The sequence below is a fragment of the Anser brachyrhynchus genome (assembly GCF_964034855.1).
Source record: "Anser brachyrhynchus genome assembly, chromosome: 14".
Taxonomy (NCBI): Eukaryota; Metazoa; Chordata; class Aves; order Anseriformes; family Anatidae; genus Anser; species Anser brachyrhynchus.
Genome location: NC_137709.1, coordinates 1,685,150 through 2,119,472, shown reverse-complemented (window position 1 = coordinate 2,119,472; position 434,323 = coordinate 1,685,150). Strand labels below are relative to the sequence as shown.

The 434,323-nt window shown below is 49.2% G+C and overlaps 16 protein-coding genes and 5 long non-coding RNA genes across 40 annotated transcripts; 11 read left to right on the top strand and 10 right to left on the bottom strand.

Moving 5' to 3' along the window:
* Positions 1 to 20,214: 20,214 nt before the first annotated feature.
* Positions 20,215 to 21,273, top strand: LOC308177771 (uncharacterized protein; the record flags this gene model as incomplete). Its single annotated transcript, XM_080555506.1, has 4 exons — positions 20,215 to 20,349; positions 20,441 to 20,464; positions 20,716 to 20,877; positions 21,134 to 21,273. 4 exons carry the CDS (start codon positions 20,215 to 20,217, stop codon positions 21,215 to 21,217), a joined length of 405 nt encoding a protein of 134 aa, XP_080411632.1. The 3' UTR covers positions 21,218 to 21,273.
* A 4,586-nt stretch (positions 21,274 to 25,859) lies between these two features.
* On the top strand, positions 25,860 to 28,572 carry LOC308177768 (uncharacterized protein). Its single transcript, XM_080555502.1, has 4 exons — positions 25,860 to 26,102; positions 26,189 to 26,218; positions 27,053 to 27,181; positions 28,233 to 28,572. Exons 1-4 carry the CDS (start codon positions 25,950 to 25,952, stop codon positions 28,494 to 28,496), a joined length of 576 nt encoding a protein of 191 aa, XP_080411628.1. The 5' UTR covers positions 25,860 to 25,949; the 3' UTR covers positions 28,497 to 28,572.
* A 15,629-nt stretch (positions 28,573 to 44,201) lies between these two features.
* Positions 44,202 to 71,678, bottom strand: P4HA2 (prolyl 4-hydroxylase subunit alpha 2). Of its 7 annotated transcripts, none has more exons than XR_013939388.1 (16): positions 71,548 to 71,678; positions 70,528 to 70,631; positions 63,905 to 63,998; positions 62,899 to 62,995; positions 60,646 to 60,797; positions 59,017 to 59,154; positions 57,307 to 57,546; positions 55,355 to 55,566; positions 54,419 to 54,595; positions 52,123 to 52,193; positions 51,783 to 51,882; positions 51,014 to 51,067; positions 48,343 to 48,536; positions 46,194 to 46,262; positions 45,826 to 45,922; positions 44,202 to 44,443 (listed from the first exon to the last, which is right to left on the bottom strand). XR_013939388.1 is itself a non-coding variant. In XM_080555483.1 (16 exons), exons 3-16 carry the CDS (start codon positions 63,978 to 63,980, stop codon positions 44,373 to 44,375), a joined length of 1,614 nt encoding a protein of 537 aa, XP_080411609.1. In that variant the 5' UTR covers positions 63,981 to 63,998; positions 70,528 to 70,631; positions 71,548 to 71,678; the 3' UTR covers positions 44,202 to 44,372. The 7 variants fall into 7 exon arrangements, 6 of the variants coding, with proteins under 6 accessions (XP_080411609.1, XP_080411607.1, XP_080411610.1 ...); XM_080555483.1 differs by having other exon boundaries at positions 48,477 to 48,536; XM_080555481.1 differs by having other exon boundaries at positions 48,343 to 48,408.
* Positions 71,679 to 100,469: 28,791 nt separating this feature from the next.
* On the top strand, positions 100,470 to 143,837 carry PDLIM4 (PDZ and LIM domain 4). The gene is made up of 7 exons (XM_080555445.1): positions 100,470 to 100,664; positions 113,304 to 113,455; positions 122,887 to 122,971; positions 135,358 to 135,533; positions 137,247 to 137,404; positions 140,473 to 140,593; positions 141,236 to 143,837. Exons 1-7 carry the CDS (start codon positions 100,572 to 100,574, stop codon positions 141,438 to 141,440), a joined length of 990 nt encoding a protein of 329 aa, XP_080411571.1. The 5' UTR covers positions 100,470 to 100,571; the 3' UTR covers positions 141,441 to 143,837.
* A 5,745-nt stretch (positions 143,838 to 149,582) lies between these two features.
* On the top strand, positions 149,583 to 170,865 carry SLC22A4 (solute carrier family 22 member 4). The gene is made up of 10 exons (XM_080555444.1): positions 149,583 to 150,176; positions 155,564 to 155,667; positions 157,016 to 157,170; positions 159,983 to 160,154; positions 161,551 to 161,677; positions 163,186 to 163,286; positions 164,251 to 164,465; positions 165,156 to 165,338; positions 166,782 to 166,917; positions 168,215 to 170,865. The coding sequence occupies exons 1-10, from the start codon at positions 149,784 to 149,786 to the stop codon at positions 168,288 to 168,290; spliced, it is 1,662 nt and encodes a 553-aa protein (XP_080411570.1). The 5' UTR covers positions 149,583 to 149,783; the 3' UTR covers positions 168,291 to 170,865.
* A 911-nt stretch (positions 170,866 to 171,776) lies between these two features.
* LOC308177743 (organic cation/carnitine transporter 2-like) lies at positions 171,777 to 198,606 on the top strand. Of its 2 annotated transcripts, XR_013939383.1 has the most exons (11): positions 171,777 to 172,969; positions 181,650 to 181,753; positions 182,981 to 183,135; positions 184,352 to 184,523; positions 185,486 to 185,612; positions 190,223 to 190,323; positions 192,051 to 192,265; positions 193,475 to 193,657; positions 194,406 to 194,541; positions 195,234 to 195,429; positions 197,206 to 198,606. XR_013939383.1 is itself a non-coding variant. In XM_080555443.1 (10 exons), the coding sequence occupies exons 1-10, from the start codon at positions 172,163 to 172,165 to the stop codon at positions 197,285 to 197,287; spliced, it is 2,082 nt and encodes a 693-aa protein (XP_080411569.1). In that variant the 5' UTR covers positions 171,783 to 172,162; the 3' UTR covers positions 197,288 to 198,606. The 2 variants fall into 2 exon arrangements, 1 of the variants encoding a protein (XP_080411569.1); XM_080555443.1 differs by lacking the exon at positions 195,234 to 195,429 and having other exon boundaries at positions 171,783 to 172,969.
* Positions 198,607 to 200,689: 2,083 nt separating this feature from the next.
* On the bottom strand, positions 200,690 to 204,154 carry LOC308177750. The gene is made up of 2 exons (XR_013939387.1): positions 204,038 to 204,154; positions 200,690 to 202,750 (listed from the first exon to the last, which is right to left on the bottom strand). It is a non-coding gene; the product is annotated as an uncharacterized lncRNA (long non-coding RNA).
* Positions 203,951 to 237,351, top strand: LOC308177747. The gene is made up of 3 exons (XR_013939384.1): positions 203,951 to 204,495; positions 222,849 to 228,905; positions 235,388 to 237,351. It is a non-coding gene; the product is annotated as an uncharacterized lncRNA (long non-coding RNA).
* Positions 204,727 to 220,760, bottom strand: LOC308177749. The gene is made up of 3 exons (XR_013939386.1): positions 214,902 to 220,760; positions 210,033 to 213,688; positions 204,727 to 210,002 (listed from the first exon to the last, which is right to left on the bottom strand). It is a non-coding gene; the product is annotated as an uncharacterized lncRNA (long non-coding RNA).
* LOC308177748 lies at positions 222,846 to 235,364 on the bottom strand. The gene is made up of 2 exons (XR_013939385.1): positions 235,063 to 235,364; positions 222,846 to 234,227 (listed from the first exon to the last, which is right to left on the bottom strand). It is a non-coding gene; the product is annotated as an uncharacterized lncRNA (long non-coding RNA).
* Positions 237,065 to 273,480, bottom strand: IRF1 (interferon regulatory factor 1). 2 transcript variants are annotated; one of them, XM_080555447.1, is made up of 11 exons: positions 273,477 to 273,480; positions 243,480 to 243,601; positions 242,543 to 242,634; positions 241,566 to 241,665; positions 241,203 to 241,379; positions 240,854 to 240,903; positions 240,594 to 240,729; positions 240,275 to 240,400; positions 239,367 to 239,410; positions 238,568 to 238,703; positions 237,065 to 238,097 (listed from the first exon to the last, which is right to left on the bottom strand). In XM_080555447.1, exons 3-11 carry the CDS (start codon positions 242,627 to 242,629, stop codon positions 238,000 to 238,002), a joined length of 954 nt encoding a protein of 317 aa, XP_080411573.1. In that variant the 5' UTR covers positions 242,630 to 242,634; positions 243,480 to 243,601; positions 273,477 to 273,480; the 3' UTR covers positions 237,065 to 237,999. The 2 variants fall into 2 exon arrangements, with proteins under 2 accessions (XP_080411573.1, XP_080411572.1); XM_080555446.1 differs by lacking the exon at positions 273,477 to 273,480 and having other exon boundaries at positions 243,480 to 243,647.
* On the bottom strand, positions 257,673 to 267,869 carry LOC308177853 (uncharacterized protein). The gene is made up of 4 exons (XM_080555678.1): positions 266,244 to 267,869; positions 265,897 to 265,929; positions 264,728 to 264,874; positions 257,673 to 264,186 (listed from the first exon to the last, which is right to left on the bottom strand). The coding sequence occupies exons 1-4, from the start codon at positions 266,355 to 266,357 to the stop codon at positions 264,073 to 264,075; spliced, it is 408 nt and encodes a 135-aa protein (XP_080411804.1). The 5' UTR covers positions 266,358 to 267,869; the 3' UTR covers positions 257,673 to 264,072.
* Positions 273,202 to 294,125, top strand: RAD50 (RAD50 double strand break repair protein). Of its 4 annotated transcripts, none has more exons than XM_080555442.1 (26): positions 273,202 to 273,312; positions 274,038 to 274,217; positions 274,619 to 274,702; positions 274,946 to 275,097; positions 275,728 to 275,913; positions 276,064 to 276,268; positions 276,744 to 276,872; positions 277,659 to 277,824; positions 278,704 to 278,897; positions 279,461 to 279,667; positions 280,468 to 280,650; positions 280,857 to 281,014; positions 281,958 to 282,133; positions 282,609 to 282,846; positions 283,920 to 284,109; positions 284,244 to 284,370; positions 284,605 to 284,798; positions 285,099 to 285,209; positions 285,779 to 285,871; positions 285,952 to 286,065; positions 286,883 to 287,010; positions 287,849 to 288,073; positions 290,647 to 290,732; positions 291,174 to 291,316; positions 292,866 to 292,981; positions 293,179 to 293,313. In XM_080555442.1, the coding sequence occupies exons 2-25, from the start codon at positions 274,089 to 274,091 to the stop codon at positions 292,971 to 292,973; spliced, it is 3,726 nt and encodes a 1,241-aa protein (XP_080411568.1). In that variant the 5' UTR covers positions 273,202 to 273,312; positions 274,038 to 274,088; the 3' UTR covers positions 292,974 to 292,981; positions 293,179 to 293,313. The 4 variants fall into 4 exon arrangements, with proteins under 4 accessions (XP_080411568.1, XP_080411565.1, XP_080411566.1 ...); XM_080555439.1 differs by lacking the exon at positions 292,866 to 292,981 and adding an exon at positions 293,661 to 294,125 and having other exon boundaries at positions 273,203 to 273,312; positions 293,179 to 293,312; XM_080555440.1 differs by lacking the exons at positions 273,202 to 273,312; positions 292,866 to 292,981 and adding exons at positions 273,477 to 273,799; positions 293,661 to 294,125 and having other exon boundaries at positions 293,179 to 293,312.
* An 8,203-nt stretch (positions 294,126 to 302,328) lies between these two features.
* LOC308177796 (uncharacterized protein) lies at positions 302,329 to 305,560 on the top strand. Its single transcript, XM_080555593.1, has 4 exons — positions 302,329 to 302,620; positions 303,217 to 303,267; positions 303,707 to 303,820; positions 304,182 to 305,560. Exons 1-4 carry the CDS (start codon positions 302,471 to 302,473, stop codon positions 304,290 to 304,292), a joined length of 426 nt encoding a protein of 141 aa, XP_080411719.1. The 5' UTR covers positions 302,329 to 302,470; the 3' UTR covers positions 304,293 to 305,560.
* Positions 305,561 to 311,677: 6,117 nt separating this feature from the next.
* On the bottom strand, positions 311,678 to 329,481 carry KIF3A (kinesin family member 3A). 2 transcript variants are annotated; one of them, XM_080555592.1, is made up of 18 exons: positions 329,372 to 329,481; positions 328,636 to 328,918; positions 327,189 to 327,333; positions 326,871 to 326,955; positions 326,274 to 326,379; positions 325,385 to 325,524; positions 324,794 to 324,991; positions 324,226 to 324,400; positions 323,061 to 323,162; positions 321,561 to 321,632; positions 318,705 to 318,861; positions 317,826 to 318,006; positions 317,410 to 317,520; positions 316,544 to 316,669; positions 315,886 to 315,939; positions 315,691 to 315,759; positions 315,379 to 315,503; positions 311,678 to 314,869 (listed from the first exon to the last, which is right to left on the bottom strand). In XM_080555592.1, the coding sequence occupies exons 1-18, from the start codon at positions 329,375 to 329,377 to the stop codon at positions 314,821 to 314,823; spliced, it is 2,184 nt and encodes a 727-aa protein (XP_080411718.1). In that variant the 5' UTR covers positions 329,378 to 329,481; the 3' UTR covers positions 311,678 to 314,820. The 2 variants fall into 2 exon arrangements, with proteins under 2 accessions (XP_080411718.1, XP_080411717.1); XM_080555591.1 differs by lacking the exon at positions 321,561 to 321,632.
* A 266-nt stretch (positions 329,482 to 329,747) lies between these two features.
* Positions 329,748 to 338,247, top strand: CCNI2 (cyclin I family member 2). 2 transcript variants are annotated; one of them, XM_080555382.1, is made up of 8 exons: positions 329,748 to 329,907; positions 331,018 to 331,167; positions 331,704 to 331,838; positions 332,585 to 332,659; positions 333,868 to 334,008; positions 335,030 to 335,260; positions 335,454 to 335,591; positions 336,062 to 338,247. In XM_080555382.1, the coding sequence occupies exons 2-8, from the start codon at positions 331,054 to 331,056 to the stop codon at positions 336,467 to 336,469; spliced, it is 1,242 nt and encodes a 413-aa protein (XP_080411508.1). In that variant the 5' UTR covers positions 329,748 to 329,907; positions 331,018 to 331,053; the 3' UTR covers positions 336,470 to 338,247. The 2 variants fall into 2 exon arrangements, with proteins under 2 accessions (XP_080411508.1, XP_080411509.1); XM_080555383.1 differs by lacking the exon at positions 335,454 to 335,591 and having other exon boundaries at positions 329,749 to 329,907.
* A 1,930-nt stretch (positions 338,248 to 340,177) lies between these two features.
* On the bottom strand, positions 340,178 to 377,697 carry SEPTIN8 (septin 8). 5 transcript variants are annotated; one of them, XM_080555381.1, is made up of 11 exons: positions 377,559 to 377,697; positions 375,898 to 375,975; positions 360,962 to 361,076; positions 359,083 to 359,278; positions 358,260 to 358,446; positions 352,410 to 352,571; positions 350,572 to 350,668; positions 350,036 to 350,204; positions 349,664 to 349,796; positions 348,729 to 348,919; positions 340,178 to 341,231 (listed from the first exon to the last, which is right to left on the bottom strand). In XM_080555381.1, exons 4-11 carry the CDS (start codon positions 359,247 to 359,249, stop codon positions 341,177 to 341,179), a joined length of 1,161 nt encoding a protein of 386 aa, XP_080411507.1. In that variant the 5' UTR covers positions 359,250 to 359,278; positions 360,962 to 361,076; positions 375,898 to 375,975; positions 377,559 to 377,697; the 3' UTR covers positions 340,178 to 341,176. The 5 variants fall into 5 exon arrangements, with proteins under 5 accessions (XP_080411507.1, XP_080411504.1, XP_080411505.1 ...); XM_080555378.1 differs by lacking the exons at positions 375,898 to 375,975; positions 377,559 to 377,697 and adding an exon at positions 374,818 to 374,969; XM_080555379.1 differs by lacking the exons at positions 375,898 to 375,975; positions 377,559 to 377,697 and adding an exon at positions 374,818 to 374,969 and having other exon boundaries at positions 358,260 to 358,440.
* On the bottom strand, positions 362,037 to 370,384 carry LOC308177719. Its single transcript, XR_013939359.1, has 2 exons — positions 367,086 to 370,384; positions 362,037 to 366,957 (listed from the first exon to the last, which is right to left on the bottom strand). It is a non-coding gene; the product is annotated as an uncharacterized lncRNA (long non-coding RNA).
* Positions 377,698 to 382,134: 4,437 nt separating the features above from the next.
* SOWAHA (sosondowah ankyrin repeat domain family member A) lies at positions 382,135 to 384,507 on the top strand. Its single transcript, XM_080555375.1, has one exon. The coding sequence runs from the start codon at positions 382,273 to 382,275 to the stop codon at positions 384,016 to 384,018; it is 1,746 nt and encodes a 581-aa protein (XP_080411501.1). The 5' UTR covers positions 382,135 to 382,272; the 3' UTR covers positions 384,019 to 384,507.
* Positions 384,508 to 391,960: 7,453 nt separating this feature from the next.
* Positions 391,961 to 422,817, bottom strand: SHROOM1 (shroom family member 1). 3 transcript variants are annotated; one of them, XM_080555369.1, is made up of 8 exons: positions 421,849 to 422,817; positions 421,326 to 421,575; positions 399,031 to 401,836; positions 397,926 to 397,996; positions 397,036 to 397,626; positions 395,759 to 395,909; positions 394,252 to 394,524; positions 391,961 to 392,550 (listed from the first exon to the last, which is right to left on the bottom strand). In XM_080555369.1, the coding sequence occupies exons 3-8, from the start codon at positions 401,731 to 401,733 to the stop codon at positions 392,296 to 392,298; spliced, it is 4,044 nt and encodes a 1,347-aa protein (XP_080411495.1). In that variant the 5' UTR covers positions 401,734 to 401,836; positions 421,326 to 421,575; positions 421,849 to 422,817; the 3' UTR covers positions 391,961 to 392,295. The 3 variants fall into 3 exon arrangements, with proteins under 3 accessions (XP_080411495.1, XP_080411497.1, XP_080411496.1); XM_080555371.1 differs by lacking the exon at positions 421,326 to 421,575; XM_080555370.1 differs by lacking the exons at positions 421,326 to 421,575; positions 421,849 to 422,817 and adding an exon at positions 408,738 to 410,384.
* Positions 422,818 to 429,123: 6,306 nt separating this feature from the next.
* Positions 429,124 to 433,347, top strand: GDF9 (growth differentiation factor 9). Its single transcript, XM_080555376.1, has 2 exons — positions 429,124 to 429,622; positions 431,164 to 433,347. The coding sequence occupies exons 1-2, from the start codon at positions 429,193 to 429,195 to the stop codon at positions 432,114 to 432,116; spliced, it is 1,383 nt and encodes a 460-aa protein (XP_080411502.1). The 5' UTR covers positions 429,124 to 429,192; the 3' UTR covers positions 432,117 to 433,347.
* Positions 433,348 to 434,323: the final 976 nt, after the last annotated feature.

The window sequence follows — 434,323 nt, the reverse complement described above, 5'->3', positions numbered from 1 at the left end:
TTGTATGATATAATTACTTTAGAAGAACTACTCACAGCAGCATGTGTCATCAGCAGGATTTAAAGCCAGAATTAACAGTACAAAGGACCTGCATTGCGTAATGTCATCTGGATGTAATGTCAGAAAGCATGCAGTGATATCAAATACTCTCTGAAGCTGAGTAGGAAATGTTCTAGGACGATTTTGCTATGTTCGAATCACCGAATCACCCAGGTTGGAAAAGATCTTCAAGATCAAGTCTAGCCATCAGATCATCAAATCCAGCCATCTAAGCGATGATGAGTGACTGGGGAAGCAAGCAGCACAGAAATCTCAGTCTTGGTAAGCATAGACATGGACGTGGGAACACAGCCTCACTAAAAACAGCAAGGGGCTCTACATAAGTCTTACTCTGCCCACGATCTTGGGAAGAAAATCTATGCTTAGGTTCAAAAAAGTGTTAAATTTTCAGAAAATAACATTTTTTGTGGCATTAAATACAACGATCAGGTGTAATATTTGTCTCAGAGTCTTCTTATATCACCAAGGACCATCTGTCAGGAAGACATCATGAGGAAAGACCTTTCTGTGCACTCTGTATCTCACACCATTTTCCTTAAATATCCACTGCTGCTCATAGCACACTGGGTCACGATTGACCTTTGATCTGCCTGGTTCATCTAGTCTTTTATGTTCTTTGGTAAAGTTAGTATGTTCTATAGTAGTAGCTCAAAAAGCTGAGAGCCATCTCATGCTCATTAATTACATTTAGACATTCATATTGAATTACATGCAAGAAGCTATTGCATTTACTACATACAACAGACACTTAATTCACTTCATTAATGACCTCAGGAATATTTCTGTTGAGCTGGTGAGCATAGTGAAGTTACAACCACACAGAAATTCACAGTGGTCAGTGAGCCAGTAAGACGTGAGCCAATAGCCCATCATCGAGTCATTTTAAAATGAAACAGCTATTTTGTGTAGAGCTCCAAAATGCATGGTCACATTTCTGAAACCTGGCTGTCCACCTGCAAGTCTGTAAGCAAAATACAGCGATGCTCTCAGTGAAAGCAGAGTTGCAGGCACTCAGATATTGCTTGTGTCAGTTTTAGTATAATCCGTAATTTCAGAAAGTGTCTCAGGTTATACCTCCCAAACTGGAGACCACTGCAGAAGCAGTAGTAATCATTTCTGAAAACCATGGGCTCAGAGAGCGGAAACACGAACAGACTGGTACCTACGTGGACACTGAAGTGACCGTGGAGTTGTGAGAAACCTCAAAATTAAGCTCTTCTCCGCTCCGGTTTCTTGGGCTTCAGCAGTGACCTAAATTATCCCACGGGGCTGTGCTTATCCACACACTTATTGGTGATGATTTTCTTGGAAGAGGAAATAGCGATACAGCATTAGGCCGATTTGAGCAGAGTTTGAAATAACGGAACCAAAAGGAGGAAGTTGGTTAGTGAAATGAAAATGGACAAAATTAACAGGGAAAAAAAAAAGAGTTATTTTTGTCTACTCTCTATGAAAGAAAAGCAGAAACACGAGCAGGTAAATTCTGGGATTACGCCTTTCTCCCAGGTGGCCCAGAGAGTTTCAGATAGTATTTCTATTTTCACATGCCTGCACAAATACATGACGATGTTATGATGTAGCTATTGATACAGATTTTTGGGGCTTTCATGGTCAGCAAGTAGAAACATGCCTGAGCTGCGTTTGTGTGGTTGAGCATAAGGGAAACATTGCAGTGCTGAGTTTAAGGACGGATGATATAGGTGTGCTGGAAAATCAAGTGGTCTGAGAAATGCATAGAAGGCTTTGATTTCCATTTATGTTAGTGTTCTGAAAACACCTCCTGGATGCTAAAGCAGCTGTCTTCAGGCACGCTAGAGACCTCGAGACCTTCTCCTAAGCCAGGACAAGGCTTTCCCTACAGGGAGATGTTTTCCTCTCTCCCCAGACGAAAGGGAAAGCAGCTGGAGCTGCCAACAAGCGGCACAGCAGCAGGAAGGATGTTGTGTTTCCTATGACACTTCTGGCCAACGGTGATAAAGGCACTGCCTGCTGCTTGCTTTCAAATGACACCGTTACAGCCCCAACCTAAATCTCTTTTCCCACAGGTGGAAAAAAATGAAAGGCTGTATTTTATTAGACGATCGAGTGAGATACCTATTTCTCCGCACCCAGGTGGGGAAAAACAGGCTGAAATCCTCACAGCAGCGTCAAATCTCCCCTTTCTTTCTCCTTTGAATGCCCTGAGCATGACTGGCTTTGATTTCTCAGCACTGTGCCGTTGCCGTCAGCCCGCTGGCGGCTGCGGGGTGCTGCCACGCAGCGTGGACTCTCCAGCGCTCTGCCACGGGCACAGGCTGTGTGCAACCGTCTCCATGGCTCGGTGGGACAAACAATATCAGAGTCACAGAGAAAAAATGTTGTTTGAAGTGGTGACAGACAAATTGTCCCTTCATTGCCTAAAAATAGCACAGCGACTCTAAACAGTGACGTTGCTCTCAGCTGATACGGGTATGTCAGGATGTGATTAAACTCACAGGAAGGATCTTGCAGCTACTGTGGATCCAGGGGGCAATTTGAGACGCTTTGCTCCACAAACTTCATTCAGGGTTCTCTAACGTCTGGCTCCCGGTGTTTTTCTTGGTGAGGCATCGCCGATCGTGGAGAAACTCCTGCCCGAGAGGGTTCTGCCCGCAGCCGCGCAGCAGCCGGAGTGCAGCCACCGCAGCCTCGCTCCAGGTGGGACGGCGAAACGTGACCCGGGGGATGAGATTGGGTTTTGCTGCCTCACAGCGACTTCTGTTTTTGGTTTCACTCATGGTTTTGACAACTGCAATACAAAACAGTGGTGGAACCATGATGATTTACCCCGTATAACTTATGCTGCTTTTCAGTTAGCTGCTTGAATTAGACAAATGTGATTTCTATTTTCTAGCAGTCAGAAAAGGGAAAATATTAAAGTAAATGGGACTCTCATTGTATACTGACCAGTTCACAAAGTTGGAAATAGTAGCTAAGTTACCTTAATTTAATTAAAACCAGGGAAATACAGGTCTGAAGATGTTTGTCATTCTCTGGAGGCTACCTGTAAGTGAGAAGAATCATAAAATCACAGAATCAGAGAATAATTAAGGTTGGAAAAGACCTCCTAGATCATCTGCTCCAACCACCCCCTACCACCAATGTCACCCACTAAACCATGTCCCCAGGCACCACGTCCAACCTTTCCTTGAACAGGGACAGTGACGCCACCACCTCCCTGGGCAACCCGTTCCAATGCCTGACTGCTCTTTCTGAGAAGAAACATCTCGTAATTTCCAACCTAAACCTCCCCTGGTGCAACTTGAGGCCATTCTCTCTAGTCCTATCACCAGTTATCTGTGAGAAGAGGCCGACCCACAGCTCCCCACAACTTCCTTTCAGGTAGTTGTAGAGAGCAATAAGGTCTCCTCTGAGCCTCCTCTTCTCCAGACTAAACAACCCCAGCTCCCTCAGCCGCTCCTTATAGGATCTGAGTTCCAGAAAGTTATTTTGATTTTGCCAGAGATTTCCATGAAAAAGATGGATAAAAGGTAAGAAACTTATGTGATATAGCTTGAAAAGTGATATTTCTTTCATAATTTAGCCTAGAACTATATCTAAAAATAACAATAAAATAACAAAAAATAACACATTAAAGATATCATTTATTTTAAAGACTAAACTCCCATACCTTGCCCTTTTCTGCAACATGTGCCAAACTCAGTTGGTTTGTGTGCAGCCGTGCACCTGCACCATGCCCAAGAGCAGCAGGTGCCCCAGGAGGGATGGGGACGCATCAGCCTACGTGCTAGGTGCATGTCACCAGCTCCCACGCAACCAGAGGCACTTTTTCCAAGGTACTGAATCCCACTGGTTTTAGCATGTGTGAAGATCTCTCATAACACAATTTCAAAAGATGCACCTTTTCCCTTTTTCGGTGAGCCTCATGCGCTGCCTGTTACTTCTTTGCCGGTAGATTTACCAACATGTAACCTCCAGGCTGAAATTTTCCGCCTTGACTGAGTGGTTATCTTAAAGATGTCAGACAAGGTAGTTGTTTCTAAAAATAGGCCTAAGGAAAAAAAAAAGTTGCTTAGTAAGACTGAAAACATAAAAACGACCTTTCGTTTGAAGTCTCTATGACCTTATATAGTGCAGTTCACCCAGTTCCTAACCATAGAGTGAACTGTGACTCAGCAAGGTTTTGTGCCTGGGATTTCTGTTTTACTTGATAAAACCCTCAAAATTAGTTAGGGAAAAGCTGCCTAAAAGGATTATTAAGGTTGCAAAGCAACCACTTAAAAGTTAGAAAATGCTAAAACAGGACTATTGCTGCAGGCCAATAAGTCCAGCCTGAGCAAACATGAGGCCGAACAAACCTTTCATGGGAAAAATTGTATGAAATAGAACTGAAGAAAATTAGAAAGCCTGACATAATGAGACCAATTCAGGGCTGCAAAAGCAAATTTCATTTTAGCATTTCCTTGTTTTTAAGTGTTTAACTTAGTTCTTATTAGCAATAATGTATAAAAAGTGGTCATCCAGTAAAGGATTCATTACACAGACAACAGGAAAAGGTAATATTTGTTTAATCAGTTACCAGATCAGCTGTATCCCAGACTGTTACGAAATTGTGAAAGATACATAGGTAAAACCCTTGGCAGCAAGGATCAAATCATCAAATTTGGATTTATGACAATAGTTTCTTTCTTAGTTTTGTAGAAAAAAAAAAATGAATTTCCATTCTCTTTGCAGTTACTGTGCATAGGCGGCATCCTTCCTTGGAAACAGAAACCACCAGCTGCCTCCTGCTATCAGCCCAGAATCATCGGCTCACCACCGCCGGGAACGAGGAGTTTCCATTCCCTTCCCACTGCCACTTGAGGCCCGGTGTGCCTGAGGCTACTTCCTTCAACATCAAGATGGATTTGGAAAAAAATTGTTGACACTGGTCTGATGATCATCAGACTCTCATCGTCAGTTTGGGTTTTTTCATGTTTATTACGTAAAATATCCCAATGTTTTTGCCCAGACAACTTGCTACAGTAAAATCAGTCTTGTCTGCCAGATCTAGCTCATGGAGCTTCACTGATTCGTGTTTGGGGGCTTATCATGATGAGGGGCTTATATTTTTCCCCAGTTCTATGGGAAATGCCTTGCATGCAGGTAGTGCCAATGCAGCCATCTCAAACTCGTGTCACGGAAAGTATTTATAAACAGAAGCCCTCACTGTACCCCCTGCATATAACTACTTTCAAAATGTTGAAAACCTCCTCTGGGCTTTGGGAGACCCACACCAACCCATCTACCACACCTGAGGCTGTGTTTTGTATTTTTAGGCGCTGAACAAATGTGCCTACCCTCGCCCCAAACCAGGTGACGGTCTGACGGCCAGCACAGGAGCGCGAGAGGCTGCGGCCCAGCGGGAGGCTGGCTCGGCCCGCGGCCTTGCAGCCGCCGCAGCCTGCAGGCTGCCACATGGCTCGGAAGGGCCCGTTCCCAAAGGCCCACTTCAGAGATGGGAATCTGGGGACCCACCAGAACTGACTGTTAAAGCACCCATCAAAGCGTTGCAATACACAGATCAGACCTCGCAAAGATTTTGTGGAGGGTACAGAAAAGCACTTGCTACCCGCACCTGTGGTTTTTGTGACGAGGCCTCTGTAAACCTTCCGTAGAGGACTGGGAACAAAATCTGCGTAACATAAATCAGTCTTCCAACATGGATATTTCTGGTACTCTTTTATTCCCTCGGGAGTTTGGTTGGTCAAACATAATTAACAGGATTATTTAATCGAGATCACCCAATAGCAAGTCTTGACAGTTCCAGGAGAAAACATACATTTGCTATTTGCAAAATGTGCAAAATATGTACATTTTGAAAAAAGTCATTGGAAGAAGAGCAATAGAATTGAGATTACTGAGCATGGGAGAAATCTACCCTCTTGCAGAAGCTCACTCCAGAAAGACAGCACCCAAAAAGCCAATTAAATCTTCAGCTCACCTTAATGGGATGCTGAATGTCAGGGTAATTCAATCTCTCAGAAGATCTGTGCTGCAGTGGGTGCAGTACATTACCCCTTAATTCATCTGGTTTGTCATCTAGTTTCCAGTCACACCATCACCGCGGAGGAAAGCAAACACCTTCCTACATGATTGCTTGTCATGGAGAATGATGACAGCTGTGGGGAGGCCCCACCTGGGACTTGGGTTATGTACTGAAACATTAGGGTTTTCTTCAGTATATACTCTGCTCATGCTATACTGATAGCATGGAACTAGTTCAATATGCTAATTTCAGAGAAATTAATTTCATCTTGTAAGCATGAAATTCAGTTTGGAGTCAGAAGAGAGGCCATCTTTCCTTCCCCCGTGTCGTCTGGCACCACTGCAGGACCGGAAAAGCCCTTCTGACTTTGCTCATCAGTTGTGGCACAAAGTGACAGTCCCAGTCCCGCTGCCCCCCTGTCCCCAGGCTGCAGTGGGTGCTGGCCCCCTGCACCCACTGCTGCCCCCGCAGCATCCCCAGCCTGTGCTGCCGCAGTCCATTGAATGTCCTCCCCGTCTGCAGGCACCTCTGGCTGAGCACGTAGAAAAAGCGCAGGTACTGACGTCAAGTCCAACGATGACTGTGCATAAATCCTCCTCTGCCCCCCTCCCCAGTATAGGTCAATACCAGAAGTTTGCCACAGGTTTGTTATTTCCTAGAAAGGATTTTTTTTTTAGCAGGTTTCACAGAACAGACTGGTACGTTATTTTGTAAGGAATCTGTAGCTTCATACATAGCAAAAGTTCGTACCGTGGTCGGATGCTCACTATTTTACAAAACATTATTGCTGTTTGAAGTTAAAGGCTTTAACTACAAATACTACACATCTCACAGGACAACCTATCAGATTTATTTGTAGGTGATAATCTATATGTTGACCATGTAGCCCTCTGTAACTGGGTTATGTTTTTTGAGGCTCTTCCTTTACCACCAACACACGGCTGTTCTTACTCATCTATTGCAGAATTTGGAGCAAAGATTCTGTAAACCAGGATGTACGTAGGAGATTTGGTCAAGAAAATACAGTAGTTGTCTTTGTCTTTTGTAGGAAAAAAAATATTTAGATAAGATTGCCATAGCTTGGTCTGCGAGAGGCGGTGCAGTTCCTTATTTTAGTTCCTAAGGCTCTCTGCAATGACAGCGGCTGGTTGCCAACAAACCTGGAAAACCCGGAGAACTGTGGATATTCCTGGGAGTGGAGAAAGGTAAACACAGGATGGGGACAGGAGAATGGCAAGGAGCTTGCAGAGCAACAAGGCATGAGGTGTGACACCTACAGAAGCAAATGATCAAAAGAACAAATATGTAATGGCCAAGCAGCACCAAAGGATTGCAAATATCAGCAATGCTTGCCTGTTGTGTTCCTGTGTGCGTTTTGTTTGTTTCATGTTTTACATTTTGTAAATGTGCACGTGCTCCCTCTGGGACATATCAGCAGGCTGCACAGAAGTAAGCCATGACAGAGATTTATTCTGTCCTTCATTTCCCTGGAAACCTAAGTGTCTCACTCCTGTAACGCAAAAGCCTTTTCCTGATGAAGCACTTCCTTCAGAATGATGATGGTGACGCCAGACGGCGACACTGCTTTTCCATAACCTCTTCATCGCAGCTATTTGCTTACTCTAATAATCTAGATTGAGTCCAATATAGTAATCATCAAACTCATAGTCCTGGTATTTATCTCAGATTTTAATCCCAGAGTTTAACACTGGTTTATGGTTTTTTTCTGGCAAGTGTCTTGATTGCAGGACAGTGCGAGTAACTGCTTTATGCTGGCCTGCTGTAAATCACTTGATGCATTTTATGTATTTTACCAATACAGTTTACACCTGCTGGTTTTCTTCCCAAACCATTCATTTACCTCTGCATGATCCCTTTATCCTACCCAAGCTTTCAGCCAGCCCTCAGCCCTCGCCTGCACACAGGAGCCACTGCCTCTGCCTGAAAAAATGTCCAGAACACCAAAAAAAAATCCTGAAATATTCATGACCCTGACAGCTGCACTAAAAAGCTGGGGAATTACCAGAGGAGTGTCATTGTTTATGGCAGGAATGTGGAAAGAATTGTCGAGGCCAAAATATTAATAAAATTATGAGGAATCCATTGCTCACTGCTGGAAACTACCCCTTAGTTGAAACCCTATAGATATGATGGAATTCTGAGGTGGATGGAAGAAAGTGTACTGACATTGTGATTTGGTAATGTGCTACCCTGGGAGATATGCTCTCTCCTTTTCCTTCTAATTTTACATTTTTAAAGGCTGTGCAATGTCCCAGTGTTGCCTACAAAGTGCTTGTCCTGGTGTAATTTTTTTCATGCTACAAAGGGAGAAAAGCAGATTGTTACAGCAGGGTTGACACCTCAGGAGATAAATGTATTTAATGATGTTAACAAAATACATCTTAGAAACTGAAAAATGAAAAATTTATGTGTGACTTGAACATACCAGGTAACACAGGAGCTACACCAAGAGGGAGCATTCAGTTACCTGACCTGCAGGTCAACAAAGTACCCACACATAGGCTATGAAGCGAGCATTGCTCACCCCAAAGATCCCCTTCCTTATGGTCCATCCGGAATAACACCACAGCTTGTCCATGGGACAAGCTGATTTTGAAACCTCTTTCGGTTTCTGGAGGGTAATAACGAAAAAAGGGCAAAGCAGATCATGTCAAATTATAATGTTTGAGAAAAACAGTACACTCTTTGGATTTTCCTTCGGTTAGTAGAAAAAAAAATATTGAAATTGTTGCTCAAGACTACATCATACTCTCATAAGCAAACCAGGCGAAAATAAGTGAAACTGCAGTATTAGGCATATATATACATAAGTTCTCAAAACAGCAGATATGCAACAATTCCCCATCAGCTTGCAAGTCTCTGCACAGCCCCTGCTCTAGGACTCTGCTCTGGCTCTTGCACTCATCATGATTTTAATTAGCAGTACCAGATGAAAGAGCAAAGTACACCCTAAAGAAAAAAGTGGATGTCAGAGCGCGTACTCCTGCTTCTTGCTCTGGATGTGAGCTCAGGACAGGGAAAACACCATGGGACTGCGTTGCCTTCCCAGGAGAAGTCCATAACCTCACCCAGCACCCACAAGTGCATTTTCAATAGCCCAGGAAGTAAAAAATATCCTGATAACACTCTGATACAGAGACTGCATTTCCAGACCTTCAGTGACACGCGGACAGCTACTGCTTGCTGCCCGTTGTCCCACGGAGCCCAGGACCAGATCAGGTCCTTGCCAGGACTGCTGCGCCCATGGCAGATCCTCCTTTAAAGTCGGCCTCGGGGACAGCTGTTCTTACAAAAGACGGTTGTTTTGTATTCGCAGTCCAGAAGGCTTCTGAATCATTGTTTATCAAGTTTCTCCCTGTGAGATTCACAATTAGCTTGTCCGGTGCGTTGGCAGCTCTGCCCATATTTAATGGGATCTGCTTGCCGCTTTCCCTGCAGTGTCAGGGAAAAGCTCCCTGCCTGCCTGGCTGAAGGGGGCACTCGGTCCTGGCAGCGGGATCTGGATGGTAGGATCGCACGTGTCAGAAGGAGCTGGGATTTTGGTATCAGGTAACAACCTTTACTTACGCAGACTTTCCCGGTTGCTCTGTCAGCTCAGCCAGCTGTGAAACCTGCCCTGATGCTGCGGTGCCTTTCCTAAGAACCCTGCGAACCTCGGTACCTCTGGCTGGTGGGCAGCCTGATGCAGAGTCAAGCTGAACTTATACTCCCGATTTTGAAAATGCTTCCGGTTGCTAATATATTCCAGACTTCGTTCACAGAATTCCCGGTAGAAACTGCACTGAACAGTTGTGGTAGTTTTAAGAGGCATCTTAAAAAACATAAACATTGCAGGGTTGAGCACTATAACCCTAGCTTTCTGGGAGAATCTGTGTATTTTCTTTACTTCAGCTTCAAACTTCTACAAGTGCTGAAGATTTAACATAGCATGAGTTTTAGTTCTCCACCACCTGCACTTGTGTGTATACATGTCTATCTGCGATCTGTGAGCAGATCCTCTCCTAACTTCACACCAGTATACAAATATCTACTTTATCTACATTCGAGTTGTTGTACAGCTCGCCTTGGAAGTACAGAAGGGGCTCAGATACAGATTTCTACACCAAGATTGCTCCTGATAAAGAAAGTACGCAGACTTAATCATTTGAATAACCAGCAGATTCCATTCTTCAGGTAAATCTTCCCCGCCTCCCCTTTAGCATGAGCATGTTTGTGGTGAGATATTAATCATTTCCTCCAGCCAGCACTGTGTATATAAGGGAAGCCAAGGGCAGAGCCACACACAGTTCACCAAGCCGAAGTGCAGAACTGACTTCGCAATGCTGGCCCAGCTCGTGGCTCTGCTGACTCTGGGGGTGCTCTGCAGCTCTGCACCGATGCCGATAACCACGTCCACCGGCACCGCAGCACCCTCGCAGCCGGACCACTGCTCCAGCGGATCCATCATCAAAGAACTTCTCGATAGCGTGAAGAATGGAACAGAGATAGAAGTAACAGTAAGTTACACCTAGTGGCTTGCACCTGGCTGCTTTCTATTCCACGATTTGTTTGAAAGTTGCTAATTTTCATTTTCTCTTGGTCAGGATTTCTCTGTTGGACCTACGGATCCTAAGGTAAGAACCTGCATACATCTCTTCTATTTAAAATTTTTGTCTCAAATCCCCAAGTTTCTTTTCCACTTCACAACTGTGATAGCACCGAGATTGCTCCAGAAATCCAGGGAAACGCAAAGGGGCTGCAAGAGCTTACCGAAAGCTGCTGCCCCTGCTACTGTCCTTCAGATGGCTCGCAGTGGGCACTGGCCTCCTCTCTGCTCTGAACTCATCATCTTAGTTCGAAGTTACTATTTGGTCTGCACCCCATACAGACCCATTAATTCCCTGAGCTGTGTTCTCCTGCAGTCTCATGGAAAGAAGGAGCTTTTTACAGAGGAGACGAGCAGCACAAGTGTGAGGAAGGAGCCCGCCTCCTAATTTAATTTAACAGGAGGCAAAGAGCATCCCTCTGGCTTTCAGGGAGAAAGGTTTAAAATACTGACCAGTAGCAATAATTATTTGTATTTCATTGAGACAATTCCATTTAATTTTCAAGGAGATATGATAGCAAGAAATACGTTCCTAACTCAGGGTTGACTTTCCTTTCCTTTCCCCTGAGGCATATTCACCCTGTTGGACACTTGCAGGTTTTACATGTCCAGGTTGCAGTGGCACCTGCAGCTCCTGCCGAAGGCAGCGTGGTTTTTTTTATTATTATTATTATTACTATTACATTTTTTTATTTAACACATTTTTCAAACAAAAGTTATAGCTTTTACTTTGGTTTTCTAAGTTTGGTGTCCATTAAATTGCTGAATAGAAAACCAGGGGTTGTGTTTGAAAATGCAGCTTTTAATTTCGGTAGGTTAGCATTTTTCTTGGGTATCTAAATCCCCAGGATATGATGTGTTACGTATGTGGTACTGACTTATCACACGGCTGTTGAAGATAACCATGTGCAATTCTTTCAAATGCAGAAATGCGTGCACGACAGCCTGAATGTATTCATGGTGTCCTTGAAAGAAAATGAGACGAAGAACAAAAACACCATCACCCAACTGTCCAGACTTTACGAGTGCAAAATCTTCTTCTCCGAAGTAAGTTTGACTTAGTGCTACCCAACAGCAGAGCGTTCAGTTATGGCTCCCAGTAAGAGCACCCCTGGGGGACGCAGCTTCTGGGACGGGCACTGCTTTGGCTGCAGTAGGCGCTGGGAATCTCACCTGATAATTAAGAGGAAGGGTGTAAAGATGTCTGCTTTCTTCCTTAAAGCACTCTCCCCTAAGGAAGCATATGCCGCTATTTTCACCTCTGTAATCTTAATTGTACGAAAGATAATGATATGAAAAACAACCAGATGTGAATGGTAACTGCAGCAGCTCAGGGCATCCTTAGCAGGTGCCCGATCGGCTGTCACCTGCACGACGTCGTGGGGCCCTGAGCTCCAGGGGCTGGCTCCCTGAGCCCCCGAAATGCACTCTGTGAGCGTTTGAAAGAAATGGATGCATCAAACAGCACAGAGTTAAATGTGATGCTCCTATTCAAGTTACTAAATTGTGCTCTTATTTTATTTTTATTTTTAAGGATATTAATGAAAAATGTAAGACTGCAAAAGTACTAAGACATAAATTCGTGAAAACACTTGAAGATTTCTTGCTACACCTCAACGGGAAAATTTAAAGTGAGCCGGACCAGAAGGACTACACCAAACCCAAGAAGAAATGAAGAACCATAACTCTACAGCAAATGAAAATGTGATTCTGTTATTAACTTATTCTCAGGAATGTGCCTATGGAATTTTTATAGACAGAGGTATACATCGTATGTATATTTATATATTTTTATATATATAAATGACATTATGAGAGCAGATGTTCTCTCTAATGATGAAACGGGTTGCTCAGTTAAAAGACTGAGGTATTTTAAATAAGACTTAAATATTTTATATAGTCCTAATAGTTTAACTGACATTGTGTTGGTCCATAAGGAAAAACCTGTTTGTTTGCTTATCTATTTATTTATTTATTTATTTATAATTTGCAGATATTTTGATATATTTATTGTGATGTTGATGTATTTAAGTACATTCTTTAGGAACCTATTTGTTATCAGTGTGTGAGGAGGGCTCTGTGGATGCCCCTTCCTTTCCCTCTCACCCTATTTCTCTGTCACGCCAACCCCAGCCGCATCCCCTGGGCTCAGCATCGCCCAAGTGCTCTCGGAGCCAGGGCAAAGCCACCCTATGGGATGGGGACGGGGATGGGGACAGACCCCCAGGGGCCTCCGGACCCCTGCAGCAGCCCCGGACTGGAAGAGGCCGAGGTTTGCGCCCCCACCTGCTCCTCCCTTGACATTTTGACCCAATGGCTTAAACTACTGCGTGGTTTATTTTTGACTAAGCAAGTGGTGTCACCCAAATCTAACCACATTCTGGACAATACAAATGGAAACACTTCTCCGGCAGCCTTGGTTGCTGTTCCTCAGCAGCTGTCCGGCTGACACGAGGAGTTTCCCACATCCCCTGGGAGCTGACTTTATTGAGAAGAATTTGGTAATACCTGTTTTTCAAATTGTTTGAGTATCCATGGCTATGGGAAGTACTTAAAAGGTGTGTGCGCTGTGTTTAGGTTCTACAAGTTAATATTTAATAAAATGATATTCGAGAGGAATGCCACTGCTCCGGCTGGGCTGTGAGGACGCGCGCCACGCGTTGCATGCGTTGCCTTCACCTTCACTAACTGTTTGTAACCCTTCATGAAAGCTGGTGGATCTTTACAGAAATAAACCTTCCAGAACTCAGCACCTGTGCCGTTGCCTTTCTTCCTGAACAGCGCCGGGGAGCGGACAAGGGCCGGGGGCTCCCCGGGGCTGCGGCCACCCGCCGGGTGCTCCGCAAAGCCGGGCCCGCAGCTGGCAGGGGGGAGGGAGCTTTCCGTGGCCACGGGGGGCTGAGAGGCCAGAAAACTCCCCCAACACCTCAGAACCACAGCCACCGCGGCGGAAGCAAGCGCAGAAAAAATAAATAAATAAATAAGAATAAATTATATATATATATATGTTTTATATATATATAAGTAATGTATAATGCATAATGCACAATATATAATATATAATATATAATACATAATATATTATATATGATATATAATATACTATATATGCTATATGATATATGGTATATATAACCTTTAATATTATATATATATATCATTATTATTATTATTTCAATTTTTTATTACTATTTTTCCCCTCTGACCGCTCTGCGTGGTGGCCATGGGGAACACACCCCCGCACACACACCCCCTGCAGCCCCCCAGGCAAGCCCCATGCCCAGGGTGCTGGTGCTGGTGCTGGTGCTGGTGCTGGTGCTGGTGCTGGTGCTGGTGCTGGGCTTTTCCCGCAGGAGCTGCAGGGCGGCCCCAGCCCCAGCCTCCTCCCCGAGCCCCCCACCCACAGCAGACACCCCGGCCCTCGGGGGCCTTGCCCGTGCCACAGAAGTTCAGGGGATAGCGAGAGGTGCCCTGAAGAGAGTCCTGCTGCTACCAGGTGTCATCGGTTTTTGCTAGCAATGAAGTGTTTAATCGTTGACATACGTTATCTGAAATTACACTTACTTATTTTACGTTAAACCTTAAATTCACTTTTCAGACAAATGGGAAGTCACGGAATTGCAGGAGCGTGAAAAGGAGGAAAAAGTCAGTGTTCGAAGCAGAAAACATTACTAACGCTCAGCTTTCTCAGCACAGCAGTCCAGGAAACTCTGACAAACACAAAAGGGAAAAGCGAAGCGTTAATAACAGCCAGCGCTGGGCTGGCTCCAGACAAAGCAGAGCCAGCAGACAGCCGGGGCAGCGCCGCGGCCGTACCCAGCGGTGGGTGCTCCTCTGGGGCCTGCGGTGCTCCCCGGGGTGCTCAGCGTCCTCCTCGCTGCCCCGCTGGGCTCAGAGGCGCCCCAGCCCCTCGGCAGCCTGAGGGAAAGGCCGATTTTGCGGTCATTTCCGAGAGCCCTGCCCTTATCTCTGATCCCACACCGCAGCTCGTAAATAACCCGAATACGGCTGAGCCTACCAGCGGAGCGGTGTGCAAACAGGGGCGCAGGGAATGCCCAGGTTCAAGACGGTGGCACACTCACGTCCCTGGCACGACCGTGCTGGCACTGGCACCGGCGCTTGGTTACCACGACTGCTGCATCATTGTTTTAACACGCTGATAAGAATCTTGCATCATCGCAGCACAATAAAACACACATGCCTTCAAACCTTAGCTAAGCTGCTGCGGAGCTCCAAATCTTAGCTAAGCAGCTGCAGACTTGCTCACAGAGGAAGCAGTCTTTTATTGTACAACTTTTGCCGCTTACTCCCATCAGCAGCAGGAAAGGCGAGTGCCTGTGCTCCGGTGGGGAAGAGAGCGGGGCAGTGGGGCAGGCCGCATGAGCAGAGGCACACTCGACTTTTAGGATTTGTAGGTGTGAGCGATGTGGGGCACTCTCTGATAAGCAAGAAATTACTCACGGCAGTGCCGTTCCTCGCAGGGTCCCGACCCAGGCACAACCTCGAGGCCACACTTTGCAGCTCGGGACCCGGGTTCCCCAATTCCCCAGGCAGGAGCAGATCCCCATCGCCCGGGGCAGTGCAAGCGTGCTCCTGCCAGAGGCTCCCCGGGCACAGAGCCGTCGGAAAGCACCTTGCACATGGATCCGCTGCTCCCGTGCTCCTTCCCTCTCCTCTCTCCTCTCCTGTTTGAGCACCGCTTCGAGGGACATCATTTCTTCGCCCCAAGGATAAGCCAGATGGACGTGAGAAGTGGCATCACTGTCCCAGTGGAGATGGCGGTGATGCATTCATGGCGAGGTGAAGGCAGCCTGCACTCCGTCAAGTTGTAGTCAGCAGCTAAATCTGGATTAATACTCTTCAAGGGTAATTTCCCCGCTTTTTTTCTTGAAGTATTTGGTGGATTACTCATTTTCCCTCATTAACTAGCTTTATTTTTGTTCTTCAGTTCTCATTAGTCATTTATCGGGATTCGCAAACTGTTTTTATTTTCTGCAGAACACGATCGTGCTTTCACGCAAACAGCCGCGTTCGGAACACAATTCCTTTCTCAGTAATATGAGGTGGTTTTGCAACCGAAAAACTAATCGTCCCTTCCTGGTGACCCGCTCCCCAGCGCCAAATCTGAGATGGTCAGCGGGTGGGACGATGCGCCTGAAAACACCCATTACAAATTGTTTGGATTGATCATCTGCATTTCTCTCGGCCGCGCGCGGTTTCAGACGGGTGCCTTCTCAGGCAGTGAATCACCGCTGCTGAGCACGGCCTGGCTGTTTGCCTGCTCTCCGGCAGCTGCCAAAGCCACCGCACACATCTGATAGGCAGCAGCTAAAAGGATGCGGGAGGCGTGGGGCCGCGGCTGCTCCCCCGGCGCACACGGGGTCTTGGGGAGCTCGGGAGGACTGACACCGTGAACTCAAGCTCAGGGACGTCCCTTAATTACTTCTCCGTGGATGGAGGATTTTAGAAATCGCAGGCGCGTTTCCTAACAGAAAATAGGAACGGGTATTTTGTGTTGATTGCTGAGGTTTTTGGGTTTTGGCTTGCTCGAGAGGGGTGTGCCCCGGCTTCTGCTGTCAGGGCCGGGGGCGGACGCATGCATGCACTAATGTCTGTCGGCCCATGTGCAGCACCCCACAGTCCCGGGGCTGGACAGGCACAGGGAATGCCCAGGAAATCTCTTGTGGCAGAAAAGACAGCTGTTTGGTTTTTTTTTGGAATTTCACAGAGAAATGATCGAGGGTGACGAGGCACCGAACAGGCTGCCCCCGGGAGCTGGGGCTGCCCCGTCCCTGGCAGCGCCCACGGCCAGGCTGGGGGGGGCTGGGGGCAGGGGGCGCGACCAGGGCAGGGGGTGGCACTGGGTGGCTTCAAGGTCCCTGCCAACCCGAACAATTCTGTCGTTCTAGGATTCTATGAAACTCAGAACTTACCTCTAGTTTTGCTTGAAAAGTAAGGAAATCACCGTGGCTCTCTGGTACAACACCTCTTTGAGCGAGCAGGGAGGTTTTCCTTGCTTTCCCAAAGTTGGTGAGCTACAAAAAAGCCCATGAGTCCGAGAGCAGCCGAGCCTGCTAAATCCCCCTTAAGACAGAGTCTGCCCTGGCAGAGCCTGCAAAGAACAGAGGCAGGGGGTCTGGAGGCTGCGATGTGACCAGTGAGCTGGCCTGGGACTCATTTCTGAGCCCATTCATCTGTATAATACTCTGCTGGCCCTGTGAAGGAAGGACATGCCACTGTGACTCACAGGTATTTTTTTGAGTAACTGCAGAGGAAGTAATAAAACCCGTGGAGATCTTTTTTTAATTAACCAAACGGTCCTCCTGTGCCCAGGGACTGTTCCCAAATGCACGGCCCCTGCTCGGTGATCAGCCCAGCTCGGACCCGCGCTCCGAGGGCCGCTTTCCAGGGACACCAGCCCACTGTCCAGACGGCTGGACGTGAACCAGCGACCACAGCCAGAGTACGAAATGTGAAAGGAATGTCCTGGGGCCGGGGAGCAGAGCTGCGCATCTGCTGCAGATGCACTGGCTGAGCGCAGCCCCCAGCAGCAGCAACTTTCCTTTCTGCTGCTTCTGAGCAGCGTTTGGTACTGCCCCGCACTGCTTGGAGAAGCACGGTTTCCTTCCTTCTGCAGAGGCAGACCACAGAGATGTAACACTCTTAACTCCTTCCAGTGCTGAGACGAGGAGGTGTTGATGCTGGTCCGCAAAGAGCTCTACAAATGTTAAAAATGTATTTCAGCCTCCCACATTCAGGATTAGTTCAGTCTGGAAGAGACACAGGAACGGGCAAAGGAAGGGAATGGGGAGCGCATCATGACTGGGGAGCTGTTGGTTTGCTCTGCCTAGCTATGCACGAGAGCCACTGAAGGCTATAAATATTGCAGGGGCGAGGATTTGGGGAGAAATAAAAACATTTCCACGTTGCGCAAGGATGCATAGGCACAAGCTTGACACAAGCGTGAAGAGGATACTCAGAGGACTGAAAGGGGCCATTGATCAATCTTCTCATCGAGCAGGGAGAGCAAGAAAATCATTTTGAGATGAAGTGGCATAAATGAGTAAAATCACTTCAAAAAGGCTGCTTTCCCCTGGTATGACAATCCATCACCCTTCAGCTGGCTTAACTCCTACTGGAGCAGTCTATACGTGGTGCCGAGCACATAACGACCACACACGTGGTGCTGACCCGGAGGCTCTCCAGCAAAGCCTTCGCAGGGTGAATTTTGCTCGGAGGAGCAGCCTGCACCGTCACCGCCCTGACACTGCACGCCAGTCGCACGGAGCCCGGCTCACAAAAATGGAGGCCACCATCCCTGCACACTCAGAAACCTGACAGCTCCCGTTAGCTTTCACTTAATTTCTTTGTAATTTTTTATTTTTTTAAATTTGCTCGGTTAGTTTTCTGTTAGGCTTTCAGTTACTCCTTAATGGGCCAACCCATTTTCTGCTCGTCAATTCAATTCGGTGTCCGACGAGGACGGGGATACTTCGGATGGCTCTGCCCAGTGAAATCATGTCAGCGGAGTCATATCGGAGCTCACATCTCGCTCGCGCAAGTCTTCCTTGGATTTTTTGGCGGAGGCGGCCAGAGGTGCGCCCGGGAACTCCCCGGGCCCCGGCGGCATCCCACGGCAGCTATCCCCTCGCTGCAGGAAAGGAAAGAAAGGTCAGCGCCGATCCTGCCATGAGATGAGCAGAGTGGTCACAGCGGTTTCAGTTCTGACTGGTTGCAAATGAGTCAGTGTGTTAGAGACCAACTGATCAGCGTACGTACATGAGCACACCACAAGTTCCATCCTCCTTTCTGATTTTATCAGCTTTTTTTTTTTTTTTTCCATCCTGGCTGCAATCTAAGAACACATTTGCCTGTCATTAGCTGCTATAAAAAGAATAAAGAGAACAAGGTGGGGTTCCAACGCAGCAGTTCTGTTTTTTTTCCAGCGGTAAAAGTCCATACTGCCTACTCCTTTCCCTTCTGCTCTTCCTACAGAGATTCTCGTTTCTTCAGCCAGCTGTGAGAAAAAAACTAATTCGCCGGTGCTCACTGATAGGGAGTTTAGCGGCAGCCCTGATTCCCCCCGCCTCTTCCAAGGGATGAGATTTTTTTCCGCGTGATTTGAAACTGGCTGCGATGTACAGCACCAGAAAGTGCACTCGTCCACGCAATACCTGCGACCCGTTAGGCCCCTTTAAAGCACTCCTTACTCTGCTTTCTCTCCCCGGCCTCAGCAGGGCCGGGGATGCGCGGAGCCCTGGGCCACCCGCTCTCTAGGAAGGGAACAGACGGGGGCGAGGGTCTGAGCCCCGGGGGCAGTTCTGGTTTCCACTGAGTGTGGTACTCAGGGGCCCAGGACGCTGTGCTCATCTTGTCCCCAAATTCAATAAAATCAGAGGAATGGGGTTTTCTTTAAGAAACCAGATAAGAACAGTGGGGACAGGTGTTCCCCCCTGTGCACCTGCAATTGGACTGGATTGATGCTCGTTCACTGACAGCACAAGGCACAGCTGGCCTTCCTCCGGTCACCACCGCAATAACGCACGGTGGCCCGGCCTCAGCTCTGGGGTAAGACTGCTCTGCTGACTGCAGGGAAAGCCGGGAACATCGGGGGGAGTCCGGCAAGGCAGGAAAACTGCCACGATCCCTGTGCCAGCAGAGGCAGGGCGTGCGGGAGGGGAGCAGAGTCTGCTCCGCACCACGCCTCTGCCTCCAGAAGGGCTCCTCCAGCTCCCGGCCGCGGGCTTGGCAGTGCTCTGCAGTGGGCAGCGGCAGGGACAACCGCTTGCTTTCCCCAGAAAACAACCGGCAAAATGACAGAAGGACCTGAAGCATCCAACTAAACACACGCTAAAAAAATTGCCAGTTAGGTGGAAAATCTGCTGCGGGACTGACATGCAGGACCCGTGCGCCCTGAGCGGGGGCACGCTGTGCCGGGCACATCAACACGGGGTGACCCTCGCCCAAACCTCCTGTGGACAGGGCACAGGGAAGTGCCAGCCGGATGGATTCACATCCTCCGGAGAGCACCTGGCTCACAGAGCAGCCGCAGGGTCTCTGGAGGGCTCTCATTTTGTCATTTGGATGTGAGCGTGGCACCACTGGGTCAGCCACGGGTTCCTTAGGACAACGATACCGAACGAGGCAGAAGCATTTATTAAGGTAAAAGTGAAGATGAGCTATAACATCAAGGAGAGAAAATGTAAATGTGAAGATCTGGGTGGTGTCTAGGTAGCCCTGGTTTATCTGCTACTAATCCTTCTAGCATCATAAGGCTTTTCCAGTATCTGAAACCATATTAGCCTCAAACTTCTGAACTACATAGTGCCCACTGAATTACGGGGGATCTTTATTTTAGAAACATGTAGTTTCCCCCGTCAGATAAGAAAGTAACAACTTCCACTCTACAGGTGACTTCTCGCCTTCGGTTTGAGCATATTTGCGGTGAGCTATTAATCATTTCCTCGCACGGTGCACGTATAAAAGGAAGCCAGGAGCCAGCCGTCCCCAGCCAAGACGGGGAGCACGGCGCCTCACCACAATGCTGCCGCTGCTCTGCCTGGTGCTGAGCTGCTGGGCGCTGGGTGCCTCGGTCCCTGTGCCGCCGGCCACGGGGCCAGCCTGCGTTGCCAGCTCCCTCCTGCTGGAAACCATCAGCAACGTTGAGAAGCTACAGGTTACCTCCGTTCCGCTTGCTTTTCACCGCACGGCCGGCTTTTTGTTCTGGTAGCGCATCTGCTAATGTGGTTTTTATCAATCTCTTGCAGGGCAACAGAGAAATCTCGCCTCCGGTAAGATTGCTTTTCGGCTCACGTTGCAGTGCCGGTCGCTGGTGGTGTGGCTTGTGTGCTTTTTGAGACAGAAGGGGGATCCGGTGGTTGTCAAAGCCCATCCTTTGGCAGGCTCTTCTGCCATCAAAAGAGGCGTCCCGCTGGGTTACGTCATTTCATGTAATCAGCATTTCAGCTCCATTAGTGGGATGCTTCTTGCACCAGTGATACAGTAAAGAAAGAGCAGGAATGACCGAGGTTTGTTATTGCAGAACAACATAACTCCCAGGGAGGAGTGGGAAGGGAGCGCCATCACCTATCTGGAGGAATTTATTAAAGTCCTGGAAAGCCGCAGAGAGACGCCGATGGAGAGACAAATTGCTCAGGAACTGCGGAGCATCCACGCTGCCGGGAAGACATGCTACGGGCGGATGGTACGCTTGGGATGGACTTTCTGCTCACTGTTTTATGGTGCTTAGATTACTGTAAAAGATATCCCAGTGTTTGTCCAGGTTGCAGTGAAATGTGTGCGTGGTTCAAGCATGCGGCTGCCTCCCGGTTCGGTGCTTTCATGGACTTAAAATTATTTTTTCAAAAAGTATTTAAAAAAAACTACAGTCAAGAAACAAAATGCATCTTGTGTGCCCAAATTATGTTTCTTAAACTCTTCTTCCTCTCTTTTCCCCCCAGGAACATGAGTGGGAGCCAGAAGAAAAGGACTTTTACAGTAATTTGGAATATTTATTGAGGTTCCTGAACCACTATGGCCACTAGGAGAAACCAGCACAGTCTTCAAAGAGGATTGAAGTGCCCCTGGTCCAGCCTGGTGGGAGACCCCAGCTTTGCGTGTCCTCGTTTGAGTATCCTCACTCTAGTGAGCAAGGCTACTGGGAGCCGTTATTTATTCCTGTATCTATTCATATTTATTTATTCTATTTATTTGCAGAAATGTCACGTTATTTATTTTTGTAATGCAGAAATGCAATAATTATTTAACTCAGGAAACCCTTATTTATTGGTGTGTGCGGAGGGCTCCGTGGGCACCGCCTCCTTTCCCTCGCACCTTTATTTCTTTTGCACCTTTCCCAGCTGCATCCGAGTGCTCTCGGAGCCGTCTGGCCCCAGCAGACCCTCACGAAGTTGGATTTCCACCTCCAGGCTCAGCCCCTCTCGCCTTGTGAACACAAAGGTGATTTCTGCTGAGTCTTGTGAGGATGGTATAAGCTGCCGAAGGGAAGCCCGATGTTTCCAGATGCCTTCAGTGCGGTTTTGCATCTTTTTAGAAGAGTCTATGGTAATTGTCAGGGGAGAGTCTTGTGCAAGGATGCAACTTTTACTCCTTAAATTATGCTAAAGTGTTTATCTTAACCAAAGTGAGGAACATTACTGTTACCAAGGCAGTGACAATCGCTTTAAAATGTAAAAAAATGAGAGGTGCAAATTGTGGAGATGTGGCTGTTTGAACAGACCTGTGTGCTGCCAAGACAGCACACAGTTAAAAAAATCGGTAAACTTTTATGCAGAACTCTATGAATGTAATCGAACTCTAAGAGAATCTATGCAAAATAAACCTCTTGCACAACTGTGTAACTATCATCATTTCATTTGTGATGTTTTATGGTGATTTAAGGAAGATTCAGTCCAAACATGTTAGACTGGTCTGATCGGGGTCTTCTAATGGTGAGGTTCTGGCAGTTTCGGGAGGGTATTATACCCAAAACTACACAGAAACTGTAGAGATGATTAATTCCTCTGTGTAGCAGCTTACGAGGAGGTCCAGACACCACGTAACACCACTTTTGTTTTCAAATCAGGGTAAACGTAGCGCCTAAATAGTGGGTCGTGGTTTTGGTTCTTCCTTCCTTTGCTCTCACTTCGTGGCAGACAGCTCACTGCAGCACCTCGCCTTTCCCCTCCGGTGGATATTCCGATCGCAGGGAGATTCGCCCACGCAGAAGGAAGCGAAGGGGCAGCGCAGACCTCGTTTGGGGCAGGGTGGGAAGGGAGGCACAGCACCAGCCCGTGGCTGTGCCCGCATCCCCAGGCAGCACCGTGCTCTTGCCTTCCCCTCCGAGGGGATTCTCCGGCTGGAATTTCACGATCCTGGCCCGTCATCACCGCCTGCTTCTGCAGGTTTCGCCGTGCACCTGGAAGAAAGTTCCCCTAGGAGCCCTGATTCACAGAGGATTTAGCCCACAGCAGTGACTGTAGGAGCCGTGCTGTGCCTGCGGGATCCCCGATCCCATGCAGACCTCAGCAAAGGGCAGGTTGGAGGGGCAGGGGAGTCCCCGCCAGAACCCGCAGCAGTCACTTAAGGGAGCTGACATGTTTGAGGAATTAGCTAGTATTTTTAATAACACCTGGAGAGAAGTTCCTTCGGGGCTGGGGAAGGGCAGACACGGTAGTCATTGTGTGAACAGGGGGAAAAACAGTAGGTTCAGTCATCATCACCCTGCCTCCCCCAAATATTTAAGGATAAATCATTAACCAGTACCCACAAAAATCCTGTGTGCTTAGAAAAAGAGGCTCAAGGTGTCAATGGCTTTACATCCTGTGAGGGGGAGTCCGACAGCGGGTATATGGGTGTATGGGATGGTGCCCAAGAGCAGCCCCGGGGGGACTTGTCCCCCAGCCCCAGTTTAGGCGTGCAGCCGGCTGAGGAGCCGGACAGGCTGCACGCTCTGCGTGGCCGGCTCACAGCCCAGCACCTCGCTGTTTGCTGGGGTGCTGTCTTCAGGGAGCTGCCAAATGCACCGGGGCTAAACGAGGAATAAATCTTAGCAGCGGTGCCGTGGGGAGAGGCTGGGGGGGGGGGAGATCACAGACTACATAAGCATTAGCAAAGACACCGGGTTGCAAAAAGGCGATCTGATTTTTTACAATTGCGTGCAAAGAGCCATGGTTGCAAAAAGATGTTTTTTACAATTGCATGCAAAAAAATATATATATATTTCCAGCCTTCCAGGGAGGGAGAGGCTGCTCCGAGAGGGGCCAGCACCCCGCGGGATGCGGGGGGAACGTGGCCAAGAGCTCAGCCTGTTCCCCAGCCTTTGCACGGGCTCGCACTCACCTGCGATAAAGCCGCGGCCCGGGGGCTCCGGGCGGTGCTGGGGCTGGCGGGGGGCCCCGAACCCGGCCCCCCCCCCCCCCTCGGGCGGCTCCTTCCTTGCCCCCGGCCGCCCCTAGGGGGCAGCCCCGGCCAGGCGGCCCGGCACGGGGGGGCGGCTCCGGGCCGGGCTGTGACACCCCCCGCGGGACAAAACGGGGGTGGGCTGGCTGTCTGCAGCCCCGGGAGATGCTGAGCCTCACGTCGGAGAAAGGGAGATACTGGTTTCACTGGTTTTACGTGCCGGTTTAGCGCGTTTAAAGGTTGCTTTCCTTGACTCATTTTAACCACCTCTACGTGCTGTTGGACAAGAGCCTGCCGGTCCCAAAGGGTCCCTGGTGTCCCACCAGCACCACTGGGGAGCGGGGGGCCTGGACACCAGGGAGCCGTTGCACGAGCAGTTCAATCCTAAAAGCTTACATTTTAAGAGAATGAATCAGGGGTTTTGTTAGAGAGGGGAAGCCAAGCAGGACTGGGCAGCGCAGCTCTGGCGATCGTCCCCCAGGTGGGTGTTTGTACAAGAGCCTTCCACACAGTGCTGGAAGCGGGGGACGGCCTGCTCTGCAAACCAGGCACCTTAAGCGAGCGGCGAAGCAACGGGGACAAAGGTAACACGCAGGTGCGTGTTTATAGTAGGGGCACTGCAAAACGTCCCGACAAAGGACTCGAAACACCACCCTGTCCCAAACTTTCGTATTGCATTCATAGGACTTCAAAATGAAACGTGTGCCTCGCCCAACAGAAAAGTTTTGCCTAATGAAACCCGGTAAAACCAACCTGCCACTTCTGCACATCATCAGGCACTTTACGTGAAATACCATCTCTGAAAATCAAACAGATTTAGAGAAGAAACTGGAACATGTGGGAAATATTTGGGCCAGACCTTCAGCTGGCACAGGCTGATGCGGATATTTGCAAAGCTCTGGGCTGATGCGCTGCAGCTGAGAGCCTGGCTCCTTGCTAACCCTGTCCAAGCAGCACTTGCCAAGCCTATTTTTTTCTGGCATTGTCAAATGCCTTCCTTGCAGCTTTCTGCTGAAGTCAGAGCTGCTAACAAGCAAACAAGAAGGTGGGGCAGCACGAGCCGCGCGGTGTCCCCAGGCAGACGCAGACTACCAGACCACCAGGTACGCTTGGCCCAAAATATGGTTGTTAATAATTTCACTTTTCACACTGCTTCCTGACGGCCAGAAGTGATTCCTCACCGAGACCTCCCTCGGGTGATACTTCTTGTATGAACCATATTCATTGCAACCCATCATGGAACAATTAGATTTATTTATTTTTGTTTATTTTTTTTTACTTTAGAGTCGCATTATCTCAGTGTTATCTAAGCCCTGCTTCTGCAATTGCTCTCATGATATTGCTCCTCAAACACCAAGTTATCTGGAAGTGCCCTCTCTCATGTGGTTACCCCACCCTTAGCTGGCTGTGCTGAGGAGCCGCAGCCCACAGGGGAGCGGGGAGAGCTCGTCCCCCTCCTGCTGCATCCCACCCCAAGCGCCCCTGGGCGGGTGCCTGTGGTGTTCCGCTTGGGTTTTGGTCCCTTTCCCCCCCCTCGCTCACATATTCACATAAAAACAAGCACCTCACTGCTCCTGCGAAGGGCCCAAGTGCGAGGAGAGAAGCGATGAAGGTTTCCCCCAGAACGATAAGCTGCAGTTGATAGCTGAGAATGAAGATTTATGTGGCACTGTCAAAAAAAATTAATGATGTCAGGATAAGGTCCAGTCATCACTCTTAGTAATTATGATGAACAAACCACCTTCTGCTTTGTTGTCAGGTCAGAGAAAAGATATTTCCCACAGAAAATGATTTGCTAGGCAGTGCTGTACATCAGTGTGCACCCTTGCTCCCACACTCCCGACAGGGTCATGCTGAGAGATGCAGGGATCACCTCGCTCCTGTGGGCTCCATCCTCAGCAGATGCTAACCACGGGGGCACTGAAAGAAGTAAGCTGCAGTAATTCACGGCAATATAGGACGCAGTCTCCTCCGACAAGAAACGATGGTCTTTATGGCTGTGTTACTCCAGCTTCCTCAGACGTTAGTAAGTTTTACACTAACTTGCACATCGTTAGTGCCCTTGCACGTCATTAGTGCCCTTGTACATCGCTCTTCCTTGCATGGAAACGTTGCCCTGGAGTTAGAGCCTTTAGGAAGTTTGCTGGAACACTAATCATAAATGCTTCTCAAATGAGATATGTCGCTAATTCGACAGCTCAAGTTGTTGTCTATTTCCTATTTTATTGATTCATAACTGAGATAAGATAGTAATCACATCCTGCCCTTAACTAAGCTTCTCTATATAAGTGAGCTTAGCATCTGCCAAGGGAGAGGAGCTTGAACTCGAGGCACATTTCAGACCAAACTTGAGCTCCCAGATACAACACCTTTAAAATGTATTTTTACATGGTCTTGTTACTACTCAGCTGTAGGGCATCCAGTTACTTTATTCCTCCGAAGGCAATGCCATTTCTGCAGAAGATCAATAAAACTTCAATAATTGAGGAAATAATTTGCTTACTGGATGCTGAAAAAACATCTTTAAATGTAAACCATTTTCTGCTTCCCCCACCCCAGGCTTGCTTTTTGAGATGATTTAAAATTCGTAACACACTGATTTCTGTCTTTTTCAGGAAGATCTCTGCACACCGACTAGCCTAAAGGTAAGAAGCTGCTGTTTCTTATTCTGTTATTTTCAGTTGGAATCTCCAAAGAGACTCATGGATTATAAGCTTAAAGTATAACCGCTGAGCGGAGAGGTCTGAGGACATTTAAAGGCAACATGTAAAATAGCAGCTAAGAGAGGGATTGCTGGGCTGGCAAAGAGCCGTGGTTCTGGGAGCCGTGAGGGAATGGGAAGGGGGATCTGAACCCAAAAATTTGTTCTAAGAGGGGCACAGAGCTGCCGTTGATGGGAAGAGCCCCGGCTGGCTCAGGGGACAGCCTTTCCTCTTCAAGTCAGCAGCTCTCCTCTTGCTTTCTGAACACACCACGTCCTATTTTTAAAAGATTGCTTGAATGTGGCTAGTCCTAACTGCTCTCAGTTACAAATGGTATGCCTTTCCTCAGTTTTCTAAGTTCTTTGTAATGCTTTTCAGGAGAAATTTCTGTTGATGTTTGTAAGATCTGTTCACTAACTGATGCAATACAAGGGAAAATGCTCAAAACAGCTATCTGTAAACATCCTATATCTAAGGAAAACAAACAAACAAAAAACTCTCTCTGATTTCAATGGAATTGGATCAAATTTGAAATGTTGTCAAATTCACCACTAGCAGAAACTGGAGCACTTTTATTGCAAAGTTTGTGGTTGTAATAGTTACGAATACTGCACTTATAATATGACTTCTTAAACAGGTATGAAAAAGAAATCACATAAAAGAAGTTAAGATTTCCAGAGAAAATTATAGTTGATTTATTTAATATGGTTTATTAACCTTTCCTTTATTCTTCTTTCTGTAAACTAGAACATCATTTGCTCTCCCTTTTTCTCCTAGATCAAAAACTGTGCACACCGGAACATCGACAAGTTCATTCATGAGCTAAGCAGACTGAACATATCTAAGTGTATGACCCTAGTTAAAATAGAGATGAGCGAGCTTGAAAAAAACTGTTCAGTTCTGAAGGTAAGCTTTCGCTATTTATTTGATTTTAGTTTCAAACATTTTCCTGCAGTTATCAATTTATCCAGGTTGGGGATTTATCCACTTGGGGATTTTTTTCAACGTCTCATTAGTTCTCTTGGACACTTGCAAAGCAATCCCAGCCACTGCAAACAGCGGATCTTTCCCAGCCAGGCAAGGCTGCCGCAGCCCTTGGATTGCACCAGTTTTCACATATGATGGCGGATAAGGCATGAGCCTTTAGTTAAGTCTATGGATATGCCGAGAAGACATTGCCACCAAGGTTCCCCAAAAGTTACTTTCCCTGAAGGAATTAGAGAGCGTTAGTGGAAGTTGTTCAGTAGCATGTCACCTGTCACATAATTTCTTGCTCACTTTTTGGTAAACTCTAAGTCAATATTTTGAGATCTGGTAGCCAATAAATTGTTCTTCCTTTTTAATTTTGGATCAGCTGTAGCTCCATGGAAGGATATCAAGGTTTGTCTATCACGCACGAACTCATTCTTATAGAGATAATATTAATATTTAGACCTGCAGTAATGATGATGATTTATTAGGTGCAAAAAGAGAGAAAGACAGAGAAAATAAGGTGATGGAAAATAGATTTCACATGTATTCTCAAAGTGGCTGTAATTGCTGACCTGAAACAGAGCCACAGGCTTCTTTTTGGAAGAAAAACAGATATGCATCAGTTTGCTTAATGCCTGCAAGTTGCAGACGAAACCAATACCCAGATGCTGAACTCCACACTGCTGCAGCTGAAACCTCTGTGGTAAGAACAAGCAGGCTGGGATGCTGCTGGGACCACACAGCACATCCTGGGCTCCCTTTGTGTCTCCAGGATTTGGATATTATAAGGGAAATTGGATATTACGGGTGAAATGCTCTGACCTGTCTTAAATCTGCAAGGTGAAATTATCTGAGGCCAGTGAACGACAGCTGGCCTCCTTCTAGCTCTGAACCAGGGAATTGGGGAGGTCCTGGAGAACATGCAGCATTTGGGTGGAACTGTTCTTAACTCTTGTATCAACCAGCATCTACTCTTTTTCCTTAGGAGGAAACAACCCATGAAAGTAACTGCAAAAATATCAAAGCAGATTTCTCAAAATTTAAAAATAATCTGAAAGAATTCTTGAAATGGGTCTACGAGACGTTCAATTGCACCAGCACTGTGAGAAACGAGGTGGATCTGTACACCAACAACTGCACCTGCCCTCGCCTGCGGAGGTACCGCAAGGGGTGGCCCGAGGAGAGGGTCCCCTGGGCAGCGCTGGGGCCAGCTGGGAATGGGGAACAAGAGATGCCTCTTACAAACTAGAATCCATGCTAAGTGTTAATGCGAGTGGGTGATTTAAAATTGTACACAGCAATAAAAACCTTTCATGCCAAGCTCAGCCCAGTGTCGTCATTTGTATCATTCGGTCACCAAACATGCAATTGAGTTGTGTCACCAGGGATGCAGAGAAAGGCATGAGGCTCGTGGTTTTCGGCACGTAGGGGCAGAAGAAGTGTTCACACGCTTTAGCCAGGGCTGGGAAGCGATCCCACAGCGGGTGTGGGGGGTTCGGGTCTGTGGTGCCCAGCGGGGATTGATGGGACCCAGCACAGCCCCGCAGGGCAGTCCCGCGGAGAGCGGGGGCTTTGCAAACTCATCCAGGGGGTGCCCAGGAGGGAAGGGACACGGCACCCCGTACGGACACAACCTGCTAGACCTCACCCAGCACTGAAGTAATCGCTTTTAATTGTTCTTTACAATAAGCTTTAACGTGAATCTGACCAGATATGTGTAGCGGCTTCATGTGTCATCTGCATACCGAATAGATTTTGCTTAGGATTTTTCACATCTCTTCAGTATGCAGCGTTCATACGGTTTATGACTAGATCCAGAACTGTGATGACTCACATGCTTTGGAAAGACAGAGCATGATATCCCATGCATGAGTCCTTGCATAGCTCTGTGTAACTCAGTACAAATCAGGTGCCAGATGCTGTTTTTCTGACAGAGATATTTGTTTCTCTGCCGATAACAAAGTCTTAGGAAGAGACATAAAACAGAATTTTAAACAATAAAATAAAATGCAGGCTACCTAGGCTCAAACAAGTGGCAAGGAGCAGTTCTGCTCGCAGCAGTATCAGCGCTCCCTGACTGCAATACCAATGGGAAGACACCAGACAGCAGAGGCTGTGAATGGCATCGGTCTCTCGAAGGCTGCTTGCCTGATGCCTCTGTTCCTGAGCACACAGGCAGCACTGAACCAGTGCGAACTGCAGACACCAGAGCTTAAGGGTTTTGTCCTCAAGACTTGAGGAACACGGGGAACCCAGACTGCTGACATCTCTAAATCTGGGTAGAAACGCAGTTTGCCATGACAACGAGCCAAAAGACAACTGGCACGTACCGTAGAGGAGCTAGCTGGCATCAGTTAATAACCCGCAGCTCTTCTAACAAAAGGCTGAGATAGGATTCAGAATTACTGCGACAAAACGTGACTGAGTCACCAAATGGTCTTCTAACCCAGAAACAGTGCAAATACCTGTTGGCTAGGTAAAGCTTATCTTGGTGCTTAGACGTTTGCTGCCATCGAACATGCTTCACCCCTCTGGCACTCATGGCCTACCCAGCTTCTAGGAGTTTTGGACAAGGATATGTGTTCAAGTCACTAACAATGATGGAAATGACTCATAATGGAAGTAGGATTTATCACACATGTAAAAATATAGAAAATTCATATGCAGACACAAACCAGAAGGTTTACACCATTTCCCATAAAGCCTTAATCACTAACCAGTATCTAGTCTAGAGGGGGATGTCAGAACTGATTTTTGTAGCTTACTGAGTGATGGTGAGAAGGACAGACACAGCGTGTATTGTACACGGACAGAGAACCTGCTGAATTGCCAGGCTTCATTCCAAACATAAGTATTTTTCTAGCGTGCTTGGAAGACCTCGAACCATCAGGCATCTCCAGGTTAAAATGTTTGGGATGGGATTGGAGGGTCTCAGTTTAGCTGTCTGCATCCTTCTGCATCCAATGCAAGATGAGCACTTTGGGGACACCCACATCACAGTGATGTTTGGAAGCTGAAATTGAACTGTACATTGACAATAACTGTTAAAAAAAAAAAAAAAGCAATTGAAGAGCACTTAGTTTAGCTTCACAAACCCTAGAGATGAAATAAATATTCCTGTCCAACACCATGAGAAAAAACAGAATGAATCCTCAAAAGCGCCTGGAGCCAGTCTGTTCAAATACTTTTCACTGGTTCATACCCATTTCACACTCAGTGATCCATATTAGCAGAATCTGTTGGCATTAATTTCCAAGTCCTTTTCTAAGAATCACAAACCTGACAGAAACACAGACAGTGTGCACCAGTCAATGTATGAACCATGGATGACAGAAGAAACTTGTTTTTATCAGTAAGACATTTATTCTGGGGGAGTCCATGATTTTAAGGAGTTCATAGTGGAGACTGTAAATTTATTATCTCCTACGGTCAGGTTTGCTGAGCTAGGTCTGGGTTTTTCCTCAGAGCACCCAGCCTGCCCCAGCAGCTCCTCCAAGACATTAGTTTTAACTTAATTTAATTTAATTTTCAAAATTCTGGACATGGTGCTTGGGCTTACCTCTGAAACGATAGTATTATGATATTCCATTGACCTTATCAGAAAGTCCCATAGCATCCCCAGCATGACTCATTTTTGTTTTAAGTTTGTAAAGAGGTAAAACCACAGCCACCCACTGCCCACTCATAGCTCGAACTCATTATCTCTGTACAGATATTTACTTCTCAATGCATACACCTGCAGCCCCTGCACCAAGAAAGGGAAAACAAGCCAGAATTAAACCTTAACCATTTATATTGGGTACGTAGCAGCAGTTCCTTCTTTATGGAAGCATTTGTTCTGCCTTGCATGATGCACGTGGGTGCTTCCTGCACACAAACCTTCCCATCCACCAGGGTCTGACACAGCCTAGGGTAGCTCTAGCTCATGACAGTCAGTATTTGACTTCTTCCCCCATGAACAAGAGTGATTTGTATAGTGGAAATGACTACTTCTTTGTGAGAACTGGGCCTTGCTTTGCTCATAGACCATCCAAGCTGCAAAGCACAGAAAAGCTCCGTGACTCCGGATAGGGAAAGCAGTGAAATCCCAGCTCATTACTCAAGGACAACACTCAGCGACTTAACCTCAACTTGCAAACTAATAAAATTTCATTCAGAATTGCAGAGGAGAAATTTAAGGTGATCTACCCCGTAATTTGCAGTAGTTTCACATTCTGTTTCAGCACCACCTTATTTCCAGAGAAATTCTGTGTGTGATTTCCAGATCACACGTGGGAAGTGTGTGTCATCCGAATTTTCCCGTTCATCTTATTCATCAGTCACCTGGACAATGGGACGGAGTGGCTGACACCCCAGGGGGCTGTGCTGCCGTTCAGAGGGACCTGCACAGGCTGGAGGGTTGGGCCGAGAGGGACCTCATGAAGTTGGACCAGGGCAAGTGCAAAGGCCGGGCTGCTCTCCCCTCTCACCCCTCCTGTGGCAGGTGTTGGGACACACAGGTTTGGGAGATCCCCAAGGACGGAGGCTCCACCACCTTTCTGGGCATCCCGTGCACTTTTTATCCCTGTTCAGCACTTTTATCCCAGTAGTTCCTGTCCTACCCCAGATCCTGCCTTGCATTATCAACCCCTACAAGCAGTGCACGACAGCAGCTGAAACACGTAACGTTCATGAAGCACTGCAGAGAGCTCTCACATCCCTCCCAGGAACTTTAAGTGGAAAGAAGTAATACTGCAAGTTTCTGTTCCAACAGATGAATCAGACTTCTGGTGCAAATTATACGAGCAGCCCAGCCCTCCCTTCCTGCTGTCCCTACACTTGCTCTGGGCACCCCACGTCACCATCTCACAGTGGTCAGCCGAGAGCGGAGCAAACAGCAAACGGAAGGGACTCAGACCCGGCATTTGCGTAGACGCACAAACCATGGGATTTAGCAGGAAAACTGGGCCTTCCTTTTCTTTCTCATGTCATCTAAAACCCATTAGATAGAACTATAACCGAGGAGGACTTTCACTGAGGCTGCCTGTGGTTCGCACCCACTGAGCAGGGCTGGCCTCACACTTGGGGTGAGGGAAAGGTCCCTGGGGACAGAGATGGCCCCAGCCTCCGGCCAGCCACAAACCCGCAAGATCAGGGCCGTGCCTGGCATCCCACAGGCTTCTACAGGGTAAAAGAACCAAGAAGCATTTAACCAAGCAAAAAATTAATTCTGCCCCACCGCGCTGCGTCTGGATTTAACGTCTTAATTGGAGTATGTATCCCATAATAAGACAACCAAAGCTGGGCAGAGATGCTAAAAACGAAGACCCTGATGCAGGTTGCTCTTAAGGTCACTGATTCTATGGAAAAATGAAGAGGCCTGTTTTAGAATGATCGTCAAAACCATTTACCACCGTGGCCATCTGAAAGTACCTGCTGAAGTGATGGTAGGGAGAAGACTTGCACACACCTAACCCACGGGATTTTACCCAAAGGCACAGCCAGACACCTTCAGCACTGAAATTATTTCTTCTTTCCCATGACTTTATCAAAGAGTGAGGAAACAGGACAGACACTGAGGTTAAAGTACCTATTTATCACAGCTGAAATATTTTAAGCTTTTTTTTTCCCCTTTAAAGATAGAGCTGTTAGCCACATCCTTGAGTCATGAATGCAATGAGCTGCAGTGGGCAACGAGCATGTTCTTATTAAACGGCACCATACCTTTCTCTAACAATAGCACTAGTAACCACCATACAGAACGGAAAAATCATTAAAAAATACCTTACTAAAAAAAAAAAGTCAAGGGCAGAAATGTCAAGCATTAAATCATTTGTCTGCGTTAACGCTCCGTCAGTAATCCGCAGACTAGAACCATGGCTGCCATTGGCAGTAACCACGTGCGAAAGGTATAAAAGAATTCATTTTCAGAAGACTTGGGCTCTGCAGAAACCCCGCCTAATTCCGCTCAGAAACAATCCTGAAATCGCCCCATTTCTCCATATCCAATTTCCTAAGTTATTTGAATCTTCATCCAGACTTTGAGGCTTTTCAAGCACAACGCTCTGAGTATTCTCAAAGGCGATGGAAAAAAATAAAAAAATAATAATAAAAAAAAATCTGGATCTAATGTTCTTGGCAGCAGCACAATCTTAATTCTAACAACTTCCATAAGTGCTGGGCTCTCGTGTCCTGAAGCATATTTGATCTGTGATACACTTCGCATGCGAGGTTTTTAACGTTTTATAGCTTCTTATGAACGTTTCTTCCCCGCCCTCACAACGGGGCCTGAATGCTCCGTGCAGGACAGCGCCCAGCAGGGCCCTCCCCGCCTGCGGGCGCACAGACGGAGCAGAGGGGTGGGAGCGTCCTGTCCCTGCCTCCCTCCCCCTCGGCTCTCTGTGAAAATGCCACCCCTGTCACCTCCCGGCCGCTCTCCTGGGGACACACGAGGCGTCCCAGCGGATCAGCGGTGCTCAGCCGCAGCCCACACCTGTGGGTGCTGCACACCTGCATCCCCTCCGTAAATCCAGGCACCGTGCTCTTGGCAAAGCCACCGTCCCCCTGCGATTTCACTGTATAGAACCAGTGGTTCTTCCTCAGCTTAAACGCTGCCTTCCAAAAATCGCGTATTTCAACTGAACGGTGAAAAAACCTCGTGGCTGGTGCAAATCGCATCCCCACCGGCCAGAAGGAAGGCCGCCTCAATGCCCCTGGCAATCTCCGAGCGGTGTAATGGAAATACACTTACCTGTTGGCTTTGCTTTGGTGACAAGGTGCTACATGGAGCAGTCACTTACAGTCTAGGCTGAGAGGCGTTTACAAAGTATTTTAGCTTTTGAGAAGTTATAAAGGAAGGCTTATTAGCTAGAAAATAGAAAAGAGAGAGGTGTGATGCAGCGAGAGAGAGACCTCCCTCTGATAAAAACCTGTGGTGAGGCTGCGGTGGCAGAGCAGCAGGAGCTGAGAGCGCACGCAGTGGTCATTGCCTTGCCTCAGCTTCCTGTGCAGTCCAGTCTTCCCTCCCAGAAAAGGCTCATAAAATGCAACAAAGATGAACTTACCGCAGTTTCCCAGCTGAATGCCATGCTGCAGCAGGGACCAGCAGCAGGACGTGGCCGTGCAGCGTCCCCACACCACGCCGCGGCCGGAGGGTCTCAGCGCGGCACCTGCTCCCTGTCCCCGCGGGGCTGTCCCGTGCTGCCGGCTCTGCTCTGCGGGCTGGAAATCCAGCAGAAAGCAGAGTGCAGTTTCCAGAAGTTCGAGCGACTTCTTTGTTCTGTGATCTAGCCAGGACTCAAATCACTCATCGGAAACGTCCCTTATCCTATTGTTACTCAGCCGAACCTCTCAGTTCTGCAGAACACGTCCTTACGAGGCCCCCTTCTGTTTCTGCAGCTCCCCAATAACGACAGCGTTTCCTTATTTGAATTAAAATGCATTAAAATGCAATGTTAGGTATTAACTATTTGCACTGTGGCCATTACTTATATGGAAAGCTGTTCAAGTTACACTTGATCGATATAATAATGCAACATCTCAGGAGTTTAGAAACAATCCACATCACATGAAATGTTCTGCTCATGCCTGACACTCGCAGAAGTGATGGCTGCTTCACCACAGAACACCTCTAGTGGAAGACACTGTTTAAAAAAAGCATCATTGCCAGCTCCAAATGGTTTCTACAAGCACTGCTTCGCTGCCGGGGCAGATCTCTGTTACGACAACAAAAAATAGCTCTTGACAGTAAAATCCCACCTTCGTTGCCACCTCATTTTAATGGGATTTTGATACTGGCTTCTACATGCAAATCCCAGCCAGGCTCAGACATTGAGCTGCAGGCCTGCAACAAGCAGCTGGAAAAGAACGGGATCAATCCCTTGGGAATGAGCAGGGATTGCCCGCTGCCTCCACGGGAAGCCCCCAGCCAGACCCCCAGGTCCTCGCTGCCTGCGTATTCCAGGAACACAGGGACGCAGGTGAGCGATGCTGGTGGCTTCCAGGGGAAAACGTTGCTAAGAATGGAAGTCAGCAACGACTTGCCTTGATGTGCTGCACTCCCCATGTTTCGGGTGTGCGGGCACCGCAGGGTGACTCAGAGCAGCCCCTGGGCACAGGATCCCCACAAAGTATCTTTGGGTTAAAATAAGGGTTTGTACAGACCTTGTTCCCAAACACACTGAATCACCCGGGGCTTGAAGTGCACCAGTCCTGCCCCGTGCTGCCCCTTTCCCCCAGAGCCGCTCTCGATGCTGCTCAGCCACCCTCAGGAGGCTCCGGCTGCTGGGTGCTCGCTGCTCGCTGCTCCCAGAGCTGCCGTGCAAACAGCAGCAGCAGCAAGAATCAGCTCTCTCTCTTTTTCCTCTCCTCAGTGACCTTTCGTTTGCAAAGGTCTCCTTGCCCTTCAGACGCTGGTCTTCTGCCAGCTCAGAGAAGAGCTCTGTGACTTCCCTTTGCATGAAGAACATCCGCAGGTTTTTCTTTCTCACACTTTGGGGGCAGTCGTTCCAACATCCCTCAAGCTCTGGGCATCTGGGGCCCTGCTCAGCCCAGCCCCTCCACGTGCAGCATTTGTCCTGGGGCCGGGATGCAGCAGGGAGCAGGCGGTGCTGCCGGGCCCTCCACCTCTCGTGAGGCACGGTGGCAAAGGGGCTGCAAGGTCAGGATGGGGAGCCACGGGGTCCCTCTGCCCCCGGTTATAAAAGTGGCTGAAATAACTTGTACTTACCACGAGTAACAAGCCAAGGAGACGAGGGCACTTCTATTTTTCTGCCCCCCTCACAAGGACATCCCATCAGCTCACTGTGCAGCAGCGAAAACACGGACTCTGTTTTCAATTTCACTCGGGGTATTTTAACACGTACATTTTTTAATAAAAGCGTTTTAAATAAAGGCAAGCTGTTTTCGAGGAAACAACCCCTCCCTGTCGAGCACTCAATGCTCTTCCTCAGCCTTCTCGGGTTGTGGGCTGCAGCTGATGCCCAGCTCGCCCAGCTGGATGCCATCAGACCCGGCTCCCCCCGCGGCACCCTCAGCACCTGCCCACGACACCGCTGCTTGCAGGGGATGCTCGCTGCTGGGGACCCTGGCGAGCTGAAGCGGTTGAGGCAGCAGCAAAAAAAAAATGGGTTTGTGTCCTTTCTGGCTGTTGTGGGTGTAGCCTCTCTGCTTTGTTTCTTTTTGGCACCAGAAAATGTTTGGGTCACTTTGTTTACAGAGGCTGCCCCCGTGCCCAGCACTTAACGTGTCTGTCCTCAAAGTTTGGCCTGGTGTGGTAGAAATGGAAAAGTGTTGCACGGGAAATAACCTGCAAAGAACCAACTACAAAGGAAGAGATCAGTGAATAATGACGTGAGAAAAATTAAAGCCAAATTGCAGACCAGTGCGACTTTACATTCAGAAAATACATGGGTCAAGTGTTTGACTAACCGGCAACGTTACCTACAGATTAACAGCCCAGGGCGTTTTTCTTACAACACCAGCATGGGTTTGAAAATCCTTATTTTGAGCACATAGATATCTTGGCCATCTCCTCAGAGACACATGAAGAGTTTGATCTTGCAAATGTGTAGGAGAAAGGTGGAACGGACACAGCACTGCCGAAGGAAGCCTGGGTGCTTTGCAGGGCTGAGCCCCAGAGCCTCCAGTGGGGAACAGAGCTGCTCAGCCCCTGAGCTTGGTTACAGAACCAACCCAACCGCAGCCCTGCTCTGCTCCGTGCACCTGGTCCTGGTGCTGAGCAGTGCTGAGCTCGCCCAGCCCAGCCGATGGGGCGGGAGATGCGGTTGCCTCTATCTGTGCATCGAGCCAGCGCTTCAAGAACACCCAGTCCCTGACGGTGGCTGCTCTGAACACCACCACCTCAAGTCAAGCAGGCTTTCTGAAGTATTTCCTAGAGACCAAACGCTTCCTCAGCCATTTCCCCTGTTTTCAGTTCTCGCGATGATTTCTGTGTGAGCTCACGCTGGTGGAAACCAGGCAGCTGTCACCAACCTGCCGTGGAGCCGGAGAAAACGATGTGCTCACAGGCTGAGCAGCAGCACCGCTCACCACAGCCCCAGGTGTGACGCCTGGTCCGAAGGGAGGGAAGGCGCTCACAAGTCACCTGGGGCTCTGACAGCTTCAGCCTCGCCAGGAAGCGCTGGATCCGGCCCGTCCTGGGGACGTGGTGCTCACCGTGCTGCTGGAAGCTGCTGCAAGGCCCTGGGAGAGCCGAAGCCCAGGCTGGCAGCAGCAACAACTTGAACTACAGGAGCCAGGAGTGCTGCAGGGAGCGTAGCGCTTCGGGGTGTGCCAGCCCTGCTGCAGGCAGATGGGGCTTGGGGTTTTTTTTGTTTGTTTTTTTTTTTTTTTAATTGAATCTCCCAGCTCGGCGTAAGGCAGACTTCTGACTTTGTGAACTCAGAGCTGCTGTTTCTGAAACACATCAAACAAAGTGCAACCGCAGCCATGGCCGTGCACTGACAGGAGATGAGCATCAAGTGAAGGGAAAGAGGCACTGATTGCAAAGATGATTTGTAAGCAGCTTCTGGTCTGTGTGAAGCTACGAGCTTGTGGTTTCCCAGGTATGAGCTAAAAATGGCTTTTAATCATTAGAGCATTTCCTCCCAACTGTTCTCTAATTCTTTTATTGACTGACATTTCAGAACAAAGGCAAACCTTCATCATGCAAACACCCGTACACATCCCGGAGCTGCTCGTAGGCGTGGAAGGGTTTGTGGGACTAAAGCGGACAGAAGTGGCACAAGCATCCCCATAGCAGAGGTCCCACTGCTGAGGGCACTGCTGGGTGCTCGCCCTGCAGAGCAGCCACCCCCGGTGTCCAGGGAGCCCCTGATGAAAACGTGGTGCAGCCCAAGTCCTGGTCCTGTGGCACCTAGGTCAGCATTTCTCCACCTCAGCAGCTGCACACTTCTGCAAGCGGGGCACACAAATACCCAGAAGGACGTCTCTTTTTGCCAGGACTGCATCTTGCAGCTTTTCCCTTCTGGTTCAGAGAAGGGGACTCCAAGCAAAGAGGTGGCAGTGCACAAAAGCAGCAAATCTTGATTTAGAAGTTTAAAAACTTACAGTCTTTATGTGCCCGTAATTTATTCTTATTGAAACAACACCTTGGAGATGAAATATGAGGTTTTGTGAAGCCACAAACCAAAAGGCCCCACTGGAATTTCTTCGCATACATTTTCAGCAGTGCAGAGGGAAGGCAAGCAAGAAAGGAAGTGCTGCTGCCGGGCCCCAGCTTTCACACAGCCCTGGTTTTATTTGCAGAGCTGGTGCAATAATTTAAACTTTTCGTCCCCCTCTGTGTTTGCAACGTGCTGGCAGGTTCCTGGGCACACAGGGGGCAGCAGCGGCTGGGCTCTCCCCATGGAGCAGCGCTGTCCGGGCAGCTGCGCCGCCACAGGAGCCCCACCTGGGTCATCCCTCTTGTTTTCACTTGCTTGGGAAGGTGCAACAGCTAGGACATTTACTCATCTTATGTTTCTTTGCATATTAAAAAAAAAAAAAAAAGGTTTAACAGTAAGAGCAGTGGCACGGGAACAGCTCTACGAGACAGAAGCAGGCCCAAGCACCCGCACACCCTGGCGCCCCCTTCACTTTTGCTGCCAGCAGCCTCTGGGGTCAGGTCAGGACCAACAAGGATGGAAATACCACTCCAAACTAAGTCACCGGCTGCCCCCCGGGACACAGCTGACCCCCTGCTGTCCCATAGTGTGGGGCCGGAGCCCCCTCTGCTGCAGCCCCCAGCACCGGCGGCCCCGCTCCGTGCCCCAGCATGGTCCCGGCCTGCTGTTGTTTTCCTCCGGGTTTAAATGCACCCACGTTCACAAGAATGTTTCTTGTGTATCGCTTCAAAACCAAACACAACTCACCATTTCCTATTTCCTGTGAGTGAAACGATGCTCGTTATCTAGTAAAGCCAGGTTATTGCTTAGAGCAGGGCGCACAGGCAACAAAGCGGAGCGGCGCAGCCTGTGCAAAGCCTCCCCCTGAAAACACCGAGGGGCCAATGTTTTTCTGTCACAAAACGATTCAGGTGCTCAGGTCTTACTCAGATACCATTCCCAGTCACTGAGAAATCTGAATTCCTGTGCAGGGTGCAAGCGCAGGCACCGCTTCCCTCCAGTGACTGACAGGACGCACCAGCTCAGTGCTCAGCCCCGTGCAGGATCGAGGGGTAGCTCCCAGAAAGCAGCTGAGGCCTTCACACGACAAAGGAGGACACCCGAAAGAGGCTCTGCAGCAAGGGCGGTGCCCCACAGGCGTGCACAGAGCCAGGACAGCGGCTGCGGACAGCTTGGCCCCCACCTCCCTCGCCCTGACGCGGCCGTGCTGCGCTGCTCAGCACCGCTCCGGTGCAACGCAGGAGTGGAGGCAAAACGAGACCCGAGAACGTGAAGAACTTAGCACTTTTGAGGAAGTGACAGACTAGGGCTGCGTGTGGTATTAGGGCTTACAAATTCACCTATCTCCCTGAGTCAGAGGTGTTTCATTTGTGTCTCTCATTCAAGAGCTAAGATGAAAGCGAAGGAAGTCGCCGCAGACCCAGTGCAAACGCTGCGAGGCCACAGCGGCAGGGCCTGGAAGAGATGGCAGCACCCCAGGTCTGCCACCGAGGGACCGGCGGTGCCACGCATGTGGCTGTGCGGCTGGTGGTGGCCACACGTGGCTGGTGGTCCCCCGCTGCCATGCTCAAAGGAAAGCGGGGACACGGGGCTGGAGGCAGCGGGACGAGCGGCCCCACAGGCCCAGCCCGTCTGCAGCAGATGGGGTGGGTGCCAGAGGCAGCTCCGGCTCCTCCTCCTGGAAGATGTGGCACTTGGAGAGCACTCTGGCCTGCAGACCAGGACCGCTGCACCCCGGGGGACCACGGCTGCGTGAGTCACTCCAGCCCCGGCCCAGCCAAGCTGAGAACACTCGGAAGGTTCACGAGGTCCCCTCAGGTCGCTGATCCCCGGCTGGCAGACTGGAGGCAAAACGTGACACCTCCAATCTTCCACGGTCTTTGCAGTTACAGACTACAGACGCTGACAGCGATATCTTCTGCAGCTATAAGGAATGATAAAGCACTCCAAGGCCCAAAGAGATTAACAACTGGACAAGCGGCCATCTGTATTTGCTCAGTTTGCTCTCGTCTAGTTGCGCATCACCACCAGGCTTCAGCCACCGCGGGCTCTCACCTCCCCACAGCAGCACAAGGCTAACGGCATCACGGCTCTGTTCTACACCACCACGGCTCTGTTCTGCAGCTGGGGCCTGGCACAACAAGTGCTGAAGGAGAAACCCTCCCAGCCTGGGGCCAGAGGTGACTCCCACTAGATTTGACTATTTTTCATCAGCAGCCCGTCAGAACACCACCAAATGAAGCTCTCCTGTTCTGGCCCAGCTCCCGCTAACAGAAGCGCCGGGAAGCAGGAACACGAGGATGCTCCGAGCAAGAGCTCAGCCAGAGCCCAGCCCTTATTGCAGCACACGGAGAGCAGCAGCGCTCGGCCATTTTCAGGTCAGAGAAAGGAAAAATGAGCAGGTCTGAAAGGGTCATTTAACGAATGCTCCTCAGCAGTGCCCTAGGATGAACAAGGGAGTTAGAAATGCCCTGGGTTATGCTGAGAGTGCGTTCCAGGCCTGCCATTGCCAGCCCACCCAAAAACACATGAAAAAGTATATCTTTTAGCCCCAAAAAACCTGTTGCAAAACAGCTTCACCCACACACTCGTTTGCCAGCAAAGAGCCCTGCATGGCTTTGTTTGCAGTACTGGGGCTGGGTACCTCCGTGGTGCCTGCTGCCCACCCACCCCGCAACTGGAACCACAGCCCTGCTCCTCGCCGGGGCTGCTGCGGGCACTGCTCCTGCCTGCCCAGCCACAGCAACAAACGCTGAGGAGAAGCCCACTGCCCATCTAAGTTGCTGATGGGGTTGTGAGCACCAGGGAAATGTGGTAGGAAAAACAGATTCTAAGGGGAAAATCATTCATCAGCTGTATCGAGGGTTCTGACCTAGCTGATGGGTAACACTGAGCAAACAGGGAGGTTTCACTTTGGATTTTCTTTCAAGGCCTTACCAGGAATTTCAAGAGAAAAGCCCTGAAGCACGTACTTGAGCCAAAGGCAGTCTGAAAGCTGGAGCATGGCTGGGAGGTCCCTTCTCCCAGGGCTCTGCAAACGAAGCCTTGCTGTGGTGATGCTGTGGGCAAAATGACAGACCAGAGGAAGGTTACAGGGTACAGGCTGCCGTGCTCTGCCACGAGGTGAGCTTCCACGAGGCACTGCAGGGGAAGGCAAGATTCTCCTCTCACCTGCACCAGCATCCCAGAGGGTACATGCAAGCGGTTGGAGGCTGCCTTAGGGCTTCAAGTAGTCCATGCTATCAAGCATCTTTCCCAAAATCCCAAATCATGAAAATCCTCAAGGTATGAGAGCTCACTTTCATTATCCTTCCTTAATAGGCTTTACTCATGCTCTTCCCACAGCAGATAAACACACACACACACACAGTGCTATGCAGGCACGGAACAATTCCCAGCTGTGAATACTATAGAGTAAGAGGTCAGCAGCCTTGCTCACAGGGCTCGCTTTGTCACAGCTAAACCCTTTCTCCAGGCACCACCCTATACATTTTAGCCTGGATGTTGGTTTTCCCCTCTAAGATGATTACATAGACGTTTTTCCACTGTAACAGGAAAGCAGCAGCTTCTAATGCAGAAGACAAGATCAAGTACTTCACTGAGCCTACACAGCTGAGGATTTATGCTTTAGGTGGTTTCCTAACCCAATTGGAGGGCTGCATTACTGCTCAGTGACACACCGTGTGTCCACACAGTTGCAATCAGGCCAGGGGTTAAGAAACCACACGCTCAAACTGGATGCGGATTACTGGCATGGGCTGGGGGTGGTTTTTCTTATGACTAGATAAGTCATGATAAGAGACCATCTTTCCATGAGAATTCACATGCTATCTGCTTCCATCAGCACCTATCATGTAGAGCAGTGCCTTAGAGACAGTGTCAACAAGTAACTAACAGCCAACCTGAAGACCTCTGAAAGATCCCCTCTGAAAGATCCCCAAGCACTCCCAACTGTCTGGCAGCCACTTGTCTACAGCAAGCCTTCGCAATGCGTATGAATATCTGTATTAAGTACTTAAACCCTGTGAAAAAGAGTCAACAATATGTCAGGAGACACTGTCTCAGTCCAAACCAAACTACTGAGTACCTACCGTACCAGTGATACATTTACAAAAGCTCCCTGTCCATGGATGAAGAAAAATATATTTCTTCCAGCATAAAAGTCCTCTCAAGGCCAAAATGCACAAACATGCCTGGGACTTACAGAATGCCCCAAACTCAATCTGCTGTTTTCTCTAAAATAGCTATTTTTCTTCAGCTCAGATTAGCAGCAAGCATATCTTGCATACGACATAAAAAGCCTTAGCATTCAAGCAGTTCTGCATCCACACTTCTCACATCCTGCTGAGGGATGGTCTGAATAAAGGTAGAAGACGACTCAGAATAAAATACACTTTTTCCTAGAGAAAACAAGCAAGCGAAATTCACTTTAAAGGTTCAGTATGATACAACTCTGTTAACAATGGTATTTGCAAGCCAACTACAGTTTCAGAAGTAGATTCGGTACAGATTCTTGGCCAGAGTCCTGATGTGAACTTTATCTGTCAACGTGGTAATTTAACAGAAAGTCTAAGTAGATTCTTCTTCCTCCCTCTGAAATCCAAAATTGTCCAACTAGAGAGTGTGGGTTTGGCTCATTCTCAGTTCATCTTCACATCTGTGATGCTGTCATATGTCAAACGCTTTGTTGTAAACTTGGGAAATAAGGAGTTCTGCTTTATGTTGTGCTGAGAGATTTTACTAAGAAACCTAGAGGTCAGAAATGAAATATTCTGAGCAGCTAGCCAACAACCACAACGTTCATGGCAAGCAAAAGAGTGCTGTGAGAGATTAGAGAGCAACTATTAAACTATGTCCTGCAGAAGAGAAACTTGCTGGACTGCGTTGAGTCTGAAGGCAGGTAAACTTGGGCTCTTTTAGGTTATTAGGAGAAATACACAGCTTTTTCTGTTTCTCAGCTTAAAGTAAGGAAGCTACAATTTACTCTGCTTTGAGAGAGGACAACACATTTAAATGAGTTTAATGTTTTGCTAGCAACACAACTGTCCTACTGACTTCAAGTTCAGTAGGTGTGCTCTGCTAGATCAAGTGCTCCCATGGGAAAAATGCAGGGTTTCACCAGCAAAGATGCCTGCTCTTAGAATCAAGAATAGTCAAGACGGCTGAAAAGGCCTTCAGGTTTTTCTAACAGCTTGCATCAAGTCCAGATAGCCCCTCCCAATATAAACATAACACTGGGCAGGGCTTCTCATGAGTATTGTGACTATTGTACTGAGATCACTTGTACCACAGGGGCAGACAAGCTGCACATTTTGGGTCAGTGGGACAACATATTGTTAATACACAAGTTAAGCTTTCCAGCTTCAGTAGAGGGTGCAAGAGTTGTGCTGTGATCTAGCCCAAGTAAAGCATTGTCCAAAACAACGTCTTTCTAAAAGTAAAGGACAACAAAGCAACACACCTTCAGTGAAGAACAAAGCAAAGGCCCGCTGCTCCCTGAACCAAAGCACTGAGGTACTCGTTAGGGACACAATAGAAAATCATTTTTTTGGAAAGAACATTTATTTGTTTCAAAACTCATGATCCATAGAAATACAATAAAATCAACATGTACACAACTTAAAAACTTTGGTTCAAAGAAATATTTAACATCTAAAACTTCTGAGGTACAAAAGGCACAAGACCAGGCACTCAAAAACACCGAATCGCCCACAGCATTGTTTGCACCATTCATTGTTTGCACCATTACTACAGAGAAAATTGAGGGTGGAAGACCGGTAAAATAAGGGGGGAGGGAGGTTGGGGAATGGGACATGGAGACTGAGAAATAACAGCAACCAAAACACAAGTATGTGTACAAAGCCATTTACTTTCACTCACAAGTGTTACATATTTTATCCTCTTTGGGTAAAGTGCCAGGAATCTTGGGGAAAAAAGATGGATCATTTCTTAGAAATGAACTGGAAGAACAAACAGTAGAAAAGGAGATGAAGAAACAAAGGCCTGCAGCAGGTCGGATTTCAGTCAACCTCTGTTCTCCCACAAGGTCTTAAAAATTCATTTCCTCTTTCGTGAAACCATTTATTTGAAACTGTGGAACAAGGATGTGAAATTAGTTACCACCACGCACCCAGTCTGTACATATTACTGCAACCCAGAGTGTTACTTCAGGTAAAGCCTTACACCTGCTTATACCTCTTTACCCATCCAATGGTAAACAGGAAGGTTCACAGTGCTGGGGAAGAAAAGGTCTTCCCAATTGCACAATTGGACAATAGGAACAAAGGAGTTTGTTGTGGATCTGGTGTCATTTACAAAGCACTCCAGGGGAACGCCATGGAGGTTGTGGGAGGTGGGTACAGGAATGGATGACGGGAGAAATATAGGCTACTTTCAGCAGTTAACAGAATATCCCAGTGACCAAACAGCTGGACAAGGTAGGAAACAGCCCCTTGTTGACAGACTACGGACATCCCAGGCAAACGAGAGGTAGCATCTTTCTCCTATTAGCCGTGCATATCAGAATGTGTGCTTCCAGGAAGCATGGTAGCACCCATCTGATCAGATAACATGAGCAGGAAAGTTCTCAGGCAAGCTGAAGTGGGAGAGTGCTACAGGGAAAAATCTAAAAACACATAAGCAATACCACCTGGTTTCTTTCTAGTATGCACTGTATTTTGTATAAAAACATTCTTCTGTCATTTTCTGTGTAAGTGGCTCAGTTAACTGGCACACTGTTGTGGCTGAAGAGGTTCCCTGTATATATAATCCTTAGACACTCTCTGCAGAAGTACTCAGGCCCCACTTAACTGTTTATTCATGCCCTTAAACCACAAAGGGTGTACGGTAGATGTGAATGTTTGCAAAGACCTCTCCCCCCTTTCAGTTAGAACTATACACAAGTTTTGTAGGAACGGGCCTGATTCTAATCAACTGATACTTCAAGTCATCCTGATGCAGATATAGATCATAGTGATAGGACAAGTGATAACGGCTTTAAACTAAAAAGGGGTAGATTTAGATTAGGTATTAGGAATAAATTCTTTACTATGAAGGTAGTAAGGCACCAGAACAGGCTGCCCAGGAACACCCCATCCCTGGAAGTGTTCAAGGCCAGGCTGGATGTGGCTTTGAAGAGCCTGGTCTAGTGGAAGGTGTTGCTGCCCATGGCAGGAGGGTTAGAATTAAGTGATCTGTAAGATCCCTTCTAAGCGAAAGCATTTTATGATTCTATACTACGCAAACCCAGTGACATTCTTACAGGCTTTCTGTTATCATTGCCACAAAAGATGCTTTCACTAGAAAAAGTGATAGCTTACTGCTTCACATTGATGGTGTAAGTTTTCAGTATTGACAAGTAATTCCTGAAGTTAAAATAGCATTTAATAACTTAGGTGGTGCTGTTATAAGGGTACAGTATATCATCACCTTTGCATGCATATAAGGTTTTGTTCTTAAAAGAATTTTACTTACCCCATTTACACCCTACTAGGACTGGACAAGCTGCATGCCTTGTTCTATAATCACCCTCGCCACTTCTGAAAAGATTGTACCAAAACACTGCTGTTCCCTGCAAACACAAGTCAGTTTGAGATTAGCCAAAACCCACTCAACTTAATTATTCAGGCACACAAACTTAGGAAAAAACATCTAGTCCCAACTCTAGTTCTGTCATGTTCACCACAGAGAGTGAACACAACCCTTACTTGTTAAGAACACCTCTACACAAACTGTTCACATTAGACACTGCCAATTTCACTGACTTAAATGGATGCCAGACTGTACTGAGAAGGACAGAAAAAGGAGAAGAGGAGAACAAGCCACACACGAAGAGACTTTACCTTCTTGGGCCATATCGCTGCCCCGAAGTCTGGGAAAACTGTAGCTCCTCCAGCTTCTACATCACTCATCTGAGAAAACAAAGTGAGCAAACTGACCATTTACAGCACTTTTGTACATGCAGTCCCACAAGCTTAAGTGCCCCAGATCCTAACAGATTTCTACTGGCACCTGTCTACAAGAGGCATTAATGAAGAAAGGATGCATTTCAATCAGCAGGAACTGCAAAGCCTGCTATTCCAGCTGAAGGTTTTTGTTTAGCACTTCTGGATTATGTATAATCTGTTACACAAACTAGCCATAAAAAGTTGTGTACCTGCAATGTTCTAGAGTACTAGCTTGTTAACAAGGGAGAAGACTTCAGAGTAAGTCCGTTTCAAGAATTTCATTCTGGTTTATGATCCAATTAGGAAAATAAGCGTCTGTTAAACCACACATTTCCTCATAAATTGAAACCGTGTCCTTGGAACTTATTTTCATAATTTAGTTTATGCATCTTGGTCAACCACTTCAGAAACTATAAACCATTAGAAAAATCTCACTTTTCCTCACTGTTTCTATGTCGTTCAACAACCTCATGCCACTTCAAGTGCTTCATGCATCTCAAGCTTAAATACATATAGCAAAGTATAGGTCTAAAGAAATGCTTACATCTTTACGCTTTGCCCTTCTACACTGCAATGAATTTAGCCCAATGAATTTATCATTTATGGTGGATTCACTATAAGCTCTACAGACTTTATTCAAAACCTGAAGTTACTGGAAAGACTCCCATTAAAATAGAAAGTCTTACCACAGTTTCAGTAAATTTTTGATCAGGTACTAATTACAAGAAACAACTGAGTCAGATCCAACTCCCACCAAATTTAGAACAATCATGAATGCAATCCCCCAAGTCCCCCATATTCTCTATTGTAACTTGGATTTCTGTTTAAAGCAGATGTTATTACCACTCTGGTGTCCTCCTGCTTGGTACCTACAATAAAAGGGCACAAGATGCCATAGGTGCACAGTGTTTTGCCCCTTCCAACTAGAAAGCACGTGCATGCAACTTTGCCAGTTAATACCTACATCTTAGCAACAAAACACTCTTTAGTAGGGACATTGGTACAAGTATGATACGTTCTACTTGGACATACAAAGGGTAAATTGCCTTTGACCATGTACAACTGGCAGAGGATACGATGCGGAGCACTCACTTGAAATCAAGGTTTGTTCAAGAGTCTGCGAAGCAAGAAAGATTGAGGCAATTTGAATTAAAGCCTCTTAGCAGCAGTATCTCACAGCTGCTTATCTTATTCTGACTCATTTCAGAGATTTTTCTCCACTTGAAAGTATTTCTGATTCTGTTTTGAGATGCACTTTGCACTCAGAATACTAGCTCAGCTATAATGATCTCATCACAATTTATATTTGAAATTATCACTCAAAAGTTAGATATAGCTGATTAGGTGATCCTAATTAACCATATAGTTGAGCAGAAGTTGATCGAGTGTCGTCAGAACAAGACTACTGTGAAAACATTGGGCCACTAGTATCAGTGCCAATTAAGTGCCTGCGAGGATTTCAGTGTACATGGTCTGTAGGCTGTATAATGCATGCAACTAATGGATCTTTTCAGTTCTGCAGTTATAGCCCCTTCCCCAGCTGCATCAAGTTTATTAGCTATGTCTCCTCCATTTACTGAAGCAACAGCTATGCAAGAGCAATTCTGGCTTTTGACAAGAAGTTAAAATGGAGGCTGACAGACCACAGCATCAAGTGCTGTCAAACACTGGTGGAAGAACATGACTGCCCCACAGTAAATGACTGATAGTCAAGTTCTCAAACAGAGTATCATATGAGTACCCCACGTACTCACCTTTGAGAAACAAACAGAAATAAACCACATTCCTTTCTCCCACCAGTGGGAATCCAATGAAATCAAAGATTTCATAGTAGAGTAGCCAAAAGGGGAAAGTGGGCTCTGTTGAAGTTTTCTGCTCTGAGAATATCGATTCTATTAACTCAAATGGGACAGCACCTGATGCTGCAAGAATAAATACGACCCTATTTCCAGATACCAGGAAATCTCTGCAAATAAACTGTACCAGCTGTAAACAAGATGCTGCTAAAAATTACGCTCAATGCATAAAGGATCATCATACTTACATAGTTTAAAAAAGTGGCCACACGATTTCCAGTCCCTAACCGCTTGAAAGCATCTGGCTCATCTTTCTATAAAATTAAATAAGAATAACTGCAAACTTCAAGCTCACAGACAGCAGACAAACAGAGGTACTTACATAGTTAAGAAACGTCGCTAGCCTATTTCCTTCCGATTTGAGTGTGCTGTCAAAGGGTCGCTGTAACAGACAACAACTTTAACCCACGTTCCAAACTGGCTCACACTAGAGTTATGTGTAGCTCTGCAGAAAGAACTTTAGACTCAATTTAGAGTCGGAATAAAGGTGGGACTTCACACAGGGCAGCTCTAAAGCCATTGGAAATTGCAGCCACGGTGCAAAATGCATGCACATTGCACTTGGATGCTATAAGGAGAAATAGCACTGAAGCAATTCTCAGGGCATTAGAGTAGAAGCAATGCTTTCTGGGCCCGCAGCACAGACACTAAGTAACCTGAAAGTTATCACCAGGCTAGGACTTTACTAGACACTGATCCAAAGTCAACAGCTGAGGTGAATATGGAAAATTCAGCTTGAACATGCTTTAGGTAAAATACTAATTCTCATTAAATGCAGTAGTGATTCTCAGAGAAGGAACGTCATGAGAAAAGGAAATGCATTTCTCACTAGCAGTGATGAAATAGAACAGCAGTAATAAGTTTCTCTCAGGTGGTTGCCTATCTACAATTAAGGACCACATCAAAAAGAGCAAAAAGTTTCTACTCTGCAGAAAGCGTTTTGACTTTCATTTAAGTATGAGATCATATTTGTGCCAGTTTAGCAGCAGAAAACATCTAGAATTCCAGTACATCTCTGTTCCCTTCAAAAAACAGAATTAAAGGTTTATTTACATTACTAACAGTCAGGAACTAATTTAAGCCAAGTGACATTAAAGTGCACTCTTCTACACAAAAACAATCATCTTCAACAGTCAAAACAGCAGAAATTGGTATCAGGAAAAACAAACAGCAAGGAAACCCACCATCCCTAAGACAGTTAAATCTACTTGAGTAGTTCAAGAAATAAAAGGTCTTTCCTGAAATGGGTTCAAAGTGTAACTTTGTGCATCAGTGCAAACAAATTCAATCTAAAAGCCAATGCGACAGCACAGATACGGGTCTCCCTTTTTTCCCCACCACCTCTGCCAAACCCTGGTCCAGCCATGCATTTCTGAACTTCAATAATATCAAAAGATCTTTTGGTAACTTTTGAGCAATCAGTGTAATCTCCGAGTTGTAATATGCAGTTTAAGTGTCTCAATTTGAGAGCGGTAAGGGAACAAAAAGCTGTGAGGCTGATCAGATGGTGAAACACAGCAATGCCTCTGGATTACAACACTGAAATCTGTGATGCACAGAGAGCCTGGCGGACCAGTCCAAACCCATGGCAAATTCCACAATTGCCTTGCTTTAACCGATGACTGCAGCCAAGGTTATGTTCCAAATGAAGCTCTGTCCCAGCTGCCTAATCCAAAAGTAAAGACCATACTGGCCAATTTGATGTCTGAGGTCCTGAAGTTCAAAGGCTCTGAAGAGAATTTAAGAGCATTTGCTTGACTCAGGAAACGAAGCAGCGTTAAAGTTAACAGCAAAATTCTCTCAACAGGCCAAAGCTAACGAATATGAGCTTCCACAGCACTGAAAATCAGGATTGATTTTTTTTTTTTTTTTAACAGTGCTAAGTAAGGTAGCTTCAATTCCATACTCACTTATTGGGCTGCTCTATGGCTGCAGCAACCCATTCTACCTGGTAAAAAAACACTGGAATAAGCTGAATCAAGATAGATTCAATTGAAGACATGGCTCTTACTTGAAAACAAGGCATCATAAATGGATTTTGTGTTTGTAAGTACTGGTCATCATAGCTCTCCGGTATGATCACAGTTCCAAAACCATTTTAGAGTAGCAATGAAGAATTTGTTACTCTTCTCAGAAGTTGGACTAGATGATCTTGGAGGTCTCGTCCAACCTAGATGACTCTGTGATTCTCCTCTCTTGCAGCTAACGAGAGCTGTCACTTACCAGGTAGAGCCCTCTAGTGCCTGGTATAGATCCAGCACGTACCAGCTCCAAGTTTTCCTGCTTTCACCATAGCACTGCCATCCTGGACACAGCTGACAAAGCCCTCTTCACAGCCTCCATAGCTGTAGCCATAATAAGGGCTTTGCCAGAATGGCTCTAAAACTCAGATTTCCATAAGAGCTACTTTTTTAAAGGAAAGTGGGAGGATGTCTCCTGCCCAGCCAGTTCCTGCAAAGTGCTTTAACATACCCAGCAAAGGAGGTCTCAACCCTGCTAAACTCATAAGCCTCATGGAACAACTCAGACTCACAACCCAAAGCTCGCAGACCTAAATTTCCTAATAAAGTAATGGAAAGAGCACATACAACTGCTGTATGACTTAACATCTCTACACTGCGCAAGGAACCAAAGGGCCAAAGATAAGCAGGCAGGCAGATTTGTTCCTCGTTCTCTTGAACTCAGCATCAGAGAAGGGAGTGTGAAAGCTTTCCAGAGGTCATTATTCATCCCATGCAACTGGGCTATACATTGAGTGTTTTAGTATACAAGGCATTTTAATAAGGGTTTCAACAGTTCTCAGAGTAACCTGTTCCCCACTGCCACACACCCCCAAGAAATAATTAAGAGCAATCTTACCCTAGAAAAATCGAAGTGTGGTTCATACTGCCCTCCCATTCCATAATTAGCAACCTACAGCATGGAAGAAGAAAAACTGAACTGCAAATGACTGCTGCAGAAGATAATTCTCAAAGATCCAAAACATTGTTTGAAAAACAGTACTTTGTGGCAAAGATTGTTATCTACAACACACTTAACCCTATTTTTCTATAGATTACCAGAAATGAGGTATGCAGATGAAAGACATCTTAAGCATTCTCTTTCATAGTTTAAGGGTTCCCCTGAGAAGAAACATTTAGCACCGAGAAACTTTAACAGCAGCACTCTTTACCTATCACTACAACAGCCTGTTTAACACAAATGAGCAGCAATAGTTCTATTACACCCATGCTCCCTCCTCTGAAGAGGCAGAACCTGAGCATGGGTATTTTACTAGCTTTTGCAGTCTTCAGAAGTGTCAGGCATTTCCCTCAAAACAAACTGGTAAATCAGATTTGTGTGCAAAGTTATCTGGTATTCTTTAGATAGCCTCCATTCGTCTCTGCCTGTCACACAAAGGGAAGGCATCTACCTGGCAGGTCCTTACAGCCAGGGACATCCCCGCCATTCTTCATGAGCCCCTTACCTATCCATTTCCTGGGAACTCATGTGTTCAGTCAGCAGACAACAGAACCCCTAGGAGGAGTTGAGTAAGATCCACGCCTACACTTGTATGTGCAAGTAGCACACCGTCCTGACCAAGAAGTAGTCGTTAGATTTCATCCCGGTAAGAACCAAGAGTACTGACCTGCAACAGTTCAGCTGTTTTCACTGTTAACCCTGTGATCTGCTGCATTCGTTGATTCACCTTACCCACAACAGGATCATCATCTTCCTCCAGCCATGAGCTAGGACAAGGGAAAGGGATAGGAAAGATTTAAACGTTGTTTTAGAACACAAGCCGCAACCACCCATTTCCCAAGCGAGAAGGACTTCTTCTGCCCTCAGTTACATGGCTGAGCCATTTACTATGCATTTGTTGTGCAAGCTTTTGCTACATGCAGCGTGCTTTGCATTTTCAGCTGTAGGTAGCAGATTAGGATTGTTAAGCACAGAAATCTTAAAGCTGAGCTCTTCTCTATGCTTACCTTTTTGATACCCTGTAGCTAGCCACTGTAAGGACACCGGTTTTGGGATCACGTACTGTGGCTCGTGCCAGCTGTGTCAAAAAAATCCCAAGTGGGAAGAAACATGTCAACTATAGGTTAAAAATATATAATTTTTCTTCATCCTAACCAAAAATCAGCAGCCGATTTGTCAAATTTCAATATATCAAAGGATTGAAGTTAAAGCTCCAGCCTAGACTTTGTTCCGATTTCATGTTAGAATCACACATGCAGAAATGCAAGTGCAATGCATCACCTGCAGCTATTCCGGAAAGAGAACCCGACTGACTGCACAAGCCATGATATTCATTAAATCCACAAGTAGTCTGTGCTGAACAGTTATGGTTTTTTAAGGTACTTTTTAAACAGCTGGAGTCAATGTTAGCAAGAGGGAACAACAACAAAAGTTAACAACATATGAAGCCTAAGTTCTTGGCAGAAAGAATTATTGGATGCTACATAAATTTAATCAGCCTGTTCCTCATGTGGACTGGGAAAAAACAGCCTCATTCTCAGATGAAAAATAACGGGTGAAAACTTTTACAGAATGAGCTACGAGTTATGGGGCACACAAATCCAGCGGTAGAGGACTCCTGAGGACAAGTTTCAACATTATCATGCTCAAATTTTTCCAATTGAAAGATGCCTGGAACACAATCTCAGTGGCAGCCTGAGATATTGGTACAGCATTAGGAAGGTAATACTTCAGAAGTACAGCTCACCTACACGTTGTGAACTGCAAGTAATGCATCACTGTTAGGCCACGTCACTGTAATTGCAGGAAAAGTTTGTAACTTGGCAAAACTGATCAGATTTGCTGTGGTGTCAGAGCAATTGACTACTACTAGCTTAACAGGTCACTTTGCTTTCATACTTGCAACTGAGAACGAGAACTGGGACACTCCTTTGTTTAACTGCAAAGTCAGACCACATTTAAATTTAACTCCTGCAAACCACAAACACTTAAAATCATGCCTTCTTCCTTCCACTTAATTATAGCTCCCAGAAAAACTTAACTGCATACCCTGAAAAAAATGCAAATATTTCCTTCGTTTTTTCCTCAATTAGATGCCAACCAACCTTACAATCCATGTTAACTGTCCTGTCTCTATACCAGAGTTCTTGGCAAAGCTACTCCTGTAATTCTGACTCAGTTATTTTGCTCCAGATTTCTCCTGCATAAATCATAACAGAAGAGCCAGGATGACTGAATGTTGGTCTTCACTTACACAGTGAAGCACAGCTTTTGGGATACAATTTAGCTTTTCAAACTTTTCATTATGCTGCCATTTTTGAGCTTGTACACGCTTGCTTGATTTCTGCACTGAGCATTTGATCTAATGGCGTATCTTTGTCTGTTCAGGCTTCCACACCAATAAAAAGAAGAAATGTCTTGACCCTTTCCAGTGCTGAGCAGCTGACAAAAGTCAGCTCTGATGTATTGCCTGTAAAGTTGGAACAGTTTTTTGGAACTGGAGTAAGTGATTGCATTTTGCAAAACAAGCATGAAAACCAACTTGAATATCACGTACAGATGTTGCTTTTCTACAAGACAAAAAAATATTGGCAAGTGTAAACTGCAGATAATGTTAAGTGCCTAGAACTAAGAGTAGAAGTTTCTTGTAAATACATTTTAGAACAAAGGAAGCACTCCTCTTTCCAAGCCCAAAACTAACATACTACTTCAGAGTTCTGTCTGAAAGCTTCCATGATTACTAACTAAATTTTCCTGGCTGAAATTAAGCTGTATTTATTAATGACCATTTCATCACAGGACTTGCATTTTCCATTCTTTCAGTAGTGCTGCAGAATTCAAAACTATTCCTACAGCAGAGCTAGACAGATTTTGAAAAAAAAATTAATAAAATGGTTGCTTTTTTAATGAAAAACTTATCTGAATCTTAAGACTACAATATTTGCCTAGTGTTACAGGGACTGATCCCAGTCCTACACTACGTAGGTGATATGAAGAGTTCCTCTGACTTTAGTGGCGTAAGCAAAACTATTAAAAAGTTTTAAGACTTTCTGTAAGTAAAAATTCCTAAGCCATTTACTGAGAATTTTGCACAATTAACTGCAACATTGCATAAATACCTTCAGGAGCCTGGTCTTTATGGTTCTAAATCACTTGGCAGTTTCAAAATCATTCCCTTTAGGTTCACAGCTGCAGCGTATTATCTGTAGTATGAAACCAAGTCTCTCAAATCCTTTGCCTAGTCTTTGCTAATAGATTAAAGCACTGAGTATGTAGGCAATAGAGAGATGAAAGGAAGCTTACCCTTGGCTTAGCCAGCTGTTTAATTTTCTCAATTTCTTCATCAGACATGACATCATAATATCGTACAATATGAGGGCTATCCCATTCATCTTCTTCCTTAAAGGGAGCTATGAGCAGATGAGGGTTTCTGTTTCCATTATGGTACCTACAGAATAGCCTTTTCTGTCTTCGAGGTGTCTGAAACAAGACACTAAGTAAAACTCATTGTTTGCCCAAGCACTTTTCATGAACTTAAAACAGGCAAGAAAAAGTGTGCTTTATTTCAAAGACACTGGAAAAGCTGTCAGCTGACAGCTAATTTGAAGTAAGCCTGAGTGATTCTACAATTTTCTGTGAAACTATGCACTCAAGATACCACAAAACACGTGAAACACTAATCTCTTGGAAAGCTAGATCATAATAGGCTTCAAATTAGACAAATACAATAAATACATAAATAACCAGTGGTTAAAAAAGTGTCCAGTTCTTATGATTACAACTGTGCAGGTGGAACAAATGGATTCCTCCCCCTGCACTGAAATTAAAGCCAGGTTTGAAGAGAGGTACCAGAAACTGCTTGGTCAAAATGACTACCCCAGGGGGACACAGTCAAGACGCACAAAAGAGAAGGAATGATGTGATTCCATAACATTGGCAAACCGTAACTATCTCTCCGTGGAAAACGCCTCCTACTATATTAATACAGCCAGCATTTGAAATTGATTATGAGTTTGTCTATTCAGCAATTTTCAATAGACTTTAAGAAGTACAGCTGAGAGCTGTTTTTCTGTATAGGATTTACAGTAACTTAAGACAGAGTTGGGGACATAAGGTACAAATCTCATCCTGGACAGAGTTACATGTAGATTTTCTGAAAAAAGTAACCGAGTAACACACATCAGCAAGCTTGATCATCCTTATGCAAAGACAGTCAGAAAATCCTTGCCTTCCTCTTACCATTTTCACCCCTTCACCTCTGCAAAGGGCCTCGTAGATATCACGCTCTGGCAAGTAGTCAAGAGGCCTCTCGTATGCACCACTTTGCACCACTGGTTCTGTTGTTGCCATTGTATTGTTTAATGAGTTCTCTCTTGACTTCTCTTCTCTCTCCTTCTCCAGCAGCTTCTCAAAATATCGCAGATTACTGCCTGCTCTCTCATGAGTGCTGTCTTCATTGGGGAAAAAACACACAGGATCAGCAACTTATGCATATCTCAGGAACTGTTAATACAAACAAGCCTTTGCATCAGTAATTCTCCCCTTCCTAAAGCATTATTAGGCAACCAAATGCAATAGCTCCAGTCTGCACCATAAAACCAGTGCTGGGAAGTTTCTGTCCCTGCAAATGGAAGTTAGGCACATTCCTGCAAAACAGTTTCTGGAAGGACCTATCACAAAACATGCATTTCAGGCAGGAAAAAAATAGAGGTTTTGGCCTTCACAACCCTCCTGTTCTTCAAACTTGGCCTGCCTAGTTCCACCCAGGAGAAGGCCACCAAGCAAAGATCAAGCCAGTCTACTTGCTGCACCCTTCTCCAAAATGCTTCTCACCTGCACTGCACAAGCACGCTTTAACCCAGGACTGCAGTGGAGTCCCAGCCACAAACTTCAGTCCCAAAGGCTTCCTGTAAAGTTTGGAAGCTCAGAAGTTAAGCATTAACATTTACCAGCTTATCTATAGCACCCATTTGATGTTTATAACAGGCTTATAAGGGAGGTATCCTGGATCACTAGCATCATTAGACCTACCACTAGTGACTATTGATGATGGGGTTTATTGATTCATACCAACAACGCATGGTTTTAACCATCTATTATACCTGACCCAGCACAACAAAGGAGGAACAATTTCCTATTCATCGCTATGTTTCTGGACACCAGCACCTAGAACAGTTTTCTTTTGCTTCTGACCTTCCCATGCTCGTTGTGTTTCTTATTTAACTAACGCAGAAGGCCAAAGAAGTAACTACTCCTTGGAGAACAGGCTAATATTGGCTAGATGAAGGTTAGCCTAGAGCAGAGGAAGCTGCTACTCCCAGAAGGGACTGCCAAGTCTGTTCCACTGTTTGGTGCTGATAAGGATTTGTGTTCTGCTATTAGCGCTAAACATTATCGCAGAGGGAGCTGGATTCAATACATATTCATATTCCTGTACATTTTAATCTGTGAATTCCAATGTCTGCAGATGTTAAAATTATCTTTACCCTTCCCCTCCCCCTCAATAAAACAGCTTCATCTACTCTCAGGATGCAGCCAGCATCTACATTAAGAACCACAGCTGATTTAAAAAACATACAAATGTATAAGACAGTAGATGTCAGATGTTAATTCTAATTGAAGAGGATAAACCTTCCCAACCCAAGAGGTAGGTAGAGCTGTATTGGAAGGACTGTTTATTTGCTTACTCGTAAGAAAGCTAGAAACAGACCAGAGATAAAAGCAGGCTTTAAGAAACCCCATCTATGATCTGATTACTCAAATACACTTTAAGATCTCAAAGAATTCACTTGGCATCAAAGAGTGCCTGCACAGAAGAATATAAGGAGAAATATAAGAGGTCAGTAGGACTTGACAGAAGAGGCAGTACTCCCCCCGAGTCCATGGTAGCCTTCATCTACACTTGAGACTTTAAACCCAGGCTTTATCCGTTACCAAATGCATCTCAGTACACCTAAGCATTGGTACCAGTCAGACGCATTTAGTCTTTAGGTAATAACAGCATGCACTATAGGATGGCTTGCAGAAGATACTTCATTTACAAGTAGACTTTTCCCATAACTCATGTTTATTACAAGCCATCTGGCAGGACACCCTCCCAGTCAGCTCACCAATATATATGGACCATGACTGTTCTTGGCTGCTGCTGGCAATGCTTCCCAGTACCAGAATAGTGAGTCTTTGGTTCTTACCGAGGGATATCAGGCGCCTTGTGAGCTCCATGGCTCTGTGTAAGTCCCCAAACTGGAAAACAGCATAGCTGAGATAATCTAGGATCTCCACTTTACTGACCGTTGTGTCCTCCCCCTCATCATGCTGTTTTAAGGCTTGTTCCATCCAGAGCACTGTGTGATAGTAGTCTCCATCATTGTAAGCAGTCTTGCCCATACCAAAGCAGTCACTCACTGTCAAAGATGATCTATATTTTGTTCCTAGTAACAAAAAGAAAATTTTAGCAATCCACACAGAAGCATCCTTGCCTTCAAATATTGGAAAATACAATTTATCATCCATAAAAGGCTTCTAAAAAAGCACTGACAATGTTTTACATTCTGTACCAAACCAATCACCTTCAGGAATTAAAGATTATATTCCATCATGATCGTGGCATTCGTCCCTTTGGAAACCAAGAAAAGTTTAACAAAATTAGTATTACACTGTTCTGTTATCAAAAAAGACAGAGTGGACCGACAGCTTAGCAAACTTTACTGAAACGAAGTTAACGCAGGTGATCGGAGAAGCCCAGCTATATGCAGAGCTAGCTTGTTTGCTCTTTACTTGAGATGTATACTTGTGCATAAGCAGCTGATTGATATTTAGGCAAGCTAGGTATCCATTTGACTGTTTAGTTGCATACAGATTTCCGGTTGCTCCAGATCAACAGATGCATAGATATGACTTCATTTTAAGTTCACTCTTAATAACCTACATAAACTGTTTTGGAAACTCAACTACCCACACTCTAATGAAGCCTACTCAGTTTGTAAATAGCGTTACTGGAAGAGGTTATGGTTGCTAGCAAATCTCTTACAAGCAGGAGTCACAAAGTCACTCAGCTGCCAGAACACAAACAATCACAGAATTTTTAAGGTTGGAAGAGACCTTCAAGACCATCTGGTCCAACCATCCCCTTACCACCAACACCACCCACTAAACCATGTCCCTAAGCACCACATCCAACCTGTCCTTAAACACCCCCAGGGATGGTGACTCCACCACCTCCCTGGGCAACCCATTCCAATGCCTGACCACTCTGAGAAGAAATTTCTCTTCTCAGAATTTCCAACCTGAAACTCCCCTGGAGCAATTTGATGCCATGCCCTCTTAACATCATGCCATGCCCTAAATAACATCACAATATCACAAACACCATCTATGTAGTTCCCTAAACATCTTTCTGTGGAATGTACTGTTAGTCCCCATTTCACAGATAAAGAAAAGGAGCCAAGTGATTCAGCCAAACCTCACTGGAAGATCACAAACAAGAACAGAAGCAAGCTTTGGAAGAGCCATCAGAACAATGAATTACAGAGCATCTCCTTCCCCCAGTTCTAAGTTCTCAGGGACAGGAAGTTGCCATGTTATTTGCCTACACAGTAACCAGCACAAGCAAGTTTGTCTGTTGCTTTGGTATGGTGATTACAAAAAAATATCAGTATTTCCTTTTAAAACAATAGAAATAAAACACGTGCTACTGGAGCTGGTCACTGCAGATCACGGCTCCCTGGCTTGGGTGGGAACAACCTCCAGGCTGCTCTCAAAATGCCAAAATAAACACAACCACAAGTGCCTGAGCTGCACAGTTTCAGAGCCACGGTCCTTCAGCACTACTGAAGAAGGACTTCGAGAGTTTGAGGATGCCTGTTGCCTTTTCTTTACAGAGGAGACCTTTGTACACTTGCCTGGTAAGTTTCCTCGAGACAGCGTTTCAGGATCCAGCTTGTACGTGTCCTGCAGGCGCATCAGAGCCTTTGCGGCTCCAGTCTCGTCTTCTTCAGTTGGAAAAAACTGACGTTGAATTGTGAGATTCGCAATAAAGCCTTTGCATTAAAAGGGAAAGATAATGTTACTTCCATGGTTTGAATAAGCATCAGTTCCAGACCAACACAGGAGAATTATCTGCTTTTTTGGAATTCTGAGATTCAGGTAACTTAGCTTTGAAGTCTCTCATTAGGCTCTTGATTTATTTAAACTTTGCTTTCTGTCCCATTTTAAGAAACAGCTCATGGGCAAATGACAAGAGATAAATAACTATCAACAGTTTACTTGTGCCACACAACTGAAGTACAATGTGAATCTAAATCTTCAGTTTCCTCACTCTCCTCCCAGCATGAAAGCTTAAGCTTTCACCAGTTCTCCTTCTGAAATACCCAGAGACAACTGCAAATCATAGCACTGGACAATGATCTCAGATTTTTTCAACCCATAAAGCCATAAAGACTTTTCAAATCTCAGCTCAGGACAGAAACACTGATCCAGAAAACCCTAAACAGGAATAGAACCTGACTTGTTAAGAGGCTTTTAAATCTGGCAAGTAAGAACAGGCAACATTTTATGTAGTGCATTTCATTTAGAAATAAGTATTATCAAGGTTGTATAGCAGGTTAGTTGGCTGAGAAGGGGAAGCAATCAACCAAAGAAGAAAACTCAGCCATTTCTAGCCATGCAACAAGCAGAACTGGAAAAGGAAGTCTTAGAAAAAGAATTAGAGACAGAAGTATTCAGTTGAACTAAGTATTTTATTTGTCTCTAGGATGACTATTCCAAAAAACAATAAAAATCTTGGCTGAGAGAAAACTTCAAATGCAGAGGAGACGGAAAACATGCCGTTCTGCCTGAAAAACAGGCCTTCTTCCCCCTTACTTTCAAGGGGTCCAGTAAAAATAAGCTTGCATTTAAGAAAATAAGCTTAAGGAAGCAAATTCAAGCAGACACTAACAATATGATGCAAGAGCAAAGATTAGTAGTGGAAACTTTTGATTTAGAAGGACAGGTTTACAGATAGCAGTTGTATATTATCCAGTTACGAGACATTTGCCAACTCTTAGCAATGGAGCTGACAAGAATTCCTTTACCAGCTCAGTGCAGGTCTCATTTTGATTCTTAAGTTTTATCTACTGATCAACATGGTTTAAAAGCAATGACTGCTTACAGAAGCAGCAGATTGGGAAGACAGATGAGTAAGCTTTTACACAGGCGAATATAAAACTCAATAAAAGGCATAAAACCTTTTCTAACACAACTGCCCATTTCAGCATATCCCACTCTCCTGTCGTAAACAGCACAAGCCACCCAGATGTAACGTGCCTATTACAGGTAACAGCTTCTGAGTCTTGACTCTGTCCTGTTCAAGCACCGAGCTTACTGGTTAGCCAAGCAAGTAAAACAAGAGGCCAGCCATTGGTTCAAGTTTCAAACAAACTTGGCAACAGTAAACCACAGCTGAGCTTGCAACTTTCCAGAAGATGACAGGAAGCAACAGTGCTGTAAGGCTACCTCCCACCAGCACCTTCTTCGCTGTAGCTCCTTACCGTTTGTTGTATCCTGAAGAACCAGGTTTTCTAATTCCAGCCAATCCGTATTTAAACGCTTCACCAACTTGTATGCATTTACAGGGTGTGCCAGATACCCTTCTGGATCAGAGGTTGATTTGCTAGTCAGTACATCCATTTTTTCAGCCCAGCTGGAAAGAGAATTGCATGCCTCAGTCTGAGAACAATTTATGAACGCATGTCTTCCTTCTTAAGTCACCCTAATTACACCACTAGAATCAATTTATTGCTGCTTTTGCCATCATAACCAGCTGTCAAGCTTTCAATTTTACGAGGATAAAGTGGAGTACAATTTATTTTTTAAATCACAATATTCTTCTGAAGGAATTTATTTCCCTGCTTTTTATTTTAAATCTTACTACAGTAGACGTGCAGCTCTTGAAGTCTAAGCCATCAGTTTTCAGCACACTGCACTTCAGAAAATAAAAGTGATATATAGAGCACAACACTGAGTATCATTTAATCCATCTTTGTAAAAATACAAACAACACCCCAGAGCTTTTTAGCTTTATGGAAAATAAACCCCAAACTTTGATTTTCAGACTGGAAACCCTCAGGTAGAGTACATAAAGAGTGCTGTCAGTCACCTAGCATGCACCAGTCAGCTTCAAAGCAGCAGTGGGATGCCATGCTTTGCTGGCAGTTATATCACTGATGCTACATTGAGAATTTCTTCTGCTGCTCTTCCTATTATCCCCTAATAGAAAAATCTGGCCAGGCTCTGTGTTCCGCTCCCCAGTACTCAATAGGAAGAAAACACTGCTGAGATAAGCTAATAGTGAACATTAGAAATCCCTTCAAGTCTAATCTCAAACCCAGTAAGCAATGAATGAACCGTGGTTGTAAGCAATTTTATACAAGCATTGCCACGTATCACCATATTGCCTGGCTTATTCTGTGAACAGTGATGTTGCAACAGAAAGCAAAACTAAGATTACACACAGAGATCCTTTGCAGGGATATCAGATTAACAATATGTTGAGACAAGTCTCTCGCATTTCCTTTTTTTAATCTGGCTTTCACTACTTCTAATATTTATTTTGCAAAGCAGTAATAAGGTGAAGTCCTACTCTTTACTCACATCACAATATTTTGAATCAAACATCTCTAGAACTAATTAGACAGTAGTGAAAAACGTTACCCTATTCAATGTTGAAATTTAGCACCTTTATTACAAAGTATATTGGATGCCAGAGCTCAAATATTGTAACAGTGGCAGAATACTCTTGCTTATAAATAAGCAAGAATACAGTCAACTGAAAGCTTAACACAAAGAAATCTCTTTTGACGGACTGACACATGCAAGCGTGTTGGTTTTTTTAAAGATCAGTTTATACATATATTCAACTCACATCCTCTTTAATCACACTTGAACAGGAGACACCTTTTCTTCAGAAGGGTAGCTTTTCAAGAAATGAATATTTAGGCATACATAAGTGATGAGGAATTCATATCATTTCACTGCTTCATAACCCTAACCCCACCCTACAATCCCAAAGGGAGATCAAACAGCCAGATACAGTCTGGAGTTCATAAAGTCTTTGGAAAGCATGGCTCCACCAGCTACAGGCACAAAACTCTCCTGAACCTGGACCTCATACCATTCTAGTGTCACGCCTTGTTAGGTATTACTTTTAGCTTGGTAAGCAACAGTAGTCCTAAGGGACATAGGAAGTATTGGTTGTCAGCAAGAACCTTTCATCTGAGCTGAGCCACCAGGATAATCTGAGCTGTGCTATAGTTGGGTGGGTAACTGAAGAGAGGCAGGCAAGAACACTGTTCCTGAGAGCAAAGGCAACACAGGAGGGCAGTCAGGTTCAGTGTGCTCTCCACTACACAGTGCAGCTGATATTTTGCCATGACGCACCACTTAGAAGCTAGCAGAGCACCGGCAGCCACATGCATTCAGCTCACACAAAGCTCCTGATTGACATAGGTGTCTTCCCCACAGGAGTACTGTGATGGCCCAGGGACAGGGAAAGCAGCAGAAAAACGCCAGCAGGCAGTCACTAAACAGACTAAGTTCAAAAATATCTGAAGCAGGGCCCCCTCTGTAGGTTTGTGGGAATAAGTTACATGCAGCTTACTACCCATGTTCTCTCTGAGAATTTATCGAGGAAATGCTAACCAGAACTAACGGCTAGGACTGGCAACAGGAAGGTGTAGTTCAATCCAACACAACAGGTTCTGCATTTTGTCACCCCTCACCGTCATGCAAACTTCTCCCCCTACCTTTTAATCTGAGACAGCTTGGCCTCTTCTGCTCGGATGTATTCTTTTAAAGACTGCACCAAGTCTTTCTCTGCATAAATGAGGTCTGTCATTTGACCTGAAAAAAAGAATACGACCAAATGTTAATCACATACAAGAGAAGTTTTCCAGCAGCAGACAAGACAGACCTCAGCTACTGTAGAGCTATTAAAACCAACAAAGAACAAACAAACTTAATATGTGCAGTTTAAAGCTTGTATGCATAGTAGATTTTGGGGCTTACAAGTCCGGCATTCAGATGCTTCAAAGGGCTTTTAAAATCTCAACTTCAATTGCTCATACAGCTTTACTGTGACTGTTTCACTGCCTCTGAATTACTTTTAGTACTATAATTGTATGCCAGATAATCAAAAGAAAGGTTTGACATTAACACAGCTATTGAGTCAAAGCAACAAAAGATGCAAATAGTTGCCATAACATCCGTTCTACATACGGATACAGATGAGGTCACACTAGTAAGTTACTAGTTGACTATGAGCATCACTTAAAATTACAGCTTTTCAATATGGGTATCTGTGGAAACAACCTAACTTTAAGTTAGTCTGAAATTCCTCCATTTATAGACTGAAGAGTCTCACCTAGTTAGCATTAGCGGAAATTGCCAGCTTATCAATCCGAAGTACTACGACAAGCTTTGCTTTTCAAAGGCCAACCACTGAAAGACTCAGTGTGATTTACAAACCCAACAGCAGCTTTAGTTGCAGCTTTGCAAAGTAATAATTAAGTACATGGAAGTCAGCAGGATGTTTTTTCAGAGTTAAGAAAGGTTCAGAAACAGGCAAGCATAAAGAGAAGGTGATCCTTCACAGCAGGATAGCATCAAGGATGTTGAGGAGTTACTTTCCCTGATGAGGCAAGTGCTTGATAGGGCCATATGAGGAAAGTTATGAAATTCAGCCGTGGGGATTAACAGTTTTGGCAATCTCAGGAGCTGTATCATAACATTGTGCATTGGTTCTTGCCATACCTATTGAAGTGAAGAATTCTGCTTCTGTGTGGCAGATCAAGAAGATAAAGAACACCAACTGCAGACAGGGCTTCATCTTCTAGATAGCTTAAACCTGTAACATATTCAAAGGAAAAGGGATTGAAAAGGACTAACTTATTCTCGAGGAAAAACAAGGCATTAATCTTCACCTTCAACCATTGCATCCTCATGAAAGTTATTTGGGTCATTGAAATACTGAGCCGTGATCAGTAAAGCTTGGAAAAAAAATCCTCCTCATGCTGAGGAGCTCAGTCTCAAATAGTCTGGAACACCCAAAACAGTCTCAAATATCTGGAATCCTCTAAGGGACTTGCACAGAAGACATGCTCAAACGATGGATGTAACAGAAGCAACGTATTTGTCCACACAAACAGTGAGAACAACCTTCTGCAAGTGCAGCTCGATGCCTTCAAATTCACAGCTGGAAAGTGAGAGTATACAAAGTTCTATCTTCCAGCAATAATAAAGGTCTAAATCTAATGGTCAGACTTGCAGCATGCTAGGAAACTGTTATATAAAAGCTGTCTAGAAATTCAAATAGCGAGAAAGCCAAATAAAGAAATATAGCAATCTGTAGAGTAGAAGTGGCAGCAAACGTTGGGAAAGTTGGAAGAAAATTTCCAGCTTTGCTTATTCAAACACACCGTCCCAGCACACTGGCCTCTGGGCACAGCCCCTGACTTTCGCATCTCAAAAGCTGTGCCAGTTCAGCACCCCAGCCCCTTGAGACGGGGCAGAAAGCAGACTGCTACGCTTCTACGAGCACGGCGTGGGCATGAGGAGACCCAGCCCGGGCAGCAGGCAGACACGGCAGAAGACAGAAGACAAGTGAGTGGGGTGAAGGATGCAAAGTCCATGCAGGAGAACTTGCTGGGAGCTGTAATTCTTCATGCAGATCTGATGTCTGCCTGCTCCAGTGAATTTCGGAGGATCCTGTGCTGCTCTTAGATCCAGAGGTCAGCCCATAGCTCGCTCCGGAGCTGCTGTTCACGGAGCAGGAGCAGCCACCGCCACCAGCCCTCGGGAGCTGCCATAACACCCACACAGCAACAACAGCTCTCCTTAATGTAACAGCGCTAATTCCCATTTCCTACCCATTGTAGCTGGGTAAACAGTTCGGTGGCTGGAAGTGACCACACATGACCTGCTGTTAATCAAAAATACATTAACAGCATGCACACAAAAGGCAGTCACCTAAATCTGATGAGAAAGGGGTATGGAGGGAAAGAGGGAAGGGAAAAGAGATGGAAAATTAAAATTTCAGCAATGCAATAAGTGGGAAGCATTAAAATAGGGTAATTCCAGACAACTCTAGCTCACTGTTCCCTTGAGCTCCGTGTTTGCCTGCACAACACAAAACAGGAGCTGGCAGGTGGATGTTGCCCTCTCCTTCTGTGTTTCTTGCGTCTATAGCACCATACACCCTAACCCTCAGTCAGGCTCCTTGGTGCCATGGGCACTAACAAGCCCACCAGTGATACGACCATCATTAAGAACATTACAAACAGCTCTGACATGTATTATCACATTGCAAGATGGCTTAATTTTTTTTTCTATTGATTGCTTTAGAAGTCTACGTGAGAAACCAGAAACATTTACCACAACAGTTTGCGAGCATGAGTAAGCAGGAAAGCAGCGTCTCAGAGCACCAGAAGAAGTCTTCTCCTTTCCCAGTTTTCTCACCCCCCTGCAAACCGCATATTCCCAAACGGCTTGTTTAAGTTAGTTCAGAACTAGTACATGGGTAACGTGAGAACCAAGCGAAGCTGTATGAGTGGTGCCACGCAGAGGTCTGCCAGCACTAAAAGCCACAGTAAACGATATAGCAGAAAGCACAGCGAGTCAAGAGCGCTTGGGAAGTACATCGGTTGGGATATATTAAGCCAGAACTGTCCATCTGCAGGGTCTGTTCTCGTCTCACGGAGTGTTTTTTTGGATGCACTACACAAAGCCTGGCAAAACAATTACGAGGGAGCTTTCCAGTTAAAACAACACAACTTTGCATTCTCCCTGCACCTCCCCACCATGTTCTCTCATGGCTCAGGATATCTGCCAAGAAGAACACTTACTACAGCTAGCAGCTTGTCTTTATAGCAGATCTTTAACAGCTTTGCCATCCTACTCAGATTTACTTGAGTCAATAAACAGAAACCCTCAGTAAACAGGGAAATCAGCTCTTGCTTGAATAAGCTGGACACCTGGCTGCAGGGTTTGCACATTGTTTGTACACATTCTTTTCGCAGCTGTTATTCAGAAAGCCAGCAAGAAATAACGAATGACAGGAGGCTGAAAGTGATGTCATAACCACATTCTTGGAGAGCACAAGTGTGCGTGCACACACACACGTGTGCGCCCACCCCACTACAGCTAGCCCATCTGCTACCAAATAGGGGATGAGCCAGGAGGGGCCTTAGCACCTCAATAACTACGATCGAGACACTTACAAAACCAGTGTTTATTCAGAGAATGGAAGACCTTAGTTGCTCAGAAATGCCTGAACTCTGCTGATAAGAGGTCTGTGTAGGACAAGCTCTGCCCACATTCCTGGCTTTTTTTTGGCATCGTCAGGTAACAGGCGTGTCATGCTGCACAGGTGAATTTAGGATTTCCATTTCTTTCAGTGAGAACGGCCACATTGCCCTGCAGCGGACTTCAGGGGACTTGCACCGTCCCACTAGGCTCAGTTCAGCACTAAGCACAGAAGAAAACCCCTGAGCAGGAGCCGAGAGCAGAGAGCACAGGCTGCCTTGGGAGCTCAGACCTTACAGCGCTTTGCTCCTCGCCACCGAGCGCTCGCACCGCCTAAGGGACCGCTCTCGCTGCTGCATGAAGCCTTTCCAGTGACAGACAGCTCAACAACTCTACGTACACCGACACATTTCATGCTTCGCTCCTTTCCTTAAAGGTGCCAGCCAGCACAGCAAAAAAGCCGACCGAATGGATATTGTATAAACACTTTCTAGGTCTGCGAGCCCTCAATGAATCATCGCTCCCACTGGAAAGAGTACCGTCAGACTGCAGGGAGCACTGGCAGAAGGAAAAAAGTTCTTCTAGACCAAATAGACCAGGATGGATTTTTTCTCCATGAGTTAGACTGAGTTCTTCATTAAATGTGCTAAAAATTCTCAAGAAATAAGAAAATGGACCTGACCCGTGAACATCTGCGTGTCTACCAAGCTAGAACACCACAAAACCCCTCTCCTCCTCTTCACCCCAAAAAAAGTTTTGACAAGTACCGTTTGGTTGGAATGGAAGCATATGTAAGGGGACTACTTACTTTCTGCAGCTTTTTTAAATGTACAATTAGTAGCACACATACTGTGCTAACCCTCATCTTCAGCTAACTGTCTCACGGCTGATTATCCGCTCCCGGATGTCAGCTTTTCCCTTCCCAGACAAGGTTATGCTCAGAAGAACAAAACCCAAGGCAGAAGAAGCGTTCCAATTCCTTGACAGCCTAATTAGAAAGATGGAACAAAAGCAAGTGCCTTATTCAGGCTCCAAATTAGCAGACACCTCACGCAGAAGAATTAAGTGGAACTGACATAAGATCAGTCTGGGCGATTTAAAGACTAAATGGCACCCCTTATCATTGCTTATTAAAATGACGGATCATGCCAGAGCATGGCACTTGCTGTGCTGTGAACTCTCATTACAACCACATGAGCTCCAGGAAAAAAAACACACCAGTCTCCCACCCCCCAGATGTGACAGGACTCCCTTTGTGCCAATAGCCAGGCGCATACATGCTGCTAGGACCCTTCAAATACAGGGTATTTTTCAATGCCTACACTACATCTCTTGAAATGTAAAAACACACTACCGTGCCAGGTGTTTCTTTTACACACAAGATTTTTATCTACAATTCAGCTTCCAGAAGCCAACATCATACAATTCCAACCGCAGTGTCTGGGCATAGAGGGTCCGCAGTCCTCCACTCAAACCCCAAAGCTCCCAACCCACCCTGCAGAGCTACAAGTATTTCCCTGCCTTGCTAATCTCCATCTCTCAAAAGTGACTGTGCCACTTGAGGTGCCAAGGAGTCCAAGATCCAGACCGAGCTCTCTCACCACCGACTCCCCCCCTACATTTCACTAGGTAAACTTTTACAGACATTCAGAGTCTAAGCTTATGCCAGTGAAGCCAAATCAAACTTTAATATACTCCTAACGGTTCTGGTTTCCCGTTTTTTCCATATTTTTTTTTTCAGAGCACAGAGCAATGGCTCCTTCCCAGCAGTTAAGGTACACTACCCTTCCCTAGTTTGCTTCTACTCACAGACCCAAACCCGCACTTTGCTACAGGGAAATAAAGCATGCAAAAAAAACACAACAGAAGAAACAAAGTGTAATGTATCATTTTCCTAAATTACAGTAAACCATCAGAGTGCAACAACTTACAAGCTGATGACAAATAAGGGTCACAGCCCGCCTCTTCTTCTGTGCTTGCCTATGCTATTGAACGCACCTGGAAAGCTACTGCTAAAATAGCTGCTTATGTGTTGTATCTAAATTTAAAGTATCGTGGTGCAAGCTAACAAGCAAGTCACTATTCCGAAGCCACCTCAGGCCCCAGATGAGTTCTTGGTGCGTGCACAGCTGAGGCCCACGTGCCAGGCCCTGAAGAATGGTCCGTCCTCGAGCAGCAATTTGAGGTTGGACTCTCAGACGAGCCAGGCTTGTCTTGGGCTTCCCACCCACAGTCTGTTACTTGCAGACGCAGCAGGAAGCACTGACCTGGCTGCAGCTGGCTTCATCCCCTTTCTCCTCCACAAGGAACAGAGCTTCAAAAGTAGGCCACAACTTTCTATCAGTCTTGATGGCTGCACATACAGCTAATTATATTTAATTGGAGAATGGTACAAACAGAAACCTGCAAGATTTCTTACATACTTATTTAAAGCCAGAAGATGGACTGAATTGCAAATACATACTCAGGATGTTGCCAAGAAAGAAATTGTCTTGATACTGCTACAAGAAAAGCAGCCATAAAAACATCCACCTTGTAGCAGTAAGGTCTTGCAGCCAGCAGATGATGGCAGCTATAAAACTAATTACAATTATTAAATAGCAAGGAAACAGTAATTCTATCCTAATAAAGCAAATTTTCACTGCTTGCAGATGACGGAAAAAAATTATTAGGGGGTTAAAATCTATTATCCAGCTGTAGTCAGATGCTCCAACACTCAACCACTCCCAACCCAGAAGTATGACCTTAAATGCCTATCAGCGTCCCACCCAGGCACACCTTCACCCTCGTGACAGGATTTCCAACACCATCAGTGCAGCATGCAGCTCCCTTCCTACAAACAGCTAGCTCTTGGTCACACCCAGGGAGAGAGAAAAGGCATTGCCTCCTTCCAACGTTCGGTGCCTCCTCACAAGTGAGCTCTTCTTCCTCATGCAACTGCTTCCCAGCTCCTTCCCCCAGTACACTCCGAATTCACTGCTCAAAGCAGCTTATGCCTACATCACTACCTTTCTTGCCAAAGGCTTAATATGCATCTGAAAACAATTATAATTGCCTAACAAATAATATAATATGATTCGCTTGTGCTTTTCAAGGCAATCCAAAAGGAAAAAAGCTGTTCATTTGCACACATTAACGAGGATAAAGTACATCCATGCAGAACTGCATGCCTTTTTTGAACATAAAATGGTTTGTGTTATCCTTAGCTGTAATACCCTTAGAAAGTATAAGCATCTGGATTAGCTTCCACTTTTTTAAACCATAGCAAAGAAAATTCTTCTGCACTCCAGCGAACAAGAAAATTCATGCAAATCTAAAGCATAGCAAACCTGCCTGCATCTTACTCCACAGTGCCTGCAGGCTCATCAGACATGAAGCAGCTTAGAGCCAATCCCCACACTCTTACTGAAGACAAGACAGCAGGACTGCATGCTTTTTCCCCCACTGGAGCTTGTTTTCCAGCATTAAAATTCAGACTTCATTTTACTGTGCGGAGCCCATAGTTTTAGTATATCATAACGCTTAAGATAGCCTCCCATATGCTCGAATAACATTAAAAATCTTTCTATTCAGAAAGAAGATTTTTTTTTTAAGACAGGTCTGTGGTCAGTGAGGTATTCCTTTCAACTGATAACAGCAATTGAATTAAAATAAAGACATTATCTCAGAGATGTGGGGGCTGAATCTCAGATCACCCTAGAACATGCCTCCTAACCTACCCTGAGTCCTTGTTTCTCAGACATATAGAAAGCAATACACAAAAATCAGAACTAGCTATAGAAAAAGCTATGTTTACAGCTTGCTTCTTCGGAAGCTTGCCAATATGCACAGCATGGAAATTATAAACAGACTAGATTCCTGACTTAAATCTAGAATGAAAAACTTATACTAAACAGTAAATCATGCTCCCCCTGCTGTTACTGTCTTTGAAATACACAATCACATCCATGGCTTGTACTTCCTGCACTGGAAAGGGCTATATTAAAAAGAATCTCAAGAAATTATGCCAAAAGCAAGAAGCAAAATTCCTGCCCGTTAGTGTCACAGCAATGCCAATTTACAGCTGTTACACAGCGCTCTGCCTATAAAATCCAAGCGGCGGTTACTGGTAGCAATTGACATTTACAACATACCTGCAGGATTGTTTCCTAGGTCCTTGATGCCTGAAAGCTGAAGTATCAGCCTGGAGAAGATGGCTGCAGTGGTCTGTCAGATCAGCTTCGTGCTCACAACACACCTATAAAATTAAGGAGCAAGAAGTTTTATTATGAAACGCCTTCTGGGAAAGCCTGACTCAGGGCGATCACCGGCAAGGAACAGCAGCAGCACGAAGCCAGAGGGCTCCAAACACGGCCTGTACGTACATGCCCTCCTTCCTCCCAGGTTATAACGAAGTTCTGAGCATCCTGAGGCTGAATTATTCCTGTCTGCCCCTGAATGCGTGCTGCTGCAGCTCTGGCACCAGCCTGCAGCCGCCGGGCCTGCCCCAAACCCTCCCTTCCCACACCCCGCTGCTCACGCCTCGCTGCCCAACCACTGACAGCGGCAAAAGGATTTCCCAAAAAAAACAAGTCTCGTGTTAAACCAGAAGGAGATGGGAGTGGAACAAGCAAGTTCTGAAAGCCTGTACGTAGCTCAAGACACCGTTTGTTTCATCTCAAAGTGACAGCAGAGTGGAAATACGCGGGGAGCCGGTTAGCGCAGCGGGCACGGTGACCCCACCGGGCTCTGCGACAGCACCGCTCACATCTGAGCCCCAGGGCAGGGAAAAGGGGAACGAGCCCTGCCAGCTGCCGGTGGTTTAGGAACGGGGCTGTCTCTGTTGTGTCTCCTCAGAGCCCTGGCTCCGAGCCCCGGCTCCCTCCAGGCCGCCCGGCGGAGGCCACCGGAGGCCTCGGACTCGCCCCTCGCTCCCCGGGCAGCGCCGGCCGACACCGGGCGGGAGGAGCCGCAGGTGGCTCGAGGCGGGGACTTTTATTTAAAAAATGGAAAATAAAGAAGTGGGGAGGGGAGACCCAGAGCGATATCCACGCGAACAGCGCTGCCCCCCCCCAGCCACCCCGCAGCAGGACCCGGGGGTGCGGGCACCCGGGCCGCGCTCCCGGCCCCTTCGCGTGCCCGAGACCCCTCCAGCAGCCCCGGCCCCGGCTCACCGCGACCCCGGCCCGTCCTCCCGTCCGTCCTTCCTGCCGTCCGTCCGCTCCCCCCCGGCCCGGCCCGGCCCGGCCCCGCTGCTCTTGAGCCGCCGCCGCGCCGGGAGCCGCGCCCCCCGCCCCGCCCGCCCGCCGTAATGCCGCGAGTAGCGGCCCCGCCGCCGCCTCAGGGCCCGGCCGCGGCCCGCGGGGCTCCGCGGGGCGGTGGGGGCCCAGCCCCGGCTCCGGGCCCACCTCTGCCCACCGGCCCTTCCACCTGTGATGGCGTTTTTCCTCACGAAAGCTGCCCGCCCGCCTCCCAGTGCTGGCACGGGGAGCTGCTGCTCCTCGGGCACACCGAAACCGGAGTGTGTTGGGGCATCGCCGTCGCCTGACGCTGCCCCATAGGCCTTGTGGTAGCTTCGTGAGGATGAAAATGTGTTTTAAAAGGGAAATTAGGGCATGGTTTGTGTCCTCACCGTGTCCCCTGCGTACAAGTTGGTTCCACACGGCCTGAGCTCGGCCCTGGGGTCGCTGCGTGGCCATCGGTGCAGATGGAGTCAGGCGCTGGGGCATGGACGGAGCTGAAGCAGAGCCAGAGAAGATCATTCCCCGGCTCGCTAAGGACATTTAATTTACATTTTTTTCCCCTACACAAACTGATACACCAATTAAAAGTGACTTTCATTACCAATCATCATTAAATCTTAGCCCAGAATAACATCTTTTAAATGTTAAGTGGAGTCAGGATCTCAGTCAGACCACACAGAACACCAACACCAAGCAGCTTCTTGCCTTCCAGATTTCACTGGATTTCATCACCGATGCACTCTCTGAACAGAAATCTAGCGAAATGTGACTGAGGAAGCAAGACTTTGGGAGATGACTCATATCAGAATGCATAAAGTGGAAAAAATAAGGAAACAAATATCTACCATAAGGGTATAATTTCACTGAAGCTTTTAGCAACTGCTAATATCGTAAACCATAATAAAAGGGTCCAGCTGTCCTGTCACCAAAACTTACTAAAAGGCTCCACACGCTGCACATATGTACACTTTGTGCATTAACATTTATTTGGGTATAGTTAATTTCCATCACATATTTACAAAAGATTACATTACTGTCAGTGACAGAAGCAATCTGTAAGGCTGTGACTGTACTGAACATATTAGTGCATTTTAGAGACTGTACAAACAGCATTAGTTTTCGTCTAATGATGTGATTCAGAGCCAGAATTTTTATCCAGTTCTGATCTTTTTTTTTAACCTATTTTTATGACAAACTTTTTGTTCTTATGTTACGGAGAAATAGATTTTTTCCCCCTATTTTAGTGGAAAGGACTAAAAGAGTTTTTAGAGGGAACACAAGAACACAATAATCTGTCTTTTCTCTTGCAAATAACCAGCTGTACAGTCCTTTTGACTGTATATATAGACAATACGACGCAGTATTAGAACAAAGAACCTCGACTACGTAATGTTTCTAAGTCTTGTATTGTGTTATCCTTATAATGCATCAGTTTTGCTCTAGCTATATTTGCTTTGAAATTCTTCCTTTACATGAAGTTGCTGAGTTTGCTTAGTGGCCTTGGCTGGGAGCAGGAGCATGTGTCAGGTTAAAAACAGCTCCTTTGCTTCTGCCCCTGGAGAGGGGGGAGAGATTTCTGGTCCGAGAGGAGGAGGAGGTACTGCCCGCTGAGCCAAGGTCCGAGGAGAGCAGCGGGGAACGGCTGGAGGTGTTTTTTCATCATCTGATTCTACCATTCCAGGCTGATCTCACCTCAGCACAGCCCCAGCTAGCACCTAAATAGTTGTGGCATTGAGATCTGGTTTAAAACCAGGAGAAGCAAGCATCCTGCTAGAGTTTCAAACCACTACTTTCCCTAAGAGTGGGATCAAATCACTTTGCAGAGAGCTTGGCTGCCAGATGCACACACAAGTATTTTTGGATGCCCCCCTTGCCTCTCATATTACAAGACTTTTGTCTGAGACCTTAGCAGAGGAAATATTAAAACTATCTAGGAGTACTTACATAGTACAGTATAGTATTTCCCATAAAACAACGCACTGAGTCAGAATGGAGGAGGCAAGGATAACGAAACTCCTCTGACCTCAGTGGAGCTCAGATTTCTGAAACTGAGTTTTAAAAGTACATGTGTAAAAAGACCTCGTACACAAATAAACTCCAAATTTAGCAGTTTGCCTATTGACTTCCTTTTTCTTTTTTTTTTTTAATGAATGAAAAACAATCACACCAGATCCTAGAGAAGCAAGAATGGAAGCCCAAAACAGAGGCATGCCAACATCATCTGTATGTTGTTCAAAGGCTCAGACAAAAGTGTGACCAGTGTCTTTGCAACTACCAGAGCTAGCAGGTCATGCTAGGCTAGGAAGTGGTGCCGGCAGGAGTGCCATCTGCTTGTTAGTCTCACTTTAGTGTGCATAGACGGATCTTACAAGCTGACGATTTGGGGCACCAAAGGAAATGCTAACTCCGTGTCAATGATGGGCAGAAGCAGGGGGGCTCTGAAGTGAGGGAGAGTGGGGGTACAGTGCTCAAATGCGCCTCCTGCTCTGGCTGTGCCTGCAGGCTGGTACCAGCTGGTAGCAAAAATCACAGAGCCTGCCCTGACCTGGAGCGTTTGTCAGGAGGCCATCCCGAATCAAAACCCCTGAGCATTAGAGAAACATAGTCCCTCACCGGGGAAAGGTGCATGGACGAGAACACTGAGGTATCAACTCTGCCAGGTTTTGTCTTCTGGCAGAACTCAGAGACCTTGGCTGCAAGCAAACTCCTGCTCTGAACGTTTCCTGAGCAGCCAAACCTGTGCCAGGGTCCTCCTGGAATGGTGAAAAGGCCCCTCGCCCTCACGCTGCTCAGTCCTGCGAGGTGCTGAGCTCTGACACTGCTGAGCACCCGGGGAGGCGGCAGGCAGCACGCGGTGTTATTCAAGCTCGCACCCGTTGAGGACACCAAAGTGCAACCAAGAGAAATGGAAGGAGGGGATGTGTTTGTTAAAGTTCTGCCGCAGATAAGCCCGATGAGAATTAATGTGAGATAAACACTCGCTGTTCAGATGGAAAAGGTCTGTCGTGCTGAGCAGGAGCTCCAGCTGTCCCTGCGCCAGCGCTGGGGAGCTCGAGCTGGGTTTGCGAGGAGAGGAGGGAAGACAAGCCCGGGGAGGAATCCGGCGGCTCGTGTTCCTGTTTAACGTAATTATGGTACGGCTGGGGCTGGTCTGGCAGCGCTCTGAACCGTGCCCAGCTGCACGTTTACAAGGTCATTTAAACTTCTACAAACATAGAAATAACCAGGAATTGCCTGACTGGCTTATTTAAAACTAAGTGCACCCACACAGATTTGGAAGTGTCTGGTACAGGGAAGGGAAAGACACGTTTTCTATCCTCCTTAAGTTATTTGCAATGACACCATCATATATTAATTGCATTTTCTAAGTTGTCCCCCAAAAGAACTAGGGGATGTAGGGATGCAAATTTTCACCCTCACTGAACATTGGTGAGGTCTGTGGGGAGTGAGGCAGCTGTTCTGGGTGGTGCCCCCAGGGTTCTGCTCCGACTTCTCCGTTGAAGGAGGCCAGCAGCTCTGCAAAAGCACCGGGCAGCTGCAGCCCTCGCCATTTACATGCACGGGCGGCATCGTCCAGGGTGAAACATTTTCTAAATCATATCCACGTTTTATGCTTTTTAACCAAAGTTTGGCCCCCTCCTCCTGAAATGAGTAAGCTCTTTTGTAAACTTGGCTAGCAGGAAGGATGAATCACCCAGCGCTCCCTGTTTGAACCGAGGGAAAAATCCTGCAAGCTGTCTGGGCGCGAGGGGAGATGCTGAGAGCTGCAGCAGTGCTCAGCATCAGCCCAGCCGGGGCAGGACACCTTCCTCCCGCCCGTCCCTGCACCCTGGGCTGTGAGATGGGGGGATGCACCTGGGCACACAGCTGCAGAGCATCGCCTGCCTGACCTTTGTGTTCACTGCACAGCGGCAAATGTCACCCCGAACGGATGAAAGGAACAAAAGCCTTGAAGTAGCACAGCTGGACCACCCCAAAAAGCAACCTGTGAGAGATTTACCCTTGCAACACGTTTAACTTCAAGGCTTGTGAAGGAGAAGCACATTTTGACACCGGGAGAGAGCATGGAAGAGAAGGCAGATCGTCCTGGGCTGTGCAGACCTTCCTCCCTGCATGCCCGGGATTTTAACACAGATTTCGTACGAGGCCGTGCGGCCAATGTAAAACAGGCTCTGTGAGTCATCCTTTCGCAGACTCCAGCATAAATCAAATCCAGAAATAGGACAGGCCAGTCGGTCACATTATTCCTTTTAGGTTTAGGGAAAGATGTACTTAAGAAATGTGGGTAAAAGACATTAAAAGGCCATAAAAAAAAATAAAAATCTCAACCTGCATTTTATTGAGGCTACTAATTAGTGGATGAAAAGCCAGGCCTTCAAAAAACATGTCAAACCAGGCTACAGTCAGACCAGCACGAAACTTTCTCTCCAGACAGAGGATAGTTGGCAGTCACCGTGCGTTATGTGGTTATCATCTCTGGTGCTTAACTCCTTCTGTCTGCCGGGGGTTTGTACGTGGGACTGAGACAAATTTTTCCAGAAGGGATTTTTTGAAGGAGGGAAGGGTCCCTGCAGCTCTGTACCGCAGGGAGCAGCTCCTAGGCAAGGTGCTACATTGATTCTCCTCCCCAGGGACCGGCCAAGGGTCCTTCTGAGGTCCCTTTGCTGCAGGGTGACCCTGGCAGTGTCCGTCCTGACCCACCTCGGAGCAGCAACATCTGCACTGCAAAATGCAGCGGTGCCGTTGTTAACTTCAGGAGTCCCAGAAATCCTTTCTGGCACGTCACCGGATTTTAAAAATATTTGGCTGACTTGAACAGTCGATCTTTATTCCTTCCCAGGCAGCAGAAGCAGCACAGTGTGTGCACTGTGTGTGCCGCGTAAGTAAACAGCGAATGCCTGAGCATGGGCACTGGCGCAGGGGTATGAAGCGAGGCAGTGAATCCCTCTCACTTCAGCTGCTGGAAGGGGACAGCGCATCTTCTGCCTACATCCACGCCCCAGGTCCCTCTGTAAATTCACACCGTGCACTTGTTGGGGTTCTCTGAGAGCCCGCGTCTTCCCCTCTGCCTGCGGTGGGACACAGCCGGCTCGCTGCCCCGGGGCCCAGGGGAGCCTCGGGGCTGAGTCCTCCCCATAATGACAGGTTGCACAGCCAGCAGCGTGCGCGGTGGAAGTGCCGTTCAGCTTCTCATTTTCTAAGCACATCTGAGTAAACCAAAGAGCTTAAATCAGGATGGGGTGTGTTCTTCCTTTATGTGATAAAATCCCCAACAAAAAGGGAAAAAAAAAGTCAGCAGGCAAAGGACTTCAGCTGCAACTGCAAGAAGTGTCATCCTGTATCTGTAAGGAAGAGATAAAATTAACGTTGCAGCAGACTCAAGGCTTCTTTATGGGAATTTTTATTCCTATTATTATTCCTGATATAATTATGGCGGTATAACTGTGTGTTTATATTTCCCAGTCTGCTCTTTGTTATATATGTCTTTACTTCAGCTCTATTTAGCAATTAGTGAACTGAGGCATTATGGCTAATGGAGATTCAGAGTTTCATGGTTCACGCAGAAAATGGATGTGTTTGACAACGTGTACTATTACAACCAAAGAGGCTAAATAATGATGTCTGCTGTAAAAATTGAAAACGTCCCTTGGCTCTTTTGCTTCCTCTAGAGCTGGATGGAAAATTGAAAGAAATTGAAGAAAAATACATTTTGTCTTATTTAATTTAAGAAACACATTAAAATATCATTAAAATAGTCTTCAATCACCTTTCTAGTCTGCTGAATCTGGTTTATATTGCATCCATGGATGTGACAGAGGAGAGGTCACTGGGAAAATAATTTTGGCCTATGGACAAATCTCCAGCTTGTGCAAAGAGCAAAACCCCACCAATTTCAGGACAATGGCTTTCCTTTAATCAGCAAAGTTTCAAGCCCTAAGAGTCAAAGCTAATTTTAATTAGCTGTGGCTCACACCCTGACGTCGTGGCCTAACGTGCTTTCCTGGTAACGATTTTGAGGAGTTAAATATGAAGTGAATCGCCCTGGGCAAAACTGCCGCTTGTGCTAGGTTCTCTCGAAGGATGCAGCTTGTGGCAGAGCTCAGCAGCTGCGGTTTTACACCTCAGTGCGAATAGCGCCAGGTGGACAGAGCCCAGCTCCAGGCAGGGCCTTGCGTGCAGGGATTTGCATTTCCCACGTCTCCTTTAGGGATCAGTTTTGCTGCGGGAAATTAGAGGAAGCTCTTGGGCCGTTGGAAAGTTCCCTTGGAGCTCCCCGGCGGGGCGAAGCAGCTTTCCCTCCTACCTGTGGCAGTAGGCTTGTTTCGCGGTGTTTCGCGGTGTAGGCTTGTTTCACGGCTTGTTTCGCGGTGCCCAGCTCAGGGCAGCGCTGTGATTTCCCACACGAGCCCAGCGCTGTGCTGGCCCCGCACTGCAGCCCCGGTCTCTGCGGCACCCCAGAAAGGTGCTCGCCAAGGGCTCCAGCTGCGTTCCCTCCTGCAAAGCAAGGTGTTAGAGCCGTTCCCCCCTGGGCCCTGGCTTCTGGCCATGGGGGTAAAACACCTCTCTTTTCACGGCGCAGACCTAAACGTGGTTCCCCATGCTTTGTGAGCTCCCCGTGAGCTGTGCCTCACCGAGCGGCACGGCGGTGAAAGCTGGCACTTGCCTTCACCCCCGCGGCCACGGGCACCCAGCTTCGTGCTCCGCTGGGGACCCCTCGGCTCTCGCCATAGCCGGGGTTACCAAAAACCGCATCCCTGCTGCTGCAGGACGCTGCACGCCCTGGGACCCACCCTGCTCCCACTCACCTCCCTTTTCCCCCCGGACCCCCTGGGTGCTTTTCCCCCGAGCCCCCTGCAGCCCGCAGGCTCCCGGGGTGGGGGGACAGAGGGGATGCTGCAGCCGGCAGCAGGCTGAGAGCCGCTGCTTTTGGTGGGGGGGGAGCAGGGAAAGGGCCCCGAAGGGCAGCGGCAGCTGGGCCGGGGATGCTCCGGTGCCTCCCGGGCTGCGATCTCCGGAGCGGCCAGGAGGGAGCAGGCGAGGCGCGGGCACGGGCACGGGGAGCGCCGGGCTTCTGCCAGCCGTCTGCTCCGGGAGGCGGTTCCCGAAAAGTGAAGGATCAACCGGATCCCCGCTCTGCCCCACCTTTCACCCCCCCGGAGCTGGGTGAGAGGCTGGTGCCTTTTCCAGCCCTGCGTTCCCACGCATCCGCTTCCACCTAAAAACTTCCACTGGGCATTGGAATGATCAACATTTCTTCTGGCCGGAGGTGCTCAGAACAAACCCGTTCGCCCCTCCGGTGGTTGTGTTGGATCAGCGTGGCTGTGGTGGGACGGTTATCATGGTTATCATCGCTGCAGGGAAAAGTCTCCGCTAGCCAAGGAAGCAGAGCTGGGTAATATCCAAACTCAAATATAAATTCTCATTTTGCCAACATGCTGTGGCTACACATGCGAGCAATATATTTCACTGCGCATCACATTTAATTTTTTACGTGGTGCCAACTTCCACTGTACATAGTTTGGGTATGAACAAAGGAACTCTGGCACAAAATTCAGAGAGCAGACTTCATGGTTCCAATGGCTCCATTATGACCCAACTGGAAAACAATGGGGATTTCTATATTGAGGATGTGTGCTCTGTTTCTCTTAAAGCGAAAGAATGGAAGTACATTTTTCAAAACCTGAGGATCCTGGCCTCATCCTTGGAAGCTTTAACCATACCCAAATGCAGAGCAGCAAATGCCTCAGCAGCTCGATAGTGAAACGCGAAACTGGTGGGACCAACGTTCCCAGTTATCCTGCGATGGGTAATTCCAAGTTTCTCTCCTGGTCTTGGCAGAATTACTTCGTGTCAGTGTGATTCAGCTGGGAGGGAACTGTGCTCGCTTTGCTTCTGCCAGGCTGCCCGTGCAGGAGCCCAGACGCTGGCTCGGCAAGACAGATGCTTTGTGTCGGCCTCTGAATCCCTGGCAAAGCAAAGCGAGGCCTGGGTCCGTGCGCTGCCACCGCCCCGTGTGCTAAATGGAGCCTTTGTCACCACGTCACTGCTGAGGCCAGCAGACAGAGGAGCGGGGAGGAACGAGCTCCCCAGCTGCCCTCTCCCCCCAGTGACCTATGGACAGTGTGTGGCCTGAAAGAGGCTGATTCTAAATTAATTTACTTCAATTGGCACTGTCACTTCCTGGGTGGAAAATCGGGTGAGCGGCAAGCCCACATCAGCTGCTCCCCGGCTGACTTCTCTGGGCCCAGCCAGGAGCTGCACCACAGCTCTAGTGGCTGGAAAAGCTGCTGAGACACACGGGGACTGTTTCTTTGCATCATCTTAGAGACACTTCCCCAAGGAAGGCGAAGTGAAGTGACGCCAAAGTTCACCCAGTTCCTGCCCTGCATCCCACCCACTTGGACCGCGAGCTGAGCGCCAGCTCCTCGCCCTGCGACCACAGCTGGCCCCAGCCCTGCACAGCAGCTGCCTGGGGACGTGGATGGAGCCGTCACCGCCAGAGGTCCCGGAGCCACCACGGAGCCGCCTGACCTTGGTTTTGGGTGGCTCTGGCTGCAGAGATGCAGAGGGAGACGGAACCCTGCTCCCCGCAGCCTTCTGCCCGGCACATGCGTGCAGGCGTAACCTGCAGCCTTGGCAGGGGCAGGGGAGCTGGGCTGAAACCCTCCCTGAAAGAGAGAAAGTAAAAGAGAAATGTAACACCTCCCCGGAATGAGCAGAGAGGCAGCCCACGTGTTAAAAACACAGCAGGAGTGCAGCCAGCCCCGCGCGGACACCCCTGTCAGCTGGCTCGCTTTCTCCTGCAGCGCAGCGTGTTTAACACACCCTCCCTAAAAGACTTTTAAAAGCATTTCTGAAGCGGCTGTGGAAGGTGGCCAGGAGCTGTGATGCTCGCTGGTGAGGCCTGCCCCGGGGGGGTCCCGGCGGCCCAGCCATGGCCGTGAGGGTGAGGATGGGTCAGGAGGCCGGGCCTCGCTCCGTGCCACCGCCGTGGGACTCCCTCGCAGAGCCCGGGGCTCCGTGGTGTCACCGCCCCACCCTGCCTCGTGAAAATCCTTCCTCGGTGTTAGCTCCAGCTCTCTGTTCCTCCCCCTCCATCAATGTGATGGTTGGCCGTGCGTCTGGGTGATGCCTCGCAGATGTGCGTGTCCTAAGCCAACGCAGGACCAAATCCCCAGCAGCAAATCCCCTGCTGAAGAAGCAGCAATTCCTGGGCGTTCAGCACGGGGCCTGTCGGGAGCCCCCTTCTCACCGGGTATTTTCTGTGCCCTGACTCCTGCAACCAGAGCAGCGACCAGATCGGAGCATCGGTGCCTTGCACTCACCTGCCTTTTGTCTGTGCAGGTGGAAAAGTCTCAGCAGAGAAATGCTGGGAGCTGACGCCATGCCGTGACCTTAACGCGACGCCAAAGTCCTTAGTTTGGTTGTAATTACACCACTCAGCTACACATTGCACGGGATGGATCCAAGCAGATGCTGCTGGGAAGAACTTTGGGGACAGAGCAAGCGGGGCTGGGAGAGGTTTTGCGATGCTGAGCTGTGCTCTGCAGCAGCACGGGAACCGGCCCTGCTTCGTTAGCGCCTGCACCGGGGCTCAGCAGGGCCGTGCTGCCTGCAGGACACGTCGGGGGCAGTTTGTCCGTCCTGCGCCCCTGTGGGCTGGCGCTGGGAGAGCTGCAGATGTGCTCGCTAACCACAGCAGTGCTCGGCTCCTCTTGGAGTCTCACTGGTGGATAAAAGCGGCCTAAGGGTAAGACTGAAAGAGTGAAAGAGTTACATCCAACATCTGGCTGCAGGCTACAGAAGGGCTCGTGCAGTTGCATGTTAGCAGCAGATATTTATGTGGGCTGAAGGTGAATAGAGCCTTTCATTTCTCGATGAAGTCACACGAAGAGAGGAAGGAGGGAATACATTGTCCCATTTATAAGAAAAATCACATACAATGTCAGATTCTATGATGAGATGGCCATAAGAGGGACAATTTATAGTTAAAGGTCAGAAGAAGTGGAAGACGAACCCTCAGAGCAGCCCGTGGCCGTTCGTGTCTCACCCTTTTGCTATGTCACTGTTCAAGGCTGGGGCTCTCGGCATCCTACGCAACACGCAGCCTTCCGCCGTTTGATGTGCCGTATTTCTGGTTCGCGCTCCCGTTCCCACGGCAACAAAACTCAACACCATTATTGGTATTTTCCATACGATCATGCAATTTCCCCTCCGCCCGGGAACGGAGCCACGTGGCCACCGAGGGGCTCCAAGCACGCGGGCAGGCAGCGCTGCCGGGAGCGCTGGAGCAATCGGAGCAGCAAATTAGCAGCTCAGCTTCGGGGAAACCTGACGTGGTGGTGGGAACGGCCCGACACCGAGCTGAGGCAGCCAGGCGGAGCCTGCCATGCTCCTCGTGTTGGTACCAAAAGGCCGCCCAGCCTGCCCGCCAGGCATCGGAGCAGCTCGGTGGTGAGCACCAAAATCGGTGGGGCGAGGGGGTGTGAAATGGGGATGAGTGGTGGTGGCCGGCCCTGCTGTCACAGCTCTGGTCTCAGTCGGTTCAGCAGCAGCACCCGGGGGTCTCCAAACACCCACCTCGCTGCGCAGGGCCAGCGGGGCTTGGTTCAAGCTGCTCCTGCTGCTGGGGGAGGTGGGGGGGTGGGTTATGCGTGACGCATCCCCACCAGCGGTCACAGGAAAACCGATTTACGCACCGACACCTCTAAAGGCCACTTTTGCTCCTTAAATAGGGACGGAAGTTTTTAAAGCCAAAAGCACAGGGGAGGAAATTAGGATACAGAACTTCAGCTACAAGCCACGGAAACCGTGAGATCTTGCACAGCATGCTAAATAAGTGAAATTTTTCAGGGAAAGGCTGCCAAAGGTCATTTATTTCATGAAGTAAATGCTGCCCTGGAGGGAGCAGCCCCAGCCCCGGCGGGGATCCTCCGCCTGGCCCCGAGAAGCTCGGCCCTGCCGTGCACCCCGGTGGGCTCAGGGTGCCCTACCTGCCTTGTTCGTGTCCCCACCGAGCTGGACCTTGCTTATTTCAGGCGTTTCTCCATTTCAACAGCATCTAATCCTTCCCTCTAACCAGCTCTCAGCCTCTCCTGGCTTCGCACCCGCTGCAGCTCTGACAAGGAGGCCGGCTGCCCTCCGCCGAGCTGATCTTTGGCAGAGGCCAGGGCAGCGCCTGCTGCGTTGCCCTTTGATAAGGGCTGCAGCCCGCGGGAGCTTCCAGTTCCTCGCTGCCGCTGGGGACGGGCTGTCCTGGGTGACCTCCACGCAGATGCCCAGGGCCAGATAAAGCACCCCCAGCACGCCGGGGCTCCTGATGCCACAGTCCTTAAAGCCCATCCGAAGGCAGCTGGCTGGCACGGTGCTAAATCCCAAGTCAGCCCTGTGAGAAGGCAGCGAGTGGCCGAGGGTAAGCTGCTGCAAACACCTCTTTCCATCCAGCACACTTTTTTCCTGCGGGTTACGCACCGGATGAGTCACTTTTCCTTTACACCTCCCTCCTCCGAATGCATGCACGGACATCTGCTGTCCACGGCTGGGGTAATTCAAAGGGCAAAGGGAGGAATGGTGGAGAGGCTGTAGGAACACCCTCCCCCAGAAAAAATCCCCTCATAGTCAGGAAATAAAACCCACACAAAATCCATCAAATTCCTTGCTTGCGTAATTAAGACGTTACTGTAAAAATCGCCCTATGTTGCCTTTCTTTTCCTTTTTTCACCTCCTTTCCAAAAACCTGTGGGATAGAAATCCCTGTTTTCCATAGTCTCCTGACACGGTGCCAAACTGCAGAGAGCAGCTGAGGCCGTATTTTGTCAAACAAACCAAAAGCCAGCATACTTGGCAATAAATGCGCGCAAGATGTTATGGTCATTTTAATACAATGACTGGTTTCATTCCAGGCCAATCCGTTTTCATTGGGTTTAAAGCATTCGTGGCAATGCTCTGGCGGGGCAATTAGTTTCATTCACAACCAAGTTTGCAATGTGGCCCCTGCTAACGCCATTATCATGCTAAATTATCGGAAGAGCTTCTAGCCCCTCCTCACATCTGCTGAGAGGTCCACCTCGAGACCAGAAGTACAGCTCCTGGGCTCCAAATTTTGCACAGTGTTCCGCACAGAGGGGGAGCAATTCTGCCTTCGTAATTCCTCCTGACTTTATTAATGAGAAGCATTTGGAAAACAAGGCGGGGGAGAGCAGGGCAGAGGGCCGTGACCTGCCCCAGCTCAGCTCCCCGCTCTCAGCACCCAAGCGAAACGGAAACGCTCAGAAACCCAGCGCTGGTTTTGCCAGTAAAAATCCCCATTTAGGCACCACCGCTGATTTCCCAAAATAAACGATTAGGAATGAGGCAATCAGCACGTGGGGCCGGGAACTCAGCTGATAGGAGCTGGCAAAGCATCGTTGGCAGAGGCGCTCTGCAGACACCAGCACCGGCAGCCGCAGGAGTCTGACCCCAGCAGCAGCTTCGGGATGTGGTGAAGGGCAGTGGGGAACTGCTCTGTGCGCTGGTGCTGCTGCCTCCGGCCTCTTGGAGATGCTCTCAGCTCCCAGCTGCAGCCCCCCGTGAAGGCCATGCCGAGACAGGAATTTGGGTTTTCTGGCTCAGATGCTGGAATTTCACGCTGGGGCACAGCAATGTGGGCTCCCGGGCCCGGACAGCTGGAAGGGAAGGAGAGGGCAGCAGGTGAAAATGAAGGGTGTTTAGCCAGGATGAGCACAGCCCAATAACAATGAAGTGATGTAAACCCAAAGCGTATCTTCGGCAATTAACTTGATCCGATGTAAACAGCCCCACCGGTAACTTCAGCCTGCGCTCTGCTGTAAAACCAGACACTGACTCACAGAAAGCTGCAGGCCAAGGTTTGTAATGGCTTCTTGGCTATGGTCACACAGAAAAAGGGTAAGAAATTGCAGGTTGGGCTCAAGGAGTAAATAAAGAACAAATCTCTATGAACCTCAGAGCCTATTTTAAAAATAATATAAAATAAACCGTAATTTCTTTAGAAACTTCTGTGAAACACAGTGCCTCTGTGGAGTGAACAAGTGAGCTAATAATGCAGAATGCCGGCCTTTATTCTGGGGGGCAGGCTCCGACACAGAGGGGCTGTTTCAGGGAGGTTTTTATGCCCTGAGCAGAAGCAACTACCTGAGACACTGCCCCTGCCTGGGGATCCCCAGGTGTTCCCTGGAGGAAGCCAGAGACTTGCCCCCAGATCGTGGTGGGGGTCAGAGGCACCGGGGCTGGGCTGGTGGCTTTATGTGTGCACCCCACTGGTGCTCAGCACGGCGAAGGCAGAGTCCCTTAGGTGCCCCTAATCCAAAGACCTCACCTCTGCTTACTAGCAAGCCGATTTATAAATTAGCTGGTTTATAAACTGATTGCAGAGAGAGCATCCGGAAGAATCTCGCATTCATGAGAGATCATGCACGGCGCTAATTGCAGATCTGCGCTGGATTTCAGCAGTGTTATGTTCTGCTCCGCTGGGCACTGTGTTAGGAGGAGCTGACACATCCAAGCAGAAGATCCATTCTCTCTAATGAAACATTTATCTGAAGTAATTAGAAAGCCAGGTTCTGTAGGGCATTACTGCTGCCCTGAACTCAATCCCAACTGTGTACTCAGTAGTCCAGCTCAAATTAAACAAGACCAGCTGAGTTCATCTAAAGAGCCCCAGATACACTAAGAGTGGTGGGAACATGTTTTGTTAATGGGATCAAATTATTTGTTCTGGTAACACTGTTATTAATACCATTATTACACCAAAGGTGGAAATCAGCCTACATGCACTGGTCTCGGCAAAGCTCTCTGCAAACACCTGGTCCTAGAGCACAAAAGCAGAAAACCTAAAGCTATATCTTTTTCCTTGGCAAAATCACAGTGAGTGGAATATATGATTTCTTCCACATTGACAAGACGACAGGTTTCCTCCAGGTTATCCTGAAGTGAACTCAATTGAGGGCCCCAACCCAGCCACAGCAAGTCAAAAGACATCTTCCCACTGACTTTGGTGGGAACCGAAGATTTGCGAAGAGAACGTTGGCACATCTTTAACAGCAGAGGAATTTTGTACCGGGTCCTTCGGGGAGTAATTACTTCATTAAATGCAAAAGAAATACAGGACTGTGCACAAGTTATTGCCCGTGAAGAGAAGCAGGTGCTCCTAACGTGACTTCCAGACACCAAAGGAGATGAAGCCCCGGCGCAGCACACGAGCAGCCCCACTGATGGGCCCTCAGGTGGCTGATGCTGCCGAAACAGCAGTGACTGCCACAAAAGCTTCTCCTTACACTGAAGGGCTACAACCACGGTATCCGACTGACATCCGCCACGTGATTTCACTCACTACAACCGTGTTTTATGACTGAGGTGTGCTTGGTATGGAAGAGACGGAGCACCTTTCCCAACAAGCACGTGCCTTCGCCCTGACTCCACCAGGATAACACATTTACTGCTCCAGCCATACTTCAGGACGGAGCACTGAGTGTATCCGAATGAAAAATGCCCACGAAACTAGGACTAGGACCGTTCTGTGGCACAAGAGTGTCACACTACGGTGCTGCTGGGTGCTGTGCCCCATGCTGAAGTCGCAGCGTGCACAAATGCGCCCAGCGTCACCCGCGGCGAGGGAGCTGCGTGCCCAGCCAGGGCCAGGGGACGGGGCTGGCAGCAGGGCTGGCTTCCTCAGCTCTATCTGCTCCGCGGTGGTCTCGTAGGGGAATTTACTCACAGGCAATGAAAAACAAATGGGGTGGTTTTATATGTCACATAATGCCGGGCTGTGGAAAGCAAACGAAGGCAAGAACTGCATTTTGCTTAGAAACATCCCCGTTTCATTAGGAACCGACTAGATTTCGTCTTCGGTGACTACGAAGCAAATACCTGGGAAACATCGCAAGCAATCCATTCCCTTTCCTGGCCGGATCCAAAAAGCCATGCTGACAGAAAGGCTGACACAGCCTGGGCCCGAGCCAATACGTGGTGTGCTTAGGGCCCCTTGGTGCACTCAGCTGGCGTACATCACCCTCGGGCTCTCGCCTCCATGCCCACACCACTCCCCAACAGCCCCAACGCAAGCGTACAGCAGTGCCCTGGGTGCGGGTTCTGCACCGGTGCCACCAAGTCCGGGGCACCACACGGCATTTTCTATACCCCAGCACTAATTTGGGGCATCTGGGCATGACCCGGCACCCGCAGCTCACGTCTGCCCACACCCACCGCTTCGGGATGGTTGGTATCTGCATCCAGAGCTGCTAACTTCCCATGCGGGATGGATTTGGGATGCCTGAGGGCTGAGCACCTGAGGCACGGGTCAGGGCTGTGCTCCCCCGGGGGGTGCCACAGCTGGAGGCTGTCACCTTGCTGGTGACACGCAGCGCAGGAACTGGGAGGAAGCGGCTGGGAAGGGCGGTGGAACAGAACCAGATTTCTTTATAAACTAACAAGCCACAGATGAACGTTCGAAGGAAATTACTCGAGTTTCTCACATAGAGAGATCTAGGTGACGGTGATTTGTCTGCCTATGAGAGGAAAAAACAGGAGACGTAAAAAAAAAAGACTCCTGCAAGCCCTTTATAGCAGTTATGCAACGCACAGCCATACGCAATTACAGTATTTCTTTACCACTTACAACAACCACTCCAGCTCTGTCAAGCCCTCTTTTTTTCTGCAAATATCAGCACTGTAACCAAAGTTATGAGTTTTCTCAGTATAAGAACATGAAAATATATGAGGCAAAGTGTTAGTTGGCATAAAGCAGCGGAGATTATTAGACTTGGACACCGCACAGACTGACACCAGCCAAAGATCCAGCCTTGCTTATTAGCCGCCCACTAGGAGAATTATATAAAAAAGGCTTTTAAAAAAATCAAACAATAAACTTGCCACCTGGGTGTAATTTGTGGGTTTCAGGATTTGTTTAGGTCATCACATATTTTGTCTCAAATGAAGCAGCCGTGAAGTAGCACAGCATTCTGTCTGACATGAAATAGCTCCATAAATGGAGATAAATTAGCAGGAGTTCAGCTCAATCCCACGTCGGGGTTTGCGGTTTGTTTAGGCTTCTGCATCCTGCCTGCCCTGCGCCTCGGGTGCGAGTCAGCAGCAGAAAGCCTCTCCCTGCCCCGCCGAGCTGGTGCTCGGACCCAGCGGAGCGCGTAATTCTGTCTCTTTTTAGCTTTTTACAGTGGATGACCCAATCTGGTGAGCTAACAGGAACCTTACATCATTCGAGAGCAGAAAGCCCTGTCCGCGTCTAAAAATACCTCAACGAGTTGTCCAAAAAGAGAGACAAAGTATGCTTCCCTAAGCATGCTGTAAATATTCTGTTGGACACTGGCCGTGGCGGCCTCTTACTCACAGATCCTGTCTTCACCATCACAGAAACGGAGACAAGCCCTAATAAGCCGCCTCACTCACCCAGTGAAGAATATTTTCCTGACAGCATTGTCCACGTTTTTTTTTTTTTTTTTGCCAAGTTCAGCCAAGGGGCTCGCACCGTTTCCTTCGTCAGCCCCCTTCCAGGATCAGAAGAAACACGTGGGGATTTTTTCCCCCGGGATCTGTGGCCGTCAGCTGGGTCCCTCCCGTGCCCCACAGCAGGGACATGGCGCACGCAGCGGGGGGCTCCACGTGAAGGAGGGACGAAGGCCGTGTGCTGGCTGAGCACGGGCTGCCAGCAAACGTTTCCAAGTGAGTCACCGCCGCCCATGCTCGTGGCTGCGAGATGCGGAGCAGGCCCTGCTGCCGGACTCCGCACCAGCTCCGCCGCAGCCCCGGGTGACGAACCGTCGGGAGGCTCCTGGGGCACTTCAGGAGCGCTGCCCATCGCTCCTTCCGCTCTTCATATCCGATCTGACTGGGAAACGGGATGTGACCAGCAAGCTGGCTCTGCCTGGAGCTGGAGCCAGGCTCTGGGGGCCTCCAGAGGCCCAGCCCGGCCTCGCGTGCGCTGCCGTCCTTCAAGCTGTTTTGTTGGTGTGTGTTAGCCAGCAGAAGCTCATGAGTAAATTTCTGAAAGCGATCACAGACAAATACAACAGCCGCAGCCCGTGATCCCACAGCCACACCTGCAGCACCCCCCTAGGATGAGTTAGCCAGCGCACAGTCGCCGTGAACGTAAAACCTTTCTCTAATCAGGCCTTCACAGTGAGCATCTGCAGGGGGGGAGTGGAGCCGGGGCAAAAGCAGCACCCGCCCCGCAGCACTCCCGGTTCTTCACTTTGCTGCTTCTCCACCTTCAGCCCAAGAGCCACTGGAAACATCCCAAAGCCATCTGCAAAACCTCTCCCCAAACCCACCCAAACCCCCAGACCAATAACCCATACACACGTTTCTGCATATGACCAAAGCAACGCGGGGAAAATCCAGCCCCCAAAGCAGCCTCTTCACTTTGTTGTAAATCAAAGCCATCTCAGCAATGCTATCCAAGAAGCCTGATGAAGCTCTCTTTCCCCCCAAAGTTTCGGCTGTCCTCTGGGTCCATGGGACACGTGCCTGTGAGGCGTGGAGAGATGGGCCGTGCTGACCTGGGGGGATGCTGGTGGCGGGGCTGGGCTGGGGGGATGTGTGGGACCCCCCCGGACTGCCCCTAGCATGAACCCAGCACTCCACTTTCTTTGCAAAGTATGGTTTAAAATACTCCTTCTCTCCAGAATTTTTTTTTCAGTCTCTTAAAAGAACAATAGTACACCTATTTCAGAAATTCTACAAAAGCACAATTCAGAAAAATACCTGGGGATCCATAAACCAAAAAGCTTCCTTGAACACATGTTTAAACTATTCATGGTTCTCCTGAGACCTTCTGAAACGGCACAATTGACTCTGCGTCCATGAAAACAGAAAAGCAAATATCGACCAGCGCCAAGTATTTGTATTCGCTCTCCCTCGGCTGCAGCCCTGATTGTTTTAAATGTAGTGCTGAGACTGAGATATTGAGTGGAGCAGCAAGAGTTTCTTGGGGTGAACTAAAGAGCACGGAACAACCTGGGCCTGACGAGTCCTTCCCGAAAGCAGGAAGGCCGGGGCGATGCCACGGCTGCACAGGGACAGAGCACTTAGCAGAACCAACCATGGACTGACATCCGTGGTGCTGAGAAAAAAATTACAGGCTTTAGAGCAACATTAAGATTTAAAGTAGTCCAAAAAACCCGCACCATATTAAATCTTCAAAGAGGTTTGTCAGGATTAAAAGGTTCGAACAATTCATCCTTCCTTCCCGTTTTATGAGCCCCCAGAACTGCTAGGATTTGTTTGATCTTGTAACACCTCACCTTGCATTCCTAAACAGCCATAAAAATTCCATATTCTTTGGCAACCAAATGCAATTTTGTGTGATGTCTTTAAAAGATGAAACAGCTTCATTTTGGCGAAGCCATTGCCTTCTCCTGCTAACTGGTGCTTTATCCGGGTAGACCTCGGAGCAAACAACGGGGCAGCCGAGGGCTTGCAGCCCCGCGTGGGTTTCCTGACCCATCCATCTTTGGCTTAAACCACAGGAGAGCAGATCAGAAGGCCGGGTAGGACTCCAGCTGGAGCTGCCTGTTTGTTTTGCAACTGGTTGTTTAACCATTGGGTGCCACAGCCTTACTCATCTGTTAAATGCGTTACTGTTGTGCCGGTGAGGACAAATTTGGAGATAATGTTTGTAAAAGGCCCTAACGTGCCTCAGAGAGGCAGATGGGGTTTATATTCCTAATACTAAATTAAAGTTTGGATATAGCTTAATTACCATAATGTAATACTGTGCTTGAAGCAGACAAATACTTGAAACATTATTACATAGTTCTGGCCCTCCTTCACTTGTAAGAGTGTTTGTTACTTCTCCAGAACGCGACGTCTTTGCTCCACAGCCAGGTCCTTCCCTAAGAAAGGCAGAGCAAGGCTGAGGGACATGAGGAGCTGCATGTGTTAAAAAAGAAAGAGCATGATCTAACTTGTCATTGAGTGGAATTGAAGGTTATCCTAATGGCCACTAAACTCCTGGGATAAACTCCTCGAAACGACATCCTCCCTGTCACTGCTGGGAGCCTTCCTACTGACGCCACTGCATATCGATCTGAGACTTCAGTCCTGCTAGACACAGTTTTGTACAGTATCCTAATGGCCTTGCACGTTCTTAAATATCCTTTATTTTATTTAAACTCTGAGGGCAAGTCTACTCCCGATCATGCTACGCAGCCCTCTTAGCCTAAATGAGTTGCCCAGATGCAAGCGAAGGCAGAGCTTTGGCCTGGCAGCTGCAGTTCCTGAGAACATTGCATGCTCTCCACTTCCTCGTGCTCCGCTAAATGGCAGACCCATTTCTCTGAGTAATGACAAATCCTTCAGCATACTTTAAACATTTGTTTCAGGCTTGGCTTTTCCAAGTCTTAGTAACTGCATGCGTGGAATGAGGGGAAAGAGAAAATTAAGTTACCATTTGTGCAGAACGAGTTCCTTCGAGGGGTGTGCTCTGCCAGGGAACCTCATGCAATGCTCTGAAGAGATCATAGGAGCGTCTTCAGTGCTAGGAGCCTGTAGCCTATTAGCTACCTATTTATGTGACCAGAACTTAATGATACCGGAGGAAGGGAACGGAAAAAGATGTGTCTGAACTTCTCTGAGCAGGCATGTCGAGGTACGTTGCCCTCTGACTGAGCCACCACATTCTGTCTCAGCCCAAACCATGCCCATCCTAACCCTGATTTCAGCCCCGGGTAACAATGCCCTACAACTAAACCTGTTAAAACTAATCTTGCTTGACTGAAACCTATTCATGCAACCAGCCAAGCAGGTACGGGAAGGGTGCTGAGGAACCGAAGGGGATAACCTCTTCGCCCACACAGCTGCAGCTGGAAAGGATGGGCACCAACACCCTGACACTGCAAACAGGGGAAGTGCAGACAGCCCAGACCCGAGGGAGCAGCTACGGCACCGTAGGCGGGCGGCTGTGGGGCCTGACAGATGAAAGGAGCAGTGATGGATAGTGTTGTAGCAACAGTCACTGCAAAAGCAGAAAAGGGAACAAAAGAAACAGGATGCGGCTGTTTAAGGAGGTTGATATGTTACATTCCAGCAGGCATTTATGAATTCGTGCTTATGTGCTCGAATACAAATATTGGCAATTCTATTTTTTACCCACTCAGCAAAGTTAGGGCCTGTATTCAGGGTTTCTGGACTTGCGCTGTTACATGTTTTGTAATCTGGGTGCACAAACACCGAGATAGGGAACATTAATAGAAAAATACGATACAAAACACAGTAATTCAAATGACCGATCTCAAATGGTTATGGCAATCTTGCAGATTTTATTCGCACGTTATTTGATGACTTTTGGTCTGACTTGGTGCCCAGGAGACTCACTCCCATGAATGGTGGGATTTGGATACCAAAGCATCTTTACTTTGGCCTGCAGGCTCTGGTAGAGGCAGGAAGGCTTAGTCCATTCATTTTCTTACAGTAACCAAAAAATCAGGGTTGAGCTAATGCCTGTCAAACTCATTAGGAATTTTCCTAGGTACATCTTGAATTTTGGATCACACCTGCATTTCCTCAGCTGTTTCTCCTGTATCCCCTGCTAGATCAGCCCAGCCCGTGGCTTCTGGTCATTACTGCCCACAGAGGTGATTGCTGCTGTTGGACAGGACCATGCTGCGAGTGCACGTGTGCACGGTGCTGGGGAGCTTCTTCGTTTGCTGTCGGTGTTGCTGTTACAGAGTTTCTTCATTTAATCCTAGCGAATGATGGATGTTTATTCTTCAGTCCAGCCTGAGCACCTCTTAGCGTTTCACCTCAAAATTCAAGCAAAATATTATTCAAAAGATACTTTGGAAACCCACCTCCAGCGATCCAATGAACTGAGGAAACGGGGAGAGTTTGACTTGTTAAGCACGCCTCTCACATCCAGCACAAACCACGCCAAATATGCCCTGCCTTTTCCATGCAATCCCAGGGGATGTTTGCTTCAGTTCACACAAGGCAACAAAAAAGTGATGCTGTGACTGTGTGAGTGGTGTTCACCTGAGGCCTGAGGATGCTTGTGCCTCTGTAGATAACTTCTTTAAAAGTCCTACAAGCAATGAAGAGCCTGAGGGGAGGGGAAAAGCCTCTGCGATGGTACAGAAAGGGACAGCACGTGTCCTGTTCCCACACCCTCAGCAGCTGATGAACTGGGCTGCGTTAATCCTGGCAGGCTGCCCAGGGACAGGCGTTCGCGTGGCTCATCGCCCCATTTTTTAGCTTGCTTTTCCCCTCTGTCCCTGTCAGGATAAGGCTGTGGAATATTCTGGAGTGGATTGGAAAGGTTCAGTGAAATCCACCTACGGAAACCTCCGTGATTCCTGAGGCTTAATAATGGCATCTGTGGAACTCAGCCTTTCAAAAACAGTGAGTTTGCTGAACTTATCTCTGAACGATAAAAGGCAAACTTTCCTTGACCTGCATAAATTGGGAACATTCAGCTTAATTTTCTCCAGTTGTCTGCATTCTGTAGCGGCACAACACCCAAAAAAGGAAGCATCACTATCAATGGGGTCCAGAGCTGGGATGATAAATGCTGAAATCCCGAAGAAAGGCATGAACCTATCTGCTGAATAGCTGCGATTGCTTGCTTTCTACCACATGAAATAATGATAATAAAGACGTATCAAGTTTGTTTGCAGAACACCCCAACAGCTGACGTCTGTCACGATTTCACAAGAAGAAAACAGAGAAGTTCAGAGTGTGCACGGTGCACGGGCTCGCATTACACGTGGGGTTTTCACTTTGTTCTTCCCGGCGCTGCTTCTGACAGGGAATCAATCAGTTTAATCCCATAATGGGAACAATTAGCCTTACAGAAGAAGCAGATCGCTTCTAATCTCATCTTCTCCTCGCAGTGTTATGCCAGCGTTTCTCGTTGTTTTCCCAACTGCGGCTCATCAGTCACGGGGCACGCAGTGCCGGCAGGGGAGCCGGGGTCGGTCCCGGCCTTGCTTCAGCCGCTGAAGCTGTCGGGAGAGGCCGTGCACCCCCAGAGCAAACAGCCCCGCTCCTGGCATCTGGGCCCGCAGGATGAGGTGAGCAGGAGCGAGCATCCCCCTTGTGCTGGCCTGGCTCCTCCTGAAGCACCTCTGCAGGTTTGGGGCCAGCGTGAGGTCCATGCAAATCCTTCATCCGTGTGCTTTGGAGCAGGACCGAGCACTGGGGAAAACACGGAGCCAATTCATTTAGCAGCAAAACCAATGGGAAACGCTGAAGTTTTAATTCAAAAAGACTATGCTTTGCTTTTGAGAAGTACAAGGGAACATTCTGTGAGCTTCCCATCAGCCCTGAAAAGCTGCCTTGTCCTCCTCCCGGCCTTCCTTGGGGCTGCCCTTTCTCGAGGACAGGCTGCTGCTGTGCTCCGACAACGGCTGCCCATCGCCGTGTCGCTGCCTCCCGGTGCTCCCTGCCGGGAAACCCGTCTGCCGGCCTTATCTCGTGTTTAGTCTGCACGGGTTCAGAGGCAGGGATTCATCCCAGCCACACGAAGCTCTGGGAAGTGGCTGGCGGCCCGATGAGCAAGGACTAGCACGGCACGTAGATGTTATCTCACCGCCGTTTGTCACGACAGCAGAGCAAACCGCGTTTTGCATCTGCCAGCCTTCCTGCTTCTTACCTCCTGAACACGTTTTGAAAAGAAAAAAGGGTCTCCTGGGCCCTGCCACGAATCTGCTGGTGCTGCAGAGTCTGAGAGCCTTCGGAGGCATCAGCAACCACACACAGCACAACTGCTCGCACAGTTTTCCCTGTAAAAACCTACAAAGCTACGGAGACTTCGGAGGCAGCAGCCCTCCGCACCTGCAGCTGGTTACAGAACAAGGACTGCACTGGACCGCCTCGATTTCTTTCATTACCCTAATGATTTATATCGCAGCTCATTTTTTTTTCTCTGTGGGATGCCTAGATCAGTGAGATAAACTTTTTATAAATGATTTAGACAAACAAACGAATTAAACGGAATTCAGAATGACAGCTTCCAACACTTGGGCACTAGCCAAGGAACTTTCAAAAGCCAAAATAATAGCTCAGATCTGAGAGACTCTGCAAAGCCTATAAATTAAGTAATCCTTTTCAAACCGGCAGTCAAATCTGCCATAGGGTTGAGATTTGCCTCAACTTAATCCAAATAATGAGTTTCAAAATTAGATGTTTTCACAGGATGTTGTTTTTTGGATTGCTTGGATTTTTTTAACTATTAAGTAAAGAAATAAACCAAACCCCTTAAGAATTTGTTGTACATGAATATGGAGAAGGTCCCATAAGGTTAGAAAGGCACCAGAAAGTGCTAATTTATTCAGGGGAAATGGAAATTAAGATGAAACTGTCAAGCACGACTGATTAATGCATGAAAGGTTATACTCTGAGAAACACTGACTACTGGGAGGGCAAATTAAACCACAGCTGCACAAATGCCATGAAACTGTGCTTGGAGTCTTCACTCCCACAAGAATTTTGAATTCGTGTAATCAGCATCATTTCCAGGGCCTGTTTCCAATCACAAATAATGAGAGGAACAGCCAGTGTCGGAACGTACAAATGAAAACTCCCAACAACTGAATTTCCAGCACAAGACCTGTTTTTAAACAGGAGTGCAACTGCTGGGAGGGCCAGCCCACAGGCGAGCATCCAGTGTGCTGCTCAACGCTGCTTTAAATGCCCAGTGTCTGTGTTAAACTGCTTGGAAATGGTCTAAAGGGACGTTATTAATCATTCCCTGCACAGCCAGGGAACTCTGTTAGATTCCCACCTTCATTTAAAAATGAAATATAGATAATTTTAAGGACTAAAAAGTGCATCCCGTGAAACATGTACGTACATTATTTTAAAATATTTCCAACAGCTGCCGCACTGAAAGAGAAAGATCTCACGCCTAGGGTAACCACCACGAGCTGAAACAAAGGGAGCTATACAAACATTTTCCTTACCTTAATGACAGAAGTATTCTAATTCTCAGGTGATAAAATTAAGCGGAGCTTGGAATTTTACACGTGCTACATCAGGCATCGGTGTAATAGGAGCTCTTTCAGAGAAGGCATTCATCTGGAACCTCTGGGCAAACAAGCTGCGAGAAGTATTTCAGAACGTGATGAATGTCACATTAAAACGAACTTTTCATCACATAGGAGTTCGCTACTTAAAGGAGCAAGATGGGGAGCTGCACCTCCCAGCGTACAACGGAGGGTGTCTGCAGAGGTGCAGCTACACGTAACGTGTGTGGCTGCCGGGGAGGAGGCTCCCGACTCAACCCCTTTGCACTCACCAGCTTTGCACCGTCTCCTCTATTTCTTACCCTCTCGGTTGGTCACGGAGGCACCACGGGGAGGGTTGGGAGGGCTCAGCGGCATCGGTCCGCTCCGGCACTTGGCTGCGCTGCTCCGGGTCCCCCGTGGCTTGCAGCTGTGGCACCTGGGTGGCTCGGGGGACACCGGGGGGGTCAGGCCGTGGGGACAGACTGCAGGAGGGAAATGGGCAACGCACGGATTCCTCTGGGACCTGACCGTGTGAGTGTGAGGAGAGGCGAGCACTGAGCACAAGCTGGGTTAACGTTTTTATCGCTGGCTTTCCGTGCAAGGGATGGACCTGCCAAGTGAACCCTTACTGAACCCGTTGCAGTTTAATAATTTGCATTAGCACCAAATAATCGGCTTGTCACTTCTCAGACCTTCCATCACTGCCGCGCCACCGCGGTGCTGCGCTGGCATTTCCAGAGGCGTCCCTTCTAACGGGGAAATTGGGCACGACGGACGGGTGAGTGAAAAGTGTAATTCCCAGCACATTCCCAGTTCCAGGTCATGTAGTCCTGCTGAATAGTTAATTGTGCAGTGAAACATACTCCAGCTAGAAATGGAGAGGCGGAAAACGTAACCACAGATACTCCAGGTGCCAGTGTTCATGCTGGGGACCCCACAGTTATTTGGGTGGTTCTGCAAGGCAACGGTGCTGGGTTAGGGGAGTTAGAAGTGCCACACGAGAGCCACGAAGCCACTTGGAAACCCGAGCTCTGCCTACAGGAATAAAGCAGAAACGTCAAGAAACTTGCCAAGCTGAGCTGTATGCAGCCCAGAGGGATGCCCCTGCTCTGGTGACCAATGTAGAGATTTATAGGCGCCCATATCAAAAAAAAGATCAATCAAGAGGCTGAATTCTACCTTAAACTCTGAAAAATTAAGAAGCTTGAACTTAGCAAGCCTTTTGCAGATCTCTCTGACGAATGCAGTAATTTACTGAATTTGCATTAAATATTGGGTATTTTTTTCACAGCATGAAAATAAAATCTTTTTGGAAGACCTGGGGCCAGTGCAAAGAGTACAGTAATAATTTATGGCTGACTGATAAGCAAATTATGCCTACCAAGGGACTTATGAATGACTATCATCTACCCTAATAAGAAGGAAAACATTGAAGAAAATGTTCATAACCCACTGATCAACCTTTAAATTACTGTGAAACTGTCAGAGATCCTTACTTCTGCTTCCACCAGCCCCAGGCTCCTGCTAGAGAGGGCTCGTGGCTGACTTCCAGCCTCCTGCAGCTGCCCTGAGGAGAAGCAGCCCCAGTCCAGAAGAAGGTGATCTGCAGAGCAGGAGAGCCTCCTGACCTGGAGAAGAACCGTCAGGCTGTAACACCTGAAATCACTCCCATGTGGGCAGATATTCAAAAACATTTTTGGGGGGATTGTTATTGGTCCTCCCGGGACCTCTGTGAGATGTCATGGGGGTGGCAAATGGAAAAGCTGAGTGCTGGTTCAACAGGGAACGCGGCGCTGGAGATGCACGGTTTACCCAGTCCGTCTGTGATAACAAAGGCAGGAAGCAGACAGTGACCCCAGCGGCAAAGGAGAGCCCGAATGAAATACGCTAAAAAGAAACAGGGAGGCGATAAGGCTTCAGGGTGGAAAAACACTGGAAACATATGCAGAGCGAAATATTGGGAGGAAAAAAAAAAAACAACACAGCAAATGGAGCGATGAGATTGAATTCATGAAAACATTTGACCTTTCTTTTGAGTAATGCATGGTCTTTGTTAGAGCTTGCTATAGAGTTTCAGCACTCGGCAGGAGAACGAACATGTTGGAGATACTGTATTATTAGCTTAATGTTTCGGCTTGTTCCCGCAGCAAGATCCGTATCATCTTCTGGTGATTCTGTCATTTCTGTTCCAGAAGTAGAACTCATTTCTGGAAGCGACTTAAAATATAGCTTAAAAGTTATCACTTTCGGAGAAACAAAGAAAAAGAAATCGCTGAGTCCGCTTTTGTTCCCTGAAAGGACCGGGCCCTTTTCAGGCTGCAGGGCTGTGTTGACTTTGCTCAGAGGAAGCACATGTGGAAAGGTGTGGGAGCAACTGGAGGAAACGAGGTGCCTGGGGAAAGTGGGGCTCTTCAGCTAACGGTCTCGTTCCCAAAAACCTTGAAAAAACACCGGTGATAGAGGGGTACAAAATGAATTCCTGATGCAGTTCTCCGATCCGAGGGCTGGTCTACACATGGACACTTTCCAGCAGGAGGAATTCGACTGCAGATACTTTTATTCAGACTAAAACTGGCTCCACTTCAGCTCAGTTTAATGCATTTTGGAACGGAATTTAATTTGGAATAAACACACCCACAAGTTTAAACTGATTTGGCTAATTCCCATTGTATTCTACCCGGGTTACCTTTTCCATCAGCCTTATGTTACGTGAGGGGCAGCCTCGGCTGAGCACTCGGGAGGCCTCGAAGAGAAACTGCCCTGAAGTCAGCAGCTTTTTCAGCAGATTTCCGAAACGAATACTTTAATAGCGGGGGGCTCTGTGTTCTGATCAGCTGTTTCCCATGCCAACAAATTGCTTTTAAACCCCAGCAGGCTGCCGTGCCTGCCACCCATGGCAGACTGCGTTTTAGAAACCACCACGGAAATAAATCCCTGGCCATAGCCGGCAGAAAACTGCACTTCAGGGGAACGGCAGCTCCGTTCGTCTCTGCTCTTTGCCTTTTCCCTGTTGGCGTTGCTCTCACTTTACAGCAAACCCAGTTTCTTTGACAGAAGAGAATTTTTCTTTGTCCTCTGCAGAGGGAGCGAGGGCAGCACAGCCCGGCTCAGCCCCACGGGGCCGCACGCTGCTCCTGGCCCCCGAGCAGGAGAGGGGGGACCCGAGCTGTGCCTCCAGCCCCCTGCGAGGCGAATGTCGGGGCTCGGCCGGGAAGCGAGCGAGGAAACCTCGGGCCAGCCTCCTCGCAGCTCGGTGATATCATGCAGGAATGAGGCATGATTCATCAGCCCTTGCACAGACAAAAGTGAGCGTTCGCAGCCTGCGCGCGCGGTGGAGGCACCCGCTTGCATGGGACAAAGAGGATGGGTAAAAGCCCGGCTGGTCCCAGCTGCTTCTCGGCTCTTCTTCTGTAGGTCTGTTTCTGTCAAGGCGAACAAAACTTACTGTATTTTGGGCTCACAACGCGTGCTTGCTGTGCTCAGGTCGCTAAATCACAGGGCTGCCCCAGAGCCCGTGGTTAAATGCCGCAGTTCCCACCCCGGCCAAGACCAAATTCCCCTGGAGAACCCGGGCACGGCAGCCTCAGACAAACCCTCCTATGGCACGAGCAAACACATGCGAAAACATTTCACAGCGAGCAGCACATAAATCAAAGTCGCAGAAACCGGGCAACACGAAGCTACTTCACCAAAGTGGACTTTTCAGACAATGCCTCCTTTGTTTGGTCCCGTTTGGAAGCAGGGTATTTCGGCCCAGCCCTGCCCAGGCGGAGCGGGGTTTCCCAAGCCCAGGTCTCTCTCGCACCCCAGTTTTCGGCAGGAACCTGATCAGCTGTGCCCACCGCTTCACCCACCCCACCTCCGTGCCTCCAAACACCCTCTGCAGCACCAGCATCCCCTGGGCGCCCCCATGGGTGCTCATGTGGGGCAGGCAGCGCGTTGGGTGGCAGCCCCATAGCGGCCCCACACCACTCGGCCAGCGGGAAGGGGTTGGAACGTGGGGTCTGACGCTGCCCTGGCCACCTGAGCCCCCCTCCATGGGCTGGCATGGAGGTTTCCCGAGCTGCTTTGACCCAAGCAGGTCGTTACGTTTGGAGTATCCTTCCGGATACCAGTGGTGGTGGACAACGTACAGCCTCTGGTTTTACTGGGACATCACAACATTCGCCCCCTGCTTCGGGGGGGGCAGCCGGAGTGCGTGCCGCGGTGCCCACACGGGCCGCACACCCCCGAGCGCCCACCCCAAAACCAACCAAAGCCTGGCCGAGCTGCCAGGGCTGAGCCCCCCACCCTGGGGGGCCGGAGCCCCGCTCCCTGACCTCCATGCGGGGGCTGCCACCGCCTGCACAGGGCGGCAGCGGGGGGGCACCGTCGGGGGCCCCTTCGGAGCGGCAGAAGCGAGAGCGGGAGGGATGGAGGGGATGCGGGGGGGATGTGAGGGGGATGCGGGGGGGATGTGGGGGGGATGGAGGGGGATGTGGGGGGGATGGAGGGGGTGTAGGGGGGGATGGAGGGGGATGTGGGGGGGATGGAGGGGGTGTAGGGGGCATGGAGGGGGTGTGAGGGCGATGGAGGAGATGCGGGGGGATGGAGAGGATGTGGGTGGGATGGAGGGGGTGTGGGGGGCATGGAGGGGATGCAGGGGGGATGGAGGGGATGTAGGGGGCATAGAGGGGGTGTGAGGGGGATGGAGGGGATGCAGGGGGGATGGAAGAGATGCAGGGGGCATGGAGGAGATGCAGGGGGCTTGCAGGCTCCCGGAGCCGCCCCGCTCCCCTCCGCCTCCCAGCCCCGGGCCCCCCGCCCGCCGCTCCCGCCCCGTCGGGGCCGGGCCCGCCCCCGCGGCCCGCCTCCACCCCCCCCCCCCCGCCCCGGCAGGGCCGTCCCGGGGCTGGGCGAAGCTTTAAGGGCTGCGGCGGCGGCACGGAGCGGAGCCGGAGCGCAGCGGCACGGAGCACCCCCCCCGGCGCCACCACCACCATGCCCCACTCGGTGGCCCTGCGCGGCCCCTCGCCATGGGGCTTCCGCCTGGTGGGCGGCAAGGACTTCAGCACGCCGCTCACCATCTCCAGGGTGAGCCGGGGTCCGCAGCCTCTCCCCCTGCCCTGGGGGTCGGGGGGCGCCGGGGGGCGCCGGGCGCGGAGCCGTCGGGGAGGCTCCGGGGGGCGCCGGGCGCGGAGCCGGGCGCGGAGCCGTCGGGGGGCTCCGGGTGCGGGGCTGTGCGCTGGGGGCTTCTTGTTTGGGCAGCTCGGCTTTGTGCTGGGGGGCCGGGGGAGCGCTGGGTGCTGGGTGAAAGGTGCGGGGCTGCTGCCGAGCCCCCCCCCAGCCCCTCCCGCTGGGCTGCGGGGTCTCGGGGGCTCTGCTGGACGGGGGGGGGTCGGGCGGTTCGCAGGGCGGCTGCAGCCTTCGGTGCCCTCCTGACGCACAGAAGCCCTCTGCCATCTCTTCGTTCACCGGCCAAAGCCGTGACAGAAAGTGGAAAATATTTACCCTGAGCTGTAAAGAAAGCTGGGGAGGAAGGCACCTTTAAAAGGACCTGGGGCTGTGTTTGAGCCCAGCGGTGCCCGCTGCCCAGCGTCGAGGGGCTGCTTTTATTCCGGGCTGCCCCGCTCAGGTGGCCCGGCCAGGGTTGGTTTGTGGAGGGAAATTGGGGAAGATGGAACTGGGAAGGACTGGGGCACAGCCTGCCCCCGCTGCTCCTGGGGGCTCGGGCACCCAGCTGTGGTGTGGGTGCTCCCGGGGAGGTGGGCGCAGCAGCTCCCCGAACCCCCAGCCACGTGGGGTTTTATTGCAGCTGAGCACAGACCTTGGGTGTCTGTACGAGCCTTCCCGCTGTGAAAAGGAACGTCTGAATTTAGAGGAGGGAGCCTGCTCGACTGTTGCTTTGAAAAAGTTTGGCTTAACGTTAAGCAAGGGGAAAAAAAAAAAAGTCTGCTTTTGCGTGGGCCCAAAGTGGATTCAGCAAACCTGGGAGGTGTGAGGATAATGCCCCCCCTGTCCAGGTTTACTTTTGGCAGCGAGCAGCAGCGCAGGGGCTGGGGTTGCTGAGCGTGGCACTCCCTTAGCCCAGGCCTGTTGTAACCCCGCTTCCAGGGAGGCGAGGGGCGATGCTCCCAGAGCGGCTCCCTGCCGCTGCTGGGGGCTGCCAACACCCGGCTCTGCTCCCACCACACGGAGATGGTGCTGGCTTCAGAAATAACACCTAAAGGGGCAGAATGAAGAAGGCTGGGGGGTGGGCAGCCTTGGGGGGGGGGCTCTGGGAGCTGGGCTGTGCTGAGATGTGGCTGGGAGCAGGTGTGCTGCGTGCCCCCTTCGATTATGGTGGTGCATGGGGAGGCGATTAGTTGAGTTGATGAAGCAGGAGCTGGGGGAGCAGCTCTGCCCATCCCAAGGCTGGTGCAGCCCCCGGACCCCCAGCCCAGCGGCGGGGAGGAGGGGAAGATCCGCAGGGCCGGAGACAAAAGCGTGGGAGGGAGCCTCTCTGCAGGCTGATTGTCGAGGCTTTTGGCTGACGTCTGCCTGGTTCAAAGTGCTTTTTTATTTATTTTGTATTAAAATGTCATTAAATTACAAACAGATACTCTAAAAAGCAGCGATCCTGGTGGGAGGAGGGAGCAGACTCCGGGGCTCCCACCTCCAGCTGCGAGCCCCAGCTGCTGACACGGGCCAGGGCTGGTGGCTGTGGGGCTGGGGTGGCTGCACCCCCTCCTGTGCCCTTGTGGGGCTGGGGATGATGTGGGGCACGAGGCTGGGGCTGCTCAGCAAGCCTCCTGGGTGTGTGGGACCGGCTGATGCCGGCGGCTCGTGGGTTGCAGCTGGGGACGTGAGACATCTGAAAGCCACCCACATCTCCAGCTCTCGATGCCAAAGGCTGTCTGTCTCTTTGTAACCCTGCTTCCAGTCACTTGTAAAACATGAATTCATCTGCGTGGGGTTTGAGAAAAATATCCTCAGTCACCAATAGGTTGGTTTTGTCTAGTCCTTGCTAGGCTGCTACAGGAAACAATTTCTCTCCTGACCTGACAGCTCCCTGGCAGTAAAGGATCGCGCTGTTTGGAGCCGCTTGCTGCCTGCCTGGAGAACCCTCCCAGGGCGCAGCTGCTTCTCCCGAACCTACCTGTGTGCTGTCACTTCACCCAGAGCAATCTTAAATGTTGCATTGGTGGGACCCGACCCCAAAGAGGGGCCGTAGGAGGGGTGATAGAGATGCAGCCGGCGCTGGCTGCGCGGTGCTGGAGCAGGAGGCACTGCTCTGGTGCCCGGGCTGCCAGCTCCGGGGCGGGACGAAAAGCCAAGCCTGTGGCAATATCTGCAGAGGACAAACCTGGAAAAATATGGATTTGGCAGCAAGAAAAACAATGACCTCAAACAGTGCTGCTTTGGAAGAGGACTTGAATGACTTACCAGGACTCGCTTTTACCCTTTCGCTCCCTGCGAAGTCCTGCGTTTGCACAGGTGCAGCTCATGGTGGTGAGCCCCGTCGCTTGCAGCTGTTTCAAATATGCTCATGAAGTCAAGAAATGATTTACTTGTCTTGAAAGCAGGTCTCATCCCTCTGTGGTTTGATAAATCTTAAATGACAAGTGGCAAAGGTCTGATTGCTCGAGTCACTGAGAACAGCTGATGCTGAGGCCATGGCTCGAGCTGGAGTGTGAAGTGTTAAAGTCTTTAAAATGAAATCTTGGGTGTTAAAGATAAGGAAATGCAAATACAGATGGCTGTGCTTAGGGCATCTGTCTCATGTGGCCACTTAAAAAGCTAGCTGTGCTAGCTGTTTCTTTTTTTCCCGGTTTCTTCCCCTGTTTTCTTGGGGACCACAGTGAGCAGGGCTGGAGGTGGTGGGGCTGCCCTGTGGGGAGCCTGGGGGGGGGCTGCAGCCCGGGGCTCTGTGCTGGGGAGGGAGCCTGACTTGCTTTGCCCCTGTGGTTACAGCAAGTTAAAGCCGGGTGTTGTTCATCATGTAATGAGAGGTTCCTCCTTCTAGTGATATTTATAGGGTGGGGGAATGACCCGAAGCACCTGGCCAAGGCCAGCTCTAAGGGCTTGACAGAAAGTGGCTGTAGGACATTATTAATTTTCTGGTAGCTGACAGCTGCTTTTCCTTGGAGGCTAACAACCGGACACTGTCTGTGCTTGTGGCACGGGGGCTTTCTGCCGCTTTCACGCAGGTAGCCACAAGGCTCCCTTTCACCCGCGAGCACACCCGGCAGCAGAAGTGGAATAACTTACTCAGCTGCTTTCAGTGCTGTGCCTGTAACCACATCAGTAACTGCCGTGGTTCCGTGTGGGATTGCCGTTGATCTACCCCTTGCCTAGGATTAAAAGATAATCAGTCATTAGTGTAACTGGAGTAGCTGAATGTATTAATCGCCTGAACTCACTTGTCGAGCTCTTAGAGCAGCCAGCGTCATCCCCTGCCCAGCTCTGCCAGCGTCAGTCCGAGCACTTGCTGCTTTTGGTCAGAATTACTTGGTGAAGCAGGCTGTTGACAAACGGGCTGAATCCAGTATTGGAAACAAAAAGTAGTTTTTGAACACAGCTTTTCCTTTATCTGCTGGCTCCAACATCAGATTACCTGCTGGTCCGCAGCAGAGCAGCAAGAAATGCGTTTGTCAGCGCTGGCTTGGAGCTGGAACAAGAAATAATCGGTCTGCAGTCCATTACCCGAGTAGTGTGGTGTGCTGAGCTCAGGTTGACTCTCAAGTTTAAGCAGCTTTTTATGTTTGAGCAAATACTTGTACCATGAAAGGCTGGGATACGCAGAAGGAAATCTGCCGATGGAGGAATTCCAATAAACATTGTTTTGTTCACTCCTCCGGGCTGCCTGCAGGCCCCCCGGTGCCATGCTGGGATCCTTACCACTTCCACACCAAATGCACGCACCCCGAGCCCTGGTTTATGTTACGGGGTGGCCCACAGGGTCCTGTTCCTGCATGCTCTGGGCTGGGGATGGCAGAGCCCAAACCTGAGGCTGGGCAGTGCTGGGCGCAGGGGGATGGTTTGGGTTAACCCCCTAAATCCCCACCCGATTGCGTGAATCCCAACGCGCTTGGCAGAGAAGGCAAGAACCAGAGATGTCAACAAAGGGAACAGGACTTTTTTCTTTGCTTTTCTGCTAGGCCATAAGGTTGTTGCCTTTGGTTTTATATGCAAATTTTATGTACTTGATTGTTTATTAAATGGAAGCGGTCCACTTCGTTAACAGTCCCAAATGGACTGGAATAACTGCTCTGTGATGATAAAAATCATAAAGCTAGAGACACGGCTGATTTCCGCTGGCCGTTGGTATTTCTATTGTCTGTATAGAAGAACTAAGAGATCTTAGCTGTTTCTCTTTGTTGCATATTATTGTTGTAACGTAATGATTCAAGTGGGGTGATGTTTTTAAGTGGCAGGAACTAGTTGTGCTTGTCGTTTTGTTTTCATTAGTCTCCCAGTGCTTGTTTGGTGCAAGGTCTCAAATGAGAAAGCTGTGCTGTTACACTTCAAGCTGTAGTGGTACTTAACAGTTAATTTAATAAAGATAAGGGCTAAAAGAAGTATGTTACAAATACGTTTGCTGCTGAATGTATTCCATCACTGAGGCTTTATTTAATAACTGAAAGTAAAGTAAATGTTTGTGCTGGTTCAGGAGACAGTAATGGGAGAATAGGCTGGAATGAAAGCCTAATGCTAATTACCCTAATCAAGCACGCTGATAATCCCGAGTGGGAAACCGGGCGGAAAGAATGATTCACGCAGGTCCATTCATACCAGGTCTGACCTTGGTGCGAGTTTAGCAAAATAAACCCAGCACACCCTTGAAAACACTCCGGCCGCTGCCAGGTGGAGCAAAGCCGAAAGTGCTCGGTGTAACTGGGGTGTTCAGCTTTTTGTTGTTGCTGTTAGAAAACTGACATCACCTTCATTGTGCAGGTTGAAAGATTGCCTGTTGGGACAGGTAGGCAGAGTTGGAGTTACTTTGGAAAAACGTCTGGGTGTATCTCGCTTGATACGAGGATAAAACAGAATAAAGGTGTGCATCAAGGCTTAGTAAAACGCTCCTCTTGGTGTGGGAAGCATGCAAGGAAAATATATGGAATGCTTCTTTTTATTTTTTTGTTGCTTTAAAGTTTAACAGGTGGTGATACATATAGGTGGCCCTGCTGGGGGTAGATCAGTCCTTTAATTTTAACACAAATATGTCATTATGGGTTATGCGGAGTTAGTGAAGTCTATTACAACTCGTTTTTTCTGGTAGCTTGGGGAAAAATGCATGTTACAAGTCTGCAGGTGTTATGTAGTGAATCTTTGGGGGTGTGGATCCTTTTAAATGTAATATTTTAACTTAAATCGTTTGACTTCAGAGTTCTTAAAATGCATTGGCTGCTGGTTCTTAGATACCCAAACACTTAGTGAAATTATTTTTGTTCTAAGCCACCTGTGACCACAGGTGCTGGAGTGTGAAAGAAAACAGCGGATCTCTCAAGATCTAGTGGAGCTGATAAAACAGCTAAAACAAACATGTTAACAGAACACACTCCACTTGATTTGTTGTCAGTGCGGAGCTGCTGGATGTGTACTGAAGCAAGACACTAATATATGTAGTGAAAGCTTGTTAATGTAATGGGTTTGTACACTGCCATTAACACCACGCTTGCAGTAAGCCCTGGCAGATAAGGGTTGGGAATGTTTGGTTTCAGCTTCTCATCTTGCTTGAGGTTTCTGTGCAAGTACCAGATTCACGGGGTTACTTGGAGCAATTGCAAAAATGCAGAGCCACAGCGTGTCGTTGGAGTGGTTTTTACAGCCAGCAGAGACCAGGAAAAAAGAAACAAACTTTCTCACCATATAGAATGTATCTCTATTTAAAAAAGGAAAAAAATGCTGTGCAAGAGCATTTCAGCCAATAAATCTTCCAAATGTCATAAAGATGCCTTCAAAGCCCGTACCACACTCAATCTTTCTTGTCAACCAGAGCAGCAGAAACTTGCAGCTCAAATTCACACCCATTAAACCTTAAGTACTTCTACAGAAACATGTCTCGTGGACTAATAGCAGAGTACGTGCAAATGACATTTTACAGTACAAGAAGCTTCAGAAAAGCAGAATACAGCTGATTAAATAAGATTATTTTAAATAATTATTCCTAATTATCAGTAACGGGCAGTGCACGGCTGGAAGAAAAACAGCCTGGAAGAACTAAATCCTGTGTGGTTCGCTAACAGGCACCTTGGACTCGATGCTCTGCTGGAAGGTTACCGTGCCCTGAGCCTGGATGCTGTCATCCACCGTAAGCCAAAGCCACGGACGTTTCCCAGAAGCCTTTAGCACATGTAAAGCTTCCAGCACAAAAGGCCAAACCCTGCGAAATATCTACTGTGCACAAATAAACCAGGAGAAGGCAGTGGCACGGGGCCCAGCGGCAGCAGGGTGCATGATGTGACCGCCTCCTTGCTTCACAGGGACCAAGCTGCAGGTTTGGTGCCCGCCTGAATTCAGACTGCTTGTGGTGAGCTTCTGCTTGACAGCACCTCTGCCGCTCTCCTTTTGGTCATAAAGAAAATATCTGCCAGGAAGGTGGATTGAGAGAGCCCCTGCTTTAAAGGGAGCGCTGCGAGCACCCAGGGGCTCTCCGGAGCTGCTCCAGGCAGCCCCTGTGGCAGTCCCAGAGGTGGGCTGGGGGGCATAGAGGGGTTCACAGCGGGGCTGGCCACAGACCCTCTAATGGAAACGAGCTGCCGACCGTGATAAAGGCATCTCTGCTGGATCAGTGTGCCAAATGGTGGCTGTGGTGCAGCTCCTGGAGGACCTCGGAGCTGCTCCGGGCTGACCCGCGTCGCGGGGCATGCTGTCCCCCTGGGAGCATGGGGTGACCCTAAGCGTGGCAGAACCCGGGGGGGTGGTGGGCTGGTGCTGGGTGTAGCAGAGCAGCTCATCCCCAGCTTCTCCCCCCAGGAGGGAGGAGAGGGGCAGCAGCGTGGTGGGGCTGAGCAAGGGGGGCTTCCTGCAGAGTCAGCCCCCTCCCACGGCTGAGCGACCTGTGTCTTCCTCGGCTGGCTCTCTGAGATTTCCACTTGGGCTAGGTGGCTCAATTTATCTTGTTCAATTTATGTTTCCTTGATTCTCATCCTCAACCCCGTAGAGATCTCAGCCCTTGAGCTGGATTAGGACCTAAGCTACAAATCTGATTCTAAATTTGGATGCGGATCCATCAGCGCTTGGACTAGAAAGGGGTTTTGAGCGTTTTGCCCTTCGTAATGCTTGTACTCTGCTTCTTTCCCTTTTATGCTCTTAAACGTCTTCCTTCTTATTTCTTCAGGAGTTAAATGAACTCACATTATGTAAACAGTGCTCCTCGCTTGCTGTGGTGTGCAGCATGCCCAAGCAAAATCAAGATATGCTGGTCTCCTGCACTTTTCTAACTGCTTATATAAATGGATTGGCAAGGAAAGTATATTAGTTCAAAGAACAATGCTTTGAAAAGCTGAAGAGAATCCCTGGAAGGAGCGGTTAAAAGATTTGGGGAATTTATCTTCATTAGCTTGCCACTTAACTCTTGGTCCTTCCTGTTTTAAAAGATATTGCTACCGTAAGAGCATCAGCTGCCTTGTGGTGTGCTTCCTGACGGCAGGACAAGCGCGCTTTGTTGAAAAGCTGAGAACTTTGTCACACTATCTTGAAAGCCTCTCAGAGGCTTTAATCAGGCCCTTTTGATCACGCTTGCAGAACAGAAAATTTCCCCTGACTTGCCTGTAACAAACTGCTATTGATTTGGTTACCCAGTTATGTGGTCTGTGTAGGTTTGTGCAGAATTGTGCCTTTTAACCCATTAAATTCTGTGAAGATGGTTCCAATAATGGATGGGATGAGCTGTTCTGCTACAGTAGCACTCTTACTGTGTTAATCTGTTAATATAATTACTTAATACAACAAATTAAGCTTTTGCTGAAGCATTCATTGCTTCAGCTTGTGGTACCGGCCAGTTCCAGAGCTCCCTTGAACAAAGGTGCTTTCGCACAGCGCTGCGTGTGCCCTTCCCCTCCGTGCCCAGCACCACCCCGTCCCCAGTGCCCCGTGGAGCTGGCGGTGCTGTACCCACAGCGCCACTGGGGGTTCACCCCCGGAGGTTTGCTCTGCCCTGACTGCTCCTACAGGCCTGGCAGGCGCCTGGCGTTGGTCGACGGGAGGGAAAGAATAATGCTGTGTGTGTTTCAAGAGTAAACTCCTCTTAGTGCAAATAATCTCGCTTACTAAATGAGATTGCGCAGCTTCCAACACCGACTGGCTTAATACAACAGTTGCCTTGGCGTGCATTATTTTGTTGGCCTGGAGTCAGATGCTAGCACTTAGTAAATCAGCACGAGGCCCCAGCGGCCAGATAAGATAGCCACTGTTGGGTTTGGGGCTTTTCCCAGACCTGCTCCAGAGCATCCCCCTGGCTGGGGGAGAGGGCGGTTGGTTTTTCTGAGTGTGGCTTGGCCTGGCGATACCTCCCACAGCCGGCGCTGTTGGGTGCGGTGCAGACTGCCCCGGAGAGGCAGCATCCTCCAGCCCGATGGCACCGTGGTGGTCTCCAGGGCATCTCCAGCAGCACCACGCTGGTCTTGTGCAGCTTCACCCAGCTCTGCATCAGCTGGCATTGGATTAGCGGCAGCAGGAAGCACAGGATAATGATAATTAGCAGCCTAATTTAACCGGTAGCTGGTGTTCACCTCAGTGTGAGGGTCGCTGCCATGGCCCGTGTCGGGGTCATCGCTGGTATGGCTGTGCGAGCTCACTGGGCTTCCGAATGGGGCTGGATTCTCGCTAGCTGGGGAAAGAAGAACTTCTGGGTAGCTTTATTAAAAATATTTAAAGGTTTTTGCTTTGGGTGTGCTTCTGCCATACACTTGACTGCTCTGAGTGAGTACTGAGGCTGCTGTCGGCCCAAGGCATGGGCAGAGCTCTCTGGGCTGCTGAGTGGCCTCGTGCCTGCAGGGCTGTGGCCGTGGGGTCTGCACAGTACAGCTGGGGTGTGTGAGACAGTGTTTGATGTATTTATCCTGCCCTGATTCCAAATAAATCCACTATTAAGACATTTTTATGGTTGTCCAAAAAAAAAAACCAAGTTAAAAATCCTGGGCTTTGGCACGTCTTTTTCCTTGGGCTGTAGAAGACAAAGGCTGTCCTCGCAGCCTGGCTGGAGCAGGAGCACGCGAACAGCCCCGATCCTTCCAGCACGGGCAAGCTGGGGCAGGGCGCGGGCGGCACCACGGGACGCGGCCGCACGCCTCCGGTGGGTGCTGCGCGCCCCGGGGGAGCTGCGGCTCTTGGTTTGGGGAGCCTGGGAAGGGCAGCACGGGGAGAGGGGCCGCAGCTTGTCCTGGCTCCGGGGATGCTGCTTACGCCAGCCCAAATCGCATGCCCTTGGTCTTGTCTCAATCTGTGCCCATTTAGCCTTAATCCCGCAATGGTTTGTTCTCTGCAGCGAAGAACAAAGAGGCCTCACTGCTGTCTTTGTAACCCTCCCTATTCAGTACCCGCTCCTTTGATGGAGGGCCCTTGTGAGAACACAGCTCCGGTGACTCAGTGCAGGGATTTTAACTTCACAATATATCCAGTTACTCTCAAATTTGTGCACACCTCATTCATGTCATGCATACCGTGGTTACAGCAGACCGTAGCCCTCTCTGAGCAGAGGCATGAATGGGCGCCTCTGTTAAAAGCTCTGCGCCGAGGCCTCTCGTTGCTACTGGCCTTTAATTTCACTGCCCCGTGGAGATGTTACATCCACGTGCAGCACACCCGGTTGTAACCTGCATCACTTGGCCAGAGCCTCAGTGCGCCCAGCCCTAGGTTTGTCACTAGTACAACTACAAAAAACTAATTTGTTCACGAGGGTGGATTCTCAGCAGCAGGTTTTCTTCTGGAAAAGTGGCTGTTAAGAACCTGGAGCATTCGGGTTTGAGCCGACCGCTGCTGATGTGGGTGCTGGCTGCTAGCAGCTGGCCGGGGGGGGCTTGACCGAGCCCCCCAGATCCCTCCTGCTCCCTCCTCGTTTATTTGTTTACTTCCATGTGGTAATAGAGGGTCACCCTACCTGGGTGCTTGACTCCAAGCATATGTTCTCCTACAAAGATTAAATTTAACATTGTCTCCTTGTCCTTCTGGAGATCCTGGCTTTGGGGGAGGCTCTCCGTGCGGATCCCCGTGGGGAGGAGCAGGTAGGGCAATGCCCAGGGCTTGATCCCGTGTTCAGGTGCAGTGCAGCGGCCCAAAGCCTGAAGGGCTTGCCTGTGGCTTCTTTGGTGGCAACGGCTTCGCACAGCTGGAAGTTGGGGGAGCTTGGCTTGAAGCACTTTAAAGGCTATTTGCCAACAAATACGAGCGCTGGACCTGACACACGTTGTTACAGCGATTCCCAAGCTGCTATGACACTGATGCTGTATCTCAAACTAATGAGTTCTTGGAGCTCAGCTCCATTTCAAGCCCTCAGTCATCTACATGGATATCATAAAATGCTAATATGAAGATGCTGCCAAAATAACTTGAAATAAACCAGAAACTAAAAATAGGAAACAGCTAAGAGCCCCATTTATGAACAGCTTATTCTCCAAGGAAGCTGCAATGTGGTTAAGATCAGTGCAAGGGGAAAAATCCGTCAGACATCCAGACAGCATTGAACAGACAGGAACAAAACGCAGCTGTATCGGGTCAGACTGAAGGGCTCAGAGTCCAAAAGCCTGCTGGCAGCGGTGGCTGAGTGGTGGACACCAAGGGAAACGTGTGACAACGTGCGAGTGCATGGAGGTGCTTCCTTGGAGGAACTGCCTAAGCTGCTGGGTGGCTTTCAGGTAGGTCTGGCAGCTTCTGTGGCTGCAGAAGGAGCCTAATATTGGGTGAATATCGTGTTTTCTTACCCAGGTTCAAAAAAAACAACGGGACAAATTAATTCCAGGAAAAAAAAATAAATCTCTCCGGGGTTAAAATGCCCTGTGTCAGAGCTTTGCAGCTAATATGGGCTGTGTTAAGAAATACCTCCTATTGTTTGCTCTGGGCTGAGTCATAGGGGAGCCAGGATGGGGAAGGAGGTAGCCAGGCAGGTTTTTTTAGAGCAAAAGTGCTGGCTGGAGCTATTGAAGAGCGAGTGGTAAATGTTGATTTGCTCTGACAACGCAACAAAAGGCTTAATTCAGGCTGTCAGTCCTGCTTAGATGCAGAAAGTGATTTGGAGCTCCTCGAACACCTCCAGGTCTGTGTCTCGGTGGCACCTGGAGCTGTGGTGGCGGGGGGAGCCCTGCTGCAGGGGCAGTGCGTGCCGGGCTGCCTGCTGGCCTGGGGGTGCACAGGGCTTTGGGCGGTGTGACGGCTAAACCCTCTGCAAATTCCCTCTGAAAATAAGAGCTTTAAAAAGCAAACAGAAAGAAAAAGGTGAAAGCAGACGTGTGCGTGCCTTCTTTAAGAGGCTGCTTATTTAGCGCTAGCCTGCGGTCATCGCAGGGGCTCGGTGGCACCACGACGCAGGGGGCCGGTGCCCAGCAGCTAACCAGGCAGCTGGAGGTGGGTTACCCTGGGCACCGAGGGGAGGATGGAGCAGCGATTCTGTTTTCTGACTCTTGTGTTTTATCCTGAAACCAAACTTGGTGAAAATGGGGCTTCTACCGGCTGACCCTGCCAGGAGGCAGCCTCCGGCCTCAGCAGCCTCTGGCCTGGGGGCAGGCAGCCTCCCTCTGGTCCTCAGCACAACTCTGGGCACGGTGAGGCACAGAGCCATCACCTGAGACAGGACTGCACTGGTGTAAATCAAGGCCGAAAAGGAGTCGAGGCACTGTTACGCTAAATACAGCTAGGTATGGGGGGCAGAAAGCCACTCCGTGCTTTGGGCCACGTGTTGGGTTAGCAGAGTGGTAACAGATGCTCTGGGTGCCCGAGGAGGAAATTGAAGGACAAACGTGTAGTTATTAAGAGCTTAAATGGGCGTGTTTACCTGTCCCGTCTGTGTTGTATCACTTTATCGTACTGCAAAAATTAAAAACATATTTGGGCTGATGTAATCGAAAGGGCAATTTCTCAATTTTTTTATAGGCTGTAGGTTTGGCCTTACGTCTGACCACAAATGGTACCTGGACATGTCATTAGTTCCTCAGGAAAGACGTTAAGTTTTATAAGGCTTTGGCATTCCTACAAAAAACAGTAGGAAAGGGTTGTGGATGCTTGATGAGCTGCGTTATGTTCCGTGCAGAGCTGCAGAGAGACAAGTTATTTGAATGATGGTCAGGAAAAACTGATGTCAAATGTAACATCTCCCCAGGAAGCAATTAGGGTGACTGCTCTCATCTCTAAATTACATATTTATCCAAAGTAGAGGGTTTCACGTACTCCTCAGGGACTGATTCTCACAGCATGTTTTAGGGCCTGCAAGCTAAAGGAGCTTTCTTTAAAGAGGGAGTTGTATTGTTTGAATAAAGAGATCTGTTCGAATAAAGACGTTGGATCTGAAGAGGGGACCTGATCACGTACTGAGGCTGGCAGAAAGCTCATGCACCGAGAGCCAGCACCTGATGGCATTGCATCCCTGACCCTCAAAGGTGCAGGGATGGCCCTGGCTGTGTCCCTGCTCTGGTAGCTGCTGTTGGTGGAGGCAAAATGTGTGGGTCTCCAGAGATAACTGTTGTTTCAACCTGCTTGTTTCAATGGGTCTCTTTAAAGTGAGCATTCTTTTAAGTAACCCTTCTGTGTTCTCCCGCCTAGATTAACCCTGGAAGTAAAGCAGCCCTGGCAAACCTGTGCCCAGGAGACATTATTCTGGCAATTAACGGGGAGAGCACGGAAACCATGACGCACCTGGAAGCACAAAACAAGATCAAGGCGTGCATGGACCATCTGCTGCTCTCTGTGAACAGGTAGGTGCCGCACGCCGCTGGCTCAGGCTGCAGGTGCCGTGTCCGTGTTGCTGAGAAACGCCTCTGTGGGCATTTCTGTGCAGCCTGCTTCCCGTCCTGCTCCCTGTCCCTGCTCCACAGTATGACTGCTCCTGGCCGGGGAGGCTGGAGGAGAAGTCCCAGTGCCGCTCGTGGTGCAGCGTGCCCCGCGATGCTGCGCTCCCCGTGCCCTTCCAACGAGGGCGGCCGCTGCTGCTCTGGCAGCGGTTTCTGCCTGTGCCCCTTCAGAGAGGGAGATGCGGGAACAAGGCAGCCTTGGGGCTTTGGTTTCTTACGTGCTCTGTATCAGCTTTGCCTGACACTTCTCCAGAAGGCTTGCAGCTGGCCCCGGAGCAGGCGTGCCGTTAGATCCAGTTCTTGATGCATCCCAGCAGCCTGTGTGGTTGTTCTGTGGTTTTTAGAAACAGTGAGACAAACTATTTCTGAAAGAACACTGGTACAATACATGGGCCCGGGTCACTTACACGTGTCTGGGTTCTCATTTGCACCTTGCAAGGCTCCTGCAGGCTGAACTGGGTCGAACCCTTCAAGGCAGTGGAGCTCCTGTTCGATTGACTCCCACCTATCAATTTCCAAAGTGTCTGTTGAATTAATACACCTTTGAAGGTGCTGCCAAATACATGTGAGTTCTTTGTTTACTTCTTTTACTGTTTCAAAGCAAACTGAAAGCTTGTTTCTTTTGCTTTCCATTGGAATTAATCTTTTAGCTAAAGACTTTGAGTGCAGGCCACAAATGATCTAGTCCTACTGAGTGCTCCTTATAAGGCTACCACGGGACTGTTATCTCCAGTAGATTTAAATAAGTTTGTACTAATTGTCCACTTCAGATTAAAAAGGCATTTCCTGCTATAAAGAGCTGTCACTTGCTGTTTATACTTCTTTTAGGAAATATGCAGTTTCTGACTGGAAGCCTGGTCCCGGCCCATGGTTGCAGCAGCCCTGCTCAGAGCAGGGAGCGCTGCCCTGGATGGGAAACCTGGTTTTGTTCTGGGGTTTCACGAAACAGGGTCTGCAATGCCTGGCTGCAGCAGGGGCTGCTGAGCTCAGCCTGTACCATGCAGGTTACGTGGTTGCTTCTTTGGGGAAGAAAGGGGAGGGAAAAAATAAAACAGAAAACCCTTCACGTGGGTAGAACTTCACATAGCCAAGGAGGATTGTCCTGCCTTCTACCAGGCGACGTTTTTGGGAGGCTGGACCACCTATTTACACCCAGCAGGGCTACCTGGAGCAGGACAAGGATTCCCTCCCAGCCCCGCTCTCCCAGTGCTGGTGGAGCTTGCTGTGGGCTGTCTGAAAGCACAAGAGAAGTGGAAACACTCGTGTAGCAGGAGGATTCGGTGGTTCAACAATGGGACATCTTTTGTCAGGAGTTAGAATGCAGTTTTGCTGAAAACAGCTTTCACCTGAAGTCTGGCAGCATTGTGTTCTTGTGTGTGGGTTCCTACTACCTGAATTTATAAGCTGAAGTCCTATTTTCTCACCCCATTTTAGCCACCAGTATCAATTGGCGTCTGTCTGACTGAGATCGAGCCGCAGGTGTTCCTTTTTTTGCCCTGAACATTGGCATACTTTCACATCTGTAGATTGCCTAGTGTCCTCTTGTAATGGTGCAGTTACTCAGTTACACGTTTATATTTGGAAGATAAAACTTAGATGAATAGTGAATGGGAACTTTGTCATCACGGCAGCTTGAAGACTTCTTTCCATCCGTTCAGCCAGATGTGAGGCTGTGCCAGCGACTGCCATCCAGCACCGCAGGGAAGCTAGTGCCCAACAGAGCGGTTCAAATAGTCCTGGGACGTGCCTGGGATCGGAAACTGCTTTGTCCGTGCCTAGAACAGGACACTGCCAGAGATGACTCAAGTGCCTTAATGAAATCATCACCTTTTCCATGGAGGCTTTTTAATCTGTAACCTGAAGGCAGTGTTGCTGACCCCACTTTATGGCTGAAGAGCGGAGCAGGAGGAAGGCGTCTCGCCCGGGATCTGGGGCAGGCTTTGGAAGTCATCCACTAAGGGCAGGCAGTGGCAGGTTGTTAAAACCAGAGCTGGAGCTGTTATGGCATCCAGCTGTCTGCTGATGGGCTTGATGGCATTGCCATCTTGAGACGAGATAATTTAGTGGCTTCTGACCTTTATACATGTAGGCATGCTAAGAGAAAGAGATGGCTTTGTTTTCTGTTATGCTGTGCTGACACTGCAGTGGTTCAGGAGTGGTTTCAGGTGCTCTTGAGTCCTGCCTGCTGCAGTTCATCCATATCCTAGAAAGTAAGGAGATGGCTTGTTCTTGTGTCAAAGCCTTGGGTCCCAGTCTCTGCCCTTTTAGCGACTGCTGGCGGGGTTATTTGGTGGCTTTGCCCATCAGAAGAGTCATGCTGACAGCAGGAAGCGGGCGGTACGGGCACAGCCCTGCTGTCCCCCAGTCCTGCTGCGTAGAGCGGTGCTCAGCTCATGCTGGTGGTGCTGGGATCGTGGCAGCAATGGTGGCAGTGTGCTCGGTGTCAGCAGTATCTGTGAGACTGGCTCCCGTTGTCCCAGCAGAGGTTCCCATCCCGGCCGCAGTGCAGAGGGACGATGTCCAGCCCGGTGCCTGCTGCTCCAGAGCAAAGGGTTGCCTTTTTAAAGCCACAAGACCGATGCACACAGCACCTGGGGACGATGAGGAATGGCTGTGTGTGGGGTTTGGCTTTGGGAACAAGACCTTACAGCTGGTGCAGTTACGTGGTTCTTCAGAAAGCAAGCACCTTGCTGGGCCTTGAGAGCTTTCTGCATCTCCTTAGCGTGGCCTTGCTCTTGGTAGGAAAAAATGAATAGTTTGTTTTCTCTGCAGTGAGAAAAGCAGCTCCAGTGACACGTTATTAGCTCTATTTTTAGTCTGGCCAAGCAGAGTGCTCGGTGACATGGCTCTTGGACTTCTCCCCTGTCTCCCGAGTGACCTCCTGAATCCAGATGCCTGTGCCCAGCCGTTAGTCAGCGCGGGAAGCGCGTCCAGCAAAGCCTCGGGAGCACCTCTCGAGGAATGCCGTGGCCTCGTGTCTGGGGTGGCTGTGGGTGCCCAGCAGCTGTGTGTGCAGTACTGCTGGTCTCCTCCCGAGCCCTGCGGTGGGACCGTGCCCTGAGAGAGCCCTGTGCATGGAAGGATGGGTTGCTGCTTGCTCATCCCGAAGGATGCTTCTCAAGCAGCGCCCTTTCTGCATGCCCCCTTTGACAAAATCCCCAATGGAGTGATTAAAAAGGCAGTATAGTGTCTGAAGTATTTGAAATAACAAGCTCAGTGGTTTGTCTTTTACTAAATGCACACAAGACTGGGTGCTGAGTGCCTTGCCGAGCAAGGCTCCATCCCGCTCTGAGGGTGGGCAGGGGGCGAGGCGGTGAGCTGGGCGACGGGGGGCTCCCAGCTCCTGGTGCTCTCGGCGCTTCCTTCTGTGCCGTGCCCTTTCTCAGTGAACCCCTGACGTTGTGTTCCTGAGGTGTATAACGAGATTGGGTTTGTTTTCAAATTGTTGAAAGTTCAAATTTAATTGAAAGTTGAGTAGGAAAGTCGGAGTGGGTGAAAACCATACAAGGAAAAAAGGAGCGAGTTGTTGGCTGTCTGACGGGGCAGGCCAACAGACCCGGGTGTCCCGACACCGACCGGACCCGCCGGGTTTTGGGTGCACTGGCAACGCAAAACGGCCCCTCGGATTTGGGAGATGCTGATTATATTTATCAGATTTGCCTGAAAAGGGCTTTCGGTGGGAAAACAAGTAACGAGGATGACTGGTGGTTTGTGCGTAGAACAAACCAGCAGTGCGTAAAGCTTTCCCGTGCGCTGCAGACAGCGTTCCCCTCCGTGCCTGGGAGGAAACAAGCGAGTGGGACGTCCGCAGCGATGTGGGCTGGCAGTAGTGAGGTGTGACTGTGTGGATGGGCTGCAAATAGACGCCTGCATCTGTCCGAAGTCTGTCATTAGAAACGTTGCCCTGGGTTTGGTTTTCTCTTGCCCAGCTGCATGGCAGTCTGCTCACGCAGCCAGAATGGAAGGAAGAAAACCGAGTGCTTCTGGTCAGACGCAAGCGTGTAATTTGCAGGCACCGTAATGGGAGCCAGGTGCTGGGAGTACCCCATCTGTGGCTGGGGCAGGCTGTGGGGCAGGACAGGGATCACAGGCTGGGCAGGGCAGCTGTGGCGGCTGCTCCGGCAGGAGCTGCTGGGTGGAAGCAGGATGGATCCGTGGTGCGGAGCGCGGCTGTGCTGGCAGGAGGGAACCGCGCTGTTCCCTGGGGCATCCAGCACTGCTGCGTGCCAGCTGCAGCGGGTGGCCGCTGGGGAGCAGGAGGAAGGTGTGCTTGTCTCTGTGGGATGTTCTGGTTTCAGGGGGCTGGTGGCGGACTCGGCTCCGTCACGATACGCAGCGAGCAGGGCGGTGACCGGCAGTGGGATCTGCCGGAGCTGTGTCCCCAAACAGGAACCCTGCAGCCTCCCGGTCACCTTCAGCAGGCGTCTCCAAAGGAAGCACAGAAATGGGTGGCTTCCCACTGAGACGTGAGGTGAAGGAAAACCAGACAAGTGCTCAGAAACTCCGTCGGGGCTCAGGGCAGCTGCGTGCACCTGATCCTCCATTTAGTTCTGGGAGGCCGGGGGAGGCAGTGGCTGCAGGCATTGGCAGCAAAACTCGAAGCGCGGTAAAAACAGGCAGGGCCAGGCCCTCCTGTTCTCCAGACAGCAGCAAACGGCAGTCACCTCGGCTGTGAGGAGCTGCAAAAAAAAAAAATAATAATAATTACAACAAAATAATTGCAAGCTTGATAAATCACGTCTGGATCCTCTGCAGCAACATATGTTCATATAAAGAAGTCGCTATTTAAAAATCAGCGTTCTTTCCCATAACCAACCTTTTCTCCTCCTGGAAGGCAGTTGGCACGCAGGCTAGCACATAACATGCTCTGCCCAGAGATAACCAGCAATGCAATGCGGCTCGTCCTGTTCTTACGTCTTACGCTGGAATTCTGTTAGCGCTCTTAAAGAAAGCCTCGCCAGCTCCTTCAGATCGGGCCGTGCCTCAGGTGAAAGCACGCGCAGAGCTGGTTTCAGAGCTGCTGAGGGCTGGGCACAGGGAGGACCTCGGGCGCCGGACAGGAGGCCTGGTGGCATCGCTGTTCCTGCTGACGCACGCGGCTGGCACCTCCTTGGCGGTGCTGCCCGGGCCTGCCGCTGCCCCCCCAGGGGAAGGGCGAGCCGGGAGGCGTGCGCCGGGCTTCTGCCCTCTGCCAGCCGGCGGTTTGCGGCGTTACGCTTCATCCTCCCAGAGGAGCAGGCCTCAAGCCCGCGTTGGGAACGTTTCCCCGTGTGCCCTGCAGCCGGGGGTCAGGGTTGCACAGGGGGACCCTCGGCACGGTGTCCGTGGGGCTGCCCCTCGTGCGCTGAAGGCGCTCCCGGCACCGCCGTGCCTTGTCCCAGCGCGAGGTGTGGGGGAAGCGCTGGCGCTGGGGAGGCTGAGCCGGGTGGGTCAGGATGTCCGCGCCCGCCTCAGCCCGGTCCTGTGTCGGCTTCGTGTCCCTCGGGTCCCCAGGCGAGGCGGCAGCGTCTGGCAGGGCAGAGCCAGCGGCAGGCGCCGGGCAGCTGAGAGAGAAGATCGGTGGCGTTAGGCATCCCCCGTGAGCTGTTACGTGCAGACATGTGGCGTGCAGGGCTGGTGTTCAATCACAAAATCTGCGCGCTTGACTGGAGGCCAGGGATTTCGGAGTTCTAAATAATGTAAATGTGTGGACAACGATGATTGCGTGGTAAACTTTGTTCTTTCTTCCTCACTGAAATTGTCTCTAAGGTACACAAATGAAGAAATTCCACGTCAGGAAAGCATGCATGTTTATTCCTGCCCCGTGAATAGTGTGCTCGTATTCCTGTAATGTGCAGAGAGGATTTCACGTGTCTTGAGTCTGGTATTTAAAAAATAATAACATTGCTGCCTCTTTTCTCAGTGCAATCCGTCGGAAGCCCTTTCTTTTGGTGATAATCCTGGGCTCCTGTGCCTGGGGCTGGGTGGGGGCTGCAGACCAGCACCAAGGGGCCTGGGGCTGTTGTGTGGGGCTGCAGCGCGGACGGACTGCGTGCACGCCTGCTCTTCTCCGAGACGGAGCTTCTCTGGAAGCTGCCTCCCTGCAGGAGGAAGCCCAGGGATGAATCTGCCGGGCACGTAGCCCCCGGAGCCCTGGAACTTCACGGAGCTGACTTTGAGCCTCCCCTGGCTCTGTGCACGTTTTTCTCGTGGCTGCGGCCGAGGCTGTGCGCGTCTGAGCCATGCAGTGGCGGCGCTGGGAGGTGGGAACCGTTACAGGGTGTGATGTGCTCTTACTGGAAACTTGAGAACAACTGAGTAAGTGAATCACAGCTTCCCCTCGGAGCTGTGCGAGGACTAACAGGGGAAAACCGGCTGCTTTCCAGCGCCCAGCTCCACAGGAACAGCTCGAGCCAAGGGGGACGAAGGGAGAAGCAGCACCACGGCCTCTCCTGCGTGTGTCCCGCGTGAGCTGGGTCCTCTGCGTGCAGCGGGGCTCACCCAGCGCTAGCACCTTTGCTAGTATGTGCGAAGCCTCACCTCCTTGCAGAGCCAGTGGAAGCCCCGTGCAACGCTGCAGGGACTGATCCTGCACCATACGGCTACCACAGCAAGCCTCAGCATCCTGGGGAATCACGAGCATCCTCTGGGGCAGCTTTCCTGCTTCTTAGAAGGGTAACGGCCATGTGGGAAATAAAAATCACCTTTGCAGTCATGACCTTGAGGATGCACTGCGGTGGGAGGTGGGCAGTAACCTGAAGTCACTGCCCTGGGAGGGACTGAACAGACTGGGGTGAAATGCAGCGACATGCACACGTTGCAGAGGCGTGCAGCTGGTGCCCACTCACGCCTGTGCGCCCCATGAGAAGAGCGGGTGGCAGCATCCCGGGATGGGCTGGCGCTCCTCTGGGCACTGCTCACCCCTTTATAATGGAGCAAGTAGATACTCAGTAAGACGCAGGAGCTCTTGCAGCTTGAGTGTAGCTCTGTAAACGTAGGGAAGGAGACTTGCAGATCGTTACCAGGTGAAAAAACACTTCGGTAAAATGTGCGAGCATATGCAAGTAATTTCTGGAAAATGATATTGAGTCTTTTTGAAAACAAATTGTGGGATAAAAGGTGTCTGCAACTTTCTTTATTTTCTTTCGTGTTGTCTTGTTAATGGGCCTGTTTCCCATGAAGCCCCATGTCTAAGGCCTAGCACTAACCTGGGTAAAGTTATTTTTCTTAGGATTGTTCTAGCAGCCATTAAGATAGAGCAGAGCATTGTTAATGCACAGTAATGATTTCCACATAGCTGACTTTAATCCCCTACAACACATCTGAAAACGCTTTTCCCGTCCTTGAGCCGTAAATTAAACAACTCGGAACATTTGAGCGCGGTGTCTGATCTCTCACCCATTACGCTGGAGAAGTGTGATTAGCTTTTGCTGTTGCCTAAACGCAGAGCTGTGACTGCTGGCAGCACGGGGTGCCTCGGGGTGGCCGTGGTGACCCCGAGGTCCCTGCTGTGCCCCCATCCCAGGGCCCACAGGGGCCTCCCCCTGTGCTGGTCGTGCTGGGGATGCTGCCTCGGGTTAGCTCGTGTTCCCCTGGCAAAGAGGGGTCTCCTTCTCACCAAGCCTCAGAAGGTTTTCATTTCACTCTGGTAAGGCTGGCGATTTCCCCAGTCCCCTTCGCTTTGCAGGGAGTTTTCGAAAACGCCAAACAGAACCTAAACCGTGCCATATCGGTTTAATTTCAGAGCAGTTCAACTGGAAACTGCAGCCGAGGTCAGTCTGGGTTTGTTCCGGCCCTTGCTGGAAGCTGCTCAGGGCTGCGTCTTGCTTACTGCGGCGTCTTGCTTACTCCAAAAACTCCTGGTCGCTCTAAAGATTTGTTGGTGAAGCCCTTGAGTTTAATCATTAAAAATGCTAACTACGAATGGTCTTCTGCATGCAAGCCTGCAGTCTGACCGTGCTGTCCTGAAGTGCACAGACATGATGACTTTCGAAGCTGCCAGTTATCTGTGTCCCGGGACAGCCGCCGTGGCTTGTCGGGGTGCGGTGGGCTGGGAACCGCGGCGTGGAAGCGCTGGCAGCACCGCCGCCAGTGCCTTGGCTTAGCGCGGAGAGATCTTGCTGTTGCTTATCGCTCTTATCTCCTGGAAGCAAAGTCGCTTTATGAATCTCATTTCTTACTCGTTGGCAAATTGAAATCTTCGGGGATTTTTTTTTTTTTAAGCTGTATTTGGCATGTGGTCTCCAGAGCTGCACAAACAGGAATGTCATAACCGCCCGCTTCTCGGCGGCAGTGCGAACAAACAGCAGGCTAGTTCAGTGCAAGGGGAAAAAGCACGGAAATTATAACCACGATTGCTGCCAATGCAATTAGGTATTCTCATTGTTCTGAGCCTCCAGATGAAATTCTTAACGTGGAAGCAATATACACAGCACTGGGTGATGGCAAAAATGGAGTCGGGGTTGTTGGGAACGCTGCCGTTCCTGGGAAGGTCAGCTTCCTCTGTCCCAGCAAACTGCAGTCTGAAAGAGCAATTTAGAAAGCAGGGTCCCAGCCTAAAATCAAATAACTATAGTAGAGTGTTTATCAGAACCAGACATCTTTTTCTAACTGTGACAAAGAGCAAGCTCTTTGTTGAAAAAGCTGTGATGGTGGGGGCCCCGAATCTGTAAAGGCAGGGTTGCATGCTGACAGGTTTCGATACAGGATACTGGAGGTAAAACTTTGCATCAAAGATTGCGGGGTTAAAACTGCTCCTTGTTCTTCACACTTGGACTCTGCAGATAATTAAACCAAAACTGAACACGGTGTGCAGCTGGGGCCAGAGTCCGAGGAGGGATGCTTGGCTGCAGCGGGTGATCCCAGGCTACGGGAACTGGAGCTGCTCTTTGCATTAAGAGGTGCGCAGGCTGTGAGGTTAAACACAGCGATCTGCTCCGTGTGTTGGGCGTCTGATCTCGCCCTTCATCCCCAGCGAGGGTGAGAAGCAGTACAGAACAGGAGCAGCTGGCTGGGGCGGCCTGGGGGAGCCGTGCCCGAGGCTCCTGGTGGGAAAGGGATCAGGGAAACCTCCTGGGAAGCCTCTGGGCAGTGACGACACCCTGGCTTGGCCTGGAAGGACTGAAGGTGCTTTTGTGAACGGAAATTGGGTTTTAGGGCCTCCTGTCTGCAGCACCTGGGTAGGAAGGTTGTGTGACTATTCATACAGGGTCACACAACCTTCTCGCTGGAAGGCATTTCTACTAGTCCTGCTGTGTTCTAGCGTGTAGTTTCCGCCAGGTTGTGTGTATGTTTATGTTCTTGGATATTTTTATTTATTTAATTTTAAGCTGGGTTTGCTTTATGTCCCATTTCAGAGCTGAAGGGAAGACCTGGTCGCCCCCCGTGCTGGAAGATGGGAAGGCGCAAGCTTACCGGATCAACATCGAGCCCGAGCCACAGGTACGGGGCAGGAGCCGATGCTGAGTTTTCAAATATTGCTCATGGTTTCTCTCTCGTTGTGAGCATTTTTTGGTGCTCACAAAGCCCCTGTGAGCAGGCGCTGTTGGCTTGGCTGCGCGGCATCCCAGGGTCCCGAGGCCCCCAGCCCTCCCTCAGTTCACTCCAGGATGAATGAAGAAGCGGCCAGGGTGATGCTCCGAGGGGCGGTGTTTGCCTTGTTCCCTTCAAGGAGGAGCGAGGAAATGCACCGAGAGCAGGGAGGCGACCAAACGATGAGCTCGGCTGCTGGGAGGACAGGGCCAGGCTCTCCAAGCACCACCAAGAGCACATCGGTGCATTCACACCCCTGAATGCGTTGGCCGTCGCAGCCCTGTGACACATCCGTGGAATCTGTGAATATTTTGCATTCCCATGCAGTGAAAGCAGTCAGCAGATGGGGGTGAGGGCGTTTGCTCGTGCCACAGCGTGATGACCCGTGGGATGGCCGTGTCTGCCAGCCTGCCCCGGCTGCCACAGAGGGGACACCGCTTGTCCCTCTGCCCTGCTGGGTGATCTGTAGCCTTGGCAGGGAGTTCTGGCCATGGTTGTTTCATTAATCAATTATGGCAATCTTTTTTTTTGACGGGGTTTTTTAATAGTCTTTGATGTGCCCAAAACCTTATGAATAATGTTAAATAAGGAACAAATGTGCAGCGGTTCCACTGCCAGATACAACATTTCTGAGGTTTAATGCAGATTGGATTTGATTCTTACTATTAATATATGTTACATGTGGATCTTTTTTTTAAAAATTAGTCAGTTGCATAGAGCACAATGAAGGGGGCAGTGATGGATTTCCCTGAATCCAGACCTACACTGGAAATGTCTAAACCTGGAGTAGTCAGTGGCTAACCAGACAGCTTTGTGGCAAGGCCCCAGAAGAGGTGTGGGAGCAGGAAAAAGCAGGTAAAGCGAGCACGTTCCTGCTCTTGCTCCTTCCTACAGCTGCAGCCAGGTGGGCAGCAGACCTGTTCCTATACCTCCTTGCTTGGTGTCCTCCTGGGTTCCTGGCCATTAGCTGTCCTCAGCCCTGGGTTTTTGCAGACATCCTCGGCCTTGCCTGATGCTAAGGGTGGTGGCAAGCCCCTTGCAGGAGCTGTCCTGTCCCTGGAGCAGAGCTGACAGCTGTGGCTGGAGCCCCCCCGGGACCTGCTGCGGTCCTGCGTGGCGCCAGTTCAGTCCCTGCAGCAACCTCGTTTGTTAGGTAGCAGGAAAGAAAAGGCTCGTTGTAAAGTAACGGCTTGGCTCCGAACGTGCAACCTTGAGGTGTGCTTCCTAGCATCTGGAAAAAAGCAGTCTGCTTTGAAACATGGGGAGGCGGGGGGGGAAATCCTGCCGGAATTCTGCCCTCAATTTGCACGAATAGATCTGGGGTTATCTTTGAAAAGGTTTTAGATTTACCCCAAGCAGCCTTTCCAGTAGCGTGGAGCATTTGTTATTCTTCCCTCCAAGGGGAATCCAAGAATCAACTTTTCTGCTGTTCTGGGCAAAGATGTCTTCAAAGTCTTTTGACTTCTGGCTGGAGTTCCCCTGCTCTGAGACATGTGAACGTAGGCAGAGTGACTAAATTCATGTGATTTCTAGGAAAGCGTGTATCCCATAATCTCAGTTTGTTTAGGTTTATTACTGTGGAAGGTGTGAACCAGCTGATAAGCTCTTGTGCTCTTTGTCTTCAATTCTGTTGTGGTTTGTCAGCTGAGCTTTGTGGAAAACCCCTGCTCCGACCAAGAATGTAATCAATCCTCCTTATTAAAACTTTGATTAATGCCATGACTGCAGGGAGTAATTGCCATTGGAATGGAAGAACTTGGAAACTGGGAGTGCTGCTTGCTCCCATTTAGCAGAAATGTGAATCATCTCAATGGACTAATACTTAACTGATAACCAAGGTATTTTTGTACTGCACGAGGCTTTCTTTAACAGTGAGAGTCTGTAGAGAAAATGATGAATTTGGTGATGTTCACTGCGTCCTAACAGGGGCTGTGTGTTTGTCCTGCACCGACGTGTGCCGCCCAAGCTGTGCAGGGACATTCGGAGTAGTTTGTGCTCCCCAGGGAGCCGTGCCCTTGTCGTAGTTCCCATGGTGCTGGTGTGGCATCATTGTTACGTGGTGTGAGCACCTGCCCAGCTGTGAATCAGTCCTGGCCGCCCCATTTTAGCATCACAAGCAGCGCCCGAACCTCTCCATGGCCAGGGAGAGCACAGCACCGGTGCGTGGGATGGGATCGCTTCCTGAAAATCCCCGTCCTCGGCCGCCTGTGGTGTGAGCCGTCCAGTCAAAACACCGCCATGTGGTGCTAATAAAAGCGTGGGATGTTTGTTTTCTCGACCGGAGCCGTGCTGCTGGAAGTGACAGCTTTCTGGCCACGCGGGGCCGGGAGCGCGGGCTGCGAGGCAGAGCCGTGGCCGCGCTCCTTGCCGGTAGCTTCACGTGCCTGGGGTGAGAGGGATCGCAGCGAGTTCAGCTGGCAGCACACAGACGTGGCTGGGAGGGGACGTGTGTCCTCCCAGACCTGGGCACTCGGACGGAGCCAGCTGGCTTGGTTGGGGCTGGAGCCTGGCCTTCCTCTCGCCTGTCCGCAGCAGGCGGTTATCGCTGCATCCCGTGGGATTGGTGCTGTGGTGCCACCATGCCTGTGTAATGTCACCGGTGTGGTTGTCACAGGATGGCTGGGGACATCGGTCGGTGCTCTTGGTCCCCATCCTGCCCCCCCTTGGTTCTCCCTCGCACCATGCCCAGCACTCGTGGCTGTCCCAGCCCGATGCGGGGCGGGCTCTGAGCAGTGAAGAGCAGGAGCCAGCCGTGCCGTAACGTGGGATAGTTGTGCAGGCAGCATGGGAAGGCTGTTCCTGCTCTTCACTTCATTTTTTTAATTATAACTTTTCCCCTATATTGTCTTATTTTGTGGTTGACTGTGAAAGCAGAACTGTGGCACAGAGGGATCATGAGCGCAGCCCCTAGGATACAGCCAGCTGGGGGCATGTGCCAGCATCCCTGGTGGTGGGCCTTGGCTCCAGATGGTTCCACACAATCACAAGTTCTTTATTAACTAATTTTCCATAACGTAAAAAGCTGTGAGGCTTACTGGGAACTGAGCTGTATCTACAGTGTGGCAGCACAGGCAGTCTTTGCTGATGCTATAAAACTCCAAACAGCTTGAAAAGGGTCTTTTAAAAAAGGGTCTTTTAATATTCTTATGTTAACTTTTTGGTCTCATTACATTGTCTTAACAAGGATGAATTACTTCTCGTTTGATTAACTGGCTTAGAGAGCTGCTTCAAATTATTACTGTGTTGCTGTTGCAGAGGAGACTTCGGAAACCATATTTGCAAAGGGCTTTTTGCCACAGGCCATCCTTATTTTTATAAGTCGGGGTTAAAGCCTCCTGCAGAGGGGGGATTTCTGTGCAGCCGGGGTGATGCCTGCTGCGGGGAGAGCTCGAGCCCCCCGCGGCAAGCCAGCCCGCGCCCCTTGGAGCTGGAGCTTTGCGCAGGCAGCGAAATGCCTGCCCGTCCTTCTGGGAAAACAAGGGATGAGATAATGCCCTGGCACGGCGCTGGGCTCCCGGCGCATGGGAACTCCCAGCTTGTTGGTTGAGGGCTGCTAACAGCAGAAACATGCCGCGTCCTGACAGCCCCTGCAGCTGGAGTCAGCCCCGCGCTGCAGGTCCCCGGGCAGCATTTCAGTCGGGTGTCTCGGTCTCCTGCACCTCCAAAACTCGCTGATCTCATTCACCGGGTGAAGGAGCTGCTGCTCACAGGCTGGCGTGTGCTTGGGGGCTTTGTTCTGTGACCTAATATTGAATCCCCTGAAAGCAAATGAATCTCCTCGGTGCGTTGTACTGCGTGGAGCTGCAGTAGCTGTAAGCCTTTATGTGGAATTCTCTAGGTACCCCTTATGTAAGTCAGCATCTTAGCAAGCGAGCTTCAATGATCCTAATGTATGAAAGAGGAAAGAACAACTTGGGGATAAAGGGAAAAGAAAATTGGAATTAAACTTCAAAATGGGGTTTTCTTCTATCCAAATAACTAAAACAGTTTGTTCTGATTGAAGCTAAATAGGAGCTCTACTAAAATCATAACACCTTGGGTTGGTTTGGGACAAAGTAGGAAATACCACTGGATGAAGAGCTAAGATACATGTACGCCGTATTATTTTGCTGGATAACATCAGCTTCAGTGGTGACCCTCAGCGCAGGTAAGGAAGCTGCACGCTGGTGTACTCAGCACACTGTCTGTGTGAAAGCACACGTAGCTCGCTGCGTTTCTCTTCTTACCAAGCAACCATCAGGAGGAGGGACCAGTGTCCTGCTTCAGTTTCCTTGTCGCTCACCTGAAATGAATGAATGGCCCTTTGCAATCACTCGCTATCGTTTCCACGTGCTGATGTGTTCCTGAGCCAGTGGGGCACTGGGAAAGGAACCCTGAACACGGTGGTACTCTCCCACTTCCCTAGAGATTCGTGTGAAGAGCAGTGGGCATCGTCAGCTGCCGCTGCGAAAGGCCGAGTCCCTTGGGAGGCTGCTCAAACAGGAGCTCGGCCTTGGGCCTCTTCACCTGCGGTAACTTCACCTAAAATTGCTCCTTGTTCTGGTTCCATGGGAGACCTTGTGGCTGAAGCCGTCTCAGGACTGAGCTGAGCCTCTTAGGCACGGCCCGAGCCTCAGCACAGCGCACCGTGTCGGTGCTGCAGCTGCTCTCATCTCCGAACACGGCGGTGCCTCTGCCGAAGGGCTTCATCTGCAGGGCTTTGGCTGAAAGCACTTTAAAAACGCAGCGAGTATATCTGGCGTCTTCTGCATACGCCCCCCAGTTATCCTGCTTTTTATAAAAGTGTTAATAAAGCAGATACATTGGTACAAAGCCCTCCTCTGTCTGCTTGTTAAACACACCCTCGCACCGCTGATATTAAAAACATGCCGCCTGAGCTGAGGCAGGCAGGATAAATGGAAACACATTTTAATCATTCTTGCCGTTCTTGGGTAACTTTTTTCCATCGCTGTGGATTTTTAAGAGACGGAGGGGAGCCAGGTAGCTTTGCGGACAAAGCTGTGCCGTGGCAGCTCGAGTCCCCGGGGAGCCCTCAGAGTGACGCCAGCCCCACGGGCACTGAACCCAGCGCTCACTCCTTGTCCTGCAGGCAGCTCCGTGCCCGTTGCCAGATTTCCAGGTGGAGACGTTCCCCCCGAGGGGCTGGGCGGCTCACCCCGATGACAGAAAGCAGTCGTGTGGCTCCCTGCCCCTTTGCTCGTGGGGAGGGCTCGTTCCTTGGTTAGATGTGTGCCGTCCTGGAGGTGTGTGTGAGTAGTGCAGAACATGTGCAAATACGGAGCTGGAATATTTTCCTAGCTGACCCCAAAAGCACTTAATTTTAATATGCGCTTAACTTTAATAACGCCTCATTTTACATCCCAGAGCTGCTTCTCCTGAGAGCACTCCTTCAGAAAAGGGTCGCTGTCTTCCTCCCCCCAGAACAATACTGGATGTTAAGAAATCCCCAGCCATCGCTTGCAAATGGTACAGAAACTTCCCCATCCGTGCAAATAGATTTCAGATGACTGCTGCCGAGGCTGCTGTAATCCTGTCAGAGGTGACGCATCACTGAACGCTGGTAGGAAATGTTCAGCTTTTCCCTGTCTGCTGCTTTCACTGCTGATGTGCCGCTCTCAGGCAGGGCTGGTCCGGGTATTTGTGTAATTACTGCCCTAGCATAAATCACGGCTGCTGTACGGAAGGGCGTGCACCTTGGAAATGGAGTTTTGTGGTTGAAAATTCACACTGACATGAGATTTCGGGGCTCACCTCAGCCCTGCTCCATGCTCTAATAATTAATTTTTTAAAAAAATGCGATGGAGGTTTGCCTGTGATGCTTTTTCTCGTAGCTTGCAGGGGTTTAGCAGAAACTGCAGAACGCAGCACAGAAACACTCGCACTAAATTGTGTCCCCCCGGGACCTGACCCTGCTCGTGGGGGCCGGGACCTGATCCTGCTCGTGGGGGCCCCGCTCTCCCCTGCGGCCCCGGGGCTGCGCCGGCTGGGGTCCGACCCTGCAGCCCCCAGAGGGGCCGGGGCCGGGGGGGGTCACGCTTCACACGAACGCTGCCTGCCGTCTCCTTAACCCAAACGCCCCCTGGGTGTTAAGGGTTTGGGTTTGTGTTCAGGGAGATCTGAAAAAGGGATTTGGTGTTCGGCTGACGTCTGCAGAAGGCGCGCGGTGAGCAGTACGTGCTGCGTGGGGCTCTCCTTTGTGCTCGGCTTACACCGAAACAGGGACTTGGCAGGATACGTGAAGTCCGTCTCATAAAATAACTCACATGCTCCGTTCATCTAGGCTCAGAAAGCCGTGCCAGCCCTGTTTCCTTATCTGTTCATCTCCCGAGCGGAGCTCAATAGCAGGGATGGACTTACCGAGCTTCGTAAAGCGAGGTTGGAGCCTGCTCCTTCTGCAAAACCCGGCCCCTCAGCAGGGCACCTGAAGGGCCCACAGGGAAAGGGTAGCAGACCTTTTTCAGGGAACTTTTTAAATGTGGTTCGCTGCTAAAATGTCCCCTTTCCTACAGATTAGGGGCAGCCTTTGAGATCTGGGTTTGCCACAGGCTTCTTTTGGGGCCGTTTCCCAGGGAAGCTCCTGGTGGCAAGTCCTGCGCGCAGAGGGTCCTTGTCCTCCTGTCCCTGGGCACAAACCCTGGCCCCAGCTGCTATCTTCTCACTGCTTCAACTGCCTTGTCCGTCCGCCTCTTGGTCCTGAGCTGCTTAAATCCACTCGTGCCGGGAGAGAAGCAGCTGTACGGCGTGGACCGAGCTGGAGAATCCATCCCCTGCCTGTGGACACTGGCCACAAAGTAAATCTGTTTTGTGCATTAGAGTGAACACAGCGCTGTCCGGCCCGTACCTCCTTGGGAGTTAATAAGATTTCCATTTCCAGGACTTTTGAACCAGTTTGTCAGAGGCAGAGCACCGAGCTTGCTCCTGAGGAGCTGGGGAGGGGAGAGGAGGGGAGGGGAGGGCTGCGTTGCGTTTCTGTCTTCTGTGCAGAGGCCGAATTTCGGTCCTGAGGGATGTGCTGGCGCGTGTCTGCAGGCCTACCCGCTCGTCAGATTGGCACAGAAGAGGACTTGCGGTGACTTCACCCACAGAAGGCTGGAGCCTGGGGAAACTGGGGGCACAAGCGCGGGGGGGATTTTGCTCGAGGGTGGTCAGCCTTTGCCTGCAGCCGTTGTTCTGGTGCAGCAGGGCTGGGCTGGCCAGGAGGCTCCCTGCAGCCTCAGAGGGTTTCTTCTGCTCTCAGATGAACCAGGAGCTTCTTCCTGGGGTACCTCGTGTAGCATCACCAGCCTCTGTGTTTCCTAACCCCCCAGGGAAGGGAGGAGAAGGAGGGAGAGGGAAGTCCAAAGCCGCTGCTGAGGAGCTGGAGCGCTCAGCTCCGCTGAGGTCCCTGGGGGGGGGGGACACAAGTGACAGAGCGTGGTCACACAAGAGGGACCTCTTCGAGGTGACCCCGTGGCTAAGTGGTGCTTTGCGGCGTGCAAATAGCGAGGCTCTTGTCGCTAATCCAGCATTTTGGCAGCAGACGCCCTGCCGATGCTGACTGCTGATATTCTGCTTTTCGGAGGACGGGATCTGAAGTACATCAAACAGAAAGCTGCTCTCCTCCGAGCCAAGCCGTTAATGACCTTCAGCTCTGTTTAAGTCTGGTGCATCGCGTGTTTATAACGAGAGCAGGACTGGCCCCCCCTTGGCTTAGCAAAATAAACATCTCGCAGCCGCTTCCCCAGAGCAGCCGGGCGCCCGGGCCCGCAGGAGCTCAGCACCATCGGTCCTGTCCCCATGGACCCGCATGCCCGACGTGCCTGGGGGCCTTTCGGCCGAGCCTCCTCAGGCCTGCAGGAGGCTCAGAGCTCCCCCGAATCAGCCGCAGGCTTACGTGGAGGCTGTGGGAGCCAGGACGAGCCTCTCAGGTTGGTGACTTCGGTTTCAGTCTCTGCCTGACAGGCTGTAAGGTGAGCCCAATCATTTTGTTTGTGCTCCTGGGCTTTCGAGGGTCTAACTGAAAACGCCGTGAAGTGAGTGCACTTCATATGCTCTGGATCACAGCGTGAAATCTTTTCTCCTTTAAAGCCGTGCCTAAAACCTTTGGCCAGTAGAGTTAAAGGCCTGTAGACGAAAGAGGCTGAAAGACAAACGGGGCATTTTGCACGATGCCCGAAGAAGAAATAGCTTTTTTTTTTTTTTTTTTTTCCTTCCAGGAAGGTCGGATGTATTTTACCAAAGTGTATCAGGACAGAAATATAGGTTCCCAAAACGTAAGCAATAACGTCTCGTGCAGTACATCCTGTGAGTGCCGAGGGCAGGTAGCTCCTGGCAGGCTGCACGGCGCCGCTGCAAGGAGCACGAATGAGGGCGGCTGGTACCGAGAGTGGCGGAGACGGCGAGCACGTGGGAGCTCTGCCTGCCAAGGGAAGAGCTTAGCTTTAAATCCGTGATTTAAAGTCTTCCCAGTTTTGGATCCCAGCACTATTACTGTTAAGCAGGCAGTCGAAACTGCATGCTTGCCTTGACATATTTTAAAAATCTGAACAGATTTATGCTTTTTGTTGACCCTGCAAGAGTTGGTTACAAAATAGGATAAACTCTCCCGAAGACAGGCAGACTGAGACTAGTTCTCAAACCTTTCCAAACCTCGTGGTTGGCTGCACACTCCTCCTAGCTATGGGAATGCTTGTTCAAGCAGTGATTAGCTTGATAAAAGTATTTAATTTCTGGGTCTTCTCTTATATCACAGATTTGCCCAAAATGCAAGCCGGGGGAGCAAGTATCCCAATTTATCTGCTCCAATGGAGTCCGCAGCACAGCTTTAATGAGCAGGCGAAGCAGGTCTTGTTCTTTAACCAGCGAATGTTTTGGCTGGAAATAGCGAAGACCCGGAGCATATTTGTATTTCTGCTGAAATGTTCAGCCTGCTTCTCTTAGCGTTCTCCCGGATGGTTCCTGGGACTGGAAATGACATACTGTAGTAGGGTCTCTCTGCAGGCACCAGCCCCAGCGCCGACGGATGCTGTGCGTAGCTCAGCGCCTGGGGACGGTCCGTGCTGCGTGGCTGGGGGTGGCTGCGAGGCGACGGCTGCTGTGCCCCTCGGGGATGTGCAGGCAGAGCCGTGCGGCTCCTGCTCCGACCAGGCAGCTCCGCAGTCTCTCTGCTTGTCACCCGTTTGGGTGCCGTTGTGCTATCCTTGGAGAGAAAGGATGAACGTAGCAGAAAATCAGATTAGTATATTAATGTGGAGAAAAGGTTTTTGTTAGGGAAGCCAAAGAAGCGTTCCTGTTTCCAGCAGAGATGCAGACCCGATGTATCAGCTGGGCAGAGCAGCCTGTTTCTCTTCCAGATTTCCTTGCGCAAATCCCATGAACTTTTTTCCCTGTGAGATTTATAGGCAGCCTGTAGGCTTCAGCTGATTGGCAGTACGGGTTGTTTTCTTCAAAAAAAAAAATTCCTTTTATCACTCTCGATGCTGTGTAGCGGTGCTGACAAGAACTGGGCACTCACGGCACTTAATTTTCTCTTTCCCCATTTTCATCGAGGTGTCACCTGGGTGGGTGCCACGTGGTGCCCACGAGGCTCTCGCTGCAGACCGGCTCTTCTCCGTCTGCTCTGAAATGTCTTCGAACCTCTTTGCTCACCTTTCCCCTGGTGGAAGACGAGCAGAGGGAAGGGTTTGGGGTCTCCAGCAGCCAGGAGAAGTCACCAGAACTGCTGGGCACCCGCAGCCACCCGAACCCAGCTGCTCCCTGCACCCGGACCTCACCCGGCACATGGCCCCGCGCTGTCCGGAGAGGGACGGACGCGTGCGCAGCTCCTGCCGGGAGCTGGAGGCTTGAAATGCTCAGCCTGGGCTCCGGGAGCCCCAAATGCCGCATGTCAGTTCAGCTACACTTCGTAATTGATGCTCCTAGAAGGCAAGCGTGAGAAAACAGATTTCAAGTCTCTGTTGTGCGGGCTAAAAGAGCTCTCTTTGGTGAAACTGAGCAGGCCAGCTCTTAGAAAGGGTTTGCAAACCCTCTTAATTTAGGAGAGGCCATAAAAAGCAGGAAAAAAAAAGCCAGCAGAGAAAAGCAAATTAGGTCCCAAGGGGGCAAAAAACGTTGTGATCTTGAATTTGAGAACTGGAAAGAAACCCATCTGGTTCTAGGTTTCTGAAAACGAATGCAGGAGCGCTGTGCATGATGTAAAGCCTTGCACGGGTCTCGTGGGAAAACGCCGAAGCAGCTTGCGAGATGGAAAAAAGGAGACTGAACTCAGTCCAGGGAACAGTTTTTCATGCATCAGGACGGATTTTAACAGAGAAACTGAAGAGCGAGAAGGAAGACAAGAGAGAGGCTCTTGTGCCTCACGGAGAGTGTCAGGGCAGTGAGCTTTAGCTTACAGAGGCGTTTGCGCCTGATTTACAAATTGCTGAGTTTAGCAGGAACCAGTGCAGGACGCTTTATGAGCTGCCGTGGCTTAAAGCAAGCCCCGAGGTGACTGGGAAGGGCCTGGTGGCACTGGGGGGGGAGCGGGGGCCCTGGTGCAGGAGCCTGGCATGGGGGGAAGCCCATGGACAAGGCGCTCCTTTGGGCCCAGGTGCACAGGGATTTAACAATCGGGGCTTTCTGAAGCCTGAGTGTCCGTAGCTCTGCCATCCAGGCAGCATGTGCTGTTGCTTTTGTTCCTGAAACATTTATGATCCTTCTTTTCCTCTCTGTGCCACGGTTGAAAGTAGTTTCTTTATTTCCCTTGAAATAATAATGTAAATCTGGGAATTGGAAACCTCTAGCCTGGTTTTAATATATTTATATATTTTTTTTAGAACAGAAATTGGGGAACAATTAAAATTATATTATTCCTGGCAGCGAAATTCCTTTTTTAATAGCTAATTTGGAGTGGTTGGGTTGGAAGCTGCTTTCCCACGTGCATGCACGCGTGGTGCGCGCTGCCCGGGGGAGCTTGCCTGAGGCTGCTGCCCTTCAGCTGGTGGCACAAGGAATTCAAAGGCCCCGTCTTGCAGCTCTTAATTAAGCTTTGTTTTTATCAATGGGGGTTTTGCCTAAGGAAGAGCCTGAAGGATCGGACTTCCAAAATCTTTTTCTAGCAGGATCTGGTTTTTATTTCTCTTAGCTGTTCATTTTTACTATGCTTGGAAGCGCCAGTATTTTCTCCTATGCACCAGTGATAGACATTTGTTTCCCATTAGTATTTATTGGATGATTTTAGTCAAAAGCAAGCTTTGTACGAAAGCCCGCAGCATGCACTTGGCTGTTTGTTCGCAGGGCGATGTTTTCTCTCTCTGCTCGGCGTTGCACGAGCTTCGCCCTGCTGCAGCCGCAGGCATCGCTCACAGCCGGTGGATCTGCCCTGAGACAGATTAAATCAGATTACAGAGATTACAGCCACCTGTGTAAGCATCTATTTCATCAGTGCAGACGTGTTTCTGACTCAGGCGAATGGAAATAGCAGCAGTGATGTCCGTGGGCTCTGCAGCTTGGTGCCGGGCACTCACAGCTCCAGGCTGGGTCGGGTGGGAAGGGCCGGGGTGGGCGATATTTGGTTGTGGGCATGCACAGGACTGAGTAATAAAGCTTTTGAACAGCACATGTGTAATGTATGTAGCTAAAATCATTAGAAAAACTTGCATTTTAATAGCATGCAAATTCCTGACTTGAGATAACACGACAGAAAGATTCCCGTAGTTGTCCCTGCAAATACTCATTTATTAAATTAAAAACTAAGAATTAAAAAGGCCGTGAAGATACAAATACCAAGCTCAGCTCTTGACCAACGCACTTATCACACTGCAATTGATCTTATTTTGGGAGGAAACCTCCTGAAATCACAGGTCTCTGCGTACGAGGTGGTTGAAAGAAGACAAAGACGCAGAGGTGTGCCCCCGGGTCCAGGTCTCGCTCCGCCGCGGCGTGCTGGTGCGCGCCAGGAGCCCTGCCCGCAGTTCGAAGGGGCCGAGCACCACAGGAGTGCATTAACAGGGAATTAGAAGCAGGCTCGAGCAGACTCACGGCCCTTCTTTTGAGGAAATAACAAATATGCTTTTACAGGAGGATAAACAGAGAATACTTGGCAATGGCCAGCCCCGGAGAAGCAGGCACGTTTGTGATTAGAGACCAGGAAAAGCTGCACAGCTTCAGCGAGATCTGATTACAGACCGAGTTCTCCTTCTGCTGGTGCACAGCTCTAGTTTCCACAAGATATATCAACCGTTAACTACTGCAGCTTCACATCGCAGAGCAGCCTCCTCATGTGTTTGCACAAAGAGGGATAAACCTCACGGGTTTCTCTGCTTCCCCTTCTCGTGCAGGATAACGGCCCCGCGCTGAACAAGCGGCCGATGCCCCACGCCGCCGGGAGCCCGGTGGACAGCAAGCAGATGCTGAACCTGCAGTACAACAACCCCACCCGGCTCTACGCCAACAGCAGCGCCGACTCCGCTTTGCCAGCCCAGATGAGCGGGCTCCACATTGCTTCTTCCCAAAGGTATGACGAGCGCGGTGTTCACGCTCTGTACTAACATCAGCAGGCGCCGGCTCCAGCCCCCCGGCCCGGGGGCAGTGCCAGGGGGTGTCACGAGCATCACAGTCCTGTTTCTTCAAAGCACACAGTTGGGACAGGGTTGACGGGTTTTGTCCTCGTAGCTGTCAGCGTGGTGCTTCCACAAACTCAGCAGCCAGCACCTGAAATGGGCGCTGGAATTGCTCGCAGAGAAAATGAACCCAGAAAACTGGGATGCTCGTAAATGTGCGATCTGTTTGGTGCTGCGGGGTAAATAACGCGCATAGGAAAGAAGAAGCTTTTGTATAGCCAAGAGGCAGTTCGTGCGGGTAATGCTAACTCTGAGACAGGCCGGGCTGCGAGGCTTTCACATGGCTTGTGCTGCCGATGATTTATGCTCCCACGGACTGGCAAAACTTTCTGCAGGAAAGTAAGGTCTGTATCAAATGCAAGGGCAATGAGAGTTTGCGTTCATCTCAGGAGCGGTGTGCCTGTACGAATTCATATTTCACTGACGCTGCAAGCCAGGTTATTCCCTGTGCTCCTCCAGGAAAGTTAATGAGTTTGGAAAGACGAGAACCACACAGAAATACTAAGAACAAAGTCTGATGTTATCTGCGTGTGAGCCAAAGTCGGGAGATTAGCTCTGTCCGTGTTTGAGCAGAACTGGGGCAGAAGTGCCTTCCCTTTGAATTTGTGTGAAGTTGTGCAGTCGGGCACTGCCCCGGCCTCTTCTGCAGGCGAGGTTGGTTGGGGTCTGGCGGGCACGAGGGGAAGGCAGGTGGAGAAAAGGAGCCGGGTGACACCAGAAACGTGTTCAGCTCTCTGATGGGCTTCAAGGCTCTTGCTGCTTTTATTGGTTCTGTAGTGACCTGGATGTGCACTCAGAAAGGGGGCTGGAGCCCTTTGTCATGGGGCTTTTGTATGCTCTTAGGCCTCAGCACAGCATAAAAACACTCAGCAGGGTGCTTAAACATCTACCCAAAGTATTTTTCATTTGAAATTACGCTGTTTGTGTATGGATGTGCCGAACGAGCTGGCACAGTGGCTTAAACTGCAATTAGTTCAGCGTACCCCAGGCACGCCAGATGCAGGCAGCTTCGGGTGTAGATGTTGAAGGCCAGCACTTGGGAGTAAATCACGAGAATGTTTTCGTATCCCGTTCTCGTGTAAGACTGCTTTCCTCATTGAAGCTCTGGGCTTTCTGGCACATGGATCTGCTGACTCCAAGCCAGCCACAGCGACACTGACCCGGAGGGGTGGCTGTGGGTAACCCCACCACACGCTGTCCCCCCCCGTGCTGGCAGCAGGAACCTCTCCCTGTGCACCGGTACGGGGGTGGCTGGATTCCCTTGGCCCTGCATAATTAATTAAATGCATCGTTTTATCCAGTTCTTTCCAATACATCTCACGGGTGGCAGAGCAATTTGCAGTGCTTGCAGCTGCCCTCTTTCCCGAAGGCAGCTGGTAGCTGGTCCTGCCCGAGCTGCGTTGCTCAACGGGGAACAGGCAGGAAACAAGTTCGTCCCCGTCAGACGGCTGTTCTCCTAGCATGGCTATGCCTGCAGGCAGAGAGGCACGGGGGAAGAGAGGCGTTTCGCAGCACCTGTGTGAAAGTGGGTTAAGCCCAGGTACACCCCTGATTACCTGACACTTGCTGTTTATATCTGACCTGAGCGTCTCTTTGTTTCCAAACAGCATCGACCCCGTAAAGTCTCTCCCACGGAACAGAAATGGGATTGATGTGGAGTCGGACGTCTACAAGATGCTTCAGGACTATGAGAAGCCCGTCTCGGAGCCGAAGCAGTCAGGATCCTTCCGATACTTGCAGGGCATGCTGGAGGCTGGGGAGAACGGTAAGGAGGTCTGCAGGCGGCTGGCACCCGTAATGTCACCCGGGGGGGCCCCGAAACCTCCCCAGCAGCAGCTGGGCTCTCTCCTTCGTTTGCTCCTTCTATGCCCCCCTTTTTATGGCTCCCACATCCACCAAGTTGCTGCTGCTGGCTTAACCCCATTCCTTTTCCCTTCCCAAGGCCCAGAAGCTTGGCAAGCCTCAAAGGACCCGTTGGCAGGAGCTGGTGGGGCATTTTTACAGAGTGACCGGCTGGGCTGCTCTGTTTTGCTGCACGTGACTTGGAGCTAAGCTGTCTCATCAGGTTTCAAATCAGGATGTCAAGCGCACGGGCAGAAGCTCGGGCCAGCATCTGGGTGCTTGACAAATGTTGTGGCTGAGCTGGGCATCACGTGGAAGGTCTGTGGATCTGCAAACGGCATCTACGTGGCAGCTGCTTTCCCGGAATTGTTTGTTTGGATGCAGTGATTTGAAGTGGCTGTGTAAGATCAGTGATGGAGAACCGTGTGCCTTTTTAATAAACGGCATTTACGCAGGGACACGGATGGTCCTCAGCAGTGCAGGAATAGAGATCAGGAGCTTTTGGCTCACTTCTCAGCTCTGTCCCAGCTTCCTGTCTATATCATTAACTTGGGTAGTCGCCAGCTCTGACCATTCAGAATAAGATCCCCAAACGACACATTTCTGCTTCTTTTTATTTGCCTTTCAACCTTAAGTCCATTGAGGCTTTTGTGTTCAAGCCTTCAGGCTTCTCTTTACAATCGCTGGGGCTAAAATCTTCTTCTTGTTTCCTTCCAAGAGCCTCGGACTCTAATCATGTGAATCCAGGAACTTAGATTTTATGGGAAAATAAGAACTACTGCAAATCTCATTATGAAGCTGCAAGACTTAGGGAGCCAGGCTGCCGCGCTCCGGTGTCTCTGTGAATGAGATGACAGAACGGTGTTTTGACTAGGAGATTATCGCTTCTTGCTTCACAGGAAGCATGATTGCAGGTAGCTTCTGAACAGCGGGAGTTTCTGCCAGTTTTGGTTTTCTGGGTGCCCGTGTGGCTGTGGCCGGCTGCGGGGACACCAGGGGCAAGCACCACAGGCGCAGGCTGGCAGGGAGCTTGCTGCGGTGCTGTGCTGCCTCGCTGCCTCCCCACATCTCCTCGCCAGGAAGGTGCAAATAGGAAGCGGCCGAGATAATCCCAGTCAATAAAGCTGCTCCCCCTCTTCCTCCCATTCTTGTGCAGGGAGACGGAGCAAAACTGCAGCTTTGCTGGCTTGCTCGTTTTAATAAGGTTTTTGTTTATTTGTTTTTGTTTGGTTTTTGGTTCTTGGTTGTTGCTTTTTTTGGAGAAAAAAAAAAAGCAGCAATCTGCTGCTGTCACATCCTGGTGCTCCGCCAGCCTCTCTGATGTGCTTTCCAGCAGGCCCGGGGGTGTGCGCCCAGCAGCAGCCCCGCGGTGCCTCGGTTGTTGCAGCGCTGTCGGTGTGTGTTTCGTAAGGGTTAGCAACGAGGTGCACCTAAGTGAGAAGCATCTCTCTTGGCAGAAAGCTCTGCAATGTTTCAGCAAAGCTGAAATCACCGGGAGTGTTTGTGCTGGGTTGTTTTACAGCTTCCACCCTGTTCCATTTTCCTTAAGCCTACGCATGTCACAAAAATACCCAGTTTGGCCCAGGGCTGCTGCGAGTTGTCCTTTTAAAGTCAGGATCTCCCCTGCTGCGCAGCTGGGTATCTCGGAGAAGGGGCTGATTTATATGGGAAGCATTTCTACTGGAAGCTCTGTCTTCTCCAGCGTTGCCAGCCCCGTCCTGGGCACATGGCACGAAGCTCTTCGAGCGGAGGAGCCCACCAGAGGACTGGGTGCCCACCGGAGGTCTCAGGGGGACGGTGGCAGCTCAGCCCCTAAATGTCAGCACGGGGGCTGAGCACACCCCATATCCCTGCTGGGGAAGCCAGCACCCACAGCAGCTGGCCGAGTTCCTCCCTGGCAAGGCAGAGGAAGGACCCATGGACATGTTAGGAAGGGCTGCTTTGTCCTGCAGCGGTACTGGGAGCACTGGTGTGCAGACACATGTGGTGCTGGGAGCACTGGTGCACGGTGGCATGCGGGATGGGAGGAGCAGGCTCTGCTGCTGGTAGTGCCCTTTGGAATGCAACGTGGAAACCTGGGCAGCACCCGTGGTGAGGCACTCATTGCAGGTACGGAGAAGTCTCCTTAAAAAGTGCAGAGCCATAGTGGGCACTTTGGGGCAAAATCCAAGCACAAATTTCCAAAAATTTTGCAGCGTGCACAGATGCCTCAACCAGAAGGCACCTGTGCCCGTTCTGAAACTTCACAGAGCTCAGTGGGGTCGAAGTACACCTGTAAGGGTCACCGTTTGCTTCATTCCTTCCTTTCTTGTAGTTGGACCTTTGTGAAAGGAGACCTCGTGTCCCAGAAAACCTCATTTTCCATCAGAAGGTTTTATTTTAGATTAGACTATTTTAGATCAAAGTAAATGAGCCTTTTGGAAGAAGAATGCATGCAATTATAGTCTTGTTTGTTTTAATTTCCCTGGTTCTCCAAAAGACTTTCATCTTTGGCTCCTTGGTGGTGGTGGATTCAGCAGGTGCACCCAAATGTTTGTGGGCTAGAACCTCTTCTCCCTGGAGCTTTTTTGAGATTTTTGCCATTTGTCTTTCTTTCTTGGCTCACTAAATAGCATCGCAGCCAGATTCAACTCTCATCTTCAGAAGACCGCGTTGCCTTTTGGCAACGTACGGGTACCGAGGTGGTGCTGTGGCAGTACGAGGGGCGATGAGCGAAGGGCTTCTGACGCCATCCACGCACCGTGAGGATGAGCAGAGGGTCCGCGTGCTGTCCTGCGGGCACCTGTGAATGCTGTGCGACTTTCTGAGGGAGCTGGTCTCGCTCTTTGCTCTGTACTTCCTTACAAGCAAGTTGTGACAGGCACTGCGTGTGTTCTCCTGGGAAAATTAACTAAAGAACTCGTCTGGCTCCTTAACGAGAATTAAAAAAGAAAAAAAAAAAGCTCCCAGAGGACAAGTTTTCACTCTGTGTCTGTCTCAAACTCTTGGCAGGTGAAAAACTCGACAGACTGAGCAACCCCCGGAACGTCAAGCCTCCGGTGCCGAAGCTCGGCGGTGCCATGTCTGGAATGCAGATGCTCCCCGAGTGCACGAGATGCGGGAACGGGATCGTGTAAGTGCCGCGTCCCGCAGAGCCCCGGCGTGCCCGCGCAGGGACGTGGCCAGGCCGTTTCCCACCAGAAATACAAGTTAGAGGCTATGGCAGAGTCCCTGAATCCCTCGTTGCTGGGTGGTTGGTCGGGTTTTGGGGGTGTTGGTTTGTTTCGCTCACCATATCTGAAGCTGGGATCGAGGAAGACAGTTTGGCTTGCCCATTTTAAGGGAATCTTGCAGCAAAATGTGGGTGATTCACTGAACGGTTTGTGCCCTGCTTGTCACAGTAAGCGCCCAGCAGCTCTGCGTGGCACCGAAGGCACTGCCACTCGCTCGCTGCCTTGCTGAGGGAGGAATGCCGTGAGGGTCAGGTAGAAGAGGCCTGCAATTATTTTTGTTAGTTTGTTGAGGAATTACTCTCAGGCGGACGTACGTGGGGTCAGATTGTAGGGAACAGAGGTGCTTTTCTGCTTCATCTTGTAATTCGTGCTCTGCTCAGGCCGGGCTCGGCGGTGCTGGGTTCTGCAGATGCCTGCGGCTCTGCCCTGGCACGGCAAGGGGACAAGTGATGGGGAAGGAGCAGGGGGCTGGAGAGGCCCCCGGTGCTGCTCGTGTCCCCGTGCCCCGCTGGGTCTGACCCACGCTCTCCCCATCTCCCCAGGGGAACCATCGTCAAAGCTCGGGACAAGCTCTACCACCCCGAGTGCTTCATGTGCGACGACTGCGGCCTCAACCTGAAGCAGCGGGGGTATTTCTTCATCGAGGAGCAGCTCTACTGCGAGACGCACGCCAAGGAAAGAGTTAAGCCCCCCGAGGGCTATGACGTGGTGGCTGTTTATCCGAACGCTAAAGTTGAACTTGTCTAAATCCCGCTCTGCTCCGCAGAGGTCAGACGGCGCTCGCCCACCCACATGCACGCCGCCGGCTTTGCAATGTGGCTGTAATCAACCCCGATTACTAAAGCCCGAGTAAAATGCCTTTTCGTAGATAAAACCGTTTACACTTGGGATCTCGAGGGGATGGTGTTGAAAGCGTATGAACAGGTTTTTCCCTTCTCTTTGACACTCTGCTTTTTGGGTTGCTGTGCCGGGTTATTAGTCTGTGCCATAACCTTATCCCAGATCTGCATAAATATTGATTCATTCCCTACTTTTTTTTTTCCCTATAAAACTGCTATACCTCCCCCCCCATCCGAAAAAGCAAGGAAGATGTTTTAAAAGCTCGAAGAACATAAGGCACTTTACCAAAAGAAGCTGATTCCTCTGTCGTGACTTCAGCCTCCTGCCCGTGGACGACTGCTCTGTGCCTCCCCGCCCCGGGCATCCCGCACGGCTTTCCCTGCTCCCAGCCTGGCTGTTCTGCCACCTGGCCGCCTCGCAGCACGCGTGGGGGATGCTGAGGACGGGATGCTGAGGCCGGGATGCTGAGGCAGGATGCGGAGCCCACCTGGCTGCCCCCACGCTGCTCCTCCTGCCTGAATTCCTGGCCCCTTTGCTTCCGTCCTCCTGACTCCGACCCGGCTTCGGTTACGCTTCTGTGGTCCTCCCCGTCTGGGTCTGCTCTGACCTCGCAGCTGGGGAGGGGGAAACAAAATCCCCCCCCCGGGCACTTCGGAGGTAACGTGAGAGCTGTTTGAGCCCACCGTGAGGCCCCGGGGCCGGAGCAAGCTGATGCAGATCCGTGCCCATCCCATGAGACTGTGCTTTTAGCCAGGTTTCTCGTGCGCTTTATTTTATGGGGGAAAAAAATAGAGGATCTTGGGATGTTGCTTTGTTGGAGGAACGTTTTTATGTTAGCGTTTAGAGGAGAGAGGTGTAGTTTAGACACCCCGCTGTTAGATGCCGCCACGATGATGGAAGCCGTGTGGTTGGTACCATGAGGTCCTTTCCGAAACACATTTCTGTGCTTTATAAATGAGAAAGTACCTTCTGTACAGGCAAACTGTTTCATTTTTGTGTCACTGTTTCCCCACGTAACGGATCAGCGGGGTTTTGGCAGGGCGTTACAGGGCCAGGCGGAGACCAGGCGCTGCGGTGCCTCGCGGGGGTTCCTGCAGCTCCTTCGGGCACCGGGCTTTGGCCTCAGGACCGCTCCTGGAGGGGTGCAGGGAGCTGGGGCCTGGCAAAAGCAGAAGGCAAAAGGTGATTGAGGGAAAAGCAGGACACCAGCAGCACTGGTACCCCAAAGGCTGCCGGGCTGCCGTGCAGCAGGGGTGTGCTGCTCCCCCAGCAAGCTTCCCCCCCACCCCGAGCACTGCCTTGCAGCCAGAGGGATGCCGGCAGCAGGACATCCATCCCCAGCTCCTTCTCCATCAGCATTTTTCATTATCGAAGTACAAGGAACACATGGCAATTTTATCACACAGCTGAGCCTTGTTTTCCTTGTAGTTGCACGGCCTCGCTCAGTAGGTTGGGCCAGCTGAATGGGAACACTCGGGACAACTGTAAGTGATTAGGAGACTAACACTAATCAGGTATGAAGTGTTATTGCCCCTTGTCTGCAGGCCTCTGCTTGGAGCTCGTTAGCTTGCGATCAGCAGCAGCATTTGTTCCGACTTCCCTCGTTGACCTCGCGTTACGGGCCGGCAGCGCTGCTTCGGAGGTGGTGCTGCACCCTCTGTAGCTGCGGCCGCACCGCACGTGCTGCCCGCAGGTCGCTGCTGCTTTCCTCTGCCTCACCCGGCCCCAGGACCAGAAATCCCCCCGGGGCTCTCCCACGGTGCCGCAGCAGGAATTGCACACCGGCCGTGTTTCATCCCGGCACCTTTTGTCCCCGTTCGGTGCCACCTGCGGCCGCCTTCTCGCCCCGCAGGTGCCAGCCGTGCTGCGGCTCCAGCACGGGGAACACCTTAAAAATGGACGAGCTGGTTCAGCGCCTGTGGGCTCTGAGTGCCGAAACCACGTGGGGAGAGCAGACCTGGGCTTCGCCTGCGCCTTTCTTTTAATTCGGAAACGCATTCCCCCGAATCAGTTTTTCCACACACACTCGTGGTACTCTTCCCTGTGAGTTATCAGCTCGTGTGATCCCCCTGAGGAGCTTAAAGCCACCTCACACAGCGATACCCTGGGGCAGGTTGGTTTCTGGCTCCGTGTCCCCGTGGCCGTGCTCTAACAGATGCCTGAAGGCAGCGACGGCTCCGCCTCGCCCCGCTCACAACAAGGGCCAGCTGCACAAGCCTTACCTGTTAATTCTATTTAACTCTGTAAAACGTTTGTATGAAATACAAAATAAAGTTGTGTTGTTGGTTTTATGCCTCACGTTAATAGCTTTCGCTTTGATCCGTCCCTCGGGTTTCTCCCTCAGCAGCACACATGCGTGGCAGAGGTTCTCGGTGTCTGGATAAGGCGGGTGCTGGGTAAACGTTTCGAAAGCTCGTGGTGCCTTTTTGGTTGGGGGGAAATTCTGCTGGTGAGTCCCAGCAGCATTGTTTCCCTTGTAGCAGTGCTACTTGGGATGCATGGAGGGAATAGCCGTGCTGCTCCCCTCTTAAAAGGGACTTGAATTTTACCTGAATTTAAAGGCAGGGTGTTTTTTCTAATTCTTCATGAAATGAAGACCTTCCAGCCCGTTTCTGTTTCAGGCAGTAACGTGGGCCGCGCAGCTGTTGCATGCCAGCCCCTACCGCCAAGCATGGCACAAAGGATTTTCTTATCCCAAATCCACGGGTTTCCACTCCGCAAGCCTTAATAAAACACAAGCCCTGGACAGAGAGCTGCACCTCTCCAGTAACTCATCGTGCATTCGGAGTCTTGCTTGAGGTCTGTCATGTGGTTTTGGAGGGATGCTGATTTTGTGGTGTTTTTTTTTGTTGTTTTGTTATGTTTTTTTTAAATCATGAGCCTTTCCTGCCATCCTGCTCCCAACAGGGTGCAGAGCCGGGAAGGGCCATCATGTCCCTGCCCTGCAAACACCCGTGGGTGCCCTCTGCTTGGCACCGGTGTAACGCAGCTCACCAGGTCTCTGCGTGTTTGCATCCAGAAGGCCAGAAATGTCAAAAATACTGGTCCCCATCCGTAAAATATTCACTTTGTCTTTATTTCTGAGGCTTTCCAGCTGGAAGGGGGGCCGATGGTCCCCGTGGTGCTCGGGTGCCAGGGCAGGAGCTGGCGCCGCCCCGTGCTGCGTTTGCCAGCGGGCTCGCAGCGATCGTTTCCATGCCGGGAGCACTGGCTCGAGGGGCAGGCTCGCTAATCACTGTTAATTTGGCACGGACAGGAGGGAGAACAGCAGCAAAGGCCATGGGAGAGACTGTTTGGAAGAGACATTCCCAGACGCTTTTTTTCACGGGAGTTGGGGAAAGCATCTTGTCATTTCCAAGCAGCTGAACAAAACGTCCAACGATTGCGAATTAAACATCGTGAGTTCATCTAGCGCTTCCTGCACGCGTGTGTAATTAAGGAATTAAGGACTCAACAGGGCTGCTCTAACATTTCAGGTGAACACTGAGAGGGTGAGGATAGGCTCGCTGGGGTTTAGCGACCGTACAATAGAGGGATGTTTGCTTACATAGCTAAATCTTGATAGGCCTGCTTTGAATAGCTGATTATTATTCAATTCACTGGTACGTGGGAAAGTCGGAAGCAATGCGAGTTATTTGCCTCCAACAGATAGTTAATCTAAAAGGTTTTATTTGGAAAGTATTAATGTATGGAAATTGTTGTCTGAATGTGCCTTAAATATTTTGAAAAACAGAGCCTCTGAGGATCTGCGTATGCTACGAACTCTCCAGGCCTCCATTTTCATATAGTTTGGGTGTGCAACCCCGGATCTAATTAGTGCACATATTCAAATAATTAACATGCTGACGACTCTCTCTCCAGCCCGTGGTTCTCCGTTCCCCCCGAACGCAGACGTGCGGAGCCGGACTTGGTGCGCTGCTTGCACCAGGACCCCCGCTCCCAGCCCAGCGCCCCGTGCCGGGCGCCTCCCCGGGCTCCTCCGTGCTTTGTAAAAAAGCTTTTTGCTGCTAAGATCAAACGTGGTGAAGGGCACCATTTATTAACTAAATGAGGTGGGATGGGAGCCAAATTGGTTCAAGTTCTAATTGTTTAACTTTTTCCATGTCTCATCATTGAAGTTTCCTACTTAGCCCGCATTATTTCCACCACCACACCCCCCTTTTTTTCTGCTGCTTTTGTTTGGAGTTGTTTAACTCTGCCTTTGTTACTGGATGGCTGCCCCAGGGACCTTCAAAAAAAAATATCTCAGCTGTTCCATTTGTGTTGGGATAAAAGTCCTTGTGCTGTAGGAGGGGAGGTAATGAGAAAGAGGATTGCTGGAAAAAATGTTCCCTCTCCTCCCTTTCTCATGTGTGTAAGAGGCTATTTTAATTACTTTTGGGGAAAAAAAAAAAAAATCTTCCTCACACATATAATAAAACAGACAAAACTGCTCCTGACTGTACAGGAACTTATCTACGAGTTTGTTTTGCCTCTCAGTTTCTCCCAGGGAAAGCACAGGCTCACAGGGACACCCACAGCGCTCCCCAAACCCGGGAGCAGCTTCTCCCAGCAGGACATTGAAATATCTTGGATTTTTATGCAGTCCTGGAGCAGCTCTTCATGCAGGGAGAGCTGATGGGGAGGGCCTGGGCTGTGCCAGCGCTGCTGCTTGGGGCTCTTCACTTATATGGGGTCTCTCCGGCTGTGCAAAGGCGGTGCTCGGGCACGCTTCAGGCTTTTCCGTATTTTTAACGAGAACATTTATTTTTTGCGAGGAAGCGCCCCAGCTCTTCGGTCCCTGAGCCGAGGGGCGCAGGGAGGCTGGCGGTGGGTGCCTGTCCCCCCCCGGCACAGGGGCGCACCGGGGGGCACCGAGCACCGGGCTGGGGGGGGGACCCCGGGGGGCCACCCGGTCCCTGCCCCTGTCCCCCCCCCCGCGGGTGTGGAGGGGATGGAGACCCCCGGCAGGGAGTCCTGGGGTGTTCCCCGGCCTTGGGGGTGCAGGGGTGGTGCAGGGGGGTGCAGGGGGGTGCCGGGGGGTCAGCGCAGCCCGGTGCAGCGCAGCCCCGCCGTGCGCTGCGCCTGCCTCCTGCACCACCTAGCGCCGCAAGGCGGGATGTCCCGCAATTCCGGCCGGGATGGGAGGAAAAAAATGCTGTGCTCGGAGGATTTACAGCCTTGGGCCGGCCGTTCCCGGGTCAGCACAGCACAGTGCGCCGGGAGGGCAGGTCTTCTGGGAGGTAACCGGGCGAGGGCCGCGCCCGGAGGAGCAGCTGGAGGCTGCAGCGCTGCCTTTCACCTGGTCGAGTGGTGGTGCACCGGGTGAAAGTGCTCCATTGCTTAGCAGGGGGTGGGTAGGTTTGGGGAAAGCTGCCTCCCCTTGAGCAGCTGTATCTTGGGGGGCTTTCCCAGCCTCACACCCGCACCGCAGTCTCCGTCTGTGTATGTGATGCCTGCCACAAGTGTGCTACCCTGAAAAATAATCCTGCCTGCCCAGCTCTCCTCAGGAGGAGAAAAGTTCACGCGTCACTGCCAGGAACCGAGAAGCAATGGCCGCAACTGCCCGTAAAAGCTCCGCATCCTGTAAATGGGTACGGTTGCGAGGGAGCATTGCAGCGGGCAATCCTCAGCAGTGCTCCACGGGAGTGAGCACGGTCACATCTGCTGGCAGAACAGCCGGTTTGCAACGGGGCGGGAGCTCAAAGGAGCCGAAAAACATTTTGTCCCAGATGCCATCAGCCCAGTGGGATGGTCGGCGGCTCCAGCCGCCCCAGTGCAGACAGCAGCAGCAGGCACAGGGGACAGGCTTTGGGCAGAGCGCTGGGCACGTCGCCCCGCTGCCGGCACAGCTCAGAGCCAGCCGACACCCTTAGAAAATGGATTTTGCTTTGCCCTGTCAATAAGCAAGCTTTTGCATGATCCAAGTGTTATGCAAACAATATGGAATTACACAACTCTGAATTATCATGTGTTTTCTTAATTCCCAGCTCTTGGGAATGGCTGCTGGGAGCGTGACACGAGGGTCCCATGAGGCTGAGGGTCCTCGAGAGGAGCTTTGCCCAAGCAGAAGGGGGAGAGTGGAGCTGCACAGGCAGTGACCACTCCGACCCCGAGCAGAGCAGGAGCTCACACAATCTCCATGCCTGGCTAGAACCATCCCCGATGTTTGATCAAAGCAGGCTTTCCAATCCAGGGAGCACCCAGCAAAGGCTGGCAGGAGAGCAGCAGCGCTCTGCGCTACGGTGCTGCCGTGCAGGACCTGGTGGGGCCATGGCAGAGCTGGCTAGGACAGCTGGTGGTTCTCTGGCTACTAATTTGTGTGTCTTCACCATATAAGAGAAAACCCAGTGGTGCTTTCATGTTGAACATATGAAATTTATAATACGTTAAGGACTCATCTGTAAAACAGATAAACATGTGTGTCTTATACATTACCACTTTTGATACACTAAATTTGCACTCTATCCACAGCTATTTACGAGCACTGCAAAGGATTCCTCTGTAGACAATTACTGCCGGCTGAATTGCACTAACACTAAGGATTAAGACAAGGCTTTCCCGACTCCTCATTTCCCCATGGGGCTTCACACGTTGCCTGTCTGTCTGTGGTCTTTGTGCAGCCCCCGTGCAGGGCAGGGCAGCCCCTCGCTGCGGGCTCCGAGCCCCCCGTCCTCCTGCCAGCCCCTCTCTGCTCTTATCACCGGGGCCAGCTTTGGCTGAGCGGTGGCTCAGGCCTGGCGTGGAGATGTTTCCCCCCCCCTGCCCCTCTCCAGGCAGGCGGTGTCTGAGCCCTCTCCATCTGCTGCACCACCTCGGCACATCGCTTATCCCGCTCAGCAGTGGTCTCTGCCTGGCCCGGATAAATGCTGCCGTCTGCTTCTCCTCCCCAGGCACTGCTGCGGAGGTGGCTCCGTGGCACAGCGCCTGCTGCTTTGTCTGTGCCTCCACCTTCCCGAGCGCCCACGTAAGGCTCCGATCACTGCTGGGGAGACGTTTCCCTGTCTTCTCTTGCCTGCTGCCGGCACAGGCGAGCTTGGCCCTGCGAGGCCAAACCGGCCGCTCCCCAGCCAGCACCCTGCAGAGAGCTGTGCCGTGTCCCCCTCCAAGTGACTCACCGGAGCGCTCTCCTGTGCCTGGGGTGCACCTTTCAATAAAAAAGACAACAAAAGCCCAGCCAGCTGAGCACAGGCAGTGCCCACACACCCTTGTGTCCCCCCCCAGCGCCCCGTGTCCTCCTGTGCAGCAGTGTGGTGCTGGCTGGTGGGCCCATGCTCCCTTGAAGGAACACTGGAAATGGGAGCTGTTTGCTTTTGTTCTCTTCTCTCCCCCTCCTGTCATGCCCCCTTTTCCCTCCTGTCTGATCGCTACGGCCAGGGCAGGAGCTGCCACACGCGCTCCGTGCCGTGCCAACATCAGCAGAGGGACCAGCCCCGTCCCGGCACTTGCAGGACTGCCACACAGCGGCTCAGTGACATTCCTGGTGTTCCTCCGAGAAGGCTTTGGCAGCCCACGGCAGTGTCACGAGCATCGGGGGAGCCCGGCCCGAAGCGGCGTTATGAAACACGCCAAGCGCTGCGCACACTTCAGACAGCGCCGTGGCTCCAAGTGCCCCCGGAGCTATGGCCGGGGATGGCAGCGCTGCTCGGATTTCTGAAATGGCTTCGCCAGCTATCTATGTATCTCCCTGCAGGCAAGCTAGGAGTCATGTGTAAGGCAGGGACAGATAACAGATAGGAAACTGGGGCGCACAGAGCTTCTCTCCCGGGGCCAGAGCGGCCCCAGGACCCTCCGGAGCAGCCGCTGCCGACCTCGGCTGACGCCGCTGCCAAGCAGACGTTGTGCCGCAGGGGATGACAAACGCTCGGTGCTCCTCATCCCCCTCCGGCCCCCTTCTGCCGGGAGGGAGCTGCCGTGGGGCCGGCCGCGCTCCGGGCTGGGCGGAAAGCGCCGCGGGAGGCAGGGCCGGGAGAGCCCCGGCTGCGGGGGGCGCCCCCGGGCTGCCCGCCCCGTGGATCACAGAAGCACAAAGGGGTTGGAAGGGACCTCGAAAGATCATCGGGTCCAACCCCCCTGCCAAAGCCGGCTCCTTACAGCAGGGATGCTGCACGGGGAGCCCCGGGACCGGCAGCGCCCTCCCGGGGCCGGGGCCGCGGGTGCCCTCCGGGACGCGCCGCCTCTTCGGGGGCCGGGCCGGGCCGTGCCGAGCCGTGCCGGGGCGGAGCCGCGTCCCGGGGGCGCGCAGAGCCGCGGAGAGGCGAGGGGAGAGCCATGCGGGACTACGAGGAGGTGTCCGCCTTCCTGGGCGAGTGGGGCCGCTTCCAGCGCCTCGTCTTCTTCCTGCTCAGCGCCAGCATCGTCCCCAACGGCTTCAACGGGATGTCGGCCGTCTTCTTGGCCGGCACCCCCGCGCACCGGTGCGCCGTGCCCCGCGGCGCCAACCTGAGCGGCGAGTGGCTGAACGCCAGCATCCCGCTGGAGCTGCGCGGCGGCCGGGAGGAGCCGAGCCGCTGCCGCCGCTACCGCCTGGCCGCGCTCGCCAACTTCTCGGCGCTGGGGCTGCGGCCCGGCTCCGACGTGGAGCTGGGGGAGCTGGAGCAGGAGCCGTGCCTGGACGGCTGGGAGTACAGCCGAGACGTCTACCGCTCCACCATCGTCACCGAGGTGCGCCGCCGGGGGGGCCCGTGGGAGGCGGGTGGGGGCATCGCCAAGGGGCAGGGGGGCGAGGGGAAGGGTCCGGGAGGAGGGGAGGTGCTGCCGGGCTCGGGGGGACGGGGGGGGGGGAACCGTGCAGCCCGTCCGGGTTATCGCTGCCGAGCGTCCGGTGGAAACCCCAGCCTGGTTTGTTTGCAGAGGGCTTTCCCGTGGCGGGGAGGTGAGGGCTGAAAATAGACGGGTGGCAGCTGGCTGCGGCCCGCTCACCCTCCTGGCAGGTCCTCCCCCCGGTCGCTGGTTCCTAGCTCTGCTGCGGACGGGGACATGGACACCGGATGGGGACATGGACACCGGACGGGGACATGGACACCACCAGGCACCCCCGGCAGAGCCCTGCTGGGGCTGGGCAGCGCGGTGCCGGCTGCGGGTCCTCACCAGCCCCAGCACCCTGTGCCAGTGCTGCCAGCCCCAGCGCCGCCTTTGGTGGCCGCCAGGTCCACGTTGGGTGACTTGGTGGAGCTGGGTGCTGGGGGCTGCTGCTGCCGGCTCCTGCGTGAGCCTGGCCCTGAGGCTGTGGCCAAGCTGCCGGTTTTAAGTCCATACAACATCCACACAAGGCGTCGTGGGAGCATCAGCGGTGGCGGTCATGGAAGCGCTTGTTTGGGGTTTCGGTGCACCAGCAGGGACAGGCTGTCTGCACGTCTGGTGGCGAGCTGCGATAAAGGAGGAAAACACGATACCCTAAAGCTGCGGAGCCGCTCTCGCTCTTCGGCGTTGTGTGACAGGGTTAAAGGAATAACGGGCTCAACCCACGCCCGCGGTGCTGGGGTTTGGCAGCGGGCAGGCCCCGTGGGCCGGGCAGCGTGCCCCGGGACAGGCAGCGTCACCCGGGGTCGCTCCAAGTGGCCGGGGAGGGGACAGGAGATCCCACGCAGCTCGAGGTCACTGCAGCCATGAGAGGGCTCTCAGGGAAACCTCAGGCTTGCGTTGGGGTTCTGCGCAGCTCTGAGGATCCGGGTGCTGCCCCGATCGGGCTCAGTGGTGGAAGGATTAACCCCGCTGGTGCACCCGATGGATTGCGCTAGGGGTGCGCGGCGTGGGCAGGGAGCGGGTGCCTGCCCCTCGTCTGCAGCCGCGGTGACTCAGCAGGGACATCACCACCAGGAACCATCCTGCTGGCCGGGCACGGCTGTGGGGCTGTGCCAGGGGGGCGTGGGGGCACGGGCAGGGGTGGGCAGACGTGGGTTCAGCTGCACTGAGGCGTGCGGGAGAGGAAGGTGAGCGGGGAAAGGCTCAGAGAGGGCAGGACACGGGGCAGGGACGCCCCTTGCGTGCCCATCGATACGTGTAGCCCATGCGTGCGTCTCCCCTGCCAGCAGCTGTGCTCAGTCCCCATCCCTTGGGAAGCTCCCCTGGTCCTCGACATGGGCGAACCGTGGCGACGTCCCAGCTGCAGGACACGTGCTGCGGGCAGACACGTGCAGCAGAAAGCGATGCTCAGGGCAGTGACCCCCAGCCAGCCTGTGCTGGCAGTGGGGTTTGCCACGGGACCTGGAGCGCACCCGAGGGGAAATAACACGCTCGGATGGTGGAAACCAAGTGTCAGGTTCCCATCTGTAGGCCAGATGGAAGAGGATACTTGTTTTCTTTAAAATGGCACGAATGTTTGGGAAAGATACTGAATTCCGTTTTAAAACAAGGAAAGCGGGCAGTGATGAAACCATGAGAAGAAGCAGCTCGGTTAAACTTGTGATGATAATTTTTGTGCCCAACGTTTCTCTCTGCATAACAAAGACGAGCCTGGACATGCCATCAGGAAAGCTCGATGGAAAAAAACATCTTCAGCTGAGGAACTCAGCTGAGGGGCAAAACCTGATGGCTACGGGATTGGGCACTGGAGGTTGCATCTGATTCATGCAGCTGCATCAAATCCTGTTACTGCTGCTTGAAAGGAGCAGGCTGGGAGGTGCCAGCCCGGTGCTGGTGTTATCTGGGGATGTGCTGAATTCCCTGGAACAAAGGGTCCCAAGCTCAGTCATATGGTAGGTCTTAAAGTGGAGATGATGTCAGCAAAGTGCATGTGTCCAAAACACAGGAGAAAAAGGACATAACGAGGTCAGGGGGCTGAGGGTGTCGGTCAGGTTGTCCCACATAAAAATGATGTTTTTTTTTCTGACCAGGTGGCTGGTGTGGCCGCTGCACCAGGTCAGCGCTGCCGGCACTTGCAGGGAGGGCTCGAGCCAGCCGGGAGGGCTCTGACACAGAGCGGGGCTGCTCCTCCCTGGCCGTTCCCCCAGTTTCCGCCATCTGTGCTTTGAAATTAATTTAAGTGTTAACATACGTATTTTTGCTATGCTGTGGGTTTCCGCCGGGAACTTAACCTAATTCTGCTCTAATTCCAGAGAGCGGTGCTCAGATCTGGCTGTCACTAGAGGCTCAAGCGCAAGCAGCGGTTTTGCCCTCTGGAGCAGGGCACTTACACGCACGTAACGCCCCGGCGCTGGGCCGTCAGCTCCCTGAGAGGTGCTCTGGGCTGTCCTGCAGCACCACGGCGCTGCACAGTGCGTGCCCCTGCTGCAGGAGCCCTGCGAGTGTCCACGGCGGTGCTGCAGGCTGCTCCCCGCTCACCTGCGGGCGCTGCTCAGCCCCCTGCGCCCAGCCTGGGGCTGAATTCCCGGGGGAGGCAGGGGGCTGGGGATCAGCAGGGCTGAGCAGCTTCCCTGTACGAAGCTGGGTGGGAGGTGCTGCGATGCGAAGGCATCTGAAGGATTTGTCTCTTCCCCTGCGGCTTTTTCCCAGCAGCGATGAGCAGACCGACCGACCCGTCGGTTCGCAAAACTCGTCGACCCGCAGCATCCCCGCTGGCCACGCCGGCAGAGTTCACCCTTCTGGAAGCCGGGAGCTTGGGAACAAGGGTCCCGGGGATGCGATGGCCAAAAAGCGATCCAGCAGCATTCTCGAGCAGCTCTAATTCCTAGTGGTAAAAGGAACTCGCGTGGACGCTTACACGAACTTTGTTCTGCAGCGTGCTTAGCCCGAGATGTTAGAGAATTACTTATTTGCTGGTTAATGAATAATTCCTCCAGCAGAGAGTTTGGACGCCGTGGCTGCAGGTGGTTCAGCTCCTGTGTGCTGGGCACAAGCTGGGATGGGCACCGTCCTTGAGGAGGAGCTGAAATAAGTTAAATGTCCCTTTTTTTTTCCCAACAAGCCAGTGCTGCTTGCAGGGACTGCCGTGGTGCCGGGGCTGCAGAGGCATGAGCGGCGGGGGCAGGAAGGGTCGTGTTCGATGGAGGATTTGGTGAACTTCACCTAAGTTCATATAAGGGGCACCTTTCTGCTCAGCAGCTTCAGCCATACCTGGGGTCAAACGGATTTCACTGTGTTTGTGTGTTTTCTGGTCAAATACAGCGAGTTCCTATAGAAAGAAAGCCTAACCCACCAGCCGGCTGCTGCGCACCCTTACCACATCCCGCAAATTTTAAGGGCTCGACCCGGTATTGTTATTTTTTTTCTGTCTCTGTAGTATGCCATGGGAAAAGGTAGGCAGCTGGGAAACGCAGGGAGCAATGCAGTTTCGTGGGCGAATTATTAGTTAGCTGGTTTTAGGCTGTAGCCAAAGTGCCTTTTAGAAGTCGTTTTGGAAATGCCGACCCCACGCCTCGAGCCTGGCAGAGCAGAAGCAGGCACAGGCTGCTGCCCTGAGCAGGGCGTGCAGCGGTGCTGTAATTAAATAACAGCAAATGTTAATCACGGGGGCTTTGTTTCCAGCCTGTGGGGCTGCGTGTGTGTCAGGAAGCCTCCCCATTTCCCAAAGCAGCTCTTCGGTGTCCAAGCAGAGCGTGCGGACAGGATGGGTCGGAGTCGGAGACCGCCGGGGACAACGGCCCGACCTCCCCTGCTGGTTGGAGTGAGCGGGGGTCGGATTTTCATATCCTGAGTGATGTTCTGTACGGGCTGCGAGGTCTGCCACCTCGTTATTCACCGGCTTCCCCAAGGCTGTGCTGAGCGTACAAAGCGGTACGAGTCTGGAGATGGCAATCTGGGAACCTGCCGCCTTGTTCCCAGTCCTCTCAGTTTTTCTAGGAACATCCAGGGCTTGATTTGCACCTTCACCTTTTTTCTTTTTTTTTTTTTTTAATCTCCATTTCATTTGAAAAGTGAAACAGATCCCTGCGTATATTTCCCAAGTCCAGCATCCCTGGAAGCATCCGAGCCCCGCTGGCCCACGCCCTCCCTCCTATCTTATCAAATACAATTAAGATAAACAGAGATAACCGCCCAGGCCTGGCCCACACCTACCCACCTATTCCTCCCAGCAGGGACGAGACTGTTTCCTTTTGAAATAAATCAGATTTAAGCATCTGAGGTGCATTTCAGCCCCAGGCCGCAGGACTCCTGTGTTGCAGAGGATGCGCTGTGCGTTTTCAGGAGCGGGCACGGGCTGTGGGTTTGAAATGCCAGTTGTTTGGTTTCACTTTGGCAGGACAGGGAGTGCTGTCAGACGGTGTCGGGATCCCTCTCCAAAGCCCGTGTCGCTCCTTTTGGCCGGGTGCCTCTGTGCTGGGGGCAGCCTCAGCCCGCGTTCCCCCCCTGGTGCTGCTCAGCGCCCCGCTCAGCCCCTCCGCCCCCCAGGCAGAGGCTGCGTCCCGGTAAAGGCGACGTCCCCGCTCCCTGATAGCAAGGCTAATTATTAAAATGATGCTGTACTTTGATCTGAGCCTGATTAGCCTACCTTCGTGGTACAGTTATCTAAGCTGCGACCGACCTGTTTGAAGTGTGTCCAGCAGCACCCCCGGCGGGTGTGCCCTGACCGGGGGATCGCTCCCCGGGACGTGAGCAAGCCCTGGCAGATGCGTGCTCAGCTCTCCCTCGGGTGCACCGAGGCTCGTTGCGCTGATTTCATTTTTTTAAGTCTTGCGTGGGGCGCCGGGAGGTGCCGGGTGGAAGTTTCCACGCTGGCTCCTGTCCCAAGCCTCCGGTCCCGGCCGCGAGGACGAGCAGCGAGCACGGAGCCGCCCATGAGGATGCCAGGGGGAGGAGGGATTTAAAAGAAGTAAATCTCGGTGGGATGGAGAAAAGAGATTTCGCTCTGTGCATGCTCTTGCGTACTTTCTCTCAAACCCATAAGCCAGAGGAATGCAGCGGGTTTTGCACCAGGGAGGCCAGGCGAGCTGTCCCCAGGAGCACCCCATGGGGACCCAGCTCAGGGTGCGGGGAGCCCGGTGGGTGCAGGATGGGCGCACGCCAGCAGCAGGGACCTCACAGCCCCAGCCACTGGGAGGGACGGGGAGAGGATGGGGGGGAACTGGGCCACAATACGGGGAAATCGGCGCCCCTCTGGGCAGTGCCAGGCTGCTTCGGGGCAGATCTGAGCGCGGGCCCTTCTCTTGCAGTGGAACCTGGTGTGCGAGGATGACTGGAAAGTGCCGCTGACGACGTCCCTGTTCTTCGTGGGCGTCCTCATCGGCTCCTTCATCTCGGGGCAGCTCTCGGACAGGTAACGCCACCGCCGCCGGCTTCGCTCGGGAGCAGAGCAGGGCAAAACCTCAGGAACAGCCGCGGCTGGCGAGCGTGCTTTAGGGAAGGATAAGGGACTTTGAAGTCCAGTTCTCTGGCTTTTGATCAAAATCAGGTAATTGGCTGAATTTCTTTAAAAATCCCAACCTTCACCCTCAGCACACGTGGAACTGCTGCCATTTGGACGTGTCAGGAAGCCAGCGACTGGTCTCTGCACGTCTGCAGCCTTGCAGTTTGGTGAGCTGGTCTTCGCTTCAGTCCCAAGCTCGTTCCTTTGTCCGCCCTTTCTGGTAGCTATAAATGTCTGGTTCATCGTCACACATTAACTGGGAGTCTGTCGTTGGAGCTGTAAGGCAAAAGTTGGCCTTTGAGTGGGAGCTCCAACGTGTCTTGTTGGATGAGATGGTTCGCTGGAAATGAAATTAAGAACCTGTAAATGAATAGCAACGATCGGATGCCATCTAACTATGTAGATGTAAAACGCCAAAAAAATACAACAGGCATTTAACATTTATCTCAGCAGCAATCAAGTTTTGGCCTTACAGGTGTCCAGTGCCTAACACCCGTTCCTCCTGCGTGTCCCCATCCCTGCTGCAGCCCCCGTGGCCATCCCCGCCCTGTGCCGCTGCGGCTGGGGTGGGACATCTCGGGGGGGGGGGGGTCAAAACTCAACGTGAGACTTAATCCCAAAGCCATGAGTATTAAATTCCACGTGATCCAAATTTAATCTCCTGCCCCTGGTGCAAAAGTCAGGCAGCGTTACTGTTTGAGAGGAGAGAAGATTATCGCTAAATCCCTCTGGTGCCCCCTGGCAACATCTGATAAGATGTGCACGCCCGAGCAGCTGGCGAGCCAGCGGGCCCTGCTAGCATTTGCTGCTTTTTGGAAAAGTTTTGTCAATAACCATGTGTGTTCTGAGCCCAGGTGAGGTGAAACCAGCTGATAAAGGTAGATAACGTGTCCAAACTGCAGTGGCGTTATGCTCTGTAGATGCCAGCAGCCTAAGCGCCATCATTTCCTAACCTTGGGCTGCATGGCTTGCAATCTCAGAGTTTTTCTCACCTACATACTACTGTCTGGGCTCCTTAGCTCCTGTCTAGTGACAACCTGAAGTTTCTGCTCTTGATTTCTTTTATTGATTTATTTCCTAGGTCTTGGAAATTTAATTTTTTTAGGTCTTATGGAAATAATACATAAAAGTCATAAAAAATTTAACTTCAGCTAAGCAGTGTCACCTGAATTTGGATATTTATGCTCCCTTGCACTCTTTTGCATAGCCCTGCTCCATGAATGGATTAAATAATCGTCTCCTTTGTCCTTGGCGCCAGGTTTGGCAGGAAGAGCATCCTCTTCTCCACGATGGCCGTGCAGACGGGCTTCAGCTTCCTGCAGATCTTCTCCGCCAGCTGGGAGATGTTCACAGTGCTCTTCCTCATAGTGGGGATGGGGCAGATCTCTAACTACGTGGTGGCCTTCATACTGGGTATGGATATGCCTTTATTAGATTAAATGCTTGCTTAACGTACTGTTGTTTTTTTCCTCTGAACTTGCATTAGTTAATTAGAGATGGCACTAAATCCTCACTGGTAAAATTCCTAATTTAGGCCAGCATGTTTTGTGTTTTTTTTTTTTTCTCTTGGCTACTGTAAGGAATCTCTTCAAATAGTTATAGCTTGTGCTTTCTGCAGGTTTAGAGAAAAAGAGGAGTGCAAGAAACATCAACACAAACATTATTTCTGTGCTCTTCGGAGGAAAAGTTCGAGGGAGGCTGAGAGCTGTTATCAGCAGGAGCAGGGCTGAGCCAGCAGCACCGTTTTGGGTTCCTCCCTGGCCACCCCCTGTTTGCAGAGGGCTCTGGGCAGTTAGCCCTCGGGGCAAAGCAGTTTCCATGCACAGCATGCTGCCTCGTGTGTGAGCTTTTAACCCAGTGGTGTCAGAATTTGTAGCTCCTGATGTCACCTCTTCGGGTGACATCGGGCACGAGCTCACCCCGCGTTTCCCCAGGGACGCGGGGCGGCGGTTTTGGGGTGCTGCACTTGGCAGAGCTGGGGGGGCCCAGAGCACCCTGGCAGCACCCGCTGCTGGGAGGTGGGGCAGCTGCTCCCAGCGCAGTGCTGAGCACGTTTGGGTGCAGCCTGCTGGCACCTGGTGTGCCGTGGTGCTCCTTCTGCAACCCGGTGCTCGGCGGAGCCGTTCCCAGCTCTCAGGAGGTGCCTCGGGTGCTCAGTGTTTCTTCCCACTCCCCCGGAAGCCTGCGGGCTCTTACTAAGGACAGGATTAAGCTAAAGCAATTTAGGAGTTATCTCCCTAATTGCGGTTAGTCATCAGCTGTCTGTCCTCAGTAGAGGCACTGCTGCAGCACGGCGCTTCCCACCCTAAAACATGCAGCTGAGCGCCCTGCACGCCCCCGCTGCTCCTCCAGCCCAGCCAGGAGCTCCCAAAAATCAGCACACGACAAGGGTGCTGGGTGGGGGAATGCACCCACAGGAGGAAGAGTGGCTCCTATAGAAACCCCGTCCAGCGGGTAGGCTCCTGCTCCCAGGCTTGCTCCCTTTCCCTGGGCCCTGGAGGCGCTGCCCTTGTGCTGTCTGGCGTAGGTGGATGCTGTGACTCCAGCTCGGGGGAGCAGTGGCACCAGCACGGGTAAATCCCTGCTGTTCTGCAGCGCTGGCACTCCCCAGCACCAGCTGGGTTTGGGGTTTTTGTTTTTGCCAGTGACCGGTTTCCCACGGGTTTCTCCTTTCGGTTCCCATCCCAGCTCTCGACATCCGAACGGCTGGAAGCCGGCTGTTAGCGTGTCTTACCTCCCCGTGCACAGGCTCAGTCCCTGTTACACATTCTGCATTCAAAACAGCTTTTTCTGCCAGTTTTTCCTTAGTTGTAGGTCGTGGTTTTTTTCCATGTTCAAGTTCTGAGACTGTAAAACAACACACAGGTTTGTGAAGGCATGCTGCTGTCATCCCAGGATTGCTATTGCCAAGAGAATAAGGGAAGAGGAGAGACAGAAGAGAAATATAGCTGAAAGATATTATCTCGTATTGGCTTTGTAATGCCACAAATCCTACATCTTACCATACTGCTTAACAGGTATAAAACAATGCTTCAAGGAGCAGATGTCTCCCCAGATGCCCCTAAGCAAGAGCCATCAGTAGAGGATGACAGCACAGTTTATTTTTTAACACACCCTTCCTGTCCCTACGAGTCCTTGTTTTCGTTGTCTTGTGAATTTATTCAGTTACCCCAAGCTTCTGAAATGGAAACTCTTGTAGCTATTAAACAGGTTTTTGGTTTGGTTGGTTGGTTTTTAAGTCTTTGGTATTTTTTTCCTATTGCTCTGCAATATTAAGGGTTTTAACATGCTACAGAACTAAATCACGCCCCGCAGACTTCCTGAGACCCTCCTGTTAGCTCGGCGTAATTTGTTTGTTAATTGATTCTACTGTTGGAGCTGTGGCAATTCCAGTGCTCCAGATGGAGAGGAAATTTCTGTAGGCCTGGGTCTGGGAACTCAACGAGAAGTGAGGAGGACCTCTGGATGTGCATGCGATGTGTTAAGCAGAGACTTAACAAAGCGTTACCCCTGTTAAGCAGGGTATTGCACTGGAAATGAAGTGCTTGTGAAGGCTCACAACGTCTCCAATTTTTCTCAGTGGATGTTAGGTTGGCGCTGGGCTGTGCATGGCGCAGCTGGTGCCGCACGCTGTCATTTGGCGATGCCTGGTTGCTGGGGCAGGAGCGTTGTCAGACATTGGTATCTTCCCTTTTTATCCTGCAACCCCCGCGTGCCGCTCTGGTGTCACAGCCGGTTCCAGAAAATACACCCAGCACCAGAAAATACACCTCGCTGTGAACTGGTGCCCTGTCACCCCACTTCTGAGCGTTAAATCCCAAACTGGTGAAAGGGGGCAAAGCCTGTTTCTTATTCAAGCACATCAGGAAGGCTCCTGGCAGTCTGCCGGCCCCGGCCTGCCCCCACCTGTGCCGGACAGCGCGTTAATCACAGCAAGCAGAAGCTGCTCCTTGCCCTGGGAGCCCCCGACAGTCCCTGGCATTTTTATTTCCTGGGCAGGTCTGAACGCTGAAAATCTGGAGGAACTCCCCCCAGATTAATAGCTCTGTAATGATCATCACCTTTTGGACCATTACTCCTTGGCAGTGTCAATTAAAATGTTATATAAGACAAACTGCTCTTTTCTAACATTGTTTAGCTTTGTTTTGTAAATGCAGTAAAGTATTTAGTCGTGTTTGCAAAGAACGAGTTGAAATGCTAATCCAACCTCCCTTGTTTTAAACAGGCACAGAAATTCTTGGCAAATCAGTTCGTATTATATTCTCTACGTTAGGAGTTTGCATATTTTTTGCAATTGGCTACATGTTGCTGCCACTGTTTGCTTACTTCATCAGAGACTGGCGGATGCTGCTGCTGGCGCTCACCGTCCCGGGGCTGTTCTGCATCCCGCTCTGGTGGTGAGTGCAACGCGCCCGACGCTCTCCCCTTTGTGCCCGATTATCTCTGGGGCCCAGTGGTTCGTTTTTTTTTTTGCTTTGTGTTTCGTTTTTGTTTTGGCTGTGTTCGGCCCAGTTACCTGCCCGCTGATCCTCCCTGGTGCTCACCGTGTGCCTGGGGGCACTTTTCCCACCGGCTCTCCGGAGCAGCTTGGGAACTTTGTTCGTCCCCTAGCTCTGGATGCTGTTAACCACCTCGTAGCTGTGGTAGTGCTGGATGATTCCGTCTAACGTTTCTTCCCTGCTCTTTTCTTTAAGCCATGTTTAATGAGGATTCAGCTGCTGATGGGTACTATAAATCTGAGCAGAAAGCTGGCAGGTAACTGCACTAAATGTCGTCCGGCAGAGGTGTGCGCCCCCGGGCGTTGCTTTGGCTGCCAAAGCAAGAGTGCCCGCAGCCCTGCTGGCGTTGAAAGCCAAGAAGAGAGCTCACACTGAAACCCAGCAGAGGTGGGGACCTTGTGAGGGCCCCCTAGGTCCCTCATAACCGCTCAGCTCCTCTGAGCCGTCCCATGCTCTTGTCTCAGTGGCTGAGCCCATGGTTTCTTTCATCCCCACCACCATCTTCTCACCCACCTTCTGCTGTAGGTGCGCCCTCACTTGCCCGTGGGTGCTCTGCCCCAGAAGGCTGAAAAAACAGATTAGGAAAAGTTACCGCTGTTCTCAGCTTGACAGGTGCCCTGAAATTACTGCTGGCTAAAGGGAGTGAGGAAGCATTTGTTAAGGTCAAAGGATTTAGTTAAGGAAAGGTGAGATTTTCTGCCCCGTGGTCGGCGTTAATTCACTCAGCACCTTTGGAATTGATTAAAAAATGTCATCAGCTCTGCATGGGGACAGTGCCTCTGTCCTTCGCCTAGGAGAGCCTGCATCAGATTTGTGGCAGAATTGTGAGGTTTGTATATAGATTCCTGTGACACAGAACCTTTAAATATACCCTCTGTGCATTTAAAGCGTTTCCACTCTGTATGCAGTTTCCTAAGAATAATTTTGCTTAACAATGGTGAAGCTACCCCCATTTTTCTGTTTGTCCAGTTACATCAGTCTTTTCTGGTGGACATCAGTTATTCTTTAAAAAAGAAAAAAAATAAAAGAAGAAAAAAGGCAGCCCCCCGGGGGAGAGGCTCATGCATCTCCTTCAGCAGGAGGATAAGCACATCCCATGCACTTGAGCTCTTTCGCTGGTCCCAGTGGGACGCGTTCATGAATTACATTGCCTGCATGCTTCTGCGCTGACCACGTTCAACCACAAGTAATTTTGCGAGATGAGAGCGTAGTTCAAAAAAAACCGTACATGTGGTTTTAATAATGCCTTACTTTTGTGAAAACGTTGAGTCATTTATTCTGAAACTTATTGCAGGATCATTCCTGAATCCCCTCGGTGGCTGATGTCCCAGGGAAGATATAAAGAGGCAGAAGCCATTATCCGAAAGGCTGCAAAAATAAATGGCATTCCAGCCCCGGCTGTGATTTTCGACACCGCGGAGGTATGTTTCACGTGCCCTGTCACTTTACCTCGTCAGCAGCTTTCCCCTTTGGCCAGTTGACTTGTTGTGAAATGCCAGGGCAGCAATGGCTTCCAACAGCAGCTCTTAGGGGCTGGCGCTGGCCGTTGGCGTGAGGTAAGTGTTGGGTTAGCAAACTCAAGATGAGAAGCCAGAGGGCTTACTTATTTGTTTGCTTTTTACAGTAAAGCTCTGTTCCGCAGCAGTGGTTGGTTGTGGTTTTCAGGGCAAGGGTGACCCAGCTGGCTTCACCCTTCGGGCACGGAGGAGACCCGAGGAGGACGCGTTCGGCCCCGTCCCAGCGCGGTGTCAGCGGTTTGCACTTTAACAGGGGCTCTTCACGGGGGCTGCATGGGGGCACCGAGTCCAGGTCCACGTGTGCCGGAGCCCCACGGGATGCTCCAGTCGCACAAAGCACCAAATGCTACGAGTGCCCTTGAAACGTGTGACTAGAGAGAAGGCACCGGATCACGTGAAATTCTTCTGCAGGCAGATTTTTTTCTTGCATTTCATGTTTATTGGTTAAGAGGAGGAAGCCTAGCACCAAGCAGGCTCACGGCCGCAGCAGCACGGCTGGGTTTCGTGCTCGCCTCCCCCTCTGGCAGCTCGTCCTCCCCCAGAGCTCCTGCTGAAGAGGCACGGGCACGGCTCCTGCGCAGAGAAATCCGCAACGCCTCCAGCCTTGCGCCGAGGATGACCGTGGGTCTGTGTGTCAGATCCCACCTTTCTGCGTCTTATCAGCACCTGCGTTTTGTGTCTGCTGATACGGAAGAGAGCAAAGCACCGCGCACCCCCTTGTGATATCTGCAGGAGAGAAATGCTGCACCGTTGCTGGCGGTATCGATTTATCGAACGTCCTGCTCAAACTTTGGCTGGGCTGAAGATTTCTTTTCCAAGCATAGGTTACGCTGTAAATTCTAGCACACGTTCCAGCTATGGGAACTCTGGAAGCACTTTCCTTCACAGCCAGAGCTCAGTTGTCCTTCATTTTGGACCTGGCTCTTTCAGGCCCCGGCGGGTGGGTCTGCTGTCGATCACTCACGTGTTTTTGAGACCAAGCAGCAGGCAGCAAAAGTGGGCGATAACTTGCATTTATCTCACACCGTTTGCGAAGGTTGAATGGAAGAGAGCTGAGTGCAGTGCACGGAAAAATGCCTTCAGTCACGAGGTTACTCCTGGAAGGACTGCGTTAGATCCTTAAGGAAGTGTTCGAGCATCTTTCTTGCCAGTAATACTCCTTGTTAAGTAGTCAGCATGGTGCAGAGGTCCCAGTGCTACCCGTTTAACACAGCCTGGAAGGTGCCGTGGAGTACAGCTGGGTGCAGAGACGAGCTCTACCTAAGGACCGCACCCCGCTGCGGAGCTTGGGCTGCCTGGTGGGGCCCTGGGATAGCCGTAACCTCGTAACTGCCCAGACGTGTGGGTGTGCAAAGGTTGTTGTGCTCTGAGGTGTGGGAATTTTTTTGGTTTTGTCTTCCTTTTTCCTTCAGATGCAGGATTCGAAGCCTCAGCAGCAGCAGAAGGCTATCCTTCTGGACCTATTTCGAACCCGAAACATTGCAACTATTACTATTATGTCATTACTTTTGTGGTAAGGAAATGTGTATTCCTAAAGTACCCAGGCAATAGAACGATTTCTGATTTGAGGGCACGTGGCACAGGTTTAGATAAGTTTCAGCCTCGGAGCCTACCCACACGTGGTCCTTGGCTGGTTCGTGCCCCTGAGCGGCCCTTGCACCCGCACTGCATTAATGTGTACGAGTGTGGGGATGGTAGCCTCAACTCAGATGGGAAATAATTAAGAAAATATATATAGCAACTTGTGTTGTTTTTTTTTTGTTGTTGGCTTTTTAAGAAGCTCCCATCTCTATAATCTCTATTTGAAGGGAAATGTCTCGAAGCAGAGACAGAACCAGACCCATGGCCAGCGTTTTCGTTGCGTTTCTGTGCAGTGCCTGTCTCACTGGGATCCTGGTCCCTGCCTGGGCAACCACAAGGAATGACGACCAAATAGTGCCGTGTAGACAAACTGCGGCCCTTTTCTGTACATATTTCCCCCAGCAGAAAGGAACTGGCTAGCACGCTTGGCGTGCCGTAGTAAGGCACTCTTGAGATTTGAATCCTGAAGGTCCAGCTCTGTTGAGAAGAGTCCAGTAAGACGTAACCAAACTGCCGAGGGTGGGAGAGCCTGTCCCTGGAGTTTGCTGCGAGTAGGACCGTAGCTGGCGTGGGAAGCTTTCCAGACTTGTTTCAAGGTGCCGTTAATGAGCCCGTTGCAGTGAAAAAGCCTTTGTGACTGACTTCCACAAAGCCTAGCGCTTGGTTCAGTATATGGAGGAAGGACAGAAATCAGAGGGCTCTGCACGCTGCTGTGGATATGAGCGCTGCAAGGGATGCCAGAATTAGAAAGTTGGGGTTGCCACTGAGGTTTTTAAGCCACGATGTCGGTGGCAATGTTTTGCAGCATCCCAGTTTTGTAACAACCTCTGAGGCAGCACCGGAGGTGTTCAGAGAATGGTGTTTCTGGAATAATTTGTTCTTATTGCTTTTCTCAGGTTTTTCACATCCGTTGGTTACTTTGGCCTCTCCCTTAACACTCCAAACCTGCATGGCAATGTCTACATCAACTGCTTCCTCCTGGCGGTTGTTGAAGTCCCATCCTACGTGATCGCCTGGCTTCTCCTCCGCTTCCTGCCTCGGCGCTACTCAATAGCTGGCACCTTGTTTTTAGGGGGTGGCGTCGTCCTCTTCATCCAGCTTGTTCCTACAGGTACAAGATCTGATACGTCACTTAATTAAATACAGTGTTATGGTATTTGATGCTACTGTCTAACGGGTCTGTGGAATTCCTGGAAGCTGTGATCAAATTTGGAATCTGAGGTCAAATTTATGCTGATCACTCGTGGCTGTGATTTAGTTTTATTTTTTTATATATATACGCATATGCTGAGTCACACATGGCTCTCGCTTATTGTGTCAGATTACTGAGCTTTTTATAGTCCAGGGGAACCAGCTTGTAAAGTGAGAGCCAAAAGTGCACTGTGATTTATCTGGTTATGTGTAAAGGCCAAAAACACCCTGCAAGCCTCCCAGAACTCACTGTGTGCAAATCTTCATAGAATTTTGCAAAACCGGGATGGATTTAAGCTTGTGCTTCCTTACTGTATAATCCAGAATTTTGTTCCATTTCAAGAACATCCTTTCGCTGATTGAAATATAAAACCTGAAAAGTGAAAAACCTGCTTGTGCCTTCTACAGTGTGCTCAGCAGGAAGTCCACAGCCAAGCGATCTGGGGATGGGGCTAATATGCTGTAGAATTCAAAACAAATGAAAGGAAAACAACATAACTTCTAAATGAAAAAAAAAAAACACCGATAGAGGCTTTGAAAGGTAAAAGAAATACAAGTAATAAGCAAAGGGTCTCGTTTATTTATCTTGATTTAATTTTTTCTCCTCCAGATTACAGTGCCCTGTCTGTTGGCCTGGTGATGCTCGGAAAATTTGGCATCACATCTGCGTTTTCAATGCTTTATGTCTACAATGTGGAGCTCTACCCGACATTGGTCAGAAACATGGCAGTCGGAGCTACATCCACGGCTTCCAGGCTGGGCAGCATCATTGCTCCTTACTTCGTTTACCTGGGTGAGACATCTTGCATTTCTTGCCTTGAGCTACGTAACTGCCCAGAAGAGTTATTATCTGAGCTTCTGAGGCGCAGGTTCAGCTGCTAGCCCCTTCATTTGCTGTCTTTGAAGTCCCTTCTCTCCCTTTGGGTTTCACGTTGTACACTATAGAAGTGAAGCAGAGCTCTTTGAGTTTCACAAAAGAAAAAGACACTGTTCATGTCTTGTAAGCAGGTCTGTAAGCAGAAGTATTAATTACCTCTAGGCTTTTTTTTTTTGGTTTTGGACACTCATTACCATCTGAGTGCTGCACAAATATGGAATGACTGTGATGCTCCTTAGGGTCTTCAGTCTCTGTTGCAGCTTAGGTAGCAGTAATGGATAGGTGTAGACAGGATGAAGTTTTTATTGTTTCTGTTTTCTCTCAGGTTTCCATAGGCTCGGTCTTTAAAAAATCTTGTTCCAGTCATCAGAACAGTTTCTGAAACTTTAGGCGGTTTTAGAATAAACTTGGGAGTTGCTGATATCTGCTATGGCTAACTTCGGGCTTGCAGTTCATCCAGTTTATGACCACAGAAGGAGATGAAATGACAAACTCTGGCTATATGTGTGAAATACCCAGGGGTCTTCATTTTACTCCTAATTTACTCCACACGTTATAAAGCATGCTGCTGTATCCCAACTAAAAAATAAAACTGTCAAGTTCAGTTTGGTACTTTCTCTACCTTAAATACTTTAATTCCTAGCTAATCCCTTCACTGAGAGACCTTTTAATTTTTGTGCTATTGTGATTTGAAAGTCCCACGTCCTGCCTGAGCACTTGTGCACTGGCTGCAGGCTGCTGGTAGGGGCCGCTGCTTTCTCGTCCAGAACCAGAAACTGAGCAGAGCAAGGTCAGAGCCTCTTGTGTCGCTGCAGGCTGATGTCTTCTCCACTTCCAAAAAGGAGGGTACCTAAGGATCACGCACACATTTAATGGTTCAGCTGCCATTAGTCAGTTCCCTCCCTTTGCAGGGAACTAGCAGGATGCTCAGTCCCGGACAGCTAATGAGTGCTTGGTTACTTCTGAGCACTTTCGTCTCTCACATTGAATTATTTCACTGAGGATTTGGTTCCAGATGGCAACCCAGTACTGAGGACTTGCTTCTTTCAGCAGTGATCCCCGCAGAGCTGTTACCTTGAAAAGATGTTGGCTATCCCAGTTGAAAATGTACAAAAAGCTATCGGCTGCCAGAAAAACGTGGGTGTAGCATGGGACAGTGATAGGTGGTGATCGTCCTAGAGCATACATTATAGTTCTAATCGAAAAGTCTCCGTCTTTGCTGGCAGATACTAGATGTAACCCAGTTTGGATTCACCTTTGATATTTTATAAAGGTTTCAGCTATTTGTTCCAAATTAATTCTGCATTGCAGCGATGTCTGGAATATAAACTAATGTTGTTACGTCCTGTGTTCTGCCAGGTGCCTACGACAGAGTCCTACCGTATATCCTCATGGGAAGCCTGACTGTGCTGATAGGGATCCTTACCCTGTTCCTCCCAGAGAGCTATGGAAATTCTCTGCCTGAGAGCTTTGAACAAATGCTGAAGGTGAAATGGTAAGTCAGCTTTCATTTATCCCATACTTCACAGGAATTGAGGACTTCTTTGTACCTAGTCCCTTTTCACAATGAGCAAACATTTCATCAGATCCATTGCAAAACATCAAAGCTTTCAAAGCGCCCTTTAGATTTGTTGTTAATTTTACGGACTTTGACATTGTACAGTTTCCCCAGAATCTCTGAACCTGAGGGTTGATGTGCTTGAAAGCGGACACGTGCAAACCAAGGCTGACCTTCACATCGCTTTGGGGCTGTTGCTTCATGCCTCCCAATGCTTTCCATCCTTTTACATCAAGCGTTTTTTGTTGTATTGTTTTTTCCCTTTCAGGAGTAAGTAACTTAGCAACATGGATATAAGGCCCTCTCCTTAACTCTGCATTTAAATTAGCCATTTAGTAGGACAATTTAAGTTACAAAACACTTTTCTCTTTCAGTATAAATTTGTTAGGTGCTACTCTAAATTAAGCACAGGCTTTTGATATTCTAGCCTCTTTTCCTTGGGAGGTGAGAGACACCAGGACAGCTCTTTCTCCTGGTTGTTTGTTTGGCTGGTATAGCTGTAAACAGCAACAGTCCTCCTGCCCCACCAGATTCTATTTAGGGTGCTCTGAGCAAATATGCCCCCTGAAATCTGTGTCGTACATTATAGTGCAAGTGCAGTGGAGAGAGATGGTGTTTTCTAGCTGCTCTTGTGGGCTGGAAAACTCACGTAGAGAGAAACTGAATTAGCTGAAATGCAAATGCATAAATACTGTGTGCCTTAGTGAGAATGTGTATTGTGAATGGAATTTGCCCTTAACTAAAAAAAAAAAAAAAAAACAAAAAAAAAAAAAAACCAAATAACTTGGAATTGCCTGTATCTAACCCAGGGTCAGTAGCGGAGCTGTCATTATGCTTTCAGAATAAGAAGAATTCTCAGGCCAGGTTCCTTGATACGGGCACGCTTCTATTTATGACAATTAGGTACTTCTCATATATCTGACCCATAGCTTTTTAGCTCTGCAGTTGATGAATTGTAGCTGGAAATCCTGGAGTCCAACCACATTCCCTTTGGAGACGTCCTGCATAAACAGAATGAAGTAACTGAATTACAGTCACTGAATTAAATTCAAGTTCTAAATGTTGTCTGCTGCATTGCTTCTTCCATGCAGAAGGGCATACTTCAGAGAGGAAACATTGTTTTTTTCCGATGTTTATATAAGTACCATAACCTGGTTATTTTAGCAGTGCTGATTAGGAGGGGTAAGCGTCTGTAAAATATTCTCTAGCTTCTCAGTCTCGTACTTGCTTTCAGTTTCAGAAATGGGCAACAAGCCACTGGAGCTAGGAATTCCAAGAAGAGTCCTAAAATTCTGGTAACACCGATGTGAAGACGGATGCATGCTCTCAGTGGGGCTGAAAGAAGAACAGGATCCTCAAAATGCATTTCCTGTCAGAGGGAAACAAAACCCGACAGTCAGTGCTGCCACACCATAGTTATTATCCCCTGTGCTGCTGTAGCTAAATACCTAGTTTACTGATCAGACGCTGTCTGCTCACGTAGGACTCTTAGTTTGTGATTGTGTCCTGATTCCTGGCAGGAAGACAGCTATGACTCTACTCGGTCATGTACTCAATGAAAGCTGCTAAAAGAAAAAAGAAGGTAGCAAATGTAATGCTGGTGGTTTTTCTTGCTGTGTGCATTGACTGGATGAAGGGGAGCTGGGTGTCTGTCACCGAACATCTCAGCACACGTATCTAAAGGAAAGATCCCAGCCTCATTTGAAACCTGTAACCAAAGCCTGATAGTCTAGGTGGAATCTGAGTTTAGCTGTAGCAAAGCACACGTAGATGTCACTGAAATAACATTTTTGTTTAAAAAGCATAATATAAATAACATTATTGTTTAACAAACAGTAACATTTTTTAAACGAGACAGAGTAGCTCTTGATGTGTGTTTCCCAGGACCTGGAATCCACTTTTGATCCACTCATCCCTGTAAAAGCTGATGTTTTTTCATAAAGCCTAAGCCTGCTGAAATCACTGGGCTTCATGAATGTTCCGTGTAAGGACTCTAGCTTGCTGACCCACTTCTGATGGGCCGTGCCCACTTTCCAATGAAACAAAGACTTTAGCAAGTAAGTGATCCTATTCAAATATGCACTGCGGTTTTAGCTTTGGGAGTTTTCATGGTATGTTGACACAAGCAGCTTTCTGAATCTTTTTGTCTTTTTTTCAAAGCATTTCATTTCTCTTTTGAATATGCACTACACTGTGCTTTACCTTCAGAGAAAGCTCATCTCAGTTTTTAAAGCCTCTGCAAAAACCTTTGTACCATTTACAAATTTAAAGGGGATTTGATACTTGCAAAAATCCGACGTTCTGCACAGGAGTTGTTTACCTGCAGCTATTGAGAACTCAAAAGAGCCGATTTGGGACCACAGATTTTTTTTCAAAACTAAGAATGCCAACAAAGCCAGTATCTTATTTTTCAAATCCTACATGTTATATGTGCATTTTTTTTTAAAGTTCAGCAAAGCTAGGTGAGATGAAAAGTCACACGTAGTAGAGCTTAGATTTGTGCTACTACTGTTTCATGAACACTACATAGTTTGAAAAAAATCTTATTTATTGGTTGTGCATGGACTTGTTGGCCACATAAAGTCTATCAGCCTAGCCAGACTACCTAGAACAGGTAGACTGATTTTTATCATTTATAAATAACTATCAGCCATGATTCACATTCTGTAAGGGCCAAGAAAAGTACCATCTCATCTCTTATTGTGAAAATTCATGGCAATTTGTCTTGTGCTGGCATTTGGCGCAGAAGTGAGGACCTCCCTGTAAGTTCAAGCACATATATAAAGCTTTATAACATTTAAATGCAAGGAACTTGTGCAATCATTTCAGGCTGCTCTTTGGGATGTGGAAATTCTACTTCCTTTAATACTAATTTTCTGTAGTCGTGCTTTTGCCACAAATGTAACGTGGCGTAAGGCTGATGACCTCAGATGTTCTCATCCCTTCTCAAACTGGAATTTCTCTAATGACAACAGTATTTAATCTTGTCTTTACTTATTACAAAGTTAATCTCTAGAATAGCTGTTTAGACATAACTAGATTTTTGAACAAAACCTTTATATCAGCGTATGACAGCTTTGAGGACTTAGTTAAATATAGGTGGCTGTATTTTTATGAAGATTTTTATATTAAGTTCATACTTATTTTATGTGATTGTAGGCTTAGGTATTTCTAAAGGTAAATATTTTTATATTCTTAAACTTTGTAGTATCTTAAAACCTAATTTTCATTTTTTAAATAAGAAAAAGGATTGTGATTTTTTAAAATACCTTGTTTTAATCAGTTTTATTTTTCCTGCTTATGCCATTCATCCAAAGCTAGTGTCACAGTTTAATATTGGCAGATTTAAAAAATAAAAAAATCCTATGTGAGTGGAATGCACCTCTACAAGAATGTGTTGTTGTTATAAGGACTTACTGTGTCGGATCACAGTCAAAAGGAGAAAAGGAGATTGCTTCAGCTGATGTAGTTACTAAATTTTTAATTGTACAGCTCAAGAAAACAGCATCGGTTTAATAGCTGTTGGTAGGAAATAAACGTGTTGCTGGTGAGCAATTTAAGACTTTCACTGCAATCTTTTCTGCGAGTTTTCTGTGTCAGACACGCAGTGGGGCTCACGATGGGACCTGCATGCTCACGTGCAGTTGGGAGATGTATGTACGGCTCTGACCCGGAGACGGGAGGGAAGCACAACTGGATCTCTCCCATTGATTGCACTGTGCTCAGCTCTCTCCTCTGTCGCATTTACCTGGTTCTGTCTGTGTAACCTCTTATCTTCAGTAAGATCTGACGCAGGCTTATTGGATCTCTTAAAACATGTATACAAATGTAGTTGTTGTTGCTTGGTAACTGCTGTCTTTATTGTAATAAAAATGTGCACTGGCATTGTGTAGCCTACTTTCTCTGTGGTTTGTCATTGAGGAATAATGTCTCCTAAATGTAACACTTCGTGCAAAGCTGTTTAAAGAAGTAATTTAAAATGTATTTAGCATGAATAAGGTATGAAAATAAAGCCCTAAAATAAGCTCTTCCCCAGAAGACAGCTGTTAGTACAGTTTCTCTGGCTTTAAGATGGCTCAACCCTGGCTTCCTGCAAAGCCACAGAAGCAGAATGCTTTCAGGCTGTGTTGACAGGTCAGTACAGCAATCCACTATAGACGTTTGTAGGAGCAAGTACAAACCCCTTAATTAAATCCTCAAAGATGATTTTGAGGTTTAGCTTCTGTTTAGTCCCTTTCATTTGCCACATTTTCCCACACTTGAGATTTTTCACGACTGTGATTCCAAAATGGAAAGAAAGCTCTTTTTCAATACACGCACTCAAGAATGCTGTATGTGGTATACATTTGGCTTTTATCAATTGGAGGTGTCAACCTCCAACTGAGAAAATGTCAACCAAAAAAAAATGCCAGTTAGAAGTGTGAATCGTGTGGCTTCCTAACAGAACTCTATAGCAGACAGAATCTTCCTGTCATCCTGACAATGCCAATAGGTAATGAGCTATGATTTTTTGGCCTGGGAATAGATATTACTTATTAACTTTTTTTTTTTTCCTTTGATTGTACAAAGAACAAAACAATCAGTGAAGGCTCGCATGTGGGGAAGGACCCAAAGCAAGGCCTTAGCAAGGAAACATGGGGCTGGTTCTGTTTGGTACGTGCCACCGAGATGGGCCTGGGCCAGGCTCCTCGTGGAGACCTGTAAAAGCTCCTTTCCAGCTCCCCGCAAGGAACCTGACCTTGATCGTGGCAACATTTCGGCTTGCCCAAAACATGCAGGCCCAGATGCCAGGCGCAGACCAGAGGCCAAGCACAGTGCAAGAGGGTGGCCTCTGTGTGAGGAGCCAGGAAGTGTTACGGACTGACCACAGCCACCATCCCTGTTCCCCTGGGCTGCTCGAAGGGAAGAGGTAGAAGAAGATGGACAGGGGAAGGTGCTTTTAGTTTGCCTTTAGTTCTCACTGCTCTCGTCTGTTAGCAACAGGCAATAAATGACACTACTCTCCCTGCCCTGTGTCTGTTTTACCCATAACAGTAATCGGTTGAGCAACCTCGACCCTTGAACCCTTTTCCGTTGTGTTTTCTCCCCATCTCCCTTTGAGGAGGGGGAGTGAGGGAGCCGTGCGGCGGTGTTGGCTGCCCATCAGTGTGAAACCAAAACAGGAGTGAGGATTTTGCATTTAATGGATGCTCTTGTATTATATGTGTGTTTTATCATACTCTCTGATACACGTGTGGGTTGGAACGGGCGGCCCTACGCCTCTGAGGCGGCGGCGACGAGCCGGGCGCGCGCCCTTCCGCCTCAGCGGCCAAGCCCCCGCCGCGCCTCCCTGCCGGCCGCACGCTCGGCGTGCCGGGGGCTGCCGGCCGGCCTCCGCCGGGCCGCACCGGGCTGGGCCGGGCTGAGGGAGGCCGGGCGCTGCCGCCGAGGCCCGACCCGGCCCGGCCCCACCTGCGGGCCCTCCGCCTGCAAACCCCACCCCCGGCGGCGAGGCCCGGCCCATGGCTCGGCGTTCGGCGGGGGCCGGGGCCGGCCGCTTCCTGCCCGCGCCAGACGGGGCCGCGGGTGGCAGCGGCGGCCGCAGCTCGGCGGCGCCATGCGGGACTACGAGGAGGTGTCCGCCTTCCTGGGCGAGTGGGGCCGCTTCCAGCGCCTCGTCTTCTTCCTGCTCAGCGCCAGCATCGTCCCCAACGGCTTCAACGGCCTCTCCATCGTCTTCTTGGCCGGCACCCCCGCGCACCGGTGCGCCGTGCCCCGCGGCGCCAACCTGAGCGGCGAGTGGCTGAACGCCAGCATCCCGCTGGAGCTGCGCGGCGGCCGGGAGGAGCCGAGCCGCTGCCGCCGCTACCGCCTGGCCGCGCTCGCCAACTTCTCGGCGCTGGGGCTGCGGCCCGGCTCCGACGTGGAGCTGGGGGAGCTGGAGCAGGAGCCGTGCCTGGACGGCTGGGAGTACAGCCGAGACGTCTACCGCTCCACCATCGTCACCGAGGTGCGCCGCCGGGGGGGCCGGGGGCAAGGGGACGGCTCCTCCGGGGGCTCCCGGCGCGGTGGGACGCCTAAGCTGGTCTGTTCTGTCAGCTGCCAGTTGCACAAGTAGCCTCCGGATGCCGCGTCTTAACCGGTGTAGTGTGTGTGCATCGACTGCTTGGTTATTTTCATCCGATATCAGCATGTATACCGTGGGGAGGACAGGTCAACCCAGCAACAATGGGCTTGGTGTTCAAAGATGTCTCTTCGAACTCATGACATCAACCTTTTTTTTTTTTTTTCCTCCTTTTTAAAAAAAATAAGGCAGTACAAGTCATCCTGAGTTGTGCAGGGCACAACAGTGGGACGCAGCAAGGTGCTGTTTTGATGCTGTGTCCGAGAGGACCTGAACTTTGCCGTGTGCCAGCGCCGCACCTGCCCGCTGCCCTCGCGTCCCCGCTCGCCTGCCGGGAACGGGCCGGATCCTGACCGGCCCAGGTGTGTCCCGCCAGCCGCATCTCCAGGCAGGGCACAGAGCTAGGCGAGGCTGTTTTGATTGTCCTTGTTTCAGAGGAAAGCTGTACTGAGACCCACAGGCACTGGCTGACTTAGGATGGAAGGAAATACTCGAATTTCAAAATGTAGATAGTTTTTTTTTCAGAAGGCTTGTAAACCGTTTGTACGGTCCAATTTCCTCTTTGTAGCTGGGAACAAGTTTTACAGAACTGTAGCTGTGTTTTCTGCTCAGAGGCCTATATTCCTTGCTTTGCAAGGACGGTGATGATGGATGTTCGAGTGCTTAATGACCACGAGCTGATCTGAGCGCAGAAGCCTGCCTCAGGAGGAGAAGCTGGGTGAGGAAGGGAGCACAGGGAAGAGAGACCACATTAGCACGGGGAAGCAAGGACAGGGCAAAACTTGAATTGTTGAAAACTTCCCTTGAGCATGCACGGTCCTTGGGGCTCGGGTGGCGTTTGACAGCTGGCACAAGGCATCGCCTCGCCTATTACTGAAGAATTGCTTTTTGCATGAAGAGGAAAACTGCTCTGGATTTGTAGATCCTGGTCATTAGTGAAATGTACGGTTGTGAAAAGCTGAGGCACTCTTAAGACAGCATAAGGCAGGTGGCGTTTTCTAGAGTTAGGCAATTTACAGGCGAACATACTGGCTTTGTCCTGAGTGCCCTAATAGAGGGGTTGGCCTGGCTGAGGCGTATTTTGCCAGCACTTTGTGTCCCTCCAGCTTCTTCACTGAGCTTTGACTGGGTGCGAGTTACAACATCCGAACTCTCAAGAGTACCCTCCAGCAGCTTCACGATCTGTAGGGAACAGAAGCTGCTAACATTTCGGTGAGGCTCTGCAGCAGCTCTCGCCCGGTGGCTGTACAGTTTGGCAGATGTTCTGCGTCTGGGGGAGGTGATGTTTGGCTGCCCAGGCATCGTGCACCGAGGCAGTATTTTTTCTCTTTAATATTAATGTTTCTGAGCCAGTTTTGCAAGAGCCGTGGCCTTTCACATACTTGCAGGTTTTCAGCGTTAAACTTGTTTAATTTGTTGGCTTGGTGCTGCTGCTTTTATGATTCACTAATCCTGCCTTTAGTTGCATATCTCTAACTTGTTGAATAATCATGAGGACCTTTGTCCCAGATTTCTGTAGCTGACAGTGGGAGGGGGAAGGGGGAATTTTTTTTACAAAAGGTTTTTGCACAAATCTCTCGTGACTCTAGAGAAAGCCCTCAGTTACATTTCTGCTTTTGAAGGAAGACTTAACACGTTCAGTCCCCTCTTCAGTTGAGGGGGAACTTTCTTTCTTTCAAGCAGACTAACAGCAGAATGCCATTAGCTAGTCTGGAGTATTCAACCAGGAACAAAATCCCTATTCATCTTTTACTTCTTGAGATACTGTGGCTTGAGGGATATGAGAAGTTTTTCTTTAGTCAGAGTGACCATCTGTGTCATTCTTATTCCTCCCTAAGTCCCATTAAAAAAAAGAATGTAGTCACAATAAAAGTTTACATACGGGACTGAAAGATATATAAACTGGGGTAATTAAGGGAAAAGGCTAACTTCCAGTCATGTCTATGAAAGCTTAGTGTCTGGTTGGGGTCTGTATTGAATAACTGGGAACAGAACCGAGCAGTGAATTTGAGCACTAGTAGACTAGAATGAAATGATATCATGAGGCTATGTTAGATGACACAGCAAGTAAAACATTATAGTTTGGGCGTATTCTTACATACTGAAGTATGGGAGTGATTCCTACAGACTGAAACTTAAAAAGATGCAGAGTTTTGTGTACACATCTTCATTTTTTTAATTATAGAAGCATGATTGTTTATCAAATTGAAATCAGGTCAATGCAAGCATCCTTTTGTACTCCAGAGTTGCATGTTTTATGCCTCTTGCAGTCTTAACACGTTCCATTTTTTTTTCAAAGGAAGGATGCTTACTCTGGGTATTACTAAAGCACCCTGAGGCCTGGTGTACTGCTGGAGCTCTGGGTCCTGTAAGAACATATAGAGAAAGTTCCCATGCAGATCTTAGGGCCCTGAGTGTTCCGTTACCTTTACACCGAGGTGGCCGTCAGACCCGTGCCCTGAAGCTGCTCCAGACCTGCAGGAAACAAGGGGAGGCTGCGGTGGTGACAGCTGGAGTGACACAAATGGGCCCTGTAGTACAGCTGTGTGACGAGGTTCTGATGTTCCCTTTTTGCTGGGAGACAAGGAGGGCTGTGTTACCCAAAATAGAAGCACAGGCTTGTGATAGAAACTTTGATTTCCACAAGCTTTTCTAATAGGGGAGCCAGCAGCTGAAGCATAAATCAAGCCCATGTCGTCCAGGTTCGGCTCTGGCTGACGGCTTCAATCGTGTTAGTGCAGTGGCCTCAGAGACAAGAAGTCACATCAGGACTTCCATTATTTTTCATCTGTTAAAAGCAATAGAAGGACTCTTTTTTTGCTGTAGGGTAACATCTGAATATTCTTCTGGCTGAAGTTACTATTGACAGCTGTGAGCTGGCACAGCTGTGAGTGTCAGAGCTAAGCACTAACTAAAAAGCTGAGACTAACTGATTAGTAGGTGCAAAATCTTAGTATTAATAGTCATCGGAAGAAAGAAAAATGTATAGTTTTCAGCTCAGAAGTGAAAATGAATGGCTGATAAATGTACTTTAAAAATGCTGAGGTTTTCATGGTATAATTTAAGAAGCACGTAACGCAGGACTCTTCAGAATTGCACTCATAAACATTTCTAGCCTTAGAATGTTTTTACAGGGTTAGTGTTTTTACAGTATGATAGACTTGTAGTTCATATAATTAAAATTGAAACAAAGCTAATGTAGAGGTACCATAGGGAATTAATTATGGGGTAATGTTCCTATTTTGTCTTTAATTTTGGATTAAAAATCAGCTTGTTTCTCAGTTTACCTCTATAAAACTCAAAAAGAATTACAAGGGGAGAAATTGAGCATAAGGAATATTTTGTAGATGCAAACTTCTGCTTAGAGATTAAAATCTGTGATAGAATATCTAGAACCTCTAAGTATTTGGAATATACAAATGCATTTTCAGAGGAAAGGGTGTTTAATAATGCCCATAGCTCTCAACTAAGTGGAGAATATTTATATGAGTATAAACAAGACCAGATTCTGCATCAGTGGTTGTAAGTGCTCGGTTGTGAGACTGGGATTTGTCTATTTTTATTTTTTTAAGAACCTGCCTTGATTTACAGAGAGAAGCAACTGGTAGGAGAGAGCATGCTATGTTGGATTAGCTTCAAGAATTCTTGCTAACATGTTGATTTTTAAAAAGCAAATATTAGCACACGAGACTGTCCCACTTCTTTTTTCAATCACGCATGCTCTTCTCAGCAACAGAAGTGTTGTTTTTCTTTTCTTTTTTTAAATTAAAAGGCAGAGAGAGGATTAAGAGGACACGATGCGCTGTAGCTGTGAAAATTCCTCTTCCTGTAAGGCTTTTCCGTATATAACAGGTGTATGTGTAAGGCTTTCGAAGTTTTTAGTATTTGCTGTAGTCCTTCTTTGTGTAGGGTTCTAGGACTGGTATCAGGAAAGTACAGGTGCTCCTGCAGTGGAACAGTTCTCTTTACATCGAGAAACATGCTTTTTTTTTCCACTGTGGTCCCAAATTATACTGTTGACCTCAATTACTTGTGTAACTTTCCAAATGTGTTTGGAAGCAGCATGTATTTGGTGGCAGTATGCATTTGCTTGCTGTGATGCTGCATCGCAAGAACTTCCGATGCTTTGTAGAGCTTCCCTATAATTAGGCTTGCAGTTTCTATGTTCTAGTGCGTTACAATACTGGGCAAATTTTATGCTTAAATATGATTGGCACCTTGTCATTAGCAGTTAGAGTTTTGTTAGTTCCTGTTAGACCAGGTTGGAAAAGAAAATTGCAGTGAAAGTTATGTGGGATAAGGGGTCTGCATCAGTGTGTGGGTAAGAGCCAGTGCGGGGTTCAGTGCTAGTAATTCATCAAAGGCCAGCTCTCCTTTCAGGGCACGTGGTACTCTGCTAGCACAATGGATGCAGAGCCTGCGTGCAGGAAAAAAATAAATAAAAATAGTAGTCTGCCTCCTGGAGGTTTTGCAGTGCCTAGAGAATTTAGAAGTACGCTTTTTGCTTGGGATGTGGCAACATCATCAGCTGGACTTGTGGCATCTGCCTAAACTTGCCTGGCAGTTTTACTTTGGTACCTTTATTTTTCACTTTGCAGAAGACTGTACAACAATATTCAGCTTTAAAAAGATCAAATTTCATCTTGGAGTAGTCTGAATTTCATTGTGATTGCTGTAGATCGCAACGTGCAAGCAGTTACTGCTGCTGGGCGTGAGGCTGCAGATGAAGGATGGCCCTGACCTGACAAACATTTCAGGAAGAAGTTACACCCCAGCCAAAGGACCTGCAGGCTGCTTGGGTAAGGAGATAGGCTTAAACTGCACCAGAGGATGACCTCTTCCAAAGTTATTTTAAAAAAAAAAAAAAAAAAGGCGGTGAGAAAGTTCTGTGTCACGGCACGAGCGTTGGGTACCAGTGTTCAGGAGCTTGGTGCTTTGCGGTGTCAGTAGGTGCTGTTTGAAGCAGGGCTGAAATGGGGTTTTCTTCTGTTTGGAGCCACAATACCTTGCTGAGGTTAACCTTATCTTATTTACTGGGACAAAGGCCGTGCTATCTAGCAGGCTCACTCGAAGACAGAGAAATGAAACTAGCACATGATTTTAGAGCACTGGGTCACAGCGTACTGTGCTCACACAGCTCTGCCAGCAGCAGGATTCAATCAGTAACTACTCGGGATGCTTGCTCCGAGCGGTGCTGGCCTCCTAGCAGTGATGCTTCAGTGACTTCCTGGGCAATGTGCAGCTCAGGGGAGGGCGTGCTTGCAGAGTGGCTCTGGGAGATCGGTGCCACCATCACAGACAAACACATCTGTTTGGTGAGGCGTTGAAAAGCCAAGCTCTTCAGCCTACCTTTACCAGCAGGGGCGAGAGGTAACAGGCCTTAGCGTCTCTTTCAGTGGTTGTGCACGTGGAGTTCATGGCTATAAATAAGCGGTATTGCACAACCAAGGTAGTTTTCCCTTGGAAACTTAATATTGAAGTTTGCTTTGGTGCCTGGTTCAAGTGCTCTTTGGCGTAACAGCTCCTAAAATTGTGTTAATAGAGACGCAGAAAAACAAGCTGGTAATCAGAGCAGCGTTCTAAGGACCAGTATGTTTCCACCTGCCGACGCAAGAAGCTTCTGGCAGGGCAGCGTGGCATTTTATAACCATGAACTTTTCCAAGCAATGTCTCTGCCTCAGCGGTCATAAGAAAATGTTTGTTACCGGGCACAAACATGCCAGTGTCTGGAAAGCCAAGTGTTGTGCAACCTGGGTGCCAAAGTACGGAGCGGAGGACGGGTGGAAGGAGACGGCTAATTCACAGGCACGGAGTGATCAGCGGGGAAATAATGACTTATTTAGTAATGATACGCTATAAATCACCGGGCTGACTGTTTGGCTAGTTCGACTTCAGTTCTGTTCCTGAAAAGGATGTCTGGTTGCTGTGGCTGGTGGAAAGGGGATTCTTTGTGGGTAGGCGAGTCTGCTACTGCAGGATGCCTGCTGGGAGCGGTGTTTGATTTCCTAATAAATGTCATGTGAAGACACAGTAACCACGGGAACCTCTCTTCTGTATAAATTTGATAATGATCACTTGCTGCATATTTCCAATGGCCTAGATTTGCTCTGCCAAAGCTTCTTGGCTGGATTAGGCTCTGCGAACAGTCATCAGAGAGTCGCTCAAACTTTCTTTAGTCTACAAGGAATGAAGCATTTGGTGAATAAATACAGATTTAATCATAAATACGTTAATTATGGGTTTTAGTCTACATGACATTGGTAACTACAGAATCACAGAACATCTGAGTTGGAAGGGGCCCACACAGGTCATCAAGTCCACCTCCTGGCTCCGCACAGGACCACCCCAAAATCAGATCGTGTGTCTGAGAGCTTTGCCCAAATGCTCTGGAACTCCAGCACGTCGGTGCCGTGACCACTGCCCTGGGAGCCTGTCCCAGTGCCCGACCACTTCGTTGGTGAGGAACCTTCTTGTAGCAGCCAGCCTGGGCTGCCCCCATCATGGCTTCATGCTGCTCCCTTCGGTCCCAGTAAGTGAAATCCCTTACAAGGATGGTGTAAATTTGGTGGCATATTAGAAAATCGTGATGCTGAAAGGAAATTCAGTAATGATGCCTAGCTGATGATGGTGGTAGGGCTTCTTGGACCTCTGTTTTGAGTGCTAGAGCCTGTGCTTCAGAAGGCATTGTGAAACTGGAAGGGCTTTGGGAATAAGTGCAAGAGTGAGGTTGAGGACTATGAGGTCTGATAGAAGACAAAGAAAACCACGGTCAGATCTATCAAAGGAGAGGTTAAGAAATGCCTTGAATACAGTTACAAATTGGGAAAAGGTGCGTTGTGTTTGCTCCCGTGACCTTAAACAAATAAGACTTCATCTCTACAGATTATAATTAAGACGGTCTAATGGTTGGCAGCTTAAGTTGCACAAACACAGGTGAGAGTAAGTCTTTATGAAGGAGGATAATTCTCTAGGAAAACTTTCTGTTGTTTCATGGAATAGCATCTAGTTTTGAATTACAAGGGGTGGTTCGGTTGGGTTTTGCCCTGGGGATCTCGAAGGGACAGACTGCCTTGTCCATTCAGTGATTTGCAGTGATCACCCAGCCCTAAAACGTACCCTATGGTCTGGTGAGCTATGAAGAACTGAGGATTTGTGAGATTCCTGCAGTCAGAGGCTTAATGGTAAGGAGACAAGGAGGCATGAAAGATATCCCTCCAAAAGAGGGAAGGAAAAAGCTGTTTCCTGTGGGCATTCAACATATGGCTGGCAAGCAAACTCAGGCGCTGGCGGTGTCTGGTGTGTGGCAGGCCCTTTGCAGACAGCTTGCTGGTCTGGGAGCCCGGCGGCCTGGGTTTCCTACAGGGCAGATCAAAGCTTTGAGCGCTGCTCCAGTACAGATTTTAAAAACAAAGAAACAAAAAACCCCACGAGTGATACGCCCGGTACTGGATTGTTTGTAAGCTGGGGCTGAGGGGGGTTAGTTTTGTGCTCAGCGTAAATATTTTCGTCTTGACCTGCAAACTGACCTGTAAATATTTTCGTCTTTAGTGCGAATTGGAAACTAAAAATTTCCATCGCTAAAACGCTGAAAGAGGGCCCCTGGGGGAGGTGTTTGAATAACAGAGGCTGGCAGGGCTTGGCCGCACATCAGGAGTGCTGGGTGCCTCCAGATCCCATGCCTGCGCTCAGCCTCCCGCTGAGCTGCTCCGGCCGTAGCACAGCAGTGAGGTAAGGGGCGAGGAGGGAGCCCTGCTGTTTTCGTCCTTTCTTTTAATATTTACACACTTTTTTTTCCCCAATAACCCAAACAAAATTATAGACTCTTTCAGTAATAGCTGTTGACAGTGATACAAAAATAACACGAATGCTGTTTCAGAAACATCAGACAAGTGGGAAGCGATTGCAAGCTATTGCAGGCTTCATTTAATAGGTATCTTTATTTCTTCCTCTTTTCACCAAGATTTGTTTTCATTTTGGAAATCTCAGTTTGCTTGGTGTATATTTCAATTTGTGTTCTAAAGATTGCAGTTGACGCTTTCCCGAAGAACCCGACCATGGTGGATTTTGCAGGTGTCTGCTGCAGACCTGTGCTGCCTAACGAGCCGCAATCTGCAATTAGGTCCCCAGCGAGCAGTGAATCTCCAGTCTCTCTTGAAACCGTATTAAAATATAATAAAGGAGGAGGCATTTTTTCCTATGCTTCAGTTTGTATAGTTCAATTCCTCGTAAATTAGAAACATAAATTTTTAACAGAAGGCTTTACCGTAAGCAGGAAACTAAAGCTCCGAGTCTGTTCTCAAAAAGCTGCTCGAGGGGCTGCAGGGCCTTTGAAGGCAAGCTGAGTCGAGTGCACGAGGAAACTGTTAGTCGCATATATGTGCATGAGTGATCATGCCCAAAACTCACGTTTTTATAGAGCTAGATCTGTTCCGTAGGTTGGCTGCTCGTTTCTTTTGTGGAGGCTTTCTTTTCAAAGGGCGCGTTTTCATCTGGGCTTAGCCGTACGTGGAAGGAGAGGGGGGGATTCCTGTTCACTGGAAGCCTTTCATGTTCTCTCTCCTTGCAGTGGAATCTCGTGTGTGACAACGACTGGAAGGGACCCCTGAGTACCTCCTTGTTTTTTGTGGGTGTCCTGCTCGGATCTTTCATATCGGGACAACTCTCAGACAAGTAAAGTATATACACCAAAATCGCTGGCTCCTTGATACTGTTTTGCAAGCAGTTCTTGTATGTGAAGTTTGCTCTGAGTGTCTCTCTGCAACTACTAACACGTCTTAATTCTGTGACTGTCCCATCCGAGTGCACTCGGTGTGTGGAGTAAATGTCTTACCTTAGACCAGAACATTACAAGGATTGTTAGCGGGTGTTACCTTTACCTGATTATTTTTTCAGAGACATCACTTCTGCAGCAAACTGTTTTTATGCCAGAAAACAGATGCAGGAGAAAAGTTTCATACGGAAAAATCCATAATGTTCTCTTCTAATTACTTTGGACTGTGTTCAGGGAGATTTCTGAGGCTTGTTTTCCTCATTCTGAGGTCAAATTTAAAATTCTGTTTATCAACACTTAGAGCTTCACTTCTTCAGACGCAACGTCTGAGTCCAGCGAGCTGTGTATGTGGAAGCTGGAAAGCACGACTGCTGCTCGGCTGTGCTCCAGCAAACTTTAAAGAATGGGAGCTGCCGTAAATTTCTGTGGTGCAGATGGTGGGTTTTTTGTGTGTTTTTTTTTTTTTTCCTGGTTATGACCCTGAGATCTGCTGTGCAGTACATCAGTTGCACTGATTCCCAGGGAACAATACGTGGTCCTCTGATTTGTCAATTTACTTGTAGAGTTTCTGTTTGTTGGAAACGTAATCCCCATGCTCCCTGTTTGGTAGCATCCATTCCGTTTTCTTTTCCCTCGTACATAGTGCCTCAGTCCATCAAGAGAACTGCTAAGATCCCTTACATTAGGTTGCTTTTTTTTTACCACTTACTGACAGTAGCATCTAACAAACCTGAGTTTTACCTCTTTCAGACATTTTCTTTTTTCTTTTTGTAACATGCTGATCTGTGCTGCTCAGAGGAGGAGCATCTATTACTGCTCTTGCATTTTAAATAATTTTGCTCCTGGTGATTTGTCTTCCTACTCATCCTGTCCCAAAGGAAGGAATAGCGTTCCAGCACATACCTCAAGATGACTTCTCTTGTGGCCATAGGAATATTATTTTTTTCTTGGCCAGTGGATTTCTTAATGTATTTAGGATAGTTATGCATGTGTTATATTTCCCAAACTTATGTTATATCTCCCCAGATATACAAATGAGTAATAGTATCTTTCTCTTTCTGAAGGTGTATTTCATGCTGTTGTATAATGATGTTTTTGTTTTTTGTTTTCCTTTAAATCCATGGAAGGTTTGGCAGGAAGAATGTGCTGTTTGCAACTATGGCAATGCAGACTGGCTTCAGCTTCATACAGGTCTTCTCTACCAGCTGGGAGATGTTTTCAGTGCTCTTTTTGCTGGTCGGCATGGGACAGATATCTAACTACGTGGCAGCGTTTGTTCTCGGTATGAAAGCCCTGCTGGGCACAGTATGCAGTCTTTAGTCCTACGCACTTCCCTGCTCCTTTTTATACTGGCTTAGTGTTGGCTTGGTTTGCCAGGCAACACTGTTATTAAGATTGTGTTCTCACCACGCACGGATAACTCATGCTCTCTTTGGAAGTTTCCAGTTGATAGAAGTGCAATCTAAATTAATTCTGTGGCTTACCTTACTAAAAAGGCAAAAACCAGAAATTGGTTGTTTGAAACAAAATCTGTCTTCTAGTTGGAGAGATGTGTAAGATGTCATTTTTCAGGGATTTGTGTTGTCCTTTATGGGACCTAAATGTGTATTTGATGTACAAATTTGTAAAAGAAAGCGCTGTTTCCCTAAAACATCCTGTGGTAAAAATTAAAAGGCATAATGATTCTTACTTCATTTGCTTTCAGTTTAACTAAGGTCATATTTGATCAGATGGGAATGTGAATTACCTTATGAATCTGAGATTTCAAAAAAAATAAAATGAAGTCACTGGAAGTAATACTAATCACTGTCCAGAGTACCAGATGTTGGCAAGAAATTCCTTTTGGGCTAGAAAAGGCCAGCACAGCTGTGAAAACAGTGTTTAGCTAACATCAACGCGTGCACTCTGCTGCAGTTCATGTAATCTTCTTTGATTTCTGCAGAAATGGCAAAGATGATCTCTTTAGAAGTCTCTTGATTTGCAGGTCCCAAGGTGTTCTTAAAGGAAAGCATTGACCCTCTGTTAGTGCATTTAGTTCTACTGCCAGTAGCCTGGCCCTTTTTACGTACCGTACATGTACTCCTAAAGATTTCAGTTTTTCAGCTGCAAGAGAAAAGAGAATTTCAGAAGGTAATACAGGTCAGAACCTAATTTAGGAAAAATGTAGAAAATTGTTTTGTAGTATATCTGGTGGTTTTAGCTCCTCAAGTAAAATGGGCGATTCTAAGAACATGTAGCTAACACTTCTGTATTTCTTTCTACATAAAGAAATACAGTTATAGCCTGATTCTCTTCCTTTTGTACTTGTAACTACTTGGGTTTATGCAGGATCATGACATGAAACAGATCTGGAGTGCCTCAAATATTGGAAGGCAAAGTTGTGTATGCTGTAACTACCCAGTGTAGTATATTTCAAAGCCAGTTATTAAGGTATTTTTGTAAGATATCTGGTTGCTATTAAGTTAAAACACTAATCTTCATTCTTTTGTTTTGAACAGGCACAGAAATTCTTGGCAAATCAATCCGTGTGCTATTCTGCACGCTAGGTGTTTGCATATTTTACGCGTTTGGCTACATGTTGCTGCCACTGTTTGCTTACTTCATCAGAGACTGGCGGATGCTGCTGCTGGCGCTTACTTTACCTGGGCTGCTCTGCATCCCACTCTGGTGGTGAGTAGAAAGAAGCTACAAGGCATTAGTCTGTAGAAGGCTTTGCCAGCAGATTTTTAAGATCCTGATGCCAGCCAGCCTTTACCAATGAAATTCAGGAGTGGGCAGGTGAAAAGCGGCTGTAGCCTTTTACTGTACCCAGTCTATTAGCCACAAGTCTGCAGCATTGATCTCTGACTCATGCCTGAAAAAAATTTCTGTAGGCTTCTAGAAAATGAAGTGATTCCATATTGAAAGGAGGGAGGGGAAAAAAGGGCAAAAACTCGTCCTCCTGCATCAGCCAAAATCAGTGAACTTTAGGAGTAGGCCTGGGCTAAGAGCAGCAAGAAAAACAGTTATTTTGGGAAGCTGGGCAATGGTATGGTGATACAGATATGACGAGCTGTAAAACCTGTGAGACTTCAGTATTTTCATCCACAGTTGGTGAAATACTACCTTTGTGATGTGACATGTAAGGTTTAAGTAGTCCACATGGTGGTGGTGTTTCTTCACTTACACAGTGTCTGATTCCATCTCGCTTCTCTTACGAAGCTGAATGACTCATGCAGATTCCACTTTCTGTAAACAGTGTCACAAACAGGCAAGTCAAGAACTGATTTTATAGGCGTTAGTCACTAAGCATATACCTCTTAATGTACAGAATGCTGCTTATGTGTTCGCATTTCTGAATTTCTTTAATTAAACCATTTTCCCCATACTTGGAAGGTTTTAGTTGCTCTTCCTTTCTTTTCTGAATCATGCTTCAGCTCCTTAGTATTTTTTAAAGTCCATGAACTCATTTTAATCTGTTCTTGTTCAGCCTGCTAGTCTGCTCTTGTAAATCTGATTTCTATTGTCTTTGCTCTAAGTTCTGCAAGGTATGGAAAGTTTTGAGCTCTTTGTGCCTGGAACAATATGTGTTGATCTCTGCAGCAGTGCATTCTGTGGAAATGCTGACACATTATTATGAACATTTCTTACAGGGTCATTCCAGAATCTCCACGGTGGCTAATCTCTCAGGGACGATTTCAAGAGGCAGAAGACATACTCCGAAAGGCTGCAAAAATTAATGGTATTACACCCCCAGATGTAATACTTGATCCTAGTGAGGTAAGATTCATTTAGCAGTCAAGTTGTTTGCTAGACCTATTAATGATTACGGAAAGCAGTTAATTTCCAAACGCATGAATTGAGTTATGCCTGCAGTGTATTATGTATTTCTCAAATGGGTAGAAGTTCATCCTTTTCTTGAAACGCCTTAAAGCATAATACCCTTTCCGTGCTTCTTTAAGATTTGCAAAGCCCTTGCTGTCCCAATCCCATGCAACATTCTAATGCAAACATTTTTTTGATCCAGTTAACAGCTGTCTTTTCGATTTAAGCCATAGTTTTGAGGGGAGGTAATGCATTTGATTTACCTATTGTTTTGTTATCTGACTATATCCCATATGAAGTCAGCAAATTAGCAGGGAGTCTAGTTTATCCCAGTGACTCGGAGTTTGGTGGGCTTTCTTAGCCCACGCAGCTGACAAATGACTTGATTCTGATCTTTCAAGCCTCTGGGACCTGGCCATGTTGAGGAGTATGTCTTGGGACCCAACAGAGAACACTTAATCTCCTAGTCTCTTAGCCTTTGTTTTCCTCTAGACACAGACCACTTTGGACAGAAATATCTGTTTCCTAGTGATTGGCTGTAGATAGTAGTTATGCTCTGAACAGATTTTATGCTTGCTTAGAGTCTAATATAAAACTGATCCTGGCCAGTGGTACTGGATTACTGTTCTTCTAGTTCAATTTTCACTCCATATTGAGGAGATCAAAAGTTGAACCTCTTTAGAGTGGATGAGGAAGAAAAGATATACTGCTAACTACTCCATTTCTGCAAAGGTGTTCTTGTTTCCTCTAGGTATCTCCCCTTTGTCTGAGCAGTTGGTGACCTTAAGCTGTGTAATCAGCTCCACGTTCATTCACACATCAGACAGACAAATCGTTTGCATAATCCAGGGGAATGTGTAGATCTCTAGAGTCTGTCTGGGCATGGTTGCTCAATTGTGTTCTTATTGACACTAGACATCGTGTAGCTGTTGATAGGAAATTTGATTGTCACTACCTTTGTATATTCACTTGATTTACACGGCCTCTCAACCAGGCTGAGCAAAATGGTTAGCCATTAAACTCAAACGTGTTGCTATTGAGATTGAAAAAGCTTAATTTGGCTGGAAGGTGGCTGAGGTACAGGCAAACCTGTTTATCTAGACTGATTTGTAGATAGTAGGAGAGCCATCCTGGTCTCCCTGGAACAGACTGAGAATGCCAGGAAAGCGTGGACGTCTGATGATGGCTCTTTCACTGGACTTTCATTAGAACACCCTTTTTTTTTTTTTTTCCTCCCGCCCACATTCTTTCTCATGCTGTAGGGATAAAAACTTACCCCCTGCCAGCACTGTGGCAAGAGAACAGAAAACGAGCTCTGACTCCAACACTGGCTTAAGGTCACTGCGTCTGGAATGCCTCCATCTCCCATTCGTAGGAAGAAAAATTAATCTGTTCCCTATCTCTGAATGGGGCTGGATGAAGGAGCAGCAGAAGGCAGGGGCAAGACCAGGAAATGGTGATCCTGGGGAACACTGGACAAGGGGGAGCTGCTGGCTGCCGCAGCAGGGAGGGCTGCACTGCATATTTACGCAGTGCTTATTTATGGCCAAAGAGATTAAACCAAAGCACATCAACTTTCAGAAATGCTGTTCAAGTGCTGTTTAAAAGGCAAATGAGCTAGATTAATTGTTTAACTGCAGAACTTCTGTCCATTTTTTTTTTAAAGTGAAAGTAATGCTGTGACAAGATCTGTGCAAAGCCGTTCTTCCTCAGTGGCCTGTTTACCCTGTTCTCTCATTTGCTTGCTGAAGAGCTGTAGAGCAGAAGGCTGGCATCTTCCCCTCAGTTTTTAGGAAACATGTTTACATTGCAGCACGATTCTCAGAAATCTGGGCTCGCCGTGAGGCCCCATACAGTTGGAATGAGCAGTCTGGATGGAGCAGCGCCCGGGGATCCTGTCTGAAGCGTTCCTCAATCCGGTGCAGCACCCGCAGCGTTCGGGCTCCGAGGTTTCAAAACAGTTAGGGTCCAGGAGGGGACTATCTCCAAACAGTCTGCAGAGCATAAATAGAGCCCGGTTGGTTGCATTATACAATACGAGGGGAATGAAAATGTTTGGGTGATAGTTTTACTTACAGCCCATCACTTTGCTCTCCCTGCCCTTGCCGTAGCTTCTTGTGCTGTTGCGTTAGGGGATTGTATTGTCTGCTTACACAGCTGCTAAAAGGCTGGGCCCTGTTTCTCATCGACTGTTTAAATTTTGCAGTGTTCCTGGTTTTGTTTTGTGGTTTGTTTGTTTTTTCCTCCCTTTTTTTTGTTTCCTGTTTGTTGGTTTCTTGGCAACCAAGAGTGGCAAAACTGGAGAGCACTTCAGGAGGGTCATGTGGTGGATGAGAAAGGGCCGAGCTGTAAAGCTGCCCGCAGCCTGTGCGGTGGGAGCCTTGTGCTCAGGAAGAAGGGAAACGGTCAAACGTTAAGCCTTTAATAGAACTTCGTGCTTTTAATAGAATAAAAAAACGAAGATTTCCAAAGGCAAATACACTGACGTTTGGAGTGCACGAGCAGCAGGCTACTGTTTTATCCTCCAGATCTTCAGAGCAGAATAGCGCTCGGAAATAATTTTGACCTGATGCAGAAGTTGCATAAACTTCTTGTTGGCATTAGCTCAGATACAAGATGGTTTACAAGATACGGAGGAAATAATTTATATTTTGTGTCGAGGGACAAGACCTTAAGGGCTCCAAATCAGTCTCCAGCAATTAACTTGCCAAAAGATCACCTACCTGAATATGGAGGAGATGCTGATGAGGAATTAAGTTGAACTAGTGGTTGCTTTTGTCTCCTCATTGTGTGTCGTGTCCTGGAATGTATCCAGCTCTTCTACTGGAAGGCCTGATGATTTAGGGGAAAAAATGTTGCAAGCTGAACTAGTACAGAGTACTGGGTGTTAAATTAGACCAGGCAGAGAGAGAGTTGAGAAAAGCTTGAAGTAGCGAGTGCACTATTTTGAGGCTACAATCTTACTTCCTTTTATCTGTAATCATTTGCACACACTATGGAGTATGCGGTGCTAACCAAAGACATTCAGTCTTTAAACATTTTTAAGTGTAATTTGACTTTCTCGAGTCTTGGAAAATCACAGCAGGAAGTAATCTTTGTATATAATTTTTTGTGCTCGCACGTAGTAGCGGTCTATCAGGTAAGAGTGATTCTTCTAGTTGTGAAGAGAGAAGTTGTTGCTTAAATGTTGTGAGCTGTCTTGACAGCTTGCATTTCAGCAAGTGTCAGAATTAAAAATATTTCAGCGATAGTTTTTTTTTTTTCATTTTATAATTTTGAGCTGCTAAGGTGGATGCTTGTTTCTTTCTTGGATGGGTTTCTAATAGTTAGTAGACTTGCAGATTCAGATAGATATAAAATCACCTAACATAAGAATCTAGAAGATTGTCAGACCAAAGTCTTGCTCACATTCTTGCTGTGAGACCATTTAAAAAAATAAAATAAAATAAAGCAAGTACTTTGACAAACCCTGAAAATATACCATCTTTTGTGATGATAAATTATCACATGTAGAAAAAACAGTTGTTCTTCAGCCGTATAGTGTTGCTTTATCAGAATTTGTTGTTTTAATCAATGCAAGTTGTGCTCTCATATCACCTTTTACATATTTTAAAATATCTCTCCCTTGTTACTCATTGTTTAGACGTCTAAATTAAAGTTCTAAATTAAAAAAAAAATCTTTCCTCTTGTGTAATTGTATCAAGCACAAAACTTGTTAGCGTGCTTCATGGAAGAATGTCTTTGCACTGTTTACATGGAAATGGTTTTATCTTGAAGAGCTGAAAAATTTCATGGGGAAGGGAGAAGTGATGCGTTGTCTTTTTGCTTGTATTCTTACAAGGAGATTTCAAAACCAGGATAAATAATGATGGGACTCTTCAGCTCCTCAGCAGTTTGTCTCAATTTAAATACATTACTGTTAGGTCCAGCATGAGGAGTCATTTACTAAATTTATCCTGCTGCAGTTTAATCTTATTTCTTGCCTCCTCTGTGGTAGGGGTAGACAGTTTATCACTTTTTTGCTGGTCTTTGAAAACCATTCTTGCTCTTTTAAGACTCCCTCAGTCTTCTGGCCCTTAGGCTAAATAAGCTCTGTTCTTTCAGACTTGATCATGTTTTTCAAATGTCTCATCCTTGTTTCTCTCCTCTTGTCTGGGTGCAGTTGACTTGCATCATGCTGAAGGCGTTGAGCTCAAAACTGGATGCAAGAGTGATGCCAGCAGTGGCATATAAATTATAAATGTTGTTGCTTTATAATTCAAGTATTAAAGTAACAATAAGCAGCTGCTTTATGGAGCCTCAGGCAGAGAAAATGATGACTCATTTCAGCCTATATTTTAAATGATTTTAAATTAGGAAGGAGCAACTGCTTTCACAGATACTTGGCTCTTGTGGCTATATACCCATTTGGTTAGAAGTGAGGCACCTGTTTCAGCTCTGCAGCTTACTGAAATGGACCCACATGCTCTCAAATAGTGGTGTATAAGTCAGGCAGTGGACCTGTTCTCACAATAATTCTGCTTGCGTGATGTTAACGTTCCATGCTTTCGTTTGTTTGTTTCCAGCTGCAGGATGTGGATTCCCAGAAACAACAGACATACACTATTTTGGATCTAATGAAAACCCGAAATATTCTGACTATCACAATTATGTCAGTGATTCTGTGGTAAGTAAGAATGTGGTCTGGGAGTACGTAAGCACAAAGGCAGCAAAACAGTAAGAAACTGCTCTTTGAACACTGAGGTGTTCTGAGGAGGAATGGGCAAAACTCGTTAGCTCAAGAAACAATGACCTGCTGGCTGAAGCAACAAAACTCTGGTTACATAGGTTCTTCGTTTCACATGAGGAAGGGCTGTTTTACCAGGTACTGAACGAAGTTTTATGATTGCACAAAAGAGTCAGATATTGTCCAAGTCAAATACATAGCCTACGTGCTCTTGCAAATCTTGTAGAAAACTATTTAGTTGGTTTGGGCCATTTTAAAACTCTTTTTACCTTGAATGTCAGTTACCTAACGTATTTTTAATTAATTTCATTAAATATAAAGCATCCTATGCTGCCTCACAACAGTGTTTTATAATGCACGGTATACGCGTGGTATATTCAGATTTAAGAATTGTAAGATCTCATAAAAGAAGTTTGATAAAAGAGGATAATAGATAACAGCAAATGGCTGAGGGTTTTGTTAGTTTCGAGGAATTAGAGAGATTTTAAATTAATCCCTTTGCTGGTTTTGCATCAGGGAGGAGAAAGTTTAACTTCTCATCACCCTGGAACATGTAAATACCCCCTAAAAGTTTGCTAGAAAAGTTATAACTCTGTCAAGGTTTGCCAGTGTGATAAGCTAAGTTAAACTGCTACTGGAAGTGAGTTCCAGCAAGCATAGGCAGTTTATTTGATATAAAAATAACTCTTAGCAGCCCAGTGTTGTGCAGAATCATGAAAAATACCATGTAATAACTACTTTCGAAGAGAATAGGTTTAGCTGGCATATTGTACACAGCAACGAGGGGTTTACCCTCAGGTACACTAGGCAACTTATTTTAAGTAACTGGACCGTGAATGTTCTTCCATTGCGAGGTGAGGAGGAAAAAGACCTAATCTTTGGTCAGTGATCCACTTCGTGCTGTGCAGTCAGGTTTCTCTGTGTTCTGCTATCACATGAATGCTGAAGGAAAGGCAGTGCTGAGTGTTCTGTGCCTAACCCGCACCTGGACTCATCCTGATCCAATGACCTCGTTTACCTTGTTGCTTGTTGTTGAAGCATAACCACCTTCCCAGCATCTCCCACGGCACCGGAGATCTTGTCAGTAAGGACAGTTGTGCGTCTCCCTGGTCACAGGGAAGCCAGCTGCAGCTTGGCAGAGACACAGTTAAGATGGCTGCGTGCCCAGCCGCCAAGCTCTGTCCTGTTATCCTGACCAACCCAGGCACAGAGCCATGCGAACACGACTTGGGTGCTGTCCAGCCAGTGTGGGGCATGGCAGAGAAAATCCCTGATTGTTTAGGTCTGCCAGGATGCCATACTCCTCCTCTCTGACTTAATACACAAAGCAGGGAGGGTAATGATCCAGAAACAATTCTCTCCTCCCAGAGCTTCCTGTCTCCTTCTAAACATAATGAGAAGCTACTCGAGGCCTCAGAAGCTGTAGAATTCAGTAGTTCAGACTGTCATGGTAAAGCTACAACCACCCGTAATAAGAACTAAATAATATTGTTAGATCACGAATTAACATCACTTATCTCTCAGGGGTGACCTGAAATAAGGAGGCATACGTGAACCTCACCCCCTCTCCACCAGCATGATTTCTACAATTGGCAGATGGGAAGAGGTTCACGGCAACCTCAGGAGGAAGACCAATCTGTCTGATCATGTTCTTCTGCTTCTTTCAGGATGATAATCTCTGTTGGTTATTTTGGACTTTCTCTTGACACACCCAACTTGCATGGAGACGTCTATTTAAACTGCTTCCTCTCAGCGGTGATTGAAGTTCCAGCCTACATTATTTCCTGGCTGCTGCTTCGAAATCTCCCCCGACGGTATTCAATGGCTGCTGCGTTGTTCTTGGGAGGCTGCGTTCTTCTCTTCATTCAGCTGGTGCCTTCACGTATGGAACCATTGGTTGATCTCAAACATGTATGCTAGGTGAAGTCCAGTGCCATGCATTGGGCAGATGTGGAGGGAAAGCATCCCGAGGGGACTAAATATAGACATTCAGTTCCTATCTATGCCCTTCTTGCTTGGTTCTCAGTGCTGCTGCACTGGGAGCTGACACAACATAGCAATTCAGATACATTTTTATAGGTGGGTCTTCTGCTTTGTGATCTGTTCAGATCAGCACCATAGTCCAGTTTTGCCTTACCATACATCCCTGGCAAGGTGTTCTGGTAAAGTCCAAGTGTAAAACCGGGGCTAGACTAACTGGAGGTTAACAGGAGGCTACAGAACTTGCTTCCTAAACAACTGTCAATCACTCTTTCTTTAGGGCTCGTTTGAACAGTCATTGTTCAAGACAGTCATTGTGGAAGCATTTTTGATAAGCAAAGATGCTTTTACTAAATTAGAGTTGATAGGTAAAATAATGTCTGGCAACTGCAAGGAGGGCAAAATAACATTTATTGGATATTAAACAATGTACATCTTCAGGCCAGTTAGACTGAGGGTTCTGGACTCTTTCTGGTAATGATGTTAAATATAATTGGGGAGAGGGCTTGTTGCTTAGCACTTGTTTACAAATCAAAGAATAAACAAAAATTGAACAAGAACTGCCTTGCTTATTTTATACAGGCAATACATGAATTGCATTCTTTTTTTTCCTAATCCTTTTCAGTTAATTGGACACTGATAAGATCTATTTTGATCTTCAAATCTAACTGTCCTAGCATTGTAGAATTAAATTAACCCAGCATTGTAGAATTAAATTACTGACTGGTAGCTGGGAATGTTAATGAGAAACCAGAGCAGCAAAATAAAAATAACTTGTTTCAAATTATTAACTTTGCTCATTGTATTAAAAAGGAATACATGGCATTGTTTGCAATAGCAACAATCTGGCCTCTGAAATCTGAAAGAACCGTTTCAGCTCTTGTTCTGTTGTACTTATTTTTAACCTGGCAGAAAGCCCCATGCTCAAGAGGAAAATCAACATGTTTGTCCTAGCTTTTAAAAAAAAAAAAAAAGTTGCTTGTAGACATGTACAGGAAAAAAATGACACTGGATAATGGAATTAGACAGAAGTTATGCAAACACAGTAGAATTAATAGATATCATAAATTGTCAGAGTTTTATAGAAGCTCTTACTGCATTTTGATTTCAGAGTTTCGTGCCATATCTATTCTCCTCGTGATGTTGGGGAAATTTGGGATCACATCTGCCTTTTCAATGGTTTATGTTTACACGGCTGAGCTTTACCCAACGGTGGTGAGAAACATGGGAGTTGGAGCAAGTTCCATGGCCTCCAGACTTGGCAGCATCCTCTCACCTTACTTCGTTTACCTTGGTAAGTTAACTAGTCTGCGGTTGTGCTGGGGAGATGGTGATGGTGGAAATCATTGTTCTAGTGCTGCATGCAAGGCGTACGACAGAATTGCATCTCAATGGAAGATCTAGTAGCAGGGTTTAAAAAAGAAACTGAAACCAAATCAGTTTTGCTCACTTGCACTGACTCTTGAACAGCCCCAGCTTCACAGGCACCACCACGTGTGTCAAAGAAGTCTGTCCAGCAGCCCAGCACTCCAGTGCTTGTGACCAAACCGTAGGTCCAGGACCCTTGTTCTCCACGTCATTGTAATGGGACGCCAACTACCAAGTCTTATTTGTATCTCCTGGGTTCTTCTTAAGCTGGCAACCACGTGCTAGTTTTAGATGTGCTTTTGACTCAGTTCAGCCTCCCACCTCTGTGGGTCACTGGGATTTTCTGACTTCTCTTGGTTTCCAGATCCGTGTGGCTTGTGAAACTGCAACTAAAAAATGGGATCTCAGGACGTATCTGAACAACACACAGTCATAACATAGAGAAATCTGTGTTTTATGCCTGTTGAAGAGATGCTCACAATCTTATTGATTCTGTTGGGACAGCTCTCATAACTACTGTTTCGCAGTCTTTGAATTCCTCAAGCATGTTTAAAACAACATATGCTTTGAGTGCTAGGCCAAGAGCTTTTTGTTTTGTTTACTGAAAGCTGTACCTAGGTACAAATGGTATCAGTGACTTAGAACTGATGCTTGCTTTTCTTGCGTTCTGCTAGGTGCCTATGATAGGTTCCTGCCTTACATCCTGATGGGGAGCCTGACCGTGCTATCAGGAATCCTTACTCTGTTTCTGCCAGAAAGTTACGGTATGCCTCTTCCTGACACAATTGAGCAAATGCTGTTGGTGAAAGGGTAAGTGTTGCCTTCTGATTTTAATCCTTCTGATTTTAATACATCTGTTTTATCTATAAATTTATGTGCATGCCTATGCATACGTTCCCTTGTATAGAGCCTTGCTAAGCTACTTGGTTTGCTGTATAAAAAGCATACTAGCAGTAGGAAAGACTAGTTCTATAGAGACTAATGGAGTCACAGCACAAGTAATTGAGGACCAGGGTACCTGTATGCCACAGAAGCTGCTGGTTAAAAGTTGGCTGTGCATTTAAAAGAATTCTAAGAGTTATAACAATGACTGAAGAGTTGCAAAGAATTGTCTACAAAATACTGTTCTGGGGAGAGATGGGATCCACCACACTAAGAGGAGCAAAGGTGTCTTTGCCAGCAGGATGGCTGGCCTGATAAGAGGGCTTTAAACTAGGAGCAGCATGGGAGAGACAGTTACCAGCAGCCTTGTGAGGGACTTGTGGACAGAGTTGACATTATATGAAGGGAAGGGAATGGAAAATCAACAAAAGAAGGCTTTTAAATGGGATAACCCCCAGCATTTGCATGTAAGCAAGGAAATGCCTACAGGGTATTGTTATGGGGAAGGGAGGGGGGGGAGAAAAAAAAAGACAGCTTGCTGGTCTGCCTCTCTGAGGTACCTGTACACTAGTGCACACAGCATGGGGAATAAACATGAAGAGTTAGAGTTGTGTGTGCAGTTGCAGGGCCACAGTCTTGTTGGAGTCACGGAGACATGGTGAGACGGCTCCCATGACTGGAGTGTTGCAGTGGAGGGATGCAGGCTCTTTAGGAAGGACAGACTGGGACGACATGGAGGTCGAGTCACCCTCTGTGTGAGAGCAGCTGGAAGGAACGGAGCTCTGCCTCAGGATGGATGAGCCATAAAGATTAAGGGTAAGCGTTACAGAGCAGAGCAGTATGGGTGACGGATCGGGCGTCTGCTGTAGGCCACCCAACAAGAAGGAATAAGTGGATGAGATTCTCTACAGACAGCTGGAAGTAGCCTCATGTTCACAGACCCTGCTTATCGTGAGGGACATCAGCCGTGCCAACATCTGCTGGAGGACCGACACAGCAGGGTGTCAGCGATCTAGGAAGCTCCTGGAGGACATTGATGACAGCTCTCTGACCCAAGTGGTAGAGTGAAAAATGAAGGGTGATCTGTTAGACCTTGTACTCACAAACAAGGAAGTACTTGTTGGAGATGTGAAAGTCAAAGGTCGAAGGCAGCCATGGATACAATGGCCATGAAGTGGTAAAGCTCAGGATCCTGAGAGGAGGGAGCAGGGCAAAAAGCAAGATTGCAACCCTGGGCTTCAGGAGAGCAGGGCCTCTTCAGGGATCTACTTGGAAGAGTCTCAGAGGATAAAGCCCTGGAGAGAAGCATAAGGAAGATGGTTAATATTCAAGAATCACCCCCTCCAAGCTCAAGACTGGTCCATCCCAATGCAAGGGTAGACAGGTAAAAATGCCAAGAGTCTGCATGTATGAACAAAAAGCTCCTGGCAAAACAAATACAAAAAACATGTATACAGACGGTGGAAACCGGGACAAGTAATCTGGGCGGAATCTAGAGACACCGTCCAACCATACAAAGATGCAATTAGATGATCCTTCCTCTCTGTAGGCCCCACGTGGAGTTCTGTGCCCAGTCTGGGGCTCCCCTGTACAAAAGAGAGACAGACTGGAGAGAGTGCAGTGAAGGGCCACCAAGATGGACTGAAGCATCACTCCTGTGAGGAAAGGCTGAGAGAGCTGGGACTGTTCAGCCTGGAGAAGAGAAGGCTCAGGGAAGTTTTACCAAGGTATATAAATACCTGAAGGGAGGGTGAAAGAGGATGGAGCCGGGCTGTTTCCAGTGGTGCCCAGTGATACGCCCAGTGCCTCTTGTCCTAAACTGGAACACAGGAACACCAGGAAACACCTGTGCTGTGTGGGTGGCAAACCATTGCCACAGGTTGCCCAAAGAGTCTCCGTTCCTGGAGATACTCAGAAGCTGCCTGGATGCATGCTCCTGGGCGAGCAGCACCAGGTGCCCCTGCTTGAGCTGCGGTTGGACCAGAAGGACCCAGAGCTTCCTCCAGCCTCCACCAGCCTGTGGTTCTGAGAAGAGAGAAGGACTTGCCTAGGTTTTGTCAGGTACCCAGTTGGCTTTGGTAATTTAGTTAATAGTTCTGTTGAAGATGCAAAAGCTTGACTACAAGCCTAGTCCCTCTTCCCAAGTGTGTATTGTAAAATGTACCCCGTTAAGCTCCAAATCTTTTATTCTGCTATGAGGGCGGAATAAAAGTACAAGAGGAATGCTTTGCTTTATAGATTTGCCTTTTTTTAGTTAAATGAGCTTTATTTTTAGTCTGTATGTTTTCAGTAATTCTGCAATATCAAACTGTTACAAAATAATTTACTTTTCTAGGTTCTTAAAGTCATTTAAGTACTGGCGAAGGGCTGAATTCTTCCAATTTGGTTCAGCTAACCTAAAAAAAGCATTGGGAGTTTGGCCTCCTGCCACGGCTCTAGTCAAAGATGATACATAAGCACACACCCTTTGTTAGAAAGGGACCTGTCCAACTAAGTCAACGGAATATTAAAATCAGGAGTCGGTAATGTCAAGTATGTTTCAGGATATCAGAGACTTTTTTTCTGTTCTCTCATTAATTTATTTTTTTCCAGATTAGAATACAGGCCTGCATCTACAAGGAATTCAAAGGATGAAGAAGAAAATCCAGAGATTTTTAAGAGCACAGCTTTTTAATGAAACTCTCTGCTTCCTGGTGGATTGAAAGTTAAATGGACTTTTCTTCTAATATTCCTTCTAGAACAGGCTAGTGGCAACACTTCCTCCTGCAATTTTAACCTTATTTATACATTTAAGCACTGTGTTCCATACATTCTCATTTTATATGGCCATAAATACTGTGTAGCCTTCAATGAGATTTTCAGCCGCATTAATGCATTAGTACCATGGAACAATAATATCCGGTCAACCCTTTGTAAGTAAGTGTGTAGTTCAGCTGAACAATACTTGAAAATGAGTTCAAGGGCTACCAGAGCACCTGGATTCATCAGTGAGCCTTCTCCAGAGCTGATGCCCATCAAGGATTTAAAATAGCTAGAAAAAGCTGCTAATTGGTTTTGATTCCTTGACTTCTGTCTCTGGACAGAAAACTTATTTATTATAGTAAAGGTTATGAAAACGTGCCTCTTTGTGATCTTAAGTGACTTTACATGTGCTGAATTTGTTAACAGATTCAGAAAGATGCAAAGAAAGATTTTTGAGAAGGAATTCTAACTTGAAATGTTTTAACTCAGCATAGTGAAAGGATAGTCTTGCACAAAATACTTGTAGCATTGAAGCTTTGCTCACAAAATCCACTGGAATCCAATGCCGGTTTTTAACTACATATGTCTGATGAAGTTGTTTACATCTGACACTGGAATGTGGCCTGATTCGAGGCTGTATTTATTTTAAATGATGCAAAAGGTTTCATCTGTGTGTGTAGAGGGTGTTGTTAGTTTGGAGTTCTTCCTTTTTGATGAGTGTTGGAAATTTTCTGTCCAAATTGTTTGTTTTTTAAATGTTCTGTGCAATTTTGGATGATGGAAGTGATTCTCCTGTCCTTGTTCTGTCCTTTCCACGTACATGCACATACACATACTATCAATAATCCACGCCACTCCATTGACCTCATGGTAAAATTTACCAGGAACAACATTTACAATATGTTTAAGACCACTGGTTCTTGATTCTCAAGTGCCAACGGTTTGATTTTTGTGAGGTCTGTTACTTCACTTAACTTGTGTTAATTGCGTATGTGAATTTCTTAAAGAAAAAAAAAATCATGTTGAAAATCTGCCAAGAAATTATTCCTTGGGTCGTAGAAGCACCCTTGGCACTACCTGTGTTTCTTTAAATACGTACAATATACACGTACACGGAGTCTCGTTTGTGCCATCCTGAACTTGCATTACTTTATACTGTGACAGATGTGTATGGTGAAAGCATTTATCTTGTGGCACTTGTTTGTGTTTTGTCCTGTCTTATAACGACTGAATAAACAGAACCTGAACCTGTATAGTCAAAGCTGTTAGGGGCCTTACTTTCTAGGTGCAGCAGCGGTTCATGCAGTTGAACAGTTGAATTACCAGTACTCTGTATCCTGTCCTTGCTAACCGGGCTGCAGCAACTGGCTTGGTGCAGTTCTGTGCCCTCCAGACTGCTCATTTGGGAAGCAAGAAGGCAGAAACTCTGCACAGACTGCAGTCTTTGGGTTTGTGTGTTACACTCTTCCTACCAATGTCTTAAGCCTACAGGGCTTGCTCTGCTTTCCCTGCATCTTCTCCCCTAATTGTTCGGTGTTTTAACTTCTGGATGCAGCAGGAAGCTGGCCGATATCACCAGGCCACAGAATGATATAGAGAAGCTTACTTTTGTCATAGTGTCAGCTCTTTCGAGAAGAGAAATCCCAAAGTTCCGGCAGGTTCAGTTTCATTCCTGTTTGACAGATGAAGAGGCACTTGGCAGATGAGTTTAAAATGGGGTGCATAATTTGAAAATGGTGCATAAGTTGAGAGTCTGAATTTTGCAAGCTTCAGTGCACATCACTTAATGGCCTTGAAGTGAGCAAACAAATGTCAGGAGAATGCATGAATCAGCGGGGCTTCCTGGTGGTGTCAACATCCCTCATCCAAAAGTCATGATAGAATTTGTCAGGTTTCGCACCTTGCACCTTTTCTGGAAAATTTTAGACCGTATTCTTACATATGCAACAAACTCAGTGCAAATATATTTTTGTAAACCTTATCTCTTTTAAACTGATAGGAACTGGAGCATCCAGAAGCAGCTGCTTTTTTGTGTCGTAGAAGAAATGTGATCACCACAGGAATTTGAGGCAAAGCACAGTTAGCTGCAACTTCCTTGTGATGAGTTTGCCAATGTAAACAACTGTGTCCCATAAGCCTCTTCCTGTAAACTGTTTCAGAAAATATCCTGAGATGTAAGATACAAGATACGTGCTTGCCTGACACATGATCTATTATAGAAATTCCTGTTAAAGTCCATCTAACATCTGATTTAGCCGTTATTTTTAATCCACTGTTTCAACCAGGTATGTGCCTGACAGCAAGTCTTTTGTTCTTGAATATTTAAGTATTCTAATGTTTACTAAATGAGGGCTGGTTTTTTTTTGTTTATTTTTGGTGCAACCTAATTGGGGAATTTTCTGGTTATGACTAACACTGCAAAACACAATGGCAAGCTCTGTGTCACAAAATACACTTTCTTCCTTGCTAATCTTGAAAGTAAAAAGTGTGAGTCAGAAGCAATGTAATATAATTAATATAGCATCCTGGGTTGTTTTCTGTTTACTTTGCTGTCCTGCACTGATCCTCAGGCTTATCTCTAAAACAAGGAACTTGTTTTAAAACAAGGAACTTGTTTTAGTGTGTAGTCAGAATCCAGCTACTAAGTATTTCCAAAAGAACTTAAGGGACTATTTTAATAGCATCAACAGGCAGGTGATGTGATCTGTGCAAGACGTAGACTAAATGAACCAAAGCAGTAATTAGCAGGTGTTAGAGTGACATCAGTACTGGCAAAGAGTCAGATCTACAACGCTAACGGTGGCTGTGGGTAGCTGTGGAATAAAGCACTGGTGCTGCACAGTACCGTAGTTTTGGATGGTGCTTGCTGACCGCAGCCTTGTCAGACATGGCTTACTTCCAAACAGTATTGTCTGGGGCGGTGTTTCTCTATAGACGTGTTCTTGGCGTGTCACTTTGCGTTACAGGGATGTGAAGCAGGACTGGGACCTGTTTTCTGAGACCCTTCTGTAAACGCACTGCTCTTATAACTTCAGACTAAATGGTTATGATGCCCATAACCTGCGTTACAACAGTAGAGACTTCTGGTTAGGTAAAATTATCTGCTGCTAGAGAACCGTGCACGTTACAGGATCTTCACCAAGGAAAACAGTATTAAGGCCTTGACCTGGGAACGAGGGTGTCTTCATTTACAGCTCTTTGACTCTTTTCATCACCTTGGGCAAGTTGCACAATCCTGTGACTTTGGTTTCCTTGCATGCAAGTGGAAATACCGTTAGCTCAAAAGGTACCATAACTTCTCAGTCACTTGTTCATGCAAAACAGTCTTATTTCACAGAATTTTCTGGTTCGACTCTCCAGACTTTGAATGCAATCCTCACAACAGCATTATCTGGTATTTTATCATTCAGAAGCAGGCAGGTTTGGGTCACTTCTGACACTGCACTTTAAGAGGTGTGAACACCTGCTCCTGTGCTTCCAAATTACTGTTTGAAAGAAGAAAGCACAGGGAGATGGTGCATAGACCAGGGAATGGGACTGCAGTAAGTCAGGCCAAGGGTTGGGGTTTGAATGCTTATTCATGTTATTTTAATTGCACAACCTTTTCGTGGTTTTATACGAAACTGCCTTCAGCCCGCTGCCTGTGAGGAGGAGCAATACTTACAAACAACTTTCTCTGTGTACCTAACTACACTGTAAAAATCGTTTTTGTCCGGGAGACTTCCATTTTGAGATACGGCGATACCAATACTGAATTGCTGAGCTCATGGAATCCGAGATGAACGTGAGTGACACCCGTCTCTGTTTACAGCTACTCACGTTTCTTGGTCTCACCCATGGGGGCTGTTCTTGGTTGTGCTCTCCAGAGGCCTGTGCACTTGAGCACAGTAGGCACCTGCAGAAGTTGTTGGGACTGTCTCTGCGAATAAACTTGTATTTCACTATTCGTAGAATAGGGCCTTAACTTGCAAAGCATTTTCTTAGAACATAGAATCAGCCTAGGCAGCATAATGCATTGGTTACACGTGCCTTTGGGAGTACTTCAACCTCCTAGTGATGGCCACAGCCTTGTATATAGAAACACATGGAAATTTCTTCTAAGAATGTAAATATTCCTAGCTGTAACTAAATTGATTCTTACTTTTTTTTATATAGAAAAATGCTTGTTGTTTGTAAAATTCTGAATAAAGTCCTATCTGGAATTCTCTTTAAAATGAAGTAACCTCGTAATTTTTCCATCGTGTTTTAATGCGTTACTTGTATAACAGAGCTGCCTCATTTGTTACAGCCCTGCTGGCACTACCACGGGACCAGTAATTCCAGACGTATTTAGAAATGACACATCATTGAGGTGCTGCAAGAAGTTTCTCTACAGCGCGACTGCCATGTCTGTGGCAGAGTGGTGTGGGAGGTGTTTGCCACGCAAACGTTGCCGCACGAAGCTGAGTGCTCGGAGAGGAGCAGGAGCACCACCAGCGGGGTCAGCTGAGTTCGACACTAGGTGGTGTAAGAAACAATTCAGGAACCCTGCCTGTCAATGCCTGGTTTTCCTTTTCAATAATCAGTGTTTGGCCTGTCTCGTACATGCAGGCTTGGTATCTGCAAAAAGTAGTAATTAAAAAAAAATTAATCTTGTGAAGAACTAGCTCCTCTGAGTCCAGACCCAGCTCCATAAATGATCTTTAAAACCTGGGTCTCTTCTGTTCTTCCACGATTTTATTTCCTTTCAGGATGAAGTTCAGCAAAACAGTTGGAATGAAGAAAGATGAGATAATGAGGCACCCGGAATCTGCTAGGGACGTTTACAGAACCGAATACTTGGCTGACTCTGCAAATGAACCCCTGCTGCCTGTTGGATGAATTGCTAATTTTAATCCTTCAGAGAGGCACGGAGACAGTGCCACCAGAAAGGGAAAAGAACCTGTCATCCGGTGACGGAGTCAGTGGGGGGCTACGAGGGCCACTGCCCGGTCTGCTTGCAAGAAACCCCCCCTCGCTCGTTTGGAAGGCGCAGCAGAGCAGGGAGGATCACGGTGCGGGGGGGCTCCTGCCAGCAGAGCCCTGCTGGGTGCCCCTGGCGGCCAGGGGAAAGCCTTGGGGAGCTGATGGAGCTGTGCAGCAGAGAAAACACTTTGCTTTGCGTGTATCTGAAGGTCCAGAACCAGGCCTCCAGTATCTGGAGGAGTTTATAAATACATCATGAAATGCACACACGTTCCTGTCTTTTCATCCATCCATCTAAATGACGCTTCCTGAGCTGTCGCTATGTTTCCGTAAGTTTTGTAAAGGAGAAAAGTTAAAATAGTCCCGTGTAGGTGCAGAATCCTGAGCCACGCGCACAGTGGTCACTCAGGGGATCTTCTGGCAGCCAGGACAGGCACTGGGTTGTCTGCATCTGAAATTTCACAAAGGGCAAGTACCTGAATTAAACCCAACCCTGCATCACACGAGGCAATGAGCAGCCTAAGGAACAGTGGGGGAGTCTGGATCCCATGGCCCGAATTTCAAATATGATTTAGATAACTGATAACTCAGTTATTATATATATAAAAATAAAACTGGTACTTAGACAATGGGAAGTCGCTTCCCAGGGCTCGGTTTTTCCACTGGTGGAATATGGATCTTGATTCTGCAACCCAGCGAAATGTTAGAGGAGAGCAAGCTAGTGTCCTAACAGCGTACCAGCCGTCTTCCCTTATTTAAGCTGACTACAGATCATTAATCCTAGAAGCCCTTTGAAACACTTCCTCCCGGATGTTAGTGTGAAGTTTCATTGTTTAATAGCCTGGCTGATGTATCGCTTGCTGTAACGGGTTACAGCGTGCCTCTGAACAGCAGCGGTTCATGGCAGTTCTTCCAGAGCAGCCCAGCAGCACTTGTGCAAACCCCATTTGTCTCCCTGGGCTCCAGCCCCAGGCCCTCCCCTCGGTGCTCCTCTCCAGCTCAAACAAACAAAAACCTTAGGAAAGTAAAACCCTTGGTGCCTCCCTCTACCAGCCTGTGTGCGGGGGCATTGCCTCGTTGCTTAGATCTGGGGTAACGCTGTGTGAGTAGCGTCCTGGAAACGTCTCCAGAAATGAGTGCTTCCGAGAGGAAAACAAAAACCAAACAAAAATGGGGAATGCGTTCTTCTGAGCCAGTGCGGGTTGTAGAAAAGGGCATCCGCAGCTGTAGGGAGGCGGTTTTTCTGCCCTACTCACACCGTACGCCTTTGGCCTCTTATTCTACCAGACCTTACCTCCAAACCTTACCTTAACCTCCATCACTCGCCTCTTTGCCTGCCTCCTGAGAAACCAGGCGGTTCAACTGCACCTGCTGCTAGCTCCTAAACTAACGTTACCAAGGCGTGTAGTAAGAGTGGTCAGAAGGAAATTCCCAAGAACAGCAGGTAACCGATTAAAATCCTAAAGAAAAGAGCTTTACAGCTTGCAGTCGTCAACGCTCCATAGCAGGGGCGTGCGGAGGGCTGCAGCGGAACCGCCGAGGAGGAGCGGGGCCGTGCCGGTGCCTGTGCAAAGCCCCAGCCCGGCTCCCCTGCCCCTGGCCGCGGCTGTCGGCGTGGGGAAGCTCCGGCTGCTCGGCTCCCGGGTGAGGTGAGGCTCCCGAGGCGTCCGAACCGGGAGCAGCTGGCTGGTTCTTTGACCATGGCGTGAACCGAGTTGCTTTTTGACTTATCCCTTACCTGTCCTTAGCCATCAGAAATCTCGTGGCTCCCACAGCGTTTCCCAAACCACCCGAGGTCATGCACCCGCCCCTTACGGAGGGGCTGCTCGGGGCTGTCCCCCCCCGCATCCCGCTGCCTCCCCACGTCCCAGCACGGCCCCGAGTCTGCTCGGGGGGGATCCGAGGGCTCTGCCCCCTGTGCTGCGGGGCCCGGCCTGGCTCCGGGAGGCTGGGAAGAAGCCGGCTCGCCCTGAGGGGGGGGCGCAGAGCGGCTCGGGGCTGCCCCTGCCCGGGGGGGTGGGGGGGCAGCAGCCGGGGCCGCTCCTCCTCCGCGGCCCGGGAGGGATCGGGGCCGGCAGCGAGGCAAAGGGAAAGCGAAAGGCGAAGGGAAAGCGAAAGCGCAGCGCGGGGCACTGCGGAGCGGGACCCACGGGCACCACCCGCAGCGCCCCGAGCATCCCCGCCGGGGGGCCGCAGGTAAGGGGGCGCCTCTCGCCGGCCCGGGGTTGGGGGGGGGAGGCCGGGGGGACTGGGAGGATGCTGGGGGGGGGACTGGGGAGGAGGCCGGGGGGGCTCCGGGAGGGCTGCGGGGAGCGGGCGGCAGCACCAGGGGTCCGCAGCGCCTGCCCCCCCCCCCCCCCCCCCGGCAGCCGCCTCTCCAGGAGGGCAGGGGGAGAGGGTGGGGGAAATAGCGGCGGGGTCGGGAGGAGTAACGGCGGGGTGGGGAAATAACGGCGGGGGTGGGAGAACCAGCGGCGGGGCCGGGGCAGCCCCCGGCTGCAGCCCCCCGCAGCCCCCCCAGCCCAGCCCAGCCGCCCCGTGCCCCTGCAGGCCCCCGCTCTCGGCTTCCCGGGGGGGTTATAACCCTGCCAGCCCTGGGGGCTCGAGCTGGAGGTTTTCCTCCCTGGCCGCCTGCCTCAGCTTGGTTCTTGTCGCTGCGCTTGGTGCGGGACCCCGGCCAAGGGGGGAGGCGAGGCGGCTGGCTCGGGGACCGGCCCGGCTCTGGTGGCCTCTCCTGGGAGCAGCGCAGCCCCCCCCGGCCGCCCTCTGCTCTGGAATTAGCCCAGAACCCAAGGAGTTAGCTTCCAGTTCAGGAGTGCAGATTCTGAAAAGATCTGCTGCCTGAATATAAGCTGATTTAAGCAGACTATAGTGAACCAAAAGCTAAATTTCCCTCTGTTCTGCGTCAGGTCAAGCATTATTTGTGGCTCTGGTAAACACCGCTGGGGTGCAAACAGGGTCCCCCAGAGGCTGGTGTTGCCAGAGCTGAAAGCCCGGAGCTTTACCCTTACCTTTGGCAGATGAAATTCAGCTTGTTCCTCTGGGAAGAGCCGTGATCTCTGCCCGCTCTCCCTTTGGGAACAGAGCCCTCCACCCCCTGGGCTGTGCAGGTGTAGGTGAGCAGGAGGAGAGCAAAACTTCTGCTCCCGCGGCGCAGGGCACATCAGGAGCGTGCAGAAATGGACGCTGCAGCCGGGAAGAAAAACCCCATCCAGCAAACAGCCAAGAGCGTGTTTGGGAAAGGCGGTCTGTATTCGGCAAATATTCACCTGTGTCACTCAGGCCATGCGGCTGCATCTGCTTATTAGGGTTTGTGAGGGTGCGTGCTGGGCGCAGGTTCGCGCCCAAAAGGCCGGAGCCGGGAGGTGGCCACATGCAGGAGCCAGGAGGTGGCCACGTGCAGGAGCCAGGCGGCAGCGAGGTGGAGCCGCCCTGAGAGCCCCTCGTGCTGTGGTGGGGCAGAGCCGTGGGAGCTCGGCTGCGGGGCACAGCACCTCTAACGGTGCTGGCAGGGGCAGGGATGCTCCGCAGGAGTGCCTGGAGCAGCACCAGAGCTCGCAGAGCGCTGAGGTTTGGGTATACAAAGTGCTTGCTGATGCCATCTGAAAATTAAGGGAAAATTAGGATGGGCGCTAAAAAAGCAGCACAATTTCCACTATTCTTTGCCTCGGCTCAAGAAACAAGACTTTGAAGCAAGCTCTGGGCTGCACAATAAGTGTTCTGGTATGGAGTAACTCAGAGGAGCTGCTGAGATAAGTTTTGTCTTCAGAGCAGGATTTTAAGTGCACTTGGAGAGTGCCAGGCTTAGGGCTGCCACTTGAATAATGCTGAGAAACAGAATAGCGAGTGGGCACTCTTCGTCTCGTGCTGGAAGGAGACACAGTACAATGGAGATGTATTCGTGTTACTGGGGTGTCTTGTGATTATGTGAGTTTGGGGATTTCAATGTTCACAGAGCCTCGGGCATGTTGGTTTTCAGGCAGAGCACTCGTGTGCCCCGGCACCAAAACATTGCTTGAGCCCATTGCGATTCTGGAGCTAAAGCTGCAAATTCATCACTGGGAAAACTGCACGGGCTTTGTCAGAACTAAACGCTGGGTGAGTTTGGCCCACGAGCTCTTGCTCAGGTTATTGGGCCCTGGAAACCAGCACCAGTCTGTGCTGCAGAGGGGCTGGCGGCTCCGTGCTGTGCCCAGAGCAGGCGTTAGCCAAATGGGGAACCCTGGAGGCTGCAGCTCCCCCCGAGCTACCCTCCTCTGGGAACAAGCCCTGCCTCGGTGCCCTCCGTGGTGCTCTCACAGCATTTGTGCAATAACAGCCATTTCATCGGCGCTTTTAGGAGTGTGCTCTGCATGGCTGGGGGCAGAGGCAAAGGGGCACCAGGGGGATGTGGCACTGGGGGCTGGGGACACCAAGGGGGGCTGCCTTGGTCTCAGAGCCCAAAGTGTCCCGATGCTGGAGCCCTCGGCGCAGATGCTCGTCTTATCTTCTTCTTTCTGCTCTGCACACAAGCCACAGGCCAGGCTGCTTCTGTGATTAACGTGCTGCTGCAAAGCTAATACTCCAGCATTCGTGCTAATACAACCCCAAAATGAAACGTGCTGTTTCCGCTTTTAGCACCAAGGGGAAAGCCGTGTAGATTTTTATATGTAACAATGAATGGCTTACTAAAAAAAAAACTTTTCAAAGCAGAAATGTTTATCTGAGAAGTTAGCTGCTGGAGCACCAGCAGAGCCGGAGTGTTTGGAGCATCGTCAGTTCCACCAGCACTATGCGAGCCAGCAAAATTCCTTGCACCCAGTATCCCTGCTGAGCATTTCTTGGGGTCTGCCCAAGCAGCCCAGAGGAGCAGGAGCTCGGAGCAGAGCCCTTGAGGCCACGCGTGGTGCTGAGGGGCTTGGTGCTGCCCAGCCGCAGGACCAGGACGCAACCGGGGAAGCCGCACGGCCACCGGCTGCAGGAGTGGGGAGCAGAAACGAGGCAAGGCCATGGGAGGGGATGGCGGTTGTTCTGCATAAAATTGGCTAAGCCTTTCTTGACCTTAAAGGGAGCCTAAAATAACCTGCTTTAATCTGAGCCAGGCTCACCCTAAACTGCACGGGAGGAGGAAAGGGGTGGCCAAGCCCTGCTCTTGGACGCGTGGGGGCACTGGGTTGTGTTCTCTGTACCCCAGCTCGCTCCCTACCGCTCCCCCAGCGGGTGGCTGAGTCCTCAGATGAATTTCCTTCGGGGCTGAGACTTGGTGGAAATGACGAGACACGAGGCTGGGGCTGCAGGAGAGGAAGCCGAGGGCTGGTGGCAGCGAGCTGCGCCTTCCCCCGGGGACTGCAGAGGGCGGTGGCACCCACGAGAAGCGCGGGTGGCCCCGGGTGCAGCTCCTGGAGGGCTGGGAGCCGGCCTGGGCAGCAGCACGGCTCAGCGGCCCGAAGGATGTTGTGAAACAAGTGAAATGCAGAGTGCTTCCCCCTCCTGCCTTCCCTGTCCTTCCCCGCTCCTGAGAGGGGGAGCAGCTCCGAGAGGTCTTGCAGGAGGACCTCAGGCTGAGGGTAGGGGGCTGCTGGTCCTACCCGCGCTGTCGGGTGCAGCTGTCAGGAAGACGTGAGCCTCTGGGCTTAGTCTTACCAGCCTGGGACCAAAATCTTGTGCCAGAGCTTTGCTTTTACCACTCGGAGAAGTGCGTGGTTCCTTTCAGTCTCTTTTCCTTTCTCATCTCCTTTTCCCTTGCATGCTGGAAGCGCAGCTTGCAGTTGTCAGTCCTCAACAGAATGTTTCTCTGTTCTTATTTAATCCAAATAATGGCTGCACACAATAGCCACGCTGTTTGGCGGGCACAAGGGAGCGCCTGCAAGGCCTCCATGAGCCAGCTTGTGCCCACAACGACTTTTCCTTCCCTTGGAGCCCAAATCCCCAGCTGCCAGCCCCTGGTTCAGGAAGCCTGGGCATGGCTCAGTTTTGTTTCTGCCCATTTCGTTGCTCTGGAAGCCAAAGCCAGCCTCCAGCAGCGGCTTTGAGCTCTCCCATGGGAGCCCCATCTCCCAGTGGTCCTAGGGCCCTGCACAAAAGCCGCCGCATTTGCAGCCGTGCTGAGCTTGTTCTCGGAGCTAGAGGTCGGGTTCAGCTCTACAGTGTGACAACAAAGAGCCTGTACATGGTCTGCAGCGTGGCTGGAGAGAAAGGCGTACCAAAGCATGAAAACCACGGCTGCCTTAGGGTCTGTGCTCCCCTGGGACCCTTCGTGTGTGCCAGGGAGCTGTGCGGGGCTTTGCTCCCTCCCAGGGCGAGGTGCGATGGCCTCCTCAGCATCTCTGGTAAGTCAGGAGCCTCAGCCTCCTGTTTGTCACAACTTGTTCTCGTGCTGACACCCATCCCACCCTTTCCTGTCTCATCTTGAGCTGCTGCAGGGGAAGGCAGGCTGCCGCGGCAGCCGCACTTATCGCTGCGCGGCAGCTGTGGAGCTCTGCCAAATACAGCCCCATCCTGCAGAGTGCTCAGTTGCATTAGCTGAAAAAAGCAAATAACTTTTTTTTTTTTTAAAAAAAAAAAAAAATGCTGGATTTTTTTTTTAGTATAGCCGCTGTGAGGCACGGTGGAGAACTCACCAGACACCAAATGCAGGCTGAGCTCCACCAGCCGGGATGCAGCGGGGAGCCTGGGCTGGGTTTGCAGAAGGAGGTGGAAGGGGTTGGGACTGGGGGAGGAAGCAGAGGTGAATCTGACTGAAGGAAAGGACGAGGGAGATTCCAAGAGCTGTGTCCCTCACTGGCTCCCTGCTGGCCAGGAGGGAAAGCAGCTGCTTCCCTCTAGCTCAGGTGCGTTGGCCAAGCAGGGGCTGTTCGGAGGATTAAGGAGGGCCGGGATGGGTTGTTCCCGTGGGGCCAGGACTTTGCTACCAGGGCCAGAGGGCAGGGTGGCCCCAGGGGTGCCACATTTTCCTGCTGCTGCCATGCCCGAGGCCACACAAAGGAAGCTCTGTCTGTGTGGTGCCATCCAGCCGCTGCCGTGCGATGCGTTCGTCGTGATGCGCAGCTCCTCTGACTGCCTTTTGGCTGCCCAGCTCGCTCTGTGCAGCACAGGAGTTTCATTCATGAGCGTATTAAATTGCTCTGCTAACGAGCCTGTCAATCTCCACTAATTCATCAATATATAATCTATTCCTCCTTCAGGTCGGTCATAACGACAGCCACGGGAGAGTCTGTACTCTTGCTGTGTCTGGGAAAACTGAGAATCTTCAGCACGGGATGGTCCGCGCTGATGTGTTTTAGGATTTTCTTGTGTGTAAGTGGAATTTGGGTCCGTGCCCTTTGCCTTACAGGGCCTTCGCATTGCCTTTAGCAAAATGCATCCACGATTCCTCCTCGTGGTGCTAAATTGAAGAGCCCAAACGAGCCCCAGCTGAGGCTGCCCCGGCAGTCCCTGGGGAAGGGGTCCCTGAGGTGCTGGGCCCCGCTCGGCAGCTCCGGAATGAGATCGGCCTCTGCTGTCTGCAAAAAGGGTGAGATGGCTTGTTTCAAGTGACCCCCACTTAGGGAGGCTTTGTGCTAGTTATACAACACAGGCGGCGTTCATCTGGTACACAGTTATTTCACCAGTGGTTAGCCCGAACCTGCCTGCTGTCGGTGTAACACCTTGCTTTCCGTCAGGAAATGAGCAGACGCGGCCTGCACAAATGAGGCCTGCACAAATGAGGCCTGCACAAATGAGGCCTGCACAAACGAGGCCTGCAGAACCGAGGCCTGCAGAACCAGTTGTGCCACTCGTTACAGGAAAAGGCTCCTCCGAAATGCAATTCACCTGTAACAGCGCTGCCTGAATAAGAAGTGCCTCCTCTCAGCTGGGTGCAGCTCGGCAGCTTTGTCTGGTGGTTGGCTTCACGCACATCACAGCCTTCACCTCGCCCGCTGCCGGCGTGTGCGGGACAGGGAGGTCTGGGGGAAACAACTCTGGGCCTGTGCTTTCTCCTCTCTCTTTCCCTGATAAAAAGGACAGGCAGGACTTGCTTTTAGGAAGCGTGAAATTGGTTTTAACACGATGCCAGTGTGCCTTATTAACTTGGCCTTAGCCTTCCCTGCGTGTCTGTGCCCAGAGGCGGCGCGGTGCTGCGGCAGCGTGCCGGCAGGAGCCCCGTCCCTCCGTGCCACCAGCAGGTCCCGCAGGTAGCCTGGGTGGGAGCACGGCCCCAGCTGCTCATCTCATCGTGATTTTTGTGTATGGCAGGAGTTATCAAGTCGTTGCAGCGACACAATGCCACCCTGAGAGCGTACGTGAAAAGGGAGTTTAGTTCCAGTCTGGAGAAAGTTGTTTTATCGGTCTCCGCTTGTGCTTCTGTCTGCCTGCCTAGACTTTTGGCTGTGGAGTTAATGATTTCCAGGGGGCAATAAAAGCGGATAGCTCCCAGACGGGCCGTACGGCAGAAAGGCTGTGCTGCTGGCTGTTTGATGCCGCCGGCACACAGCGTGGGGCTCTGCTGCGCGCTGCTGCAGCCCCTGCTCTGCTCTGCCTCTGGAGTGGCCACGCTGCAGGTCCCCAGCTGACCGTGCCATGCAGCACTGCTGTTTTGTTTAATAATAATTGTGCTTCTAGAGATCTGTTGTTATCTTACCCACCTGCTTGCTATGCACGTGCATAGTTACTACTTATCACGTGCATCTGTTTTTATCAGTGTGTTGTGCTTAGCTTTAAACCCTTTCTTTGTTGGGATGTTGTAATGTGGCAGGACTCTGAGGTTAGTGATGATGGAGGTGGCTGGGACTGATGAGGCTGAACTGATTTCATGCCCCTTTTGAGAGAAGGGTAGCTGCCAGCTACATAAAAGAAAATGGGCTGACAGTATACTTCCACGTGCATTATTTGCATGGATCAAAGTTCCCCGAAGCGATCCTTTCCTGGTGACAGCCGTGCCACCTACGCTCCTCAGCAGTGTAGACCAGTAGATGGACCAGCCCCATTTGCACCCCGTGCAGCGTGACTGCTGCTGCTCCCAACCAATGTTTAACTGAGCCATGGAGAAAGCCGCCTGCGTTCGTGTAGAGATATAATGCGGCAGAGAGAGATAAGATAAAGATAAACGATTGTCTTATCCATTTGACCCTTGGAGTTCAGACCCATGAGAAGCGAGAGGGGGATGATCATGGTTCATGGACAGGGCTTCCGGGCTGTGCCACTCCACCAACGCGCACGCATTTTTGCATCCTGATGGTTTTGCCTCCTTTTCACTAAGGGAAAGGCACAGCTGAAAGCCTTCCGAGGAGGTCAGTAAATATGACAGCAGCAGTTCTATTTTGCAAGACCTTTTCTGATACAATAAACAAGGCTGTACAAAATAGCTGACACTTCACATGCAGCACTTGCATCATCTTCCTCTGAAGCACTGTGGTTAATAAAAGCATGGTGTGTGACGAGCCCGCGACAAGCATAAACATGGGAGGTCCCTCCGTGCATAAAGGTGCTCTGGAAGACTCTTTTATCTCTTAAAGATGTTTATTTGCACTGTAGGTGTGATATAAATTAAAACTAGCTCACAGGCATGGAGAGGCGATGCATGCGCACAGCTCGTGCACCCGGGCACTGCTCTCGCAGCAGGCACGCTGGGCAGGATAAGGGAGCCGCTTTAGGGAACGTGTCTGCAAATCTGCCTGGTTACATGGAAGGCTAGAAGCTAGTCTGAAAATAAAATGCAGCCTATTTTAATAGTGCTGATGAGATATTCCCTTGCAGTGTTGCTCTGTACCCTGCAGCTGTGACTGCTTTTGTGAGTTCCAACAGGTGAGGCGCGCTGTGCTATAGGGAACTTGGGTGGCATTCCCTGTGTTTTTTTTTCTTTTTTTTTTCTTTCTTTCCTGCTTATCTTTTGTGCAGCATACACCAGTGAAAAGAAAGCCATTTTTTTTTCCCCTGAATGATGGATCGGTGGAGTTGTGTCAAATCACCCGTGTTCCCGTGTCGTGCCTGGCTGAAGCCTGCAGGGGGGAGCAGGGAGGGCGGGCGTCAAAGCTGCTGGGCTAACAGTTTGTGCAGTCTGCCCTGGTTTGTGCACATCCAGCTGGTGAAGATGAGAGTCAAAGTATAGATTTATGAGCTACCCCAGGTTTTCTGCTGTCAGCAACATAATCTATAAGTATTTCCTTTATGTTGATTTCCTTGTACAGAGAGAAATTGCCCGCGTCCCATGGCACAGATCCCTCGCGTGCCGTGCGCGCAAGGAGTGGCCGCTGTTCGGTATCGCAGCGTCACGACTGCTATTTTAAGGCACTGATGCCACAGGTGAGCGCCTCAGCTGGGAAACTCCTCCTTTTGGTAGAAGGCTTTGAGCAGCAAGCTCTCCCCTTCCTCTGTTTGAGCTGCCCCAGCTCCTGGTCGGGGGTAGCCCAAAGGAGATGGAGCAAAGTCTGGGGCTTTGCCTCTGACTTCAGCAGCATCACAGCTCTCTGTGCAGCTTCCTCCAAACAACACGCTCATAGAACCCTTGAGCTTTCTGACTTTCCTCATTCATTTTAGAGAAAGCGTTCACTCAGTGCTTGTCATTCTGCTAAGCAAATTGTTTGAATTGTTGCTGCTTACCCCACGTTAAATGAGGTTTTGAGCTCTGTCCTGGGTTCAGCATTCGGATGCTTGCTCCAGCAAAACCAGAGTCCCAGGCCTGTGACCTTGATCACAAGAATCACGTCACTGGCTCAGTTTTTGTTTGGTATGTTTGGAGAAGAATGCAGAATGCTGTCTTCTAGCCAATGTACACATAAATTTAATGGAGACAGTTTAAAAAAAAAAAAAAAGCATCTATTTGTTGGAGTATGCCTGCCCCACTAATTTATCTTGCATGTTCTCCTTTGTTTAGAACCAAGTGTACACATGGATCAAGGGTCAAAACCCAGCCTGAATGAATGTTCCATAAGATGATTTTTATCTATTACATTCAGCAAACCTCATTGATAATGTCCGTTCTTTTACCATGGAAACTTGGGGGGGAGGGTATCTCTGAGGACTAACTATTGTTTTATTTAAGTAATATGGCTGGAGTATGGATAAGCTTTTGGCTTCAGGGTCCTGTCCCTAGCTGCTGGCTGCATGCCCTGCCGGAGAAGTCCCGGTGCTGGGTGTCCTTGGTGCCCGTGCTGCAGGCGCTGAGCGCGGCCGCGGGGCAGGACCAGCCGGGCACCGCCGGTGAGCCCGGGAACATTGCTGTGTTTGGCCCTGAGCAGGAAGGGTTGCAGCTTCCAGGCGACTCTTCTTGTTTGTTAGGGCTTGTAATGTTGACAAGCCTGATTTGGACAGGTATTTGTGAGTGTCTGGTTTCCTCTTGGCTCTGAACGGGCTGCACAGCCCAGACAGCCCTGGAGGCTGATTGATGTGAGCAGGAACTTTCCTTTGTTGTTGATCGGGGACAGAAACCCTGCTAAGGAGGAAAAAAAAAAGAAAAAAAAAAAAAAAGGATTAAGCATTAAGTTCTGTGTTGGTTTGATGCTGTTTTCTGAGGCTGATGGGTGGCTCTGAGGCACAGAGCCCTGCCCAGAGGCTGCCCCTGCTCCGCCGCTGCTGCCCGCTCCCATCAGCCGCTTATCATCACCGCGGTGTCTTGAGGCGCGCAACCAAATCCTGTTTGATGTCTGTAGGGGTGACTTAGAAGACACAGACACACGGCACAAAGCAAACGAGCAGTAGCTCGCTGTGAGCCGGCTGGCAGGAGGCAGTGGTGCGTGGCCTTACGGCTGCCAGCGCGGTGCTCATGCCTCCGCACCGGCTCTGCTGGGACACAAACCCCGAGCCGAGCAGCCACCAGCCAGCCCGCGGGTAAAACGTGATTGGAAGGAACGGCCCCGAGTGCGACGATCCCGGCCTTCCCGCAGGGTTCCTGCAGCCTTCCTGCGGCAGGGTGCAGGAGAGGCACGTGGGGTGGCGGCGGCGCGAACCTTGGACCGCTGGGACGCAGCGGAGACCGCTTCCCGTAAATCACGCCAGAGCGGCTCAGGCGCACGGGCTGAATGGAAAACAGGCTGACGGAGGCTGTTGGGGGCTGGTTTGGATAAAGGTGAATAAACCCGAGCTGCCCGGGTGCGTGCGTGCCCGTGCATCTTGTCTTGAGGAAGCTGGCAAAGCAGAAATATTTCAGTTCTTTTGCAGGAAGCTGCTACAGCGTTTAACTGGCTGAAAATTGAAGGCTTTGCTGTGGGAAACTTCTTGGAAAGCAAATAATGTGTGCAAGCAAACTGTTCTACCAAAACTCAGTTTTCTGCTTAAAAAAAAAAAAAAAAACAAATAACGAAGGTTAACAGAAACGTTTTGGCCAGCCCTCATGCTTGCACAAGAAGGCATTGGGCATCGTGCTCCGCAACCAATTAATTGCAGCCCGACAGCAACAGGAATTTTGACTGCCGGGCTGTGCGCGCAGAAGACTGCTCCAATGTCTCAATATCATAAAAGGCACCCATAAGTAATTTGAACCACCTCACTAAATTAATCCTGCTCTACAGCATAATAAGTTGTTAATGGAGACATTTGTTTTGATTATGACTATTTAATAAATCCTGCTAGCGCTTGGTTTGTGGAGTTGTGCTGCAGCCAGTATTTGCTAGCCTTGTTTATGCAATTTAGTTTTATTTTATTCTTACCATTTTAACCCTGTCACAACCCTTCCCGCTGCCTCGGGGAGCATCTCATCCTGCCCCAGACTCCAGCAGTAGGAATAAGCAGCCTAAATAAGTGCAACTTTTGGGCAGTGAGGGGAAAATGAAGGCTTCCCACTACGTAACTTGTTGCACCACGCCAGCTCTGATAAGGAAGGTTTAGCTGGGACACCTCCAGAGGTACTGAGCTGTAGCTTTTTGCCTTTCCCATGTGTTTCCCAAGCCCTTTGCGCCTCCGGTCGGGTGGTTGTTTTACAGCCGTGCTGTGAACGTTACGAGGAGCATTGCCTGCTAAGGAGCCTGCGGGTAACATCCGTGCCCCAGCCCGTCATTCCCAGGGGTACTGCCTGCTCTGGAGTACTTGTAGCGTTTTATGGTTTCATATCTCCAGTCCTTTTCATCCGAAGTCCTCAGATTGCCCCATAAACGCTAGTGAAGTGTTTTAGTACGGACCTATGGACTGGGAAAATGTCGGTGTTTCTGGTTTATAGATCATGACAGTATAGAACAGAGAGGAAAAGCAGCTCGATTTCCTGGTTCTGCTTGTCAGCCCCGAGCACTGCATCACGCTTCCTGTTTGTGCCGAGCCGTTCCCCGGCTGACCTCCGGGACGTCGTTGGTTCTTGTGATGTAGGTGAATGTGAACGAAATTATCCAGGAGCTACTTAGCTACGTATTCAGGCAGCCTAGCTTTTCCCAAGGTCTTTGTTTTGGTTTGCTCTTCACTTAACGGCTAGCACGAGCCAAGCCTTGGCTGGGGCAGCGAGGGGATGTTTGGGCATTGGGAGCTGGTGCTGAGCACGGAGGGGCTGCGGGGTGCTCCTGTGCTGGACCTGCTGCAGTCAGCCTGTGCTGTCACACACGGGGATGTCGCGCCTGCTACAGCCGAGAGCGGTAATAAGGAAAGCTGCAGAGAAGTGGGAAAGCAGCTCAGTGTGTGGGGTTGGGCACATATGGCAAGCTGTTACGAATAAGGAGTGCAGTGAAACCAGCTGAGGCTTACAGCAGCTCACTGGTTTTCTAACCCGCTCACCTGTCGGCACGGGTAATCCTTGCGGGCAGAGCCAAGGCACGTTGCTGTGGTTAATTCCCTCGGCGTGTGCCATGTCCTATTCTAATTAATTGTTCTCGAGTAATTTCCCTTGGATTGTCTCCTGCTTGCTTCCAAGCCGTGCAGAGCACTGCGGGGCTGCTCTCAGTGGGCAGGGGCCGTGCCCTGGGGCTGCAGGCTGGGTGCTCGGCTCCTGCCGGCCCGAGCCACGCTCCCGCTGGAAACCCCAAACTTAAGTCATTGGGCTGACTCCTGAGAAACTCCAACACATGCTGATGTCTGGGGGAAATTAGGTAATAAGGGAAGGAGGTGGGTTTTACTCCAGCTGGCGCACAGCCAGCCGTGGGGGGTTCCACGGGAGAGCATGGCACGGTCTGAGTTTGCAGCAGGCGCATTGTGATTAAAAGCAAAAGAAACTGAAAATGTGAGTCAGCAGCTGACCCCGCGGAAAGCTGACTCGGGCACTTCTTGTGGCCGCCCAGCACCTGCGGCCCCGTCCCTGCACCGTGCCACCGGGTGCTGTGCTGGGATGGCCCCGAGGGCAAGCGTCCGTGCCAGCTTCCACATCGCAGCTCTTCACAGTGTTGTTGTAAAAGTAAGGCCGTTTTTAATAGAGGTGTCCACAGCAGCACGATTTCTTGGCCATGTTGTTTGCATGGGAAGAACGAAGGGGCAGGATTGCGCCCGCCGTGAGGGTGTGCAGCGTCACGCAAGTCTGGGGGAGCCGTGGCTCAGCCCCAGGCTGCTTACTGGTGTCGGTGCCCACAAACTGGGAAGCACTGGGTTTGGGGCTTGGTGGCTTGGAGCGGTGCACGTCCAAAAAGAGCAGGGTGCTGTGCTGCTGGCAGAGGGACTGGTGTGTGTAGGAAACACGTGTCGCGGGATCAGCTGTGAGTTAGGCTGTCGGGGTAGGTCCTAAAAAGCAAAAGCCCCATCTGCATCTCTGCAAACTGCTGCTGGACGGGCACGGTGCTGCTCTGGGCGAGGTCGGGGCTTCCTGGGTGTTTTTCTAGAGCTAAAAGACAAGGATGCAAACCGAACTGCTCCTCCTCGGGAATCCCCAGTCCATCCTGCATGTCTTTGGGAGTCTGAGGTGGTTTTACAGCTTTTGGGTGATTTTGATGCGAGAAAGCTCGTTGCACGTACCTGCCGCAGGAACAGGAAGCTCTTACAGTAACCATTTGCATGGTTAAAAAAAAAAAATCGAAGAAGTCAAAGAAGCAAACTAGTAATTGAAAAAGGGAAGAAAAACCCTCGAGTATGTATCATGTCCACCCGTGTTTGGTGCTCTGAGCATTTGAGCATGGTTGCTTCCACCGCAGGGCTGTGCTGGCCCTCCTCCCTCCCGCTGCGTGTTTATTAATAACCCCTTATCTCGGGCTGCGCCGGGAGCACCGCGGGGCAGGGCCGGTGGCAGCCTGCTCCTGGCGTTTTATTAATGTGGGGGAATAAAATTAGAGGCAAATCCTCTGTTGTAAACTGTGGTATCCGCGCTCGCCTGACTGTTCTAAGACAGGGCCATGTGTACGTGGGTGCAGGTGTAGGACCCGCAGCGTGGCCGGCTGCAGGATGCTGTGGGGTGAGCGCGCACCCGTTTGTCACCCACACAGACGCCCCCGTGCCGGTGTCACCTCCTCCCCGTGCCCCTTGCTTCCGAGCAGGGAAATAGCCCTGGGAACCCAGCGCAGCCTTAGCAGCACGCAGATTTAATTCTGGTGCAAAAAAAGGAAGAGGAGGAGCATCACCTCGAGTCCCCAGCGTGCGAGCGTGGCGGGAAAGCTTCCTGGGATATTTGCGCTGGGTTTGGTGGGGAAGCAGCTGGATCCTGGTACTTGGAGCTGCAAACGAGCCGGGTCTGTCCTACAGGGAGCATTTTGGATGGCCCTTCGGAGAATGAGGCAGCCCTCCCCTGCTCCACCCTCCCTGCTAGCTGGCTCCCTTCATAAAAACTGCTGCGACTGGGCCGGGCAGATAGGCCGCGTGCCAAAACACGGTGCCTTTTGGTTGACCCGGGAGCAGCAAAACTGTTGGGCTCGGTGCGGAAAGAGATCTGCTTGGAGGAAGTTACGAAAAATCACACGAAATGTGCCTGCGGGCTCGGCTCCTGCACAGAGGAGCTGAAAATAGCCACGGCAGAGCACGGCGGCGTGATGCGGGGCGGCGCGGGGCGCAGGGGGGGCTGCTGCTGGCGGCCCAGGAGCCGCCGCATCGCGTGGCGAGGGCTCGCTCTGCCTCGAGGACTTCGCATGTTTTAGCATCTGGCGGGTCTGAAGGTCGGCCTGCGTTTATCAGCTCGTTTTCAGACGGGCTCGGAAGCTATTTGCATGAACTTGGAGGGAAAAAAAAAAAAATTACACATAAGCAAACGAAACATAATCTCCGCAGGAAATTTTGACATCATTATGATTCGACTTGTTAATATTAGCTGTATTACATAAGTGTAGGTCAGGCAGATTGTCTTCTGAGAACGTGGTCTAGCTAAGAATGCTGATGGTAGAAAGGTGGGTAAGGAGGTGCAAAAACGACTTAGCCTCATGGCCTGGTGGGTCGGGTGGACCCATACGACAGGCCAAATACAGATCAAGCACTTTACGTAATTTTAACAATCATCTGTTTGATTGTTTTCTCAACTCAACTGAAAAAAAAATATATTTATGTGGGTTGTTTTAAGCAAAATTCAAATTTCTCATGGGAAATTCCACTTCCATTGTTTTTTGGAAAAAAAAAAAAATCAGATAAAAACGTTGTGAGAAATTTCCAACCGACTCAGATTCCAGCCAACTTTTTTTTTTGCTCGAGGCAAAAGCTGCTCTGCGTGCTGGAGTGTTTGATTTCACCTTGCTTCGTGATGTCACGGGGCAATCCCTGCGTGCCCGCAGGCTGCGCTGGCTGGGCCAAAGGGCAGGGGCACCCGGCCGGGGTGGGGGGAGGCCGACGCGCTGCACCCTGCCCCGGCTCTGGCAGCTGCTGGGAGCCCAGAGCAACACCGCTTTATTCCATCAGCTACACACGCCGGCAGGGCTGCCACCAGACAGCGCTGCTGGGGGGAGGAATTCAGCCTAAACACAGCCCCGAGCCCCGCAACTAGCGTGCAGGTGCCGCTGCCTTGCCGGGGAGGGTCGGGAGTCAGTCCCAGGGACGTGTTTGTGGCTGAAAAGCAACCGAGCTTCTCCCGGGGCTTGTCCTGGAGATCCCGTCAGCTGCTCCCACCCTTCTGTTTTTGGCTGTGCCTTTGGATACTGGCAAAGCAACTACTGCAACTAGCAGTAATTATACAATCATCCATCCATCTATAACTCATATGATTTTTATGAGCTATATATATAAATATATATAATGTTCACATGTGAATATATTTATAAATAGTATGTATTTTAAAGTACACACTTTGGAGCTGCTCGCCCAGTGACTGGGGAAAGCTGCTGCCCGGGGCAGCCGCCTCCGACCCTGGAAGGCTGCAAGGTGCGGGGCCACCCGCTGCCGAGCCCCCCCCAGGGAGCAGCCCACCTCCGGCGGGTGGGCACGGGGCTTTCATCCCTGAACGGCTCGTGCAGGTAAACGAGCTGGGACATGGGAAGGCAGGTAACCCTGAATTAGGGGACAGCGGTATAGGTACTGCTGGGAAAAGAGGCCTTGGAGAAGGGATTGCCTTTTTATGCCACTCGTCACAACCGTCGTTCCAACATCACCGACTTGAGGCCTTGCAAGAGTTTATGCTTTATTTTTCCGGTATAATTTGGCCTTGTTCCTCAGCCAGAGGGAAGCTCCTCTTCCTCGGTGGCTGCGCTGACTTGGTGCAGACGTGGGCCCGTGCTCGCAGCGGCCGGCGAGCTCTCAGAGGATGCTGCGGCGCCGCGCTGGTCCCTCTGCTCAGGCGAGACGGAGGATTTCCTCCTGCGCCCTCCTCCCCGCTGCCTCGCCGTGTGCTGGTGGGGCGCCCCGACGCAGAGAGCTCCCTTCCTTTCCTGGTCTCAGCGCAGGGTCTGTCTTAAAAGCGCCAGATCGCTGCAGATGGAAAGTCATACACTTCTCTTCCCTTCGGGTTCTTGTTACCAAATACCGCGCAAATGCTGTGTTAGTATTAAGCGTAATATTAAGAATGTGAGGGGAAAAAAAAAAAAAGGGTGTGATTACTGGAGATGAGCAGTTCATGTGTTCAGAGGCTGGTGTGAGGTGAGGGCTGGCGTTAAGCGGTGTCACAGACACCGCTGCTTTGGGTCATTGCGTTTTGGATCAAGTCCCCACGTACGCACTCTGTATTTATCAGCTGCTGGGCTTTTTCCGGTACGCTCCTCCAAAAGAGAAGGGTTGTCATGTATCATCAGATATTACCAAGCAAGTAAATAAACAAATAAATATATATTTAATGTGCAAAATAGCAGAACATAAAGACTTGGGGTGACTTACTGTTATAATATGCAATATTTATTTTAAGTCTGTTGATTTATTTGTTCAGGTTTATATTAGCATCTCAATAGCATGTTCCATCTGCCAGCTGTTCTTCAAAGTATTAGTTTTCTATCATGCTAGTGGGGAACTTCATGGCTTTGTACAAAGCTGCTTAGACTTTTATCACAAATAAGTTGTATTTTCTAGTGGCCATCCATCATCACAGTATGTTTTATGAAAAAAGGACAAGCTTTTGGATTCTGATCTTAAGTTTTACTCATTGAGCACTGTTTTAATTACATAATAATTCTCATTTTCATCAGAAATAAATTATTAGACGCATTTGTTTTTTTTACCCAGAGCAGTATGGTGGTTTGTTTAGTCAGCCAGGAGTATCAGAATAACACAGATCTATCTTCTTTTTTGTAAGAGAACGATTGATTTGATTAATCAGACCTTGTGGTCCTGGAGCTTCGTCTATCTGATGTGGCCGAGCCGTCTGATCGCCGCAGCAGGCTGGTGGCTTCGAGGCCAAGGCCTCTCCTTAGGCTTTGTGCCAGAGGACGTTGGGTTCATGCCCGAGGCGCCTCCTTCCAAAGGAGACGTGTCCAAGCCCGTCCCACACCCCAGGCTGCCTGAAATCGGGCCTCAGGACACTGCTCAGTACACTGGGACCCAGCAGACCAAGAAGGACTCGGAGGCTCATTTGACTTGGGTGAGAGTTACTTGAGCCTTTTCACCGTTTCTGGTGGGACAAAAAATAATGCAGAAAATGTCACACGGGGACCTTGCGTCCCATCCCCCTGCTCCCACCTCACCTTGATTCATGGTATTTGCCGCTAGGTTTGGCTAAAAGGAGAAGTGAGAGGATGGTATTTCTTGTTTCTCCTTCTGAGCTAGACCAGGAAACGCAGAGAAGCGTTTCTAATCTGAAGTCTCTTGTTTTTCAAGCATTTAACCAGGTAAAGGGAAATTTGCTTTTTGAGCTGTGCAGAACATAGATACCCCCGACACTTGGCTCACCCAAAGTATGAAATATTGCAAGGTGCTCCAGCCTTTAAATGTTTGGGCAGCCAGTTGCCTGTGATGATTTTTATCTTCCTACCTTTTTTTTAAAAAAAAAAAAAAAAGTTTTATGAGATCATCGCTCTTTAGTAACAAATCCTTGCACTTCTAACGGGACGCAGCATGTGGGGCGTGGGACTTCCCGACAAAGACAGCTGATCGGGGGGCTGTGTTCTCTGTCCCGTGGCCCTGATGGAGGAACTCACAGTTCCCATCATTTTTCCCAGAGTTCACTTTCCTGCACACTTCACGATAACCATTAACAGAGAGAAAATAAGATTGTGAGCTTTTTGGAACAGAGAGAACCTCATGTGCAGGTTTCCATCTAATGTTTGATTTAAAAAGTATAAGGGATTGGAGAGGATTGAAAGTAAACAAAAATATTTGTACAGATTGTCGGCTTTCCAGATAAATTGTTGGGGTTTCTTTGTGATTTAGGGAATGGGCGGTGGGTGCGCTCTACTCCCACACTTGACATAAGTCTTGGTCATGTTTATGAGCCTGGGCGTGACTGTTCCTTGAGCTGGGCAGCCCATTAATAACAGGGTGCCAGGTGCGTGCTCAAAGCCATGACCACGAACAAAGGGAGGTGCTCCCTTACAGCAGGCACCCACTGAAATCCCTCGGGGGGAAATGATCGATCGCATCCAATTCCAACAACAGCGTGGTGAGGAACCTAAGTCTGACTGCAAGCCAGTCACTTTATCTTACAAACACAGCGGCTGGAGAAAAGCCTGTGTGAGAGCTTCAGGGACTGCTGTGAGCGGCACCCTCGCCGTTCCCCTGAGGAAGACCCCCAGCAGGGACGTGCGACACCTCTGCGACGTTCAGAGTCTCTCTGCATCTGATGAGAGCCGCCTCGCTTGTCGAGCGCTGGCAGGGCAGCTTGAGGTTTCCTTCATGCGGGTGTCAAAGCCGAGGGCTTGCTGCAGTGCAGCCCGCGGGAAGGCAAGAAGCAGCCGGCGGGGCCGCTGCGGTGCTGCCGCGGGGGCGAGATGGGGGCTGCGCGCAGCTGCCTGCCCGGCTCCTGCCTCCCCTTGTGCACGGCTCAGCCAGGTTTTATTGCTGCCGTAGCCATGACCTGAGCTCCGGGTACCTCCTGCTCTGCTTCCAGCCGGCAGCAAGCTCGCCGCTACCTTTCCAGGGCTGGAGGCCTTACCTCGGGTCATGGGGAAAGCAGATCTGAAATGGTTAAAGCACCTAAAGATGGTGTTCCTGGGAGGGGAGGAATATGGGAAACTGTTTTTCGTCGTAGGTGAATGAGCTAGGCAGGTCGGAGTGGGTAAATTTGGGGGAAATGCAGTCCCTGCGTGGATCTCAGCATGTGAAGAAATGAATGCACTTGGACAAAGAGGGAATATTTCTTATCAGCTGAACTGGAAATACGGTAACGCTCAGTGTGTTAACATTGCCCCTTTCATTTACAGTGCTCAACACAGGGTTTATACCCAGAAGATAAAGGGGATGGGTCCGGCCGGGATGAAGAGGCTGACTGCAGGGTCCAGCAGCTGCTCCGCATCCACAGTGACAAAAAGGCCCTGCTGGGACAGGGGACACAGGGACGGCGGGTGGACACAGCAAGTCCTCTGGATTGCCCCACGCTTGGCCCAGGAGAGGTTCCCCTCCGCGAGGTGCTTTCTGTTCGGGACAGGTGAAGGCTGAGATCTTCCTTTCAGCATTTCCTGTGCGTCCTGCAGCCAAACCGCTGCCCTCCGCATAAAGGTGCTGGGAGCCCCCCCAGGGGGTGTCTGGAGGTCCCCTCCTGAGACATTGAGTCCTCGTGGTCAAACCAAGCACGTCGGTGCCCAGCTGTGCTCTCATACCGACAAAAGCCCTTTCCCACCTTACATCTCCTCACCGTCAGAGGTTTAGCCCTGGCTTACCTGCCTGTTACCTGCTTTTTCTTCCCTGAAGTTCCAACTCTGACCCACCAAGACTGTGACCAGAGCATCTCTGGATTTCAGTGATGAGCACTGGTGTCCCCACAGTGCTCAGCAGGGAGCCGATGGGGACAGGACCAGGACACTCCACCAGGAACAGAACACAGCGCTGCCTCACCCTGAAGCTTTAGGATTTATGTCCACAGATGGCTTTGCTGCTGATGGAGGTGATGATAAATATTGGGAACACAAGCATAATGGGTGGAGAACATCAAGCATCAGCACTTTAGTACCGCCATCAAACTGCCAGGCTTTCCTCTCTGTGCACCAGGAGTGAAGTCCTGGCTGGCCGTGAGACACCCCCAAGCTGTACGAGCCCAGAAAACAGGTCCCGTTGGGGCAGAGGGGCCTCAGGCCAGCAGCCAGGGGGGTGGCGATGCGTTCAAACCCCTTGCTACCTCTCACCCCTCCTCCTGCATCTCCAGCGGCGCACCCAGGGGAGCAGAGGACCATTGGAGCAGGTGCCTGAGGCTCGCACCACCACCAAGGGCTGCCAGACCCAGGCAGGGGTCTCAACACCTTTGGGTGCTGCAGGGACCCTGGAGGGGGCGGTTCGGGGACGTGCTGTGTTATCTGGCTTGAGAAAACGGCAATAGCTGGCTGTGAGGGTGTCAGCTGTCACCCTTTCTCCTTGACATCTGGGAAATTGCTTTTGAACTGTTTTAGATCCTAAATTGCCAGTACAACGAATGTGCATGTTGTGTTTTAATAATCGGCTGTGCTGGATTTGTTGGACTTTTTGATGGAGGAAAGAGATCTGTGCCGTGGCCAGCCTTACCTCCATCAAGGCAGTGGGTCCTCGGTTAACTGCCTTGCTCCATATAAGGTTAAAATCAGATTTGTCATCTTAAAATACAGTGCTACCCGATAGTCAGGTAATATTTGGAAAAGATTTGGTAAGTAACGTCTGCTGCACTGAAAATTAAATTAAAGGTGCAAAATGGGAATTTAAAGAAAACAGGTTTTGATACAAATAAAGTCTTTGAAGATACCTTCTTGGCAGGATGCATTTCTCCTCTATACACCTAACTTGTTTGTGTATGTCATTCTGCTCCCTTCAATGTGAACATCAAGCTGGAATGGAGCAAGGGCCAAATTTAAGATATGAAACTGGATGAGATTATATTTCATACTGCATAAAATGCACCTCTGGAATTTTCACTTCTTCTTTTCTGCAGCATTACAAGCGCTTTATAAAGTGCCAGGGCTGATGAGCTTAAGAAAAAAAAAAAAGAAAGAAAGAAAAAAAAAAAACACAACTTGTGGCTTTGGATATATTCATTTCAAGTTTGTGGTTAATCTTTCCCAAGCTGCTTAGAGGTGAACGCCAGTTCAGTCATCGCACTGCTTCTGCACCAGGCTTTGCTGCTGTTTCTAAATGTCTCTGATAAAAGTCTGTGAAAAATGGACCTGCGGTAAATTGCATCATCCTCGCTACAGGTTTTGAGGTGGGGACAGAGCGCACAGGCTGCGTGGTGTCTGAGGGACGCCGACTCTGCTCTCGTTGGACCCATCCCAACAGCCACCGAAATCCCAGCGGCATCGGGCTGGCACGGTGCAGAGCCCAGCAAATCCTGCTGTGGGATAATTGCAAAATCCTGTTTCCAGCCAGCCTGTTCGCTTCCTTTACACCAGAAATCTTGCCTTAGCTAGGGGTCACGGGCACGCCAGATTTCTCTGCACAGGCACCCAGCAGCTCCCAGGGGGTTCAGCATTAACCGATGTGGCACCGGTTTCTTTAAAACCTTCTCTTTGAAAAATAAATATAGCTTTTTTTCTTCTCAAACTTTGAGAGGTTTTACTTCATACTCATTAAACTTCGCTGCCAAAAATCCAGAGTGGATTGAGATGAGGCAACTGATACCTGAGGACACAAACTGCGAATTGATGCTGGAGAGATGCAACAGCCTCAGTACGCGCCTTGGAGCAATGTAAATCGCTGTGAGCTGCAAGCGGAACAAGTGGGGAGTCTCTGGTTTGGCAATTATGATAGGAATTAAACCAAAACCAGGGTTCCTCTGAGCACTGCCAGGGCTAGTGCCTGTTCGCTCGTTGCACATGGGTTGTTGTGGTGCTAGGAGGCCTTTTTATGCTTTATTTGTATGTAAATATGAGAAAACATATATAAACATTGCCCTGTACTTAACTTGGCTATTCTATACAAACCCACACAACCACATAGTTTGAGGAAGGCAATCCAGGTGGTAAAACCATAGTACACATGGGTGTGCCTGCCATCAGCCTGCTACGCTGACACGTCTTGCTCCACCAGAGGTGTGCGTTCGCTTACTGCACCAAAAATAGTCTTCAAAGGAAGCACAAGGGGCAGATCCTTTTCTTTTAAATATTTTTCTCCCCTGGGTAGAAAATAAGTCAGGTCTGTCCGCCAGCAGAATGGATAGGTTGCTTTGTGTTGCCTTTTTTTTTTTTTTTTTTTTTTTCCATGAGGGAAAACGAGCCCTTACACCAATCACAGCACAAAGTGTGTTTCCTTTAGCACCTTCATACCCTTGGCAATCAGGCACCTGACTCTACTTTCCCTCTTCCCCACTCATTATAAAGCAAGAGCAACTGTGCATGAAAGGAAATGGATGAATGTGAAACCAGCTGAGAAACATCCCGGCCACTTCTCTTTTCCCATAAGTAGATGTTGCTTCAGTTCCCATTTCCTAACACTGGCCGTTGTCACCAGTTGCTTACAAGGGATTTCTGAGCCTTGGACCAAGGCATAATTTCACTATTTTGAATGAAATCTTCAATATTTCTGTTACATTTTGTCTTTAAATGGACATTATCATCCCTTCTACAAAATATTTCCCTTACTGTCCACCTCTGAAGGAGCTGACGTTTGGGGTTGCAGTGCAGAGGAGTGAAGAGGGGGAGAAAGGCAGTTATGCTGGTGGTGCCACGTGCAGCCAGCGGCTCCCTGTTAATTCTCGCTCCCGCAAAACTTGTGGTTTTTCTCCCCTAGGGCAGAGTTAGCATCCTCACATCTCTACAGAAGCCAGCACAATCCAGCGCTGATTTTGGCCAGGACCCTACCGCTTTAACCTCAATATTAAATAAGGATTTGGTTGTTTCTGCGAGGTGTCTGGGGCTGGGGCTGCCACCCAAGCAGGGCGCTCAGGCAGCCGGTGGTTCCCCGGGGGGAAATCAGCCGGGGACGTGCAGCCGGGAGCGGGGAGCTTTAGGAGCTGCCTCGGAGCGCTCGGCTGGCCCCTGCGGCAGGGACAAGGCAGCAGCAAGCCTGGCTCGAGCTGCCCCCAGCCCGCCCCAAAACCCCGTGACCTTTGCAGCTATTATTTTAAGTTGTACGGAAAAGGAAATAGGAAGTAGAGCTGCTATAATGCATTTCGGTGCACTGCTGCGCTCTCCCATGCTCGGATGTGTTGCTGTTTACCTGGCAGGGCGCTTTCTGTGCCATTTACAGTCCCGTGTTGCAATGAGGCTCTGCAGCCCTTCACCTGCTGCTCACGATGCTCTCTGCTGTCGTGGGGCACTTCAGCCAGGGCAGCTCCCGGCGGCTGCAGCCTGCTGCCTGACAGGGCTTTGCTGTGATGTTTTTTTGGCAAGAGGGTAGGGCCCGTCACCCAAAAGCAGGGCTGGTGCTGCAAACCCCTGCCTGCAGCAATGCCTTGGGCTGGGGGGGGCTGCCCTGGTCCTCTTCGCTGCAGGGACCCCTGTGCCTACCAAACTTTGTGTTGTCTGTTCCTGAGGATAGAAGGGGTCCAGAGAAACCAGGGGCACAGCCCTGATGGTGGGGGTGGGCTGGTTTGCTGCTGTCCTGGGGTTGGGGTGGAGAGCCGGAGCTGATTTACTGGGAAATAAGGACAGGTAAAACTACAGGGCCTGGGTTTTAGTGACTGTTCTGGGCTTTCTAGTGCCTGTTTCAGAAATCTATCTCAGCATGTTTGCATCTCCTTGTTTGAACTGCATGTGGCTTAAATCTGCTCTGCTCACTCTTAATTCCACTTTCCCCGCAGACATCCAGTAACTAAACAGACACGGTTTTAATTGTATCCACCCAGCGGTGCCGTGGGCTGTCATTGATCAGCATTAATCAAAGTCACTGAGGAGCTCTGGTGGGTGGCCAAAAAGAAGGGGAAGCATCCCTGAGCTGCTGCCAGCACCCGCGCTCCAGCCTGCTGGGAAAGCTGCATCTTAAGGCAAAATGAAACTCTTGTTTCCTGTTCTTTTTTTATTCCTTCGTATACAGAGGCCACGCTCTTACTGGATCTAGGATTTCCTTTTCTATTTTTTCCCCTCAGTATTTCTGTAGGGTTTTTTCCCTCTGTCTCCCTCTTCCCTCCAGGATGTCCTTGTTGCAGTTCTCTGGACGGGGGCAAGCCTGAGGGCAGGTGGTGGCCACCATGGTGGGGATGAAAACATCCCGCAGTGCTGGAGACTGCAAGGGAGTCACCAACTTGAGCCGAGTCACAACCAGAGCCGTACTGCGTACCTCTTGCTAGCCCTCTCTGCTAATTGTCCTCAGCTCCTATTCAATTCAATAACAAAAGGAAAATTGTCTACTGAGGTTATTCGAGTAACAATGCGCATTAAATATGGCACTTCCCACACTGTGTAAAAGCAGGGGATCTCTTGTACTTTGGTTTTCTGCATCCAGATTATTTCATTTGGGAGGCTGCTGAGAAGTTAAAACCACCGGTGTGCACGGCTGCAGCACTGTGAGACCCAAAGGCAGCCAGAGGCCCCGGGCACTTTGCAGAACTGCTGCTTGTGCCGTCCCCCAGCCTCCCCCGGGGAAAGACGCGGGGTGAGGGGGCAGCTTCCTGGCTCTTGGATTCGTCTTGCCCCAGACATAAGCACAGGGCCCGGTTTTGCAGTTTGGTGATGGAAATATTAAGCCAGCACCTCAGTGCATACAACGCCTTAACTCCCATGAAAGAACTGGGTACAAACCCCGGATGGAGCCCGGCTGTGGAAGCTGATGGAGGTGGGCTCCCCTTTCCTGGGAGCTTTGTGCTGTGCCTCGGAGGAGCACGGTGGGGCTCATGGCACGGCGGGGGGGGGAGCAGCCATGCCAGCCGTGTTCCCCTGCTGCAAGGTGTCAGGGACAGGAGGCAGGGCCAGGTCCTGACTGAAACACGGTCAGAACTTTAAAAGAAAACAGCTGAGCTGAGAGGATGGCCCAGAACCCAGGTGCTGAGTATAGAGATGGGAAACGCAGCAAATCAGTGCTTAGGCCAGAGGAGGAAGCAGACAGCTTCTTGTGAACTGCATCAGCTGTGAAGCTCTGCTTTCTGTTGGAGGAACGTGGCAAAGCCAACAAAGCCAAGATCAGTCCTCTCCTGCCCGCACATGGCCTGCTGCTCCTTGTCACTGGGCACTTGCTGGGTGCGGGCTTGGATCAAGGAGGGTGAGAGAAAGCTAAATGTGCATGCAAGGGTCGGCCTGCCTGACCCGCGGGGTCATGAGGAACAGCTGAGCCAGCTGGCTGGTGGCACAAGGAGTGGAAGGGAAGGAGACCCTGCAAGCCATGGGGAAAAGGAGGATCTACTCGACAGGGAGTTCTTGGATCAGCAGGTATGGCCTTACCCGATGCCCACAGGCACTTCCAGTAACGCCTCTGCTGCAGCAAGCATCAGACTAAATGCTGCAGCGAGGCGTGCGTGGAAATGCTTTGACAGAAAGTGGTTTACACCAAATGGACATTGGCTGTATGAGCATTGCTGCTGCCACCTCCCCGAGCAATGCAGGGTGTTTTCAGTGACAGAATCACAAACAGCCACAAAGGAGGCACCCTGATTTATGCATCGAGTACCAGGAAAGGCTCAAGTTCTGTTTGTCACTCAGCAGATGGTGACGGTTGCTCCAGTGTATGAAATATTTCATGCCTGACACCTCAATTCAGGAAACAGTGGTTTGCTCAGCAGAGACGCAGGAGGCAGCAAGCTGTTATCGAGTGTAACATTAGCCCTTTCCTTCGTTTTCTCCATTTGCAGAGTTTGTTTTCTGGTGCAGAAGCTGCACTGGCTGGCTCGGAGGGCAGCGGCGTGCCTGGGCGCTCGCAATGGGGACACATCCCCGGGGCCAGGCTCCCCGGTGTTTTGCGGGGTTTTTGACACCGTAGCGAGTTCGTTTTCCTGCAGGGCTGGGCTGCTGCCCTGCGGCCCTCGGTCGCTGGGGTTCCTGTTCCTCAGACACAAGGTGCCTGAGGTTTGCCGCACCGCAGTGAGTTCATTGTGAAACTGCCACGGAGATCGCTCCTGCCGCCCCGGGTTGTTGTTCTGTGAGGCGGGCTGCAGCAAATCCCTTACCAAGAAGCCGGAGGTAGGCGGGTGCTGCCTGGGCAGGTGCCAGCTGGGGCTCGGGCCCGGCCGTCCCGCGGGCAGGGCCGCAGCCTCTTCCCGGCAGTGTGGAGTCCCCTCACCGTAACACCCGGGTCCGGTATCCTGCAGCTCTCCAGGCCCGACACCTCAAAGAGAAACCAGCCAGGCTGGAAGATGGCATCTTCCTCCCTGTCACCCCACGGGCACGTGGAGAGGAGGCCATGGTGGTGACCACAGCACCCTCCCTGACAGCAGGCCCGCAGCAGCAGGGGATCCGCAGCTCCCATCCCACCTGCAGCTGAGACACGTGCTGATTTCGGGGGGCGTTTGGCAAGCACTGATAAGCCACTGGAGCTGTTTGCAATCGGAGCACGCTATGGGCTGTGCTCCGTGGTGGACACAGCCAGCCTGGGCCCCAGGGCTCTCCGCAGGGGCCTCCTGCCAGCCCCTTGCAGGTGCCCCAAATCCCTGTTGTGCCCCAGCAGAGAGAAGGAGCTGGCCAACAAAACTGGGGTACACCACCCAAATGCCATCACCCGTGGTCCATAGGATGGCTCTCAACAGGTCACGGTGGTGGTCTCCTGCCAGGGGCTGGCAGTGACACAAATGGATTGTGCCTGCTCCGCTTGGATTTCTTTTCAAGATTCTCTCTCAAACTCGCTTTTAAGTTGTGCTGAGGTGGGGAAGTGTGTGCTTTCTGCCCCGTTTCACTGAAGCTCTGGGCTTTTCTGTGCTCGCTTATCAGCGCGCAGCTGGAGGCAGGGGTGAGGAAGGGCAAGAGGCAGCCTCGGGTCGCAGCTATTTCCTGCTGGGGCAGGGGAACGGCGCTGTGCCACCGCGTCCCCCTGCAGACAGGGCTCGGTGCAGATCGCTCCTCCTCATGGAAAGCAGCAAGAACCTTCCGCAGAGCATTTAGCCCACTTCCCTGAAGTACAGCGTTACCTTTGCCTTTACTTGGGTCTGACTGCAAGTTGCTGTGCAATGTATTTACGTGGTATGGTGTCAGGGCACCAGCTGAGGCACTGGGAAAGGCCGAGCATCAGCCCTGGGGGGCTTCATGCTGCAAAAGGGGCAAAAGCAGAGGCACCCTGGTAGTGGGGGGACTGCCTTGAAAGGCCTCCTGCTCAGCCTGGTTCTGCTCATCCAGGACATCAGGAGGTGCCACAGCAACAGGGGCCTTAGAAAAATGTTATTTCAGGGCTTCCTCCTAGGTGCAAAGTCAAAGGGCTGTGCGTGCTCCTTAATGCCTGGATGCCTCTGATACGTTAAAGGTGTGTGCCAAGTAATCAAAATACCCGAATGAGTTGCTTCTCTCAATATGCTAATTCGGTAAAAAAAAAAAAAAAAAATTACTACCTGTTTATCACGAGTACAGTACTGGAGGAAAGTGAGCTGGAGCCAATCTCTTGCTGAGCTGCTCAGCAAGGACAGAGAAGAGGGGCTCAGCCCATGCTTCCAGCACAGCTTTCCTCACTTCCTCATGAGGAATGGCAGCTTTGAGTGGGGGGAGTTTCCTGAACGTAAGAATTAAGTTTGGGCTGTGGCTCGGCTTTGCTGCCAGGCGTGTACATCACTTTCATGCGCTCCATCTTGGAGCAAAGGTGCGGGGACCTGGCGCTTGGTTCTGGGCTGCTGGTAATGCTCCAGCAAGAACTGAGAACCCAAAATTAGTTAGCCCTGATACCATTAAAACAGCTTTGAAAAGGCAGTTTCAGTAATAGCACCTTAATTAAAGACACCACAAAACTGAGATCTGCTCAGTCACAAGACACAACTTAAAAATAGGTCCAAGAACTTGTTCATCACTGTGGGGTTGTAAAAACCCTCTTCTTGTGTTTGATCATTGCTTTCATCTCCCTGCCTCGTGGAGCAAAAGCCACTCCAACGGGCACAAGGGAATTGCAGGAGGAGCATGGGGAAGGTGCCACCTCGGCCATCCCGGCTGAGTGCGCTGGGGCGTTCTGCACCACCGCTGGGGAGCTGGTGCGGGTCTGGGGAAAATCCTGCAGCCCTCATGCCTCAGGTAGGGCTTTGTAGGCAGCATCTGCAGGGCTTTTGCTATGGCTCAAGTGCTGTTGACTGTTGGTGTGAGCTTGATGGATGCAGATGATGATCAGTAGATGGACTATCGCTGCGTGAGGCCAGCATAGTGCACACGCTGCTCTCTGCTTTCTTCAGCAATAAAGTTGGAGAAAACAAAACTGTACCTGCCTGGACTTGGCTTCTCAGTTAATTTCCTCTGCCTGAAGACTGTTGGAAAACCTTTGTAGTATTTAGCTAATCACAGAACAAACCCCGTGAAACATATTCTTGCAATGCAGATACTAAACCTGGGCACGTTCTGTGTTTATGCCTGTGGTTAGCCTGGGTATTGTTACCTAATAGCATGGCTTGCATATAGCTAATGTGTGTAATGCTTGTGCTGGATTCATTTTGAATCAGGGCCAGCATCCTTATACTGTCTTCTGTGCTTCATTGCCCCGTGCTATCACAGCTAAAGCACCCCGTGATGTGAAAGGAGCAAAGCCTCCCTCCGTCAGTTGCCATTCTGCTCCTCGCAGGGAAACCTGCCGCCAAACCACTCCCTTTCTTTTGTACTTTTAACCATTGCTCCATCTGCCTTTTCACTCCCAAACAGGCAAAACACAGTAATTCCTTTTTCCAGTGACCAAGGAGGCCGAGTCATGTAAGACTTGCCAGGCCGAATTCCCCTGGCAGGTCCCCAGCAGCCGATGGCACATTTCAGCTTGCCGCAGCGCTCGGTGTCGTGGCCACATTTCAGCCACGCAGTGTCGTGGCCTTTGAAGTGCAACAAACTACAGACAAGAGCCTTGTCTGAGGCGTGAAATTTCCCACACTGAAGTCGGCTGTTGGTTATCTGCCATCCTGCCGTAGCTGAGCACCTCTCTGCGTGAGCAGCAGCACCCTTGGGTGCTGCTTTGTGCACCCAGCACGTCCTGCTGCCTCCCTGGCTCAGGAGCTGGGTGCTGCCTGCCAGGGAAGCCCTGGCCGTGCCACCAGCTCAGCCTTCTCCTCCCTGCTGTTTTTGGCAGCTGCAGAGATGGCGGTGACCCATGAGGACATCTCATCCCCCAGCACCAGCCCTGGCACTCGCTTTGCTCCCTATTCCTGGAAATCTCCTGACAGCCATAGCCCAGTTCCTGTCCCATCTACACCACGCACTAGTTGCTGGCTTGATCCTGACTTATTTAACCACACCGGGAGGGAGGACTGACTGGCTCGTGCAGCGGCAGGCCCCGGAGGTTTGGAACACCCCAGTCCCAGCACGGTGGGTGCGGAGGGCAGGTAAAGGAGAGCGGCCGCCTGCCCCTCGCCGCTCCCCGGCCTCGCCGTCTGCATCCCCGTGGCCGCAGGTCCTGCCGGCTGCTCCTGCCTCTTTCCATGACGTGGCACCGCTTTCCACCTGTGTCAGCAGGGCAATTAGTGGAATGAGCATGCAATAATTGTCCTGCCCTGAATCCTTAATGCTGTGGCCTGACATCTGCTGATACCCGGGCAGGGAGCTAATGCACCTGCCAGCAACAGGAGCAAACTCCTCCGTGCGCGGAGCACAGAGGAAAGCCCGGTGCTCGGCTGGGTGGCTGGGTGCAGGATGAGGGCTCAGCTTGTCTTCCCCGAGGCCTGGAGCCAGCCCCCCGGGCTGGCCCTCGACTCTGCCCATTGCCCTGTCTCATGCTTCCCCTCCGACGTCCCCTCAGCACCCCTGAGATCCTGCATGCCAGGAGAGGGTTTATTTTGGTGGCAGGCAGGGGATGTTTGGTTACGGCTGCTTAGCCCTCGTGTCCTGCGGGTAGGCAGGACCCCGTGCTCTGTGAACAGACACAGGGGGAAGCAGAGCCCCGGGGAACAGGAGAGGAGAAGGATCCAGCACAGCAGCAGAGGAATAATGTTTACAGGCTGATACACTCGGTTGCCAAATCAACAATAGTTTGCCTTTGCAATACTAACAAATATTCTATTTTCTGCAGTAATAAATTCATACCTTTGGTCTGAAGTACAGCTATCCTTTGTAGGTGTGATATCATAAATCACGTGGTTAACTGGAAATGTGTCCAATTATCAGGACTCAATCAACTCAGCAAATAAAGCTGGAGCAGTAATTGCAGGCTGTGCTGCCTGTTGGGCAAAGCTCACGCACGGTGCCGCCGCGCCGGGTAACCGCAGGCAGAAGGCTCCTGGGTGCAGCACAGCCCCGCGCCTCTCCGAGGGTGCTGAGCAAAGTGCTGAGCAGAGGAGGAAGGTATGCTCCCTGGTTATGGAAGGGCCATGTTAACAATTGGTTTGGACAAAGATCAGGAACAAGCAGCAGCCCTTTATTTACAGGTCAAGGGTTTTCACTAGGAAAAAAAGAAAGCGACAATGAAGAGGCGTATAAAACCTTGGGCTCTGCAGCGCTGGATCTCTGTTGGCAGTAGTGAAGGTGTTCTGCTGTCTGGATGCAGGATGCTGCAGCAGGAAAGTTTGTGTAGGGCTTCCCCAGTGCCAGTCCATGGGACTGCTTCTGCGACTGTCGTGTTATTTTCAGTTGGTTTGCTCCTGTCGACATCCTAAAGCTCTACAGTGAAGAGGAGTTTTGTTTTTGTTGTAAAACTGGCTTCAACGTTTTCATGAAAGCTGCAGATAATGTTGGTTTAAGCGTGGTACAAACGACTGGCAAGCCTGCCCGCCTGGAAGCATTAGCTCTGCTCATCTCCCAAGTGACCACTGATGGTACGGTGATTCCTTTCTGTTATCACCACAGAGAGGTGATCTCTTCTTATTTTCAAAACAGTGGCACTGTCTGTATATCCTTCTCACTATCCCACAAGGTTCATAGCACAAGAGCGAGGCACTTGCCCTTCAAGCCATGAAAAAATATATTGCATTTTATTGTTTTGCCTAGGTTTGGCATGGAGCGAGCTTTCTGCAGCAAGCTGCTCTCCTGCTATGTGGATTAATTCCTGTCTGAGTGTAGCTGTATGCGTATTAAACTGAGTGTAGTGATAGGGTTAGGAGTAATAGCTTTAAAATAACAGATTTAGATTAGGCATAAGGAAGAAAGTCTTTACTATGAGGGTGATGAGGCATGGGCACAGGCTGCCCGGGGAAGCTGTGGATGCCCCATCCCTGGAGGTGCCCGAGGCCAGGCTGGATGGGGCTTGGAGCAGCCTGGGCTGGTGGGAGGTGTCCCTGCCCATGGCAGGGGGTGGAATTAGATGGGCTTTAAGGTCCCTTCCAACCCAAATCTATGATTCTACGAATGGTGAAAACCAACCCTTATTGCAACACAGGAAAACCAGTCGGAGATTACCGGGCTAATGAAAAGCTCATGTAGGATAGGCAAGTTGAAAAAAAAAAATTGTCGAGGGCTGAAAATAATTTTAATTGAATGCTTTATTCTGGAGCATTACCTTAAGGAGTGCGTGATGTTCCTCTGGGTAAAAGAAGCCAAAACTGTCCCTGGTTTGCACTGGGAGAAGGAGTGTCACTTCTGCAAACCGCAGTGCCCTGGCGATGACAGAGGAGCTGGGACTCACCAGCTTACAACGCTCCTGCCCCGGGAGCATGACTCAGTTGGGATTTTCCCCTCCCCAAAAGTTCAAAACATCATCAACAACAAGCAAAACAAACAAACAACGTCGATCTTGGCAGCTCTTCACCCAGTGAAGGGCCCGGACTGATAAATTCTGCCCAGTCATGGGGCTCCACCAAGTCAAAAACACTTTGCCTTGGCAGAACACCGCACGTGTGGCCAGCTCCGCTCTTGGCAGATGACCGAGGAAGCGCCTCCTGCATCCCGATAAAGAGACGCTTCACGTGCCACGGCTCCGGGCTGTGAGGCACTGGCTGCTGTTACTTCGGTCCTCAAATCTTGGTCAGCCCTTTAATCTGTGCCAGTGCGGGCGCTGCGTTGCTGTATCTGAGCATCACCGTGAAAATCCTGCAACGCATGAATGGGCAAATTAATCTCTGTTATTTTGGGCACTGTTTGCATCACAGAAAGTTTCCCTTCTCCCTCCCCAGCCGGTAACAAAGCTGCAGTGGTTCCTGAGCAAGCCCCGTTTCCTCTCGTTGCACTGATGAGCGCAGAAATTGCATGGCTCCCTGGGCACGAGGTGGCAGGAGCCGCGCCTGCCGTCGGCCTGGCACGAGGCTGGTCCACGGGGGCTTTCCCAGGCCATCCTCCCCTGCCAGCCCAGGGGTGCTGGGTCTGAGGACGGCCACAGTCTGGCACCGGCTTCCCCCTGAGAGCCCCACGGCTGCCAGTCTGTGCTGGGCTCTTGGGGCCGCGGCAGAGCCTGCGCCGAGGTGGCGGGAGCCGTCCGCTTGGTTCCTGCGGCCTGGGCCAGGTCTGCTCCAAAGCCTGATATCCTCAGTCTGCCCTCACGCTTGCTGGCCCTGTGAACAAAGTTATCCCCAAAGGTCATCGTTGCACAATTCCAAAAGCAGATCTGAATGTATTAAAGCCAACAAGTTGCGAGGTGTGCGCTTCCCAGGCTGGGTTAGCTAGCTGGGAACGCAACGCGCCTGTCCATCGCTTCCCCTGGGCACGACGATTTTTGTTTCGTCTGTGTGTGTGTGTGTTTAAAGCTGTGTGCCAAAAGGCTGCTGGTGGAGAGCTTCAGCGGGAACTACAGCCAGTACAGCTTATTCCAAAGACAAGAAGAGCAGCCCTTTTCCAGGCCAGGTGTCCCAAATAAGCAAGGGATGAGGGCTGCTCTGTAGCCAGGGTGGTGGACGGGGATGTTGAGGAGCCCCTCAGCAATCACCGACATGATCTCAGAGGCTGACAGCTCAGCCGAGGCATGAATTTGCATTGTTCAGGGAGGGGGTTTCCACGCAGCGCCCGATGCCAGCGTCTGCAGCTGGACACGCTTTGCAGCAGCCGCCTGAGGCGGTGCGGTAACGCCATGCCCTTCAGGCCAGGAAGCATGGCAGAGGAAGAGAACATACAATGGAAAAGTAAGCTTTCTTTCCCCTTGCCTTCCGAGCGGTGCCTGTGCTTTTTTGGGGAGCAAACCTAACTTCTGTAGCTCCTGCCACTGCTCTTAGCACAGAAGCCCACAGCGCTGCCAACAGCGAGACCCACAGCAGGCTTGGCACACGGCCTGTTTTTTGGGTAGCCTTCATCAGAGACAACACACGGCCTGCCAACTTCTGGAGCTAATGGTGGCAGGTGTGAGCCAGCTGCCCCACACGTGCACAGGGCCTGGGATGAGCAGGACTCCTCCCATCAGCTGCACTGGGACAGGAGGGGAAATGACTCAGCCCGTCTTAAATTCCCTGGGCTTTCGTGACTCACATGGAATAACCCCTCTCGCTGGCTGTCGGCAGCACATCTGCTCGGGTGTTTTCAAGGAATCTGGAATTCATTCCCTCCCAACTCTCCAATGAGGAAAAGTAAACATGTCGTATATAAAACACTTTTATTAAAACAAATATACAACATTTTATATACAAAAATAAAATGTACAAGAAAAATAGTCTATTACAGCTTAGTGATTTAATTCCTACGTATTAAGTATGAACTAGAACCTCCTCCACCCTGCACTCTTCTGCACACCCTCGCTCAGGGCACGCAGGCTGTGGCAGCTTGCTGCGTACAGTACTGTAGGGTTCCTACCAGCGTGAGGAGCACTAGAACACAGCTCTGAAGGGCAGCGTATAAATAACAGGGTCTGCCCCTACCAGTGCAAAAATTGGATCATGCAGCCGCTCTTCAACTATTACGTGGAAATGGATCCGGCATGCCTACGAGCAGATAACGTCCTATGAGTGGGCCTGGATACGTGTACTACATGGAAGCAAAGCCTAAACTGAATTTTCACATTTTATTGGTCTAAGTTATGTACACAGGTTGAAAGATCTGAAGACAAAACTACGTGCTGGAGTAAATCAAGGAAGAGAAGGCCAATTAGTGCAATTTTTCTAAGTGTAATGACAGTCATTAAGCTGATAATGTCGCCAGTGTTGCACAAGTGAGCAGCAACCAAACCAGACTCATCCGCACTGTCTCTCCTAAGCACTCCGTGGGTAAAGTGCTCGCCGCCGGCGCGGGGGGACGGCGGCGGCCCCCTGTCCCCCGGGAGCTGCCGCATGCGGGCACCGAGCTCAGCCTCGGGGTGCCGGGGCCGGGCCGTTCGCCTTGGGCACAGCGGTCCCGCCACCGGGATGGGATTCCTCTGCTTGTGACGGAGTTTTTCTTGCTAACTTTTTCAGGCCTACGAGTTAAAACGGAATATAACAGCTACTGTCTTCTTCCAGTCAGTAACAAAGGACTTCTACCATTCTCTCCAGGGTTGTAGTCTCTACACGAAAGCAGTCCACAGCCTGCAGAAGCCAGGGGTTTACAAGCCACAGGAGATGGTTTGCATGGGTCTCACTGTCTCCAGCCAAGAGAAGTCCAGGCTGCTCTTCTGGTCGAACATGCGGAACTCCATCTCCCCTGGACAGAGCGACAGCAGAGTGAGAACCGAACCCGGGCAGCAGGAGCACGAGAGCCCCTGCGTACCAGCACACCCAGAAATGACACGTTCCCCGGAGGTAAGCAAATAGGTTCTCAGGTTCTTATTTTGCCAAAAATACTCCAAACGCTTTCTAATTAAACTCTCCCGTATAAGCTATTGCTAGTGGAAATCCTTGTTATATCGCTAGGAGTTCCCAAGAACTGGCATACTACACATATACGTAACCTTAAGGTAAACCTGTAGTTAAGCTTCTACTGGAGGCATTTTTCCTCTCTTCCTTTTCATCCCAACAAATTCCTTACAGAATTCTGACAGGCTACTTAGGAATCTGAACACAGACACCTGTGAATTCCTCTATTTGCTTTTCTCTCCCCACCCAGTTTCTTTCCTGAAAACCCTCGCCTGCACCTTCCACCCCGGACCGTAAGCGATAACCAAGGTTTTGTACCCGAAGAGGTGTCGATCTCGCCGTCCTGGTCCTTGTAGCTGTACGTGCTGCACATGGTCTGCGTGCCCGGCTCGTTGGTGAGGAAGCCTTTCCCCCCGACGCTGGTCGTGTGCCAGTCCTGTCCTGGTTCAAGCAGCTGAAAGAGAGTAAGGGGATGGTAAAAAAGCCTGAAATTTACAGGGACAGGGGAAAATAAAAAAAAAAAGTGCAGGCCCTCATATGCACAATGTAAATTCCCTACTGCTTATTTATTAAAATTCATGGCAGCAAATGGAGCAAAGGAAAGGTTTCACTTAGACCATGCTAAATTATATAAAACTCATTTTACTCCCCATTAAAATTAGGTTAACGCAAAACAGGGAGGGCGGGAGCACCTTCCATGAAAAAAACCCATTCCCTTATCAGTGGGACGAGTGTGCCATGTCTGGAAACACAGATTAAAAGCCATACACATGGGAGACGGAGGGAAGGGCAAAATTAAAAAAGTCTTGCTAGAGAAATCGAAGCCCCTGCAGACTCTAACAGAGCAACCTTTCCTTCTAGCAGTACTCAGTAGCTTCCCCTGACTCACAATAAAAGTAATACTTCCATTTATGTGTCATCTCCAGTTCATGTTTGCAAAATCACGTTCTTTTTACATTTCATTTTTCAGGCCTCTTCATTTAATTAGGGTTTTGTATTACAGGAAGCGCCCAGCTCGTATAGGACTATCAATGGGTCAGACAGCTACTTCCCTTCCTTTCTTGGTAAAAACAGCAGCTTTGGCCAATTTTATTCTGAACAGACGGGCTATTTTTACCTTAAAAATCTCCGCTTTCATTTCATCTTCATCTTCATCTGTGACTGCAAGCACATAAAAAAGAGAAAACAGATGTCAGCTTTTCTCACAGGTTAGCCCTCACGCTTCTGCTTCTTCACCGCCACAGCCCGCTCCATATGCTTGCCACACACCACCACTGCCTTTTTCTTCCCCCGCAGTAACTGAAGAGCTCCTCCAGGGGCAGAAGGCTTTTTGGAGGTTCGGAGCAGGCGCCCCGCTGCAGCCACACACGGCACCAAGGAGGTGCTGTGGGTTTGAGGCCCGCCGGCAGCTCCACGGCCCAGCTCTCGTGGCCCTTCTCCATCCCAGCTGCAGGTGACACCCGCACCTCTTGTTCCTCCCCAGGAGTCACCAAAGGAGGTAGGCCAGAGGGAGAACATTTGCACCCAGAGTGAAGAATCACACGGGTACATCTTTTTTTTTTTTTTTTTTTTTCTTCTTTTGGCAAGTGCAGCTACCTCCGCTGTCACTAGCGCACCTGACTCTGTCCTGCTCCCGACATCGCCCCTTCCAGCTGCCTCAGAAGTCCCACCTCCCCGGGCACCGGGGTCAGAGATCTCTCCTCCTCTTTGCGGCTGACCCATCTGTGCCATGACGGTGACGCAGAGCTTGTCCTTTGCCCACATGCGCAAAGCAAATGGCATTTCAGAGCCCTTCACCTGTGAGCATTTATTTCTGCAGGTGACCTGTACCAGCTCTTCCCTTTTCTAACCTGGCCGTCTTGGTAGCTCCAGAAACCCAAATCCATCGGGCGGAGGTTCTTTTTGCTACAAGACAGCTTTTTCTCCCAAAACCCCAGGAACACCATCCTTGCCTCCAACCCGCCACAGCAGGGCTAGCGCCAGGAGACCGACGAAAGACCAAGGTAGGGAGGAAGCGACACCAACCTTCCGAGGATGAAGCCAGGGGGGACACCTGGAGGTGGTAGAGGTCGTTGGTGCTGTCAGCCATGGCGATTTCCATCGGCGTCCTCCAGTCGGTGAGGGAGCCGGTCACCTCGCACGAGGAGAGGTCTGTGGGACGCACCAGGAGCCGTTGGCACTCACGGCCCACACCACCACCACCACCACCACCACTTCCTCCCTGCCCATCTACGGCACAGCCAGGCACGGCCCCCAGAGTCATCTTTGTCTTTTGGTGACGAAATTGTGGCTTTAGCACAAGCAGCACTTTCCTCTCTGCTCTGAGCTAAAAACTGAGCCTCACCTAAGGTGATGGACGCGCTCTCCACCTCCACTTCCTGTCCCGTGTAGTCATGAACGGTGTAGCCACTGTGGTCATCTGCCAGAGGAGTGTTGGTTAGTCTTTCTGCTGACTCCTCCGTCCTCATGTCTTCATACGGCTACAAAAATAAGAACGAAGCATGACAGACTTGGCTAAGAACACCCAGGTTCCCATATGAAAAAAATTTAGCATGAAAACCACCAAAACCTCTAGCTCCTTCTGCTACCTCTACAGACACATACCTTTCTCTTGCTCCTGCTTCTTGCTTCTCTTGAAGACTTTGACTTCCTTTCTGTTAAATAAAAATAAGACAGATGTGAGAAAGGCTGCACGGCTGACACGAGTGCGAGCTCCCACGGTCCTGAGCGGAGCCCTGCTCAGCTGGCAGCAGAGTCCGCATCGACCCCGTGTGATGCCATTAGGCACCTTTAAAGAACCTGGGATCAAAGGGACTGCTTGTATAAGCTGTAACCAACTGCAAGAACCCCAGCAGCCCTGGTGCCACCGGCAGGTCTGTTATACCGGGTCTGTTATACCCCTGCCTAAGCGGAGCGGGACCTGCCTGACGCCAGCAGGATGCTGTGCGCTCACCTTTCTTCTGATCCTTTGTCAAGGGGGGCAGCATCCTGTAAACTCTAACAGCGCTGGAGCCTTTGTTGATGCTTTTATCCTTCACTTCTTCGATGTCAGGCAGCGAGTTCATAGCACAGCGGAAGTTCGCCTTCCAGGTTTTGGGGTCAGGGTCTTTCTCACCAACTTTATACCTTCCTATTAATAAAAGACGGGGCGAACCTTTAGTGTTTGCGTTGCAGTGGTAGCTCTCCCCCAGAAATATATTTTTCTCTTTTCTCTGACATATTAAAAGTCAATCTAACACCTGAGGTGTAAGCCAAGACAAAAATGCTTCATTTCAGATATTCATATTACTGATGGAAATTTAAAGCCAGCACACACCTGTATGAATGGCCCAGCTCCGGAAAAGGCAGGCATCTTTCTCCATGTCCCAGCCATGCTTAGCTGCATGTTTCCAGGGGATTTGAAACATCATCTTATCCTGAAGTTAAACCAACAGAAATTTGATTTAAGAAACCATCACATGACAGTTTGTAGTGATTGATTTAATCCAAGAATTCTATCAGTAGCAGCTCAGAAACTTTAAAAAAATGCATCTTCATCTAACAACTGTTGTTCCATTTGTTTTGTTCACTGCATGTAAGGCTTTTAAGAGTTCTGAAACTGGGAAAGCTACACACAGCGTGGTACAGTAGCAACGAGCAACGTTACCAATCTTATCCCAGAATCACTGAAGTATGTTGCATCTAATCTGTTAGTGTGTCACAAACTCCAGCACATTTCCCACGAACACTTGGATAGAGATCCCTTTTATAGTTACTCCTAAGATCCTGTATGAACCCTAAGAAAAACACATCCCAGCTTGAGTAACACCTTGGGATAGATATGGAAACCTCAGAGAAAGAGACCTGATTCAATACGCCTCGTGACCTCACCCTGGGGTACAGCTACAGGGATGTGCCTTCCAGCACCAAAGTGAGACAAGTCCAGAGTTTATTCCAGGCCAAATCTCTGAGCCCCATCCCGCAGTGGGGAGTGCAACACCAGCTACTTAACTGGGACAGGAGGCGACTTGGCTCAAGTGGGCATAAAGAGTTAAAAGTAGCCTGGGAGTTTTCTGTTCTCTGCCATGTTCAGACTGCATTTTTTCTGACTTATCATTTCCCTCCCGGGAAAATTATCAGGAAAAAAAAAAAAAAGAGTACTACATTCTGTATTAACCGGAGCTACCTTTTCTGGAAATACACACATAACGCATGCAAGTTTTCTCCATTTGCTTCATGATCTTGACTTATTTTTAGTGCCCACTTAGGAGCAGCGCGGGTACAGCCCCGGCAGCAACAACGCGCACGCCTCACCTTGTTAATCCATATCAGTCCCGGGATCTGATTGGAGTTAATCTGCATTTCCAGCCAGGGCCTCATGCGCATTCTGGAGACGGGCATGGTGGCTGTGACAGAGGCAGAGGGTCAGCAGCAGCCCCACCGCCGTGTCCCCCTGCCCCCTGCCCTCTGCCCCTGCCCTCCGGCTCTGCGCACCCGCTCCAACCGCGGCGGGGCTGGGGGCGAAGCGGGTGGGGACCCCCGGTCCCATCACAGCCCCCCGGTCCCATCACAGCCCCCCGGTCCCATCATAGCCCCCCGGTCCCATCACAGCCCCCCGGTCCCATCACCGCCCCCCGGTCCCATCACCCCCCCGTCCGCCCCCACCTCCCCGCGTCCCCCCCCGGGCGCCCTGAGCCCAGCGCAGCTCCGTGCGCGGCCCCCGGCCGGGGCAGCAGCGGCGCCCCCCGCAGCCCGGCGCGGTGCGGAGCGGTGCGGAGCGGAGCCCGGGGGCCGCTCCCCGCCCTCCCCTGCAGGCCGAGTTTCCTGTTTGCGCCGCCTCGCAGCGGCCGCACCGGCACTTCCCAAACAATGGCCCCGAACTTCCCCAGCCCGGCGCCGTCGCGGCAGCGGCTCCCGAGGCTCCCGGGCCGGGCATCGCCGAGGCGAGGGGCAGCAGGAGCCGGCCCCGGGACCCGCCGCTGGGGCGCGGAGCGGAGCCGCCGCCGCCGCGCCCGCCCGCCCCGTCCGGTCCCGTCCCGTCGGGGGCACGGGGCCGCCGCGATGAGCCCCGCACCGCGCACGCAGCGGCGGCCGGGACGCCCCCGAGCCTCTTCCGCACGGCGCAAGCCGGCGCTGCCCCCTCTTGGCCAGCCGTGCCGAGCCGAGCCGAGCCGAGCCGTGCCACCGCGGACCGCTCCCACGGTTCCTGCTGCCAGAGGGGGGGGGGAGGGCGGCGAGCGCCGCGACCCACCTCGCCGCGCGGGGCTGTGCAATCCGGAGCCGAGACAAGCCAAACCCAGGCAAGGCAAGGCAAGGCGTGCCGTGCCGTGCCGTGTCGAGCCGAGCCGAGCCGAGCCGAGCCGAGCCGAGCCGAGCCGAGCCGAGCCGAGCCGTCCGCGCCCGCCGCCCGCCGCGCCGCCTTGTGCCGCCCGCGGGGCGCGCCCTCGGGTATAACGCGGCGGCGGCCGGGATTCCCCGCCGCCCCGGGCCGCCCGGCGAGCGACCAATCAGCGCCGCCCCCAGGGGCGGTCGCGCCGCCCATTGGCTGCCGCCGGCGGCATCACTTCGGGGAAATCAGGCTGTTGTAGCACCAGCGGCACCGCCGCGGCACGCCCCCGGCCCGCCCCCGCCGGCCCCGGGGGGGGGGGGGGTGCTCCGGGGGCTCGGAGGGGCCCGTGGGTGCCGGGGGGTGCCGGGGGGTAGCCGCCGGGATCTAGCCCTTGGGCACCCCGGGTGGGGGGTTCAGCCTCGCCCCGCCCCCACCCCTCCGGTGGGTTCAGGGTCGCGTCCCGCCCGGTGCCCCCCCCCCCCCGTCCCGTCCCGCCCGCAGGTCTCCGCCGATGGAGGTCGACGAGCCCCCGATGCAGGCTGCCGGCCTTGCCGCCGGCTCGCGGCACCCTCGTCGTTTAGGAACGGAAGCGGGCAGAGCGCAGCCCCGACGTGGGGTTATTTTTAGCCCGGTGGGAAACTGGCCCGGGCCCGGGCTGCTCGTAGGGAGCGTGATGGGAAGGGTCCGGTACCCGGCCCCCGGTCCCCGGCACCTCCCCAAGCAGGCAACGCGTCCCCCGGACCTGCCGCGGGGCTGCCCGGGCCCGAACCGTGCACGTCCCCCATCCTGCTGGGAGCAGGACCAAAGCAGGGCAGTACTGCGTGTGCAGGGCAGCAGCCCCGGGGGGGATGCAGCAGGTACAGGAACACGCAGGGTGGCAAAAGGAAGGCCAGCAGGAAAGGAAATAAAACGGGTGAAAATGATAAGGGATGTTCCTGACCTTCTGCATTTATGCTCTCACGGCGGCGTGCAATGAGCTGCCCCAGGCCTGGTTCCGCTCCCGACGCCCGGAGCATTGCAGCGAAGAACCAGGACCCCCACTCCGCGGGCACACAGCCCCAGGGCACCTCTGGGCCCCCGGTTCTGCTGAGCCGTGGTGCTGCCGAACTGACCGAACGGCTGCGCCGCTGGTCTCAAAGCCTGGCCTTTAACCCGGGTTCCTCCGCCTGGCGGTACCTGTAACAGAGCCTCTCCCCAGTGCCCCTTCTCGCAAGGCTCCCAGCTGGGATCCGGCCTTTGCTGTCGGTGGTCGGGACTTGCAGGCTGTTTGATCTCACATCGCCACGTTGCCGTACGTTGGGCAGTAGCTTACAGTCAGGTATACGTCGCTAATCATCCGTTTTCAGTGCAAATGGGAAAAAAAGATGGGGGGGGGGGGGGGCAATGGAGGCATTTCGCGAAGCCTGGAATTAATTTTTTCCCATCTTCCTCTGGCCGGGGCTGTCTGTGGTGCCGCGCTGATTTGAAATAATCATATTAGAAGGCATAAAGTGTGACCGCTGGCTTTCTGTCCTCTCCTCCAGCTCTTTCAGGCTACCGAAATCACCAGGATTCCTCCCCGCTCCCTTGGATCTGGATGACAGCGAGATTAGGTTTGCATCCAGTGGCTTCAAGGCGCCTTCAGTCCAGCGGAACATTGGAGATATTCCAACTGGAGATATGGGAAGGCACCTCAGGAAAGAGGCAGAAAGATACACGGGCAGCCTAGACAAATAGTGTGACATGGTGGTACTCTGCCTGCACCGAGGAAGTTTCCTCTTCTTTTTTTTTTTTTTTTAAGACTAAAGAAAAAAAAAAAAGCCCAAGATTGGATTTAAGTGTGGAAGAATGCCTGCCCGTGTACATGTCCCATGCTTTCTCTCAACTCATTATTTTGGCTGTTCAATGCTTTCGCGTATATTTTGGTAGTATTCTCCAGACAGGTCTTTGTCTTTGTGCTGGGTGAGGCACCATTCCCCGGTGAGCTTTCAGTGTAAATATAGATATAACATACTAGGTATATTAAACAAATAAAGAAGCAGAGAGGCACACAAACAAGGCAGGGACAGCACAAGGACATTTACAACTCCCGCGGCCTGTGGGAGGCCACAGGTTGACTCCTCAGCATAAGGTGCCCAGAAATCCAGAGTGCTGGGAAGTAACATGAAAGTCACCTGAAAAAGAGATGGCAGAAGGTATTTGAGGTTCCAGTGCGAATCCATCTACAGAAATAGCCACAACACCTCTTACACAACCTAAATATTGACAGAAAAGATCATGCTGTAGTTCCTTTCAAGCTCCAGCCTCCCGTGGTTTGTTTTTTAACCCCCTCAGCTGGCTTTAAATAAAATTAATTCTGAGCTTCCTGGTCCAATGGGCCAATGAGTCTGTATGGCAGTACTTGTATATGGCAATGTGTATGATAACGTTTATGGTAATGTATCTTAAATACTTTAAATGACGGTATTTTGAACAGCGGCTTGCTTCATATATGACTTTTGTATTATTATGTTCGTTACTGGCTATTATTATCAGGAATTGGCACCAGGATGCAAATAAATCCACCTAGGACAGAAATGCACAGAGAGGGATAACAGTCCTAGACCTAAATCTCCACTTCTTCCTGCCGTGTAAACCCCTAAAGATCCCACTCGGTAAAACTCCGCCTTCCTCCCCGCGTTGTGTCCCGTATCTGCACAGCAGGTTTCCAAGGAGAACGACCTGCCTCGGCTGGGATGCCCTATGTTTGTTTGCTCCTTTGTTATCTCTGGGCTGAAACAAGGAAATAACAACTTGTCTCTTACCAGCGTCGCCGTGTGTCAGACTCTCGTCACGGCGGGGTTACAAAGCCCACTCCTTGCCCCCCACCGCTGCCCCACGAGCCCCGCAGCTGCTCACAGAGCCTGGTGACCCACACACCTCACGCAGGAATACGCACTCGGATTCGGCTTGTACTTGCACAAAAACGTGAACGAGGACTAATCCACGTGCTTCAAGGATAATCCACGTGCTTCAAGAGGCAAACACATGACTGGCCATTAGGCACTCTGCTCCACCCAGTTCATGCCGAGCAAGAGCCTCCACCAGCTCCAACATCCCCGATGCTCTGCAGTGCTGCGGTCCCCCTCGGGCTTCATCTGACAGCGGTCTTATCTCAGGCACCTGCTTGGCCTTTTGGCTCGGAGCACCCTGCAGTCACCAGCGTATTCCTTCTCATCCTACCCCTGTGATCTGCTGGTTGTTTTAGCGGTGAGCTGAGACGCAGAGAAGGACATCGATACGAGCATTTTATCACATTTACGCAGTCCGGGGTGATCCCAAGTCTGGGGTTGTTTCCCTAATTTGGAGGAAATCTTAAATAATATTTTTATTCAAAACCAAATCAGATCCCTGACTGCTGCTCCATGAGTGGTGTTCGTTGTTCTAGGATGGACACCACTCTGCCTCGATCAGTAATGTCCTGAAATAAGGTGCTCTTAGGAAGCCTGTATTTCAAGTGACACTAAAAAGCACGAACTGCACAGGATCGGTCAGAAAGTTCCTGACGTGGTCTACAAAAGCAGAGGGTTACGGATTTGGCACACTGGCGCCGGCACAGCTCTTAGTTCCCATCTTCTCTGTGATGGTTGGTTAAGCTGCCAGGAAAAGCGGTTTGAGATGGTTTCACTCCTGTACTATATTAAAATAAAGACCGCCAAAGGCTCTGCTGCTTAATGTGTGTGCTGTGAAACGCACGGTTTTCAGCAGTCCACCAGAACCTGACCTGAAGGCAGAGCTGTCACGTCCCCAGTGACACCAGTGGCACCTGCGTGTAACCCGGGCTGCTGCCGGAGCTGCTCAGGGCTTGTTTTGCTGGCGGTGGAAGAAGAGCATCTTCTCTGTCTTATCTCCTACACAGCTGTAATGCTTTTTCTTTGCAGAATTGCCTTGGAGCAGAGACGAGACCTCCCGGGCTTTACCCCCAAGCCGGGCTCCGAGCACCCAGCACCACTTTGGGGAGTGAGGGGCAGAAATCCTGCCCAGCCCGACACAAACGGCAGAGCCTTCGGGTGACGGCAGTGAAGGGCACGCGCGATGCCGAGCATTCATGGCAGGCTTTGCTTTGCTCCTTCTCCCTCCCAGGTCTTTGGACAAAGCCAGGGCAGAGGCTGCACAGTGGGGAATCCCTGCCCCGGGGGGGGACGTGGGCGGCAGCAATCTGCCTGCAGCACCAGGGGGGTGCTGCTGGCCGGGGGCGAGCAACCGCAGGATGGAGCGCGGCTTTTGGCAGGGAAACACAGGGAGCATGGCGAAAGCCAGCCTCTTATCTGCTTCCTCGCTGCCCTGTCTGCTTCCTCCCATCGCCGTATCGTGACCTTCCCGTGCCCACCAGCACTCAACAGCCCTCCGGGTCCCGCACCGCCAGCGTTTGTTTCTCCCCTCGCAGTGCCGGGTTGCAGTGCCCCCAGCTCTGCCTCCCTCCCTCGCCTCCCTCCCCCATTTTTCTCAGTGCCCCAGCAGCCGGGGCATCGGGCTTTCCTGCACGCCTCCTCTTTCCCTTCCCCACGGCTCTTCATCTCCTGCCTCTCTCCCCTTCCGCATGTTGGCGAACCCTGCTCTGCTCCGTGCCCTTTCTCCTTCCCTTCCCTGCTCGCCTTCCTCCCTTTCCCCACCAAACTCAGAAACCATAATTTCATTTTGGACGGGCTGGCCTGGGCCCATAAAATGGGTGCAGAGCCTCCCCTGGCATGTGGGGAGCCCCGGGGGCTCCCGGGCAGCGAGCGCCCGACCACCAGCACCGCATCGGGGCCCCCAGCACCCATGGGTGGGCAGCGCTGGTAGCTGCAAGTGGAGCCCTGGGGTGGAAGGGGTTAACGCAGCAGGCCTGCAGGATGCATTATCAGCCCTAGCTTCGAAGGCAAACATAAAAAAAAAAACAGCTTCTTCTCTGTCTGTAGCCTTGAGAGCTCAGTACTTGTTGCAAGCTGTTTCCATTTCTTATAAATGCCTCTCTTACAAAAAGGAAGTTTGGTTGAAGCACATGCAGGACAATAATGTGAAAAATGTTGAAACTCTGCCCAGATGGCATGAGGTAATACTCGCTGGAGCTCTGCTCCTCAGGCTGCAATAAATATATCCTGGGATGGGCCACTTACAGTTTCCTGGAATCCAGCAGACCTATCCGAGGACCTGAAATCAGTTCTCCCCACTGATGACCTGGTGCATTTTCAAACCAAACCAAAATGAGATTCTGCGCTTCATTTGGTGGGGAAAAAAAAAAAAAAAAAAAAAGGAAGAAGAAAATTCTGAGGATTTTGCTCATGCCTCCAGAACATCCCCGCTCCTTGCCTTGCCTGTTTGCACAGACACGTTCAGTTTGCCAGCGGGCCCGGGCCGGCGAGCTGCAGGCACCTGGCAGCCGGGACGAGTTTGCCCAGCGAGGGCGCAGGCCCGCGGCAGCCCCAGCCTCCCTGCCAAAGGTCGGGGAGACGCAGCCGGGTGGGGACCCCTGCCCTGTACCCGGCTGACGTCCCCTTGGTGCCGGGGCTGGCAGCAACGGAGAAGAGGTGAGCAATATTCCCAACAAAGGTTATCCCGTACGTCTGCAGGACCCACGGGGAAGTAGCACGGGCTGAACCCCTTCCCTCACCTGCAGGCCTGCAGGAGGTAGCTGCAGCTACGGGCAGGGCTTTGTGCACCCCTTGTCTGGCTCCGGGCTCTATTTTTTTTTTCTTCCTGGGACTGATGATAACAGATGTCAGAGGGGAAAGGATGGGTCACAAGAGGGGGACAGGGGCTGTCTGGGGGGGCTGAGCTGTGCCATGCAGCATGGGTGCTGGCATAGGCACGCTGCAGCTCCGGGACCACCACCCGCCTCCTGCCCAGGCACGGGACCCCCGGCTGCTGCCCCCCCCTGCTCCCCCAGCCCCGCACCCCCAAGCAGGGAGCCAGCAGCGCCGTGTCTCTGCGGGGAAGCACACCTCCAGGCTGGGGCTGTAGGACCGTCAGAGTTTCACCCCCTGCCCTGCCCGGGGAAGGGAGTTAATAACGATTTGTTTCCAAACCTCCATCCCCTCCCAGCGCAAAGGGGCTGCCAAAAAGGAAACTCTTACAGATGCTGAAAAGCCCTGCTGGGCTTGTCACGTTAGCACAGTCAAGAGCCGTGGGACAGAGGAGCGGAGGCTCGCGGGCCAGCGCGGCACACGCAGCAGCCAGCTCCTCCAGGCTGGGAAGCTGCTGCCGGAGCGCTGCAGAGTGGAGACCCCCGCGCGGCTCCCGGCCTCCAGGTTTTTATCGGGGACGTCAGAGGGCGATGGTAGAAAAAAGTGAAAATAATGTGCTTCAAGCACCAGCCTTCAGTCATCTGAGTTTTCTTCTGTTTAATTAATTAATTAATTGATTGATTTATAATAATTATTATTTATTGGCTATTAACTTTACGATGCAAACTGCAACCATCCCAACCAAAGGAGGGACCAGCAGCCTTCACCAATAACACAGCACTTTATGTGGGGTCGTATAGGCAAGAGTCAAACCCGGAGCGTAAAAACCCTCCAGCATCCCCGCAGCACTGGGCTGCCAGGCCAGGTACGTGGCGCGTTACACGGCGCGTTACACCCGTGTTACACCCTGCTGTGCCTGAGTCAGCCCCGCTCCAGCCGTCACGTCTGGGGCACTGCTTTGCAGAGACGCTGACAGGGGACTGCTGCAGAGGCTGGCTTTCCCCTCCAGAAAAGGGAAAAGCTCGGCCAAGTGTCCAGCTGAACCCTGGAGAGGTTATAAACAGCAGTTGGGATGGCTGTCTGCTGGAAGGGCAGTGGGGGGGGCTCAGACCCCCCCCAGGAGCAGCCCCCAGCTGGGAGGAACCCCCGGAGCTGGGGGCACCAAGCACGGAGGGACTGTCCCATCCAGTTCCCTGCTCCGGCTGCCCCTATCATGCAGGCGTGATCTCTTCAGAAAGACACATATATATATATATATATATATATATATATATCATCATCACCTTTATTATTTTTTAAGTATTTTTTTTTTAACTCCCCCTTCCTGAGTTATAAAGCCTGGGAGCAGCGCAGCCAAGCGCAGCATGGGGGGGTCACCTCGCCTTTCTCCCCAGCACCACGGCGGAGAGAGAAACCTCGCCGCCTGAGTCACGCTCTGGTGCGTGACGGCTGCCCCCGGTTTGCCGTGGGAGGCACACGACCGCTCGCCGCTTTTTTCCACGCCGAACCGCTGACCCCGGTGGGATGCCGAGGGCCTGCGGTGTGGCCGGAGGCCACACCGCAGGCCCTCGGCATCCCACCGGGGCTTTCCACAGTGCATTCCCCCTGTCGCAATGAAAAAAAATATAGTTTTTCCATTTTTTGGGGGGCACAAAACCAATTTGTCCTTTTCCTCCCCGAACTGTCCCCTGTGAACGCCAGGAGGCTGGGGACGGGGAGGGGGGGGGGGAGGTCGTTCTCCCTCCTTATCCCTTTACCACCCCCTCCTTATTCCTCTACCTCCCCATCCCCCGTTCCCTCTCCCCGGCCGAGTTTCGGTTTCCCGCAGGAGGAGCGGCGAGAGGCGCTTCCCGGAATCCGCCGTACCCGGGGCGGCCGCGGGGGGGCGCCGGGCCCCGGGAATCCCGGCCCCGGGGTTTGGGGGGGGGGGGGGGAGCCCGGGCAGGAACCGGCCGGGACTTCCAGCCGCACACCCCGGGAAAACCCGGCCGCGCCGGGCAGAAAAACCCCCAGGAGGCACCTGGGGAGCAGCGGCACCCACAAAAACAAAACAAAAAAAAAACCAAAAAAAAACAAAGAAAAAAAAAAAAACAAAAAAAACACAAAAAAAACCCAAACACAAGTCCAAACACAAAAAAAAATACGCGAAAAAAAACAAAAACGCAAAAAAAATACACGCAAAAAAAACCCACCTCCAAACACAGAAAAATACATGTAATGATAATAAAAGAAAGCCTCCAAACACGCAAAAAAAAATACACGCAAAAAAAACCCACCTCCAAACACGGAAAAATACATGTAATGATAATAAAAGAAAACCTCCAAACACGCAAAAAAAAATACACGCAAAAAAAACCCACCTCCAAACACACAAAAAATGCACGAAAAAAAAAAATAACAGAAGTCCAAAAACAAAAAATGCATGTAATAAAAAAAAACAAAACACCTTCAAACACAAAAATACACGCAAAAAAACCAACGCAACTCCAAATACAAAAAAAAAATACATGCAAAAAGACCCCACATCTCCAAACGCACACACAAAAAACCACACGACGCCAAACACAAAAAAATACACACAAAAACAAACAAACAAACCCACAAAACCAAACCAAGCAAATAAACACAACGACAAAATCAAAACGCTGCACCCATTTTTTATTTTTATTTTTTAGCAGCCTTGCAGCACCACGAGCACCGGGCGCGGGATTCTGCCCTCCGGTGGGCAGGTAAATGGATTTCGTCACTGCCATCCGCAAGCGTTTGCTCTGCAGTTTTGTTAGCTTGCAGTTACAATTTGTCTTGCAAATCTGTGTCCTTATTTTACAGAGATAAAATTGCACTAAGGTGCAGCAAGAACATTTTTAACACGTTAAGCTGTCCTTCCTCTGCAAGGAGCTTTCCTGGTATCTCAGCGTTAGGGGGATGTCCTCCAAGCTCCCAATAAAAATAAACGGGCTGATAAAATTTTATAGAGCGAGTCTGCGTTGTGTGCCTTCAATTCAAGCAGTATAAAAATTAAGGTTTAAAAGGTTAAGTGAAGTAAAATAATATGGTTTTATGTTAAGTACATGTTGATTTTTCCTAGGCATGCTAGAAGAAATTATTAGTTTAGACTTCCCTTCGGAGATAACATTTAAAATACAGCTGGGGCCTTTTAGACCTGAAAAAGGGTGCAGGTGGGTGGGGAGGAGACAGGCAGCTGAAGTTGTATTTAGGGGGCAAAAGGAGAGGCATTCTGGTTTCCAGGTAAAGCCACCAGCCATTTTAAGCTAACGGGTCCTCTTTTGGGTGATCCTTAAGTTACCCCTCTGGACGTGTGTAACTGCTGGAGAAGGGCTGAATTTCCTTGCGGCAGGCACAACCTGCCTATCGCAACCTGCTCGCTTCTCCTCCTTCCCTGCGCGTTCCTCTGAAAACCACCCACCGATCCGAGTGAGGGCCGACCCGGGACTTTTTGCAGTAAGTATTTATGCGTGAATGTTTGGCTCTCTTTCGCTCTGTGATGGTATCGGTGGGTTTACCCTCGTGATGCCAGCACCTGCGTGCTCCCTGCCCGGTGGTCCTGTGCTCGTGGCTGACCCTGGCCCTGCAGCGCCCGGGGCGAGCGGTGGCACCGCAGCGGCTGTGCTGCCGTGACTCGGGCAGGACCTGGGCTCGGAATCGGAATTTCTGAAACCAGCACTGCACTGAAGGTGCACCACGGTGGGGTTCCTCCATAGGGAGAATGGAAACGTAGGTAAATGAAGGGTTTTTCTTCCTTTACCCTTCCTTCCCAGCTCCAGCACCGCTGAGCCGAGGCAGCAGCTCGCGTGGGGCGCTGGGCTGTGGTGGCCACAGGGGGCTGTGTGGGTGCTGTGTCCCACTGGGGTCAGGGGCAGTGCGGGGTTGGGGGGCTGCTGCTCGGGGCCCCCACGCTGTGCCTGGATGCCGGGAGGCACCGGGGGGAGCAGCAAGCTTGGTGGCCGTCAGAGAAAGCGGCTGCTTCTGCGCTGGCATAGAAGCCAGCGTAGAGACCTCTCTGAACTTGATCTGATACAGCGGGAACGAGGAACGATGCGGAAATGATAACAAAAATATGAAAAATGAGATTAGCATATTAAAAAGCCGGCGTCATCAGGAGCTTCCTCTAGAGGCTCCCTTGCGCTGTGCTGAGGTTTTGCTGGTCTGCCCTGACACCCTCTGGAGTGATACCTCCAAACAGCCTTCTGCTTTCCGAGGCTGAAGCACTGCTGCCTTGACTTTCTGCCTCTCTCTTGCTTGTTGACACAGTTTAGCTCCTCAGAAATGCCTTTATGCTATTAAAGCCCAGCTCTGCTGGCTCCTAGAGGGTGGCGCACCAGCTTTCGGGGCTGCTGGTGCTGCTGCTTTGGGGGGCAGGCAGTGCCCTGCTCTCAGTGTGCCCAGGTGTGAAACTTGTGGGAGAGAGAGACCAAAAAAAAAAAAGGGAGATACTCGTTTATTCGATTTATGAAAAGTAGCAAAAATACAGAATAAATATTTTCTCCAAAATACATATATATATGAAATTTAATATAATTTAGTTGACACCAATACGTATATCTATGAAATGTAATATAATTTAACTGATACCATACAAATAAATTCAGACTGATCTATCTGCTCCTATCATCGCCATTAGTTTTACAAAAAAAGAAAAAAAGCAACAACACAATATATTAATTCTCTTAAGTGATATATACCCTTATCTTTTAAATTATTTAGATATCAAATCTACAGTGAACTAAAAAAGCTGCAGGTAAAAGGAAAAATCTAAAAATCTCAGGAAGTTTCTCAGTGCTTGTGAAAGATTTTGAGCAGACTGCTAGGCACAAGCACAATATTCTTGTGCTGCTTGTGGATAAAACACATACATACACAGCAAAGCTTGTGCAGAGCATTAGAGATGGAATATTATGTGAATATGACTTCTGCAGTTCATCCTCAGCTGCCTTCAAAGCAGTGACAAAGCCAATTGTGTACTAGAAAAGTTTTGCTCATATAATTATATTGATTAATTCTCTTTGTTACAGAAGGATATTATAATGTTGAGATTTTCCCAGTATAGCCAATACTAGTTCCCCGAGCAAAATTAACCGTTTCAGCAACATCAGTCGTGTACTGGTATAAAGGTCTCTACAGGGGCTCCTGCTCTTCCAAACATTTTGTCAAGTATAGTGCCCATCCGTGGGCATCCTTCTGCTGAAGCTTACACGGTACCAGCAGAGGTTTCTAGCAGAGATTGGACCTTAAACCTGAAAAATTATGGAGCCTCAACACACATCGTTAAAATGCATGCTGTCCCTTCCTGAAACTCAACAACTGATGCTTTAAAGAAAGATGAAGGAAATATTCATATCTCATTTCAATATGCTGCTCAGCATTTATGGCACAGCTTGCAAAACCCACGGAGCTCTACAAGGGTTAGATAGGGTGTGAGGTATGAACCTGTTGCTTTTGCTTGCATCCATTTATATTCATCCCTGCTGTGAGCATTCTGAAATTAAGTTGTCCTTTTAATGTGAAACCAGGTTTTATGATCAGTCAGCTAATTCCATAATACCCTGCGCTATGTGCTTTATCAAGCATTTACATTTTCATCTAGAAACACGAATGACATTTTGCCATTGATGCTTTCTGAGATCACATTCCACACATGAACAGTACCACTGAAATGGAAGGTGTGCCCTTCCAAATCCTAACACAAAGGAGGAGCGCATTTAAAACAAATACACATTTTACTGCTCATTTAATTTACAGCAATTCTAGGGACTCGTAATCCTATGCTCTTGCGTCTTTTGATAATTTTCGGATGAATGTTATCAGTTTTTCTATGAATTTTGTTGTATTCCTTCTTTCTGTTTCACATTCTCCCTGAAAAGTTAATCAAGACAAAGAAAATACTTAGCATTTAACCATTATGTACAGTTTTTTCACCTTAATATCATTCTATAAATGACATCATTTTCCTTAAGCCTTATAAATGCAAATGAACCCACATTTTAGAGGTGGGTCAACCTGGAGACTAGAACAAGGGAAGGGCAGAAAGGTGGAATAATGCCAGTTTTTTTCTTCCATGTACTGAAAAAAAGGCAGTCTAAAAATGAATCCCTCTTTTGCAGCCATAAGGGCTCAGTCATAAACTGCGGAGCACAGTTTACCAGGTCTCTGCTTCATGATCTCTGATAGATGAGAAATAAATTCCTACCTCTTCTGCCAGGCTTGGTATGAGAGATTGCTTCAGTCTTTCAAATTTTTGGAAAAAAACACTGAATTTCTTCAAGTCAGGATTAGTTTTCAACAGTTCCGCTCCTTCAAACAATGCGTTGATGCAGTTTACATCCTAAGATGGAAGGAAATGCCGAAATTGAGAAACAGGAATTTGTAACTATGACCTACAATTAGTTTATTAAAAAGTTGTCTTGGTTGACATCCAGCTGGCTGGGTGACACAAAAAAAAAAGTGTTACTGACTTTGGTGCTCATGTCTGCAAATTACTTAGGCGCATATGCCTGACCGGTACCTACTTTCAGGTACTCAGGCAGATGATCGTTTGTGTCAGCTTTCTGATAGTCTCTGTTTTGTAATGTCCAGATTAACCACAGAATCATCTCAAAACACAGTCCTTGCTCTTTTACAGCAATCTGAGACTGGTTTGATTTCTTACATCTGCTCGTACCAGCAGATAATTCTGGCTCATGCCTTCAGTTTGGATGCAAGATGCTGTCTGTGCCAGGGGCTGCAACTGGCTGACTCTGGAATGTGAGAAAGTAATGACATGAATCCAAAAGTACTCCCTGCTCTACCGCCTGTGACAGCTGATGGCTGTGTGCTAAGAGGGGAGTGGGAACGGGCGTGCTCTGCGCTCCTGGCCCTGGTGGCCCTGTCCTGCCCCGGGGAGAGCCACACATAAGGCGTGCTGGTCGTCGTCTGCAAAGCGGTAGCTGGCGTTTGTCTCCAAGGTCTTATGGTCTGGGCAAGGTGGCCAGAAAGGTTGAAGGGGACACGAGACAGAAGCAGAGCACTGACTGATGATGCTTGCCAGCGTGGAGTTGTTTCAGAAGAAATCCATTAAACTCGGAGAGAGGGAAGGAGGAGGGCGCTGCTATCAGAAGCAGAGACAGAGCAGAGAAGTGTAACAGGAGAAGAAGGTGATGAAAATGAAGCAATAATCAGCGATGGCTGGAGAAAACATGGATGACTGCCGAAGGTCAGCATCATGCCTGTGACATACTGGGACTAGATGCTACGTGGCCACAAGGATCGTTTCTCCCCTGCCCTCGTTTGGGCAGCTGCACGCTCCTGGCAGGGATGAGCAGCGAGCACCGAAGCACGGAGCCGCCCTGCCCCTGCCCGGCACCCAGCACGACACACCACAACACGACACGGAGGTGTGCAGTCTGAAGAACCCTGTGCTGGAATGTGATCTCACCTTAAAACCAAATTTACAGTTAGTAGAATCAAGTCTGATTAACAGTGTCTGTGCCAAGAGAAAGTTGTATTTAAAGTCAGCTTGCAGAGAAAATCACCTTTACGCAGAGAGGGAACATGGATGTTTCTGAAGTGCCAGGGAATATGAGAAGTTTTTGGAGAAGCAAATGAAGATGGAAAACGCATGCAGAGGAACTTGGTCCTCCTGTTAAGACAGGCACCGTTCATGGATACGCAGTAAGTCAGAGTCTTGGTCCCGGGATGTTCTCACAAGCCACATCATTTGAACAAGATGTGGTAATACAACTGCCCTCATTGATGGAACACGTATAAAAAGGTGTTCTAAAAGTAGCCTAAATAGTTTGATATAAAAAAAAAAATTAAATAGAATGGAGACGGACAAGCAAGAAATGTGAATGAGTTCATTCCTCTTGCCTTTTTATTGTCCATCATTTAAAAAGTTGATTCAGAAAATCAGTGTGTGTGGGTTCTGCAGAAGTATTACAAAAACCTAGAACAAGAATAGCTGCTGTATTACTGTCCTTGGCTACTTTTATATCACAACATATTTTTCTTTGACTCACTTGATTATTTTTAATAACCTTTTAACAATATTTAATAACATTATAATAGCTTCATTTGTACTTATATACAAGTGGAGTATTTTAGAAGATAATTTTAAAAACTATCTTAATTTCCAATGACTAAAGTTATGAAAAAAATTAATTTTATCTTAAAAAAAAGTTTACTTACATCTAGAGAAGCTGGAGTTTCAATTCTCAGATTCTGAAAAATAATACATTTATTGATTAAACCTTTCAAATATCATCATCATTAACACCAATGAAAATAAAATTCAACTTTCAATGCAACCTAAGTATTCAGAGAATAAGATGATTCAGTACATCGATATATCAAACTGTAGATTAAAAAAGTATAAATTGAACTTACCAGAATGTCCCCTGTCATTGAATTCTTCATTTGTTGTAGAAGTGTCAGTAACTCGGCTATATTGCTCATGTGGGGAGCAGCATAGATGCCTGCAGCCAGAAAAATAAGATACAGATGAGTCCTCATCACCCTGATGTGCTCAGAGAACCTGTAAGTGCTTCTGGACTGGTCCTCTACCATTTTATGGTCTCTCTGCAGGGAAATAAATACTTTGGGTTGATTTTTGAAACTGATATAAAAAAAAGGCCGTATGTTGAGACTTTCTGGAAGGGAAAGGTTCCAGTAAATTTTGTGATTAATCTTTGGGCATACTCCTTACCCAATCAGCATTTCCACAGAAGTAGGTAGTAAAGATGCAAGGATGTGGCCTCTTATTTGTTTTCAGTCAGCAACTCGCAGAATGACCCGAAGCATGACCAGGCAGCTGCCGGCCCCACCGCACTTCCCCAGAGATCGGGGCCGGCTCCGCAGATAACGGCGCAGCTCGCTGATAGGCGACGTGAGACTGCACTGTCAGAGAAAAAGCAACCGCAGAGAATCGGTGGACTAATGTCTGGAAAGAAAACCAGCTGCGTTTGTGCAATCACTCAGATGAGATGGTACCGAAATGCAGGTATTCCTCTCGATTAGTTTACTCGTGGCCGTGCCGCTGCCCGGAGCACGTGCAGGGCGGGCAGGTGGCGAGGCACCAGCAGGGCAGCGCCACCGTGCCTGGGAGCAGGTTGTAGGGGTCACACCTGAGTGTTTGTTCACTTGGAAAGGTCACGGTTCTTTGCCTGAGATTGCTGGGGCCACCTGGCAAGGCCAGGGAGCCCCGTTCCCCCGGGGAGAAACCCTTACTGGTTCTCTTCTGCGGGGCTCCGACCTTGGGCAGCGCCGAGGGCCGTGCAGCCGCACGCTCCTGTCCCTGCCGCGCTCTGACTGCTCAGAGGAAGTGGTGGCAAACCTCAGGGCCCCGTTATGTTTCAGTCTGCTTAACATCACCACCCGCTTTCTGCGTGCCGGTGCCTGGCCGGCGGTGCTGACCAGCTCAGGGCTGGCAGCGGGGCCCTGAGGCCGCAGCAGCCGAGCGAGCACCTCGGTGTCTCGGCGCCTCGAACTGGGGGAGCCAGCGGTGGTTGTGTGGTGCAGCTGAGAGTAACCTGCTAGCTGGTCGCTGCCAGTTTCGCCTACTTGGTTTGTCATCCCTATCGCTAGATTGTGTCTTTACGCTGCCAGTTTATCTGCAGTGCCTTCTCACCACGCAGCTGCAGGGACTGAGGCCTTGCGGAACAGCGTCTCGGTGGCATCAGCGGGAGCCGAAGGCATCGCCGGAGCCCCGCGGAAAGGCTCTGTCAGCTGAACTTGTGAATGGTGGAAATGAACTTATGAAGCCCTTTTTTGACCCACTGTGCTTCTGGCAACAGCAAGAAGTGTTTTACGGTCTGTTCCAACTTACCTCCCGCAAACCCGCAGCAATGCGGCCCTGCTGGAGCAGGGGCTAGACCGGGCGGACCCCCAGGTCCCTGCCTGCTGACCCCAGCCACTGGTGTTGTGTTGTTTTGGGGCAGAGCCCCCTTCCACGGGCACCGGGGCTGTACCTGCCACCCATGCTGGCTACTGACGCGGTCCCTGGAGGCCTGCATGGGCACTGTGGTTTTGAAGGGCTGCAGGACCTCCAGCCTGCTGTGAGATTTCTCTTTTTTCATCTTTGCCTCTCCCAGGTTTTGCTCAGCCCGTGCCACAGCCGGTCCCATCCCCGGAGGGAGCCACCACCTTCCCTCCTGCTGAGGTCCTCTCCTCATCACACACAGCACAGCTGGCTCCGTTTTGCTCCTGGCCAACTTGCCTGCTAACAGATTTTCTGTCTTAAGCCTTTTTTCCTCCCTTTTGAGTTTTGGGTTTTTGATCACTTCTGTGGAATTGCAGCCCTGTCCCAGAACTTTATATGAACTGTGCAATTTCTTTTTTCCCTTGGCAAATTTAGTGGGCTTTCTTTTTTTCTTTTCTTTTTAATTAGGACGTTAATTCCTGGTTCCCAAGAATTACATTTTGTTTATTTATTACAAATACCAATATCATGAGCTTGTCATTGCATGGTTTATTCTTCACATTTTCGTGACCATTGCATCATTTTGTCGCATACTCCAAAACTGTAAGACTTTGTGATGCAGTTTCCCTCTTTTACCCCTGCTTCTTCTTGAAATAACTCCAAACTCTCCCTGTGTCATTTATTTTCCCTAAACTGGCTCAGTGTCCCCACACAAACTGTAGTCATTGCTTCCAGTCTCAGCTTCATCATTGTTCTGAGGGCTTTTTACATGTGAATGCATGGTTAAGAAGATGAAGGACACTCTAAGAACAAAAAGGGCGAGGAAAGCAACAGATCTTGACCTTCTCCATGCTGTAAACCTTGGTCTCCACAGCTCTGGAATCTATCTGATCTGTGAGCATGGGCAGAGTGAAGGCACCACAGACACAAACAGAATTGGTAGTAAGAATAGACAAAATATTTCTGAAGAATTTTTGAAGGCTGGAGAAAAAGGCACTGAATGCAAATTTAAACTGTTGGGTTGACCCAAAGTTACTCCATCTGAATTTAGAATGATCAGGAATATGGAAGTGAATAAATAATCTAATCGAGGGCAGCTCAACACGCTGCGGCACCAAGAGAGGTGGCCCTGAAGTGAGACATGTGAACTGACGTGCCACTGTCACCCCCGGATTTTTTTTGGAGGCATCGTTAGCTGGAAGCTGCATCTGCAGTATCTGGTTTTGCTCATTCATCTAGATAAGCACAAAGTTACGATGCCCAGATAAGCTTTCTGTGCTGCTGCGATTAAGTAATGCAGCATGGATATGGTGCAGCAGCTTGTGCCTTGCCAGCATGCCAGGCTCAAGAAAATTGAAACTTCTGAAAGCCCGGAGCAGGCTCCAGCTCCTCTCCTCGATGGTCTTTCCACTGAAGATGGTGACGGCTGCTCAGTGCCATCTGGCCAGGGGCGGGTGACGGTGACAGTGCTGGAGCACAGTAGAGGTGATGCTTGGGGGTCCCTGGGGCCACTGCGGTGGCTCCTCTGTCCCCCGTGCCCCAGGGGTGTGGGCAGCAGCGTGCCCGTGGGGGCAGCCCCCAGGCACCACCAGGAGGAATGTGTGGGTGTTTCGGTGATAAATGGGACCGATGGGTGCGGGTAAAGGACATCCTAGGGTGACATTTGTGAGAGGCCGTGTTGGGTCTTTTCCCTCCGTCATCTGAATGGGCAGGCTAGATGTATGAGGAGATCGTAGGGCTTGGGAGACCTTATCTTCGTTTTAAATCCGTCTTAATAAATGGGCAGCTTTCGACTCGTGTAACTTCACATATGGAAACTTTATTTCATCACTGCACATCGTTAGTAAATGTTACATCGATCATTTTCTCTGTATGTGAAGCATTTCCAGCATCTCGCAGCAGCGCTGCTCACGGCGGACCTTCCTGGGAGCCCCTCTGCCCCCGCCGCAGACCTGCAGCTTGCGCAGAAGCCAGCGTCAAGCCAGGAAAGTTGAGAAATTTTGTAAAAAGCTTGACCTAAAAAAAAAACATGTAAATCTTTTTCTTAGGAAGAAAGGAGGAATGTTGTTTACAGTTCTGTAGTGTTCTGTGGGGGTGACTGCTTTCTGGAAGCACCATGGGCAGCAGCTGAGCAGTGGTTCAGGGGAGAATGGTTTTAACTCTGCGGGGCAGATCGGCACACACTGGGCAGAGGTGGGATGGGGCCGGGGTACATGGGAATGATGCCTTATCTGCTTCTTGCAGAGAGAGCTTAAGCCTTGTGTTTCAGGTTTTGCTGAATACATCACAAAAGAGTAAAGGATTAGAAACGCATGGACTAACCAAGGCTTTCCCTTTTTCCACGCAAAGGGATCCTGGTTTTGCCAGTCCAATTGGTAATGTCAAAGACATCAGCAGCTGTTTTTGTTTGTTTCTGGAAGAGAAGGTCTCAGGCAAAGCTGATGCCATTTGCTGCTCTCTCTGTGCCCCATGTTGGAGTAAAGGCACGACCTGAGAGAAAATGAAATCAGTAGGAGCCCAAAAATCTGTGATTATAGTTCATTCGCCTTAAATAACTCCGTGTTTGTCTATTGTTGTCTTGTTTCTTTGTTTTCTGATTTTTATCGTTGACACCAGGGTTTCAGTTCCCACACCGTAAACCACGCTCTGCAGGAGGAGTAAGGCTGGGTGTCCTCATCCTTCAGCAATACACCTCCCCGAGCCCAGGCTCTGGCTGAGTTTGATTTTTTGCCTATACACCTTGAAAATGACAGCCTTAAGGCTTCTCTTGTCATGTGTCTTTTCTGAGTGCTCAGGCTTCTCCTCTTCATTCACAGTAGTGAACAGGACTGTATATGTTGAATGTGAATTTTAAATGTTGCGCAGTCAGCTTCGTCACTTTCCCTGCCCTTACACTTACAGTTTTTCCCTCCCAAAAAATCTCATTCATGTGTCTTGGTGAGGCTGGTTTGAAACAGCATCTTTCCTTTCTCTTCCAAATTGACTTTTCAACAGGTTGGCCAGGCTGCAAATGGATGATGCCCTGCATTGGCAATCAAGTCCCTCTGAACACTGACAATCCCTTTCTTCCACTCAACCAGGTGGTATTTTAAAATGCTCTGAAGGACTCTGAATTGTCTTCTTATCCTGACACCAGTAATTACTGAAGAGCAGAGGGCATAAAACGAGGACTGCAGGCGCTCCAAACTTTCTGTTAATCTGTGCTAATGCAGAAAGTAAAATGTTTCCAGAAGAGCAAAATGAAAATATTTCCCTCTGACTGCAAAAGAATAGTGAAAGTATACTCTTTTATGTATGAGCTGAGCTTACACACAGTTGCATGAAAATATGCTGCAGTTACAGATCTTTTCTGCTGTAAAGTTGCCTTAGTTAGGTCCAGTGCTTTTAAGTAGTCAGTAGTATGTCGGTGCTTGCCTCGTGAGTTTGTCTGGCATCAGTGAGCAATGTCATCCCCTCCCAGCAGTATGTCACATTGCACCCTATGTTTTTCACGTTTTGAGAGACCTTGGAAGGAAAGGTAAGGTTTTAGTGTAACCAATAACAATGTTAAAGCCACGCAGTAAAGTCATGTTCGGTTGAAAGGCTTTATTTTTTAATAGGATTGTATAGTTTCTGCAAATGTTGTGGTAAAATTCTGACTTCCCTCATATTTTTCAGTTTTATGCAGAAAATTGAAACAAACCATGAAATAAGAGAAGGAAAAAAAAAAAAAAGCAAGCTGTCCAGCCTTGCCTTATTTGTAGCAGTCTTGCATCATTATAGTTACACATGAAAGCTGTCGTTCGAGTGCTTAATGTCTTCTCTATGGATGAGGTTTCCCAGCTGTAGCATCTCTAAGGATGCACCGTCATCTCCTCCGGAGCTGAGTCAGGGCTCCTGGGCTCAGTCACCGAAGCACTGCTGAGGTGAGATGCTGAGATACCTTCAGGTGACAGGCTCTTTCAAAATTAAATGTTCCACTGTCTCCTGCTGTTGCTATGTCTGTCACAGTAACTAACGCAACAAACTCTTGACTTGTGGGGTTGGTCAGTGTTGTCAGCATTTCCTCTTAATTTTTGTATTTATTTATTCTAGCTAAGGTTTATAATTTCCCAATCCGATGTGTTAGCCACCTTCGCTCTAGTAATAACAGTGTCTGGTTTTGTCCTGGCTTCTCTCAGCCCAAGATGGGAATCTCTTTGCTGTGCTCTCAGGACTTGCAAATTCATCCTCAGCTCTCAGCCACCCTTTCGATGCTTTACTTGTCGCTTATTAAGTATCTGTTGTGATCTTCACAAAATAGCTATCTTCTGATTCCTGGAATTTTATTTCGTTCAATTATGTATTCATGTTTTACTTCATTGATGAGGCTTACTGCTTCCCAAAGACATACATATGCCAAGTACCTTTGGCTTAAAACATACCTAATGACTAGACTGGGCAGTTACTCGCACTACGTCATGCCTCAAAAGCCAGATGGGTGATTTCTCAAACATGCAGAGACTCTTCACATTTCATTTGGAAACCGATGTACGCTTCTATACATCAGCAAACGTACCATTTCCTTCAAATTCTAGATTAATACAATGTCTTTATTTAGGAAAAGTAACTCGCATTGTTTCATTCAAGCGTTAACATATATTCTAATTTTTATAGCCCACAAAAACACAATAGAATTAATAACTTTAAGTTCTTTTATTCATTATGACTTTGAACATTTTGACTCCATACAAATTAAAAGTTCTCTATAAATTAAATAAATACATTAATAGCTGCAGTAAGAAATACAGTTATGAATATCTGATAATACATATGTAAAACATTCATGCTCGTGTTGTATTGTCTCTTTGGGGCGCTCTGTGGCAGCCTTAGAGCATTCTGTCAGAACTAGCTATAGTGTTGTATAAAACACATGTTCAACTAGCTGGGTTGCTAGCTTCCATCAGCCCGTTTTCTGGCACTTCTCATGCAGCCATTCAAAAAACTTTTTGTAGCGCTCTAGGGCACTCTGCAGAGGTTTTTCTTTCACTCGACATAAAGGACTTTCCTTAGGTGCCTGTAATAATAACAAGTAATAGTGATAGTAAGGTTAATGTGGAGGAGAATAAAAGGTGCATATTGCTGCAGATTATCCATTGTTGTTCAAGGCAATATTTAATCAAGAAGGAAAGACATGCCTTCATGAATGAATGGACAGAAGACTTGTGAAAATCAGGAGTATTTCCTCCTGACTTTGCTCACTGAGATGTGGCATAGGGCCTTTTCTTATTTATCTTCTACGTGGTGACAAGACTAGGTTTTGTTTAAGGGGTATGCATCTTTTAGAAAACTATACATTGCATCCAGACTCCGTGAATGTAAGTATGCTTATGTAAGTATTTTTTACAAAACCATTGCTGAAGGCAGCCATAATGATCAACAGTGCAAAATTAAGAGTGTTACAGAGAGAGTGTCAAAATTTTGCTACTGACTTTAGTGGACCGGGATGCTCAGAGTTGTTTAATTTTATATGTTTTGAAAACAAATAATCCGTCCACTCACAGTAAATTCAAACTTTTACCTACTTAGCCACTATAAATAATATATGAGAAACTTACTGTATGTGTTTTATGGAAAGTTGCTATGATGTGGTCTGTGTTTTCCTTCATCAGAAAAACGCGTGTTTTCATTTGGTCACTCTTCAAGAAGTCTGTTTTATTCAGCTGTTTCATGGTTTCTTCCAGGTGAAAGCGAACACAGTTGCACTAAAAAAAAAATAAATCAAACAGCAAAATTATATTCTGCCAAATTACTTATATTTTACATGGTTAAATTCAATAACTAACTGCATGAACAGCAGAAATATAAATAATCTATTTCCTACTCAATTTCCATATAATTAGGGAAAGAAGTGTTTTTCTGTATTTTCTGTGATTTGTTGGTAAAAAATCTGGAGGAGGAAACAAACAAGCACATAACATCAAAAAAAATCATCATAAACGAAATATAAATCAACACAGGAACAATAGTTGTAAACAGGAATAGAATCTGTTGGGGTTGGGGTTTTATCAAAATCATAGTGATGAGCCCCGGGAGATAAGATCTGCTAATTGCCTAATTGCCTTTCAGAGCTACCAACTCTGTACAGGACAGAAGCATTGCACTCATCTGTCTATTAAAATGCTGCCCTTCACCTTTTTTAAAATTGCAAACTCTTAATTTTTCTCTAAATATAAGGCCTCCCAGCAACAGACCGCCTGTTCTTTTCATGAAGCTTTCGTAGTTCACAGAGAAATCTGCAGACCGCAGGCTGAAAACCACTGATCAACAGGGCTATCTACGCGAGGTAACTTGTCGTGTCTGCAGATTGCTTCCTTCGGAGACAAACTCTGTTATGCTTTATGATAGCTCATCTGTTTGCCAAGAGGTAAGAACATTTTAGCATTTCTAGTACTAATTGTGTTCACTGCCTTCTGCTCTACATGAGGTACCACTCGGGGGTCTAGACACGTAGTAGTGTTGAGAACAGCCTCAGTATTAAGTTCATCTTGAGAGCTCATGAAATTGACTTCAGTAGAACTATAAGTCTCAAAGTTCCTGGTCTCAAAATTTGTTATTCACTTGCATAACTTCTTGTATACAAGGAATGTCACTGAGTTGCTTATGAAAACACAATTAGCATGCATATTCCATTTTTGTGAGATTGAATCTTTGTTAGTGGTCTTACTTTCAAGATCTGCTAGAAAGCAGTACAACAGCAGTAATAAAGAACCTTTAAAAGTCTTACCTGAAATCTCTGTCCAGGTACTGGAAGGTAGAGCTAAAATTAAAAAAGAGAGAGAGAGAGAGATTGAGAAGGTGTTAGAAGGTATTTCTAAGTAACTGCCACATTGTTAAGCATCTCTACCTACATATCGTCTTCATCAGGTTTTCTATTTCTGAACTTCCTTTGGGGAAACAATTGCAGCACCAGCTTCAGAGGAGAGGCTGACACTCAGTGCCTTCAACATTTTAAGTTTAACAAACAAAACACGGGAGAAACAAACTAGAGATGCAGCTAGCCCATTCTCGATTTGACACTTCCATCAAAAGAACTGTAAAAAAAGAAAAAAAGAGGAAAAGATAATGACCCACCTCCTCGTTTGTAAGATTCACTAAAGCCTTGAAGTTTTCTTGAAATTCTGCTATTGCACTGCCCGTAGAGACAGAGAAGGAGCAACTCAAGAATAAGAAAGAGAGAAACAGCATTTTTCCTTTCAGGAGAGCTACGTTTGATTTATGACTTTTTAACACCACATGCTGCCTATATATACTCAAGTACACCTTGAATATTAAATCAAAGGGAAAATTTTCTTGTATAGGAAAAGGCACAAGAACACCGTGCAAATTATTGTAGGCACTGTGGGATGCCTCAGTGGGGACAGGTTGGGGGTTTCCTTCCCTCTGACATCAAGTAAGGGGAAAATACCTTTGTAGATAAGAGTTGCCATTTTCTTACACGATATCAAAAACTCATCACAGGAAATGGGAGTATTCCTTGTGTAACACATACATTTATGTGGTTCTTTTCTTATTTTTGCATCATATAATCAGACATGGAGATCTGGAAACCTAAGTAGTTCTTACATTCCACTCAATAATATGACATCCTTTGTTCAATAGGATTTTCTAATGTAAACTGCAGTTTTAGGCTTAGTAAAATAATAACAAATTCTTAGACATATACAGACCCTAACAGCACTCAACAATTTTGACGTCTATAGCCTTCCTCCATCACACTTGCTGTTCTGTGAAGTTTAGTATATAATACATAACTGGGAAAAGTATGGGTGTAACTAGCAACAGCCAAATAGTAAAAGCACGGTAGAAATTAGTGTAGAAATTAGTAGTCCTGGCATCAAGTAAAAACCTTACTTGAATTCAGAGTTCTTCAATGGTAGTGGAAAAACTCTATGTACTGAGAAATACTGAAGTGTGAACAAATGGCCACTTTCAGATGGCTGGCAAGCGTTTGTGAGATGGTAGGAGTCACTCATAAAAAGGTTACAATTTTCCAGTAAAATCAAATCACTGAACAATGTGAGAAGAGTCATTTGTTTTCCATAGCTATCTGCCTGAAAGTCATAAAAAATTCTTTGATGTGCACAAGGTCTCTATTTATTGATACCTAATTTTATGAACAGATCTGTTTCTTGTTGACAACATTACTAAAATAGTTAAAACTTTATAAATAATTTTTGACATTAAAATACATATTCTCATGCCAAAATTCAACAATAAAAGTATAATTAGTGGTTTAAAAAAAAAAAACTCTCAAAAGAATCTTTTGACCCTAGCTGAAAAATCTCTTGAAAAAGCTTTTAATGCTAGACTAACAGAGCATCCTATTTTAAGAGCACATCCAAAGGAACGCAATACACCCCAGCTGAAAATGTTTGGATCCTGGAAGAGCATGTGAGTAACACAACAGATGCTTACATTCCTCTGTAGAAATCAGCATCTGACTGCTCTAAGAGGCAGGGTGTTAACCTAGTATGGCCATTCTTCCATAGAGGAAGTGGCATAAAAAGGATCTACAATAAACTAGGCAGAAGTAAAACAGATCTTCTGAAAGGTCTCCCTTTCCCACAGTGTGGATATAAAGTAAGCATTTGTTATATTTCACAAATAGTCAAAGTTTTGTTAAAATATTAGCATAGAAATTAGCATGTCTATTATATCATGTGCTAATAGAGTAAATCTCTTGTTAGATTTAACAAAAATTAGGGTAGTGATTTTTTCATCCTATCTATATTGGCCAAAATCTAGTCTTTATTGTCTATCATCAGCATCTGAATTACAGTATCAGCAACGGTGTCCTAGCTGGTTTTGAAATACTGAAAAAGTTTGCCCCAACTTGATCACAGCCCATGGTGATATAGCACCTAATTATGACCTGGGAGAAGGACAAGATGCAGTTTTTTAGTAACAGTAGACGTATGTCCATCATCCATGGATAGAACCATGGCAGTTCTTTGTATCATGGCATCAATGAGTCTTGTGGGAGAATTTGAATAAAGAAAGAGTAGTGACATTACAGGAGGTATGTGGGAGTAGAGTGGAAAAAATGTATGAAGGCAACATAGGATAAGTGTCTCCCAGTAAGATGCCATTCAGCCAGCTGCAGCAGAAGCAAATAAGATCAGTCAGTATGTGAAGTTCCATTTTCCAGCTGACTGCAAATGTATTGTCAGAATTTGTGCCTGTACATATCCTGTGGGGCACAGTGAAACCACAACTGAGAGTACATGGGAAGAAAAAAGATCAGTTAAATGAAGATATCATAGTGGTTAAAAAAAAATGTCAATGAAGGATGGGCAGTAGAAGGAAAAATAGTTATAAAGTACTGTGAGAAGGGCAGTGCAGTGCAGTGAGTGAAGAGCTGCATCTAAATGATGGGGTTGACTGCAAAGAAATGAAAAGGAAGACAAAAGGACCTTAGGGACCAAAATGGTCTTAGCAGCTCTTGGGGAGAGTGAGACCTGCTGGCAGAGTTGCGTGGCTGTGGCATTCCTCCAGGCCTGACTTGAATCTGAACTCAGTTTTAAAATCAGGGCATGATAAAATCTACTTCTCTATAAAGCGGTGGTTTAAATTGCACATAAAACGTAATTTAGACTAGTGAAAGCTGGCTCTTCTAACGTGTTGGCCTCTAGAACAAGTTTCGAAAGAAACACATTAATTCCATACAGGTAAATGTTACAATAAGACAAAAGATGACATTGGATGTCATAGATGGATCATGCCAAAGTGATCAGATATGTGTTTGATAAGAGTTTATTGTGTGAGAAGAAATTGTGGTGGATCACAGATATCTGCATTTTAGTAAAATACTCTGCCAAATGATAAAGAGCTCGTTAATCTGAAGATGTGAAAGTTAAGGCAGATGAAGAGTTTACTGAGCAATGGTAAGCCATGTTGAAAAGGAAAGCTATGGGGCTGGCGTAGTTAAGTAATGAGTGTCTTCAGGATTTAGCCTCTATACCATTGTCATTAATAATGCCATCGCTCAGGTGAACAGAACTCAAGGAAGAGGGCAGTGGAGAAGCATGGCTTGATTATCCAGGAAAACGAAGGCTGAGAATATGTGCACTCTATAAACAGTTCAGGAGATAACAGCAGGAAGAAGGTAGCTCAGACACGGGACGATGTTAAAACAAACACGTGGGGAATACTCCAGATACCAGACATGTACCTTGGCAATGTATAAGTATGTAATAACTAGTCAGTCTTCTACCTGAGGTTCCAACTAGTTTTATAAAAGAAGGTGACATTTCTAGAAGGGATGACATGATAATAAGCACTGCAGGAGACTGGAAACAGTGACTCAGGTTGTCCCTTCTGCTCTTCAGGCTTGCGTGTTCACACCTTCACATTCACAGATTTATATATTTTGAAAGACTGGTAGTTGTTCTGTCTGTCGAAGGATGTAGGTCACAAGCAAAAAAATCATTCTCACAAAACCATCGCACAGTTGCTTAGAACACTGTTTAGGATAACAGGTTTCATATTGGTGAATACTGCACGTGAAACAGAGATCTGTTACAAGTAATAACTCTGTCTCCTTATCAACAAATTTTGTAAACTATTCCAGAGGCTTAACTGGTTGCAGTCAAGGATATGGTCTGTGCATCATCCAACAGCAACACAAATTTGTTGTCATGGAGAAAGCAGCAATAATAGAGATTAATGGCATTGTACTCCTGAACAACTGAATCATAATGAAGACAGTTACAGGGACAAGACACAACACACAAATAGAGGGTTTTCCTCTTTGTTTTCCCTTTCCACTTTGTTTTCCTTCATACGGGAAGCACAGCAAGCACTAAAATATGCTGGTAAAGTTATCAGTCAAATTCAGAGTCATCTGAAAATGTAGCCGATTAACTTCCCAAGCCACGCAGCTCACCTGGTTTACTTACAGGTAAGCAACGGCTCCAGCCTGCCTGGGGCTGCAAGAGAGAGCTGAGGGTGTCCACAGTAGTGGGCACTGGCCGCAGTTGGCAGCCCTTCCCTGTAGTCAGTCCTGGAGAAAGAAAGAAAGAAAGTCCCAGATAAGGGAAAAAGTGGTAGTCCTCTGGCTTTCTGAGTTCTGTTTGGACCTTTTCCTAACTGGGAGATGAATAGGGGCTATCGAGAAAAGAGTAGGAGTTGCTCCTTGCAATGGATGTGGGAGAAGATGGGTACTGGGGGCAGAGGAAGTCTGTGGGCCCTAGAAAGAAATGAACTTGAGCACCAAGAGAGAGCCTTTTACCCACCCACAATTGCCTTGAACCTTTCTACAGTCCCCAGATTTGCCTGCAAACTCTGGTACTCCTTTCCAAACCCTTTGCAGACACAAAGTGTTCGTGGTTGAGTAACCTCTGATTAAACCAGTACCTGATGGCACTAGCTGTGCAACAGCTGGAGTCTACAGACCACATCTTCTAGATCTGATGATATACAGCTCTTGATACATTGTGTTATCTACATGATACCTTATTAGATTACTTTTTTATGCACTTTGTGCATGTGATCGTTATTAACAACATTATTTGGTGACACAAAACTGTGAGAGATTGACCATTTCATTATTGAAAAGAAAGGTTAGTTGAAAAAATTAGGTGTGGCTTAGAATTTTGGATTTTCATAATGTCCAGGATTTTTGCTCAGATTCTTTTCCAGGACAGGATGGAATGTTGAAAGTATTTAACAAACTATCCTAAGATCATAAATGTCAGAAAATCACCAACGTAAAGAATTCATGTTTTCATGTGTACACAGAAAATTCGATAGATAGTGGTTGAGGAGTTAACCAGAAGCATTTGAAATTTTTTTATTGTAGGGGAAGCGGTTATCTTCCCTTTGCCCATTTTTTCAGAGTAAGAAATAAATTACACATTTTATAGTGATTTGAACTTCTACTTCCTCATCCTAGTGAACGCCAGTAGAAACATCTGCTCTTGCAGTGCACTTTCTGTCATTATATCCAATAATGGACATGCATATTATACGCTGTTTTTCAGTTTAACAGTTCCAGATGCACTATTTTCTGCGGGTTTCCTAACTACTAATTTTGCTTTTGAGAACAGGACCTATATTAAACAACCTACAACATGCACCCTCGCTATAGGCATCGTCTGATTTCATTTCTTCCTCAGTTTTTTTTTCTAAAAATTAAAAAAAAATAAAAATACCAAAAACCAGCATTTTGGACTTAACACGGTGACTATAAGCTAATAAAACATACTTAGTGGCAGATGACTGCATGGAACTTCAACTACATTATTTTACAATCTCCCTTTGGTTGCATATAGGAGGCATTTCTGATTCTTTTCTACTTGTTCTATAATTTAATTAGGAAAATGAGTTTCTCTTTGGCTTTGTTTTGTTTTGTTTTTACTGCTATTCTATTGCTATTCCATATTCAATATATATTGCTAGAATTTGTCACCTGGTAGCACGAAGTTGCTTTTGCTCAGCTGCCATTGAGCTCTCCGTGGAACAATGGAAGATTTTCTTCACTTAATGTAAAGAAGCTGCTGCAATTTATTTTCACATTTTGATAACTCAAATAAAATTCATCTCTGCACAAGACAACAGTCAGTCCACAAGACCAAAAAAAAAAAGTTGGATTGGTAATGGAGGCAATACAGTTTCTTTACAAATTGTTTGTATTCTATTTCCAACAATTTTTATAGACTATAGCTGTAAAGTGTGGAAAAAAGTATTATATTCCTACAATTAAAACTTTTCTACTTAATGAGAGACCATCTGTCTGAGTTTGATAATCCATGCGTCATAATGGTATTTGAATTGATCTGTACTGAATTTGTAAAGTGGAAAGCTGAAGTATGAGGGTTAGTACCTTGCAAGCAAGCGTTGCCCTGGGCAAGGGAAGCCGTTTTTGTGGGGGCACAGCAGAGGGTCCTCACACATTTAATTGGCTCTAATAGCACTTGTCTGTATGCTCAACACGTCTCCGGACCTAGATGAGACATGAGCTTCAAAACCATCTCATGCTACTTAGTTAATCATTCTTTCCCTGGTTAGAGTTTTTATAGGGATTTCAGTGAAAGTTTCCCCCAAACTGAACTTAAACAGAGTAATCCTACAGAAAGATAGATGACTACACTTCATCCTTTTCCTGCACAGAGACTGATGTGGAATTTTTGCAGTTAGTATTCTAGATTTCCTACTAAGCACGGTGAATTACCAGTTTGTATAATAAAGACTCGAAAACCATTTCCTGACTCTCATCTGCTGCTGTGAGAGAGGGATGCATCATGCTTGCATTACCACCAGCGTCATGGTGAACCACCGCTCACCCACAGCCCCGGGTACTCATGCTACCACTGGAAACACTCTCTAGCATGCACAATTACTAATGCGCCCGCTATGGCTGCAGTGTGCACCTGTACTCTGCCTCAGCCCTGATGATGCCGTGCCACCTTTCCGCGCTCTGATCATTTATCCCATGCTGGTTTTGATTCCACAGTGCGTAACGGGCGGGGTGAGTGGACATCAAACCCAGCAGCAAAAATGTGGTTTTCCTCCGCCCGGCCTGAGCCTGAAGCGCCGAGCCGGACTGCTGAGCGGATATGGAGGTTTCTGTGAGAAGACTGTCACTTGGCTCTCTTAATTTCGAAGGGTTTTTTAATTTTGAAGGCAGCGTTCCTCTCGTAACGCTGGAGCTGGGGTCCAGCAGAGCACGGGCCGGCCTTGGACTTGGCCACAACTTTGTGCCGCCACGCACAGCGCTGCAGGGCTCTGAGCAGAAGGCTGGAAACACTACGGAATAACTCCAAAGTGACTATGTTAGAATTGTTAGCTGTCTTAAAAGTGCAAACGGCCCCTCAACGGGAGGGGGGGGGGGGGTCGCTGCTTGCCGCTGGGAGACCCCTCAAAGACCTCTGTGGGGTGACGGGGCTGGGGGAGCGCAGCGGGGCCGCGGGGCCCCCTCAGGCCTCCACCTTCCCCCCTCGCCCCCCGGAGGCCGGGGTCGGAACCGAGGAAGGGCGAGGGACAGGGGGAGGCCCGGCCCAGCAGCCGCCGGCGGCCCGGCCCCACGGCGCGGGGGGGCGGTAGCGAGCCGGGCCCGGCCGGGCGGCGCCGCCAGTGCCGGGGCGGGGCGGGGGCGACCGCGGGGGCTGCCGGGGGGCCGGGGCTGGCACCGGGAGCGGAGGTGACCGGGGCTGAGGGGGGGGGGCATCGCCTGGCCGCCCCTCGGCCGGGGAAGGGAAGGGCCGCCGGAAAATGTCCGCCCCCGCCGCAGCGCCGCGCTCGGGGCGGGAAACTCCGGCTGCCCGCCTCGGGGCCGGCCGCGGGCTTCCTGCGGGAAACGCCCGCTCCGCGCCCGGGGCCGCCGCATGGCACGGCCGGGACGGGCCCCGCTGAGGGTCCCGGGGGGGGGGGGACCCGAGCAGGCGTGTGAGGTGCAGGCGGGGCCGTGGGGCCGGGCCCCGTTCGTTCGCACCGGCAGCACCGCGGCTGCTTCCAGCCGGCGGCGCCCCTGAGCCGCTGCCGCCGGGTTTTTTCCTCATGTCGGGGACAGGGCTGGCGTTGGGTGTCGCCTGCGGCCGTGACACCTTGAGAAACGGGGCCAGTGGAAAGTAGCGATAAATAAAACCTGTATAACAAGGGGCGATGTCATGAAGTGTTTTCTCTCACAGGTGCTTAAAGGGCTTTTTTGTTGTTATTTTTGAACGGCTGATAAGCGGCCCTTAGCTTTGAGTCGGGCTTCTCAGCGCTACGAGGGTTTTGCTTTCCCACGTTCTGTGCCTTGGGCCGGAACTGGAGAACCTTAGCCCTGCTTCTGACCATACACGCACTTAAATAACCACGTTGTCGCCTTTCAGGGATATGCGGAGGCTTTGCCGTCTCCAGTTTTCACAGAGCTTTGTTTTACAGGGTTTGTGACGTTCGCGTTTCTGACTGCGGAAGAGAAGGAATTCTGCAGAAATGGCAAGGATTGAGAAAATGAGTATCCTCGGGGTGAGGAGTTTTGGCATAGAGGATAAAGACAAACAGATTATCACTTTCCTTAATCCAATGACTATTTTGGTGGGACCAAATGGTGCGGGAAAAACGGTAAGACTTACGTGATTGTTTTTGTGCGCCAAATAACTCTGAAAACCTTGAAAATACAAAGAATGATTTCAACAGCAAGGTACGAATATTAGAAAAACCTTGCTGTTTACTGTAAATCTTGCATTGGCTTACGTTTATTAGAGATCTACTTATTGTCCTAGGCTTTGCAGTGCACTACTTGGTGTTTTTCATAGGAAATTGATCAAGGTGCTGACTAAAACTGTTTTTGCAAAGTACCATGTTCTCCTGGTACTGGAAAATAAAATGTCATTTCTTATTTCTCTCTCCCCTCATGTTTATCTTATTTGTAAATGTTTGGGCTGTTACTGTGTTTTGTCTTTAGTTTTCCTTGGTTATTCTAAATTGTCATTCTAACTGTATACTTGTTTTTGTTTTCTTAGACTATCATTGAGTGCCTTAAATATGTATCTACTGGAGATTTTCCCCCTGGCACCAAAGGAAATTCATTTGTTCACGATCCAAAGGTAAAAGCCACAGTGGTTAGATTTAGTGCGTGTTTACTTCTGAGTGAAATACTTAACTTCACACAGGGTTGTGATGAAAACAGGGATGCTCAAGTATTAGGCAGATGTGAGCTGACCATACTGTCTCAGGAAAAACAGAGAGCTGGGGGGACTGGAACGCTCCACATCTGGGAAGTCGTGTATTCATTTGGGTGTTGAGAAGAATTTCTCATACTTGTTTCGTTGTTGTCGTTTGTACTGAAGGTTGCCCATGAAACTGATGTTAGAGCTCAGATTCGACTACAGTTTCGAGATGTTAATGGAGAGCTTTTAGCTGTCCAACGATCCATGGTTTGTACCCAGAAAAACAAGAAAACAGAATTTAAAACACTTGAAGGGGTCATTACTAGAACAAAGTAAGTTGAATTTTTTTTTTCCTTCTGTAATGTGAAGATCAGTTCGGGTTCTGTATATTTTATGTATAAGATGAGAAAAATTCATAACGTGCTCTCTGAAGTTCCCGTCTGTGTTTTTAGATGGAAGGTCTGGAGTCCCATCGCTCGATCTATTAGTTGATTCAAAAACACGAACATTTGATAGCCACTATATTAAGAACTATGTGTATCAATTGACTTACATTAATTTGAAAATTGTATTACTGGTGCTCTAGTTTGAGAGTAATGTTGTATGAAATGCATAAGCTTTATTTCCTTTAGCATCATTTTGAGTTTCAGGATATTGTCAGTCCATATTTATCTCCAGTTTCCCCTATTTAAGAAATGTATTCACTTGGCTTTAATCAAGATCAGTCTTACTCCCTCTGGTGGTTCTGCATAGATTTTTTTTTAACATGTAGCAACATTGACTAAAAACATTTGCTGTAAAACTACATGATGAAAATGGTAATTGTAAACTTAAAAATTTGTTGCTCTGTTTTGTAACCAATGCAGTAGAATGTGCTTATACAGATTTAAATAAGTTTTTTGTTTGTTTTTAAAGAAGTTGTAGTAACCGCTTTGTGGATTTTCTTTATCTGTGCTACATAGGCATGGCGAGAAGGTCAGTCTCAGTTCCAAGTGTGCAGAAATTGATCGAGAGATGATCAGTGCCCTTGGTGTTTCCAAATCCGTGCTCAACAATGTTGTTTTCTGCCACCAAGAAGATTCCAACTGGCCATTAAGCGAAGGGAAGGCCTTGAAACAAAAATTTGATGAGATCTTCTCAGCAACAAGGTTTTCCTCTTTACTGGAATCAAATAAAATTAAATAAGAAACTGTCTTCTCTAGTAGTGTAGGTGTTAAAGAAAATGTCTGAGGCATCAGTATTGCTGTATTGCCCATAGGATCTGAAATTTGTTTGTTTGTTTGTTTGTTTGTTTTAAGGTATATTAAAGCACTGGAAACTCTCCGTCAGGTACGGCTGAAACAAAGCCTAAAAGTAAAAGAGTGTCAGACAGAACTGAAGTACCTAAAACAGAATAAAGAAAAAGCACAGGAAATCCAGGACCATCTTAACAATAGGGAAGCTCAGCTGTCTGCTTCTAAAGAGAATGTAAAATCTATCGAGAGTCAGCTGGATCCTTTAAAGGTAATTTGTGTGATGTTTACATTAAGATTTCAGTATAAAACAGCACATAAGATTAAAGAATATATATAAAATATCAAAGCTGGAGGAATTTCCTGATTAAAATGTTATCTAACCTTCTATTCTGCAACAGAATTAAGCAACAAACCTGACAGATGCTGCTCTAATCTGTAAACAGTTATTGGAGGTTTAAAACATTGTCTGTGGAACTGTTGTGATAGCGTTGATGATTCTTTTTTTTTGGTTTGTTTATTTTTTAGCTTAATTTAAAATCTCTTTCAAATTTGGCTGTTAACTGTAAAACTATCATGAATTATAACTAAAGCTAATTTTTTTTTTTCAAAATAATGCTGAAGTTTTACAGTCTAGAGTACAGTATTGTATAGAGCATTTTACTATGGGATTCATAAACTAGTGAGATATTAAGGTCTTTTCCAACCTAAATGATTCTATTATTCTATGATCCTTTCCTTTGCAGTGTTCTCTGGCAGCAGTTGAAAAGAATCTCATGAAAGTAATGTTGCTAGACAACGACGTAAAAGCTCTGGAGAGCAGGAGGAGGCAGATGGATAAAGATAATCGAGATCTGCAACAGAAGATGGAAAAGGTTGCCTTTTAAATTCCATGCTGTCATCCTTTCTGCAGAAAAATTAAAGTCTGCCTTTTGCTACCATGTGAACTGTGTATTTTATTATGCACCAGATGCTGGTTATGAGCACTTCCAAAGCCCTAGTAGCTCATTTGATAATATGAGATACGCAGCTTTATGGAGCAGTATTTGTAGGTAGTTTCTGTGTAATTTGCATGTAAGAATTAAATTGCTTTTTGTAACTGATCCGTCCACCATAGATTAGCTTGCCAGGAAGAGAAATACTGACAAAAGTTATAGTAATAATGCCCTGCAATGTGGAACTTGAAAATACCTACCTCTCACAATATGTTCATGGTAGCCAGCACTTGTTTTAACCAGCATGGAATGTCTTCTGACACTGATATTGTTCATGTCCCTGGAGGGTTTTTTATTTCTTTTTCTTAAAATAGTAAATAGTTTTTATTCTTTTGTTGTGATTGTGCAGGGACATTTAAAATTATTTTGACAGATGAACAAAAATTCTTTAGGATAGTGGTAAAAATTTAGATGAACTTATCAGCATATGAAAAATAGCTTTTTTTGCTCATAGTATGTTTAATTTTTCTTAATATAAGTCTTAGCATAGAAATTTTATATGGGAGGTGTTATCTTATTTTTTGGATTCTGTTATGGTGAAGCCCGTACTGTTTTATTTTTTAACATCATTAGGTCGTTTATAACAGGTTGTTATAAACATTAGGTTGTTTTTAATTGAGTACAGTTAAAAAGCTAAGTTTATTCTGTCTTTTATTTGGTGTACAGGTTTTTCAAGGAACGGATGAACAGCTAAGGGATAGATACCAGAACCACCAGAGGACAGTGAAGGAGAAGGAGAAGAGATTATCGGACTGTAAGCGTGAATTAGATAGAGCCGTTAAAGAATGCCAGAGGTTTAACAGTGAAAAGTCAGAATTACTCGTTGAACGAGGTATGTTAGACTTGATCTATAACTTTGTATTTTTGTTTAAAGGAATTAAGATCTGAAATAGAATTACTGATAATTGAAGGTGTTTGAATGGGACAGACTCCCTGAAATGTGTGTTAGTTTTAGGTCAGTTCCACAACGAGGTGTGGGACTCTCACAGGTAGCTCACCTCAACTCACAGGTAATCTCACCTCAACATCTTTCCCCTGGATTTTTTTTTTAAGTGCGCTTGTTTTGAACTGTAAGGACAACATGAAGTTTGTTTGTTCTTAAGTGTGCCGTCTTCTACAGAAATATTCAAAATTGATCATTACTGATGGCATAAAACTATGTCAGTCTAGCAGTTTACAGCACATTTGTTTTCACTGTCTGAGCCTGTACTTTGTCTCAGTGATGAAAATGTCTGCTAACCAGCTGTGATTGTGTAAGTGTATTCTAACCAAGAAACATGTGAAAGTTGAATCCTTGGCGTTCCCACTGTCGCATGTGAGGGCTGGGGACTAGTCAGAGGGCTTTAGGACAGTACTCTTCTGTATATCATATATTCTCTTTTAGATGGACTGTGGGACTTGCAGTAAAGCTGTAGTAGTTGAAACAGAATATAGGCTTATGTAAAATATGTTTATGTTTTTCAGAATATTTTTAGTTTTAGAGGTTTTCTTTTCAATTTTTGATTTGATTAAAATTAGTGTAAAAACTTACTAAATTAATAGTTAACAGAAACAGTAATATTTTAAGCTATAGCTTGTTTTTAATACTTTAAATGCTTCAGTGTAGAAGACCTTAAGGAAACAGTTGCAATTGACTTTGAATCCTAAATGTATGTTCTCAATTTTTGAGGGTTTATGTTATGTTTTTTTATTTTATTTTATTTTTGTGCAGGTCGTTTACAACTGCAAGCAGATCGTCATCAAGAACACATCAAAATGAGGGATTCATTAATTCAGTCTTTGGCAGCACAACTAGAATTAGATGGTTTTGAGCTATCGCCTCTTAATGAAAGACAGATTACCAGTTTTCACAGGTTATTGAAGGAGAGACAAGCGAGAGATACAGAAACTGCAAATCACTTAATGGTAAGGATTTTGTCATTTTAGGATTGTGTTATTATTCCATATTAGTTACTAGTGTGTTATTAGTCCATATGCGTCTTTATGGTGCAGGGGGAAAATAAATGAAGCCATTTTTTTTTTTCATCTAGTATTCTTTATTATGGGTTGCTTGAACCTTTCTGTGGAAGTTAATTTTGGAACTAAGAGTGGTCATTGGGTGATCTGAATTGCCAAAGCTACTGAACAGGCAGTTCTGCAGATACTTTTTTCTCAACTGCCATCTCAAGCAGGTGGGTTAGTGACACACTAAAAAGCCTGAGGAAGAATTTGAATGGGCAATTGTTAAGAAAACAGGCAACTTTGGTTTGAAGTCATCTTCAAAATGGAGCTGCTATCAGCGAACACTACCATTATGCATCTGCATTTTTGTATTGCTGCATTTTAGCAGGATTTTTTTTTCACATATCTAAATATTTCAATTTCATGCATTATAGTGGTGAATATTTGCATGCTATTGTGAAGAAGCCATTTTAAATGCTGTGTTTTTCCTATGAGTAAATTAATATATTATTGTTCGCTTCTTTCAGAGAGAATTTGCACAAAAAGAAGTGATGAAACAAAAACAGATAGATGAAATAAGAGATAAGAAAACTGGATTAGAAAGAACCATTGATCTGAAATCAGACATCCAAAACAAGAGACACGCGGAACTGAAGAATGTAAAACATGAATTGCAGCAGTTGGAGGGGTCATCAGGCAGAATTGTGGAGTTGGATCAGGAGATTGTCAAGACGGTAAGTTAATGTAACTAAAACAGGTTTGAAATGAAAACTTCCAGTTGGATCATTAAAAAAAAAAAAAAAAAAGCAAGCTTTATGTTTATTCCAAAAGAAAACTTAACCCTGTTGCATTTTCTCACTTTTATTGCCCTCTCTATACTTGCTTTGTTGATATATAGATATCATAAGATTTTTCCTATTTTTCTGGGCCAATCTGAAAAGTGCTAGCACTAGTCAGTGCACTGACTGAAGTGCTGTGCTAGCTACATTTTTCCAGATAACTTGTCTGTGAAATGGACTAGTTACTTGTAAGCATTTTATTCTGTAAAGCACTGTAATACTACAAGCATTTTGTGTCCCGGCTGAACAGTTAATTGTGCCTTTGTAGCCGAATAGTTTATTTTTGTTCACAGTGTAAGAATTTGGTGCTTGAGAGTGTTTCTTCTAGCTTTCTTACTAGGATAATTCCAGTGTAGAATGTTTAGTAGATGCTGAAATACAGAGAATCAAGCTAAATGAGTGAGCTTCTTGAATCTACATCATGTAGTTATGATTTATGTGAAAAGCATGAGCAACTTGGTACAGTACTTTATTTCAGAACTCTGCATCACTGTCTGATTTACATTTCCTATACCAGCATCACAGCCTTTGGCATCTTGCATGCATTCTTTATAAATCCTGAAAGTATTATTCCTGTAACAGCTAATGATACTGCTGCTGGACAGTTCTTAAGAGCTTTTTTTCTGATTTCTTTAGTACGAACTTATTGTCTAATGTAATTACATAAGTCTTCTGTGCTTTTGTTTTTTGTTTAGGAACATGAACTGGAAAAGACTGAGAGGAGCAGCAATGTAGAAGCACTTGAACTGGAAGTGCAAACTCTGCAAAATGAGAAAATAAACCTGGACAAAGTTCTTCGGAAGCTGGATCAAGAGATGGAACAGTTGAACCTACATACCACAACAATTACCCAAATGGAGATGCTGAAGAAAGACAAAGTAATTTTTCTACCATCATCTCATAAGGAAGGGAAATGACATTAATACGGTCCCTTTAAGATTTGTGCATTTTTTTCAGATGTTTATAAACATTTGTATGTAAAGCTTCTGTCTGGCTTTATGGAAGCCATTAACTCTATGAATCCATTGAGTAACGTAAACTTAAACATATGAAAATATTAATTTAAAATGCTTTATTTCCCAAGGCAGACAAAGAGGAACAGATTAGAAAAGTAAAATCAAGACATTCTGAAGAACTGACGTTACTGCTGGGATACTTTCCAAATAAAAAACAACTTGAAGACTGGCTTCATGGCAAAAATAGAGAGATCAATGAAACAAGGGACAGACATGCCAAGCTTAAGTACGTATTATTTTAGTTAATTATGTCTCCAGAAGTATTTATGCAATTAAGAATTTCATTATTGGAAAGTTTAGTATAGTTAACATACTTTTACTGTAATTCATCAATATTTATTTAGGTGTCTGCAAAATGAAAGAAAGCATTGTGCAAAATTTGTTTAATATATAGCCAATATAGTTTGTGCTAGTTAATAAAATCATCATATTTGAAGTATGTCAAAGGCAACACTAAAAGTAGATAACAAAATATTCTAATACATCCTTAATTATTTATACTACCCTAGCTGAATGAATGTGCTTTGGGGGAAAAAAAGACAGTGGTCTTCTGACTTTCTTAGGAGTTACAGAATGGTTATTAACCATATCATGAACTTATGTGTGATTACATGTTCCTGATTTCATTCATTGTAGAAAAGAATATGTCAGAAAGAGTAGGTGACATTAGCACACTACGCAGCGATATGCACTAAACTTCTATAAAATCAAAAAAAAAAAAAAAAAGATTTGAGGTCTAAGAACAGTCCATAGTTGAGAAGTATGGAAGATGAATAGAAGAGTGCTAATTTTTTTTGCTCAGTACATTTTGCTCAACGTTTTTTGTTCAATAGTATCTCATAAGCGTAATTAGGGAAGGAAGTAGGGGAGGAAAAGCTAGTAATATTCTAGAAAGTCTCTTGTACGGATTTGACATTAGAAATTTTTTTTCATCATTAAGCACCTAGAAAGCAAAAAAAAAAAAAAAAAAAGGAATTTAAATGAAACACTTTATGCTGTATTTAGACTAATTGAAAATTTATGCTGTAGATTTCTGGAAAAATCATTAAAGAACTGATGAATAACTCTGAAGGTAATCTGAAATTGGTATTACGGTGTTTTTGTTACTACAGTTTAATTTTTTTTTGTTGCTTTTCTGTAATATAAGAGTTTATGCATTAATGTTTCAGCAAACAACTGGCATCAGCAGAACAACAGAAGAATTTTATCAGTGCTGAACTAAGAAAAAAAGAAGAACAGTTGTCTAGCTATGAAGCAAAACTTTTTGATGTTTGTGGAAGCCAAGATTTTGACAGTAACCTGAACAAACTTCAAGATGAAATTGAAAAAAGTTCAAAACAGCGAGGTAAATTTATCTATAGCTCTACTTTTTTCCTCATTTTAATTGTAACCTAGAGACACTGAGACAATCTGTAGCTTGTGGGTTTTTATATTTGCGGGACAATCAGCATAGAAAACAATTTAAGATTCAGTAATAACCTCCCAGAAGTACTCTGTACTTAAGATTCAGTAATAATCTCCCAGAAGATTCAGAAGTACTTGTTTCTGTTGTTAATTTCTGAGGGATGAGTGTAGTTCAATAAAGTAGAATAATTCAGGTTAGTGGGAAAGTCAGGATGTGATCGAGGGCACCATTCTGAAAATAGGGACAGCACTGAATTCAGACCAGGTTGCTTAGGACCATTTCAGTTTCCTATCTTGATGATTTGCAGTTTATAGTTTTCTTTTGTTTGTTTTTTTAATGGTAAATACATAATAAGTTTAGATCTGTTTATGTACTGTATATTCAACATAAAGTCTTCTGTTTCTTTTTAAACCAGCTGTGCTTGCTGGAGCCACTGCAGTTTATTCACAGTTCATTACACAACTGACAGAAGAGAATCAGTCGTGTTGCCCAGTTTGTCAAAGAGTTTTTCAAACAGAGGCTGAACTGCAAGATGTAATTAGTGATCTTCAGTCTAAGTTGCGTCTTGCTCCAGACAAATTGAAGTCAACAGAGTCTGAGCTTAAAAGAAGAGAGAAAAAACGTGATGAGATGATGGGTCTCAAACCAATTAGGTAAAGTACTTCACCGACCATATCGCTGCAAGCCATTTTCTTTTGAATGCTTGTTTTTTGATTATTGAAAATTTTGTTGACATCAAGAAAGGTTTATTTTCAGGCTAGGCAATTCATTCAAAAATCTAATCACACTTTAATAAAATCTTGATTTGTATATCCTTTAAAAGTACTTTTTTTGTTACTGGCAGGTTTTGTATTGACTTACGATGTTCTTGAAGGAAATCTGTGAGTTTTATAGCGAATTCCCAATGCAGTCTGTGTTTTTCCTTGAGGTTCAGTCAAGTGCAATTCCATCATTTGGGAATGCAGCTCTGTCTCTGATACTGACAATCCATAAAAGATTAGACTGAATTGTATCTCTTATATATTTTTTAAATAACTAAAATATTTTTGAACTTGCAATGTAAAAAAAAAAAGTAGACAATATTAAAAAATTCAGAAGAAGTGCCTACTGTCTCTTCCAATTTCCAGGCTCACTTAATCTGTATTTTTAAAACTACAAAAATTACAGGCAGCCTATTTTGTTGCTGTGTCCCCTTTTTTCTTCTTGTTGTCTCCCTCCAAACCGTAAACAGCTCTAGTCCTAATGAATTTTTGTGTGAGTCTTATTTTTTTTCCTTACCATACAAACAGGATTTAGAGTAGAGTATGCAGTTTCCCTGCCACTGGGTAACCAGAGGCTCTGGTTTCAAAATATTTGAAGACTGTTATTCTGGAAAAAAAAAAAAAAAAGAATTTGTTAGAGGATATACCTCTCCTTCACAAGAGGGCACTCATGTGCAGTGGATTTTAAACCCTGTTTTAGCACTTGCTGTACTTGAGTTGAAAACCAGAAGAGGTTGGTTGGTTTGTTTGTTTTTAGATCTCACCTGCCTACAATGAGGGATTATTACCTTAGCTGGTTATAGAAAATAAACTCAACTGAACGTGGGCAAGGTTAAGGGGATACTATTGGTTCAATTCAGTCTTCCGCTATTCAATCATACCACAGATTTTGCAAACTTGAATGTCTTGAATTTATGCTGCTGCTTTTAACAAAGGAAGATTTATGGATTTGTATTTTATTCAAGGCAAACTGTAGTGGAACTCCAAGAAAGGGACATACCAGACTTGAGGAACAAGCTGCAGACTGTAAACAGGGATTTTGCACGGCTGAAGGGTGAGATAGAAGAGCAGGAAACACTCTTGCACACAGTTTTGTCTGAGAAGGAAGGTGCTAATGCATGTTTACAGGACATAACGCTAATGGAAAGGTACCAGGTATGCTTTGTAATTCCTTTCAATATATAAAACAGTACTTGCTTGCTGTACATGTAGTTACTCAATAACATCTAAACTAAAGCCTGTTGTTAAGCACTAATACGGTAATAATAGTACTTTACTCTTACTTTTAGGCTGATATTAGGGATGTTGAAAGAAAAATTGCTCAGCAGGAGGCTAAGTTGCTAGGGGTTGATTTAAGTAGAACCGTTCTACAAGTAAGCCAAGAAAAACAAGAGAAGAAACACTTATGGGATACAGGTAGGTCATACAAACTGATGTTTCGTTTTTATATTGAAAATAACCAAACTTGCTGCCATCAAAATATAAATTTTAGTTTACTTATTTTATATTCTGAAATAACCGTATTCTAATAGGTTTTGGGTTTTTTTGGTTATATTAACTTAGTTTGGAGATAGATTTGTTATAAGGAAGACAGTAACTGTTGTTAGTTATAGATTAACTGTTTCACTGTGTGTGTATTTTCATCTACAGTTACTAGTAAAATTGAGTTAAATCAAAAAATCAAGCAAGACCAGCAAAATCAGATTCAGCAGCTTAAGAGTACAGTTAATGAACTTAGAGCAGAGAAACTTCAGATTTCCAGCAGCATGCAGCGTCGTCAACAACTGGAGGAACAAATAGTGGAATTAACCACTGAGGTTCAGTCCTTATGTAGAGAGATTAAGGTAGGAAATAATTACTAGCCCTTAACTATGTTGTCCTTGAAAAAAAATAATATCCAGTAATATTTAACGTTCTGTAATCCTAGTAATTCAGATGCAGTTTTAAATTTTTGTCCTGTTATACTATTGCATATCTCTGGGAATTTTCAGCACTTTATTTAATACAAGGTTTTTTTCAGAATTATGAACAACATGTAAAAAAAAAAAAAAAATTACCCACGTGACTGTTTTTTTGCACTCGAAAAATTGTTGATCTTTGACAGAATGAGAAAATAAAAAGGACTTTCTCCAACTGCTTTTCAGGAAGCAAAAGAACAGGTATTTCCACTACACGAAACTTTAGAAAAACTGCAGCAAGACAAGGAGGATCTAATTAATAAAAGGACTGCAACTAATAAAGAAACACAAGAGAAGGTTCGTTTGCATTTGATGTAGTTGGGAGATAGGATTACATGTTGGTTTTGGGGCATGGGTGGAAGCCACGGTAATGAGTTGACTTTTAGGAGACAGCAATTGCTTTACCTAATGCTTTAGATTTGTGGAGTTTTAGGGAAGAAAAGAAACATAACCAAGTCAGGAAATCAACTCAGTTGTAACGAACTTTTGGTGGTCTTATCAAAAAGCTTCTAGGGACATTTAATGATATTTAGTGACCTGTGGTACTAAAAGCCCTATCTAGTAGATCTAGAGGAACAGCAAGGACGGTTGTGGCCTTTCCTTGGCAAGAGACACTCCTGTGTTTCTCAGGGCAAACAGCCCTTTTATGTAAGCACAAATGAGTGATTTACTGTTTATTTTGGAAAACAGTTTCATGGTAATAAGGAGCATCTGGATTACAAAAGCTGAAGTCTTCTGTTGGTGAATTAAAGGGAGTTATGAAATGAATCGTACCTTAAAAATAGTGTTATCCAGTTATCTTTTATACATGTCATATCAGTTCTTGGACATCCGACTGCAATTCATGTGAAATCTTTTCGCTGCAGATAAATAACATAAAAGAGAAAGTTAAAGATATAAACAAGTACATGAAAGAAATCGAAAGCTATGTTCAAGAAGGAAAGGAAGACTACAAGAAGGTAACCTAAAAAACAATCAATAAAAAGCTGCTTTTAAAAGTGTTTTTGTATATAAATAATATACCTTTTTATTTTTGTAGCAAAAGGAATCTGAACTTGATGAAGTAAACTCTCAATTAGTTGCCTGTGAGAAACAGAAGGAAAAGATAACTAAAGAGATGGAAATTATTCGACAAGATATTGACACTCAAAAGGTAAGTTTATTGTTTTATCATACGGTATATTTTGCATTTATACTTGAAGTGATTTCTGGCATTGGTTTAAGTCCGTCTAGGCTCATACTGATACAAAGTTTGTCTCCTGTTGATGTACTTAATGAGTTGTTAGTCGGAATAGCTGCTATGTGTGCATCAGGCTGAAAAAAATCCTGCGATTTACATATGTAAAAATAGATGCATTTTAGAAAAAAAAGTTATCTCTAAATACAATTTTGTGGTATTTCCAAAAGGGGTAAGTCTGTTGTGATAATAACCAACGTTTTCAAAAGTAGCTTTGTGTGGAAGATACCTATCTTCTGAAAGAAGACTGCTGTAAGGTGTTTCCAATTGCAGGTACCAAAAGTTGTTAGTCACTCCAGATTTTGTTGTGTGCTTTAAATCGTTATGTATGTATTTCAAACTCTATTTACATTCTTTATAGGAAAGATATCTTTCCCCACTCCATCCCACTATCTTACCTGTAGAATTGAGAATAGGGGACTCTGTGAAATCTCACCCCAAATGACTTGCCCCATTTGAACCATTGACTAATATTCGCACACAGGATCACTCTTATGTTCACCTATGACAATAAATACTGTGAATATTATTTCAGGTTGAAATATGAAATGATAATTCTGATTTGCATTATACTAGGTTTCTGTTGCAAAATAAGTTCTTACTATGATACTTTTCTGTGCTGTCAATTGTTTTATGCTTGTAGCAGGTTTTAGAGTTGTGCAGAGTTTATACTTTGTAATTGAGAATCGATATATTGAAACATCATAGAACTTCTTGCTTTCTGTGGAGACAGATACAGGAAAGGTGGCTAGAGGATAATCTTACTTTGAGGAAGCGGAATGAAGAGTTAAAAGAAGTTGAAGACAATATAAATAGACTTATGAAGGAGATGGGAGAAATGAAAGTCCCGCAGATGAAAAAGTAAGCATTTTCAAAACACAGCAGCGTGTTTTGCATAAGAATTCACTAAATATCTGAATATAATACTCGCTGTGTTTTAGTGTTTCCTGTGTTCCTTGTGTGTACCTTTCTCCCCATTCATGTAGACTACTTCCTCCCTCAAACTCATGTTTGCATAATGTCCCCATGACAACATAAATGACTCAGTGAAATTATATAGCTCTAGCTACAAATACATACAATTATATACCTGTTCAAATCTAATCCATTTGTTTTAAAGACTTCCACTGTTAAATCTGTATTTAAAAAGAAACTGATGTCTCTGGATGAGAGTTTTATTTTCAGTCTGCTCAAATAGGTCTCAGCAGCAAATCATTTGAGTATTTTAATATTAATTGTTTAGATAATAAACACTGCTGGAAAGGAATTATCCTAATTCAGCTTCTTACATGCAAACTATTTATTTAGCTTTCTAGATGCTACCAAACTGTTCATTGCATTTTTTTCCTCAGTATCCTGATGTAATTCCTGCAATTAAATCAATTTTATATCGCTATGTGGTGTCCTTCGGTCTTTGATAGGATTAATGAATATTAGTCAGAATGGTGACTTAAATATGTTTTTAAAACTTAATATGTTATATTGCTTATAAAAACAGTAAACATATGTTTAAATATGTTTTTAAACATATTTTAATTATGTCTTAGTTCCTGTGGCATGAATACTGTAACTTTAACTGTTGCAGTCTTTATAGATACAATAGAATGAGCTGCTAACATAAACTAAAAATTAGAACCTTGACTAAAATATTGTGAAACACTAAATACAGAAGTCTCATGTATCATTTGTGGTTTGACAGTGAACAAAAACAGTTAGAGGAGAAAATAGAAGCTCTGAAAAGAAACCATCATGTTGCCCTTGGCCGACAGCGTGGATTTGAGGAAGAGATTGTTCGGTTTAAAAAGGAACTTCGAGAGTCACAATTCAAAGATGCAGAGGAAAAATACAGGGAGATGATGATTGTTATGAGAACAACGGAGCTAGTGAACAGAGATTTGGACACTTACTACAAGGCTCTTGATAAGTAAGTACTGTCATATGAGGATAATTCTTATTTTTTTCAGTCTTCATTACTACCTTGGTGCAAAAGCAACTTGCAATTTCAAACTTCCTGGTTTAACTTTTAGAAATAGTAAATTAATGTAACTTAGACGTACATAATTATTTCTCTTTATAAAATCAGATATCTAAGTATTAGAATGTTGTACCTTGTTATGTTACTTTTATATTCATTCCGAAAGTCCAGTTGCAGTAGCTTTTTATTTTTTTAATGCCTCCAGAAGAAACTGATTTCTAAAAGCAAAGTAAATTAATGAAAATGTGCTACAAACTGCACAGGGTTGTTAGAATGTAGGAACTCTGTTAGGTATATAGTGTACATAAAATAAACGAGCACTGTCAATGGTAGTGACTAGAGTTTAATATAGCTTTAGGTAAGTTCAGCGATCATTATTGTTTTATTCCCAGTTCTCCGTAGGACCCTTTTTGAGTACTGGTTGTACATGTTAGGACACAGTTTGCAATACAATTCAAATTGAGAGAGACAATAGAGAAATGAAGCCAACACATCACCATTGTTAATCATCAAAGATTGTTAACAAATACGAAGTAAAACATACAGTGCTTTTCCCTTCTCCCCCCCCTTCCCCCCCCCCAATGCATATGTTCATTTATAATTATGGAATTGCAATGAGCTAGTTGCAATAATACGAGGTTGGTGCTCAGTGGCAGTTAGAAAGAAAAGTTGAGTATTAGGAACAAAATAGAGAAAGAGAGAGAAACATCTGGCCACCACAGAAGCTACAAATTCAGAATAGAATTTTGGTCTCCTGTATTAAAAAGGACATAGTGGGTCTAGAAAAAGGAGCACAGAGAGCAGTAATGTAGTTAGAGGTACAACATAACTGTCCAAAAGAGAAGCCAAATAGATTAGAAGTTTCCATGTTGAAAAAAGGTGACTGAAAAGGGATGATAAAGGTTTCTTAATTTCTTGAATAGTGTGGAGAAGGGGAAAAGGGAATGATTGTGAAAGTACCAAGCAGTAGTTTGAAATACAAGGTAGTACTTTTTGTGGCAACACATAATAAAGCAGTGGAACCCATAATTCACTGGTATATTTGGAGGCTAAGCTCTAAATGCATTTGAAAAGATCGTATGAATTCAGAAAGACAGGTCTCAAACGCTATTAGATGCAGAGGTCTGGAGGACCCTGTTTTAATTGTTTTTAATGATAAAATAAATATATTTGGTATTTGAATTTAAGCCAATCCAAAATTTATTTTGTGAAGATTTAAATTGTTCAGAGCATGTGTAATTCTTCCCTTTCAGCTTAAATGGAAATGCACTCCAAGAATTTCCCTTTTAGAATTCAGAGTCTTTTGTATGGTATCAAATCATCTATTGTTTCTATTTAAGGCAAAACAGGAAATCAGTCTTGTAATTTCAAGAAAAATAGATAAGCATCACTTATTGGTAATCGTCTGAAAAATCAGTGAGACGAAATGTTAACTCTAATGGCCAGAGATTGAAAGCTGTGTATGTAGCTGGGAAAAGCAACATTTGTATGCTCTTCCGTGCTATCTGTTCATCTTTGTTGATTTAATATTTACAGGTTTTTGTTAAATATTAATGAAGAATGCATTATTGGGTTTAATCAAGTAAATCGTAGAAAATGCTTTACTCATTCTTCAGACTTAACGAATCATATTAGAGTTGAGACTTCAGTATCCCTCACAACAGGTGAAAATAATTCCTGTGAAAGGAAGGAGGTGGGAAAAGTGTGTATATATATAAAAAGTCAGTTTCAGAATTACTTTTGAATACTGCCATATTTTTGGAAGAAAAACATTGGCAGAAAGCAAGCAAGCATTTTTTTTTCCTTACGAAGCACTATTTGTTTAAAAAGTTAAAAATGTAGCACAATGTCCTTTTGGAATGCTTTTACGAGGAAACATCTATTATCGAACTAAAGACATGTAGACATGATGATTTCAGGATATCATGTTGAAGCAGGGAAACGAAATAAAAAATTATTAGTGACATCGTATGTTACTCTTGCCGCTGAAGAGGAAGGTAGCTCTAATCATAACATCTGTTTAGGTGATTACAAATTAAATTCTTGGTAGAGAATTCTCTGCTCCAAGAAAACTTCACTGGCTCTCCTTTCCTACTGAGAGTCAGTTATCTGCACCGCAGGGTCGGGGGGGACTCTGGCAATGAGTAACGCTGTTTTTATTTTGGAAGGCTTTAATATCAGATTCTTCTTGGGGGTCTGAAAATATGCCTTACACATAAATCATAAATCTCCTTTAAAAAAAAAAAAACTTGATCTTTATTGAGTGACTGATTACAAATCATTTTGTCTTTATTGCTCTCCTACTTCTTGAGATGGAGTTGTTTGTGAGAGTAGAAGTATTCATATAACAGAGTGTGTTTGATCTTTGTACATTTCTGCATTCAAAATGAACTAGTAGTTATTGCATTTTTAGTGAAAGTATTTAGAGAATGAAAAGCGAGCTCTTGCCTTCCCTAATGCTCCTATGAGTCCATAGCAGTCCATGGTTGCACCCATAAAAATCTGCATTTTTTTTTCTGTAGAGCAATAATGACATTTCATAGCATGAAGATGGAAGAAATCAACAAAATAATTCGTGACCTTTGGAGAAATACCTACAGAGGACAAGGTACATATGGTTTTGTTTGTTTGTTTTTGTAGTTTTGTCCGTATCAATTTTATACCAAGTACTGCATAGTGAAAAGTGTTTGTTCAAACTATTGAAAATCCAGGATATGAAAATGGTTGGTTCCATTCTAAAGGCTACATCTGTTGGTCCCCACTACAGTCTCCTTTTTATCACATCTTATGTGGGTAGTTATATGATAAGTAGAAGTAATTTTCCCTTTTCCATGTTTTCTATAGTTGATGTTTCCTTGAGTCAGGGGAGTTGCCAGGGCTTATTTCTTCAATTTTGGAAAAAATTAATTTCAAAGTTTTATCTATTAGTAGGAGTTATGAGTAGGTTTTTTTTGTAGTTACTGTATGTTGTAGCTCTTAATGATGTTTAATCCAATGCTATTTTAAAGATGTTTTGATAAGGGAAAAACTGTTTATTTTCCATTTTCAGATATTGAATATATAGAAATTCGCTCTGATGCAGATGAGAATGTTTCAGCAGCTGATAAAAGAAGAAGTTACAATTATAGAGTAGTAATGATAAAGGGAGATACAGCACTGGATATGAGAGGAAGATGTAGTGCTGGGCAAAAGGTAATATAGCATTTTTTTCTTGTACGTCATAAACAGGATTCTGGAAGCTGCAAGAGTGACACATCGTAAAGTGAATCCGGTGAAGAAGTGGCTCCAACTCAGATTTACAATTCTGTACATCTGACTGCATCTGGATTATGCTGCCAGTATGCAATATATGATTGGGAGCATCTGAACCCTATTTTGGGGTGTCCAAATTCCTTGTTTCAGTTGGCAATTGGTCTGAGTCCCTGTAGGTGTGAAGGGTTCAGCTTCGCTGCCTTCTCAAGTTCATCTAGTCTTTTTCTTGCTAGTTACAACTGAAGTTCCCATAGCTGTAGGTCTATTAACTTGCTCCTGAATTTTTTTTCCTTCCTGAGGGCTGATCCTTTGTCATCTTTTCACAACTGTGTCTGTTTTGAGTACCCTCAGACTTCTTTTTTCCCCAAATTACACTACTCCCACCTCCTACCGAATATAACTTTTCAGTTCATGTCACCAAAAAGATGGGCATAGAAAGTGACAGAAATACAGCCGGGACTGCTCTTACTGGTTCTCTGCTGGAACAATTTCTGCCCATCCGTTGTGCCTTCTACAACGTAAAGAGAACACCTGGAGAACTCTCCCCTACACTTCAGGCTCACAGAGCCTGTTGCCTTTGCACAAGGCGCCAGTGACTACCTAGGCCAAGCACACTGTAATTGTGAGGGAGATACCTTCTCCTTCCTCTTCTGCAGTGGGAGCTGGAACTCTTTGGCTCCCTTTCCTCTGCACCAGCTGAAAGGGCTATGGTTGCAACAGATATAAATCTCTTTGATAACGAGGAAGAATTGCTATTATCTGGAGTAATATCTGCCTACTTCCTTACCTCCAAGAGTAGCAGTTCTCACTGCGTCACATACTGCATCAGAGTTTCGCTGGCAGCCAGGCCTTCAGCTATCTCCTCACTTTTGCCTGACAAGATGGTATTGACAGTAATAGAAAACGAAATCGAGGAATACAACAAGACAGTACACGGTATTTTTAAGCGCGTGCAGCAATAGCAGCACCAGTGGCTTGAAAGGATATTCTGTGAAAAGATGCATGCTGTATTGTTGCTTGAATGTGAAAAATGCTGTCAAATTAATTCCCACCTGAGTGTAGAAGTGTACTTGTTTTGAAAATTCCATACTAATATTGGGGGAAATCCAAAACGTCTTATAAAACAGCAATATAGGCAAAAAATGTCTTCTCCTAAAGTAGTCTAGGATGTTATGCTAGAGTGCTATGTAAATGAGAGTGAAACTTGTTCACAGTTTCTTAGCTTATATTCTGAGAATTATTCTTTGATCATGAGCTATGATGCCAGCAGTCATGATCTTTGGAAAGTATTTTTTGTAGCACAGTTTCCATCAAGTGTTCTGTAATTTTCACTAATTCATGAGATCTAATAAAGACGCAATTTGTCCTGCTAATACAACACTAGTATGTGAGCTGTTAAGACTGCTATCTTCAGTTTTATGAAGGAGTCAGGAGTTCCGTATTTCAAACTGACTGCACATACAAATTTCCACCATCTCCCTGCTAATAGGATGGGGTTTCAACAGAGTATAGGAATAACGCTGATGGCAATGTGGTAACATCCTTACCTTGGGCTGGAATCCTGAATTTCAATAGCTCCAGGATTTTGAAAATTTGACTGCTCAGGTATGTTTCCAATGTTGTGTTGTAGAAGGGATTTTTCAATTCAAACCTGAAGTTTTAATATATTTTTTTCAAATCTAATTAGTTATAATCATTTTGTGAATTATGTAGACTTTAGTCACAGTTTGTAATGGCACTTAAAATGTTACGCATAGTTTCTCTATAAACACTCTGAAGAGTGTTTTTTCTTTTTCCCTTAGGTGCTTGCTTCTCTTATTATTCGTCTGGCTCTAGCAGAAACGTTCTGTCTCAACTGTGGCATATTGGCACTAGATGAGCCTACTACCAATCTTGATCGAGAAAACATTGAGTCTCTTGCCCATGCCCTCGTGGAGTAAGTAATCTCTTCTTGTGAAGCTTGGCTATTTTTCAATTTTTAATGTTAGTGATTGGTGTTAGGAAGTGATTTTTATTTTAAGCTGACCTGTCTTTGTTGACATATGCTGATATACATGCAAAGCAGTAGCTTTAGATTCCCTTTCCTTTATCTGGAAGAGGAAAAAATAATTTGTAGGTATTTTGTTGTTGCTGTTTTTCTTTTTATATGGGTAAAAAGAGGTGCTTATCTACATTGGATTGCTTGACATTCATATTGTTTTCAATAGTTAAATGTTTTTGTACAAGTTCACTAAAACTAGACAGCAATATAGATTGAGTTACACTGAATAATATCTCTTTGTAGGATAATAAAAAGCCGCACAAAACAGCGTAACTTTCAGCTTCTGGTGATAACTCATGATGAAGATTTTGTTGAACTGCTGGGCCGTTCTGAATATGTGGAAACCTTCTACAGGATACGGAAGAACGATGACCAGTGCTCTGAGATCATGAAATGCAGTGTCAGCTCCCTTGGCTCATATGTTCATTAGCATTTCAAGTAATTGTGTGTTATAGACTGGCTTAGCTGCCAAACTTAGAGGTCAGATGAAGGCATCTGAAAATGTAGCTCCTTCATATCATATCGTATCATGAAGATTTTAGCTCGAGTCTGAAACTATTACATTTTTAAACTTCATATCTCTGTACTTATTTCTGCATCTGGGTTCAAGTATCACCATGAGTTGGGAGAACGTAAGTGAATACGGGACAGTTAACTTTTAGATGTATTTTATATTTTAAAAGTGAAAATAAAGTGTTGTTCTTTGTATATGTCCTGGTCTGCATCTAGATGCACGTTCTTTGGAACAGCTCTAGATCTGTCAATACAAGAGGGCTTGCCCTCCATCACTTTGTTATGGCAAGTTCAGAATTGATTTGCATCTCTCCAGCCACGGTATGTTCCTAGCCACCTGCCTAGTCTACACAAAACTCACAGGATTCAAAAAAGATGCTTAGTACTGTTTCTGCAAGGTACTATTGCTCAGAATCTTACAAAATATGACACCTTCGTTGAGAATGAAGGAAAGTCCCATCTCTAACTGGATGACTGAGTGAAGGGATGACAGAAGCCTATTTTAACCATATTCTCTTTGTTTATTGTGGGCAGAACTGTCATATAGTGTCACTTAGTTTATGATGATGTTTACAAGAATTGTGTCAAAATCTAGAGTACTTGGTCATATTCAGATCCTCTGTAAGATAGAGACGAGTTCTGTAAAAATGATAACACATCTGCCCCAGGGAGTTAGTCTGTATGGATGCTGATCTTCACCAACACTGCTCAGAGCTCTTCTGAGCTGTTTTCAGCATCACTCAACAGCAAAAGGAAACCAGCCGCTTAGTTAGAATGACAGCGGAAAGCCAACAGGACCCGATCAGCATAACTTTTGAGATTTCAGAGGTGAGGCCTCAGCAGTGCACTGTGCTGCCTCTGCAGTCATGCAAAGTCTGAGGGATGCCATTTCTGGGCAGCTGTTTTTTCATAACCAAGTGAGGGGGCATCTATTCTATGTCTAAATGTGGGTACAAGCCCACAACCAGAAGCTGGCCTTAGAGCTCTTGAAATCTGCAGCCACCAGTGATTGCCTGAACCTCCTTAGCTGAGAGTTTATGACTAAAGCTCACTTTCAAAGAAAGAATCTTTAAACCACTACCAAAAAAAAAAAAAGTTAATTTCAGCAACAGCAGGGCATTTTACTTTGGAAAGCACAGGAATGAGCATGGGAACGTTGTAGTCTGCCTTTTCCTTCTGCTCTGGGAGGGCGGCAGGGGAAGGTGCCCTGGGGCTACTCTAGCACCATGGACAGAGGCAGCCCCACCACCCCCCTGCCCTGAGGGCTTCACCGCAGGGGACAGTGACATGGTGACATGGCCCTGCCCTGTGCCCCTTGTGGCCCTGCAGGGCCCTTCAAGGTAAAAAGGGACAGCACCTGCCAAAGCGTCTAGAAAATACCTGCACCAAAACCCAGCAGCAGCCCGGGTCTGCTTGGACGTCTCCATAGCCCTGTACAGCACCAGAGGGGTCGGTGGACGTGGCAGCAGGAAGAGTAATGCCAGAAACAGCACTTGAACTAAGGATTGTTTCCACCTGAATTTTCTGAAAACACAAGTTGTTAGAGTCAAGGTGCCCCAGTCGCCGGGGAAAACACTCAAAGATAAACATACGAATGGGACTTCCTAGCAATTACACTCACCGATCCCCTGAAAAGGCAATTAACACCAACCTGGGGAGGGGGAGAAAGAAGACAAAGGAAAATGCTACTAACATGCATTACGTTTGCAGTTTTAAGTAAGAAGCTTCACTGACTCTAGTACTACTTCCTGAAGGGGAATTTTCTTCAAGATCTAATCAACAGAAAAAAATGACTTTGAATTTTCAAATTTTCCTGTACTACCTGTTTATTTTAGCGTGACACATACATCCCGGCTCATGAAGAATTACTTCATCTTCAGAAGCAACTCCTCTACCTTTGTGGATTCCGTGCTTCCCCTTCTTCTCCTCCCCCTTACCCCAAACAAGATAACGACACAGGTTGCCATTCCCCTATAACAAATTTTAGGTACACTTTTGCTTTTAACAACCCTTCTCTCTTCCCCAGCTGCAAGTGTTACCTACATGCATTTTGGGGTTAGATTTTTTGTCAGAACTTGGAAAAAGTATAGAAAATGCGTTGGGAAGCTAACTCCTCTGCCATTAAGTGTCAGCATTAAAATGACAAAAAGCCAGTGATCCCCTCAGATTTTTTCGTGCCTTTCACTTGGTTATTCCAAGGAGGAACCTATGGCTGTGAGAGCAGAGCAGACACCACCAGCCCCACGGTTTTGATTTCGCCTGGAAGACAAAAATCATGGAAGAGCCGCGCTCGTGGGAATCGTGTGCAGGAGAAACTCCGAATGCTTTCGCTGCCTTCCACTGCTCGTGGGCAAGAAAAAGCCCTTGGGGAAAGCAAGGACGGAGTCGGGCCGGCACCGCTGTGGGGTGAGCGCAGCCGTGCTGGGCTGCCGCCGGCCGCAGCGTGGGGTTTGCTGAGCTGCCGCCGCCACCGCCTCCCCTCCCGCACCCACAGGAAGCCGGGGTGCTATGGATCGGCGCTGTCAGCCGCCCCCAGAGCCACGTCAAGGGGATCCCTGCCCCGCCGCAGCTTCCTGCCTCGGCCGCCGCGGTGCAGCCGCTCCGTGGCAGCTGCCCCCGGCAGCTCCCATCCCGGGCGAGGGTGGGAAGGAGCAGGATGTCCGGAGGGAAGGGGCTGGGGCTCCTCCTGGCAGGTGGTGCCACGTAAGGTGCGGTGCCTCCGCAGCACAAAACCAAGCAAGAATGGTTGGAAACGAGGAGACGTTTCTTCTCAGAACGAGTGGTTAGTCGTTGGGATGGGATGCCCGGGGAGGCGGTGGCGTCCCCGTCCCTGGGGGTGTTCAAGGACGGGCTGGGTGTGGTGCTTGGGGACGTGGTTTGGTGGTGACATTGGTGGTGGGGGGACGGTTGGAGCAGATGATCCTGGAGGGCTTTTCCGACCTGAATGATTCTGTGGTTCTGTGGTTCAAGAGGCGGTTGAAGGCAAGTGGGGCATGGCTGTATTGAGGTAACCACCTGGGCAGGTGACAAAGCTGAGCAGGAACCGCCTCCCCGCTTGCCATTTCGGTTGGAGCCGCGGCTCATTTCCAGCCATCGGCAGAGAAATCCCAGCCCCGCAGCACCACGCACACCCCATGGCAAGGGCAGCGCGGCCACAGGCCCACTGGGCTGTGCCTAGATTTAAGAACCAAGATGAAAACTGGAAACAATTTTAAACGTGTTCACAGGACTGCCAGCGGGTGCGAGAGCAATGGGCTCAGCCCCGGAGAACGGGCACTTGCCTGGGGCGATGCCTCCATAGCCGAGCCGGCACCACCGCGGCTCTGAGAGCCCCAGTGCCCCCAGTGCCCCCAGTGCCCCCAATGCCCCCAGTGCCCCCAATGCCCCCAGTGCCCCCAGTGCCCGCAGGAAAACGTTGGCAGCTCAGCCCAGGAAGAGGCACAGCTGGGCTGAAATCCGCTCCGAGCAGCGTGGTTGGGGTCGAGCGGGATTTCTGCTGCCCGCAGCCTCGGCCGTGGCGGAGGGCCGGCTTTATTGCTGGGACTCTGCCTTAGATGGAGCTCTGCATTGTGCTCAGCTCGGGCTAACTGCTTCCCCACCACCAGCTCCATGCCACGCCACTTCTGTCTCCAGTAACGTAACTTATTGTCATTTATCTGCACTCAGTAAGCGAGGAGACAGATACTTTCACTAGGAAAAAATGGCCTTAGAGACATCGCTGTCTGAACAGCCCTGTTGCTAAGTGGGGGCTGTGCTAGCAGTGAAAAACCAACACTTGTAAAGCTCTGGCACTTCCTTCAATAGCGGCGATGCTGTACGAGTAGCGTGCTGGATGCTTGGAGGCTGCTACAGACACGGCAGCTTTGCCCAAAGCACTCTGTGTGTTTAACACTTCCAAAAAATAGAAAGAAAAAAGACATGATTACAAATATACACCGCAAACTAAGCCAATAAAAAATAGACGATCCTATCAAAAGTTTAAGAATTTCATGCCACCTTGTAACTTCGTTAGCATCTAAATGTCACACTAAATATCATTTCTAATCTATTTCGGTATGACAGTTTGTTTACTACCCCCTTGGGCAAGCTGCCAGGAGCCAGCGCTGGGTCCCTGCGTACGGCAAGATCGCACCCTTGGGAAACGAGATGCGGTTTGCAACTTCTCCTTCATCTGGTCCATCCTATTCCTTGTAACTTGGCTTATGCAGAAAAAAAATAAAAGATTGCGTTTGCTGTCTCTGTCGCGCACCATCCCCTCCAGCTGCGCTGGCTGAAGGAAGCGGGGTGGCTCCAGCTGGCCGCGTATGCATTCTGAAACACGGTTTGTAAACTCAACCACTGATTCAAGAGATACTGCATGTGCTGATGCTAGGCGTTATATTGTGACCCACATTTTCGTGTTATAAAAAGTTTTATTTAACTTCTCCACCATCTTCAGAAATTGAGGAGCAGCACGCATGAGTAAATGGTCTGAAAGAAAAAGGATGTGGCTTCTCCGAGGGTTTTTTAAAAATGCCAAGTTTGGCTGTCATTGGGAAGGGGAAAATGGTGATTTGTCCAAAATCAAGCCCTCAAAAATCACGGAAGAGCTGGGTTGGCCTCTTCGTGGAGATAATTAGCAATAGTAGAGGGAACGGCCTCAAGTTGTGCCAGGGGAGGTTCAGGCTGGGAATGAGGAGACATTTCTGCTCAGAAAGAGCGGTCAGGCGTTGGGACGGGTTGCCCAGGGAGGTGGTGGCGTCACCGTCCCTGGGGGTGTTCAAGGAGAGGCTGGACGTGGTGCTTGGGGACAGGGTTTGGTGGGTGACACTGGTGGTAGGGGGCGGTTGGAGCAGATGATCCTGGAGGGCTTTTCCAACCTGAATGATTCTGTGATTCTGTGTTTATATCATCCCCGTTATACCACCCCCCGGGCCTTAGGAACCACAGCACCGCTTCTTAATTGCGTGACCCCGTCCCTCCGCAGGAGCCGTCACCCAGCGCAGCTGGGACAGCCGTGGGACGAGCTGGGGTGCTGAGCTCAAGGTCTGGAGGGCGCACGGCTGCTCCCAGTGCCGGGGCAGCCTGGAGGAGGCTTTCTGAGCCTGCCAGGATGCAGCAGGGGGATGGAGGTGGCTGTGCGCTGGGAACACCCCGGCACCGCCGGTGCCCTCTCCTGTCCTGTGCCGGGGCAAATGGCACAGGGCTGCGGCTACCTGACCTGGAAGGCACAAACCCAGCCCTTCTAAAACCATGGGCCACAGTTCCCCTCTTGCCTACAGAGCCGGGAACAAGAAGGGGGTGCTGCCACAGGGAGATGCAACCGCTAAAATCAGACTTACCTGCTGGCAGTGCCTATTTATTTCCCTCAGGTTCCACTGACCCCATCCATTGCCACCAGCACTGCTCTGTCCGGCCAGCCCAGGTGCTCTTCCTTTGCCTGCGGTGGTCGTGGGCATCAGCCTGGGCTTCGCTGCTGAAACAAAGAAAAAAGGCAGGAATTTGGACAGGAGGGCAACACAAAAGTCAGGTTTGGGTCACACTGAGGGTTTCATCATCTGCCTGGATTGGTTTTGTGACAAACAGCAGCAGCAGCATTTTGTATGCTTTTAATCTCAGGATGATTTTTTTTCCTATATTGCCTTAGATTTGGGCTCGTTTCCACACTGCCCTGATGGCAGCGGCTCCCAGACCCACGGGGTTTGTGTCCTGCCCTGCCTGGGGACACCGGTGGGCGAGTGTCCAGCCCGACACACTCCTGTGCCACCACCCCTTCGGGACAGACCGATGGCCCGACAGCACCATCCGTGCTGGGGGTGATGCCCAGGCAGAAGTTCCTTTTATCGTTTCATACCACTGCTGGTTTCAGTGCTCAGAGCGGCCGAAGATGCTCTGGGTGCGTTATTTCGTTTTCCTTCTGGCCAAGGACTCCCAAAGCTCTGAGGTCCCCGTCCCTCGCCCCTCCTGCCCGAGGAAGCAAGCCCCCAGCTCAACACCATTTCTCAGAACCGAGCTTCACTTTCTAGCTATCGTTTTCCACCCACACGAGCCGAATTGATACGTCAGCTTTTCCCATCATCAGGTTCACGTTACCGTATCAATAGTTTGGGGGAATGATTTTTATCTGCCTGGGGGGGAGATGACATTTTGGGCGCAGGTTTGCGGCTTTGTGGGGCGCCCCCAGCCCCGTGCCCCCCTGACCCCACGTCCCCGAGGTGCCCAGACCCCACGGCGCTGCCAGACCCCGTCCCGGCGGGGAGGCAGGTGCCAGCTCCTGGCTTCTCCTGCAGGAATAGGGCTTTAGGACAGATGGATGGATGGACAGACAGACACACGCTGTGCTCCACCGCCCTGCACACACCCCAGTGGCTTCACCTCCCTCCCAGCGCCTGTGGAGGAAAACCTCCAGGCTCCGTCTGGCTCTGACCCAGCCTCTCTGTTTTGTGGGAAATTCCACGTCTGGGACTCGCTTCCCTCTTTTTTCAGCTCCCAGGAAAAACGACATTCTTCAGGCTAACGTCAGCAGCTGATGTCAGTGAAGCTGGGGGGCTCCAGCCCAGTCCTGCCACTGTGGTGTCAGATCTTTGAATGTAAAAATAATGCCCCAAAACAGGGTGGGAGCTGCTCGAAAAGCAAAGTTCAGCCCTTGGTTGGACCACGCGACACCTTGGCTTTACTGAAAAGTTAGGAATAAATTGTGAAAATGGAAACGTTCCAACATTTCCTAAGGAATTGAACAATTTGCAGCTCTTTCCAAGCCTCTGACCAGGAGCAAGGAGGCGGCCAGGGCTCCCCAGGCTCCCTGCTGGGGTTTGCCTGGGCAGGGGCCGCAGCACCGCGAGGCTGCCACGGGGCTGGAGGCGCGGAGCCGCGAGGCGCAGCCGGCACCAAGCCCAGCGCTGCAAAACGCGCACGGAAGATCTTTGGGAAGAAACAAGCCGTTTTGGCAAGTCAACATTTCACACCGCAAAATTCCCGGCGCTGGCTCGGTTTAGCAATGGTGGGAAATAACCACAGGTGCGTGGCTGCTCTCGTGGTTAAGGGAAAGGTGTTTGAGTCGCCCTCAGCTACCGCTGGTTTTCTGACGCGCCGTGGATCAGCGTGGGATGCTGTGGGGTGGCGTGGGGTGGGGTGGGACATCACAGGGCAGCATGAGGTGGCAGGGGATGGCACGGGATGGGGGGCACAGCGTGGCCCGGCACCGTGTGGGGCCCACAGGCTCCGTGCCAGGCCGGGCGCTGCAGGAGCTGTCCCTGCAGGAGGGGATACGTGATGCAGAGCTGAGCGAGCCCTCGTTAAAAGCCAAACACCCACACGCCAGAAAAACCCCTCAGCTACTTCTTCCTTTACATGCAAGAGCATTTTTTGTTTCTTTGCAGATGTTTAACATCTTGATAAAAGTGTCGAGGTTTTTCTTTCCTTTCAAATCTGATTTTGGCTACTTTAGCTTACCAGATCCTGCTGCCATTACGGCCAAGCAAATTGATCTTTTTCTGACACTCGGTTCATTTATTCCCCCCCCACCAGCAGCCGCTCACGATTTCCTTCCCCAGGGCGGTGCAGGGATGCCCACTTGGTGGTGCCCATTTGCAGCAGGGGCAGCCGAGCCGCAGCGGGGACATCTGCGGGGCCACCACCACAGAGGAGGAGACACCGGTGGTGGCCAGGTCCCCCGTCGGTGGTCGGGCACCCGGAAAGCAGCGTTGGGCTGCTCCCCCCTGCATCCCCTGCTGCAGTACTGAGGATGCTCGTGCGGCCGCAGTGCCAGCAGGGGCCAGACCCAGACCTGCTTGGCCCAGAAGAGACGAGGCCGGCTGCAGGGGCAGCCAGGGTGCACGTTCAAGTGCAAAAGCAAATTTCTGCTTTCGTGTTATTCTAGGCCTTGGTTTCCTAAGAGCAGGGTGACACCGGCCCCTGGGGCTGCAGCCGCAGCACCTTGGCACAAACCCACCCCAATGTCCAGTCCCCAAGCAGGGAAATGCACCAAAATTCAAGCAAATTCTCACTGGGATGGGGCTGAAACCAGTGCGACACCGCCATCGGGGCAGGGGAGCCCGGCATCCCACAGTGGGGCCTTCCAAACAATCACTCCTCCTGTCCATGCATGAGGCAAGGAAACCTGGGGACCTGAGAGCGTTGCTTGGCTTTATTCTGCCGTGCATTCGGTTGCCGGGCTCACCTTGACGGTATTCCACACGCAGCACTCTGCACGACGACAGCAGATAGATCCTCCAAGAGCAGATAGAAATTCTAGACTTCCCATTTCGGTATCTCTTCATCTATCAATTAGGTGATTAAAATCTGCATGGTCGGTGAAGAGCAAATAAAGTTGGTAAAGGGTGAAAAGTCTGTGCCGTCAACATTACATAATGCCCTTCTTTGGGGAGCCGGGCCCTGCTCCCCGCTGCCAGATCAGCACAGGAAGCCACCTATATTTGGTATTTGATGGAGATGCTGCTGCCTGGTCGTGCTATAAAAATCGTGCCCTGCCAAGCAGCGAGCCAGTGAGGTCCTCGCAGCGAGCCTGCCGGAGGGGAAGAGCACGCACCGGCCGAGACAGGATGTTCTCCCCGCTGAAGGCTGCTTTTGCTCTCCTCTACCTGGTAGAGCTCATTTCGTCCCGACCGCTGACGACTACCTCGTCCACCGCGTCCAGGCTGAAGCTGTCGGAGATCACCCACCGCATCCAGCAGCTCAACACGGGAGTGCAGGTAAATACCGAAACGCCTCGTGGCTTCTCCTCTGATAGCCATGAATTTATTGATGATTTCTAGCAGCGGCACGCACAGCTCAGGCCCTCTTCTAGCGTCCCCTCTCCCCATGGGCTGTCACCAGGAGGGTGCAACTCTTCCCCTTGCTTCGTTTTGGGTTTTGTCTCTGCCAATCCTCGGTGCACAGGTGCTGCCACCAACCCAAGCATGCAGGAGCCGCTCCGACCGAGTGCCCAGGCTCGGGGCTCTTTGGGCGCTGAGCACGCAGGGGTGCACGAGGCTGCTCGGGGACATGGGGATGGTGCAGAAAAATGCGGTCCCGAGCCACCCGTCCTGCATGCAGCCATGCTGGTGCAGGCCCTGGTGCAGAGCCCGGTGGGTGGCACCGTGGTGTCCCCGCTCCTGGTGGCGGTGGCAGCGCCAGGGCCCGGCAGCACCGGGGCCCTGGGGAGCAGGATGGGGACACCGCGTCCCTGGGGAGCGGTGGCAGCGCCGCGGGCTCAGCGGCTGCTCCTCGCCCACCGGCGGTTCGGTTGTGGGTGGTGCCACTGGGGACGGTCTCCTAATGACAGCTCTCACTTGTGTCATCTCTCCAGGTCCCTTGCAATGACACCAGAGTGGCACAGGTCGTTTTCACGGATCGGAAGGTAACAAATGCTTTACAGATACGCAGAAAACGCATTTTTAGTAAATGCAGACATAACCAGAGCGCTTGTCAACACTGCACGCAGACCACAAAGCAGGGGGCGTTTTATTAGTCACCGAGCTGTGCCGCACGAGTGCATCGAGCTGGGTGCAAGCTCACCTCCCGAAAATCGAACCCGCCCTGCGAGCTGCCTCCAGCACGCACCCGTGGGTGGCCGCTGCGCCCCGCTGAGCCGCCCGCACCTTACATAACGGGCACGGCCCGGGGCCTGAGCCTCCCCACGCCGCTGGGCAAGGGGCGTGAAGGCCATAAAAAAAATGAAGCGAGGGCTCTCTAGGAATTCCGTGCAGAGCCTCCTGCCAGCCCTGGGCACTTAGGCGGGGAGCAATGGTTTCAGCCAACGGCGTGGGTCTAACGATCGTACCGTTCCTGTCCGCCAGCTCTCGGAGCACGACTTGCTGTGCCAAGCTGCCACGGCGCTCGCCAAGGTCACCAGGTGCAAGAATGACTACGAGCCCCTCATCATCAACCTGAAGAGCCTGCACGGCAAGGCGGTAAGTGCAGGGTCCAGCGGCGGTGCCCTCGCCCCCCTCGGCTTCAGTGAGCACCGCGCACCCCCAGCCGCAGCACCGCGCTCTCAGCGCTCCTCTGGGGGTGGCCCTGGGTGCTGCAGCCCTGCGGGGGCTTGGTTTTCCTTGGGGGGAAACTGCTGGGGGCTGGCGGGACACGTGGCTGGGTCTGGGATTTTGTCCTGAGCTAAGGACAAGTGCCCGACCTCCGGGGCAGGTCCTCGCGGCTCGTCACGGGTGGTGCGGTTGGGAGGCAGACGTGAAACGCCTGCTTTGGGAGCTCCTCCAGCTTCCAGGTGTGAACCCTGCCGTGCGCTCACACGCGTGTGTGCTTCTCCTTCCCCAGGGCTGCTCCCTGAGCACTGACAACGAGATCTACCTGCGCAACTTCTTGCCGGAGCTGGGGAACTTCACGCAGGCGCTGTACCGGCGCCTCTCCACCACGGTTGCCAACTGAGGCACCCGCAGCCCCCGGCCGGGCCGCGGCTGGCGGCTCCCACCGAGCGATCCCAGCGCTGGTAGTTCGTCAGATAGTTTTTGCAGTGTTTTGAGCTCCTCATGGCATGCACTTCCCTGGCTCTGACCCGGTCCTCCCCAACCCAAGGCAATCCTAAATGCCCTGCGCCCAGCCCTGGCTGGCGATGGGAAACATCCCCGTTCCCATTCCCATCGCCGTCCCCGTCCTCGTCCCCATCCCCGCAGGCACCGGCACCTCCCCGGCTGAAGCCGAGCTCCCCGTGCCCGACAGCCGGGCCCTGCAGGAGAGGTCCCGTGTGCGGGGCCGGGCGATGGGACCTTTGGGACGCGCGTCCCCGACCCCAGGCACGGGCGTCCCCAGCGCAGCCACCGACGCGGTGTCGTTAACTCGTTCACCTCCCGATGCAGAGGCAAACAAAACCAAAACCAAATTATCTGCTTCCTGTTCCTCTCAAGGAAGGGAGGCTTCTTCATAATTGTCTCCTCTTCCTAAAGAGATCAAAATCTAGGCTGAAATGAAGCGTTTTCGCTAACGACTTGCTCCAGCAGCTCACGAGGATCGCCGCGCGGTGCCAGGGGCCACACTCCAGCTCCGGCAAGGGCAAGGCCGAGGGGAGAGGACAACCGGCAGGGAGGGAGGTGGCACGGCCAGCACGTCGAGCTCTTAATGCGACTTGTAGTGTCTCCTATATCGTCAGTGGGCTTTTAAGTTATTAATAGCAAAGACTAGGACAGTCTGTAGGGTAACTGGATCCAATGGGTGCTCACGAGCATCACAGTTCTAGAGATTATTTATTGTATTTTATTTAAATAACTTATTTTTATACTGCTTAGTCTAAAGATTCAAGATCGAGAAGTCCTGACTGTTGGAAGCAGCTGCTGCGTGCTTTTCTTCAGTCAGGACAAAAGCAAAAAGGAAAAGCCAGGATTCAGAATAAGTGTTTTATTTTTAACTTATATGATAGTAGTTCTGTGGAATATAGTCATATTTAAATTACTGCTACCTCACTCTTAAGGAACTGTTTGTGCCTAATTGCCTTTTCATGACATTCAACAAATGAATGTATACTGATAGATAATTTATTGTTCTTCCCTTTATTTAAAATATTCCTATTACAACAGAGTTAATATATTCAAGTTAGCATGTATTTGGAAGTCAGTATTAGTGGTTTTTTTTTTTTCATTTCAAATTTGCACTGTTGTTGTAAAAATGTCTCAGGGCCTAAGCAATAAATTACTGACCAACGAGCTCCAAGCGTGTGGCTCCTGCTGTCGGCTCCATCGGCTCCCCAGGAGCAGGGAATTTTGCGCGTCGGGTCCTGCCTCCGCGTGCGGCTGGCGCGGGGAAGGGGTGCTCGGGTGGCTGCTGCGTGGGCAGGGACAGGCAAAAGGGCCACGGAGCTGCCACCTACGCGTGCCGTGGGGGTCAGCTGCAGCCTCTGGATTTACTTTGGATGAGCCAAGTCCCTTTCCCCGGGCCGAAGACAGACGGGGACGGGTGGCCGTGCCCGCCTGGAGCAGCTCTGCTGTGAGGCTGAGGGGCTCTGGCGCTGGCAGCCTGGGTTGGGCACCCCCGGGCACCACAGCCCCAGAGGTACAGGATGCGTCAAACCCCGCAGCATGAGCAGAAGAGTGCTGGAGGCGCTTCTGAGCCCAGCACCCCAGGGAAATGGCAGCAGGCTGGTCCCTGTGGGATGCAGGCGGCATGGAGCATCGCTGCTGCGGGAGGACAGGGGACCTGGGAGAGCGCCGGGAGCTGGAGCGTGACGATGACACTCGCAGATGTGCACAAATTGGCCACGAGTAAATGCAGAGGGGTAATTAGGGGCAGGTCCCCAAACCTGAGAGGAGAGGGAAGGGCTGCAGCTGAGTCCTGAGGCAGCAGGGGGACCGACACCAAGCGGGCTGAGGAGGGAGCGTGATGAGCTCGCTAACGAGCATGGGCTGGGGCTCTGGAAAAGCTGTCCCCGAGAGTGGCCGAGCACACGGGTGGGCTGCGACGGGGCCCACGCTGAGGCTGTGGCCGTACCCCCAGGGACCACGGGACGTCAGTGCCATCAGCTGCATCCCACCCTGGGGAACGGACGTGGGAATTTTTCCTTCCCTGTGACTTACCTATCGCACAGTGATGCAGTTTTCCACCGTGATTCAGCCTGAGTAGCTCAAAGATTATGCTTTTCTGATAATGTAGAGGGATTTTTTTTTAATTTATCCTGGTTTCAGATCTTTCTACCGTGATCACTGGAGAAACCACTGCGTCTGCCGCAGCCCCCTTGAGGGGGGGTCTGTGCCCAAGGGGACAGGACTGCCACCTCTGTCCCCATCTCCACTGCACCATTTTTAGGCTCCTGCTGTGACCCGCTGTCCCCTGGCACCCCGCAGAGCAGGGCTGTGGCTGCCCCAGCTCCAGGCATCCCGGTGAGGAGCTCAGCGCCCCCGGCCCCATGAGTGCCACCCGCGGGGACGCTGCCACCGCGCTCCCGCTGCCGCCGTGCGCTCGCTTATCTGCGCCCCATCGAGCGCGGTGCAGGTAGGAAACGGTGCAGCGCTCCACTGGCAAATCCCTTGCAAAGGTCTTTCTGAGTCAGTGGCACTAATTTTATCAGGGGCATTTCATAATTAGACAAACAAAATTACTCTCAGTCTGGCTGCTCCTGAATTAATGGAGCGCTCGCAAACTCTTATCAAGCATCTGATTGCAAGTTGCTATTTGAGTTAGAAAAATACCTATTAGTTATTACAAAACTCCGAAGTTTCCCAGCTCAGCTAATTTCTCAGCGCTATTTCCTGCGGCAGCGCTGGTCGATGGTGCCGCTGGCACCCGGCGTTTTTACCTCCCCTACGCTGTTTCCCCCCGCGGGGCAGGACGGGCCAGGGCATCCCCCAGCTCTTGGATCCGTCGGGGTGGAGAGGAGCCGCACAGCCCCTCAGCCCCGCACCAGTGCTATGTTCATAGGGCTGTGGGGCCGCAGCAGGACCCCGTGTCATGCCCAGGTCCCCGCGGTGACGCCGCGTTGGGGTCCCACAGGGGCAGGAGGGACGTGTCCCCCCGCAGCGCCCCGCAGGACCTCGCCGTGCCCGCCGCGGTGCCGTGCCGCCCTTTCTGTTTCTCCCCGCGCGCAGGTGAAGATCACGGTGTAGACAAAATTGTATGCAGATGAACGACGCTTTGCATGATTTGGAGATATTCAAATGAAACGAGAGCTGAGCAATGGAAGCGCTCACAGGATATTTAGAGAAAAAAAAAAAAAAAAAAGCAGAGCTCCATTATCTGAGCGCGGTCACAGCCGTGGTCCTCAATTCGGGCTCATGACTCGTTAACCTCATGGTGCACAGAAAGTCTTGGGATATGGAGAAACGAAGAACCCAAAAGTGGGCAGTTTACATACTTTTTCTTTGTACGTGATCTGACTCCTACCACCGTTATCTGAACGGTGGAAATTTCCTACGTTGAAACGTAATGCAAGATCAGAAGAAAATCTTGACTTTTACAAAAAAGACCTGTTGTCCTAATTGGATAGGAGCAACTTTGGAAAGTGCAGCTAAGGGAAAAATAAGTTTTTCCCTCTCGTTCAGCAATTTTACAGCCATAAATTGAGATGTTTCTTCCAGAAAGGCACACACAGGTATAGATCACCAAAATATCCAGAAACTGCGAGCTGAGGCAGCTCGGTACAAGCAGGCCATGAGCATCTCCTTCTCCGTCCTGCTCACCTTCCTGGCGCTGCTGGCCTGCCACAGCCACGAGGCCGCGGTGCTGGAGCGCTCGATCTTTCTGAAGGAGAGCATCCGGCTGCTGGGCGAGATCCTCTCAACGCAGGTAGGTGCGGCGGGCGCAGGTGGGAGGGACGGCGGCCGTGCTGGGCACGAGAAGGAAGGTGCTGAGCGTAGGCAGAGCTGCCAAACCCAGCCGTGGCTTTCAGCCGTGTCCCGGGGCACGGGGAGTGCCCGGCCGCGGCTGCCTGTGTGCCTGCGTGTGTCAGGATGGCTCTGAGGCGGCGATATCTCTTCTCTGATTGCTCCTCTCCTTTCTGTCTTGATAAAGGTTTCCTGTGACAAGACGAACGTGACAAATGTTTTCGCAGGCAATGAGGTAAGCCGGGAACACCGACTCGAAAGCCGTGACTCGGCCATCGGCGGTGGCGGGAGAGGCTCCCCGCGGGGCCTCAAACCCTCCCGTGCCCACGCGGGCAGGGCCTGGGGCCGAGACGTCCCCGCACTGCCGGTGCCGGCGAGGCACTGGGGTGGGGGGACACCGCCACCGCCTTCTGCGTGCCCACCCCGACCCCTGCCGCAAGCCACGGGCACAAAACGCTGGCGGTGGCATCGGTCCCCGTCCGCGTGGCCCAGCTGGAAGGCAGGAGACCAACAGGCAGGCAGGAATGAGAGTGTATTTTAGCAGCATAAGGGCTTTTTTTTTTTTTTTTTTTTTTTTTTTAGAGGTTTTCAGAAAGGAAGAGAGGAAATTCTTCCTTTGCCTTGGAGCCGTGTGTCACTCTCTCACAGACACCCACACACCCCTCTCACGCTGCATCTCGAGCGCTGGTTACGCTCACTATCCCTCCTGAGCCCCCACTCCGGAGGAAGGTTCTTTAGTTAGCAGAAGATTTAATGGCAGATAATAAAGCCTATTTCTGCTCTGAAAATTGCTGCCTAAGCCCAGCTCCCCAGCCCCAGAGTTCCTGTTTTCACAGAAAGCCGATGCCCTCCCCAGGGCACGGGAGCTCCCCTCCCGCGGTGGGGACCAGCCCCGGGTGCTGTGGGGCCGAGGCGATGCCCGGCGCGGTGCACAGCACTGAGCACAACGCGAGGGAACGGCAAGGAGCACAGGATGGAGAAGAGAGGAGGGATGTATCCCGACCCCTGGGTGCAGAGAGGGGATCTTCCTTCCCCTAAAGCCATCGGTGCTTCAGCTCAGCCCCTCCGGCCTGCGCCGTACGAGGGCCCCTTCGTCCTTCAGCGCTGCAACGCCTGCCCCGGCCGGCCGGAGGGTCGGGCAAGGACGCCACGGAGCTGGGCCGGTTGCTCGCTCAGTGGAGCCATTTGGGGTGGAAGCTGAAGAAACCTGAGCAGGGACAGCTCTCCCCTACCGGCCTGCCTTTCCAGGGACAGACAGCATCAGGAAAGGCAACGGCTTGGTTTCCTTAGCACCGCAGGCACTTCTCTTATCTCCTCATCTTTGACACTGCTGCTACGGGACTTCAGCTGCACAAAGCGCTTGAAGGAGGCAAACTCTCCTCAGGGGGCTTTGCCATTCCCACAGAGCTGCCACCCACAGCCGCAGGCAGCCCGGGGCCAGGGCCGGGCCGGATCCATTCCCCCCGCCACCGCCTCACCTGGGGACGGAGGAGTCAGGGGAGGCCTCGCCACCTCGAGCTGCTTCGTGTCTGCCCCTCAGACTAGAAACGCGTTATTTGTGCTGTTCTAACGCGCTGCTAGCAAAGCTGTGACTGAACACAAGCAGTTTCTAAATCAGCCGTCTGCATCTTCTTCCAGACAGACAACGACATGGAGATCCTATGCAAAGCCTCCACGGTTGTTTTCGAGAGCCTGGGCTGCCACAAGCAGCTGAAGGGCATCTACCTCAACTTGCTGCACATCGCGACAGAGAAGAGCAGCGGCCTCAAGGTAAGGCAGCGCTGGTCCCCGCGGGGGCGCAGACCCCGGCGCCTCGCGCCTCTCCCCCGATCTCTTTTCTTTCACGGGAACCTCAGGCGGGCGCTTTGCTGCGTGCCTGGCTGCTGCCGCTTCCCAGCAGCCGGGCTTTGAACGCGGAGGGTTTGGCACGTCGCTCGGCTCTTCGCAGCCACGCGCTGCCCAGCCCTCCGCACTGCGGCTCCCCGGAGGCCTCGAGCAGCCGAGCCCACCCTGGAGGGCCAGGTCCTGGGCAAAGAAACTAACAGCCACGTCTCCCCCTTGCAGGCACCGTGTCCCGTGGCAGCAGGCAACACTACCTCACTGCAGGAGTTTCTAGGGGGCCTACACAGAACCCTCCAACGAGTAGCGAAAGAGAATTTGTGATTATATTTTTTTTTAAATTATTATATTGACATTGTATTTGCAAATGTTATTTATGATTCTTTAAATAAATGTATTTTTGGAGTAAATTTGCTTAGTTTGCACAAGATGTTTCTTGGCCAGAGCCGAGCGAGGTTGGAAGCACACCTGCAACAGAAGTTGCAAGCAAGCCCTGGGGTTGTGGTGAAGGGAATCCTGACTGCATGGGCAGGTGGCTCAGAGCAAATTCTTCATTTTGGCAACTCTTGCCAACTATGGGGGCAAGCTTGTGCTTAGAGAAAGCCCAAGGGAAGCCACATGGGAGAAGGCAGGCCTCAAAAAGTGTCCCCAGCTGGAAGTGGTGAGCTCAGAAGTGTGGGGTAAAGCTGAAAAGCCAGGTGGCAGGTCTGAGATCAGCATGGGATGGAGGGAGGCACTTGGTTCCCCCCTCACTTCATGCCCTGGCACCACTGCTGCTGGCCTAGGAGTAAAGAGGCTCCAGCAGCAGCAACAGTGAAAGAAATAGTGCAAAACCACCCCATTGAAGGGACAACTCCAACCTGCCGCAGATCAGACAGTAGTTGGGACAAACACCTAAATACCTGCAAGACTATCAGTTTGCAATTTTGGCACAGTGGGGGGGAAGGCTTTGGAAAGTCCCAGGACTGTGCAGGGTATGTGTATCTGCTGCGTCAGAGTACTCAGGGAAGGTGCAAAGTTAACAGGTTTTTTGTGGTCTGCTACCTGCTGCCTGAGCAGGCGGAGATACCTTCCAGAGGAAGAAAAGCAACGCAGATCAAACAGTTTACACAGCAAAGGAAAGAGCTGAACGTTTCCTATCACTGCAGGTAACTTCATACTGTCTGCACAAACACAGGGTGTGACAGGCGTGGGATGTAGCACAAGGACACTCAAAGCCACAGTGTGAAAATTCTTCTCGCCAGCAGTAGCTGCTATTCAGTGCCCGTACACAAAAGGCAGAACACGGGCAGCCAGTGGCTGTAGTGCAGTGAAGGAGCTGCTCTTGCTCAGTCAGGCATAAAGTCAGTCCGAAGGCAGCTCAGGACAGCCCCAGCAGAAGGGGCACAGCTCCTGCTCCGTGTACACCCTCACCCAACTGATCTCAGGTCTTGCAAGCCCATTCTCATTCTGCTGTCTGCTTCTCCCACGAGCTTATTGCTCACTGCCCTGGGGCTTGGCAACAGGAACTCCCCCGGCACCCCAAGCTCACTTATCTAACTTCTCCTGCAAGTGCTCCAACGCTATACAGGCTGTTTCAGCTACTTTCAGCTACCCTTCCTGACATCACTCCTGACTCTCAAATGATTTAGGAGTCTGTACACACACAGTTATTTGAAAAAACAAGCGGAGAGGTAGAATCAACAATTTTATTTCATGGTATGAACATGCTCCAGGGACACAATACTGATATGTACAGTGTATTGAATAAAATTTAACCATAAAACACAAAGATAATAAAAATAAACAGTTAGAAAACCAATAAATAGATAGACAAGTTAGACAAGCAGTTTTTCCTATATACAGAACTGGCTAAACAAAACTGTTGAGAGAGGTGGAAGCTGGATGTATGCAGACAGTAAGTTTCTGAAAGGCACTAAGGACCATTTTCTCCTCCCTTGAACCTGAAGAAAGGTTCAGGAACAAAAGTTAAACATGAAAATTCATTTATATGACAGTAAACACAAAGCCAAGAAAACTCAGTGTTAAGGTTGATATTTGAGAACGAGGGGAATCTTCTGGTAGCAAGATGCAAAAAATGAGCGCACACATTTAATGGTAACATGACTGAGAAATTCTATAGAACACACACTGACCTGGGATGAAAATGGCTCTATTGACTATTTGTGTGGATTAAAAACCCATAGAAACCCAGCCCATTCCTCCTCAAAACATGTTACGGGCACATCTGACGTTCGTGGGTTGTCCTGGGCTATAAAGAGGGCCTGTAGGACAAATCTGCAAGCCAGGCTCCGTTTTGAAAGGAAGTTCCCAGAACTTCAACAGCATACACCACACCTATCAGGTAAGCCAAGCTGACAGATCATCATCAAGACAGCTCCACTTTAAAAAAAAAAGTCCTCTTGTAGGAACAGATTTGTTCTTAAAACAAGCCCCCGTAACAGGAAATCCCAATCAATTCTCCAATTTACAAAGGTGTGCAATTATTTGAAGTTTCTCTGTCCCAAGGTTCTCAAATATATAGAGTACAGTTGTTTTCAGCAGCAGGATTGTAACGGGAATTCAAACAGTGTGTGTACCTTTACAGTTGAGCTTTAAATATTCTAAATGCAGTGTCATGGCTCACAGTAGCATATTTGAGCCACTGATGGTCTCCCAAAGAATTTTCAATGATCTTTTTGAAGGTACAATTCAGGAGAAACACCCTTAAAAACAGATAATTCAACAAAACTAAGCAAAACAAGACATAATATAAAGGGAAATACAAAAGTTTGCCCTGGTTCTGAGAACAGGCCAAAATTATGCATCTATCTGCTTGGCCCAGGAAGCAAGAACAGAGCCAAGAAACAGACAAAAAAAGCATTAGAGCCATTTTCAGTCCTGCTGATGAGAAGTATGTAACAACATATCCTAATTTAAGCACATTCAAAATAAGGTCAGCTCTTCAGAGAAAAATCCAACTAGTTTAGATCAGAAAAAAATCTGAGACTTAACCTTTATTCAAATGCTAGAATGGAAAAAAAATGCCAATGTTTATATCTGCATCTTGTATGAATTTAGGTGACAAAACCGGATCTTTTCATCTCCTTCCCTTCCACCTCTCCCCACCCCCCACCCCCCCCAAAAAAAAGGAGGGCAGTATGTTCTCCTCCTAGGTCATGATCCTGAAAAAAAACACATTGAAAAAACAGGGAAAAGCTTAGAACTCATTTAGAACAGAGTTAATGCATCTCCAGAGCAAAGCATGGCCTTGCAAGACCAGTTTAGCTGTTACAGATCCTGCTACAGACAGAGCTGTTGCAGATTCACAGGGTACATCCAGTTAAGCATCACGACAATAAGAAGGGGTTATCGACTTCTAGCTACTGCAAATACTTCACAAGAGTGCTGTGATAGTAGCAAACATGGCTTCTGTCAAGAACTCAGGACACCCAAGGAGCTGTCTTGCTCTTCACGTCATGCTTGGGGACCCAATTTTTCACATTAGTAAGCACAACTTTTTAAGGTAACGCTACAATTACATGGAAGTTACAGCCAATTAACACCACACTGGCATGGAACTGTTGAGATTCCTACAACTGCTATGCTCTAACATGAGTTATATAGCACACAATTCAAAGGAGATGCATTTTTTTCTGTGACACAAAAGTAATGTATTAAAGTGTTATGTGTCTATTAGCAGCATAAATATCAAAGAGCAGCCACCATAAATGGTTAGCAGCAGAGACCTTGTTTTTCCCCTCAAAACACAGCCAGAAGCAGGAGATGATACAGTCCACGCAAACAGCATCAGCTGTTTCAGGGGATGTTACCGTACTGGGAAGATTGAGCAATTTGTGCCTACTCTAATAAAGGAGAGTAATTCATCCTCAGTTATGGCCAGGGATGAAAAAAATGGAACCATAGTGCTCACAGTCCTGCTGTACTAAAGCAGTTCCCTTGAATAATCTGTGCTGTCCAGATTACTACAAAGAATTCACATCAATTAAAACAACTTCCAGCTCAGAAGCAGAAGAAGCAGCCAAAGCAATGCTGCACCACAGACTTAAAAGGAGGAGGAAAAAAGTTCTCTTGACTTTACAAAGGCCTCACTCTCCACAGCGCCAGCAGATCACACACAAAACTAAAAGCACTACCCAGAAATACTTGTTTTCTGTTGCACTTAAACAGAGCATGGTCCCTTCCCACAAGTCCCAAACTTGTCTAATTCAAGATTCCCCCAACCCAATTACCTTTCTTTGTACAGCAAGGTTGCAAACGAAGAGGGCTGTGTATTTCATACACAGTATGATCGGGTTAATAGATACAGTGAGGAATATTTAAATAAAAGGGTTTAATGCTCTTAACTCAAAGGTTTGCAGCAACCACATTCAAACAGATCAGTGCAACAGAGGACAACAGTGAAAGCTGCCAGTTATGTGCAAAGCAGGACAATCAGATTTACCAGCATTAAATTTTAGGATTCTATCAACCATTTTGAGCTAATATGTCATCTAGCACTTAAAAACACATCTAGAACCCTTATTTTCTATACATTTCAACAAGGATTACCAGCAATAGTTTCCCTGCACAACACATTGTTTAACACAGAATTTCACAACCGTAATATATACCAGTTTAATATTATGTTAATATAACATACAGTATACAGGCAACTAAGGAAAAATACATTTATATATATTTTAAATAAAGCTCCATACCAGCAAGGTATGGATTTTATAGCCACTTCGAACTGTGCCATCTTGAATTGCATATTCTGGCCAAACCTTATACACTCACTGATTTTTACGGCAATTCTGAACACGTCACACCTACTGCAGCAGGGAGTCAATGACAGCTCCTGGCTTTGCAGAACGTTTTCTGTTTGGAGAGCAAAAAGGAAAGGAAAAATAACCACAGACATCATTATGCTGTCCAGGAAAGACAAGGACCAGCCACTTTTCAAGTCAAAACTACAGTGATAACTTTTCCACAAAGCATCTGTCAGAAAACAAGGATCAGGAACACCCATGCTGAAGTCTGCCCCAGCAGCACATTACTTTCTGGTAATACCAGTATACGCACTGTCAGTGTGTCATTGTTAAACTAAACCAGCAGACAGTAAAATAAAACAAGATGACAGAATAGGGAAATGTGACAAAAGGACACCAGAAAAGTCCCCACATAAAAGTCTTTCTGGACAAGATTTTACCACAGTAAGATTTCAGCTTGGTTCTGCCTCACTTGGCACTGGTAAATCTTACATAGTGCAGAATCTTAGCATTTTGTGTTATAACAAAGTCTTCAAACATTTGTCAAGTTTGCAGGCACAAACTTAAGCCTTCCCGTGTAAATTTCCCATTACATACAGATATTCCAAAATCCTTCACCTTCTACCAGTCTTGGGCCTAGATCTTCCTTTTGAAGTCCTTGGCCTCTCCAGTTTCATGAGAGATTGCCTCAAGCTTTCTTCTGTGTAAGCTAAGTAAACATGGGAAAGGTCCACCTCAAAGGGCTAAAGGAAAAAACAGCAAAACATCAGAACCTTTATGTGCTTATCAACCACTCTATTTAAGACTAGAAAAAATATTTTCAAATAAAAAATGAAATTTGATGATTTTCCCATAAACATGCTGTGGTAAGCAAAGATAGCAGAACTTAGACCTACGCAATTCAACACATGCTTATGAGGAGTCACTCACATCTTTTTCTTTTTTGTCCAGGACAGGAGTCTGTTTCCTCATATTGTTTCCGGTATATGCAACACATTTCTTAAATAAAAGAAAGGTCTGTTAGTAAAGTTGCTTGTACAGAGTAAAAACTCCAGCTTTATAAGTTTATTTCTGGGCTCAGAAGCTTGTGCTAACATTAGCTTGTACATTAGTCAGCTAGCTTACCAGCTGCCATTCTCCAATGTCTTCATTCCAGTGAACATAGTTTTCGATCATTTCCTAGAAAAAAGTTATAAAAGTTGTGCAAGCCTGTAACAATGATCTACGCTCCAGACATTTTCCAGAAGATGCATTCCGGAAAGCCTAGATAAGTTGCTGAAGAACAGCCTTGACCACTTCAAGTTGTTTATATCAGGACTGCCATACCATGACCAAAAACCCCAATTTATGCTCCGAAGACTACAGAGGAAAAATATCACTTCTTGTGTACATTAGAGTTCCCACTGAAATATGGATTTCCCATTACATCAATGCAATTAGGTTAGCAGTAATTGTAATTGTAACATCTTAATACAGAAAAACAGCTTTTTTATTTCCTATTAGTATGTGTCAGATTTAAACAATTTTCTGGGCATTCGTGGGTGATACCAAAACAAGAATGAACCCAAGTGAAAGCTCTAAATTCACTTATTACTTTGTATCAATCTGCAATCCACAAACTCATCTGTGCTACAGCTTAGCAGACAAGTGTCAGTCAGTTGCCTATCATTTCCTTAGAGGAGGGAAGCCAACTAATCCCATTTGTCAGTGGACCAAATATAGCTGGAGGGCTCAGTGAGCAGAGCATGCACCTACATCAAAAGCTTCGGTTCTTCATCCTTACCTGGTAGTCCTGAGGAATGAAGTTGTCTATGATAAGCATCTGAAGACGAAGTTCCCTGCTCAGCTGCCGAATATTCTCTAGTAAGCCTTCAATCTCTCTCTGATGCTCTTGTTGCAGATCTGCCATCTGCAGACAAACAAGACATTTGAGGGTCAGAGCTAGCGTAAGATAACAGCCTAAAACAGTCTTCTGCCTGTATGAGGTTCCTGGGAAAGGAAAGCAAACTCTGGTTAGAAGTGCTAGAATATTTATCTCAAGAATAAACCCTCCGAAACATTCCAGCTCAGAGATGGCTGAAAACCACATTAAGTTCTTGGTCTCAGAAACATGAAACTGGCTTTCTGCCAGGCCAACCTTTGCACTAGCTAAGAGCAAACAGTGTGCAAACAAGTTACATCCCTGGCAAGATTCCAAGGAAAGTCCCTGATCCCAGAGACAGAGGGTGCTTCTCATGAAGCAGGGATTCTAGATAGCAGCCAAAGGACACATTGAAGGAGTGTGACTGAGGAAGATAGGATGAGGGTAACACACAGGAAGGACAGAGAGTGAAGAGCAGAGGAACATTTGAGCTGCTGCAGGGCAGAGACTGGACTGCCAGCTAACTTCTATTCTCTTCCATAACAACCAGTAGATTTCCTTGGAGTTCTGAATATCTCAGAGCCTCACACAAACTACAACTCAGCTTGGCTTAAGGAAAAGTTCCACAACATACTCCTGTGCAGCTCTTTTTACATTACATGAACCAAGCAGACAGCAGAAATATTTTTAAACCTGTGACACTTTTTCCTGAGTTACAAAGCTGGCTATAGCTACAAGCTATAGTGACTCCTGTCACCCATCACAAGCTGAGCACTTCAGACACTGACCTCTGATTTTGCAGCCATAAGCATGGTCCAAACTTTCTTCAGTTTTTTGGTTTTCCCCTGTGCTTCTTCCTGGAGGCTGGTGTACTTCTCCTCAATGTCCAAGCGTTCTTGCTGCATGAGAGATTAAGCAGACGTCCACATATTAACATAATAAAAAATATTTGCAACAGTATGAACAAAGAGGGAAACTACTTGGACAAAAAGCATTTGCAAAGGGCACGGAGACCTGGCTTAGCCAGGCTGGCTCACACCCACAGTGATTACACTCCTCCCGGTAAGTGAGCACCATCAAAGTGGTTGGCTTCTGCTACGCTTCCAGAGCAGAACCACATTTCATCCACACAAACAGTGCAAAGGCACATAAACATCATGCGTCCTATAGTTGCTGTTTCCAAACAGCTATGAGTATAACCCACCTCCTTCTCCTCAAGCTCCTTGCGAAGCTGTTCTGCTCTCTTCCTTCGTTCTTCCAACTCCATATTTGACTCTTCCAGAAGCTTCTCTTGTTCTTCTGCTTTTGCCAGCAAGTCCACTCCTCCTACAATCACCTTTTTCTCCAACGCAGACAGTTTCTCCAAGAGGGTCTGGTGCTCTTGTCTAGAGAGACAGGTAGAGTGGAAAATCTCCTATCCTAAGGCACTCACAAGGCAGCCAGGTCGAGCTCAGTCCTACAGCCCAGGCAGCATTCATAGGGCTGGAAAAACTTGTCTGGCTGCCAAGGGTTTGAGCGGGGGTGAGGCAGTGCAAGTGAGCACACTGATTTCCTTAACTCCAGCTCCCATCACTTCCGTGCAGGCTAAACCAGCTCAGCAGACAAGTCTCTCCCGCTGCAGTTCTCCTTTCAGGGGGTGCGAGGCACTGGTGATAGCAGGCTACCCCAGCAGCTTTTCACCTCCGGCACGGAGAACCCCTACGCTCAGGGTGGCATGCTCACAGCAGTGTGCTGCAGGAAACCTGGCTTCTCACATAGCTATTGCCCCCGACAAGCGGCACAGCAGGAGTGCTGCTCTTCACTGGTCACCAGTGTTTGGGGGATTTAAGTTTCTAGGCCATCTCAACTACATGAGGTTTTAAGAAAAAAATGGTAGAAGAATAAAGTTTGTCTTTTCTACCTGCTCTGATCTGCAAGCACAGAGGAAGCTCCTCTTTCATTCTGATAACAGCAAGAGCTGATGTTCAGTTTGACTAGCACCTCACCATGCATCTCCACATATCAATGACTGACTTGTAGATTAAGGGAAGAAAAACCCACATCACCACAAAAAAAAAATAAATACTTAGAGCAGGGCACTCACTGAGCTTTAAGCAAATCTTTTTCTCTCTTCTCCAGTTCAGCTCTGGCTTTATTTCTTTCTTCTTCTTCCATATCAAGCTTAGTTTCGAGAGCTTTTCTCTCCTCTTCAATCTTTGCTTGCATCTCTACCATCTTATCAGGGGAAACTTTCTTTTTGCCTTTCAAAGAGATAGGGAAAAAAATTTATTTCACAGATAAAAATGCTGCCTCTGTATCACAGCATTTTTTTTTTTTTCAAGTTCAGATTCAGTAATTGAATTTAACAAGCATTAATTTGATGTCAGAACTCAAGGGCTCCAAGCTGGGCACAACTCAGTCTTTCAACTCCCATTTTAATGCTGCTGAGTTGCCTCCAGTTCCTGCAATGAAGAAGCTCTGTAGAACTAATACAGACACATAATGCCCTAAACAGAAAACATATGGAGAACACTTGTGGAGAAGGAATAGTGCCTAAGGAGAAGCCCAAGCTGGAAACTCAGATATTTTAACTAGGTCGATTAGGCCAACCAATAGAAAACAGAAGATTGCCTTGGCCTACAACTCGATGGGCTACCAAGACTTACATATTCATATTCCAAATTAGCACATCCTCCCACCCCCTTGCTCATTGTACTCTCCAAGGGGAGAGTCAGCAAAGTCAGCAAGTAGGTGTTTTAAGAACACGTTACTATGAAAATACAGAAACTAGGGAAATTCAAAACAACGCTATGAAAACAGGCAGCAGAGGAAAACATTTGGATGACATTCAATCTATGAAACAGTGACTACCCACAGATTTGAAGGTCACAGCAAATCTCAGTGCTTATTAACTGTGTCTTTCGAGTGTTACCTACTATTAAAGCAAACCAGGTACATTTCCTAAGTGTTAAAAGGGACACAGCCAGAGCAACTCAGTGAACCTAGTGGCCTGATCATATAAAGCTGATCGTATAAAGCAGTGAGCCAGATAAATGCTTTTTACACGTTAGTACACAGCCCTGTTTGTTCTCAGTTTTGGAGAAAAAAGTGAACTAGACTGAGTTGTAGGACCCTTTAACAAGCTCTGCAATTGTATTATAAGGAGGTGGAAATCGATTACACCAACCTGCTTGATCTTGCATTAAGAGGAAGTAGAGAGCAAATCGCAGAGAGGCAGCATATGCATAAAAAGGAGGAAAGAAAATATATTATTGCTTGATCATTTTGGACAAAGTTCATCAACATCAGAACAAGCATTAATTTCACATGCATGTCTCCAGAATAGAAAACAGAATAATCACTGAGAAATAAAACTCCATTATAGCAAATATTGCATCATGATTTTATGCTAAAGCATAGAATGTTTCTGTACTTAAAAGGGCTTGGCATATCCAGGATAGTCTTCAGCTCACTCCTGCATTCTTCTGCCCATTCAATGCAATGCAGAATTTGAGTGTAACATGAGCCTGCCGCAAAGATCATGCCCTAAGAAACAGAGTATAGATTTCTTCTTAAGAGGCTTAGCATTTTTCCCCTTCCTGAAGCCAGCCAATTCTGTTAAATTACCTACGAAATCGTAGCATACAGAAGACTTGTTCTAAGTTTTAACCAAGTTTTCAAGCCAATTCTTTGCAAGATACATGACAATTGCACATAGAGTATTAGTAGGTTAATTTGCAGTAACTGATGCTTCCATAGAGGTATAGAGCCAGTTTGGGTTATTCAAGCAAGTGCAGTAAAAGAGGCAGGATAGGGAAAGGGCAATGAAAGACACCACATGCAAAAAGGGCCACACGTGAGGACAGTTAATATCCCAAACCACACTCATCCTGATCACCAAAAGCCCAGTGCAGCTTCTACAACAGAGCTGCCTCCAGCCTTGCCGGAGGTGGGCTGATCCAGCCAGTGCTTTGCTATTAACTGTCCTCAGCCAAATAAAATATTCAGGTCTTAAGCAAGCTTTGAAAGAGCGGATTTGAAGCGAGCAGATGTCCAAGCCTATCACAGTATTACCCAAAGGTCGCCCTTAGGCTGTGAGCTGCCTTCTGCTACCACACTTTCTCTGAGCTGGCACTTTCCACTAACACACCTAGTGTAAGTTACTGAGCTATACGGCAAGACCTCCCCGACTCTCCGCACACGGAGAAGAGCAGACTACATCTACACAGGATAGCCACAGTGGGTAAAGTCCCTACAAGTCAAGGCCTGAGACTTGCATTCTATTTTTGGTTAAAGTCCTCACTAACTGACTGTAGGATCTTAAAGGGATAGATTCTTCTCTCTGATCAGGAGCAGACCACACTTTCCTTACTGCTAAACCAAAATTCAGATCCTTTGTTGTTCCTCTGAACTTCCTCTAAAAACTTAATGTCATGGGGAAAAAAATCAGCAACCACTGCCCAGTTTTTTTTGTTTGGAAGGGTCTGCCAAAATAAAGCTACTCAAAGCATTATGAAGTTTCCCTTGCAAGTATAAAAATAGTGTAGCTTAACTGCTGACTGTTCATTCATTCTCTCCAAGTCCAATTTTGAGAAGGCAGAGTCCAATATAACATCGCACCTAACCAGAAAGAAGTTGCTCAGACTTTCTCCTGACATTTTAGAGGGAGTATTTAAAATACAGAAGTTGCAACCACTTACCCTGTTATTTCCCAATTGCCTTTAAAACTTGTTCAAACAGCATACTAAATTGCTTTGTTCTTTCACACCTGGCTAACAACGTGCACATCGAACCACTGTTTCAAGCATGAAGGCAGCAAAGGAAAGGCATGCTTTATCCACGTTAAGTTCAGGTTTATCTTTCCAATAGACAAAGCAGGGAAGAGTGCAGCATTGCAAAAATGGAGTGCACAGATTATGGAAAGGCCAAAGCTTAAAAAGACTTAAGAGCTCCCACTCACTAGTGAAGGACTTATCCAGAGGTTTCTCTATGACAGAGCATGTGGAGTCTGAACTACTGCTGCTGCTACTGCCTGGAAAACAGAAGTGAGTCCCACAGAAAAACCCAGAGAGGAAGAAACATGCAGACGGGAAGTTAGTTCCAAGGAAAAGACACCCAGAAGGGCCAGCAAATTAGTTCAGAAAGGCACAAGTTCCCATTAGGAAGCATTTGCTAGGATCCCTCCCAGACAGCCTGCAAAGCCACCACTTCCCAGCACAAAATGCATGCTCACAAAGACAGTTCCGTTAAACCCACCTTAACCAGCCTACAGCTTAAAAACCACATGCCAAGGCTGCTTCCATGTCAAGCAACAACACAGAAAACCAGATCACAGTGACGGTGGCTGTGGATATCTGCAGTAGCAGAGGATTCAGTGACCATGAGTCCTTTCCAGTCTTATGCATGTAGCAATGTACACCGCTCCCTCAAGAAGGCAGAACCAGCTTTAACAGAGACAGTTACTGTGCACACTCCTGCTGAGCAGCACCCTTACTTAGGGAACTTAGCTTCCAAACGAGCTACTCTAGTTAAGTCACGGCTATTTGCCCTCTATTCCTTTCAAGCAGCACTTTGAAGATGGCTTCCTCTGGTGAGAGATTTGGGCAGAACTTGTTTCTTGATGAAGATGGTGGTCAACCTTTTTGATTCTAGAAAGTACCAACAGGGGAAAACGAAGGAAGAGTTGCGTTACGACCAATGCTAAAGGCTTGACAGATGTCATTTGCGACTCTGCTTGTACAGGTACCAGATCAGGATCCCTGGAAGCCACAACTTCCCACAGTACACCATAACCTGCAGCTCTAGGTTCAGCAGCATCTTCTGGGATTTAGATGCTACACGGTAGTTTAATATTGGTGTAGGATAAAGGAAACTTTACCATGGGATTTCCAGAGTGCTCCCAAACAAGGGACGTGTAGCTCCTATTCAACTTTTCAGCTAGCACACAGACAACCAAAGGTCAAGTTCTTCCTCTATCAACATAAAACAGGACACTAGAGTGAAGTCAGTTACTGAACATCCATAAGACAAATGAATCCTTTGCCTAAACCACAGCCAAAATATCCCTCTAACCATTTCCATGGCTATAAAAAAAATACATCTGCCTACCGCTGATCTTCGGCATCTTCCTCCTCCCACCTCTGTGAGCAGGGGAGGTTCCACAGTACCAGTCACAAGCCATACACAGCCACCTTGCGGCAGCCAGGGAGCCACCGCGTACGAGGACGTTACCGCAAGCACAACTACCCAAGTGGAAGCAGATACCACACAGGAGCAGAGCTGTCCATCCACAGAGACAGCGCCAAATAGCTTCGTTTCTAGAAGAGGCATGATAATTGCAGCGGCAGTAGGGCAGCCCTACAACTCCACTTCTCCCTGCCTGACTCTTGCTACAGTTTCTGACACCAGCAGCAGGACAGGAGGAAATTGGTGGCACTGACAGGGTTCTCCACTGCCTTACCCCGTCGTTTCTTCCGCTTCTCCCCATCCTCTCCGATCTCCCCATCATCATCTTCATCCTCTTCTTCAGAAGAACTCGTCTCAGAACCAGATATCTCTTCCCCTAGAAGGGAAAAGGATTGTTTCTGATGCACTGCCCTTCACCTCATATCAGCTTGTTACTGTGACAGTGGCATTTGTCTGAAGCCAGTGTCTGACAGTGAGCAGATAGTTTGCAATGGCTTTGGCAAATTAAGGAAGATTAATATGGGCTGTGAAGTCAGTGTGAACAACAGCAGGCGTTTTTCACTGGAAACAAAGAATCCATGGACTGCTTAAGGATTAAGCTACAAAATTTTCCTGGAACTGAAAGTATTAGGAGATTTTTCTATTGAGATAGAAATCCAGTGGTGTTAGCAATCAAAGCCACTTTTCTACAGCTTAGAATCTAGAAACTTAAGAAGCCACCCTCTGCCCACTAGGGATGAAACAGCTACATCCAGCTCCCAATCCCTAAAGAAAGTGTTCCTGACATTTCCTGCTTCTCCTGAATGGGAGAGGCTCCAAGCAGCAAGCCTTATCAGAGCTACTGCTACCACTATTCCGTGCAGTAAGCATCACTCTGGAGAGAAATGTCAAGCCAAGGTCACTGCTCAGGAAGTATTCCTCTGCCAGAGTTTTTGAATATTGACGGATTAATAACTGTCACAAGCTCATGAAGTTCCAGGGCTTTAGGAAGCCTGTTTCCTCCGTGTCCTGTCTGATGGTCACTCTAGCCACACAAATTTAGTTCATTTTTCTACTGAAAAATGTTTTCCCCGCTTGAGGGTGGATGCATTTGCCTTTTGTTACCACACAGTTTAAATCGTACACCACACCGTTTTATACCTAGACCCCTACTTGCTCACCAGGAGAGCCCACACACACTTAACTCAGTCCAGAAGCCATCACTTCATGCTAGTGGCAAGTGCCACCTAGTGGGCAAAGCCAGGTCCCCTCACCAGGAGGGCCCTGCTGCCCTCACCTGAGGACACCTCTTCTGGAACTGAACAGGATAATCAAAACCAAAACACTGACCTGCAAACAGCAGCTGAACTTGCGTGACATTTTCAGATAGAGAGGAATTTTTACACTCAAATAGGATAAGCATTTGTCTATACAAACACCAGGAGGCAGGGGAATCTCACCTTCTTCCAGTTTTTTCTTAAGCTCTTCAATTTCTTTTTGAAACTGACGCAGCAAAGCATCCTTGGGGTCTTCATTAATCCTGGCTTTGTTCTTAATATTCTTGGCTCGGTTTGCATACCTGAGAGTGCTGATAGTCTCATCGTAGTTGTAGTCTGCTGGACCAATGTTTGCACACTGTGACACAACATGGAAGAGCAAGTTACTAGATGCTGAAGTGTAAAGAGTCCAGAACAAGTGATTTCACAGGGATCCATCCCCAGCTCCACCAATACCACACTGCCACTCCTTCCCGAGCTTTCCTGCTGCTTCCACACTACAACTGCTTTTGGCTACCTAAGCATGACTTCTATTTGATCTTATGCACATGTTCTTATTTACACTGTGTTTAGATCCTTGTCTGTGCAGAGACTAAGAGGAGAGATAGCAAAAATATATAAAAGGTTCTCAACTGCAAATAGCTCCGAAAGAAACAGGTAAATGCCAGGCTGCTCTTTTGGCAAAGTCATGCTGTTATCTCTGCAGGAACAGATCAATAGCTGGCACCAGTCAGAGCACCTCTCTGCTTACCATCATGGTTTTGGAGTTGCCCCCCAGGGAATCCTGAAGGAGCCGTGTAAGTTTGGAGTTACGGTAGGGCACATGAGTGCTCTTGCCATCCACCAGTGCTGAGATGACATTGCCCAGCGTGGAAAGAGAGAGGTTGATCTTCGTAGCTTCTTTCAGTCGCTGCCCCGTTGCTCCAGTTTTTGCCTGTCTTTCAGAACCCTGGAAAGGAAACAAGAATCAGGAATTGCAACCAAGCCTCTGATATGTCTCCTCCCTCCAAATAGGACCAGCTACCCCTGAAGTATTGCTAGCAGCCATGTCACTGAACACCGCATCCATTATTAGAGAACCTAGGTATGTACCTCAGTCGTGGTTAACAAGACAAGTCAAACAGGTCTTAACCAAAGCTTTCAATGCCAGAAAATTCTGGATTGCTCAGAGTAATCACAGAATGACCAAGGCTGGAAGGGACCTCGGAAGATCTAGTCCAACCCTCTGCCAAGCAGGATCAAACAGACAATTGCCCAGACTTCTGTTCAAAGCCTTTAACAGTGCATAACCGAGCAGCCATGCCCGCCAGGTTTTATGGCAGACCTCGCTGATCCTACTTACAGCAAGATCGACCAGGTGCAGCTTGCCCATGCGCACGTGCATGTTTCCATCAACCCCCTTCTCACTGCACTCGATGGTGATGGTGAAGATGGCGTGTGAACGGGAACTGTGCTCATTCATGTTTGTGGCACCAACGGAACCTTTTAATTGAGAAAAAGGTTAATGAATCACACTCCCGCTCTCAAAGGAGCTTTATCCCCAGCTCTTTACTCAACCCTGTTTTTCAGAAGATGGAAGAAGGATGCCCTGACTCAGCAAACTGTTCTTAGGCACTGAAGTCACAGGATACCCCCAATCTAGACCAGAAGTGTTGCTACCCTCTGTGACTCTAAGCTGACCATGATCCCATCCCAAGAGCAGCAGTAGTTCTCATTTGTTTCATTTTAAAAGCTACAGAGATCACTAGCCTAACGCTTTCACTGCTGATCCCTGTAAATAGCTGTATTTTAAGAAATAAGAGCATGACAATCCATGCCAAAAGCAACAGTAAATCAGAATTTTAGCTCATAAACGGATCTGGGCTTAACTATGAAATCTTCCAGAACGCATATACCGCCTTCTATTCACAGCACAGAACTAGCTGCTGCTCAGCCTTGTCAGAACAGAGGAGGGGAAGAACCAAGACGCACTAGTACCCCTGACAATGCTGACAGCTTTCACTGCATCCTATCCTTCACCGTTCCTCCAATGGAGGAGGCACGGCCTTCTTCTTTACCTGCCCCTGCACAGACGGGGGTTGGGAGGGAAGATCCTTTTACGCTCTGTTCAGCTGAAGGAGCTTTCCAGCATTAGGACTAGGAGCAACATCTCTTACTGCAGTCTCACAATCAGACCCTCGCACTCTGCCTGACAGCAGAGCTGTAAACCTGCCCACTGCGAGACTACGTACGGTTCTTGTGGCCCAGAGTCATGATCCTGTCCATATCATCTGCATTGTTTACGACATAAGCTGAAAGGTCTTTGATATAAACTCCCACATCAGGTCTCTCTTTAACCTAAGAGAGAAACAGTTTAGACAGAGCATCCTTAGAAGATCCCTGACAGCAGTTTTCAGTGGCACTGTATTGCTACAGTGATTTCCTCCCCCAGGTTCTATTTTGCACAGAAAACACTCCTATGCTCTGAAAGCAAATGGCTAAGGAATCAAGACTCATGCAGGACAACACTCCACTGGTTTTCCCTAATGGCAAATACAGGCTTCAAGTCCCAGTCACTAACTCCTAGCAAAACTACCAAAGGGCCTTTAGGATAGCATCGCATGCACAAAACTGACTCAGCTGAAAGCCAGTTTCTCACTGTACAACTGGCCAAACAGAAAAGATTCAGAGAAATCGGCAGAAATACCCAGCTGCTACCGCATCTTAAAGGGAACAGTACATGTGCCAAGGAACCCAGCCTCCCACTTCCCTTCAAACGCTCTTTGGTCTTTAAAATATTTCTTCCACAGCAGCGAGCAACGTTATCAGCTTCAGAACAGCAGGCTCACCTCCAGCCTCTGGGTCTGGTCTTTTCCTAGGAGGTCCCGCACTTCTTCATTGTAAATTTCCAGGTAAGACACACGAACTAAAAACCTGAAGACAAACAGTTGGGTAGCTTTCTTAATAAGACATTTGCTGAAGCCTAGCAATCACAGACAGCAAAGAAAAAGCACCCGTCTACAAATACAATCCTGCTGTCCAGTCAAGAACTCCTAAGGAGGAGTCTTCCAGCTAAAGCTAGAGATACAGGTTCAGTTGCCATTGTTGAGGCCCAGCTTTTTCTACAGATGGACACACAAGACAGAAGCAGTAAAGAGAAGCCGTACCTCGTATCCCCCTCTGCTTTGGCAATGTGGCCAAATATATGTGCAAAGGAATTTGGAATGATGCCTCTAAGCTCAGGAACAGCTCTGACCCCTTCCATGGTAAAAGTCTTGCCTGTTCCAGTCTGCCCATATGCAAAAATAGTGCCTGAAGAATAAGAAAATGTAATCAGGAAATTGCTAGCTGCAGTTTTACCTCATCAATTCTTAGCCTGATAGCTGTAAACGTATCTTATTTTTACGGAGTTGAAACTTTCCACCCTCTCCAGCAGATACTGTGCAAAGCTAGGAGAAAGAAAAACATTGGACAACAATGGGAAACAGGTTTAAGCCACTGCTTTATCCAGCCTGCAAAATATTTAAGAGAAAGTCAGCTTGTTTTAACCATACAGAATGATTAAAGAATGGAATGCTAGTACACTTAGGGCTCACACATAATTAAGACAAGCCCAATTAATAACACTGTCAATTAGAGGAAGGTTATATACCAAGTGTGAAACCAACTATTGCTAGCACTCTAAGCCACAGCAGAAACCATGTGAGACTCCTACAACACAGGCCACAGAACCAGTCTGGTTCTGAACCTGCAGATGCAGCTTCAATTTGAACTAGATAATCAGCCCACATCGGAAGCCATCAGGAAAGTTCACTGTGACCCAGCTCAGACACTCCAGAAATACACTGATTAATTGGTTTTGCCCCAGCACTGCTGAAAACTCAAATCAGGCTTCCATTTTCATTGGCATTACTGTTTGAAGAAATGGAATTTTAACCAGCTGAAACTAGGTGTTAGCACGAGAGTTTATTAGGTATTTGCAAACCTTTAAAAGCTTTACAGTCTGTCATTGCTTATAGCACACTGTTATGGAAAGCAGTAATTTGTTTCCTTGCTAACATCTCTTTTCCTTAACACAGCGCATTTGCATGCATAACACACACACAAATCACGGTCGTATTCCTTCCAGCTGTAGGAATCAGCGGATTATCTGCTGGGCCAGGCAGATGTGTTTAACTAGCCATCGTAGTCTAAATCAGCAAATTTTAGAGGAGAAAATGCAGCACTTATATGCACAACTCTGGTACGCGTACCTAGTTACTGCAGGACCACGGCGGCTGCTTGGTTACTGAAACTGTATAGTGGAGAGTCGCTGAGAATTCTGATAACGAAACAAAGCGTATATCTTTGCAAACAGAAGATGGAGAATGAAAACACACAGCTCACCGACCTCAGCTGGCATTGCTCATCACTGATCTCCCCATTTACAGCCTTAGCATGTACAACCACTGCGGGTGCTCAGAATGGCAAGCGCCTTCTGGCCATTTTAAGTGAGAGGCCAGGACACAGACAGCTACAGCCCTCGTGAGGGGAGGCTCCCGGTGAGAGCAGCAGCATCACTGACAGTGCAGGCAGCACAAGACGGGGTGTATTGACTTAAAACAAGGCACTTACCATTGTATCCTTCCAGGACAGAGTCGATAATGGGCCTTGCAGTTAAGTTGTAGACATCCAGCTGTTTGCTTTCTGGTCCAAAAACCGTGTCAAACGTAAACGTCTTGGGAGGCTCGTTGGACGAGTCTGTTTTGTGAACCGTTATAGTCCCCCTCATCTCATCCACATTGACTGCCATCTTGTACCCCGTCGCCTTCTCCCGCTCGTTAAGAGGCCGGCAGCGGACGACCACCTTGACATTATCGCAGCTCTCCGGCTTGTCCAGCTTCTCGGGCTTGTTGATCTGCGTTTATAAAAAAAAAAAAAACAAAGACACGTCTGGGCTGCAGCGTGACATCTAAGGCACCCCTGGGTGCACGCACACGGGCTGCGGAGCCAACCCAAGCGAAAACGCACGGCTTTGCGGGGCGGCCGCGGGGACCCGGGGCTGCTTTACGGCCAAGGCAGGGAGAACAGCGCGCACTCAGGGAACCGAGCAAACCTCGGGAATCTCACCGTCACCAGGCCGCAGCTCCGTGCCCCCGCCTGACGGGAGCGGCCCCGCGCTGTGAGGGGGGAACACCGTGGAGCGGCCCCGGGCCCTGCCGGTGGGCTCGGGCCGCAGGGGCTCGCTTCAGCCCGGCGCTGACCCCGCCCCGGGCCGCGCTGACACCCGCGGCCTCCCACCGAGGGAACCGGGCCCAACCGGGCCACCCCCGCCCCGCTCCCCGGCCCCCCACCCCCGTCCCCCCCTCACCGGCATGGCGACGGCGGCGGCCGGGCAGGGAGCGGCGCGGGGCCGCAGCGCGGAACAATAACAGCACCGCGCCTGCGCCCGCCCCCCGCCCGCCCGGCCCGCGGCCAATCCCCGCGCGCTGCGGAGGCGGCGCGGCCAATGGCTGCCGGGGAAAGGCGGGGATGGCCCCGCCCCTCTCCTCCGCCCGTGCCGGGCCGCAGCCAATGAGAAGGGCGGGGCGGCGCGTTGCCATGGCAACCGCGGGGCCGAGGCGGCGGGGCGCGGCCTGCTCCCGGCCCCCGCTCCGGCCTCGGCCCCGCCTCGGGGCCCGGCGGCCGCCCCCGCGCCCCCCTCAGGCCGTGGGGGGCCGGCCGGGGGCCGCGCGCAGCCGCCGAGCCCGAGCCCGAGCCCGAGGGCGGGGCGGGGCGGGGCGGGGCGGCCCCGCCCGGCGGAGCCCCGCGGAGCCCCGCGGAGCTGCTCGGGCGGCGGGGCCCCGCCGGCGGCCCCATGCCCCGCCGCACACGGAGCCCCCCCCGCGGCGCGGCCCAGCCGGGCGGGTAAGGACGGGGCGGGCACCGCGCTGCGCCCGGCCCGGGGCTCGGCCCCCCCCGGTGGTCCCGGATCCCCCCCCGGGCTCCCGGCCCCGGGGCCGTAAGAGGCGGGAGGGGCGCGGCGGTGCTCCCGGGGGGGTGGCGATCGCCTCGCAGGGGGAAGCCTTCGGTTAACCTCGTCGTGGTGGTGCCTGAGGGGGAGCTCGGCACCGCGCCCCCCCCCCCCCTCCCTCCGGGTGAAGCTGTCACGGCTCGCCTCTCCGCGGAAGGAGTCCGGGCTCGGCTGCCCTTCGGGCGGCCGTGCGGGGGATTTCGTGGGACTCGAGAGATAATGAGAAATTATTTTGAGGAATAATAGCTTGAAGGTCCCACAAGCGCCGCTTACCCACCGCTGTGTTTACAAAGAAAAGCAGAAATTGTAGATCTAGTAACATTTTTTTTTTTGTTTCCCCCTTTTTTTTTTTTCTTTTCCTGTTAAAGACTGGAATATGAGATAGGCCCTGAACTGCTGTTTCAGGCTGAGACATCGTCAGTGTTTATCTTTTAGGTGGTAGTATTCGTAGACATTTACTGTATGTAAGGACGTACACAGTCAGGAGAGTGGTGTTCCCAAAGCTGTTGCGTGTCTTCAGCTGTAACAAAGAAAGATTAGATTGCTTTAAGGAATAAAAAGTGTTAATTGGGAAATAAAAAATCTCCGAAGAACAATCATCTCGGATGCTTTTTTGTAGAAACCACAGGCCTCTATTTGCCAGAAACTTGGGATCTGCAGCTAACAGGTTGCAACTTAACTCCGCAAATGGGGAGCTGAATGTACGCGGCAGTGAACGGAGTAACACGCACTGCTCGACCCAGGATGGCTCAAGGAAGCTTTTACACAACACGAGAGTCAGAAAGCGAGCCTGCACTGTTTAGCTATCTGACACGTTTTCTCCCATCATCAGCTTCCCCCTGGGAAAATGTATGCCAGGATTGTTCTTTGCTTATCAGCAAACACACAAGTTGTAGGGCTGCTCCTGTCTCAGTCTCAGCATTGGACAAGCATCTTGAGAGGAAATCGTTCCTATCACAAGGAGCTGGGACATGGCTTTATAATCCTTCTCTTGGTTTTGACAGCGGCTCCCGCCTGGGAAACTGGCTCAAAGAGTTGCTATGAAGTGCCCTGGACCTCCAGAGAGCTCGAGACTTGCCTGCTTCCTGGAAAGTGCCTTAGCCAGAGAGACTAGGATTTGGAAAGTGCCAGTTTTCCACCATCTCACCCTGAAGGTATTCTCTCCACACCTCTGTGGTCCCAAGGCTGAGCAAATTCAAGGGCTGTTAAAAAAATCTGGTAGAGTAAATCAGAACCTGCCCTTGACTCATGCCTTTCTCCCCGTTGAGGGTGTTTGAATGCAACGTGTGCTGCAGCAGGGGCTTCAGTGTTCTCCGGAGAGGGAAATAATGAGCACACTCAGCACCTTATTCATCAGAGCTGGGCTTGGAGGTTCATACGCATTGTGCAAGGGGAGAGCTGTGTGCTGCACCATCCAGCCCTCCAGTAAAATTCCAGTACAAAGTGCCTGCAAGTGCAGCTAGAGCCTGGCTGGCTGGGCAAGGTGGAGGAGTACTTTAAATCACGCCAACATTTGCCCTTTCCCTTGCTCTGCAGACACAGAGGGCAACTTTCTTCACTTCAAGCCTCGAGACATCTGAAATGTTAATTAGGGCGCTCAGAATGATTTGAGTCTTCCTTTGGAGATATGTTAACAAAATCATCAAAGCACTAACTGTCTTTTTTATTTCTGACTTTTTCTTCCCCTCAGGGCACGGATATCTCTCCATCATGTTACGAGAAAACAGTTCTCTGGATTGCAGAAATCAGCTCTCGGTTCCAGTTCTACCCTGAAACATTCGCCTTAGCCATCAGCATCCTTAACCGGTTACTGGCATCGGTAAAGGTAGAGAATTTGTCAGTTTTTTTGTCTGGTTAGGTTACTGATTGCAGGTGTAAGGAGTATGTAATCAGCTTATACGTAAAGCAGGTACTGCGCTTGGCAGCAGATTTAGGGAGCAGTCAGGGTCTTCACGGGGGGATGTTTTAGGCACACGTACAAACTCAAGTGTTTGCCGAGGTTCTGCTGATTCACAGTCCTCAGCGGAAGATTGTGTGACCTGCAGTCCAAATGCTGCCGTAAGTACAAAGAACTCATGTATCAGTGGTTGTCTCTGCTAAACAGAAAACATTCGCATTATCACTTTTAGCGTGTTAGTTTTGAAATCACTACTTTTAACCAAGCCGTGGGGCCAACTTTTTCCACAGTTCAAGCAACAGTAAAGTTAGGAGGTGAACTGACCGCTGCAGCTCTTAATTCTGGTCAGATCTATACTGGCACTTGACAAAAGCATATTAATGTCTTTGTTAAGAAGAGGAGGGGCAGTGCATTGTAAACACTGTTGCATAGTGTCATCTAAAACCGTGGGAGACGTGAATAAAAATTGCACCACCAAGAGGATTTATTTTGTTTCACTTTGGATTTCCTTGATCTATTTTTGGCTTCAAATGAATCTTACTGCAGCTGAACTAATTCAGAAACAGCTGTAACTTAAATGAAAATTTGAAACTTGTGCGTCTGTAGTTGAATGACAATTATTTCTCCCAAGACTGTTATCTTCTTTACCCAGTGTTTTCTTTTTCTCCCTTCAGGCCCAATTAAAATATCTGCAGTGCATAGCAATTTCCTGCCTTGTCCTTGCAGCAAAAACTAATGAAGAAGATGAGGTCTGTATGTTTATAATTTCAAATACTCTAAACTCATCTCTTTTGTTCAAGTTATTTGTGTTTCCAGGTCTTTTGACGACTTGGACATAACGAGGAAGTCTGAGTTTGTTTACCCTAAGTAGGCCTTAAGGGGTGGCAGTAACATTTTCAGTCCTTTTTCACCAGTGCGTGGAAGAGTTGTGACCTTTATGGATGAAGGGCTTGTATTTGCTTATGTAATGGATGCATTTCCCTCCTGCACTTAAACCTCTCTTCTCATCGGAATCCACAGCTCGCAGTAAAACTTAGTCTAGGGGGACAGTCAAGACATACATGCACAGCTCTGTGTGCATGACATCAAAGTGCTCTAATTCTCCTGTGGTAGGTCCTGGGAGGCTATGGTAGGCAAGACAAAGCAGAGGTTCTTCAGAGGAAGTTTAAAATGGATGAGTTTGCTTGGAGTCAAAACTAGTTACTGAACTTGGTGAGGAAATGATTCAGGTCTGCACCTCAAGGTGGGCATGTAAAATCAGCAAATGCCCATGGAAGCGTGAGATACAAGGGATAATCATCCAGTGCATCTAGCTAAACTCTCATGGCAGAAACGCACTGATAGGCTTCTTCAGACATTTACGAACATGAGCCAAACAGACCGTGAAAAGCATTGCAGAGTGTATTTCTCCTCTTTCCTTCATTCTGTTTCGAAAAAGAACAGAAAAACAAGGCATTGGAGTCAGACGCGCTTCGCTTCAAATTCCTCTGCTGTAGCGAGATGCTCATCGTAGCCTTTTTAAGATGTATCATGGCGAGGTTATTCTTTTCCCCTCAGCTAAAAAGGAGAAGCTGAGTCAATGACCACAGGAAACAAGACAACTACAAAAGGCTCTGTAAAACAGGAAGCCTCCTCCTAGCTTGTCAGGGGAGCAAAGCTAATGAGACTGGTAGCAGGGAACGTGCATCACTGATGCAGCCTTCAGGAGGCTCACAGTGCCCCGGGAGGCTCACAGCATCGTTCGTGCTGTAGGCCTGGGGTTGGAGCCGGCTGCCCTGTGGTGAGTACAGGCCAGTCCTCATTCATTGTGAGCTACCTAAGGAGAGTGCTCTCCTGAACGAGCGGGCTGCGTAGCACTTTGGGATGGGTGCAGAGTTGTTAGAGCCCTTCATAACACACAGAAATGCACACAGCGCTGTGTAGGAAGGTGGCTTCTTTATTTTTATTTTTTTTACAGGTAATACCATCGGTGAAGATGCTCGCAGTGCAGAGTGGTTGTAAACGCTCTCCAGCTGAGATCTTGAGAATGGAAAGAATTATACTAGATAAGCTTCACTGGGATCTTTACACAGCAACACCAATGGATTTCTTAAACATTGTAAGCACTAAGTTTTGCAATTTTTTCTTGTTTAAAGAAACAGCTTATCAAATAATACTAGAAAACATGTATGCACGCACATACACACCCACACATCCTTCCCCCGATGCTTTGCAAACTGCCAGCTCTTAGCTATCTGCAAGCCTTTTGACGAATGCTACAGTGATTTTTATTATTTTCTTTTTAAATTAACTGCTATTTAAAACCTTTCATTTTGCTCAAAAAATTTACTCCCATCTTTAAAGGACAACTAAAATGGACATTAAAAAGATTCTCATACTGCACAACTATACGCCATTTTTATTTTTTTTAAATACACACTGCAAAAATATTTCTAACTATTTCCGTTCTATTAATACTGTACATAGAAAGCTGTCAGTTTTGCTACATTTCACACACAGGTTTTTCTTAAACCATTTTCCTTTTCATTCCACTGATAATTCACCCTTGTTTTATGCAATTAGACCACTCCAATCTGGCACTTAGTTCACACTGCAGTTACTAAATATTTGATAGAAACAATTAAACTTTGTCTTCAAGAAACGATCATGTGCTAGGTAAGGCAAAAATCATGTCATACAAACATCCTGGATCCCTTTTATAAGGTTATGTGCAAATATTAAGCCATCTTAGGCTGCTGATTGTAAAAACTGCCTTTCTTAGGTGCTTGTTTCCTCACTAAATTCAGAGTACATTGTTATTGGTTTTACTCTACTCATATCTGCTGGTCTGAACTGAATCTCCACGATAGCAATCTGGATAACATAGAAACTTCAGAAATTGTTAGGAAACACAGACCTTTTACATTCATTATAAGCTCAAAAACAGTTCAGTGGTTGGCAAGTACAAACACAAAACACAAAAAAAAAAAAGGGTGGGGATGGGGGGAAACCCTCTTGGATTCCTGATACGAGATGAAATTAGTCTGTACGTCTGGTTGATAACATACGAAAACATACAAAGTTCACTGACCTCTGCTTTTTTTTTTTAAATATATATATATATATTTTCTTCTCTCCAGTTCCATGCCATGGTGATGTCCAACTGGCCCCATCTACTAAATGGGCAGCCTCAGACGAATCCTTCCCGCCACGTTGCATTCTTGACCAAACAGCTACAGCACTGTATGGCGTGCCACCAACTAGTGCAGTTTAAGGGCTCCACATTGGCCTTGGTGATCATCACCTTAGAGCTGGAGAGGCTGACTCCTGATTGGTTTCCTGTTATTACTGATCTGCTAAAAAAAGCACAGGTAGGAATCAAAATGGCCTTTGGTTGCAAATCTCGAGGCCGGGACACCAATAAATAAATAAAGTGCACGTGTATTTACGATCCACATTGCACTTCAGCAGATTTCTGAGAAGCCTGTGTCCGTGTTCTGGCTTTGCTAGTGCTAACAGAAGGAGGAATGAAACTGTTAAGGGCTGGGGCCTTCCCTTTGGCAGAGAAAGGAGGTCTCCAAAAGAGCTTGGCCCCAGATAGCTCCCTGCCCCCTGACCAAGGAGATTCTCCCATCCTGGAAGTGGCCGAAAGCACCTACAAAGCTGCCCACGCGCTGTGTCCCCAGCTGCCCACTGAAGATGGTGAGAACTTCTAAAAGCAGTTACCTTGCTTTTAAAATCTAATCAATTTAGCTTCCAACGATACATACAAAAGGCAAGCTCTGTTTTTTTTTTTTGAAACTTTTCTCCAGCTTCATAAAACATGTGCTTTTTAAGAGCATAGGTTTAGAAGGCAAATGTCCCAGGTCAGCAGCTTACCATCAACTCATTTTGTGACTTTGACTTTGAAATAAGTAGCCGCCTGCTGTCCCTGCTGGACGTCACAGCCTCCTAAAAGGAGAGGGAGCACTCACCCACCTTTTGTGTAGTGGTTCAGGAGCTCCTGATTGAACGTTTTGCATCAGGGTCAGTATGCATATTGCTGATATGCATCTGTTGAGGTGTCCGATACAGCCTGTCCCTGCCCTCCCCCTAATTACAGTCACAGGAACAGAGACCAGACTAGAAAATAATTTATGATGAACTTACCAAAAAAATTTCTTTCTTTACAGGTTACCAGTACTGAATTCATTCACTGCAAAGAGTTCGTGGATCGAGAGCTAATGCGTTTGCAGCCATCCAACGCCATTTATATTTTTTATCCCGTCACTCAGGCCATCCAGGGCCATCCCGAGGCAAGGTTAGCCTGCCCTTACCCTTCCGGATTGAAACATTCCCAGCAAGCGAGGTCGAGGGCGGCCGTAAGCCAGCCGGTTTCAGCACCTTTCACGTCTACTCCAGCCCAAATTCCTGACGACGCCATGGAGACAGATGAATACTACGATGGATTCAGCCACCTGTACAGTGAGGATGGGGGCGTGGACGGTGGGAGGGGACACGTGGGCGGCTTCTGCCCTCAGCTGAGGCCTGGAGAAGGCAGCTCCCCCTGTCCTCCCTTACAAGCACCTGAAAGGGACTAGTGGAGACCACCCTGCCTTGGAAGCAGCGCCTGTGGGACCAGTAGGTCCCAGCAAACAGACCAACAGACACAACAGAGCAAGAGCGCTGCTGTGTCTTTCAGAGGATAACGACAAAATGGTGTTATTTTCCTACTTATGCGTTTTCTAGCAGTGTTTGCTACCCCTCATTTTTAACATCCTGTAAATACAGAAAGCTGGGGAGGGATCGGTCACAATCCCACAACTCAGGGATCAGCTTGGCAGAAGGCTATGAGCTGCGCCAGAGAGCACCACATGCCTCAGTTTATTTTTTCAGATTGCTATGATTGAGTGCGAGAGATGAAACGTTTATGTCATCCAGCACACTCCATCGTTCTCTTATTGGAGCTAATGTGACTTGCCCCATGGCAGAGCGAAACAGGAGCTGCTTTCAAGGAAGGGGAGCTCCCACTGCTGGCTCTGTAAGAGCAGTCCTCAGGTAGGACCAAGGTTTTGATTTAATAGTGACAAGGCCGTGAGCCAAACCATTCAGTTTTTGTTAAGTCCTTACCCTGGATCCAAGGGTTTTGAGGTCCGTGCTCCTTCCTGGGTGAGCCGTTAAGGGCCCCCTCCAAGTTCCCGGGAGCTGTGGGAGATCACTTCTTGGCCGCAGACAGCACTGCCCAGCCTGTGCCATCCAGGCTGGGTTTTTTTCCTGTCCTACCAAGCTGGACAATGGAAAATGCCCTCAACTAATTCCTTACCACTACCAGAGTAGTTTTTGTTAACTGTTAATCTCTATAGCAAAGCAGTTTTACAATCTACAAAGGTCAGTTTAAGCTTCTCTTGCACTTTTAAAAATGGCCTTACACGTTTTTTCAAAATACACTTTTTTTTTAACGTGTTTTACACAACAGGCCAGCATTTTCAGGTGCTCGTTGTACTAGTTAGAAGTTATAATCCAGACAGTACTGTATGAGTAACAATACCGTACCTGTACGTCTGTCACAGAACAGGAAAGGCTTTCATGGAGCCCAGCACAGGCCACGTGCTGAGCAGGTGTCTCAGTGATAGTGGATAAATGAACAGGGAGTAGGGATAAGAAAGGAGCAAGGAAATCCTTACGCTGCTTGGCAGCAGCGCTCACCAGTGCAGGAAGAAATTTTGTGGCCTTCCTTCCTTGGCTCATCTTCTTACCTGGTAGGAGAGAAAGTCCCGAACTGCGAGCTTTGCAGGAGTGACGTCCTGAGCAGCTCTGATAACAGATCAAGCTTTCCAAAGTCTTAACATTTAGATTTTGCCAGAGCTGGTCCTGAGGAAAGAATCGTATTTGTGCAGGGAGAAAGTCGAGCTTTTCTTTTGAAACTGCAAAGAAAGCAGTGCCCAAGCGTTCCAGAAGGAAACGTCTATCACAGATTTGGCGCAAGAGACACGCGAGCAGACGGGATTCGAACCAGCACTGAAAGCAAAGGTGTTCCCACGAGGCAAGTCAAAGCTACCCCACGCTGAGTGCTGTGCTGCGGGGGGAGCCCAGCGCCGCGCCAGGGGATGCCCCAGGAGCAGGGCTCAGCACTCCTCCCCACAGCTGACACGTTTACAAGGTGTCCTGCAGCCGGGAGCTGGGCAGTGGCGTGCTTGCGATGCGTTATTTATTAATCCTACCTACGTCCCACAGGGAAGGTTCTCTCTTTGTGGTAGGGCTCTTTCCTCCCCCAGTGTGGCACCTTCCTTTTCTATCAAACTGTGACTTGACTGCCCGACTTTCTGAAGGAGGCAAGTTGTCTTTTGTAGTTTACTTTAAATAAAATATAATCTCAGTCTGCACGTTCTCAGTGTGCTCCACGAAGAGGCCAGCAACAAGGCAATGCCCACAGCAGCCCCTGCAGGAAGCTGGGGTGCGCGTCTAGTTCTCGTGTCTAGTTCTGCTTTTCCTCCCACCCCTTTTCCTACCGTATCTCAAGCATCTTCGCCAGCTGCGTTAACCAATGGAAATGTTAGCAGAAAAATTCTGCACGCAGTAATTAATGCCTCCATACCACAACAGCTCCTATGGAATGTTTTTCACCCCAGCTTTGAGCCTATATACGTAGCTTCTTGCCCGTATGCTGGGTAAGACGTTACAAACCAACAGGCCTGCTTTTCAAAACCCCCGCAGTGCAATCTGAGCCACAGTCAAGAGCGCACGTTAACGGGGAGCTAAATCTAAAAGGTGAAGTCCGTGCTGAGAGGCCCGGCACAGTCCTGTGCTCCCAGTCGGGGTGCAGGACGACAAACTGGAATGGGAACCGCATCTGGAGGCTGCCTGCTCCCCTGCACGCTGCTTCTCTCTGGTAGCACAGGTCCTGCCCACGCTTCTCCCAGTGCTGAGTTCGCATAAAGGAACTCACTCGCGGGGCCTGGCCCCAGCAGGCCGCAAGCGTCGCTTTTCAGCTCCCCGTGCCTCTTACCTTCGCGTTGCTGTCACTGTTCAGAACTGAACTTAGGGAACAGCCTGCAAACTCCGGGAACAAGCTGCAGCTGCAAACAGGACCGTTCTTTTAACGGAACGATAGCATTTGCCCTTCTTACTGGGAGAACCAGGTCCGAGGCTGTTTATGGCCTTTCACTGACTCTCCAGACGAGTTACCGTAACAGGACCAACGCAGCACGCCCCCAGCTGAGAGCCAGAACAGAACAATCATTTTGTCCGGCCAAGCTTCACAGACGATGACTATCTCCTGTTTCAGTGCCTGTCTGCACGCATTACGGGTTGCATGCACGTTACAAACACAGGTCGTTTCCTCCCTCAAGCTCGTGCCACCTGCAGCTGAGCTCACCCCTCGGCCCCGCACTCATTCTGCCGCGCACCAGGGTCTGGCAGAACGCGCTGGATTCAGCCAGCACAGCAGCGGCTGGCAAGCACCTGACGTGCTGAGGGCCGGTTTTGTGAGGTTTGTTTGGGGAATACTCGGTCCCTGTAAAACTCCAGAGAACATTTACAGAGCACTTCCAAAGAGCTCTTAAGGTGAATTCCCTTGACCCGGTAGAAGGGCTGTTTTCTCCCCCTCCCTGGGGTGCAAACACAGCCCAGCTGCCTGCCTGGGCTCTGTGGTTTGGAAACACAGCGAGCAACGGGAGGATCTCATCCCCTCACCTACCGTCACCCTGCAACGATCACCACCAGGGAGAAAATGAACCTAAAGCAACCTCGCTACGACTGCGGAGGCCCCAGCAGCTCCCAGGGGGAGGCGGACACGGCGCCGTGCTGGCTCCTTCCCACCCGTGCCGGGCACAAGCGCCTTTCCTCGCCCTCAGAGGAGCCGCACACAGCAGGGACGGTGCATGGAGGGACGGCCTTTCTCTGCTGCAGGTTTGAAAAAAATTTTTTTGGAAAAAATTAAAATGAAAAAAAAAAAAAGCAACACAAAAACTTTCATGGTGCAGATCAGGGGAGCAGCTGAAGATTTCGAGTGTGCCTAACAGCAGGCTTTGATGATTTTCCTTTCAGAATTCAGTGACGTTCTAAATGAACGTTTCCTTCATCAAACATTTACAACTTGTGGCCTTCCTCACCCGCCGCACACCACATGAGCCCGGGCGTTACCTCCAGCCGTGGCACAGGGCCTGGGCGTACGGGTGCATCCAGCACACACGTGGGACAAGAGGGTTAACAGAGGGAAGCTGGAATGGCAGCGAGGATTATGAATTTGGACAAAGCACTGTGTTCTTCCAGTGAATATAATTAGCGTACAAAACGCGTTTAACAGATGTTTGTTAAACATGTCAGTTCTATTTTTATTAAACCCAACTTTGGTACAAGCAGGTCATTCCTGAGATTCATTTACAAGTTTGTTTAAAATGAAGGTAAACTAGGGCCTTGCCCTGTTCCTTTGAGAAGTTAGCCTGGGACACAAACATCGAGCTTTTTTTTTTTTTCTTCCTTTTTTTAAACAAGTTATTTATGCAAGGGGAAGTCGGTCTGCTATAAACGCAGAACATAAAGCCTGGAATGCCGAGACTCCAGCTTTAAACCGTTTCCCCTCCATTAACAAACTACATTTAGTTGTCCTTCAGAACGGTTCTGTTCTTACCCAGCACATCCCAGGAGGAACTGCAGGAGTCCGGGCTGGCCAGGCAGGAGCGCCGGTAACCGAAGAAGTAAGGGCGAGTGCGCAGGGAGCTTTGGGAGGGGGGTTAATTGTGAGGCACGCGGGTTACAGCCCTAAGAAAACTAAACAAATTGAGGCTTGGGGATTTAGGTTGTAAGGCCTGTAAGTCTACAGAAAAAAAGCTACACGGAAGAGTTATTGCTAAGAAACGCCAGAGTCCAGCTGAAGCGCTAAGGGCGTTAGGAGGTTCTCAGGTTACAGCCCAAAACCAGACCAAGGAGAGGAACAAATGAAAATCCCATTACAGCGGCAGCTCCAGCAGCAAGCTGAAAACTTGTCTCACACTAACCCGACTTCGTTCCCCTTCCCTTGGGAAGTTTAGTCACAGTGTTAAGTGCCTCGTCCAGGCTCTCACCCCGAAATTAGTGTTTTGGTTTCAGTGCAAGCCATGCATCAGCCTTAATTAGCAATTTATCTTTTGGCAAGTACCTCAGATTTCGCCTTTATCAAGAACCTGATCAAGCAAACTTTTCCCAATCAAACGATACAGTGCATCTTAGTCCTTGCTATGTAATCTCTTCTGTGCAATATATGGCAAGCTTAAAGGTGAAAGCACCAATTAATTTCTTCTGCATGAGATGTTTTGGCCTTAATAAATCTTCTAATTAACATGTCTTCCTGTTGTTATGGAGCATGCGCTGGGAAGACTAAAAAAGCTACAGAAAGAACAAAAGAGAATCAATGTTTAAGTTTCAGTTATTTACAGGAGGAAGAGACAGCACGAAAGGTCAAAGTGCAAACGTAACGCAGGCCGCCCGGGAGCGTGCAGGGCCGGGTACACAGGGGGAGACTTTGGGACTGAAACCATCACAACTTGGAGAAGCTTTCGTGGCTGCCTGGACTGCGGTTGGGACTGGTTTGAAATTTTAACGAGGGCAGACTGCTGACACAGCGTTTGAGACACCCCGTGCTGCAGGGCGTGGGGCAGGAAGGGGCTGTGCGCTGTCCCCGGCCTGCTCCGGCCAGGCCAGGACCGCAGGCACCTCGGCCTGCCCGTCCCGCGCCCGTGCTCCCAGGTTCCAGCCCTCACAGCCCCACAGCTCTCCTCACCCAACAGCCAAGGAAACGAGACGAGGGAACGAGGCCGGGTTTGGGGCTGCTTCCTGAATGCACGGGCATGGCCCGGGGCCTCGGTCACCGGGCTTCAGCTCTGAAACTGTAAAACTTGAGCGGTACCTACCTCACTGCAGGATTGTTTCTATATAAAAAACAATATTTCACATTTCTCATGGCCTTGCGAGCATCTTTAGGGGCTTTGTTCATTCAGCAATATTTGTGCAATCTTAACCTCGCTCCCATGGAAAAATACTCACCTACGTACGTCACCCTATGCACTTCTTCTCTGGCCTCCTAGAAGATTTGGCTTTAAAAAGTACTGGGATGGGTGAGTTTGTGAAACGTTTCATACAAACCGGTTGGCATCAGCTGCAAAGTCCCATTTTCAGGCTCATCCCTCAAGGGCTTACGAGGCCCAAGTGACACGACCCTAACGCGGCCCCGGCTTCTCTCCTGGTCAGCGCCCTGCGGGTGCAAGCACAGGGCCTGGCAGCGTGGGGCCTGGTGCTGGCGTGACCAGCCCGGCCCTATACAACGGTGGGATGCAAACAGGCTGCGCACAGAGGGACCAGGCTGCCCGCTGCCCTTTAAGCAAGCTGCGTGTTAAATGCAAAAAGCACAGGTCTCTTACACGAACCAGTTCCTGCAGCAACAGCACGGTACGTAGTCACGTTTCTACAGAGATTTCAGAAGCAGCCAGTACCACCGACTTGGTTTTGTTCCTGAAATCAGGGGTGCAGAGAAAGCTTCGGTCAGAAGCACCGCCTCAGCAACACCGTGCACCAGCCAAGCTCTGCTTTTTGTTTTTGTCCCAGGTGCAGCACTGATCTCAGTCCAGTAGCAAACAAAACCCAGAGACACCCAGTTAACTGAACACAGCTTCACGGGCAGCAGCGCCCCGCAGAGCTGACACCAAGAACAGAGCTTTAAGCAAGAATTTCATCAGCAGCAGCCCCTGAAAAGAGAAACCTGAAGTGAAGCTGTACACTTTTTTGGCCATGATGTGGCCAAAATAACGTGGTAAGATGCGTTTTTCCAGGAAAAGCGTACCGTTCTGGTTTATATGAAGAGGAAGTACCACTCAGACACTGCCACTGTCCATTTCTGCTCCCTTTTCGCCCTATCCTTAAATCACCTGTTTGGGCATCGTTACAGCAGCGAAACTGCTGCTAATTCTCCCCTCTCGGTCACAAGATCCCACAAAGGAGAAGCACTAACAAGCTTAAAGGCAGCTTTTGCCTGAACAGCGATGGAGTTTGGATTAATGCCTTAGAATCTCTCCACAAATTACAGATGTCCTTTTCTGCATTTCGTATGATGTAGAAGTTAATTTTATTTTTGAGTGTTCCCAATATTCAGAAGATACACTGTGATCTGGGTAAGCTTTGCAACATTATGCATTGTTACTTCATCTAGGTAACACAGGAAATCCACTGCTAAATAAATGACACCACAAAAACTCAAAATACATGTGAGATTTAATAAAAGAAAAAAAAGTACAAAGTGAGTGGAAAGAACTGAAAGTCAAAAAAAACCCAACACATTCAGAATGACAAAGCAAACGGATGCAGCACGTCAGAAGCATGCTAAACCCGCACAGGCACATCCCCAGAGCTCTTCATACTTGCTCTGAGCTAAACACCCCTTCTGCACCCTGCGGGGAGCTCACCACAATCAGACACGAAGCCTGCAAAACTTAAAGCCCCTAAAAACACATTTTAAATTAGAAAGCAGACAATATACATGATGGTCAATGTTTAAATGACAAAAAACAAGACAATTTTTCCTATTAATACCAACCTGTTACAGATAAATGAATAACACAGCCGAAAGATGTGTAACTGAACAGCTTCAGTCACTTCTGAAAGGCTTTGCTTTCACTTCTAGCCTACAAGACGTAAATCTTCAGACTGGAGTGAGATTAGCATCACAATGTGTTTGTAGCTCATTAAATAAAAATAAGATACAGAACTACCCTATATACCACATATGTAAATCTTGTCTCAGTCAAGAAGGAAGAATCAAGTACTAGAGAATAAAAACTGAGTTCTGTTGGGAAGATTTTGATGTTGATTGCTCTGAAGAGTTGATTGACCCTGATGAAGTTGAGGTCGACAAATAACTACAAGAAATAGGTACGTCCAGCCCAAAGGAAAGTCAACGTATATATAATAATAATAATCATCATTAAAATATTGTTACATACATTCTGAATGTCTTCTTCAGAAAAACCTGGGAATTTCTCCACAATGCCCATGGGTTTGAAGGTTTATACTCTTTTATTGCTATCATCATTATTCTTATCTGTTATTCTAGGAAAAAAGAATTGATCTCTGTTGAGCCAGGGCAGAAAGAAGTCATTTGCATAGATCTTGTTGGCTGCAGCATGAGATCAGGACAAAAATATCGACTGGACAAGCAATGGTGAGGCAGCTGTTTGCATATGCACTAGTGTCAGTTGGAGCTTTATTCCAGCCTTCGGTAGCATCGGCCTCGAGAAGCAAATCAGTTAACCAACCAGCCCTGCTTACTCAGGCAATTAGTGCACCAGAGTTTCTCTCGTCAGTAAAAATCAAAATCATGCCCCTAATTTGCTACATGGTTGGATTTCAGTCAATCGTCAGCTAGAATTGTCTTCCTGGATGTAACAACGGGTTGCGTCCCTCGCACGCTTCCCTTAGAGAAAGGCCCGTTAGCCCTCTCAACATTTCAAAGTTACTCTTTAAAATATATCTAACTCAGAGGCACAGCCTTAACAATTACACATTCAGCTTTCAGCAGACTCCTAATAAGTGCGCGCAATTTCTCCTCTTTGAAGGCCTGTTCCCAAAGGTACCTGTGAAGTTTTCGGGAGGTTCTTTCACACAAGCATCAAGTAACGCTGGCGTCATTTTCAGGACATCCATGGAAGAGGCCAATGTCCATGTGAAAACTTTTAATACCTGAGCATGTATTTAGGGAAAAAAAAAGCTGCTTTAATGGGATAAAGAAGCTAAAGAACCTCATCTTACGAGCCGGCAAGATGCTGCCTTCCAACAGACCTGCAAAGGCCCAGCTGCGAGGCCATGCCCCTCCACCTGCAAGGCAGGTAAGGAATTTGCTAACCGCTTAGCTTACAGACAAGTCTTTAAGAAAATAATAATAAGAGGAATCCTTTACCGTTAATAACCAAAAAATGCACACACTCACAACTAACACTTAGCCAGCCAGTGTTTTATAAACTCTAAAGATGCTACGTGGGGGCTAATATAAAATATTTGTTTTCTTTTCGTCTGTTGTCTGATGGAATTGGGTCCAACTATTTTTCCATGACAACAGAGCTAGTCAGTCTCTATTCAGTTATTGTCCTGCTTTATTACAAAGTGGTTTGAGTGGAAAAAAATAATATTGATCTGAATTATTCCTCTAAGCTCAGTTACCCAGGAAAACAAGGCTGGGATTTCTATGCATGAGAGGGGGGTAAAAGGAAGCACCTCTAGGAGGAAGGGAGGTTATCAGCATAAATACGGTGCATAGGTCATGATCAGGGGATTCTCCTGATCAGGCACATGTCTATGGCTTTTTTTTTTTTAAAAACGACCTAAAAGGAAAGATGACTGCTTAGTTTTTTTATACAATGGTAAAATGTGCTGGTAAATGACAAGTGAAAAGCTGCACAAAGCCTGTAGTTCCACATCATACAACAACCACCTTAAGAAAAACCTTTCTATATAAAAGTTCTACTTTAGCAGTAAAGAAAATTCAAAACATTGTCCCATGAGTTTTATTAACCACTCTCTCTCTCTCTCTCTATATATATATATTATAAATGAAGAAAATATTTAGAGAAATTCAGAATTAAAATATATAATTATGGGATTACGGGTTGGTACTTGGACTAAGATTCCCAGGGCAGAAATTCTGAGTGCTGGGTTTCTCGCCCATTCTAAACGGACTCAAATCCAGATTTTGTTAGAAAAATAAACGTTTCAGCACTCTTCATACCACTTCTCACACCTATGCGTGTGCAGAGGAAGGTGTATGAGGGAGGAAGGGCTCAAGCAGTCACCTTAGCCAACACAAAAAATCAAAACTCTAGAAAGCAAGTACTTAGCTGCTGGGTAAGCTGAGTTCAGACACACAGTTACGGTCATTTTATGCATGGCTGCTCAGTCGCTAGGTTTAGAACCAAACACCTTGCTTCAGGGATTAGTCGTCTTTGTTTAAAAAATTTACATGGCAAAGTTACTTCCTTAAACCTACTGATAACTCTGCACAGATAACAGCAAGTCGTTACACTGCAACCACCGGAGATGCTCATTTTCTCTTTCACTTTGGTCCACGCACACAATGTTATGAGAAGGGTCACAAGGTGGGGAACTCAAGCAACTTAACACATGAAAGCACCAAGTCCACTCTTGGCCTGAAAGTCTGTGTGTGATTAACTGAAAGAAACAAAACATAAAAAAAAGCATGAATTAAAATTATGAAAATTAATCAAAAGCAAAATGTAGTGAAACGTTTAAAAAAAAAAGAGAGAAGGCCAAACACTGCTGTGGCATCCGAGGGCTCGCAGAACAGAGCGAGCACTGACACGGCCACCACTGCACAAAGCGCGATCTGTTCGGCAGCTGCCCGCACAAAGCGTCGCAGCACAGACACGTTTTTTTCCCTCTCCGCACCTGCGATTCTTCCCTCTCCATTTTCCACTTATTAAAGCTACTCAAAACCCCATGTTAAAATATGACACGTAAGAGGTTCAACCAGCTCTCCTAACACCAAGACACGACGAAATCCCCCCCGAGACCCTTATCTTCATTCCCCCTCCCTCATTTCCATTCCTTGCACCGTGCCAACAGGGCACTGATGTACCGGAGGTGGCTGACGCCCCCCATGCTGCTGCCCGAGGACGGCCCCGCACCACCTCCGCTCACCCCAGAGCTCTGCAGCCCCACACCAGCCCCAGCACCACCAGCTCGGCTCCTGGCTCACCGAAGCCGCAGGCAGAGCCTGACCCGTGCTGCTCAGCCCCCATCCTGCTCAGCCCCCATCCTGCTCAGCCCCCATCCTGCTCAGCCCCCATCCTGCTCAGCCCCCATCCTGCCTGCCGCAGCTCCCCAAGTCCCAGCTGTCCCCGAGGCTGATTTGGCTGAAACATCTCCCCTAAGCCAGCCGGCAGAGCTGCTTGCCGGGGAGCGTGAGGACCCCATTACCGTGTGAGCTCCCCTGGGCTAACACCAAACTGTCTCAGGTCTCCCCCAGATGAAGGGGATCTGGTTAGGTGGCTCACTGGCAAGGCAGGGCGCTGGGGGAGCAGCCTCGCCGTCAAGTTTTCATTTCAGAATTTCACTGCCCTGCTTGAGCGGAGACCTCCACGTGCCTCACTTGGAACCGGCTCACAGGGTCATTAAAAAAAAAAAAAAAGAAGAAAGAAATAAAACCAATCCAAATTGCTTCCTCCCCGTACCGCGTTGGCTCTGCTCCCGCTGACAGCGCCGCCCCGCAGCCGCCTCCAGCAGGGCCCCGGCTCTGCACAGAGCCTCCCTGGGACGGGGCCGCCGCGGCGCACCCGACTGCACGGAAAAAGGGAGGGCTGGAAGCAGCGCCTGCAGGTGGGCTGCACCCCGCAGGAAGCCTATTTCTGGCGCAGCCGGCGGCAGCAGACAGGAAGCGGCCGCGTTTCCGCCCAGCATCCCGCCGGCATCGCCCGCGCCAGAACCAGCGCGGGTCTCGGGGCGCCTGCGGCCTTCAGAGGGTCCGGGCCCGGATGGCCCCACGCTCAGCACCGAGCTTGTCCGGGGGTTCAACTGGACTGAACCCCGCCGCCAGCAGAACGCTCTGCAAACTGCTCTGGCTCTGCGCGAGGTGGGGACTTGCCCTGAGCACGCTGCCAGGCCCGGAGGAGGGAGCGCCGTGGTTTTGTTTTTAACCCCAACACATCGACACTCGGAGCAAATATGTTGAGTTACACACGCTGTTATCTCCCTTCGGAGGGAACAAATTACCAGCATGTCAGCACGCAGAACAAGCTCTGCCAGCACTGCAGCGCATGTCACAGGAGTGACAGCACGGGAGCTCATCAGCAACGTGGAGTCAGGCGCTGTGCTGCCAAGCGTAAGATCCCTGGGAGTAGTTAACACCCAGGCTCTCTCTTTTCATCATTAAAAGGCTCAGAAGGCATTGCCGTTTGCCTGGGCTGGATGTGACAGCATGCGATTCAGACACCAGAGCTCCTTCACGCAAGAGGAATTAATAAAAAGTGCTGGAACAACAGAATGACCACCTTGCACGGCAGCTTACCTCGTTTTGTTCCTTGAAGACTGGCTTGAATGTAAGCAGGATCACCACCACCAACCCTTTCTTTGTAAACTTGTTTGCCCCACTCCTGCTCTATCATTATACAGCCAGGCAGGGTATATAAATAATGCGCTCTCAGCTTTCTCCACACTCCTGCTGGCTTCAGCCATGTCAATTAACTTGCAGCAAGCTAAGATAAGAACTCTGCCTTCAGGGGAAAAGAGCTTTCTCAGTAATTCAGCGCGAGCAGAACTGTCTTGGAGCCCTGTCTCACACAGAGCCCTAACGAATTTCCAGTGCTGCTTCAGTCCAGGATGCTTTGTTTCCCTTTTTGCAGCTCGGCCTCTGAACACAAATGGCACTCTACAAGGAGGGCCCCAACCTTACAGATCTCAGCAAGGTGCTGCAGGATGGGGCACCACACCTGTAAGACATTAAACTGTCAACACTGTCCCCACTTCTCTCCCCTGGGGAGAAGATGCAGCTGATTTCTAGCCTGTACGTCTCTAGGGACAAGCCATTCCCATGACTGCCTGCACTGGCTGTCACAGAGGCGAAGCCAATCCTGCCAGACCCCAAACCTTTAGAGAACGGCCCCAAAGCGAGAAGCCCACCTGCAGCCAGCTGGGCATCCCTGGGGCAGGGCCTGGGCACAGCAGGCCCCTGCCGTCCCTTTGCTTTAGGCAGTCAGAAGGGTGAGAATTGGTGTTCCAAAATCCCCTTTTCCATTTGCCGCGTCAGTAATTGACAGAAAATTAGTCTGAACGCACACACAGCCTTCCCAGTGGCAGAGGAGAAAAGACCCAAGGTTGGTCACTTACTTTTTCTTGTCTTTGTCCTTCCTCAGCGGCTGCTGTGAGGTAGCCTGCAGGGACTGTGACTGCAAGGTTTCCACCGCTACTTTCCGCCTGTTGAAGGCATTCATCTCTTCCTCCAGCTCCCTCCTCTTCTCCTCCACCTTCCTTTTCTCCTCCTGGTGTATCCTTTTCAAGTGCTCAAACTTCTCGTGCAGCTGGCAGGGGACAAGCGCCCTGAGCGTCGCACCCAGCACCAGCGTCGGGCCGTCGCCCCCAGCCCCGCTCCCAGGAGCCGTCACCCCATGCCCCGCACAACTCCCCAGCACCACAGAGACCTGCCCAGCTGGCGGGGACGGGGCAGCCGGTGCCTCTCAACCGAAGACAGACTCGGCTCTGCCTGACCCCACACATCAAACAAGGAGAAAGAGCGAGGTCTGGATAAGGTCGCAGAGGATCCCAGCTCAGTTTGCAGCCGTGCCGCAGGGCTGAGGACACTGCGGGCTCTCTCCTTCCTCACTCCTTTGAAGGTGGTCCCTTTATTTCCTCCCCAGTGGTGCCAGCTGCCCAGGGCCTCACACTGCCCCGTGGGACTCCTGCCCCGCTGCCCCATTTGCTCTGCTGTCCGGTGGGCCTCCAAGGGTTAAGCCTACCTGACCTAAATGCTCACCGAAACGTTCTGCACTGCCCTTCGCTCCCCAAACAGCAGCCCAGCCTCCTACACACCGCACAGACGGGGGAAGATTCCTGTTTCTGAGGCACCTAAACCAGTGAGGTTGTTTTGAAAACATTACTCAGCATCCCCTCCCCTAGGTGGGGGAAGGTGTGTGCGATTTTGTGCTTTGGCTCAGGAGGTCTGCTCAAAATCTGTAAGTGCTTTCCAGGATTCATACACTGCCGAGACCCAGATCCCATGGCTGACTGTATTTTGGGCTCCCTTTGCAGGTTTTTGGCACACCTACCTCTCTCTCCTTCTCCTTCAGCTCTGCCTCCGTCTCCTTGACTTTGTTAACAAACATTTGTCTCATTTCTTCCTCTTTCTTCTGGAGCTCACCCAAGAATTCTTTTCTTTTGGTCTCATATGTTTCTTGTAGGCTGGTAAGAAAGCAAATGAAATCCAGACTCTTCGGACACCAATGACTTAGGGATGGGGAAAACGCGTGCCTGTCTGCCTTGCTTACAGACAAACAGGCAGGGAAGGGAACCCCAAAGTCAGCTGCAAAGCTCAAAGCCGGTGCTAGCATTTTCCAGCCCAGCACTGCAGGTACCACGCACAGACCTCCCCTTTTCCTGGGGCTGCCAGTACCCGACTGTGGCTCTGCGCTGCTGCTCACCTGAAGGGCTGGCTGTCCGGATCCGTGTCCTTGAAGCCCATCTCCTCCAGTTTGCACCTCCTGTACAGCTCGTAGTGGCGGGTGTGAGTCTGCTCCCGGAGATCCTCCATGTTGACTCGAATCAGCATTTCTCGCAGCTTCACGAAGTCGCAGTGACTTTCATTCTCAACTGATTAGAGCAAGGCGAGAAGTCAGCAAAACGCACAAGAGGGAGAAGCACAACTGCACGTACAGCCTAACCCCACAGATTCCCCTCCCACACACCTCCACCTGTCACCCCACACAGGGTAACCAAGCTTTCGGGATGCAGGGACTCTTTTTGACCATGCCAGACCGGGTGGGAACTTCAGCAGAGCTCAGACAACGTATTTGAGATGCTGGCAGGAGCACAAAGGCTGGCCAGCCCACACGAGGCTGCAGGGGACACAGCTGCAGCTTTTAGCACAAGGCACCTTCACGCACAGGGAAGGGCAGAGCTGGAGGGCGCCAGCACGTGCCTGTGCACGTGGCAGGGAGCCCAGCTCCCGGCTCCTTACCTTGCACCACTCCCCACGGGTACTGCCGAGCTCTCACCAGCTTGTTCCCAACCTTCACCTCCTCCGTGCTGCCGACCACAGCAAAGGGCAGATGAGCCTGCAACAGAGTCAACGGCAGGGACTTAGCACGTGGGCTAACCTCTGGGAAATCGGCCTGACCACCCGAGTCCCTTCACCCAGGCACAGGATCTACTTCAGAAATCCTTCCAGTGAAGCCCTCAGTCTCCAGTATTCAGAGCCGTCTCCCCTCTGATCCGTGGTGTTACGGCAGAGAGCAGCATACGGCCATAGCGCAGCAGAGCAGCTTACCAGCAGCGCTGGCTGGACTGCACTAAACACGGAAATATTGTGGGAACACCATGCTCATTACTGCTCTTCCTCTCCCCATTTGTCAGGTTGTTCTTGTAGCTGCAGTCCCTCCGCATGCCAAGAGCGGGGCACTTCCCGCCTCGCAGAAAGCACGGAGACGTCCGTAAACAGCCCTCGTCCCTTCCAGTGCCCGCCTGCAGCCTGCTGGGCCACGTGCAGGATGCGGCGTGCTCGCTGCTCGCTGGGCTGCAAAGCACCAAGGACAGTACGGAAACGTGGCACCGGCCTCGCGGCAACATCCTCAGGGCCGCAGGGAGAGCCACGCAGCGGGCACGTTGCTCTGCCAGCACACCTGAGGCTCAGCACACTGCTCCCTCCCAAACTTGCAGCGCAGGCGCAAGTGTCTGAAATGCTTCTTCACCTGCAGAACCGCCCCCTGCCCTCCCCAAGCTCTGCCATCCTGCTGCAAGGCAACCTTCAATCTGGAACACGGGTTTTCGTCTTCAGGCTTCCTTCCCATCACCGCTCCTTTCCTCTGCAGGACGGCCCTGCTCCACCTCCAGCAGGACGAGGCCAGCAACAGCCCTCACCTTTAGGAGGGAACGGAGCTGGCAGGGAGGCCGCCAAACGTATTTTGATTGAGCAAAGAGAACACACAGCAACCATCGTTTTCATTTCTCTCCCCAGAACACCTAACTTGTACTCTAAAAGTACTGCCTGCTCCAAAGCTTTTAGCAGCCCATGAATTCAGCAAAAAAAAGAACCGTTATAGTGGCTGCGTAGACATCTAACTGACCTAACAATCAATTGAGTCTTGAAAGCTGGGGAGAAAAAAAAAAAGGATTGAAAGAAGAACCAAAGCATTTAAACCTGGAACACCTCTGCAGAAAAATATTCATCTTGATGAAAAAGCTACTTTTTATTTAAGCCAAAAAAAAACCAACAAAACACAGAAAAACACGAAAACGATGAAAACATTTCAACTGTTTCTATTCCAAAAGATAAACTCTGAGTTGGGAGTAAAGCCAAATTCCAAAACTTGAAATTCTTTTTCACGTTTCCACTGCATCTGAATTTGATTTTTGAATTTTAAGAAGGACGCACAATAGTCGCACAATTTTTCTTCTTTGCTTTAAATTGTGCTCTCTCTGCTTAGCTTCCCTAAGTGGAAGATTTAATGTAAATCTAACTGTAAATTGCTTATTCAAAGTCTCTCCCTCCTCAAATGATAAGTAGCCTAAAAGCAGATAGAAATGAATTTTGAAGAAAGTATTTTTTGAAAATTCAATAAAACAAATTTTAGGGTTGAGCTGAGTGTCTCCAGAGAGCCCACAGAGATTAAATAAGAGCCACATTTTAATTAATTTTGTATGCAATAGCCTTAGGCATCTGTCAGATCCAGAGCATAACTTCCAAACATATTTAGCATCTGGACAAACCCAATGGAACTTGCCTTTCAAATGTATTTTGGCGCAGCAATTTAATTTGTCACAACTTCTGGAAGCAATGCACTTGGCAGCGTTACTCACGTTCATCACCGAGTTGATCTCGGCAACTGCTTCGTCATCTGTGGGGAACTGGTAGATCTGCACACCGTTGCTGACCAGCTCGCTCATGATCTTTATCTTAAATTTGTGCAACTCGCTCTTGGAAATGGTGTCTGCTTTGGCGATGATCGGGATAATGTTCACCTACAGCAGAAGGAAGGAAAAAGAGCCAGGTGAAAACAGAGCCCAGCAAACAGAGCCCAGCAAACAGGTCTGCAGGGAGCTCAGCTGAGCGCAGCTGGCCCAGGTCACGCCCCGGTGGCTGCTCTCCATCTCCTAAAGCCACCCAGGTGCCACGCTGTGCAGGCGAGCTGCCGCACGAGCCCAGCTGAACACTAGAGGGAAGAGTTTTCCAGGAGTGATTTGACTACAGGACTTCCAGATAAAGCGAAGACAAACAGCCTGCAACAAGCACGCAGCGAGCAGATCAAAGCCCCTGCTCTTGCCTCTGCATTTTGTTCCACGCTTCAGCGGAGACAGAGACATTTCAGCTGTCACATCTCGAGTTATCACCCATTCAGTTCTGGCTGTGCGAGGACGAAACGCTGCCGTGAGCCTACGTGAAACCTTCCCCTGTCTGAGCAGAAGGAGCACGGACTCCTCAGATGCTTTGCCAGCAGCTGCAGATCCCTCCCGAGGACCCCCCCGAGCCTATCGGTGCGGACCCCAACTCACACGCTGCGTGGATTACAGCCCCCCTTGGGAAAGGTGCAGGGTGCCACACGGCAGGCAGGAGATGTGCCGTCAGGCTGCTGCCGCTCAGCTCTGGTTTCACACCAGCAGTCACCGGGCTCACCGCACCACAGCTTCATCAGCCCGGGTTTCACAAAGCCGCCTGCGAGCAGCGGGGTGGGGAGATCCCCCCCGGGCCGCGTCCCACATCCTTGCGCGCTGCGGAGCTACAGCGGGGCAGGATCTGCCACGGGAGCCTGTTAGATAACGCTGCTGCGCTCAGAGAAGCCAAGTGCGGCACTGCACCCCCTGCTTAAACAAACAGCAACAAAACTCGTCTGTCTGAGCAGCAGCCAGACGCGGAGCAGTAAAATTCAGGCATTTGGAGCAGCGAGAAGGCAGGCTGCTTTGCCACCTAACGCTTCCCCACAGCCCACGCTTTTTGTCCTGCCGAGCAGCGATTCGGAGCAGCCACTTGGTGCCCATAGAAATAAGCGACCCTTCCCTGCCCAGCTCAAGCTCTCTCTGCAGCTTGGGGGTTTTCCATGCCTCTCGCTTTTTCTCCCCCCTCCGGTTCAGCGCTCACTAAACACCGTGCGTTTACTTGCTCCAAAAGAGAGCTGCCCCATGTGCTCCTTGCCGCCGGCAGTATTCCCTGCCCACACCAGGTCTGCAAGCAGCAGCAGCTCTGCTCCTGACACCAGCGGGCTGCTGCCTCCCCGGCAGCTCGGTCCCAGCCACGTCCCCAGCTCAGCAGCACGACCTCAGGTACGACTTCGGGTACGGCTTCGGGATGCCGCGTGCCCCCCGCACCTCCTGCGTGAACCGAAACCTCGCTACTCACACGCTGAGAAGATAAAACTTGCGTGTTTTTTTTCCCCAGCTACCGATCTGGCCTCGTTTGCCAAGGACCTGAAAACCACCGAACAAGGTCTGCCGGTCTCCCCGCACGCCTCAGCGGGTAGGTGTCCTCATTACGGAGCCAGAAAGGGCCGTGACCACAGCAGGGTCTCGCTGACCTGCTAGCAGAGGCAGCCCGGACCCACGTCACACAGCAGGGTCAGCTCAGGGCTCGCCCGGCCCCTGCTCAGCACCACCTGCGTGGGGAAGGCACTGCCAGGGAGCTGCTGTGTGCAGGCTTCGCGCCCTGCAGCCCTTCCAGCTAGGCACGCTGACAAACGAGCACCAAGGGCGACAGATATCAGGGCATTTTCAGCTGGCCTAACCCCCCCATTCCTCTTCCCAAAAGCAAAAAAAATTAAAACGAAGTTGGGTTGGGTCCCTTTAACCACGTTCCTCTCACTTTGCAAAGGCAAGTCCATCAGGATGTGCTGCCACCGAGTTCAAAACCCAAAAGGGCTTTGGCAAGCTGTTGCATTTCCAGTAATCAATAGCCAACACCGAAACAAATGCCAACAATTAATTAGCGGCAAAAGATTCGCAGTAGGCTCTGGGTTTTTTTCAGCTAAATTTGTCCTGGATCATTCTGTCTTTTCCTGACACCTGACAAAATATGTGCAGCTGCTCTTAAATAAAGAGAGATACATCAGGACCTACCAGGAATGCAGCTACACTGACCATGCGACCTTGTTCCAACTCAATTCCAGCTTTCCCGGACTGCTGAGACCTCCAGGGCATTTAGGGGTACTTCTGTGCTTCCCTCTTCTTCCCTTGCAAGTTCCTTTGTTTTATGTATTTATTGTTATATATATAATTACTGTTTTTCTTCTGATTTCACGCATGTCTTGGGAATCCCCAAGCTGAAATCCCACAGTTAACAAGTGATACCTGGAACAACATTTAATTATCCTGCTGTTTTCCTTTCTCCGATTTTGAGCACTGACACCCAAAAAGCTGCCTAAGGCCAGACTGAGCTCATCCCTTTATAATAAGGGAAGAGGACTCAAAAGGACTGGGCAGAAGGTGCTCCATGGCACGCTGCGTTCGTGCCAAGCAAACCAAAATACAGCTAGCTAGAGGATGAAAGTCACCTCTCCTTTCCTTCTTGAACAGGCTTTAAAGAGCCAGTAAAAAGAAGTAATGCCAAAACCACGGGAGGTTTCCACCTCCACTTGTACTCCCACAGAATCTTTACCTTGGGTTGTAGGCAAAATCCCAGAACAACACCCTAATAGCTCACGGTGGAAGAGCGTTATTCTCCATTTAACAATCTAGTACCAAAATCATTAAATTAATTAGTGGATTGTCATCCAACTGAATCAGGCGCAGCGTCTGCACGAACGTCAGTCCACGTGCTGGCAATCTTGGCTGGAATTCACGGCCAGAGGAAGTCTGCGCTTCAGCCGAGATAGCGAGCTGCACGCGCACACCGAGCGCGCCTCCTCCCCGGCTCTCGCTGACCACAGAGCCGCTTCTCAGCTCCAAAAATAAAACCTACAAGAATGTGCCCAAATAAGTAAGTTGACAGAAAATAATTTTTCCTAATATAGTAAGGCCACATGCATTTCCACCCTGTGAAATAAAGCCGGGTTTTTCCCTATCTCCAAAGCGTTCCCAGATGCGAGTCCCGACGAAGACACCAGCCAGATGCCACCGCAGAAGCCACGCAGCAGAGGCACAAACCGGCCCGAGGCACTGTCACTGGCTGACCCACCCAGGACGTGTCAGCTCACAAAGGGCAAGCAATTAGCCACAGCTCGTGAGACCTCCAGGGACTGCAAACAGGGAGCCCCAGGATGCCCACAGCAGCACACAGTTACGCCATCACTTTCCAGGCAGGGATGTGTTTAAAAAAATAAATAAATAAGTCACCTTTTTGTCTGATACTGATGCAATTTTCTTTATATTATTTTCCCCCCTCCTTTTCCCCGATTAAGCCCAACGGGAAGCTAACCCCTGGCCAGCTCACACACGGTTTCTGTCCGGCAACCAGCCCCGCCAGCCACTTCCCATCCATCTCCCCAGCACCAGCTCTGGCGGTGCCTCTGGCTCTCTGGGTGTAATTAAATACCCCCTGCAACAGCTGGCCCCGAGCTCAGCCAAACAAATTTTGTAGCACAGTACAAGAGAAGATTCTGTCTACAAAACAGCTTTACCCAGGAGGGATTTTGTAAATTTCATGCTTTAAGCAAGGTTCCCTGTAAACCCAGCACACCCCAGAGCCTGCCCCGCAGCTGACGCCCCACCACCCGTGTGCCAAAGGGAAGGTGCCGCTGAGCCAGGTCCCTGCACAGCCCTCCCGACCCAGCCCCAGACGCCGACCCCGCAGAGCGCGCAGCAAAGCCTCCCCCATGCTTTTTGCCTCCGTGTTCCCCACTCTTCAGCTGTAAGACCGAGGCCAGCAGCCTCATAAAGCCTCCCAAGAAGAAAGCCGGGTCCAGGCGTGCCCACACCACGCAGACGTGTGGCAGCGTGCCCCAGCTGCACACACACGCTGGCCTCGCAGCACAGACGGTCCATGAATATTGGTAAGGGCACGGGCTGCCAGGCCCCGAACCTCCAGGAGTGCCTGGAAGCACACAAATCCTGGGGCGACACCGATGGAGAAATACAACAAAAAGCCCCGACGTGCACAAGGGATCAGTGGCTCTACCTGCCTGTTCGGTTTATTGTGCATCCTTGTGTGAGGCCAACCCACCACGAAATCCAGGAGGTTCTTACCGGGGTAGGGAGGGAGACGGGAGCAAACGGACAAAGCACCTTCAGGGACAGCTGTTTCAGTGGAAGTTTAGAAATATAAAAGCTTGTGTGTGCATAAAGTTCCCATCTCTGCGCAAGCACGAAGGATTTATTCTGGTACTACGCAAGGACCCCGTTAAAGCCTGCCACGGGGAGATGGGAGAAGTAGGGACTGCAGAAGGGAAGGAAGAGAGGAGCGTTGCGGGACCACCAGCACCAACAGGAATTGTGCAAAAACTTTCTTCCAAACATATTTCTGGGAACATGTCACGCTGGCACGACGCCAAGAGACAGAGTTTATTAAGGGAAAGTTTTCGGATTCCTGGAGCAGTCAGAACAACAGCCCCCGTGGTTACAAACAGGCCACTGGGATGGGAAGCCAGTGCCTACTCTGGAGTGGGGCCAAGGAAAAGTAGGCCAGCTGCCCCGGGAGGCGAGGGCAAGCAGCAGGGACCCTGCCACGGGGATCTCTTCCCACCAGGAAAGTCCAATAGAGCTGCACGTGGACAAGAGCCAGGGAAGAGCATGTTCCCTAGATACAATTCAGGGCATCCCCAGTTCCTGCAGGGTCCCGGCTGCCTCATCTGCCCTCCGTATGAGCTGATCGGCGTCTGCCATCTGAGAGGAACCACCGCGCTGCTAAGTGCTGCTCTTGAAGACAGGAAATTCTTGCTAAGATGGGAAGAGATGCTGCTGTCACCAGTGACCTTTGAAGCTTTCCTGCGGCTCCCTGGAAGTCAGCTAGAACAACCAGAACTGTGTCAGAAAGCTCCTGTGAGCTGCAGGAATACCAGTGGTCGGTTAAGTAACCCACTGCCCCCAGCCAGCACGCGTTTATGCACAAAGAAACGACCCCAGCTAGACCCTCTCACAACCCACTTCCAGGATGCTGCTGACCTTGAGTTTCTCTCCGCATTTACATTTCCGTAAGACATTGCGACCTAACGGATCATTTGGCACTTCCAGCAGTGTCACCTCACACACACGTGTGCCACCACACACAGCTAATGCTTCTCCTCAGCCCGTGTCTCTGTACAGCCTCTGCCTCGGGAAGCTCACTGTCCGGCCGCTTCCAGCCCCTCTCCCCGAGGGAAGGTCAGGGCAGCAGAGGTGGCTCTGCAGTTCCCATAACACAACTGTAGGAGCTGGAATGAATCCTTACCTGCACTCCTTTAAAGAGGAGTCGCCAACGATGCAGTTGATGGCTTTGATAAAAAAAATGAACTAATCTGGGTAAAGTTATGACAGTGACAGTTATGACAGACAGACAGAAAGTTATGACAGACTCCACACAGCTTGCTTGAAAACAGTTTTTCACCCACCATTTTTCAAGAAAGCCACTGAGAAAACGAACGCAAGACTTCAGCAAACATCAGGCTAAGTTTTACCAAAGCCCTAAAAACTGCCTAACTAACGTGCAGGAAGGGTCCAGCACTCGAACAGAGCCTTCCAGATGACAATTAACATTGGCAGAAATACCACTGCTTCCAGAAATGGGCAGCGCAGCCTCCAGCTCGTTACCTTGCTATCCAGCTTCTTCATCGTCACCAGGTCCAAGGACTTGAGCGAGTGCCCGGTGGGAGTGATGAAGTACAGGCAGACGTGAATCCTCGTGTCGTGGTAGTTGAAGAGAGAACGGCGGATTTTCAGCTCTTCTTGCAAATAGTTTTCAAACTGCGTATCAATGTACTCAACGATCGGCCTGTAACTAAAACCATACCATTAGCAACCCAGATACTGGAGCCCACAATTAAGCAGCCTGAAGACTTAAGGAGTTCTCCTAGATACATCACTGACGCTGTTTAAAACAGCTGTGAGACTCCAATAATTTAGCTTTACAACAAGAAAAGTGGCACTTACACACAGACCAAAGGTTGCTGGAACCTCCTGAGGCTGCATTGCAAAGTCTAATGACAGTGGAGCACGAAAAGACAACTACGTCCCCACATTAGACTCTGCACAGGTCTCAGGGCTGAGCCATCTGGCTGTAACAACGCCAGATGACCATGGAGAGACCTTGGAGACCCAGAAATCCTCTACCTGGGGCCTGAACAAGATGTCTGTGTAATTAAACAAGACAGAGCCAGAGCCACCAGCAACGGCCAGAACAGATAATTCCCAGCCGCGTGCTGAGGACAGCTTGTTAACTGCTCACACTCCTGGAATACACTGTTCTCTGCTGGCAACACCTCCTCTGACCTCCCCCGTCTCTCTGGCTCCTCACCCAGCTCGCTCCGCACCCAGTCCCCAGAGCCAGAGGCACTGCAGGGAGCTGCCACGTTAACAGAAACGCAGACACCTCCCCTGCTGCCCAGAAACGCCGAGCAGATGGCACGAGACCTGCCTTTCGTCTTTATTTATCTGGTCCCCGAATCCAACCGCATCCACGATGGTTAGTTTCAGGTGGACGTTGCTCTCCTGCAGGTCGTAGGTCCGCGGCCGCAAGCGAACCGCGCTCTCGTAGTGACTGGCTTCCTCCGTCTCGAACGTGGTGTTGAAAAGAGTATTCATCAGTGTGGACTTGCCAATGCCCGTCTCACCTAGGGAGGAGAATTTGTCAGGTCTCAGGTACTTCGAGGAGGATTAATTACAGAGCAGAACCAAGTTACGCTGTGAAAGGTTACCGCAACCTGCTGGTGAGCAGACACAACTGTCCAAAGGTAACTGCAGCCTCGAAGGCCTCCCGTCCTTAACGCACAGCTAACACTTCGGTCTCATCTCCCCACTGAGGACCAGGAGCAAACTAAAACAGTGTTTCCCCTCCATCCGTGCTGACTTTGCGTCAGAGGAGCTGTGGAGCACAGCTCTGGTAGAGTTTGGAGTCTTTGAGGGAGACTGCCTGCAGCTCGGCTGCTCCTGCTGCCGGGGACTCCCTGGCTCCGGGCTGGCTGTCCCAGCCACAGCGACAGCCCCAGGTGGCTGCAGGTCAGTGCCAAGCGATGGGTGTCCGCTGTGCCGTGGACGGGACAGGCAAGTCCATCAGTGAGGTTTCCTCTCGCTCCTTTCTGTGAGATTTCAGGCTTCTTCACTGCTCTCTCTACGCTTTAGCTTACCGTTAAAGTCCCCTGGGGACGCGTACATCTGGGGAGAGGTGGCCCCTATCAGGAGGGAACCCGGGTGCCTATTTCTGGGCAGAGACACAGGCAGGCAGCTCTGGACCTGGAAGGACCGCTTGCTATCAGATAGAAAATCTCTTTTCACAGCAGAAAAAAAAAATTGGATAAAGATTTCATGATTTCACTGTGCAGCTGAACTTTGGTCTGCCTGGAAGCCTTAGAGCAGCCTGTCCTTCTTCCACACCCCTAATCCCGTGGTCCAACATGTACAGCTGATGTGTCAAAGGACTAAAGCCCGTCCTGCTGTAACCCTTTCCCCCTCCATCCACACAGCAGCTACACCAAAGTCAGCTCTGCAGCTCTTACTCTGCTCTCTGAGCACGGCTTTGCCTTTAGCTAGTGGGGCTGAGACTGTCTCCTCCATTCTGCCAGGGTGAAATCTGGGCCCGTCAACAATAAAGTTTAGAGACAGCGTGGATCAGGGCACCAGGGGAAAAAGCATGCTGCACATTCTAAAAAAAGGCAGAGGTGCACGTTCCCACTGATCTTAGCGCACAGCCTGGCATGTCCACACACAGAAGCAGCCCTTTCCGGTGGGCAGCTGGATAAAGAAACAACAGGGAGCAGCCGGTGGAAGTTTTCTTCATTTTGAGCTCAAAGCAAGCTCCGCACAGCGCTCAGTGAGCTGCTGAGATCTGCCTCGGTGCCTGCAAGCTGTCCAGGACAGTCCTGCAGACACGTCACAGGCAGCGTGCCTGTTCTGCAACACCTGCGCAGCACCGACTGAACATCACCATGCGCTGTCTTCCCTTAGCAGATCAACACCTCACCATCTCCAGGAGCTCTTCTGGTCTGACCCACAAGGCTCAGCCACTCGGTTCCCTCGCCCTTCACCAGGCTGAGAGCCACATCCATTGCACCTCCCTGCCTCTTTTCGTGCCTGCGCTGGCAGCTCCGCTGCAGTGCAGAGCTGGCCAGTCCTCCACACGCTTGCTTCCTTCCCCTTTCCCTAGCTGAAGGCAGAAAGTCGATATTAAAGCCTTTCCCCAAACTCTCCCTAAGTTTAAGTCACTACTGAGGCTGTGTCCCAGCAGGGCTCCTAAGAAAACACGGCCCCAGCCTCACGAGGCCACCAGCTGAGCCCTGTCTCTGCAGGACTGTGCTCACCCACGCAGAGGATGTTGAAGCTGAAGCCCTGTGTGACGGACTTGCTGACCAGCTGATCCGGGAGACTGTCGAAGCCGACATGGCCCCCCAGGGAAAGGTTCCTCTTCTCTTCATTCTGGCAGGGAGAAAAAGACAGATTAGCAGAGCTGCAGTGACACAGACAGTCAGGGACCCAGGAAGAAGCACCAAGGCCAAGGAAGAGCCACCCGCCCTCCTGGGGCACCAAAGAGGCACCGCACAGACCCCAGCGCTGCCCACAGCACCCTGTGCTTTGCCATGCTTCATCTTGAGCCCTCTGACAGCCACCAACAAAAGCAAGGGGAGGGAAGAGCACTGCTCTTAATGGGGAATTGCCTCCGAGAGAAAGAGCCACGCTACCGGGCTACAAAGCAAAGCAAATATTAGCACGAGTCCCAGCTCCATGCGGCTGGGGGAGGTTAACGGGGGAAATCCCACCACTGCGTGCTTTATCGCTCACTGCTCCCCCTCCTCCTCCCCTTTTATTTTATTTTAAGCTCTGCAGCACGGAATTTAGCGAGCCCGGCTCTGCATTTCCCCTGACTCCCCGATCCTTTTTCCTTCGCTGCTGCCATGAGCAGCGTGGCTTTGTTTGCTCACGCTCCCAGGAGCGCTGGGCGGGCGGGCAGGACGAGGAACCCTCTCGCTTTGCCATCTGTGACCGCAGAGTTTTCCACTGCTTCTCTGCTGTTCCTGTTCCTGCCTCCCCCACACGCACTTTGCCTCTCCTTCTGTCTCCTCCCTCCCCCAGAGGGGGACGAAGCCGATCACCTGCACAGAAAGCCTGGCTTCGAAGCAAACACGGTCAATGCCCAGCGAAACCAGGCAGAGGTGGCCCACCACGCGCACAGAAGTACCGAAGAGCTACACGGGTTCTGCAGTCAACGTCACTCCAACGTACTGCCCAAAAAGCCCCAAACAACCACCACCAACCAAAAAACGCCAAGCAAACAACAGAAAGCCGTCAAACAGAAGGCGAAGGCTAACACGGAACGCAGCCATGCGGGCCACCGCTGCGGGCAGGAGGGCAGGCACCACCGCGGCTCAGGCTGCTCTCAGCTCACGTTTGTTTCACCAGGAACCAAATTCGTTCCCGGGGCTTCGCCGGGACGGTTTCGGGGGATGCCCCAGCCACAACCACCCCGCAGAAGGACCTTAACCACCCGCAGACAGGGAAGGATGGGGACGGAAGACGCGTCTGTCCTTTGCTCGGCTCAAGTTCTTCCGTCTGTCCGCCAAACCCAGCCTCGATGTCCCAGCCCCAGAGTGTGAGGCTGCAGAGCTCGTCCCGAGGAGAGCCCCGGCTGGCTTGCAGACTTTAAATTAATTCAAGAAGAAAGCAGAAGTGACCTAATAAGCGATGTGCATCTCCCCGGGTCTGCGACGAGATTCCCAAACAAACCAGGAACCTTTTAACCACATCTCCAGTCAAAGCCTCCTTTATCTCTCGGTTTCGTAAAATAAGCTGTTTAGATCACAAGAACCACTTGTGAACAGCCGAAGCAGCTCCCGCGCCTGACACACAAACCTTCTGGCTTCCCGCTTCGTTTGTTAGCGGCTTTCAGACGGTTTTAGCCCAGCTCTCTCCCTCGGGACTCCCTGGACAGCCACCGCTGGGCCGCGGGCGGCCTCCCGCGAGCGGTGCCGCACCACCCCGGCAGGATCGATGCGCTCGCCAACTGCGCGGAAACGGCAATCGTTTAAAGGCTTCCTGCGGGAGAGAACGTCTCACTTGAGGTTTCGAGGCGGCCAAGCCTTCAGGCAAACGCTACGTGAATTGAGAAGGGCTCCGTAGGCCCAGGAACCTCCAAGTTGTGCCGTTCAGCTCCCAGCATGCGACGCTACGGGCTGACAGCTCCGCGGGGACTGGGCCCAGCCGCAGGAAGGGCAACACGGGCAAGTGTCTGCTGGGAGAGGGACTGGAGACTTCTTTTTTTTTTTTCCCCCCTTCCTAAGGGGACCGGCTCAAGGCACAGGCAGCCACTGTGCAGCTCGGCAGGCTCCTCGGGGCACCCAGCTCATTCCCTCGGCTCCCGCTCCCCGCTCTGCCCCGAGCGCCACCACGGCGAGCGGCCCGCTCCAGGGCGAACCACCCGGTTCGACTGCCACGCTCCGCTGCTGCTTCTTCCAGCCAACAAACAGAAGCAGAGCCCAGCACAGAGCAGGAGCCTGCGACGCCGTTTTGGAAAGGAGGCCCACGCTGCCTGCCGACGGCTCTGCTGGCGCTGAGCGCCCGCGGCTCGCAGGAAGGTTTCCAGGCAACAGGCAGCGCCGCTCCAGCTCCTAAAGCAGGCTCCTGCAAGGCACGGCCGCACTGAAAACTCGGTCACGCTTCGGCCGGAGAGAGCCCAAACGCGTCTGCACAGCCCGTCTTTGCCTCTTCTTTTCAGGGTTTGGTTGCTGCCGTTGCGGGACAGGGGTGCACTCACCCCAACGGGCTCCCCGGCTCGCCGAGCCACCACACCAACGAGCCAGACTTCGGGGAAGGGTTTTTGTCCGTGACCTTGAAGCGCACGGCCTCCTTTTATTTCTGGAGGCAGCGACAGCAAGCTGGACCAAGCCCAAGGTGCCGCCGATCCCGAAGCCAAACCCCGTTTGCTCTGCCCGCAGCCCGGCTGTCGCTCGGGCTCCAGAGGCGCTGTGCTGCTGCGTTAGGGCAAAGGGCAGCAGCGACTGCAAAGTAACAGGGCCGAGGAAAAGAAAAACGGAAAAGGTTCTCTCCGTTTGTTCTTCCCACCCAACCCACGAAGCGCACGAGCTCGGCAGCCTTGGGAACACGAGCAGTTTTCCTGTGCGGAGCTGCGCGGTGCGCCCGCCTGGTGCGGAGCGGAGCCCAGCCGCCCCGGCAGCGCCCGCCGCCCCCTCCTGCAGCACCGGGACGGGCCCGCCGGCCCCTTCGGGCAGCTCCTGCTCGCCCAGCCCCGCTGCAGGACAGCCGGACACGGCTCACCTGCTAATAAACCCGCAAGGTCACGCTCAGAACTGAATTCCTGCCAGCAGATGCAGCCAGGCTGGGCGTACGCAATCGATCCGGAACACGAACGCTGCAATAACGAGGGCAGCGGTCAGGCAGCAGCATGAGATTTTGTTTTGACGCGTTGTGAAACAAGCCGGGATTCCAGCGGGGCTTCCTCTCCCCGTTCGCTGAGGGCCAGGCCAGCCGCGTGCTCACCTCCCCGGCCCGCAGCAGGGGCAGGAGGCCAGGGCAGAAGCAGGCGGGTTGCGCGGCACAAGGGTTACGTGGCACAGCCGCGAGGGCTCAGCCCAGCAGGAGCCGAGCAGAGGCACGGCCCTGCCCTGCCCGCTCACACCGGGCCCCACGGCACCCGACGAGATCCAGATCCTTCGTCCCGCAGCCAGGAGAGTCGCTCTCCCGCTTCTGACCGGGCGGCAGAGCCCACCCTGGGGCTGCAGACAACCGAGGGGCAGCCGAGCCTCCTGAAGCCCGCGTGGTCGCTTTGCAGCATGGCAGTTAAGGGCTCGGGATGGCTCTGAGCGAAGATTCCCACCACGAACAGCCGCCGCAGCCCTAACGCTGCTTCCAGTCCCCAGCGGATCCCGTGACGGGAGCTCCCAGGGCTTTACCCGGAGCCGCGGGCAGCCGGCCCCCAGCCACATCCCTGGAGCACAACCCCTTCTGCCCCGTCGCCGCAAGGGAGGCGAGAGGAGGCAGTGGAGAAACCAGCAGAGACCCACTTCTAGGATTCTCAATCCACGGGGGATGTCGCCGGCTCCGGGCCCAGCCGCTCGCTCGGCACATGGCGAAGCCGCCTGCTCGTGGAGGTGCCGCCCTCGCTCTCCTCGCTTTCATGCCAGGAGCAGACCGGAACTTGGGCACAAGAGGCCATTCTGACATCGGCTGTTCAAAAAACAAAATCTTTTTTTTTTAAGTAAGGAAATTGGGAAGCATCACCTCTCAAACAGCCTCAAGGAGAAGCGCTCTTCGGCGGCCACGCGCTCGTGTTTGCTGCCTGAGGCAGCCCCCAGGGCTCTGACCTGACGGGAGCAGGTGAAGGCACACGTGTAAGCGAACACCACAGTCACAAACGGTGATAGAACTATTTATTTTTTTTAAAGTAAGAATTTGGCAGGAAGGAGTTGTAAATCCTAGCTCCTGCCACAGCAGGCTCTGTACGAGCAGCTTGTGAACAGCTCCAGAAAACCAGGAGTGAAAAGTAAAACCTCCAGTGTTTGTCAGCTAAAACACCAGCTGAGCGCAACTCCTGGCTCTCACCCCGAGGAACAAAGTAACCCGGCACCTTCCTGTGCCTGTGGTGCCTCTGCCCATGTCTGGAGCCCAACAAAGCACGAGCGAGACAGATAGACGGCTGACATCTCCCAGGGCAAAGCAGCTCAGGCCTCTTCCTTTTTGCTAAATAAGAAGGGCTGATGCTGGGCGATGGGCTTCAGCCCAAAGGCAGCCGGGAGCTCCCAAATGCTCCCCCCGGCACCCCCGCAGGTCCTGTCCCCTCTGATTTATGATCAAATCAAAACACGAAGATAAAGCGGCGCTAGCAGACAGCTCGCAGCCCCCCTCGGCTCAGCAGGAGGAAGAGCAGGGAAGCTCCAAGCCCCCAGCTCCGCGGCCGCAGGGTGCCGGGCAGGGCTCCTGCCGCAGGACGCAGCAGCCGGTGCCCAGCACAGCTGGGGGCTTCTGGGGGGCTCGGAGCAACGCTCCCCTCCTCGCTTCCTAGCCCACGACCCACCGGCACAGCAGTGCACGAAACAGGAGGATTAATGCAAATTCCAGCGGGGTTCGTAGGATGCTGCTCCCTTGTCTCCCGAGTCCTGGAGCCGGGCCGTTACTGAGCCCTGATGCGGGGAGTCTCGGTTACGGCCGAGCACAGAAACCGACCGCGCTCTGGCTGTTCGTTACACCCGGGCGGAGCAGGCTGGCCTCACCGACGCGGGCAGCCGAGCAGCTGCTGGCACAGCCTGGCCCCGCCGGGAGTGGAGCTGCCCCCAGAGCCCAGCCGGGACAGCTCTGCCTCCGGCCCCGTGCGTGTAGGGTCCCCAGCAGGACCCCGCAGCAGGGCTAGCCGCGCGATGCCCGAGGGGCCTCCCCAAGCACACCTCAGCGCAAGATTCCTCACGGGGCGCTGGGGTTTTACCCACGTGCCACAAGTGAACCGAGTCACCCAGCACTTGCCTCGAGGCCTCTGCGCAAACAGCGTCAGAAGCCAAGCCCAGCGCCTCCGTCCCAGCAGGCGCTCCCTGGGGCTCAGCCCGGTTTCGGGAGCAGTGCGGAGAAACCTGGCGAGCCACCCCTTCCGCATGATCCCAGCCCAGCCCCAAACGCTCCCTCAACAGAAGGCGCCTGCCACCAGCCAACAGACAGCAGCAAGCGCAGGCCCAGCCGCATGGACCCGGGTTTTCACCAAGGAATTGTTTCTTCGGCCAAGCTCAGCACTGAGGGGCAGTAACACCGCACCTGACGCTTGAAAAGCACCTTTACGGGGCTAGCGGCGTTCAAAATAGATCACACGTTTAAACACCATCTTCCTTGCACGTGCAGCAAGCGTGGCCTGGGGGTGCCCGTGGTGCTGGAGATGAAAGGGAGCACGCCTGCAGCCGGGCTCATCAGCAGAGACCTCGGCACCTCCTCGGCTAACTCGCTGCACACCACGGCCACCAATCTCAGGCAGATTTGCCGAGAGCAAGCGCCTGACTCGAGCCTGACAGCTCTCAGCTGACCTTAAGCACGTGCTTAAGATTCCAGATCCCCTTTGTGGAGCACTTTGTAAGGAGCCAGGGAAATGGGAGGAAGAAAAACCTGGAGAGAACTTCAGATGGGGAGCTTACGCTGATTTATTATGCTGATTTACCACTTGTCTTACAACCGCAGCCTGCTGGGGCTGAGTTGCTCTGCTACCTTCCACTCCAGTCCATCCTGCCGGCCAGACGGGACGCTCTTCGGATGGTGTGGGCAGCTCTGCCTTCGCTGGGTCTGCGCAGGGAGGGCAATAGTGTTTTCCTCGCTGTGGCGGCCACAAAGAATCTTAAGCCGTGACACCGTGATGCCTGACGCTCCATCGGTGGAAGGGAAACCCCAGGGACCTTCCCGCCCTGCTCCTTCCCAAGGCCCCGCACACCGCAGCACACCCACCCCTGCGCGGGCACACGGCTGCAGGCAGTCTCGGAGCTCCCAGCCCGCGGCGCAGTCCCCCAGTGGAAACCTCACGCTGAGGAAAACAATCGCCAGCCCCCCTTCAAGCCGCTCCGCTAGGAATGCCAAGAATTTTCCCAGACACTCGAGCCTTTATTCGCGTTCCTCCCAGCTGCACTCCAGGCGGGCAAAAAACCTCACTGGAGAACCCAGATACGGAGCCACCACCACGACGTGCCCCATCAAGCGGCAGCCACTCGACGGCACAGAGACAGGGGGCTCAGAAGCCGAGGCTCTCCCCTCAGGGCTGACTCAAGGTTACCCTGCCCGACGCGATGCGTTTCTTGCAAGCTTTTGGTCCCCTTCTCTCTCCCAGGGGAGATGCACGAGCCCTGAGAGCAGGGAGGGCAGCGTGAGCAGCAGTACTCGGCATCCTGGGGAACACAAAACAAGCAACCACCACCACACACACCCCGGAGCAGGGTCGGTGTTTCAAAGAACCCTGTCTGTCCTGGGCTGGCCTCGGGGCAGAACAGGCACCGCTGTGCATGGAGACACGCAGCGTGCTGAGCACGCCGTGGTCACCTACCCACGTGAAGGCAGGGAGGAATCCAAAGCGGAAAGCAGAATTCCTTCTCTAAGGAAAGCACTCCTCGGGCAAGCTCCTCGACTCCTCTCCTGTACCCAAGCTCCTGGTGCCAGACGGGAGCCTCGATGTCCACGGCACACCTCGCCCCGATGGCAGCAGCCAGCCAGGTAACGGTGCTCCCTTCGGCGCCTGAGAGCAGCCAGCCCAGCTGCAGGCACTGCCTTCGGCCTCGCCTTCCTTCCAAAAGCGAAGCAGAAGTCCCCCCCCCGGCTACAGAGCCACGCGACTTGGCACAGCCCTAACACCCCGGCTCTGATTCCAGAGCTCGCTCTGAAGGCAGCGTACAGCTCCTCGCTTTGCCTTCCACACCACCACCCGAGACGACACAGCCACAACCTGTGAAGGCAACATCAGCGGCAATCCTCTGCAAACAAACTGACTGCTGCTGGCTGAAATTCCTCTCTCGAGTTTTTTCTACCAAAAGCAAAATCCCACACGTTTCCTTCCCATAGCCTGTTTTTTAACCGTTTCCCCAAAACATCTGTGAAGTAATTCATTTATTGGGAGGGCTTTCTTAAGGAAGGAAGGATTCAACCTGCATTTTGCCCTGTCGCAGAAGCCCTGGGTGAGAGCTCACAAAGGAGCCACACAGGCTTTGCGGGCATTATGCACGCGGTGGTTTGCAAACATGAACACAGCCTCTGAGAATGAGGAAAGCTGGTTAAAGCCGAGACTATGGGACGAAAAATGAGAGACATTTCCTCCAGAATGACCTCAAAGGATGAGAAAGTTCAGCTTTTCGGCAGCCTGAGAATTCCAGCCCCCCCCCGAGCCATTCAAAGCCAAGCCGAGCCCAGGACACAAACCCAGCTTTGCCTCCGGCCTGTTTACAAAGGACCCCAAATGTAGACAAACAGAACACATCACGCTGCCCCAGCTCCTTTCTTTTTGAAGTTATCTGTTCCCAGTGTGCTCAGGCTTCTGATTTCATGGAACTTCACCATCAGCCAGGCCTGACAGCAGGCTAATCCCATCCCCTTATCCACCGGGAGACTTCCCCATGCCCACCAGAGGCGCTCCCAGCTCGTGGTCATTTCCTTGTGACCGCGAGGAAGAGGAGCGGATGCCTTTCCTGGTTCCACCCGGGGAAACGCGAACACAGGTGGGACAAAGCCAAGAGGGAAAATGAGCACCTGCCCCAACAAAGTGCCATGGAAAAGGTTTGGGGCCATTTTAGGGGGGTGTTAACAAGGAGAAAAGGGTCCGGATCCCCACCGTGTAATTGCCCAGCTGCTGAACAAGCCGTGCTGGATATCAGCCACCGTGATGATTTGTTTTAGTTACCACTGAAAATAAACATGCCTAATTCCCACATACATCTCCAGAACTTATTGCCCGATTACAAAAAAAAAAAAGCAAAACAGCTATTTTTTATATTTTTAGACAAAGGAATAGGGATGTTCTAATGGGAACCCAAGAGCTGGGGTCACCACTGTCTCCTTTTCCCCCCCCGTTTGCCTCATGCTACCACCCTGCTGCAGCTCCCAAGCAGCACTCCCAGCCGCTGGGCAAGTCTCTGTCGGGACACGGCCTGGAAGACAGCAGGAAGACAAGTTTTACATCCCACGGGCACGCAGCTCCGAGCTAAACCACAGCCACCGCGTCAACGAGCCGCCTGCTGGGCAGCCGATTAACACGGCCTCCGGGAAGCTTCCCGGTGCGCTAGCACAGAACACCTTTCATCCGAAGACTCGAGGCCACGGAAAAAGAAAAAAGAAAAGAAAACCTTTACCTGAAAAACGCACATGGATAGGCTTGTACATGGATTCAGACAGGCCGAAGGGGCTATTCAGTCTCTGCGAAACCCCGGCACAACCTGTGTTCCCCGACGGGTGCTGGGACACCTCCGCTGCAGAGGCAGGGGAAGGAGAGCGCCCCTGCACGGCGCAGCCTGCCCGAAAGCCGCGGGACGTGTCCCGGCCCCGGCTGCAGCAGGAACTGACGGGCACGCTCCCTGCCTCCCGAGGACTCCGGAGACATTCCCCACGTTGTTTCCTCACGCTCGTAGCGCGGAGGTGGCACAGGCTGGGGGCAGCGCCTCAGGCAGCAGCCCCAAAGCCCCAGCAGGGATCCAGCACGGGCGCTCTCGCCTCGCGGCTCCCCGCCGCGCTCCGGTTTCGGGGCTGCGCGAGGCAGAGAGAGCAAGAGCTGGGTGCTGGCCCTGCGGCAGGGTGCTCCACGGGAACCTCTCTCGAGCTGTTTGACATCTCAGGAATTTCGCATGTGTGGGAGACGGATGCTTCTTGGCTTCCCAAAGGAATCCGCGCATCTAAACAAAGCGGTGCCTCCAAACCCGACCCCACGGGCCCCGGCCAGCCGCAGGCCGAGGGCGATGCCCAGGGAGGTACCTGAGGAGCCCTCCCAGGCACGACCCGCCCCCAGCCCCCCGAAATCCCCCCGGCACACCGCTCCGGGGGGTGCCGACTCCCCGCCTGGCTCCACTTTGGCACCCAAACGCCACGTGCCAGAGGCGAGGCCGCTTGCACCAGGGGAGAGGCTCCGGAAGGAAAGCATGACCGAGGAGGAGCAGCCCTGGACTTTGGGATCGTTCTTCTCACTTGGGCTGCTCTGGGACTTTTACGTTCCCTGAATATTTGAGTCCCCCTCCGGCACTTTTACGATCCCTGAATATTTGAGCGCCGAGCTTCAGGTACGAACCTGGGAGCGCGCTGCAGCCCCACGTACGTGGCAGAAGCGAGGAACAGGCAGGCTGGGCGTCAGCTCATCACAAGTTCGGGACAGGACAGGGTTATTTCTGAGGACCGCAACTGACCTGAAACCAGCAGGGCAGCTTCTCCCACCCACAGCCTGGAAGGTGCCGAGGACAGGTGCTGGTAACCGAAGCTAATCTCCTGAGCACACCCCCACCCTGCACGGGCGGGGTGGAAGCGCCCTGAGCTTCTCCCTCAGCCCCGTGGCCTCCCAAATTCCACCGCTTCGTTGCACAACCCGGGAGAAGCCACATCAGCATCACGCCATTTCTTCCCCTCCCAGCCTCCAAGCCAAAGCAGCACGGGAAGGAGAGGGGCACGGCAGCCGCTCCTGCGGACGGACAAACACCGAGGGCACCGGGCGCTGCCTCTGGTGCCTCGAGCGGAGCGGGGACAGCGGGGGCACTCGGAGACGGGGCTGCGTCCCTCCCTGCAGCTGGCGACAGCGCTGGCATTCTCCTACAGAAGATAATATTTAGGCAGCTTGTGGCCTTCCAGCAGCGCTGGGGACTGGCTGACAGCTGCCACCACAGCACTGACGACGAGTCCTGACGCCGTGCCGGCCTCCTGAAAGAGTTATTCTTCGGGCTTTCGTTTGTTTTGCCGACGCAGAGGGCACACGCGGCCCCGGCATTTGCCAGCTCACGTCCTTCCACCCACTGCCTCGGCGCTCGCTGCGATTACGAGCGGTTCAGAGCAGCTCCGCAGCTCCCACGCAGAACAACATGTTGCATCTCCTCTGCAAGAGGAAGGGATGCTCCGGATTCACCAACAGCACCACAGCGGGGAGGGAAAAACTATAAAAATCTTCTTCTGGGCAACATTTGTTCCCAGCACATAGCCTCAAAATACGCGTTTAGCTGCAGCGGGCTGTGGTTGAGCTAATTGGGCCTGCGGTCGCAGCAGTCAGGGCTGGCTTCCTGCAGAAGCAGAGGCGAGCCTCCCGGGGAGGGACTGCAGGGATTGGAGAGGCAACCACCAATTCGCCTGCTCCAATGGAAGCCCGTTTCCCCATCCCTCCTTCCCAAAAAAGCTCCCGCTGCAGGCAGAAGAGCCGGCCAGGGCACGGAGGGAGAGGGCTGCTCCCGCTGGGCTCGCTTCCTGGCGCACGTCAGCAGCTCGGGGAAAAATCTGTCGCTTCTGTTCAGCGCTGCATGGGGGAGCACCTGGATTTTTCCCAGGGAAAACCCTTCATAGAGCTAAAGGTGAAATAACTGGGGGAAAAAAAATAAACAAACATACACAGGAAATTTAACTCTGGAACTTCCAAATGGTGCCAGTGGCCGGGCTAAAAGCAAGGAGGGGGGAATGCCCAAATCCAAGCAAACCCCAATTTCCACTGGAACTGAGTCACAGAAGCATTTCCCTCAAGAGCTTGATTAAAAGAAGATGTACGCCTATGTTTAGGGCCAGCAGCCACAAGGCTTCTGGCAACCACCCTGCCACGGCCACAGCACACAGAGCTGTCCTCAGCCCGCTCCTCACACCCGTCCTTCACGTACCGCTGACCCCTCGCGCACTGGAGGGGTTTAAGCCTTGCAGCCAGTAAGAGAAAACAGGAGCTTACAGGAAACAGCAGCGGCAGCAATGCATGAAGTTTACCACAATTTGGGCAGCTCAGAGCTTCCCCTCCCTCCACAAAGCCAGAGCAGGACACGAGGCAGGGGTGTAAATCGGCTTCTCCAGCAGGTAACGCTCACCTGTAGCTGCCACACAGTCCCCGAGCTGCTCGACAGCTTGCTGCAAGAAACAAATCTCATTGTCTTTCCGGTGAGGAAGACGTTATTCATCTCCCCTCTGTGCAAAGCAGTGGTTTTTCTGACAAGACCTGCTATGAATTAACGCTTCTCGGTAAAGCGGCCGATAAAAGCCAAGCGACTGACAGCAACGTGAAGGAACCTCGGGGCGGCAGGAACGCACCCGCCCCGTGACCACAGCTCGCCCCCGGCTGCGTGCGCGCATCCCGGGCCCTCTTCACCGGGCATGGGCGGTCACAAAGCCCTCGTCCGTGCACAAAGTCACGGCACGCACACCGATCGGCCGTGACATCTTCAAAACGCATCACGTTAAACTTATCTCAGCCCAACGTGGAGGCTGAGCCCACCCGCTCCTCCTCACGTCCCTGCGTCTGAGAGCACGCGGCTGCGCCTCCCAGCCCGACATTTCATTCAGGCCATTACGGGACCGGTTCAGGGCAGCGACGGGCTCTACTTGAAAACACAAACCAACAGATTTGGGGGGTTGCGAAAGCTTCGCAACAGCAAAACCATCTCACAGTCTGGGTCTCACATCTCGTCCCATTTATTCTCCTATGCACCTTCGGTTGCTTTTCCCTCACTTCTTCAGTGCTCCTGCCGTTCCCTGATGTACCTCACGTGCTTTTTGGCTTCCACTCGCCCAGGGTGGCTGGGCTGTTACCCGCTCCATGTACCGACTTCCTTGCTAATCCTGCCAGCGCCCGCTCCAGCAGCCACGTGTGCTAGCTCAGTTCTGTCCAGAAGAGGCAACGGAGAAGGTCTGAGCTTGACGATAAATAAAGCGTTTCATAACTGACCCAAACTCCCATACACACAGCCCAGATCACATGAAGTCGTTACTTTCTGTTTAAAGTGGGCTGTTAGTGAGTCGGAGCGTGAGGAGAAGACTGCAAGGAAGACAATCAGGTACGTAGAACCGATGCCTGCAGACCGAGCCCCGACCACGGCAACGGTGAGTCACGTTCTTGGGGCAAACCAGCAGAAAACTTCAGCCTCCAGGGGCCGGAGCTGACCTCTCTTACAAGCAGGACATTCGCGAAAACAAAGGCTGTCCTGAGCACCGCTGGTGCGATTCTGCTGCCTCTGAGGCAGCTTTCTATAGGCGAGCTTCCTTTCATTTGCTTTTGTTGGTCATTTCCAACAGCAGCACTTCAAGGGAACTTTATTGTGCTGGAGACAGAGGCATTCTGGAGGACTGCACAAGGGCAGCGTGCATCTGGGGAGTTTTCAAAACACATTATCCAAACCTAAGGGTCACTACATTCCAGGATGTCAGTGTCAGCTGGACACTTAAAATAGCTTCACCAATCTGAATAGCCTGAATTATCGTACACCAAAATCCTCCTTCGGAGGCTTTTTCAACATTATTTCCCACTGCAGATACAAACAGCTGGTAAAAATAAATGAATTTATCATCGGTTCTTGGCAGTAGCAAACCATTCCCATTCAGGCTTTACGCTCAGGAAACAGAGGCACAGCGCCATGAAGTGACACCCAGAAAGCTGTAAGCCCTACAGAACGAACAGCTCGGGACACCTTCATCCCGAGGCTTCCACGAGCCTGCTGGGGCAGCAGCAGCGCCGAGATGTGCACAGAGGATGAAGGAAAGGGAGCAGCTGGGACAGCCCTCTGCCCTACATCAAATGGGAACAAGATGCTGCTCTCCCTGCTTCTGCTAGGTCCAGGGTTCCGGGCAGAAGGGCAAACGAGTCCAAAGGCAGAGATCAGCAGGGAGCTGCTCAGCCTGCAGATCCCTATAAACCCACCCCAGCTCCCTGCACAAAGTAAGCAGATTTTCTCCTAATGGAGCCGGGCACTGAATTCACGCTGGAGTGCAGCCATTTCACTTTGGTGCTCAGATGGGAGCCAAGCATCTTCGGGAACTTTTAGTTAAAAGAGAAAAAAAGTGACAGAGCATTGACGTAAGCACACCAAGCAGCGCCGTACCCACACCAAAGAATCCGCGATTAAATTCAATTTTCTCCCAGGCTCGGCAGCGTTTGGGCTCCAGGAGCACCTCAGAAAAGCCGAGCGGGCACCAGCTGGCACAGCGGGCTCGCAGCAGCAGCGGTTACATGCGACACAGGCGCAGAAAGGGCTGCACCGGAGGGCACGGTTACGGTGCCTCCGTGCCCTGCCGGGGGCTCGCCTCCATCCCCCTGCCCGGGGGCTGGCAGCAGAGGCTCTCCCCGACCCGCGCCCGCAACCGACTTCCCGCTCCGCGACTTCTCAGTCGCTCACAGCCCCGCGGATCCATCCCCGAGCCGGAAACTTTAGGGCCAGGACTCAGCGAAACGAAGCGGGGCTTGGAGAAGCTCGGCAAGGAGCAGCTCACCGACAGAGAGGCGGCGGCGGCGACCTGCCCGTGCCCGGGACCCGGAGCCAGCGGTGCCGCAGCACCGCGGGGACACCGAGAGCCGGGAGCTGCCGGCCCGCCCCAAGGAGCCGCAGCACCGGGGAGCCCAGACCCCGGCGGAGGGCGGCCGGGATCCCCACGGCGGCCCCGCTCCCAGCTGCCCGGCCCCGGCGAGCAGCCCCCGGCCTCCTCCCGTTCCCCCCCGCCCCCGCCCCCCAGCGCCGTGTGGCGGCCCCCGGCCCCTCACGGCCCGGCTCACCGAGAAGCGCTCCAGCTCGGTGGCGGCCATGGCCGGGGCTGTGGCGGCTGTGCCCGCCGCGGGTGGCTGCGGCGGAATGGCTCCAATATGGCCACCGCCGGGCACGCCCCGCCGCCGGCCGGGGCGGGACGGGGCGGGACGGGGCCGGGGGGAGCCGGGGGGGAGCCGCCGCCACGGCCCCCTCACGGCCCCCTCACGGCCGCGGCCTCCAGCGGGCACCGCGGGGCCGGGCCCGGCCGGGCCTGGGGGCTCTGCCCTGGGGCTGGGGCAGGCCCGGCGGGGCCCCGAGCCTCCACCGGGGCCGGGACCGGGGCGGGAGCGCGGCTGAGGGCTCGGGGCCGGCCTGCAGCGCTTCCCTGAGGGGAAGGGGCCGAGGCAGCGGCCCCCGGCACCAGGGAGCAGCCGAGGGAAGGGGCTGGAGGCTCCCTGCGGGATGCAGGTGACACACACGGGTGTAACACACACAGATACAACACACACAGGTGTGCGCTGCCCAGGCTCAAGGCACGCCCAAGCCTTCCAGAAGGCCACAAGATGCCACCATGCCACAGCCCCGAGGGAAGGGGTCACCCCCTGGAGCAATGGCAGAGCCGCAGTCCTGGTGCAGCTTTGGGCCGGGAGGCTGGGAGCTCGTTGCGGTTACGCTGCCTGCTGGTTACAGGAAGGTGAAGTCAAACAAGAGGACTGACAGACTTCCTTCATCGTTCCTTCCAGCAGGAAGCACAAAGCCAGTCCCTGAACCTTCACCTTGGTAAGCCACGGAGCCATTAGTATTTCACAGGCCGTTAGCACAGAGCAGCGTTTTTCTTGCTTTCTGGTGCCCTCTGCTGCAGTGTACCTACCACGGAACAGCTGATCAGCGCCACATGTTCGCTGTCACCCAGCTGGTCACTACGCCAGGCCTTCACCCGTCTGCTCTCCTGGTTTTGCCCTAGGCTTTCCCCACTCCTTCCACCAGCTTAGCCCCGGTGCCCTTGCCAGAGCGTAGCCCTGGGGGGAACAGGAGGCTCTGCAGCACTGAAGGAAGCAGCAGTGAAGGGATGTAACCGCCTCCCAGGGACCCGACAAGGGAGAGCTCACCTGCACAGCTCTGGCCGCAGGATTCCTCCTCGTCTATTCAGGTGCTCCCAGATCACCTGCAGCAGGAGTTCCAGCATCCTGCACAAAGGCCACAAATACAGCCGTTACTTGATTGTGATATAGTTAAAGCTTCAAGCACCAGCCCAATTATTAGGGAACAGTGAGCAACCTTGCTTAAGGCCCTTTTCTCATTTATTTTCCAAAGGTTTGCCAGATTTCAACGTTTTTGGCAAGAGAAGGCAAAGGAAAGACAACCAATATCCCAGCTCCTTTACATTCATCACCCGCAAAAACACAGTCCTTGGAGTGCCCTAAAGCAGGACAGAAGTATTCAAAGACAACCAAACCTCAGCAAACAAATTAAACAGAACTTATGCTTCATTATAATACTCTATGACCTGCACTCCATAATAACTTCCATCTTCTCCCTTACCAGCTATTTACAATCTTTCCAAAGGTCTCTTGCTCCCACCACAATATAAATAAATGAGACCACGCTGCCGGCACAGCAGGCACTGAGTTGTGGCGTTACAGCAGGTGTGCAAGATCATGTTATTTCTCTACATCTTCCCAAGGCTCCTTAGCATCCACCTAAATCATGCTGCAGGAGCTCTGGGAAGCGCTGTTCAGCCCAGGAGGGGGCTGTGCTTATGCAGGAAGAATAAAACAGGATATGAAAATTAGATGCACATAACTGAAGGGAGAGGGCAAGGGTCACCAAACGCAAGCGCTTAGAGGCATAGGAGATTAGGAAGAGGCTGTATTCTCCCTTGAAGCAATTTCAAAGCATTTCTGAGGATGTGTTATCCAAGTGATCTGCTTTCTGAAATATGATAAATCTAGTGCAGTTAAGAAATGTTGGGTTTTTGTCCTTCCTGAGTAGAATGCCTACATCCGAATCAATTCTACTAATCCATACCCTTGTTCTAGCTAAAGACAGGTTGCAAAAATGCTGTACTTCTCTAAAGAGGGCACTGCTGAACACCAGATGCCAGAATTCAAGGCAAAAAGGAAATTCCAAGACCTTGCAACAGATCAAGGGACAACGCTGCTGCTGCTTGGCTCTCAGATTCAGCTGTGTTGCTGATACCTGCAGTGGCAGTCCTCCCTGCCTTGCCTGTTAGCAAGCCACCAGCAGGGAGCAGATCTCTGTCACAGGCAAGCACGGTGTAAAAGCTTGGAGTTATTTTTAAACACCTTGTTATTCCAAAAAATAATTGCAAAAGCTCCAGGTGCATAAAAAACGGTCTCGAGAGAATTGTTTTTGGTGGCTCCTTTAACTGCTAGGACATCCATTGTTATGCAAATTGTTCCTAATGACTCAGGAATTAAACGCATATTGCAGTGGAGCTGGATGCTCCTGCAAGAATTCTAAACTCAGTGGAATATTTGTACCTGTTAAATGCATGGTGAATTTAGGTTGAACCGTGAATTGCCTACAGGCAGAGTGAAGAACCCAGGCAGAGCATACAACAGACGGGAGAGGCGTGAATGTGTCCATCCCACCTCTGTCCCGGGGAGAGGGAAGGAAAATGCCCCTCCCTGCACGACCGCTGGTATGGCAGCACAGTTCTGGCGGTGGGGAGATCAGTAGGTGCTGCTTCACGTTGTGACCTGGGTACAGACAACGAAAGTGGAGTTAAATAAGTGCTATCGCAAACCTTTTTACTTCACATGCAGCCTCGCTGAGTGACTGATCATCCTCCTGTCACACGAATACTGTAGCAAGTCCAAGGCCTTCTGAAGATGGCTGTGTCCTTCAGGGCTGAGGAAATTCCTTGATCTTCAGACCCAGGTGGTGCAGATAAACAAACTCTTTCACATTTCTCAACACAGGCCAGAGGAAGTAGCTTTTTGGTAACTATTTGTCTCTTGAATTACATCCTCCTGGGTAATTTTAGAAATGAAATGGTTTCACAGTTACTCTTTTAGCAGCACAACCACCAAGAACTTCATTAAACGTTCATTGGTTGTACTGACAATGTATGGGACTTACAAAGATTTTCTATAACAGCACTATCTTTCTCAGCTGAAGTAAAGTCAACAGGAGCTGTAGGTCCATTTCCCCGGAAATGGCTGGAAATGGCCCCAAATTTCCCTGCTTCCTAATGCAGAAGGGCAGTATTACCACACTGCACCTCATGCCAGGTTTGCATTACCCTGTCAGAATCCCATCAAGTTCACAGGCACCACCTGAAAAACAGGGGATGTTTGGGATGGGTCCTTTCAACGTCTGCATGGAACAAGCAGTATTTCATAAACACAGACTCTGAGATGCACAGAAAGCTGCATTTGAACGGCTGCTGTTGAGAAACAGCCTTTGAAGTGGTTACTGAGGTCTTAAGAGTTACAGCTGAATTTTGCTCGTTCGTCAGAAAATACCTTTTCTCTGCAAATAATCATCTCTCTCTGCTCCCCCTTCCCACCCCTTTGCAGACTTTTGCTCAATTGTTTGTGTATTGAAGGTTGCTGCATTTTGCCAAGGAACAAAGGAAGAGCTATTTCCCTTCACAATGCATGCTCTTTGTTTCACATGAAAATATCAACAAAGAAACTGAAAAATCGTGAGCTTTGTCATTCTATTTGTTCTGGGAGCCCTGATTTCATCTCAGAGGAAAATAAGTTTGCCTTGGGGGACAAATCCCACCCACAGTCAATACCACCTAAGCCCCACCTTTCTGCAAAGCAGCAGCACGCCATCCAGCCGAGACTATCCTAATATATTCCCTTTTTCTTCCTCTTTTGTTTCCAGCGTGGCACCTTGCTTTCCTTCTGGCCCTGAGAATACCACGGGGGAAGGAGTAGGGCCTGGGATACCACCTCGTTCAGTTTTGAAGTGTCATAGAAACACCTTTGCTCTGAGTCATAGAAAGGTTTGGGTTGGAAGAGACCTAAAAGCCCATCTAATTCCAGCCCCCTGCCGTGGGCAGGGACACCTCCCACCACACCAGGTTGCTCAAAGCCCCATCCAACCTGGCCTTAAACACCTCCAGGGATGGAATACTGGATACTTTGCTTGATCTCCCACCTTATTTCCTGGGTTTGCATGGTGTGAATAATTGCAGCCATGTAACCTTTACCTTCCTCCCCTGACAGGGTGCCAAAACAGCCCAGGCTCTCTATGCAATTTACTACATTGTCATGTCAATAGCTTGAAAGTTTGTGAAATTTATTCCTGGGAAAGGCAACACTTCTCAGTGCAAAATAGAGGCCAGCTCCCTAAGGCTTATGACACAGAATGAGCAAGCTGCAATATTTGTGTTTAAAAAAAGTAGCAGTAAATTGATTTAATCGTGGGTTTCTGTACGTTGTTTTTGTCCCAGCCAGTAAATTAGAAATATCAAGACATGTAACAGTTGGCTTGAAATCTCCTAAGAACCAGCCCACAGCATTCCGTAAATAGCCCCACACAAAATATTTGCTTTATAAGTTTTTGGTGACACAGAAAAGAAGGCAAAACTTCTCATGTTTTTTTAAGGCTGGAGATTCCAGATGACTGATAAGCATAACGTCCATGATGCTCTAAACTCATTTATTACGTAAATTAATACAATTCATTCAAAACGCTTAATTTCTGCTGCACAGTCTGCTCAGAGCATGACCAGCCCTGAGTAAACCAAGAGAAGCTCACTGGGATCTGGTCCCCTGGACTTGGCACTCAGCCTGAAAGGTGGGCAGCCAAAAGACATCAGCAGATAAGGGACAACACTGGCAAACAGGATGGAGAGAGGGAAGTTGGGGAAGAGACCTCACACCCACCGACTGAAAGACTGTGAAAAGGAGCACAGCCATACGGCACAGGCTGCCCACAAACAACGAGGAGAGCGTGCATGGGGCAGGTGGTTGGGTGAGTCACTGGAAAATTACCTGGAGAGAGAGCTCCTCACAACAAGGCGCTTAAACGAGAGGAACCAGTTCGCGCTTGGCATGGCACGAGGCGCACTTGTAGACGTCCCTCTTCCTCTTCAGTAACCTCCTGGGGACGTGCCTTCTCGCTTCGGGGCCACGTGGAATGCCAGGACCTGCAGGGGGGAACAGCCTCAGTAACAGCCCTCCTCTGCGCCCCAGAGAGGCGGTGGGACCTCGGCCACAGCAAGAGGCTTCCTGGGGCACGGAGGGCCCTCTGCAGGAAACCTTTTGGGGTGGGGATAAAACGGGGGGGAGCTGGAAGCACCCTCGTGAGTCCCAAAGGATACATGGGTGCAGGGAGCTGACGCCTTTCTCAGGACTGTCCACGCAAGCACAGTACCCAGCACCTCCCTGCAGGCACCCACAGAAACACTGCCGGAGCCGTGCAGTCCCCTGCGTAGCGGTCAGCCCTAGGACGGAGCCTGCCGTGCTTGAGCCAACCCAAGCAACAGGAGCAACTCCTCCTGAAACATTTGTAACATAAGAAAATGCTTTACACAAAAGCCTATTCTTCTGAATTATTTTCCTGCCTCCTCTTGCTCACTTGCAGACATGAACTATAATCCTAGGGTACAGCTGAAAGTTTGCAACGCAGAAATCATGGACTGCTGAGATTTTCTATGCCTGCAACAGATTCTAGTAAGGAAAAGAAATCAACATTGAAACCAAAGCATAGCAATTAATTTTTGGATGCTTGCTCATTATTAGCTCTCTACAGTAGGCAAGGCAGAACTGTGGGATGCCGTAAGCTAGAAAGCATTGCTAACACACCAAAACACTACACACTAGCAGCTCCCTCGGCAGAGGGCGAGGTTACTGTATATTCCACATCTAAAGGCAGTAATAAAAGGTGTGCGATTCACATGGAAATACTGAATTGCTACAATCAGCATGAAGATTACACGCTATTATGTGAAAGAACATTAGAGCAGCAGAATGATTTTGAGGAACTGGCTCGGCGCCAGCTTGTTAGCAAGAGATAAAATAGCTTTTCAGAGATCTGCACAAAGATGGAGCGAGAAGGAGAAAGGCTGCCAAGCAAAGACTGAGCAATCTGCAGGAAGAGGCTCTCCCACCACCAGTAATGGGTGCGAAGAGGCAGAAAGGAGGTCAGCCTCAACGGGAAAGCAGAGAGGTACGCTGCGCGGAGATCGCTGCACCTTGAGTTGCCTTCAAAATGGAGACTTTAGCACAGGCTGATACTCCATTTTATTCAAGCTCCAAGATGGTGAAAACAAAAATCTATTTTCTGTTTTGCTCATCCATCCTTGTGCAGTTACTTTTATCCGTCTTCATGCCACACTGACTCTGCTCATTCCGTGTTCAGTCGCTCTTGCTGTTTTCCTAGACAAACCGTTCAGTCATTCAGGAATCAATTTAGTGATCTCAATTGCAACACTCAGCTGAGGAGAAAACAAGTTTGCAGGCTGAACGTCATCTCTCCAGCAGGTCTTCAGTCCTACTCCTTCCCCTGGGGAAAAGACATTTGTCTGAGGTTTTTTACTGTAGAATTGAGAACAATAATTATGTTAAAAGAAGTGCTTAAGCAGAAGCAATTGATATGGCAGCACAGTTAGACAGCTTCTCTCTATGAAAAGAGAAGGTGTCTCCTCTCTCGGATGCACATGAATAGGTGCGGGCATGCTGTGAAGCTTGCAGCACTTACAGATACACGTGGACACGTGTGTACGCTGCAGATACAATACAGATAAACACAGAGGATACGATAAATAGCATCATATATAAGTGAGCATATTTCAAAACGTTGACTTGTTTTCAGGTCAGAGACGCTGACCCAAAGGACTCGCGGCTGAGCCCGCAGAACAAGGGAGGGTTTTGGGGACCGCGGAGCTGACCCCGCAGGGTGGCTGCTGCCTAAAGCCGCACCAGCTTGCTGATATCGAAACAAACCCGATCATTTTAGAAAGCTGGAAGAGGAATAAATCAACAAAGCGTGTGCACTGCCTACGGAGCAGGCTGAGGGGGGCCCTCACCCCCACGGCTCTCCCCAGGCACGGCCCGCGGGGAAGGCTCCAGGGCTGCCTCCTGCCTGCCCCGGGGCCACAGAAAACCGAAGTCCCCCCCCCGGAGCCCGGCAGCCGCGGCTCAGGCCCGCCGGGAGGCGCAGCAGGAGGGCGGCGGGGGCCGAGCAGCCCCCTCGGGGCCGGGCTCCTCACCTGGCGCCGGGGCCTCGGAGCCGGGCGGTGCCCGCGGCCCAGCGCCGCCCCGCGGGGAGGAGACAGCGGGGCCGCGCCGCTCCCCGCCGGAGGAGGAGGAGGAGGAGGAGGAGGAGGAGGAAGGCGGGCGGGGCGGCCCGGTCACCTCAGCGGGAGCGGCCGCAGGTGCCTGAAGCCGACGGACCCCGGGCGGCCTCCTCCCAGCCCAGGGCGGCCTCCCTCCGCCTCGGGGGCCGTCGGCGGAGCTCTGTCAGTCAGCGGCTCGTCCACCTGTGGCGGCGGCGGCGGGATGGCGGAGCTCGCCCTCGGCCCCGCCGCCGTGCTGGGCTTCCTGCGGGAGCGCGGCGGCCGGGTGCGCAACGCCGAGCTGGTGGGAGCCTTCCGCCCGCTGCTGGAGGCCGCCGGGGACGCGGCGGAGCGGGCGGAGCGGCGGGAGCTCTTCAAGCGCTCGGTCAACGCCGTGGCCGTGGTGAAGGAGCGCGACGGCGGCAAGTTCGTCGTCCTGCGGCGGCACCTGCGGCCCGCCCCGCCGCCCGGGGGCGTCCCGATGGACGGCGGCGGGCCCCCGCCTCAGGGGCGGCTCTCGCCGTCGCCCTCCGAGGCGCTGCCGTCGCCCCCCGAGGAGCAGCCGTCGCCCCCCGAGGAGCTGCGGTCGCCCCCCGAGGAGCTGCGGTCGCCCCCCGAGGAGCTGCGGTCGCCCCCCGAGGAGCAGCCGTCGCCCCCCGAGGAGCAGTTGTCGCCCCCCGAGGAGCAGTTGTCGCCCCCCGAGGAGCTGCAGTCGCCCCCCGAGGAGCTGCAGTCGCCCCCCGAGGAGCTGCAGTCGCCCCCCGAGGAGCTGCAGTCGCCCCCCGAGGAGCTGCAGTCGCCCCCCGAGGAGCTGCAGTCGCCCCCCGAGGAGCTGCAGTCGCCCCCCGAGGAGCTGCAGTCGCCCCCCGAGGAGCTGCAGTCGCCCCCCGAGGAGCTGCAGTCGCCCCCCGAGGAGCTGCAGTCGCCCCCCGAGGAGCAGTTGTCGCCCCCCGAGGAGCAGCCGTCACCCCGTGCCGTGTCCGAGCTCCGTGGCTTCTTCCAGAGGAGCGGCGGCGGCGGGGTGCCCCTGCCCGCCGGTGGGCCCGGGACCCGTCGGGAGCCGGTCCCCAAGCCCTGCATGCTGCCCGTGCGCTGCGTGCCGTCACCAGCCGCTGCCCCAGAGCAGCCCAAGGAGCCCGGAGCCGCCTTGTCGCCCTTGCCGGAGGAGGACGAGGCCGGGTGCCGCTCGCCCAACCTGCGGCGGGTCCCCAAGACCCCGCGGGCCAGCGAGGAGCCGGCGGCGGTGCCGCTGGAGGAGGCCGAGCACCGCTGGCTGGTGATGGCGGCCGAGGGGCAGTGGTCCCAGCAGCTCCACGGGCTGCTGCTGGGCGACGCCAGCCTGGCGGCCCGGCGGGACTTCATCTCGGGCTTCACCGCCCTGCACTGGGCCGCCAAGAATGGCAACTGCGACATGGTGAGGAACATCATCGACGTGGCGCAGAAGGAGGGGGCTCACGTCAACGTGGACGCCAGGTCGCACGGCGGCTACACGGCACTCCACCTCGCCGCCATGCACGGCCAGGAGACGGTCATCAGCATGCTGGTCCGCAGCTACCACGCCAAGACCGACCTGAGGGACTACAGCGGGAAGAAGCCGCACCAGTGCTTGAGGGAAGGGGCCTCCATTGCCATCAGGCGCTTGCTGGGGGACCCCAGCCTCGAAACCGCTGGAGGAACCTCCCTGCCCATGAAGAAAAGCACCAAGATTGCTGCTTCCATCTTGAGCTCCACCAGCACTTTCCTGGGGGTCATATCCGATGACATGGCTTTCTATGACCTCACCAAAGGCTTAAGGAAGCCTTCATCCCTGAACAAGCTCCTGGCTGCCACGACAGGCCCGAGGAGGAAGCCAAAGACCAGAGGGAGCTTCCCTTCGTATTGTTCCCTCTCTGAGGTGGTAGAGGAGGAGGAGCAAGAAGAGGTCGTTGTGAAACGCCGGCCGGTCTCCGAGCTGTTCTTTGGCCACTAGCCTCTGCCTTCTGGGGATTGGAATTGTTCAATACCGTGACTGGGGGCCTTGGTCTTCTCTTGAAGAAGTAAATTGGATTTCTTCTCTCCATGTCTTTCTTCTTAGAAGTAAGTTCAAGTGAGCCAGTAACAGGGTCTGGCTCAAAGGCCGCCAGATGAAACCCAGTGCTCAGAAGCCTGAGGAAAGGAAAGGGCACAGGGAGTGTTACAGACAGCCCGTGTACCATGCTGATGCATTAAGACCTCAGACTCTGTGTGTAGACAGGTTAAAATGTTTAAGGTGCAGCTTTCCTGGTCTGTGTTCCTCAGCTGAAGAGCCAAACTAAGGTAAAGAACTGCATATTTTACACTGTGAACAGCAGCCTGGTAGCCGGCTGCTTTAACGCGGCTTGTTATCTAGCAGGCTTGCATTAGAGGAAAGATGCATAGTTTTCTATGATGTTTCTGAATGTTTTGGTAACAGAGGAGGAATATTTCTATTTTAAAATTGTATATTTTCAAATTGTGTTTTTTCAAAATGAAATTTCTCACTACCAGAAATACTAACATGTCTTAATTGTTGCCTAAAGCATTTTATTAGATTAAGAGGTTAAAAATGAAAAAAACAAACAAACAAAAAAACCTCATTGCTCAGTCACTCTGACCTGTCTACCTCACTGTGAAGTCTAGGTTAGCTTTTTTTTTCCCCCTTCCTGAGGGACTTTTTGACCAGGTGGTACTAACCATGTCTCAAAACTGTGAATGCTTAAACTGACTGTAGTTCTATCGCTTAATCTGAATGAAAACCTTTTTGATGTTTGACAGCAAAAAGCTGAAGTGAAAAACCAGGACTCAGATCCTGTGCAGTATGAGTAGCCAACTGGAAACAGAGTTAGGCTTGTATGTCTGATTCTTTTTATTTAAAATCTGAACCTTGATTTTAGACTACTTACAAAGAATATTTATAAAAAGATTGGGCTTTGTTCCATTGGGTGTTTCATGATAAAATGTCTGCATGACCTCTTAAAGTGATGTATATCTCAACAGCATGAATCACTGATCTAAAACTTTTCTTTTGTATTATAATTGTTTTATATAGAGAGAACTACATGTAGCTCCAAACAGCATGCTACTGCGAGCAACATATTTGCAATGAGATTGTTATTATTTTTTAAATTATTTGGCTAAAGTTAACCTGAAGTGAAGAGGCAGAGCTAAGAAGAGAAACTGGTTGCTTTGCTCAGTCTGCTAAAACCGCCTCATTTTTCATCTAGAAACGTAACAACAGAGCTGCACAACTCAGAGGTGACAAAGGTGACGGCGGTTCTGTGCCTGCTGTGCTTCTCGGTCCCAGTCAGGTGTTCGGGTTTCTGTACCCAAACACTTGTTTGCTGCTTTGCCTTTCTTTCCAAGTCAGTGACTTCAGGAACGTGGATTTTGGGTTTTGTTTCCAGCCTTGAATTACGCCTCGTACTTCCTCTCTTTGTCTGTAATTGGCTTTGCCCAAACACTCATAGGACCGCGCTGGGCGTGGAGGCGCTGCCTTCGTTCCCTGTAGCGTTGGCCCCGCGGTCCCTGGCGTTGGTTGCAGCCGCTGAGCGCAGAAGGGTCCGAGCCAGCTGCTCTCGGGAGAGAATGGGATTATTCTGCGCCTGTCTGCTTCCGTATTGAACTAATTGAGTTGTTACGCAAACGTTAATGACCAAGCACCTCAGGACTTCTATGTCTGGAGTAGGGTTAAAAAAAAAAAGTTCTGTTTGCTCCGTAGCTGTTGGTGTGACCGGTGCGGTCGTCTGAAACTGCCGTTTGTGCTGCGGGGTCAGCTCGCAGAGTTTCAGGAAAAACGTCTGTTGCTCTGTTTTTAAAATCCTTTCTCAATTTAGTGACATTAAACACCTTCCTGCTGTAGCTCTTGAAACCACAGAAGCGTGCGTGTGTGTTTGCCTTACCTTTGAGGCGCCCACAGAACTGAGGCTGCCTCGGTGCGAGTTGGAAGCTGTCTCCAGATTGACTCAGTCCTATTTGGAGGTTTGTTATGAATAGGTATAGTGAAGCATGTAGTCACGTCATGTGCCTGAATTCTTAGTGCTAATGTTGAGTAAAAACAACCTGAGGCAGAGGCAAGGTATGAGGAGGGAGTGCTTCTGTTCAAAAAAAAAAAACACACCAAAAACCCCTGCAAATTGTGGTTACGACTTCACCTTCAGAAAGCAGGGAGAAGGCTTCAAAGCTCCTGCGCTGCTGCGTCAGGGCAGAAAGAAGAAGTCACGTCTGCGATAAGGCTTTGTTGCAACACGCCCCATCGAGGAAGTTCTGCGTTCCTCTCTCCTCGGAGGCCTCACCACGACTGACTGGCGTGCCACAAGAGCCCCCGGCAGCGCTGGAGGAGCCCTGGTCCTCGCCGCGGTCCCGGGAGGTGCTTGGCCAAGGGCTGCGATGCCGGGGGGGCGCCGAGGCTGGCAGTGCCACGCAGGTGGGGTAGGCCAGGCTCTGCCCGCGAGGCTGTGCCGTGACTCAGCTCACTCCTCCCTGCTGAGCACATTAAGGAAAAGATAGTGTTTAGGCGGGCTGCCATTAGCGCACCCAGTGCTGCATGCCTTCAGGTGCAAACACACACTCAGAGGTGCCGAGAACGCACCGCTGCCATTTTACAAGAACACGGATTGCCTTCAGTTTGAAGTAAAACCAGTCCTTTTTACAAAAACACGGATCACCTTCGGTTTGAAGTAGAACCAGTCCTTCAGCTTTCTTGGTTTTGGTTTCGTGTGCTGCTGCGTACACCGTGGGGGGACATGGCAGGGGATTTTTTAGCAAATCATGGGAGTGTCTTGGCAGAGACTAAGCACAGTACTGCTTCGTGAATCCCTCAGCTTAACAGCAGCTTCTCACGTTTCATTCCTTGAAGCCCAAACCCAGCTGAACACGACAGGACTTTGACATGAATGAATGACAGCTGTAAAGTTTAACCAGGAGGCTTTCGTGAGCACGCAGCAGCGCCGCGAGGGGACGGCACGCCAGCCAGGCAAAGCCTTCCGAGCTTGTGGCCCTGCCTAGAGCCGGGGGCTGCCTCCTGCACCATCAAAGCTGATTGCAGGAAAGGATAGAAACAAAAAAAAACTTGCCCCTGGGCTCTGGTTGTGCTGCAAGGAAATGGCGTACAGGGTGGGAGAGGGCTGGCAGCGATTTAAAGGTGGAAAGGGCGGGTGCAGGCACAACACAGGAGCAGGATTCAGGAGCCGGGGGTTGTTTTGCCTTGGTGACTGGTCTGCCTACCTGTCCCGTCTCAGTTTTCCAGCTGTAATATGGAGATAATCTCCCTGCTCACTTCTGTAAAGCACACAGTTATTGGTATTTAAATCAAAATCAAGGTAATTTTTTTAGACTTGTAGGCAACACGAGCAGAGTCACTGGTAACCTGTGAATGCCCCACACTCACTGAAGCGGCTACATAAACGAACCTGGTGTAGGTTTTACTTTAGCAGCAGGGATCACCAAAGCTAAATGTTTGTCTGACCCTGACTCCAGTCATTTTTGTAACAACTCTGCCCATTCACCAGCACAACAGGTTCTGAGGAGTATCAGCTCAGCAATCTGCGCCGGAGAGGTTCGCAAACAAGCTCCAAGCTGTGGTTCTGCGCGAAAGGCCAGACTTTGTCCTCCAGGCTAGGGCCGTTTGATCAGAATGAGGCAATGCAGTTGTGGGCAGGTTCAGGTAGACTTTTTCTGTCTCAGTTCTCTTCTCACGAGTATTGAATACAAACAGCTGTTGCATGAAATCCTTGGGAAATGCCGACCCTGCCCTGCAAAGGAGCCTTTACAAGGTTTTGGCTTTATCACCAAAATGTCCATCAGAAGAGTCATATCATAGCTGCCAACAGACCCAGCAGGAGCTGCAAAACGAACCGAGGGGAGGTGAGGGCCGTGAGGCAGTCCCCCTGAGCTCCTCGTTGCTCTCCCCTTCTTGTGCTCTGCACATTTCCACCATGACCTACATTCCTTGGATGCATTTGCTTCCTAATTTGCATCTTAATCAAAGTAAAATGGCAACACGGCTGTTTTTGCTCATTCCACTGATTTGTGCTAATGTGGGACCCTATAAATTCATAAAGAGATTAATAACACCGACTTGGCCTGCACGTAGCACGGGCACGAACAGCACTTTGTTTGTGGTGGGACCACAGGGGCAGAGCAGGATGACACAGATCCAAAGCTCTGCATCACGATGAGGAATGTTTACTTTCCATTCCAGGGCCAAGGCTAATTTCACTAATTTATAAGACAAAGCAAATTGTCAAGCACATCTAGTCCTTATACAGGGCTCAGCTTCTGTCACTGGCTGCAGTACCTAAATGTTTGTCTCCCACCGCCAGGAAAACAGCATGTAACAGCCAGGGAGTGCTTGGTGTCCCCAGCAGGAAGAGCTACAGCCGGTCACGTTGCCCCTTTCCTACCTTTCAGCTCACGTTCCCTCTCCGAGGAATAGCTGAGGACAGTGATGGAGTGTGCAGCCCTGGATCCAGCCACCACCAGCGGCTGCCTGCCTCCCGCTCCTTGCGAAGTCAGGGACCAGAAAAGCTACATCAGGAGACACCCTAATGGTGATTTAGCCACCAGCAGTAAGAGTGACAGTGCAAAATAAACCAGATTAGCACCAAAAAAAGTATTTAGAGAGATAAATCGCTCCTGTATTTGCTCTCACCAAACTCATTCCAGTTATGAGCACTGTTACACCTGCCAGGGTTCCTGACACAGACCTGCCATAGAAGCACGCGGCGCAGCACCCAGCACAAGCAGGTGGGTCTCACTGCCCCTAAAAGGGCGCACCCAAAGCCACCAAATTGCACCTCAAAACGTTTTTTTAGTAAATTTGTAACAGTAACTGGTGGGAACGCTCCCCTCGAAGCAGCTCTCTACCCGTTGCTGGGGGTGGCTCGGCCCCGTTTGCTGCTGCCACCGCTCAGTGCCCGCTGTGACACCGCGTGGCACTGACATCACGGGCAGGAGGGGGCAGCCAGCTGGACCCCCAAAATGGGTGCGGGAGCCTCACCATCAGGAGCTGCCACCAGGCAGGGACGTGACGAGGTGGTGAGGTGCTGTGGGATGCTCCTCTTCTCTTCTCGCGGGCTGAAGGCCGTCACAAAGACCCCTGGCTGTTTGCACACGATTTCAGCAGTCTCTCTTATTCTGCAAATCAAGCCTCTATCGGCTCAGCCCATGCTTTCTCTCCGTGGATTTATCCGTGAGATGACTCAGCTGCTAGGCTCATGTGACATTTTAGAATCTCTCATACAATCTTTAATGCCTCTCGCTGTTTAACGGGGAAATTCACGAGCTGCTTCTTGAGTGCGTTTTGTTAAACCCAGAGGTTACACAATTCCCGCTGCCTGATTATCCTTCCACGTATACGTGGGCTCCCTTAGGGTGCAGAAGATTAGCTTTGCAACGCTGCTCTGAGCTTATTTTTAAAATTTTATTCAGATGGTTGCCATGAATTCCCAAAGCAGAGAGAACATCCTCCCATTTATTAAGCGCAGCTCTCACAAGCACCAGATACATCTTCTGCGGTACATTTGCATTAACCCCTGCACCCCTCCCTTCCTTAATTAGCTCCACACGCACAAGTCCAACAGCATAACGCCCCCGTGAAGAGAACGAGGCCAAGGTTTAAAAAAACAGAAATAATAAAATCCTTTCAACTTAGTGCCTGAGAGGCTGAAACAGCAGCTCCTGATCCAGCAGTGACTCCCACACGTTGCAGTGGGTGTTAAATCAAATCCTAAGTGAGCCACTACCTCTAAAATTCCCGCAGTCGCTGCCAAGGCGCTGTCAAACGAGCAGAACGCATGTTCTCCTTCCACTGGCCACTTGCTCTATCCCACACCTGCTATGTGCGCTCATCTCTCTGGCTCTAGGCAATAAAAGTTCTCTCTCGCAAGTAACGGACGCGATTTTGAGCCACCGCAGCCTTTGACCATTATCAGAAGTACCTGGGGCTGCTCCTATGCGTTAGAAGGGATGCTCTGCAAAGCTCTTAAGATGGGATCAGGTTAAATCATCATTTGTGTTTGCCCATCAGACTGTGATTTTACAAGCCCACATCTTAGCACGTAGGTGCTCCGGGAGTACTGCGCACGACTTGGACTAGGTGATCTTGGAGGTCTCTTCCAACCTAGACGATTCTGTGATTCTGTGACTTACCTCCAGCATGAGCTGGCACCACTGCCTTGGGCTTGGCCACTGGGAACAAATCCATAACAGACGATCAGCATGAAAATGGAGACCCACCTGACATCCAGAGCTGCTGGTGCCTTGGAAGCGTTGTTTCTGCTTGCCAGCAAAGAGGTTTCCATTTCATCGCCGTATCATTTTCACTTTGCCTGAAATTCACAGTTTAGAAAAAGTAACAAGGAGCACAGATTCATGACTTTTTGCAAAACAGAGTAGAATTTGTTTCTACTTTTTGCTCTTTGACACATACCTGTGAATGCCAGAGTGGTAGGAGTGGCAAAAGTCTTCCCCATGATACCAAGGACCAAAAAGCCAAGAGAAACTGAAGGGTGCAGACCCATCCTTTCACCTCAAGGCACATACCAGCTTCAATTTATTTCCGACTAGTTGGTTATCCTCAGCTAGGAGAGGAACCACACATTTTGATTGGTCTAGGAGAGACTGCGGATTTTGTAGTGGTGTCAGCTGGCACTGACAAACTGCCCCATTCTTCAACCACCCCAGAGACTTCAAACTTTTTATTCTAACGAGCTCAACTGAAGTCAAGTGGCCACCCTGCTGAACAGCTGGGGCACTGGTCGCTGGAGTTACTTGTGGCCAGTAAAACAGCGGATCCAACATTAAGCACAATCCGTTTTGCTCAGATCAGCAGGACAAAACTACTGTTCTAAACCATCCCCTTGCACCCTTTACTACAATTACATTTACTGGCACTTGCTGAGCGTTGTAGACATACCTCTGAAGCCACCTCTGCAGCCTTACTCAGGGTACATCACGCTGGGTTGTTTCTCCGTAAACGTGGGCAGGGCTGTCGATACAGGTACGTCTGTGTAAGTGCAAACCCAAGTCCCACAGCCACAGAGCAAACCCTTATTTGTTGGACCCCGTGAAGCACCTATCACCACGTCCGTTTGTTCTGAAGGCAGAGGGAGAGCAGCTGGTGACCTCAGAGGCACTGCTAGTAAAACATTTCTTGGTAATGCCTGGCATCGGGGAACAAGGAAAATCTGTTTTGCCCGTGGGAGAAACCTGAGTTAGATTCCCAGCTGCCTCGCTCATGATCGAGGCGTGCAGCTCACACCGAATATTCCTCTCACTGAACACTTTTAAAAAAAAAATCACTCAAATTTTAAGTACAGCAACATCACTGGTTTGACTCAAAACACAATGTTAGTTTAAAAGATTTTTGCCAAGGGAATTATATAAAGCCTCATTGAAACCAAATTATTTCCTCCGCTCTTCCCACCTACCTCTTGCTGCAGCCGAGCTCTTTCCCCACGTTCAGCACTCCCCGTGCACACTGACAATTGAAAGCTACGTAAAAACAGCCCCCAAAGGCGTTGCTTGAAAAATAAACACTTCAAAAGCATAGTGAGGACTTTGCAAACACAGCGTGCGGGAATAAGTTCAGAGTTTAACGTTCCCAGAAATGTTCTTTTAAGGCGGTTTCAACACCTACTGGCATTTTTTTTCTGCCCTCATAAGAAGACCCACTACTGAACAGCCCACCTGGGCTGCGCAGAGCCAGGAGGTACTTGAGGAAGGCAACTACTAAGAAAATGATTATTTTCTTCCATTGCAATGTATTTTTACTGTGTCACGTACATAAGCAGTAGAAACAAGTGCAGGAGTTTCACCGAAGCGATCCGTAGCATTCCCTATGGTTTTGTTCAATCTCAGTTCAGATTTGCACACCCGCATCGTTTTCCATTTCAAACACTCACCCACCCACGAGGTGCAAACTTGTGCTGCTCTTTTATTGCAGTTATGTCAATCTGGAAACAGATGGACAGACGACAAGGGGAAATACATGACAAATTTAGAGGAATAAGACATCCTAGCAGTCATTTCCAAAACGCAGCCTGCTACACACTGCAGGATTTTGTCAGTTGGCCTGTCCAGGGGGGAAGCGTGTCCAGAGCGTGCCTCGAGCCTCTGAGCACTTGTCGGTCCTGGGGCACTAACAGCATCGCACCGGTCATCAGCGTGAGCCCAGGGCGGTCAGCGCGCACGGATTCCCAGGAAAAGGTCACAAATTACCAGGTACAAAAACGGACGGTCCGTTAGGGTGTTAGAGGGGGATGCTCTCCTTGAGATTTTCTAACTGTTCTTCGAAAAATTTGATCTGCTCTTCGAGGTCCTTCTGTTCGATCAGCAAGGAGGTCTTCTCCTGCACAAAGCGCCGGTAGTCCTGGAGCTGCTGCTCCGTCAGGTATTTGGCAAGGATGCCAGCGACCACTCTGCCCCTGCGATCCAGGTTCTCTTTCAGGTCTTTTGCATCTTCCCGCTGCCTAGACAAGAGCTTGTGCCGTTCGTTCAGCGATTGCTAATGGGGTGAGAAAACAAAGCAGCACGCTGTGAAAACTCATCATTCCTGGCAGACTCCGGATCGTAATTTGGAAGCCACAGTCGATTTAGTTTAATTACTTCCTCTTGTGGGCTTTGTGTTCCACATGAGTTTTTTCTAGATTAAATTACTCGTTCTTGTGGCTTGCAAGGTAAAGACTCCCAGTAAATCCCATCAAGGCTTCTTCCATGCTGCCCTCAGGACAAAAATCAATGTACTTAACATTCTGCTAATTTTAGCGTATCCTGCATCCCTCTTATTTCAATTAGCAGTTTTTTAAGCACACATCTTTGTATTTTCTGAGTTGTGTGTGGCCAGAGTGCCAATGCCATACAAAAAATATCATGTTACTTCTACTAAAATGCACGTGTACTAAAATAACTGTGAGGCAGACAGTAACTGTTCAAAGGTTTCTTTTTCCCAAATCCACAAGCATCAAGCCTTGCCTGTCCCATGGGATTTTAACACCTTTCACATTTCAGCTGATTCTCTTTCAGCTGTAATGATTTTCATAGGGATAAAAGTTTTCCACTGCTGCAAAATCTCTGGTTTCAGGACCAAGTCCCTAAACAGCACAGAGCAACTGCCACCACCTGCGTCCTGAGGGCAGCAGCTGGAATCAAAGAGCAAGACTGCTGGGGCAATTACAGCGACTGGGAGATACCTGCAGAAGAAACTGGCACATAAACAAGCCTTTACTGAGCATGTTATTCCAAGTCTTGAATAAATGATTTTAATGTATTTACATGAAGAGGACAAACACAGCACTAAGGAAACGGCAGCCCCCTGCCAACCACAAAGCACAAAGTCCGTTAGGTGTGAAATGCAGCCCAGAATTATCTGCGCTAACTTGACAGACATTTCAGAGCAGGTAGGTCCTGCTTCTCCTCATCGCTCTGCATGGGAGGATTCTTAGTGCCCCGCTGTGCTCCAGCACAACAAACCTCTACAACATGCACGAAAGGTCAGCAGCAGCCCAGCTCCAGGAACCCCAGCAGTAACACCGTGCTTTCTAATTTCTGAACAAAAAATAACAGCAGCAGGTACCGCTTTGATAAAAGCATGTCTAAAAGCAGGAAGGACAGCAGGAAACCCTCATTCCTAGGATAAACTCAGCTTGGCTTCTCTAAAAAAAAAAGCATACTGCAGACTTGAAAAGCTTTCCTGGTGACATGAGACAATTCCTAATTTTCCAGCAAAAGTGGCCGGTAGAGTTAAACTACAGGAAATTCTATCTGAAGTTATGACCACATCTTCCTCCTGCTCCCTATAGCTCAGACGTGCCCTTTAAGTGAAATAAGGTTTCACAGCAGTAATTACCACGCTGCAGTTACCAGTGGGAAAACAACCACCTCTGAAGCACAGGTTGTGATCTGCTGCAGAGGGAACAAATGGTCACGGGTTCAAAAGCTCAGCTCCCCAGGTCCTGCCGCTCCTGCCATGCCACCGCCCTGCTGCGAGAGCAGAGCTGGTGCTGCGTGTGCACGAGGGCTCTCCAGCACCAAACTGTCCGTGCTGGGCCACGGAGACCCAGCCCCTCACCGCCCGCTACCAAACGCTGCCCAAGCAGCAGCTGGCTCAGATCGGGTACAACCCCCCCGTTCAGAGCTGTCAGAGCACGGCCCCACCTTGAAAGACGCAAAGCGAACAAATTAAACACCCTGTGCTCTCATCACCCACCTTCTCCTCGGCATCCGTATTGCCGTCGATCCTCCTCATGGCGTTTTGGACCCGGGCGAGGCGGCTGGACAAGCAGAGCAGCAGGCTCACCACCTTCTCCAGGTCACCGATGAACATCAGGTAGCGCTCAAACTCGTTGGGCTTGCAGACGTCGTGCACCATGGCCTCCAGCTCCTTGCCACGCGCGGCGCAGTCGCTGGCTTCCGAGAGGACGAGCTCCCTGTCCTCCCACAGCGCCTGCAGCTTGGAGCGCAGGCTGGAGATGAGTTCCAGCTGCAAAGGGGAAAAAAAAAAAAATCACAAGAGGCTTATCGCCGAAGAGAAGTCGTGTCATTTATAAAGAAGGGAATTTTCTCACGTCATCTTTGCCAAATTTAAGACTTAAAATAATTTCAAGCTCTGGAAAAGGAAAAAAAAAAAAAAAAAAAGATCATCCTAGGTATACTTAATTCTCAAACTCTGAAAAGCAAATTACTGGTAATCGCCTTAACTGCTGATATAATTCCTAACTCTGAGAGCTTCCAACCACAGTCAGAAGTAAACTACAACAAAGATTACAACATATATACACATGGCTTCGTCTAAGACATGACCGTGAAGCCACAGCTCTATTACCACACACGAACTGACTGGAATTTCATTTATAATACGCACGGAAAAAAAATGATTTTTTCAGTGGATGCAAGTGAGCAAAGCGCCTAGTAGCAAAGCACGCGGAGAAGGCTGTCTAATGCAGCAGTGTTACTACGGGGAGAGGCCCCGAGACCAGAGTGGGAGAGCGATATCAGCTTTTTTTGGAAATCAACCAATGTCACCATAAAGAGCAGCAGCAGTTAAACAGCAGGTAACGAAAAATATCACCACATACACAGCAGGAGGAACTTCAGGAAGGCAGGCTATAATTACCTGAGAGAGGTTATGGCCAAGTTTCTACAGGGAAAAAAATAATTTAATTCTTCAAAGCTACACGTTACCCTTCCGAGATGCCATGTTTCTATCCCTAGAACCAGAGTCCAGCTACGCCCATGCTACCTTCACTTGCTGTACGTAAGGAAATTAACAGACCCTTGTAACATACAGAAACTGCTGCCAGCTCTCTCAGAGTAAAAACCATTTCTTATTTACGCTGCCAGCTGTAATGAATTTTACAGCTACTGAAACCAGATTTGAGCCAGCTGCTGCACAGGAGCTGGCTGTGCGAGGACAGGGATAACCAGCCTGCGGGCCCGTTTCAGACACAAGCCATCCCCAACGACCTGCTGAAGGTAAGTGTGTGGAAGGAGAGATCTGAGTAAAGCCAGGCAGAATTTAAACACCACTGCTCGTGATCAATTTGCCAATTCACTAGGAAATTTACTACTGGAAAAATAAATGATTTGAAGTTATACGTGAAACATTGTTACTGGGATAAACATCATGAATAGGAGCACCCACAGTACATGAATGTGACATGAATAACTTTGTGGTGGTGAAGAAACAACGGTTCCTTTGATGGCCATCTACCTACTTTCTTACACGTGATGTCATCTAGGTCCTTTGTGTCATCTCCGCTCCCGTTCGGGGTCTGGTTTCCCTTACAAATGGGACTGTCACTCCTTTGCTTGGCATTGAGTTCGGGTTCAGAGCATTCTTCTGGCACATCTCCATTGCTTTTCCTGCTATTTGTACAGAAAATAAACACCTGTGACAAACACTTAGAGTTCTGTTCATGAACATCGTGTCCAAAGAAGGGCAACGAGGCTGGTGAAGGGTCTGGAGAACAAGTCTGAGGGGCGCTGAGGGAGCTGGGGTTGTTTAGCCTGGAGAAAAGGAGGCTCAGGGGGGACCTTATTGCACCAGGGAAAATGGCCTTAAGTTGCACCAGGGGAGATTTAGGCTGGATATCAGGAGAAATTTAATCACTGAAAGGGTTGTGAAATATTGGAAGAGGCTGCCCGGGGAAGTAGTGGAGTCACTGTCCTTAGAGGTCTTCAAAAAACATGTAGATGCAGTGCTTTGTGAATGGTTTAATGGGGGACTTGGCAGCGCTAGGCTGAAGGTTGGACCAGATGATCTTAGAGATCTTTTCCAACCTCTACCATTCTGTGATAATGCCCTTGGTTTTATGCATCTCTACTTCCAAATCACCTTTCTCTCATCCCACAGCAGGGACTTTTCTAACATTTTAAAAGATGCAGAGCAAAGAATTTGTAGCCTGGGATTATCATAGTCCCTTTCAGTAAGGTCTCTTACTGGCTTTGATGCACCCAGCTCAGCACATTGCTGACAACACATCAGCACGGCCACCAAGGTGCCTCCTGCCACCTTCAGCAGCAGGGGCCTCCGGGCCAGCTCCTGGCCTTACGTGCAGCCCCAGCTCCCACTCCCACGGGCTCAGGAGTGGACGAATCTGCTGAACACCTTGATCTGCAAAGTCTGTAAACGGCGTGGTGTGGGAGCCACACAGCCTGGCTGAACAGCAGCAAATTTACCCTGGCAGAATTGGGTTAAATTTGTCGTACCTCAAATGCTCATCTACTAATGTAAAGCCTGCTGATTTCTCTTGCTTTCCATGCACGCAGCTTGTTTGTTTGCATGCAGCTATCATGGTGTGCTTTACTCCACGTTTCTTCCATTACGCGCTTATAGCCCCAGGTATTTTTTGACAAATAAATCAGAAAACTAAAATATTTCAGTAACAAACCAAGCGTAAAAAATCCCCGAGTCTTCTTAGCACCGGTATATACATAATATTCAAGCACCATAAGACCTTAAACTAGTAGTTAATTGTTTTGGTCTACTTACTCGTTCCCCTGCGCATGCTGTACATCTGCCTTTCTTCTGTGTGATTTATCCAGCATGGAAACATCAACAGGAAAAAGACCCTCCATCAGGTCCAGAGCAGTTTTTCTCACCGGGTAAGGCATGAGAATATCAACCAGAGAACTGTCTTTGGCAACAATCTCCATCGCAAGTTCTTCATATCGCTGGTCCTCAGCAGACCACAGTCTCCTTTTGGACGGATTTGTCTCTCTCTCCTGCAGAATATCTTCTTGGCTGTTGAGCACGGCTGCTTCCTTTGCAAATAAACCTTTGGGTGCATTTTTGTCTCCTTGGTGAGACCGAGCCGGTGATGCGTGGCAGCACGTTCCTTTCTCCTGAGGCACTGCAGCATCACTTGCCTTTAGCTGCTGCTCTGGGCGCTTCGTCAAAGCACTGCCATTCGGAGACCCAGCGCTGCAATCCTCTTCCACTTGGGCATCTTCCTGGCTGCTGCTTCTTGAGCTAGGAATAGAGGTTTCAGGAGCTAGTTCCTCGGCGTCCTGACAAGAGCGTCCGGTTAGGTCACTGTCTTGTTCGTGATTCTGGCATCCATCTTCCGCATGACCGTGGAAACTGCAAGAGCACAGACAGAAGTTCCTTCCCACTTGAGACACTTCCTCTACACCAGATGCTTTTGCAGGCTGCTTAAGCAGCTACAAGTAACTGTCATCGCACTTCCAGCTTCCTCTATTTATTAAAGCCTTAAGGCTGGACCCACCCCAGCCCCCCCCAGCTGCTGTTTTCGCCGGAGGTCGCACGGGGGAGCTGCGCTCCCGGTGGCCGGAGGCGCTCCCCGGGCGCACGGCGCGCTGCGCTCCGGCTCCCCGCGGCGGAAACCCAGGGGGCAGCCCCCGTGCCCCGCGCAGCCTTACCTGGGGACGCCGGGGCAGCTCTCACGAGGCTCAGACGGTGACACGGCCCCGCCGGCACATCTCTCCGCGTCCTGCAAACGACAACGGCACCGGTACTCGCACCGTGCAGCCGCCGCGGCTTCGTGCCCGCGTCTGCTCTCCCCGGGAGCAGCAGCCAACAGCTGAGTAGGTTTAGCAGGGTGTTTTGTTGGGTTTTTGTGTTTGGTTGGTGTTTTAAGTTTGTCCATCTCTTTTTATTAATGCAGATGCCATTAGAATCTTTCTAGGTAGCATCCATCTATCTTTCCTAGAAAACCAAGTAACGGCTAGCAACAAAGCACAGGCTCTACTCCCACCGACCCCCACAACAACTCAGAAGGTGGCCACTGTTGGTGGGAGTCTCTTCAGTCGGGTAATTTCAGTAGCATGTTAGAGTATTTCTGTTCTGACCATTTTAGTATTATTATTTTTCCTTTTGCAACAACATTGACAGCCACTGTCCTTCAAATTCAGGAGCCAAAAAGGTTCCTGAATTCCCGGGCTGTGACTGCAGAGCACAGCAGAAGCAAAGCAATGGGCAGGTCTCTAGCTGGTTTTCAGTCATTGCGGGAACTTCCCAAAGGGTAAGCTTTAGCTAGAAGCCTTCCCCCGGACCCCTTTTTAAAACTGCACACTTGTTGCATGATAACGAGTGCTTCTGCCCGGACCGAGCACGCTGCTCAGTCGGCCGTTGCAGTTCCCACCCTTACGCAATTGCTGCAGCTCTTCACACTGAGGAACACATTGTTTGTCCGCTGCTTGTAATGCTTCCTTACATAATGCTTTTGAGAATAACAAATTGTTATCATTAATCATTAACGCATCAAAATTGGTGGCACTTCTCTTAAAATCTCCCCTAATTAATTCTCTGGCACACTGCAAAAAACAGAGCATTCGCTCTGCTTTCCAACCACTACACAGCACTTCCTACAGATTAAGCGAGCTTGCCTTCTCCATGACTTCTTTCATCTCTCTGCCACGTGTTAAAAATGAAGCCTTCGTCCCCATTCCTGCTGCTCAGCGGTTTTTCACGCAAACAGCCCGCCGTTCTCCCTCTCAGAGCAGCCCCTGTCCCAGCCCCTCTCACCTGGGCGGCAGGAGGCGTTGACTTGGGCCTCTCGGCAGCCGGGGCAGCAGCAGGAGCAGCAGCCCCAGGGAGGCTTTCGTCCGGTGCCTGCTCAGGGCCGCGGCTCCCCACGGCCACAGGACAGGGGCTGGGCTCCGAGGACACCGGCCCAGCAGCAGAGCCGGGGCCGCATCTGCTGGCCACGCTCGGGGGGAGGCAAACATCTGGTGGTGGTTCTTCAGAGAACGCTTGGCAGAAAACCTCATCGCTTTGCATCTTCCTGCTCCCACTGGGGTTGGAAGCCTTGCCAGGAGGCCATTTAGGAAGCGAAGGCCTCTTCTGCAGGGGCGGCTTATGCAGCGGGACGTGCTGCGTGCCTCCTGGTCTTTGGCTAATCTTTCGCTCCATGTATTCAACAAGCGCGGTGTGCTGGATTTGTTTCAGCTCCGTCCGGGAGATACTTGAGCTGGAAAGTGCCCTCCCTCTGTTTTCCAGGGTCTTTCTCCTGGCTGCCTCTGTGCCCGGCTCAGTCCTTTCACCCCTGACCTGGTGCCACGGGACTTCCTTGTCTGCGAGCTGATCGAGTTTCTCAGGCTCAGAATAACACAGTTTCTTTTCCTCTTTTGTTTCCCTTTTCCTTCCCCCTGTTTGACCCTTTTGTGGCCTCTTTATTTCTCCATCTCTGTTGAAACTTTCTAAGGATTCAAGATGAAGAGGGGAACAAGGAGCAAGTTTGGCTTCCTCATGTGCCCCGGATAATGAGAAAGATCTCAGGTGTTCGATTGAAGGCCTCTTGGAGGGCTTCTGTCTTAGTCTAACAGGCAAACTCATCTGTAAGTCTTTTCTTTTAAAGGAGGTTTCTCTCAGAACCTTTTTCTGAGCCACTTTAAGTTTCTCTCTGTAGTCATTCTTGAAACTCTCATCCACGGATGAAGCAGGACTCCCGAGAACGAGATCTTCAGTCTCATCCAGACCATCATCGGCACGCTGGTGGTGCTGGCTGGCTGGCTGGAGCTGGCTGCCTTCCCTCTGTATCTCTACACTCCGCACCGAGGGAGCCTGGCTGCTCGTCGGAAATTCCTCTGGTGAGCTCCTTGAGCCCTCTCGACATTGGGCAAGCTTGTGGTGGTGCAGGATGTTGGTGGCTTTTCCCCCAGAGAGGTAGTAAAGCATGGGAGTTGTCTGTCTGCTTATTTGTTCGCCAGCAAGATCGTCCCGCAGCTCTCTCGAGAGCTGTTTTTGAAGTTCAGGCTGGTATTTCTGACAGGGAGCAGGAGCTTCCTCTTGCTCTAGGTGCATGCTGAGCTCAGGACTGCTGTCATTGGCTTGGTTTTCTTTCCTGACTTCATTTAAAAATTGTGATGTGGAATCCTCCTTTGGTCTGAGCAAAGCTGTTCGGTCAGTATCAGCTGACTCTGCAGCACGGTAGCTGCAGGACACCGATGGTTTCTGTGTTTTGGCTTGGGGATTCAGGAGTGGCTCCCCAGCACCACTCCCGATCTCTCCTTTGTAGTTATGGCACTGATTTTCATCTCTACAACTGTTCAGCTTCCTGGATGCGCTTTTAGTTAGAAGAGCATTCTCCATGTATTTTAAGTCACAAATGTCCTCAAACACATCCCGAGCCAAGTCTGAGCGCAGCTCGGCGCGGAGTGGGCACTGAGCGCAGAGCAAGGACCCTTTCCACCGGCTGGGTTCTGGCACCGCGCTTCGCAGATCTGCTTCTCTGAAAGTTGGCTTGCGCACGCTGCAGGGGTACTGTTTGTCTTCTTGTGTATCATTAACAGTGCGAGGGTTGGCGTGCCCTGGAGGAGAGGGCTTGGAGTTCCTCTCGTCAGGAATTTTATGAGCATGAGCTGAATTATAAGCAGAAAAAATTTTAGAGACATTCGCCACAGAGTCAGTCCTTAAATATTCTTGAAAAATGAATGAAGACGGCCTGCTGAAAACATGGGGATTACTTCTCTTCACAGGTTTTTGGGCTGGGCTCCTCTCTGCATTTTCTTCTGTCCTTAGCCCCTGACCTTTTGATACAGACACCCTGTCTGTACAACCGGCAGACCACCAGCCTTTGTGTTCCACAGTCTTTCTCCCGGCTGCCGCTGCATCTGGCTCAGGGATCTCATCCCTGTCCTGGCTCCACGACATGTCCCCGTGAGCTGGCTGCGCGCTGCCCTCCCCGAGACTCCCAGAGTTACGTCTCCCCCTCGTGTTCTCAAGGTGTCTGGCGACCCTGAAGCTGTCGAGTCGCACAGGAGGAGAGGGTGGCGGTGCAGCCAGGGGCAGTGGTCCCTGGCTGGAAGCCCCGGGGGAAGGAGTGCTTCCACAGCCCCCCACGAGCCCAGCGCTGTGAGGGATGCCACGGATGCTCGGGTCTGGTGCCTTGTGTGGATGCAGCCATCTGAGATCAGAGTTTGCTGCGCTGAGGTTATAAATGCCTCTTACATACTCTGAGTCCATGTACGGTACCTGCTCGGGAGGCAAAGAGCAGCGTTCACCATAGCACGATGGGGTGGGATACTCTGGAACGTTTGATCCCCCCGAGAAAGAGCTGTAAGCAGAGTCTGCTCTTCCAGGGAGGTGCAGGAGGTGGTCCGAGCTGCCAAGGGACGTCACTGGCGACAGACGACTGCTGTCAGGGGAGGCCGCGGGCTCCACCAGCTCTCCAATTTGGCCGCCTTGCCCATGAGTCCATCTTTCTATCTCATTCCCAGACAGAGCCATGTTGAAGCCTCTCCAGGAAACGGTCTGATTAGATGTCCGCAGCTGAGCTGTTGAAAGAGTACATTTTGCACCGCAGTCACATTCCAGTAATATTCAGAGGATCCTAAAATAAAGCAAACAAAAAAACAGAGATGTGAAAAAGACTCAGTGGGAGGATCCCAACTGCGCTTTGGGAGACCAGGCAGAGCATCACACACACGTTGGCGATGAGAACCTGAAAACAGCGTTCGGAGTAGCTAGATGGCTTCAGCAATTATCAGGATATTGGGATGATCAATTCCTCTGTCACAAACGGAGGAACTCAGTCTTCAACAACAAGAGCTTTTGAGATCTTCATTAAATCTAAAAGATGATATACATAATTAGAGGATGTCCTCTCACTGCAATTACAAAGCATCAAGGGCCAGATTCAAAGCTAGTTTCTGAATCTGTCTAGAAATAAGCCTGAGAGGTTGAAAACCCCAGCTCAGCGCTGCCTGATCCTGGAGGTATTTGAATACAACACACACCTGGCGGGATGAAGCTTCAAAGTGACTTTCGGTTGTGCTTCCAGAAATGCTCGCAGCCCTGGGTCAGCGCCTGATGTGGCCCTCACCGAAACAGCACGAGGTTTTGCAGCTACACGGCTGCACTCACCTTGCTCAGTGACACGCCTTCTGAAGAAACGCAAACTGTCTCCAAGTCCTACCAACTAAATATCACACGTCTGTTTTCCTGAAAAAGGTGAAACTCCCCACAGGTTCGCCTGCTGTTCCCAATAATGTGCATCTGCAGCGGGGCCTCGTAAAGCTGGCGGGGAGATTCCAGCGGTGATGCCGCCGTTTAATCAAAAAACTTCACATTCCTGCCTTGTTTCAAAGACAGTCCTGGTATCATTCATTTTGAGCCAAGGGAAGAGGTGGATGGAAGCCAAAATACACAAGTTAATCTATAAAGGGAACTTGGACTTGTGGGGCACAGTAAATAAATTAACTAGTTTCTGAGAAATGAAAGGAGCATACCACCACAAAGTGGGAACTTCTGCTGGGCTCTTTCAGAAATTTCAGTAAGAAATCAACTCATGGACACTTGGAGAAGTTTCATCTCTCCCTAGAGATATCTAAAATGCAGCCGTGAAATTTGTCTCACAGGAAACACAAAGCCTCAGTGGCTGATGGCGAAATTTCCCATGCTTTTCATCGGCGTACTGAAGAATTTATGGAAGTAAAAACCTTAGAAATCTGGCGTAAGGAAAGCCTTGAATGTTCTGAACCTATCAAGAAAGAAAAGCAGATGAGAGAGTGAATGCTCGGTGAGCTCTGTGAGCCTGGGTGTACCTGGAGGCGCTGGGAGCTGCGCAGGATGAAACCCTGTGGGAGCCGCATTCCACGAGAGAACCAGAAGGCAGATTTCTCTGTCACTTTTATCTCCGTTTTTTAATCAAAATTTTATTCCAGTGGACCTTCTCCAAGCAGCTCGATTCCCCCACGACTGCTATGAATAGGCTGGGCCAAGGCTTTGTCTGGGACGTGCTGGCACCATTCCACTGAAGTTAATGGAGCTGCCCTGATTTACAGCCCGAAGTTGGCTCTGACTTTCCACAGCTATGCACAGAATTTATATAACAGTTGTGCTGCGGCTTTCCACCAGTGACAGAGCTCTCGTGATTTGCTATAGCAGCGTTTCCTAAGAACCTTTCCCCCTCGTTATTTCCAGCTACCTCTGCTTGCAATTTACAGCGAGCGCAGCAACAAAGAGCGGAATTTGTGTCTCAGGGTTTTATGACAATACCAGAAATAACAGGAAACTATTCCTGTACCTTAGAAGCTGAAGGTGTGACCGCCTGGCTTGGAAAAAGCGGCAGCAAGCGCCGAGCCGTGCCTGCGGCAGGACGCAGGAGGAGATGGCAGCTCACGGCACGTTCCCTCCTCCCTGGCAGCCTCTCGTCTGAGCTACCTGCAGCCTTTCCTCCCGGACAGCAGAGAAGTGCCAGATAGGCCAGAGAACTTTTTTCTCCACCCTGGTGCCCTCTGCTCCCATTCTTGCCATGGCTCTGATCTTGCGTGTCTGCTCGGTCTACGTACGAGTCTGCAATGTCACATCCTCGAAGCGACAGAAATAATAAGGACTGACTTGATGCACTGAGCTCCACAAGTCTCCACTAAAACTTAAACAACACGATAATGAAACACATCTTGGGGAAAACCTACCATCCTATTCGCCGTTCCTATTTGGAAAGATGTTTCCTGAGCTCTGGAAGCAAAAAATCAAACAATGATGTTATTGTTCTCCTCAGCTGGTAGGTGGTAGAGCACCCTCATGGAGCACACTGCTGCTGGGCCTTAGAAGTGCCCTGGCAAGGCTGTAACACAGAGCGAACGTTCCTGACAAGCTCTCGGTATTTTCATTGCAAACCTCCAAAATCAAAAAGAAAAAAGTAGAATTAAAGGTGTGTCAGAACAAAGGGCACACAACAAAAGACACAGAACAAAGGAAGATGAAGGAAGGTGTGCTAACTGTGTCATCCCAGATGCCCAAGGAAAGTAATAAAGCCCCTAACAGCTATTAGGATCCAAACAAAGGTGCTTTTTTTTTGATTTGGCTTGGTTTTTGTTTTGTTTTTAAAAGGCTTGACTTCCATCCCTTTATTTATTGTATTTGCTGCAGTTCTGCCCAGGAGCCTGTACACGGAGCACAGCGCTCTATGCAAAGCAGCCTGCAAATACAGAACGTGAAGTCGTTGCCCTGTAGATCTGACAAGGAGATGAGGCAAACAAAGCATGGAAGAGAATCGGGACCTCAACGGGGAAAGCAATCGGCTACTGCTGCACCGCCGGCCGGGGGCTGAGGCCAAACAAAACCCGGGGGATGCTGTGGGCACTAGGCTGGGCACTCTCTGGGCCAAGACAATGATGTCCGATGTATCAAAACAAGATTTGTTCCAAGTTTTTACCGTGATAATAGTAGGAAAAAATACTACTGTCACAGCCGCGTTCATTTGTTCACTTCCAATAAAGTGTACTAAGGCAATTTCCGTTAAACCGCCCTTTTTAGACAAATGGTTCCGTGGAAGTAAAGGCAAGAGCCCCGCAGCTATTAACCTGTATCAAACTGCAACACGCATCTGTTCTCTGAAGAACAAAACAGACAAGTGTGTGAGACGCAAAGCGAGCTCTGTGACCAGCCTGCCGATATTATGTCATGTCCGTGTTTGTGAACGACCCGCTGCTTATCAAAGGGCAAACACTTCGTGTAAATATTAGCCCAAATTCTTCAGATTCCAATCACTTGCACAGACTGCAGCACCCAATCCGTCCGTTTCACGGGCCGCGAGACGTAACTGCTACCAAAACGCATCCGCGGTACCCTTGCTTCAGCAGGCAGCTCCCCGGCCATCCCGGGGGGCACCAGGGTGCTGCTCTGCAGCTGCACGCACGGTTCCCACATCGCCACCCCGGGCAGAAATCCACGCTCGCGCACGACGCGGGTGACCCGCGCAGTCCCAGCGCCCATCTCTCTTCTCTCCAGCCACGCCGCATCTTAGCGAGAATCGGTCCTTTGGCCGCACTGTGAAACTTGCGGAAATTCCAGACAAAAGTCTGAAGTCTTCGAATTCCACCGCTTTCACATGATAAAGGGCGAGGGAAGGAAAAGGACACCACATCCAGGGAAGCGTGTCTGTACGGCTGTCCCCGTGCCAGCATCTCTGAAAGTCACTCCCAGCTTTATTGCCCTTCTTTTTCTAATTTATAAACCAGAACTTTCAACTTTAGGTCTCAAACTTGTCTTACAGGAGGGCAACGTAAGAGAAGACAGCAGATGGCACCCCCTTCGGATGACTGGGAAATACACCTTTGCTAACTTGTATTTTTCTTCAAAGATGTCTGAAGTCTCTCAAAAACGGATTCCTGATTTAGCGCAGTTTCCACGACCGTGCAGGTAGCCATCTACCAGCCGCCAGGGATGCCGTATATCAAAACCCACAGACAAACTCGCAGGGCTGGCTTATACGGGCCCAGTGGGAAACTTTTCCTGCTACTGGGAGCCAAAGAAAGTCAAAGTGTCAGACATTATTGAGACAGAGCCTAAGTGGGATTTAGGGGAGGTTTATGACTCATGTGCACATTAATAAATTTCACCAGAGTTTGAGGAACGTAAACATTTCAAGTGAAATCACAGACACAGACCTCTGGCTTTCTGGAGCAATGAAAACGTCCCGAGCAATTTCAAGGAAGATGAAAATAATAACGCGCTTCAATATCCCTTCACTGTGTGTGAATAAATCTTCCCAAACGCCCTCACCCAGCTCTGCCTCGCTCTCCGCGGAAGGACCGGGCTCCTACTGATGGGCACGGCAACTCCGCCTGGCCTCGAGCCGGCCCTTCCCTGCAGACGTCCCTGCAAGGCGAGGGCACCTCGCTGCCGACACGTCTGTCCTCCGAGTAACACGACTGCTCGGCTGAAGAAAGACTGCAGCCCAGATAAAATTATCTTGGGCCTGGGAGCCACGGCCCGATCTCCGACCAAGGATTTAATGAGGAAGGACAGGTTTAGCAATCCCTCACAGCCTGGGCAGAGACCTCGTCTGAGCGCCCAGCAGCGCCTGACCTTCTCGTTAGAGCAGGCACCCTCCGCGTACTTCCCCATTGTCCTCAAATTCACTGTCTTTACTCAGCCTCAAAAATGTCTCCTGGCTTCCATCGTCATCACTCCCTAACCTACTAAACACCAAACACCTTCTTTGTTTCTACCTCGGAAAGCACTTCACAAAAAAAGGCTTTTGTCAGAAATCGCTGCTTCAGCCTGAACACACGAGTGTCTTTCCAATCTTTCCCATCCCATCCTTTCTTATTTCACTACAATTTTCCTTCTTTTTTTTTCCTTATTGCTTGATTGAGCTCATTTAATCCCACAAGTTTATCATCCAAGAACAGACTCAAAAAGATTCAAGAGCATCAGAGAACTAGAGACTCTACTGAGCTCGAAGTGTAAGAGAAAAAAATCTAATGATTCTGTTGATTTTTGTACATGTGCAAGTTCATCACGGATTAGATTATTAACATCCCAGGAAACACAAAAGAGAATTCAAACTGAATATGGAGCTCTCACACCCCTCACACACATTCCCAATACGTCTAAGGCAACCAAGAGCAGAAAACCACATTTTCGGCAAATGGTCAGCGGCCTCGGCGCCACGGAGCATTACGGCCCCGAGGCCAGGTGAGTTTGTTCTCAGCCTGCCCAGGGCAGTTTCCTCCTTGTGCGGCAGAGTTTATTCCGCAGGTGCAATCACACACCGCCACTGCTGTGCTGCCTTTTGCCTCACCACAAAACTGTTACGAAGTCCTGCTCTGGGAAGGGAACCCAGCATCTTGCCTCCTAAGCACTTCTGCTACCCACAGATTAATTTCTGTGGGAACTGGCTGGCCTCAGTAAAGCACGGAGCTGTCCCATTCCTTCATTGCACACTGCCAGTATGAAATATAATTAACCAGCAGTATTAGCACTTCCATTTTCTTGTAAACAAATTTAATATGATGAATTAATTTGATTTTTTAAAAAGACCAGCTTTTAAACTCTCTTATTTTGACGTAAGAAACTGAAACTGTTCCTTTCCAGAAGATGCCTGTGCTCAGTCTCCTTTATCCATAACTGTGCCTGCCGCTGGGCTGAGGGAGACCGAAATGTGTTATCCAGTTACCACAGAGCATTCCGTCGGAATAAAAGAAAAACACAAAGTACATAGAGGAAACATAGCATAGCAGACCGGCCCATTCCTTTGGCAAGCGTTTTGCATGCAAGTATTTTCCCATATCTTTCATTTGGACAAAAGTCGCCAGCATTTATTCTTACTCCCACTGAACACTGTTATCGCTGGTTTCCACAACAAACCACGAGAAACCACGAGGAGCTGAAGCTGATCTGGGAACACCTGCTAGTGATGTTAGCACAGGTTTGATGGTGGAACGCAAGTTACTCGGGATCCCAGGCAGAAATTAAACGCTTGCTTACCTTTGCGAGCAGTTTTCAGGCAGATGCCGCAAAACTGACAGGAGGTGATTAGGAAAAGGATTGGGGAAAGCACATATTGAGCTCACTCGGGGAAAAAAGGCAATGCTCAGAGCATTTAGCGCAGACCCAGACGCCCTTTATGCGGCAAACCCGCAGAACGTGCATCCCCGAGGAGCGCGCAGCACCCCTGTGAAAGTCTCACCTCTTTCCCTCTGGGATGCGCAGGCTGAGCCCTGGTGCTCAGGAGGCTGTGTGCAATCACATGGCCCCGAGGCTGCTCTGGAGCCCAGGTTCAACATCGCAAAGCACGGTTTTAATATTTTCCAGGACGTTTCCTGCTCCTTCATCTGTTTCCCTGCTGACTGCTACAGGAAAGATGCCTTTGGATGGGAGCTGACGGACTTAGGCAGCAGATGCTGCTCAGGAAGCAACCTGAGACCTGAGTTAGTCCTTGGCGGGGAACAAGGATCCACAGAAAGCACGGCACTTCCACACTCTGCCTTCCTACATCACCCTCCTTCCCCTACCACGTCCCACAGGCTGGCAGGTCTCGAATCGCCCTCCTCGCACACAGCCAGCAGCTCTGCCAGCCCCCGTGCCCCGGGGTCCGTGCTCTGTGCCCCGCTCTGCAGAGAGCCCTGCACACTGCTGCCGGGATGCCCACAGGCACCCCTGGCCGTGGGCATGGCCAGGTGCATCTGGCAGCGCTCAAACCACGTACGGACATCGTACAAACGCTGCACTAAGCTGGGTCCTTGGATCTGCATCCCCCAGCTGCTCCGGGACACGCTGCCGTGGGCACTGTCCGGATGAACGGACATCTGCTTGTGCAGAGAGCCTGGGGACAGCAAGCAGGCACAACAGACACACGCCCCGGGGCCCTCCAAGGTCTGCAGTCTGCGTTTCGCAGAACCTCTCTCCCCCCCCAAACACACGCACTTATCTGTAGATTAAGGAGCAATTAATCAATGAACTTGCAGAGTGCCAAAGAGGCGATTTCCCCAGTCACTTACCTGGCCGCCACGTGGCCGGGACGCCTCAGAGGCAGCAGGCAGCCCCGGGCACATCACAGGCTCCAAAGCCGCGTCCACGCACGATTCCCCTGCCTCGCCCGTGGAAATCGCCCTTTGGTTTATTACATTCCATCGTGCAGAGTGTTACAGCCACGGTGGAAAAGAAGGAACAGCAAACAGCAGGCACGGCTATTTCATTATCTCACCGGTCAATTATTAACAGCAGCGCTTGTCCTGCCCGAGCCTTTCGGGCCGTGGCCGCGGCTCCCACGTGGGCAGAGCCAAAAAATTCCACGCAGAGGCTGCCGAGGCCGCGGCAGGCAGAGCCCTCGCCCTCCCGCAGCCAGCGCGGCTCCGTCTGCCCCCGGGATGTCACTGCCAGAGCGGGCTCCTGCTGTCCCCAGCCCAGTTTGTCACCCGGCCCAGAGCCCTTCCCTGGGGACCGCGCTCCCGGGCTCGGCTCCGCGGCAGCCGAGGAGCGCCACGAGACGAGGGCCAATTAGTCCCGCTGGAAGCAGGGAGATTTAATTTTCTTAAAGAATTACGTGCTGCTTTCAGAGGAGCAGAGAAAAAGGGCTGTATGATAAACATCAAGGCAGATCAAGGAAGCACTGAGGCTGTGTTTTATGTGCCGCAGGTTTGGGATTTTTTTTTTTAATCTTTTGTTTTTGAAATGCTTTGTTTGTGAAATGGCACAGAAGGCAGAGACTGAGGCTTTCATCTACTTTGTGCGACTCTGAATCACCTCAAGCCTCTGCAGTAAATTCCTTCCTGCCTCCAAATACATTTGCTGGAGTCTGATACTGTATTTTATAACATCCTTATCTGGTGAGATGAATTCTGACTAGTTTCCAGCTGGCCTTAAAAAATAAGCCGATTTTATGTCACTATTTTTTCCTCAGACTAAGCTGCCAACTGGCCAGTGTCATCCAGGCAACAACTCTCCCATTTGTTCTTGTGTGTAGTCTCCCAGGGAAAAAACGGGAGTTTCTTCCAAGCTTCCTACAAAAAATAATCTACATGCTAGTGGCCAGATTCAGTTTTCAGTTAGCGAGAAGCAGCAAAACGTCCTCCGGCAGGACCTGGCTTCAGCCTCCCGCTCCCCTGGGCACAGCAGGACACGGGAGCTGTCGGAACGCAGCTCGCTGCTGGTTTGCTCAGCCCACGTCTGAGGGTTTCTGCAAGCAACAACCTGGGTCCTCTTCTAAATGGCGTACAGAGGCAGGCCAGCCCTCAGCCTGACTTACACACACACACATCTCAGCACGGCACCGTGTGTGAGCTGCAACGGAGCGCAGAGAAGGGCTCCTGCGGGTTACTCAGTAACTAGCTCCGTGTTTAGCCACCCCGCTTAACAGTGCTGCCACAACGCCGGGACTCGCTATCTGATGGAGGCAAGTGTTCTGAAACAGGAGGCGAGGGGACCGCTTCAAATGGCCCGAGAAACGAGAAGTAAATGCTGCGCTACGCGTTGCCTGCTCGGGAGGAAAAACACAGAACTGGGCAACTCCTCGCAGGTCACCGAGCTCTTGTTGGGGAACAATTGGAGGCACCGCTCGTGTTCTGTGCGCACGGCAGGGGCTGTGAGCTTCCTTCGGGACAGTAAGTTTCGTGCAGCTCTGTCAGAGACGGCTGGTGGTTAAAGAGCTGCAGACAGAAATCCGAGCTTAGTCCTACGTGGGTAACAGGGGTTCAAACGTACCGCGAGGAAAAGAGAAAATACAGAAAGCCCAAGCCATCATTTTATCATCCCACGCCTTGAAAGGTTAAGGCATTAATTCCTGCATCTCCCAGCACCGTGAGGACGGCGAACCTCAGCAGCTAAGCAATCAACTCTGGAGAGTTTGGTTCAGCTCCTGGATTTGCCACGGATCCTTGTAAGCTCTGGCCCTTGTACCAGGTCGAGGTATCTTTAAGGCGTTAGAACGCATTGGGGCCGAGACGGTGTCTGAAACTTTTCCGGACACAGCCCAGAGCCCACACTCCCTCTCCCGATCACTCTGGACGAGAGCTTCACAGACATCAAAGATATACCAAGTTCAAACACCCTTAAAAGAAACGCATCGCCAGGCATCCCTCATACGTAAAGCGGGGATAAACACCACTTGCTGCCACAGTGCTGCGAGGATAAATCCATTACAAACTGAGGGGCTCCCAGGAGCAAACGCAGCTTTCCTCTTAACCCGGCAGTGCTGAACGGCTCCGCGTGGCAGGGCGTCAGCAATAGTTCAGAGCAACTCAGCTGAAACCTCACAAACCAGAGCAAAGCCTCATCGAAATGGCCCTGGCAGCACGGCACCAGAGCCCCAGCCCCTAAACCAGCACAAGCTTTACTGGTAACTTCAAATAATACACGGCATCACGCATACAATAACAGCATACACTAATCATGAAAGCATTTCAAAATATAAATCGCATGCCTCCAAATGCTCCTCGTAAATCATAAACCAGTTACCTGGCAAAGAAGTCACTAAGTTATACACACAGGCTGGGGCCCGTCCAAGGCCCCGGCTGCCACAGTAAGGCTACATTCTGCAAGTATCGACAACAAAACCTTCTCACTGCCTTCGCATGGAGCGCTGGAGATTTGGGCTGAATAACTGCCCTTTGCTCTGCCCTCAAACGCAGTCGCTGCTGGGGCAGAGCGGTGCGGCCGCTTAGCGCGGGAAGCAAGAAGGTGCTCCGGAGAGCCGAGGGCGAACCGCAGCCCCGCTCAGCATCAGTGCAGCGACATGCCGAATGAGGGCTGAGCGGTTTGCAATGGAGAGACCCCAAAAAGAGAGAACTTACAGCTGCTCCCACCGATTAAAAACATCGCGATACATCAGGAACAAGTGAAACCTTGCTCGTACCTGGCTCAGCCACCAGCATCCCGGCTGTTCAGTCATCACCACTGGTGATGGTGTTGGGAAGCGAAACCCAAAGGGGGGAGCAGTGCAAACACAGCACGCCCACCCATGGGACCCTCCGATCACTCAGTGGGCAACTACCTTGCGATGTTATTTTCATTACTTGGCATCAGCGCGGGTACAGATGGCTGCTCAGGGCTACTGGCTTCAAAAACTAGGTCAATGGTGGCAAAGATAGAAAGGAAAAACAGAAATCCTGGGTTTTATCCACCCATACCATGCAAATAACAGCAGCCTAACAGACAAACCAGTATCCCTGAGAGCCCTCATCACCCCCAGACTTCACAGATGCAGCTGCATTACTGAGCAACCAGACTGGTTAGCGGGGCAGAAGACCGGGACAGGGTTGTTATAGACAAACACTCATTATTTTTTACCATAACACAATAATTCCTATGGGAGTTAATCCTTCTGCATGATATTACAGCAAACATAATCGATAGTTTTCCAGCATTTCCTAATATGTAGTTAATTTTTTTGGTAGCAGTTTATAGATAAAATGCAATATAAAGCCAATACCATTATTATAATTCCCAAAGATGTGCCCTGGTTCAAAGGCAGACATCCCCGTGTTCCTTCAGACCCTGATTTTATAGAAAATGTTCTGCAGCCAAAGTAACTTACAGAAGCTTCCTCTGCTCCTGCTCCTTCTAAGGCTGGTTCCCCCCTTTGCAGCACCAGAGGCGGTTGCGGTGCATGGGGCTTCTGCCATAGTGTCGAGCAGAAACAAGCAGCTGTGCTCTGGGGAACAAGCAAGCGCAGATGCCAAGAATTACCTTAAATCAGTACTGCTGCCAAATGCTTTGCATTGGGAAAGCACAGCCATGCTTAGTCACATAATCCTCCACTAGGATTTTTGACCAAGTCAGGTTACAGGATTTGTCCCCGGTGAAATATGTATTATAATTGTGGATCTTTAGGTTAGAACGATCAAATCATACTTGAAAGCATCCTCCGAAAAAATAAAACAATATTAAGCTGAACACGTTTCCCAACTGAAACTCTGCTCTAAGCACATTTAGATGCTATACGGCTGGTGACCCAACTCTCTGAACCCAGGGAGGAGTCTTTAGCAAACACCATGCACTGTACCAGACACAACGGGGACGCTTCAGTGTCTTAAGCAACGGGCTGCACCAGCCTGGGTGACCATGCAATGGTTTCAGTTTTACTGTTCAATCTGGTTTCTCAAACCAGCTGAACGTCACTCAGCATGGCTCACAGGTTACCGGTGATCCCTGGGCCACAGGTTGGAAACTCTTCAAATGGTTTAAGCGCAAAAGTTGCTGAGGTAAACGCTGTGCAGGCTAGCAGCTCTCCGTCAGCAAAGGCTGGATTTAAGAAGCTGGGATTTAACATCCCCCAAAGAAAAACACATCAAGTTTGCCATTACATTTACGACTTCCTCCTAATGTCTAAACCTCATTTTGTGTAAGCTGATACTAAACATAGTAACATCTATTGATTAATTTGTATACATTTCAAAAGAGCTCTATTTTTGTTTTACCGTAGTATTATTAATGCCACTGTGCCCTGTACAAATACCGTAACAGATTTATTTGTGCAGTGAAGCACTGCTCTTGGTAACGAGTCTCTCGCGGGACAGAAACCCATCCCACGACGTGCTCTGAGCACCCTGCCAAGGAGCTCCCTCCCACACAAACGGGACTCCGGGTGCTCAGGCCTGTCCCTCTGACCTGTGCCCACCTGTACCAGAGGGTGTACCCTCGGGGGAAGGCTCTCAAAGATGCCAACGTGCATCCAACACACAGCCAAGAAACACAGACTTACTGCAAATCCACTTTGGGTCTGATATTGACTCCGATCATCACTGGCAGAATGCTTTCTGAACTCCACAGATTGCAATTCTTTATCCTGGCTAAGTGAAAGGGCGTTCAAAAAGATATGGGACATTTTGTTCAAGAAGTGTCTCACTGGTCAGAAGCTCTGTGCTTTCTTTTTTCACAGGTAATTACCGAAGTAGAATTTGGATGAGACTTGTCACTACATTTAAAAAATTGTTCAGGAATCGCACTTGTAACTAAGCATGAGGGAGTAGTGCAGGATGATAATAAACAATTCTCAAGCGACTGTGATCCATTTGTTTATCTTTCAGGCATTGCAGAATGTGAGAGGAGTAAATAGAGAGGGATATTACAGGTCCCCTGGGCCAAGGGTCCCGCAGAAGAGCAGAAATACCAGCTGCTGCCTGCTTTTGTCATCAGGTATGTGCTCCTCTCTCTGCACTTAGGAAAATAAATAAATAAGGAGGAATTCTGGGGGGCTGTTGATACGGTTTCACGGCAGAGGCAGAGGCAGGCTCTCTGCTTTCTCTCACAACACTCAAGTACAATGGTGTCTTTGTTACGGGGAGGCTAAATAAATAATGTAGCCATCAGATGTCATAAAGAAAAGGAGCATTACATGATTAAGCTCGGGGCAGCTTTGCCACTCTCCCACGTAACAAACGCACGGCTAAGGCACCACGGACTCTGCCGGCAGTTTAATCCAGCAGCTTGCATTTTTTTAAGGGAAAAATTGCAGAGGGTCAACAGAGACGCAGAACACGAAGGTCCGGGGCAGTAAGTACAGTTCAGTTCAGGATAATGACTGATAACAGGTATTTCTTTCCCATATGCTTTCATTTACTGCGTTGGAGCTTATGAATGCATAAAACCAGCTGGATCCGAACTAACACCTCTTGAACCCAGCTTTTAAAGAAAGCTGTCTGTCTTGCCAAGCAACCTGAGCACATAGTTTCAGAAGTAAAAGCAGTATTATTCTAATAATCAAACTCAAAGAAGAGTTTCAGAGGTCTCCAAACAAACCTGGTTCATTAATCTTTTGACTGCCCACATACCTTCCTATTTGGTAAGGACTCATTTGGCCAGCGGTCTGGAAACGCCGGTTAATCATTTAAATTTTGTAGGCTCCCTCAGCTTCAGAAGACATGGGGATGACAGAATGATGTACAAATCCATTTTAAATTTCAGATTTATATTTTAGGAAGCATGCATTTGCTTTTCCACTCAACACTTTTTGCTAACAAGGACCTTATTCTGCAAGCTATGCACAATGCAAATTTCACAACTTTTTTGGGAGTTTTCACTATGTTAAAAAAAAAAAAAAGAGGAACAAGTTTCAAGATGTCTTTCATATGGTAAAGTTATAAGAAGTTATTAACAGGAATGCAAGAAGCACAGAAAGTGTCTGCTCTGGAAATTCCTACAAGCTGATATACAAGAAGATACAACTGATTTCTGCTTTTTAAATCTCATTTTATATATTAAAGGAGCAATTTGCCTAGCTACCCAGCACAACATTCTACTAGTCTTCATCTAATGACTGACAATCCACTAAAAAACCCCACTAACCAGAAATGGGTTTATTTTTCATTTGATATGAACAAATCCCTGTTATTTTCGCAGTCTCTTCTATATGAGTTATGCAAAGTTACTCGCAATATGTATAAGTATACACAAAGGTGTTTTGAACTCAACACTTCTCAGAGGCAGAGCCAAAGAAAGCTATTCAATGGCCAGATTTGAGGCTACACAGCGATTTACCCACATTCCTGCAGTAAGTTACTGGCAGAAGTGGGAAGAGGATAAATCTTCTGTTTTCCAGTCGCCTGCTCTATTCACTAGACCACATTTCCTGCGTTGGATAATCGTGCTACACGCAGGCTTTGTGGGTGCATTTCCAAGGGTCAGCTCAGGTTATGGCCTCCGGTCCTTAAGCCCCAGAGACCTAAGGTTACATGTGCAAGCTCATTTTCCCTTACCATGCAAGAACAGGCTCTCCTGACCCTACTGAAGTGCCACCTCAGCCACCTTTGACTCAGATACCTTAGAAATACCACAGAAGCAATTCTAAGGCCCATGGCACTTACCATGTGCCTCACTGCGGATTTAAGCGTCCCCTTACAGGTGTTGGTAGCAGGACTTCCACACGTCCTCTTCATTCTAGTGCTTGAGATCTGCCGTGTGGAAAACGAGAGCAGCTGGTGCGCGAGGAAGGGCAGGGAGGGACAGACACGACACGGAGTCGTTGTCACCCCTCTAACTCTAAGCTCGATTACGGTTCTGCATCCGTCTGCTTCGTGGGACTGCTCGGCCTTCGCTGGAAACCACCACACGGCAGAAGCGGTAGCTGAGCTTCCGGAGGAACAGATGCTGCTTACGGAAAGCCGTACTCTACACTTAAAGCAACTCATCTCAGCCAAGGTTCGCAAGGAATTCTCATGAGATTGCAACTGGAAGCTCCAACTTTCACAGCAGCGGAAGTGTCAGAGACGTGAGCCTTGTCATCCTGACCTGATGGGAGCATCTTTCTGGAGTTGTCCTGATACAGACAGTTTCACTTGGACAAGTAAATCGGCTCGGTAAAAAGTGCCTCAATTTACAGCAAAATAATTTAAAAAAAAAAAAGTACACATTTTTGTTTTGTGCCAAATAAATGCTCCATTCCACCCAAAATTAAAGATTTCATTTTGAGGTATTGGGAGTAAACAAAGCCAACAAAGAACTGCCAATGTGTCAACCTTATCGGCAGCGTAACTGAGCAGTGCGTAGCCCGGCGAGGGCTGCAAAATGCACCTGAAGGCGGGGGACTCCCCTGGGCAGTTAGCTCCTCCGGAGGTCTCCTGGCAGCGCTGGAGGCACCTAAAGCAGCAGAGGCCTGAGGACGGTGCTCGTGCCCCTACGGATCCTGCAGTTCAGTTGCCTTAGATCAACTTCTACAAAGTTCTACTTCTACAACTTCTACAAAGTCTTCAGCAGCAGGGATGGGTGAAGGGACGGGGTGGGGGAGGCATGGACAGGTGCAAACTGAACACTTGCCACAAGCAGAAGGACCATGGTATGCCGGATTAGACAAAAACACAAGTAGTATGTGCTCATCTGATCCCAGGCTGGAAGGGCCTTGAATGTATAAATCCCCCAGCAATGTGGAATATGCACCTATTGCTGTTGCGGGGAATCAGAGCAGACGACCTCCTTTCAGGCCCGATGGAACTGGCATTCCCGGCACAAGCCAAGCTGCTATGGATTGAAATTCTCCATCAGCCTTTGAGGTAGCAGGGAATATCAGCAATCTGAGACCCTGGGGCATCACATCGCTGCTGTTCTGAACGTGCCAAAGCAGGGTGGGCGCCACATTCGAGACTTGCACAAATCTCCTAAATCGGACCCACTGGTACTGGAAACATTTCCTTACAAGGCTTGGCTGTGTGAAGAACTGAGCAGGGCAGTTTGGAAAGCTCAGACGCTGGTCGTTTCTCAGGACAGTTTTGATAATGTCGGTAATATACAGGAAGCATTAAATCGTTAATGCTTGGTTTTCTGCAATATCTGTTATGAAGCGGAGTCATTCTTCAGTCTTCAACAAACAGCCTTGTATAAATGCCTTGTGATATTTTAGATGCCAGAACATTCAGCTTGAGCAACAAATATCTAATGTGATGGGATTATTTCAAATACAGAACAGTAGAAATCCAGAGATTAATGGTGACTGTTCACAGAAGTACAACGAATTGTCAGGTCACGCCCTTACACTTTGTGGGCTCCAAGATTATTACAAAACTCAGCTCAAACTGTATGATTGCTATCCAAACCGCTTGTTTTACAACGCCTGGAAAGTTTGTTGGCAATTTTAAAGTAAACATTTATTTGTACTTGCATATTAGTAGCTTTTTTTCCCCAGAAAAAAAAAAAGACCCGAAAAAGCTGATTCATATTTTTTAGCATACAAATTAATTAACACGAAACATTTTCTTCAAAACAGGATTGAAATTGAAATTGTATTAGATATAGACTCACTGTACAGTACAATACAGTATTACTCCTGGACAGATGAGTAGCAAAAAGCTGTTATTTTAAAATTCTGATCATAATCCTGCCCTGCTACTATAACTGGGAGTCTGTACAACAAATGTAGGGACAGGTGCAGGAAAGCCCATGATGCAAGAAATAATCTTACATAGTTCCACGCAATGGAATGCTGCAGTGAGAATTAACTCCTAAAGAGGAGAGATGTCATTGTGTATTTGGGATGAAAAATAGACAGGTTTGTATATTCTAGAAAGGTCCCATGTATATCAGCATTGCTCCGTGTTTCCTGCTACGGGTACTTATTAAGACAAATGTTTATCCATTTGACTGGAATATTCCAGCTGGAGATATGTCCACGGGTTTGGGGGTTAGGTTTTTTTCTTAAGGGGTGGAATTGTCAGATGAAGTTTTCCAGCTGTTTAAGACAAGGCTCAGAGTAATATATTGACTTCACAAGGTGAAAAAAAAATGCTGCTAATCCTTCGTTATGAAGCACTGGATCTTGTGGTTTCGAGTTCAGGCAAAATCTGGCAACAAACAACTGCATCAGATGCTCGTTTTGATGTATCTGTGAAATCTAAATACTCTTAATTTGTGAACAAATTTAAATCCCTGAACAATCACTTTGCATAAATTCAGTAGAAATTTGACATATTAAAATTTGCATGCAGGCAACCCACATGCAAACTTGGGCAGCCTGGACTTGTTTTGGCACAGAGGTCGGCACTCAGAATTAAGAGCGGCAAGGAAGAGCTGTAAGACAGACAGGGAGACGCAGCAAGAGCCAGAAGGAGAACTGGGGCTCTTCAGACAGAGAAGGACAAAATCTGAAAGACCAAGATACAAAATTGAATGTAACTAATAAAAACAAGTATTAAGTTTTCTTGACTCAGCAATGAGGAAACGTGTTGCTAAACAGGCTACAGTCTACGTTTAAAGGTCCAAAACCGGTCATTACTAAAAGCTAATACACAGTACAAGAACTCAGCCTGGAAAAGGGAAAGCTCAGCTTAGAAAGCTGAGTACGTTGCAGGTCCTCAAACTGTCGGAGTGTGAAAGACTTTTAACCGGGACATGTAAAGACCTGGTCAAAGCAGCCCCAGAACTGTCACTGGGCATCTCAGAAGGCAGAAGAAAAATACAAATGAAATGCCTGTTAAAGGAGGTGAGCTGGAAAGCTGGTGTGGAGGGGGACAGAGAAAGAAAGTGTCTGGTTGGCTTAACTTGGATTTGACCTCGTCTGTTGTTGACAAGTCTGCATTTTTAATAGTTTTTGTTAATTTACAGTTGCTTATTTACATGGATTATTTACATTAACTCACTTCCACATTTCCATACGTTCACTGTATGAAGACTTTCCAAGTTCAAGCACTTTACATATTGCTGTGCTGCAGTTTGGAAGCATTCGGGTTTGGACCACGTCTTTCATTCCTTACTGCTTTGTAGGCTGAGAGCTGCCAGGGGCAGCACCAGAGGTTCTGGGGGCGAGCAGAAGTTCATGCAGATCCCCAAGCTCACGTAGCCAGCGGCACGGGTCACTTAGCGTCCCGGCACGAGGAGCCAGAAGCACACGTGTCACCTCGCACCCAACACCTCCCTGAACTTAGCTCTCTTCTGGCAGGAAGGCCATGGTCGTATTTATGTAACGATGGATAGGTCTGAGAGCAAGGACAGGCACTCCGTTAATTTGCATATGAAACAATCATAAACATCTCGTTCTCAGACATATCGTCTACACCCGTGCGTGCACACAGAACAGAAAATGTAAATTCTGTAGCACTCGTGGTGATGCACAGGATGATATCTGGGCATAATTTCCTAATTGTCTGGTTTCCATCCTGGCTTGGTGTGTGTTGTACAACCACAGGAACACAAAACGCACCGAGTCAGGAGCAGCATCCCCCTCACTGTTGGTGTGCCTGACTTCACTTCCAGGCCGTACTGTCAAACATTCATTCTCTCTTAGCAGTATTCAATGCCAAAACCAACACTTTGACCCATGAAATCATCGCCCTCCTGAGAGTAAAGAATCTTCCAAGTCACCTGAAAACTTGTCTGTCAGACTATGGGATATTTAAATACATTTATTCACATTTCAAAGTGTATGCAGTCTGACACAAAAACATTAACTTCCATTGTAGTTCTCCAAAAAGTTTACTCAAGGCCCTCTGAAGTAAATGGCACCCTGACTTTGATTTCAGTGTTTTGAGTCAGACCTAAACCAGACCCAAAGAAACGGGCAGAAGATACCCAAAAGCAATTCATCTTCTGCGTACCCTTGAGATAAATACTTCTCTCTTTTAAAGCAAGCTTACATTTGCCTCTCTTGTCTGAGTGGGCAAAGCAGTCAGCTCCAGAGCCGGCCTTGCGCTGGGCCAGCACTTCCAGGGTCAGCGCGGAAACCTGGCTCTCCTCCGCATACCTGCACAAGCGGTGACTGACATCCCAGTGCCAAAAGATGAAGACGCAGGTAACAGGAATTGGAACATATTTTTTAAAGACTGAATAAAGTTGACGAGACATCATTGATGTCAGGTTTGAACATATTTCTAACGCAGCTTTTCCTTTGCAAACAACTTCTAAAGAAATTAAAACTTGATTTTAATAACTAAGATTAAGAAAACATCATAAGCAAAGAGGAACTAACTGTGATTAGTTCTTTTTTCCCCTCCTCCTTGCTTTTAGTCATCTGTATAAGAATTATGCATGTGTAAAATTATATTAAGAGAACAGTCGCAGAACTCCCATTGCACTTGTGTCTGCCCCGCCCTGCAACTCCTTTTCAGCCCCCGTTTCACTGGGTTACACCAGCAGCCTCCTGGCAGGCCCTCACGCCGCGCTCAGCCAGCACCAGTTTGCAGCTCCCAGTTGGCCAAGGCCAACTGGAACCAGCCATGAGGGTGACAACGTGGCTCCGAAGCCACGGGTCGAAGGCAGCGGGTTCACTTACGCTTCGGGACTGGCACAGCCAGCCCAGCCACGGCTGGAAGCTCTTGGAGATTCCGGTAGGTTGAGGGCAAACTTCAGACATTTAAGTTACTAAAATCAAAGCATGCGCATTTTTTGGAGACTTATTAATTGGCTAGACTTGGGAAGGTTTTCAGAGGGAACAACAAAAGGCACATCCCTGATGCAAATTCATGCAAAACAAAAATTAGTTCCCTTCTCCAAGGCGTGGGAAATGAACTTGTTCAGGGACGGGTCAGAACTACCGAAAATAGGCAAGACAGCATTTTCTCCCCTAAGCTTGTTCTTAGCAACACAGGATTCATTTTACCCGCATTTTCCCCTAAGTCTCGATGAAGCGAGCGACCGGGGTGCAAATTATCAGACTGTGTCAGAAGGAGGAAATGAGCACACCAGCTGCCTGCCCCGCACCCAGCAGGGCAGACCCTCGGGCGGTGGCAGGGCTGGGGGCAGCGTGCCCCAGGGCTGCCCCGTGCCCCAGGGCTGCCCCGTGCCACCCGTGGGCACCCACCCGTGGTTTCCAGCAGCGGGACCCTGGCAGGCCAGCACGGCGCTGCCGGCAGGAATCTGCCCCCCTGCATGTTTGGACTTGCACCTTAGCGCCAAACAGAGCCAAACAGGAGGCAGCACCGGAGCGTACAAAGCCCTCTCAGGCAAATTCGTAAAAACCTAAATTTGCATTTTCTCTCGCCACTCGTAAATGGCTGGAAAAGCTTTTGTGACTCCCCCCACACACGCTTGAAAATACTTTTCTCCCTCAGTCACACCTCCCCGCCCCTTTGTAATTCATCTTGGATTTCTGTTTCCAGATGCACGCTGAAATTGTTTTTCAAGTTTTAACCTTAATATTTTCCCATTAATTCTCGAACTCCGGTACCTACCATTCGGAGATGCTTCCCCTTCTCAAAAACATCACCTCGGGAACGTTTTTCAGCACAGAGCGCTGTGGAGTTGAGCGTGGGATTCCTCACAGTGCTCTTCCCTGAAGCACGCTCGCTTCTACCTGACGCTGCTTCGCTCCCGGCATTGCAGGCTGCTAAGGAGACCTCGCCTTCTGAGAGAAGAATCCTATTAACAGGTCTCCGCACAACAGGAAAGGAAGGGTCCAGGCAATTACTGCCCCCGTGATTTCTGCAGGAAATAATTATGCGGCTCAGGCCTTTAACAGAAAGGTTTAGCAACCTCCTGCTGAAGGCAGCATAAATAAGGCACATTGTTACGCACCAGAACCCCTTAAGCCCCGTAACCCCGCACACTGGAACCTATGAAAGGACTCCTTTTACCACCGGAATCACACCGCGTTAGATAAAACCGTTCTTCAATCCCGTCTGTCCTCGGCAGCCCGCGGGGCACCCTCTGGCACCCCCCTGACACCCGAGGGTCCCCCCCCCCCCCGGCACCTACCTGGGGCAGCCGCTCCCCCGCTGCCCCGCTCATCGCCCCCCGCCGGGCTGCGGGGCCAGCGGCCAGCGCCGGGCGCGTCGGGGTCCCGGGGATGGTCCCGGGGGGTCCCGGGGGGTCCCGGGGATGGTCCCGGGGATGGTCCCGGGGGGTCCCGGGGGGGGTCCCGGGGATGGTCCCGGGGGGGTCCCGGGGGGGGTCCCGGGGGGTCCCGGCTGCAGCCCGAGCCCGGAGGAGCCGCGGAGGAGCCGCAGCCGCGTCCCGGGGCGGGCTGGAGGCGGCGGCGGCCGCCGGGGGCTCCCGTGGCGGGGCAGGGAGGCAGAGCCCCGAGGCCACGCCTGGGAGCGGGGCCGAGCCCCGAGCTCCCCCCCCGGCTCTTGCTGCGGAGCCGAGAGGCGATCCGAGAGCCTCCGGGGAGCCCCTGCTGGCACCCGGCGCCTCCCAGGCTGCCCGGGCAGGGCCAGGGGGGCACCAGGGGCTCCCCGACCTCAGGTGTTGGCCTCGGAGGCTCCCTTCCCCTTCAGCTTGTACTCGAGAACTTGCCAGGCAGGCAAATAGCTCGGGAGAGGTAACTGGTAATAACTGGTAACCGGTAACTGGTAATAACCGATACTAGCACAGAGCGCGGGGTACGTCAGGCTGGGCGCGATGGTCTTTGCGGGTCCCTTCCAGCTGAGCTTTCTGCGCGAAGGACTTTGGGGATCTCAGCTGCCCACGCCGAGGCAAGAGGAAGAACGCCGAGTGTAAGGTCCCCCTTTCTGAGCATTTTTAGAATTTATTCTGAGCGGGTTTTTTTTTCCTTCTCCTTTCTAAAAACAAGGAGGAGGGGAATAACTCCTGCAGTCCCGTCTGCAAGTTTATGAAGAGCAGGAAAAAAAGAAGAGCTCACTCTAACCACGTATGTTTTTCACAAAAACTTGCTAGACATCTATAGCACCTTAAGTGTACCCGACTACATCGTGTTGTAGAGTCCCACCTGACAGCAAAGCCAGGCTGTGAGACCCTGACAAACCCAGCAGTCACCACCTCGCAGCTTCTTCCTTAGCAAAGGACGTGTTTTGGGCGGCCGCACGACTTTGTGCGGAGCGTGCAGCCGGGGAAGGAGGCATTCAGCTCACAGGCCAGGTAAAGGCACAAGGGAAAAAGCAAGAACGTGCAGCCGAAAGGCAAGGAGAAGGCAGCAAAAGCCACGCTTGATAGCAGCAACCCTCAGGCTGCATTAAATGCATTGTGAAAATAAGCCTCGGAGCCACGTTATGGGTAAGCGTGCAGCTCCTGCCCGGAACAGAACTCGAATGTGCAAACTAACAGCAGTTCTGTTAACTTCAGATGTTTTATTTCAACAAAAACTTAATTATATTACAAGACTACTTCATTCAGGTGCCACATGGTCAGTCATATTTGTACGGGGGTGTACAAATCCCCCTAGCTCCGTTCAAAGGCCCATGCGCGATGAGTTCCTACGGGAGCTTTCACCCTCTGCAGGCCGTGCACCCCAGAGCCGTAACCCTCTGGCCGGGCCGCGTGCCTACCGGGTGCTTTGCAGCCCGGAGGGGACGTAAGGGGAGGTGTCCCTCTGACGGAGGGTCCCTCAGGAGGCTTGCACTGCTATCTGCGGCAGCTGCTCTCTGCAGCCGTTGTTTCTTTTCAGACAATGAGCTCTCATTATTTTTTTTTAACGAATATCTGATCACGAGGAGAAACCTGCAGGTTTCCATGGGATGTTTGCTTAGCGGGTGAATTGTGGGTGACACATCATAGCACCGCGTATCTACATCCTTCACCAGTCGTCACGGGGATGACAGAAAGCAGAGTGTGAAGGACTTGTAAACTAAACTCTCGACACAGGAGAGCTCTAGGAAAGCACTCCAGAAGCACGTACCTTCGCCGCCGCAAAACTGAAGAGGTTTGACCGAGGTAAGACACCGGTACCCAAACGGCCACCGGCAGCCTAACAGCGGAGGAAAACTGGGCTGGTTTTCAGCGGCTGGGTGAGGCCGCCAGGCTGCTCTGTGCTAATCATTTGTGTTCACAACAGGACGAAGTAAAACTTTTCTCACACTGCTGCCTGTTAAGTCACTAAACTCATGCACCAAATGAACCAGCTAACTGATTGCCCTGTCAAGAACATTTATTAATTCCCACTGCACAAAGCGCCCACAAGGTCACCCGCCTCGGTGTGCACCACGCGGTCAGCGCAGCCGTGCCACCTCAGGCAGCTGGAAGTAAAGCACAAAGGGACGGCAGCAGGAACCCAGCAACGTGCTCGGATTCCAGCCGGGTGCTGCCTTCCCTGCATCCCCTGAGAAGCCTTTCTGCTCTGTACAGAAGAATTAAAAAGGCTATCCGATTATTCATAGCTCGATCTTCTAGCAACAAAGGACAGATACCTGGTGGGAACAACAGAAGCGTAGCTACAGCAAGCATTAACACGAGGCACCACTGTGACAGTTTTGTAGAGTGGGAACCCAGTACTTCTGACACGACGCAGTCAGAGGCAGAAACAGTTTGTTAATTCTTTTTGGTTGACTCTCTACTGGGCCATGGACAGGAGAATAAACCATCCTATCATTATGCCACTGGAGAAATCCACATGCTCCCCGTAGCTCTACGAGGACACAGGAGAAGTTGGGCTGTCTTTTGGCTAAGGCAGAGCGAGGCCACAGATGGCAACTGTAAAGCAGAGGGGTGGGGGTCCCGCTTGCCCTGGGGCGGGGGGATGCCCTGTGTCAGCCCTTCCTTCTGGAGCAGACATCGTTCTGGTACAGCACAAAGCTCACCTCCTTCCCTTACCACCTCCCTGGAGTCAGCCACCAGGCAGTAACCTTTCCAGATCCTGCAGCTTTGGGGCCTTGGCATATAAACTAAGATACAGGCCCTCTAAGGCAATTCCTCTTCCTGCAGACTTTTTCCTTGTCTAAAGAACTGGGACAAGTACAACCCATAAGTTTTGCATCATTTTAGGTTCTAAAACCTGACTAGCGTGGAAAAAAAAAAGCAGTGTTCCACCAGCTTTCTGAAGTCCATCAGCACTGCTCCTGGCTTCTCACCTACCCATTACAGTCGTATCTGACAGACACCAAAGAATACTTGAGACCCACTCAAGATCTTGGCTGCGTGTCTGGTTGTGTACAAACATTTCAGGTCCTCACAAAACTGTCATTATCCTAGCGCTGAATTGTTCGTAACGTTTAACATATTCATCCTCAGAGTACCCCCACAAAGCGAGGGACGCAGCAGTGCACTCTGCCAACCCCCACCCCTGGGGTCGGCTCCCACCGCTCACCTCTGAAATTTTCAGACGAGATCTTCGTGCTGCCCTCAGTGCAAACAAAAGCAACAAGCTCTTGTGACCTTCTTTAAACCTCTGAAACTCTGCTCTTCTATGATGCTAACAAATACAAGACAATTCTTGACTGCTGACGGGCTGAGCCCCTTCTCTTGTCCTTTGTTTAGATTACTAACTCTCCGGGCAGTGTAGTCTGTGGTTATGCAGCACACAGGAAAATGGGTTTGTGGTCCATTAGGGAAATATCTAGGTTCTATAAATAATGATAATATAGTGATGGTAGATTAAAACATAAAGAAAATGGATGATGCATGCAAAGCTGCATAGGTAGCAGGAGAAATAGTCTGCATTTAAAAAAAAAAAAAAGGAATTCATAAACTATCCATCAGAGCCATGGACTGACATCCTCGAGTAGGTTTCACTTATTTTCCAAAGCTCTCTGGGAAGGCTGACCTTTCAGCTAGGAAAATGAGTCTTCCATAGGACAATTATAAATATGATAATGACTGGGAAAAATCTCATCCACCGTGGCTGTTAAGAACAGCTCAAATGGCAGGCACAGTGGCAAACAGAGCCCAGTCTTCTGGCTAGCATCAACTTAAGGAATCACTAATGTTCTCGTCTAGGAAATAAAAATGGGCAGAGGCTGCTCTCATCAGTAATTTAAAAGAAATCTGTTTTATACTATAGTCACAAAATCAGTGGTACATATTTTTTTTTAGCCCTAATTCTGTTTTGTTGAACAATGACACGTATACGTGAGTCAGCTCATTAAAATAATTTGTTTGATCTTTTTGGTTTATGGCAGGAAGAAGCGATTAGAAGTAACAGGAAGCATTTCTTCTTTCTAAATTGTTGGAAATTGCTGCAGCTCACATCTGTATAGCAGACACACAGCTCAGCATTACGGTGCATGGGTAGTTAGCCGAGTTTCTGCAACTTTATTGACTGACCCTGCAGAGAACACCTGATACTTCTTGTATTTCAAAGTGCGCTGAATCAGCTCGGCGAGCCAAAATGAAAACACTTTGTTTATCAGGGCACAGCAGCTACACCTGTGATTAATGCTTTTGCTCCCTTGTGGTAACAAGCAAACGTAATTATCTAGCTACAGGGTAAAGCCACAAATTCTTCAGCTCTGTTTTATAGGAATTTAAAGATTGTTGCTAGTTTACGACAGTACAGACTGGGTGCTCGGTGTTTCCCACGGAAGAAAAAGGAAAAAACAGTTTCTGCTGCAACAATCTAATGATTAATAATAGACTGAATAAATGTTTCAGATATGTAAAACACGAGAACAACAAACAATAGCAACTTTAAACAAATACTCTGAAACTAATCTCCTTGGACATTGTGTTTTACTAAACAAGAACCTTCGATATCTCAAATGACCATGCCCATGCATTTCAGCTGCCTACAGGTGTAAGGATGTGAAGCCTTCACACACATCCCTGCAGTTTGTAACACTTCAGGAAACCTGTCCAAGTGCTGAGAAACCTAAGTCCATTAAACCCCCCCAGTCTCGATGATGGCTTTGGCAGCACGTGCAGCTGGAGGGGCTCGCTTGCTCTTCCCTCTTTCATCCCCCCAGCTCCCGACCCCGCTGCAGGTCACCAGGGTCAGCCCACAGCCACCTGCCCAGGGGAACTGGGTTTCAGAGTGAAACATCAATGGCAGCTTAAGTTCCAGTTTTCTGCCTTTTTTCACAGCCTAATGCAGAACAAAGGAAGCCCTATTTATCAACAGCCACTCAAGAACTACCTAAAGTTATAAATTTGTTCGTGGGAAGGCTCTAAAGCTTCAGTAATGCTAAGAATGGCCGAATTCCTATGAAGAATATTTTTACTCCAAATTACACACTGGAAATGATCACATTTTCTAAAGAGTCTAGTAGTCAGCAGACCACAGTCACATCAAGTAAACTGACAGAATTCCACAGATCTAGACCAGTCACGGTTACTAAAAATACAGAAGTTTAGCCCTGGGATTCTTTGAAAGTGTCCGTCCACAGCACCGGACCCAGTGAGATACCAGGATGACTGGAGGTAAATGAGATCTAACCTCCTTCTACCCCCAAAGCATCCCAGGACACCGAATAACGTTACCCTTAACCTGAGGATGAGCGGCAGTTGGGCTGATGGCCCCCAGCAGCTCCCAGCCCTGGCCACCAGAGCACAAGATGCTTTAGATTTCCCCCATCATTGCGCTCCGTGAAGGCGCCTCTTCAATGAGACATCAGTTCAAGTTGGATGCATTTGGACTTTGCTCTCTGCTTCGATTTCCAACAAAAGAACTAATAGGTCTGGATGAGTTTTATGATCAGGCCGCTGAACTTTTCAGAAGAGTGGCATATCTCTGGTCAGGGCTACGTTTAAATCCTCAGTTACAAATTTCTGTGACCTGTTTCATGAACTTTTCGGTTTACTTAAGTAAAAATTTCTAAAGCTACATGTTCAAGAATACTCTTTCCAATGCAGTGTATATATAAAAATATGTAAGATTATTTTGGCACCCACCATACATGCTAATAGTTAAGGATTTGCTATGCCTTTAGCATTGAGAAGTACCACTCATCTCCCGCTGAGCCTTGAATTGTTCAAGATAGGCTCAGTTGTTCTCAGGCTGTCCAGTGAATTCAGAAAGGTAAAGCACATATTCACTTCTTGTCGGATTATTTTCCAATCATTTCAGCTCCCTGAACGGACTCCCCACAAGATGTGATAAGATCAAAATCAGCAAAGGAGAGAGCAGGGATGCACGCGTGCTTTGTAGAAAAGAGCAGTGTTAGAAAGCAGCTTAAATCGTCCCGGAACAGCAGAAACTGTCGTTACATTTGTCTGAACTTAACGTGAAGTGGGACTAATTCACACCCCTACGGGAGGAGCAGATCAGCCTGTCTGGTGCAAGCTCACCCAACAGAAGGATATATTTTTAAAATGAACAAAAACACTGATCACCTTATCCAAAGCGGTTTAAACATAGCTGACCTTAGACGTGACGGTATCCCCCTCTTATCGTAATCAAAACAGCTTTAACAAATGTAACAGAAAAGGTAATATTGTTTCACAGGAGATTGTTATCTGAATTTACCTTCCACTCCAAACCAAAGAATGCCAGGCTGACATTTCTGTCAGTTAATTAAGCATTCTCTGAACAAGTACTCCTTACTTAAGCCTTAGGATGTGAAAGTCTGATTACGGGTGACATTTCACTAGGTTATCGATAGCGTAGCTCTAAAAACAAATGCCATGAAAATACATTTTCTTATGCATTTTCCTGATTAAATAAAACAAGCCCCATCCCTTTAGTTATGTTCCGTAACAAAAGTTCCCCATGTTCCTGAAGCAACCAGCATTACTCCAGTTAGAGCCTCCTGCAGCACGCCCCACAGACAGCTGGTACTGACCGAAAAAACCACTCTGCTTTTTTGCTTGCCTCAGCTAAGACTGGAGGCGAACGTGTGCTGGAATGAGAGGGAACCTGAGGGTACGACAGCCACAGTCACCTCTCTCTCAGGTGGATGTTAACATCCACAAAGAAGCAAAATTTGAGAAATACATTAGCAGCAAATGAAAAGCACTTTCACCCTTTTTTATTACCTTATTATTGCTAATGGCAATAGTATTTAGCATTTTAGATATATTTAGCGATGACAATTAGCATTATTACTGACATTTTCTTAACAGTTAACTCGCAAATATCAAAATTCGTGCAAATAACATGCATTCAGTTACACTTGCCAATATTAACTTGTCTCCCCGGCTCCCTCTGGAGGCTGATAAACGAACACTTGTATTGCAATTTACCACGTGAAAAAGGTTTACTCGGAGAATAAGGGTTTTGCTTACAAAATGCTTTCATGTGCAGCGACTCTAGCCTGAATGCAAACAAGCATGTGGGTTCCGCAGCCAGCTGCAGGTCTTCCTCTTTGGTTTCTAATGAGAAAGAAACCTCCCTCCCATGCCACAGCTGCACCGTATATAAGGGCTCATGCTCATGGACTCTTTTTTTCTTGAATATTTTAGGGGAGGTGTTTTTTGGCTGCAGCCCTAAAAAGTATGGAGGGTACCTGGAGAATTTGTGTTTGTTTCTATTGCTATATTCACTGGCTTTCTTCTAGCATCCAGTGTTCCCCCCGCTCCAGGGACAGTGCAGCATCTGACAGGATCTCTGGGTTATTGGTAGCTCCTGAGGAGGCCCCCAGCGAGCTAAATCCATTGTTGAGGCTGCCAAAAGGTGTGAGACGTGGATATGCCCTCCTGCCACCCCTTCTCAAGGTGTTGTCTGACCAGGGACGCCAGAGCTGGGAAAGCGAGGCCCCTAGGCTACAGCCAGACTCCAGAGCCCTCAGGTACATGAAGAGGCTCTATAAGATGTCCGCTACCAAGGAGGGGATCCCCAAGGCCAACAAAAGCCACCTCTATAACACTGTTCGACTTTTCACCCCGTGTTCTGAATGCAAGCACAGCCACAGGGACCTAATGAAAGGTAGGTGCGCAGTGACCTGAACTTCAAAGGTTCAGCTGGTTGGGGTTTATTTTGGCATGTTCTATGCTTGCAATATAGCAGAAAAATATCTCACTCCATTGGATTTGTTGCTATTTTAAGCCTGATGGCTCTTCTCTTAGCCTGTGTAAGTTCTTTGTAAAGAACTCCTTGCCTTGTGCTTTTCCTAGAAAAGAATCATAACCAAACATGTGAAGAGTAGAACCCCTTGTAAGGCAGGGGCAGGTCTGAAAACTGGGGTGGCTGAGCACATCTGTGACTTAGGATTTTTTTTTTTTAATGTGGTCTAGTCAGAGCAACAATCCTTGGCCTTTAATTTTACTTACGTGATTGGTGATGAGTTGTCTGACTTTTCCTGACTTGGATTCCTCCGCTTGGAGAGCCAGATAACCTGAAACACAAACATCATGCTCACACACAGTAATGGCGCTTTGAGGTTGAGGATTGCTTAAAAAGTATTTGCTATAGAAAAAATAAATCAATGTTTATGGCTAAAATTTCCTGGCATAGTATAGTCTACTGCTTTAAAAATATACTGTCAATTAACAGTTAATCTCATGATTACATATCCTAAGTACAGTAATAATTAATGTAATAGCCTGAATCTGAACCAATGTCCTACAACTAATTTTGAGGCTGTTATTCAAATTTATTATTTTAGAGAAGTCATTGATATAGACCATATAAGTTTATCAAGATCTACAGAGCCCTCATCTGACTTCTGATTATACAGTCTATTAAAGTTTGATGATCAATTAATGTATTTATGTGGTCAAAAAAGAATGCTTTCTGACTTACAGAAAAATAGTGGTGAGAAGTAAGAAAAGCAATATATTATGTCCACATCTGGAATGCAGGCCAGAAAATGGTGTTATTAATCTCAAAATGAAATGGAAATTAGAGAAAAATTTTTTTTAAAAAAAAGAAAAAGAAATCATGCAAAAAGATAAGAATAGTGTATCTTACAGTATGAGTGAATAAGACAGAAATCTGCATTCAGAATGGCTTGGAAAGTTTGTTTCATAACAGAAAAGCAAAGTGATAATTTTTTTAATTAGTGTTAATAAGTTTCTGCCTTGCTATTAATCAGACTTGCTGTCAGCTGTTGGTCAATAATACATGAGTAGCAAGAATACCTGGAGTTAATAATAAAAAGCTCTCAAAGCATTCAACTTAAACTACTTCATTTATGGCTTCTTTTATAATCCAAACTGTCTAGTTCCTCCTTCCCCATATCAACAATGGGAAAAGCCAACTGCTAACATTGCTGTGTACTGCCTTATAACTAAACAGATTTTAACACCTCTTAAAAGCTTGGGGCTTCTTGGCTTTGTTGTTTTCTTAACTTTTAAATCTTGAATTTCTGCTCCAGCCAAGAATTTCATACAATAAAAATATGTTCAGGCATCTAAATTGGTTTCTTCTGCTGCTTAATCATTTCTAATTACCCAGTAGACAAAAGTATTTGTCTTGGTGGCAAATTAAGGTACAGTAACTGTGCAAAATTTTGTTTCCCTTCTCAGGAGACCTTCACTCAGGGGATTTGCTCTTCAACCTGGATCGTGTTACTGCTCTAGAGCACTTACTCAAGTCTGTCTTGCTCTATTCGTTTGACACATCTGTTCCCACTTCTTCTTCCTTTACATGCATGTGCCATTTGTCTGTTAAGGAGCATGATTTCTCTAGCCAAGTATGTCCCAGTGTTTCTCACACTGTAGCTTTTAGCCTGCACTTTGAAGTTAGAAAACGCAAGTGGGTGGAGATCGACGTGACTTCTTTTCTCCAGCCTCTAATTGCTACTAACAGGAGGAATATTCATATGGCTGTGAACTTCACTTGTCTGATGGGTGATCCACAACACAGCACTGAACAGGACAATTACATTAATATGGCTCTGGTTCCCCCTTCTCTTCTCCTTTACTTAAATGATACCAGTGAGCAAGCTTATCACAGGTGGAACTCACTCAGACGTAGAAGGAAAAACCCAGTGCGGCCCAGGCAAAGGAACAGTCTGCTGGCTGATATTACAGATGACGAAGGAAGAGAGAATCCGCAAGGTAAAAGGGCCTCTCGACGTCGAAGAGACGAGAATCTGAACGAAGCTCCAGCAACTCCACCTTACAATCTGAGTGAATATTTCAAACAATTTCTGTTTCCTCAAAATGAGTGTGAGCTCCACAGCTTCCGTCTAAGTTTTAGCCAGCTAAAATGGGACAAATGGATAATAGCACCACATAGATACAGCCCTCAGTATTGCAAAGGGGACTGCCCGAGGGTAGTGGGGCACCGTTACGGCTCTCCTGTGCATACGATGGTGCAGAACCTAATATATGAGAAATTGGACTCATCTGTTCCAAAGCCCTCTTGTGTTCCTGCTGAGTACAGCCCACTGAGCGTGCTAACGATAGAGCCCGACGGCTCCATAGTCTACAAAGAATATGAAGATATGATAGCTACTAAGTGCACTTGTCGGTAGTGGGTGAATCCTAATTCATTTTACACTTAGCTTGGGTATTTTGAATTATCAGAATACCTGTAGCATTTGTCTAACAGCTCTTTAAAATTGGTCAGGATTTAGCATGCGATTAGTAGGTGTTTACATAATAGCACTTATTTTTGTAGCCACTCAGCTTTTCTAGAATGTGAAATTAAATGTAAATATCTTTTTATTGGAATAATTTTGCATTTAAAATATGAAAGAGGTTTCAATTACCAGGTGCCTATTTTAAGCTGTTTTGTTATAGATTAAAAAAAAAAAGGAAATAAATGCCTATCATGCATACAACTTAAGTTCAGTGCCTGCTAGTCTTCCTCTATGTAATGAAATCTTTTGTAATGACATTTCTGACAAGTGTCTATGGAAAGAGGAAAGACTCTAATATTAAAATTACTTTCTCAGTTTTTTGCTCATATTCCCTAACACATTTTTCTAATTCCCCTAGCAAGAAGACAACTTTTCCTTGCAGTTCTGTTTAAAAAAAAAAAAGTTAATCGGGCTGTTCCTTGCTTTTCTTCTGTTATGCTCTTGAAGCTTTCTCAGCAATGGGTGGTAAGAATTTAAGGAGAGATATCTAGTAATTTGTAGAAAAAAATCAAATCACTGAACTATTTGAACACAAACATGCAACAGCTTACACATGCTGTTAAAAAAACCTTGATCTGTTTTTTAGAACAATATACAAGATTGTCATGGTGTTAGGGTATGGGATTCTACCTGTAAAACTATGCTGCCACATGCTTCTGAGGTATGTGGAAATGTTCAACACTGTCACTTAAAGGCTTTTAGGAGGTTATTAAATTAGTTTAAATGCTGTTAAATGTCTAGTAGTCTGATATGAGATGTGAAGGTGTAGGGCCATAGCCTCATTTCCTCTCACAATAAGGGTGTAGGTAACAGTCCCTTAATTATGTATGTTTTTAAACAAAATCTTCACCAAGACTAATGTGTTTTCTCCTAGATTTTTCTAGTTACAAGAATTTTGTTCAAAGCACTTGTTTTGGGTTGGGGACCCAAGCTAAGAGAGCTTTAGATGAGGCTCACACAGAAGACAGCTTTGATGTGGATTTTTAACAGAAGGATGTGGTGTAGCACTGTCTTGTGTGGTTTTATTTTTCTTTGAATCGCTAAGACTAGCCTTTAAAAGGGCTTGCAAATGTATTGATGCATGAAGTCCCTAACTTCCTACTAGACCCTAACATTAGAGCCTGACCTGTGCAGTACCCAAGGGCTTGGGAACTCAGCCTGGCAGAGAAAGGCCTGAACCTGAGGTGCCGTGCGTGACCTCCCAGCGCTGTGACAGGACACGGACAGTGCTTCACCTCCCAGATGTGAACCAGCCGGTGCTGCTGTGGTGCTTCTGTGAGCCTGGAGTATCCTGCAGAGGTGCAACGCTGCCTGGCGAGCAGTCACATAACTTCCACCAAAGGAGGCCTCTGACTGGGGCCGCTACCTAAAAATAGTGCTTGCTTTGGCTCTGATCAGAGGTATGGCTGGAAAACACCAAGAGCTCAAGGCAAAAACCTTGGTGTCAAACAAAATTCTAGCCCAGGTCAATATTGTGTTTGATTGGTGTAAAAAAACTTCCCTGCCTAGTGAGTGTTGCTCCCACTAACCCCTTTCAAACCCGGGACATTCAGCTTCACCAAACAGCTTCTGTATTTAAAACTGTGTCCCTTCACATTATTATTTTGTCTCATTTACAAAATTGTGACAATGTCAGTTAGGTTTTTTTTTTTTCCACATGGTATTTTTGGGAGGATTCACATCTGTGAGGAGATGCACATTGCTCCCACTAATCCCTTTCAAACTGGGGGAATTCAGCTTCACCAAACACTTGTGTTTAAAACTGTGTCCCTTCATGTCATTATTTTGTCTCATTTATAAAATTGTGGCAATATCATTTAGTGTTTTTTACTGACACAATAAAGAACGCTAAATGACATTGACACAATGTCACTTAGTGTTTCTTTCTCCACATGGCATTTTGGGGAGGATTTACATCTGTGAGGGGATGCGCTCACAGCCTTCACGTTATTATTTTGTCTCATTTATAAAATTGCAGAAGTATTTTTTATTTTTTTTTACTATGACAGCATCACTTAGTGTTTTTTGTTGTGGCAACATCATTTAGTGTTTTCCACGTGGCATTTTGGGGAGCATTTACATCCGTGAGGGGATGCGCG

Coding starts and splice junctions, on each gene's coding strand:
- LOC308177768 (XM_080555502.1), top strand. CDS start 25,950: ATGTATTTTTACATGGTCTTGTTACTACTCAGCTGTAGGGCATCCAGT. Junction 26,219..27,052: donor GCACACCGACTAGCCTAAAG/GTAAGAAGCTGC, acceptor TTTTTCTCCTAG/ATCAAAAACTGTGCACACCG. Junction 27,182..28,232: donor AAAACTGTTCAGTTCTGAAG/GTAAGCTTTCGC, acceptor CTTTTTCCTTAG/GAGGAAACAACCCATGAAAG.
- P4HA2 (XM_080555481.1), bottom strand. CDS start 63,980: ATGAAGCCCTGTCTGCAGTTGGTGTTCTTTATCTTCTTGATCTGCCAC. Junction 51,883..52,122: donor AGCTACAGGGTATCAAAAAG/GTAAGCATAGAG, acceptor CCCTTGTCCTAG/CTCATGGCTGGAGGAAGATG. Junction 51,068..51,782: donor AAACAGCTGAACTGTTGCAG/GTCAGTACTCTT, acceptor TCCATGCTGTAG/GTTGCTAATTATGGAATGGG.
- PDLIM4 (XM_080555445.1), top strand. CDS start 100,572: ATGCCCCACTCGGTGGCCCTGCGCGGCCCCTCGCCATGGGGCTTCCGC. Junction 135,534..137,246: donor CACATTGCTTCTTCCCAAAG/GTATGACGAGCG, acceptor GTTTCCAAACAG/CATCGACCCCGTAAAGTCTC. Junction 137,405..140,472: donor GCTGGAGGCTGGGGAGAACG/GTAAGGAGGTCT, acceptor AACTCTTGGCAG/GTGAAAAACTCGACAGACTG.
- SLC22A4 (XM_080555444.1), top strand. CDS start 149,784: ATGCGGGACTACGAGGAGGTGTCCGCCTTCCTGGGCGAGTGGGGCCGC. Junction 155,668..157,015: donor TCGGGGCAGCTCTCGGACAG/GTAACGCCACCG, acceptor CCTTGGCGCCAG/GTTTGGCAGGAAGAGCATCC. Junction 166,918..168,214: donor CAAATGCTGAAGGTGAAATG/GTAAGTCAGCTT, acceptor ACTTGCTTTCAG/TTTCAGAAATGGGCAACAAG.
- LOC308177743 (XM_080555443.1), top strand. CDS start 172,163: ATGGATGCTCTTGTATTATATGTGTGTTTTATCATACTCTCTGATACA. Junction 183,136..184,351: donor CGTGGCAGCGTTTGTTCTCG/GTATGAAAGCCC, acceptor TGTTTTGAACAG/GCACAGAAATTCTTGGCAAA. Junction 194,542..197,205: donor CAAATGCTGTTGGTGAAAGG/GTAAGTGTTGCC, acceptor ATTTTTTTCCAG/ATTAGAATACAGGCCTGCAT.
- IRF1 (XM_080555447.1), bottom strand. CDS start 242,629: ATGCCCGTCTCCAGAATGCGCATGAGGCCCTGGCTGGAAATGCAGATT. Junction 240,904..241,202: donor GACAAAGGATCAGAAGAAAG/GTGAGCGCACAG, acceptor TTTATTTAACAG/AAAGGAAGTCAAAGTCTTCA. Junction 238,704..239,366: donor TGAAAGCGGAGATTTTTAAG/GTAAAAATAGCC, acceptor ACTCTCTTTCAG/CTGCTTGAACCAGGACAGGA.
- LOC308177853 (XM_080555678.1), bottom strand. CDS start 266,357: ATGCTGTTTCTCTCTTTCTTATTCTTGAGTTGCTCCTTCTCTGTCTCT. Junction 265,930..266,243: donor TGAATCTTACAAACGAGGAG/GTGGGTCATTAT, acceptor TTTTAATTTTAG/CTCTACCTTCCAGTACCTGG. Junction 264,875..265,896: donor TACCTGGACAGAGATTTCAG/GTAAGACTTTTA, acceptor TTTTTTTTTTAG/TGCAACTGTGTTCGCTTTCA.
- RAD50 (XM_080555439.1), top strand. CDS start 274,089: ATGGCAAGGATTGAGAAAATGAGTATCCTCGGGGTGAGGAGTTTTGGC. Junction 275,098..275,727: donor GGGGTCATTACTAGAACAAA/GTAAGTTGAATT, acceptor TGTGCTACATAG/GCATGGCGAGAAGGTCAGTC. Junction 279,668..280,467: donor ATCAGGAGATTGTCAAGACG/GTAAGTTAATGT, acceptor TTTTTTGTTTAG/GAACATGAACTGGAAAAGAC.
- LOC308177796 (XM_080555593.1), top strand. CDS start 302,471: ATGTTCTCCCCGCTGAAGGCTGCTTTTGCTCTCCTCTACCTGGTAGAG. Junction 302,621..303,216: donor AGCTCAACACGGGAGTGCAG/GTAAATACCGAA, acceptor TCATCTCTCCAG/GTCCCTTGCAATGACACCAG. Junction 303,268..303,706: donor TCGTTTTCACGGATCGGAAG/GTAACAAATGCT, acceptor CCTGTCCGCCAG/CTCTCGGAGCACGACTTGCT.
- KIF3A (XM_080555592.1), bottom strand. Junction 326,380..326,870: donor ACCAGACCCAGAGGCTGGAG/GTGAGCCTGCTG, acceptor TTTCTCTCTTAG/GTTAAAGAGAGACCTGATGT. Junction 323,163..324,225: donor TAAGAAAAAACTGGAAGAAG/GTGAGATTCCCC, acceptor TTTCCCTTCTAG/GGGAAGAGATATCTGGTTCT.
- CCNI2 (XM_080555382.1), top strand. CDS start 331,054: ATGAAGTGCCCTGGACCTCCAGAGAGCTCGAGACTTGCCTGCTTCCTG. Junction 334,009..335,029: donor CAATGGATTTCTTAAACATT/GTAAGCACTAAG, acceptor TCTTCTCTCCAG/TTCCATGCCATGGTGATGTC. Junction 335,261..335,453: donor ATCTGCTAAAAAAAGCACAG/GTAGGAATCAAA, acceptor TCCCTTTGGCAG/AGAAAGGAGGTCTCCAAAAG.
- SEPTIN8 (XM_080555378.1), bottom strand. CDS start 374,847: ATGGCCGCCACCGAGCTGGAGCGCTTCTCG. Junction 350,205..350,571: donor CCCGTGGGGAGTGGTGCAAG/GTAAGGAGCCGG, acceptor TGCTCTAATCAG/TTGAGAATGAAAGTCACTGC. Junction 348,920..349,663: donor TGAAGGAGAAGGAGAGAGAG/GTAGGTGTGCCA, acceptor GTCCCCTGCCAG/CTGCACGAGAAGTTTGAGCA.
- SOWAHA (XM_080555375.1), top strand. CDS start 382,273: ATGGCGGAGCTCGCCCTCGGCCCCGCCGCCGTGCTGGGCTTCCTGCGG.
- SHROOM1 (XM_080555369.1), bottom strand. CDS start 401,733: ATGGCTCTGTCTGGGAATGAGATAGAAAGATGGACTCATGGGCAAGGC. Junction 397,627..397,925: donor AGCTGCCCCGGCGTCCCCAG/GTAAGGCTGCGC, acceptor GTGCTCTTGCAG/TTTCCACGGTCATGCGGAAG. Junction 392,551..394,251: donor ATACGGATGCCGAGGAGAAG/GTGGGTGATGAG, acceptor TCACCCCATTAG/CAATCGCTGAACGAACGGCA.
- GDF9 (XM_080555376.1), top strand. CDS start 429,193: ATGGAGGGTACCTGGAGAATTTGTGTTTGTTTCTATTGCTATATTCAC. Junction 429,623..431,163: donor CCACAGGGACCTAATGAAAG/GTAGGTGCGCAG, acceptor TTCCCTTCTCAG/GAGACCTTCACTCAGGGGAT.